At 45.1% G+C, this 470,672-nt stretch overlaps 28 protein-coding genes, 3 long non-coding RNA genes and 1 other non-coding gene across 55 annotated transcripts; 17 read left to right on the plus strand and 15 right to left on the minus strand.

Annotated features, from left to right (window-relative positions):
* Window positions 1-11,691: 11,691 nt before the first annotated feature.
* LOC135390893 (probable RNA-binding protein 46) lies at window positions 11,692-45,407 on the minus strand. 3 transcript variants are annotated; one of them, XM_064620863.1, is made up of 12 exons: window positions 45,346-45,407; window positions 39,997-40,249; window positions 30,206-30,474; window positions 29,211-29,490; window positions 21,340-21,514; window positions 20,446-20,662; window positions 19,180-19,294; window positions 17,193-17,279; window positions 16,167-16,295; window positions 13,917-14,043; window positions 13,745-13,840; window positions 11,692-12,405 (listed from the first exon to the last, which is right to left on the minus strand). In XM_064620863.1, the coding sequence occupies exons 1-12, from the start codon at window positions 45,390-45,392 to the stop codon at window positions 12,371-12,373; spliced, it is 1,830 nt and encodes a 609-aa protein (XP_064476933.1). In that variant the 5' UTR covers window positions 45,393-45,407; the 3' UTR covers window positions 11,692-12,370. The 3 variants fall into 3 exon arrangements, with proteins under 3 accessions (XP_064476933.1, XP_064476931.1, XP_064476934.1); XM_064620861.1 differs by having other exon boundaries at window positions 13,745-13,843; XM_064620864.1 differs by lacking the exon at window positions 17,193-17,279 and having other exon boundaries at window positions 13,745-13,843.
* Window positions 28,117-78,618, plus strand: LOC135390895 (uncharacterized). The gene is made up of 4 exons (XR_010421833.1): window positions 28,117-28,289; window positions 44,731-45,902; window positions 52,411-52,580; window positions 78,293-78,618. It is a non-coding gene; the product is annotated as an uncharacterized LOC135390895 (long non-coding RNA).
* Window positions 46,155-80,133, minus strand: LOC135390891 (dihydropyrimidinase-related protein 2-like). Of its 4 annotated transcripts, XM_064620857.1 has the most exons (15): window positions 80,060-80,133; window positions 78,274-78,519; window positions 52,454-52,548; window positions 52,077-52,264; window positions 51,203-51,364; window positions 50,931-51,073; window positions 50,469-50,537; window positions 50,269-50,389; window positions 50,010-50,166; window positions 49,332-49,473; window positions 49,158-49,241; window positions 48,925-49,104; window positions 48,417-48,503; window positions 48,005-48,206; window positions 46,155-47,251 (listed from the first exon to the last, which is right to left on the minus strand). In XM_064620857.1, the coding sequence occupies exons 2-15, from the start codon at window positions 78,517-78,519 to the stop codon at window positions 47,166-47,168; spliced, it is 1,962 nt and encodes a 653-aa protein (XP_064476927.1). In that variant the 5' UTR covers window positions 80,060-80,133; the 3' UTR covers window positions 46,155-47,165. The 4 variants fall into 4 exon arrangements, with proteins under 4 accessions (XP_064476927.1, XP_064476930.1, XP_064476929.1 ...); XM_064620860.1 differs by lacking the exons at window positions 78,274-78,519; window positions 80,060-80,133 and adding an exon at window positions 74,694-74,893; XM_064620859.1 differs by lacking the exons at window positions 78,274-78,519; window positions 80,060-80,133 and adding an exon at window positions 68,353-68,748.
* Window positions 80,134-80,297: 164 nt separating this feature from the next.
* On the plus strand, window positions 80,298-81,573 carry LOC135390894 (small ribosomal subunit protein bS21m-like). Its single transcript, XM_064620865.1, has 3 exons — window positions 80,298-80,383; window positions 80,524-80,760; window positions 81,311-81,573. The coding sequence occupies exons 2-3, from the start codon at window positions 80,681-80,683 to the stop codon at window positions 81,492-81,494; spliced, it is 264 nt and encodes an 87-aa protein (XP_064476935.1). The 5' UTR covers window positions 80,298-80,383; window positions 80,524-80,680; the 3' UTR covers window positions 81,495-81,573.
* Window positions 81,574-81,579: 6 nt separating this feature from the next.
* On the minus strand, window positions 81,580-100,889 carry LOC135390890 (uncharacterized). Of its 4 annotated transcripts, none has more exons than XM_064620855.1 (9): window positions 100,633-100,889; window positions 88,733-88,929; window positions 88,530-88,625; window positions 88,257-88,462; window positions 86,171-87,614; window positions 85,950-86,102; window positions 85,281-85,409; window positions 84,931-85,197; window positions 81,580-83,985 (listed from the first exon to the last, which is right to left on the minus strand). In XM_064620855.1, the coding sequence occupies exons 1-9, from the start codon at window positions 100,754-100,756 to the stop codon at window positions 83,815-83,817; spliced, it is 2,787 nt and encodes a 928-aa protein (XP_064476925.1). In that variant the 5' UTR covers window positions 100,757-100,889; the 3' UTR covers window positions 81,580-83,814. The 4 variants fall into 4 exon arrangements, with proteins under 4 accessions (XP_064476925.1, XP_064476926.1, XP_064476924.1 ...); XM_064620856.1 differs by lacking the exon at window positions 100,633-100,889 and adding an exon at window positions 97,097-97,265; XM_064620854.1 differs by lacking the exon at window positions 100,633-100,889 and adding an exon at window positions 95,166-95,412.
* Window positions 100,890-101,873: 984 nt separating this feature from the next.
* Window positions 101,874-120,716, plus strand: LOC135390896 (synaptojanin-1-like). 2 transcript variants are annotated; one of them, XM_064620867.1, is made up of 24 exons: window positions 101,874-102,066; window positions 102,515-102,601; window positions 104,367-104,640; window positions 105,739-105,964; window positions 107,154-107,237; window positions 107,862-107,923; window positions 108,087-108,183; window positions 109,016-109,179; window positions 109,274-109,355; window positions 109,419-109,571; window positions 109,636-109,792; window positions 111,804-111,986; window positions 112,043-112,145; window positions 112,668-112,808; window positions 112,871-113,063; window positions 113,770-113,928; window positions 114,014-114,167; window positions 114,629-114,698; window positions 114,761-114,967; window positions 116,547-116,625; window positions 117,877-118,036; window positions 118,139-118,371; window positions 118,510-118,920; window positions 118,981-120,716. In XM_064620867.1, the coding sequence occupies exons 1-24, from the start codon at window positions 101,940-101,942 to the stop codon at window positions 119,173-119,175; spliced, it is 3,801 nt and encodes a 1,266-aa protein (XP_064476937.1). In that variant the 5' UTR covers window positions 101,874-101,939; the 3' UTR covers window positions 119,176-120,716. The 2 variants fall into 2 exon arrangements, with proteins under 2 accessions (XP_064476937.1, XP_064476936.1); XM_064620866.1 differs by having other exon boundaries at window positions 118,510-120,716.
* A 1,078-nt stretch (window positions 120,717-121,794) lies between these two features.
* LOC135390543 (elongin-B-like) lies at window positions 121,795-122,151 on the minus strand. The gene has a single exon (XM_064620237.1). It carries the CDS (start codon window positions 122,149-122,151, stop codon window positions 121,795-121,797), a length of 357 nt encoding a protein of 118 aa, XP_064476307.1.
* A 1,394-nt stretch (window positions 122,152-123,545) lies between these two features.
* On the plus strand, window positions 123,546-126,018 carry LOC135390899 (thioredoxin-2-like). Its single transcript, XM_064620870.1, has 5 exons — window positions 123,546-123,738; window positions 124,911-125,015; window positions 125,118-125,180; window positions 125,243-125,308; window positions 125,543-126,018. Exons 1-5 carry the CDS (start codon window positions 123,712-123,714, stop codon window positions 125,603-125,605), a joined length of 324 nt encoding a protein of 107 aa, XP_064476940.1. The 5' UTR covers window positions 123,546-123,711; the 3' UTR covers window positions 125,606-126,018.
* A 422-nt stretch (window positions 126,019-126,440) lies between these two features.
* On the plus strand, window positions 126,441-148,331 carry LOC135390897 (glycine dehydrogenase (decarboxylating), mitochondrial-like). The gene is made up of 24 exons (XM_064620868.1): window positions 126,441-127,299; window positions 128,330-128,408; window positions 131,936-132,071; window positions 135,975-136,139; window positions 137,641-137,718; window positions 138,389-138,536; window positions 138,638-138,834; window positions 139,401-139,603; window positions 139,665-139,807; window positions 139,865-139,945; window positions 140,033-140,133; window positions 140,223-140,307; window positions 140,385-140,426; window positions 141,115-141,257; window positions 141,325-141,400; window positions 141,858-141,983; window positions 142,040-142,119; window positions 142,642-142,824; window positions 143,303-143,568; window positions 143,920-144,015; window positions 144,082-144,189; window positions 144,274-144,338; window positions 144,849-144,929; window positions 148,088-148,331. The coding sequence occupies exons 1-24, from the start codon at window positions 127,063-127,065 to the stop codon at window positions 148,208-148,210; spliced, it is 3,042 nt and encodes a 1,013-aa protein (XP_064476938.1). The 5' UTR covers window positions 126,441-127,062; the 3' UTR covers window positions 148,211-148,331.
* Window positions 148,332-148,366: 35 nt separating this feature from the next.
* On the minus strand, window positions 148,367-154,163 carry LOC135390898 (transcription factor 24-like). The gene is made up of 4 exons (XM_064620869.1): window positions 153,785-154,163; window positions 150,781-151,031; window positions 149,951-150,049; window positions 148,367-149,856 (listed from the first exon to the last, which is right to left on the minus strand). Exons 1-4 carry the CDS (start codon window positions 153,939-153,941, stop codon window positions 149,707-149,709), a joined length of 657 nt encoding a protein of 218 aa, XP_064476939.1. The 5' UTR covers window positions 153,942-154,163; the 3' UTR covers window positions 148,367-149,706.
* Window positions 154,164-160,180: 6,017 nt separating this feature from the next.
* LOC135392663 (prohibitin-2-like) lies at window positions 160,181-161,269 on the minus strand. The gene has a single exon (XM_064623383.1). It carries the CDS (start codon window positions 161,169-161,171, stop codon window positions 160,275-160,277), a length of 897 nt encoding a protein of 298 aa, XP_064479453.1. The 5' UTR covers window positions 161,172-161,269; the 3' UTR covers window positions 160,181-160,274.
* A 228-nt stretch (window positions 161,270-161,497) lies between these two features.
* LOC135390901 (calcyphosin-like protein) lies at window positions 161,498-170,833 on the plus strand. Of its 2 annotated transcripts, none has more exons than XM_064620872.1 (5): window positions 161,498-161,621; window positions 162,663-162,744; window positions 163,482-163,659; window positions 164,436-164,645; window positions 165,814-170,833. In XM_064620872.1, the coding sequence occupies exons 2-5, from the start codon at window positions 162,665-162,667 to the stop codon at window positions 165,913-165,915; spliced, it is 570 nt and encodes a 189-aa protein (XP_064476942.1). In that variant the 5' UTR covers window positions 161,498-161,621; window positions 162,663-162,664; the 3' UTR covers window positions 165,916-170,833. The 2 variants fall into 2 exon arrangements, with proteins under 2 accessions (XP_064476942.1, XP_064476943.1); XM_064620873.1 differs by having other exon boundaries at window positions 161,498-161,617.
* A 58-nt stretch (window positions 170,834-170,891) lies between these two features.
* On the minus strand, window positions 170,892-173,014 carry LOC135390900 (ATP-dependent Clp protease proteolytic subunit, mitochondrial-like). The gene is made up of 6 exons (XM_064620871.1): window positions 172,908-173,014; window positions 172,623-172,808; window positions 172,463-172,559; window positions 171,914-172,101; window positions 171,736-171,841; window positions 170,892-171,077 (listed from the first exon to the last, which is right to left on the minus strand). Exons 1-6 carry the CDS (start codon window positions 172,923-172,925, stop codon window positions 170,959-170,961), a joined length of 714 nt encoding a protein of 237 aa, XP_064476941.1. The 5' UTR covers window positions 172,926-173,014; the 3' UTR covers window positions 170,892-170,958.
* A 203-nt stretch (window positions 173,015-173,217) lies between these two features.
* On the plus strand, window positions 173,218-174,924 carry LOC135392664 (DNA-directed RNA polymerases I, II, and III subunit RPABC1). Its single transcript, XM_064623384.1, has 8 exons — window positions 173,218-173,386; window positions 173,548-173,636; window positions 173,696-173,757; window positions 173,820-173,959; window positions 174,060-174,140; window positions 174,362-174,420; window positions 174,607-174,685; window positions 174,796-174,924. The coding sequence occupies exons 1-8, from the start codon at window positions 173,330-173,332 to the stop codon at window positions 174,859-174,861; spliced, it is 633 nt and encodes a 210-aa protein (XP_064479454.1). The 5' UTR covers window positions 173,218-173,329; the 3' UTR covers window positions 174,862-174,924.
* A 5,751-nt stretch (window positions 174,925-180,675) lies between these two features.
* Window positions 180,676-198,574, plus strand: LOC135390902 (zinc finger SWIM domain-containing protein 5-like). 2 transcript variants are annotated; one of them, XM_064620875.1, is made up of 16 exons: window positions 180,676-181,072; window positions 184,042-184,150; window positions 184,245-184,372; window positions 185,290-185,433; window positions 185,522-185,670; window positions 186,185-186,335; window positions 186,470-186,673; window positions 186,734-186,967; window positions 187,055-187,279; window positions 187,522-187,656; window positions 187,741-188,111; window positions 188,794-189,038; window positions 189,115-189,272; window positions 190,021-190,187; window positions 190,738-190,885; window positions 192,658-198,574. In XM_064620875.1, the coding sequence occupies exons 1-16, from the start codon at window positions 180,706-180,708 to the stop codon at window positions 193,455-193,457; spliced, it is 3,735 nt and encodes a 1,244-aa protein (XP_064476945.1). In that variant the 5' UTR covers window positions 180,676-180,705; the 3' UTR covers window positions 193,458-198,574. The 2 variants fall into 2 exon arrangements, with proteins under 2 accessions (XP_064476945.1, XP_064476944.1); XM_064620874.1 differs by having other exon boundaries at window positions 186,470-186,967.
* On the minus strand, window positions 180,901-181,601 carry LOC135390903 (uncharacterized). The gene is made up of 2 exons (XR_010421834.1): window positions 181,539-181,601; window positions 180,901-181,476 (listed from the first exon to the last, which is right to left on the minus strand). It is a non-coding gene; the product is annotated as an uncharacterized LOC135390903 (long non-coding RNA).
* Window positions 198,575-199,264: 690 nt separating the features above from the next.
* Window positions 199,265-222,234, plus strand: LOC135390905 (vinculin-like). Of its 2 annotated transcripts, XM_064620877.1 has the most exons (26): window positions 199,265-199,439; window positions 203,479-203,586; window positions 203,692-203,863; window positions 204,752-204,897; window positions 205,687-205,855; window positions 205,951-206,105; window positions 206,678-206,896; window positions 207,454-207,646; window positions 207,852-207,997; window positions 208,656-208,748; window positions 208,862-208,931; window positions 209,022-209,170; window positions 209,994-210,059; window positions 210,676-210,787; window positions 210,841-211,038; window positions 211,625-211,716; window positions 211,794-211,884; window positions 212,603-212,719; window positions 213,876-213,971; window positions 214,693-214,776; window positions 215,873-216,006; window positions 216,069-216,184; window positions 216,600-216,723; window positions 217,030-217,120; window positions 217,354-217,392; window positions 220,208-222,234. In XM_064620877.1, exons 1-26 carry the CDS (start codon window positions 199,383-199,385, stop codon window positions 220,375-220,377), a joined length of 3,207 nt encoding a protein of 1,068 aa, XP_064476947.1. In that variant the 5' UTR covers window positions 199,265-199,382; the 3' UTR covers window positions 220,378-222,234. The 2 variants fall into 2 exon arrangements, with proteins under 2 accessions (XP_064476947.1, XP_064476948.1); XM_064620878.1 differs by lacking the exon at window positions 217,354-217,392.
* On the minus strand, window positions 220,800-227,270 carry LOC135390904 (tonsoku-like protein). The gene has a single exon (XM_064620876.1). The coding sequence runs from the start codon at window positions 227,134-227,136 to the stop codon at window positions 223,735-223,737; it is 3,402 nt and encodes a 1,133-aa protein (XP_064476946.1). The 5' UTR covers window positions 227,137-227,270; the 3' UTR covers window positions 220,800-223,734.
* Window positions 227,271-229,628: 2,358 nt separating this feature from the next.
* Window positions 229,629-360,431, plus strand: LOC135390906 (uncharacterized). Of its 3 annotated transcripts, XM_064620880.1 has the most exons (20): window positions 229,629-230,054; window positions 280,268-280,395; window positions 332,268-332,376; window positions 336,828-336,897; window positions 336,960-337,112; window positions 337,539-337,778; window positions 337,849-338,037; window positions 338,139-338,302; window positions 339,399-339,510; window positions 340,683-340,861; window positions 341,854-341,996; window positions 343,723-343,805; window positions 345,462-345,543; window positions 347,643-347,912; window positions 353,713-353,856; window positions 354,613-354,743; window positions 356,015-356,097; window positions 356,193-356,244; window positions 356,440-356,577; window positions 357,419-360,431. In XM_064620880.1, exons 2-20 carry the CDS (start codon window positions 280,296-280,298, stop codon window positions 357,521-357,523), a joined length of 2,547 nt encoding a protein of 848 aa, XP_064476950.1. In that variant the 5' UTR covers window positions 229,629-230,054; window positions 280,268-280,295; the 3' UTR covers window positions 357,524-360,431. The 3 variants fall into 3 exon arrangements, with proteins under 3 accessions (XP_064476950.1, XP_064476949.1, XP_064476951.1); XM_064620879.1 differs by lacking the exons at window positions 229,629-230,054; window positions 280,268-280,395 and adding an exon at window positions 316,807-317,174; XM_064620881.1 differs by lacking the exons at window positions 229,629-230,054; window positions 280,268-280,395 and adding an exon at window positions 316,807-317,174 and having other exon boundaries at window positions 353,713-353,817.
* An 874-nt stretch (window positions 360,432-361,305) lies between these two features.
* LOC135392666 (uncharacterized) lies at window positions 361,306-370,695 on the minus strand. The gene is made up of 2 exons (XR_010422188.1): window positions 370,449-370,695; window positions 361,306-361,452 (listed from the first exon to the last, which is right to left on the minus strand). It is a non-coding gene; the product is annotated as an uncharacterized LOC135392666 (long non-coding RNA).
* LOC135392665 (inactive serine/threonine-protein kinase TEX14-like) lies at window positions 363,539-368,314 on the plus strand. Of its 2 annotated transcripts, XM_064623385.1 has the most exons (19): window positions 363,539-363,702; window positions 364,160-364,274; window positions 364,325-364,670; window positions 364,733-364,857; window positions 364,916-365,023; window positions 365,084-365,213; window positions 365,271-365,440; window positions 365,497-365,654; window positions 365,713-365,909; window positions 365,977-366,089; window positions 366,149-366,298; window positions 366,812-366,848; window positions 366,904-367,035; window positions 367,090-367,223; window positions 367,286-367,331; window positions 367,381-367,445; window positions 367,546-367,643; window positions 367,717-367,772; window positions 367,835-368,314. In XM_064623385.1, the coding sequence occupies exons 1-19, from the start codon at window positions 363,627-363,629 to the stop codon at window positions 368,060-368,062; spliced, it is 2,484 nt and encodes an 827-aa protein (XP_064479455.1). In that variant the 5' UTR covers window positions 363,539-363,626; the 3' UTR covers window positions 368,063-368,314. The 2 variants fall into 2 exon arrangements, with proteins under 2 accessions (XP_064479455.1, XP_064479456.1); XM_064623386.1 differs by lacking the exon at window positions 367,717-367,772 and having other exon boundaries at window positions 363,540-363,702; window positions 367,835-368,121.
* A 210-nt stretch (window positions 370,696-370,905) lies between the features above and the next one.
* Window positions 370,906-371,828, plus strand: LOC135390908 (CDAN1-interacting nuclease 1-like). The gene has a single exon (XM_064620883.1). It carries the CDS (start codon window positions 370,950-370,952, stop codon window positions 371,772-371,774), a length of 825 nt encoding a protein of 274 aa, XP_064476953.1. The 5' UTR covers window positions 370,906-370,949; the 3' UTR covers window positions 371,775-371,828.
* Window positions 371,829-371,832: 4 nt separating this feature from the next.
* On the minus strand, window positions 371,833-383,220 carry LOC135390907 (epidermal growth factor receptor substrate 15-like 1). Its single transcript, XM_064620882.1, has 23 exons — window positions 383,117-383,220; window positions 382,233-382,277; window positions 382,017-382,106; window positions 381,800-381,943; window positions 381,266-381,310; window positions 381,089-381,172; window positions 380,886-380,927; window positions 380,742-380,801; window positions 380,473-380,667; window positions 379,914-380,080; window positions 379,666-379,831; window positions 379,496-379,596; window positions 378,861-379,032; window positions 378,304-378,366; window positions 377,625-377,672; window positions 377,384-377,533; window positions 376,480-376,647; window positions 374,999-375,049; window positions 374,783-374,870; window positions 374,582-374,661; window positions 374,454-374,499; window positions 374,276-374,331; window positions 371,833-373,946 (listed from the first exon to the last, which is right to left on the minus strand). Exons 1-23 carry the CDS (start codon window positions 383,141-383,143, stop codon window positions 373,671-373,673), a joined length of 2,364 nt encoding a protein of 787 aa, XP_064476952.1. The 5' UTR covers window positions 383,144-383,220; the 3' UTR covers window positions 371,833-373,670.
* A 981-nt stretch (window positions 383,221-384,201) lies between these two features.
* On the plus strand, window positions 384,202-384,396 carry LOC135393608 (U2 spliceosomal RNA). Its single transcript, XR_010422704.1, has one exon. It is a non-coding gene; the product is annotated as a U2 spliceosomal RNA (small nuclear RNA).
* A 1,065-nt stretch (window positions 384,397-385,461) lies between these two features.
* LOC135390910 (ribitol-5-phosphate transferase FKTN-like) lies at window positions 385,462-388,067 on the minus strand. Of its 3 annotated transcripts, none has more exons than XM_064620887.1 (8): window positions 387,891-388,067; window positions 387,644-387,673; window positions 387,393-387,575; window positions 386,770-387,038; window positions 386,418-386,671; window positions 386,226-386,359; window positions 386,017-386,141; window positions 385,462-385,869 (listed from the first exon to the last, which is right to left on the minus strand). In XM_064620887.1, exons 1-8 carry the CDS (start codon window positions 388,062-388,064, stop codon window positions 385,641-385,643), a joined length of 1,398 nt encoding a protein of 465 aa, XP_064476957.1. In that variant the 5' UTR covers window positions 388,065-388,067; the 3' UTR covers window positions 385,462-385,640. The 3 variants fall into 3 exon arrangements, with proteins under 3 accessions (XP_064476957.1, XP_064476958.1, XP_064476959.1); XM_064620888.1 differs by having other exon boundaries at window positions 387,785-387,991; XM_064620889.1 differs by lacking the exons at window positions 387,393-387,575; window positions 387,644-387,673.
* Window positions 388,068-389,152: 1,085 nt separating this feature from the next.
* LOC135390909 (leucine-rich repeat-containing protein 1-like) lies at window positions 389,153-403,521 on the minus strand. Of its 3 annotated transcripts, none has more exons than XM_064620884.1 (19): window positions 403,353-403,521; window positions 402,124-402,300; window positions 400,830-400,947; window positions 400,655-400,733; window positions 400,456-400,545; window positions 399,642-399,762; window positions 399,493-399,567; window positions 399,288-399,432; window positions 398,719-398,791; window positions 398,515-398,644; window positions 397,111-397,296; window positions 396,069-396,177; window positions 395,737-395,822; window positions 395,452-395,571; window positions 394,618-394,755; window positions 393,331-393,436; window positions 391,076-391,840; window positions 390,473-390,602; window positions 389,153-389,652 (listed from the first exon to the last, which is right to left on the minus strand). In XM_064620884.1, exons 2-18 carry the CDS (start codon window positions 402,292-402,294, stop codon window positions 390,595-390,597), a joined length of 2,520 nt encoding a protein of 839 aa, XP_064476954.1. In that variant the 5' UTR covers window positions 402,295-402,300; window positions 403,353-403,521; the 3' UTR covers window positions 389,153-389,652; window positions 390,473-390,594. The 3 variants fall into 3 exon arrangements, with proteins under 3 accessions (XP_064476954.1, XP_064476955.1, XP_064476956.1); XM_064620885.1 differs by lacking the exon at window positions 403,353-403,521 and adding an exon at window positions 402,679-402,995; XM_064620886.1 differs by lacking the exon at window positions 403,353-403,521 and adding an exon at window positions 402,675-402,995.
* A 196-nt stretch (window positions 403,522-403,717) lies between these two features.
* LOC135390912 (uncharacterized) lies at window positions 403,718-407,242 on the plus strand. Of its 2 annotated transcripts, XM_064620892.1 has the most exons (8): window positions 403,718-403,826; window positions 403,997-404,207; window positions 404,438-404,598; window positions 404,684-404,812; window positions 404,865-405,006; window positions 405,224-405,389; window positions 405,713-405,884; window positions 406,730-407,242. In XM_064620892.1, exons 1-8 carry the CDS (start codon window positions 403,823-403,825, stop codon window positions 407,044-407,046), a joined length of 1,302 nt encoding a protein of 433 aa, XP_064476962.1. In that variant the 5' UTR covers window positions 403,718-403,822; the 3' UTR covers window positions 407,047-407,242. The 2 variants fall into 2 exon arrangements, with proteins under 2 accessions (XP_064476962.1, XP_064476963.1); XM_064620893.1 differs by lacking the exon at window positions 403,997-404,207 and having other exon boundaries at window positions 403,749-403,826.
* A 96-nt stretch (window positions 407,243-407,338) lies between these two features.
* Window positions 407,339-410,586, minus strand: LOC135390914 (putative hydroxypyruvate isomerase). Its single transcript, XM_064620895.1, has 8 exons — window positions 410,317-410,586; window positions 410,121-410,232; window positions 409,954-410,056; window positions 409,822-409,897; window positions 408,490-408,539; window positions 408,349-408,418; window positions 408,152-408,286; window positions 407,339-407,487 (listed from the first exon to the last, which is right to left on the minus strand). The coding sequence occupies exons 1-8, from the start codon at window positions 410,507-410,509 to the stop codon at window positions 407,435-407,437; spliced, it is 792 nt and encodes a 263-aa protein (XP_064476965.1). The 5' UTR covers window positions 410,510-410,586; the 3' UTR covers window positions 407,339-407,434.
* A 561-nt stretch (window positions 410,587-411,147) lies between these two features.
* On the plus strand, window positions 411,148-413,741 carry LOC135392667 (solute carrier family 13 member 2-like). Its single transcript, XM_064623387.1, has 3 exons — window positions 411,148-412,495; window positions 412,572-412,955; window positions 413,290-413,741. Exons 1-3 carry the CDS (start codon window positions 411,251-411,253, stop codon window positions 413,635-413,637), a joined length of 1,977 nt encoding a protein of 658 aa, XP_064479457.1. The 5' UTR covers window positions 411,148-411,250; the 3' UTR covers window positions 413,638-413,741.
* Window positions 413,742-415,872: 2,131 nt separating this feature from the next.
* LOC135390913 (3-ketoacyl-CoA thiolase, mitochondrial-like) lies at window positions 415,873-419,956 on the minus strand. The gene is made up of 10 exons (XM_064620894.1): window positions 419,800-419,956; window positions 418,926-419,092; window positions 418,709-418,840; window positions 418,533-418,649; window positions 418,259-418,406; window positions 417,476-417,651; window positions 417,313-417,415; window positions 416,323-416,420; window positions 416,070-416,224; window positions 415,873-416,016 (listed from the first exon to the last, which is right to left on the minus strand). The coding sequence occupies exons 1-10, from the start codon at window positions 419,816-419,818 to the stop codon at window positions 415,935-415,937; spliced, it is 1,197 nt and encodes a 398-aa protein (XP_064476964.1). The 5' UTR covers window positions 419,819-419,956; the 3' UTR covers window positions 415,873-415,934.
* Window positions 419,957-422,191: 2,235 nt separating this feature from the next.
* On the plus strand, window positions 422,192-445,665 carry LOC135390911 (beta-scruin-like). Of its 2 annotated transcripts, XM_064620891.1 has the most exons (20): window positions 422,192-423,573; window positions 423,985-424,246; window positions 424,307-424,468; window positions 424,541-424,686; window positions 424,758-424,882; window positions 426,112-426,228; window positions 428,203-428,386; window positions 428,529-428,726; window positions 429,333-429,523; window positions 430,125-430,306; window positions 437,365-437,475; window positions 438,353-438,445; window positions 439,766-439,855; window positions 440,040-440,152; window positions 440,647-440,780; window positions 441,191-441,307; window positions 442,939-443,122; window positions 443,202-443,411; window positions 444,337-444,548; window positions 445,312-445,665. In XM_064620891.1, exons 1-20 carry the CDS (start codon window positions 422,345-422,347, stop codon window positions 445,536-445,538), a joined length of 4,287 nt encoding a protein of 1,428 aa, XP_064476961.1. In that variant the 5' UTR covers window positions 422,192-422,344; the 3' UTR covers window positions 445,539-445,665. The 2 variants fall into 2 exon arrangements, with proteins under 2 accessions (XP_064476961.1, XP_064476960.1); XM_064620890.1 differs by having other exon boundaries at window positions 423,985-424,468.
* A 1,518-nt stretch (window positions 445,666-447,183) lies between these two features.
* LOC135392668 (uncharacterized) lies at window positions 447,184-450,811 on the plus strand. Of its 3 annotated transcripts, none has more exons than XM_064623389.1 (5): window positions 447,184-447,452; window positions 447,513-447,641; window positions 447,733-447,912; window positions 449,691-449,899; window positions 450,624-450,811. In XM_064623389.1, exons 1-5 carry the CDS (start codon window positions 447,398-447,400, stop codon window positions 450,702-450,704), a joined length of 654 nt encoding a protein of 217 aa, XP_064479459.1. In that variant the 5' UTR covers window positions 447,184-447,397; the 3' UTR covers window positions 450,705-450,811. The 3 variants fall into 3 exon arrangements, with proteins under 3 accessions (XP_064479459.1, XP_064479458.1, XP_064479460.1); XM_064623388.1 differs by having other exon boundaries at window positions 447,186-447,452; window positions 447,510-447,641; XM_064623390.1 differs by lacking the exon at window positions 447,733-447,912 and having other exon boundaries at window positions 447,186-447,452; window positions 447,510-447,641.
* The last annotated feature ends 19,861 nt before the right edge of the window (window positions 450,812-470,672 follow it).

Genomic DNA, 470,672 nt, shown 5'->3' on the forward strand with positions numbered 1-470,672 from the left:
TCGAATGATATCGTTATCTGCCCTGATTTGTTGAAAACGGGGGGGGGGGGGCGTACGCCTTTTTTGTGACAATTATGAACAGCATAAGTGTCACAGAAAATGCGTACGCCTCCCGTTTTCAACAAATCAGGGCAGATAACGATATCATTCGAGATTATGGTTGGCTAGCAGCGTGCTATGCGGTGAAGTTCATTTTTAAGAGTGTACCTGGGCTGATACCCGAAGTCATAGACAGTGCTGACACACACGGGTATATTTCTTGGAGCGTAAGTGACCAATTATTTCATGAGCTGCACGTAGCGACCTTCGTTCGTCTCCAGTGGAAGCGTCACTTGAGGATTTCATATTGGCTGGAATTCGGGGAGAAATCGGCTTTAACCTGAATTGGTGGGAGATCATTTCGGGGGGAATAACCGGGCGGAATTGGGTTTAACCTGAAAAAGTCACTCCCTATAGGTAGTCCACTTTGTTATGCTAATAATTTCCAGGGAACCGGTACACAAGTCCTGATTATCGACCGCGCTACTTCTTGAACAGAAGATGAGATACCGCTGCACTGGAATGTTTTGTTATTAAAACCATGGTTTGGCGGCATTCCACTCTCAACTGAGAACGAGAACTGACGGCAGCCGTAAAGTAGCAAATAGACGAGTTCAGAAAATCCCAGAGTGCTTAGCGTCGTTTTGAACTGTGGGAGTTTACTAACACGGAAGAAACGGGTGGCCTCCAAACTGTTCCGATTTCTCCCCTACCGGTGCATTGTCCACGACGTGTTAAGGTCAGCGAAAGCGAAATGTGAGGGATTATTCTTCGTTCCCCCACTCAGCAAGCGCCCATGATGCAATGCGTGCGCTAAGAGCACTGGGATGTTATGAACTCGTCTATCCCGCCAGAACAGGATGATTCTTTCAGGTTAGTTGCAACCATGTGCGAATGCCCATGATAATGTAATGCAAGTGATAGAAAACGTCTGTCGCAACACAGGTGTACGCAAACAAAGCGATAAGCCATATCGAAACGACAAAAGACTCACATTTTTATCTGGGGAGCCTATAGATAAGACTGCGAGAAACGAGAAACACTCCGTAATTGCACAAGGATGCATACATTGTGTCTTTCCAATAGAAGCATCAAAGCTTTAAATGAGCATGTCACATTGTTGGCAGAGCATGTGTTCAGAGTCTATACAACGAAGATAGAGAGATTTATATGTCCTAAACGCGTCGTCGCAGGGAATCCTGATTGATGCGATCTAGATCCGCATAACTCCACGGCATAACGCGTTCTTATACGACCGTCACGTGAAACGATTTTTAGGCTTGAAGCAGAAAGCTCGGGCTAACCAGAACGTATTATGAGGAGTTGCAGTGCGGATCTAGATCGAATTAATCTAGATCATGCACTCTGCGAAGGGAACGTCACCGTACATTGTACCCTGTGCACTAGCCACAGTTCAGAATGATGGCGCTGTATCGTATGTGCAGGCCGTCTTTCAGGCTCCAAGGCGTCTTTGCACATTCTCGGAGTAAAAATCGGGTGTAATCCTTTTCGAGCGTTATCTGTTAAAATGTTTGCTGTATCTTTAATGCTTTGGGCATTCAATGCTAAATGCGTTAACTTTATAGGGCTGTCACGTGGCCACAGCACGTGACCATGTCATGTGCGTAGATGGTGCCGCGTAATGGTTAGCACTACAAGTGCAGAGTGTACACTGTACTAGCACACTAGTGGCTAGAGTGCTTATTTAGTAAATGAGCACTCTAGACCTATACACGGTGTTCGGCCATGTAAGGGTATCGCTTTAATATTTTCTTTTCGCGTCACACCGCACCTGCGTAACTCGTGTGCAGGTAAAGGTGTGTGTGATACAAATTACTAAAGATAGATTAGAAAAGATTACACAAAGATACAATTATGGAACGGATAGCAGAAAAGAACGATATCAAGCTTGAAGTCGTTCTGTTCTACTATCCGCTCCACGTGAAGAGCTCCCCATTCATCATCTCGCAATAGAGTTGTTGTTTATTTTGTTCAAGTGTGAAGAGATTACTCGCGTCAAATATTAAAGTGGAGAGAACTTTGTGGAAAAATATCGAGTTTTATCCGACAGAAACGCGATTACGCCGGTAAATATCACGCGAAACAGCATTTTATCGGGAGAAATCAGTCACGAGATACACACTCTTAAAAATGAACTTCACCACATAGCACGCTCGTAGTTAACCATCATCTCGAATGATATCGTTATCTGCCCTGATTTGTTGAAAACGCGAGGCGTACGCCTTTTTTGTGACGCTTTGCTGTTCATAATTGTCCCACACACAAAAAAAAGGGCGTACGCCTCCCGTTTTCAACAAATCAAGGCAGATAACGATATCATTCGAGATGATGGTTAACTACGAGCGTGCTATGTGGTGAAGTTCATTCACTTAAGAGTGTAGGGGCACACCATTCCGGCGGCTAATTCGAATAATTATGTACTCTGCACTGTGGTTGGACCCGAGTCTGCCGTGCGTTTCGTTCCCAGAGTGCGGCTACCAACGCATTTAGGGTACAACATTAATATTGTATTGACGTGTATATTTACACTGTGTACCGATATGTGTTTCAGTGGTCTAACACTCTCCACACGATGCTCATACATTGTTCCCTGTAGGACTTTCAAGAGTCAACGTTCATGTGTGTAGCCATGCACGTTTAAAAAAAAACACTGGGTGATACGCTGTCTTTTTCTACAGGTAACGTGGATTGCATGTGGTGCTGTGTTTCCTATATTCCTCTGTGTTCGTTGTGTCGAATGTTGCGTTAAAGTTATAACGTTGTTTCTAAGTGTCTCCGTGGAATGAGCACAGACTACTTCTCAATATATATACAATATATGTATAACTTCACTCTGAAATAAGGTTCGACTTTACTCCTCCGGGAAGTAGTAAGCTGTTGATCGTCAAATCATGCTTCTCATTCCACTCGTTGTTGTGAACGATAGCTTTATTTGATTTACGTATTCATTCTATACACTTTCGTCTTCGTTGCGGTTACCTACACTCTTAAAAATGAGTTTGACCACATAGCACGCTCCTAACCAACCATAATCCCGAATGACCGAATGGTTGACTAGGAGCGTGCTATGTGGTGAAATTCGTTTTTAAGAGTGTATGTGACGAAGCGCCTACATGGGAGATTGCACCGACCAACTGAGTCAAGAAATGGTATCGTTGGTGACAGCTGCAAATTCGTCGCGCTAAAGGGAAGGCGATCAACGTCGCTGTACTTAAAAAAAAAAAAAAGATAAGCACTGGGAAAAGTATCGCGGTATGAGGATGGGAGCCTCATTAACACTTTTTAAGCGTACCAACTGCGACAGGGACGTTACACAACAGCAACAACAAAAAAAGATCCTCTTTCCCGAGCCCGTTACGACTGCGAAATCCCCGGATGTAGCCTAGCTGAGGCGGGCAGCTCGCACATGGCGCCGGATGGCGTAACTTCACTGAATATCCCGACGGTTACCTCGGTGCAGCTAATTACGGATCGCGCACTATACGCGACGTTATTCCCGTACAAGTCAATCGATCAGTACTTCTCTGACATCATTCTGAGCGCCATTCAGACGAGTGTCGCTTAACCGTATTGCGAGGTTATTTATTTATCAAAAACAAGCAGGTAAAGACCCCCTCCGCGAGTACTATTAATCTTAACTGAGAGTCCTGCCGTAAACTATATTGCTCGGTAGCAAAGGAAGGAAACAGCTTAATCTTCACTGCGGGAAGCAAACTCTTTTTTTTTTTTGTCTTCTTTTTTTTCATCTGCTTGTTCTTGCGGTTCAACATGAAATATAGCTCCCACCGCGTGCTCAATGTTCGCGAGCTATTTTCGTCGAGTTTAACTCCGTCTAACGAAAACCAACCAACAAAGAGCAAGGTAAAAGATGAAGCAACCGACATGCATAATGCATTCATCACGCAGCGTGTAGCCCCGGTAGCAGCAAGCAATAAGTAATGTTCGGTGAGCCAAATGAATGTAAATCGCCGTCCAACAAGGATTAATGATTTCATTTACGCCGACTGTGCTCTTTTCTTCTTGCTGAGCAGTCATAATAAAAATGTTCTTTGTTCTTCACGGACCCTCGTGATTCTTACGTAGCTCTTCGAAATACGAACTACACTAACACGTTCACAATAATTAATCGATGATTTAATTCTTTAATTAAGTAGTGAGTGTTCCTATGTAAGTATCGTACTCCTTATGCGCTCCGAAAAATATCTCAATCTGGATCAATTTCATATAGTAAAAATAATTTTAATTGTCACCATCATGCGAGGAAGTTGTTTGAAACGATACGCAACGATGCCGGCATAGAAAAGGAAGTAAGACATTTATTTCGACGTCCTATATCCTTTGAGGTGCTTCGCAGAAACGATGGTTATAAAGCGAAAGTTACGACGGCATCTCTATTATTTCACCGTGCTTCAGTGTTAACTTTTGAAGGGGCATCAAAGACACTTTTTTTTCCCCCTGCGTGCGTGTTATGAACATAGTACACTATCAGGAACTGTCACACAATGAATTTCCTATGCAAAGTGCGAATTACCCGAGAAAATTACAAAATTGTGCGAGGCTATCTCCCCCAGGCCCCAGCTAATCCCTGGCGTCTGGTGACGTCAGGTCAGTAGAGCACTTTTTATTGGCTGCCGAGAATCGCGTGCTAGCGACGCGGTCGGTCGGCTGGCTCTACTGCAGACGGGAGACGGCATATTCGAACCTGGCAACGAGGATACGGTACCCTGACGGTTACCGTGATATACAGGGAGCATCCCAATGAAGAATACTGATGGATGCTCACGTGATGAGTAGTTCTTCGCGACAACCCGATTCCCAGAGGGACTGTGCAGCCCTCCCACTCCTGCACCACCATCACCTCTCCCCTCCCCCTTTCACCCTTCCCTCTTCTCCACCCTATATGTGACGTCACAGACTTGCAACCGAGGAAAACAGCGTTTCTGACCTGTGAGAGTTGTCTCTTGTGTATCAGATCGCAGGCTGCAGTCCCGGGACATGTAATTTCTACTCCCCCTGACATGTATTTTTAAACCCTTCCGTGCTCCTTCGAAAACCCGTGTGCGGCTGGGAAGCTGTTCTCGTTCTCGGATCTCGTTCTCGTTCGCCGATTTGTTGAAAAATGAGGGGTACGCTGAAAGATGAAAGTCACTGAAAAGGTTAGCCAGCTGTAGGAGTCGAACCCACATCTTCTGGATTGCCGGTCCAGGGCTCTACCAATTGAGCTAAGCTAACACGCCTTCTCAGCGACTTCCAGGGTGCGTCATCTGAAGGGACAAACCAGCCACTCTCTCTCACTCATCCTCCTTTCACTCTTACATTTTTGCTCACTCATGCACACATTCATACGACGGGATCGACGCAGGCGGCAACTGTTGAACATGAGAGAACTGATGGCGTACAGAGGCGTACGCCTTTTTGTGGCAGTTTGAATAAATATTAATTGTTACAAAGAGGCGTACTACCCTCTCCCTCCTAAAATTAGAAGCATCACTTCGTGCAGTGGCTTGCACAGAGCGTGTTGTACGGTCAAGTTATATGTTTTTAGAAAGTGCGTTGTTACGGAAAGCTAATTCCATTTCTTTGCGTTAGTACAGCCCAGATAAAGAAACACCACTACGTCTGTTCGGTATGAAGGTGAGAATAACACTTACTTTCTTTATTAGAGACAAAGATAAGCTTCTTTGGGGAGGAAAGGGAACGGGACGCTAGACGACAAAACACGAAGCAGAGCATCTGGCTCCGATTTCACCCCGGCGTGGGTCGTGGGGCCAGACACACGAACTCGAAATGTATTGTTAGAGTCTCGTACGCAGTCCCCTGCAGGGGCTTCACACAACAGTGTACCCAAGTCTAGTTAGTCCACCTTGTCAGCCATCTAAGTCCAGGGGGTGGGCGCGGATAAGGCTGACGGCATCGGCATCCACTCGACAACCGCGCATGTAAGGTGCCCGCTGGTTGAAATAGTCGTACCCAAGGAGGTGTACCCTCCTTGGGAGTACCGGATCCGGACGGATTTTGAGTACATCCGCACATGACCGCATTTGTGAGGGAAAAAGATATGCATCACGTAAAATGGTGTGTTACAAACAGCATCAATGCAAGGGAATACGCACTTCGACACCATTTTTAATTAACTTGGAGGCACGGGGAAGGGAGAACAGTCCTTCAGATTTCGTCTTCGCTGACCTTGACACATCGTGGACACAGGAGAGGAGAAATCGTAACAGTTTGGATATACCTTCCACTCATTTCTGACAAGCAAGTTCCCATAGTTCAAAGCGGCGTTAAGCTCTCTGGGTTTTTGTTAAACCGTCTATTATACCGTACGCGCCGTCTATTATACCGTATATACGCGCGCACCGCGGAGACGTGCAGTTCCATCCACATTTTATCCGCGCGGATTTCGTTCTGTTTCTATACGCAAACCAGGATACCGTGCGGTTATACTGTATCCCGTAATGAAGGTGATTTTCATATTTAAATGTGATGGGACTATATTACAAAGTTCCCCTTCAACACCTGAGATCCCGCCCACGACCTGTAGTTAAGTCAACCGTGTTCGAACCCCGGTACCGTCTCTGCTGCCTCTGTGTTTTCCAAGGAAGTCGTCCCAAGACGCACGTCGCCCCCTCCTCCAATTCCATGCCACCATATCAGGCAGACAAACAGCTTGGTAACGGTCTTGATTCGTGTGGGCTGTGTTCCCATTCAGTGGCCAGGCAGACACAATAACTTCAAAGTGAAAGGAGTTGCACTCTTCGAACAGGAACGAGAAAATATATTCTCGTGCCCAGCGGCGTATGTCTTAGACACTTAATCCGGGGGATATATAGGGTTCGTGTCTCCTTATCTACCCAGCACACTCACGCACGTCTTCACGTGCAGTTGCTTCCTCCTCTTTCTTTTTCTTTTTTTCTACCAAATATTTTGCGACAGAGTATTTTCAATGTAACGTTTGGGTGTAGGTCGCTTTGAATGCGGATGTGAGAAGATGTCGAAGATTGAAAAAGATGTATTTTAGCCTTTTTTATGCCACAAAAATGTTGCGCAGCGAGTGTACATATTCGATTAAATTATATATATATATACGGTGTGAGGTACGTAAGGTAGCAGTAGCTGGGGGCCATCAAACTAGCAAGGACCACCACAGCATTTAATGTCCTACTACATACCCCCCCATCACACGAAATATTTAACGAGATTTGTGAATGACAGTTTCTGTTTTATGAGACCACCCAAACTCATTCGCCGATGAAATCACTACTCTCACTCACACTGTCTGCGCAGAGCAAGAATTTTATTCTTGCATATAAAACGACTTTGTACCGCGCAGGACAAGATTATTTCATCATCCGAGGTTACGCGGGTGTTCTTTGGTGAAGGGAAAGCTGGAGTTGTTTGAAATTTTCGTCGACAAAATCAAAAGAACGACTTACGCGCCTAAGGAGCGGCATCGACATCGTGACTTCTAACGTCCGTTCAAACTGCCCTGTGGCAGGACCTGAATGGATGATCGCATTCGGGACCCTAACGGCATAAGACAATGTCATTTGCTCTGCGCCCGTGTGGCACAGGTATAGAAAAATTATACGGACTCAAGGGTAGGTGACATCATCGAGGACTCTACCAGCGACTGTTTCCTAGCAACAGAAGTCACCTTCAAAAGCGAATCTTTCGGGCTTTTAAAGGAGCAATGAGGCGACTTGAACCTCGCTCGAAGTCGTGCTCGAAGTCCAGTCTCGTCTGTCAGGCTGTCCACCAGGGGTCGCCATGCAAAATATTTTCGCTCTGCGGTGCATTATTGTTGTGGAATCGAATTTACAAAAAGCTCCATAACTTAAAAACCACAAGACTGGTGGACAAAAAAACGACAAACACAGACAAGGTCTCAAAAGCTGTCGGGAAAAGTAGCCACGGTCGCCGACACGATGCTCTCGTGACGTGGAGAAGGCCCCGTGCCTCGTTTCTTCGTTTTTTCTCCGAAGCCGCGCCGCTGTACGTCACAGGTCACGTGAGAGGAGTAGCATACGTCACGACGTCCGAGAAGGATTTTGCGAAGGTGTGCGGAACAGAGCCCCCGCTCTAGCTCTGTAGGTCACCTGCGCTCATCGTTCTCTCGCGGGAACTCACTTTATTCGTTAGAGAACACTCTGCACCGAAAAACGAAAACAATCGGTTTCGCATCAACATGCAACAGTGCGTGCACTTTCTCGGTCTCCGCCCCACGTTGGAAGACTCCCACTAGCTGTGGTAGGGATACCGAGATTGACATTCAAGGTGGAGTGTTGCTATACGGGTGGCAGATTGCGCACGCTCTGTCGTCGTACTTGTCAAAACAAAAACGAAGAAAAAGTCAGGCCCTAATTACTATATAAAATGTAAGAAATTCACGTTCACTGTAGTTTCATATTCATTGATATGTAGGAAGAATGTACCAGGCACACGCAGCAATATATTCCAAAAACCCTTTATTAGAATAAAGTTTTGCGAAAGACTGGTCTGAGAACAAGAAAACAGTCCCTGGGCACTGCATCAAGTGAGGCACTTTCGGCAGTTATCACAGAGTTTGCCATGTGGTCTTTTTTTTTTTTTTTTGTCTTGATGTGCGTGCTATTTGTGTCCCTCCTTCGAGACTATTGCACAAGAGAAGACTCGTAATACTTTGTGGCATAGGTACAGCCGGTCAACCCAGTCAGAAACGTTGCAAGCGTAACAAATGAGCAAACAATAAGTGTTACATAGGATTAAACGCAGTGGAGGTAATTCCATGGAAGACATCCTGGAGCAGAAAGGTTCTATTGACAAAAGGATTTATTGCACTACGAATTGCACTGCATGCAACACTAAAAAAGACGCGCGCAGAGTGCCAAATAGAATTCTGCTTTAATATATTATCTCTTTTAACTTTGTCAATCTCCCTCTGTTAATTTATATCCGTCCAGTTCAGTGCAAGCATTAACTGTAGAGCGTGATAGGATGATTGCCACGAAATTACCGCCTTGACACAAACTACATCAAAAACAACAAACAATATATGTGTGGTTCAAATGGTTAGGTATTACAGCATCAGCACATTGCTGAAGTTGAAACCACGTTCTCAGTACCACGTAACAAGTGACTAGACAAGACTCACCCTGGGCTGGCAACACTGTCCGAAGCCAAGTTCAACACAATAGATAAGACAACTCTGTAGGCGGAAAGAAAACGTAGAAAAAAACGACGAAAAGAAACGTGTCCAAAAAATACATCGGAATGTCATGGGGATTAAAATTAAAGACAGTCTTAACCAGAGGTGCACGTCTGCAGTGTGAGGCCATGTGCGTCAGTTGATAAGGTACTCACTACACCATCTAATACGTCTCCATTTCCATCTCAAAAGAAAATATGTTAGCAGGCACTTCATCGAGTAGCGAGAGGTAGTAATTGCAAAACGACCCTCGGTCCCGATCTTGTGTAGTAGCATTTTGAGCATGCAAGGCGAATTTTGCAATTAGTCCACATTTTGATTTCATCGTTGCAATACAAAACCAGGCCTCAAGCTTTGCAGGCTCGATAAGTACATGTCTCATGTTTTCTTACTTTTTTCTTCTTCAAACGTTGTCATCTTGCAGAAACAAAAACAAAAATAAGGCAAAACCTCACCCCATGCATTTTGAATGGCCTATCTCGCTCAAAACAGCCGTTTTTTTTTTTTTTTTTCTTGCTCCGTCCACTTCAATTTCACATCACCGTACACAGGTGGTGTGCAACGCATAGAAGTAAGAGGCTGGAGCATGACAGGAATAGGCTGCATTGTTGTAGGCATCACCGCCTGTGTATGGTGATGTGAACTTGAAGCACACACAAGAAAAAGAAGGATTGCTGTTTTAAGCGAGACAGCCATTCAAAGTTTATGGGATGAGATTTTGCTTGATTTTTTGTGTCGTTTCTACAGGACAATAACATCTGAAAAAAAAAAAAAAAAGAGAGAGAGAGAGAGAAATGAAACACTAACGAACTTGATACAAATGACTATCAGTCTGCAAAGTTTGAGGCACGAGAGTCTCACCTTCTATTGTTTGCAACGTAATCGAAATGTGGGATGATCACTAAATTCATTCACTGCATTTAGTGCTGCACACCTCAACTGCACAATCGGTAAATGTAGCCCTAAAATTTAAGTTTATAAAAACCAGGTAAAGACATGCAATGGAAAATTTGAAGATGGACCAAAAGCCAGGAGACGTGTTTCTCTAATACTACGAAGTAAACATTTTCCCGTTTTAAACCCCCCCGTTTCATTTTCCCGTGCTGATGACAACGCCCGAATGGGTGTCGAAACGTTCACTCTTTTCTTTTTAGAACTTGTTATGCAAGCCAGCGTTTACTTCATACTATTAAAGAAAAATGGAAAATTTACAGAATCATCAACCTCAGAGGCAGTATCATCAACGTAGATGGCAGTTTGTTGAAAAATGTGTTTTGAAGGGCGCATGGGTGCATAGGCTGCCGAGATACCATGCCACAAGCCTCATTTCATAGTAAGACACCTCCTGTGTATGCTACAGAGGTAAGACTATTCGAAATATGCTCTTTTAAAGCTTTACCAAGGAATTATCGTTGTTGCAGAAAGCCGTAGCCACCAATAGGGCCTGGGCTTCCCAGTTCTGCACACTTTTTTTTTCTCTTTGTCCTTAAAACATCCGTAAGCGTTAAGCCAACACTTTCTTCATCAGCAATCACTGTGATGTTACGCAGCAAGGTTATCAAGTTCAATGCTCTCAGATTATATATAGGGCCTTGTGTTTTAGAGTTAAACCTAAAGTAGTGCCTGTTTTTGAACCCCAATCTGCATCGTCATATCTTAGGGTAAGGCCTGAAAACAAACTTGCCAAACTGCAGATCCAGCCACTAGCTGATTGGCACTAGAGAATGCCACACAGCCACTCAGCATCTCGAGTTCATCTAAAATGCTAGAAGAATGAGAAAATACTGCAAAAGCCGGGAGAAGCCATACTGTTAAGACTGTGTTTACTCCGGTTTGACCCAACAGCTTAAAAAAAAATAAAACAAACATTTCACCACCTTAGGGCCCTGTGTTATAGGCTAAAACCCATTTTTACCCCCTGATTTGCAACATCATCACCACTTCGGTGTGAAACCCCCCCAAAAAACTGAAAATGAGCCTGGCAAAGTGCCAACTTATCCACCACTACAGGCACTGGAGAATGCTAAGCATTACACACTCAGCACAGCTGTTGTACACCTCCTGTTCATCTAAAATGCGAAAAGCGATTATCTTTTTTTTTTTCCCCTTGAAAGCTGAAGCTTCACTTTACCACCAAATATCATCTAATTTTACCCTGTTTTACAGCTCCTGAAATAAAACCCGATTTTTACACCCCACCCCCACCCCAGATTTTCAAAGGACGTAATACCCGAAAACACAGTGCCCTACCTCTACAGGTGGCATTCTCAGTACATAATGTGCCAAAGGTGAAAATCAACCTACTTATCTACCAAGGCATTGTAGGCAGGGGGACATGGTTCCAGTTGCAGGCTGATGAATGACAAGAATTCTGCAACAGGAGCCGTAGCACCCTACCGGACATCGACAATGCCTTGGTGGATAACTTGGTTGATTTTCACTTTTGACACATCGTGTACTGAGGATGCCGCCTGTATGGGTGGTGAAATGTCTACGTTTTGTTGTTTTTAAGCTGTTGTGTCAAGCCGAAGTAAACACTGTCTTCACAGTTTGCTAGAAGCACTTTTTCTTATTAGTATTACGTACCACCCAAAAATGTGCTTCTCCACCCGATACTGATTTTACCCTGTTTCATGGGTAGATTTTTGCTCCCATTTTCAAGAAAAAAAACATAATACTTGAAGACACAAGGGCCTAATTACATGCTGCTTAACATCATCCAATAGCAGCCATTGACAGCAGACGTTCACCTCTGCATTGCACATAAAACCAGCCAGTACAGTCCGTAAAATCCCTGTGTTTAAAATGCTTGGCAGAAAAGCAAGAGCAAAGAGCTCGTGACCCAATGCGTGTGGTCAGAGCACAGCAGATAAAAGTAGATTATTTTTCTATCTGTCCAGTTTAAAACAACACACATGATTTTGTTTTTTTGTCTCTGCCCTGGCTTCGGAGAGATGAGAAACATGAAAATTATATAAGAGTCGCACGAATATAGGAAATGTTAAATAAAAAAGAAAGGCACAAAACAAACACATGTGGATATAAATATGCACGACGCCACTCAAACACCAGAAGTTCCTTCAGCGGTTGGCTGAGTTCCGGCCACGACCCTTGCTTGGGTGACTAGAAAGCTGCCTCAAAGTATCCTTGGGCATAGGCTGCAAGTTGTGAAAACACTATTAATCTTGTGCCATCAAATCAGATAAGATATTGAAGCCCTCTTATAAGGCGTAAGGTGATCTAAGAGCTACTCGGCAGTCAGCCATGGGTTCCACGGTTTGTGTCTGGGGAATGTGAATATTCCTGCAGTTGTCCACATCAAAGTAAACATTTATGAGGTAATAATTAAGCTTTAGGTTATTTACAGCAACATTAATAGCAGCAGTATAGAAGCAAGTAGTATATAAATTGCAAAGCAGTGTGCTAAGCAGTGACAGAGTGGGACAGGGGATACAACATTCCAAAACAGATAATCAAACAAATCACAATATGTATTGTTGGACGCAGCATATCTACAGAAAGAACAGGATGGGGCGTTCAGTCTCGAACAATTAAGCTACACAAAATGCTCCCTATAACAACATATGATAGTAGTCAAACACAGAATGCCCGTCTTTCTTATGGCATTATGAGTGGAGTTTCAGCTTGTAACCATTAGAAAACAGAAATGCATCGCAATACATCTGTGAATTTAATGCTATGTTAATGTAATGTCCTCCTGGCCTTCTAAGGCTAGCTATCAGCATCAACTAAGCACACACAAGCTGCAGAGACTGAAACACCTGCAATATGCAAGTTGCACATAAACAAGAGGCAAGAACGCAGCTGTTTAAACCAGTGGTGCAACAAATCTTCAAAAATCTGTGAGGGGTGATAGGTACGTTCAAAAATCCTCATCTGTGTGATGTGTGCATCCCATTCCAGAGGAAATCAATCTTTGTTTTCCAAAAAGCGACAGGCAGGGTTGCAAAACTTGTGCGCAATGTGTGGGGTCATTATTATTGTTACACTGTAACAGCTAGCTTCATGTATCATCGCTGCCATGTGTCTAAAGCTGAAATCACAAAGGGCCCTCTGCAGTTGGGGCACAGGAAAGAATGGAAGGGAGGGCCTGGATGATCACTGAATACCCGCGATATCTTCTGGGGACATGGGTGCACGGCGTTGTTATAATGGACCATGTTCCAAAACAAGATATTATCAAGCAACCCGTATCAGTGGCACCACCTTTTCTCTTAGCGACAGAGCAAATGAGAATACGCTCCCACCTCGACAGCAGCTTCATTAATCACAGAATCAGCAATCACGTGCTCCGCCATCAGCCACAACAAATACAACATCTGCACACTCAACAGCCCTTACGCTGTTTCTAGCAGACAAGACTCAACAAGAAGCAAAGCAAAGCAAAGCAAAGCTTACGATTGGGCGACATGTTGTCGTACGACACAGGCGAAGGAATACAAGTGCGGCAGCCCTCACTGGGAGACGGGGCCCTACCTGGATGGAGCAAAGCCGTATACGGAGAATACAAAGGTGAGGGGGCCATCGGTGGGACTCCTGGAAGCATCACAGTTGGCACTGTGTACTCCGCACCTACTGGATGTAAAGGCAGAAAAAAAAGCCTTAACCAAAATAACTCGTCGCAGCAAAACAAGAAACAACCCCTTACCATTTAGCCTGACACCGAGCTGACCGAGGACGAATTCTGCGGCGTATTCCTTCGCTTCTTCCGGGTTTGGGCACAGCTTATTGGGTGTGAAGTGGTTGTAAGGTGCAGGAAGACCGGGCACTGCAACCTGCGGAGGTAGGGGCCGTAAGCTACAGGTCGACGGATGCGCTCCTGAGCAGCATGTTGAAGAATGTGTTACTGTGCTCGCAAACATGGTGTACCCTGGTACCCTGGTGTACCAACCATGGTGCACCCTCAACTTGCGCACTGATAAGCTGCTTATCTAACACACCGGCACTGTAGCAGCACGGCCGATCTGCATCGCACAGCACAAGCAAGTGCTGGAACCACACGCATCGTGTAAGGACCGATCAATGCCGACCAACCAGTGCGGTGAAAAGCACACTATAGTTAGGGACTGACTTTTTCGGGTTTTATTTTTGGCCAAATTCGGGGGGTAAATATCGTGTGATATTTTTCGTTCGAAAATTCGGGTGTATTCGGGTTAAATCCCGTTACGGCATATTCTGTCGTCAGGAATTCGGGTGTATTCGGGTGATTTTTTTTTTTTGTTGTTGAATAAAAATTCGTCTTAACATGGAGCTAATGTTTAGCAATGTTATCAAACTTTATTTTAATGCACGCTTATGAGTGTGCCACGCGACCCGGATGTTTTTCGGGTAGATTCGGGTTAAACCCGAATTTTACGGATTTCGTTCGGGGGGGTAAATATCGGGCGGATACGGGTTTAATCCTAAAAAGTCAGGCCCTAACTATAGTCAAGTTATGAAAGCTCACTATAATTATAATTCAAGTACTACAATCAGTTCACCCAGCCGCTGCACTTTAAAGGAGCAGTCTAGAGGCCCGCAACTTTGTTTCTGTTTTTGGACGGTGCGGAATGTTAGGCGGCCGAAAACAGTTTTCCCACAATTAGTGCAACCGTAGTGAAATTGGGACGCCTGCAATAGCTCCCCGAACCTCCCGTGCGTGAAACACCCTCCTTCGCCTTCACGATAGGCACGTGATGAGCGTCACCACGCGCGTCACTATGTGACGCAAGTGGTGAGGACGCTCCTCGTTGGACCTGGGATCACATGATCGAGGTGAGCAACATCGCGCAGGCCGGAGCGTCTGCTACCGTTTCGGAAACGCCATGCGTTCTCTTGGCTACGTGATGTCCGAAACGGAGGGTTTGAAGGCTGTCCACGACACAACCACGATTTTTTGGGACCGCAGACACCACGGGAAGAACGAGTGGTGCAGCCCGAAATTAACTGCGCTTGTACAGCGAAAACCCCGTGCTCCCCGACAGTGTGCAGCCTCTCCGACCGTTTTCACCACGCAGTTGGTTCAGTGGCTAACAGGTGGCGCCACAATACCGCCGCCGTGGCTTGCTTTCTGCTACTGTGAATTCTGAGATTGCACAAAAGCCACGGATATATTACTCTTCCGATCGTAATCTTATTTTCTCAGGCTGCATATATGCCTTGTTTTTTTTTTTTAGAAAACGTGATATAAATCATATAAAGAATAGAAGTCAACAAGAAACAGCTCACAATGTTCGTAGCAGACGGTTTTTCCTACGAACGAATGAGGGGCTCTCTACCACCAACGTCACAGTAGAGTGGGTGTGGTCTGCAGTTGGAATAGCTCCGGCCTGTCACCGCGGCAGCGATTTTCCAAATTAATTGCACCGTGGTGAAACAACTTTGGACAGAAATATTTTGTGGGAATGCTTTTCACATACTGCTTTACAAGATGACAGCAGTTTTTGGCCATGTTAGATACCACTTTAATGCTCCTTTAAGACGTATGATACAGTGACCATTGTGCATGCCCCTATTCATTTTAAAAAGATTTTTTTCTAAATTTGGGTGGCATAAATCAGGTAAATAAATGTGTGCTCTAAATCCATGCGAACTCGGGTGTGGAAACTTCCAGTATGCTAAATTCGGCGAGATATCGGGCTCAGTTACTCAAACTGACTACTAGTTTGGTAAATATGGTGATGTAACTGCAATTGCTGCCAAAGTTAGTGTGCATGCCTACACATGTCTCAGTGCGGGCAGTATGACGGGTAAAAAAATTGGGTTTAACCCTACAGAGGCAACCTTCAATTTGGGGTGCAAATTTGGGCAAGGGTCGGATTAAACCCTAAAACTTCAGATTCTATTCATTTACAGTGTTAGAAATGTTTTCCAGAGGAGAGCAATCTTATGAAAAGAAGCCCGAGAGCCGCCTGCCCACCTTGTAGAGGAACAGCTGCTGAGGAACATTCTCGCCATCCACCGAGACTACACTATTTGGGGCTGTTGCTGAGTGAAGCTGAAACTGGGGTTCACCCCAGGATTGCCTGTGGCACAGATCTGTAAGAGCCTGCAAACAGAAGTAGGAATCAGAAAGACGCACATCCCTGCATAAAAGCAGAATATACGGATAAGCAAAGCTCCGGATCAGGCTGAAAATTACGAGCGGCAACATCTACCGCTGCAGCAGGTGCGCGTAAGGTTCTTCGTTTTCGGAAACGTGACTATCGTGAAAAATCGGGTTTAACCCGAAAATGAAGAACCCTACAGATGCGCAGTGCAAAGAGCTAGTGCTATTCCAATGCCCACGCAGCGAAAGCACAGCACTTTAAACCCTCTCAACATGCAAGCAATGACAACAGAGTGCCGCAGAGAATGGAAATGTGTGGGTCTGGGTACCACACGACTGGCGTACGTACACTAGTAGTTCTTTTGTCAACTGCCATCCTTTCTTTCGAAAGATCTATCGCAGAAGACAAATTCGAAATATGGCAGTCGTCAAAAAATCCAGAAAGCAGAAAGACTCAAACATAGACTTCTTGACAGCCAGTCACGTGTGCTAATTACATCATGCCGGGACAACTCTAGCAACGATTTGCCAACGAGGACCCCTTTCAGGTGGATGGAAGGGTGCACTGACTGTTTCACACCCTCTCTTACATTTTACGTCAAACAGACACACATGTACGCACACACGACGAGGCAGGAGTCTGGACACCACGATGGGACGTAACAAGGCTGAGGCCGGCACACACGACAGGACGGAGACAAACACAACACAAGCCTTAAAGCACCCAAGAGCATTGAGATATCGAGATATGAGGGTCATCTTATTCAATCCTTCAGTGCTCTATTCGCTTTGAGGCTTACGCTTGCCTGTCTGTGTGTTCCAGCCCCTACTTTCAATTTGATTGTGCCACAGAGGAAAGAAGCGCATGAATGCCAGCTGTTGTAAGAGAGTTAGTACCTCTACTGGGTGAATGGATGGTTTAAAAAGAATGTGCTGGGGAGTCGGTGTCAGCTGCATTCCAGGCCGTAGGTCCACCAGGTAAGGCTGATAAGTTTGTTTTGTGAAAAGAGAAGCATGCAGTGTCAGGTTCATGCTGGTTCCTACATGCAAGTTAACGGGCATGTTTGTTTCTGGCTTCTGGGTGCACAATGTTCTAGTGCCACCTCTGTGAACTGCTCAGATAGCCCAAATTTTAGTTACATATTGGAAATATATTTGTTACAGCATAGTCAACAGGAAAATCTATCATAGTGGTAGGCATCAACATCAACTGACGACAATGTCAATATATCATTCTTCCTTGCGCCCAAGCACAGGGTAGTGATAAAACCTGCCTTCCCAGGATGTATGCAATTACAAGTGGCTTACGAAACAGTTTTCACTTGAAACCGCTTTGAAAACCACTTTGTAAATTGGTTTTCAAGTGGAAACTGTTTCATAAACCATTTGCAATCGCAATTTTTTTTACCTGGGTGTGTAGTTGCAGGGTAGTGTGCTTTCTAAGCATTGATTCCTAAATTTGTTTCTATAGGTAATGCATTGACCAAGTCCATAGCTACTTCACTTTACACCGATTTCGGCTGCATACCGTATCTACTCGAATCTAAGGCGCACTTTTTTTGCGTCTTTTTTGCGAAAATAAAGGGTGTGCATTAGAATCGGGAACGACCGCGACATATTTCGCAGAGGAAGGTTGATGACGTGCATCGCCCCCACTTCGGTAGCGTTCACGTGGTGAAAAGCGAAACCATGCGTCCCGAGGTTCTCTCGAAGATGGTAATCTCCACTGCCCGTTGGGTCACGTGGCGAAAAGTGAGACCACGCTTTACAAAGCTCTCCCGAACATAACAATCTATGTTTCCCATTCTCTACGAAGATAGCGATCGAGGGTTGCTCCTCTGCCTGTTCTTTTTTTCAACATCATTTGAGATGAAGCAAGGCCGCGTTTAAGCAGAAAGTCATTGACTTTGCCGAAGGAAACGGGAATCATGGTGACAAGAACTCTCTCAAGATATGTTGCATTACAAACGTGCCTCACGGCATGGAGGATGACATGCCGTGGTGGAAAGCGAGTGGTGACTCTGATGACGACTGCGTGTAATGAACACTTTTGTTGCCGTTATCTACCTTATCACTAGAGCCTGAAGTTTTCGGGAAATATTTTTTTCTAAATTTGGGGGGTAAAAATCGAGTAAATAAACATGTGCACTAAATTCATGCGAATTTGGGCGAAAAAACTTCCATTACGCAGAAATCGGGGAGAAATCGGGCTCAGTTATTTAAACTAACTGTAGCGGTTTGGTACAAACGGTGATGTAACTGCATTTTTCTGCCAAACAAGTAAGTTGGTGCATTCCTACAGACATCCCAGAGAGGGCAATTTGCCTGGTAAAAATCGGGTTTCACCCTAAAGAGGCAACCTTCAATTCGGGGTGCAAATTCGGGGAAGAATCGGGTTAAACCCTAAAACTTCAGTCTCTATTTATCACTTGTGTTTACTGCATATTTCTACACCCTCAAGGATGTTGCTAGATTCGGGGGCGCTTTAGAAGCAAGTTAATTCGCGTTTTGGAAGGTGCGTGTTAGAATCAAGTAAATACAATATTAGCAGCATTATAAATCCCTGGAATCCACACGGTTTGAAATCCTCGCCAGGAGAGACGTACGCGATGAGAAATCAGTATGACGACGTTAATAATACTATATCTATTTCACCAAAAGTTTGGTGAGATAACTTTCCGTTTAAAGGCCTTCTACGTGCGGATCCTTTACTCTCCAACACGGTGAGTTTTATACATTGATGGTAGAACATTATAGTACTATGTTTGGAACATTCTTGAAACTTATAGGAGCGAGAAAATCCCTCAAAACTGTCTTCCCCACAAAAACCTCCTCATATATATTGCTTCAAACGGTACGCCCAGTAAGGAGAGGGTTGGCATACCTGCAGAGCCCTCTGGTAGACAGGTGACGACCTTGTTGTTCCCGGCCGCACCCCTCTCATCCCTGCAGCACCCCTGCCACGCCCCCTGATAGCTGTGCGTGATGCTGCCGGTGCCCTATCACATAAAAATTGCACAAGCTACATAAGCAGAACCACAATTGCATGTTTTTCAGCAGGTCGGCGACAAAATTCCTATCCAAATGGTTACGCCCAAATACTGTTACAGCAATGGACGTGTGAACAGATGGACAGCAGCCCATAGGAAAACAACAGACTGGAACAGATAGGAAATACCTGCCGTGAAGCAGCTCCATGTCGCGTGCTGCCCTGCTCGTATCTGACAGTGGCTCCCATTTAAGAGTACTCACGCTTATTTCCAACAGGTAAATAGTCAACTACTGCTCATGCTATCGTCTTCCTCCCCATTACGACAGTGTGTCGCATACCACAAATTGGAACAGATTGGGATCAGACTGGCATGTACATACAATCCCATCAGGGATATTCAGCAAGGTTGAGTCATGCATGTTAGCTAGAAAGACACATAGGCTGAAGGCATACAATACGGGCAAACCTTGACTGACATCGACGCGGTGACAGACGAAGAGAGAATCAGACTCGTAAACAATTTGTCCCAATATCTCTGGAAGCGACACTGACTCTGTGGTGCAAGACTTATGTGCAAGACTACGTGCGAGACTACGTGAGCGTTGACAATGATGTGTTGGTTTCCGAAATGGTGATAGATAACCCCATTGCTCACAGAGTATACAAGCAGGTAACGTATACAACATCACATCTGATAAAGACATGGAGGTTTTGCCATCTGTAACATGTGCTGCTGTCCTTCGTAGAACATGGCCCCTTATTGTCTAGTGTACTTGTTATAAGAAGCAGTTCAGAATAAGCAGTCATCTTTAACAAATAATTATTAGGACCTCTTTCACAGCATCTGCATTTCCTTCGAGAAAATGCACATCAGGGGCAGTGTAGTGACAGCAGTTTCCCTCAGACAATTCCTAGCAATTTTACTTGACCTATTATGTTTACAATGTGCCCATCGACACGATTGTACATCACCTTTACTGCACTATATTGTGCTGCGGCATTATATCGCATGACCAAGGAACACATGTAATGTGGGTTCCACAACAGCAAATGGGGACGAATGAGGTGATTCTGACAACACAGCTCACATGGCAAAGAAGCTCGCAATGAGAAAAATCATTAGACTGCAGTACTCAATGTAAAACATAAGCTTCTCACCTTCCTACCCCAATGGGCTGTGGCAGCCTTGTGATGGACGGGGAAGTCGGGATTGTGAGGAGATCGCACCCCAGGGATGGCGGAGGAAACACCATGGGAGGAACGGGAAACATGAGATTTTCTGTGTCAGATTTGCTGTTGTTGCGGCTACGACGTGTGTCACGGTTGGCGGGCTTCGCCCAAGACACTTCAACTGTTGCCCCGTCCAGCTGGCATTCTAGAGAAAAATGAAAATCTCAGCCTCGGTACAAAACTTCCAATGACGGTCGTAAACATCGGTGATATTACGAGTGTGCCCCGGGACATTTGCGGTGCATGTAAAGTGATGTTCGACGTATCTCACATGTCACGTGGAGACACTTCTCAAAGAAGAAACCTCAAACACTCCAGCTGCCTTTCCTATAAAGGGCGATTCTGTGACACAGATCCAGAAGATCTATGCGCAGCACTGGAAGGACCACTATCCACTAGGTTATAACGACTATGTCATAATCGACAACCCCTTGGAGAAGCCCGTCCGCACGATCCGCTGGGGGCGCTACTCATCGACCCACATCTAGATCTACATCATGATTGGACAATGGAAATTTGAGTTTTGAACGTGCAGAAGCAGCCTGCCGTAGCAGACGACAGCAACAGCTCCTATGAAAACGCGTAGAATGTTGATGATAATCAACTTTAGAAAGAAGCATCTCTCGTGGGACATCCATGGCCCGTACAACAATACTAAGGTAAGCTGAAGTACAAAGTATTGCAGATATTGAGGGAGCAATTAACGGGCCGATCAGTAGCGCCACCGCTAGCTTCCAAATGCGGCGCTGGGAAAAGGGGTGCCTATAGCATGGTCGTTATAATATAGTAGGTCTTGAGAAGGATGTACGGAGAAACACTCACTGTTCATTCGTTGTAAGGCAATCTCAGCGTCCTCGCGATTTTGGTAGTGCACGAAGGCAAAGTCTCGTAGTTTCTTTACTTTGACCACTTTGAGGTTCCCATCTACGGAGAAGGCATCCCGGAGCTGGTCCTCGGTAGTGCTCATCATCAGGTTCCGAACATACAGTATGGTCACCTGAGTGAAATCACACAAAATACCATCATGCACTTAGCCTCCGTAGCACCATGAGAGTAAGTTATGGCTTGGATACTTCATCCCCAACAACGCCGAATATCCTCTGGACGTACAAGTAATGTCCTAACGAATTCGTACGTCCGACGGATGTCCCTCAGATATCAGTCGGACGTACGAATCCGTTAGGACGTTATTCGTACCTCCAGAGGATATTCGGTGTTGTTGGGGATCAGACATGTACAGTGCTAGTCTCAGCAAGCCGCAGAGCTGCTATACGTATCGTGGGGAGTGTCGTGTCCTGGGCATTCAACAGTCCCGACACAGCACTGACATCCGTACTATTCCTACTCCGAATTGCTGAGGTTGCATGACCCCCAACCCTCTCGACGGAAGTACTAGTGTAGAGGCTTCCCGCAGAGAAGTTATCAATGAACTGTTTCAGCAGATGACTAGAATAGAACACCAAATTGAGAAATGCAACTTTATTCACCACTGGATCGGATTGGATTGGATCATTATCCGGGACATACCCCTGTCCATCTGCGGCACATTAGGTTTAGCGGATGCGTGGGACAATGTGTTGGACTGAAAGGCATGTTGGTGAATGCTCAGGGTCTGTTGAAGGCGGGAGAGACGACAAGTGTTTCATGGCGTTACAGCGAGAGAGGACGACTATGTATGTAAATGGTCAGTTGATCAAAACAACAGGGGCTTGCTCCTCTGAGAACAGCATCGGGTATATCCGGGTGAGAGACGTTCTTGGGCGAGACGTCCGCGGGGGAGAATGAGGTGAGAGCATGGGGGCAGGAGAAAACGCCCAGCATTTTCTCTAAAGGAAACATCCCCATGAAAAAGGTCCCTTAATGTCGCAGAAAAAAAAAAAGTCCCATAAAAGTGTGTTTACTAACGTGCGGGTAATTGAACCTCTGTATGCAAGAAGGGTTTAAGTCGACAAATCCCCTTTTTACTATTTTTGCTGCAATGACATCTACATACCAGTATGTACCTGCCAAAGAAAATTTAGGACCGTATTGCAATTTATTGGTCCGCTACAGGAGGGTAAGAAATGGGAAATGCATGTGTGTCCATGGGACAAACAATCAGATCAGGCCCCTTTTCTCGGTTTAGGATTCTTCCTCTTATCCCCTTATTGCATACACAGGTTCAATTGTGCACCAAAAGCTCCTGAAATATGCATGCAACTATGGACTAAAATCTTATATCTTAGCTTGTACCTGCTATGAAAGTCACGACATCAAATACACAGAACCTGACATCCTCTTACTGACCATTCTGCTCTGGAATCATTCCATCCACCACATCAATCCTATGTGTGCCATACTCGTTAATGTTACCATTTGTTTGTGTTAGAACTACCAAGAGTGTCCACACAAATACAGCACAATCGAAAAACCAACAATGAAGCTTCCTTAGTTTAATAAATACAAGCTTTCACGTGGGGAGACCACGCTTCATCATGTACAGGGTAAGAAGTCTGCCGATACAAGTATACAGGGTGGTCCACCAACCATGACAGAAATTCATAGTAAAAAACGTAGGCCCCGGAGAGACATGTGGTCAAAGGATTTTTTTCTGGCAATAACTTTTGCCACATAATGATAACATTTTTATTCCATTTCATTTGACGGAAAGTTAATTTCTTGAATTGAAGTCCAAAATTTCCCACGGCAACCTAACATTTTCTTTGCGGAAATGGGTTCCCCGTGGTCATTTTACTCAGTATAGCACATAATCCTACTCGTAATGCAATGGCAATTGCCGAAATAAATTCGCCGAAAATCCGTTGAAATGACCCCTTGGCTCCGCCTCTTTTACAAGCCTTACAAGTCTTACCCACGGAACACACACGCGTGGTGAGTGCAGGAATCAGAGCTATCTTATCAAAACTGAGGTCACCCGAAGGCTTGTAACCCTTTCCCCCCTCGTGTGGCGTGTCACTGCAACCTCCTTTCTTCGCAGCTTCGGGCTCAAACTACGAGCCGTCAAAAAAGAGGCGGAGCCAAGGGCTCATTTCCACGGATTTTCGGCGAATTTATTTCGGCAGTTGCCATTGGATTACGAGTGGGATTATGTGCTATACTAAGTGAAATGACCACGGGGAACCCATTTCTGCAAAGGAAACGTTAGGCTGCCTTGGGAAATTTCGGAGTTCAATTCAAGAAATTAACTTTCCATCAATTGAAATGAAATAAAAATGTTATCAATATATGACACAAGTTATTAGCAGAAAAAAATCCCTTGACCGCATGTCTCTCAGGGGCCTGCGTTTTTTACTATGAATTTCTATCATGGTTGGTGGACCACCCTGTATACAGAGTTTACAATATGTCCCATGGGACATATTGTAAACTTGGACAACGAAGAAACACGACACCCAGATGAGTGCTCAAATACTCTAGTTTTCAATGTTGAGTATTTAGTGCTCTGCTCATTTTTTTGCCTGGTACGCAGTCACTTAACTTAAATACTACTTTTGAGTATCTTTTACGAGCCTCTTTTTTGCTCTTTTTTTTTCTGTAGCTATGGAATTTCACTTTTACATTGAGCATAAAAGTATTATGCAAGGGAGCTGGTGTAAGCTTTACCTGGGCAACATATCCCTGGTTGACAAGGGGGACAAAAACTCAAACAAGCAATCTTTCTAAGTCTTTAATTGCCTATGTGTCACAGTTGCTGTGTAGTTCATGCGCCATAAACCATTCCTTCCCCTTTGCCTTTGAAGTAAGGCTGCCAAAGGATTATAGCCACCTGCTTCCTGCTTTCTGAGGGCCGAGCCCAAACAACTAAACAACAAAAAATCGAAGAGTAAATACGACGTGTAGAGCGACGAATGCGTGCAAGAAGGCGAGCCCCCCCCCCCCCCCCCCCCCCCCCCAACTTGGGAAAAGTTTTCCAGGAGAGACACATCGAAGCGACACTAACACGCAAGGTCAATCATAACTAAGCTGTCAAAGGAGGCGTCGCGGAGACTGCAGGTGCTTCTCAACAAATGTCTGTCGTAGAGATTTACACGGGCCGAGTTCGTACCACCCGTACCTCCGCTCCGTGTTTGGATTGCATTGTGGGTTCTATGCACTACGAATATTCTAAATTTATTCCGTGAACAAGAGTCACTACTGGCAGCACAACAAATAAAACGGTTTAGAAACAGTTAAAAAAAAACACATGACGTTCAGCCTGACGATCAGCCGTTCGTTATTTATTAACTTCTCGTTAATAAATAACGTAACAGTGCGCAGCGTAACCGTGTTTAACTGTTTTCAAACTGTTTTCATTGGTTGTGGAGCCGGTGTTGCTTCTTGTTCTCGGAATAATGAAAACCCAACCCCAGCGTTTGGACCATTTTCAGCACCGTGAACACTGAAAAGCGTGGGCTACATATCCTTTTCTTGCGCAATAATCTTTAAAACAGCCAATAAATGTCGCTGTGTGTTAGTCTGCGTGTGCTTGGACGGTGTCCCTGGATATTCCGGAGTGATTTTTTCGTCAGCTCCTCTGACGGACTCGGACTGGGCATCATTTCGTAATGTCCGGGCCGAAAACTAGCGGCCCGTCAATCTGTAGCCTGTCCTGTTTGGCTTTTTCACCCTCGCTCAAATCGCAATGCGTTTACCAAAGGCGTTTAAACTATCAAGACACGTATGTCTTCCAATATTGGTCCACTTCACCAATAATGTCACCGTTGTGGTTTGATGTCACAAATCTGGCATCATTATCTGGCGTCACTGTCTTCAGCTTTTTACCTTTTTTTTTTTCAACTATTTGTTTTGCGTGGATGAGGACGATGACCACACTGACGCGCGTCTACGTTTTTAGCACCAATGATGCGCGTCACTTTAACCTCGCACAAATACCTTTGCTCTTTTTACGTGATATCGTTATCATTATCGTACACTCTATTGGAAAGGTAGTACATTCCCAAGCAGCACAATGTACTGAAAGTCGAGTGCAATAGGGGTGGACGGGTAGGTGGAAGACCTTGAACGAACTGGTGAAACTAAAGAACGTTGATAAGACACATACCGTCCACCCCTATTGCACTCGACTTTCAGTACATTGTGCTGCTTGGGTTGGGAGTAACCACAGCTTCTAGTCCCGAAATTCCAAGCCCTCCCCATTTTAGTCCCATGACCACGAAATATACTCCCCAACAGGGCAGACATTCCCTAAACTTTGCGTAAGCGTCCATGCAGCTAGTCCCGAATGGTGCTAAAAATTACTCTCTTTCTTTTTCCCTTAGAGTATAGAAGGTAAATGTCATAAAAGAAACTGAACGACCAAAATCGCTGTACGACTCGTGCCACGTAAAACAATTCACGGACAATATCCCCCTCCAAACGGAGATTATAGCCGAGCAACGGCGACTATGGCCCTCGCGGAAGATAAGAAAAGCGCGAGTATGATTATTATTGCTTCTCGATTGCCGCACGGGGCACAGCGAACGGAGCCGAACGCGGTTTCACACATATCTGCGGGTACATATATTCTCCTAATCCTTCTCAAACCACGCCTGATGATAACTTCGAAGCGCTGCAAACCAACACTCACTCCGAATGACATCTTTCTAACCCCTGGATAAGTATACAGGGTGTGTGCAGAAAAACATGACCCGCATTTAGGCACATAGCTTGTTGCCTACCTAACTAACGAACTTCCGATGGCGCACGATGGCGCATTTATGCGTGCGAAATCTGTAGAAAAATTGTGGAAGCCATACCCAGCTTAAAAAATAAACGGAACAACGAAAACGTCGGCTTCCGTGCATCAGAATAGGGCAACATGGTGGACAACAGGGTGTATGTGAAAGGGCAACATGGTGCACGTAGGAGAGTTGTGTTCAAGTACCGCTAGGGGAGCTATCGGTGCATAAATCGAAACGATGTCCCACATGGATGCTCATCGGCAGTGCCCCTAGCGGTGCCTGCACATAACTCTCATGAGACCGAAATACACTACCATGCAGTGTCATGACCGCCCTATTCTAATGCATGGAAGCCCATGTTTTCGCACTCTGTTTATTTTTTTACAGGATTTTTTTGTAGCTTTCGCACGCATAAATACGCCGTCGTGCGCCACCGGAAGTTCCTCGGCTAAGTAGACAACGAGTTACATGCAAAAATGCGGGTCATGTTTTTCTGCACACACCCTGTATATCGAAAGCGAGTGGCTTACGCCATTTTGTGACACTTTTGTGAATTGGTTGTCACAAACAGGCGTACGCCTCACGCTTTCCACTGTGCAAAGGGGTGACCTTCAGCGTGTTCTGTGCCGAAGTTACGTTTTAAGAGTGGCGACTTTGATGTTCCAGCTTTAGACACATGTCAGCAGATAGTACCTCCACCCCAATTTCTCGCTACACCCCCGTGATTGCGATTCTGGAAAAATCCTGCGGCTTGCAAAACTCTCGCCGCAGTTTCAACAGCTGCCAGGGCTAAGTTACACTCCACCTTTTTATTGATTGATTGATTTTTGCTTAGGATGGGCCTTTGATCTTGCATTACACACGGTCTGGTCAATCGCGGCATTCTCTGGCTTCCTCTGACGCGTCGGAAATTCCTCCCACCGGAACCGGGCTTGAAAATTGTCCAACTCGTTATCACGAAGCAATGTTGGTCTTACTTATTCATTATAAACTCGCCGCCAAACACAATGTTAGTCTCCGATAAGATAAGGGTTGTCCCATTGTGAAAGCACACACGCATACAAAGGCCCAGATAAGAGGCACGGGCTGTAAGGGAAACCACACCTGCTCAGGTTCTCCAAATATCCCACTCAGATGACTTTTTGTCAAGTCAAGAGCAGGCGTTGTGCTCATCTTGAAGACGGAGAGATAAGAGAAGACTATGAGAGATAACGTGTACGTTCACGAGCTGCATCCCCCAGAATATTCCAGTGGAAGATGCGCAAAGCGGCATAACCTTGTGCTGCCACATGAGCGTAACCGCTCAACATTACCTCTACGAAAACTATACTATGCTTTCTTTTTTTTTTTAGAATAGCAAGCCAAATATTGGCTGACCTCTCTCAACACTTAAAAATAACAACAACAACTATACTGCGACGAGGAAGTTGGCGTGTTTTAGAACATAGGAAAGCGTTCACGATAACAGTTCTGAAACCATGATAAGCCAATCGCCCTGTTTCTTTAAAACGAATGACATCACGTTGAATAAGCTTGGATTTGATAACATCCGTTATCATGGTCGTTTTCGTTGAGCTCTTCCGACGTGCTAAAACTCACTGTTATCAAATCCAAGCTTGGCATTGCGATGACACCCTCCTCAAAGAACTCACCCCCCCCCCCCCCCGCCCGGCGATTCGCTTATTATGTTTTCTAAAACATTATCGTGAACATATCTTCCGATCTACTAGCGAGTTTTAGTTGCATTAGAAAGTGTTCAGGAAACATGATAAGTCAATCGCCCTGTTTCTTTGAAGTGCGTGACTAGCGGGTGGTCAGCTTCGATTTGATAACTTATCGTATCATTTTCGTACAGTTCCTTCAAAGCTCGCAATATGTTTTTCCGTGCTCTGCAAGCCGCGGGGAACATCCTGTGGCTTAGTCACCAGATGTTCGGCAGCAGACGACAGTGCCGTGCCAATGGTGTCGTCTGCAACGTGTGAAGTATCTCATTCCATAGCAGACGACAGTGCCGTGCCAATGGTGTCGTCTGCTACGTGTGTAGTATTTGATTTCCACATATTCCAGCTACGTACGCATACTCAACATGAAACGCGGCGAAGCTTCTGCACGGTGAGCCTCTTTTATGCTTTTTCTTCCGCTACGATATTCCCTGGGGATGTCGTCGCTCTATGAGTACACGGATAAGCGAGTTCCTGGTCATCCCCGAGGATTCTGTATCTATTTTCGTCCAATATAGTTCCCGGCACGAGGCCTTTTTATCTCGCACACAAATGTACGGGTAGTATAGCGCTCTAATATAGCATTTGTGTGTGCGTTTCTTAACGTCCCGCTGAAAGCGTCACGCCGCATCAGCGGAACGTGACCAGCACGTCTCCGCCCAAGTTTCTCGGCGCGAAGTTCACATTTCAATAGAGGCTACCTTGCTCGCCGACGCTTTCTCGTTCCTGGGAAGGCGTAAAGTAAGACCTGGGTTACTCAACCGCTTTCAGCGGTCATCGGGTGTCAAACTCTGACGGCGACGATTAGGCAACGGTACACGAAGAAGATAGGAGAGGTTCCCGTATTCCGTTCCGGATAAAGTCCCGTGCGTGGAGAAATGAGCGAACGGAATCGGTTCTCCCCGCAGGAAACAATTCGACGCGAGTCTCACACCAATAACGTCGCGGGCAGCGGAACAGGAGCACAGACCCGAGGGCAGGGATTTGCGCGAGATTTTCACGTCGAGGGGGAGGATTTTAAGAAGGGGTGCGAAGGGTAGGAGTGACACCCGTATCTGATGAATATTCGTCTTTTGCCTTTTGGGGGCGTATTTTGGGGAACTAAAGTGGGACTCGAAGGGACAACTTGGAATTGTCGACATATCTTGAGTAGAATCTTGAAAACAGTGCTGTAGTCGACTGTAAGGTATACGTGCAGACGCCACACGCAAAATTTATCCAGCAGAACGCGGTACCTTTTGAGGTAAATAATTATTTTTTCGCACGTGAATTCGCAAAACCATCTATTCGATGAATCAATCAAGGTACTGACCTTTCCCATGGTCTCTTCGTCTACCTGTGGCTCTGGCTCCGCCCAGTCGACGGCGATTTCCTGGACTCCCCAGAGCTTGACCTTCCCAGGGATGAGTTTCCTGCGGGCCATGGCAGCAGCCTTGTGGTCGGTGTACTCGACGAAGGCGAAACCCCGGTTTTTCGTCTTGTCGGCGACGCTCGCGTAAAGGATGACTCCTACCACGCCTTCGGTGACTCGCCTCATCTCGTTGAGGACATCCTCTCGCGTCTTGCAGCGCGGAATGCCGCCCACGAACAGCCTGCGGGGCATGCACGCTTAGGACCCACGGGAAAGAATAGCGGACCCAAAAAATGCAAGAGCTACACTCTCAAAAATGAACTTCACCGCAGAGCACGCTCCTAGGCAACCATGATCTCTAATGATATCGTTATCTGCCCTGATTTGTTGGAAACGGGAGGCGTACGGCCTTTTCTGTGACAATTATGAACAACATAAGCGTCACAAAAAAAAGCGTACGCCTCCCGTTTTCAACAAATCAAGACAGATAACCATATCATTCACGATGATGGTTGGCTAGGAGCCACCTCCACCACCACCATCATTTTGAAGAGTGTATAATACACGACCGTTCTCGCGCGGACAGGACAGCGTTTTCATAACGCTCGCAAAACACCCTGCACTCTTAAAGAAGAACTTCACCACATAGCATGCTGAAGACCAACAACTGCACAGAACGATGCTACTGCTACCATTTCTGACTCTTGGACCACGCGGGGGCTTACGTCTTTACGTGATTTACGTGATATGAGTGTCACGAAAAGCCGTAAGCCTGACGTTCTCAACAAATCACGGGAGAGACCGATGCCATTCGGGATGACGGTTGGCCAAGAGCCTGTTAAGCGACAAAGTCCTTATTTTCAGTGTTTATCACGATGTCCGTGCGACGTCGAGATAAAAATGATAGCATTCGCTAAATCGTAGTAATAAATAGATAAAACAAAGAAACATCTCACCTGCAGTTATCGATGGAGCGGCATACTCCGAGTCGCCGTCCCCCTCGTCTCACCTCGAGGTCGTCCAGTTCCTCAATGGCCCGTCGTGCGTCCGACGGATTCGTGTACATGGCGAAGGCGTAGCCTCGATTCGAACCCCCAAAGTCCATCATGAGCCGCAGCTCGTACACAGGTCCGATGCGTTCCAGGAGAGGAATCAACTCGTCTTCGAACATATCCCTGGGGAGCCTCCCAATGAACACTTCCGAGCCTTTCGGCGGCGGGTCACCCTGCGGGGAGCATTTAGAAACTCATTCCTCAATATGACGGCTATAGCTGCGAGAAAATAATGTCAATCTTTACCGAACAACAACAACTTTAAGGTGAGGAATGGAGAGCCTCATCGCTGGTGGTGATAAGGATCGAAGTCCTATGGAGTCTAAAAAGGATCAAAAGAGCTTTGATGGCAGAGTGTTGGTGGACTGGAGGGGCGAGAGTCCAGCTGATTAAGAGACACGGAAAGTGCGGTTCAGGAAGGTTGGTAATGGGGGCAATGGAGGAGAATCTGCTCCAGATCCTCACCGAGTCGCGTTTGAACAGTCACAATTCGCATAAAAGTACGGCGCAGACAGAGTAGGAGTTAGGTTAGACATGAGCTTACCGCATATGATGGTTTCTAAACTGCAGAATGTGCCCTCAGTGCGTTTTACACAAAAGTTCACATTTGACGTATACGTCAGCAAATGACAGGCTCTTACTGGATGTGCGCTTTTGGATGCGCTTCTTTGCCTGTCCTACTAAGGCTTATCAGTACAGCACTATCACGTGAGCCAGTCCTTCCGGTGTGTCATAGCGGGAAATAAAAAAAAAAGTGTTTCATTTGGTGTTTGTTTAGATTGCTGCGACTTCTTCTGCGGGTGTACCTCGAAATAAAGTGATCGAAATCCCGGTTGCAAAATAAACTACTATATAGCTAAATGAATGTTATCTGACTATAAAATGCACAGTCGCGCGCGGGAAAACTGCAAACAGCGAACTTAGACTACCCTGGACATAGTATAGAGTCGTGGTAGAAGTAGCTGCGTTTTGGAGCTTGGTGACGCCCGAATTTTGGAGTCTGCCGCTCCATTTCTTTTAGTTGAGGAGTACGTATGTTCCTCTTCTTCGCTTGTATGTCAGCTGGGGGGAGGGGAGTAGCTGGATTAGCTGGTAGCTTGTTGATGATTACATTTATAGATCGCAAAAGAATCGTCCTTTGCACTTTGGATCTATCCGCTGACGGTCAACATGCGGAGTTTCTTCTTCGGTGTATACTTGGCCCAGTATTTCTGCACGATTTGTAATGCAAACACCGACCTTCGACTAACCTAACAACAAACTAGCCAATACTAGCCTACTTCCGTCGTGTCCGCCCTTCTAAGCCTAATAGCCGCTAACATGTAGCTTTCGTTCGCTAAAACGACCTGCACAGACACTGACAAGAAAAACCCGTGAATTTGAGTGGTTATATAGTGGTGTCGTGTTTCGTGTCTCCCTCCGCATGTCAACTTACGAAGCAATCGAGCATCTTCCTTGATCTTCCTGCTTGATGACAATAAACTTCCTTGTTTTCGAGAATGCGAATTTAGAGACCGGGGATTTCGCCACCGGGAATATCGAGGTCCTCCCTTCCTTTGCAGCTTCGACAAGGGGCCGTCCCCTCTGTTCAATCGGACCTCCGAGGCCGTATACGTACTATAAGTCCTAAAATATTGCCGCATCATGGTCCCAGGTAGTGGGGCTATAGCTAGAAAAAAAAAAAATTTCGGGACTGCTTCTATGTGGACAGTATATGGGAGAGGAGGATTTCCAAACGTATCCCTCGCCCCAAATGCAAAACCAAAGGTACACCGCACAGCACGCTCCTAGCTGACCATCATCTCGAATGACATCGTTATCTGCCCTGATTTGTTGAAAACGAGAGGCGTACGCCTTCCATTTGCAACAAATCAGGGGCGAGAACGTTGTCATTCGAGATGATGGTTGGCTAGGAGCGTGCTATGCGGTGAAGTTCTGTTTTAAGAGAGTACGGTTTCCGGGCGGCGTGCGTGGGGTTGAACCCCATAAACCACCTCGCTGGCTACACCACTGGCCCCTGAGAACCATTATCCTGAGTTGTACTGTCGTCTCCTCTGATTTGTTGAAAATGAGAAGTGTACGCCCACTCGTGGCGCTTATGCAATTATCGTAACTGTAACAAAAAAGGCATACCCCACCCTTAAAAATGAACTTCACCTCATAGCACGCTCCTAGCCAACCATTATCTCGAATGATATCGTTATCTGCCCTGATTTGTTGAAAACGGGGGGCGTACGCCATTTCTGTGACACTTATGCTGTTCATAATTGTCACAGAAAAGGCGTACGCCCCGTGTTTTCAACAAATCAGGGCAGATAACCATATCATTCGAGATAATGGTTGGCTAGGAGTGTGCTATGCGGTGAAGTTCATTTTTAAGAGTGCCCCTGTGCTTTCCAGAAATCAGGAGCGATAATCATTGTGTGCAATGACCGGTCTTCACCGCATAACGCGGTCGAGCCAATCATAATTGGGATTATATCATTCTCTTTTACTGTTTCAACAAATCTGAAGACAACTATACCTGCTACCTACAAATGACAGGGTAACCGCTTCTGATTCGGTGAGCGAGGGGGGCGTATACGCCTTTTGTGGCAATTCGGATATATATATGATAATTGCTTGTACCACCCTTTTAAGCCCTTTATCAAACACTACGTTTACCTAGGTGGGTAACTATATAGAAAAGGGGTATCCCGAATTGATCACCGTTAAGAATCAACCGTTTTGAACACCATATGCTCAAGCTCAAAATCCCAAACGGCGCTAGCGTATAGCGTTGCGTGCGTTCCCAACTGTGTGTGTGTGGGGGGGGATGGCGCGGTGAACTGTTAAGAAATACCTAAACTAACCTAACCTCTGAAAGCTAACCTAACCTAACCAAATTGCTCTGATGTGGCTGCCATGCTAGGCTTAACGGTCGCCAAATTGAACCTGGTTTTTATTCACGACAACGACTTCTACTGATGTCAAAATCACGCAATAGTGTGGGGCGTTTGTCAGTAATATGTATTATTCAGCACTATCATTTCGCCATTCTTCATATTAATGCTTTAATTTAGAAATCTGGGATTTTGAACATCTGAGATTTTAAACGGTGGATTCTTAAGGCGGTGGAATACCGTGGCATCCCCTATAGAAGTCACCAGCTTTTCACACCCTTTTTCTTAGAGTGCACCCTCTTCAAAAAAAAAAACACCGCGACTGGCTCATCATGCTTTCGGAATTGCTGTCGTTCTCAAATTCTGATTTGATTTGATTTAAAAAAAAAAATGGAGATGGTAGTCTCGAGCCACTCGGGACTGGCTACTCCTGGACGCGTTATTAATAAAAGAAAGGGAAACTACACTAACCTCGACGCTTTGAAACGCTTTCTCGTCTCGACGGACCTGTTTGACACATTGTGACACTCTTTGGTTTTAGTGCCTTGAGACTTCGCTTTTGGTGACAAGCTCGGTGATGATGTTCTCGTTCTCAAATTCTCTATTCTTTCTTCGCCTTCTTTTCATAGAAATGCCACTATGGGACGCCCCGCCTCCGTCATTTCTAAACGCGAGAAAGTCGTTTGCAGTAGCGCTTGTTCTCTCTGCGTATAACGTATTTATTCGTACGCGTGTCATACGTTATTTCTTGTTCAGTAAACGCATGCGGCGAAGATGAGCTCGCGTTACAGCATGCCAGCGAACGTTTACTCCACTGGTACCAACGTCGTTTATGTGGCTGGGTGGTCCAGTCACTCGAACCCACGGTATTTATCTCGTGCCTTGACCCTGCACACCCCTCGTGAGAGCGCGCCAAAAGCTACCGTATTTCCCGGTGTACAACGCGCGTTATACGGTAAGAAAGTGTTCTGAAGAGGTCCTGCGCGTTGTACACGGAAATATTTTTTCTGCAGAGTTCCTTTTCAGATCGGTGACGCACAAATTCTAGCCTCTTCAAGAGTGGCTTTCGCAAATAGGGTCCCTTTGTGTCAGTTGACAAAACCGGCGAAAGGGCACTGAAGTTCCTAAAAGGTTAATGATGCCGCTTAAGGATGCTATTCAGCAGTCAACAATCCTGAATTCGTTTCAGAAGAATGGCGTGATTGAGAAGGGACGCGAAACGGAAAGCAGAGAGGAGTCTGAAGTATACTATAGTATACTTCAGACTCCTTCCCCTCCTTCAGCCCTTTCAACATCACCACTACCACCACCATCATTTTTAAGAGTGTATGACAGTGACGCAGTTGCATCGGAGTTTTTAGCGGATTAGACTAAATGTGTTTCAAATATAGCGTATGCATATATGATACACCGCTATGTGGTGGCAGTACAGAAGGTTGTAGCACCATTGCGGTGCGCGTTATACATCGAACTTTTTTTTTTTTTTTTTCAAATTCGGTTCGTTTTTAGGCGTGCGCGTTATACACCGGAAAATACGGTAAGTTCGGAGTCCCCCGAAGATCGCTCGACTTACAAGAAAGCTCGCGAAATACAGTTGACGACGATTACTCGTGTTGAGTCCGATGAGATCATCCGACGTTTCCTTCTGTGAGGGAGGATACGCCGGAAGACAGCAACGAAGACGGAAGAAAAAGCAACGTAGAACGAAAGAAACAGGCGGGGGGGGGGGGGGGAGAAGAGAGAGAAAGAATGCGGAACACGTTTCCTCTGTTCCAAAAATGAGGGTGCTGAAAAATGTATAGTTGATGCAGCTGATGTAATGGCGCTGATTGGCCTGTGATGTGTGACGCTCCCGGCACCCCTCATCCATGCTGCATGTCTCTAAAGACGGGGCTTCACCGCATAGCACGCTCCTAGCAAACCACCATCCCGAATGACACCGTGCTCTCCGTTGATTTGATGAAAAGGAGGGGGGGGGGGGGAGGCGTACACCGTTTTTGTGGAAATTATGAACTGCATAATGACACAAAAATGGCGTACGCCCCCATTTTCAGCAAATCAGCGGAAAGAACGATGTCACTCGAGATGATGGTTGGCTAGGAGCGTGCTATGTGGTGAAGTTCGTTTTTAAGGCCAACAACGGTGAGCAGATCTTGCCATTCCCCCCCCCCCCCTCGTTTTTAAGAGTGTATGGGTAAATACAATTTACGGTAATCTTGTCAGAGCAAACTTTCCGCTTCAAGACCTGCTGATAAGGGGGCGGCAAATCTTTTTGGCGATAACTCAAAGCAACACCTGTCACCCTGTACAGATTAGGGAGGTTTTCAGCAGATCGTAACAGTCTATGTAAACGATACGATAAAGGACGCTGTCAAATCAAAGACCAGCAATGCGATGCGATGTCAGCCACTTCAAAGGAATAAGGCGATAGGCTTATCATGTTTTCCTATCACTGTTATCGTGAACACCTTCCAAATAACTAAAGCTCGCTATTAGGAGGAGCTAACAGCGTTAACAGCACTCAGGACCAGTCAATATTTGAATGGCGGCTTGTTCTGCTACGGTTTGTCGATAACCAGGTGCTTGGCTCTCTCGCAAGGACCAGGTTATTGACTGCTGAATCTATCTTAGTAAAGGTAGCGGCAGGTTTCTACGCGATTATTGGCCCTGGGTGAGTTATACAAAGTTAAAACAGGGGAGGTGGTGATGGTAACAGCCTGCCGTTGTTGGCCTCGCGGGCATCGTCACGACTGTAGCTGAAGATGATGATGAGATTATGATGACCACACTCTTAAAAATGAACTTCACCGCATAGCACGCTCTTAGCTAACCATCATCTCGAATGATATCGTTATCTGCCCTGATTTGTTGAAAACGGGAGGCGTACGCCTTTTCTGTGACACTTATGCTGTTCATAATTGTCACAAAAAAGGCGTACGCCTCCCGTTTTCAACAAATCGGGGCAGATAACGATATCATTCGAGGTGATGGTTGGCTAGTTGCGTGCTTCGCGGTGAAGTTCATTTTTAAGAGTGATATGTGAATACACGTTTATGCAGTTATGATAATTGTATCCAAACGAATGTTTGCTCCACACTGCTTCACCCTCAGAACAGAACTTCACTCGTGTGTAAAACACTCAAAGCGAGCCGCTGCGCAGAATGATACCATTGTTATCACTCCTGATTTGTGGAAAGCGCGATGCGTATAACTTTTTTGTGACACTGACCATTGCAGTATAGTGTCACTAAATGGCGTACGGATCCCGTTTTCAACAGGTCATCAGAGAAGAGAACGATGTTGTTTGGGGTAATAGTTGGCGTACATCGTGCTACGCGGTGAAGTCCTGTGACGTTGCCCACATACGTGAGGCCGACAACGGCAAGCCCTTTCACCATCACCACCACCTGTGAAAAGACTAACTGTATGGCCAGATTTTCACAAGCACGCACTCAACCCCCCCCCCCCCCCCCTCCGTTTTGAACGACGACCTTTTGCGGGAACTTTTGGAGAACGAACTTCCTTGCCCCTCCAAATTCTTTCTACGAAGCTTCCGTGGAAATCATTAACGGATGGAAAAGCTTTTGGGGTCATTCTGAACGTGGTAATCGAACAGTGACATCATTCCCTTTTATCGAGGATCTCATTGTATCATCCATTGCCACAGCTCAATGATAGCACTATCAATTCGCTCACTATCACGATCTCTCTGTACCTCAATGTTGCCGTATCGATTGCAGGGAATGCCGGCAGAACTTCCCTCGAATTTCCGCAAGCGTCGGTCGGGTGTATAAGGAGGTGAAGTAAATGCCATTATTTAAATGCCATTAAGTTTGCCGTGTGAATAGGGTATAAGTTTAACATGGGGAGGGCCTCGCTATTCCTGGTTGCGAAATTCCCGCTCTCGAAACAAAGAAAATGCTCGATTGCTTCGTATAAGATGATATGTCTAAAAATCCGATATCACTAATTAACCTCTCAGCCTCACGATTTTTCGATATCTGTCAAGGTCGTAAGGCACATTTGAGCAGCTGTTAGGCTTACGCTCTAAGAAAAAAAGGAGTAAAATGGGGAGTAATTGCAGCTTCTTCTCCCCTAGTCTGCAATTACTCCCCATTTTAGTCCCCTAACCCAACATTTAGTCCCGACGTTTACTCCCCAGGACTGAATATTGTCACTAAACTTCGCGAATGGTCTCCTGAATGCAAAAGTCTACGTAAATGTGTGCGCTTGGTCAATTTGAACGACATAAGGCTGTATAACTCACACAACGTAGCAATTTTCCAGCCACACAGAGTAAGAAACAGTTAGCGCATCTTTCTTCGCAAATTGTGCCCTAGTATGGGGCAAGATTTTATATGACTCGATATATCACTGTTGACGGTTTGCTTCAAGGTATCTTCATGCATGCGCACCAATTATGTACCTGGGACTCTTACAACAGCGCGTGAAATGCGGTCTTCACTCTGTGACATTCATTTACTCCCGTGCATTTACTCCCGAAAGGGACTATTTTTTGTTGCAATGCAATTACTCCCCAAAAGGAGTAAAAGTACTCCTTTTTTTTCTTAGAGTGTAGGAGGACGAACACGCAGAAACAGCGCATTCGTTAGTTTATTACCAGGTTAGTCCAAGTTCGGTGTTTGCATTTTTTTGTCGAAGTTAGTTCGCTGTTCGCAATTTTCCCGCGCGCGACTGTGCATTTTAGGCAGCTTATTTTGCAACGAGGATTTCGATCACTTTGTTACGAGGCACACCCGTTTAACATTTACCGACCCACTGACGTCTAAACCTTCTTCCCGTCTATGATTTCCCCCGCAGTCAACACGTTATACTGTGCAGACGCCCCTGTATACAGCTACGTACTTTGACTGCGGGACAAACTTCAAAGAGCACTTTCTGTGCCGCATTCACGGTGTCAGTGGAGCCAGGTGAAGTACGCAACGTATTCTCCTACATATTACGCCGTGATGCACGGAGAAAGAAAGAAAGGAAAAGTAATAGCAGCGGGCACATTCATCTTGCAGCATAGCGGTACGAACGGAAAATTTGACATACAAAGTAACTGAATTTGAACAAGATATCCGTCGTGGCTGATAATCAACGTGATATCAAACGTTAACGTCTGTTAATAATTGTATCTTTTTTTTTTTTTTTTGAAGAGGGTACTCAAGCCGTTTAGGGGGGGGGGGGATATGTTTATTGAGAAAAAAACAAGGAAAGGTTAGTCGGGCAAAGGCCGACTTGCTATTCCTTTCGTAAAGAGGAACGAAAAAGGGAAGGGGACGAAAAGATAGGAAGAAAACGACAAAAGGAAAGAAGGCGGCAAGAAAGAAAGCGAAAAGAAGAGGAAAGAAAACGAAAAAAAAAAAGGAAAGAAAACGAAAAAAAAAAGGGGGGTTCAAGCAAATGACCCTGAATAGGAACTCCTTGCGGGAGAATTAGTAACGTAACTTCCTCGGTATAATTGTATAGCAGCCTTTTCGCAATGGAGTGGCGGTTAGACAGTGTCCATACTTAGGCGGGTTGGTATACATTACTTATAGAGGCAAAAATGGGAAAAGTCTAGCACTCGTAAGTGAATACGGTAAGTATTTAAAGAGCTTTAAATACGTATACTTAAATATAAAGCTTTAAATACTTATCGCATTATTTATACAGTATATCGCATATGTGTATATATCGCATTTAAAGTGATATAGTACCGTCCCAGTACTGGGTAAAAAAAGTAAAATAAAAGGACGATAAAAAGGTGCGACTGTTCGTGGTCGTACGAAGTCCTTTTTAACTCTTCGCTGTTTTTTCTCCTTTTTTTTTTTTTTGATAGCTGCAATAAGAATGAAAAACGCCCAACGACCCGAAACTCCTCCATCCTGGCTGTACATGAAGGACAAAGGACATTCGTGAATTAAAAGCGGTCAGTGAAAGCTCCCTGCGCCCCTTCGTAGAGCAGACAGATAGAAATTTTCCCCAAAATGACCGCCGTCGAAGTAAACGACTCGACAATGCTTGCCAGTCTGACAAACAATCCACGTCGTTCACTAAATTTCGCTCCGAATGATGACAACGGGCAAACAGAAGGACAAGGCATGCACATGGCTAAACTCAAAGATGTGACGCCCCTTTTTGCACTATAGGAATAAGACACGGGACGGATATTTAAAGCGTTTCAAAAATAGTAAGGCCGGTATGTGAAATGCTCAGTCAGCGAAGCTATGAATTTTAACTGTTCGGTAAGTAGTTTATCCCAAAAGTCAGTGCAACGGAAGGAAATTACGCGAAGGAAGTTAATGAAATTTTTGTCCCACACACGTAGTGGGCGGTGTGCAAAAAAAAAAACGAAAAAATAAATTAAAAAAAAAACGGCTGAGAGATGTTAGAGTTCATCAAAAAAAAAAAAAAACACTGCGCCTCTATCGCTAACAAAAGAGAAAAAGAAGAAACTGGAATGCGATATTAACTGACTTCTTTTCTTTCTGAGATAACGTCCAATTATAAGGTTCACGGACGAAAAAAAAAACAAAAAACAGCCAAACAAAAAAAAAAGCAAAAAAATAACGAAGAAATGGTCGTACTAAACGTTACAGCGGAACTTGCGTGAGCAATTGGTGACGAAGTGATTTGTCCGAGCCCCCCCCCCCCCTCCCCCAACCGAAGAGAAAATTAAAAGTACGAATATTAACACTATAAACAACATATCACTGGTATAGCATATGGGACATATGATGACATGAAATGTATGTAAAAAAATTTAAAAAATCGGCAAAGTACGAAACTTTTCTCGTGTGACACGTAATAAGGCTATATACGTACCTTCCAGTCCGGGGGAGGTCCGTACCTCCGCTGTCCGTTCTCTTGCACCATGGGAAAACCCGTGCGGTCCAGCAGGGCCAGTAACGCCGCTTCTTTACTCTTGGGTAGGACGGACCCGACAGAAGCACCGCCGTTCGCCATCACGGGGTTGTCACCCATCGCTGTGCCACGGTGAGCGCCGACGATGGGCCGGTACAGACCGAGCGACTGTGACGGCCGCCGACGGTGATGTACCTGGCGGTCCTCGGAGCAGCTATCAATGAGGGGGGGAGAGGGCGGAGAGGAGGAAGATAAGCCACTGAACGAAAGGGAGGAGACGTGGAGAAGGGTTGAAGCGCGCGGCTGGCGCGGACAAGCTCGTGACGGATAGTCAATAAATAAAGGTTCAGGTTCAGGTTCAGGGTAGCCTCGTCCCCTTTTGCATCAGGGCAGGCACCGAAGCAGTGCCACAGGCTAAGAGAGAGAGAGAGGCGGGAAGAAGGAAGAGGAATCATGGATGAGGGGAGAAAGAAACTGAGCGAGGGAGGGTACAGGGTACAGGGTACTTATTTGGTGGAAGAGGAGGAAGGCACGCCCTGAAAGCTGGCTTATAGACGCAGTTTTCCCTCTCCCCATCTAATTGGATGGAAAGGGAAACTGAGACTCCAATTCTGGGAATTTGTCGCACAGTCTTCTCCCGTCTCGATGCCTCAATGTTCTCCCTTCCAGAAAGAGGACAAGGTCAGATTTGAGTTGTGTATTCGTTAGAGGGACGGGAGTAAAGGGAAAGAGAGCACACCTCGATACAAAAAGCTAGCAACCATACTTTTTTTTTTTTTTTTTTGCGCTTGCACGACACAAAAATAGATGCTGGCAAGCTGGCGCTAACCATGATTGTGTTCCATAAAACTGAAAAAAGACAGAAAGAAAGAAGGAGGCGAAGAGACGGATCTTGAAAGAGAGAGAGAAGCCTAACGAAATACCAAAATTCCAGTTCACACCGCCGCAGCCGTAAACACAGACTAAAGGCACACACAAGACAGGACGAACTGGAACTGCACCTTGTGTGTGCCTTTTGTCTGTGTCTGTGGCTGCGGCCGTGTGAACTTGTCATGTCCCGATTCCCAAACTTCGGACTCTGAGGGGGAAATACCAAAAGATGCAAAGATGTTCCAAAAGCCGGGAGAAATCGTAACAAAAAATTAACGTCACAACTAACAGCTGTTGAATCAGACGTTTCGTTTGTCATACGACTGGTTGGCACTGATGATGTCCGTTATGTCTGCGCAGTTTTTATTTTGTACCAAAATATCTTCGAAATACCCGCGGGGCACGACCTAAAGTTTCTGTTTCTTGCTTCGGGTCGCTGGATGTCGCACTTCTCGGTGAGAAAGGCTGAATATTTAATAAATAAAAACTAGAAGTCATGCGTGGCAATAAACGTCCAGAAATATCTCCTTTCATCACAATGAAGTAAATATTTTGTTGCGACTTCATTATCAGTCTTACTATGTAAAAAAAAAAAAAAAAAGAGGAAAACAGCTCTACTCAAGCCCATGATTTAGAACCCTATCGTGGGAAGAAGTGGTTTTCCTTATCACTGGATATTAAGGACTTGTACTATTCATTGCAGGAGTCGGTTCTGCTAATCGAGTGAAAAATAAAAATAAATAAAAAGCTTGAAAACTACCTTGTGAGTTTTTAGTCAAAAGCTGGAATTTCTGTTCAGTCATGGAGCGGATTTTCAGGCACTAGAAAATTATTTTTCAGTGCCCTACACTCTTAAAAATGAACTTCACCGCATAGAACACTCCTACCCATCCATAATCTCGAAATGATATCGTTATCTACCCTGATTTGTTGAAAACCGGAGGCGTGCGGCTTTTCGGTGACGTACACTCTTAAAAACGAACTTCACCGCATAGCACACTCCTAGCCAACCATCATCTCGAATGATATCGTTATCTGCCCTAATTTGTTGAAAACGGGAGGCGTACGCCTTTTTGTGACAATTATGAACAGCATAAGTGTCACAAAAAAGGCGTACGCCTCACGTTTTCAACAAATTAGGGCAGATAACGATATCATTCGAGATTATGGTTGGCTAGGAGAGTGCTATGAGGTGAAGTTCATTTCTTAGAGTGCACTATGCAAACTGCGTTTTTTTTATGCGCCTAAAAAGGCAGTAAAACAGGCTCAAAAAGGCACTTGACTCAAGACACTTAAATTGACACTAAATATGATCAGAATCGCTCAGCGCCGTGTTGGAGTCTGAGGTCAGCTCAGGAGCCGGGCACAGTTGAGGATCCAGAGCCATCCACGGCTCAGCGCCGTGGAGGAGACGGAGCCCGCGGAACCCCAGGCGCAAGTGAGAAGCGAGGCTGCGCGCAACCGCTTTCGCCTGGTATTTCTTTCACTCCAGCAAAGAATCGGAGATGGTGACGACTTCATGTAAGACACGACTGAACCCGCCCCCATGTTCCCTTAATTTTGGTTTCGAGAAGAAAAAAAAGAAAAGAACACAGAAATGTCCATTTAGGCTTTATCGGCACTTATTGATTTTTAAAAAATTGGCACGAACGAAACGCGTTTAAAAAGCCCGTTTCGACCTGATTCACCCGAAAAATCATAAAGCCGAACTATCCGAAAGCCGAAAACCAAAAGGACGAAAAGTTTGGAAGAGCGAACTTTCGAAAGGCCGAATTAACAATCAGAAGCCACCAAGAAATGAAAAGTATATTCGAAAAGTTAAAACTGCTACATAGATCATAGTCTAAAAACAGGACTTCACCGCATAGCACGTAGTGCGCCAATCATTGCCGCCAACGATAGGGTTATCGCATTTGATTCGAGGAGAGAGAGAGAGGCGTACGCCTTTTTGTGGCAATTACTATATACCCAAATTGCCACAAAAAGGCGTACGCCCCCCTCTCCCCTCGAATCCGAAGCGATACCCCTATCATTCGTGGCAATGGTTGGCGCGCAGCGTGCTATGCGGTGAAGTTCTATTTTTAGAGTGTACAGTTCCATGAAGTCGAGTTCAGGACATACTGTTAGGAATTAATGTACCAAATAAAAATATTTTTACACGAGCAGAAATCATGAAGCCCGCCCCATGGGTTACGCTATGGGCGTACGCCCCCTCCCCCACCGTTTTCAGCAAATCGGGGGAAGGAACGATGTCACTCGTGACGGTGGTTGGTTAGGACATGTTATGTGATGAAGTTCATTTTCTAGTTATATTAAGCATCTCGAAAGGGCGTACGCCCCGCAAATCAAAAGTGATACATGTATCATTCTGTGCGTGCTATGCAGTTAAGTTGTTTTCAAAGTGTGGTGAACTCGAGTCAGTGACACAAAAAGGGAGGAGTCTCGGCACTAAAATGCGATACATTTCTCTTCGCGGAGTGAAACATGCGGTTACCGTGACAGCAATACAAAGGGAACGAGAATCATCGATCGGTTGCGTCGTTCATCATTTTATGAGCGAAAGAACCTGCCAGTTTACCCTTTCTCTCTTCCTCTCATTGTCAAGATGGTCAACAATGCGAAGCATTCTTCATTGGTCTCCTCAAACGGGAGGTCGTTTGAGGAGACCAATCGGAGGCCTCTCCGCGTTGTCGCGCTTCTTGAGAAGGAGAGAAGAGGGTTGCTTTTGTTCGGGCGCATAAATCAAGTCGCAACTGATTTATTCCGTTCCTTTTATATTGCTTTCAAAGTAACGTGATGTTTCATTCCGCAAAGAGCAATTTATCGCACTTCAGTGCCCGTTTAGACTCTAAAAACAGAACTTCACCGCATGGCAGGCTCTGCGCCAACCAGTGCTACGAATGATATAGGGTTATCGCATCTGATTCGAAGAGAGAAGGTGGAGTACGCCTTTCTGTGTCATTGTGTGTTTATGATAATTTACACAAAAGGCGTACGCCACTCTCTCTCTCTTTTCGAATCAGAAGCGATAACCCTATATCATTCGTAGCACTGGTTGGCGCACAGCGTGCTATGCGGTGAAGTTCTGTTTTTAGAGTGCAGGAAGAGAACTTCGCTGCACAACATGCACTGTTCTGTCCAATCCACTGTCCAATCGCATCTGGTTTGTGGAAAGTGAGGGGGCGTACGCCTCCTGTGCTCAACTAATCATGGGGGAGAACAATGTCATTTGGGATGATGACTGGTTCTCAGCGTGTTCTGCGGCAAAGTTATTTTCGTTTCCTTGTTTCTTTCTTTTTTAGAGTGCAGTGGAGGCAACGATGTCGTTATCACCAGTGATGGCCAGTAGTTAACTACATGTAGTTAAATTACCTGATTGTAGTTAAAAAGTAGTTATGAACTACTTGCAGAAATGTAGTGTGCAACTACTAGTTAAACTACTATTTCGAGTATAGTTAACTACAGTTGTAAAAATGTTTTTTGTCGACTGTCGACTTTGTCGAGACTGGGGAACACGATGGGACAGACACAACACGAAGTCTTCGACTTTTTACATTATGCCTTCCTTCCGTTTGTGTGTGTGCCTGAAAAGCTTCTCAAAATTTCCGATCTCGTATTTGCGTCACGTTCGTGAATTTGTACTGCACTGCGATTTGTGTCTCTAATGCACATTACTAAATCTAGGTCGTAGAAGAGTGAAGAGTTATTTTTCTTTCAAAGTTTTTCGGAAAAGGAAACAAGAGAGGTACTTCTTCTTTTTCTGCAGATTTTCTGAAATTTGGAATCTCTATCCGCACCTGTGTAAGCCTGTCACCCTTTCCCTAGTGTTCCCATGAAGACACTACGAGGTCACCATACGTGACCTCGAACAGTACCTGGACTGGACCCCGTGAACATCCATTGATGACATCACCGCCATGGGCCATGACAATCACCGTATGCGACGTATCCGATGCGCAGACAAAGACGAGAAGGTCGGAGAGGAGAAAAGGAAAAAGAAGACAAAAGATCCCTTCCGCAAGTCGAAAGCATGAACATGGGAAAAGTTAACGACTAGCAGGTTTACGACCCCGAGGAAGTAACTCACACACGGATTAGTGGCAGCGGTTCAAGGACTACACGGAGGGTGTTGCTTTTAACTACTGCGAACAAATTTGACAGGAAACTGTCAAAACCCGTCGGAACTAATCGCCCGTGTAAGCTGATCATTCCGTTTGCACACAAGAGTCTCGTCGAGGTGCGATTTATCCAACAACGAACGATTTGCACACTTCGCCCAAACAAAAACAAAGTTTGTGTCCGTCATAGACGCTATCAGAGTGTCGATCAGTGTGATACTGCGCTACATCGGGTGCGCTGAGACAACTGAAGACATACGATCCTGCTGGTGACGTCGATACGAAGCGAGCTGATAAATCACGTAGAAAATGCTCAACTTACTTTCTTTGTAAACAGTCCCACTCCAGTGTTGTAAAATAACGCGCCATCGTTAAAAAAAAGATGGCAGACACTGATAGCGCCCCCTCAGCTCATTCATCACTAGATGTCACGCTGTCATTTCAGTTTTGGTTTGTCTGGTCGTTATATCGTTATGGTTACAAATGAAAGGCAAACAGTTGATATTTTCAAGACTTCCAAGCGTTTTAAAGAGAACGTGTTGACGTGAGACGAAATTATTTGGATAAAATTGTCACTTTCGCTTTTGTTACTGGACGCCAGGTAACATTGTGCCTTGTGCGTCGTTGCCAAAATTTGATTTCGTTTGCAGACGGCAGGCGGTCAAACGTCATTCTGGATGACTTTCGATAGAAAGTTTGCAAGGGATCGCCCCCTGTTACGTGCTTTGATAAGCGTAAATAGCGAATACTGATAATAGCGTGTAAGAAATAAACTATCAGGTGCACTTCTTGCAGAGGTGCTACGTGTACCATATTCATATTTGCTCCTGTCAACTGTGTTGCGAAGAAGTTGAATTCCGAATGCACTGCGAAGAACAGGTGGGTGAGAACATTTCCTCCCCTTAGTGTGTCCGTAAAACCATAAATTACAGTGCTGTGTAACCTATTGGAGGATAATTTCCTATCTTCGCTACCATTCCGGTGAAAAACTTTGCTTCCCCTATTTTGTCAGGTTTGTGACCTCGTGGTGTCTCAAAGTGTCTGTGGAAGACACGCCATATATGTCTAATATCCGAAACATTTCAAGCTTGTAGGAACTGTCGCGCGACTCCAAACACACAAGAACAGGTCCACAGATCATGAATACATTTATTAACAAAACACTCTCCAAAGATGAAACTCCACGCTTACCAGGCCGAGCCACCAACATGAAAAATTGTCCGCCAAACTCCAAAATTGTTCGGTACAAACCACACTGCAGCCATTCATTGCCATGTACTACTTTAAATGCACTCTTATAAAGACCTACGCTACATGAAAGTATACTGTATTATGTAATAACTGCCTCTGAAGTGCAGCCACTCATGCAATAAAATATACATGCTTTGCTTTTAGCACTACTATACGAAAAGCTCACCACTCGGAGCAGCATGCTCAATGCCTGGAGCAGTATTTGTTCGCAGGGAATAACAGACCACGAAGAATTGAATGGGTACGAGAATTGCACATCCCCAGGTGTGGCAAGTGTTTGCAGAACACAGCAGATTGCAAACATAATAAAAGCACAAGGTGTTCCCAGATAAAGTGACACATTTCCGAAGGGCCCTCAGGCCTTCCAGGTGTTGAAACCTGCACAACATTATGTATAAAGTGATGCAAAATCGCACAATGTGCCACTTCCAATGTTGTTGTTTTTTTTTCGTGAATTTAGCAATCATTGAAATCTGTTGAGCACTGTACATTCCCCCATAGTATCCAGAAATTTTTCGTGGAGGAACAGATGTAACAGTTTCGTTCCAGTTAACTTCAATAGAGTAATACGTGTTCTGCAAGTGCTTCATCGAGCCAAAAAACAAGTGCATGAGTGGTGGGAAAGGACTATGCATTAAGTTCAAGTATATTTTCCCCCTTTGACACTTTAATGAGGGAACTCCCTGCCAAGTGCCTCGGAAAATGAGGCTCACACACAGGCCAAGCAAGTTTACAGCAACTGTTGATATGCATGGAGGGCATATTAGAGAAAGACAGAATATGGCAGGCTATCAACCCCTTTTGTTACTTTTCCTTTGCATCACTTTGCTGACAGAAACGAAAGCAAAAAAATAAGTTAACACTGTTGTCTTTGTCGACTTTGCGGTCTGTCTACCAGATCCCAGTTGAACGGCCACCAGGCGGGTTGTTGCAGCGGATGCCACTCCGCAGTCCTTGGTCATCATCAACTTGCGCTCCTGAAATAAATTGTGTTCCAAATATGTGATTTTGTGTAGCAAGAAAAAAAAAAAGAGTGTTTTAGACAGGAGGTGTCTGCAGGATTCGAGGTGTTGCCATGTCAGATAAGGTTGCCACCTTTCGGAGTGAAAAATTCCGGCTGAGGGAGAGGAGGTGGAATAGAGGAAAGGCTCGTGGGAAAGGGAAAGTGGGTGAGGAACGTTCTAGCTGGCTCGAGACACAACCACCAACAGCTTTGCACAACCACTGCTCTTGTACACTCCGAACACAAGACGTAATGAATAACAATGCTAATAATAATAATAACAATGAATAATAGTAATAATGAATAAATGCGTATACGAAGAGGGGAGTCAAGTCCTGTAGATCACATCCTGTGTCCTGTGTCACCACTTCACTTTGTACCTGAGGAAGCGTGGACCTCCACGCGAAAGCTTGTACAAATTAAACTTAAACAAAAAATCTTCAGTGTCGGCTTCTGTATTTTAATAATGAATAACTAAGAAAACGACTGGTGACTGCGGAGTTCGGTCTGTGCTCCAGATTTATTCAAGCTGTAGTGGAATGTTGAAGGAAAAACCCCCGTAAAAGCCCTTATGAAAGGTCTTGAGCCACAAATACCGGCAAAAGGCTGCCGGTATCAGCTTCCTACCGGCAACCGGCAGAGGAAGAAAATAACCGGCCATGGCGGTATAATACGGCCTGGTGGCAACCCTAATGAAGGATATGACAAGACGGGCTATCCTCCTTACCCGAAAGGCTGAAAGATGAATCTTGCAGGTTGCGCCCTCCGCTGCGCGTGGGGCCTCTGGAGTGGAACTGGGAGGGGGTGTTTGTTGGGGTGATGTAGCCTGCCGCCTTGGTTTGGGGGGACGGTGCGTCCCCTCCGTTGTACACCTGGCCCCCCGCAGGGCCTTCGTAAGAATCTCTGTTCACTGGCAGGGGCTGAGTTGCCTGGAAGGCAGTCGTTAGATGTGAAGAAACTCCGTTGTAGGTCTAGTACACTGCAGTTTCACGTCTTATGTTATGCGTGTTTACAAGTGCTGGTGCTGTTTGCTTTCGGTGGAGCTTTTCTTTTTTCTTTTTGAATTTATTTTTCGTTCACAAGAAATGCCTCTAGAAATGACAAAATGGGTAGATACTTCTAATCACGCGCAGACTTACCCTCTGGCGTTCAAACAGCGCACTGAACGCATAGGGTGAGAAAGGAGGCATGCTCACAAAGTGACCTCCACCTTGGCTTACGTGAAGCTGCAAAAAGAAAGCACGAGTCAATTGAAATTGGGACTGCGCCCCAATCTATGCACATGATCACAAACGTTCACTTGCATTAGCCTATAACAAGCTGGAGGGGTAAAAAGTTGATACAACTGCAAGACAAAAACACGTGCTTATTCGTTCTATAAAGGGAATCATGTGCGAGTCTCAGCCTAATAGCATGGTTCATACCAGGAATGACCACTACAGGTTTTCCCGGCAATTTTAATCCAAGTGCCAGCTAGATTAATCCACGTGCCATGCAAACTTTATGGGGCATGGATTAATTTAGCTGGCACTTGGATTAAAATCGCCGGAAAAACCTGTAGACGTTAACATCAGCACAACGAAGACCATTTCTGCGACCTTTGCCACAGACTGTAGAGTCTACAAAAACTGCACCCTTTAAACTAACCTCTCCGTCGTCCATGACAACGTGCCCGTGTGAAAGCACGTAGAGGGGTCCGCCCCTGACTTCGAGGCCTTCGAACACGTTGAACGTGACCGTAGAACAGTGGTTCTTGCTGCTGAACGTGCGGTTCCTTTTGGGGTCCCACACAACAATGTCTGCATCCGATCCCACCTGGATGCGACCCTAGAAATCCGTTCCCGGTTTAATGCCGAGCCACTTTCACGGTCTGCCCTTACCTTCTTCGGGTACAGGTTGAAAACCTTGGCTGCATTTGTGCTGGTTACGGCAACAAACTTACAGGCATCCATTTTTCCGGTCATCTGAAAGGAAAGCCCTTCCCACATGAAGGACCTTCCCATCCACCCGGTGTGCCAAAACATTTTTCAGCGGAATATAGGTATTTGACTGACCACTCCTTTCTCCCAAACGACGCCCATCCTTTCTTCCACCCCGTTCACGCCGTGGGGGATTTTGGTGAAGTCGTTGCAGCCGAGGGCCTTCTGTGCCGTTGTGTAAGTGCAGTGGTGAGAGCCTGTCAGATGAAGAGCACCACTGTAGGAAAAGGAATTATAATATTAAATTACGATATTTTATTTTATCGTATCGTTACCCCAATCGTACACCAAACACTTGAAGGAATGAAAATTTTCCAGAGTTCCAGAATTGCATTTTTGAATTAGACATTTTCAGGACACTGTAAAGTATGCAATTTGCTTGACCCCTAGGAAAACTGGCATATTTCTTGAACTTAAGCTTCAACTTTATCTCTAGCCTCATTCATTTCCCACAGTATCGTGTGTGCAGAATTGTGCACCATTTGTTCTGCTGGCAGATTGCCACTGAACATACCACATCTTGGCATTCTCAACAATAAATGTCAGCTGGCTGACTCCTGTGCAGAAAGTACCACAAGAAAGTGTGTTCTTCAGGGACAACGACCATGTGAAATCACTGCTACTGTGGAAAGGCCTTTGACAGTCACATGTTCCATGAAGAGCTGTTAAGTGAGTTCGTACTCCGAGTTAAATATGATTTCTGAAGTACAACAGGTCCCATGGGACTAGCAAGCTGTACAAAGTGTCCTTCACCTTCCGAGCATGTCCAGGAGGTGACTGGACGTGGACAGATCCATGCTGAGTGGAGGGGAAGTCACATGACCAGCAGCATGGCTCCAGCATTTGTTGAAGTAATGAGACCCGTTGGTACCCAAAGCTGCAGCACTTGGAGCTCCAAACACAACGCATCCTACAAATGACAATGTTGCTCTGCTCATAATTCCTTTCAAAAAGACTAACAGGTGGATGTTTGTTTATTATTAGCCTATGTTGAATGTAACAATGTTTGTACCGTTGTTTCTCTTCTGCACGATAAATTCTGCAGCTCCTTTACTCATGACGGGAGAAACCACCAGAGGCGTAGCGATCTGATTGGCCAACACTATGGCCCTGAGAGTGGCCTCTGCTTCACTCTGAGAAGCAGTAAATTAATTGCACAGTTAAGCGTACACGAACCATTTCCGTACAACATGATCATTTACTGTAACCTACCTCCTCAGGCTGGCTGTACACCACTCCTTCGGGCCCAGTTATACCGAGTGCGAGCGTCTGCTTTTGTTTCTATAAGACAAGCAAAGTGACTGAAGTGAAAAGTTTAGTCCTTTCAAAATCATCAATTTGGAATGTGTATTTCGTCTGTAGCTGTGTTTAGTACTAAACTGAAACAGAGCTGAAGGTCTGTGTTGAAACCGTCATGGTGGTACCTTTTGTTCAATACATTGTGATGAGGCATACAATGGCAGCTCATGCAGTGACTAGAAACTGCTTGCTGAAATTTACTATACAGTAACTTGGAATTGTTCTCTATGTATTTTTATACATGCGTTCGATGCTTCTTGCTGCCGGTATCAGGTAGTTATTGACATAACAGTTGACTCGTGCAGTTGCTGAAAGCATTATTACGGCACTTTCATATGTACATCTTGTAAGCGAGCCCCACTCTGCGAGCCTTACCTCTTCAATAAGGCAGCCATTTTCGGCATGAACATTCGTTATGGCGCCTAGGTGTTTGGACACTTCTAGAAGCTTGACAAGCTCATCATCCTTTAGCATCAGATGGTCCTTAAAGGACATGTAGGCCCTGAAGGTGTTCACCCCTGGGAATGAAATGTGAACATAGGGGAGCATGTAAAGATTATTCCAGTAGAGGAAAAAGTAAATAGCTTAATGATCTCTGGATTCTACCAGAATCCAGGCATCATTGGGTTGTTGTTAATCAAGGTTACCTTTGTCCTTGACAAGTGTCTCGAGCTCCTCCTTGGTTTTGGCATTGAAGGACGTGACTGCAACCTGAAGTGCATAGTCGCAGCAAACCCTCTCATCCGCCCAGCACTTCCATTTCTCGAAGGCTTCCAACGGCGAGCAGTTGGGGTCGATGACACAGTCGACTGAAAAAAGCTTTTGTTCTTGTCACACTTGAACATTGGAAGACAAGCATTTAATTTACTGCAGCCCTATTTGAAGCTTTGTGTCTTTTCGCTAATGCATGGAGTTAGTGTGTCATCAATGAGCACCGGCGTATTGATGTGTTAGCATTAGAAGCCCCATTATGAAGAGAAGCTGGCGTCATAGCGGGGTGAGTGTTGTGTCCATGTACAGCAGTTTGGGAGGATATGTAGTAGATATAGATAGTATAAAGGTATATGTAATAGTTATATGTAATATATAATAGTAATATGTGATAGTCGTAGTTGATTAACTATAGTTGTAGTTAATTACTAGTAGTAGTAGCAATTAGTTAATTAGAAGATGAATAGTAATAAGAAGCAACATCTAATGCTAATAAATTTGATCGTATTAATTACGTGAATCACCCTCCACTTATTTTCCTTTTTTTCTTTTTCCCTTCATTTATCAGACTGCAAGTCTGAAATAAGCACCCCAAATATACGGGACTTACGTAGTGCCAATAGACAGTGAAAGCCATGCAAGAATTCACACGTGTGATAGTTTATGGAACTTGTGGAACTGGCTGGAAAATACGCAGAAACAAAGCCTCGCTCTTGGAAGAGAGAGAACATGTCCCGGAGCTCTTGGCAGAGCGCTGCAGACCCCATGTCACAATTTCACCCGATATGCACTTGGATAATGGCAACTTACTGACGGTGGTGGTCCCACCAGCGACAGCAGCCCTGGTGCCCGTGTAGAAGTCGTCCGCTGACTTTGTTCCGCTGGGCAGGGGCAGCTGGAAGTGGGTGCAGCAGTCGATGCCTCCTGGAAGCACCAGCTTCCCCTTGGCTTCAATGGTCCTTGTCCCTCCAGGGATGATTAAGTCCCGACCCACTTGCCTGAAGTTGACCGTGGCACATTTATTGTTGTTAGTACGTGACAGGACGACTAGTGCAGCACATTGATTGGTTCGGAGTTTGTTACCCTCAAGCTTTTCGACCTATCAGAATCAATCCTTGAACAGTTTTGGGAATGCTTCATGCAGGTATTCCACGACTCTCTCTAAAAAAGTGGGCAGCGAGACATACTTGATGATACCATCTTCAACGTAGACGTCACCGTCCACAATGGCGTCGTCGTTGACGATCTTGCCTCCCTTGATCAGTATTCGAGTCTGGGCACTCTGCGGAAGAAGAAGATATGAGGTGAGAGAAGGTGAGAAGATAAAAATTCATTTGATAGTTTAGTTTTTCATTGTGTTACTTTTCTACCATGTTGTAAAACTGACGTTTCTGACATGCTGCATTGCACATGTATGGGTTTTGCAACTCTGAACTTGGTGGCCAGACAGCCTCTTCTTCGTGAAAGTGACGGCAAATGATGGATACACGTTTACTAAAGTAGTTTTAGCAGATTGTTCGGGTGTTCACAGTAACGGTACTGAAGACATGGTAAGCCAGTCACCCGGGTCCTTTGCAGTGGCCACATCCAGGGATTAGTGCATACTGTTCCAGCTTCTATACAGCATATTAGTATATAGTATTCTATATGTATCTGCAGGGGAATCCTGTATCCTTGTATCTGCATTCAGGCTCTCTTTGTCTTATAGTTCCTTTGGGGGGGAATCCCTGCTGACATCACACTGTGCCTCTTTGATTAGACAGCTTCCATAACGAAATATACGTAACGGGTCGTTACACGTTGCTAACGACGTGTACGATACGGTCTACGTAAACGATATGAATACGATAGATATGCGATACCAAATCAGAGATCCGCAAGGCGATCTCAGCAACTCCAATGGGATCGGCTTACGCATGTCTTTGACACCGTTATATCGTGAACACCCTCCGATCAATTGTTAGAGGGGGGGTTGTCTTTCTTCGTGGTCGTGTTCTGTTGCTGTTTCCGCGATGCTTCCGTTAGATCGATCGAAGCTCTCTACCGTTTCGTTTATAGGATTGCCGTACGTTATAATTACATGACAGCAAACACTTGTAGCGTCGCGCCGTACCGTCGTCGTCGCGGAGTCAGTGGACGGTGTCGACGGCGTCCGGCGGCTGAAGCGAATGGAGGAGGAAGACATGACCTCCCGTAAGTTCCTCGTACGACGTCGCTCGTAAATTTTCTATATTTCACTCGTAGAACACGCAAACGATCTGCAATCGACCGCACATCGCTTCTTCGTCTTCGTCGTTCTCTACCGCTTTCTACGTATCGTTTTCTGCAGACGCGTTTTGAATAAGGCGGAGAAATGAAGGTTGGTTTTGGTTGGTTGGTTCGTTAGCCCGTTGCCGACAAGGTGGCGTGTTGCTCGGAGAGCGTGAGACCCCAGTCTCACGTCGAGACTGGGAGGTACCCGGGTTCGAATCCCGGTGCCGGCTGTGCTGTCTGGGGTTTTTCCTGGGTTTTCCTCAGACGCTTTCAGACATATGTCGGCACAGTTCCCTTAGAAGTCGGCCAGGACGCACATTCCCCCAGGGCGTGAGTCGTGACGTTGCCCACATACGTGAGGCCGACAACGGCAAGCCCTATCACCGCCACCACCACCACCATCGGAGAGCGGGAGGGGAGGGGAAAGAAAGGGGGAAAACACACAGACAACACGCACTCCTGGAACGTAACTTCACCGCATAACACGCTCCTTGCCCACACTCTTAAAGCAGCTTCACCAGATAGCACGCTCCTAGCCAACCATCATACCGAATGACATCGTTATCCTGCTCTGGTTTTGTTGAAAACTGGAGGCGTACGCCTTTTCTGTGACACTTATGCAGTACGTAACTGTCACAAAAAAAGCGTACACTCTTAAAAATGAGTTTCACCACATAGCACGCTCCTATATTCAACCATCAACCATTCAATAAATATATATATATATCCCCCCCCCCCCCCCATCATCCCGAATGGCAACGTTCTCGCCCCTGATTTGTTGAAAACGGGAGGCGGAGCCTATTTTATAACATTATGCACGTGTATAATAGTACAAAATAGGCTCCGCCCCACGTTTTCAACAAATCAGGCGCGAGAACGTTGTCATTCGGGATGATGGTTGACATTCGTCCTTCGTTGTCATTATCCCGAATGACAACGTTCTCGCGCCTGATTTGAGGGGGGCGTATGCCTTTTTGTGTCAATTTGTATATATGAAAATTGCCACAAAAAGGCGTACGCCCCCCTCTCTCTTCGAATCAGAAGCGACAACCCTAATCATTCGTGGCAATGGTTGGCGGACAGCGCGCTATGCGGTGAAGTTCTGTTTTTAGAGTGTAGGAGCGTGCTATGTGGAGAAACTCATTTTTAAGAGTGTACGTCTCCCGTTTTCAACAAATCAGGGGACAGAACGGTGTCATTCGGGATTATTGTCATCTAGCAGCGTGCTATGCGGTGAAGTTTTCTTTTAAGAGTGCATATACTGTATAGCGTGACCAGTATGCATTGCGTCGCCGAAGCCATTATTTTGTTACGATAACAGATTCAGCTTTTTCCCATTTCCAGGCGTGTCTCTAAAAGAACGTGACAGAAAAAAAAAAAAAAAAAGCCTAGCCTGTATTTTTCTCGTCTATGCTGTTGTGTTGACAAGCGCGGCATCGACCCGGGCGCCCTAAAGTAGACTTCGCCGCTACGACGCCCGTACTGCGGGGAAAGCGCCTTGGCGGGCCCGTTAATGTCCCGTCAAACAGTTACTATAAAACCCTTTAATTTCGCGGCCCTAAATTTTCGCGAACCGAGTAACAAGGATATATCCGCGACCACTAACTTTCGCGAGCTCCTCCTCCTCCTCTGCTTCGAAATTTTCGAGTGCCCTTAAAGTTCGCGATTTAATTTTTATTCGCGAAAATTAAGGGCTGGCGACATAAAAGTAATTTAAAGTGTCTTACATCTTTCGTAGTTATTACTCTTTTAAAATTCCGTATTAGCGCAGCGATGCAGCTGTGGCGCTATGAGTGACGTGGATAGGTGGAGAGAGGACAGCAGGAAGGTGTGGGGAACAGGGGAGGTTAGCATGCGTCCAGGGCCGATTTCAGGGAGAACTGTTTGGCCAGCATCCGACATCTACCCGCAAGACCCGACGCGCCACCCACGACGAGAAGAGTGGGTGAGCCTTGGGTACTCCCCAGGGGAGTTCCTCATGGGTTAGGTGCGTTAAAAAAGTTTTTGTACCCGTTGTCCACGTTACTATTGCGTAACGAAACAAGGATGCAAGTTTGGGTGACTCATTAAATATTTTCTATTTTTTCTTTTCGCCATAACCGCGTACGCACTACACATAGAGGCATACGTCGCTTAGTCATGACAACTGCATCGGGTCCACTACACAAACTGATTAGATTACTGATGCAGAAAAAAAAAAAAAAAAAATCCGCTAACGTACCAAGCTAATTTCAGAGGTTGAACTTAATCAAGCAGTGACCGAGAGCAAAGTCGGGAGTGCCAGACAGCTACAAAACGCCGTAAATACGCAGTAAAACTCTCAATGCAGGCAACTAGGTTTCCAGTTCGAAATCAGCTTCTATAGTCAGGAGCAGAAATTCGGATAGAAAAAGAAAAAAAAATAGTACTGTGCCGTCTGTTTTTATGTTCCCCTGCACTGGGTTTTTATCGTAGATTAAGCCGTGCGTGCAGCACGTTTGTTACGTACACTCTTAAAAATGAACTTCACCGCATAGCACGCTCCTACTCAACCATCATCTCGAATGATATCGTTATCTGCCCTGATTTGTTGAAAACGGGAGGCGTACGCCTTTTTTGTGACACTTATGCTGGTCATAATTGTCACAAAAAAGGCGTACGCCTCCCGTTTTCAACAAATCAGGGACGATAACGATATCATTCGAGATTATGGTTGGCTAGGAGCGTGCTATGCGGTGAAGTTCATTTTTAAGAGTGTGAGGTTCAAAGGGAAGTTGAACCCCTCAAGATGCTTTGGCGCAGCGTCCCGCTGTCATTCCGTTCGGTCAACGTGACCTTGAGGACGAGTAAAGGCAAGAAGGTGACAGAACATTCTGTCAACTTCTTCGTCCTCCCCAAGGTCAGCCTCTCAGTTTTCCGAAGAGCTGGCCTTTCTCAACGCCACACACTTCCCTAGAATGACCTCCGTTCTCGCCTGTCCTCATCATCTCGAATAACATCCTTCCCTCCTCCGGTTCGGAGGACACGGGAGGAGTACGCCTTTTTGTGACACTTGCGCAGCTACGTTAATTGTCACAAAAGGGCGTACGTCCCGCGCCTTCCACAAATGCGGAGTGATAATGGTATCATTATGTGCAATGGTTGGCCTTTATCGTGATGTTACGTTGTCCGTTCTCTTTTTTTTTTTTTTTTTTTTGTGCTCTTTATTCAATATGGACTCTAACAAACTTGCCCGGCTTCAGCGTTTTCTTTTTTTTTTTTTCTTTTTTCTTTTTGTGTGTTACACATTTCATCTCGGACTGGGACTCTCCTTGTACCCCTGACATCTGCTATCACACTTACACTCTAAAAACAGACGTTCCCCGTAATGACAGGGTTATCGCTTCTGATTCGAAGACAGAGAAGTAAACGTACACCTTTCTGTGTCAGTTTGGATATACGATTGCCACAGAAAAGGCGTACGCCCCCCCCCCCCCCCCTCTCTCTCTCTCTCTTCGAATCAGAAGCGATAACCCCATCATTCGTATGGTAATGACTGGCGCACACCGTGCTATGCTGTGAAGTTCTTAGAGTGTAGTACGTTCGACGTCATGCCGTTGACTTTGACCCCCACAGGGTCGGTTCTCGACCCCTTTTGTACTGTCATCTCCAGCATAATGAGCTCGCCATGAAACCGCCGTGTAATGACAGGAAATGCGGGGAATGTTGTGCTTCGTTGGCGCTTGCTGAGACAATGGGATGCGCCCCGTCTGCTGCTTCCGCTTTACCAGATCATTGCTCTGTTGCTTCTAGCATGTGAAGTGATCGAAACGCACCGTCACCAAAGCCAAGCTTAGTAAACCACAAGGGGCGCAGTGCCCCCTCAGAACAGAACTTCGCCACACAGCACTCCCCCTACACTCTAAAAACTGAACTTCACCACACAGCACTCCCCCTACACTCTAAAAACTGAACTTCACCGCATAGCACGCTCTGCGGCAACCATTGCCACGAGTGATAGGGTTATCGCTTCTGATTCGAGGTGAGAGGGAGGCGTACGCCTTTTTGTGTCAATCTCGATAAATGATAATTGACACAGAAAGGCGTACGCCTCCCTCTCACCTCGAATCAGAAACGATAACCCTATCATTCGTCGCAATGGTCGGCGCAGAGCGTACTATGCGGTGAAGTTCTTTTTTAACCAACTCTCAGCTCTCCCTTTTTTTTTTCTTTTTTTTTTTGCTATAGTCGTGATGATGCCCACTTGTGTGCGGCCAACAACGGCAAGCTACTTCGACCCCCACCCCCCACCCCACCGTCTTGGGAGCGGGAGTTGCGGGGCGCAGCGCCCAAAAGACGCTTGACGAATGTCCAACTGCTTCACGCACGTTGACATGGTCTCTAGTCAGTGATAATCCAGTCTGTTAAGCAAATCCCCATGACCTGACCGTGAACACATGGAGCCACACCCCTGGTCGACTACATTTTCTGGGGGAAAACGCTTATGCCCCCTAAGCACCCCGCTCGCTTCATGCCATGTAGCGAGGCACATCGTAGAAACATAAAGCCTCTTTACATAACACGCACCCACCCCCGGGCCCCCGCTAACCATCACCCATAATGTCATCGTTCTCTCTATCTCTCTCTCCCGTGAGTTGAAGAAGGGGATGGGTCCGCGTATTTTGGACACATTATGCACAAAGCAAATTGTTCAAAATTGGCGGATCCATCCCATTTCCAACAAACCAGGAGACAGAACAGTACGTATCATTGCGAATGACGGTTGACTCCAAGCGATGTTATGTACTGAAGTTATGTTTTAGCAGGGCAGTATTCGTGCGTGAGTCCCAGTGCTCACTACGCTCTCGAAACAGAACTTCACCATATATATAACACAGTGAAGACAAACCCATTGCACAGAATGACACCGTTATCATTCCTGATTTGCGTAAAGCGCGGGGAGTATGTCTCTTTGTGACAATTATCTCATAACCACATAAGCGTAACAAAAAGGCGTATGCGCCTCCCGTTTTCAACAAATTAGGGGAGAGAACGATGATGTTCGGAGTGATGGAATTGACTCGGGGGGGGAGTCTTCTTATGCCCCTGTCTCACACGGGTGCAGTCTTCAATCATCTTTGAAACCTGTGGCCATTCAGCCAGATTGAGCGTGCGCGTGGCTCCACCTAACGTGTGATGTGTCAACTTCTCAAAGAGCATTAGGTCCAGTGCTCCCTGCCAGGTTGACACGTTACGCGGTAGGTGGCAGTACATGCATTTTCAATGGCCACTGTTTTCAATGACGATTCAAGACTGCACGTGTGAGGAGGGGTATTCCTCGGTGAAGTTATGTTCATGGCTTTTGACTGGCCGATTCATGCGCTCTAAAAACAGAGGTGATGGTGATGGCGAAAGGGCTAGCCGTTGTCGGCCTCACAGTTGTGGGCAGCGTCACGACTGACGCCCTGGGGAATGTGCGTCCTGGGCCGACTTCTAAGGGAACTGTGCGGACATATGTCTGCACACTTCCCTAAAAACAGAACTTCACCACATAGCACGCCGAAGGCCAACCACTGCACACAATCATACCGTTATCACTTCCGATTTGTGGAAAGCACTGGGCGTACGCCTTTTTTTTGGGGGGGGGGGATAATTAACACAACCGCGTAGGTGCCACAAAAAGGCGTACTCCTCCCGTGTTTAACCAATCGGGGGGTGGAACGATGTCATTCGGGATGGTGTTCCGCAAAGGGCGTGCGATGTGGTGAAGTTCTGTTTTTAGCGTGTGGGTTCGGTTATTGTTTTGCTTTGGTTACCGTGGTATTCTTGAGCCTAATTACGCCGTTGTGACTGAATATTCGCTGAATGGCATTGTACGGTTCACTCGAGGACTAGCAAAAACTCACCGAGAGCCCTTGCGCAGTGGGGCCGCAAACCCCTTATATGAATAATGGCAGTTGAAAAAAAGGCATTGCCAGCTGTGGGATTCGAACCCAAATCCTCCTACGAACGTTACGTGAGAAGGACCCCTCGTTTCTTTTGCGCTCGGGGCTTGGGCGCCCCATTCTGACTCCCTCTAGAGGTTCGCTCACGAAGGTGTTTCTCGGTTTGTGTTACCCCCTGGTGTTCATTGAACGAACCTTTGTAGTGGGGATATTTCCGGGCAGTATTTTCACACTGCATTGCGTATGAAGGCATTGCACGTGTAAGACACTGTCCAGCTTTGATCTTTACTGATAATGCATGACGAAAGCGACCATATATGCTCGTAAGTAAGTCGCATTTTCATTCCAATATGACAGTTTTGACTGTAGGCGAGAGAAACGAAACTAAAACGAGGATCCCCAGCAAGAGGCGACGTGGTGACGCCCCTAGGGTCTCGCCGCCATGCGCTACTTATAAACGACCGTCATAACCTTCTCGTGTTTGTTTAGTGATAAGAAAGCCCTGGAAGTAGAACGCCAAGATAAGGACGTACGTCTGTGACACATTTATGTTTTCTCCGGACAAGGCTCTGAAGTAACAAAATGTGCTTTATGGAGCGGTCCATGTAAATACGACAGAGTGTTGTTCAACGCCAACAACATCAGGTGGACTGGATCGTTTCGCATGTCCTCCTGGGACCAGCGTTCGCAATACACTCTAAATATACAGAACTTCACCGCATAGCACGCTATGCCCCTACCATTGCCACGAATGCGTAAGCCTTTTTGTGCCAAACTGATACAAAAGGGCGTACGCCCCGCTTTGTCTTCGAATCGGAAGCGATAACCTTATCATTCGTAGCACTGGCTGGCGCACAACGGCTATGCTGTGAAGTTCTGTGTCTGGAGTGTACTATCGCTCTTTAGGGAGGGGCGTACGCCCGCTGGTTTTCACTCCAACGCCATTGGTGGTAATGAATATTATGTACAAGATTAAGTGAAAAAGATTCCTAGTTGAGGGACCCAATGCATTGTGCATACGAAGACTTCTGGTGGGCATTACATATATAAGGCAATAGACTAATTAGCCCTAATTAGCTCGAGAAATAAGGGTTGAATGCAGCAGTCGTCAGTGGTTATGACAAGTAGTATAATTGTACATTATCTTATCAGGTTTGCACATAAGCGTTGCACCTACTTAGAAGCTCATTTAGGACTTTCCACTTATCCTTAGTGCTTTGCTTTGACAGGAAGTAATCTATGAGGTGTGTATAAGTACTGACCCATAATAAATAATTAGTCTATAGACGAGGACCTAGAATAGAGCATGTATTTGTTTCGTAGGGTTTTGTCATTCGCAAGACTGCTTACCAAGGTTATGTTTGTCTTTTGCTTTTGCATTTTGTTCTTTTTGTTTTTTCTTTATGCATGTGCATCGCAGGCAATCCTATATCACTTCCTGCATTGCATTTCACCAGTTTTTATTTGCAAAATTTCGGGACACGTGTTATTTTCCCGATTACAGTATACTTTCCGTTGGTATTATTTCGTTAATTATATCAATTCGATCATTTACTGAGTAATACGTTTCGCGTAAGAGATGTATAGGTGCGCTCAGCTCAGTCTCGCACTCAAAAAACAGAAATTCACCGCATAGCAACGATTGCCACGAATGATAGGGTTATCGCTCCTAATTCGGAGACGGTGGGGGGCGTACTCCTTTTTGTGTCAATTTGCATATACTATAATTGACGCAAAAAAAAAAAGCGTACACCCCCCTCCCCTCTTTCTTCGTATCAGAAGCGATAACCCTATCATTCGTGATAATGGTTGGAGCATCGGGTGGAATCATCCCGAATTTCGAGAAAACACCGTTTCTCCCCGGGTTTCGTTAGAACCTTGATACAGACTGTACCATTTCAGTGTACCGCGCACATCGTCATAACATCCACAGTTGCATTAGAAAGGTATCGTGTACCACTAAAGCCACCGTAATATATCACGGTGGGAGTGTTCACCTAACAACCCGTGTCAGCGGGCGCGCAATTTGAAAACATCGCATGACACGCTCTGCTGGGTTCGAGGGGTGGCGCTGCAGATGCAGGAAACGGCATCTTTTTGTCCTCATTGAGCGCATGAATCGCGGAAGCATGCCGCGTTTGGCTCTGAGCCCGTCGTGAGAGCCGCTTTATTATGACTGCAAATGTTTTTTAACCTCCCTCCCACACACACGCAGAGGCAGCCAATAAGTTCCTCTCTGATGGCCATACACGCGTTGTGGTTTAGGCGTATATACGCGTACGTGATCTCGCAAGGCATTCCTGTTTTGCCAGTCCAAAATAAATGCGGCACCGGCGGCATCAATATGCGCGTCTTTTCTTTCTTCCCAAGGCGAAGGGAAAAGTCAGGGGCGAAAGGAAACGCCGTCTAGAGATCCCGTGTATTCACGTGAGCTACGTCACCACGGAATGTTTTGCAAGAGGAAGAACGTAGCAGACGACACCATCGGCCCTGTCGTCTGCTATGGAATGTCTTGCGGCTGAGCCGCTGTGTGTTCCCCCAGGTTAGGGGAGTACGGGAGAGTACGAAGCGACATAAGATTGGGCGCTCTCCTGGCACAGGAAAGCTATGACGTGTTGCGCATCTTCCGCTGGAATATTCTGGGGAATCTCGCTCAGACTGTGAATACACGGATACGGCCGCGGCATGTTGGCGATTGACAAAAGTGTTAACCGCAGTAATTGTCACGACGGCATTTCAAATGTTTTTATTTTATTTTATTTTATTTTATTTTATTTATTTTTATCGTACCTGCTTTTTTACCGATTTACCCATCGTGTTCGCGTTTGTATGAGTCGTTCACAGTTTTGTGTAGTAAATAGCTTATTTTCTTTCGCAGTTAATGAGGTTGTGCCACATGTTGCCATCTTTGCTTTGCTTCTCTGTTGTTTCTTTCTTTCTTTTTTTTTACTTTTGCATATTTTCCCTTTTTTACTGAGACAGTGTCATATACTTATTATTATACATTTGTTCAGGTTAAACTGACTGTATGACAGGGTTTACCCTCCCGTTTTGTAATTAACACTATCATGATCTATATATAATAGAGACTCCTCGATTACTCGATTACTTTTCCGTATGAAGTAGAAAGGAGATACTTTTTTAAAGGAAAATTATGAGGAAATGATTTCATGTATCGCAAAGCACGTGCTATCACGTCCATTTCCGGCAAATAATGTGTGGTACGTATCCACTGCGCATACATATACCTCAAAATAATGTCCGGATCGATCGAGTGGTAACTTGAGCGTGTTCGTAGTAATTCATACTAAAATCGCATTGTCATCATCATCATCCAGCATCATTCCACATGAAAACACGCAGTACAGCAGACAACCACACAACACTGTAAACGTCCGGTTCGGATGTCAGGAATTCGAGGCGCTTCTGAAGACCACGATACCGCAAAGAAGATGAAGAGGATTTAGCTAAATAGCGACGTCTCAAAACCAACATCGGACGCGCCAATCCTCCTTTATATATGTTCTCACCGACTGCTAACGCTTTTGGCGATGAGTTCCCACGGAATGCTGCGCCGCGAAAAGGGATTAGCCTGCTATGCGACCCCGCATGCAACGTCACGTACCAGGTCGTACATGACCAGAATTCTGCTCTATGCAACTCTCAAGGCCCGCTGCTGGATTGTGGAAGAAGTCTACCGAAACTCCTATATGACTGGGAGGCGACGTCTTCTTCGCGTGCGGATTTCGTTTTATTTATCTTTCCTTAACCTCTTAGGAAAGGTTCAAACGAGTTTTGAAATCGAAACGCATGAAATGTTTTTCTGATTATCCGGAGAAAGCACGTGCTTCATTGGCCGCGCGCAGTCAAACGCAGTGTCCACGCGAATAGGCCATTTGCAAAAGTTCCAGGGAGCAACGCGCGCGCCCTGGGAGGGCATGCTGGGAAATGCTGTGCAACGCGACAGCGGCGGTGCATATACGACGACGACGATCGGGGACGACGGCACCGTACAAATAGTTGTCGGTGTACACAGCATTTCCCGGCACGCCCTGCCGCCCTGCCAGGGCGCTTGCTGCTCCCTGGAACTTTGTCAAATGGCCTATAGTTCCTTATCGTGCTGAAGAGCCTTCCAAATGGGTTCCTTCCACGCCTTTCCACGAATATTCCAAAGAACACGGAAAGCTTCATAGTTTCGGATTCTCCAAGAATACGTGACGTCAACAGGAGCTCTGGCGCCTGTCTCAGAACAACAACGCCCGTCTCCGCCCTCCGCCCCGCGCTGGAAGACTGCCGTAAGGCTGCTTCATAAAACTCGCGAGCTGACCCTCCGGAGCTCGGTGGACTAGAACACTATCTCTCACCGTCTGCGGGCATGCATTTACTATTTTTGTTCCTTTTACCCCTTATCTTCAATTCCCAGTATGCTCCCCGTTCGTAACTGTCACGTGCAGAGGATTGCTTTACACCCATATTCCTTCCTCGCCTTTTATCACCCACGGCACACCCCTTCAAAGTATGACGTCACCTCACTCCCATCACCCTGGACGGTTTTGCCCTCGTTGACGCCTAACAATACTCAAATTTCGCGCAGCCGTTTTTGACGGGTCTTTTTTTAACGATGCTATTCGTACAAAGCCGACGAACCGGTGTATCATGGTGCGTTATTGTCGAAGAGAAAGCCTTGTCCTTTTCTCAGCCCGCTTGATCTCCATGACGTCACAAATGCAATCAGTCAGCTGGGGGGGTGCCATTCGCAGATGGCGTCAAACGAGGGGAAAACACCTGCTGTGAATTGTGGCGTGGCAGAAGCTTGCATAAATCTTTGACATTTGGCGACTATACATCTCGCAATATACCTGTTTTGTGTCTGTACGATGTTGTACGGTGGAAGTACTGAAGCAACGCGTTCGAAACAACGCGGAACCACACGTCTCCATTTTGCGCGTTAGATTGTCAAGATCTCTACGACATTACGCGACCGCGTAGACGCTAAAGGGCGTTACGAAAATAATATAATGCAGCTTCGGGGTCACGAATAAGTTATCATCTCGTTATATTAATTGGCGATTTTATTGGCGTGGGAAATCATGGCAACGCCCCAAGATGTGCTATATATTATACGGTATTAGGTACAGCTCCTGTCAAAGTTAATAATAACACTGAAAAAAAAATGTGGTCTCGTTCCCGAGCGCAATTACAGCAACCATTGGGGCCACCAGGAAATTTAAATTGAACAAAATGATTCTGTTAGTTTAAAGCGAGGATTTTGTTCACCTAACATTCCCCACCGTGCGTCCAGGGTGTCTGTTATCACGCTCGGAAATGTGAATTTTTTTTTCAGTGTTATTATTAACTTTGACGGAGGCTGTACATACACGTTGTGCACAACGACCGTTATTGCTCTTACGAAGCGCACTATATATTACTCCGTATCTTATCTGCCGGAAGGCATACAAGGCGTACGGGCTGTTAGAGAGGTTCTTATGAATTCTTATCGCCGGTCTTGTACAGTGCGTCTCATGCGCCTGATGGTAAAACTTGGCCTACTGGCAAAACCGCGAATTTATACCGAACAACGCTATAAATATTTCGGGGAGACTATTCGATAGCCGCGTGTATATCGAATGCCCGCGCGAGTAAATTACTTTACTTTACACGTTATTTGCCGTGCATTTTTAAAGTACTTATTCGCGAACGTTGCCCTTTTCTTTTTGCTGCCACCTACTTCGTATGCATACCGCGTGCGGCCTCAGCCGTTCCCGGCAGCTATCACAGTGCCGCAGTGTTATCACAAAACTTACAGGAAGACCGGAAATTTCGAATTCTAGTCGCAAATTGAAAGGGGTCGCGACACTTTGCTCCCCAGTTGTACCGAATAAAGAAATTGTTATTTGAATAAACCAGAACCTGTATTCTAATTTTTACAGCAAAGGGCGGTTGCAGAAACCCGACGCCAAGAATACTCGTCCGACGGGGGCGTCGCGACGAGAATGAGCCAATGAGTGGCCGCGGGAGAGATCACGTGCTTACAAAGGACCAATAGGTAATGCGGAGGCTCTCGTTCTCGATCGTGGCTGGAGCCTGGGAGGTGCTGGGTTCGAATCCTACCACCGGTTGTGCTGTCTCCAGTGCCCAGCGTTGCTGGCTGACTCTGCATTTTGACTATAGTTCGTTTGGAGGCTTTTTGTTAAAAGTGAGTATGATGCAAACCGGGCGATACATATGAGTTTTACAGGGTTTAAACCAAAAACACGGGGCTCTGAACGCAATCAACCGCATCTATAATAATAATAACATCTATCAACTTGTCGACAGGACTTTTTTTTTTATCTTTTGCGAAACCATCGCCCTTATTATCCGACCAACGAACCTTCTTTCAGGAAGACGACGACTCGAACGACGGCCAATTACACAGCCGCGTCTCCGAGTTCGCCATTTTTCATAGCGTCATTTTTTTTTCCCCTCCCGAGTCACATCAGTTATATACGCCAATTACGCCCCAAACGGGTCAGAGATATCAACTCCGTATATAATACTTACACAACTCCGGTCCCAGCACAGACTTTCCTCGTGAACCTTTTAAGGAAATGCGGTGCGACAACTTCGTAAGAAAGCGACCCATATAGACTCCCTCTAATGACGATATTATCGTAGTTGGAAGAAAGTGGTGCAAACTATTGCCCAGAGCAGCTGCCCGCGGGTGACCAGCGCGCTGTGCAGGTGGTGCTCCCCCCCTCCGCCGATCACGTAATGAATGCGCTTTCAGAACGTCCGTAGCATATATCGTATAAACAGTCTGTTGCATATATAAGACCGGTTTATAACTAAGAAGGAAGCGTCCACGAATACGGGTCAAGGATTTAGACCCCGTATGCGTGAGATTAATTGAAATACGGGCGTGACATCTTTTATGAGGCGTTCCTGGGTACCGTTTACACGCGGTACTTGTGGGCTTTTTTATCGTGTTTTTCTTCTTTTTTTTAAACATGTATAGACTTTTTTTTTATCAGCTTTATTCGCACCGGTGAGCGTCAAAGTGAGATTGGCGGAAATCGGCACCAATTTACACATGACATTGTTCTCAAAGGTGCCAGGCACGTACCATCCGCGTACATCAAATGCTCTTACGTTGGCGTTACACATGCAACGTGTGTTCATGTTCAAAAACTGCGAGAAGCAGTCATGGAGTAGAAGTAGTCATACTTATCCTCCATTGAAAAGTACACTCTTAAAAATGAACTCCACTGCATAGCACGCTCATAGCCAACCATCATCTCGAATGATATGTTGCCCTGATTTGTTGAAAACGGGAGACGTACACCTTTAACTGTGACACTTATGCTGTTCACAATTGTCACACAAAAAAAAAAAGGCGTATGCCTCTCGTTTTCAACAAATCAGGGCAGATAACGATATCATTCGAGATGATGGTTGGCTAGGAGCGTGCTATGCTGTGAAGTTCATTTTTAAGAGTGTAGTAGCCACAGTTGTCATGTGATGTCGATAACAATTATGATGCTGACCGATACCCTGATTGAATGCTCGCTGAAAAATAATGTTATTCATCGGTGTTGGCCAACGACGAAATGCTGAAACCGATAAAATATAGCAGCCCTGCGCGTTTGCCATTTCTCCTCTCGAGGCCTTCCTTTCAGTGGAAGGCTTACCAGTATATTTTTTTTATTTATTTATTTATTTTATTGGTTAATTAATTGGTTAATTAATTTATTTTGGTTGCCGTCTGCATTTTAGTTACTCAAATGTTTCCGAATATTTCCGTTTCTGATACCGGCATTTCAGTTTTGTTTCCGTTAACGCTTCCGGTATCAAAACGGCTCTTACGAAGCTGCGAGCGGATGCCCCTGTGTGGCGTGCAGCGCTGTCGGCACTCCTCTTTGCCCAAAGCGGTGCTTGATAAAGTACGCGCGAACGCCAAGTGATTTCGCGCCGGTGAACTGGCGTACATCATCCGGGATTTAAAAGAAAATCTGAAGAAACGTTTCTCCAGAGCCTGTATATGGCGTGCTCTGCGGAAATAACTTCAACGCTTCGTGGGCGCAACGAAGCCCTCCTACCCAGGGTCGCACCCACAGACGGACGCTGCATGCTTGTAGTAAACAGTAGCCATATGCCGAGGTGATCAATCAAAAGAGCGCGTAGGAGCGCGTCCTCGTGCTTGCATCAACAGTGCATGCCCTCGGGGGAAAAGAATCATCATGTGTCATTAAATAAGAGCTATTGCCATTAAACGAAGTCAGCACCGGCAGTTCATTTTGGTTCATTTTCGACTCTGTTTCCCGTAACGGTACAACGTGGTATGCGTTTCTGTTTCCGGTATAGTTTTAGTTTCGGTAATCGTCTCTGCTTCTGTTATCTGCTTTCTTTTTTTTTTATGTTAGTCTAACAGTTTTGGTTTGTTCTTGAGAATTGTGAGAGAATCACTGAGAGAAATAATTAGTGGAAACTCATATTGGTAAGGTTTTAGACATATTATCAATGTACAATGCGAGGAAAGCGTGGCGTCTATTGGCTCTTTTTACCTCTATATATGCTCCTCCGCATCTTTTAATAGCACGCTGACATATGTCAGGCGGGATAGACGGGAATGATGAATATATTAACCGTTCCTTCCATTCATATAATATGGAGGAAAAAAAAATAGAGGCATAATGTAACCTACAACCGTATACTCACACACATAAGCGCCAACGTTTTCTCCAAAGACGCGACGCGCCTATAGTAGAGACGCGTCGCGTCTCGGCTGTTCGATCTTTAACATTGCACCCCATTTTTCTGTGTTATGGTTCCACTATGAGACCTTGAACGTTAAAACAGGGCATTCGACATGGTTTCCCTCTCACGGTTTCCGCAAGTAACAAAAAAAGCACGATATTGATCGCAGAGAAGAAGCAAAACGCGGCAGATACCTTCAGATGGATGGGTATTTTCTTGGTAGACGACGGCCTCGAAGACGTATCCATATTTTCGCAGACGACAAGAACGGCCCACTCGGTATGGCGTTGCAGATATGGGCAGTTCGTACCACTTTAAAAGCACGATAGCGCGGAGGTTCTGCGTTCTGCTGCGCCACAGTACTGTTTGTCGTCTGCGCACACTCGCTGTTCCCACGGCGGATAAATAGACCGGCTGAGTTGATCACCGATGGCAAACCGAGAACATGCGTGGGTAAAAGGAGAACAGGAAAAAAAAATGAAAACGCGACCGATCGCCTTATCCAGGAGGGCAATGCGAAACCAGCGAAACTGAAGCCGAGAAACCACCTTGCTCAGATGTGTTCGTCCTCCCTCCCTCGCTGGTTCGGCTTCCCTGCGAAAACGGAAGCGTAGCGAGCGCCGCCTCGTGGAAAGCGAAGCAGAGCGGTCGTCTGCTTTGCTTTGGCGCGCTCTTTAATTGGAACCCCCGCTCCCTCTCCTTGAATGTTTCCTGTGTACAAAGCGTGAGCACTGAACGCAGTGGCTAGTTTTTACTAATGGTTGCTACAAAGTGTTGTATCATTACGTTGCGAGCTTTCAGTTCTGTGATCTATCCAGCCCCCTCATCCCCCTCCCCCCAAATCGACACCCCCTTCTTCTCTTTCCTACGCACGAGCTCGTTTAGTGACTCTACTGCGCACCCTGCCGGAGTCATTTCAGCTTTGGACACATGTCGACAATGATATGTAAGGCTGTTACAACGGAACCGTAATAATGACCCCCCGCTCCCCAAATTTTTTTCCACCCCACCTCCCTCATGCTTGCGATTCTTTGTAAACCACTGTGTCAGTACATGTATTTACTGTCGTATTGTATTTACTGTCGCAGTTGTGGGCCTTGGACATGTCACGTAGTGAAGCCCCTTTTTAGAGCTCTCAGCAGGGTGATATCGTGTAACAATAACAATGTATGTTTGTATAAAGTTCTTCGCTTATCCTCTGACGGATACGCCCTTGTATCTTTGGCATTTGCAGCAACGTCATCACTACATTCCTAAAATTCATCGGAAAAGACACATTTAGAAGCTAAGAAGGAAGAAAATAAAAAGCACCTTTAGTCCCGAGATGCAAATGTCGGCGTTTATTGCTAGAAGCTCGGGATCTTCGGCATTCATCCACGCTTCGCAGCTGCCGTCGTGAAAGACACGCCGTTGTCCATAACTTAGCTCCTTCGAGACGTTCCGCGGAGGAGACCCCATTGTCTCTTCCGTGCTCCAGCGCATTATTTCATCTCGACGAAGGCTTATTAGCTTTCTGCTGGCTATGGCTTTGGCTTTATTATATCTTCTTCCTGTCTGGGATAGCAGGTGCATGAACCTCGTCTCGCACGCGTTCGACGTGCCGGCTATTTTTAAGCACTTCCGTTCTCAAATGTACGCTAGACATAACACCAACACGACGCATACTTATCTGTTTCTGTGCCGCGAAGTTGTCACTATATCCTGTATCTGTATAGGTCGTTTTCCACGTACCCCGGCGATGACATTGTCACCAAACACAGCGATGACGTCCTTTTACATTTATTTTGGTATTTTCATCATCATGCACGACCTAAGCGGAACTAAGGACGTTTTCGTTGATGTGTCTTTAGGCGTGGCCGTTAATTCTATTATTTTATCTCTCCTCGCGTGCTAATTGTTCCACGGAAAATGTTTTCCTAAACAAGCGCCACTTATTTTTTAAACTGCAGTGACCACGCTTCTGTTGCACCACTGACGTTGAGAGATGCCCTCCTGATCATACACAAAAATAAGGATCCCGTGAGAGAAGTGTTAGAGTATACTTCGCGATATGCACATACCACCCCGTAACAAATACTCCAAACACATTTACGGCCCCGCTCTTAAATCATTTCTACACACACTGTATTTATGATAACACGCGAACTTGGAGCAAACGCCCGTTGTGTCAACACCCAGCTGTTCTATTGTGGTGGCAGACGTCAAACACGGCTCACCAACTTCATCCCATTGTCTCTTAAACATACACATACAGCCGCTACAAAGACAACAAAGACTATATGTGTGTGTATATATATATATCCATATATAGGCGTGGTTCTTATGCTGTGCCCGTGTGAACTTCGTGAGCCACGAGTATTAAGCACCATTATTCTCATCCCGGCGTGTAATGCAGGCGTTGCGTGCCGTCTCCTTCGGAGGACCGACCAGACTGCTTGCCGCCGCCGTCTTGATGAGTTTAATGTTCGTGTTTTACGCTTGTTGGATGACGCCTACGCAGACGATGCTGCATGGTGTCTTCGAAGTGATACGCGATGTGCGCGTGGTGGGAGACGGAAGAAAGAAGACTGGTGGGAAGAATGACAGAAGGTGGCAATGGAAAGGAAAGATGATATGGGGGGTGTTATCAAGTAGCTCGATTCGAGGGGTGGGAACGCTTGAAGGCGATGAACGGTGTTGAGAGTGCGGAGTTTTGGTGCGAGTGTTTGTGCGGGCTTGCGAACTGGAGCACGTCGTTGCTTTTGGGGCTTCCTGCTAAGTATCCGCCTAGCCATCCATATACTATACACTCTTAAAAATGAACTTCACCGCATAGCAAGCTCCTAGCCAACCACCATCTCCAATGATATCGTTATCTGCCCTGATTTGTTGAAAACGGGAGGCGTACGCCTTTTTTGTGACACTTATGCTGTTCATAATTGTCACAGAAAAGGCGTACGCCTCCCGTTTTCAACAAATCAGGGCAGATAACGATATCATTGGAGATGGTGGTTGGCTAGGAGCGTGCTATGCGGTGAAGTTCATTTTTAAGAATGTAAAGCTGTTACATCATAAACGTAATAGTGACCTCCACCCCAGCCCAGTGATTGCGATTATGAGAAAAACGCTAATTGTCACATCTTACACTCTAAAAACAGAGCATCACAGGAAGGGAAGTTGGTTGGAATGTGCTACGTCATACACAAGCATCCGAAAGCAAGAAGCTGCCTGACCGCTATACACTCTTAAAAATGAACTTCACCGCAGAGGCGGAGAGTTTCCATTTTCCCAGGGGGGGCAAGGGCGCACCGCGAAGTACGTACTCTGGCGGGCGGGGGGGGGGGGGGGGATATGTTTATTAAGAAAAAAAAAAGAAAGGAAAAGAAAGCCAGATGGATGTCGGCTTGTTATTCCAACACAAAAGTGAAAGGGGGAAGAAAAAGGCAAAGAAAAGAAGAAAGCAAAAGAAAACAAAAAGAAGGAAAGAAAAGGAAAAGGAAAAAGAAAAGAAAAATGAACACAAAACTAAAGTTGAAGAATCACACACTCCGGCGGGATCCTATGATGTATGCAGAACTGGTATAGAAATAAGAGGAAGGAAGAACAGAAAAAACAAAACAAAAAGAAAAACAGAGAGAACGTAAACAGTGAACATGTGCACAACTGAAGGCATTACGCCTTTGAAAGCTGAGTGCAAAAGGAACAAAATGCATTGAATCCTCGGTGTTTGACCCGCAATGCGCGCAATATAATGAATATGGTCAACGAAATGGAGCAGCGGGAGTTGAACCCGCTCCCAACGGATATGCGTTCCGAAGATCCTACCGTTACACCTCGCAGCTGCTGGTACCTTTTCGACTGCTTATTTTCATTGACCTGATTGCTTTGGGCGAAATTCAGTCTATGTGTTGTGTCATCCTCTGTGTTTCTTCGCCTCACCTTCTACTGTGATAATGAGTATGGTGGGCGAATACATATTTTACAAATTGCAAGATGCATTTTTGGGGTTGGTGCCTCTTCGCTCTTTTGACCCTGGCGCGCCGAGCCCCAAAGGCTGGTGTCAGTCTCTTAGCGGGACTTCCCGGGGGAGGCGGCGCCCCCCCTAGTTCATGTTCCGGGGGGGCATGGGCCCCCGCGCCCCCCCGCAGTCGGCGCCTATGCTTCACCGCATAGCACGCTCCTAGCCAACTATAACCTCGAATGATATCGTTATCTGCCCTGATTTGTTGGAAACGGGAGGCGTACGCCGTTTTTGTGACAATTATGAACAGCATAAGTGTCACAAAAAGGGCGTACGCCTCCCGTTTTTAACAAATCAGGGCAGATAACGATATCATTCGAGATTATGGTTGGCTAGGAGCGTGCTATGCGGCGAAGTTCATTTTTAAGAGTGATGTATCTCCCGTTTTCAACAGTCAGAAGACAGAACGATATAGTTGTGAATGCTTGTTGTCTGTGGTCTTGTTATTTTATTCGTTTCTGTCTTCAGAGTTCCCGAGAGCGGAAACATGAATGCTCTTCGGATTCACATTTCCGCATCTGCGCAGGTAAAATCGTAATGCATTCAATCCGCACCAGATTCACTCTGTTCCGTATCGGGGCCGCAACATTTTTTTAAAGCGCGCTACAGCATTCATCACTAGTACAGGGCGCCAGAAGATAGACATTTCATTCGTTACTCCATTCGATATCCCTCGCGCAATCCAGAGATGTCAGAAACAGCAGCTGCAACGGCTCAGACGCGCGCGTGTTTGTTGGAGAAAATAGCAAAAGACAAAGAGTGACATAGCAAGGTTGGCCCCTCCAACCTACCTCCAAACCGTGCAGCTACTTGTTGCGGAGAGGTGACTTCTATTCATAGCATGGGACGAGAGGTTCTCTCCTTGCTTCTAGTGGCCTACATCTTCCTCGCTCCTCAATCAGCTCATTACATAAATATATATACGTGCTCAGAGGGACGGAATTTTTTCGAGGTTAAGTGCTCCGCGCAAATTTAGGGGTTAAAAAAAAGGGGGGGGGGGGGGCGTTGTCGGGTTAAAGCAATTGAGGGTAAGTAAAGAAAGGGCGCTTTGTGGTCCGTATTGCACCACTACTCATCACGCACGTGTTCCCTGTCTTATACGAAGTCGTGCAGTTTTGTACAGAGATAAGCTCAGGTACGTTACAGAAGGTGCTTCTGTACCCGTACTGTTTCTGCTCCCTTTCTGTTGCGGTGCACTCTAAGAAAAAAAGGAGTAGTTTTAATCCTTTTGTGGACTAAATGCATTGTCACAAAAAAATAGTCCCTTTCGGGAGTAAATGCACGGGAGTAAATGAATGTCACAGATTGCATTTCACGCGCTGTTGTAAGAGTCCCAGGTACATAATTCGTGTGCATGCATGAAAATACTTTGAAGCAAACCGTCAACCGTGATATATCGAGTTATATAAAATCTTGCGCCATACATAGGGCACAATTTGCGAAGAAAGTTGCGCTAACTGTTTCTTACTCTGTGTGAGTGTAAAATTGCTACGTTGGCTGAGTGTATACAGCCTTATGCCATCAAATTGACCAAGGTCACATATTGACGTAGACTGTTGCATTCAGGAGACCATTCGCGAAGTTCAGTGACAATTTGCAGTCCTGGGGAGTAAATGTCGGGTTAGGGGACTAAAATGGGGAGTAATTGCAATCTAGGAGAGTAGAAGCTGCAATTACTCCCCGTTTTACTCCTTTTTTTTTTCTTGGAGTGTGTAGCTGTAAAGTCGAGCGATAGTTCGGGGTAAAAATCGGATTCAGTGCAAAGGATAGGGCCGCATAAATACGGCACGCCGGAGGAAACCACCACTGGAAGCGCGGTACAGAGGAATTGCGAAGCGTTCGAACTTTTGTGCGCTTCCATTTCAGGAAAGTGTGCGCACGCCACTTTTATTTTTCTCGACGGTAGTTTCAGTTTTTCTGTCATTCCTGGTCATTCCTGAATTCATATATCGAATAAATTATATGTATGAGCGAGGATATATCAGCAAATAAAAAAGGGGTGGGGAAGGAGGTACCAAACAGATGTGCCGCACTCTATACCCTGATGAAAAAAGGGAGCAATTTTATCCCTTTTAGGGACTACCGACACTGCTTCAGTCGTTGGTTCCCTTCGGTAATTACATGCGTGCAAGTTTATGCGAAATTTAGTGATTATTCGCAGTGCTGGGGAGTAAATTTTATTATCAATCAATCAACCAAGCAACCTGAAATCGATAGTAATTGCAATGTGGGGAAATAGAATGTAATTATACTCCCCGATTTACCCATTTTGTCTTATAGTGTATATGCAACCAGCGCTGTCAAGAGAACACAAACACACACACAGAAATCTCGATTTTTACGTGTTTTTTTTTTTCTCTCCTGTTTTAAGCAGTGGAAGTTCAATTGTTACAAAATATTTCTATATATATTCTATATATATTCAAAATATATTCTTTCTATATTTCGACACAAAAATTCATTAATGAGTTACAAAAAAAATCTGTTGCTGCGGGGCAACTACAGAAGTATCGTGTTACAACACTGGGCTTTTACCTTGATTCCGCCGAAGGACATGATGTCCGAAATAATCCAATCAGCGCTGTCAACACGATTTCACACACAGGCACACACGCACGCTGCGGATATCTAAGCAGACGACGCAAAAGCGGATGCAGTGGTTGATGTCGCAGGTAAAGTCGTCTGCTGACTCGCGAACGAAGTGTTTCTGCTAAGCCGCGTCTGCGATCTTGGCCGCAGCGGCGGCATTTGGTTTTTGGCACGCGCACTCCCACATAGTTCCCCTCTCCCAGCCCTCTTCGCCCTTTGTTTCGTATTTGGATTGGATTGTGGCATTGGATTATTAACGCACAGACAGGGAGAGAGAAATAACGTGTCACGTGGAGACTGATCTGTCTGGGTGTATTCGAGTATTCGGCAGCATAACCCAAAATGCACCGGTTCAAGCTGCTGCTGCTGCGTATGACGTGACATTTGATCCGTAACGGTAACGCTTGAGACTATGAGGGACGAAAAGAAAAATGCACGCGAACGGATCTTAAACGCGGCTAGTGTCGACTTTTTTTTTGTGTGTGTGGGCCTGTGCCACTAGCTCGCGTTTTATCACTATTTCAATAACATTTGATTCGTTAAAAGTCATTTTATTCCCGACGGAGGAGGAGCTTGCTTCGAAACCTAAAAAAAAAAAAAAAAAGGCCATTGCCACTTTAACTTTTTGAATAAAATGACCTTCCCCTTACGTTGGAAAACTTCTGACCTTCCGGCGCCGCCCACACAAACGTTGCCCACTTGCGCACTGCTGACGTTGACCCAATAAGGACGAAGCAGCTGTCTAGTGCTGCACTCTTAAAAATGAACTTCACCGCATCGCACGCTCCTAGCCAACAATAATCTCGAATGATATTTTTATCTGCCCTGATTTGTTGAAAACGGGAGGCGTACGCCTTTTTTGTGACACTTATGCTGTTCATAATTGTCACAGAAAAGGCGTACGCCTCCCGTTTTCAACAAATCAGGGCATATAACGACATCATTGGAGATGATGGTTGGTTAGGAGCGTGCTAGGCAGTGAAGTTCATTTTCAAGAGTGTGGTACGGAGAGTACTGAGTGCTTATAAACCACTGTGTGCCGCCAAAGAGCTACTAAGTCTGCTTCTTCTTTTTTTTTTTTTCCCTTGTATACAGGGGCTTATTTTTATCCGTTGCGGATTTTTTTTATAAAGAAAAATGTATGAAAGCTACACACGTACCGTTTTTTTGCAGGTGGGTTCTGCGAGCAGGCGTACATCCTGCTGGGAAGCGTATGTGTAATTACTGGACGACTAATTAACTACAATTCATTGATTAACGCTTTAATTAGATATTTTCTGGGAAATGCGAGATAGCAGAGTGGGAGTCAGTCATTATTTAAATCCATCTTTTTATATATCCTGAAACACGCGCGTCTATAAATAGCTAAATGTTGCTATGCAAATGAGCCTACACCACGCTCTTCTCGAGCGCAAAAAGGAGCGACTTGCGTTCGCGTAAGAGGGTCACGTGTGTTGTAGCGGTGGAGCTGATTGGAGAAGGCGCTGGTCTGCAATCAGCTCCATCGCTACGTGTAAATTTACGTGTAAATCTACCTGAAACTACACCTTTACCGTTTTCCGGCTCCGATAAGCCGGTGTTAATGTGCTCGAGAAATGCTTCAGTGTTCAAAATTATATACTTATCAAAATTTTGCTGATTTGTATCTCAAAGGACATGCTCGTTTAAGGATTTTTAATGTTACTACCTATAGTAGCTAGTAGTACTATAGTAGATTCTATAGTTACCACCTAGGTCGACATAGCGTCTGATGAAGGGTGTAAAAGGGTGGTAAAAACAATTATCATTATATCAAAATTGCTACAAAAAGGCGTACGCCCCCCTCGCTCACCGAATCAGAAGCGGTAACCCTATCATTCGTAGGTAGCAGGTAGAACTTTGCAACCTTTTAGGCACAACATATGCGACAACTATTACCTCCTAAAAGGTGTAACGGCTCCACCCTTTTTTCTAAGAGTGTATACAGAATCGTAGGCAGAATCGGATGTCTCGAGTATTGTGGAACGTTTGTATATCCATTCTGGTGCTATACGCTCGTCGAACGAGGTCTTTTCTATTACACCAAACGTATTGTGTTTCCGTTATGTTAATAAGCGCCGGAACTCCCGCGTGGCGGCTCATATACAGCATCACGTCAGAAAGCAGGAAGACGTGACCCGCGGAAGGGAGCATGCCACCTGCCGAGCGTGGAGAAACAACGCCACACGAATTCGCGTATCGTCATCGTGTACGGTTTTCCTTCTCCACCCAGCACTATATGCACGTTCACGTACGTCGGCGGGGACCCATCACCCCCAAGTTCAACCCCCGGACGGGTCAAAGCAGCGGGGTCTTCGGGCAAAGGAGCGAGCGTCCGGAAATGGCACTGGAGCCTTCTCATGGGTCGATTGCTATAGTGGTAACTTTAATGTCGTTGCGGATGACATTTATCCGGGTCTGGGAAACAGAGAGGGGGAGAAATAAAAAACGGGTGTGGTCAAGACGAGGCTCAAAAACCCACCCATGAGCCAAGACTAGACAACACCGTCTAGCTTGAGTATCTGCGGCGGTGTCTGCTGTTTATGACGTTCCATCCCGTAATACTGTTCAGGCGAAAGGAAGAAGGTCTAAATGCACAACACAATGTTTATACAGGGTGTCTGAGTTAAATTGCAGGACTAAATAATTCGGGAACGGGTGCACCAATCGAAGAACTTTCTTTTTTACAAGTATCTGTCCGATACCACCTACATGCTGCGCACCGTGTGAATGTGTAGAAGGCGCTCATTATTTAAATAAAAATTCAAATGAGTTTCGTAAAAAACATAACTTCTAAAGCAGGGCGCCGTCGGCATTAAAATTGGTACTGCCCCTTTTGGGACCTTCAGGGAACACCTCTTAGAGAAAAATCTGCCACCGAAGCGGGTCATTTGTTGCAGTAATTAATTGGTTTCGGTTTATATATTTTTGTCGCGGCTAGTCGCGGTGAAGCGCAAAAAGACGCTCTTCCACTCCCTTATCCACCAATGAATTACGTCCTTTTGCGCTTCACCGCGACCAGCCGCGATTCATTCAAGAGTGTATCATTCTGTGCAGTAGTTGGCCCTCACCGTGCTATGTGGTGAAGTTCCACGCTCAGACTAGGAGGTGAACGGGATTCGAACCCGGGCGCTGTCTGTGCTGTCTGGGTGTTTCCCTGGGTTCTCCTCGGATGTCGGCACAGTGCCCTGTGAAGTCGACCCAGGACACACAACCTCCGCCCCTGCGATAGTCGTTGCCCGCCTAAGCGTGGCCGACTATGATCTTGAATGCTATTGCCATGTTCAACGTAAGAGCGGCACGTTTAAACCTCGCCCTACGCCCGCTCCCATTGGCCGCAGTATCTAGACGCGTCACGCAACTTTGTTACGGTTGCCAGACTACATTTGGTGCCATTCTTAGGTCGAAGACGGGTATTGTGCAGATGTCAGGGCATATAACTATATATGTGACTTCTGAAGGTATAAGTTTTGCGAGTCTCGCTAATTTTCACTGTCCTAGCACTCACTCCTTGTCTTCTGACGTAGGGTCTCGCCTCCACAGCACCGACTCTCCTGGGCGTGATGACGTCGTCGTTGGTGGGCGACACGAGGGCGCCTAAGAAGGCCTCGACGTCCTCGCGACGCATTGAACCCATAGCTAGGGACTTGGAGTCGTCCTTGTCGTGCACTGTGACAAACATGGGCGAGTCGGCTGATGAGCGCGGACGTCTTCGGCAGGCAGGGCTGCTCGAAGCCGACGACGACAACGACATCTGCTGATTGAAAGAGGTACAAGTGAAAAGTATAGCGAGTATAGTGGACGCAGGTAATGTGTTTGTATTAAAATGCCACTGCGGACTAAAAGAACATTATATTTATCCCATTTCGTTTTTTTTTTTAAATCAACTTCGCTTCACACTTCTAAGTCACCACTTCATAGTTTCGAGTTCTCCAAGCGTAGGTGACGTCATTGAGAGCGCTGACGTCTGTCTCTTAGCGACAGAGCGCGCGCGCACCTTCCTGGTCTCCGCTCTCCGCCCCACGTTGAAAGACTGCCAGCAGTTATGGTGCGAGGAGACGGGAACCGACCTTGGAGGAGTAGTGTTGCCAGACGTATGGCAGATTGAGCACACTGTGACGCCATACTTATCAAAACTAGAAATTAATTTCATGATACTTCCGCATCACACAGAAATATTTTGGCACAGTACATGCAGTTCGAAACATGTAGATCGCAATGACATAAACTAGATAAGGTTCTGAGGATACGAGATCTAGACCGTAGTAGCATTTACCATAGTAGTAGTTTTACATATAGTGTCACTGCACCATATTCAAAGCGTGTTGCTTTCCTGCATGGTGCTGAAGAGCCACAAGCAGCAAAGACGACCGAAACGGCAGCAGGTACTTTCGTGACGTGCCCATAAGTCAATTTTTGTATACATGCTGACTTCTTTACTGCCATGTTTTCTCAGTTTTGGACGAAACGTTCTCCTGGGTCATCCTAGAGAAAGCGAAAGTATTCCCCGTAGCGTTACTGACCTTTTTTTTTTTTGTCCTGTTGCGATCTACTCCGTTAAAATAAGGCGCGCGGAACGTCAAGCGTCAGCGACTTGCTCAAACACGTGTAGGTCGTCTCTATGTGAACGCGAAAAAAGTAACAAGAGAAAAGCTCAACAACCTCTACTGTGTTTGCATGACGTGGAGCACGGAAGAGAGACAGCGGAAGAGTTAGCGGAAGAGAAAGTAGGCATTGTTCTACGGCTATAACAATGCCAGTGAAGAGGACGAAATGATTTAAGATGGCCGCTTGTCGTCTGCTTGAAGAACGTCGGGTCACGGACACTGCATCACTTAATGCTGCTTTGCATTTCTTTCTTTTTTGCGAAATTTAGTTATCCGGAGAAGTAAGCCATGCCATAAATCACGATTGGCAAGGGTTTACGTCTGCCGCTGGCTGGTAGTAAAGAAAAGGAGGTAGGGATCAAAGCAGCGTGGCCAATCGTCTATTGTGGTTTTGAAATATGCATGACAATGAAACTCCCTACTCATCACCATTTCAATACAGCTGCTGTTGTTGTTGCATGACAATATCACACTCGCATTATCGATCATTATTGTTGGCTACCGCCGTGACCTCCATTCCCCAATGTCACTCTCTGAAGTCCTCAGAAAAGGTGCATTCAACCACATAACTACACATATGAATGCACAATATTCTGTATATCTTGCAACTTTCTGTTGTAACAACGACCAAGAATATACACTCCCCTAGCGGCGCATGATGACGTAAGATCATCTGCCTTAACTTGCCTGGCAACCACGTGCAAACGTGTCGCTGTTAATCCCTTCGTCGTCAGCGATGAAAAGCACGCGATGCAGTTTCCTCAACGAAGGCCAACGTCCTTCGACCGTTATTCACTGCGGCTGGGCGAAACTACTGCTGCTGCTGTTGGCGCCAGTGCGGAGATCGATAGCAGACGACAGACGTAATCGAAACTATTCACGTGTTTGTTTACTGATTGAGCCACATCTGTTGTAGGGTACCTCAAACGTCCTTCTGTTGGAAAGCGACGCATTGAAACATTTATTAAGGACAATTTGCATGCTTTGTGGCACAGCAGATACCGCGCGACGGTGAGTCTCCGTTTCGTTTTCAAACGGGTAGCTGTGTCTGAGAAAATGTCTTGGTTGTGTCTTGGTTGCTGTGTCTGAGAAAATTGTTGTCTGTTGTTTATTTCCCTGTCTCGGGTTGCATCCTTGTCATCATGAACCAGCTTGTCTGCGCCCTCTCTCTGTTGTGGGTAGCCGCATTGCCTTGGCATATCAAGATGGCGGCATAAAACTTCTGAGCGGAATGTTTTTTCGTCCGGGCGGCCCTCGTTGGATGCTGTGAAATTTCTCACCGGTCAGCACTCGCCAGGTCATTCAGCAATGAGGCACAAGATGTTCATCAGCCGCACCGTGCTGGTGCGAAATAACCAAGTTGAAGAGGCGTTCCGTGTGCTGAACAGGTAACACCGAACTGCTTATGGTTTCGTGTGGTTGTCGCTCCCATAATCAAAGGTAATATGATTTATTGTGATGAGGTTGACCATTGCAGGAATATAATCTGCCGTGATAGACCTTGTTTAGCCTCACCTGGGTATTTCGGTGAACTGTATCCCTATTTGGCCGCACTAGTCACGTCTTTCGCAAGAGGTCTGTTTTGTAGAAATGTTATTTATGATCGCCTTCAGCACCCAGACTGGGAGGTAACGCGTGTCCGAATCTCAGCACCGGCTGTGCTGTCTGAGGGTTTCCAGCAGTCTTTCCAGACGTATATAGGCACAGTTCCCCCTGAAGTCGGCCCAGGACACATGCTGACCCCCCCCCCCCCCCCCCTCCTACCTGCTGTACTCACTCCATCTGTCCACGTCTATACGCCCTTATAGCCACAGTTGCTTCGCGGCGCTGACACGGAATAAAAAAAAATAATAATTACCCGGAGGATCCAATAAGGGATCAGCACATCTCCATAGAACATCTTCCGCAATTTGTTCACTTACATTAGTTCCTTTTCAGGATCCTTGGCATGGAAGGGATATTCGAGAGATATCGAGCAACCCTGTACTACGAGAAGCCCACCAAGATGCGACGCCGTATCAGCTACGAAATATGTAAGGCCATTTATGACGAAGACATGGCACGTAGAATACAGTTCACCTTGCGGAAAAACAGAGAAGACCCGTGGCTCGGCAACCACTGACGTTGTAGGGAATATTTTATGTAGCTGCTACTTGTCATCTGTACAGACTGTTAAGATAAAAAGAATTGCACGCACGACACATAGGTTGAATTTTTTTTCCCCATCTTTATGATGCTTTGTATCTAAAGGCACTTAATACAGGAAAAAACATTGCATGGTGCAGTACACATATACATAAGGCAGGCACACATCGGGGAGTTTTTGCTCTGCATTTGTGTTGACACAAAAATATATTTTTCGGGGAAGAAAAATATCTTTGGGAAAGCTGCATTGCTAAAGACCTAGTACTGGCACTGAATGATTGAATGATTTGTAATGGTTATAACTAGTTCTAATGCAGTAATTCTGAGTGAAACATTCGATTTAAATACTTGTTATATTGTTAGTAGAATGTGAATTACTTTTTCCTTTCTTTGTGTTGACTCAAACATAGAGCATGTACTTCTTATGGGAAGAAACCATTGCAAAAGGTGCAGCCTTGTACTGCAGCTTTCCAACATTGAGAAAAAATGTGGGAATCCGTGTAGCACCTATGTATTTCAGGAATCTATTTAGTATTTCAAGGAATCAGTCAGCTAATAATTACTATTTTATCAAACTGGGTCAACAGAATGGCCTTTTGAATGCTTACGCGATAATGGGGAAACTAATTTATGCAAAAGTGGGCCTTTAGAAAGCAAGCGTGTTCCGGACACTATCACCTGAGTTACAGTGTGTGCATTTGGGTATAACTGCTCATCCATGCTAGATTCCAAAGGTACGAGCTATATATTTGTTTCTAGTATTTGTTTCTAGTTTTTTCGGATGTGAAGGACTTGTGTCGGGAACAATCGAAGGGTATTGCATGACACACGACTTGCATACATAAACACTAATGATACACACATATACATTATATACATTTCACTAGAACACGCTAGACAGCTCAAAATAACTGGCACTGCTACTGGAATGAATATAGCTCTTTCGTATTGTATACACTGAAAATTTCATAAATGTTTTTGAAATATTCATCCGCTTATCTGATGCACCTGGAAGTTGACATACGTTGTTTGTCTGTCGGATAAGCAAATCCTGCCATGGTTGGATGTGTAAGGCTTATAAAGGTTGTACCGTTTCACTTCACACCTCAATTTGTAGTTCTGTGGCAGTAGTAGTGAAATCCCCTTTTGTAGGAATGCTGACAACCTTGTAGTGATGGGCAATAAGACATTCCCTCTGAGTCGAGGTGTCCGAATGTTGTAGCAGGTGATGACCACACCAGATACAGTGGTTCAAATGTCATCTGGATTATGCCTGCTGCATCGCTCGGACGCACCGTATCTTACTTCGAAGCAAAGATTAAACCTCTGCGACTACATTGGCACGATGCTACTTGAATAAGGCATATCATCGAACCCAGACGTAGCTCTCTATGGTACTAAAGTTGTATCTTTCTTAGCTGTATTGCTCAATAACGTCTTACCTCTGCATATTTACAAGCATCTCTCGTTACAGAGTCACAAAATCGACATCAAGTGCTCGCAACCATTCCTTACACTCACTGTTGATCGGCTAATCACTGACGTAACTTGCCACTTCTGAGCACTACATTCTCAGATATGCATTTACTCCTGCACCATTTTTGAAGCCCTTTTTTTTAGAATGTTATTGCAGTGCTTTTTTTTTTCAGTCCCAGATTCATTCTGAAACTAGGGGTTGTATGTTATTACAGTCACCCTTTTATTGTCACCTTTGTCAATTTTGGCAAGACTGCTTGGTAAACAATAAGCATAATAAATACAGAACTACAATAATGGAGAATACCTATATTACACGCTATACCTTGACTACGCAATTAAAAACGTAAAATCCACCAATTTGTACATGCTTCCTAGCTGCTTAATGCCACAACATAAGTTTATAACTTCACTGCGCGTAAGGCAGTGGAACTATGCGCATAAATACTAAGAACAGTGCTACTGGGAAGATGCGGGCCACACGATAAAACTATACACAACGATATAGTCATCCGTATTCGCATATACACCGAGTAGCTGCTACACCGATACAACACAAATGCGTGTTTCTTCTTTGTTTCTTTTTACACATAAAACCATGAATGCAATCCTATACAATATAAACAAACAAAAGATTGATATATGGAATGTACAATAAATTAGGTACATATATATAAAACACACCCTGAGGAGTTTTCGTGTGACACCGCAACAACTTTCCTTCACCTATGCTCGCAGCTCCTCCTGTGTGTGCCTCGGGTTCTTACAGTGGAACAGCTCGAGCGCAAAGATCTTTTCCGCAACACAAGCGTGGGTCCCAATCACCTGCCAAAGACGCAGTACCTCCCGTCGATTTCCGAAAGCAGGACTTCCGGCCAGACTCCCACTTGCCACTCCGGGTATCGGCACACGAGGTCGCCACTTCTAACTCGTTGAGGCCTAACTATTGTCACGGTGGTTTCAAGGGCGTACCCCAGGAGGTACAGCTCCACCTGGAAAAAAGAGGAGTAAATCATTTTATGCAAGTTTAGGGTGCTCCTCTGCATGTTCTCATTTTCGTACATTGCGGTCACCAACATTCTGAATGCATACAGCAACAACGTTGTACCAGCAGGAATTTCTCATGATGTGCTGTCCTGTGCTCATGTGACAAAGTACACAGACAGTTTGGGCCACTTTGGAATAAAGACTCAAAATTCTGACTGCTGGACAACTTGGACCGGTTTTATTAGTCCTGAAAGTCTGAAAAATCAGTCAGCAACTGTACAGATACTGTGTCGGTGAAGTTTATAGAACTCGTCAGTTTCGGAGGAAGAAACATGCTCAGTTGATGCAGGGTCAAGTTCGTGTGCCCTTCAGGAAACACAGCAAAACTGTGGTTATCACTTTTGTTTATTTGTTTTCGTTAACTACGTTTTTCTTCTATCAAGACAACTACCTACTATATACTGACACGACCATAACACTTTTCCCTAAGGAACTTCCGTCGGCAGCTCGGCGAGTGGAAGTGACGTATTACGCGCAATGCGCCCGTACAGTGGCGCTCTCTACAGGACCTATCGCCTCGTCCCAATATAGTACGTGTATGAGGGTTCGTGTCGTCTGCAATGGGGCCCATATAGAGCGCCACCAAGGTGCAGTGGCCGGTGTGTGAAATGCTGGAAGTGACGTATTACGCGCAATGCGCCCGTACGGCGGCGCTTTCAACGGGACCTATCGCCTCGTCTCAATACGGAACGTCTATGAGGGTTCGTGTCGTCTGCAATGGGGCCCATATAGAGCGCCACCAAGGTGCAGTGGCCGGTGTGTGAAACACAAATGAGAGGTGCTGGAGAGGAGCACGAGTGTTATGGCGATGGTGATGTCACTTAGAGCATTGCGCAAAGAACGAAGTAGCTCTCAAAACCCGGTTCAAACTAAAAAGTACCGTTGCTTACTTCTTGGATTCCCTCGCTGCCAATCCGATTGAGATGGTTGAGCAGGAAGTCTTCGGGTGTCCTAGAGGACTCACGCGAGAACATTACGGTTGCGAACATCGGTACGACCACCTCATCCACCTGGTCTTCGTACAGCTCCAGGGCACATTTGAGCATGACGAGTTTCACGGCGTCCGAGATTTGTGCGTCTATGACAGGGTCCTTGTTTAGCAGAGCAGCGAGCACGTATTCTTTGTCCGCGCTGTTTGTATCTTTCAATTGGTCCTCCTGAAAACAGGCGCAGTGATACGTGAGGTTGCCATATTTAGTAACAATACAAAACGCAAGCAACTAGTAGAAGTGCTGCTCACAATGGTCTGAAGGCACGAAAGGCATTCCCAAAAGCCCTCCAGGCACGAACCATTGTGTTTGAGTCGAGCTGGGAACTGCCACCTTCTCAACCAGGAGCCATTCTCGCTCGACAAGGCGTTGATGAGTATCTGAAAGCGAATTAATGCGAACGTGAATTAATGAAATCCACTTCTCGTGTCTTCAGAGTCCCACCCAATTTATATCACTGCAATCTAGGTGTGTCATATTTGTGTTCTCCCAAAATATTTCTTCATGTAACACCGAAGTATCATAAAAATAATTTATAGCTTTGAGGAGTATCATGTTATAGTAGTGTGCCATGCGTCTGGCAACACTGCTTCGCTAAGGTTGGCTTCCATCTTCTCACAACAGCTGCCTGCTGTCTTCCAATGTAGTGACGGAGAGCGGAGACCAGGAGGGTGCATGCACTGTTACTGTCAGACGGACGCCACAGCTCGTGGTGATATTACCCGCTCGTGATGTTCACATAATGAGCATAATGTCCATTGACGACATTTAAATTTTTTTCGTACTAAATCTTTGATTTCATTTGATAAGATTTAGCGTAGAAAATAAGAGCAGTAGCATTTTGTGTAGTTCGTAGTGGCACTTCGGAATGCCAATAAAATATCTCGACTTTCTGTATTTCTGACTGAGCGGATAATAACCTGGTAGACTTGCTCGGCCCCACCGTGATGAGTCAGCAGTGAACCACCGGATGCCAAGATCCCAAAGGCTGCTCCCCGAATGGCAGAGTACCCGTCGCATCGTATCTGCCGCGCCGTGGTTGCCGAAAGGTCTAGAAGCGCCGAGACCACGCACTGAAAAAAAGGGAACAAACTCGCGTTCAATTCATGAGCCTTCCAAGATACTGCATTAAGGGTCTCACCCTCTCGTCGTAGTTTTGTCCAACTTGCCAGCACATTTCTTTCACACAGTTCGTGACAGTACACCTGTCTCCTATAGTCTCAGCCACATCACCGTACACACTGTCATACCCACTGTCTTTCATCTCCACACACCTGTTCTGCAAATTACTGAGATTGTTCCCATTGGGATCTGGAAGAGCTTCGCTTGGACTACTCGCCTCCAACAACGCAAAGTCCGAGACACTACTGTCGATCGTCGGAGACGGCTCTGGCCAGAGCAGACAATCGGGGGCGTCTCTCGTTGAACCACTGTCGTATGCCAAATGACGCGATGCAACATCTCCATCCGCCATTTCAGACACTGCGCACAGCTGATCCGCCGGAGCTGTTTGGCTTCGCACGATCCTGTTCCTCCGTCTCTCTGGATCTGACCGTATCACTTTCTTTATCTGCTCGCGGAGCATCCCGGGACTTTGTGCATGTCCGGTCCATTGAAACAGTTCGTCGGGCCTCCTGTATCTGGACTCGCTCACGTCCGACCCTATCTCGGAAATCCCATCCGCAGAATCCGATCCCCTTCGACTAGGAAGACAGGTTGAGTCCCACTCCAGGCTGACGCCATCTTTGGTTACCCTGTCGTTGTCAGACTCCAGAGAGTTTCCAAAATCACTGCCACTGTCTTGTCTCTCCTGCGCGACCGCGCCCGGCGCCTCGTCCAGTAGTCCGCGAGACCGAATCAACGTCTTATGTTGATTCACCACATTGAGCAAACTGTCCTCTTTGGCAACGCTCTCGTTATTCGACTCGTCGTCGATCGACGGCACCAACCTGTAATCGCGCTCACTCAGGCGTTTCCTGAAAACTTTGAGACTCACCAACTCCGCGTCTAAATCCAGCAGCTCTTGTTTCGTGTCGAGCAACAGCGTCTCGAGCTGGTCCATGGCGACCACAGCTTCGCAGGACATTTCGACGTGCGCCGCCTCGAACACACTCATGTCGGACGCCTCGCTGTCAACGGACATCTGGCGAGAGGAGTTCACACTCTGAAAGCGGAGCAGGGCAGAGTCTGAAAGCAGTCCGGAAAAGTTGTCCTCTTCCTCCACCTCCGCAGCCACAGAGTTGCATCGTTGAGCAAGAAGTTCTTCTGTCCTTCGGCTGCGTTCCGTAAGAGACCCAACGCTGAAGTTCGCCTGCAGCGAGTCCGTATCCCTTTCCCACGGCGCCGCGTCTGCTTCGAACGACAGCGAATCGAACAGCCCTTCTTTCTCGGTCGTTGCATGGGTGCCGCTCGACTGCAGGCCACCGTCGGTCGGAGGAACTTTGTTGTTGTTGTGCGCAGCGGACAGCGCTGCCGCGATGTCGTCGAAAATGGTTGCGCCTCCAGCTCGTCTGGAGAGTTTTTCGTCGACTAGTCCTTTGGGTCGCTTTTCAGCTAGTAAGCGATGATGTTGCGATTGGTTCCTTCTGAAATAGCAATGGAAGCATGTATTGTCCTCCGCGCAATGTTATTGTCCTACGCCTTTTTTATACTCCATACTGTCTCTTATGTTTTTCACCCTTTTTTTCACGTACTATACGTAAAAAGCATTTTTTTATAAATATGCCTGTATCCTTTTTCTTTCTTTCTTTTGTATTGTTTGCCATGTCTGTAAAGAAGAAACACTCTGGGTTGGGTTACTTCATGTCAAATCTCTCCCAAGTCAAATCATTGCTCTGAAATAAAATTATTATCTTTCAAATTCTTATATTTATCGTCGTTTTGTTAACCATAAGATGCAGTTTTTTTTCTTTTTTGCAGTCTTTGTGGCGCTGGGTTGACATGCCTTTGGGACAACATTTACTGATTTAACTTCCACATTATGTCCAAGGACAAAAAATGATGGCAGTAACCTTTCATCTTATAAAGCATGTCCTAAGACCACACTCAGTTTTCTCTGTGACAAATTTCAGAAAGCACTCTTCAAAAATAAAATCCGCAGAGCCAGAAATCCTAGCGGCAGAGAAGCTGATGGCTGCAGCACTATAGACTGTTCAGTTGTAATTCACGTATTCAACATTTCCCTGAGGTGCAATTTAAATGGAGTGACAAAACAGGAGTGAACAAACCTGTGACGAGCAGCCAGTGCTCCTGCGCTGCCTCTGATCTGGATATCCAGCGGTGCAGACGACTGTACGGCTCCAGACACCCCACGGAAACGGACATCGCCAGAGTGGCTGTTGAAGTGCACGGGTTCGTATGGGTTACTGTGGTTGGCACCCATATTCCAGCTGTCTTCGAGGTCACTCAGGCTACCACAGCTCGAACTTGAATCCTAATCGACATCAACAAAACCGCGTCCTCTTTATTAACGCTTCCCTCCCAGTTATGTCTGCACTCACCGCATCTCCAGAGGAAGCGCTCTGGCTGTCGACCCGAGACGATTCGCTAAGTTCGGATTCGTTGTCGCTCTCAAAACTCGGCCCGAAGAAACATTCCTGCCGAAATATAGAGGCTTGGTTGTAGTCAACTGGATTTGTATGACTGTACAATGCTTCGCATGCATGATTGGATGTAGAAAAACTGCATAGGTTGTTTAGCTTACTTTGATGCAGCATAACTCTCGAAGTGTTCCAGCCGATAACTTTCCGTCTGCCGCGATCCAGCCACGGAGTTTGGCCTTGCGGCCGGCTAGGGTCGACGCGTCGTCTTTACGCTTCAATCTTTGCCTCAGCTGGCGGTAGAGCTTGTAGCAGACGAAGGATCCCACTCCAAGAAGGAAGATGACACTGGTTGCACGTACTACAAGATGTTTAGTACAGCACTGGTCAGTGTAGTATTAGTCGTTTCATCGGGGCAGTACATCGATCGGCATCAAGCTGCACACCGGTGATCGTGGCTTTAACGTTTGCGACACAGTGCCGACAGTCGGCAACCAAAGAGCCTAGGGCACAATATTAACTGGAACACAGATTTCCGATCGGGGCTACGCCAATTAGCGCCGATATAATTGCGGCGGTCGCGCCAATCAAGAAGTTGAAGTCAACTGGCTCGCACTTCTGCAGACACAGGTACTGAGAGCATAGGTCATTTGGCTAGCCAACAAATATTTCCTATGCGAATCACGTAGGCGTTCATTTCGCTGGCTTCACTAGAATGTTAAGCGCGATGATATCGGAGCAACGCGATGCAATATAGCAACGACGGAGGAAGTAAGCTACGAAGGTAAGCTCCGAAGGTGAGAAGGTGGAATAAGCAACAAATAGGAAACAAGGCGAATAGCGAAACTCCCAGTGACTTCGCAGTCACGAGTTACCTACATGAGCTTCGTCATAAGCAGACGACGTCGGCAGGGCTACTGCTCTAGCAGACGAAGTGACGCATCAGTCAACATGAGCGTGCGAGCTGTTACGACATTATTTCCTTGCGAAACTGGATAGTTGTGCACTTGATGAGGCGCTACTCTCCTGGGGGAGCCAGCTGGTTGTCACGTGACGACGCCTTGCACTGTATTTTTGTTTTGCTTGTTTATCGTTTTCGCAAGCGATCCAGAAGAGCAGCGATGCGTTGTCGGCTAAATTTAGCGGAATTCGGCTGGTTGCTGTGCGGGGTTGTACGCAAAGCATGCTAGCTTCGGTTAGTGCATTGTGGACTTGATCAGCGAACGCACAAATAATATGGCAGAACACAACAAGGAAGACTTGGACCTACGTCATAGGAAAAGAGAGAGAGAGAGAAAAGTTGACACCTGCTACTCCTATATATACAATGACAGCCAGGGCCGGCGAGAGAAATTACGGGCCCCGGGGATGACACCGGATGGGTCCTGCCCGGGCCCCCCTCCTCACGCCTCCTGCGGCGCTAGTAGCCGTCGGGCCTTAACTCGGGCGGGCCCCTGAAGAGGGACGGGCCCCAGGACTCCCCATCCCCGACCCTGCCCCCTCTCGCCGTCCCTGAGGACAGCGCACACGCTTACTACCGGGTCTACAAACCTAACAAAATAAGGACACCACGTAGAAAATACAATAAGCCCCATAAAGAGCCCGTAAGGTTTCACTTCGTGCTGTTGATGAAACACTATATATATGTGTTCAAAGTTCGGTGCGGCAACACTCTCGCTATATCGCGCATATGAGCCGACCGGATATTGCCGTCATGTGTGAGTCTGTTGTTTGTGACTTCCTCAATAAGATAGCCAGGTTGAGCTAACAAGGTCTCGATATGCCGAGCTCCAATTGACACAATTATGGACGAAAACGGACATTAAACTTACCCTTTCGAAGCACAAGGAATGGCGTGAGCGTTCTACACAGCCTTTTATCTGAGCGCCGAGAAATGAACTCACTTATCTCCACTCATTTTGGACCGCATCGCAACAAGTCAGATAAACCGGCAGATAAAAAGGGATTTTGTGTCAGCTTGCATGGAAGATCACACCAAGGTTTCAAGATAACACATGAGCTTAATTTCGGTGTCTGTATGACTCGACTGTCCACGAGTGAATTGAACAAATAAGAAATATTTTTTAAAAATGCCACACAGATGATCTGCTCGTTCACCGTGCGCTCTTGAAACGGAACTTGGCCACTTAACACGCTGAGGCCCACCATTGCACAGAATGATACCGTCATCACCCCCGATTTGTGGAAAGCGCGGGCGTACGCTCCGTGAAGTCGACCCAGGACGTACCCCCCCCCCTTTGTGATAGTCGTCGACGTGCTATGCTTTATGGATATCGAACGAACCACTGTCATAGACTGTACAAGGGTTGTGAACTTCCATTAGTAATGCAAAACTATCGATAAACTCACTATCGATACCATCGATGTTTTTCCAGAACGAGCGATAGTGTCGAAAAATTATCGATAGTACTAGGAAGGGAGTTGCCTCACGACAGAAGCCGATAGTACTGTTCTTTTTTCTTTCTTTTTCCACACTGGCACAGTGACAACGAAAACAGGATCACATGCTACACAAGTTCTTTCCGTTTATCTGTGATGTATGGATGATGTACTGCAAGCAGGGAAAACAAATGCTCATCGTAATCATCGCACTCATGAGACTGCAATGCCGCGATCAATCCAATTCAGAGAGTATCACGTGACATTGCGGTTATAGGTCGAGCCTATGGTTTGAGCGACACCAGAAACACAAGGTCAGCGTCGGAGGGAAAGCTTTTCTCAGTTGTATTGTAAAACTTGTAGGAGTGAGTGAGTCACTTTCTGTTTCTAATTTTATCTGCTCCCCCATAGTTTTCCGATAGCCGACTATCGATGGTATACTTCGATAGTACTATCGATAGTGCTATCGATAGCTCGATTCTCATACGACTATCGATGGTATACTATCGATAGTTTTGCATCACGAACTTCCACCCGCACAACAAGAAAATTGTCGTTGTCGTTCCCAATGTCGTTCTAGCTCATATTCCGAAATGACATCTGACCCACCTCGATCGCCGAAGAAGCAACCCGATGTATCGTATACTCCGTACGAGTCCCAGCCGCACACGGTGCTGTAGTTCACACCTGTTCCGTTCGAACTCACGAAGAATGCCTGAGACACGACAGCGTTTGCCGACGCTTCAGCCGCAACACACGCCGGACATGACGGTGCGTAGTACACCGAGAACTCGAGACCACACAGAGAAACTTGCAAGCCAAATGCGCTCGGCGGCGGGGCTGCACTGGGGGGCATTTGGAAAGGTCGACCTCACTGGAACCGCGAGAAAAACGCGGCGTTTTCGAGGGCCCTTAGCACTGGAGGGTACATGCTGCGATTTTAATCCGCTTGTAGCATGTTGTGCGGACCCGTCGAGATTCTGTGGCACGTTTCCTCGGAGCGATCGACAAGGCCAGAAGGTCGTGGTGGCGTCCGAGAGTTCGGCGTTGCTCGCGAAATGCGAACTTCCGTTATTGGTGGTGAGTCCCACAGAAGATGAGCTTTTAGCGATGAAACCTATTGTTCCCGAGAAAGTCACTCTTCAGCATAATGTCTTTCGGTGTCTCGCAGTAAACGTCGAAAATCTGCCCTTCCCTTTGTTTTAGATGTTGTGAGCACTAATCGACGAACGTTTCTGAAACTCCCTCAATGTTTTCCCTGCGAAGGCGGTATTGAGAGTTCTACTTTTTGCGAGTGCACTCCTCTTCGGCTATGAGCGCATCGTGTTCGAAAATGCAGCTTCCGGAATTAGTGAGTCAGTGCTCTTTCGAAACGTACCACTTCCTCCGTGCGCAACCCGCAAGGAGCAATCATCTCTCTGTTTTATCTTCACGGTCGATGGTTTGTTTGCCATGACGGCTCTCGACTCAGCACTTTAATGCAGGCTTTCGTGCACCTCATGACCTACTCAGAAACTTCGGCTTCCTTTACTCCCCGTGCTTGCTGTGGTTAGCTTACGCATTCGAACAATATTCTGTACATTGTATTTTTGTAGCTTGCAGCAAAGTATCCTCGAAACGTTGAACAATGCGCAGAAGTTATCGGGCATAATGCGGTCCATGCATTACTCACAGCTGAGAGCCTAGCTTTGGCTCCCCAAAATGCGCAGGCCTGACCTTTGACCTTGATATTACTAACACCAATACCGATGGAAATCCCCCGGGACGGCTCTCTCGAAGCGCCATGTTGACAGGAATCTCGCAGGTGCACTATTCTTCCAAATCAGACTCCCAAATCATCTTGAATGTAATCCGAGCAGGAGACGTTGCGTAGCTTTGACACAAAAAACCCTGGCAGAAAAGCAGGCATCGGTGACGTCATCGACTACCATCCGAGGAGAGAGGCCAGGTTGCAACCAGTGCATGCTGTTCACTTGCGTTTCAATGGAGGCTTTCCGGTGCGACGCGTGGAAGAAACCCGTTGAATTTGAACCTGTCATGTTTCAAAGTCGGTTTTCCGGTTCATGTTCTGCGGCGGAGCGAGTGTTTTGTTGTCAGCCGGGAAGGGGAGTGGCATGCCGGGAAGGGATCACGTGACGGGCCGGTATCGATTGCTCGTTTCGGGGAATGGGATGATTGGTAGGGAAGGTGGGGATGGACCTTTTTTTGTGTGTGTATGAGGTTGTGAGAATAAGGTTGGATTGTACGTGACGTCATCGATTGGTCAGTCACTCGTGGTGATGATCAGGTTACAAGGGGTTGTTCACCCTTGCGAGTTTTGGAGGAGCAGAAAGCACCGATTGTTTGCTTGAAAGCAGGAAAATATCGGATGCTTATTATCCGTGAAATCTGGTATATTGCTTGTATAGTTGTGTAATATTGGGCAGGGATTTTACCAGCACCCCCTCTCCCACTCCCTCAAGTACATCACAAAAGTAGCACGAGAGACGAAAACACGGGATAACTTCACAGGACAACTGCTGATAACTGCTTGTCCTCAAGTACCTTGCATCACAACAACAACAGTGTAGGTTCAAGTCCTGTCGTCAGCACCTTTTTCCTGAGTTGTTTGATTTAACGGTACCTTACCTACCAGAAAGATCGAAGGAGTACCAGAAATTGCTGTCAACGCCCCCTACAGGATACCAATCGTCCCCCACTCTTTCCACGATGACAATCCCGCTATTGGGTAAAAGGAATAGGGAGAGTTGGAGGGGGGTTATATATTTATTAGATGAGAAACGGAAAGGTCAGTTAAGTCTGTTTAGTTGGGGCTTATAGTGGAAACTTAGTTTAGTGAACACTCAAGTGCCGGCGAAACGGTCGTGCGAAACGTCTTTGATGCCGGCGCGTTTTTTTTTTTTTTTTCATAATTTTTCTGTGGTTTTGATTATTCTCACTTCATTCTTGTTTCTCCAAAAACGCACGACAGGAGGATTCGGTTGTGTACGTCTTGTGCATGGGCGGATTCAGGATTTTTCTGAGCGAGTGGTCCAGCCTTGGACAGCACCCTACAAGCACTACCTAAGGTCTATTAAACACTATATGGGAAGACACAAATAGAGGAGGGGGTCACGACATCCGTACTTCCCTAGATCCGCGCCTAACACATAACAACCGTTTTCCGAAGTGATCCCGTTGTCTCTCCTGACCTCCCCCCCCCCCAAAAAAAAAAAGAAACAAGTAAACGCGAAAGAAAGGAGATGTGCCAATCAGGAAAGAGAACGATGGGAGGCAAAGCTAGGCTTGGCTAAATTTGCGAGTCCTTTTCAGCCAGCTGACAAAAAAAAAAAAAAAAAGAAGAAGAAGAAGAAGAAGGAAAAAAAGGACGTGTTCAATGTATAGCCATTGCCTTGTAGCGTTCATTGAGGTTAGAATTGTTATTTGGTACATGCTTATTTTGTGTATGACCACAAAACGATCATGAACGAAGCACGAAATACGATTTTTGTCATCTTCCGAGCGCCGTAGCAAAGTTTCTAGGGTCCACATGGAAAGCCTGTTCTCATTAAAAGCACTAGAAATCACTGGATTCTACCAGGCAAGCACATATTTCTTCAGGCAAATTGAACAGTTCCTCGCGGGGCTACACCAGGCATGTCCCTACACTTCTCTTGGATCTTTCCAACCCCCACCATTTTTCTTGAAATTTCTGAGATTGCACAATACATTGCGGCCCCAATGCACAGACCCACGAAGACCCCCCCCCCCCCCCCCAATTGGAAGCTCGGTAGCCCCCCAGAGGTCGATTTGTGGTGACATTACTGAGCTACACATATGAGCTGATATATGCGGACATACGATATATGAGCACTGAGCTGATGTATGCGGAACTTCGAGGCTCATCTTGTCGTTGCATTCGATAACATCATAACCGGCTCCTCATATACAACCCAGCACGGTTCAGCCAATTCTGCGTCGTTCTACGCTGTCATGCTCGCTGCGTGCAGATTTTCAGCTTGCACAGATTGATTGGTTAGATTTCCTCTCATCAGAGCAGCTGTCTGCTATATTGACTTTCGGAGCGCGCCAGTGGGAGGGGGGGGGGGGGGGGGAGACTTTGTTGTAACACATCTTGACGAGAAAAAAAAAATTACATTTGCCGGCACACAAATAACAATAACGCAAAACTCGACAACGTAAGGACAGTACACTCACGGAGGGCATCCTTAAGACGAGCGAGGATTCGTTCCCACAGACCAATGAGGAACACTTTCCGAAGCACAGCGAACGCAACTTTGAACGTCCAGCGGGTGACACAGCAGGACAACAGTAGAGCAAAGCCGAGGGTTAGCTCGACGTTCTTTTTTCCCTTCATTGCACCGTCAGTGCCAACCGACGATATAAAAACAGCGCAGGAAACAAAAAGCTATACGAGTCAAACGCAATCGGAGCACCCTGACATTGGACACTGAGCGTGATGTCACAGCTGTGCTTTTGTTTCTAGTGTATGTGCTCGCGCATGATAACGGGACTATGCACCTGATTACGTTTTATAGTGGGAGTACAAAGTCCGCCGTGCAGAATGAAATTTACAGCCGGAACACTTTTTTGCTTTCTTTCTGTGTGTGTGTCTTTTCCCTCAATATTTTCCTTCTCTCTCAGGTTGCTTGTAATTTCGTTCATCGTCGCTTTCTTTGTGACTTTATCCGCTGTCTGAAACAGCTGAGCACGGGACAAGTAGGTGAGCGTATGAATAATAAATAAATAAATAATTAATAATGATTAAGGAATAATTAAACAATGCGTGAATCTGAAAACGCCACTCATATTCGTCGTCATCCCTGTTGACTTGCCCAGGGCGCTCATTTCAATGTTTTTGTAACTTTCCTCCAGAACTGGTGTCCGCATCTCATTTATTTTATGGTAAATGTGAGTTTAAAAAGTTGACGGAAAGTTCGGTTCTCAGGCTGAAACACAGACGAACACAACACAAGTCTCAAGAGTCGTCGGAAAGCAGATGCCAGCGTAGTGTAATTGGTTAGCGCATTCGATTGGCATTCGAGAGGTTCGTGGTTCGAGTCCCGCCGCTGTCTTGATTTTTCGACGGCTGCCACATTTCAATAGACCTCTACCCGAGAAACGTCATCATGACGTTGGTAGTCAGACTGAAACCGAAACAAATCGGCAGGGGAGGGCTGCGTTCCACGAATGGGCGCTTGGTTCGCTGCCTCCTATATTGAAAGAAAAGTAGCTTCGAGCGTATAGTTCAAGTCTACCAAATTGGTGGCGCTGTCGAACACTATGGCGTCATTTGTTTACAAACAGGGAGAGGTCTAATTTCCCCGTCGGATGGCTTCCGGTTTATCAAGGGAAAGATAAATGGGCCGCGGCTGTCAAGAATAGCCAAAGTAGCGAACAAACGAACTCTGTTCTGGTCGAAAGTCTACACAAGTACAAGAGATGTCAACGGTGAAATCTCCGCCTTTTTTATCGGCACAAAAAGGAGGATTTTGGTGATTGTCATTCTTTTTTGTCTCGAAGATGTGAGACCTTCCGCCACAACCTTGACATCCTTAGTTCTTGTATGAATAGCTTTATTATTATTTTTTTTTCTTGCGCGCGTATACGCGTACAATGCGTCATACAACAACACACAGCTAACGCGTCAGATATGTCCAATAAGCAACGCTGCGTCATGTCATGCGCGCTGCGCTACGCATTCTCTATGACACAAAAGGACTCTCGCATTCTCTAGGACTCGCATTCTCTAGGACACAAAAATGTATTTATATAATAGTGAGACTATAGGGGCTATGAAAACAGGCTAAAATTCTTACGAAAACATAAATAAAAAAGCTGAAAGTTCCACGCCTTTGCTGTCAAAGCTGCCTTCCGTATCTCGATTTTTCTCATTCCGTCTTTTTCAACGCACGGAAACATAAATTGGTCCGTAGAGCGCGGAAACTCTTCCTATACAGTCATGAAACACCAAGCGTTAGCATTACAAAGGACACGAAAAAACAAACAGACTCCCGTCCCATATACACCCGCGCGTTTCCCAGCGTTATTTTGCAGCAAGCACCGTGCCCTTCGCATTGTCCGCTTAAAAATTAAAAAGAACGATATGGGTATTCGTGTTTACTCACAATATCTCCTCTGGGAGGCTCTCTTGTAGACGGTCGACATCTTAACAGCTGTTCGATTCTCCAGAACAGGTGCATAGTGAGATCACATTGAAGCTCGTGTATTCGCTATGACTCACAAAGAGCTATAAGGAACGTACTTATCGAAGAGACTCCTTCATGTGTGTTTTACCTTGACTTGTCTCTCTGTGAGTTGCGCAGAGCGACACAAAAGGCTAACTGTGCAGCACCCTCTCTCTGCAAATGTTGCAATGTTTACGTGTTAGGTGTTCCGTGTAACCGCACCGCCGGGAGATAGTTGGACTTGTGTGATGTGATGAGCTTGCCGAACAACAACAGTTGTTGTTTTACGACGTGTGTTTGTGCGTGATCTCGAACTTGATATCTATATCTTGATAAGCTTTTGTTTAATTTATTTTTCGAGTTAATAAGTGAGCAATGTCTCTCTATTTGGGACGGGATACCAGGTTATAGCGACGAAAACTGCAGATGACCGAAACAGAAAGAGGAAAATAGCTCGGGCCTGTTGCAGGAGGTATTTGAGGTATTTATTTTTCTGTCCTTCACTTCTGCGTGGCATTGAAATGATATCAACTACACAGAATGAATTTTGCGTTTTGAAATTTTTTTAAAGCATTTGAAAAATTTTTGAAGCAATTTTCGAACAAAGTCTGCACCACTGTACAGTTTGCCTCTACGGGACTCCCGCCTGCGTAATTTCAGTGCCAGAGACAGTTCTGCTCTGTATAAACGGATGTGAATCATTTTCTTAAAAAAAAAAAAAAAAGAGAGAAGAAAACGAAAGTAATAAATAAATAATAAAGATTTCATATAATAATGCACGACAAATATCAGTGAATGGGAGTACAACGCAATTGCATTGCAAAGTATGGATATATAAACCGTTCGTGTTTTTATAAAACTGCCATCTCCATATTTTTCTCCAAACGTCCACCCATACCATAGGGTAGCTTGTTTGTATCTAGACTTGCTCTTCCTCCTTCATTATTTTTGTTTATTGTAATTTTTTCTGCGGGCTTGAGTGTATGTGCGCGTGAAGTGAGGAACCAATAGCAGTCAATCTCTTCTAAATAAACCGGATATAAAAAGAGGGGACCAAGCCACGGAATCGGCCCAAAATAGCGCCTCATCCGGCCTTTACCACAGGGCTGCTTTTCTTTTGCACCGGATAGCCGCGAGCATCTCCCACGCGGTGCTAAGTTCAGACACTAAGGATGGTTTGTGCACGAGGTTCGTCACTTCGATTGGTCGAAGTGTAATGACGTCATAACGGGAGACCAACACGAAGGTGAAAAGGCACAGAGGGTTCTCCCAAATCAGGGCCATCATTAATTTCCGTTGGGAATACGCGGATACGTGAAAATTGGAAACATGACAACATTATATACTACTTCGAAGCAATGGTGTGGGCGAGTTGGTACATGCTGACATGAAAAAAACGGAGCGAAGGTTCCGTTTTCGGTTCCGGAGCGAACCGAAAACCTGAACAAACATGGAAAGTATTTTGGGCCAAATGTTCGCAGCAGGTATACCCGCGTAATCCGCGGAGGCAGTGCGGCAGTGCGCATAAAGGAAAAAAAAAAAAAAAAAAAAGGGAGGGATAAAGAAAAATATTCGTTTTTCTTCTTCACTTTTTTTTGGGGGGGGGGGGTTGAACCGGAACGGGACGCAAGACAAAACTTTATGCTCCGGGGGGAAACGGAAAATATGTTTTCTGCTTTCGGTTCAAGTGGAAATTAAAACCGTTTGGCCCTCAAGCGTGCGTAACGCCAGACCTCAAGTGCACAATACATGGAATCCATCGGTGTTTGAGTAGGAAACTTCAGACACCTCACATTACAAAAAAATGTGCCACAGCGCAAGATGGGTTCCTTATTTCGTCTATAAGTCACATGGTAGGATTCAGGATCAATTCTCCTTACGCCATATGAAACTGTTATTATTATTATTTATTTATTTTTTTACTCCGGAGCTGAACTGGAACTAAACCGTTTTCTTTGAACCGAAACGAAAATCGTAACGAAAAACCTTTCGGTTCGACACCCTGGACTCGAAGCCACGGTGGAGGACTTCGTGATAAACGTTTAGAACTATTAGCACTGTACCGCCGAGATCAGAATAATAAACACAACATCCGGCTAAAAGAGGAGGGTGGTGAGAGGGTTTCCAGGATGTATTTTTACGGATGAAGAATCAGAACGAGTTGAAACAGCCGTGGAGCCACCCAAGGTTCCCTGGCCCCGTTTGGAATGGCACCATTGTAAAAGTAAAACGCTTGTGAGCATTAAAATGGAAGCGCTTCCTTTCGTTTAATCTCGAAATAATGAAATAATGCTAGAGAGAAGTACTTAGTGGCAGGCAGAAGTAATTTACTGTCGTCTGCGTGCCTCCGACCTTGCGTGTCGTCTGCAACGGTTGCAAATTTGCTAGCAGACGACGGGAATCAAAATACATATTTTAAATTAGACGCTAGCCATCCGGTAGCCTTTTTCCTCTTTTTATTGTTGCGTCTGCTGCCTTATCATAACGTTTTACGTTTGACCATATATGAACGACAAAAAAATAAAATTAAATGCTCCTGCATTCCATTGCTTCACTATACCTCGTCTGCATACCTCGCCCCTTCTTTAATGCATACATAATGACTGGGTTCTTAGTCCCATTCTCAAGGGTTTGGGGGGATTTTTGTAACCTCCGTATGGTGCTCGATGCGGTCCCTCTTCAAAGAACGTGTCGTGACATTTGCAATCAGGTGTGACAATTCTGTTCACGTACTTGTGTTTGGCATGTCGCTGTCAATGCAGCACTTGGCACGTCTGACAAAGTACGTGTTGTACTGACATTTTTCTCACTTCGCACTTCCTATAGTTAATGTTACATCTAGTCCTTGACAATATTGCAGACTTCATTGCAGAAAATGGCCATATATGCAGGGGGGGGGGGGGATCAACACATAAAGATAGCCTCATATGTATTGTGTTTCGTGACCTGTACGTACCTGTTGTCTCAGAATACGCTGAAGCACATTTCGCAATATCAGAAGAGTTAGATAGGGAAGCAAGTCCACGCGATATTGCGCGATAGTTCAGGCCGCACATAATGATAAATAAAGCTATAGTGCTTTGGAAGAAGTAATGTACGTATTCCTGGCAGTATCACTTCGTCGGATTTCCCTGTGTGCAGCATAAAAGTAACACTGGAAAAACTGTCGTCTGCAAAGTGTTATGGATAGGGCAAGAACAGTCTTATGACAAAGAAAGATAGTAAACCGAACGAAAGTTACATTAATTTTTCATTGTGTGTACGATATTGGTCTGTACGTTTTTTTGTGTGTTTTTTTTTTGTCAGCAGTTAATCTGTACATTTAAAGGTAAAACATCATCGTCTGCTTTCACAAATTGATTGCTTTGGCAGCAGACGACGGGAAGTGCGGAACACGTAGCCGTCTGCGGCATCCTTCCGCTCACCAAGCAGACGACAGTTGATAACAGCAGGAAGATTCCAACAAAAGCACTCACCAAAGCGTTTGACCACCATCGAGTGAATGGAGACTGCGTATTCCCAATTATTTCCGAGGTTCCCACCGTAAAAAAGCCGGATAAGAATAACCCAGCGGAGGGCATCGTCATCCGCACTGCACATGTGGGGAGGTCGCTAACTCAACCGAAATGCAAACTTTCATATGCGGGCAAACGAATTTTTCGTTTGTTTGAGTCCGGCGGGAGGTACAGCGCGCAAAAAAGCACACGCGCCTTGAAGAGGCCAAGAACTTACACTCGCGCGGTGTTAGCTAGATGGCGCGATAAGTGGGGCAGTCACGTGACTGTTAAGGCGCTCAGCAGATGGCTTCAGCTTCCCAGCTGTCTGATTTCTTCTGATTGTTTGTTTCGTTTTTAAGAAAAGAGCGTATGTTCGTGAATAACTGCGCGTGCTTTTTGTAGCAGAAGCTGCCGCATGTTTGCATGAATCGTCCGCTTTGAGCGCCTCTTTGAAAATTCGAAGGGGTCGACGTATAAAGTGATGTTTCGACTGATGATTTCGTTCATCTGCCGCCTGTAGTTTTTCTTTTTTTTTTCGTATTATGGTGCTGTTTCTGATACGGGGGGGGGGGGGAATATGTTCTGATACAGATCAAATGCGTATCAGAAGACATCAGAAAAAAAATTGTTTGCTCGTAAATGCAAGTTTAGGTTTCAGCAGAGCTATGACCTCACCGAAATGCAATGCTGATGATGGTGCCCCGCGCTTGGTTAATCTTCTCTTGCTTTTCTACGGTGGGAAGCTAGGAAAGAACTCAGTCTCAGTCTACACATGAATGTGTGTTGCAAATAAGATGCTGCTACAGGCACTGACAATTAGTGTTCTATAGATAGTGTTGATAGATAGGATCTCCAATGGATAGCAAATATAGATAGTATTGCACCAGTGTTATCTCCTCAATGTCTTTGTTCCTGTTAGGCTGTTACGAAATCCGGAGGCGAAGACTCGTAAAGAACAGTTTCGGTATTGCTGGCTTGCGCACGAGCATAAGCCCGCAACTATACGCGGTGCCCACATTTCGCAGTGTTATCTCCTCTATGTATGAATGTTTATTGGTAAAATTTTGTCTTAATAGAAAGAAGCGCCATTCTCAAAGCGAATAAATAACATTTAGCAACATAATTTCCGCTGGAAATGTCGTCTGCATATCATCGCTCCTTGGCTGCGGGCAACACCGGTCCGTCTGTTCTCGTACAATCTCGCGCTTCACGTCGCATATCGAGAGCACAGTAGCTCGCTCGCGCGGTGCGCGGTGGGTGTTTTTGGTTGTGTTCCTGTCAGTAGTATGCCGCTGGGCAAAAGTTTCAGAGTGTACCATAAGATTCGACCGCCTAATCCATACAGCGTCCTACTGGAACAGAGGTCCAAGAATGAAACCCTCCTTTTCGAATCTAGGGCAGTCGCCGTGCTTTGTAAGTGCAAACGACGGCACTCGCACAGGATGTAAACATTGACTTCTGCCATTCATTGCTCGCAGACGACAGGAAAGGAAGCCGAGTTTTATTTTAACACAAATGACATGCTATTTTATTTCACGTTAAGCAGCCAGGGAATTTAATGCATTTTCATTGTTTCTTGAAGCAACTGTGTCCATTTACGTTGGTGCGATCGCAATTGCTCAGGTTAGGACATCTTGATCGATTTCTGCAGAACGGAGTTTGCAGAGGTTTCCTATTACATGCTAATCTTCAGGATTATTGTGTCTCTGATGCGTTATCATTTCTGATATCGTGGATTGAGTCGACTAGTGCAGCTGCAATTTCATGTCTCTCGTGATGCGTACAAAACATTGTCTGCAAGCACCATTTTGCAAGCACAGGTTTTCGTGTTGCTGACTTTTTCGTTTTGTTTCCTCCAAAGCCCAACACGAGACAGATACAGTGAAGAAGGAATACACAACACTGGCAGATGCGCACGGTTCCCTGGGCGTTCTTCAGCTTACCTTTGGTAAGATAGTAGCGGTAACTTTGCACTTTCGTATGCGCCGATCTCCTGCCTGTCGCCCAGAAGTGACGTGAAAAAATTCCAGTTCTTGCAACACATAGATTGCTTTCATACATTCGTAGTTGGACAGCTGCCAATGTTATTCGCAGCAATTCAGTAAAAAAAAAAAAAAAGCTCGCATGTCTTTGTATTGAATGCATACTAGAACGTTTCGTCTGTAGCGTTTTTCGTTGCTCAAATCAAACTATTCTGCTAGTGCAAAGGCTAAAGCGCTCGTATCGGAAATATTTAAGTAGTACTTGAACGTGGTTGACAAAGCGGAACCCTCTTTAGGAGACACTCGGCAAAACAAGCTGTCACTACTTAAGTAGTGACAGCGACAGCAGAAGCCATTTGTCTCATAGTTTTGTTTCTCACGCTGTCTGGTTGTTTGGTGGCTAGAGCCGTGATGTTGAGCAGAGGCTTCGTAAACTGGAGATGCTATCTAACACTATCGCACTAGAAAAGCTACATTAACCTGTTGTGTGTGAACAAATGTCATAAACACTTAAACAGATGAAACAGTGAGTATCCATAACTGAATTGAACTCATAAGAAAGTTTGAGAAGGCCCACAATGAGATCACCCTTAATTCAATTTGTTTGAAAAACCAGGATTATTACTTCTGCAATCGTTATTGCACAACAAAAGCAATACCAAGCAGAGTGTTGTTATCTGTGTACTAAACATGAGGCACGTGCATACAACAGTGTTCACCGGTATTCATCTAAAAATGCACGTTTATCCAAATTCTACTACTGCTACATGTGGTACTACCTCATACAAAGCAGTCGCCGAACACTTTAACGTTCCTGGTCACAATTTTGACAACATTAAACTATATATTCTAGAAACCGGATTTAGATCCACACGTGACAGACGTGATAGGGAGTCTTATCTCATATACAAGTTCAACGCTCTTCACCCGTCCGGTATCAACAAATCACAAGGCACCCTAGAAACACTTCACAAATAAAATATGCTTTTCCCTTCTACCTCCATTATAATCTATTATGTTCTGCATGGCCACTACCTTCTACTTTCTTTATTGCATGCCACAACTTTGCATTACAAAAAAAAAAAAAAAAAAGACGTTGCTGGTTCTGTAATTTTCCCCACGTAATCACTAACCTCCTTATCTTTCGCTATGCTTGCCAATTCTTGCCTGTTGTCCTGTTTCGTCCACGTGTTCGTGAACCTTCCATTTTTCTGTAACCGGTCTGTAGCCTAGATCACTACGTTCACATAATCCCCTCCACACTCTAACAAAGCAGCCATTCACTCCGGCCGTAAAAACCCGTACGGAACCTTTCTTCCCTCCGGGCTGTTGACCCACAATTCGCATGAACCTTTAAACACGTCACACCTAACCCTTTAAATACCATGCCAATGATGAGGACGGTGCCCAGAAGAAGAACAGTCTCTGTTCGAAATATCGGCGGCTTCTGTCCTGAGGCAACTCCTTCCTACATTCTACCGGTTCGCTGGATTTCTACCCATCTACCTCATACGAATGCATTGCAAAAATATACCTATTTATTTATGTATTTTTATTATTTTTATTTTTTATTGTTTTTATTTATTTTTATCTATTTATTTTTTATTTATTATTATACATTCAAACTCTTGCAGCGAAGTTAAACCTGAGACCTTTTAAATATAGAAATCTGATTTTGTGCTAAACCAAAACTCATTTGAGTAATCATGAGTCATTATGTCCCCGCTCAAGGAGACACTGTGGTGCAATTCCTCGTCCTTGTGACGGGATGCCAGTCGGTGGGCAAGTTGGGCTCCTCCGAGATCTTTCGCATCACAGATACGCTGTTTGTGTCGCTGCGCAACAGCGGGCAAGACTTGGAACGGGTGCAGGATGTGCGCAAGATACTCGGCGCTGGAACTTTTTTCTTTGTCTGGAGTTCCAACCAGAACGTTCCACTGCTGGACTTGACTCTGTGCGCTCAACGTGCAGCTGTCACGAATGAGACAGACAACCGGTTCTTTTGGTAAGAATATTACGCAGGCCTAGTGCATGTTTTTTTAGATCAGTATCAACCCACTGTGGTGATATGAAGAGCAGCTGTGGGAACATGGTATCAATATTTTTTTTTACAAATGTTGACATGTATAGAAACAGATTTTTAAAATCATGGGTATCAATAAATGCTGATAAAATACTGATATTTCGAATCAATATTTTTATCGCAAATATAGATAAATATGGACATTTTCGTTAAATGCCCTTACCACGTATATCGATAAATGTCAATATTTTAATCAGTATTTATAGTTATTTTCTTTGGAGTATCTATATTTATTGATATAGAAAATACAGGGTTCGCTAAGATAAACTTCGGTGTTTGTAACGAAGATAAAACAAATAAGAACAGTGTCGGAAATTCGTCGTCTGGAAAGTCGTCTGCATTCAGTTCCACATGTTCGACGTCGTCTGCAACACCGCACTCTACTGCTTCGCCATCTGACGAGGAGGAGCTGAAACACAAACTGTGGTTCAGCTCCTTTCCATCAGATGGCGAAGCAGTCGAGCGCGGTGTTGCAGACGACATCGAACATGTGGAACTGAATGCAGACTGGTTCTCTGCGATGCCGCACTCTACTGCTTCGCCATCTGACGAGAAGGAGCTGAAACACAAACTGTGGTTCAGCTCCTTTCCATCAGATGGCGAAGCAGTCGAGCGCGGTGTTGCAGACGACATCGAACATGTGGAACTGAATGCAGACTGGTTCTCTGCGATGCCGCTTTCGACCGTGTTGCTATCTGAGGAAAGTAGCTGGAACACAGGTATAGCCGATTAGGCAGCGGCGGTCTTTTTTTCATTTCTTTTCATTTCGGCGGTCTTTTCACGATTTATCCGCAGAGAAACTGAGCAAGTGGCAGTATCGACATACAATTTTGGGGCATAATACGTCCTCTAACATCTACTTTAGCTTTCCGACAGTGTTCTTATTTGTTTTATCTTCGTTACAAACCCCGAAGTTTATCTTGGCGAACCCTGTACTTGTATAGTTTTGAACCTTTAGTATATGCCCTTATGTTCATCTGGCTTGTACGGATTCTTAATCTACTGTCACCTCGAATGCAGGAACCGAACCCTACACATTCCTTTGTTGCGCTACGGCATCGACTGTTCCCGCTGGCTTCTAAAGGCCATGTGCGGAGGTGTGGAGATGAGAACCCTCTACCTCGGTCACCAACAGGCCAAGGTCTGCCTCATTTCGCGACTCAGTTGCGAGCGAGCGGGAACGCGATTCAACGTCCGTGGCACCAACGACGATGGACACGTAGCCAACTTTGTCGAGACTGAACAGGTACGACTTGCTTCCTTTTGCATCTCCGCTTCAAGTTCCACTTTTTTTGGTGTTTTAGCACCTTCAGGGGCTTTGATACGCAGGTTATCGAGACACACACACAAAAAAAGGCGTAACCCTTACTCGAATACCCGCTGTCCCCCACTCCTTCCTGCTGTCCTCTCTCCATCTGTCCACATCTGTATGCTGCTCGTAGTCACATTTGCGTTGCAGCACTAACACGGAAGAAAATCAATAAAGCAATAAATAAAAATCGACTCGAATGAGACATCTGTTTGCTTAATTAATTAGTTAGATACAATTAATTAGCTGACTTTTAAAATATTGGTCTAAGGGCTGAGGCACCACCTGGAAAGTTGTAGGGTGAATTGAGGGGGAAAAAAAACTAACTAACTAAACCTAACTGAGGTTTTTCCAGTGGGGTACGCTTTGTCTTCTGTTTTTATTTCCTTTTATTCCCTTTTTTTCCCAGTAAAAGAAAGCCACTCAAAAAGTACGAGGTGCGAAAGTACGAAGTTCAGAGACTAGTTCTGTAGCACGATGAGAGATGGCACCACAGGGACAAGTGCACAGCGGTTGATGTCGATGACCTTCGTTTGTTCTCACGCCAAGTGGCATCCATTTTTGAACATTGGTTGCTGAGCTTACGCACGTTTTTATGACCATGTGTACACGAGGTGTTGCAATTTCAACATGGACTGCAAACTGGAGCAGAGAGCAAACATCAAATTCTGTGTCAACTTCGGCAAATCTGCAATGGAAACGTTCAAGATGATCCAGCAGGCTTATGGCAATGGGGCAATGAGTTCTGCAGGCTGTTTTGACTTTTGAGTGGCACTCGCGCTTCATGAGAGGCAGAACATCGTTGGAAGACGAGGAGATGCCAGGGAGGCCATTCAAGAACACAACCCCCGAAAATGTCGATGTGATAAGGGAACTTGTGCATGAGGACCATAGAACCATTATAGGAATAATTCAAGACATGAACTACGCACAATGAAAGAGATGCTGGCAACTAGGATACATGACTGCTAACAACATCCAGTTGGTTTCATTTAAATAGAGCGCTCTGTCTTTTTTTATATCTTGATGCAAAGTTGGTAGGGGAACCCTAGGCAAATGTCTAAGCAAGTGCTGCTCATTATGTTAAAGTGCCTCATTATCAGAGATATGTTTGGCTGCATACCAGGTTATCTACCTCGAAGACCAAATCACGTCATACGTCCAGACGAGAGGGTCCGTGCCACTGTTTTGGGAACAGCCGGGCGTGCAGGTATGTAGCAAGATTAGTCCTATCTTTCGAACACATTTGATGACATGGTCCTTGCTGCAACAGCCAACGCCACCTATGTACATAATAAAAAAAAAAATTTGCAAAGAAATTCTCGTTATGGAATGAAAGATGCCATTACCTTGACAACAGTGCAAAAGGAACAGGATTAGTCCCTTACATCATTTGTGATTTGTGCACGAAGGAAATTGCAATTCACGATTTCAGTCTTCTCTCCTTCTCGAGAGGCATGACATGGCAGTTCAGATAGCATGCCCAGTCATCACGGCGTATCTTTTGCGGGGACCAATAGGAGGCCACGCTACAGTGTTGCACCTCTTGAAACCAAGACATTAGGAAATGCGCAAATTGCAGCATGCTTTTCACTTACAGTGCAATGGATAAACGGATGTTTAATTGTGCAAGGAGAAATTCTTGCCCCTATAAGATAAGGATATGCAAGAAAAATGTCAGATAATGATATTCAACACTTACTGCAGTAAGGTTATCTGTGATAAGGATATGCAAGAAAAATGTCAGATAACGATATTCAACACTTACTGCAGTAAGGTTATCCGTGATATCTTGTGTAGTACGTTCGATGACTGCCAGGTGTGTTCATCTCAGGTTGGTTCTCACCGTGTGAAAATGTCGAGGGGAAGCGAAGCATCTGCTCCAGCTTTTGAAAGGTGTTGTCCATTGAGCGTATATTCATTTAGCACGCATTTTAGAAATGTGCATTGTTTGTGCAGACGAACCGCACACTTGTCAGGTTCTCTTCTCAATTCTTAACTAAGATGGGGTTCACACGGTCCACTCAAGGCGTTTGCTAATCGTCTTTCTCCTCCCCAGGCACATGTCACAGATCAAACAAAGATACGGAGATCAGGTTATCATAAATCTTCTGGGCAGCAAGGAAGGAGAGTCGATGTTAACCCAGATGTTTCAAGTGAGTTCCTGCCTGGACGTTGCTACAATGTAACCGTACAAAAACATTTGACACTTACGAATGGTGTCTAGTACAACAAATTTCTTTTCAAGTTCAGGTTGCAGAATGAGTACGGGCAAATTCGTGTAAATTAGAGTGACAGGGTTTTGATGAGCAAGCACTCAAGTGATGTGATTTCCGTAACTTGACCGTAATCACTACCGTAATTTCACGCGTATAAGCCGCACCGCAGATACGCCGCAGGATCCGTTTTTCGGAACGTTTTGAAAATTTTCTGGCGGATAAGCCGCACTCGCAGATAAGCCGCGGGCAATACGACGCGACTGATTTGTGCGACAACGGAGACCATAGAGAAGGCCATAAACCCTGTGGTCCATACTCCGGAGTCTGCATGGTGTACAAGAACAGGGGTTCGGTCAGTTCTAGTGGTCTACCCAGATCAGATTGTGCCCTCGTTGCGTGTTTTTCATGGATCGCTGGGTCAGTGGTCTTCCAGAAGACACCAGGAAGGTCAATCTACTCGAATGCGGACGCGCCCATGTTACGTACTGTTCGTGCATCGGCAGGGCGGTGCTGCCCCAGAGACGCTGTCGGTTCTTTCGTTAAAACCTGTGTACGGGGAAAATACCAAGGAAAAATAGTGATCAGATAAGCCGCACCGGTGGATAAAATGTCAGAAAAAACAATCAACAACAGAAAAAAAAATCGCGCATAAGCCGCGGCTAATACGCGTGAAATTACGGTAATTGGATTGTAATACTAACTGTATGGCAGCTTGTCGCCTGTAATTATAAATGTATTGAGACATCTGAGCACTGCGATCATTCACCAGCACCACCACAAGGCATCACGACGCAAAATCCCGATGGTATCGTTCGACTACCACTCCATGTGTCGTGGCGGCCGGCAGGACAACCTCATTCACCTGAAGAACCAGATCTCACCTCATCTATCGAGCTTTGGATGTTTCTACTTCAACGGAAGTGAAATCTGCTTGTAGGTGCATTTTTTTTATTTGCATCCTCTCTGCTCTCGGTTTCGTTCGTTGCTCACAACCAACTTTATGTCCTTACAAATTCTTTGTTTTCAGGCAGCAGACGGGAACCTTTAGAACAAACTGTCTAGATTGCTTGGATCGCACTAATTGCGTGCAGACGTTTATTGCACTAGAGGTACGGACTACCAAAAAATTACTTGCATTGAGCTAGTTTTTTCGAGTTTGTGCCTCGCCATAGGTACTTCCCAGTCAAGTGGCCCTCCTCGGCTTGCAAGACAAGCCTCAGCTTGCCTCACGCTTCATGGAGGTGTTCCGTCAGATGTGGGTCCAGAACGGGGACCAAGTGAGCAAGATCTACGCGGGTACGGGGGCACTGGAAGGAAAGTCAAAGGTGACTGTCGAACGGTTGACATCCTGGCAGAGGCCTCATGCTTTGCTTGCATTCTGGGGAGCAGCTGAAAGATGGGTCACGGTCAATGGTACGAACGATTCAGAACAACCTGCTGGACGGCAGCAAGCAAGAGGCGATCGACGTTCTGCTCCTGGGAAGCGCTCTGAGCAGCGAGCTGGCCGACAGGGCACGGGCCCTTCTCCCTACGGGGATGCTGCATCGTAAGTGCATTGTTCACGTGATGCTCTTTGTACTATTTGGGGAAGGACCCGCCTTCTTACCTCGACTATCCTTGCGTTTGCTGACCAAGAACTAGGTAGGCTCCGCCTCCTGGATGCCGGCCAATGGGAGGACGCGGAGGGCAGGCTCTTCCCAAGCCTCTGCTCTCGCTTAAGAGATGGCTCAGCATTACTGTTGTTTCGCCTGCCGCATTGCTTCTGCCATGGTGCACCAATCTAACAAACGGCTTCGCCATCTGTCAACACGGAAACGAGGCAAAGCAGGAGCCGCGCGTACGCCGGTTAACGGACTGCGGAGCTGTAGGTTACATTGGTGCGCCGTGGCAGAAGCCTTGCGGCACGCAAAACAGCGGCAGCTGCTGGTTAACGGACGGCAAAGCAGTTGGTTAGATTGGTGTGCCATGGCAGAAGCCTTGCGGCAGGCGAAACCGGCAGCTGCTGGTTAATGGACGGCAAAGCAGTTGGTTAGATTGGTGCGCCATGGCAAAAGCCTTGCGTCACGCAAAACAGCGGCAGCTGCTGGTTAACGGACGGCAAAGCAGTTGGTTAGATTGGTGTGCCATGGCAGAAGCCTTGCGGCAGGCAAAACAGCGGCAGCTGCTGGTTAACAGACGGCAAAGCAGTTGGTTAGATTGGTGTGCCATGGCAGAAGCCTTGCGGCAGGCGAAACCGGCAGCTGCTGGTTAATGGACGGCAAAGCAGTTGGTTAGATTGGTGCGCCATGGCAGAAGCCTTGCGGCACGCAAAACAGCGGCAGCTGCTGGTTAACGGACGGCAAAGCAGTTGGTTAGATTGGTGCACCATGGCAGAAGCCTTGCGGCACGCAAAACCGGCAGCTGCTGGTTAATGGACGGCAAAGCAGTTGGTTAGATTGATGCGCCATGGCAGAAGCCTTGCAACATGCGAAACAACCGTAACGCTGCGCCATCTCTTAGGCGAGAACAGAGTCTTGGGAAGTGCCTGCCCTCCGCGTCCTCCTATTGGTCGGCATCTAGGAGGCGGAGCCTCCCTCGCTCTGGGTCAGCAAACGCAAGGATAGTCGATTACTTCATCCTCTTTCCACAGTTTAATTCGTCATTTTTCTGTGTAAAGCTCTGGTGTAGCTGTACTTTCTTTTGGAGAATGCTCTTGTATTTGGAGAAATATGAGGAGCTAAACAGATGGAAGCGGAAGAGGAAATTAGTAGAAGGGAATGTGCACCTCATGAAGACAGATATCTAGTAAAGAGGTGGAATCAATTGTTTCTTCGATTAGGCTTAAAAGTACGGCGTGTGTGTAGAAAAAGTTGCCCCACATATACGCACGTACCGCAACCCCTGCTTACTGTTCGAACTTACGGTGGCGCACGCCGCCGCATTTATGTGATGAAATCCAACAAAAAATATCATAGTAACCAAGCTCTGTGTGACAAAAAAAGTTAGCCACACAGACATTGCTCTTCGTGCATCCCAAACTGCCTATACATATGCCAACATGGCGGTCATGGCACAGCTGTGTCCAGCTACCGCTCAGAGAGCTAGATTTCATTTTGGTTTCTGCACAGGTGGCACCCCTAGCGGTGAGGTGACGCAACTGTGCCGATACCACCATTTCCCGTCGGAAACGCACGGAGAGAAAAGTTCGCGTTGCTGACGTCTTTGTTGCGCAGGGTTTGGTTACCAGGATTTTTAATATTTTCATTTCATAAATGCAGTGTCGTGCCCCACTGTAAATTCGTACGGTAAGCAGGGAATGCGCTACGTGTGTAAATGTGGGACTACAGGATGCTGAATGCGCAGTGCTTGGCGTTCTCTAGTGCCCATATTTTGCGGTTGAATTTGCGTTTTGGAAAGCTGATTTTCGGTTTGTCGGGTTCTACATAGAGTGAGAGCAATGCAAATCGGAGGGTAAAAAATAGGTCTTACCGGGTTCAGCCCTGAGACACGAGGGTCTAAACATGAATAAAGTGATCTTCCCTCTTTCGTGAAATGGTTTGGCTGCTTATTCTCAACAGTTCCGCCAAGTATATTGCGTTCGATGTGCACCCGCCACCTGGAATACACGATTCCGCTGAAGGCCCGCGTGACCGTAGCCACGTGGAACGTGAACGGAGGCAAACACTTCAACAGCGTCGTCTTCCGCAACCACCCCATGTCCGACTGGCTCGTCGACAACAGCGTTGTAGCAGGAAAGAAACGTGAGCCTCTGCTAGCCACCATCTTCTCGGGGGTTCATCGTATCTTGTTCTCGCAGTTGTCGACTTCTCTCAGGCAGTGGATAGGACTCCAGCTGACATATACGTCATCGGGTTTCAAGAGATTGTCGACCTAAATGCCAGCAACATTGTAAATGCAAGGTAACCTAATGTCAGAGATGAAGGCTAGCACTTATATCAGACTCTGTAAGGCCCTAAATGTTCCAGAGTCCTTAGTTATCCAGAGTCCTTAGGATAGCAATCATTTTTAACAGCAGGTGTTGGAATTCAACAAGTTCAAACAAGTTCAGAGCATACTGTCAATGATGAAAGATGAAAGTCACTGAAAAGGTTAGCCAGCTGTAGGACTCGAACCCACATCTTCTGGATTACCGGTCCAGGGCTCTACCAATTGAGCTAAGCTAACACGCCTTCTCAGCGACTTCCAAGGTGCGGGGTAGAGCCCCGGACCGGTAATCCAGAAGATGTGGGTTCGAGTCCTACAGCTGGCTAACCTTTTCAGTGCCTTTCATCTTTCATCGTTAATTTCTTAGGCAACTTGAGGCCTTGTATGTGATTGTCCCTTCTATGTTGTTCCAGCCTCAGAACATCAGTTCTCTCATACTATCAATGTTGCGATTTTTTGGTTTCACCGTCTCTGATGCACAAAAAAACAAATTTCAGCACTTCAAACCAAAAAGAATGGCTGACCGAGCTGCAGAAAACGATTAGCCGTGACCACAGGTATACCCTCCTCACATCTGCCCAGCTCGTAGGAGTCTGCCTGTTTGTATTCATCCGGCCAGAGCATGCTCCCCACATCAGGCAAGACACTTTCTAGTCCATTTCATGTCGCCGACGTAAATAACTGGCGCTCTGTTCCGCAGGGACGTTGCTGTTGATATGGTCAAGACTGGTCTCGGAGGAGCGGCTGGCAACAAGGGAGGCATTGCAATTCGTTGCCTCTTCCACAGCACCTCGCTGTGCTTTGTCTGCGCCCATTTTGCAGCGGGACAGTCTAAGGCAGCAGACCGAAATGCGGATTATGTGGAGATCACCCGACGAGTCTCTTTCCCAATGGTGCGTGTCCCCGCAAATTTACGAAAATGAATGTTCGACTGGCCCTGTTGCAGCGTGGGACAGAAAGTTTACGGAACACCGAGGTGTCACATTTCTTCATTCGAGCGGCACCTAGCACCAAACGGGAGCGGAAGCACATACTGAGAGATGGAAAAAACAGCCGGTCACCCGTGCCTTATTCGATCTCTTCCCGACATCTAGCGGGGGACCGCTCCGATAAAGAAATGCGCGAGTGCCGTGTTCCGTAAACTTTTGTCCCAAGCTGTACCCGACTTTCGCTTTGCCTTAAAGGATCAGTGCAGTGACATTTAACATGGTTCGAAACCCTGTCTCATTCGTCAAGCTGTCTATCGTGAGCCACCATGCAAAATATTTTTGTTGTAAAGTGTATTGTCACTGGGCAGCAAAATTTGCAAAACTGTCTGAGAAAGCAGCCCTGCACGGCCGGCACAGCGCCGGCGTGACGTCGGCAAGTCACTGTGCCTTTCTTTGTTTGTTTCTTCTCAGCTCACGCACTTCTTATGCCTAGGGCCGTGCCGTTTAGAGTAAAACCCGGTAAAACTCGTTTTTACACTAGGGTGGTTGCCCAATGCTGTAACGACGTACTATTTGAGGTTCCTACCTTGCGGTTTTGTAAAACACGTGTCATTCTGCTCGTATCGTAGTTGGCTCGTAAATTATCTGATTCTGCCCCTTCCACTTCCAGGGACGTACTCTCAACTCTCACGATTATGTGTTCTGGTGCGGAGATTTCAACTATCGCGTCGACCTTGGCATTGATGAGGTCAAGGAGCTGATACGACAACAAAACTGGCCAGAGTTGCTCAAGTACGATCAACTTTCAGTTCAGCAGCAGCAGGGTCAGGTACACGTCATTGTCTCTTTATAACTGCATGTGTTTGTCTTGCTACCTCTGCAGAGACAACATAATTGAATTCTCTATTATTTAGGTTTTCAAAGACTTTATTGAAGGTGAAATCAGCTTCCCACCCACATACAAGTACGACCTGTTTTCTGACGATTACGACACGAGCGAGAAATGTCGAGTGCCAGCTTGGACGGATCGTATCCTCTTTCGTCGCCGCCGTCTGCAGTCCGAAGCTGGTACGGAGCCTGAGCCACAGTAATGTGCTCACATTAATTAAAACACTGACGGCCACCATATCCGTATGATGATCCGTCATATGGACCATACGAAGTCAGTAATAATCATCGATGTCCGATCGCCGATCTGAATGGCGAATATGGTCCATATGACTTCATACGAATATGACTGTATGATGTCGTACGTTGTTACGAATGACGAATATGGTCCATATGATGTCGTACGAATATGACCGTATGATGTCGTACGTCGTTACGAATGACGAATATGGTCCATATGACGTACGGATATGACCGTATCATGTCTACGTCGTTACGAATGACGGATATGGTCCGTATGACGTCAGATATGGTCCGTCGTACGGATGACCACCATCCACCGTCACTCCACCAATCTGTACTGTGAGCATGTGGCCATCTTCTGTATCTTGATTGAATTGTCTTTCTTCTTTCCTATTTAGAGGATCCTTTCTGGAGCCCCGGGAGGATAGCCCATTATGGCAGAGCAGAATTAAAGACATCTGACCACAGGTACCTTGTACTCATACAAAGCACCTTTCAGTTGAAATCTCAATGTTGTGATTTGGTATAAGGCCCGTGGTTGCCGACATCGACATTGAAGTAGCCAAAGTCGACGAATCTGTCAGGGAGCAGATATTCGCCGAGGTAATAGAGCAGATGGGTCCACCTGACGGAACTGTGATTGTGCGTACCGAAACAGAGGACGAAGTTTTCGACGACGACTTCATCAACGAGCTAGTGGAAATATTTTCTTCCGTCGGGGAAGTTGTGCTGATCAGGTGAGGCTGGTTATGAACTTCTTCCACATGATCAAACTCGTGGCTAAGAAATGCACTTAAGCCAGGATGTGTTTCTGTAGCGGCCTGTAACAGTAGTTATGCAGCGCGATCCCGTTAATTCGAACTCGAAGGAGGCCGAAGATTTGTTAGAACAAAGCGGAGTCAGAACTAAAGGGAGCCGCTCCTAATGAGGGCTCGATGCGTTGGTAGAGCATGCTAGCCACGTCAGAGACTCGTCATGGCTCGCTAGGCATTGTCGTACGTTTGCAGTCACGCGATGGCGGAAATAGAAGAGGCCGTTTCTTTCCAGAATATTTATTTACAGATTAGCATCAAAACAGCTCAGGCTAGAAAATAATCTTGTACGTGCTTGCATTTGTTTCTTCAGCCGCGGCTAAGCCTCAATCGCGAACGCAAATACAGTCAACCCTCGATTTATGAACCTTCGATTTATGAATTCCCTCGTTTTATGAACAGGAGCACGAGGAACCAAACTTTTTACGTGCATTTTCCCCTCGTTTTATGAACCTCGATATCCGAATAATTAATGGAATTTCTGGGAACCAACTAGGAGTTGCCCAGCGTTTTTGCCCTCAATTTATGAACGGATCGTTCCGAGGTCAACAGAAATGTTCAAAGGGATTATTCAATGGTCTTATGAACGATGCCGGAACGGACGAATCTTTTTCCAGGTATTGCACCCCCAGTTTTTAACCCCTAAAAATCCTAACAACAAGCGGGCTTTCCGGGGACGCATTAGGGACGACCAAGTGTATAGCAGAAGGCCTGGTCGAAAGCAAAATTACACAATATATTGCATTATAAACACAATCCCAACTCGCAAATACTGTTTCATCAGCCGATAGTACTGATTTAACGGAATTTTCGATTGATAAGTCTCTCGATTTATGAACGATTTTTCCGGGAACCGAGGGTGTTCATAAATCGAGGGTTGACTATATCACCAACCCAGTTCCAGAAAATATCAAATTGCTGCCTTTTTCTTGGCTATGTAGACAACGGGAAGTCTTGACCCGCTCAAAACTGCTAGGCTTGCTTGTTTTGCCGACGAAGAGTAGGCGGCATCGTTCCGCACCAGTCGCGTTTGTGCACACTGTTATGGTGATTCGTTCCTTACTCCTCCTTGGCATTTTATAAGCAAAGGGTGTCCCTGACATGCCATTAGCTCGCCCGCCAGCGCAAGGCTGGCGCCTCCGAGCTGATGCGTAGTCGAACACGGCCCTGCAAATTGCTTGAATAAACAGGTGCGCATGTTCATATGTTCGAATTACCTGGCGTTTTCACCCCTATTGAAATACACATGGCTTTGCCGGGACCCGGGCATCAGTTCAAATTATCCGGAAGTTAAAATTAAGAGAAATTAAGAGATTTTATAATTAATGGGATTGCACTGTATATAAGTACTGTGGGGTGTGAACACTAACAGAGAGGCAACTGCCAAAAATCTGCCGCTCTCACAGCTGACTATTATGTACAAGGCTACTACCACTGTATGCAGCACCACTGTCATTACATGCTTTGTTTAAATCCAATTAGGTGTGTGTTGTATGTGTCACAGGTTTGCAGCTGAGACGCTCTGGGTGACCTTCTCTGAAGGGCAGGGTGCTTTGGCAGCCGTTCACCTTTCTGGGAAACCGGCAAGTGTTTTTTACAGTATAACAGTAAAACCTTATATTATTTTTTCTCGTGTAACATGATTTTTTTTCACCCTTGCCGTGCACGAATCCAGATAATCTTTGTACAAGCATCCTCGAGTCAGGCTGTCTGCTCTTCTTTGTGTTCGGGCTAGCTCTTGTGTTGTGTCGCTGTCTCTGGTTTGCAATCATTAAGATCGTTGACTCTGACATTCCATACCTTTTTTTACTAGGTCATCAACAATATCATTCCTACCCTTACAAAGCTCATCAATAATGGCCACTTTTGTACCCAAATCTATTTCATTTCGCTTGCACGTGGATGTGCCGCGAGCGTGACTCATCTTCTGCGATGTCGACGAAACACTGAGCACTCCACACGTGACGTGTGGAGAGAGTCCTCATTACATGACTGGTCAGAAGTCAAAGCTAGAGAGTTGACATGTGCATCATGTGACCTCTTGCATGCACTTAAAGTAGTGCAGAAGCCATTTTTAACACCCTGTTTTCTTTCTATAAAACTGTTAAGTAAGCCAGTAAGATGCACCATGAGAAGTAATGCATCCCACAGAGCCAGAATTATCGCAGAAATTGAATTTAACAAATTGAATTTAAAGTATGGCGTAAAAGCGACTGTGCGCAACAGTAGTGGAGAGCAGTACCAGCTTGTGACCTGCTGCGGTGTGCTGACGCTACACCGTCCGCGCTCGCTGATTGGTTCAGAATATCGTCAGCTAGTCAGCTGTTCAGTGCTCTGAAGAAGCATTGCCCACAGGGAAACTCCCACGGGACAATGCCCACGGTCACCCTTTCAATTCCTAATCCCTCCCCGAGGGAACAGGTATACTGACTACAAAAGAGGAAAGCCCTCACGCACAAAAAGGAAAGGACAGGCGCTGACCTCGACTGACTGCGCAGACGTTATGACGTCATAGGTCGTCCGTCTCCTCCTCGTTACACCCCGGGGGGAGAGTCGAGAATGAACGAGCGCGGCTGTGTTTGCGTATTCTACGCAGGGGCGGATACAGACCCTTGGTTTGGGGGTTCTTTGTCGGAGCGCGTAGTGGGGGAGAGGGAAATCTAATGTATAAACTGACGTTTTTTGGGGGGCGATCGCCCCTCCCTGCATCCCCCACTGGTTCTACGTGAGATTGACTGAGTTTTTGTCGGCAGTAGTTGGGTATAACATGATTGCATGTTGCCGAAGACATTAACACAAAAACATAATGCATCTGTTTTGTACGTAAATCTCAGGTGAACGGGCACAAGGTGACGATCATGCTGAAGACACCAGACTGGACACAGGCAGTCGAACACGAGCTGCGTCTGTGTTCCAACAACACCATTCCGCTGGCATCCACTGTGGAGAACGGGGATGATGTGGCTCAAGAATTGGACTTCACCCCTTCGGAAGGTGAAATTACCCGTCTTTTTTTTTTGGAAGTGTAGAGGTGTTTGTCAGGGATGCATGGTCGGGGGCTGGCATTACAGACGTACTGGTTATCGGGATTAACAGGTTGGTCCAGTGAGTTTGACTACCCTGGGGACGATTCAAACTCCTCCTCTGGCAGAAGCAGTCCTTCATTTGCTGGGGAGGGTGATGGCCCAGCTCCACCTATTCCTGGGAGATCCACGCCTACCTCTGTTCCACCCGGGCGACCCCCTCCACCGAGGCCTCCGCCCCCTTCGAGACCACCTCCTCCGACGAGGCCTCCACCTGCAGATGTCATCAAGCCTATCGAGCAAGAGGTCCGTTTCTTTTCGTTTTTTTTTTTTTTTACTGACGTTACTTCGTACAGATGATTGTGGTTGGGGCCTTTTGATTCCGAGGGACTCTGTGCATTGAACTGCAAATTTTCTTATTTAAACTTTCTGACACGCTTACAGGAAACCAGCTGCACTGCTGCCCCGATGCCAAAACGTGTCCCTCCTCCACGGCCGGTGCCTCCACCAATCAGGCCACCTCCACCATCAACTGCCGCCGTGGCAACGGAGGTTGGGCTGCCACCTGACACTCCGCCTCCTCCTCCGCCTCCACCACGAGTCGATTCGTTCGACAGCAACCAGCAGTCACCAGAAAATGGTGATGCACCCTCGTCACCGTGGCAGACTTTACCGCCTGCCCCTCCCCCACCGGTGGAAGCCACCGCTCCTACATTTTCGGAAAGCCCACCCGCACCTGCCAAAGCTCCCCCTTCCCCTCCTTGCCTACCTCACGTACCTCCTGCTCCAAATACTCGCGTACCACCTCAAGTACCTCCCGCTCCCGATTCCTGCATGGGCGCCCCACCTCCGCAGGTACCTCCACCTCCCGATACTCGCCCGGCTGCGCCGCCTCAGATACCTTCCCATCCGCAGGTTGAATCGCAGGTGGCACCTCCGCCATGCGAAGCCCCGCCTCCCCCTCCAGTCCTAACTGAGCCTCCTCCAATCCCATCGCGGCCAAAAGTGATGGGTCCGGTCGTGATGACGGCTCCATTGCCAACCGGAAAGCCGCCTCCGATTCCGGCCAGGTCCAAAGCCGGACCACCCATGCCATATCGGCCTAATTGAAATAATCGGTTACGAGTATCGAGCTACGTGTTTGTGCAGGCAGCGCACATTTTAGATTTTTTTTATTTTTTAAATGGAGAATTATCTAAAGAAATATTAACTGCAGCCTTCCAAATGGAAGACAGAGCTGTCGATATCTTCGCTATTCAATTCTGAACATCCATTGCTGATCCAGCAATTATGTCCGATGCTGCGTCCCAGAGTGATCCAATAGGGCGCGCCCGGCAGATATTCCTTAAGGAGGACCATATAAGTCTTTCAGAGCATGACCACCTTGTTCCTTGCGCCCTACAATGGCATGAGTATGTTCCGAGTGCAGGCCTTAATTGTGTACTGCAGGCAATACGATTTGTGATCCATTCACACGCGCATGATCAATCAAATAATGGCCGACGTGTGACACATTGTTGGCTCAGCCACGCATTGTCTCTTGGCTTACTAGGAACAGTCCTCAACATCTCGAGATCTGCAGTGTACGTATTTGTATGAGATAGAGGTACTTCGCAGTGTACCCCGTGTTTATGCTATGCCTCGGAATGGGAACTGTATTCATGCGATACCCGTGAATTCTGTTTCGTAAGCGCCCATTACCAAATATGTTTTGTTCTGAAGCGCGTATCGTAGTTTTGGTTCTGTTATTGCACTGTTTTAGGTGTAAGATTCTGCCCCAAAGATACACTACTTTTTAATGAAACGAAACTTTAGATGAAAGGAGAATGGGACAGAATGAAATGCATTTTCTCTCTTCAAACTTCAAGCTTCACTTCTGGACACTTGGAACACTTTTTCCTTTCAAGGATCCTCAAACAAATCATGCTTGGCCCACTTGTTTAGTACTTTATGCTATACTTCATTATAACGGCACTTAGATTTAAAGGTCAACACAATATCAAAGGTGATCAAACCTGATATTGGTACACAATTGCGCAAATATCGGACATCGACTAAATTGCAGGATGCAGGAGGACGAGTCTCGATATTAAATGTGGTATTGAACACATTCCAGCATTGAGGCATCTAAAAGATATTTCTTCTACAACGTCTTTCTCCTGTGCTGTGTCTCGTCCGTAGTCTGTGCCTTTTGTTATTAGTCTGTTGCAACGTGTCTATGACTTACTACGTGACTATGATTATATAAATGAGCTGAACTAGTCTGTCTGAAATCGTGTTTCACGACAGATCTTTCAATTACCTAGTCTTCCCGTCAAGCATGTGCGGGGTCGTTAGTTGTTTGCCAACGGTCTTGTTTGTAGACAAATAACTTGCACCGTACTCATAGGTAAACTGTACTGTGCGTAGCTGCTGTATAGATGAGGGCACAGAAGGGTTACGCGTAATATATTCCACGTGCGTCGCTGATGTAATATATTTACATATTAATGTATACAAAAAACAATTGTGCACACTTGTGCCATTTAATGACGCTTTTAAATGTGTATAATAATATTGTTGATGCTCATTATTTATGTTGAATTAAGGTCACAGTTTTGCAGTTTGGTTTTGTAATAAATCTTGCGTATTGTATTACGCCCTGTGGCACATCCTCTGTCGAGCTCGGGTTGCATGCTGTCCTCGTTTCGTATTTGCAGTGTTCGATAATAGGACGGGTGTGTGACAGTCCTAAACTGTTGTCACGGTGTCGTGTACACAAGGTTTCGAGCCTAAACAAAAAAGCTTTGAACCAAGAGACTCTGAGTCGCACTCACAACCGTAGTCTGAGCCTCCCCAAACACCAGCAATAAAAGTGGTTGTGAAAACAGAACAAAAGCATGCCTCAGGTTGCACATCGCTTTTAATCTGAAAAAACGATTAGCAGCATAATCCTTTCTTCCCGCCACACAAAGATCATCTTATTCCTAAACCCACTAGCCAATTTTCCTTTGTTCACAGCGTTGCAAAATACGTGCACCATTCTGTGTCGGAGACACATACGACCCGTAGGCATTTCTTATGTACACACACATGTGCTAAAGCCACACTGAATGTCACAAAAATATGTGTGTATGGAGGTGGTACTCTACTTAGTAAATTCACAAGGGATGGAGGAAAGGCATTATTGCTACACTACTGGGGGGAACTATATGAAGCTTGCACGATTTCAAAAGTTGTGTCAAGTGTTAACACTGATTGATGTACGAAGCTTGCATGATCTCGAGAGCAGTGTCAGACTTTGACACAGATTGGCGTTAAGTGCAGCTTGCACAAGTGTAATCCTAACGTTACTGGCTCGCTTGTTCACATAAGTAGGTATACATGAAAGAACAAAACAAAAAAAAAAACAGCACGAAAAATACACAACCAAAACTAGCTCTGCCTGTACGTTTGCACGAAAACCTTTTTTACTCAGTCAATCATGAAAGCTCAAGGAATAATGAAAAAAAAAAGGACATTTGTGGGTATTCACATACTGTACAGCGTTGGTTTGACAAGATTATCGATGTTGCAGTAATGTCCACAAGATAAATCAAATACGCGACGGAGTTGTTTTCAGAAAGCTGATCGTCCAGGTTGTGGGAACAGAAAAAGCCGAACTGTTCCTCAGCTTGTTTTAAACCTAACACGCCAAAAAGTAAAGGAAGTAACTTGACAGAGAGGAGGCACTATGGTTTTGCGTTTCCTTCAGGCCACACTTTGTTCGTGAGGTTGCGATTCCGGCGGTTTCATGACGTCTGGCAGTTCCGGTGGGCTGGACAGAGGTGTTATGTCCAGGGGTTCGAACTTTCCGCTTTCGGGGTCGCGAAATGCGAGACCCACCGTAGCTGGGGCCTGGGCTTTGGCCGTTCCACTGTTGAGGCCGTAATCGGTGAGATTCTTGTTGTCGTCCATGCATTGCTCATCTTTGAACAAGGTCTGATTCTCCGGTGCGATTTTAGTGATACCTGCTATCATCTTCTTGAGTTCCTTGACGGACGTTGTCTCCTTCGCGTCCAGAAAAACTGTCGTTTTTTTCCTTCGGACCATCAAAAATACATCCATCTCGAATTGTGTTCTTTCGAAGGGTTTTTGGTCAAGTTCGCTCGCACAGTGTTGCCAACAGCAGTTGTCTGCTTTGCCTTGCTTTGGAGATTTGTGACTGGATTTTCGCAATGCGGATGACGCCTTGTTATGGGATAGAAAGTGCGCAGGTGTTCGTGATTTAAATTTTTATTCGACAATTCTTCAATATGGGCGCTATAGAATACTATTTAAGTTTCGTTCGATTTTGCGCGGAAGAAAGGACTGCGAGTCATGTGAATGAATCATCGTCTGCTTTTAAACATTGAAGTACGTCACTCGGGAACGATGGTAATACGAGCTGTCACTTTCTTTTTTTCTTTTTAAACATATACACATTACATATGCACAGGCTTGTTCTCTGTTACCATGTTACGTACGGAAGGAACGTGTTGTCTTTTGAGACTTCGCACCTCATAACTTGTTTCTACTTTCATAGCCCTTCTTTTTATTTGATATGTTCTATATGTGCCAGAGTCAATACCAATTCGTTATTATTTTTCCTTTTTATTTATTTCCTTAATTATGACCATCTCTCTATATACAGGGTGTTTGCTCTAACGTCTCCAGAAATTATATTTAAAGCGAGCGATAAAAGAAAAGCAAGTGGTACTTTTCTGCTACTTGAGTAAGTACTGCTTCACTAGTAGCACCTGTTTCTTAGTCAAGTAGCTGAAAAGTAGCGCTCGTTTCTCTTTTATCGTTCGCTTTAAATAAAATTTCTGGACACAGAGCAAACACCCTGCATACCTCTGCTTGCATAATTGATATTATATATTGTGCTTTATGTCTTCCAAGAAGATCATCTTTGATCGTGAACGTGGTCTGCTTTGTTGTAGAAATTCATCTAACCCATCACAAAAAATTAGAGCAATAAAATAATAACCCCAAGAGAAGTGGAAACGCTTGTAAGATTGGGGTCATTCCTGCAACTCTAACCTGCGCCTCGTGCTGGGAGGTCATGATCAATACTCTCGCCTCATTAGCCACAGACAACAAACGTCTAATGACAAATGACTTTTCTTCCGGCTGTAGGGAAACCAGTGCTGCCGGTGCTGCCCCTTCGCCTTTGGAGGCGGATCCAGATTTCGATTAATCTGTTTTGACTACAAGATGTGGACGTGGGGCGTTGTATTTGCAGTTAAGTAGCTTCGCTTGCTTGGACGAAATGCCTTCCAGTTTATTCTATTTCCGAAGCAAATTGTTTGGCAACGCTCCCATGAACGCTCCCCACCACAGCCTTTTACCTTTTACCCGCGAGTTTCCAACGCGAGTGGGTGCTCAAGCAACCCTGCGTATGCCTTTTCATATTTCCATAGCAACCGAAAGGAAACGTAGTATAAGCCAATCGCAATGCGCCCCGCAGTGTGACATCAGTGACATTTCCGCCATACGTCCCGCTGCTTCCCGCCTTCCTGCTCGAGAAGCGTTTTTACTCGGCAGTTGTGTCAGCATTTCAGTGTGCGATTGTTTGCACAAAGCACGCCCTATTCCCAGTTCGAGTCTTTCAGTGTCACACTAGAAATCAAACAAGGAGCCGAAATGGTTATTCACGTGGTTGAAAGCAAGGTAAGCACTGCTTGCTCATGCTGTATAGTAGCTCGTCTGCACGCACTGGTCCATGGTTTCAATCCGCGCGTGAACTAACCCTAAAGTTCCAAACACGGCTAAGATTTGATTTGCGTGCAGAATACTTATTTAGAAGTATATCAGGGTCTTTTCATTACGTTTTTACAACAACTCTGCTTGAGGACTCAGCACGAACACACCCCACAACTTGCGATGGCAGACATTGCGCGCCGTGGCTGTAGCGAATACCTGCAAAACAAACAAGTGCGTGTGATTCCGTAGTTAATTTAACGCTATTTTTGTTCTTGTGTTGATTTTTGTGCTGACGTGCAGCGTGTTTTCACGAATGTTTTTGGACACCCTTGGCGCGCGGCGGCCCCCCTTTTTTTTTTCTTCATCTTGAAACCTACTTCCGGGAAGGACTTCCCATCGATTTCTCGTTTGCTATGAGACGATGCCAACCTTGCCAGGAATGCAATGGGGTTAACTTTCTCGGAATTTCTGAAATTGTCTCGACGTCAGCGTTGCCTGAATCACTCACGATATTTATGTGCGGCGTTCGCCAGACGGAAGCACAGTAGCGGTATATAACGCAAGAAGAGGAGCAATCGTAAGGGCGCGGCATTATTCTATGCAAGAGATAGTGCAACGAATGGCAGTGTCAGCATGTGCGAAATGGGTCTGGTTTTTCTGAAGTCTGCCCAGGACGCAAACTAACTCCCCCACACCTCCTTGATGTCCTCTCTCCACCTGTCCACGTCTGTACGCCGCTCATAGCCCCATTTGCTCCGTGGCACTAACTCGAAATAAATAAAAAAAAATACTGCTTCTTCAGCTATCTGAAATCTATTTCCGAAGGCAGACATTCAAATGTGGCCAAAAAACTAAACAAACCAATCCTAACCTAATCATATTTGCATGGCCTTGAATATAACTCTGAAAAAAAAAAAGAAGCAAACCAGATGTTCAAGCATTTACAAAAATGTTCAGCCTTGTGGCACCTGAATGAAATCAAGTTTACTCACTGACGATGTTGCACAATTGATGAAGCAAAAACAGATTTCTGTATTTTTGGAAACATAATGCTCATTTGGGTTATTAAGGTACCATAATGATTATGTTATTTTGGTTATTTGATAGGTTTGTCATGCTGCTTTTTTTAAAACTTGCAGGAAGACTTCGAGAAACAGCTCGAGGAAGCTGGCGGAAAATTGGTTGTGGTTGACTTTTTTGCCACCTGGTGTGGCCCTTGTAAGATGATTGAGCCATTTCTAAAGGTAACTGTTTTGTTGAAACTGATGCAAGGTTAAATTATATGATAATTATGCTAAATTTGCACATGAGCGTCTTCTGACTCATTGTCATCTGTTCATGATCAGAACCAGTCAGAACTTCACAAGGACACTGTAATCTTCTTAAAAGTTGATGTCGACGAAAACGAGGTACGTTACTGCGTTGGAGAGCTGCTTGGATGGTGTCCTATTGATTTTTTATTTTTATTTAGGAAATCTCTTCAGAGTACGCTATACAGTGCATGCCCACCTTCCTGTTCATTAAGAATAAAGCAAAGGTAAGAACGATCAAAGTGTTTCCAACTTACATTAAAGCTTCTAATGAAGATTGATTGAGATTACAATGTGAAAGTCTAAGGCTTGTAGCAAATTTGTTCTGCAAAACATGCCCTGTAAAGAAGTGCGTCGTCGTCATGTTGTATGTAACGAATTAAACAAAAAATGTCGTACTTACCGTACCACCGCAAAATATGAGAGAATTTTGAGCCTTTTTTTTTTTCTTTTTCCTCTAGGTGGATGAAATCTCTGGGGCCAATCAAGAGAAAATAAAAGAAATGCTCGAGAAGCACAAGTAGTTCATTAAATATATTCATGTGCGTGTTGAAGCTTTCGGCCGTCCACGTGGTTTCATGCTCCGCACCGCTTGGTCCACTGCATTTCTGCGAGACGCATTTTGGGGGCGTGCGCCACTGCATTAATGGAAGCATTGATTTGCAATCAGTCATGCCATATGTGAAAAGAACTCTCCCGCAACGAAGCCTTACAGATGTTAGATATATGTACGGGTGCTGCTGGTATTTTTTTAGCGACACATTCTGTAAATGAAATATGCACGTATGCGATCCTTCTTTTTTTTGTTACACTGATAATTTCAAAGAAAATATGTGATGCCCTGCGAACAGTTTTTGACGCAGTTTAACCTTTGTATACATTTAGGTGGTGTACATGATCAGAGGCTTTGAATGTTATTAAAAATGTTTCATTGCTATTCGGTTTTCTACTCTTTTGCAAGAAAGTGTAAATCATGCTGTTGAGGAAGTGCAGATGGCAAGACAAAGCTGTATTTGTAGCGTTATAATTTCAAGTGCGGTGAAGGAGACCAGATAAAATAATGCCGGAAAATAGCCTGCTGGTGGAGCCCCGCGAAGCCATACATACTTTCCAAAATGGCATCTTTTCTTGCCCTTGCCAAGGCTTGTCTCCGTCTGCGATAAGTCGCCATGTCTTCCTTTCGATAACGGTCATGGTCGAGATAGCGCCTGTTACTCATTCATATCAATGAGCCCCCATCACGAGTGTCACGCCACAATGACTGCGACATTGCTCCGACCAATGGAAATCGCGCAAGTAGTCTTAACTTTTTATTTTTACGCAGGCAATAATGATGCATAAAAGTTACATTTTATGTAGTATCGAAAACGGGAGCAGTCTGTTTTCCTGAAGTCACCGAAAGCGGACGCTTGTGCAATCTGTTCCTTCCGTGTTGTCCTCCTACTTCGTAAGCGACCTTCAACTTCTCAAAACAAGCCCGTGGCTTCTGTCCAAAGCTCTCGTTGACGTCGCTCGACGACAACGCCGGTGCACAACGTCTTGTGTCACATCTTCAATTCAGACGGAGGTTGGAAATCTTCGCATTTCGGCGCCCGATATTGCAGCCGAGAAACTGTTCAGATTCTAGCAGACGACAGAAGGAGACTGCGCGCGGTCATCTGCGAGCAACGGCTGGTAGCAGATGGATATTGCTGACCTCCTCATCTAATAAATTCCTCGGTCCAACGTAAGACTGCTATCACTACAAGTGATTGTCAAGCCGTTCGTGTGATAAGAAGTTTCGAAGTGGCTGGCGTTGTCATATCTCTGTAGTTGCTAGCAACCTGGATCTTCTGTGTGAGTATCTATCGTCTGCAACTATTCCTCTTGATATGAACTCCGATAAGGCCACTTTCTGTTCGCCGGTCGCAGGCTGCTCGCTCTTCGGACTGTCTTGTTTTTCGCAAACCAAATTTTTCTGTGCAAATTTGTGATCTTGAAGATGCAAAGCGTGGCTAGAGTACCGGGCCCGTGCTTGGTGGGGCTTGTGGCGCGCGGCGATTTCATCCGCCGCGATGCTGCCAAAGTGGTTGGAAACATGCGGTTTGTGAAAAGGTTCCAGCCCTCAACAGCGAGCTTCTTCTCGAGGGCTTTGCCTTCGAAAGGAGACTTTTGCAGCAGGCATTTGGGGCCGCGTGAAAAGGACCAACGGGAAATGTTGAAATACTTGGAAGTCAAGGTAAGATTTTTTTTTTCTTTCTCATCAGAGGGGGGGATTGAGAGGCGGGATCGTGTGTTGGATCGTGACGGTACTGGCATGAATGATTCGTGACCAGCATCGCGATGAGGTTGCAAGGATGTGCAAGTCCAGTTGATGGTGAGCCTTGCCTGCACTTCCGCATGCGTTGCCTGTATACTTGTCAATGACTAGTTGAACTGAACAAGAGTTATAGAATACCGGGTGTTTCAGTTAAATCCCCGGGCTAAATACGGGTGTGAATGAGTGCGAATGAGAACTTCTAAAGCAGGGCGCTGTCGGCATTAAAATGGGTACTACCCCTTTTGGGACCTTCAGTGGAGACCTTTTAGAGAAAAATCTGCCACCGAAGCCGGTCATTTGTTTCATTAATTAATAGGTTTTGGTTTACATATTTTGTCGCGGCGAAGCGCAAAAGGACGTAATTCATTTGTGGACAAGGGAGTGGAAGAGCGCCCTTCTGCGCTTCACCGCGACCAGCCGCGACAAAAATATGTGAACCGAAACCTATTAATTAATGCAACAAATGACCAGCTTCGGTGGCAGATTTTTCTCTAAAAGGTGTCCACTAAAAGGTCCCAAAAGGGGTAGTACTCATTTTAATGCCGACAGCGCCCTACTTTAGCAGTTCTGTTTTTTTACGAAGCTCATTCGAATTCTTATTTAAAGAATGAGCGCCTCCCACTCATTCACACGGTGCGCAGCTTGTAGGTGGTATCAGACAGATATTTGCAAAAAATGAAAGTTCGTCGATCGGTGCACCGCGAATTATTTAGCCCGGGGAATGAACTGAAACACCCGGTATAGAGTGGTAGGTATATAGAGAGGTATAGGTAAAATTTATTGAACAACGGACCGGCCAAGTGCGACGTTTTGGGCCTTTCGCGCGGTTACAGCGATTACTTTTCCTCGTGGGACTGCAAACAACCAAAACTGGTTTTCACGTAACAATTTCGTGTATGGGTTTCAAAGAAGCATAAATACAAATTACCATTTCATTTCTTGCGCACAGAACATCTCAGAGCTGATTGACAAGACAGTGCCGGAGAACATACGGCTGAACAGGGAGATGAACCTGGATGATCCATTGAGTAAGTACCCCCCCCCCCCCTTATCTTCCTCCATTATCAATGAACGTACCCGAAGAAACGTTATGCGTAATAAATAAGGGGCGTGCATATTGCTGGCCATTCAGCTGGAGCTGTTATCTTCATTCCCGCCTGTTTTCCATATATGCAGCAAATAGTCCTGCATGGATCGAGTATGTTTAGTTGCTAAACGTTATCTTATCTCAGGCCAGTCTTTCTTTTAATTATTTTTTTGATGGGGGGGTGGGGGGTAAAACCGTATTCCATCTAATATGTATTGACCGAGTTTATATTGGTCTGGGTCGAGTCGAAGGAGTTGCTAGCGCTACAACTACAGTGCATTTACAGCGAAAAGGTTCTGGAATTAAACGAAAAATAAATAAAGAATGAACGAATCATTGTTGAAAATAGTTTGAGGAATCCAATGGAACGGCCCCATACTGCACTTATTCGTCCAATGAACGCCGTGCGAGGTGAGCTCGGACTTGGCTGCGACGCGCAGAGGTACACTTAGACCCCCTACACCCCCCAAATGTTCAGTGACACCCCCCTAACTTTTTCACCCCCTACAGGGGGTGCCCTTGCGATTCTAGCTGTAGACACATGTCGGTAATGATATCTTAAGCTGTAATGACATAACTATAATTATGACCCCCCCCCCCCATTAATACCCCTCCGTGCTAGGGATTCTGGCTAAACCACTGGATACACTGCGCCGAGGGAGGGGTGAGCGAAGTAGGCAGTTATCGGGTACGCTGATTACTTCAATCTCCCTCGTTATCACCAGCTTTTTACCGCGTGAAATGAATTGAAAGGAAAAAAGAAACAGTGTTCCGCAGGACGCATAATATGTCCTTTCTCGTACGGATGCACACCCCTGACGTTCACTTCCAAACGCCCCTTCATTCGACGGTACCGCCAAGGGCCCGAAACTCGCCAGTTCCTTTGCGGGATAAAGTGAGGCGCTTCATGCGTTTCACGTCATCGGACGTCAGAAAACGTCATAAATTGAACGTCATGGAGACATCCGGTGGCTAGTGATTACTGATTGGTTCCCATGAGGATGAATTCGTTTTCTGGGCGATGATTGGCCGTTTTCAAATTTGTTCGCGGGCGCTCGAACAGGCGACAGCGCGGCGGCTGTGCCGGTTGGAACCGGCGTCCACGGAGTCGACGGCGTCCGTTTCGGACGGCTCGTGTTGTGTAGCGGTTGTGTTGGACTATGAGTTCTGATTTTTCCTGTTTAAAAACGCAAGCTGTATCATGTGAGTGTCCTCGAACAGTAAGAGCTGCCAGGGAAGATGCCTGCGCAACATTTGTGCTCTGCTTCTTGGTCTACAAACTGTTCGAGCGTCCGAACGCCTCGTACCCGATACCTGGTTAGAGGTAAGTCATTTGTCGTTGCTTGTTGCCTTACAACACCGCATTCACTTCGTGTATTGTGAATAAGTTGCTTAACAGTTACCGGAATACGCGGTGACCGAGACAGATAGCGTAGCTTTGCAGATACGATGGTAGACTATATTTCTTTTCGTGAAACAATATCATCTAAACGTTATGATTAAATACCCGTTCACGTCGTACTGTATAAAGGTATGACGCTACTGTAAGTCTGATTCTTGGTGATTTCGCTCGACAAGTTTCGTACGACGCGTTGACTTAGTAGCTGTTCTGTACGTAGCGCCAAAGCCAAGATTGTCAGGCTAATCGGTCGGAATAAATCATTGTGAAGTAGCGCAATAAAAGGTATTTTTTATACTAAGGTCGATTATCACACCCCATGGCTGCGAGCTTCTCACAACCCTACCACCGCTCTTATTTTTCGCGTTCAATAGCACCTTTTATTCTTTCTATTGACATTGCAACTTTCACATGCATAACCGTAAATCTGATACAATTTTTTTTCATCTTGCAGCCACTGAGCTCCAGTTCCCAGTAGCAGTCCTTGCCAGAGGCAGTCCGACATTATCAAGGTTCTTCAAGCAAATTCTGGAGCAATATTAATGTCATCCTGTGTACGTCTTGCTTGCATAACCGTATGTTGCACAATAAAATACTTCATGTGACAAACAACCAAGGCTCTGTCGTATTCCTATAACCCACTGCATTCCGACAAACGCGAACCAAAAAAAACAGTGCATGAAAGAAAAAAAGGAACAACAAAAGAAGACGGGAAGCAGAGCAGAGAGGAGGAAAGTAGTGAGAGAGAAACGGATGACACGTCATTTACGTCATTCGCGACATAATCAAAAAAGAAAAAAAAATAGGGTGGCTAGTCCTCAGTCATTGGTCGAGCTCCGGAGGTCACGTGAGTTTTCAGCTACAATAGATTTCTACTACAGCTTCGCGCCCCTGGTACCGCGGTGCTCCCATTGCACATGCGTGCGCAAAAGACGCTAGGGCAATGGTGCGACTCTTGCCAAGTTTATCTCTTGTATCGTATGTTCTACGTCATTTTGACGTGAGTCTTCACACACACACACACACACCTCGGGCTTCTTCCTTGGTTCATGGTCCTCCTTTACAGAATATACCAGCTTCCTGCAGTTTGTGCGACGCACAAACACCATATCGTACAGTGTGTCCCTTTAGTGCTCCCTTAAAATCGATAACCTAGTGCCTGCTGAGGTCATCGCGTCATCAGAGGCACTGCCTTTGATTACGTGGCTCAGCAACTCCGATAAGGAAGTCTCTGACCTGCTACTGGATGCTATCTGCTGTTTGTTCCAGTGAATGTTTGCCTCCGACACTTTTTCATCACGTGGACTACAGCTGCTTTTCTTTACGCGATAACAATACGAAGATAACGTTACTGTTCATTTCGATTACTTAATCGATTTCCCGTTGAATCGGGTCGTCAGTGTTATCGTGAAGCTTATTAACGTTAGTGGTGTTTGAGTAGTACAATTTTGAGGGGGGCTGCGCAGATGCCATCACGACTTGTGCGACGATTATAAAAATTGCTGAACGCGTAGTAACCTCGCAATGTCAACGAAAAAAAAAAAAGATATTAAAAACGTTTGTACGTTCAGCACGGAAGATGACAGGTCGAAGTAAACGCACATTTCCTGTGCTCCATGGATAATACAAAAACATTTCCGAACGTGTTGTGCAGATATTTGTAGTCGTTGTGTGCATCGCTTTTCGAGGTTTTAGTTTCATTGACCAAATTTGGAAGGCAAAGCCTTGCAAAGATACTTATTTCGAATTCTGGGTGAAATCTACTTATGCACGCTTATCTTACAAGTTAAAGAAAAAGGGTCAGTACTGGTACCAGTACACGGAACACGACGCTGTCATGCAGCAGTGAAACGACAAAATCCGTTTTTTTTTTTCCTTTTTTCTGCGTACCGTGCATCTGTCCCAAAAAGCTGGCCACATGGCCCGTTTTCTGGAAAGACGCAGGCATATGCACGGGCGCCAGCGAAGTGTTTATCTCGCTTGTCACGGATGCATATAGTAAATAAATAACGTCGCGTGTGAATGAACGCTTGACTTATCTTGACTTAATATTCTGTGCGTGCCCTCAGGTGAAGAGGAACTCATCGACAGAGCTCGACAACTGGCCGACATGAATAAGGTGTGGCGATCGTATATTGGCATGGGATACTACGGCTGCCTCACACCCAACACAATACTGAGAAACGTTTTCGAAAATCCTGGCTGGTAAGCATAAAAATGTCAAACAAACATTTACCGGGGCGGCGTTAACGGCCGCGTTCTCAAAGACGCTATAGCTCACTCAAAACGGCGTTCGACATAGCTAGCGTTATCGATATATTTCAAGTTGGCGCGCGTTATGGGGATTGTAGTTTGGCGCACGAACGTAGTTCGGTCGCCATCTTGGTTACCTGACAATAAACGGTTGCCCCCAGGCACCCGTCCCATCTGGTATAGCATTCCTGTAGCAGTGTAGCTGTCGTAGGGATAACGACAAGTTGAAGATCGGACTCTAGGATTTCGGCTTTCAGGAAATCCGGGTCGTCGGAACTATCTGACAAAATCTGAAAACCATACGTCGGTAAAAGAAATAAAAAAATAATAACGGTTCGGATTTATCCGATAAACTTCGCTGCTCAACAAAAAAGCCATGTCCCGATGATTTCGACACGTTTACGTCGAGGCGATTGTGATTAGCACACCGTTGGTAAGGTTATCGTGCCTATCGGAGCCAGTTGCAGTCGCGTGTGACTCAGAATCGTGTCCACTGATTGGTTCCGGTTGATACGGTTCGACGCAACCCAAGCAGGCCTTGGCCAAGATGGCCTTGAACAGGCTCGTGAAACTGAAGTACTCTGATAAGACGAATACCGACCACCCCTATTGTACTCGACTTTCAGTACATTGTGCTGCTTGGGAAGCAACGTTATCATCGATTTCTCGGGGAATTACAAACTCCGAAAACACGGAACCTTACGCAAACAGTTGTCGCCTCAAACTGAATACTCAACCGGCCCCTTTAGTTATATATTCTATAACACAGAGGTGGGCAACGACACGAATGACGCCCTGGGGAAATGTGCGTCCTGGGCCGACTTCTAAGGGACATGTGTCTGAAGGCGTCTGCGGAAAAAGCAGGAAACACCCCAGAGAGCACGACGGGATTCGAACCCGGGTACCTTCCAGTCTCGCTAACCGCTGAGCCACGCGAGCTGGTTCTATAACACATAGGTCCGTCCAGAAAGGTTTTCGTTAGTATGATCGCAGCGCCCTGTTTCTCAGTTTTCTTGGAATTCATCTTTGAACACCTTCGATTTTGTGCTTCGATGGCTGATGACATGTCGTACGGTACCATTATTACGCCACTTTGGTCTGCATACGCAATCTCACTCATGGAACTCATTTGTAATATTGTATTTCTCCCTTGAAATCCGCGTAAGCGGTGGAGCAAATGGAACCCGGTCCCAGGGGCCCTTTTGTTAAATTCCAATGGAAGATTCGGAGCGCCTGTGGAGCAAGTTCTGTTGCTCCGCCGAGAGCAAGTCTGTTCGATTGGCAGATTGGGAACAGTTCTGGAGTCTTCGAATGGAAGCTTTAGAGCGGCATTTGGAGTCAAGGTCGCTCCACGGAGCAACCCAGACTGCTCCGCCAAAATAGGCAGATTCAACCGGAACTCTATGTGACGTGTCACTTGTCGCTCGTGCTTCCTATTTCCTGTCTCTGCTTCGCCGACATGGCCGCTTCGCGCAACGCGTCATCGCTGTGACTAGTCTTTCGCGTCGTACGTTGGCGATTTTGTTTCATGAAGGAAGCGATAAGTCAGAAATTACAATGGCAACGTTAGGAGATTAGAAGGACCTTGATGTTGCGAAACATATGGCGTTATAATGGAACATGAGTACCTTCTTCTTCTTCTTCCTCCGTCTCTGGCCGCCATCCACCAAGGGAGATTGGCCAGAGCTAAACTGGGCGCAAGTGTTCCATTCGCAGGTTCGGATCACTTGCTCTAGGCCAGATCAAGCCGCTCCATTGCCGAGTCTGCCACTTGCTCCGACTCTGCCATTGGAATTCAACATTTGATAACGTAGTCTGCCCCCGGCGGGTGGGCCGTGTCTTTGAATGCGCGGCTGATAAAAAGCTCGTCGGGGCAGTACCGCTTGCGGTGCGAAATGTACGACTAAATGTCGCAAAAAATTCATGCTCGCCGCAGAGGGAGACGAATAAGTGCCTTGCACTTCGTTTTGAGGCCAGGACCTCCTTTTCTCGGTCGTGTTCCGTTGGGGTAATCGCTGGGTGAAAAACTACTACTCCTTGGAACAAATTTTTTGCCCCTGCTCCGCAAATGGAACATTCAACGCATGCCCCGAACCTGCCAATGGAACAGGTTTTGCCCCCTTCCCGGGGCAAAAGTTTGACCCATCCCTGTCAATGGAATGCGCATATTGCGAAAGGTCTAGGTTAGGTCTTCCTTGAAATCCGCGTACTATAAGCTTACGCCTGGGAGGGAGACCGTGTAATGAGCACCTGCTCTTCGTTTTTAGGGCGAGTATTATTTTAGTCACGCGATGCGGTCAAGTATCTTTGATGTGGGATGTGACTTGTGAGCAAGCATTGCGCGTTGTCCTATGTATACAGTTCCTCCTGTTACTCATGTACAGTGAACCCTCTTTAATATGACCCCCGATAGCCTGACATACGCGCTTTACGACCATACCTCTGGGGAACAATGCAGTAAAAACCTCTGCAAGTCCCTCCGTTAATATGACAATTCCGCATTATGACCAAAATGTTCGGGAACGACCATGGTCATAATAACGAGGGTTCACTGTATACAACAACAACAACTTTATTTTTGAGATGATGAATGTGGAGTCTCATCGCCGGGGGCGATACTCTATAGCCCATTGCTGGTGGTAATGTGGTGAATGAAATAATCAGCCCCATCACAATAAGGATCGAAGTCCTATGGTGTCCAAAAAGGTCAAAAGAGCTTTGAGGGCAGAGCGTTGGTGGGCTGTATTCGGCCATGTGGACCAATCAATACAGAGAGAGAGAGAGATGGGGGGGGGAGGGGAGCGAGAGTCGAGCTGGTTAAGAGACACGCCGGAGAGTGCGTTTCGGGAAGGTTAGTAGTGTGAAGCAATGAAGAAGAATGTGCTCTAGATCTTCTAGAGCACCGCAGTGACAGCATCTAGGAGAGTTAACTTGTCTCAAGCAGTAACGCCACTGAGCTATAAGAAGCCGCATCCAGTCGCATTCGGTGAATGAGTGCAGCGTCTTGGACGAAAGGTGTTTCGTGGCATGCGGAAAGCGAGCGTTGGATCAACTCTTCTCAGCATAGCTGGTGGGAGGAATGTCAGTTGTCCATTGGCAGGAAGCCAGGGGTGTCACTATAGACGACGAAGAATGGAACGAGGGTCTCCTCTCAACAGCGCAGTACCCGTGCACCTCCGAGACGAGAGAGCTGCTTCTGCGGCGCTGTCGGCCTGTATACAGTTGACAATACAAACTCTACTCTTTCAGCACTCTTCGCGTGATATGATGTGTACAAAAAGCAGTCTCCCTTTGGGAGCTATATGTCGGTGTTGAGGCGACCACGTCCATAGCTGTAGTTCTCCTACGCGGTGACAAAAACCCAGTTTTGATGACAATACACACACATAATTTACTTTTGTGGTTACAAGATATCCAGCACGTTATTGTTGGCTACTGACGTTAATTTGAAGAGGGCATTATTAGGTTTTTGTTAGAAGTCGTTGATTTTGAAGTAGTTGAGCATTGCATATTGTCGCACCCTCCGGTCTTCAACAGAAGTCGTTTTTGATGAATGCATTGCGCGTATTATCATCCTTTCGTTGACATCCCACATAACATGTAAATAAATTTTCTAATAATTAAGTTTAGAAATCGACATGTACACTGCCGAAGGTCTACTGTATGTGACGACAGAAAGTGAGGGGGTTTACACAACCGTACCCTCCCCCCACCCCAGATTCGCGCCCGCCCGTGACACGAATCACTCCGAATCACGAGATTATTTCACTTTCAAGCAAGCAGAAGTGATTGGGTACGATAGTTTCGGTTTCCCACTTACGCATGATGTCAACGACACTTTGTCTGTCCGAACAGGACGACGCAGTACACGCCGTACCAGGCTGAAATTGCTCAAGGCCGACTGGAGAGCCTTCTCAATTACCAAACAATGGTGACTGATCTGACTGGCCTAGACGTTGCCAATGCTTCCCTTCTGGACGAAGGCACTGCGGCCGCTGAGTCCATGGGTCTCTGTTACAGGTGGGTACTTTCTTGCGTGAGTCGTCCGTGCCTCAAATAAGCTTATTGGCTGTATAGAAGACTATAGACTACATACTACAAGACTATAGACTATATAAAACTTTTAGGACAACTTCCAACCCATCCTCCAGGCACAGGTTGGGACAAAAGTTTACGGAACACGCGAGCGGCGTACTTTTTCTTTGGTGCGACACTCTAGCGGCCGGCGGAAGCGGTTATGTTCACTGCTTCGGAAGGGTGGAAAGGTGCACTGCTGGAGATACACAGTGGTAGTTCCGGTGTCGCTTGGGTGTGTCTGGGAACTGGAAGCTACCCACCCACTTTTGTAAACTTTTGTCCAAACCTGCACCAATAAAAGGCTATGGGTGTCTCTCAGAAGGGCACCAGAGCCGTGCATGTATACAGCCTTGACTGAAACTCAAAGTTGTAGGGAAAACTTCGAAGTCCCCCGCGTCATTGGGCATCACCATTCAGAGGTTCACATCATAGGCTGGCCTGTGGACCCGCCGGCCTGTGACTCGCGGGAAGTCTGCAGTAGAGCCCTGCACCATCCGCGGATGGAAGCGGATATCCGCGGATATCCGCAAGATACTTGCGGATTCGGATGAAAATTTATCACTTTCTGCGGGTGTGCGGTCGGATGCGGATGCGAAGGCAGCGGATCGGATGCGGATATACCGCGTGCTCTAATTTTTCCACTAGCAATTTGTATTGCGAGCCGACAGCGAGCGCATGCTCGGGTTCACCTTTGACAATGCACGGCCAAGACGGGAGAGGAGGCATTCTGGCGTCCACGCGAGCATCGACGAGGTAGCGTTCTACGCGTTCAATAAGTCTCTCCATATCGCGTTTGTTGAAATGTTTACCTTTGCTTATCGTCGTGAGTCCTTCCGTGACAGCATGGAGGCATCCGAAATTATACCAACATTCTTCCGGCGGTATTTACGCGTCCTTCGAAACTTGCGGATTTTGCGGATCGGATGCGGATATTGCGTTTTACTCAGCGGATCGGATGCGGATGTAAACGGTCGTGTATACAGCGGATACGGATCGGATGCGGATAACGTGTGCGCGGATGCGGGTCGGATGCGGATGCCAAAAATCTCATCCGCGCAGGGCTCTGCAGTGTTCTGAGAGGCACTATTTTTGACTAGGCTTTGGCCGTTTCGAACGGAATAACGGACGAGCTCGATAACCGGTGGGCGTGGGCCTGGCTAAAAAACAGTGTCCCACACGTCAATCTCTAACCGTCATTCTCTTTGTTCCCAAGCCGTCCCCTTCGTTACTCATTGGAGTACTACCCGCTGTCGTCCACTCAATAGCTAAGGATTGCGATGACGTGGGGGCAGGCGGGAATAAGATGTCTGTGCTTTCAATGCAACCTTCAGTTCTAGAACCTCTTTTGTGTACATCTTTGAATCGGTAACGGGAGAGCGAAGTTGTGTTCTCTGCTTTGTAACACTCGACAGGATCTATAATAAGTTTGTTTTAATGCCTTCAGGTATACCAAGAAGAAGAAATTTTACGTTTCCGACAAAGTTCACCCACAAACGCTTGCCGTTGTACAGACCAGAGCCAGGTAGGCTTTTTTTTGTCGTGTACCATTTCGTGCGAGTATATTCTTTACATTCGGGAGAATTAAAAGTCAGTTTTGAAGCATTTGAACCCAAGTGTTTTTTTAGGAACCCGAAATAAAGGGTTGTCACTGCACATTTTCCAGTCTTCAATAGAACCCAAACAATGGTTTCCACAGTGACAACTTCTTATTTCTTTTGGGCGCTAAAACAGCGTGGGTGAGCTGCTTTACAAAATAATAATGATGATGATGATGATGATAATAATGATGATAAATAATTCACTGCCACCTTATGCATTATGCCGAACGCGTTAAAAATAGCGTGGCTGTATATAGGGATCATTTATGGGGACTGCGGATAATAGACGATTTCAGAAAATCCCAATGCCCCTTGCGTACGCGTTGCATCCTGGGAGGTCACTGGAATAAACCGTCCTTCGCGTTTCCTTTTCGCTGACTTTGACTCCTCATGGACAACCGGCCGAGAGAGGAGGAAACCGAAACAGCTTAGAGACCTTCTCTTCCTTTGTTTCCAGCAAGTCCCCATAGTTCAAAGCGGTGCTATAAGCTCTCTGGGATTTTCTGAAGTCGTCTAAGCTACGGACGGACCTACAAGGTGATTGACCCCACGAAGCTATATCGCTTTAAAAAGCAAGCAAACCCCCTTTTCCAGCGCCATGGGAGTGGACGTGCTAGTGGAGAACATATCCAAAATGGACTTTTCCAAGAAAGACATCTGCGGCGTATTGTACCAGTATCCCGACACTGAAGGCGCTGTCCACGACTACACGGATCTCATTAAGACGTGTCACGAGAACAAGGTTGCCATATATTCCCCCCCTATCTTTGCAAGCTCTTGCTCAGTGACGTCGTATTAGGCAAATTCTTGAATGATTGGAGGGGCCGGGTCTATAACTTTCAGGCTCTGGCAGTGTGCGCAACGGACCTGCTCTCGCTGGCGGTGCTCCGTCCACCAGGAGAAATGGGGGCCGACATTGCTGTGGGGTCTAGTCAGCGTTTCGGCGTTCCACTCAACTTCGGCGGCCCCCACGCGGCCTTCTTCGCAGTAAAGGAGTCTCTGACGCGTCTCATGCCCGGCAGGGTTGTTGGTGTCACACGGTCAGTCATCGCCAATTTGTTTTCCTTTGTGTTTCGAGCTTTGTCGATAGAGTGTAGTGTGAGGTCTATATTGTATGCATTGAGAAATTCATGTCATCAGGACTCCGATAGAGGGACGTCCCCTACAAGTGAACCGTGTAGCCATGTTACTCAATGCTGTCCCCAGTATAGCTTAATTGGCACCGTTGAAGTCTCTCTTCGCAAGCGCCGTTGGGGACTAGCATATGCTTGAAGCACTACCGAACCAACTGAGGACACCGATGAGGAATCTTCTCAAACTTCGTGGAAGTGGGCCCTGATCTTCAGGAGCCCGTACTCACTTCAGTTTGCCGTTCGCGGACACATATATTGCCCGCATCATGAATGTTTCTCTCTCTTCCACGAAAATCTCTAACACATACAGGGGGAAAATGTATTACTTTTTACAGCTGCTTCTCTGACCATTATGAACCATTAAGAATGCTGAGCAAGTGGAGCGTTCTCAATGGTTGCCATTTTGTGCGTATTGATAACGGAACTATAAGTCGCATGGGAGACGTAACGTACCTGATTGGTTAACCCCACAGTGACGCAACGGGCGATCGAGCCTATCGCTTGGCGTTGCAGACGAGAGAGCAGCACATTCGTCGAGATAAGGCAACCAGCAACATATGTACTGCACAGGCGCTACTGGCTAACATGGCCGCCCTGTTCGCGGTGTACCACGGACCCTCGGGCATCAGGAACATCGCCACCGGAGTTCACCATTGGACGCTGATACTCGCTAGAGGTGCGATGGCAGGACAGGATTGGTGCATGGGAACGCTGTGACACGACGTCATCTGTTTCAGGGTTGTCGCACGAAGGACACGTGGTAGAACACCCTCACTTCTTCGATACCCTCAAAGTGAAGCCCAATGATGGGTCGCTCGATGAAATACGCAGGCGAGCTGCAAGCAAAGAGATTAATCTTCGATATTTGGCGGACGACACTGTAAGCCAACAACCGTGTGGCCATATTGTGCCCAACTGGAAGTGTCTCTTCACGCAGGTCGGAATCTCCCTGGACGAGACGGTCAAACAGAAGGACCTCGACGACCTCTTGTGGATATTTGACTGCAAGAAAAATGCGGTTAGAGTCTTGCGATCTCTAAAGGCCATAGCCAGCGAAAAAGAAAGCTTTGCTTGTCCGATGTGGCTATAACATGCCATTTTTCAGGCTACCATTGCTGAGGAGATGCCTGAAGAGCCCCAGGAGAGTGTGCTCTTCTCCGATCACAGACGGACCAGTGACTATCTCACTCACTCAGTGTTCAACACGTTAGTCCCAACGCACTAATTATTCTTCCTACAGTATTGCACTAATTGCAGTATTGCACTAATTGCATTAATGCGGACGATTCGTGCAGGTACCATTCCGAAACTCAAATCGTGCGTTACATGAAACAACTTGAGAACAAGGATGTTTCTCTCGTTCATTCCATGATTCCTTTGGTAAGCAGTGCTACAGTGCATACAACACGAAGTATTATACTGTTGTCGTATCGCATATATAGATCTTTTTCTTTTAGGGTTCCTGTACCATGAAATTAAACAGTACAACAGAAATGATGGTAAGGCGATTTGGGAAAAGGTATTTGCATATACTCGTAATCTATTCTGGGAATTATATGGTGCAGAGACAATGATACGTATTCACCATGTTGTTGGCGATAATACTCGAAAAATGGGAACGCCTTTCCTACCCTCATCAGTTCTTTGGGTTTATGCATATTTTCTAAATCCTTTTCGATGCTTTGTGTTCCCTTATTTTGAGTTCCGCATGAATTATTTGGCATGGATACTATTACCGTACTCAACTATGATCTATGTAATCAACTGACCACTTATCACACGCAAGGCGAACACTCCCAAGATATAAGATCTTCCGATTAATAGACAGAATGTCTTAATGACCTTCAAAAAAAGAGAGAGATAAGGTTATCGGGAGGTGAAAAGGTTCTTGGGAGGTTCGGCAACCACTCAAGGGCACCTTTTCTAGCCCGTAAATGTACACAAGATCGTGTTCAGTGCCACTGGGACACATTCGGTGTTGTTAATATACGGGGGGAGGGAGAAGACGAAGCTCTTTGGCTGCACGTATACGGGAGGCGAAAGTAGCCGAAGCTCTTTGGCTGCACGTTTGACTAGTGCTGGTGTGGCGTCTTTTGGGACTCGTAAACACATTCTGTGTTGTTGTATACGTCTAGGGGACAACCAGTACTTCGATACTGATGCAGGGAAAATCATTTATTTCCACAGCCTTCGTCATTCCCGCAATTTGCGAACCTGCACCCGTTCGTACCTTCCGACCAGTCACGTGGTTACAAGCTGTTATTCGAAGAACTCGAACGAAACCTGTGCGAGATCACGGGATACGACAGGATTTCTTTACAGCCCAACAGGTAGCGCTTCATGGCTGCATACGTGGTCGTTTTTAAACCACCGGTAGTCCCGTTTTACTTTTTTCAGTGGTGCTCAGGGAGAGTACGCTGGACTAAGAACTATTTCTTCTTATTTCAAAGATAAAGGAGAAGTTCAGAGGAAGGTGAGTGTTAATTAAAAGTGCCGCTACGGACTAAAAACATATACGTGTATACGCGCTTCAACGAATTTTCCAAAGAACCCACAAAACGTCATAGTTTCGGATTCTCCAAGCGTATATGTGACGTCACCCAGTGCTCTGGTGGCAGTCTCCTAGCACCATTCCCGGGCTCCTTACATGTCTCCGCTCTTCATTCCACGTTGGAAGACTGCCAGCAGCTGTGGTGAGGAGTCGGAAATAGACATTGAAGGAGCAATGTTGCCAGACAGGTGGCAGATTGCGTGCACTTTAACGTCACACGTCTCGAAACTAGAAATTAATTTTATGATATTTCCGCGTTGCATTTCTTGAGGAGAACGACAGGGAATTGGGACACGAAATTTAGTCCACAGCGGCACTTCAAAGCATTATCGGCTGGAAACATATTGGAATTATTAAAATTACGTCTTATCTCCGTTAGGTGTGCCTGATTCCTGTTTCTGCCCACGGCACGAATCCAGCCAGCGCGCAGATGGCTGGTATGATGGTGGAACCTATCCAGATACTCAAGAACGGAAACGTTGATGTCGCTCATCTCAAAGCGAAAGTAACTTTATCGACTCTTTTACCCTATCGGGCCAACTGCAACAGTGTTCTTTCTAGTTGGACCAACACGACGACAAAGTGGCCTGTATGATGATAACGTATCCTTCAACGAACGGCATATTCGAGGAAACCATCAAGTAAGGCCGATGTTCGTTCAGCATGGCTCTTCTGATTACGCTGGAAACGTATTGACGTCTCGAAATAGTTCGTAACGTAATAGTTCGTAATAACAGTAATCGTTCGTAACGTAAATGGTTCGTAATAACAGTAATCGTTCGTAACGTAAAGAGTTCGCAATAACTGTAGTAGTTGTTAACGTAAATAATTCGTAATAACAGTAATAGTTCGTTAAACTGCTGTCAAATATTTCAAACACATTCTAAACATCCAGTTGTGTGAGTACTCGAACCACTTTCATATTACGAAATTGCCTGCCGTATTTTCCCATTTATAACCCGCGCTTTATGCATGGTAAAGATCGAAGATCGAGTGTCGCCACGAGGCAGTGCGAATTAGTCGACGCTCGACGCTCGAGTTGTTAATTTTCAGGAGTGCGCGATATATGTACCGGAAAATACGGTATATACATTCGTCCCGTGGTAATTGACCAGAATGAGAATCATGAAGTACAATGAAGAGACACGTTCCTTATTGTTCAGGGATGTGTGCGACCTTGTTCACGGCGTGGGTGGCCAGGTGTACTTGGATGGAGCCAACATGAACGCCCAGGTTGGTCTGTGCCGGCCAGGAGATTATGGCTCCGATGTGTCTCACCTCAACTTGCACAAAACCTTCTGCATTCCTCACGGCGGTGGAGGGCCCGGGATGGGACCAATTGGCGTGTAAGAGTCATTATTTTTATATTCTAGGGATGAAGCGAGACGCGGTGTTCGGGGAGTCTTTGCTCGGATCAGAGGACGTCTAAATTTCCACAAGGACGAAAAAAGTGTACCTTATGCTGTCGCATAATTTGTAACGCGTTCCGACTGAAAGAAATCGTGTACTAAAGTATGGTCCTATAAAGATGTTATGGACGGACATACACGGCTGGTGGGCCTTATATAAGCCTATCTCTTTAATATGGCGAGATAGAGCCATACGGTATAGGTATGCCATGTCTTCGTTCGTGTCAGAGTTTGCAGCAAAAATCAAGTGTACAGCAAGTCTCAGCAAGATTGCTGCATTTGAGTATTTCTGTAAAAAGCTCCAGGTGTCTGTGCTAGGTCCGTCCGTGGCTTTATACGGTCACGTGGTACAAATGCCAACGATAAGCCTCGATCGTACTGTACTGTCAAAATCAGACTGTATTTTATCCCTCAGGAAAGCTCACCTAGCGCCTTACCTACCGACCCACCCGATCGTGGACCCGATGACGGCGCATATTGGTGACGACCCCCGAAAACCACACGGCGTGATCAGTGCCGCCCCCTGGGGATCTTCAGCCATCTTGCCCATCTCGTGGGCCTATATCAAGATGATGGGGGCCCAGGGCCTCAGGAGAGCCACCGAAGTGGCCATGCTCAACGCTAACTACATGCGAAAGAAGCTCGAGAACCACTACAGGGTGCTCTACCTTGGAACACAAGGTTAGGCTTAATCGACCTATGGTGTGCTCACGAGAGCGACATCCCCGCATGAAAACCTGCTCTTAGTCACATTAATTAATGAACTGTAATTGGCGGACTCTTAATGGCTACGTCACGCCCTTTAGGCGATCAGGCTTTGTTTATCTAGGCGGCGTTGCACACTGCGCCCTTAGCAGACGACACCGTCTTTTGCTGTCTTCTGCTATGGAATATCCTCGTCGCAGGATATTTGCCACGGTTAGCTGTGCACGAAAAGTCACGTTTTTGCGCATATCTTCCGCTGGAATATTCTGGGGAACGTCGCTCGTGTGAACACGCGGTAAGATTCCCCGTTCTCTGGTCTTATATTAGGGTTCGTGGCACACGAGTTCATCCTGGACATGCGGGTCTTCAAGAAAAACACCGGCATCGAGGCTATGGATATTGCCAAGCGTCTCCAGGACTACGGTTGGACTACTGCCTACTACGACGCTCGTCCGCGTTTTTAACTTTACGACCATTTTACTTTTACAGGCTTCCATGCACCAACTGTCTCGTTTCCTGTCAGTGGCTGTCTTATGGTGGAACCGACAGAGTCTGAAGACAAGCAGGAACTCGACCGCTTTTGTGATGCTCTTATCCGTGAGCTCATTCAATTGACATTTGGACACACCCTGTAATGAGAGTTTCCTGACATGTCTTTTAACAATCTTTCCATCTTCGCAGTAATACGAGATGAAATTCAGGCAATCGAGGATGGGAAGATGGATCCTAATAATAACCCTCTCAAGGTAAGATAGTCGCTATCTTACGTCAGAGAAGTCTCATCTGTCCTTATCAACGTTATATAGCAAGTTTGCCTTTGTGTTTCTGTCTCCGTCGCGTGAGGATCATTCCTGTCATAATTAGTGTATAGCTAGCTCCAGCACGAGCCCAAGTGTTGATCATTCCTTGATGATCATCTGTTACGATGATCACATGGCGTGTAACAATGGTGTGTGTGAGAGAGAGAGAGAGAGAGAGAGAGAGAGAGAGAGAGAGAGACACATGACCCGAGGCAATGCCACCTAGATAATAGAGGGCCTGCGCGCACTCTTCATTTTATCTATACGTCACGCACCTGGACCCCTGCTGCTGTTGGCGATAGATGTGACGTCACCGAAAGAGGGAAGGGGAGAAAAAGTTCCCTCATTGAAATGTAAGGCGGCCGCGATGTTATCGAAAGAGTGCACAGGCCTTTTGTTATCCTCCAATGCTGTAGCGCTCCGCTGGAATGAAATTTTCTCATTTTTGATCAACAGATGGCGCCGCACCCTCAAAAAGTGGTGATTAGTTCGAACTGGGACAGGCCGTATACTCGTGAACAGGCCGCGTTTCCTGCTGTAAGTATGCGCAATTGATATTTCCAGTGTTCGTTAATACAGGGCCCGGAATTTGAGACATTTGCCTATAAACGCCTGAACGCGGCATTTTCGGGGTCGCCTGCCTTTTTGTCGACTTTGTTGGATTGTGCCCTTTCTTCACGTTTTTAGATGCCATAACAGCAGTTTTTTTTAGAGGTGCAAATGCGCCTTACATGCTCATGCTAACCGCTGCATTTTGCTTTTCGTTTCTGTGTGTTTGCGCCTTCTGTTCCTGTTTTGCGTTTGGTTTCCTCCAGTACCTTGGATTGCTAGAAAGGGTTCAACATATTTGATCAAAATATTTGGCCTTTCAAGATCTTCAAGGGCGGATAACTAAAAGTATTATTCAATATAGCGTAGTTCAATTCAATTTTTATTTTTATTTCGTAGCCACCTTTGCATTCGTGTGTCAGAAGTCAAAGCTTGTACGGTACCGTAGCCTTTATAAACGAGCACGTTTTCCCTGAAGGAGCCTTCTGAAACACCAACAAAGCACACGAGCCTACCAGGTTAACGTGCCTGTTTTGGAGTGTTTGAGGGACTAAACGCCTGCCTATTTCCGATCGTTTTTAGTCCCTAAATTTCCGGGCCGCATTCTTTTTTTTTTTTTTAATTCGGTGTTAGCGCCGCGAAGCAACTGCGGCTATGAGCGGCGTACGGACGTGGACAGATGGAGAGAGGACAGCAGGAAGGAGTGGGGGACAGGAGAGTTAGTATGCGTCCTGGGCCGACTTCAGGGGGAACTGTGCAGACCTTCGTCTGGAAAGTCTTGGGAAAACCCAGGGACAACCTGAGACAGCACAGCCGGTGACAGGATTCGAACCCGTGTCACCTCCCAATGTCTCGGCGTGGAAAGCGATCATCCTAACCACTATGCCACGGGAGCTGGTCCCGGCCGCATTCATTTGAATTCGCCTAATCCCTGTGAGGAATGCTGCAACCAGAGCGTCGAACCGAAACGTTTTTCGGTTTGTTTCGGGTTCGGGATCGGCCGTAAAGGTTCGGTTCCGGTTCAGCTCCGGAGTTCACATATATCGGTTCGATTAACCGGTTCAGAGGCTGTAAACCGGTTCGGAACCGGTTCGAGGTTCTATAATATGCTACAGAATTATAGGTAGGCACTAAAATTATACGTACAAGATCTCTTAGTTACGTTTTTATGCATTTATTTCTGTTTTTTTTTTTTTTTTTTTTTTTACCAACAGGACCCCCTCTCATCCCTTCCCCGACCAACGTGTCGCCAATCTAGGCAGGCAGACCCCCCACATCACCCCCCACCACACACCAATCCGAACCGGTATCCCGAACCGGTAACCGTAGTTTTTATATCGGTTCGTTTCCAGGCTCAGTTCCAAGATGGCGCTAGCAACTGCGGTTCATTTCCAGTTCAGTTCCAGCTAAAAATTCCGGTTAATTCCGGTTTTCGGTTTCGGTTCCGGTTCGACGCTCTGGCTGCAACTTTCTGTGAACGTCATTATATACCAGAGACCACTCGAAATATGGAATTCGTTTCCAACATTCATCAGGTGGAACACGACCATCCAAAATGCATTAGATGTCCATCACTAAATTATTTACATTAGCGGGAAACGAGATCATGGAGCGTCAACATAGACGGGAGTATTATCATGCGTAACAAGGCTGCGCTCGAGCTCGAGCGAAGGACTATACGACAACACAATTCGGGGAGCGCGCTTTTACGCAGTCGAGGCGATGTCATCCCAATGCCTCGCCCCCGTTTCTACGATACGTTCTATACGTAGTGAGAGCTCCCTTTCATTGCTTACAAGACCTTAGTGTCACCTTTCACTGCGAGGCTGTCCGGAATGGATCAGAAGTAGAGGTACAAAAATATGAATCTTATATGTATATCGATATCTGGAGCACAATATCGATAAACTTCGATTAAGATATCCATTAACAGATCGACATTTTATCGATGTACACGAGAAAAATGACATTTTGTCGCTATCTAATATGTATATAAGTAAATGTCGCAATTCTGAATATTGATAAATATCGACATCGGAATACTGGCATCGATCGATATTATATCAACACCCACGAAAAAAGAAGGCGATATTTAGCGATATGTATCGATATCCGCGCAAAAATACACTGATATTGTATCAATACTTATCGACATATAGCGATATAATCGAGAAAAATACCGGTCGTTTATCGACACTCGATGAAAAATACCGATGTTTTTAAAACATCGATAATATGAAATTGTTAAAAATCATGATGTTGCTCCACCCCTAACCAGACGTCTAACAAAAACTCATATCGAACGTACAGACACACCCCATATATTCGAATGCCGTCTCTGTATCAGTAGTGAGTTTTAGTATTACGTGACGCTGTCGCCTTCTGGTATGGTTCTCCGCAATGCGCAGAGCTCTGCTGGTGTCTTGCGCGTGCGCAGAACTACCAAAGCTATCTCTTAATCTCTTACGTACGCAAAGGAGATAGCGTATACGATATACAGGGTGTGTGCAAAAAAACATGACCCGCATTTAGGCACATAGCTTGTTGCCTACCTAACTAACGAACTTCCGGTGGCGCACGATGGGGCATTTATGCGTGCGAAATCTGTAGAAAAATTGTGGAAGCCATACCCAGCTTAAAAATAAACGGAACAACGAAAACGTCGGCTTCCGTGCATCAGAATAGGGCAACATGGTGGACAACAGGGTGTATGTGAAAGGGCAACATGGTGCACGTAGGAGAGTTGTGTTCAAGTACCGCTAGGGGAGCTATCCGTGCATAAATCGAAACGATGTCCCACATGGATGCTCATCGGTAGTAGCCCTAGCGGTGCCTGCACATAACTCTCATGAGACGGAAATGCACTACAATGCACTGTCATGACCGCCCTATTCTAATGCATGGAAGCCCATGTTTTCGCGCTCTGTTTATTTTTTTACACTGAGTATGGCTTCCAGGATTTTTTTGTAGCTTTCGGACGCATAAATACGCCGTCGTGCGCCACCGGAAGTTCCTCGGCTAAGTAGACAACGAGTTACATGTAAAAATGCGGGTCATGTTTTTCTGCACACACCCTGTACTAAAACTCACAACCAGCTCGCTCGCTTCCTAACGTTTTTTTTTTTTTTTCTCTCTCTTCTTTGCAGAGCTTCGTGACCCCCGAAACCAAGATATGGCCCAGCGTGGGCAGAATCGACGACATCTATGGTGACACTCATTTGTTGTGCAGTTGTCCTCCCATGGAGACGTATCAATCTCTCAAGGCCTAAATCTTCTATAGGCTGCTTATAGGCTGCTTATAGACTGTACATAGCCTGCATACTGTGTATACCTATTGCCTGTCAGTATAATTATCGATGATGAATGTTATAAAATAGTTTACGAACATAATTTGTTTTTTTTTTTTTAGAACACGCAATACCAGCTCGTTGCTTTCGTACGCATTTTATTATACAACACATATTGCTCTGTACAAGAGAATGATGCGACTTTCGCGGGCACCATAAAAGGCAACGCTCTGGTGGTGACATTGTCAACACGCAAACAATCCTGACGTGGAAATCTGCCTGAATCTCGCAACGATGTCAACACGTACGAAATTCTAACGTTATTACGTTTATATCTCCCATTTTTTACCCCTTGAGATAAGTTCCTCTCGATGTAACCACAATTGAAGTCGCACGTATACAGTTTCTAAAGTTAGTCATTTATTTGTAATTAATGCGAGTTTGTTTCACTTTTTTTTTTTCCAACAATAGGTTTGTTTTTGTTTTCTTCTTCTAGCACATCATTTATGTGCTCGTGGGCTTAACTCACGCAGTTTAGCTACCGGTAGCTCATTTAATTAATTTTACTTTCCATTTAATTTTCCAATTTAATTTTACTCCAGAGAGAAAGAGATAGCCTTCTCATAACCAAATCTCTCGATCTTGTCCAGAGGTTTTCTCAATGCTTTGGGCGATGCAGTACCACGTCGTTAACATGCGCAATGTTGGGGGTGGCTGGTGTTATCTCCGTTATCCATTCAACGGGTAGCGATGACATTGACCTTAAGCCTATCTCGTCCTGCTTTGACGTTATATACTGGAAAATTAATGTATGGATCGTTTTCCTCGAAGTGATAAGGGACGCGTGTGGTCTGATAATGATGCCCCGCAAAGATCGCTTGGGTGGTCGCATTAGTTTTTTTTTTCTTTGTTTTTTTCGCATTCTTGGGGACAAGTTCAACTGACACTACATGGAGCTCACTTTACGATGAGCGTTTCCTCGGTGCTTGTCATTAAAGGGGTTTTTACCCATTGACACGTGTAGTTTTTTTACATCATGCGCACGCGTTCTTTAAGCATGCACGCATCCATCAAGCTTCTTTCTGAAGCCTTTTCTCGCACCCTTTCACTTTTTGAACGAGCGATATTATAATTAATAATGTTATTATTCTACCTCATGCTGGAGTACTGAAGAAAAAAAAAAAAAGGAACGCCTTGGAACGCACGTACCCGGCGAGCTCTGACGTCATTTGTTAGTCATCAGCACGTGGCCTCTCACGCGCTGTCATTGGCGGAGACGCCTGTATAGTGACCGCAGAGCCTAGAGTTTCGATATTCGTGACGCCTATGTGTCGGTCTGCGTTTTACAATAGGTCTTAGCTTGTTGTATTTTGTTTCGCATGCGCACCATATATCATACACACAGGAATAATTTACACAAATATAACAGGCAGAGAGCCAGCAATATGGCATATTGCACTAGTAACTTCTATGCCCAATCAGAGGGCGCTATTTCGCTTGAAACTGTACGGATGTGCTCTCTGGCTACTTCTGTTCTTCCTCGCCGCTATGTGGCGCTGCTGTTGCGGTTCGTCTGTCGCTACACTGGGACCGCTGCCAGCGTACAGCCTTGATCGCATTGGCCATTTCTACGGAGGAACAGTAAAAAACAGTTGAAAACCATGACTGTGCTAGCATACACTGTGCAAATCATCGACAATGGCTAAAACGAAACTACGTTACCTTGACTGGGTGAAAGTAACTTCTGTTCATGGTGTCTGTGGCTGCTTGAGAAGGATTCGGTGAGCAAAGGAGGTCTTCCTCTATGGCAGGCACAGGAGCCTGAAAGGGGCAAGTGACATTTAAATACAGGATGGGTGCAGATAAGGTAGCCCCACATTTATGCACGTATGGCGTTTCCTGCTTATCGCATGAACTTCCGGTGGCGCGGTATGACGCATTTACCCGATGAAAGCGAACAGTAAAATCGTAGTAACCAAACTCCACGTAACAAAAAGGTTACCCATGCAAACGTTTGCTCTCCGTGCATCCCGATTTTCCGATGCCGAAGTCAATATGGCGGTCACGGCACAGTTGCGTGTAGCTACCGCTAGGCGTACCAGATCTCGTTTTGTTTCTCGCAGTTTGTTCAGTGGCACCCCCAGCTGTAGGGCGATGCAACTGTGCTACTCTGCCCTGTCCCATTGAATACACGGAGCGAAGTTCGTGTTGCTAACGATCTTATTGCGCAAAGTTTGGATGCCATGATTTTTTTCCCTCGATTTCCACCGCATAAATGCACCGTCGTGCGCCGCCGGAAGTTCGTACGCGCAGGGAACGCGCTACGTGCGTAAATCTGGGGCTACTTTATCTGCACCCACCCTGTATATAAAGACGCGTACTGGACGCGTAGTTTTGCCATGGCTGCATCAGCCTCATGGAAGCCAGGTATTGTTTAAGCGAACACCCACTTTTCGTAGTTAATGGCTAGGACTACAAGACAACCGCGTTACTGGGCAATTACTGGGCAGCGTTACTGGGCATTTCACTGCTTGGCGATGAACTTTGTTTACCTGCGGAGGTTCGTTTTCAGACAGCAACTGCGCCAGGTGGGCTATGTAGTTTGAAGCCAAGACGAGCACGTCCAGTTTGGACAGCTTCGTATCTGGAGGAACAGCAGGTAGTGACCTCTGTAGGTTCTGGAAGGCGCTTCTGAGGCTCCGCACCCTCGTTCGTTCCCGTGCCGCATTCCGGGAGGGCGCCGCAATGCGTTTGCCGCCGCACGACGCGGTAGCCGCATTCGCGCTGTCTGCGCTGCTTGAACCTGTTCGTACGAAAGAAAGGACTTCGTAAATAAAATGCTTCGTCGTCGCATCAGCTTATCAGTGGTCCTGGTGTTTGAAGCCCGGGGATAGATATTCCCTTAAAGTAGGAAGATGATTCTTTTGCGTGCATGATGGAACGAAGCACATGTATCAAAGTGTCGTTCACGCTGAGACACGGAACCCGTGAGACACGTATCATAGGATCTGAAACTAGTGACTCACTAGACTTCGGTGAGTTTAGTAGAAAAAGTGTGTCACTCTGGAAAAGTTAGTCTACCCCGCAAACCTAAAATTTGCTTTGTGCGGTGTCATCGTTTCGGCTCCGAATTTGGACGGTTAGGAACGAAAGGCTTCGTCGACCGGTAAGTGGAGACCATGCAGCGCTTATAAGTGTACGGGAAGCAAAGATGAGCCAAGACCCGGGCCTGGGCAACGGATAGCCCAGTCTTGGGAGTTTTCAATAGAGAGTTCTTCCACCTGATCTCCCAAGTTTACACCATATTATAAGAAACAACAGCTCTGACAGCGAAGCTCGCGAAAACAGACAGACGAAACGAGACTAAGGACAAACAAATGGAGATTTCAGAACGTCAAAGGACAAGAGGAAGAAAATATAGACAGAGAGCAAATTCGACAATATAAGGGGAGGAATAGTAGCATGATGCACGTGGTGGAGATACATATGGTGTGCATCCGGGTCTTCTAACCATTGTTTCGCCGAACTTCGCTCTTTTGGTAAACGCTTTATATTTTTCATTCGATTATTTTTTTTCTTCTAGAAATTACTTTTCTTCCACGGCCATCAAGGTACCAAAAAACAACAAGGAAGCAGCCCACATGTTTGGTATCGTTTAAGGGTTTGTGATTGTAAATACCTCACAATATCCAAATTCGCGATATGTCGCTCGCTCGAGACATTTTTAATTTGTCGCCAAACTTGCGCTCGGGACTATACGCATGGTGTGAGACAACCTTCATTTTAGCGAGCAACACTGGCGCTTATGTATCAGTGCACGACCTACTAGATTATGACGACCATGTCATAATCGGCCACCCTTATGAGGAGCCCGTCCGCACGATCCGCTAGGGGCGCTACTCACTACCGCGAGATCTGCATTATGATTGGACAGTCGAAATTTGGATTGAACGCGCAGAAGCGGACGTACGACTTCCGTAGCAGACGACAGCAACAGCTCCTATGAAAACGCGTAGAATGATGATGATAATCAACTTTAGAAAGAAGCATCTCCCGTGAGACATGCACCGCTTATGCAAAAATACTAAGGTAAGCTTAAGTATTGCAAAAGTTGAGGAAACAATGGCCGGGCCGATGAGTAGAGCCACCGCTAGCTTCCAAATGCGGCGCTGGGAAGGGGTGCCTATGACAGGGTCGCATGGTCGGTATAATCTAGTAGGTCGTGTATCAGTGTTATGCGCAAGCAATGTAATTTTGTCGGCGTACTTGACGGGCAATGCGGGGTTGGCGTCTACTTCACCACAGTGTTGCCCTCAACCATGAATTTTGATGTCCTGAAAGCTGTGCATGTAATTGGGACGAAAACTGTGATCATTGTGGTCCAGAAATCCCAGGGGTTCCAAGACGGGAAAGCGGTTTCTGCGCCCGTCACCGAATGTCACGAAGCTAAGCCTCGAACTTCTGCGTTTCTACTTTCGATTGCATGTCTGCGATGAAAGAGTGAATGGCCAACAATCAATCACGAAAGGAATGGACGTGTTTTTCCTACCGCGGAATACTCGATCCGAGCTTGCAACATTTGATACGGACATGCGTTTGCACGCCTACCAAGTTGATCCGGATCACCAGATCGGGTTTCTCACCAGGGAAAGTTGGGCCGGAGTACGTGATGTCTTTCGTATTAACGGTGCCCTAACCTTTTGGGGGGTCACGACATAGAATGTGCCCGGCTTCAACACTTTGCGTACTGTGTCGAAAGGTGTGGGAGGTCACGGGGTTTATTGACCTGGCTCATTGGTGAAGTAATACTGATTGAGTGAATCAGGGTTCGGGCCCCTCGGCTGTAGGGGTCTCTGCTGTTGTCGGCAATGTTGGTCTTAGATCTGGCGTGGAAGATTAAGTTTTACATATCGCGATGTACAGAATTTTGTTCTCAAGCTCCGTGGACTTCTTTCAAGCTATTTCCTGACCGGTCTTTTTCACAGATTTTGTCACAGTGCTTCAGTGCCCCATGCTCAGGCTTTTTTCTGAATACGGTTTCACCTACGAGCTCGCGCGCAAATTACTAAATTTTAATCTAACATTTTTCACTTTGCGTCGAATTTATTGTACTATGAAAAAAAAAAAAAAAAAAACAAACAAACTTGGGCTACAATGAGTTTGTTAACTTCGCTCAAAGCACATATACTGTCGTCCGCGTGATAATTGTTCGTTGCGTTGCTTTCTTCTATGTGAAGCTATTCTGCAATGTACATTTGACTAGGCCACACTCCATTTTTATCTGTTTACTATTACCATCATCATCATCATCATCATTATTTTAAGATATTACTTTTGAGCTGGAGTTCGCCAAAAACAAGGTTGTACGCGAGGGGGCTGAGATAATTCACTGCTTGTTTTGAATCAATGAATATTTATTCTATACGCACAGTCATTGGCGTTCATTATACTGTTTTACCCATATAACAAAGCAAAACGTTACTACAGTAGCGCTTCAACTGACAAGACTTTGCGATGGTTGGGTAATTTTTTATACGAAGCGTAACGTCTTCTTACCTGGGCTCCCGTGAATATCGGGCACAAAAGGTGACGGCAACATTGGGTCATTGTCCAAAGAAAGCACGGAAGACAAACACTGGTCTTGCTGAAACTCATCCCACAGTTGCCAGCTGCTGTCTGTGATGTTCAAGTCAAAGCTCATAAAGTCATCCATGATGCCCGTACTGACACTCGCGATTATCACCACTCCATGGTTGCCGGGTCTCTCGAGATGCACCACGTGCCAACGTTCGTCCTGCTGTGAAGTCCATGAGCTGGAGACCTGGCCTTTATATGCGTTCGCGTGCCGGGATAAAAACGCAGAAACACAACATCGAGAACGAAAAAGTTGCAGAAACAAGGGCGATGTATAAGTATCGGGTCTCAAATAACAGGCAGCATGTCGTAACATCCGCGGTATCCGCCCTCTGGTAAAGTTCCAACCAATCAGCGAAGAGTAAGATGTATGTTTAATTGTGACGTCACTGATTTCGTGTTCCTCGCGTCCGCTTCAGATAAGACGTCTGTTGGTGTGGTGTACCTCGGGTTCCTAACCCCGGACGTGGTGTGTGCAGTGTTTTCCAGCTTCCGAGGCGTCTGATTGGTAGGAGATGTTTGTAAGCACCGCCCACTGTTACTGCAGATACGTGTGCTGGAGAAAGTGAGAGAGGCTGTTTTTACCCTCTCCATTTCAGGGGATCCCTCCGGTGAAGTGGACAATCAGGAAGTTGTCGTTCGGACAGTGATGAGCAGTACTTGAAGTACCAAGTACTCAAGTAGTACTTTAAGTACATTTCTGTGTACTTGTGCTTTACTTTAAGTACATTTTAAATCGTGTACTTTTTACCGTACTTCAAGTACTTTTTTTCCGAGTACTTTCCCATAAAGTATTCGAGTAGCCAACCTTGGACTCCAGACAAAAAATCACAATACAGTATCAAAAATGCACCCTACTAAAAGCGCTAAAATGACAACAAGACGGCCAAAACACACAGATAGGGCTATTTCTGAGTTTTCGTGTTCTTTCCGTCATTTGAGCGCTTTTAGCGGGATGCAGTACCAAGAGTCCCAGTCTGACATGTTACCAAAAAGGATTTTTGTGCTTTTAACGAGCATATTTCTTGAAGCAAATCTATTGTTGTGAGGCTTGAAATGTTGAAAAAGTATCAACGCTTCTATGATAATGTAAAACGAATGGAATGCAAAGACATGCACACATTATGACACTGCAACCGGCAGCACAATGACTTTGTTCCCTCATTGGCAAGTAATAATCATTTTATATCACATTATATGTGTGATTGCATTGCACGATGAACACTCTGAAAGACACACACGCTTTGATTTATACATTTTACGTTTTTTTAATTCGTCACATGGATTACATTGCTGCAGATCACAGTCGTATAAAAATGAGCTCTTACATTGTGCTTCATCCTTTTTTACTTTCTTCGTATTCTTTTTTTAAACATGTTGTATTTCAAAAAGCAGCAAGGAATGCCCAGGGGTATATAATCTCTGTTGGGTTGTACTTTTCCCTTGATATTTCCTAGCCTGTTATTGCAGAAGATTAGTACCGGAACACCACACTAGGGGAGGGTGATCTTGGATCAGTCAGGGTGTAATACTATTTTGCATAATCACAGCACAGCTGACTAGTTACCTCTGTACATGTAACTGCAAATTATGACATCGTAAATATTCACAGGTTAGCACTTAACCTAGGATTTTATGTCTTCAGAGCATTTGTCAAGAATACTCGCTAAAGTTTTGCCAAAAAAGCAAGACACAGATACTAAACAGTGAAGTGCAAAGTGATACAAATTAAATTGGCTATGTACTTGAAGTACTTTGTCTAGTACTTTGTACTTTACTTGAAGTACATTTGGAATTGGGTACTTTGTACTGTACTTGAAGTCCTAATGACGCCAGGTACTTGGTACTTTACTTTAAGTATAATTTTGAGGTACTTTGCCCATCACTGCGTTCGGAATAGATGACATACGGGGCAACAGAAATATCAAAGCGAGAACCACATATCTGCGACGATCGATGGAATTATAAAGCGTAGCAGACGATATATTTTGATTTAATTGAAGGCGAATATTCCAGTGCCCTTTCCTCAGGAATAGCTATTTCGTGGTACGGTCTTTCGCGGTTCCTTCTTTCAAAATAATTGTTGGAATTAATGGATGCATCTCACGTTAATTAGACATTTACGAATCCTTTTGAGGTAACTGAATTATCCCCCAGAACCCGATGCTATGATACTGTCTGTGCTGAAGTTATTAACAATGACGTGCATAAATAATCAAAATTATTTTCCTATCTTATCTGTAACCGTCTGCTTACGATGAGCCTCGTGCAAATTACAATTTCTGCTGCGTGGAAGGTTTCTGGTATTAGCCTATATATGGGCGAGACAGTCTGTCGTCTGCTAAGTCGGCGTTTAAGCAGACGACCATGCAGATGATGCACCATCAACATAATTTCGACGGAGTCTACGAACCCCGAAAAGAATGCAGAGGAACAGCAAGGTCAGGGAAAGTAATAAATGAACAAACCAATAAGAAAGAAATATATATATATATATATACAATAACAAGCGAGACCAATATTGCGCCAGAAGCAAAGCCCTCTTCAGGACAAATCATTTTCGCCTTCATTCGTATTACCTCGTGGCCATCTGATTTCCTACCACACGCATATAAATATATTTGTACAGCACATAAAAAAAGACACACTACACAGCGTATCTCTGGTAATGCTGAACTTCGCAGCTGTGTTGTGTTCATTCGAAAAGTTGCGAGACATCGAGTTCTAGCTATGGTGTTAGCAGCATGAACCAGGGTGCCTCGAGTAAGGCTGTCTTTAGGCCATATTGTCACGTGGACGTAAACGTCACACCAACTTCGGGAAATTATTTGAATTTTTGGGGTATTTAGCTAACAGTACATTTTGGGCCCTCCAGAAGTTTGAAGTTTCCCTTAGGCCTACAGACCATCACCCTCTTGATGTCCGCCCTCTGCACCCTCTATAGTAGCACGGCGCCGGTCACGCGTCGGTGAATCTCGATCCGATGATATCTTTCCCCCGGAGTGTGTCGTTATCAACTGGAAAGCGTATCGTATCTCGCTTGAGGACAAATCGAGATGTGCGGCGCGTGGCAGACGACATTTCCGGCAGTGGGCGCTGCTGCTGATTACGGCAGCATGAACAAGTGTGCAACTCGTCAAATGCAGACGACACGGATGGGTGCTATTTTCTTTTTATGGAGGAGGAAGAGAAACGCGTGGCTGATGTACGTCTTCGTGTTTTCCAGGCGGTCTTCGTTTGTTACTTATCATCTTACATGTTACTTTCACCTTCTGTTACTTGCACTTCCCCATTTTTTTCTTTCAATCATCATCATCATCTGTTACTTGCACAATTTTGTGAGAATAGACCAAGATATTTCACTTTTCTTACTTGATGTCTACGTGACGGAAAAAATGAGATATTTCTAGTATTTCCAGTACAGTGAACCCTCGTTTATATGACCCCCGATAATCTGACATACGCGCTTTACGACCATACTCTTGGGGAACAATGCTGTGAAACCCCTGCAAATCTCCCCCGTTAATATGACAATTCCTCATTACGACCAAAATTTTCGGGAACGACCATGGTCATAATAACGAGGGTTCACTGTATTTATTTTGAGTGCCCATGAACAGCAGAGCCTTTGTAATGGTGCACTTATTGGTGCTGAGATTACTTTATAACATCTCTAGGGCGAAACGGCTTTAAAAAAGCTGAAGTACTGCTGAAAACTGCTGAAAACTGGAAGGTACTCGAAGTTACGGAAGAGAGAGAGAGACTCAGCATGGGCTCCTATGCTATTCGGGATAATATGCATCCATTGTCAGTCTGATGTTGACAAGCAATCTTCACTTCAAAGTAATTGACAAATCGCTTGCATCAAACAAAAAGGAAATAAATCTATCAGAAAATGTTATCCACCTGTTGAAGAAGATGTGTCTGTTCTGATATATAATTTTAGAAGAAATGAAAGTGTGGCTCTGCTACAGCACAAACTCCCACATGAAAGCCTTCGGATCGTAAAAGCAAATTTAATATAATAATAAATACATTTTGTAACACTAAAAAATAATAAAAGTGAAACAAACTATAAAGCGCAGAGAAAGGGGGAAAGTACGAATCTGCAGGCAGACTACCCACGTGCGAGTTCATAACACCAAACCCTCAACAGTTCACAACTCGCCCGTTTGAGCAGCTACAAAACCGCACGGACAGATCTTCGTCTTTAGGCAATCGGAGATGCCGCCTTGCGTTATGCCTACACCAATATGTCATTCCCTAAAGAGATAACTGTGCCACCCTCAGTGAAAGTACCATAGCGGCCACACAGCTCGAATTGCCACGGTCAACTGTCATGTCTGATGCTTTGCTTTCTTTTTTAACCAGAAGCGAAAGATGAGTAATGACTGCGGAGAAAGTTAGACGCGGAACATTCTCGATTATTGCGAACCGGACGAGTTTTTAGCCTGTCCTTTGCTTTCGAACGACAAGAAAATATGCGTAGTTCATTGAGAAGTTGACTCGCCATCACACCGTTCATAACCAATGGAGCGTTTCCGACGCCAAAATATGTCTGCGCGCACGCGATAGCAGACGACGCGACGACCCGTGTTGCCAGACTGGTTATTACTTCTGCTGTCAGTGCGCTCGTTAGGTGTTCGTTATGCCACAACTAGGGTGAAAGGTGATTTGCGCTTCTTTGAGGGGGTGCTGTAGATACAGAGCTCAATAAATCTTGAAAAACGGAGAGGATGTCACGTGACTGAACGTGGCCTCTTGAATATTCGTTACCAGTCGTGAGTAACGGACACGAGTTTCGTGCTCGCAGAATGAAATGGTTCTTTGCTTATTGCGTACAGATGCCGGCGTGCCGTCGCATTATGTGTAGCTAATTGCACAGAGAGCTTGCAGGTGCAGCCGGATCCGCGATTTAAAGAACCCTCCCTCGCCAGATTCAGAAGTACAAACGATGCGGCGGGATTACATCCTCGTAGCTCGCATCGGAGTTGTGACATGACCAACATTGCAAATAAGCAGATGAAATATGATGTAGCTTACGATGGGACAAAACGTACCATGAATTGCGTGACACTTCACAAAAATTTGTTTGGGTCTGTCGGGGTGGTAAAGCCAAGTGTATAGTCAGCAGTGGCGAGAACTAAATTATACCAGTTTAATAATTATACATTAAATGATAACATATAATGCCCGGCTTTTATGCATACTATGTAAAAAGGGTATAGGTAAATGGGAAAATGTATTTGAAATAACTTTTGTAGTGGGACAGGATGTCAGAATTCGTACGGGAAACACCAAAGTTGAGTGCAATTAATTTTGGTGTATTGGAAATGTCACAAAGTTTGAAAGTCAAATATAAATATATATTAAAGAAAAATTGGCCTTTATTGTGAGATGATTATTAACCAAATCACGCGCACTAATGAGAGCACACGTGTATGTGCTTAATCACGTGAAAATATTTCATAAATATTGAATGAAAATGTAGAATAATCAAGGTGACCCAATCATATCAACATCTGGACAGTATCTTAAAGGGACACCATGTACCTGCAATGGACAGGGGTGAGTGAGGGGGAAACCTAGTGTTCACTTTAACCTGATAATTTGGGGGGGGGGGGCACTACCCCCTCCCTCAGGACCCACCCCTGGCACTGGAACACATTGCTAAAATGAACAAGACTTAAAGGAGCATGGTTCTAAATTCCAAAAGCCTAAATTCGACATGTTTTTTGTGCAAAGAAGTTTCTGCGTTATATCTCTTCTTCTATATAATAGCAACAAACAAAAGATATATTTTCTTTTCCCTGTCCATAATTGGGAAAGGCTGTTATATCCCTTGTTGGTTTTAAAACGATTACTCAACCCCAACAGCCCTGCAGGTTTTTGACTGCGTTATAATTGCAATGAAGCATCCAGGTGTATCTATGGTCCCCAAATCAGGCTGAACATAAATTTGCGGGCAACATCGCCTCAAGTATGAAGAGAAGACACAAAGGGATGCGAATTTGTTCGTGTCTTCATGTCTTTTGCCTTCTCTTCATTACTCAAGGAAACGTTACCTACAAGTTCATTACACCAGTTCACTTGCCTCTTACTTCTTTGCTCAACATAAATGTTCACAATGGGAGTTCGGTTCCCTTACTGGCATAGCCTTGATTTTGGAGGCAGTGAGGGGTGGATCTGGATCTCTTACAACTGTGCCTTTTATATACTAGTTACACCATACTGGGCTACGTTTGGTGCGGCGCCATATTCTTGGCATCATTTCCAAACATCTCTTCGTTTAACATACATACAAAACAAACAGGAAAAAACTGTTCGCTACGTGCTTTTATTCTGAAAAAAAAAGAAGAAAGAAAACTATGAACTTGGGTAACAAAGAGATGCTATCTTCCGCACTGTCCCCTTACTTTTTGCCCGGCAGCACTCCGACTATGTCGAATTCCTTGTCCGCAATGTTCAACATCAACGAGCTTGCATTGAGGTAAACCCTGTTCTGCGAGTTGGCGATCGTACGGGCAATGTTCTGTGCCGCCCTGATCTTTCGGAGCTTCAAGTAACCAGGGTTCTTTGAAATGGCCACTCCCAACATCTGCGCTGCCTGGGCTTCACCTTCTGCATACACGATCTTCTGCTGCTTTTCCTGTATCGCCTGTTCAACTGTGAAAGCTGCCCGTTGCGCTTCTTGTTGAGCGACCTGCTTCGATTCAACGGCAGCAGCGTACTCTTTGCCGAAGCTCAACTCCGTGATAGAAACATCATCTAAAATAATGTTGAAGTCGCGGGCTCTTTCGATTAACTCTTTGCGTACCAAAAGCGATACCTGCTGACGCTGTGTGATCAACTGGGATGCGTTGAACTTGGCTACGACGCTCTTGAGGACTTCGTTGCAGATTGACGGTAACACTCTCTCGTCAAAGTCAGTGCCCAGAGTGCGGTAGATGGTTGGAAGACTAGCGGCGTGGGGCCGAGCTAGTACACGCAGCGAGATGTTCACCATTTGCAAGTCCTTGCTGCCCGTGGGGGATGAAATCTTGCGCGGACGCGAACGAATGTCGTAAATGATTGGATAGTGGAACCATGGGACTCGGAAATGCAGACCTTCTGAGTAGACTTCGTTCTGGATGCCGCCCAGTCGACTGAAAATGATGGCACGGTGACCACCATCAACCGTGTACACGGATTGAGTTGCGGCGAATCCCAAACCGCCGACGGCAGCTAGAAGTTTAAGTCCCGTACCGAGTCCTCGCGGACTGCCACCTTTGCCGAACTTGCTTGCCATGTCTTTGAACTGTTGAGCCATCGTGAACCGAACGAAGCGGCAAAAATATGATGAAACTTTTCTTACAGTACAGTAGTCCTAGCTCGCCGGAAACCACATGGAATGGGACCGGTACTGTTTCCGATATGTGAAAAAAAGTGTATGGCGCTAGTAAGCAGCTACTTTAAGAGGAAAAGTATCGCGTTTTGACATTACCAACACACAGATGCATAAACTTAAAGTTTAATATTTGCAATATTTGGAAATGTAAAATAAATTAGGGTATAATACGTTTTAAAAAGTAAAAAGTGGGCCACAGGAACGCCTCTGAGTGAGCTCGACCGGCGCGACACCACACGTCATTTCAATTCAGACGACGCCGTTTTCGTCTGCAGTGAAGTTGCGGGTGTTGCGGTTACCTGAGAAGGAGAGAGAAACCAAGAGAAACTCCAAAATCCAAAGGTTCGGAAGAACACTTCATCGCCAAAATAGGTACGCACCTGTTTTCTATATTGCCACACGATAAATTTATCACACTGCACGTAATCTAACGTTTTGTTTAGCTGTTTCAGTACCAGATTGTCGGAGACATCTCCGCCCAAATCCGGTGTCGCCTACGCGAGCGAGGGCGGCTACTTTCTTGCACGCTTCAGATGTCGACAGGGTGCTCTTAGTTCCAAAAACATAATGGGATTGAACGGACCAGTGATCAATTTGCGCGTTGCAGAGGTTAAGCTTGGCTTTGTATTCTATAATTCACGTTTGCGGAGCGATGCCTGCAGGATGCCTCCTGTTGTCATTCAAAATGGGTCATCGTTATTCTTAAGCATGCGCAAATAATTAGCAGAACTTGGGAGTGTCTCTTCCGCATTCACCGAAGTAGAACACAAGAAAGAAACTGAAAGAAACATGGAGTGCATTTTATTCGAGAGCCCTGCCCCCGGTCATATGCCCCGGTAAAGCTCCTCACTGTGCATCGCCATTTTTCCTTCCGTCGTCGATGCCTGAGGTCTCCGTCTTAGAAGAAATCGTTAAACCACAATATTGCCTACGTGTCACACTGAATTATTCTTTTCATGTATCGTTGTTCGCACTCCCACAAGCGAAAATGGGGCTTACTTCCGGATATTTAATCGAGAGTAAAGGTAGTCAAGCGCGACCTAATGATTGTGGGGCACCCAAAGAGAGCTTGTGACAATAACCAACCTAAATATGGTTGTCACGCAAGACGTCTTTGCGAAGCCTTTTTCTGCGACCCGAGGGCGCGTAGGCTTATTGCTCAGAGGAATGCAATTTCCTCTTCCCATTATGCTGCAACCTGCCTTCCTGCATGTTCAAAATCGTGCACGTGTTATCCTTTTTTTTTTTTTTTTTCCTAGTGTTTTTCATACAAGAGATAAACCGTTCAGATAATGGCTGGACGGTTTCTTGGCTCTTGTTTAGTTATTCTACTTTGCAGCATTGTGGTATCAGGTACTTATTGCGAAGCCTTATTGGAAGCATAGATCTTAAAGCCTCTTTTTCTTGATTCAGCAATGTCAACCAAGACCCCTATTGAAAAGCTGCGTCAGCAATGCCTCCAGAGGGGTGCTCATGGCATCAAGGGCCTGGCAAGGTATTCTACACTGACTTTCTTGTGTCTTGATGGAACAAGAACCAGCTACAATGGGTTCTCAGTTTCAGGGGTTGAACGTAATGAGAATGGCAAAAATTGTCGAGGAATGACTTGCGTATTATTTAAAAAATATATATATTTGGAAGTATTTGCTCTTATCAAGTCCCACTCAAGTTATGGATACAAGTTATCTGTAATATTTTGTTTGGCTGAGATGGGAATGTTGCTGTCGGGCTAACTTTTCAGTTATTTAAACGTAAATGTTTGTGACCCAAAGTATAGATCTGTAAAATGAAACTAAAGCCAAGAAAGCTTTATTTAGCAACTCTTACCTCAGCAGCTTAAGGTATGCAGAGCCACAAAGCAAAGAATATGTGGACTGTTTCACTGCCACACTCCACCAATGATCACTCCATAACTATAGCCCGTATGTCAGAATGACATAAGCCATTCAAGATGGAAGGAGCCAGCATTTACAGCTTGAATGATTTTCTGGACCGCCTCCAAACACATACAGTACTGATGATGATGACATCAGTTTAAGAAATTGATTGGTTTCCAAAATTTATTATGGAGCCGAGATCATCTGCTTTGAAATAATCCAGCGACAAACAGAAGCATAGGTAGGGGAACCATGGTGTAACGAGGGAAGTCCATATAGCTTATCATAGCTTTTTGCGGACCGCGGAGTCACTGGACCGCTCTTTTGGGGTAATAATCGAATGACATCCGCGCAGGCAGTTCCGCATCATGGATGACTCCGGGGACAAGAAGCTGGACATGCAAGAGTTTATAAAAGGACTGCAGGATTTTGGGGTCTACTTGAGCCCTGCTGAGGTGGAAAGCCTGTTCAAAGAGATGGACAAGGATGGCAATGGAACCATACGCTTTGACGAGTTTCTCGTTTCGCTCAGGGTTTGTTAAATCTCATACCTCATCATCAACAACAACAAAAAAAATCCTAAATTGTGTTTGTAAGAACGAATGACAGCCAAGGATGTTGAATTCTATATTGTTCCTGTATGTTTTTAGTGCATGTGTAACAGCTCTCACCGCTCTCGCAACCAACTATGCGCAGCTCTGGAAATAACGTAGATTTTGAGCGAAAGGGATTGCAGAGGAGTTGTTCGGAGTCGAGCGCTCCTGCGAGTAGGGTCGCCACCAGGCCGGTATTATACCGGCGAGGCCGGTTATTTGGGCGCTCTGCCGGTTTCCGGTAGGAAGGTGATACCGGCAGCCTTTTGCCGGTATTTGTGGCTCAAGACCTTTCATAAGGGCTTTTACGAGATTTTCCCTTCAACATTCCACTACTGCTTGAACAAATCTGGAACACAGACCCAGCTCCGCAGTCACCAGTTGTTTCCTTAGTTAGTCATTCTCATTATTATTCATTGTTATTATTATTATCATTGCTATTTCTAGCATCAGTGATACAGCCACACACAGGAACATGTGTTTCCTCGTATTAATCTCTCTATGTGTGTGTGCTCGTCCACCCATCACTCACTTTCCCTTTTCCACGAGCCTTTCGTCCTTTCCCTCTAGTCCGTCTCCTCTCCCTCGGCCGGTATTTTTCACTACGAAAGGTGGCAACCCTACCTGCGAGACATATTTATCTTAATCCTGCTTGGGGGAGGGTGAACCTACCGTTTCATTGTAGTCGCACGATTTACGTGATTGCATTATTTCAGCCTCCCATGTCAGCGGCAAGAATTAACCTGATCAAGCAGGCATTCAAGAAGATGGACAAGACCGGAGACGGTGTTGTGACGGTGCATGACCTGCGTGGGGTCTACAATGCCCGCCAACACCCAAAGTACCAGAACGGTGAACTCACCGAAGACCAGGTGTTCCTCTTGTTCCTCAAGAACTTCGACAGCCCCAACAATCCCGATGGAAAGGTACGCGTAACAAATGCGCAGTATGCTGGAAATCTTTATTCAGTTTTGCAGAATTTTTTTTTTTTTTTCTTATGGTATCGATTTCCAACCTTGCAAGGGCTTCATTTCACACTTTCATAGTAGCTTGTTGTGTGTCAGCCTCCCTCCCACTACACTTCTGAAGTTATGACATTTGGGCGTGTCTAATCACATTGGGATGTGTAGGCCTGAAATTTTAGGCATTTGCCTATAAATGCCTAAATGCAGTGGCGATCCCCCCCCCCCCCCCCTTAAACGTCAGCTTATACATGGGATTTCCCTCTCTTCCTACCCCCACTATACACTTCAACAAAGAAACCGCCCCCCCCCCCCCCCCCAACCCAGGGGCTGGATCCGCCCCTGCGTAAATGTGTGGTTTTCAGGGTTGCCTGCCTTTTTTTGTTGACTCTACTGAATTGTAGCCTTTTTTTAGCATTATTAGATGCCATATCAGCCTCCTTTTTTTTTTTTAGAGGTGCGTGTGTACCTTTCAAGCTCACGCTGAATGTTGCATTTTTCTTTGCTTTTCTGCGTGTTTGCGCCTTTTGTTCCTGTTTTGCGTTTGGTTTCCTAGAAGGGTTTCATGTATATTTGATGAAAAGATTTGGCCTTTCTTGGCCTTTCAAGATCTTCGAGGGCGGAGAACTAAAGGTATAATTAATATAGTGTGGTTCTAGGCTGGCTCAGCATTCCATTTCCATCCTATTTCCATTGTTTCTACTGCTGAAATTTCTGGGCCCTACTAATCAGTGACAACTTTGAGATCATTTAGGTATTTCGTATTAATAGGAGGGCACTTGAAATGGCACTGTATGACAACTATTGCTATGTAATTTTTGCAAATTTTAATTACTACCTCATACACTTCAATTTCAATTAGGTGTTTAAATACTGTGCATATGTTGCGTTGAATTGAATACAACCGAAATAGCAACATTTTAAAACCATAATGAACCCAATAATGTCAAACATTGCTTCCTATGCCATACAAGAAGTGATTTGTTGAGAAACATTTTGTGTGACTTTGTCGCCTGAAAATGCAACCTTCATTTCTGCCAGTTCGCAGGCAGTTGCTGGTGTTAGCAATATTTGAGGTACATTGAGGTACATTTTGCTGTAATTTTTCTGTTTCATTTTGTACCTCCTTCAGGTGACTGAAGAAGAATTCATCAACTACTATGCGGGGGTCAGCGCTTCCGTAGACACAGATGCCTACTTCGACCTCATGATGCGAAATGCGTGGAAGATTTGAGCGTCTTTCTGGGCAACCCTGCTTTACCATTTACCCATCAACCCTCGAGTCTTTGACCTTTCTTTGACCTTGATCAGTTTATTTCCGTGATCATAATTGCTCCGACACACTGCATGCATCGTATAGTGCCGACTTGATTCAGTACCATCGAGCGTTTCAGCTGTGATACATTGGTCAGCCGTACGATGCTGCAGTTCTTTCTTTTTTTTTTGTCAAGGATGCACTGCCCAACCTCTTACCCACTTTTTTTAATGATCATTAATAATTTATGGTATAATCTCACTTTAATGCACCTCGTGCGTGTGTGTAGGGTCCACTGAATCAGTCCAGTTACGAACACTTTCAGATCAACAGTGGGAAACATGTAGCCAGTTATGCTGGAATCAGTTAAGACATTTAACATATAAGCCTTTGTCTATTATGCTGCACTTCTTCCTGAGGTTACAAGTGCACTATCCTACACAAAAGCCACGAAAGCCATATATACTAAGTATTTTACTTAGGAAATATTTTTTCTATACTCGTGGGGTAAAAATCGGGTAAATAAACAGGTGCTCAAAATTAATGCGAATTCGGGTGAAAAAAACTTCCCGTATACTAAATCCGTGGAGAAACACGAACTCTACTGGTTTGGTACATTTGTTGATGTAATCACATTTGCTGCGCAAACAAGTTAGTGTGCATTCTTACAGACGTCTCAGTGAGAGCAATTTGCTGGGTAAAAATCGGTCCTTCAATTTGGGGTGCAAATTCGGGGAAGAATCGGGCTAAGCCCTAAAACTTCAGGCTCTACTTATGATCAATCGTCACGTTCTGTTCTGTTCCTTGTTTTTTTTTTTTTTTTTTTTTTTTTCTGACTTGTGCCCATTTTTTGTCTTGGTTTACTTGCGAGACATCTCATTGTAATAGGCCTTTAGAAACAGGTCAGAACATTTCAGAGCGTTGGAGTTCAGTGTTTCTGTTAAAGAGAGACATTCTACAATTTTTAATACATCCTCTGTAAAGATGTAAGTTTTAGCAATTTAGAATTTGGAATATTTACAAACATCAGTTTGGTCATCATTTCTCATGATTCGTGCTAAAAGCTTTAGCCTCTTTATTGATACGCATCCATCATTTTAAATTACTGTCAGAATGTTTTCCCCCCCTTTTTGGCTTCCGAAAGTCTAAATAATGTTTGCCATTATTGTCTGAAATGACAGTGCTTCTGACCTTCATGCCAAAGATAGTTGAATGGGTTTTTGTCACTTTTTAGGCTTTCTCAGTTCGTATTTACTTACCTGTACTTTGATGTTTTCTATAAATAGCATCAGTGTGCATCGAAGTGAGATTTGCCACGTCAAACTTTTGAGAAAGGATTGCACTATGCTGCCAAAGATGTGTCAAAACAACAGTTTTCCTCCCATGTTATCTGTATGCTCAGGAGACTTGCATACGAGTGATGGTGATATCGATGTCTGTGGCACGTTTTCTTATCTAGCCTAGCTGGTAATCTTTATAGTGTTGCAAGACAATGTAATGTTTCTACTTGTCTGGTGGCATAGTGCATCGAGTGCTACAAGTGTAATAAGCAGTTTCAACTATGTGAAAAGTTGAGCTTCAGTAGGAACAGGAGAAAATAGGTGGCACCTTGCTTGTTTCCCGTAGCTCTAGGAACCTTTTTATCATCACGGGAAAAGTCTGAGTATGGGCAAGAACTAAAACTGACAAAGAGGCACTTTCTCTCTATCTGTTTTTTTTTTACTTTCGCTTTCTTTACAAATGCATTTTGCATAATGTACATCGTTAAATTCTTTGCGATACCTGTTTGGTAATTCTGAGTTACTCACCACAAGTACAGTACGAAGTAGATTCACACCAGTGGCATCTAAATTTTTTTTACGTCTAAATCACAGTGACACTTAAATTTTTAGGAAGCTACACCTCTTAATTTAATATGGTACCAATTTCTGACCCTAGATGGTGGTGTCAAAGCAGTACAGAATTTTGTAAATGGCTCGTAGTAATTTGTCGTCGAGGTATGTAGACAGCGTGCAGCAACTTCCATAGCTCTTCAAATGCGTTCGCTGAATGCCAAAAATATTATACGCAACTACTAAACGTGATAACCTACTTTTGCCAAATATGCAGGAACGGTACAATGCTCTTACATATAACCAAAGCGTACGCAGTGGCCACTATCGTTGCATTTATGCCCGCAGGTGCGGCTGAGCTGACGTCCATAACCCGCGGCTCCGCACGCGCTAAGTTTCAGCCGATGCTTTAGCCGCGAAGAATCTGTCCAAAGAGATGCACTTGTCCGTATTGGGAAAATCTGTTTGAAGTAACAAATTTTTATTTCTAACCAGGGATGCAAATGAAGATTACTTTCAGTGCAATTCTCATTTCCTACTTTACAAATGTGAATGATTTTTTTTTTTAATGCCCGGAGGAATCATGCTGCAAGATGGCATCTGAGTATCCCTCACTACTTTCCTTTTCTTTGGGCAACACCTTCAAAGTCTGCTCCTGATCTCAGGGGGGAAAAAGAATGACTGCCTGTGCGACAGTTTTAAATGGTGTTGCTGGCATTCATGATTCCCTTAGAATTACAGGGTTTTGTTATGATCTCCGGGTCATTTGCGTCCCTGGTCCAAATGATTTCCAGCCAATCAGCATGCTCTGCGTGATCGTCCCGCTTGTGCCAACCTGTTTCCGCACGAGATTTGGTGTGTCGTGGAGTGCTCGTGGTTTGGTGTTCACCCAGTGTTTAACTTTTGAAAAGGTGCTTTCTTCTTCTAGTCGACACCCAACTAAAGCTCCAGAAAAACTTTGAAGCTTGAGGAGCTTGCACGTTTCATTTTGCTACACAAAGTAGCTTTTTTTTTTTTTCACATTTGTCAGATACCAAATGTTTGCGAGGACACTTTTATAAACCACTACTTAAAGGAAGGGCTGTGCCAGTACTAGAGAGCTCAGACTCCAGGTTCAGTGTTGCGGCTCATACTTGGGGTTCTTCGTTTTCGAGTTAAACCTGATTTTTCGCTATAGTTCCCCCCCCCCCCGAACAAGTTATCAAGAGTTTGGGTAAAACCCGATATCTACCAGAAATCCTTGCGGTCCTTCAACTTGTTGTTCTAGGTAAACCGTTGGAAGAGTGAATAATAATATCAGCAAGTTCCGATCGGCAACATAAAGATACTTGTTTTTCTCGTCCCATTGTCACAGTAGTGGCTTGTTTCATATGCCTTTCGTTTCACTAGAAAGTTCCCCGATGACATATCAAACAGAGATCGTAGCGCCTGATTTCTCCCAGAAGTCTCGTGTGTAAATGGCACCCGATTTTTGCCTCCCGAATTTGAAAGATCATAAAACCCGAGAACGAAGAACCCTACTCATACTTTGTTCGCTTGATTTTTGCTGTCTCTTCTTCATGTGCCACATAACTTTGCCCCACTGTGTCCAACTAGCTCTGTCTGTTTGTGTTTTTTTAGCACTTACCAGAAATTTTTTTTTACAATACTGTTGGAATACACCCCCCAACCAAAAATGAAAACAAAAGATTGGTTTTGGTAGGACTGGTTCAGTAGCATAGCCAGAATAAATATTTTGGAAGGGGTGATATGGGAACTTCACATGAGGGAGGAGGATTTCAGCCTCGCTCCCCTCCCCTCCCCTCCCCTAAACGCACTACCACAGGTATGGTTTGGAGGTTACCCCCCCCCACACCTGCTCTGTGGCTATGCTACTGGCATGGTTCTTGTGGCAACACAGCCCTACGATATAGATGCCCCCTGCATTACTGAAGTCTATCTGGAGCTACTGCTTGCACAGCCTGAGCATAAGATTGTTCTACTGATCAAATTCTACCTCGTGAGTGATGCATTGTCTGGTATAAGGATGCCTCTAAATTTGGAAGCCTTTCTTCTCCACAAAATTCAAAGAAATTTTTGTGGAAGGTTATAAGAGCAGTCAAAGCACTCTTCTGTTAAGTTTGTTCTGGACAGAGAGAAAAAAAAAGGAAAAACAAAAGAAAAGTTCTTCACAGGAATACAGCATTGTACTGATATGGTTGGAAAGGAGCATTGCATTGTTGATGACCTGAAGTTGTATAATCCACAGGTCACATGTAGAAGCTATGTTTTGCTTCTCTTATAAATCCTAGCGATTGCCAGGTCAAGGAATTGAGAAATTGTTTTACTTGTATTAACTTGAGAAATCGTTTGCAATCTAGGTACTGTTTGAATGACATAATATTTTTAGGTCTGTCAAATTTAGGCAGTTTTGGAATAGGGGATCTATAGGAATGGCATTGTCACATCTGTGGGTGTGCTATCTTTGAAAAAAAAAAAAAAAAAAAAAAAGATACTGTGCTTACCCAAGCTCTCCCTAAAGTTTTCACATTCTTGTGGGAGGGGAGAATATGCTTGAGCAGTACCTCAGCCTGGTTCACAAAAGGTGCCAAGTGCATGTATTGCCATGCCTGAAAACAGCTGCAAATATAATTAATATATTGGAAACCATAAATTGGTTTAGTTCTGACATAACAGGTATTTTTGCTATTAAGACAGCAACATGCCTGCAAGAAGCAACATTTTGCGATTTCTCTTTGGTCCTCTATTCTCATGCACGCTGTTTGAAAAGTCTGTTTATGCTGTCCAGTTGCACACGGTCCATTGCACAATTCCATGATAAGGCATTCCTCATGCAAGTTCAGCTTGCTGATGGTTTTCTTTTACACTGTCCTGTTGTTAGAGAAATATTGAGGTGGTGGATGGTGAATTAGATGGTATATATATGAAAAAAAGGGGATGCACACTATTTTTGTGCTGTTTTTGTTGTCTGTTTGCACAGCTGATTGTTTTTAATTGCAGGGTATGACCTTGCTTCCATTTTCGAGCTTTTTACTGTTATTGAAATAAAATGCTGTAGACCAATACTGCAATGTATGTTAATTTATCCAAAATGCTGATTTATCAACACACGGTGCCGAAGCGTAACATAGAAACATTTGCCGACTTTATGCAGCATTTACTAGAAAAATGATGTATACAAGGTATTTTGTTAACTACTACTAGTCTCGGACGTGCTAACAGTTGGAGGGTGCTCCAGGACGACATCAATCAGTCCAAACTCCTTTGCCTGAACAGGACTCATGAAACGATCACGTTCCATGACAGATTCTGAAATGCAAGGAGAGCAGTGATTTGCCGATTGAAAGCAAGACACGAAATGAAGCTCGCCAGATATTATTAGTCCTGCACAATGGTTCTCAACTTATGCTATCCAACAGAACATCAACATACCTATTACTACCTTATTAAAGTACACAACATGCACAATTATATACTTGTTATATAGTTGTTATATACTAACATGTAAGGTGAGCTGAACATTATACACTTTGCGGAATGGTAGGAAAAAGCTCCACGGAACCCTGGGTGACAAAGCCCTGGCAAAGTCTGACAAGTGACAAAGCCTGACAAAGCTGGTGACAACATCAGCAATCAAGCATGGGAGACATGGCTATATGTCAGCATTGCTACTCAGACCAGTACTTAGCACCATGATTTGTCAGATATATTGGATCCGTTACCGGTACACCAGTACTGGACCGTACACTGGTACTGTACACCGGTACCGGTACTGGACACCGGTAACTTATTGGTGAAAACTTGTCTGTGAGCCTCTGTCACTTACAATAAAATAGCAGTTTTCAAGAATGGCCACATTTCATTTAAAAAAATGCAAATGGATGGTAACTGCCGTACTGACAGTTCAGTGGATTGTGGTGGATTACATCCTCGAGCTGAAATGAATTTGAAGATGGCTGATGCTTACCAATAGTTTCTAAAGGCTGTTTGGTGTGCTTAGCATAAATTCCATTTATAACTTTCTTCAGGTACAGTATCTCCTCGGCATGAATCTGAATGTCTGTGGCTTGTCCCTGCAATATGGGGTGGTTAACTGTCAGTACAAGTTAATAACGTCCTCACACTATTAGTGCAACTCTACTAACGGCTGCATGTCCTGATGGCTGGTGCACCATGATGCGAGAGTTGGGCAAGGAATGCCGCATCCCATCCGTTCCGGCACACAGCAGGAGACTTCCCGCACTACACGCTTGACCGATACACCACGTTGAAATAGGTGGCATAATATACTGCATGGTGTCATAGATTCCCAGGCCCGCAGTCACAGAGCCCCCTAAAGGACAAAGGAAGCTACGTGTACATATAATGTGTGAAATAAAGAGTGGGTCACGACAGCCTCATAGCCATGAAGTAAATAAGTCTGGCAATCATGAGTTCTCCACAACTCAGCGAGCTGCGAGTCATTTGATATTTGGAGATAAGAAGTGCAAATTCGACATGCACTATGTAGGATGCGAATTCTACATAAAACTCATTCCTCATCAAGTGAAAAAAATTTCTTGTTCCTTAAGTTTTGCATCACAGTGATCATGCAAAGGTAAGGACAACTAGAGCATGCGTAGATGAATGTGGAATAAGTGGTCTGAGTGTATATGAGTGAATGGTTCTCGAAAATGCTGGCATTCGAAGTTTACCTGGACTGTTTATGTACATGTGAACTGGTTTCTTGTTGCTCTCTGACTGTAGAAATAGCAACTGCGCCACAACCAAACTTGACAGTTCGTCAGTAATCTGCAAAACATAGTAAAAGGTAAGAGCGGAAACAGTTACTAGCGATATAGTGCCAAAACATACCGGTCCCATGACGCAGACAATGCGTTCTTTGAGCAGACGACTATAGATATCGTAGGCCCTTTCACCTCGACCTGTCTGCTCAATCACTATTGGTATTAGAGGGTTAAAAAGTTTAGGATTTGTATGAACGTTGTTCTTGCACCAGTGACCTGCCAAGCCGATAAGTTTCGAAGTCGTTCGGCGTACCTGGAAAGTTAAAAAGCGCGATTGTCGGTTATTTTGGATATAAGAGCTGAACACTAGTTATCGAGGAGTAGACTGCTGTCTGTTGTCGTTAACTGATACCTTGTTTGCGAAATGCATTTCCTTTTATACGTTTAATCGTAGCAAAACTCTTTTGCAATACACAGCTGCAGCAGCCGGCACTCTTTATATACTTTTTATATATTTTTAAAAGGTGTCGATGTCACTGGTATCTCTTCGAACTGGTTGCAACGTGACTAAACGAATCATTATGTTTAAAGGTAGGAAAATGAAAGAACCCTAAAAACATAACAGTAAGTACATGTTTTTAATAACGCAAGAAATGTTTAGTGTGATTTGATTCACAGATATGTATAATGTTTGATTTGGCTGCTATCAGACGGCAGCACATGCTCTTCCGCCACGATTTCTGAGCTTCCTGTTTCCGGCTCGCACTCGTTTCGAAACGTTAGCACAGCTGTTTTTTACACTTTATTCTAATAACACCGAGGTAATACCAAAGCATGGATGATGAGGCAGAAACTTACAAGCTGTGGAGGATTCGAAAGACGATTATGCAGGTAATGGCTGCTGAAAATATGACTCATTGATGCAGTAACTAGATTTTGTTTTGAACCGGCACGTGCTTCAATTGAGTACATCGTCTGTAAATATCACGAAACTTTCATTGTCGTGCCATCTGTTTACACTGTTCATTCAAGCTCTACATTCAATTTTTCAGCTCTGTCACGACAGAGGCTACCTAGTAACGCAGGACGAGTTGGATCAGACATTGGACCAGTTTAAGCAGCAGTTCGGTGATAAGCCAAGGTAGATATTTTACGATTTCATAAGGTCTCGGTTCTGACGAGCTTTTCCTTTGGCTTCAGTGAAAGGCGACCGGCAAGGAGCGATCTAATCGTGCTTGTAGCACACAACGATGACCCAACAGGTGATAATGCCTTTATGATGATTGTTTGCATGACTTTTACACAGAATGTCCTGATATTTCAGATCAGATGTTTGTGTTCTTTCCCGACGAACCAAAAATTGGCATTAAAACCATTAAAACGTACTGCCAACGTATGCAAGAAGAAAATATTACACGTGCTATCATAGTGGTGCAACAGGGGATGACGCCGTCCGCAAAGCAGGTTCGCCATTCATGCGTTGACAATGTTTAACCTTATGGTACCAGTTTTTTTTTCTTTTCATGATGTTGATTTGTCTAAACATTCCACTACTCTTCTTTAGGCACTTACAGATATGGCACCTAAGTACATTCTGGAGTACTTTTTGGAATCAGAGCTTCTTATCAATATTACAGAACACGAGGCATGTAGCAGTGCAATTTTTTTATTGTAATATTTAACAGTATGAAGTATTGGCTTTTGACACCCAAGGAGAAACATTAACACATTCGCTGGGACTATTGTAAAAGTGGTCATAAATTCTAGTCAAAAGTGCTCAGAACTTTTTCTTGGGTCTCAAAGGTTCGAGATAGATCTCCAGGGTAAAAAGAAAGTGCACTTTTCTCACGTACATATTCCTTGCAGCTTGTACCGGAACATGTGGTCCTCACACCAGAAGAAAAAGCAGAACTGCTTGCACGATAGTATCCTTTTGCTTGTACCACACTTGCTGGACATTGCCAGGTTGTGAAATACATAAATATGCGTATGCAAAAAAAGACACCCGCACGTGAAATTTGGGTGTGCAGGTGGAATATAAAAGAATCCAGCCATTTTTTTCTTCATGCACATACTTGCATGTGTATCTCTTCTTAACCTATGGCATTAAGTAAGCTGAAGGAAAATCACTTGATGAGGATCCAGGCTGGTGACCCTGTGGCCCGGTATTTTGGACTCAAAAGAGGACAGGTACCTGCAGAAGTTCTGTTGTCCACTCTGGATATTCGAGCTTGTTTGTTTATCCTACTTCAAAATTAACAGATTGATGTCAGTGTAACATAATTTTATAATTCTTGCAGGTTGTAAAGATCATCAGACCTAGTGAGACTGCTGGGCGCTACATTTCTTATCGTCTCGTGGTGTAGCTGATGGCTTCTTGTTATATCGCTTATATTGTCTCATCATGCAAATACATACATTCATCTACACGCAAGTGAAGTCAAAGATGATTTTAAACAAGGTTTCTTGTTCCTTTCTCTTTTCTTTTTTTTGCTGCAGCTCCTAAAATATGCAGGAGCAACTGTACAACGTTCTCAAAGAAATCGCAGCAGATATTTTACTGTAATATGCGATAGAATAGCACGAATTTAGTCCGTAGTTATGCTTGCCCACATATAATTTATCCTCAATTTGTATTCACCCCCGTTTCTCCGAGCATCACATCGATTTCCTCCGCTCCGCTGCAGTTTGTTTTTGTATTCATCTATTTTCAGACCTTTTTCGAACGGCAGTCAGGCAACCCGCTAGAATTTCGGCCGCCATCTTGATTCCGGCTCGCCTCGTTCTTTTGGTTTCGCTTTTTGTGCGTCGTCTGCTTCTTTTTCCGCCCGCAGAATTGATGCGCGTCGCTGAGGAGAACATGGCGCCGTCCGTGCTCGCGCGCAAGATTGCGGAATTGGATTCTTGGGTCACGTACAGTGAAGATCGATCCAGTCGAACGTTCTCTAACCTTTTACGACATGCCAGGAACGAACGGATGCTGGGCTTTGATGAGTCAGCCCGCCGCTGCTACTGCCCGGTCATTAAATCCCAATGACGGGGTATGCATTCGATCGCCTGCTTCGGTATTAGCCGCACATTGCTAAGCATGTCACGTGGCGCTACGAGGCGGAGCTTGCGGCACGACGTCACGTGCTTTCCTCGTTTGGGGGTTTTCTCCGCTTTGTTGTTGGTCGTTTGCTTTTCTTCCGGTTGTCGTCTGCCGCTTCGTGCAGTGCGTTGACTGTGGGTCGTGGCTCCCGTTAATGACCTTGAAAACAAAAGATACAAAAGAGCGCCTGCTTTTGATGTTGGTTCATGTTGGCTGTTCGGGAATAATGTTGTCATCAGGAATTGGCAGGCGATTTCTTTTTTTTTCTGTGCAGTGTGTTCAGCGAAAAGCTGTAATGTTGTCTTTGGGGCTGCCACGGGGAAACTTTTTGGGGACAAGGATAATTATGATTCGTGACTAATGACAGGCTATTCTGACAGACGACGAATAACACACAAATGGCGGTGTCCCAACTTCATGCGTAATCATTGCGTTTAGTGCCTGAGTGACAATGCGTTCACTGTGCATTTCGAGGTCAGTCAATGCACGCTATCCAGTGAAAGCCTTTATTTCCATGCAGCAGGCCTACTTCCGGTTTTCTGCTTTTCTTTTCCTTCGCTAAGATGGCGGCCATGACCCCGATACTGGTGGCCTTTAGGGGTCAGGGGCCCGTCATGGGAAACCATCGCCTGCTAGCCTTGCACAATGTGTTTCATCAGCAACATTTAGAAATTTCAATGACGTCACGTGTACTTTTTCCACACAACGTTGTGAGCAGTTTCAGCATATGCCTTTCTATCTACAGGGGTGATCAGTTTTTGTAACAAAAATCCTCACTTTTGTGTGCTTCGGGGTGGGTTCTTATCTGGAATTTCATTGTGTTTGCATGAGCGTGCAGGGCGTGTGATTATCTATTGTGAGCAGAGAAATAACAGTGGAGACAGAGGCCGTTGCAGGGCGCTCTCTTTGTTGCAAGCTGTGTAGCTCGCTGTGGGAATACCTCCCTTTCGTTGGATCGAATTTCGTTCTGAACGACATCGCTTTTCGGCTTGTCCGTTGTCGCTGGTTTGCTATTTAAAAATAATAACATTAACAATATCATGCTGTTTAACTGTTTTGTAAAATGGTGAAGAGCTGTGCACCTCCCGAAACAAGGCCTGACGAGACGGACTCTCACACATGGTTGTAGAACAATAAATCTGTCTCTCTCTCTCGTGGGACAAAAACCGCTTGTACGTTAAAACAGTGAAGGGCTCTACGAAGACATAGATGGCGTGTTAACCGTCCTATCGTCTGCTTCAAAATCTCAAACTGGAAGCAGACGACACTGGAAAGAGCGTCCTTCTGCTACGAAAACTCCGAAGCAGACCAAGACTGGGGGGGAAGGAAGGAGTTACAAAAAAAGCGCCCGTCTTTTCAAGGGAATATACACAACAAAGCGGCTACCCTCCTGTTTGTGTGTGAGGACGGGAACAAAAACTTTGCGAAGACGAACCGATTTCGGCGGTTTGTGTTGCAGAGAACGCGCCCGACCGGCCGGCTAACAACGGGCTTGTAAGGCGCCGCTGCGGAAGAAAAAAGAGCAACTGGAACACTGCCGCTGCTTTACCAAAGGCTCTTGTGTGTGTGCCTTGACGTTGTTTGCTTGTCAGATCGTTTTCTTGCCCTTCTTGTGTCCACTTTGGAGGTGTTCAAAAGCCTGTGTCTGTTGACCTGACAGTTCGGATCGCTAGACATGTAGCAGCTAACCGGATTTGCGAGTTCCACGGAATTTTGTAGAGGGGCGCTGAGAACTTTTTTTTTTTTTTGCTTTTTTACAAATTATTTCTTATGGGATATTTACAGAGAACAGTAAAGAGGCTGAAGGTGTGGCTAAGACCACTGAATTTCGAAATCAAGCGATCCTAACACTAATTTGGATGCCGGCTTTGAATATATCCGATTAATTCAAATAAGAAGATAGTGGTAACATTTCCTTGAGTCTGAGGAAGGTGACACGGAGAGTTTCGTGTCGTCCTGTTGTGTGTTTCCCGTCCCTGTCGTTTTCCTCAGACTCAAGGAAATGTTACAACTCTCCCATGTACACGTGCTCGCTTGTGCCCTTTTATTTTGTTAAACTGAAAATTTTCCGCTACCTTGCTACATGGACAGGTCTAACGCCGGTTTGATCCTGATTATGATAATTATTATGTCTGTTTGATCGAGCAACATTGAGGCCCATCCCGGTTTTATATGAACCCACAATGGGCACCATCACAGTCCCCGACGTACCTAGACCTGTTGTTGGCATCAGGAATCATGCGAACGCCACCGCTTGAGTTGACTGAACACAATAGAAGGGCATAAACGGGCAGAGGAGGATGTATAATGGAGCGGTACATGGGTAGCAATCACCTGCTAGGTCTGCGAGCTACAACCTTTTTCTGGCAGACGACGACCCAGCGGCTCGCAGACGATGCGCCTTTGAAAAGCAGACGACCACAGAAGGTGTCGGCAGGGGGACTGTGGTCTGCTTCTGTATATCCCGTTTCTTTTTCTTTTTTTCAACGTTGACCTTTGCTTGAGGACGTCTGCATTGTTACATTCTGCAAGCATGATGGATTATCTTTTATGCGGATATTGGATTTGCGTGGCGTTGACAACTTTTTTTTTTTTTTTTACAACAATAAATGTTTAGTAAAAGAGAAATTACTGCAGACGTTGACGGCTGAAGCATACTTTCTGTGCACAGAAACGAGCTCGTTTTGATGAATAACGCGTACAACGAACACGTTTTCCTGAAAACTCGCTATATCGAAACTAGAGATTCCCTCCCAAAGAAACAAAGCCACGCTGGTTATACCGAATCTTTAGCTGAAGTATGCTCGTGAGGTATTGAACAGAATAAATGCGGTATTACATTAATAACGTCGGCGCCTTTTACGAAATACATTGAAAATTATTTTTCGAGCGCCCTGCAGTTCAATACTTTGAAGCTGTCCACGATGCACATTGCCCTTTTCCCTCTGACAAGAAACAGCCGCCGAAATAACCAGCAGAAATTCACTAAGCACTTCGTCGACGGGTCTGATAAATGAGCAATATTTTTAGGCACGTGAATGCCTTTGATGCGGCCCCCTTCGGGACTCAGTTATGAGCCGTTTCTCTCCAAGGCCATCGTAATTGAACCCAATGGGCCTACGTGTCTTCCCCGCATACATAGCTCCATTGTCCAAATCCGTGTCCTCTCACCAAACACAGGCAGTGACCGCCCTTGACATCGGGGGACGCCACCGACCGCCAACCTCTTCCCTTTTCTTCGGCGAGAGAGAACTTGTGTTTATCTTCCGTCTGCATTCTCGAAAGATGCTGGAGGCGTTTTGCTTTCGAAACGCAAAAATATAAATCCCCTTATAACCGATACGGAAGAAGGGAGTAACAGGCTTACGACGCGCTCAGTTTAGAGATAACAGCAGTGGCGTCCATCGTCTGCTTGCAAAATCTCATGGAAGGCGGCCTCTCGAGCACGCTCCGGGGCTCCCGGATCTCATCTGCTCCATAATCCTGCTCAGCTATAAAGTTTCGAACGACCAAGCTGCGCCTGCGTATTCAAGCACATTTGTGCGTGCAGCCGCTTCGCTTGCTTTGTGCTTTTCATCTCGTGCATGCATGCAACGCGAGATTGTGCGCCCCTCGGCGAGCGAGGAGGCCCAGGGGTTTTCAGCAATTTCTCTCTCGGAACAATTCTTTCGGCGTAAAAGCAAGGGAAATATCCATGCATGACGTCACGTGAGAACAGGCGCCACTGCTTTCACCCGGAGATCCCTTCGGTCCACTTTTACCCGCAGGAAAGAGAGCCCTCTCCCGAAACGACTTTGTCGATCGACGCGCTTGGTTTGCAAGGCACAACGCCGCGTCGTCTGCTCTTGTTGACGGTACTACCATGACGACAGGGTACGGCTGCAGAGGCGGAGCTTATAGGTTGTTTGGCCGCCATGTTGTGCGACGACTCGTTTGTAATGTGTTCCATCTGGCGTCTTCAAGAGTTTAGTAATGAAACCAATGTTGAAAGTGTAATTTCAAGGTGGTTTGTGACCATTAAAGTACAAGATATACAGTAGGGACGTGAGCAAAGGAACTTGACACGTGCACCTGTTTCTGAAGTGACGTCACGACGCTTCCGTACTCTAACAAATCGAGCCTTCTGTTTTCTATGTATATAAATATTCTCCAGAGAGGGCGCAAGCTGCATAGTTTTCGCCGGAGGGGGGAGGGGCACTTGAAGGAGGCGGGTCCATTCTTTTTGCGACAGCTCTCGCGGCTGCCTGCGGCCAACACACTTGTTCCTTAGAGCCGCTAATCAAGATGAATTCGTGCCGATACGGTGACTTTGCTGGCAAAACATTATCTCGTTGGAAAACCTTTGAAGAATGAAGCTTATACAGTGAAAACATACGGATATGCTTGCAGCTAGGCCTAGCGCCATTTACGGTCATTTTTCACAGCCAAAAAAAGACGCACGCGTTGATGTGTCGTCTGCTAGTTCTTCTTTTTTTTCAGTTTGTGTTAAAGTCTTCTGTTCTCTGTGCTGTTGGCCTGCAAGAATCGAACGATGTCACTACGGCGTACAGAGAAACTAATGACGTCGTGGCTGATTTTATCCGTGTTCTTCTATTTCCAGTTCTTAACTCATTAATAAAGCCAAAATGTCAGTACAGAACACGAGTAACCGCTGGCGGAAAATAGGATCAATGCCATGCGAAGTAACGATTTCCGTCAGCCCTCGCGCCAGATCGAAACGAGCCGCCAAAGCTAAACGAAAATAAAAGTGGGCCTGTCGGAATTAGGCTTCATGTAGTTGACGGAAAAGCCTGGCTCTCATAAGCCTTGACGCAAAACGACGCATCAAGTGCCGCCACCTTGGCCGGAGGTGACATATTTCATCGTTTTCTGTAGCTTCTGGAATGACAGCAACTTGTACACACCGCGCCTTGCATTTGAATGAAAAACATGTGAATTGCCCCATTGATTTATCCCTGTTCCTGACAGGATCCGATGCTGCAGCCGTGATGAATGAGCCTCTTTACGTGGCCCCGGAATCAGCATAGTGCGTCCTCCGTAAATACCACGCAGGTGCTGTATTGTTATTAAAGCTAGCTGCGCATGCGCCGTGGGCCGGCTTATATCAGATGTTTCAAACATGGCGACGGCTCTCCGGTCGTCCTGTTCTTTTGTGGGTGGAAGTTCCTTTCAAAAAGGCGAAAGACTGCGAAATTTTGATCCGAAACTGTTCGGACATCGACGACCAGAGAGCCTACTGGACATATGTGCAAAAGTTGTGGCGCAGCACATCCCATTTCAACGCATCGAAGAACGTTACAACAGGATACCTGAACCAGTGCAACGGAGGATTATTTATTGGTCGTTCCCGAGGAATGAAAGGGATATTTGCATGTACTCTTCGTTATCAAGTGACTCAAACAATTGTGGTGATTACCAAAAGCTTCCATTTTACCGAGGTTTGAAGCTCTACGAGGCCGGTTGTGTCGATAACGTCTTGCAAGTAGGTGAGTACACAGACTCGCTGACGCCGAACAAAGGCCACTAATGGGCCTTCGCATTATCCTGCTGACTGTGGTAGGTTTCGAGTCGCATCCACAGGCTCGTCTTACTTTCTGAGTGATATTTACAGTGTTTATATTAAATTTCACGACGTGATTCCCACGCAGTTTGGCAATCCCGCATGCCTTTCCGGCTGCGACCGACGCCTGCCTTCCGGACTTGAGCGTTTCGCCCAGGGTGTCGCCGATTTAATTGAACCGTTTCCAGATCACTATTGATCACATTCCCCGACTTTGCTTTATATCTTACACATTTGTACTGTTCTGTCTCGTAGGTTAGCACTGACGCAAACTGAGGGCTGCACCGGGGTGTGTCTGCTCGTTATTGGAAGCTTCCAGGGTGCGGGCCTCTGAAAATTAGTAAACAAACCAATGTGATCGCTTTAACTGCAGAACCTGCACTGAACCTCACCGCTCTTTCGAATGAAAACTATGGGATAGAAGTTCACGAGCGCTTTCCGTACAGGTTTTCGTCGTCGTTTCTTGACAAACGAAGGGGAATATCAGTTTACAGTCGGTTTCATCAGTGATGCGTGCTATCCTGTCGTTTTTATTAATTTATTTGGACAACCTCAAGCGTTAGGCCTAGAGAAAAACAACGTTTTCTATCTCTTGCCTCGTAGATGATGCCCTTTTTTAATGAGTTTGTCCGAGCGAGTATCGGACGCGAGTACTTTGACCAAAAAGCGGATGACGGCCCGCGAGTTTGGAAACGCGTCGATGCCTCATCCGCGAGTCAAGTGTCACTTAGGCCTGGCTCGCTGTGTTCGGCAGAACTCATTAAAATGTAAGCATATCGTCTTGAATCGACGAAAAATGTTCGGAAATACGAATATAGTCCATCTCCGACTACAGTTGATTGAAATAAGAACACAGTTTCTGGAAATGGCAATCAGGGAAAAGGCTTCGGAATAGATTATAGGGTTTGGCACACGCCAGCGAACAGGCTTGCTTCGTCACGCAGTGGGATTTTAATGCCCTCACGCCAAGCAAAAACACAAAGATTTTTCCTCTGAATTTTGTATTATGTAATGTAGCCCAATCGATAGGTGTGTTATGCAGCGTCTCGTGCTTTTAGCGCGGTGTTTGTTCAGGCCGGGTTTACTTTTGGCATCCTATTTATCGTCTGCTAGCTAGAGCGCTTGAAGTGCGCGAGGTGCTGCTTATGATTATTTGCTCGGACGTTGTATAATTTGGCACAATAGCTCGTCGCCGTTGCGTAAGTTTTCTTAGAACTTTTTCTTCTCGTCGGTATTTAAGTTCTTTTTCTCTTTCCTTCTTTTCTTCGTCATAGCTGAGATAGCGGCGTCATTCCAGCAGGCAGCCAGCGGGTGGGAAATAACAGACACGCGCTTGGTTGCTTTCCAGTGCTGGCACCCAGGCCCTGCTACTTATGAGATTTCTTTTTGGCTATGTTTTCATCGGAACTGTTGAGGTGGCTTCTCAGGGTTGGAATGGGCAGTGGGGCTGGCAAGGAAAGGAAACAGTGTGCCAATAGAACAGATAAAAAAGGAAATCAAATAGCAGACGACGTCTGGCAATTTCCCGCGATGTGCTCAAGGGTGAATGTGACAGATTTGATAATGTGACAGTAACAAATATATTTTGTCTCCATGTCATAAATGTTACAGTGGTATTCCGAGGATATTTATTTTGCAAGTAATGTGTTGTATAAATGTTTGACGTGTCGCTTGAATTCCGTACTAGCCATCTTTTGTTCCTGCTATAATTTAAATTATAAGACACATATATACTGTGCGACCCATTAATTCCCCAATATTTCGGGCAGGGGGCCTATATTCGTGGCAACTAAATTATGCGAATTCTGGGTGCTAAAATCCGTGGTCCGAGAGGCTTAGTACAACCAACTGTGAAAGTATAAATTTTGCGACTGCAGCGCAGTTCCGGAAGTGTGAATTCCTCCTCGGAATTTTCGAATTTTCACACGCCCTTCAAATCCGCGACAGTTTATATGTTCGCAAACATTAAATGGTTTTACAGTGTAAAACTCGTGAGTTGATGTTGAATATAATTATTTATCTGATACGTTGTGTGCACTACGTTTTCCACTTTAATCTGATAAATAGTTGGTGTTTGTAGCTGTGTACTAAAACGTTTCAGTGATATAAAATTTAACAAGTTTATTGTTGACATCTGTTTTCACGGGGAACACAACCAAATAAAAATGTTCCGTCAGATATTAACTGTCAGGACTGATAATTTTGTCTTCACTACACGGTCCATTTGTTGTTAGGAAGCTATTTCTTTGTCACAAATAGTTGCATATAATACGTGACCCGTTCTCTTCAGTGAGTTGCATTCTACTGTGACCAACGTCCTGATGTCACATGCAAAATTTCATCCAACAGAGCATCGTAGTTTTTTAGATAAGTAAAGACAAACGAACTGCAGGCTCAGTTTCGGTTTCACGGTGACGTAGTTGACTGACGTCACAAGGCTGTGTGACCGAGATAAAGGCGATTGAGGGCTGTTTTGAGATAAGATAAAATTTAATCAGTGAGTCTTGTCCGTAATTCCTGGCTTGATAGAACACAAACCGGAAGTTACTAACAAAAAAAGTCATTACCTTTAAATGCTATTAAAGTTATCATTGAAAGTTATTTAAAGTCTTGAATGGATATGTATCACAGCCAAATCATCCTGATGATGGAACAAGGCCTGGTTCCGAAACATCGAATATTTTCTCGTTTCTTATGTTGCTGTGCTGGAGTGTATATTTAAAGAATAAATTAACATATCTTAAAGGTCCAGAAATAAAAATGATTTGTCTGGATCCAGATCAAGTCCAGACTAACCAGAGTCATATCCAACATCATTGCAGCACCACTACGTCGTGCTGTCAGCTTTTGTCCATCTGTTGTCTTGAGCCAACATTGTTCTTGCTGCCCTTCCAGGTTTTCACTTAAGTGGCACCGTAACAACGCCAAAGACCCCCAATGTTCCTGGAGCGGGATATCCCGCTGAGCCTGAACGGAAGTACAGGATCTCCATCAGCTTCGACAGGTGGGTAGAGTGGTGGGATACCTGGTGGATGCTCGGTCTGTCGTCATCGCTGCACCTGTAACAGTGGTACTGACTAATGGCATTGTTGAAACAGGTGCAAGATAACATCGGTGACGTGTACGTGTGACACGCATGACATTTTCTGGTGTCAGCATGTCGTTTCCTTGGCCATCTATCGTATCCGGAATGCTGACAGCGTACGTCTTCGAGTTCCCATATCAGGTGAGACAAACTTGGACTACGATTCATGATGTAATTCGAGTATTACTATGTATACTTTCAAGTATACTTTCTTCGCGGGCTCCTTGACAGTGTTTTTCTTTTTTTTCCCTTTTCGACGTATTACTATGCCAAGTGTGAGTTTGGTACTTTCTCCACGTATAGCTTGCTCCAACTTATAGCATGCCGAATCCAACCACAATAGACTATTTCAAGAAATTATCACTTGGGGGAGCTTATTATCACTTGGGGGAGAGAATACGTGTTTGTGCTTCTTTTTCTCTGACCTTGACCGACACCACCTAGATAGATAAAGCCTGCATTGCCTCCTCTCCCTCTTTCAATTAAGAGTCAGAATTCGTCTGCTACTGCAATTCACCGTTCTGCAAATTCAAGAATCCACAAATGATTGCAGGTCACCTGGAACCTCCAAACCTAAATGTTTAGACAAAAAGTGCAAGACTCATTCTAGAAAATCAGTTTTGAGAAAGGTTCAGACCGTTTTGTGCTTTATTTCCAAGTTTTCCCATTTAGTACGCTGGGACGTTCAATCACAATTTGCAGACGACGGTGGTTTGTCTTCGTGGCCACGACTGCTGAAAGCATGTTCACGATTGGCTACGGCCGTTGAAAACACGATCCTGATTGGCTGACTCATAACTGTTACGTCACATCGACAAGCGCGCAGGCTTTCTGTATCCAGGTGGCGTTGCCGTGACGCTTTGTGAACTACGGGTCGAGAGAGGAGAAATCGAAACTGTTCAGAAGCGTTCACTTACTTTCTGGCAACAAAGCTCCCATAGCTCAAAGCAGCTCTATGGTAAAACTGACATTGTAACTTTTCGTTACTCTCATGGTACATGCAGGCAACTATTTCTTACATTGAACTGAATCCTGAGCTCCCTTTTTATCTCCTACAGAAACACTCCTGCAGCTCGACAGGGAGCAGCTGCAGAAGTTGCTGCAGTATCTCATTGCAGAACATCACACCGAAGTGCTGCCCACGGCTCAAAGGCTGGCGGACGAAATCCTGCAGTCGCGGTCTCTCATCAACCGCATTGCAGGTAACCTTTGCGTTGTCAAATGAGCAGCATAAGAGATACACTGGTACTAGTAAGAGTCACATCATCTTTCTTTCTTTTTTGTGTACAGGAGCTCCTGACCCGACGGCGGGTGCGTCTGCGGAAGAAGATCACAGCTGGCACTTGGACGAGGAGCAAGTGAGCGAGCAAGTTCGAGCATACTTGTCTCAAGGGGGATATTACTCGGCCAGCAAGCAGCTCAATGCTCTGTTTTCTAAGGTAATAAACATTTTCACTTAGTGTATATTCAATAGGTAGACCTTTAACTGTTCCTCAGTTTAACACCAAATTGCGTTAGCCGTCTAATGCCACAACCCTGTTTCTCATAGAAGATAGGAATCTCTGGATATATCTTCTACACGTAGGGGATGTTGGAATTTAGTGTGTGTGACACCTATATCAGCTGACTTTTTTAACCTTTTTGGCTAGTATTTTGTAGGGTGCAAGGGTGTCGTAAGATCTTTGGGGGGGTGTTAGGAGTGTGTGTGTGGGTCTGCTGGGAAAATTCCTGTTCACACTGATTTTAAGCTTGATGAGAAACCTTTATGTGTTGTCCATGGCAGCAGAGGCATGTTCCCTTGGTGACACACTCAATCTTTGGTCAGCAGCAGGATCCTGCTCAAATTTTGCCTAAGCTCTTGCCCAAGCATAGCATGCTTACGTACAAAACTTACTAAATGGGACACGTGAGAATACAACTATGTGCATCGCGGACATTCTGAACCACGTGCAGGTGAAAGAGATGCTGCGAGCGAGAGACTCGAATGGAGCACGCATGCTTCGACTCATCACCGAGCAGTTCCTCGCCGATCCGCGGCTCGTCATCTGGAGGGCTCAGGGAACACCCATGACGGACAAGTGCCGTCAACTGTGGGACCAACTAGGTAAATGGACGACAACAAATCACGCGTCTCCCGGTGACTTGTTTAATTAATCGTCGCTTCCCAGCTTATTGATCCGCGAACCATTTTGTTGTTCCGCAACCCCCCATGACGGTTTTGTTCGATTACTTTTCCAGGAACACTATGGGTATGCGTGGTATTGAATCCTCACTGCACGACGGCTGAAAAGCAGCAGTGGAGACAGCTCCTCGAGCGCTGGTCGTCGATGCACATTTGTCCGTTGGAAGACGCGGACTTCCGCCCCAGCGCGAGCGGAAGGCGACCGCTCGTCGTCGACGATAGTTCGTCGGATTCATCCGAGGACGAAGGCGGCGGGAGAGGTGAATACTGGTGTACAGGGACGCGTGAGCTGGAGTCACAACCTCTTCACTCAATTTCAGGTGGTATGCGCAGTCCAGGGCATAGGGCAGTCATGGATCAGAGGAGGCAGCGTTCTCGTCGAGACCGCGGCCCGGCGCCTCCGCAGCCGCGGTCAATCTTCCACCGCGCCCTGGAAGCTTGGCTTCTTTCGTGGGACGACCCCCATCTGCGTTTCATCCTGTCGCACGACGCGTACCCAGAACTGGCTGGTTCCACCGGGCACTTCAACTCTCAGGGCTACCCCTTGTGGCACGGTAAAATGTCACCTCTCGTTAGCGGTCAACACGTTTCTTCTCGTAAGAGCTGCACGACCAACGCATGGAACTCTTTACCACGTGCAGAGACCATTCCTATGGCATGTTCGCGGGTGGAGGCATTGCGTTCTCACGGTTACCAGCAGGAGGCGCTAAGGTTGGCCGTTGCTGTTGTGCGCACGATGAAGAGACAGCAGCGCGAGTGGCAGTGCAGATGGCAGGCGGAGCAGGAGCATCGGGGACCATCTTCCAGGGGTGACCATCATCATCACAGGAAATCACCCATTGCTTCCTCTTCGTCGTCATCTTCGAGTGAGTGACGCTGCAGTTTGAGATATCTTGTTTTCTGGACAACACAGCGCAGATCTGATTGTCACCTTGTCGCATGCAAGGATAAAAGCCTAGGGCATCAAATATCTACGGGGTGTTACTCTATAAAAGCCTATCCCGTGCCAGAACTTTTATTGGGTAACAGCCCGTAACATTCATCTTGATTCTGGCTCATTTTGTCGTGATGACAGGCCGAAACGGTCTACTTTCTTCTTTTCTGACAGGCTTACTAGGCAATTCTGGCCATTCCAACTCGGAGGGCTGGGTGGGACATCCGCTTAACCCGATTGGCTCCCTCTTTGACACCCTCGCCGAGGCTTCCCTTGTGCCTGAGAGCAAACACCTCGAGTACTTTTATGGTGAGCACTGCAGCTCCGGCATTCGTACTCTAAACACGTGCGTATTTACTCAGTAACATATACTCCTTTTGTCCGTCCTTATAGAAACCTTTCCCGGAGCCAATGCGACGGAAGAAAACCCGTCCAGCGCGCAGGGGACTTCGAGTGGAGGAGGCAACCCTAACGGGGGAGGAGGGGGTGGGGGAGGGAACAACAGCAGCAACAACAACAACAACTCGTCCGCAGCAGCCGCTGCTCCGCACGCTTCATCGTCCTCTTCTCACCACCACCCTCACCACAACGGAGCGTCTTCCTCTACGTCGTCTTCGTCTCATCCGCGCGAACGCCCACGTTACCGCCACGTCGCAGTCCCGGGGTCGCGTGACCGCAGCGAGTCTCTCCTCTCATTGGCTGTCGAGGCGGCGCTTATGGGACTTGGCCAGCAGAGAGTCATGCCGCCGGGCCTCTACGCTCAGGTGACTACGGCGACCGGCATCGGTTGATAACGTGTTGGGTTACTTCTACGGGGATGAGGGTTTAAACGTGCGTAGGCATGGTTGCATCCTACAAGTTGCCTGGGTACTTCGCATTCACTAGGGAAGTTACATAGAGGTTCCGCATGCTGTGATTTCAAAACACATTAAAGGGCCACTACAGGTTTTCCCAGCGATTTTAATCCAAGTGCCAGCTAAGTTAATCCACGTGCCATGCAAACTTTATGGGGCATGGATTGATTTAGCTGGCACCTGGATTAAAATCGCCGGGAAAACCTGTAGAGTAAAAAAAGTTATCGTCGTCGGATGAGAGATGCCGCTACGTTGACATCAACAAAAAAGAAGCTGTATTCTCTGGTTTCGTCGTTGGCTATTTATGAGTGACAGAAACATCAATTAACACTTTCCGTCTCCCTCATCTTCTCAAAAAGTGCGACAGTGTGGATGGGCCTCTGTTTGGTCTCCTCTTAGAGATTTCAAATTTCGTAGGAGGGTGTGTGACACCTCCGTTCGCTGTCTCTTAGGCCTTTTGGACCGATGTCTCGCACATTTTATTTAATGCAATTCAGCGCCTATGTGAACTGGTGCACTTTCGTCACTACTTTTAATAGCACATTTGCCGCAAAACGGTATATTTTTAAAGCACGATCCCTTCATTGTGCAGGAGAAAGCTTGCCGTCAGGAGGAACGTCTCATAGCGCGCCTGCGAGACATTGAGCTGGACGGCCTCCTGGTCGGGGTGCTGCGGAAGCAGGCCATGCTTCTGCTCGAGGGAGGGCCTTACAGTGGCCTCGGAAGCGGGGCCCACCCGGAGAGCGTACCCATGCACACCTTCGCTCGCTACCTCTTCGGGGCGCTACTACCCTACGACGGAGACCTCGCGTACAGTGTAGGATTGCGAGCCATGCGGTCAGTACACGTTTCTGGACGATTCTGGTGCGTTTTGTGGACACGAGATGTGACCGGAGTTCGTTCAATCCGTCAGGTTACCCGTCCTGGAAAATCAAGACGAACCCGATGACCCGGTGGCGAGCATGAACGCTCCCGTGGGAAACCCGAGCCGGTACCCGCGTTGGTTCACGCTGGGACATATCGAAGTGCAGCAGTGTGCGCTTGCTTCCACGATGCTTTCCGCTGCCAAAGGTACGTCCCATTTATTCCACCCCTTCTGCCTCGAAAGAGTACTGCGAGTGTGAATTATAAATTTTATAAAAAATTATAAAAATAAAATTATATATATATATATATATATATAATATAAAAATAATAATAATAATAAATTAAATAAATATAGATAATTTTTCTTTTTAAGTTATGAGGGCTGTCTTAAGGATAGATCTGCGAGGTTTCGGGAGTAGGATTTACCTCGATGGCTTCTAATTCAGTCAAACTTATCTATTTTATTCGTTAATTGTTTACTAGTTAAATACTGTGTCAAGAATTGGGAGAAGATTACTAATTAAATATTCAGTCAATTTCACTGATTTCATAAATTTAAGCCAATATTAAAAAAGTTACGCGAAATTTCTTCAGTGTCATCCAAGAGGCAAAAATGGGAAAAGTCCAGTGCTCGCAAGTGAATAAAATAAGTATATTAAAGAGATTGAAACATTCAAATAATTTATTTCACCAAAAACAACCTTTCACGTAGAGTCAGGTTTCCCCATTGCGTTCTCGTTCTTTTCCCTGGCGGCCTGAGTTGATGAGGTTGAAAGCTTGCTTGAAACTCTATGTGAATGCTTGCTTTCGGTAAAATAAATTATTTTAATGTTTCAGTCTCCTTAAATACCTACGTTAAGTGCTATCCACGTAAATGATAAGAATGGTGCACATTCTACGTCAAAAACGGGTGTACCCTACCCTGTGATAACCTGATACGTGCTCACCACAGATGATGTGATGCGTCTGCGGACGGTGATGAAGTCAGCCCAGCGCAACATTCACAGCTCGTCGCAGTTGTTCAAGTTGGCCCAGGACGCCTTCCGCATTGCTGTGCCTCCCGATGGTGGACCCAGGCATTTGGCATTGCTCAATGTCGCTTTTGAATTGGGCCTGCAGGTATGTGCTTGATCGATTGATTGATTTTATTAGAGATGGGACGAATCCAGAATTTTTAAAATCCAAATTCAATCCAAGGAAGGTGCTGCGAATCCACGAATCTTACAAATCTCAAATCCTTCGAATCCTTACCTTAAAAAAAAAAGCTCAAAAACTCGGCTGAAAAGACACTTCTACTGAAACGTGTTTTGAAGCACAGTTTGATATCTTCGTTTAATGAGAAACAAATTTAATAATAATTCACTTTCAGGAGGAAACATGCCTGTGTACTTCTTCCTAAATGTAATTTATTTAACGTGTTGTTCATTGGCCACAGGAAATACATAAACTCTCAAGCCCGAGTTCTTTGTGTAAAACTAAGTTCGCAATTAAGGGCAAAACCACATTACTTTTAAACTTGTGATGAGAGTTCCTGCTCGAATTCTTTCAATTCAGGGCAATGTGAACAAAACGAACACAAGAAAACACTCACCAGCCAACTGGTTGGCCCATGCCTAGATTTTATCAATTGAATGACCAACGAGTTGATCAGCTTTTAAACGGAACGCAGGTGATGCGTGTGACACTATCCTCACTCAACTGGCGGAGGCGTGAAATGGTGCGTTGGCTGGTGACCTGTGCCACAGAGATTGGATTGGAAGCCCTGATTTCCATCATGCAGAAGTGGTACCAGTTCTTCACACCCACCGAGGCCACAGGTGTGTAACCGCTGCTGCAGATTTAAGGCTCCTGTACGTCAATCGTACTGTGTGACCTGGAATTCGAAAGTTATCTCTGTGTTCCTCTCCCCGAGAATGCTTCTCGAAAAATTTTCTTCTCAATTTGTAATTTGTGAATGTTGAAATTTTTGCAGCTATCTAAGAAAGCGTGATTCCTGGATAAAATTGGAAATGCTAGAAACGCAAACTGTGTTCTAATGATGGTTACCGTACTTTCTCGAACCTATGACGACCCCCAACTTCGGGGTACACGATTTTGGAAAACAAAAAAGTTACGGAGATGGGAGGCAGCATAACAGTTGAAACGATGCACAATACCATTTATTCATCACCACGCACTTTCTTCGTCGCTGTCTTCTTTGTCGCTCTCTGCCCACAGCTCGTGCGCTCATTCCGTCAAAGAATTCAACGAACCATACTTTTTAAAAGCGTGCACAAGCGCGTTATGGATGTCGCACAGAGTGTCAACAATCCACTGTGCTGGCGCAATTCTTTACTCTCCCTGTTGTTTCAGCCATCTTCTAATACCCTGTCACACGGGCAGTCTTCAATGATCATTGAAACCAATCGTCATTGAAAGTGCGTGTAGCGCCACCTAGCGTGTAACGTGTCAACCTGTCGGGGAACGTTGAATCCAATACTCTTTGGGAACCTGACACGTCACACACTGGTGTGTCACTACACGCATTTTCAATGGTCATTGGTTTCAATGATCATTGAAGACTGCCCGTGTGACACGGGTATAACATTTACTTCTGATACTTGAAACCACCTTGCCGCTGTTAAATTGTTGGCACATTCAGTGGCGAAAGGGATAACTTTGCGATCAAATGCAGCAGTGACGACGTCATGACAGTATATCCCCATTTGCATTGCTTCGTCTGTTTTGCACTAGCTGGTGCTGACAACCAGAACATGTCGTACCGGTCGCACTGCGCTATTGGCCCAATCCCGTCGCCCACTCCCGCCTCTCGTCTGACCTCATTGTGGTGTGGACAGCGTGGATATTCGAGTCTAAGACTGCCTCCGACATTGGAAAACGGGATTTTGAAGAAAAGAAAAAAAGGTCGTCTTATATTCGAGAAAATAGGGTACATGGAAGAATAAGCAGTTAGATTTGTTGTATATTGTCTGGCATTATGCTATTGCAAGGTGTGTATGTTCCAGTGAGATTCCTGTTTTGGAGGTCTTATCCATCCCGAGCATTTTACATTTTTTGACACTTCAATACATGGCTCATTTGCTCTTGCAACGTTTTCGGTTATGCAATTCACCGTACGCTCGTAAACACTGAGCATTTCCTGTTTGGTTATATATAGAGCCTGAAGTTTTAGGGTTTTACCCGATTCTTCCCCGAATTTGCACCCCGAATTGAAGGTTGCCTCTTTAGGGTGAAACCCCGATTTTTACCAGGCAAATTGCCCTCTCTCGGGTGTCTGTAGGAATGTACCAACTTACTTGTTCTGCAGAAAAATGCAGTTACATCACCGTTTGTACCAAACCGCTACAGTTAGTTTGGATAACTGAGCCCGATTTCTCCCCGATTTTAGCGTAATGGAAGTTTTTCCACCCGAATTCGCACGAATTTAGTGCACACGTTTATTTACCCGATTTTTACCCCCCGAATTTAGAAAAAAATATTTCCCGAAAACTTAAGGCTCTAGTTATATATCACTTATTTTAGTTACCCCGTCACATCGGAAGCCGTATAAATACCGTCTAACGAAACTCGTCTGTTGGTCACCCCTTAGGCCCCGTTGCAACAACCATCATGTCCCACGCCACAATCCTCCGCCTGGCGTTGGACTTTGCCCAGCAGGAAGAGTTGTCATCTTGCGCACGCACCCTGGCCCTGCAGTGTGCTTCGAAAGACCCCCCAAACTGCGCCCTCAACGCGCTCACCCTCTGCGAGGGGGACGCCTACGCCTTTGAGACGGCGCACCAAATCGTTGTCGATGCGGCCGGCTCGGGGGTCATGACCTCCTCCCAACTGTTCACCGTCGCACGCTACATGGAACATCGTGGATATGCCCACCGTGCCTACAAGCTCGCCGTCCTTGCCACCCGCGGAGTACAGCTCGCCTACAACCAGGACGCGCACCCAGCCATCAACGACATCCACTGGGCGTGCGCGCTCGCCCACTCGCTCGGCCGCTCCGAGCTGGCCAGTCTCGTGCCGCTCCTTGTCAAACACGTTCAGTGCGCGACCGTTCTCTCGGACATACTTCGGCGCTGCTCCATGGCGGCGCCGGGGATGGGGACGTTAGACGCGAAACGTCGTTGCGTGAGGGCGCTGTCGCTCGACAAGCCTCCGCTGAGGCCCCTGCTCGAAGCGGCGATCGCGGCATACGTCAACACGACGCACTCTCGGCTGGCGCACATCTCTCCGCGGCACTACGGCGATTTCATCGAGTTTCTGGGCAAGGCGAGGGAGACATTCCTGCTGGCGCAGGACGGACATGCGCAGTTTGCTCAGCTGGTGGACAACATGAAGGCTGCGTACAAGGGGAAGAAGAAGCTGATGTATCTAGTCAAAGAGCGCTTTGGCTGACAGCGGAAGATACGTTCCGCGTAGGACTCTGTGAGGTCCTCCTCCGCGGGACACTGGTGAAAAGCGGTGGCGCCCTCGCCGATCGAGCGGTTTAGAAGACGTGGATTCTCGGGTCTGTTTGGGGGCCTTTAGCGTCTGTCCATCTCGACGTGTATCTCACACACGCCTCGAGAGGATGACGTTCAGAGATTGATGGGTGATTGATTTTTCCGTTTGTGGGTCGAAGGTCTATTTTGCGGTGAGTGTTGTAAGAGTGCAAGTAGGGGAAACACATGTAACAAAATGTTCTTTTGAGAGGTTGGTCCACGAGATGTTTGTTGCACTGCACACTTTTGTGTTGTCGAAATGTTGTCGAATGAACTTTTTTTTTTTTTTTTGTATGCGGCACACAGTGTTGCCTTTGGATCCCCATACCCGTGTTACAGGTTAGTTTCACTGTTTTGTTGAACCACAACTTTCACGAGCACGAGTCGAATTCATAATAATTTAAAACGGCCTAAGTGATGGTGCCAGTTGCATAATTTAAATCAAAACCACCTTTGTCTTGTGCTACTTTAGAAGGCTCACTTTCAGTTAGTGCCAAGACTCTTCATTTCCATTTTGTCCGTGTTGGTGTTGTTCATCTCATTGCGTTGTTTCGTGTTGGTTTCTATAGCGTTGTTGGTCTTGTGCTTTGTTCTTTATGAATTAAGTGACAAAGGAGTCCCCCTTTTTTTTTTTTTTAAGATGACCTCGATCTTTCTGTGATACAGCAGGCATTGAATTTTTTAAGTGTGCGTTGTGTCTCGTTCTGTTGTTGCATACTGAGTTTAGGTTACTGTTGCAAAGTTGACAGTGTGCATATCATTTGTGTTGTGTACTTCGTAAGTTGAAAAACGCTGTACGGCTATCTTGTAGTGCCTCCGATACCACTTCTGAAATGTGTGTCGACACGGTCTACGTTAGTAGTGAAAGTTTTGACTGTGCAGGAAGAACTGAAGACAAGGTTTTTACATGCGCTCAGATATCAGAGGCAGACTTTGTAGCTTCATAAAAGAAGTAAGATAAAATTCGTATGCATGGCAAAGTGCGCATATATTTCGACAAATTCAATTAATTTAAGAAACTTTCAAAATAAAGGTGGCCCTACAGCCCCCTATAGCATGCTTGCAGCTTTGCCGGTTGCCATCAGAAAGATACCATAAACGCCATTTTGTTCACGTGGAACTATTCGCATGCACAAAAAATTCGTGAATTTATGTAGCTGCAAATGGTGATACATACCTTTTACTGTGTTAGAACATTGTGGACGACCTAGCAAAAGTCTGGCAAAAGTAAAAATCTGGAATTACAATACCAGATATGACACTGCTGTATTCATAACTTGTTTCTGAATCATCAGTAATTCCAGTGAAGTGAAACCACTGAAGTCATAGAGGGCCATGAGCAAATTTTCGCAATTTAAGTTGCCACGAATGGTTTATCAATTCAAGCTTGCCCCTGAGGCACGAAAATATAATCCACGCCAAATCTATGACTATTACAGTGTTGCGAAAAAGGTGTTCACCATAAATAATTTACTTTCCGAAGATTCATGAGCTACTTCCTACGAATGCATTTGCACCATAAAACTGTTCACCGTGAGAATTTATTTTGGGTGTTAAAAACTGCAAAAAGAAATCTCCGTGATTGTTAACATAATGTGAGTCTTGTCTGTAATGTTTCAACAGAGTGAACCAGAGTCTTCCACTCTTCTTGCAGAGTTACACCTTGCAATACTGGCGTAAATGACCCTGTACCTTTGGAGGAGCTGTGTAAGTGACGGTGCAACAAACATCTTGCCAAAGGCCCTGGGTGGAAGTGCAAATAGTGGAAACTGATGAGTGTGCCTGTGTGTTTGTATGCAAAAAGGGAAGAGGAAAAAGTGCAGCATCAGTGTACATAGCTCAAAGCACACCATTTTTTTAGCCAAAGACGCCACAGAGACCAATGCTTTTAGAAGAAGATAGAGGTACGGACACACAGCCAGGCAGTGCGGTGCAGGTCTTAGTTTAACCCTCGCTGCTATTGTGATCTCCGGCTAATTTAATAGGGTGCTGACGTAGCTTCTTTTGAGAGTATAGACACTAGAAGAACTGTTTGTTACCCGCTCTTGCCAGTTTGAGTCTGGTTGTACCAGATATAATGTCATACATTTGGTCAGTATTTCCCCGAATTAGTTGATTACCAGTAGCCTACAACTTTACCTCATTAAAATCTACCCTGCCTGTGCAGCGGCAGACTAAAAAAGTACTGCCCACAGGACCTGTCTCTGGCTCGTTAGATAAGCTCGTCAGATAAGCTCTACGCACCACATAATCCTACATAAGGAGATGACCGCTTTCACTTATTGTAAGAAGGAAGCGAGGACAACAAAGTAATATGCTTGACCAGATAAACCTGTGCACCAGATGAATACTTGATGATATCTTGATCTGCATTCTGTTCCAGTCTTTCTCCTAGCCCACATTGATTCTTATCTTGTCAGATGCGGCATCACAACGATGCATGGGAAAAGGAAGGAAAAAAACAAACAAACAAAAATTTGTCAGGGAGCACTTACCTACCCTTCACATAAATGTCACATTTGGTGCCACGAATGGTAATCTTTATCCCTATTATTTTTTGCAAATTCTAGTCGTGCGACAGCCATACCCACCCCTGCCTCGAGATCAAGGTGGGGCCATCGATTTTGCTCAACCCGCCCGTTTAGCTCATCCTCACATTGTCCGGTCCGGTCTACTTGCACGGCCTGGTTGTGTGGTCTGTCCACTAGCTGTACGATCTCTTGGACTTTGCATGGCCCTTTTTACATGTCGCACGTTCAGTTCTGTATCAAAAGCCCTTAGCAGAGTTACCTGGTAGAGGAGTTGTGACAAAAACATATCTGAGGGTGTGGAGCTGAATGCCTCACTGTCCGCATCTGTCACTGCTTTGTAGCAGTTTTGTTTTACTTCTGTATAGTTCAGCCATGAACTATGGGTGGCCGTGTATGCTTTTTGAAAAAGACTACCACTACTTATTTTTCTGCTGCTTGAGAGGTGCGACAGCTCGGTTGATATGGCCACCTAGGTATGCTTGAAGTGTGTCGACAGCTTTCCTAGTGGTGTACACAATAGGCAGGGTTTGTTACCGGAATAGCAGCATTTCTGCTTATATTCCATTCTATCTGATTTGATTTCATTTCACTTAGACACGAGAAGTGCTGTACCCACACTGTTCACTTGTTTAGTTAATTTGTTGAACAGCTTCAGGTCATGGTTTTTCCTCGTAGCACAAAGTTCCAGTTTTGCTTAAATTGTGTATATGATGCGTTCCCATCACATATAAGGATGGCACTTCTGCTTCCAGTTGTAGCATGTAGAAGGAGATGTACCTGTTCCAATTTTGAGCACAAAATTATCATTATCTTATCATTTGCCCAACAGTGTTTGAAAGAAAAACTTTCTCTCATTTCTGCAGCATGGTGAAAACATGGTGTGCATGCACTCAAAACGAATTTAATGAACTGGCATCTTTCGAAACATCTCCTTTCTACTGGTATACATTTGCTGTTACTTTTTCTCTCTCGTACTGAATCCTGTCGCACCTGCGTTTGCTATGTTCCGGTAGCAAACCCTGGTACGTACAAGCGCCCCGCATTGGGAGAGGAGAAACGGCCTCAGAGCCAAGATTTCAGTCAGTGTCATGGGATCTCACTATTTCGATGCCAAAAGGAACGTGGCTTTTTGAAAAAGTGCCGTTTCAGCTGAAACACGCTTTCGAGCCTGTGTTTTTTGGACTGCGTGTGTCGAAAGACAAAAATTGCGGTGGACAAGAATGTCACAATGCAAAAACCTTCAATGCAAGTGTGTAACTCGACGTGTCAGCCTCATTTCATTTTGCCTTGTTTCATTTCATGCAGTGTGTCTATGACGTTGAATTTCTGGGCTGGGTTTCTTTCAGTATTTGCTCACCGCTGTACCTCGTAATTTGACGTCTGCATTTTTTTAGGACAGTGCAGACAATATGCTAAACTTGTCATGCCTACCTCAACGTGTGTGATGCCAAAGAAAAAGAAGTTGAGCTTCCGTAAGACTTTGAGCAGTTGCTGTAATTTGTTTTTCTTTGAGAAAACCCCACGAGCGCTGCCGTACCTTCCTACGGTTATCAGGTTCGGCTCTTTTTTTCTCGTGTTTTTAAGACTTAACTTAAGTAGGTTGAAGAGACTTTTGTGCCTCATGTATTCCAGGGTCTTGAATTCCACAATGGGCATATCATTCCAGTTCTCGTAGCTGTGTGTCCTTTAGATCTTTCATGTTGAACGACAACGAGGTTAAAGTTTTGTTTGAACGCTTCGCAGGTTTCGTGATGTTCTGTAACACGAAAAAGTCTCATGACACAAAATGTTCTCGCGGATGAGCGGCTCTCGTGAAACCTGCGCTGTGACACACAACATACTGTGACACACAGTGATCAGATGATGCAGTAGATGACTCTATTTTTCTTTCATTGACCAAAACGAAGAATGTTCTCTCTTTTTTTTGGTTTCAAGGGCATTGTGCATCTGCATGCTTGTATATGTGTATGAAAGGTTGGTTGGTACTTTGTTATGTTTTTATCGGAAAGTTTTTTTTTTCTTTGTTGTGTTCATATGTATATCTAGCATACATGTTTTTCCTTCCACTGCCTATTTCAAGACATTATCCAAGACTTGTACAGGAAAAAGCAACCAAGAAGGCTATGCAGAAAAAAACATAGATGTCTTCGACAGTGTGTAACCCAACCCATCGAAGCCTGTCAATTGAGCCCTTTTGCGACTGGCTTTGTGACGGACTCTCCAACCTTGTGCAGCATATCCGAGCAATAGGTGCAAAAGTGGGACACCTGCGTGTGCGTGGCTTTATTGTGACCTTTTTTGTGACTGTTCGTCTGTGAGTAAGCGACGGACAGGACTGTTTACAAACCGCTCGACATTGGATACACCTGGACTCGTGGATCTAGCCAATATTTTGTGTTGCTCCATTATTTATTCAAATATTATTTAAGGTGTTACCATCGAGTGGCATGTACAAGCATGGAGTGATGGAAACTTGGAAATAAAATGAGCTGAAATATGCCGTGCAGGTAAAAGCGTGCCATTATAAGCAGCTATGAGTGAGCATGTGATGGGGCCACGTCGAAGTGAGATGTATGGGGTGATCAGAGCTCAATTTGCAAAATAACCAATTCCAAGTTATATTTCAGGCAGTTCACTCTTCAATGTGGAAAGAGTGGTTGAATTGTAGTGTGCTGGTAAATCCAAGAAGAAAATATGTCCGTAAATGTGGCTTCCTTGCAATCCCCAAAGAAGGATGGGCACAAAAGATATATGCATGGTTTATATGGATATGAATTATACGGAAAACGGATAGTCTCTGGAACTTTAAAAAGTTATTCTCAGTTCAGGACGGTCGTTTTTCCCAACTATTTCATTGTTCTCGAAAAAATGCTCAAAGTATAGGATAGGGCGGCACATTTACCAGATGCCTTTTTATAGCAGACGACATTTAGTGGTATATAGCTTCGAAAGAAGTTAAAGTAAAACGATAAGAATGTCGAGTTTTTCGAACATTGGTTTCCACAATGAGCGTGTTTATATTAACTGAAATAGCCAATCGGCAGCCGTAGATACAACATACAAACGACCGCCACACTCGCTATTTCGGTAACAGACGGCGCGTTAGTAAGAGCCACTGCCGCGTCCCGCGTAGAGGCGCTTTGATCGCTTTCCGAAATTGGTGCTCTCGGTTGTGTTTCAGGGTGTGTGTACTGCCGAAGGTCTCTTGCCTGGCGTTTATATCATACTTAGCGAGTCTGTGTGTATTCCTTATTTTGCGTGCCCGTTTTCTAGAATCTGCATCAGTGGTTGACCGTGGATGAGCAACTATGCCGGTGTTTCATACGAAGACGATTGAGAGTATCCTTGAACCTGTAGCTCAGCAGGTAAGCCATACAAATTCTCATAATTATTCAGTATTAGCAGTGACCGATCTGAATCACCTTCAGAAGCAGTATACTGGTTACCAGGCCCTCAATTCAAAATATTGCTCGTCGGATGGTAAATCTAGCTAAGCGAGAAACAAGCCAATATGAACATGACAAGTGCCCTGCCCATCTGCGCGAGATAACACATCCTTACCTGTGCCTTTGCGGATACATTTCCGTTTTTGACTTCAGACACTTTAAGGGTGCAATGCTTTGCGATATTCCGTACAAAAACGACGAATGTTTAAGCAAATTCAACCGTTTGTTTACGTTTACCATAAGCATGGTGGTCTCATTTAATATGCAATAACAGGCAGGTATCGTATGTCAGGTGTCGCTGCATATATGCAATAAATACCAGGTTTCTGCGAAGAGCGTATGTACAGCACTGTAAATGTTTTGTCTTTTTGTGTCGTATGTTATGAAAAATGTGCTTTTACAACGTCGACCAGTGTCTTAATTGTGTACCTGTTTCTTCTTTCAGTAAAATTTCGCCTGTTTATTGGACTTCCATTATGCATCTTGGATATTTATTACCATGCAGTGTATTGACGAACTGAGCATATCATTTCATTCCATAAAAAGGACAAGAGAAAAGATGTTTTAGTCATTAGCTTTGACTTCAGCCAAAGAACAGCTAAATATCTGTCGTCTGCTAGCGATTCATCAGTATGCATATAATATGGCATAGTTGAGGGGAAATCGACCAGCAAACATTTTTATGGAGAGTGCAGCGTTGCGCGTAGCCTTTTTTGCCGCCTCTGCTCGGAACAAGAGAGCTTCTCTCCCCAGAAGCAAATTTATCTATGCAGACATAAACCAGAGAGCTTCTGTCGTGTCTCTTGAGGTTGTCAGGCTCTGGCGTCACTTGTGAGTCACCGGAAGCGTTTCTGCTCTTGCTCTTCCGTCGCTTGGAATCGTCTGCTACGCGTCGTCTGCTTGCAAAATTCCGCGGAATTGTCACTTGCTTGCGTTCACACTAGTTCACATCATAGCTCTGCAGAAGCACATTGTTGTTATGTTTTTCTTTTATTTTTCAGTATATGTGAGTTACGACTTACGATTTTTCTTATTTCGTTTTCCTTCTTTTTGTTACTCCCTCTTTATTAACAGCGATCTATGTAGGGGTTTAGACGGTGACAATGGGTGTCTGTAGTACAACGAGGTGTTCTCTGGTTTCCCCTCTCGACAAATATGAGACAGGTGGTAAGACAGTTTAACACGCGGAGTGTTTATTTTTACCGCCTAGAAGGGGGTGGGAGCCAGTGTCAGTGTGTGCTGCTCAAAATAAAATTCGATCGTTGCGTGAATCAACTTGAGTACTACACGAAGATGGAAATGTTGCACGCTGGCGAACCGTTTTATTATTCGGTCGCGTGCTGTAGTCCCTTCGTTTCGTAGGTTGCACTTTACAAAAGGGATTAAAGCGTAATCCCCTTGACATCGATACTGATGGTGTAACATAACTGTTTTGTAATAAACGCATGTTTTGATGTGTGGTATGCAGACAGGAGAGGTTTTTCAACGCGGCCTACGGGAAATCCATGTAGGTGTCTGGAAGAAAGGTAGTACAGCACACAAGCGTTTCGCGCGCCCTTCGAGGAGTGGGCTGCGCCGTGCTCCTTTTATGGCAAATGGGACGTCAATGACAAACCACTGCTGCTCATACCGAGAGATGTGGGTAGGCACGATTGCCGTAACTCGCCGTAAACGTGACGAAAACGCGCGTACTTTTCCGTTAAAATGCCGTCATTTCAGGTCTCCTGCATCCTGATGACGTCATTGTAGTTGAGTTGGAAGTGAAAAGCTCTTAAATTTATTTTGAGTGACTTGTGATAAAACAAATTATTCTGGTGCTTCTACGTCACAAAACATCAATCAGTCAATCAACAGGTCTCGTTTTATTATTCGCGCTTTGATAAGGATGCTCCACACGGTCGCGCGCGCGCGTCAATGCGGATAACGAAACCAGAACCTGGAATGCTTTTGTGTCGCAAAATGGGAATTTTTACTGTCATTTCTAATTCATTACTTCGAAACAATATGTAATATTCTCGCACAATCTGATAAAGAATAATGTGTGCAAGAGGTTTTCTTGTCGACTCCTTCAATCCTCGGAAAATTTAAGAGCTAATTTTAGCCGGCTATTCGCGACGAATTTTGTTTTCGGAACTCCCGTTCGATGGTCGGCACGTTTTGTGCCTTCATGTGGTGGGATGTGTTTGTTTAAATTGTAGGACGAAAATAAACACATAAACATAGCAGTCATTGGGTAAAAACGGCACGGATTCCGGCAGTTGCGGGCAGGATGCAGCGCGTTGCAGACGACGGGATTTTTCTTATTGGTGATCATTACTTTGTAAAAGCCCTACATCAGCACAGAGTAATAGTACGGGAATACGATAAAGGTTCGTAGAGAAAAATGCGTCTTGGTATTTCTTTGCTTTCTGCCTGAATTATAATAGCGTCAAAGATATCTACATATAACACTGTGTAACTATCATCTTTCCTTTCCATGTAAGGCTGCGAAACTAAAAAAATTTCCACCGTTTACATTGCGTGGCAAATGAAAAATATAGAACAACATCGCACGAGACTCGTTCCGGTCTTGGCTTTCCTCCAGAAACTCTGCGTTTGATTTTCAGTTTCCTGCTGATTTGCATGGCGATATCTGGCAGTGAGTAACGTGCTTGCTTAAATGTAATGGCTTCAAGTAGAATGACTGCCTTCAATTCTCAAAATCCAACGTGAGCCCAAAGAATTGGATTGATGTGTCTTAGGTAACTTGTAAATTAGTTGTCTTGTAGTTGCGTACTCTGTTGCCCTTGATTTATTTTGATTCCAGCTGCATTCTGTGCTGCTCTCATAGCTTTCTCACTGGAATAAAAAAATAAATAAGGAAAGAAATAACTTATTTTCAAAAAAGTTTAGTGTAACTCTTTCTTCTGGTGACTTTAATGTATAGGAGAATAATATTTATTTGTATTGTTTTTATTTTAGTATACTATAATTAAATTTAGTTACACTTGTTTTACTTTATTAATAAAATTAACAAACGATCTAACATAAATTACGATAATGTAACCCTACACCGGGCCGTTGAACCTAAACGTTACATAGGCAACGACAGCAATTTATTTTGGTGATGATTGTGGTGGGAGGTTGGTAGTAAGTGCAAGTGAGGAGGATGTGTTCTAGTGTTTTTTTATCATGGCAGCGATGGCATCTTAGAGACTAAACACGTCACATGCGGTAATGCCAGCACGGTAGCCAGAACAATATTTTTTCTTTTTTTTGGGGGGGGGGGAGACTTTGCAATGGGGGAGGAGGTGTTTCCCTTTCCCAAGCGCACTGCCACACACTGACCATGGGCCTACCGAGAGGGGGGAAGGGGGGCCATGGCCCCTTCTGGAGCTCCAAGATCGGTTGTGAAAAAGTGCACTCTTTAGTCATAGGTCGTCATGATTATTCTCACATGTCATAATAGGAACCTCTAAGCACCCGCACAGTCCGCAACGTCCTCCTCCAGAAAAGGGGGGTCACAGGGGTTCAGGGGTCACACTCCCCCCCTGGGAGCACTTTGCCCTCCCTTGGAAAAAATCCTGGGAACGCCCATGATCCTGACGAGAAGTGTTTAGTGGCACCCTGATAGCGAGTGTTGGATCCACGCTTGCAAGCACGGATGTGGAAAGAATGTCAGTTGCCCATTGGCGGGTAGCCAGGGGTGCCATTAATCGTCGAAGAATGCAACGACAGCCACCTCTCAGCAGTGCAATGCTCTTGCACGAGATTGCTTAAGTGCCAGCCACATACGTGATTCAAAAGATATAAATTCTACATCAAAAACACCCTGTATATATAGAGGTGTGGTTACGGTTGCTTTTCAGAACCCAGCAAAAAAAACTTTTTCTCCATCCTTTCTTGGACTGCTTCACCCACACACCCCAAATCTTTCAACATGCATCTCAAATCAAGAAATTATAACTTGTCCACTTAGGTTTCGAGGCTCGTTATTCTTCATGAAGAAGCGGAAGATGGCAATGCCATGCCGGACCTTGAGCGCCCGGTGTTGGCTGTCAGCACAGCTGTCTCCAACCTCATCAAGGTATATGCCATAACACACATTGTAGTTGATGCATCTCTTATGCATTCACCTACCCTGTTAGGCCGGTTCTTGTAATAGTGCACTAAAGATGTGTTACCACAACAGGTGGGTCGCGACACAATCAACAGCAGCGACGACCAGATCCTTCGCCAAGACATGCCTGCGGCGTTGCAGCGTGTCGAGCAGTCTGCAAGGCTTCTGGAAGAGGCCTCCTTGTTACTCAAGGCGGATCCTTTCTCTCAGCCCGCTCGCAAGAAGCTCATAGAGGGAGCTAGAGGTTTGTCCATTTTTTCTTTGGTTTGGAATATACGTATAGACCAATTTGCGTGTGGGACGTTACGGCTTGTAGCGGCGCTGCAGTCAGCAGATCGTCTGCTTGGTGTAGGCAAAACAGCAATCGAGTGGAGTGATCGGAGTGATCGTTTTCATGCAAAGTGGGCATGCCGCAAAGCCATGTATCCTCTGGGTGCACGACTCGATGGGGAAAGGGTGGCGAAATCACTTCAAATCAAAAACACAGAATGAAGGATCATTCAAGAATCAACCAAATCAAAAACACAGAATGAAGAAATCATTTGATCGTGTTCATTTTTGTGTGTTGGAATCGTTTTGATCAGTTAAACTGAAAGATTCCCTGACATCGCCTGTGTGAGATTCCTTCACGATAACCTGTGTACAAATAAACGGCGCTAACATGAATCTGTGCACGGTAGCAAATCACTGCTGTTTTCAGAAGCGCCCCGATCGAACAGCTCGCCTAAGGTGAAGTAATTGTGTTCTTCCAGTGACTTGTACGCTTGCACAGTATCAGCAGTGAACAGGCTCGGCAAAAATATTAGATAAACTACAATGCGACTGTGATCGGCGGCATGTTTTGTGGCTGGGCAGTCCAACAGTCGTGTTGTATACCGTTCATATACAACTTCGTCTTGTAGCAACGCTGGTCTCGTTCCTTCGGAGCTCCGAACTATTTCGGGTATTCTGGAAAGAGACAGTCGAGAGCGGTGTAGCAGTGCAACACAGCCGATTTCACACTTGCGGAAAGCATTCGTACGGCTGCGTTCAGCGTGTTTTGCCCACACCAACCCCGCGCATGTGCAGATGGCGCTTCATTTTTGTAAGCAGTCAAGTGGTCTATAATGGATATGGCTGGTCTTGGCTACAGGAATTCTTCAGGGCACGTCTGCCTTGCTTCTGTGCTTTGACGAGTCTGAAGTGCGCAAGATCATCCGTGAGTGTAAAAAGGTCCTCGACTACCTTGCTGTGGCAGAGGTCATAGAGTCCATGGAAGACCTGGTGCAGTTCGTCAAGGTATGGCTATAGGCTAGATTTGAGTAGTTTCTGTATGAACTAGTAGATAGATCGCTGGTGCCGTCTTGTGTGCCACGTGCCATCAAGGACATATAATAAGTAATTAGGAGAATAATGGACTAATTAATCCTAAGAGATCGCCTTCCACGCAAAGACTGGGCGGTGACGCGGGTCTGAATCCCGGCACTGGCTGCGCTGCCCGAGGTTTTCCCTGGGTGTTCTGGCAGACTTTTAAGACAAAAGTCGGCACAGTTCCCCTTGAAGTCAGCCCAGGACGCGTACTAACCCCCCCCCCCCCCCTTCCCGTCTCCTACTCCTTCCTGCTGTCCTCTTTCAATCTGTCCTCATCTGTACCCTGCTCGTGGCCACAGTTTCTTCGTGGTGCTAACACGGAATTTAAAAAAAAAAAATCCTAAGAATAAATAAAACAATGGTTAAAAATCGTGGGTAGGAAGGCCCCCTGTATCAAGAACCCGAACATGCCGCTCTGCGAAAGTGCAAAAATAGCTGAGGGTCATGTACTCCTGTGTGTCATGGCTCATCCCGAATCGCAGGCATGGGGGGTGTTGCAAGAAATTGGAATGGGTTAAAGCTGCGTCGGATAAATCGTTGGTTCTGTGAAGGGATAAATTAGGGATAAAGGGAGTTTCAAAGTGGTCTCCGCATTAGAAGTGCTACTATAAATGCCGATGTTTTCAATATTTGCATAACTGATAAATCTATATAAGTATTTAGAGACATAAGATAAAAATTTCTTAGCATTATGCTATTTTCGTTTTGTTTTTACAGGATATGAGCCCATGCCTGACCAAGGTTTCCCGCGATGTTGATGCCCGAGAAAAAGAGCTCACCCATCAAGTGCACCGAGAAATCTTGATTCGGTGTCTGGAGTCTGTGAAAGTGCTAGCACCAATCCTTATCTGCAGCATGAAGATATTTGTCCAGATCCTTGCGCAAGGTAGATATAAATAAGCTAGAAACAGACATGGTACAATAGCCAACCAAATGTGCTCTGAGTGATGTGTTTTTTATTTTTATTTTTTAATTTTCAAGGTGGCAAAGGAGTGAGCGAAGCAGCGGAAAACCGAAACTACCTGGCTCTACGCATGACGGAGGAAATAAACGAGATCATCCGCGTTCTGCAGTTGACTACCTACGACGAGGAAGAGTGGGATGCGGACAACCTGACAGTGATGAAGAAAGCTCAGGTAGATGAGCAGTCGTAACATTTGCACGTGCAAGGTTAAAGTATGCTGTAGTTGAAGCTGAAAGAACCCATGCTTACACATTACTATACACTGCGAGGCTTCCATTCCAAATATTTCCAATGGCCTGATACGTTGGATAAACTACAGTTTGTACAGTAGCTGTCGTCTCGTTAAGCAAAAACATGCATTTCGCACGTAATAGCCCAACGGCTTGTGAGTGCATGTGCAAGCTTGTGACTTCTGCAAATCGTTTACAGCAACTTAAGCTCTTCTAAGTTAATTGCGATTTAACCCATTTCATTTCGTTTTTTTATACAAGCATTGCACAAACATATCGTCGTCATGTTGAGCATGCACATGTCAGAAAGTTGCTGTAAATGTTGGAGGCACGTTATGGATGAGGACATGATGATTAGACAGAGTCTGGGTTGGAAGGAGGAAAAAAATTTAATATCTGACAAAAGATAGATAATTTATATACCCAAATATTGAGCTTGCTTTGTGGATTCGTTAGGCAGACACAACAACAACAGTGCTGCAGCATATACTTCACTGTGTGCAATTTGTTGTAGAATGCCATCTCTGGAAAGCTGCAATCTTGCCACGATTGGCTCGAGGACCCAACGGCTGTAACTGGAGGCGTGGGTGAAAAGTCTGTCCGTCACATTCTGGATTACGCCAAGCGTGTGGCCGACCGCTCCCTGCCGGCGGATGCCGACGCCATCAGGAAGCTGTGTGGAGACCTGGAATCTATGACGAACGCATTGTGCGAACTGCGACAGGATGGCAAGGTGCTTTTGCGTCTCTTGTATTCTTCACAATATAGTCTGCTTCATTGTCATAGGATAAAGTTGTGTGTGTCCTTCGAGTCTCATCAGGGAATGCAAACTATACTAACATTTTTCAATTTTAAAAAATGCGCATTGACGTTGATGGGGACAATAGACCCTGAAGTTTTCGGGTTTTATATTTTTCCAAATTCGGGGGGTAGAAATCGGGTCAATAAACTGATGTCGAAAATTCATGCAAATTCGGGCAGAAAAATTACCATCAGACTGAGTTCGGAGAGAAATCGGGCATTATTGTAGAATAAACGTTCACTGTACCATTTATCCGGAGTGCTAGAAGTAAGAGGCAGTCGCATATTTTGTGAGAAACTAGTATGTCGATGCCTTGAGGTGCCTAGCCTAGGTGCAGTTTTGCAGGTAGAAATCGGGTTTAACCCTAGATAGGTGAACCTCAATTCGGGGTGCAAATTCGGGGGAAAATCGGGTTTAACCCTAAAACATCAGGGTCTAAGTATGTGTGTACGTATTAACGTCAATTCTGTAACTTGCTTACATTTCAGGGTTCATCACCACAAGCCCAGTCCCTAGCTCGCGGAGTAGGGCTCAAGCTACGCGAGCTCAACCAATTGGTGAACCAGGCTATTGCTAACGTGGAACGCAGTGGTGTTCAGCAACCAGCGCACACTGTCAGTGGTCGCGTAGAGCAGTCCTTACGGTGGTTGCTCAATCCGTCCGTCTCGGACCGCGGTCTCGGTGAGTCACTCTTTCTGCATTCTGCGGATGTTTGCTGATTTTCAACAAATCAAGTTTATGTTCGGAAAGTCAGTGCTGTGTGTGTCTGCTTCATATCTTGCACTGAAAGTTTTCGCTGCTTTTAGTTATGAACCATCAAAAACAAGCCTATATGACATCATGATTTGCTTGTTTGATTTGATTTGATTTGATTTGATTATTGCAGGAGAGAACGCCATTCAGCTGGTCATCGAAGAAGGACGTCGCATGGCTGATGGCTGCCCGATGCAGCAGAGGGCACCCATTGTGCAACTCTGCAATGAAATTGATTCACTCCTTCGCCAGTTGAAAGAACACTGCAGGCGTGGACAGGTACTTTGCAATAGCTTGTGCATATGCCAGCATGAAAATTAAGTGTTAGAGCCCGAAGTTTTAAGGTTTAACCCGATTCTTCCCCAAATTTGCACCCCAAATTGAAGTTTGCCAGATGAATCCAGATTTTTATTCGGCAAATTGCTCTCACTGAGACGTCTGTAGGATTGCACACTAACTTGTTTGGCAGCAAATGCAGTTACATCACCATTTGTACTGAACCAGTTCAGTTAGTTTAAGTAACTGAACCCTATTTCCCCCCGAATTTTTAGCGTACTGGAAGCTTTTCCACCCGAATTTGCATGAATTTAGAGCGTATGTTTATTTACTCGATTTTTACTCCCCGAATGTGGAAAAGTATTCCCCGAAAACTTCGGGCTCTATTTATTGTCAGTGGGATAGGAGGTTGGCTGGCCGGGCAGCTCAAACTGAGCATGAGCACATATTTTTTTTGGTAGAGGTTGTCTCGTTTTAAAGTGATAGCTTCTTACGGCCCACCAACGTCGACGGCCTCGTAGGTCCGTCCGTAACGGTTGTGGGGAGAGAATAAAGATGAGGATCGGAAGTTGGCCCTTTAGCTAGCCCTACTTTTATGACACGCTGAGTGTGGTTCTTTTTTTACACGCATTTCCTCACACTGAAATGTCTCCCAAACTAGGGTAACAGTCCTGAAGCACATCAGACGGCCCGTCTGATTTCTTCCAAGCTCCTGGACCTGAAGAACAAGATCCAGAAGGCTCTCGTCAATAGGGTACGAGCCACTTTTTGTTTCTAGGAAACCAGAGCCCTCACAAATTTGTATGTCGTGTTGCGGAAATGTCCCCCCTGTGTTCGTGCACCGTTGAATAACGAAACAACTCGTAGGTCGTGGAGGACTTCATCGACATCACTACTCCGCTGAAGCAATTCACCGAGGCCGTCCACGCTCCAGAAGGTTTGTTCCTCCTTGTATTCCTCATGTTCCTATTGTTCCTCATCTCAAGAGGTACGTCTCAACGGAACTTGAGTGGCGTTTCCGTTCCAGGTACGCCAAACCGCGAAGGAAACTTCCAGAGCAAGGCAAACCACTTGTCGGAGTTCTCACAACGCGTTTCTCGAACCGCTCGCAATGTTGCCCTCGGTGGAGCGCAGAACAAGAAGCTCGCAGAAGCTCTGTTGGCGTCAGCTACCCAGGTAAAGTTTTAATTTGCTATCGAAATACGTACAGGGTGTTTTAGTTAAATCCCCGGGCTAAATAATTCACGACCGGGTGCACCAATAGGAGAACTTCCTTTTTTTTTACAAGTATCTATCCGACACCAACAACAAGGTGCACACCGTGTGAATGGGTGGGAGGCGCTCATTATTTCAATAAAAATTCGAGTGAGTTTCGTGAAAAATGTATAACTTCTGAAGCAGGGTGCCATCAGCATTAAAATGGTTACTACCCCTTTTGGGACCTTCGGTGGACACCTTTTAGAGAAAAATCTGCCACCGAAGCAGGTCATTTGTTGCAGTAATTGATTGGTTTCAGATTACATATTTTTGTCGCGGCTGGTCGTGGTGAAGCGCAAAAGGACTTAATTCATTGGTGGATGAGGGAGGAGAAGAGCGTCCTTTTGCGCTTCACCGTGACCAGCCACGACAAAAATATGTAAACCAAAACCAATTAATTACTGCAACAAATTCCCGCTTCGGTGGCAGATTTTTCTCTGATAAAGGTGTCCACCGAAGGTTCCAAAAGGGGTAGTACCCATTTTAATGCCGACGGTGCCCTGCTTCAGAAGTTATGTTTTTCACGAAACTCATTTGAATTTTTATTTAAATAATGAGCGCCTCCCACTCATTCACATGGTGTGCATCTTGTTGTTGGTGTCGGACAGATACTCGTAAAAAAAGGAAGTTCTTCTACTGGTGCACCCATTCGCGAATTATTTAGCCCAGGGATTTAACTGAAATGCCCCGCATATTATTGGTACGGTCATCATAAAAACTAACGTAGTGATCGCTTACACAGGTCGAAAGCCTCACGCCTCAGCTGGTTAATGCTGGCCGCATACGCATGACCTATCCGGACAACAAGGTACACTCTTCTATTAGCATCGTAACGTGTTTCATTGTGCATCCTGTGCAAGTTTCAGTAAAATATGGATTTAATATGATTGTGACACACTTTGAAAGTTTAAAGTCACTGAAAAGGTTAGCCAGCTGTAGGAGTCGAACCCACATCTTCTGGATTGCCGGTCGAGGGCTCTACCAGTTGAGCTAAGGTAACACGCCTTCTCAGCGACTTCCAGGGTGCGTCATCTGAAGGGACAAACCAGCCACTCTATCACTCATCCTCCTTTCACTCTTACATTTTTGCTCACTCATACACACATTCATACGACAGGATCGACGCAGGCGGCAACTGATGAACATGAAAGAACTGATGTTCTGAGGCTGGAACAACATAGAAGGGACAAATACATACAAAGCCTCAATTTGCCTAAGAATTCTTAGGCAAATTGAGGCTTTGTACGTATTTGTCCCTTCTATGTTGTTCCAGCCTCAGAACATCAGTTCTTTCATGTGACACACTTTGTTCAAGCTATCACCGGTTGCACTAAGTAATAGAGCTTTTGTCATAGATGGGGGCTGTACTGAACAGATATCACTGACAAAGTTGGACTCCTTATCTTTTCCTCTTCACTTTTCAGGCTGCCGACGAACACTTTGAAAACCTCCGCAAGCAGTACGCAGAGAGTGTGACGCACATGCGCAACTTGGCTGACGAAGCGACGGACACCTCCGGTTTTGTCAGGGTCACTGGTCAGTACTTATTCTGAGGCTGGCGTGATGCTGAAGACGATTTCTGCTCGTAGAGGACACGATCCGCCGGCACACGGACATGTGTGAAGATGCCATTGCTCGCCAGCAACCTCAACAGATGGTGGACAACACATCCAGCATCGCCCGCCTCTCCAACCGGGTGCTCATGGTTGCCAAGCAGGAATCTGATAATTCCGAGGACCCCATTTTCATAGGCCGCGTCAACAATGCTGCCGATCAGCTCCAGAGCAGTACGTGGACCTTGTCTCTTAGTGGTCTTCAAGTCTCAAATCACTTAGAAATAAAAATTTTAATAATTAAAATAAAAATATTAAAAATTAAAAATTGAAATAAAATAACATGTACATGTTCCAGCACAGTTGGGTTAATTTGAATATAGCGCGCAACAAAGTCAAATAGACGATTTTAAAAAGATGCGCTCGCCACCAAGCGCGTGGCGCAAGGCAGCATGGGAACTTTGAGGGACACTGCTCCGTCGTCTGCTTCGGATGTGGTTTATATCGGCTGACGCTGCGCACACCGGCAACGTTGTTGTTCGTCTTCTACCTCCGCCTCTGGCCGTATCCTAATGCTTGAAGGCGCACTAAGTTCCCACGAGCCCTTGCGTACCACAGGTGGCGCTTGCTTTTCTAAAATGGTCTATTGCTGTCATTTTAACACATTTTTTTTTCATTTATAGTTTATATGCACCTTATGGGCATGAAAAATGAACTGTGGCTGTTATTTTAAAATATATCGGTGAAAATTTGGTCTTCAGTACCTTTCTTCTCTCGCATGAACTTGTGAACAAAGATGCCTTTGTTTTCTTCCCCGCAGCTGTGACTCCCATGATCCAGCATGCCAAGACAGTGGCCACCAAGATCACTGACCCTGTGGCACACACTCGTTGGAGGGAGGCTAACAAAGCTGTGAGACACATTCGTTTCTTTTTTTTTTAATCGTAAATAGCAGTTTAACTTAATGGATTACTCCGCACTACCCTCAGCTCATCAACGCGGTGGGCCAGGTGCGGCAAGCAGTCACTGTGACGCCCGAAGAAGAACTGCTTCCTCATCTTCAAGGGCTACAGACTAATGGTACGTAAATTGTTATACAGATTTGGATTAATTCTGTAGTCGGGAGCTTAAAAGAGGAACTCCTCACGAGAACGGAAAATAGTTTTGGTTTTGACGTGGCGTATGGCAGTACCGTGATCCTGTAAAGACTTGCATAAAAAACTGTCGTGGCTTACTTCTTGCTTGAGTATGTTACAGAAGCGTATTATTGACCCAATGAGATTTGAAGTGATACGTGTTAGGCACATAAGCGGGACAAGGTGTGAAGTTTGCTTCGATTGAACTTTGGTCTGTGGATCAGACCACATTGAAGGTACTGAATGTGTTTGTAGATCTGTAGGGCATGCACCGTTTTGAACTGGCTTGCAGGTGCGAAACCAGAAAATATGAAGATATTGGTACGAATAATTCTGGAGGTCATTTTTGTTCTAAATATGCAGTACAAGATGCATTCAAGATTTGTTCATGTTTTCAGTTTTAGAAGAAACAAAAATCAAGTTGTTACGTTGTGACAGTGCAAAGGTCTGCTTGTCTTAACCAATTTATTCTCGTTACGTATATCTTACCCACATTCTTTTGGTTCCAAAACTGTCACAAAACTCTGAAGTTTCATTGGTAAACAACGCAGATAGACAGTGCAGAGTCAGTTGGTATAGCCTCGGCGCTATTTTCCGACGGCTTAACGCATATCAAAGCATCATTGTATGTCCTTCTTTCTGCCCCGTTGTATCGCCTTCAGCAAAACCCCGAGCGGAGGACATCAAATACCCCAATTTCAATGAGATGTTTAACTTGGAGGTGGTGGAGCCCCCTGTGGTTGCCGTCTACGTTGACCGTAGGCCTCCGCCAAAGAGAGGTACCTCCTGACACTATCGGAATGCCAATGAGTGACAGCATTCACGTGTGCTCCCCCTCACTGCATGGTGTGTGAAGAAAAATACATAGTTTAACATGACTTTGGCGATCCTTCAATAACGATACGTAGAACCTCACATAACTCAGCGGCACAGTGGACAATTCATTCGAGAAAAGTTAACTTAATTTTGTTACACAAAGGCATGGGATGCAGTAGGGAAGCTAACTGAACAGGTTATCGTCATGTAGCAGACACGTTGTGATTCGGATTTGCGAGGCGGTTCTCAAACGACCAACGTGGCTTCTAAGTTACACTGCAGTATGAGGTTCAAACATGCTTTATTTCTCTTCTGCAGATATTTTTATTTTTTCTGAAATTTTATTTTAAAAAAATTTTGTTTATTTTATTTTTTTCTGAAACGTTTATTATTTTTTTATTCTTCCGCAAATATTTTTAGGCTGATTACCGTAAAACCCTTATTGTTCGGGCATCCCTTATTCTCGCGAATGCCACAAATTTTAAGGGCACGCGACAATTTCGAACAAGAATTCGCAATACGTCGAAAAGGGGAAAAAAAATAAAACACTGTCAAGGAGCCCGCGAAGAGGGAATCACACACGTAACATGTTGTGTAACCTGAAGAAGTGCAGTCTCTTGCACGAAAGTTCTTGTTCGAATAAATATTAGTTGCTCCTAACCGTTTTTCATGTTACGTGTGTAAGAATTCGCAACTACAAAAGCAATGATACAATCGCTAACTTCATTTTCATAATGTTACACGAGCACGTGTAATACCGCTTTAATTAAATGTAGTAAGGGCAACCTGGTGCATATCACAAAGTATATGACAGTCAGGTCACGAACTTGAACAAAAAATATGTCGCGAAGTTTAGTGACTGTGAAAGTGTGTATCTTGTCGGATTAGCGAAACATTATGGCTGCAAAATTAGAGAGTTTTACAGTATCTGGCAAGATGAGGTTACTCCAACAAGGCAAGGACAAGGACACTAGACATTTTGCAGATGCGTACAGGCTTCGAGATGCTTATTATTATAATTTTTCTACGTTCCCAGCTCAGTTTTGTTGTGATACTTTGCAAAAGAAGACAGTACACTTGATAGAAATACCCTCACTAATGCGTGGAGCTGACTTGCAGTCGAAGAGCCTGAAGACCCCGAACCTGTGCAGCAGCTCCACGTGACATCTATTGAGTTCCGACCTCAGGTTCAGACCAACACTATCACTCTTCGAGGTTTGTGCGAATTGTTTTGCGCAGAGCTAGCTTCAGCTTGCCAACCGTTTCTATTTTTATTTCTCAGTCAGTGTGGCTTTTGTTTCTCGATTTTTTTTGTCTTTGCATAATTAAAAGCACATGCATTAATTGATTAGAGGCTGGCTTTTTTTGCATTCTGGCACATTTGTGTTTTCAGTATTTTGAGCATCACGTTATTTGGACCTTATATATATAGCATTTTTCTGTTACACTTTCCTAATTTTTTCAACAAGCATGCAGCACATTCAGTTAAATTGAATGCAATGTTAGTAGCAATGTTTGAACAGTGAGTTCCTCACATTGCTGTGCAAATTCCTGTATCGTCCGTAGAAGCTTTAGTGTTACTTTTTGTTTATTAAAAATTGTGAATGATATGGTTCACAAAACTTACGATACACCCCCGCATACACACCATTTGAATTTTCTGCTTCTGGAAAGAATATCTGATCTATCTCATAATTTAAATGACACGGACTTGATAATTGGCTTTATATAATATTTGCAACATTTCAGTAATGTAAGATACCTCCCTCAAATACTACACAGTTTCTTGCTTGTCTCAAGAATACCACCACCAAGACATATACCTACGCAGTGTAGTTGCATAACATGCAGCTTCTTGCACGCTGTCTCCACGTAGAAAGTACGTAGACCTGTGTAGAAAACTAACCTGGTTGTTTTCACACGCCGTACTCAACAGTGGAACCAGCGGATGTACCCCAACCACCGCGGCCACCTCCGCCGGCCAGCCCCGACTCCCACCACGAACATTACCCGACCTCAGGTGGGACAGCTGGCTTCGAAGCGAAAAGGCTATTTTTGTTCTGCATATGCATTTCAATGGTGCCGTGAGATGCATATGCGCAACAAATGCTGCTCTCTCTCTCTCTCTACAACCGTGACTGGCTGTTGCAAGAAACAATGCACGTTGGTGCATTCTGCAAGTCATCACGCATGTGCGCTGTACGAACCACTGTTGCGACAAACGCTAAAATATTTTTCCAGCATTGAAGCTTGCCATATATAGCTGCGTTATATGTTGCAAGTTGGTGCATGATCGTGGTACTTTGCACTGTCAAGTGGTGGTTTGAACAACAGGGTTCGTTTACTGCATGAAGTGCAATTCTTCGAAGCATTGTGGGTTTGGAGCGGTTTCATCTTGTTCAGCAAGATTGTCACCTCTTGCATGGTTGTTATATGTAATGCCATAGGGCAGTAATTGAATGCAACTGCTGTACAACATTGTTGCATTTTCAAGGCATTGGGCTGTTGGTTTGAGAATACTCTTGTGACTTTCAGGCTCTGCAGTCCATTCAGAGGTCCCTGCATGCTGATTAAGAGACAACACGTTCGTGTTTGGGGCTAGGCATGTTGCTATATTTGTTTGCATTAGCAGGCATGCACAGTTCTTTCGTCTTTCTCTTTTTAGCATGCCGTTTGAAGTGCACCACTTTGGTCGCCCGTGAAATGCAATAATTGATTTCTTTCAGGCTTTCGAATACCACATTGTAGTGACGACGGGTTCATGTGCAGGGTTGTTCATCTCATAGTCATAAGCAAAGTGAATCTTGACAAGATAATTGATTGAACTCTGTTTTTCAGGGCAACCATAAATATACTACACCACAAACAGTTTTAAAAGTGCATAGGCTAGTTTAACGTGAAAGGGAAATAATGCTATTCCATATATTTTAACTATAGTGTTATGGTGCCCAAGTAAGTATTTTGAGACGTACCTACATGACTACATACCTTTGTTATACAACTCACGTAAATATTTCAACATTCCTAAAAAACTACCAGTAGGTTCACAACTATTGGTGGAAAAATATCTGAAGCATTTGATAGTTTACCTCTTAATACAACTTCCCTTCGTGTAGAAGAAGCCCCACCACGCCCCCCTCTTCCTGGCTCTGGAGACCCCCATGCTCCCCCAAGGCCTCCCCCACCCTGCGAAACCGACGATGAGTTTGAAGAACACTTCCCTCCACCACAACCCAACCAGCCAATCATGGTGAGCTCACCCTGCCCGACAAGCCAACCAGATTTGCCTCTCACACTGTTCATACCAATCAGATTGCTGCTCACGGGCTGCACCAAGAAGTGAAACAGTGGTCAAGCAAGGACAACGAAATCATTGTTGCAGCCAAACGCATGGCCATCTTGATGGCACGGCTCAGCCAGCTGGTCAGGTGAGAGAAATAAAGGAATGATAGTTCTCATAGTTTTGGGGAGTGCCTGTAGATGCAGTGCCGTAACCGTTAGTGACCTTCAGGACTAAATGTGTGGATGTTTCTGCAAAGTGAAGGGACTATATTTGCACTGCTGGAGTGTAAACTTTAGGTTCAGGGGACTAAAGTGGAGGGTAACTGGAACCTTGGAGACTGCAGGTTTTCCCGGCGATTTTAATCCAAGTGCCAGCTAAATTAATCCGTGCCCCATAAAGTTTGCATGGCACATGGATTAATTTAGCTGGCACTAGGATTAAAATCGCCGGGAAAACCTGTAGAAGCTGCAATTCCCCTTGATTTGCTCATCTTTTTTGGGGGGGGAAGTGACATTTTTATGTAGTGGCATAGCGTGTGATTGTACGATGACCAATCGTAGAGGAGAAGGCGGTTCCAAGAAGGACCTGATTGCATGTGCCAAGCAAATTGCAGAGGCCTCTGAGGAAGTCACTCGTCTGGCCAAGGAACTGGCTAGGATGTGCACGGACAAGAGGATGAGGACCGTAAGCAACTCTCACACATATATATATATTTTTTTAACCACATGAGGGCATTCGAAACTCGATGAATAGCAGTTTTATCAGCATCCCTACTTATGAGAAGACTTTGTTGTGAAACTGTCCAAAACTTATTGCTATTTATTTATTTATGCATTATTAATTTTTGGCAGTACAATTGTAATATCTTTACAACTAGGCAGTTGGTATTAATTACATACGTGACATATGTGTGTGTTTTTCATTGCAAGTTTTTCATGCTAAACTCGTGTTTCGAAAGTGTACAATTTTTTTCTTCACTTTCTTTTTTAGAACATTCTGCAAGTTTGTGAGAGGATTCCGACCATCGGCACTCAGTTGCGAATCCTGTCAACTGTCAAGGCTACAATGCTTGGTGCTCAAGGTATGCACACCTTCATATATTTTACTTTTGCATTTTAAATTATTTTTAAAATTTGTCTGCGTGAAAGTGCTACTGTAAATTACGGAAGATAACAGTACCTTAACACATTATGTGCAATATATATATCAGTAAACAGTATGTATAGAAAGAAAAAGAAAGACAGAGTTGCATTATTTTCTGGTATTTACAACGTGGCACACATAACGAACTGAACGTGAACTGCACACTTGCAGCGCCCATTCCTACACCAGATGGCAGCGAGATCATTTGCGGTAATTCTCACCTTTATTCGTGTGTGGTTTGTAGTTCTAACACAAAGGCTGCACAGTGCAAGAAGACATGTTTGATGTGTCTCCTGCTAATGGCACGATTATTTATTTGCCTGAAATGCACGTTTATAGCATGGTAGTGGTACATGCCTTCTGGCCAGTTGTTGACTTTTTCTTACATATTTTTTTTTTCTTCTACCTAAAATACAGAAGCCGACACTGAAGATTTTTGTTTAAGTTTAATTTGTACAAGCTTTCGCGTGGAGGTCCACGCTTCCTCAGGTACCTGAGGAAGCGTGGACCTCCACGCGAAAGCTTGTACAAATTAAACTTAAACAAAAATCTTCAGTGTCGGCTTCTGTATTTTGTTTATGTGATCTACAGGACTTGACTCCCCTCTTCGTATACGCATCTTCTACCTAAAATACACGAAGTGTTTTACGTCGACCTCAAAATGATATGGTAATAACTTCACATGTAGGTATGCATCACATTATAACAGGTTATACAATAACCGGTTCATATGATCTTGTTGGGTTACAGTCTTGACAAATGTCGTCAGTCTTGCGTTAGTTGCTTCTCTTCGCCAAATTTTCTTCACTTTGTTTTGCAGTTATTGCACGTTGTAAGTATTATACTTTATAAGTTGTAAAATTAGAACTTAACGTCTAGTGCTGCCTCAGCATATCATTTCTGAAATACTAGCCTGTTGTTGATACATTAAGCTCCTGCATAACATGATAGACATAATCTTTCTAAGATCCACCACTTGTATGTTGAGCATTGTGACTCTGCTATTTGCATACCTATACCTTTTTTATTTATGTGTTTCAGTGCATGCTCGTCGTAAGTACTGTTTTATGCTCAACAATAGTACTTGTACTGGATGTTACTGGGTGTCCGTCGGTGGGAAGGGGTACTTGGGACAGACTTCACTTGAGGGAAGCACTATGATCACCCCTTAGTAGCGTGACATCGGTGAATAAGGTCCATATGTATCGATGTCACAAAAGGCATTACACTGTGTTGGGGAAGAAAAAATTGCTTTACTGGGTTCGATTGAGCAACAATGAGAGGTCCACGTTGACAAAAGAGCCTCCGAAGCTAAGTGAGCACTACACCAAAAGCTTCTAAATATTTTTTATTGTTGTCAATATGTGGGTGCCTGCCAGTTTTGTTGTACTTGCCTGACAGAATTTAAGCATCATGTATTGGAAAATGTAGTAACGTCAGTGGTTCATATTATCACAGTGCTGCTAAAATTGTGCTGCCAATGTGGTAGAATGTTTGTGCATAGAGCCTTGTGTTTCAGGATTAAGCTCGGAAAACGTACCTCGATTAAAACCTAGGCAAAACCTGCTTCGTATACAGTTCGATTTGCACCATACAAATTTGACCTAACCTAATTTGCCAAGGAGCAAACTGGGCCGCTTACACAAGCAGAGGTGGGCACTTGTATCTCAGAATCTTGTGCGTTCTTCCTTTTGTTCTTTTTTTTTCACCAGAGAATCTGCTTAATCACGTGATATCATTATAGGTGCAGAATTTCCAGAAATTACATGCTGCTGAAAAAAAAATCTTTTTTGTGTCTTTTTGGAAAAATTGGAAAGCAAACAAAATTTTTGCTCTTCACCCTTAAAGATGAACTTCACCATGTAGCACAGTCCAGTCTTAGACAGCTGTCATCTTGAATGACACCGTTTGTTTCCCAATTTACTGAAAACGGGGGGCATTCGCCATTTTTGCGGTGTTATGTAGTTCATAATTGCCAAAAAATGGCATACGGCATTTTCGTCAAATCAAGGGAGAGAACGTTGTCATTCGGGATCGGGATGGTGGCTGGCTAGGAGCGTGCTATCCGGTGAAGCTCTGTTTTTAGGGTGTAGCACGACGTAGATTAACTAGCGAACATTAAAACATAAATCATAGTGTAATGTAAATTATGAATAATGTTTGTTAACCACACAAATACAAAATATAACAAGTTCAGGTCAATGTAACCATTAGCGCAAGGTGTGACTAGAACTAGGAAACACACAAAGTAGTTACGTGGACGTGCAGAGAATTCCTGGCAACTTTGACTTAACTGAAATGGAAGAACGGGTTTCTCAGACGTTCTTGTGAGGAAGATTTGAAAAAAGAAGAAACTTTTCACTGTTTAGTGACTAATGATTGTTCACCATATAGATGAAAAATGGAATACATATCTTTCATGTGGTCTAACTGAAAAATGCAAAATATAGGGTACAACAGACCATCTCGTGTTACAAGAATAAATGAAATACTTAGTTGACAAGAATAGCTAAACAGGCATTTTTGGCCTTCATTCATTCATGCAGTATATTTTGCTAAACTTTATTTTTTCATATTTCTCTGTATTCTGAAATTTTGGAAATTTTTTAATAAAAAAAAACTTTTTTGTCTATATAAATTTTTTCAGAGGCCTCATATCTCTGAATATCTCACGATTTTCGCCTCACTTTACAGATTCTTGCACAAAACCCGGTTTTTAGCCCCAACATTGAACACAAAAACAAAAAGAAACATAGAGCCTGAAAACACAAGGGTCTATATGTATATTAAGGCAGGTGCCTCAGGACGAGGAAGAAGAACAGTCCCTGTTCGAGATATCGGCAACTCTCATTGTGAGGTACTTCCCTTAACATTTCCCAACTGGTTTGGCTTGTCCCTAAGTCTAGTCTTTGACTAACTCTCGTTGTTGCACGCTAGCCATGTGTAACTGTACTAGTTACTACAAGTGTCGAAAGTATAATTCCGGATTTATTCATTTTCACCTCCTCGTATGACACTTCTGTAGGTACGGAGGAAGACCAAGAAGCGACGGATATGTTGGTGGGTAACGCTCAAAACCTGATGCAGTCAGTCAAGGAGACAGTGCGGGCCTGCGAGGCAGCCTCCATTAAGATCCGCACAGACTCCGGTCTACGCGTCCGCTGGATCCGAAAGCAGCCCTGGTACCAGTATTAAGTGACTAACAATGAGAACCTTAGGAAGGGTTTCTACCCAGTTGTCATCAAGTTGCTGTGGAATTTGTTCAAAAACCTTCGAAGATGACTTGTTCCTTTAGTATGAGGAGAAACAGCAGAAACACTCCTCGTCATACTAAAGGAACACATTGCCGATACGAGTCCCTTACACCAGCTTGCTTGCCCCCTATTCTTGTGCCCAACATTTCAAGAAGGAATTGGTGTATCCGGCAATTTTTGTGCAGAGCATTCGTCTGGGCTGTTTTTCTTTGCTATTCGCTTTGTTGTGCAGAAAAAAGTATTGACTCCACGCAGAAATGTTTTTTTTAAGGACTCGGAAATATGGATTACAAAGCTTTAAAGGTTTATTTCTTCGTCATAATACTGCTAGTGAAATATGGTGTAGTACTAAACCAGTATATAATGACAACAAGTTGACTACATTAATACACTAATTACTATTGCCGTTTAATGTGAAGAAGATTACAGCTCACCATTTCTAGAGATATATTTTCAAGTAGGCGTAATAATCTATGAAGTGTCTTGCAGCAATAGCTATGTGATTGTATATGCATTTTTAGGCGTTATGCAACCGGTGGCTGCCAGAGCTGCTTCTCTGGTGAACCTTATGTTGTTACTTCATTTAAAAATCTACAAGCAGTATGCTGTTGGCTCGCATTAATGTTTAATGTGCTGCTGCTTCTCATTTTTATTTCTTTTTGTGTAAACTCTCTCAATGGTTGTGCAATTGGTCATCCAAATGATTTTGCCACTGGTAATTCATTATTTCTTTTTTTTTAAACAGTGTTGCCTCTGGCACTCATGTTTTGATTTATTTTGTCCCACTTTGGTTGTTGTGAGCACTATTGTGTCAAAGCTGCAGCCTCTGCATGTTATTTGTTCACCATATTTTTCTGTCAACAACTTTTTACTTTAACGTACAGTCTTCTATTTACATTTAAAGAAAAATTATTTTGCAAAAGCAGCTGCTGTCCCCATCTGTCTTTGTCTGACTTCAGCGTGACAGTTTACTAATACAAGGCGTTTAGTTTCCAGTTATTGTGTAGTAGGTGTACCCATGAGAGTTAATCGTGTATCAAACTTGTGCCAATTTGTGGGGCGCCCCTCTAGTTGCACTAGTGTTCTCGACTATCTTTTCCCCTAGAACATTTGTGTGCCTTATTTTATTGCAGAATTTTGCTGCTCAAGATAACTTTTACACCTTCCCTGTGGTAGAGCTTGGTTGTTTTTGATGTTATCACCTGAACCACGGCTAGTAATGTAATAATCAACAACGTATTTCAGGAGTACATGATACAGGCATCGATACAGACGTCCCGCTCCAGTTTGTTGTATACTCATGCACTGTGAGCCGCCTTTACAAAATCAGTTGGCCATCAAATCAAAGACATCGACATTTCTAAATTTTGTCTGCAGGAAGCCAATTTTTTATGATGTGGCTTTTTTTTGTAATGAGTCTCCTCTTTACTAAGAGATTCTTTTTCATACCCGGTTAAATGCGATGTATACGTGTATGAAAGCTATTGCTTTTTATTGGTCGTACGCAGTGGTTGGGAGGAAGACAAAGTGCCTTCTGTCAGCGTCAATACTGCCGATAAATGGTGTCTTAAAATCTGCATTTTGTGGTCTGCATAGCTTGCAGCAGATATATGCAATATACTCCCATTTTCTTGCTGTTGACAACTATCTCCCACCCAGAGCTTACGAAGAAACGCAGCAGCAATGTTGCTGTTTTTTTTTTGTTTTTTTTTACAGGGTGGTCAATAAAGTAGCCATTTATTGACACAGTGACAAAAACATGTCTCAGTGATGTGGAATACAAATATTTTTTACTGCATTCACTACACCTGACTTTTAGTGAGTTTAGGACAGATAGCTGTAACACAAAATGATCTGCCGTTACCTAAGAGGGTGTCTGTGACTCATGGAGCATCTAATTGTAAATGTAAGGAGCCTGCTCTGTAAAGTGATGTGAGACCTTCAGGCTGCTGGCCCAGTGAGCAGCAGCCTGAAAAAGACAAAAGGTACTCGTTAGCAGTTAAGTTATTGTGTTACTGAGTTACTAACGAAGTTACAGGTAATGAAAATGAACTTGAAATTCCTTAGCTACTTTGGAAACGTAATGAGTTAACTTTTAAGTTACTTGCTACCTTATAGTATACACTTTAGTTCTTGACCTTTCCGTAATTAATTCAGATAGTGATCTCACAATGGGCAGTGCAAGACATTGTATAATAGTTTTGATATACAAAAACTATACCAATATCTGATATGATGAAAGAAGCCAGCCTTAATGTGCTTCTTTAGGAAGGGATTTGACGATACTAATCTCGTAATTAGGTTCTCCGATAGTGCACAAAGCGCGCATTGAAACTTTAGGTTTCATGAGGTGTCCTCTATGAACCATGTCAAGTTTTAATCCTGCTACACACTGCCCTCTGTTATTATAAATACTGTGCTCATCACTATGATGAGCATCACCTGACTGTCCTAATGTACGGTCAAAACGGAATTTGTAATGTTCATCACATCACAACAAGGGAATCAGATGCACTGTGCACGTATTTAACTCAGTGTATGTATTTACGTCGACATATTCAGCTCTGTCTACTCATTAGGGAGCGATGTAGTGCCCCTTTAAGGAAAGTCACATGCATCTATACAAGGACTGAGGCTCACACATTTCTGATGTCATTGGTGCTGCAGAAACCGATGATTTATCTTGTTCGTTATCTGCCACCGAAATGTCTGTCTCATGTTCTTTCTCCACAGATAACTCTGGCATGCAGTATCTGCATCAACACCAGAGTGTCACAGTTCATTTGATTCAGTTGCAGTCCAGAATCTACTGCAGACAGTATGATTTCATTGAGATTGTGGACTGTTCCATATCCCACGCTGTCTCGCTTCTCAGTCACTCTTTCAAAACTGCATTCAAACGAAGGCATGGAAATGAGAGAATTTTAAAATACACAATTAAGGTGAATCATTGTCTGAAATGTCCGCTATAGCTGTGGATCGAAACAAGCAAACATTTTTACAAAATCATTTTTATCTGCAGCTGTATAAAAAGCCACTTACTTAATACTGTACAAAACAAGGCTCATCACAGTAATTTGCTGTTCACAGCAGTTTCCACACTGTGATTTCCTTCTCCAAAATTACATTACACTGTAAACGCTTGGCTTAACTATGATAATAATCTATAGGCATGCTTGTGATCAGTGGCGTATTTACATAATGTATCACATGACATGTCTCTCAAAATATGTGTAAAACAGCGTATGTAAGTGGCATACAGTGGAGTATGTCACCGACAAGAAAACATCCTCGTTGGTCAACGAACGGCATCGGCAATAATCTTGACGCCAGCTAGTTCTGCGCAAAGCACGTCCAAGCTGCTCCGCGACAAGGAAGGATTTCCAGTGACGTCCAACTTCATGAGACTTCCACGTGGAAGATACGTTGTCAACGCTCTGACATCATCCGCTTCGAGGTTGCAGCAGCTCAGGTTAATCTCGCGGACTCCGCACGATGAATCCGCGAACAACGTGCTCAACGGCGTGGTCCGGAGGCACGAAAAACAGTTTGCGATGTTTAAGCTTTTCAGAGCACTGTTCTTTATGACCAAGCTCAACACCACAGCTGTACCCTCTGAAAGTGGGTTGTTCGAAACGTCTAATTTCTCTAGCGTAGACAGTGAGCGAAGCGATGTCCCAAAGTCCGAGATGCTGCAGTCTGACAGCTCCAACGTTTTGAGCTTCGGAAAACGTGCGAGGAACATTCCGAGTGTCGTTCCTCCGTCGTGGCCGATGTAATTGAAGCTGAGATCCAGTTTGAGCGCTCCAATCTTTTCGCTCGAAGAATCTGCCACGACACGTAGAAGCTCGGACGTTAGTCCGGTACAACGGAGACCTAAGGAATACAGAGACTGGAGTGTCGTTAAGCAGGATGCCAAAGTTGCGACCGACGCAGCGTTCAGTCGAGTTCCGCGAATGTCGAGTGTGTGGAGGTTCTGCTGGTGACGGAGGACAGAGAAGATTTGTTCAACGTGCGGAATGTACGCAAAGTGTAAATTAAACGCTCCCCTGCTTTCACATTCTTCAAGTACGGGAATCAAATTTTCTAGTGCTGACGTTCCAGCCTTTTCACATGCACTCGTGTAACGTTCAACGAGCGGCGGCATGTTCCACGAAACCACTTCACCAATGATGTTCAGCGATCCGCAATCCAGGAGGCACTGCAGGGCGTCGGAAGCACTCACAACGGCTCCGTCGGACAGCGTGATGTTCAACTTTGGGCGGATACCGACCAACTGGTAGTAACGTTCGGATGCTTCTTCGGCTAACCATCCGACGGACTTCTCTGCAGGAGCTGGTACGAGAAGCAGCTTGTCGCAGATGCGGACACGCAGGGAAGGTCTTATCTGCATTGCTTTCGGCGGATGTGGTACCTCCTGCATCGCAACGTCGACTTCCTCTGCCGGAGCGTCGTCGGAATCTACTTGAAATGTTTCTTGTTCCATTTCGTAATTTCTCGCTGCCGTTTTTCTCACTTTGCTTCTGGATGTGCAGTTCGAGGAGTTACTTCTTTTCCGTGAAATATTTAACTTAGTCTGACGAAGGTGTTTTGGTTTAGACTTTGGTTTGGGAAGGTCATCTATGCACCAGTCTTCTTCACCTTCTTCAACAAAAGCTTCTGGCACTTTGATCCTTTCAGAACGCGACACGTCACGTGCATCATTACTGTCGGGCTCGGAGGATACGAATTCCGATATATCGGCGTCGGGCTCCTCTTCACTCCTGATGCTAGACGTCGCTGAGAGAGACGACCCCACTTGTGATGTTTTCTCGAGAAGCACACGCTCAACATCTCTAATCAGATTCTTATCTTCTGCACTCAGGTTTTCACCATGTTTCTTCTTTACACGTTGCAACAAGTCTAATGGAGTCTTTTTGTCAGCAGTAGTCCGAGCATTCACACAAGCACCATTTTCCAACAGATACAGCGCAACGTCTAAGTTCTCCGTATAGATGGCATCGTGAAGAGGAGTGACGCCATCGCACGCTTCTCCGCCTGGATCGTTGACGTTGGCTCTCCCGACCTCGACGAGGCACTTGCACACTTCTAGGTGGCCGTGATTGGCTGCTTCGTGGAGGGGGGTCCATCCGCAGTTGTCTCTGACGTTTACGGAGTGATTCAGTTTGAGCAGTTGTCTGACTCTTTTCAAGTTACCTTCAATCGCAGCCAGGTGCAGCGGAGTCTCACCCTTGTAATTTACTTTAGTGTCGATACTTTTACATCTTCGTTTAGGTACGAGGGCGTCAATCTCTGGGTCACTGTCGCTACATTCCGAGATTTCCTCTTCGTCGATGTCGGAGAATTCGGTGGATTGTGTCGACGTGCCTTCGTCGTCGCTTTCGTTGGCAGGTATTCTCGATTCTTCCTCGAGTGATTTGAGTGCTCTCAGGCACTTCTCTTCTGAGTCTGCGTTGCCCACACTTCGGTAAAGTTGGAGCGCTTCAGAGAGGATGCTCCGTATCCTGGCCGTCTCTTTCGGCGACATCGCCATCACAACTTGAGCCATAAGCATCTTCGTATCGGCCGCTTCCTGTGGCTCTTCTGTCCGATACGAAAGCTCCCTTTCGAAATGTTCGAGGGCTAGTTTGTAGCTTTTGAGATCTTTATAAGTGGTGGCAATAGAAGCATGTAAGTCCGCAAGTTTCTTCGAGTCGACGTTAGCAATAATACCGGTATCAACAGCGAGTCTATAATGCTTGACGGCACCACTGTACAAGTTGAACTTTATGAGCACATCCGCAACTTTCTCGTGCAGCCTACACTTCTCGGACGACGTCTTTGCGTACTCCAGCTCTACAGAATATTCTCTGAGCACCGTTGATAACTTGAGGTAGCGCATAACTCTAGCCTTCTCCTCGACTTTCGGTTTTTTCCTATACGCTCTCTTCAGTGATTCCCGTGCCTCCTCCCAGTCGCCGACGTGCAACTGAGCAATTCCCTTCATTAAATAGGCGCGGCATTTGTAATCTTCCCGCTTGATATTTCGGGCCACTTCCAAGTACTTGTCACAAAGCTGTAGGGCGGCATTCCCTTCTCCGCGGTCGAGATGCGTGTCGATCAAGTGCGATAAACAACGACAGAGGTCTTCGTTGAGGTTATGCTTTTTGAAAAGGTAAAGTGCCGATTCCAAAATTGGAATTGCTTCATCGTTACTTTTAAGGAGGGCTATATTGTACATAGCCCTACCTTTCATTTCGCTATATTCACGACCGTCGGATAACACGTCCCGTAAGTCTTGGGCGAGTTGCAAGGACTTCATGTACGCGTCTAAGGCCAACTTCCCGGAGTTTGAAGACGAGTCGTGGAGGTGCTGTGCATGGTGAGATCGGCCGATGGTAGTCCAAGCTCGCTGCTGTTCGACCAGGTTATCTTTCTCTGTTGCCAGATCGAGGTAGTTCTTCAAGTGCCTCCGGGACTGCTCGAAATTCGCGAGGGTGATATAGCATTCGCCGAGTCTTCGGTGCGCGAGCATTTCGTCATCACTGTCAAGGCCTCGCAGTAACTGCAGGGCTTCGGAGTACTCCTCGATAGCCTGTTCAGGACAGGTATCCATGAGAGCATCGCCCTTGCTTATGTACAAGCCGCAAACCGCTTTGGTGTCATTGTAACGCTTGGCAGTAGCGATTTGTTCGTCGATGCTCTTCAGTGACATGGACATCTCGATGGCTGATTGGACGCAGCTCTGATGACCTGCGAATCACCTACATTTCGTAAGGTGTAGTTGGCACCTTGGCATAAGGGAATGTAAAGCAGCCGTTTCGTTTTATACCGCCGTTTTTAAAAGGTAATGTACGCGGCCATCTTTATTGCTGAGAGCAACGATAGCAATGCGGCTGAACGAACTACTAATTGGACTGCGGTGCAGTTTCGGATTCCAGGGTAGCCAGAAGGAGTAGCCTAAAATTCGGATCTCGCTGAACCAACACCACCTAGATAGAAAAAGCCTGTGCATAATCTAAAACCCCCGATACTAAGGAACAGGAAAGGACAGACACAACACGAAGTCTCAAACACAACTTCAACAGCTCGCTTGCTTCCTAGCCATTTTTTGTTTTAGAGAAAGCCTGCTTACTCGTGGGGTGTCGAAGTAGCTTGCCCGCGTTGGCCGCACTCAAGTGGGCATCGTCACGACTATAGCCAAAAAATTAAAAAGGAAAAAAAAAAGGCGGTGAAGGGAGTTGACGATTTTAACGTCAGGCATAGGCAAGATGGACGATACTGATATGCGGAGGTGCACCTAGAGTGGTCTTTCCGCGAGGCCCGTTTCTTGAAGAAAATACACGAGGTTGCGACTCTTAGTCGTTCTGCATAAGAACCTCCGGGCAAGAGGACGTCCGTCAGTATGCCAGGGCCTGGCGTGGGGAAGGTGGAGAGGGGGAGGGTGTGCGTACTCGCAGACGTGACGTAACAACTAAGAGTCAGCCAATCAGGATCGTGCTTTCAACGGAACGGGCTTTCCGCGGTCGTAGCCATGGTGACGAACCACCGTCGTCTGCGAGTATTGTGATTGAACCTCCCCGCGTACTAAATGAGATATCTTTAAAATAAAGCGCGAAACGGTCCCATATCTTTCTCAACATCTCAAGACTATTTTCTGGAAAGCGTGTTGCACCTTTTGTGTACAGGTTCAGGCCTACAGGATCCAAGTTAGATATAAACCATTTCCGCGAGTTCTTGAGCTCGCAGAACGGCGATTCGGAGCAGACGAATTCTGATGTCCACGTAGCGAACGAGGGAGAGGAGGTGGAAAGCAGGCCTTCTGTACATGGGCGTTCCCAGAAATTCTTCCAAGGGGGAAACGTGCAACCCCCCCCCCCCACACACACACACACCACCACCACCACCACCACCACCACCTGGAGGCGGACGTTGCGGACTGTGCGGGTGTTTATGGGCTCCTATTATGACATTTGAGAATAATCATGACGATCTACGACCAGGGAAGGATAACGGACGTATTTTGGTTGCCCTTTCCATTTTCGTTACTGCTATATTTTCGTTTCCGTTTCTGATACCGTCCTTTCAATTTCGTTTCCGTTACGTTTCCGTTACTGTTTCCGGTAATGGAACGGTTGTTACAGAGCTGCGGAAGGACAGCCCGTCCGGCACTGTCAGCGTTCTGTTTTGCCAAGTGCTGCTTCGGTATCACGCGTACGCATTACACAAGTAATTTTACGTCGTTGGGACGTGCACATCTTGCAAGATCTAGAAAAGAAAAATGAAGGAATGTCTTCAGTCTTCAGCTACTCGGAGTCCAGCAACTCAAGATGGGCGTGACGTTCATCCATAAGCGGACACTCTCAGTAGTAAATAATACGGCCATGGCCACACGGTGTAACGAAAAAAAGAAAAGAAAACTAACTAAAAATCGTAGGCTGTCATCCTCGTGCTATGGTAGATTTACTGTAGGTAGAGTACAGTCATGTGTTGACGTCATGGAGTTATGCGGACTGGGACAGGGTAAGCGATGGATGCATCCTCGAGATCCAATATTGCGCCATCTTGCTCTCGCGTAGCATTTAGAGCGTTACAGGGAATGGAGTCATCAAAACAAAAACAAAAAATGAAAAGTCACTCAAATGTCATCGCACAGCAGGAATAGGAATAGGAAGGAAGGAATGGCAAATGCAAATTCTTCAGTCGTGTAAAAAATAAATTTCAAGAGTATACCTATACGAAAAATGCTGGGAATTTCATAAGCAGAAACCACATCGTGGCAGAAACAGAAACAAATATGTTCATACCTCATGGATTCAAACAGGACATGCATTCAGTTATCCTTGTTCCCTAGATATTCTCTCTTACGCTATTCTGACTTCACATTTTTTGATGATGAAGCAGATGATTTGATTTCATAAAACAGATGGTTACTTTCCTCCCGACATGTTGTTTCAGACATGTACATGTGTTCATTCATGCGTGCAGTGCAAGATATGTACGCAAGCTTACACGACATTTCTACACAGGCTCACAGCATCTCACAGCTCTCACTCCCCGCCTCCTTGCGCACTATCGTGCACCGGGAGCGGCGAGCGACCTGATGTGTGACGTCACGTCGATTATTCTTGTGCTGCGCCACCTGGGGCTGGGAAATTGAAGGAGCGATTCAGGACTAGCAGAAGCTTCGGGCACATCCGTTCGGTCCGTCGCGCAGGCTGTACGGTCGCCCGTTTTACGAGCTTAACTCTTTATAGCTCCCTTTCCTTTTCCTTACCCTCTTTTTTTCCTCCTAGGAAGTGTAAAAAGTGTAAGTTCATTTCTGTCTCATTCACCAGATGCGATGATTTTAAAGCAGACGACATTTCGAAAGCACCGCTAGAGTTCATGCGTTTCAGTTCCCGTGGTCGGGTGCGTGGAAGAATAAGAAGTGTTGAAGAAGTTTAGACTTTCTTTCTTGGACCGTCATTAGTCTTGGACTTTAGTGGATCCCTTAGTAGGGCGACAGTGGATTTATAATGGACGAAAAGCGACAGTTAGATGGGAGACGCTAAGAAAGTGTCGTCGGTGCTACGGCGGGTGTTTTGGATTGCTCCTCACTGGATGTCACGGCCTTATTAAAGAGTGTCACCGTGTTTGGTAAGTTGGACTTCTCAATATTTGTTGTTGTACAAGCAGACTTTTGTACTATAGTTACAGTTGTTTGAATCCATCTCTACCTCAATTTTTTCGTATACCATTGCTTACAAATATGAATTTCTCGACGTACCGACGGTGGGGAAGCTGGTGCTGTATCTGTATCGCACGTCCTTTCATGCTTCTTTGTGTCTGCGTTTACGTGTGCTTTACGGTTGATGGTAATGTTTTTGCCCGACAAAAACCGAACGTGTAAGCAACGTCCAACCAGTCTGCAGAAAATGTACTTTTGTTTAAACGATAGAGAAGTACTGTGCATTATTCATCTGGAAACGGCAAACACAGCCATAATTCCAACTGCTAGGTCAGTCCAAAGGAGTGGGAGGTGGTCTGTTAGGATTCCCCCAACGGCAGGGCTTCCTGAAGTTTTCCCCTTTCGCTATATTGTCCGGCACATTCCTCCATGAAGTCGGCCTAGGACTCATACTGACCCCCTGTTCCTCGAACTGAAGAAAAACAAGGAGTAAGGAGTAGTCAGCTAGACTGAAATTGTTTCCCATTTTTCAGTCTCCTGACACTGAAATTTACTTCCTAGAGCTGCAAATACACGGTGTTCATTTTTGTCCGTTACAAATTTCTCAGTAGGGATGGGCCAAACGAATCATCCAATCCTAGGCAGGGATTCGCGAATCTGAAACCCCAAAACAGCGAGTCGAATCTTTCGAATCCACCAACCACGTTTGTTTGTTTCTTTATAAAATTTGTGCCTCCGGGGCCCGCCGAAAGCCTGCTTGCCCTGCGGGCCCCGGGGCGCACCAAAACCACAGCATAAAGCTCCGACATTACGAGTTTAAAAGTGACTCGGTTTTGCTTTTGATTGTCTCTTACTTTTATGGAAGGAATTCAGACTCGAGAGTTTATGTATTTCCTGTAGTCGACGAACAACACGTTAAATAAATTACACTTGGGAAGAAGTATATGGGTATGTTTTCTCCTGAAAGGGAACTATATTATTTAATTTGTTTTTCATTAAACAAAGATATCAAATTCTGCTTCAAAACACTTTTCAGTGGAAGTGTTTTTTTTTTCCTGGCTTTTTGAACTCTTTTTAAAGACACGATTCGAAAGATTCGCAGAACCCTCCTTGGATTCGAATCTGCATTGGAAATTCTGCTAGGAAATTCTGCATTGGTCCCATCTCTATTTTTTAGTAAAGCAGCTACGAAAGTTACACAGATGCCGTTTTCGCAGGTGGACCTCGAATAGAGTGTTCAACTACAAGATGCCTTATTACCTAAAATTCATTAATTAACTGTCTCATTAGGGAATTTCATATAGAAACAAGATAACATAATGCCAGGCGTTCCTCGTTGGGCGCCATTCATTCTATTAAATTTTTCTGGAACGAGCGCGCGCCGTGAAATATCCATAACCGAATTTTGTTGGGCAAATGAGCCGCCGAAACCAATACCGCGCGCCTTCGGAGCGTACGAGCCCCTACTCCAATCATCTCCATCGCTCCGAAGCACGTGGCCCTCTGACGTCATTTGAGCGCTGTCCTCCCCGCGCTCCTGATCGGTTTCGGTTTCATCTCATTTGCGCATCAAAATTCGGCAATGGATATTTCAACGCACGTGCGCGTTTCAGGATTGTTTAAAAGAATGAATGGTTTTCATTGAGGATATAGTCTCTCCTTCTGCTATCTCGCTTTTGCAGGAAATCCCCTAATTGAAGGGTTAATTAATGAAAGTTAGGTAATTATTCATCTTGTAGCAACATACTCTCTTCGAGAGGATGTCCGGCTGACGGTATAGAACCCAAATGCAGAAACGGCATCTGTGTAGCTTTCATTACTTTTTTTTCAATAAAAATCTGTAACGAATAAAAATGAACACTAGTTCCTAAACTTCGCACAAACTTCGGTTCATTGAGTTCCGAAAGGGACGATTCTGGCAATGCACCTCTACAGTGTGTGTCGTTTGTCTACGTTGCGTAAAGCACTTCTCTACCGCACTTCATATCCAACCTTCTCGCGGTGTTGCCTTTGTACATCCGGGAATTTATGACGTATTATTCGCTATTATATATTTGAAAGAATCGATTTTTTTTTCATTTATATTTGGTTTTCGTTCACGTTTTCTCATTTCGTTCATTATAAACCTCACGTTGAGCTATATCGGCAAGTGGAGAAACCACCAACCCGGTTAAGGCGACCCCCAGATCGGTAGCCACACCGATATTTCGAACACTGCGTTCGAAATATCGGAGCGGCTTCCAATCGCGGAAATATATGTATGGAGAAACGAAATTACTGTGTAGTCGGACAGGTGCACCATTGCGGCATGCACTCTGTAGAGACCGCGGGTACTACTTGATGGTAGGTACTATAACATGGGCACTATTTGCTCATATGACCTTGTCGCTTATCCAATGGGCATTTGTCAGCATTTTTCATAAAAGGTACCTCCGGTACGAAATTAATAGCACGTCACCAGGCCTGTCGTCATTACAGCAGAAATTCTGTTTTTTTCCGCAGCGGTATACGTGCTCGTATTAAAGTCTTATCTCATTTTACGCTTGCAAGAATGCGGACGGACGCTAGCTTTATTGAGGTTTCGCAACCCAGCTAATGATATATTCTCCTTTAGCTCCCTCTATTGCTCGTCACGCGTTGAGTTTGTTGAACAAACAGAGTTCGCCGAAGACGTGATCGCCCTAGACGATGATGGTGTTTTCTAGGGGCTGTTCGCGTGTCCGGAGTTTTAGAATACTGAAGTGAATATTTGTTTATTCGATTCCAATTCCGAATCGAGTATGGATTAAGGAATTTCGCTTTAGATGCGTAAATAATCGCTAGAATTCTTCCCCCGTTATAATGTGGAAACTCGAATATACATATTCAATCAGGCCCCTAGCTATCCGGTCTTTACGCTACTCTCTTAAAAATGAACTTCACCAGCTCCCGTGGTGTAGTGGTTAGAGCGATCGCTTTCCACGCCGAGACTGGGAGGCGACACGGGTTCGAATCCTGTCACCGGCGGTGCTGTCCGAGGTTTTCCCTGGGGTTTCCGCAGACTTTCTAGACGAATGTCGGCACAGTTCCCCTTGAAGTCAGCCCAGGACGCATACTAACCCCCCTATCCCCCACTCCTTCTGTCCTCCCTTCATCTGTTCACGTCTATACGCCGCTCATAGCCCAGTTGCTTCGTTAATAAACACGGAATAAAAAAAAGAACTTCACCACATATCACGTTCCTAGCCAACCATCAGCCCGAATGACATCGTCCTCACCCCTGATTTGTTGAAAATGGTGGGCATACAGTAAAACCTCCAAAGTCGGACACCTCCCTACCTCGGACAACTCCCCATGTCAGACAAGATTTCATTGCACGGGCAGGCTCCCATTGAAACTACATGGGGACGGAATCCTCTCTGTCGGACACCTCCCTATCTCGGAAGTAGGACAGGGTTTTCCCAGCTAAGTCAGACAAAACCCTGGCCAAATTACCTCAATATCGGCCCATCTTTGCACCAAAATGAGCCAGTGGCCTTGATTTTCGCCCCTTAGAGTCTAAAAACAAGTGCTGTCAGTCCACATTGTAATTCTTTGTGTGAGCACTTGTCCTCGGTTTGTCTAGAGGCTTTGAACGCGCACTGCACCAAAGCAATGAAAAGCGGGTTGACGCTTCAGAGACAAGTCCTAGCTGCTCGAGAAGCTCCGGAGGTAATGCCATTGAGTGGAATCTGAACGGAATTGAATCTACTAAAATCAGTAATAATAATCAGTGAAGAGTGGGTAGAGGTACCACTACCACCAGGTACCACTAAGGACCATAAATTGAAGAAGGGGGGACATTTCTGGCAACACAGCTGTGATCTTTTCCATTTTCTGTTTCCCTCATTAACTCGGACACCTCTATAAGTAGGACACACTTTGGCTGCACCATGGGTGTCCAACATAGGAAGGTTTCACTGTATGCCTTTTTGTGACACTTATGCGGAAATGCTAATTGGCACAAAAAGGCGTACGCCTTGCGCTTTTCGCAAATCAAGAGTGATAGATGCATCACTCTGTACAATGGTTGCCCTTCAGCGTGCTATGCGGTGAAGTTCTGTTTTTAGCATGTAGAAACAATTTCAGATCCAATTGGTCGGAACTGCTCATTGGGGATCAGCTCTGGGCGGATTATTTGCTTCAAGGATGCTTATCGAGCAAACTTTCCAAACTTGTGCCCGTTACAAAAAAAAAAGAAAGAAAGAAAGAAAATGAACTAAATACCGTTACCCGTTACTTGACAAAAAAAACAACTAAATACGTTACTCGTTACCAACATACAAAAGTAACGAGTTCTCGTTACTCACGGGTAACGAGTTACTTTTACGTTATCGCCGCATATTTAAAGCAGCCAACAAACATGCCATCACTTGCCTTCAACTCTTTATTAATGAGGAGTTACACTTCAGAAAAAGCTGACACTCGAAATTTGTCGTCCACCCTTCGTGTTCCGTATCTCTCGGTCCCTTACCATGAGTCTATATCAGTTTGCCTGGACCTTCTCCCTTTTTTCCACTTCGGGGGTGATCGGACATTATGAAAACACAAGAAAAAAAGCACCGGTTTTCGTGCCACCGACCACCAACGGTTCCCAAAAACAGACGAGGGGCTGCGTCATAATTAGGGCGCTCAGAAAAGTCAGCAAAGACAAGAAAAGGCTAGAAGTCGAAACGCGTTTTTTGTAGCCATAGCACAATTGGTGCCCATTCTTGGGAAGGAGTGATGGTCGGAGATTACGGAAACAAGAGAAAAGACAACAACACATCCAGAGAGGGACTGCTATAATACGTGGTCGTGGGTCACGCAGGTCAAATCTGCACGCATTGCGCCGCACGGAGTGCCGAAATGTGTTCCCCCGCCCTGAAGAAAAGGAACGAGTAACGCCAGTAACGAGCTACCGATTTTTGTAACTGATTCCGCTACTACTACCATTTTTTAAAAAAATAATTGAATCGTTACTTCCTTACCAAAAAAAGTAACCGTTACCAAGTAACGAGTTACTTGTAACGAGTTAGGCACAGCTCTGAAACTTTCCATGCTGGTGTCGTCGCGGATTACGCCTTCCTGCTGCCCTTTCTTTATATGTTCGCGTCTGTATACATCGCTCACAGCCACAGTTGCACCGCGGTGGCAAGCGCGGAAGTAAAAAACAATCTCTATTCAGTGATAAAGCAGTGTTTGACACACACACACACAGCACGCCTAATTGACTGGTTGACGTGATAAAAAACATCTCTGTACATATTGTTCGCGAACAAGCCAGGCATTCCCATTCCTCCATTTTTGTTTGTGACGTCATAACTGAAGTTCCCGCCCACAACGTTGCTACGTCACGATACATGTCGAACCAATCGCGTAATATCGCCTAGTATCTCCAGACAAGCAAAACGCTATAACCAAATGATGTACTTGCATTAGCCGGAAGAACATAGCCAGCGCAAAGTTACGAACACTTTGATTGGTTGTCATTTCCTCTACTACGCGCGTAATAAACCTGGTTGAACCGTTTTATCTTTCCCGGTATGCCATGAATGTCCCTTTCCTCTGCACTGTATTGACGTTCTTCTTCTTCTTATTTTTTTAGCGGAATTCGTACCCTGCCATTTTTACACCATCTTCGCCGCCTTCCGATCGCATTTATAATTCCGCCTCGTTAAAAATTAATTCCCGACGGCTTCGCTTATCAGGTTTCGGGTTTCCCGGGCGCGCTCGCAAACGTTCGGGTAAGCTCGCCCTGATTGTCACGGTCACCGTCATTACAGGGGGCTGGTCACGCAGTGTTGAGATGTTATCCCGTCTTTGCAGATATGCTTCCAGGAGAACAAAGACATGCCAAGTTGTGTAGCGTATCATGGTAAAAAAGAAAAGAAAAAAAAAGTGCGCCCTGGAATACTATTATGACGTGGAGGAGCACGAGGAGGAGGATGAGGAGGTCAGTTCAATGTGTTGCGACGTGATCAGGCTTTACACATTATCCCATCCTCCAATCTTCAATGGAACCGTTACGACGTTTTGGTGCAATTATTGATACCATATCTTTAGAGGATAGCGAATGGCATCGCCGTTGAAATAACATCACCCTATCTGCACTCCATGCTCAGGGGTGACGTCGAATATATTTTTGGTTAGTGATAGATAGATAGATAGATAGGTAGCTAGTTTAGACAGACAGACAGACAGACAGACAGACAGACATAGACAGACAGACAGACAGATATATAGATAGATAGATATGATAGTTAGATAGATAGATAGATAGACAGACAGACAGACAGACAGACAGACAGACAGACAGATAGATAGATAGATAGATAGATAGATAGATAGATAGATAGATAGATAGATAGATAGATAGATAGATAGATAGATAGATAGATAGATAGATAGATAGATAGATAGATAGATAGATAGATAGATGGTGATGTGATAAAGAAAAAATGTGGATGTGAGTTACGATGGGGATGTGTTTTTGGATAGTACTTCACATAGAAACGTTTACCAAACACTTTTTTAACAATATTTCAACACTATATAACCTAAACGCAGGCAGCGCATTTTTATATTCTGCGCACGTATACAAACCAGTAAGAAACCTGAAACCACATTTTTTTTTTAGTTCCCCAGAGGACCACCGAAGGGGCGAAGCAGAGAACGAATAAGATTTTCAAAGAAATAAAACATCGGGTGCGGTCGTGGGCGTCCACCGAACAATTGCTCGGCACAAACTGGCGCAAAATGAGAGAACCAGTGAAAACAATCGATGGACACATTCATAACCGCCTTCCTCTTGCTTTTCCGTCCATTCCTTTTATTTTTTTTTTTTTTTTCTACCTCTCCTCTTCGTTGGCTCCTTTTGTGGCTCGAAGAAGTGAGGTAGAGAGAGAGAGAGAGAGTGCTCTGTCGTCCCATTGTCTGCTAGTCGGTTTCACTCTGTTGGAACATAATGAGAGCCCATCCATGAAATAGAAGAAAGGTCGATAAAGCGATGCCCCAGAGTTGGCACTTCGCGCAAGAGTGGTGTCATGAAACACGTTCTCTCGGAGGTTTAGTTTGCTTTTAAAAGAAAAAGAGCGAAACAATATTGGTCACAGCGCGCTATTTAGAACACGTGTAGTATACTTTTTTTTTTCTCTCTGTAACAACTTTAGAAGCGTCACAGAGCGTTTTGCTATTGTGTTTTTTTTTAATAGATTGGTGCTCTTTTCCTTGTCTTTCCTTTTCTTGTCTTGTTCTTGTCTGACATCTCCACGTTTTTCTTTTACAACTCAATCAATCAATCAGTCAATTCTTGTTCCTCTTACCCTTTTTCAATGTGTGTGTGTGTGTTTCTTTTTTTTTCTTAAAGGAATAGCAAGTCGGCCTACGCCTGACTAACCTTTCCTCCCTTTCTTTATTTTTTTCAATAAACATATCCCCCCCCCCCCCTTTCAGTTGGTTTCTTGTGCCGATTAGCCGTATAAAACGAAGTTGCTAGTGACAGAGTTCCACTCTATTACGACTGTAGCAAACTAGAGACGTTACGTTCTTGTAAAACTTTAATGGAGATATTTCCGCTACATTTAACTTGGAACACGCGCGATAATTACTTTTTATGCTGCGAAAGAGCTATAAGAGCTGTGAATGTTTTTTCTTTTTTTTTTTTCTTTTTTTTTTTGCGGGCACCGCCTTTTTTTCCCCTTTTCAGCTCGTTTATTACGGTTATGCTGTTTCTGACCGAGTGACGTGTTTCATAAGAAATGTACACAAAAGATGAAATTGTGCAAGCGTAGAGAAGTATCATACACGTGGCACATTAAAATAACACACACAACAAAACGTTCCCGCTTTCCTTTCGTTTCTTTTCCGCACCATTTCGATTCCTTCGCGTGAGCGTTAACCTTCCCAAAGGAGTCCCGCGCAAGAATCCCTTTATCGTGATTGGATCATCCCTAGTAGAAGTATTTACGACGCTGGTAACGGAAGCTCGGCTGAAATTTTCTAATCCTGATCTCTTTGTTCGTCACTGAAGTACTCCAATATTGTTATTATGGCGGTTACATGGCCGGATGTCACACACACGGAACCGGCGCGCACAAAATTTTGCGCACTAATTGGATCTAAGAGGATTTGCTCCCCCGACGGGATTATAAAGTGTCCATTCAGTCGCTGTGTATTTGTATTTCCCTTCGAAGCGTTATTTTGAAGCTTCCCACCCAAGTAATCTTCTTTCGTATATAGATAACGTATAAAAAAGCGAAGCCGTCTCGCGTGCTGCATTCCTCTTCATTCAACATTCAAAGGCCGCGGATTGAATTTGATCTCCTTTTTTTTGCGATACCGCACCGTGCATGTTTCGAGAGGCAGTTTGAGATATTGAAGGAAAGGTTCTAAGCAGTGACGGGCGAAGTACCTCAAAATTGTACTTCAAGTAAAGCATCGAGTACCTAGCACATGTTGTACTTTAAGTACAGTACAAAGTACCATACAACAAATGTACTTAAAGTGAAGTACAAAGTGCTTGGCAAAGTACTTTAAAGTACTCATCAAGTACATTACAAGGTTAGATCGTATCGCTGGACATTTCAACACTTGGCAGTGATAAAACGTGAAGTAATTATGTTTCGACTGTTATACTTAGAAAGCTTATAGCGAGCAATTTTGGCAAGTGCTAGTTAGAAAACACGGATAGTTCACAGCTGACTCATTAATATGAACCGAAAGCAATGATTTTGCGACCAAGCTCTGCGTCTGTATTGCCAATTGGGTACTTGAGTACCTGAAAGGAAAGCACAGAAGAAGAGGTACCCGGGTTCGAATCCCGGTGCCGGCTGTGCTGTCTGGGGTTTTTCCTGGGTTTTCCTCAGACGCTTTCAGACATATGTCGGCACAGTTCCCTTAGAAGTCGGCCCAGGACGCACATTCCCCCAGGGCGTCAGTCGTGACGTTGCCCACATACGTGAGGCCGACAACGGCAAGCCCTATCACCACCACCACAGAAGAAAAGTACATAAGGTACAGTACAAAGTACACAAATTGAAACATACTTGAAGTAAAGTACAAGTACTGGGAAATGTACTTAAAGTAGTACTTGAGTACTTGGTACTTTAAGTACTTCCCATCACTGGTTCCAAGGCACTGCAGGGTGACAGTTTGAGGAATGCATCGCTCTTCTTTTCTTCTTTTAAAGCGCCATGTTTCGATAAGACCAATTTTCTGTGTACGTCCGTCCGTGGCTGTCTTAAAACATAACTTCGCGGCAATGCACATTCTAAAAAAAACAAAGCTTCACCGCATAGCACGCTGTGCGGCGACCATTGCCACTAATGATAGTGTTATCGATTCTGTTGATTCGAAGAGAAGTGGGTGCGTACGCCTTTTTTGTGTAAATTATCATATATCTAATTCGACACAAAAAGACCTCTCTCTTCGAATCAGAAGCGATATCCCTACATTCGTGGCAATGGTTGGCGCACAGCGTGCTATGCGGTGAAGCTTTGTTTTTAGAGTACACGCTCCTAGCCAACCATCATCCCGAACGACATCGTTCTCTCCCCTGAGTTATTGAAAACGGGAGACGTACGCCTTTTTGTGACACTTATGCGGTTTCGTTAATGGTCGCAAAAAAGGCGTACGCCCCGCGCTTTCCACAACAACAACAACAGATAAATTAATGATGATGAGTGGGGAAATTCACTGACTATCGACGCCTATTCAGCGCCGTTCGTCATCTCACCCTTTCCATTGTGCCTTGGGGTAGTGGGCCACACCTCATGTGGCGCTTTCGACTTACCAAGAGCGAAAACAGCATCATTACTCCATGGTTCGCCTTCAGCGTGGTATGCGGTGAAGTGCCGTTCCCACGAAAAACCTTCCTCGAGGGGCATATACCCCGGCGGTTCTTCTGCCGAACGTTCCGCGAAAGCAAGAAACCTTATTCTCTTTCTGCAGATAGGCGGGTCTTGCTCAAGGACCCCACTAACACTTTGCTCTCCCCGACGAACTCATGCACCCTCTACGCATCTCCACCCTTCATCCTATATCCTCCATCCGTGCTTTTTTTTTTTTTTTTTTTTTGCTATAGTCGTGACGACGCCCACTTCTGCGTGGCCAACAACGGCAAGCCGATCCTGCCATTACCCCCCCCCCCCCCCCCTCTCCTGTTTTAAACGAAAAAATGCCGGTACCCGGTTGCACTTTTCTTCGCCACATTTCGCTGTCACATTTTCGTTTTTCCTTCACCTCGTTTCCAGGTGGAATGTGGTGAATACCGCTCTGCGGGGCGCTGCAAACCTCCTCCTATATCACACTGCTCTCCCTCCATAATCCTTCTCCCTATAGTGATTATATCTGCCGCTTTTTCGGCGTCTATTTTTGGCTCAAACGTTTTACAATGCCGAAAATACCCGAATTCGACAAAACGTATAAATGCCGAAAAACACCCGGCGAATCTCGGTCCCGGGAATAAATGCCGAAAACGCGGAAACCTATGCACGCAATCTATATAACGCGGGACGCAGTGCAAACGCTCCGCCTTGTCTCATCCCGATGGAATACTGCTCATCCGAGATAGTTAGCGATGCGCCATATGGAGCATTAGAGAGCCCAGACAACGATGCACACGGGGAATACATACAGCGATTGAGGAGTCATCGTCGTCCCTGAGTGAGGCATTCGTCGTAGCACACGCACACTCATTCTCCAGAAGAGGTCGTCGCATTAACGGGGGACACTTTGAACGCGCGCTCTAACGAGTTTGCGGTTGGGAGGGACTGTGTTTCGCGAATTCGAATGGACACGGTGCTGTCCATTAGAACCCGCTTTCATTGTGGGCTCGTGTGACGTACATTTGCGTCCCGAGTTTGATGAATGATGAACTTAGAGAGAGGTCCGATTGAGGACATGTTTGCGTTGCGCTTAGGTGTACTCCAAATTATTAAGACAAGAGAAATTGATGTTCTGAGAGGCTGGAACACATAGAAAGGACACATACATACAAAGCCTCAAAGTACCTAAGAAATTAATGATGAAAGGTTAGCCAACTGTAGGACTCGAACCCACATCTTCTAGATTACCGGAATTAATCCAGAAGATGTGGGTTCGAGTACTATACACCTGGCTATACCTTATCAGTGACTTCCATCTTTCATTATTAAGACACGTTTGCTCAGAAAGGAACCTATATATTCGTAATTAGACTGGATGGATGAGTGGATATAAAAGAAATGCGCCAAGTGCGCGTGCGAATTCTGGCAAAATACTTAGTCGACTTGAATATATAGAATGCATCTATGTAATAGGGTAATATACGATTAAGCTCTTTCACTTATATGTGGTACATTAGTTTAATTGAATACGTATTCGGTTTAACTCGTGTGGAACATAATAAACCCGTTTCTTCAACGAACTTTAGAGATGCGTGTGGAAATATTCGCAATATTTCAGTATAAAATACGTATAAGTAGACAAAAACAGACATTAGTCAAGACGTCGAGTCTAAAAAAAAAGAAAAAAAACACACACACACATCGGAGTAGAGGTTGGAGGTCTGCGGCGGTGGACTCAATCGTTATTATTATTATTATTATTATTATTATTATTATTATTATTATTATTATTATTATTATTATTATTATTATTATTATTATTATTATTATCATTATTATAATCACATTCATTACGATTATGTTATGCACGCATTGTACTTTACGACAGAATACCGAAGAAGAAAGAATCATACACTCTTAAATATGAACTTCACCGCATAGCAAGCTCCTAGCCAACCATCACCTCGAATGATATCGTTATCAGCCCTGATTTGTTGGAAACGGGGGCGTACGCCTTTTTTGTGACACTTATGCTGTTCATAATTTTCATCCGGCATAAGCCTGAGCTAAGTGTAACAACCCTTTGTCCTTTTAACATTAACGGCTCACATCCTAATCATACTGGTGTATCTCTGATCCCCCTCAGCTAGGCCACGTCTGGCAACCGTTGGCTTTATAACGTCATATCGATTATCGCCTTATCACAGGGACTAATACCCCCGTGTCCGTCGGTCTAATCTCACTGTTCCTGGAATTACCGGATGTAGGGAAGCTTTCCTCGATCAATCCCTCAGCGAACATCTCACGCTTCCCGTTCCCTTTTTCTTTTCCTTACGCATTACGCAACATACTTGTCCGTCCTGCTGAGACACATCGTCTGGTAAGGATTAAGGAAGGATCTATAGTTCCTCCAAGGAAGTGCTTAAATGTCTTCCTACTGAAAGGATTAACGTCATTTAGTCCAGGTGTGAGTCTGTGACGCTTACAGCGAAGTTAAGCGTCAATTGCGGTGCAGTATAACACGCATAAAGTAAGGATAAATGAAGCACTTACAGTTTCTAGCTCCCCTGTATTGCAATTACTCCCCATCCGATTTTATAGTTCCCTGACCCCCAAATTTACTCCTCAGCGCTGCAAGTAGTCCCTAAACTTCGATCTTCCGTGCGTTTTGTCCAGAAGGGGACTAATGGCTGTGGAAATGTGTCAATAGTCCCCGAAAGGACAAAAAATACTCCCTTTTTAAAGAGTGTGTGTGTCGTTTACTATTTAAGTTGCATAAAGCACTCCTTTATCGCGCCTTATATCTGACCCGACCTTATTGCAGTGTTGCCTGTGTACATCCGGGAATCTTTGACGGATATTGGATATTAAGTTCGAGACATTTGGGGCATGACATCGATATTCGATTTTTACTCGTTGTATTACAGTCCTAAATATCGCATTTTTATTCGTTTGATTACAGTCCTAAATATCGCATTTTTATTCGTTTGATTGCATTCCTAAATACGTACTGCATTTTTACTCGTTTGATTACATTTCTAAATATTGCTGAGACCCCGAGATTATATAGGGATCTACGAAAACGTGAGACTTGAGACCCTGTCCGTGTGTGTGTCTCTCTTTTCGTAGTTCTCTACTCTCGGGGTTTTAGTAATATGAGCGACCCCCAGATCGATAGCCACACCAGTATCTCGAACTCTGCGTTCGAAATATCGGGGCGGATTCCGATCTGCGGTTTTCCCATCCATTTATTAAAAGCTATAGTTTGCACATGGTTTTACTTCGCGCATTCGCGACCGTAGTAGCTTTGGTACCGAAAAATCATTCTACCATCGCAGCCATTCCGCATACCTTACGTTCTTTTTTGTTGTTTTTTTGTAACGTTGGGTACTCCAAAATTCGAGGAAAAAAAAAAAAAAACGGAACTGAAACGAAAAATCGCGCAGCGTTGTACCAATAAGCCACAATCCTGGCAGCCACATTGGTCTGGAAGACATTTCCCTCTAATAAAAGTATATCCCCCCCCCCCACACACACACAATCCGACATGGTACGTTCCAAACCATGCTTAGCGACAATAGTACGACTGCCTGCTGTAAATCCCCCTAAAAGGCTCCGGCATCGTGTTATGACATCGTCTGCGTATATGGGCATTCCACATATATATACAGAGAAACTCCGGAACGCATTTTGTGAAAGGCACGCTCTTCGAGATGATTCCCATATTTTTTTTCGAGCTGGTCTAAAGCATATACGAGTTTCATGTTTATTTAAGCAGGTCGAGGAACGCCACATCTTTTTGATCGCAGCTTTCGAATATGCGCAAGAAAGCAAGAGGTAGCGGTAAAAGGCTTTTGGCACACATGGGGAGAAATGTATGAAAGTTTTTGAATCGTTTTTCATAATCTATGCGAGGAAATGTGTGTGCTCTGTGCCTTTGTATACGCTTGTAACTTGTACATATGCGAGGAAAAATAATGGAGAAAATGCGAGAACGTATTTGGTCAAGCATAGCGTTCGATCGCCCATATCGTCGTCTATCTCTATAGGGTGGCGTTCTGACTCTAATGCGCATGCGCGATCGAAGGTGCAGTCACTTGAACTCGCTCGCTGTAACTTATATGAATTTGACAAAAATAGAGGAAATATAGTTCTACTACACGTATCTAACACTCGAAATGATAAAACAAATCAGACGAAAATTATAATTTTCGTTTGATTTGTATAATTTGGTATATTTTATATATATTATTTATTTAATTTATTATTAATATTTCTAATGAATATATATATATATATATATTAATCGAACGAAAATTATCAAATTATATCAAATATTATAAATATATATATATATATATATATATATATATATATATATATATATATATTTATAGTATTTGATATAATTTGATAATTTTTGTTTGATTTTTTCGTATATTCGTTGCATATAACGAATATACGAAAAAATCGTATGGTATATCTTGTCTGTGGCCAGCAGTATATCAGTTATAACGCAAAGTTTACTGTGCCGCGTGAGCCATGCAGAGAAAAAACACGAGTTCTGCATCAGTTCACCCTTCAGCACATCTTCCGAGGTCCTTCATCAATATTCATTACCCTTCAACATAGTCAGATAGTTTCCCTTCCTTCGTCAGACCAATTAGAATAAATGATACACTGACTCGGACATAAGGCGCTGCAGCAAAAGCTGAGTTGATGTCCTGCGCATCAATAGTGTAAGAGAAATCGTTACGTATAGATATGGACTATGCGTCCATACATATGCCTTGATTTATGGCGGTCTGCGTACATGGTCAATAAATGTCTCCTGGTGCAAATTATGGTGGACAGTAAACATAGCCGTTAGAGAGCTTTCGAACGCAGTACATCTATATAGAGAATCGATTTGATCGATGCGGACATCGATATAGTAGATGTGTTTCTTCACCGTATGATTACTAGCGAAAGTACTGATAGTTATGTGAAGCACGTATTGATTGCGGGGTTGGATTTCTTTCGTAATTTTTAGTCATTTTATTCTTTCCGTTGTGTCCGTTATACAGACTGTTGCGATAGCAATTTTCTCCCATGGCAAGAAGAAGAAAGCATGTCGAAGAAAGCACGGCAGGTTAAAAGTATGTTGAATGTGACCAATGACATCGAGAAGAGAAAATGCCTATAGTCGTGTTCAACTCAAGAAGGAAAAGAAATGTAGTCCGTCAGCTCCCAAAATATTACTGCACCGCAGATAGGATGGCTGGGCACAGCGACGTCACACGCCCTCCTCCGCCAGATAATGTAATCCATCGCACTCACTCTGCTCCCGTATTGGCTGTCAAGACTGGTCACATGACACTACGCGAGCCCTCTCCCATGGCGGTGCTGCAGTATCTCTACTGTGTCTCCTTATCTCCAACGGCGTATGCAGATGACGGACTAGATTTCTACTATAGTTTATATCTGACACGGCATGACATGTCTGTACACTACGTATAACCACAATTGCTTAGCGGTACGAACGCATAATAAAAAAAAAACTAGCATCTATTAATCGATGCTTATCGATATATTATCAACATAGAAGGCGCTCGAGCACCACCTTAGCATCTCCTTATCATCAAGCCTCGCAGGAAGCGCACCAAGATGCCACCATATTAATCTTGCTTTCGTATACAATAGATGAGAAAGGCACCGGTGATTATATGACAGGAAACGCGTTCCATCTTCCCACCTTTGAGACACAACAGAAGGGCCTCCTCTCCCATCGATTTTTGGTAGGCGCGTTCCTTCGCCCTTTAATAGCATCTTGCTGCTGTTTCTTTCGAGCAGCAGCGCCCAGGGGATACACATTAGCGCGGATGGGAAGTGTCTTCCTGTCTAACCATTTCAAGGACGATTTACTTAAAGTACATCTTGCTTCGAGAAAAGTTTAGGGAGAAAATTGAGTTTCTATTTCGATCTACTGAATGTTGGTAAAAGTTTCAGTCGAAGTGACGTTCTTATATATATATGTGTGTGTGTGTGTGTGCGCGCGCTTTGACGTCACTTCGTTTGATCTTAACTGCCTGGAAGTTGCTTGACAAAAAAAAAAAAAAAAAGAAAAAGAAAATACCTCCATGAGTTCGTCGAAACGATTTGCACATTAGATTCTTTCGTCTGAAGGCCCTTTCGGGCGCTCGTGACTTTTTCTTTTCGCGATAAGGTTGTCATTTATTTTCGGCAACGTGGATAGAAATACCAAGGGACCGTGGAAATACGGTGATGTCGAAAATATTAGTTGACCCTATAATATTAAAGCTATAGCTCTACAGGGCTTACAACACGGCTGATGTTCGCTCAGTGTTCTCTAAATACATACCCACGTGCACGCAATCGTCGCATCTTGGATGAATGTCCCACACACCGCTTATTTCTGGAAGGACTGTAAAGGTTTGTGCATCAGTCCAACATTACAGCAGGCGGTGTTTCATCACAGCGTACGCACCATGACTAAGGGAATGACTTTTTCGGGTTAAATGCCTTTCTCAGACCGGGGCGGGGGGGGGGGGGGGTAAAAATCGTGCGCTACTTTTAGTTCGTGGAGAAATCGTTCGAAAATTGTTCTTTTCGGGTGTTATCGGGCGTTTTTGTTTCTCCTTTTGTGTATTAAACACTGCGCAACTGCGCACGGATATAGGTGATATTTACAGTATACTCGCTTTTATCTGCATAACAATGCGCACGAATGATATCCAGCGCTAATCCCCGAAGGCGTTTAAGTTTAATTGTCGTTTGTCGTTGTTGCGAAGCGCTGTCTAAGTGCTGACACATAGGGGTGTACCAGCATCCGCGGCATAGTGGTTAAGATGACCGCTTTCAACGCCGAGACTGGGAGGTGACACGGGTTCGAATCCTGTCACCGCCTGTGCTGTCTGGGGTTTTCCCTGGGTTTTCCGAAGACTTTCCAGACGAATGTCGGCACAGTTCCCCCTGAAGTCGGCCCAAGACGCACACTAACCCCCACTCCCTCCTGCTGTCCTCTCTCCATCTGTCGACGTCTGTACGCCGCTCATTCTTACATGTGTCACACGTGGCGACCTTTGTTCGTCTTCAGTAGAAAAATCACTTAAGGATTTCATAGTGAGTGGAATTCGGGGAGAAATCGGGTTTCACCCGAATTGTTCGGGGGGAGTAACCGGGCGGAATCGGGTTTAACCCGAAAAAGTCACTCCCTAACTATAACGTAAAACACGGGGCCGAGAGTAAGAACAAGAACACACATAACGTGCCGTCTTAGATATAGCACTTAAAGATATTTGAAAACACCACTTATGCCTAAGCGACCCATTAAAGCCAATTATAACGCTTGAACCGCTGATGCAATTTAACAAAGTGCTCGCACCACTTCTCCGAACGACAGCGCAGCCGGCGAGCGAAATTCAATTTCAGTCACTACATGTGGTCCTTGTACTCTAATATGCTCTTGTGCGCGTTTGCATGTGTCTGCATAACAGCGTTTTACAGACGCAGTCGGTTCATTAGGTCTTTTGCGAGCGCTTAAATTAGGCAAACATAATGCGAACGACCGCTTTTAACGAACGTGTCTTTTTCAACATAACGAACATCGTCCGGGAAGGAAAGAGTTGGACGTATACGTTGCTTTAACCTCGTTTTTTCTGGCCTTCAAAAAGGACGCATGATTTACATGGCACTCTCAGAAAAAAGGGTGTGAAAAGGTAGTAACTTCTATAGTTACCACCTACACTGTTAAAACAGAACTTCACCACATAGCACAATCCTAGCCAACCATCATTCTGAATAATATCATTCTGTGTCCTGATTTGTTCAAAACAGGGGGGAGGCGCCTATATGGGACAAGATAATGTGTCCCAGATAGGCGCCTCCTGCCATTTTCAACAAATCAATACACAGAATGATATCATTCGGAATGATGGTTGGCTATGAGCGTGCTATGTGGTGAAGTTCTGTTTTAACAGTGTAGGTCAACATAGCATCTGATAAAGGGTGTAAAAGGGTGGTGAAAGCAATTATCATATACCCAAATTGCTACAAAAAGGCGTACGCTTCCCTCGCAAACCGAATCAGAAGTGGTAACCCTATCATTCGTGGGAGAGAGTGAGGTAGCAGGTATAGAACTTTGCAACCTTTTAGGCTCAACATATGCGACAAATATTACCTCCTGAAAGGTATAACTGCTCCACCTTTTTTTCTGAGAGTGTGTATGCGTAAACGAAGCTATTGCGTCGCTGAAAGGAATCACGTTAGGTAATGATGACGATCACGATAATAGTAAGAAAAGAAAGGATTATGTAATAGCACGTGGCTAGTACGGTGTTAGGATGACTCCTCTTCGTTCTCTATATGATCTTAGCAAAATATGTAAGTGAACGCTGTGCAGTCTGTCGATAGAGGGGAGGCCATGCAATTTCTCATCACTTTTCACGACATCAAAAGCTCCATCTTCTATCTATATTCTGTCCAGATTTCTTGGGAGCGCCAGCTGGCTCTTACGGAAGCGACTGCCGCTGCGAATATTCCATAGGGCAGATGAATGATCCGTAATGCAATATTCACTTGGTGTTTGGAGAGGCATAGAGAGGAGGTGGACAGGGGGGGGGGGGGTACTCATTTAAAGAAACTGACTGGTGTTTACCCGGATGCTAAATTTGGTGAGGTAGCTGGATTTCATCGTGTGATGCGAAAACTGAAGCTTTCTCATATTCTGCTGACGGCGCACCTCATTATTAGAGCCTGAAGTTTTAGGGTTTTACCCGATTCTTCCCCGAATTTGCACCCCGAATTGAAGGTTGCCTCATTAGGGTGAAACCCGATTTTTACCCGGCAAATTGCCTTCTCTGGGATGCCTGTAGGAATGCACCAACTTACTTGTTTGGCAGAAAAATGTAGTTACATCACCGTTTGTACCAAACCGCTACAGTTAGTTTGAATAACTGAGCCCGATTTCTCCCCGATTTTAGCGTAACGGAAGTTTTTTTCACATGAATTCGCATGAATTTAGTGCACATGTTTATTTACCCGATTTTTACCCCCCGAATTTAGAAAAAAATATTTCCCGAAAACTTCAGGCTCTACTCATTATGCCTGTCAGCGCGGCGAGAGGAGGTTGGAATGTCCCTATATACAAAGAGAGAGGAAAAACAGATTACACGGGGACACAGACTTGACGTATGCGCGAAGCCGACACGATTTCAAAAGAATACAATCTGGGCACCACACATGGGAAATGTCGTGTAGACCACACTGGAAATACCGCTTTTGAGGGATACCGCTTCTGAGCTTGTTGATACCCGTTCTATTTGACGTTTTTTTTTTCTTTTCTTTCTTCCCCCCCCCCCCCCCCCCCCCCCCCCCCCACCCGTTTCGGTTTTTCGGCACCTTTTTCTTTCGTTGACAGACTCCGTTTTTTCACTAACGCGCGTTGAAATTGGATATAGAGCGAAGGAAAAAGTGGTTCTTGGCAGGAATCTATTTTCTTGCGGGAGTGATCTTTTGAATACATATATCTCTATATAGAGCGCACTGAGAGGCGAAAAACATTTTATCAAGGAGCCGCTGGGGAAATGATCAATCAAACTCGAAGAAAGATGCCTTTTTCGCGAAGACGGAGCGTTGGCAAAGCTTTTAAAGCCAGGCTTTGCCTACAGCCTGTGTGCGTTGCCTACAGCGTATCTCGTGTAACGCAGAATTCTGCTGTATATATGCGCGAGAGACCATACGTGGTAGAAACATGAATTCGCCTCGACGGTGAGAGAGAGAGAAAGAGAGAGAGCGAACAAATGTTGCCGCGTTGCATGTGTGGTGTGATATGAGGGACTGCTTAGGGTTTCAATAAGCTCGGTGTTGTAAGTCACAAGATGGAGAAATGTCACTGGTTGCGGCTTATTTTCCAGTTTCTTTCTTTTTTTTGGGGGGAGGGGGAATTTATTTGGTTGCGAAAGTTTTTTAAACCTTCGCCGTACGACGTGGTATATCTTACGAAACGAAATAAAGAAAAAGTGATGAAGACTCGCAGGCATCGGGGAAATGGGATGTGTAGCTTCACCGGATAACACGTTCCTATACACTTTTAAAACAGAACTTCACCGCACAGCACGCTCCTAGCCAATCATCATCCCAAATTACATCGTTCTCTCCCCCGATTTGTTGAAAACGGGAGACGTACGCTTTTTTGCGACATTTATGCAGCTGTGTTAATTGTCACAAAAAAGGAGTGCGCGCTTTCCACAAATTAGGAGTGATAACGATATCGCTCTGTGCAATGGTTGGCCTTCACCGGTGGTGATGTTATGTCTCAAGAGTGTGCAGTACACTCTTAAAAATGAAATTCACCGCATAGCACGCTTCTAGCCAACCATAATCTCGAATGATATCGTTATCTTCCCTGATTTGTTGAAAATGGACGCGTACGCCTTTGTTGTGACACTTATGCTGTTCATAATTGTCACAAAAAAGGCGTACGCCCCCGTTTTCAACAAATCGGGGCAGATAACGACATCATTCGAGATGATGGTTGGCTAGGAGCGTGCAATGCAGTGAAGCTCATTTTTAAGAGTGTAGGCGAACACGTGCACTTCACTGAGGGGTCTCCGTACACTCTTAAAAGTGAACTTCACCACATAGCACGGTGAGGGTCAACCACTGCACAGGATGACACAGAAGAAGAAGTCGGCCCAGGGCGTCAGTCGTGACGATGCCCACCTCTGTGAGGCCGATGACGGCGAGCCCTTTCACCATGGCACCTTGTTACATTAACGTAACTGCATAAGTGTCACAAAAAGGCGCACCCCTTCCGTTTTTAACCAGTCCGTAGTCAGAACGATGTCATTCCGGATGGTAGTTCGCTAAGAGCCTGCTATGCGGTGAAGGTACCTTTTAAGAGTGTACCTCCCTGAAATGGCGGGTCGCGAGTGCTGGTCACGAGCGCGTTTGATCTCGTACCTGCGAGTGCCCCTCCAGCATGTGCATATAGACTCTTATAAAAATGAGGGGGGGGGGGGGTCGAGGTAGCTTGCCGTTGTTGGCCGCACTCAAGTGGGCATCGTCACGACTATAGCCAAAAAAAAGGAAAAGAAGGTGGGAGAAAGGGGAGTTGAGGACTTCAAAGTGATGTAGAAGCAGGATGACCGGTACTGATGGGACGGAAGCACACTGTAGGTGAGAGGTGCACTAGAGTGGTCTCTCCGCTAGGCCCGTTGCTTGGAGAAAGCGCACGAGGCCGCGAGTTTTTGAAAGTCGTTCCGCACAAGAACCTTCGGGGAAGAGGACGTCCGTCAGTATACCAGGCCTGGCGTGGGGAAGATGGGTTTCCCGCATGGCATGGTATGCACGGCATTCTGTCAGGATATGCGCAATTGTCTCCGGATGATTACAGTGTCCGCAACTGGAATCCTCCCTGGAGCCGATCTTGCACAGTTGAGAGTTCGTGAACGCAGATCCTGTGCGTAATCGATGGAGCATTGTCTGCATACCACGGGGAAGATCTTTCGTGGGAAGAGAGGGTCGGTGATTCTGCATGATGTCCTGTATGCCAGGGTGACGCACCTCAACTAGCTGTTTGACGACCAAGAGCCTGTCAGTGTCGGCCGGGACTGCTAAGGATGGGCTGCAGCTGTTGTGTGCTGAGGAAGCTAGCTGGTCCGCTCGTTCGTTGCCTCTGATGCCGACATGAGATGGGATCCATTGGAGCGTAAGCTCACCTCCGGTTAGCCTATGCTGGGCACACGATCTCCTTATACATCGGGCCAGAATGCTACCACACATGGGGTTTATCACGTCGCTGAGGGCACTTTTGGAGTCCGTAAGCAAGACGGCCTTAGGTATTCCGGTGACTTGAACCGCAGCAGCTGCGTGTAGCAAGGCCAGGAGTTCGGCCGTCGTAGATGAGATTGGGTAGCGAACTGATTTCCCTTGCCAGGCCTTGTTTATTGACGGGATGTAGTACGCACTGGTAGCACTTTTGGAACGGTGGTCAATGGAGCCATCCGTGAACACCAGAGTATGTGTGTGATAAACGTCGCTGATCAGGTTCTCAGCCGCCATCCTGGCCACTAGGGGGCTGGACTCGCTCTTCTTCCGTAGACCCGGGATGTGAAGCGTTGTTGCGGGCACGAACTCCCGCCACGGCGGCGTAGGTGGACTAGCTGGGAGCCGAGGAAGAGCGCCCCTGTTGGCTAGAGAGCTGGTGGCACTAGCCAGGCGTCCTAGGGATGTGTGTGTCCTCTGTTCGAGGTCGGTGAAGAGGGAATGCTTGCTGATGGATGTTGATGCATCATCCAGAAACTGGAGTCCTTTGAGCTCAGAGTGGACACTAACAGGCTTTTCCTTAGCTTCCAGGTACGTTTGGGTGACGCTAGAGAACGTTGGGAGACCAAGCGCAGTTCTTATGCCAGCGCGATGAAGGCGCTCAAGGGCCTGCCATTGTGTAGGCGCGAGGTCTACGTATGGCGCCACGTAGAGAATGCGTGACAAGATCAGGGCTTTGTGAAGGGTGAGCAATGACCGCGCATTGCAGCCCCATGACTTACCGCTGATTCTGCGTAGCAGGTTGAGCGTTTTCTTCCCCTTGCAAATAGTCTCGTTTACTTGCTTAGACCAGCGTAATGTGCTATCGATGGTGACACCAAGATATTTACATGACGCGCTTCTTGGGATGGGAGTGTTGTTAATGCTGAGGCTTGGGAAGTCTTTGCCCACGTACTTTCCACGGGGAATGCAGACCATGCATTTTGACTTCTCTGGTGATGCTTCCAGCCCTCTCGCAAGCAGCGCTGCATTGAGCCCGTTCAAGGCAATATCAGCTGTGTCACGAACTTTCTCCTTGTCCGTTCCCACAATGCGGAGGCAGATGTCGTCCGCGTAGATGGTGAGATGAAGGGCATACGGTGTAGGGCGAATTCCTCGGTGAATCCCTGCCATGATTAGGTTGAATAGTATAGGTGATAGAACACTGCCTTGTGGGACTCCTCGCTCAAACTTCTTCACAGAGCTGATACACCCGCGGACGGAGACGTCAAACGTTCTGTTGGACAGAAAGTCACATAGGTATCCTAGAAGGCGGCCAGTGACTCGAGCTGCTTCGAGCGCAGCGAAACATGCCGAGTGCGTTACCGAGTCGTATGCCTTCTTCACGTCAATGAAGAAAGCGAGAGCAAACTCATTGGACTCTCTCGCTTGCTTCAGGCTAGTAGCCACTTCAGCGATTGCGTCAGACGCGCTCCAGCCCTTCCGGAATGCCGTAATGTGATCTGGGAAGCAACCGCCTCGCTCCAAGACCCAAGCCAGCCTTTTGTGAATTATACGCTCCAATAATTTGCCAACGCACGAGGTTAGGGCAATGGGACGGTAGGAGGACAGTTGGCTCGGTGGCCTCCCCGGCTTTAGGACGGGTATTACTCGAGCATGTTTCCAATCAGATGGGATGCATCCAGAGGTCCAGACGTTGTTATATAGTTGGAGCAGAGCGTCGAGTTGGTCGTCGCCTAGGTTCCTGAGGGCCTGGTTAGGGATCCCGTCCGGGCCAGCTGCACTGCGCCGCTTTAAGCCTTGGATGGCGTACTTCAGCTCGGACATCGTGAGGTCGTCGTCCGCCCAGGGAGCTCAGAAGTGGCGATCGTGAGGAAGATCGAGTGAGGAATTGCGAGAGCTTTAAGTGGTTGAGCTTAGCTAGGTTCGATTCCCGCTCTAGTGGCGTGAAGATGACTGTGGTTCCCTCGAGCGAGGTGATGCGTTCGATGTTGCGCTTGCTTGCCTTTCGAGCCCGTTTGACAACATCTTTGAAAGGTTGATCCTCATCGGACGACTCGAGAGTGGAGTGGTCAGTTGAAGAGGCACCTCTCTTGACAGTGTGGCTGCTCGCGGGAGAGCCAGGTTCGGAGCTGTTCGCCTCTTCAGTAGAGGAATCCATGACCTCAAGACAAGGGGCCCGCCGGGGAGCGGGCAGCTCGCCCGAGTCCAGTGCGCAGCGTCGGCTTGCAATATAGAGGATACCCGAAATAATCCCCTGACAATAGCTATGAGTAATTCGCAGGAAACAGGAGCAGCAAAATCGGACGTCCGCACGATTCGGCTTCGTCGTCGTCGTCCCTTATAAAAATGAACTTCATCACATAGCACGCTCCTAGCCAACCATCAGCCGGAGTGACATCGTTCTCTCCCCTGATTTGTTGAAAACGAGAGGCGTACGCCTTTTTGTGACACTTGTGCAGAAATGTTAATTGTCACAAAAAGGCGTCCGCCACGCGCATTCCACAAATCAAGACTGATAGTGGTACAATGGTTGGCCTTCAGCGTGCTATGTGGTGACGTTGATTTTTAAGAGCGTAGTACGGAGCCGTCACCCTTTCTCTCAGCTCGAGTAAGTCAGTCACAGAGCCTGAACGCTAAACGCGCCACACTTGGCAAGTTAAAAATAATAATCATAATAAAACCAGGCAATATTGAGATGAACGTCAGCGAGACACGGCAAACAAACTTTACACTCTAAAACAGCACTTCACCGCATAGCACGCTGTGCGCCAACCGTTGCCACGAATGATAGGGTTATGGCTTCTGATTCGAAGAGAGAGGTGGTCGTACGCCTTTTTGTGGCAATTTGGATATATGAAAATTGTCACAAAAGGGCGTACGCCCCCCCCCTCTCTCTCTTCGAATCAGAAGCGATAACCCTATCATTCGCGGCAACGGTTGGCGCACAGCGTGCTATGCGGTGAAGTTCGGTTTTGAGAGTGTACCCTCCCCGTCAGTATACCCGTTCAAAGAAGGGTTATCTCTACACTATGTAGCTTTTTCCTGTCATGTCTCGAGCTTTGCAATTGCACACCAAGTCTTTGCCGGCGATAGAAATTTTATCGCGCTATTTAGTCCACCGGGCTTTTCTTTTAGAGTGCCGGTAATCAAATCGTCACCACCAAATTGGCCATAAAAGGGCACCGCAGGCGTTGCAGGCGGTGTCCCGTGAAGTTGGTTGCGCACTGTGCTTAATCGAATCGTAATCTTATTATCCCACATCCGATTGTGAGAAACCCCGAAGGCGCTATCTCTCGTTATATAGGCTCGCAAATGATCGCTCGCATAATGGCACTTCCCCTCTTATCGAGTTCACTCTGGGTGGGTCGCCTCATTCACGGGATCTCGCTTTCTAAGCGAGACTTTCTCGTTAGATACAGTGTGTACAACAGGAATGCGTGTAGGCTATCATGTCGAATTCTCTGGTATCGGCGCCCGGACGTGAAATACATGATTTGTTCTCTGCTTTATACCGACAGCATTCTAAAAACGAAACTTCCGTTTTGATCTGCGTTTTTTTTCTAAATTTCGCGAGAGCGCCGCGAAGCGACTGTGGCCATAGCCGGGTTTACACGAATACGACACAAGCGCATCGAATCGAGTCGAAACCGGAGATAAGACGATACGCCACCGTTTGCTTGGGGCGTCGCAGACCAGAGGTGGCGCCACGCCGTGTCATATCGGAAAGTTAGAAGCTCACTTCCTAGAGTGTGCAAGTCCTGCTGCTTCTGTCAGTGTAGACTATCCTACTAATAAAATATCCAAAACGGAGCGTGGCTGGTAACTTCCTAGTATCGCCATATATTTGTCATCCCAAGTAAGAGTAGCAGACGACGCAACTAGCCCGCAGCCGACTGCCGTTTCCCATAATCCTCTCTTCATTCCTCGATGCGCATCGTCTCTTTACATGCACAACCTGAATGCGCATCTACCACTGATCTCGATTGGCATCTACCGTGTCCATCTTGCTCTGTTTAGCGGATTGAATGCGATACGCTCTCCTAGCGAGTTGACCCGTTTACATGGGTGGATTCGATTCGACAACTGGATATGACACGCTTGTGTCGTATTTATGTAAACGCGTCTACTAATGCGTGCATGTAAGGCTATCATGTCAAATTTTCTGATATCGGCGCCCAGACGTGAAATTCATGTTTTGTTCTCTGGTTTGTACCGACAGGTAGCTGTATTAGTACGCATTGTAAAAACGATATTTTTGTTTCGATTTGCGTTCTTTTTTTTTTAATTCCGTGTTAGCACCGCGATGCAGCTGTGGCTATGAGCGGCGTACAGACGTGGACAGATGGAGAGAGGACAGCAGGAAGGAGTGGGGGAACAGGGGGTTATAGCATGCGTCCTGGGCCGACTTCAGGGGTAACTGTGCCGAGACTCGTCTGGAAAAGTCTGTCGGGAAACCCAGGGAAAACCCCAGAAGAACAGAACAGAACAGAACAGTACAGCCGGTGCGGGGGTTCGAACCCGCACCACCTCCGAGTCTCGTCGTGGATAGCGGTCACCCTAACCACTATGCCACGGGAGCTGGTTTGATGCGCGTTACAAAACAAAACAAAAAAAGAAAAGAAAAGGCGCAATTAAAAACAAAAACGAAAAAAAGAAAACACGAAAATAGGAGCAGCTTCAGCATAGATATGCACGATTTTTTTTTATTTAAATGTTACACAAAACGAGGGAGAAGTTGAAAAAAATACCGAAAGTAGTAATTCACCGGCTTAGCTTTCCCTTCCCAATCGGGTTAGATCTCACTCCCTTTGGCACTTATAATATGCCGAGCTTCCCGTGGACTTCTTCACGGTTCGCGGGTTTGCGACCAACCTTTCCCGGCCACGTGGTATTTGTCATCCCTCGGTTAATTTGTATCCTTTACCCTCTCCCTTTTCGTATGTTCACGTGTGTGCCATCCGAGTGTATATACAGTCAACCCTCGATTTATGTACCTTCGATTTATGAGTTCCCTCGTTTTATGAGCACGAGCACGAGGAACCAAACTTTTTACATGCATTCTTCCCTCGTTTTATGAACCTCGATATCCGAATAATGAATGGAATTTCTGGGAACGTAAACGAATGTTAAAAATCCCGGAGGAAATCCGAGACCAGTCGAGTGCGAATGTGCTAACATCTCTCTTCTTTCCAAGATTGACACAGCGGAAGGTCCAAAGCAAAATTAAACAATTTAGTATTGCATAACAAACAGAGTGTGAATGTGCTAAAGTCTGTTCTTTTTGAGATTGATACAGCAGAAGGCGTGGTCGAAAGCAAAACTACACAGTATATTACATTATAAACACAATCCCAACTCGGAAATACCGTTCCCTTTGCTCGATAGTACTCACTTCACGGATTTTTCGATTTATGAATCCCTCGATTTATGAACAATTTTTCGGGGAACCGAGGGTATTCATAAATTGAGAGTTGACTAGTATATTAGTAACTCCAATGCTGTTGTTTTTGTACCTGACGGAATGCAGTCCACTGCATGAAAGCTCGTATCCATTAAAGGAAAGCTTTATGGTTTTGTTTTAGTATTACAAAAAAGAAGGGTGAATAAAAAAAAACACGAAAATATAGCAGCAGCTCCAGCGTACAAACTTCACCGCACAGCACTATCATCACGAACAACAACAACAACAACATATATATTGTGATGATGAAGTGGGGAGGTTTTCCACTCTAGGAGTGGAACGCTACCCCATAGCTAGGGGTCTAATATGAGTGGTGACAATGATGAGTGATGACGATGAGAGATGACGGGAATGATGGAAGTGGCGATGACGATGCTGGACGTGATCGTGATGGTGGGAATGTCAGAGAGCGCTGCTATATCATCACGAAGGACATCGTTCTCTTCCCTGATTTATTGAAAATGGGACGCGTATGCTTTTTTGTGACATTTATGCAGTTATGTTAAGTGTAAAAAATAAAAATAAAAGCGGTACGCCCCGCGTTTTCTGGAAGTCGGGAGTGATAACGGTATCGTTCTGGCAGTGATTGACTGATTGATTTATTTTTATTGTCTTATCATTTTCTTACATGATACAGTGATAAACGGCAGGTGATAAGTGGCAGGTATGTGATAGTGGTTGGCAATGGTAGGCCCCTACACTCTTAAAAATGATTAGTTGAAAACGGGAAGCGTACGCCTTTTTTGTGACAATTATGAACAGCATAAGTGTCACAAAAAAGGCGTACGCCTCCCGTTTTCAACAAATCAGGGCAGACAACGATATCATTCAAGATGATGGTTGGCTAGAAGCGTGCTATGCGGTGAAGTTCATTTTTAAGAGTGTAGCGTGGTATGCGGTGAAGTTCCGGTTTAACTGTTTTAAGAGTGCAGAAGGAACCTGTAACTGACGAATCAACATTATTTATGTCACTCGTAAGGCCTGTTCCCTCTGATTCTCTTTTTAAAGCACGTCTAATCAGATTCCTGGCGCCAAATTAGCGATAAAAGGACACCGCGCGACGTTATCAGCCCGGTGTCCCGTAAAGTTGGTTGCGTAAGCGCACTGCGCTTAAACGAAGCGTAATCTTATTATCCAGCATCCAATTGTGTGAAACCCCGAGAGCCCTATCTCGCCCAGGACTGGCAAATGATTGCTCGCATAATGGCATTTTCCGTTGATCGAGTTAAGTCGGCGGGTCGCCGTTTCACAGGTTCTCGCTTTCTAAGCTGATTTTTTTTTTTCTCTTCTTCTCTCCGTTAGCAGCGACGTACACAATAGTAGCGGATAGAAAGCCCGTAATTTTTTGTAACGACGTCCAAAAAAATGGACGTGAAACACGTGATTTATTTTGTACTTCATACTGACGTTCAATAGCATACGTTCTAAGAAGAAGTGTACTAAGTGTATTAAGTGTACTGGGGTAGCCAGTTTGACTTCGTCGAAACTTACATCCCCATTTTTTTCTTTATTCACATCACATCACATCACAAGAAGATACCCCCTCCCCTCCAAAAGTGAACTTCACCACATTGCACGCTCCTAGCCAACCCCATCATCGCGAGTGACATGGTTCTCCCCCATGATTTGCAGAAAACGGGGGAGGAGGGGGGTGTACGTACGCCATTTTTGTGGCATTATGGAACATGTGGCAATGGCCACAAAAATGGCGTACGCCCCCCCCCCTCCCGTTTTCAGCAAATCAGGGAATGGAACGATGTCACTCGGGATGATGATGGTTGGCTATGGGAGCGTGTGAAGCTCTGTTTTTAGAGTGTATAGATCGCAATTACTCCCTCATTGTAGCCCCGTGACCATGAAATTTACTCCCCAGCGCCGTAAGTATTGTTCCCAAAGTTCGCATAAACTTCCGCGCATTTAGTCTAATAGTATTCCCCCAATTTGACTAAAATTCCTCTCTTTTTTTTTAGAGTTCACCGCATTGTGACGAAGAAAGATGAGAATAAACTAATTATAATGCCTGCGTAACACTTGGGAGAAGTCACCGATCGATGGCGTGCGGGAATGTTCAACAAGCTGACAACGAGCTAAACAAAATGATGATGATGATGGTGTGGCGGTACACTCTAAAAACAGAGCTTCACCGGATAGCACGCTGCGCGCCAACCATTGCCACTAATGATAGGCTTATCGCTTCTGACCCGAAGAGTCGTACGCCTTTTTGTTTTGTCAATTATCATGTATCCAAATTGACACAAAATAGCCGTACGACTCCCTCTCTCGTCTCTGTCATGCATAGCAATCGTAGCTCTGTTTTTAGAGTGCACGGGAAAATACGGCATGTAAAGCCCCACGTATTCTGAGACGGGCTATTCCGGAAGGGATATGTAAAAGCACATGGCAGGATAACGTGTACAAATGATGTCTCCTCCACGATGACCTTAAGGAAAGATGTGCAATCTCTCGATGGAGAGCAGGTCAATTCCCCAACGATTTGACGACATCAAAGGGTCTTCTATATCGATTCTGTTCAGTGTTCGTAGGAGCGTCTGCCGACTCGTATACGAAAGCAATCGTATTTTATCACAGTATTCTGCGAACCTTCTCTCACGCCACAGGTTGAGCGCATGGGCAAGGTTGCAGCACCAGTTTTATCAAGAAAGTCATTTGGAGAGTAGGATACTCGGTCGGAGCAGGTGAAGCGGTGCTTCCAAGTGGCCAGGACATCCGGGATGGTAACCTGGATGAGAGATTAGCGTAAATTCTGAATGCTATGTCAGCGACGCCGTTCTCGTTCATTTGTTTGTACATTTTAAGAAAAAAAAAGTTAATTGGGGATCAATTACATCTTCTACACTCTTAAAAAAAGGGTGTGTGCTAACTCCTTTTTTGGGGGGGGAGTACGTCCTTTCCAAATGTATCACTCCATCTGGAGTGTACAATTACCCTCCATTACCCTCGTTAAGGAATCTCCCCACTCCCTTCATAGCTATGAAGGGAGTGAGGAGACTCCGTCAGAGGGAGTGATATATGTTGCAAGGGTGTACTGCCAAAAAAGGAGTTACAGCACTCCCTTCTTTTAAAGAGTGTAATATAGCCTATAGATTAGCTCCCACTTTTTAGTCCCACGGCTCTGAACTCCGCAGCAATCTGCATAAACTTCTGTGCGAAAGACACTGATGTCTATGGCAAGTATCCTAAAGGACTAGCATCCCCCTCCTCCTTTTTTTTTCTCAGAGCGTATTTATGGAACAACCATTTCGCCGCATCTCTCGAGGTGCGCTATAGTGTATATATGCCTCTATAGGCGCTCCATCTTCCTCTGATTCTTTTTTTGCGCTTCTCCATCCTTCCTTGAGGGCGTGTTTGCTCTCGTCCCGACCAAGAGTGGCGGGAGAATCGTTTGTGGACCGACAACCTTGGTTACGGCCCATGTACGTAGCGCGTATTTGCCGCGAGTGGTTATGAGCGAAGAATGTGCTATGCGAGGATGCAGTCTAATCTCCGGTAAATGGAAGCTCTGTGTAAATATGGTCTGCGTGGAACAGCTGAACACACAGCGCACGTGAGTTGCGCGGCAAAGCGCGGGAAGGAAATGGGGACCCTTCATTGTTTAGGTAGGATACGTCAGAGCGGGATAGGATGTCCCGGGGAATCGGGGAGGTACAATTGCGTGACCTACCTTATTGGTTTGAATGCAGTGTCCATTAACAGTATTGTACGTGAGGCAGGAATGATTGAAACGGAAGCGCGTTGTGGGGATGTACTGGGGTTATAGGATTGTATGAATGTATAAGGTTTTACTTCTTGTAACTTCTTCGCGACGTAAAGTAGTAGTAACGGATGTCGGCAGGCTGCCCTAAACCTCGGACAAACCTCTTGCAGGAATATCCAGCACCTCGTAGACTTTACAAAGGCGGAGTAGTGGCAGTCTAAACTGGCCCGTACATAATCTAACCCAACCTAACCTAACCTAACTTAAGTTCAAATTATCCCTGTGTAGACGAACACGTTCGCGGCAAACACACAAACATAAACATAGATGGGTAGAAATCCAGCGAACCGGTAGAGATGTAGGAAGGGAGTTGCCTCAGGACAGAAGCCGCCGATATTTCGAACAGAGACTTCTTCTGGGCACCGTCCTCATCATTGGCATGGTATTTAAAGGGTTAGGTGTGACGTGTTTAAAGGTTCATGCGAATTGTGGGTAAACATAAACATAGTCTTCCTTCTTCGGGAAGCATTTTTCGGAGCATCTGCAAGGCATATACCTTGGCATCTCAGTGAATACCATTACCATAGTGCTCCTTCTCAAAAGAGACCGGGCAAAAATGTACGCATTGTTGTTTGTATTCAAATAAACATATACATGGCCTCTCAGACTAAGGAGGTAGACACCTGCGAGAACAATACAACGTAGTTTCAATGAGAAGGCGGTATTTGCTGCCCGCATATTTTCGCGAGAGCGATGAAATGAAATTTAAATTCTGTAGGCGCATATTGCCTGGCTCGAATGTGAATGGCAGATCACCTCCGAATACTTTGGCATGCGCATATTTGTATAGAAATGAGAGTAAGCGAGGTCTTGGTAGAAGTTTACACCGAACGAGAACATTAGTAATTCTTAAATTAAGGGAACTGGCGGTTACGCAATTCTAGCGTTATAAATTATAGGGTTCTTAATGTAACGAACCCCCCTGTCCCCCACCCCTTCCTGCTGTCCTCTCTCCATCTGTCCACGTCTGTACGCTGCTCATAGCCACAGTTGCTTCGCGGCCGCTAACACGGAATAAAAAAAAATTCTTAACTTAACGGGACTACACTTTACGTTTCGAAATTGTAAAACGCGGTGAAATACATACCGAATAAAGTTTCGACAACAACAAATAAGTAATGATGATGTATAGTGGGATGTTTCGCCGCTGATGTGATGTGATGTGAATAAAGAAAAAAATGGGGATGTTAGTTTCGACGAAGTCAAACCGGCTACCCCAGTACACTTAATACAGAAAGTTCAAACCGATGATGAGATGATGAAAACACAAAGGGATGATGTCCAGAGACGAACAGGCGCTGAGGCGGCACCCTATCCCATTGCTTGAGGGGGAGAAGATGGTGAATGATGATGAATGTTCAGAGTTCACGCAGGAGCCCTGTTGATGCTAAGAAGGTGATGAGGTGAGGTGAGGTGAATAAAGTTTCAGCTGCTATAATAAAACTGCGTTAACTCGTATACACACACGAGGTTTAGCAGGTGGTCATAAGAGGACAGCGTTTTTATTCTTATTGTTTTTCTTTTTTTACGATTTGTCGAGAAACAAATTGACCAAATGACAATTTCTATGTGGAACATATATTACGCGCTGCTAACGCATAATATAACTCCGAAAAGCTATTCATCTCAAACCCCCGTACTTTGTTTTGAGAAGCCCCACGTAGAAAAGCAGCACTCTGAATCAACTGTCAGCGGGAGAAACGAGAGAATATGATTAAATTTGAATAGGGAAACCACGAGGATGAGGAAAAAAGCGTAATATTGTTATACAGCCCCTTCATAAGAAATGTATTGCAGCGATGAAAGAAACCCTGGGTGGCAATCGTTTCGCGGTTCTTTTTGACGCAGTTTTATCGCATACTGTCATTCCGTTTGTCACCGTATTTCTTAGCACATCTAGCGCTTCGCTGCGGAATGTTCCTGGGTAACGAAATAAGGGAGGAATGGGAAATGGACGACTCGACATTTGCATGATAATAACCTTACACACTGTGCAGTTCCAGTTCCGCAACGGTTCGCAATTCCCGGAGAGAGGAGATGAAAGGGGATTTTGGGTCCGCTTGTACGATCGTTGAGGAGATTCCTCAATGGTGTCCTCACTAGAGCGCTGTCAAAGCTAGTGAGCAATTTTCTCAGTGTTTCGTGCAAGCGGGCCGCCTAACTGGTAATAAAATAACAAGGTGGTAGGACGGCATTTCTCGCTATACGATGAGGTTGTTTTCGTTTCGTTTTTGCTCGATATGTACGGTGCTATAAAAAGACGAAACGTTGAAACTACCGTGTTTATTATGATACGATGATATGAAACCGTTAGTTTCTCCGTCGTCCGACAAGGCGCTGAGGGCACTTAAAAATTTTCTACATATACAACCGGGCTTATGGACATTCTATGACTCTATGAGTGTGCGCTGTGTGTGCCCTCATCGATTCCGACATTTTACACTCACTTGGTCGAAACTTTTGAACTGCATGGTGAACTCCATCATCATCTCCGTTCTTCTCTGTAATCTCATTTTTTTGATAAACTGATGTGATGTGATGTGAATAAAGAAAAAAAAAAAAAAGGGGGATGTGAGTTTCGACGAAGTCAAACTGGCTACCCCAGTACACTTAATACAGAAAGTTCAATCCGATGATGAGATGACGAAAACACAAAAGGATGATGTCCAGAGACGAACAGAGATGATAATGGAGTTGATAAACTGAGTTAGAAGGGGGGCAATATGTTTATTAAGAAAAAAGAAATGAAAGGTCAGCCAGACGGAGGTCGGCTTGCTATTAAAAAAAAAAAAGGAAAAGGGGGTAAGAAAAGAAAAGGAAAAGAAGAAAAGAAAAGGGGAAGACAAAGAAGAGAAACTCAGTTAACGAAACTGAAACTGAGAAACTGAAGAATGTCTAACTGAGTTACACATTCTTACGCTTAGAGTAGAACTTCACCGCATAACGCGCCATCCATTGTACAGAATGTTATATCGTTATAACTCCTAAATTTGTGGAAAGTGCGCCTTTTTGTGACAATTAGCGCAACTGCATAAGTGTCAGGAAAAGGCGTACGCCTCCGGTTTTCAACAAATCGGGGGGGGGGGGAGATTGACGTCCTTAAAGTGTTCGAGGTAAACACTCAGAGAAAACTCCCAGATAGCACAGCCAGTGCCTGAATTCGTACCCGGATCACCTCAAAGTCCCGGCGTGGAATAACACATCTTCCTCGCACGGCACACCCCTGGCCAAACCATCATCCCGAATGGCATCGTTGTCTCCTCTGAAACCTTTTTGTGACACTCATACATTCGCCTTAACTGTCACAAAAAGGCGTATGCCTCGCGCTGTCCACAAATCAAGGGTGATAATTAACAGTATAACGTACTTTTGGCCTTCAGCATGTTATGTGACGAAGCTCTGCTTTAAGAGTGTACACTCTTAAAACTGAGGGGGGGGGGGGGGGGGGTTGCAGGATAGGCTCGCCGTTGTTGGCCACACAGAAGTGGGCGTCGTCACGACTATAGCCAAAAAAAGAAAAGGAGAACGCATAGCAAAACAAAACACAAAGGAAGGACGGACGGATGGAGGATAGAGGAGGTTGAAGGATGGGGATGGCGGTGAGGTGCCAAATTGCCACAAAAAGGCGTACGCCTCTCTCTCTCCTCGAATCAGAAGCGATAACCCTATCATTCGTGGCAATGGTTGGCGCAGAGCGTGTTATGCGGTGAAGTTCAGTTTTTAGGGTGTAGGGCGTATACACTCTTAAAAATGAACTTCACCGCATAGCACGCTCCTAGCCAACCATAATCTCGAATGATATCGTTATCTGCCCCGATTTGTTGAAAACGGTAGGCGTATGCCTTTTTTGTGACAATTATGAACAGCATAAGTGTCACAAAAAAGGCGTACGCCTCCCGTTTTCAACAAATCAGGGCAGATAACGATATCATTCGAGATTATGGTTGGCTAGGAGCGTGCTATGCGGTGAAGTTCATTTTTAAGAGTGTAGGAGCAGAATTTCGGGTAACACAAACTTCCTCTTTACAGCCTAGGCAGGAGTTTACAACGCGCGACAGTCTTCGCATACTCTGTTTCACAGACACGCAATACACGTTTCCTTTCTAGCGCCTATATAGTCCGCGTTTCGAGCAAACACAGCGTTTTTCTGATGGGGTCGCTCTGTTGCCGAAGCGTACTTCTTGTCTTGTTTTGTTTATTCTGGCGTGTCTTCCGGGCGTCTTTCCCACTAAAATGTTTACCGAAAGGAGCATGCCTGGAAAGATAATTGCTTTTCACTTCACTGTTTGACCAACGTGTGCGTTTGAAAAAAAAAAAAAAAAAACGCGTTTGAAACATAAGAAGATAAAGAGATTGAAGCGTTTTATTTTTTATTGTTGAGGGCAGAAGTTTCATGCTGCGGTGTCAATTTAAGGCTCAGTTGGGATATAAGGTGCCCGTTCAATGACAACACTACTTATATATACTTCTCTCCCTTCCCTGATTTCACATCGTTCTCTCCCTTGATTGATTTTTTTTGAAAACTAGAGGCGTACGTCTTTTTGTGACACTTGTGCATTGTTACAAAAAGGCATACGCGTCGGGCTTTCCACAAACTTGAAAGGCGATAACAGTATGGTTCTGTGCAATAGTGTACGCCGTTGCTAGAGGTACATCGGTGAAAACGTGATGCCATGACCTGCTCTTGCTCTGGCCACCTTCAACATAGTGGTGAAATGAATCCCTTTCATCCTACTAAGTGTGAAAGTAATTTATGCTTCAAAGTAATAAAACATGATTTTCTAAAATGATTCTAGAACATTTTTTTAGAACCTTCGTTTGTTTCAAATTCAGACCTACAGGCTTCGCATAGTTTCCGACAATTTTTTGTTTTACGTGTAATTTCTTCTTCTTCTTCTCGTACTGTGTTGCCACCAGCATGGGGTGTAATCCATTCTTTCATTCTTTTTCGGCGTCCAATTTTTGTGAATGCTATACTTTCATCCAAGGATGAGTCCATTTCTGAAAAAAAAAAAGTTTTCTGGGCAATAATGGTATTTATTCGAAATGGAATATTCTCCTACTGAAAAAAAAAAAAAAAGAAAGACGAAAGACCCGTTTACGTATACGAGCCAAAACCCATTCCTTGCAAAAAATGACGATACTTACATGCCTCGGAATATATCGGGGCTACTTCTAAATATGTAACGTCGATACGCTTTTATTGATCGCGCACAAAATTAAAAAGACATCCCGATTTCGAGAGCGAAAGGTACGATCTTACAATCTTTTAAAATCGAATGTAGCGTGCAGGTAAAACATCCGGAAGGATGAACGCATGGTGGTCAGCAGTTATCGCTGAGGAGAGAGCGGGACGTACGGTCTTTTTTTGTGACAGATAGCGTGAATGTGATAGTCCCGGGTTACATCGCTCTCTTCCTGATTTCCTACGCCTTCTTGTGACGCTTACGCAGTTTCGTTGACTGTCTCAAAAAAGATGTACACTCTTAAAAATGAACTTCACCGCATTGCACGCTCCTAGCCAACCATCACATCGACTGATATCGTTACCTGCCCTTATTTGCTGAAAACGGGAGGCGTACGCCTTTTTTGTGACACTTATGCTGTTCATATGATACTCACAAAAAAAGGCGTACACCTCCCGTTATAAACAAATCAGGGCAGATAACGGTATCATTCGAGATGATGGTTGGCTAGGAGCGTGAAGTTCATTTTTAAGGGTGTAGGCTACACCCTTAAAAATGAACTTCACCGCATAGCATGCTCCTAGCCAACCATTATCTCGAATGATATCGCTCTGTGCCCAGATTTGTTCAAAAGGGTAGGCGTACGCCTTTTTTGTGACACATATGCAGTTCATAATTGTCACAAAAATGGCGTACGCCTCCCGTTTTCAGCAAATCGGAGCAGATAACGATATCATTCGAGATGGTGGTTGGCTAGGAGCGTGCTATGTGGTGAAGTTCATTTTTAAGAGTGTACGCCTCGCGTTTTCAAAAGACCGGGGTAGAGAGCGATGCAGTTCGGGATAACAAGAACAACAAGATAGGAGGATAACAGATAACAACAGATAACAGGATAACAAGATAAGGGAACAAAAAAGAATGATAAAGGGATATAATTCTGAATGGCGGTAGGTTCTGTTTTTTTTAGAGCGTATGATGAATTCGACTGATCGATCCTAATCCGCAAAAGAGCAACAGAATCCAGCCCGGACGAACCGAATCCAATAGCAGAGAACAATAACGCTCCAGAGAAGCGCCTGGCGGAAGTTGTTGCGCTCATCTTGCAAACTTCCGCGAATCCGTCCAACGGTCGATGTTGCTCGTTCTCGCAAGATGCTGAAGTATAACGACGGTTCCCTGTTGGCGTTCCGGCTGAACAGGATCTGCGGACAGGATCCGGATCTGTGGTTTCTCGGCGGAACAGGAAGGAGCGACTTGATCGGAAACGACTAGCGGAACACACGAATGCACTCTGGATCGACCAGCGCGAGAGATTCCGCTTCGAGCGACTTTATCGGGCGAGATGCAACGCCACCTGGTTAAGCAAACCCTAATCGGTGACGTAGTCGGGGTCCGCCAAATCACAGCCGTGCTTTCGGCGGCCACAGCTCGAGCCGCCATCAGCCGCCACAGAAAGTCGCCGTCTGCGACGATTGGCTGTCGTCTCGACTTTAGTCCATGTGTGAAGGAGTGGGAGGAGGGCATTAAGCGAGCCTTCTCTATCTATAGGTATAGCGTTGCGATGGGGGGGGGGGGGGGTTAATGGCAGGATCTTCTGGCCGGTGTTGGCCACACAGAAGTGGGCGTCGTCACGACTATAGCAAAAAACAAAAAAGAACGAAAGACGGATGGAGGATATAGGATGAAGGGTGGAGATGCGTAGAGGGTGCGTGAGTTCGTCGGGGAGAGCAAAGTATTAGGTGGGTCGTTGAGCAGGACCTGCCTTCTGCAGAAAGAGAATAAGGTTTCTTGCTTTAGCGGAACGTCCGACAGAAGAACCCATCGGGGTAGAGGATGTCCGCTAGCGTGCCCGAGCTGGAGCGAGGGAGATGGACTTCGCGCGCAGAATAGTATATGCTATTAAAAATGAACTTCACCGCATAGCACGCTCCAAGCCCACCATGAATACCTTTATCAGCACTCATTTGTTAAAATCGGGAGGCGTACGCCTTTTTTTGTGTGTGACACTTATACTGTTCATAATTGTCACAAAAAGGGCGTACGCCTCTCGTTTTCAACAAATCAGAGCAGATAACGATATCATTCGAGGCTATGATTGGCGAGGAGCGTGCTATGCGGTGAAGTTCATTTTTGAGAGTGTACTTCAGACATGACAGCGTCCTAAAAAAGTCTGACAGTCCGCATATTTCGCACACGCGGATATTTAACATACTTACATTAACATTGCACGCTTTAGCTGAACTCACCTCATGTTGTTTCTTTTGTGCCTCGTGCAGTGACATTGCCTGGTCATGACGGGTTCACGCGGTGATTGTTGGGTTCATTCTTCAAACTGAACTTCACCACGTAGCACGGTGAAGGCCAACCCTCGCACAGAATGATACCGTTATCATCCCTGATTTGCGGAAAGCGCTGGGTGTACGACTCAACGTACTTGCATACGTGCCTCAAAAAGGCGCACGCCTCCCGCTTTTAACCAATCAGGGGCCAGAACGATATCATCCGGGATGGTGGTTGGCTAAGAGCGTGCTATGTGCTGAAGTACCTATAGTTCAGACTCGGACTTCTCATCAACTCCGGCAGTGACTGCCATAGACCTTAACTTTCGGCCGTCATCATTCCTTCATCTGTTATCACCTCATCTCATCTCATCCTGGCTACAGTCGTGACGCAGCCCACATTCGTGAAGCAAGCCGGGTTTCGTCACCACCACCACCACCTAGTTCAGAAGCACCACCACCTCCTAGCCCTAGTCATGTGCTAGCCCTTTGCACTCCCCTTTGCACCCTCTACGCATCTCCACCCTTCATCCTCCATCCGTTCTTTTTTTTTTTTTTTGTATGGTCGTGACGATGCCCACTCCTGTGTGGCCAGCAACGGCGAGCCGAGTAAGACCCCCCCCCCCCCGCCCCCGAACCCGTTTTCAGGGTGGCATGCTATGGTTGTTACGTCACTTTGTGTCACTTTAAGGACTCTGATCATTATCCAACCGTGACCTCATCATTTCATATCACATGGTGCAGTTACGTTAATTGTCACATAAAGGCGTACGTCCCAGGCTTTCCGCATTCTGTTATCACTCCGTGGAATCTGTGCAATGGTTTGCCTTTGGCGTGCTACGTGATGAAGTTCCGTATTAAGAGTGTGGAGTAGCGAGCCACAAAATTAAATGCCAATCTTACTCATACATCGTCGTTTCATGTGTTTCTTGTCGTTGTCGATCCCCCGAAATAATTTCATAGAACGTAACCGTGACCTACATTTTCTTGCGTGCCGTCAGTGCTAGGTACTTGGAGGATAGGAACAACTAGAAAGCCAAATAACACGTACTGTTTGATTCTGCCTTATGAAATCATATGACTCTTTTGAGGCAAACAGCCACGTGCCCTACCGGATCCCAGAATCCGAGAAAAACATCCTCGAGCACAATTCGCGTAATTACATAATCCTTTGTTCGTGTAACCTACTCATTAAAATTCAATACAAAGCTGGATGTGCTCATCCGCGCTTCGGAGCAATGCACAGTTCTTCTCGCTTTTCAACAGCGCCGCAGCGCGCAAATATGCCCCCGGGAACGAAATTGGAGTCCGGGTTTGGAAACGGTTTAATTAGTAGCACGAAGTTAACAGTCGAGTGCGAACGAACAAATACGTGCGCGCAGGACGTTAAAGGCAGGCGGTGAAAAATTCGAGTCTCCCGTCAGAGTGCTCTGATAATTGAATTCTGCACTAACGGAAGGAGTCGGGTTTCGAGGTTTGGGTGAGCTCGCGAAACAGTGCAGACTACAGAATTTGGCAAACGAGCCGAGGCGAGCTCCATCTAGAGACTAATCTAGACTAATTTGTTGTCTTCCGTGGCGTTCCTTGATTGATGAATAAATTTCGCAGCTTATCGACAGTATATATATATAGGCGTCGTTGTGGGGAAAAAGTGAAATCTGGAAGGGTTAGTTTAGACGGCGGTCGGGAGGCTGACTGCTTTGTGCCCTCAAAAAGAAGACGTTACCACATAACGCGCGGAAGGACAGCCATTGCACAGAATAGATAACGTTATCAGTCCTGATTTGTGGAAAGCGCGTGGCATACGCCTTTTTACGATAATTAATATTACCGCATAAGTGTCACAGAAAGGCGTGCGCCTCCCGTTTTCAGCAAATCAGGAGAGAGAAGACGATGTCATTCGGGATGATCCACAATCTCCATATTATTTTTCTTTAAAATCCAGTCCAATCCAATCCATATACGGGATGATGGTAGGCCTAGAGCTTGTCGTGTGGTGAAGTTCTGCTTTAAGAAAACGTACGTCTCATACGCTGCATCTTCCATCCACTCCACTCCTAGCCAATCCCCATCCCGAATGACATCGATCTCTTCCCCTGATTTGTTGAAGACGAGAGGAGTATGCCTATTTATGACGCTTACACAGTTACGTTAATTGTCACAAAAAAGCAGTACGCCCTGCGATTCCACAAATCAGGAGGGATAACGATATCAATGATTGGCCTGCTAGTTATAACGACACGCTCATATAGTCAAGTAAGTCAACCAACATCCTGAATAAGAGTGTTGACTTGCTGAAAACGGGAGGGGTACACCTATTTTGCGACACTTACTATGTAGTTACGTTAATTGTCACAAAGGGGCGCACGCCCTGCGCATTCCAGCAATGACAACTGACAACGGTATGATGCTACGCAGTGGTCGGCCTTGAGCGTGCTATGTGGTGAAGTGTGTCGCTAAATTTAGCTCTAATTCTGTAAGAACGTAAAAACAGTGCGACGAATATAATACTAATAATAATAATAATTGGGAGTAGATTTACACGTAAAGTGCGATTAACATTGAACGGCCGTTGACTATTTTCTACGAACCCACCGTTTCTCCGTTGGCACCTTTTAGTCGCGACGGCATAAAAAAAGTGTCGAGCGAAATCGACACGCTGCCCGATGACACGACACCCATTCAAAGGCTTGTAGCGAGAAAGAGAACTGAAAGAAACATTCTGTCGTGCCTGTCGCTATATTCGAAGCTTCCACCTGTCTCCTTCGCGCAGAGCGCGTTCACACAACAAAGACGTCGTCGAAGTGCAGAAGCGGTGGATATCGTACAAGCGCCGACAACAACTGCTTTGACAAACGACATGTCTCCGAACTTCCATGCAAAGGCGTCGTCCCTTACTGGCTTCTGCTGACGACACAGGGCACACGCTTTCTCTTTGTTGACCTTCCTATGTCTGCGTGGAAGGTTGTATCGTGTTTTCATATTCTCCGAATAAAAGAAGGACGCGAAGGGATGTGGTGCGGAACATTTGAGCGGGACGTGAGACGGTCCTGAGCCAGTATCGTCGTCGAACCGTTGCGCTCCTATACGTGATTTTTGAATGTTGTCTGGTCGGCAGCATTCTTTGTTCACATTGTGTTGGAGCATTCGTAGACGTACACTCTTAAAAATGAACTTCACCGCATAGCACGCTCCTAGCCAACAATCATCTTTACTGATATCGCTATTTGCCCTGATTTGTTGAAAACTGGGTGCGTACGCCTTTTTTTTGACACTTATGCTGTTCATAATTGTCACAAAAAAGGCGTACGCCTCCCGTTGTCAACAAATCAGGGGGCTTAATCGCTTCATCGTCGTTACGGTCGTTACAAGCTAACGAGTGGCGGGAAATTCAAAAAGGCGGGCGGGAAATATAAAAAGGTGGGCACGTGATAAAACACGTGCACGGCGCTCTTCGCGCGATACGTGAAGGCCGTGGTGCACGTCATGCGCAATGTGTCACGTGCCCACCTTTTTGAATTTCCCGCCACTCGTTAGCTTGTAACGACCGTAACGACGATGAAGCAATTAAGCCCCCAGGGCAGATAACGATATCATTCGAGATTATGGTTGGCCAGGAGCGTGCTATGCGGTGAAGTTCATTTTTAAGAGTGTACACTGTAAGAAAAAAAAAAAAGAGTACTTTTAGTCCTTTTAAGTACTAGATGAATTTGCTACAAGCATAATACCTTACATTCTTAAAAATGATGATGGTGTTCGTGACGAATACTTAAAATAGTTGTCGATGCGCAAAAAAAAACAAAAAAACAACAACTAATAATCATCGAATACTTAAAAATGAACTTCGCCACATTGCACGCTCCTAGCCAATCATCATCCCGAATGACAACGTTCTCGTCCCTGATTTGTTGAAAACGGGAGAGGGAGCCTATTTGGTATCACTTATGCCGTACGTAGGCACCACCTCCCGTTATCAGCAAATCTTTTTATCAACAAATTTCTGGACACCGTCGGACTTCGATCGTTATTGTGAAGGGGCTCGTTATTTTATTCCCCACATCCCCACCAGCAATGGGGTAGAGTTGCAAAAAAAAAGTTGTTTGTAGCATTACGCAGTACATAATTGCCACAAAAATTGCGAGAAGGACGATATTCCTAATATTCCGACTCATCACACAGTGACGGCAACTTCCACTCGTCACAAGCGATGTCGCCACTGAGCAGTATAAAAGCGATATATTGAGCCGCATTCGATGAATTAACGGGGCGAGACCGGACGAGAGACATTTCTCGCCATCCGGAGCTTTGATTCACCTCTTGCTAGCACAGACGTGGCACTGTTTGGGGTGTGGTGTCATCTTTTACGTAAACACACGTACTTTGTTTATTTATTTGTTTGTTTGTTTTATGTTACGTCAAATGACTGTGGGACGGGGTGGGGGGAACATTATGTAACGGAAGGACTAACACAAGCCGCGGTTCCGTGTTAACGCCGCGAAGCAACTGTGGCTATGAACGGCGTACAGATGTGCACATATGGAGAGAGGACAGCAGGAAGGAGTGGGGGACGGGGGGGTTAGTATGCGTCCTGGGCCGACTTCAGCGGGAACTGTGCCGGCAAGAAGTGTACACTCTTAAAAATGAACTTCACCACATAGCACGCTCCTAGCCAACCATCATCTCAAATGATATCGTTATCTACCCTGATTTGTTAAAAACGGGAGGCGTACGCCTTTTTGTGACACTTATGCTGTTCATAATTGTCACAGAAAAGGCGTACGCCTCCCGTTTTCAACAAATCAGGACAGATAACGAAATCATTTGAGATGATGGTTGGCTAGGAGCGTGCTATGTGGTGAAGTTCATTTTTAAGAGTGTACGCTTCTTGCCGGCACAGTTCCCGCTGAAGTCGGCCCAGGACGCATACTAACCCCCCCGTCCCCCACTCCTTCGTGCTGTATAACGATAACGATATACGATAACGATATCATTTGAGATGATAGTTGGCTAGGAGCGTGCTATGCGGTGAAGTTCATTTTTAAGAGTGTATCGTATCGAGTTATCGCACCTCCTCGCACCTATCCCGACCTGTGAATTGCATGACGTGTCCCTTTCGGAGAGGATTTGCTGCGATAAGTCGATCCGATAAGCTTTTGTCGTATTCATGTAAACGCAGTCAGAGTAAACAATTGCGCGCATATAAACAGAAAACATACACAATTCGCAAGTAAATAAAGATGTATGATTATGAAGAGATAAGAGCATTGTCAGTTGGTCAGCTATACATGACTAGTGTCCGAGAAGATACATTTTAAAGCGATCTAGATTCCAGTTACGATTATGACGGCAATATGTTCGGAAAGGAGGTTCCAATCAATCAATGGTTCTGGATACACTCTTAAAAATGAACTTCACCGCATAGCACGCTCCTAGCCAACCATCATCTCCAATGATATCGTTATCTGCCCTGATTTGGTGAAAACGGGAGGCGTACTCCTTTTTTGTGACACTTATGCTGTTCATAATTGTCACAAAAAGGCGTACACCTCCCGTTTTCGACAAACCAAGGCACATAACGATATCATTCGAGATGATGGTTGGCTAGGAGCGTGATATGCGGTGAAGTTAATTTTTAAGAGTGTAGGATAGATTTCTGGAAAGCGGTTATATACGACGTCGTGGTCGCTTTAACTCGCGTATATGATCGATACATGACGCGACATAGGGAGTATCTCGGACGGAACGTAATGAATAAGCATCCACTACCGAATAGGTGCACCTCTATGCATTATACCTGCATCCGCCTACCTCCATACCTTACCATTAGTGCTTCCTCGTCTTCCACAATTAGAATATTTGCCGGCGAAACTACATCGGCCTCTTATCGTGCCGTGAAGGATTATATTCGTTAGCATCACATACTTTCCTCTCGTTCAGAGCGCGTGTACTGTGCCGAAATAATGAGAGCGCGAGAAGTAACGACAGCAACTCTCTAACGGTGCATACCCTTCTTCATCCTAATTGGAGCATCGGACCGTAGCAAGATTATATAGCATGCAGCATACGGCTTCGCTAGAGATGGATTCATGCTCTCAGAATAGAACTGTTCATTTACTAGGGATTGAACGAGCGCGCGTTTGATTTGCGTATGCCAGATAATTAGTGCAGGGAGCTTCCTGAAAAAAAAAAAAGAAAAAAAAACGTGTGTTCGGAGGGTTAGGGGCTTCATATCGAAATAATTTGGGGAAAATGCTGGAGACGGTTTGGGTGGTCATAAACTGCCCTCCTAAGATTGTGGTGGTGGTGGTGGTGATGGTGAAACGGCTTGCCGTTGTCGGCCTCACGTATGTGGGCAACGTCACGACTGACGCCCTGGGGAAATGTGCGTCCTGGGCCGACTTCTAAGGGAACTGTGCCGACATATGTCTGAGAGCGTCTGAGGAAAACCCAGGAAAAACCCCAGACAGCACAGCCGGCACCGGGATTCGAACCCGGGTACCTCCCAGTCTCTCCCTAAGATTGTACTTCACCGCAGAGCACCCTGTCAGCCAACCATCGTCCAATTCCCTCGGATTCTGTACGCGACGCTGTATGTTGAGATTGTTGACCTATCGCCAACGCCATGGCTGAATCTGGAATGTCTCCATCGTGCTATAGCGTAAGAACAGCGCTTGGTTTACCCAGTTTCCCTGCGGTGTTACTTATACCTACCTGGAATCAAAAGAAAAGACTGTTAGCATCCATTCAGCACACAGAGGGCCCCGGCTCATAGACGACGCAACACTGCTGAAAAAAAAAAAGCAACTTCTCTGAAGACCTGTCATGAAAGTGCATTGCACAGTACGATATCGTTATCATTCCAGATTCATAGAGAGAGCGCGGCGTACGCCTTTTTAGGAACAGTAAACATGACTGTCTAAGTGTCACAAAAAAGCGCACGCCTACTGTTTTCAACAAATCAGGGGAGAGAACGTTTTTCTGTTCGCTACTGTGTGCTATTCAGGCTTTGCTCGCCAATGTATGTCCTGTAAGGCGCGCTTCTCCTCGAGGTTACCAGTGCTGAGGCGAAGCCCAACTTCCAAACTCGGCTATACCGGGGGGTATCTATATTGATTGATAGCAGCGCACCTTCAAGCGGCGTTCGATGCCATCTTTTATTGCTTCACGCGAAGGAAAAAGAAGAAGGAGATGTGCTTGTATCCCACACATTTCCATATTCCATAATAAATGATCCCCTTTACTCCGGGCGTCCCCTATCCGTGAAGCGCCTCTAGACTCTCCCGGAATTCGCAGGTATCCCCCCCCCCCCCCCCCATTCTCATCTTTCTCTGGAACACCTGGCGGAACGATGAGATACTCCTCTATGAAAAGAGTTTTCGGATGTTGCAAAGATGGTAGTCTCGGATCCCAGCATTTATGATGTTGTCCCTGCATTCCCAGTAGAGTGCTGTTGTTCCGGTGACGTAGATTATATTAGATAGAGAACGAAAAACTCGGAGTGTTATCACTAACGTTATAACATCCCACTACATCCTGACTACTTATTTGTTGTTGTTATAAATGCATGATTGATCATACATCTATTTCCTGTCAACGTATTTTGCGCTATTATTAATCACGTTATTAGTAACGTGATACGTGCGGAGCAAATCTGTCCTGTGGGTGATTTTTTTCATCTCTTCCGTTGTTGTTCTATACCCCATTGCGGTGAAACACCTCTTATCATCATCATCATCGTCATATAACTCTTATTATTTTACCCTAATGATGACGCACGTGAAGTAGCTTCTGTAACCGGTAGGTAATATACATATACAGGGTGTTCTTTTTTTTTTTGCCGTTCCAGAATCTTTATTAAAAAAGCCATGAGAGCAGCATGGATGTCGTTTTTGCAGTTAAGCTCTACGGTCATGCTGACATCCTCTCGAAAAAGTATGCAACCACAAGATAACTAATTACCTAAAATTAATTAATTAACTCTTTAATTAGGGGATATCGGGAAAAACCAGGTTGGCAGAATGAGAGGCTATCCTAGTTAAAAGCCATTCCACGTTTAAAAAAGACCCGAAACATGCACGTGCGTGAAGATATCCACCCCCGAATTTTTATATGCGAATGGGCCGAAACCGCGGCGACCTGGAACGCCGGGTGTACAGCCTTCATTTGACCTCAGAGGACCACGTGACTTGGAGCGATGGAAATGATTGGAGCAGGTGCCGACCTGTGGGCCAGATAAACATCTTTCCCGCCCAGATATACGCTTCCGTCGGCGAAGGTCATGCGCTTCTTATGCGCGCTTTTTCAGTTTCGGCTCATTTACATATCAAAATTCGGGGATGGATATCTTAACGCAGGTGCGTGTTTCAGGATTTTTTTAAACGTGGAATGGCTTTCAACTATAGGATAGCCTCTCATTCTGCTATCCCGCTTTTTCCCGATATCCCCTAATTAAAGAGTTAATTAATGAATTTTAGGTAATTACTGATCTCGTAGTTGTATACTGTCTTCAAGAGGATGTCAGCCTGGCCGTAGAATTCAACTGCAAAAACGACATCTGTGCTGCTCTCATGGCGTTTTTATAAAGATTCTGTAACGGATTTAAAAAAAAAACAACACCCTGTATATACAATATATACTTCGTCTTGTTCTGACGAAGGCGGAGCCTCCGTCTTAACGTAGACAGTCCCTTAGCCTTAAATTTAAATAAATTATCCCTTTTTCTTACTTTCCATACCTTCGTAGTCTGTGTCTCATTTTTCGTTTCAGATACGTATATATGATATACATATATGTTTTTAATTTGTTTGGTCATTATTTCGATGTTGCTCCAGAGAAAAAAAAAATCATTTAAATCTTTTGCGTTGAATATCAACACAGAATGATATCGAAAGTTATATTCTGCCCTATAGAAAGCTTAAATCATCAATCTATTTCACCGTTTCTTTCACGTTAATGCTTCAAGTGCTGGGCGAAGTCCACCAATAGCGCGACAGCGATAAGGCGCCACAAAAATGTCCAAAGCTGACGTCACAGACAGAGGAGCGAGAAAAATAAACGACCATTTTGGGTCATTAATTGAGCACACAAGGAGTCAGCGGAACACCACAACGATTTCCTTTGGGACCTCGACATACGAACAACCGGAGGTCTGTGTGTTTCCCTAATATCTGAGCCCGGACCGTGACTCCGGTTTTACCAGGTCCGACGAAAGAAGGCTATTGATCTTTGACCGACCTCACGAACGTGACCCGACTGCACACGGAAGAAACGCTGTTTTGCTGATTTATTTAGGGAGCGACATTTTCCCCCGCAGTCGTTCCGAGGTTCCCTGTTTTTCATTTTCTTTCCCTAGAGAGCGACTGTCGAGTTGAAGTCGGCGTGTTGTTAGTCCAAGCAGGAACGCACTCATGTGATGATTGGACCACTTCAGAACAGAGTATTTTCTTACCCTCCTACCAGTGTTTGTTCTTATTACTTTTGTTTCTAGTGAATGCCCGTATAGGTTGTGTCGCATATGCGGTCGATTGCACTTGTTACTTTAATCCTCCACGCTTAAAACGGAACTACATAGGACTCTGAAGCCGGCAGACCATTGCACGAAACAGTACCGTTGTCACTCCTGATTTGCGGAAAGCGCGGGGCATACGCCTTTTTGTGACAATCAACAAAACAGCATAAGCGCCACAAAAAGGCAGACGCCTCCTGTTTTCAACAAATCAGGGGAGAGAATGGTGTCATTCGGGATGATGGTTGGCTAGAAACATGTTATGTGGTGAAGTTCTGTTTTAGGAAGCATGGAATGTAATACGATACCGTACACGCTTCTCCTCGTAGCGCGTTCCTAGCTAACCATCGTCCCGAATGACATCGTTCTCGCCCCTGATTTGTTGAGAATGGAAGGCGTACTAGAGCACTGCACGGGCCGACTTTTCCGGGCCCGACCCGGCCCGGGCGCATCGAAAAATGGCCCGGCCCGACCCGGGCCCGGACCTTCATATTTTTATGCGGCCCGGCCCGGCCCGGTGACCCAGTGACTAGAGCCCGGCCCGGCCCGGCGTCTAAGCAAATAGAGCCCGGCCCGGCCCGGCCCAGCCCGGTGACCCGGCGAGTAGATCCCGGCCTAGTATTTCCAGCCGCGACGTACGCGTTTCTGGCGATTATCAAACCAATTTATAAGTAAATTTATAAGGAGAGAAGACAAACATACAAGTGATGGCGGTTTAACACCGTAACCGCACGAGACCAAATTAAATCCAGAACGCACGGGGCGTTATCGTTACACTGTCAAGATTTTGCGGAGATAGAGCATGCTGTCGACAAACTGCTTCTCCCAGTCCCTATCCCTCTCACCAAGCTTTGCCAAAGTGATTGTGAAATATGTGAGGAGTGAGGAGCAATGTAAAGTGGCTTGGAGAATGTTCTAGAGGGTGGAATCATATGCATAATGCAGTACCTTTTGCTTGTCTTTGCAAAATATGCACAGGAATGACGCAAGCGCATGATGATATGAACTAATGCATCTCCAATGTGTGGAATTAGCTGCGTGGCCCGGCCGGGCATGACTCTCGGGAACATATTTGTCGGCCCGGGCCCGGCCCTGCCCGCGGTGGTGGCGTATTTTAACGGCCCGGGCCCGGCCCGGCCCGCGGTGCTGGCGTATTTTGTCGGCCCGGGCTCGGCCCGGCCCGGAGCACACAGCCAATAACAAGCCCAGCCCGGCCCGCGGGCCGGGTCGGGCCCGGGCCGGGTCGGGGGCCCGGGCCCGTGCAGTGCTCTAAGGCGTACACCTTTTTTTGTACCGCTTATGCAATACATAATATATAAAGAAAATTTATTACATTAACCTGATGATATGTACAGTGCAAGTAGTAAATAACAGTGGTATATACAGTGAAGCCGGTTAATAACATGCAACGGATGACAGTGGTATATACAGAGAAACCAGTTGATAACATAGAACGAATAACAGCAGTATATACAGAGTAACCAGTTAATAACATACAATGAATAGAATACATAGAATACATAATTGCTACAAAAAAGGCGTACGCCTCCGCTTTCAACAAATCAGGGACGAGAACGGCGTCATTCGGGACGGTGGTTGGCTAGGGGCGTGCCATAAAGTGAAGTTAGTTTTGAAGAGACCTTTCTATCACTTTGCTCTCCTCGTCGAGCTCATGCACCCTCTACGCATCTGCACCCCTCATCCTCTATCCGCCATCCGTCTTTCCTTCTTTTTTTGCTATAGTCGTGACGAAGCCCACTTCTGTGTGGCCAATAACGACGAGCTGATTCTGCCATTCCCCCCCCCCTCCTGTTTTGAAGAGTGTGCGATAGGATTATCGGAACACTACACTCTGAAAACAGAACTTCGCCGCGTAGCACGCTGTGCCACGAATGATAGGGTTATCGCTTCTGGTTCGAAGAGAGAGGGGGCGTACACCTTTTTGTGGCAATCTGGGTATATGAAAACTGGCACAAAAAGGCGTACGCTCCCCTCTGTCTCCCAGTCAGAAGCGATAACCCTATCATTCGTGGCAATGGTTGGCGCACAACGTGCTATGCGGTGAAGTTCTGTTTTTATAGTGCATGTGCATTTTGTGCAACAATAGAGGGTGTTAGTGGACAGCTGATAACGTCACGGTGAGGTTACCGTGCCTACCGGAATCAATGACAGTGGGCATGACTCAGAATCTTATTCGTAGAGGGGAACTCTGTTTATCTTTCTGTTTATCTGTTTATTCGTTGATGGGGTGCGGTAGATACGGCACTTCGGAAGCCAACGTCATCAACGGTCTACTAACGTTGTCTAATATGTATTACACCTTATCTGTAGGAATGCATTTAAAGGGAACTATAATTGAGATAAGTCGTTTATTTTTCCGCAGGCCGTGAAAGGTGGAATCCATCGGCGACATGACGATGGATAACAGCTGCTTCCGGAAGTTGGTACGTCACATTCACGACGAGCCAATCAGGGGCCACAACGCCATCACGTTCAAACTCATACGTACAGGTCAGTTTATCTAATAATGTCTACTACTTGAGACATACTGGGGAAGTGCGTATCGTATACATGCCGTTTTCACATCTTCCGGTTTGGTGCCAAAACGACATCCGGTTTCACAGCAAGCACGCTCTGCGCCAGCCCCTGTGCCGACTGATACAGTTATCGCTTCTGATTTTAGGAGAAAGAGGGTCGTATACGCCTTTTTGTCGCAATTCAAGTTGCCACAAAAAGGCGTACGCCTCCCGTTTTCAACAAATCAGGAAAGCGAAAGATATAATTCTGCGTGGCGGCTGGTTCCGAGCGTCCTTGGTCGCGGAAGGACCGGAAGTCTTCGTGACACCGGAAGTTGTGGCGGCGGCTTGTTTATGTTTTCCCGAGAATGTCGTGCTATCCGCGGCTGGGTACGAATGAGCTTGTATGGCCTAGATTTCTTTTACGGCCGACAACGTAACGACAAAGGACACCACTCGGTAAAGGATAAGAGAGTTGAACACGACTCCTGAAGCCGTGTAATGTTGTCACAACAAAAGATAGTGAAGGTTGCAGCTGTGTCATTTGTTTTGAAGTCGCTAGTATAGCACGGCGTGCCGCGCGACACGCAGCTGGCGAATAGCGTGTCTTGATACGTGCTTGATGCTTTATGGTGTAAGACGAGAACGGAAAACTCGATACACGTGGTATCGACATGAACATATTCTAGAATATTTTTTGCTTGGAAAGCACGTAAAAAGATTCGCCTTTTAATATTACACTCATGTACTCGGGAACTTGAGTGTTAGATTTTGGTCGTGTTTGTGTAGTACTGTAATGCCCTGTAGAAGTGTGAATTAGGAAAACAAGTAAACTATTTCGTACATTCAACGTCAATTTCGAAAAGCTACCGAACAAGACCAATATCGTAAAGATCGCTCAAATATTCACCAAAATGCAACGCAAAGTTTTGTCCCCTAGAAAATACGTGGCTCTCGTGGAGGTGTTAGCCTCTCTGGTCTTCCTGCTCCGTTGTATAGCTTTTACGGCGCAGCCCGTTTTCCCGATACTCTTAATGGAAAATCATTACTTTCCCATATAGTTACCGAATCATCGGCTTATTTCGACCTGCAGCGTACATTAAGAAACACTTTAGGTCTCGTCATTCCTCAAGCAACGGCCTTCTACCATCAAACATCGTCGTCGCTATTTCGAGCTCCTTTCCTTAAAGAAACAAGAATAGAGAAAAGGGGCAAATCAAAGTCTATTGCATGTCGGGGGCCGTAATGCTCTAGAGTGCCTCCTCATTCAATGTTTGCGTGTTCGACACGGACGATCTTGAACCCATTGTGCCCCGTGTTCCAGAAGGATCGCTTTTCTTCGAAGGAGGCAAACAGGAGCTGATATGAGATTATAGACCTCTCAGACATGTAAGCAGTTGTGCGCTTTCAGGCGGTTCTTCGGGAAGACATGCGATATCCCTACTCTGCTCCGGTATATTTTGACTCTCTTTGTGCTTTCTGTCTGTCTGTCTGGGAAAGGAGAATATAATGTATAGGCGAAGATTTTCTGCTTCCTTTCCTATTTGTGGGTCAAAATCATACCTGGGTAGTAATGTCATTACTGTAATGAAATTACGGTAATGAATTACTTTTTCTGGTAATTTGTACTGTAATGCATTACTTTTGGCATTATGTAATTTGTAATGTAATTTAATTACATTTGGGCAGTAATTTTAATGAGATTATTACATTTTAAAAAAGAATCGAGTGTGTGTTCTGTGTTGGCACTTCACAGAAAGAGCGTTGCCGACTGACCAGTTAAAAGAATTCAATGCCCACAATGAACGTGACGCACTCAATCGGCGCAGAATAAAATATGTCTTGTTTTTGCAACGTAGTGTTGCCTGACAGTGAATTTCCACATCCTCAATATCGTTTCGTTTAAACTCGCAGTAATGACTTTGTAATGTCATTACTTTTTCGACATAATTGTAATGTAATTTCATTACATTTCAATTGCAGTAGTGAGTAATGTAATTAAATTCTAACTGGAGTAATAATTAATGTAATTTAATTACATTTTAAAAGTAATTTATCCACGGATGGTCAAAATATTGCGCATTGAACATTGTATTCGTTGAATTGATAACACGGAACATGCACGTAAGGGGAATAACATGTACTTTGTTCGGCATTATTTTTTTTTAAATACTGTTGAAAGCCGCGGATATATGAAATAATAAGTGAGCGTAGATGTACAAGTAAGGTGAGTCCGCCCACAATTGAACACCTGTATGCAATAAGGGGCATAAGTCGAAGAATCCCAAACCGAGAAAAAGGGCCTGATCTTGCGTAATGTAAAACCCCCGAGACTAGGGAACACGAAGGGACAGACACAACACGAAGTCTCAAACACAGCACGGGGCCTGATCTGATCGCCCGTCCCATTTACACACACGCATTTCCCGTTGTTTGCCCCAGGCTGTAACGGACCAACAAATCGCAATACGGTCCTAAATTTTCATCGGCAGGTGCATACTGGTGCGTCGATGTCATTGCAGCAAAAATTGCAAAAAGGGGATAAGTCGACTTATCTCCTTATTGTTGTGGCTACATGCTGCAATGACATACTGCGGATAATCTCGACCACATGGGGTGCTTTTGACGCGCACCGGAAATCTTCGACACACGGTGCTGGAAGCAACGAGCCGTGGGTATGTTGTCCACGAAAAAAGTATCACTTCTATGCATTGGTGGGCACTCACCTTGTTCTGCGGCAAAGCATTGTTTTTAGGGTAAAATAAAAGACGAAAGAGAACTTGGATACGAGATTAAAGTACCCCAACATGCTCCAGCCTGTAAAAATGTGCACGCGAAGCGCACGTAACAAGAAAATTCATCATCGAAGCCCCGTTTGGTTTCGTGCGAGCTTTTCATGCATGTACACACTCATAAAAAAAAAAAAAAAAAAAAAAAAAAAAAAAAAAACGACATATAGCAAATCTTACAAGGTACGGTTGAGCGAAAGTAAACACACGAACAACGATGCCACGTTGTTAATAAACTAATAAATCCACAAAATCAGTTACGAAGCTCGGTTCGGCAGCACGGCTCGCGTGTCTCTGTTGGTAGATGTTTATCATTTTCGCGTTATCGACATCCATCTGGAGAAAGTGTCCACACGCATGAGCGCATACACACTTGCGCCGCTCACTGTGTATCAATATGTGTGCCGTATATTTCGGAATCGATGTGAAATTATCTCGAGTAGCTCCAACCGTTGAGGAGACGCTGGATCGATGAGTGAGTTACTCATTTTTCTTTCCTGAGGGTCGCCATTGTTGCGATCAATGTAACGAGGAAAAACGAAGAATTGCACGCGAATCCACTTGTTTTGTTATTAAAACTCGATACCGCACTATTAATAAGTAGATTGCACCACTGAAATCACGCGAACCAGTTCTGGATGTCACGCGAACAATTCCGCATACTTTCTATCGGAAAAATTATTTGGTATGAACGGTCTTTTTGAACCGCTCCCAGAATGCGGACGGCGTATCTTTTTGTTGATCGGTTTTACATTTTGGGCCTTCGCCGCTTCTCCGAATAGAAGTCCACTGCGCACGCGACGTTTGAGCAATTGCACTAATATCGTATTGTGTTTTAGAACGAGTTCCGCAAGTGAGCTTGCACTCTACACTCTTTAAAAAAAGCGCGTCCTTTAACTCCTGTCCTTGCCACATATATCAATCCCCTTTTGAAGAGTCCGATTACTCTTAAAAAGTAGTCTCCTCATTCCTTTCGGACCGTTTAACTCCCTACACCTCTTTTGTGACAGTTATGTAGTCACAAAAAAGGTGTACGCCTCCCGTTTTCAACAAATCAGGGCAGAGAACGATGTCATTCGAGATGATGGTTGGGCTACAGCAGGTGAAGCTATGGCCGTTTCGCTAACGGCCTTAAAGTTTGCCGTCTGACGAGGGTATATCATTATATGCGGCAAGGAAAGGAGTTAAAGTACGCCTTTTTTTTTTTTTTTTAAGAGTGTACACCGTTGTTGCGACGCCGCCTAGATATACAAAGCCCGCTTAATGTCTCCTCTCACTTTGTCGTCACGTGGTCATGTGGAGCTGCGATGACGTCGTGATTGGCGGACTTATCGCGGTTAGATTGACATTCTAATACTGCTTGTTTCCTTGAAATGAATGACGATCGATCTGAATTGCTCTCGGACGCTGGTACACGGCTGCTTTGAATTACCATTGACTCGGATGGTCCTCGACTCGATGGAGGTTCGTGCAACGCCATCGAAGCTGTCAAGGGTCCTCGAAATCAGCCACCTGCAGCCTCGTGATCAGCGAACAAGCTAACGCTAAACGAGCGCACACAATAAACGTGCAAGAAGTGCGATGAAGAGTCCTAAAACTTCAGTGTAACAGTTATTACGGCTATTACACGTGGCTACACTCGCAAATTTACTTTTCTACTCCGATCAATTACATTTCCTATCCGAAGCCAATTCAACGTGTTATCTTTCTGAAGATAATTCCGGGCAGATGAAAACCTCGACGGTGTCGCCTTGCACTAGGCTCTAAAAATGGAACGTCGGAAGGTTCTGGTATTTAGATTTTTCCTTTTCCTTCAATTGAATTTCAGTCTGATCCCCCCCCTTTTTTTGTTATACATCGCTGATCACACAATCACCACTGTTTTGGCGCACTATGATCGTAGTTGTTTGTGCGTCATAAAAACTGAAATCATCATCATCATCATTCTGACCCCAAGGTCGCGGGTTCGATCCCGGACGAGGATCCCCGTAACTTGGTGGTGCGTGGTACAGGTTGCTCTGACACGTCGTCTTCCGCGAGACACGCTAAATATGGTGTGCCGTACGTGGGCTAAGATCTCGATTTAGGCCTATGTTGAAGAACCCTCAAGTGGGCAAAATTGATCCACAGACTAACCTCCATGGCGCCGCTGAGTTGTGACACGTTCCAGTTCGGAGTCGTTCGTTTGGCCCTGAAGAATTTGTTTTCTCGAGAACCTTTTGAAGTATCATATTTCCCCGAAACAGCAGTAGTTTGTCCGAACTCCGTCGACCGAGTGGCCGTGCAGAATTCCGCTGCAATTTTTGCGGCGGTGGTCCTTACATACATTACGTCTTTCTGACTGACTTTTCTAACCGTATAGCGTTCCACTGAAGACCGCTATTGTTTAGCAAAGTAAATGCATAGCACGGGAACGCTGGGGAAACAGTATATTTACCAATCTCTCTCTCTCTCTCTCTCTTAAACGTCAATTTGTTCGTCTGCGGATCTCAAATTTCTACGTCATTTATGGCGCAATGTTCGATTCGTTCATAGATAGTACCCACAGTCCTGCAAACAAGGGTGGAGCTGGTACGCCTTTTAGAAGGTACCAGTTGCCGCATATGTTGTTCCTAAAAGGTTGCAAAGTCCTACCTGCTACCTAAGAATGATAGGGTTACTGCTTCTGATTCGGTGAGCGAGGGGGGCGTACGCCTTTTTGTAACAATTTGGATATATCATAATTGCTTTTACCACCCTTTTACACCCTTTATCAGACGCGGTGTTAGGTGGTAACTATGGAACTTACTACCTTTCCACACCCTTTTTTCTTACAGTAGTATGACGTAGAATTTCAGGGAAACGAGGACGAATGCCAGACTAGAAAAGTACTGTAGGGGCACGGTTGTCTAAAATCAGCACTTCGTGGTTTATCGCATCTCAAATCTTCAGGTGTTGTAAGAATATTTCTTTCGAGTAGTAAACACGTGCTGGTGGTGGTCCTCCTTCAAATACAATATTGTCATAAACAAAATACAGAAACCGACAATACAATATTGTCACAACACTTTCAAGCGCAACTGAGGTAATATGGGACGGCGAAGTATTGACAGGCGATTTTAGCTAACCGTGGCGCCAACAGTACATATTGTGGTCGCATTCCATCGTTCAGCTCCTCTTAACTCTGTATCAGTGCGTAAAAATTTAAATTATCCTGGAAATAATGACGTAATTCGTTCTATCCAAAAAGTTTCATATCATCCCCGCACTCAATACGCTCTACGAATAATAAGTTTAAAAAAACCTCTCGGGGATTCTAACATTCCTTCCGCTGATGAGGACTTAACATGCGCATTCCAATGAGAAGGACAAGACGACGAATTCGATTCGCGCAAAGACATTATCTTGAAAGGGAGGATTTAAAAAAAAAAATTCATTTGAGTAATGAAGTGCGGAAGATGAAAGGGCATTTTAGAGGCGTTTATGTTGTGTCGCAGGAAGCGAGACAACTCAAGGCAACGGAAGGCGTGTCCTTAGTTTACCGTCTCGGGTTTTCCTTTCGGACCATGTTTGCTTTGCTGGCTTTCCTCTTGCTTGCTCGCTTGCTTCATGTGTACCTTGCAGTCTGTCATGCGTGTAGCCATCGGGCGCTGTATTCGGAGCGCGAAGAGCATTGACTGACTGAAACTGCAGTTTCATTGCGGTTCAGGAAGTGGACAGTATTGTCAGTAAGATGCTTTGTTCCGTACTGATGAATGGGAAGACTTATGAGTAAGGTATACTCGTAGGCATAACAGAAGATACCATTTGTTGTGTAAGTAATTTTAAATATTGAAAACAATATAAATGTATGAAATATATCATACATATTTGTGATAAACGTCACGTGTACTAAATTTTTTTGTAGTAAATGTATAAAAATCATATTTTTTTTCTAGTAAATGTATAAGATACAAAAGCATAAGTAAATAAGTAATTGTGGGGAACTCGACAATGTAGAAAAGTACATATTTACCTTTAATACGCGACGAAAGTTCAATATATTAGAATGAATGGAACGGTATAGCTGAATGAATGGAAAACACTCGTCGTAACTATCATTGGATCTTTGGAATTTCAAGAAAAATAACAACGCTCATTTTTAGACTGTGTTTAGAGGCAAACTCGCGGAAAATGCGTTTTGTTCTTTCGTACTTTTATTTTTTCCTTTATTTGTATCGTTTTCTTTTCAGTTTGTTTCGCGGGAGACAAGGATAAAAAAAAAACAAGAAATTTCATTCCACTTGACCTCTTTGATCTTCGTCTGTCTGACATGGCCCTTACAATAGGAAACTCCCCCGTAGCCATACATACAAAACCGAGGAAAAAGGAAGATTTAAAAAAAGGATGTCGCATCGGGCTTTCATTCCGTCTGTGTGAAAAATAATAACGTCTGTAAAGCGCCTTCACGGCAAGCTAACAGAGCACGCTTTTGTCCCGACCTCTCTCCCATACTGGTATTGAAAAAGAGTCTTTCTCTCTCGCTCGCTCTTTTTCTTTTCATTTCTTTTTCTTTCTTTCTTTTTTTCTCATTTCGTCGGAGTGAAAAAGTATTTTCTCTTTTGATTTTGTCATTGTACAGCGGACTCTTATATAGCCCTGAGGGAGTTCTCCAGTCCGAACATTTGAGTGTTTACTTGGTGAGTAGCATGATATAGAGCGCTCCATTTTGTAACTGCGGGCATAAGACTCAGACGCATACGGAGCTCTGGAAAATGAATTGTATATAGCTTTTCGGAAGAAAATGTGTTCCATTCCGATTACTCTGGCATGTAGTATTGACAGTCGGCTCGCATATATAGTATTGAAAACGAGAAACCGCAATTCTCGCAGTGATAGGGCGCGATTGATAGAGCCACTTTATCGCTTGTCTTGCGCCCCTGCGTGAGCGTTTACTGGGCATCCCAAAAGGGAAGTTTTTTCCTCTCGCCTTTTTGCCTGCCCTTCCCTCTTCTTGCTTACTGCGCATCAGAGAGTCTACATCAGCCATAGGAGACTCACGAGGAACGTTTGATTTCGTGCCGGGATATAGTTTTATGTTCAAAGTTTCGTTTCTTTCCCTTCCCCCTTTTTTTTCCCTCGTTGGCGCCGCATCAGCGGCGTGTAGAGCACCCCTTCTCAATGCACCTGGGAACAATTTGTCAGAGCTCTTTCAGCCGCATCCGAAAAAACAACGAAATCGGGAAATAAAAGGAACGGCATTAAGCTGCGCAGGCGGAGACGACTGCAGCACAGCGCGTCGTCTGCTTTTTATTTTGAGGTTCTTTCGTTAATGAGGCCAATTTAGTAAAAAGGCTGTTGCCTAGCTGTCTCAGAGTGAAACGAGAGTCATTTTCGCAAGCTGCTCTAACGAGGGAGAGTTTTTAAGCCTAAAGTTGCAAAAACGCGCTGAGCGAAGCTCCAATAGGAGGCGTGGCACACAAAATACAGGGAATAAAAACAAGAGACTGGTGTACAGAAAAAAAAACAAAGAAAAAAAATAGGGGAGGTACAGGGTGCAATGGGGTAAAATGACGTTTCGAGCGTAAACCTTTTCCACGGACGAGTTAAGAAGAGTGAGTATTTATCCTATTGCAAAAACAGGGTTAACGTCGTTCACACAAGCGTTTGGAACGCTTCGAAAGGAAACGGCTACGCTTGCCGCATTATGGAAAACGTTATGAGAGCTAGCATATTTCAGGCGGTGGAAGTCAACCATGAAAGAAGGGAAGTTTGATGCTCTTTTTTACCGTCTTCTATAAAGTTCCACCATATGCCATGAATCTGTCATCTGCGGCGCAAGCTCCCAGGTCTATAGGAGGTCATCCGGAGAATAGGGAATAGGGAGAATAGCTCGGAACTCTCCCTAGCGGCTGTGCTTTGATGTGCATATTGTTGAAGGGGATATTTATATGAATAATATGAATATAATATGAGTACACTCTAAAAACTTCGTTTTTAGAATGTAATGTCACAGTAATAATATGTACTAATTATGGGGATATATTTATTGGAACAAATAAAAAAAAGGAGGAAAGGTCAGCCAAACGGTATGTCCGCTTGCTATTCCGCAAAAAAAAGAAAGAAATAAATGAACACGAAATAAAAAGAAAGGATAAGCTAACAAAAGGTGAAGATGAAGAAGGATGAAGGTGAAGGATGAGATAGATTAAAGACAAATAAGGGACACCTTTTAGAGGACACCTTTTAGAGAAAAATCTGACACCGAAGGTGGTCATTTGTTGCAGTAATTAATTGGTTTCGGTTTACATAATTTCGTCGCGGCTGGTCGCGGTGAAGCGCAAAAGGACGCTCTTTCACTTCCTTATCCACCAATGAACTGCACCAATGAATTACGTCCTTTTGCACTTCGCCGCGACCAGCCGCGGCAAAAATACGCAAACCGAAGCCAATTAATTATTGCAACAAATGAGCCGCTTCGGTGGCAGATTTTTCTCGAAAAGGTGTCCACTGAAGGTCCCAAAAGGGGTAGCACCCATTTTAATGTCGACGGCGCCCTGCTTTATAAATTACGTTTTTTCACGAAACTCATTTTTATTTTTTATTTAAATAATGAGCGCCTCCCACTCATTCACACGGTGCGCAGCTTGTAGGCAGTATCGGACAGATATTTGTTAAAAAGAAAGTTCTTCGATTGGTGCACCCGTTCGCGAATTATTTAGCCCGGAGATTTAACTGAAACACCCTGTATATGACGTATGAGGTACCGCAGACATTTTTTTCCCTTTGCAGAAGGCTGCAGTTGAGGCGAAATACATCTGTCACCGTGTCGGTCAGTAAAGCAGACGCCGGCACAGTTTGCAGACTCGATCTCATGTTGAAGAATCAGGATGATGTAGGACGCAGTTCTGCTTTGAAAAGGGCTAACCACACGTGTGCGGGCCTCTCTCGACAGTTAACCAAACAGGGAACGACACAGGGATCATCACTTTGCATAGCTTTAATGCACCTTGCATATACACACACAAACCTTCTAACTACATGTTCTGGCGCCACAACTGGTCGCTGATGCGTTCGAAACGCTCGAATGAATACGTTGTTCCACCCAACAACCCACCGCAGAGGATGTGCATCGTCGGAACCAGTAAACGTCTCGCAGTCTCACTGCCGCTTCGGTACTGTAAACAGCCGCCATCTTGCTTCGCGATAATAATGGTACCGTGATGTTACCCGTAAGGTTAGTCTGCCTAGTGTGGCGACATGTTGCACGTGCTTCAGGTATAGGACTGCCGATAATTTGGACCACCCGAGGTTCTTTTGACGTGCGGAAGCTGGAAGCAATGTTTACCCTTCCCCACATTCCCCGGGATCGAACCCGCGATCTTGAGCTCAGCACGTTACCGACAGAGCTAGCGAGTCACTGTTACTACTGTCGATCGGTCATGCTCGCCGAATACAACGAAACGACTCAGCGCGGGTGGGTCGTTCGTACGAAACCGCGCGCCCGACGACTCGCCAACCCATTCATAATGCGCATGCGCGACACTCGAATCGGTTGTTTCGTCCATGCGAAAACGACTCCCTAATGTTACGCCGCTAGTATACAACCACTCAGGCACTTCGAGAGATAATCCTGTTATCTCGTACAATCAGTTGCATATGCATTCCTTATCTGGAATGTGCTCCTTGCTTCCATCCTACATTTCAGAGTTCCGCTCCTTGTAAGGCGGATGCAGGAGGTTCTATTGTGCGAGGCCTGCGTGAACCTGAGATGGAGAATATCTTTCTCTTCTGGCGAAACAACCTTTGTAAAAGTCCGGTGACGAGAGTAGGAGTGGCCTCGACACTGCTGAATCTTTAATGGATTCAGGTTCGTTATTGGCTGCCGTTGCCATGGAGACCGTGGAGGATTTTGTGTCTTTGTTTTGTTTCTTTTTTACTCTTGAAGGGAGATCTCGCGTAGCTCTTTCATTTTTTTTTTTTTTTTTCGGCGAGACGGGTGGCATATAGAATGACGCTGTTGCACTACGGGCAGAGCATTGTCGATTGCCAGTGGGGTTCGTGCATTTTTGACAGCATGGATAGTCGGGCGAATTAAGGGAAGTTAATTCTGTCAGCCTTTGTCGTTGTGCGCGATAATCCGCAAGACCTAAATTGCAATGACTCTAATGGGACTCGAACGACATCCCCACGGAATATTCTAGTGGAAGAAAAAGCAAAAAGAACTGCTCACGTAAGTTCACTTCACTGCACACGTAAGCTCACTTCACTCGTAAGTTCCGCTGCATCTTACGGTGGAGCATTTGCTACTGCGCCGGGATGCCGGGAGTAGCATAGCAGACGACACATAGCAGAAGACAGCGCCGGCCCTGTCGTCTGCTACGGAGTGTCTCGTGGCTGAGCCACAGGATGATCCCCACCGTTATAGAAGAGCACGAAAGGACGTGACGCTGTGCGCTCGCGCTAACTTGGCATCAGAAAGCTATAACGTTTCGCGTATCTTCCGCTGGAGTGTCCCGGAGAAGGCCGCTCGTCTGAGTCACGACCTACTAGATTATGAAGACCATATCATAGTCACCCCTTCCAAGCGCCGCATTTGGAAGCTAGCGGTGGCGCTACTCATCGGCCCGGTTATTGCTTCCTCAACTTCTACAATACTTTGTACTCCAGCTTACCTTAATATTTTTTTTACAAGCGGTGGATGTCCCACAGAGGATGTTTCATTCTAAAGTTGATTATCATCATCATTCTACGCTTTCTCGTATGAGGTGTTGCTGTCGTCTGCGCTACGGTAGTCTTGCGTCTGCTTCTGCGCGTTCAAATTTCAAATTTCTATTGTCCAATCATGATGTAGATCTCGCGGGCCGATGAGTAGCGCCCCTAGCGGATCGTGCTGACGGGCTCCTCATAGCGGTTTCCGATTATGATATGGTCGGTATAATCCAGTAGGTCGTCGTCTGAGCACACGGTTACATACAGACTGGTAGAAAAAATGCATAATGGGTATGCAGGGGCCACAATGCAAAGCAGTTGAAATTGTAGCCCAGCAGATGACTAAGTGCAAAAAGAATATGTTTCACTTCCTAGTGCCAATCTGAATAATCATTTTTTAGCTCGATTTCGCTATTTGCTCTTTCCGTACAGTATTCCTTCTCGCCTCGACTTACCTCACTTTCATATCTCATACTTACAATCAAAGTTGGGGAAGTTACGCGACAAAATTACCAGTTAAGTTATCGTGCAAAAAAATGTAACTAAGTTACTAATGAAGTTACAGGTAATGAAAATGAACTTGTAGTTCCTATAAGCTACTTTAAAAAAGTAACGAGTTGCTTCCAAGTTACTACCTAGTATATGTAACCTTGTAGAAGCCGGGAGATCGAAGTTCAGGGGACTCCCGCAGAGTACTCGAAGAACTCGAAGTTTATTTAACCCGTGCGTACAACGCTGCCCGAAGAAGGGATGAACACACGCGAATATCACAACTTCATCGCCTTCACTTCTTCTTTTCTTTTAAAATCAATCAATCAATCAATCACAACTTCATCGCCGTCGGTTTTCTCATGTCTCTCGTCGTACTTTCATTTCAAGCGCGCATTGTTGAAATCAACGCAGTAAGAATTGTTATATCGCGGAAACACGTCGAAATACGACCCGCGCGACGAAGCGACAAGTGTGTCGGAATCAAGCGTATCGATAACGTGCTGATTATGTCCAGAGTGACAAGGATGAGGCCTCTTTCCTGACGCGTGAAGAGCCTATCACATTCCACGCTTGCCAGGGTTGCCATTTAGCCGGGTGCCCCCAATAATACATAAGGATGGGACATTCCTCGCAGCCGGTGATGGATCACTCGCCCGGCCGAAAGACGTTGCCCCGGTAATAGTACGCAGAATACCCACATAGAGAGGGGGGGCGCTGCATTCTACCGGGCCGATTTCGTGACGGAGGCTGTTGTTGCCGTGCCTCTCCTTGATGGATGGCTTGACAAGAAAAAAAAGAAAAAAAAAAGAAAGAAAGAGTAGGGTCTCGGTACTTCTATGTCGAGACAAGAACACGCATATATGTCAGATAAACCGATACTGGCTAAGAAGCTGACAAGGTTACACAATAATGCGTCGTGCTGAAGACTGAGAGGTGTTGGGATCGAACCCTACCACCGGCTGTGCTATCTGAGGTTTTCCCTAGGTTTTCCGAAGACTTTCCAGGCGGATATCGGCACAGTTCCCACTGAAGTCGGCCCAGGAGTCACACTAACCCCCCCTCTGTCTCCCACTCCTTCTTGCTGTCCTCTCTCCATCTGTCCACGTCTGTACGCCGCTCCTAGTCACAGTTGCTTCGCGGCGCTTGCGCAGAACTAAAAAAAAATGATGTGTCGCTTGTCGACGTCGTACTTTCTTTTCTTTTCTTTTTTCTGTATGCTCCGCATTTTATATCAATACGTCGAAGAAATTGGTGTTCGAGCTTCGCGAATTATAAAGGTTACATCATGATTAGTACGGCGTTGGGTTGTTACGTTATGAAATAAATGAACGTAAAACCAGCTTGATTAGGTGAATGAGGCTAACACGATAAAGACAAGGAGTGAAAGAAACCTCCTCTCGCTAGTACTTTCTGTTTCTCGCTAGAAACTCGCGAGTTTCTCTTCTTGCCTTCTTCGTGTTTGCGCGCCTGTCTCACTTATGGACAACTACCGACTAGCCCGACACATTCCTTGCTTCTAACTTGATTACGTTTGTTTTCGAATGCACGAAAGTGGCGTAGATGCGAAGTTCACTTTCGTGTTACCATTATCTTAATATGAGCCAGTTTCGTGCTTTTAATCATTCATCTAGCGAGAGTTATTGAATCTTATTAGCTTCTACATGTAATGAGCGCTACGCAGATCGTTGGCTCCGGATTTTACGAGCTTGTTACTTACGTGTACGGGCCGTTTTTCTAGTGCCCAGTTCCATTCATCATCATCATCATCATCATCATCTCTGTGCATGTGTTCACTAAATAGAGTACCAGATGTAATTCGAGAACTACGCTTTACATAAAAAAAAAAAAAAAAGGAGCGCGATGTCGTAATTTACTCCAAAGAACGTTAGCGTATACGAAGAAGGGATCACATAGATCACACCTGTAGATCACATAAACAAAATGCAGAAACCGACACTGAAGATTTTTGTTTAGGTTTAATTGATAAAAGCTTTCGCGTGGAGGACCAAGCTTCTTAAGGTACGTTACAACGTTGTTAGAACCCAATTAGCCGGTAAATTTCGTGTCTATGTACGTAGTTCCATTTATGAAACAAATTACACGGCTCGAGTCCCGACAATAAATAAACTAAGGTACTGTGATTAAAAAAAAAACTGTCTGCGATGTTACCTTAATGCTGCGAGAAACAAGATGAAGACTTGGAAAGACGTTTTACGGAGTTTCTCTCATACAAGACCCACCAGCATTCGGAAAGTCGGCTTCACCTAACGCTCGAAGGAGCTAAGTGAAGCACGCTTTACAGGACTGTCGTGCCAACAACAAACGACCCAATAGCCCAACAAAAAAAACTGAATAATCTCGTTACCAGCGCATTAATACTTATCAGGCACGCATTTATGCACGGAAGTGACGGGAGGCCCCCGATGCACACTGAAACTTTCCCAAAATCAGCGACGAATCGTAGTACGTTATCGATTTAACTTGGCATCCCTAATGTGGGTGCCCCCCCTGGCGGTGCTAAACAAGACGCGTTGTCCCGGCAACGAGCACACGACACCGCAGACGACAATGTACGCAAATCCGGCCCTCCTGTCGTCTTTTATAATGTCGTTGTCACCTGGTACGACCAAGTGCATTGTCTTTCGTCAACGGAACGGGTGACGCTCTTTCCTATAGATAGTGTGTAGTTGCAGTTGGGCTGTGAATAAGTCCGGAGGGGACTAGTATGGAAATCAGAGTTTCTACATTGACCTTTTGGGCTGTTTTGTTTTTAGCGTATTCTTCTTCTGGTCGCCATCTGGTGGAGAAACGTGAGAACACGTTTCGTCGACAGAAGTGTTTCGGGAGTTCATTCTGTATAGGTGGCGTCAGAAAAGACACAGAATAAGGAGAAGCGCGTGTACGCAAACATTTACAAACACGTCGAAAAATAGATTACGTCTTATAGACATCGCTGTGTTGTAACTCGAACAATTCAGAAGGACTTGCTGGTATCAGCGAAAACTCCGTCGAAAGAGGGATCCTGTTTCTAAGTTGTAAGGAAAGAAATTTTATACGCGTTATTCTGAATCGCAAGTTAATATGCCTGCGGGCACTCTACGTAATTCTTTCCATGTCGTGTCTTTCTCGGAAAAATTTAATTAGGGTCATCCGATTGGTTCGTTGGCCAGACAGAGGGGGAGCTCGAGTGACCCTTAAGGGTGGTTTCAGAATGAACGCCTTCGGCGCGGCTGCTTCAGCATTCAATGTTGAGAGACAATTAAAATAATGATAACAAATTACGGCGAATTGATCCGTGAAGCTCACTACGTTTTCGAAAGTTTGACTGTGCTTACGAACTGCTTCTTTGTGTAGACCTGTCTGGATTGGTGAGACGCACAATTATCTGGACTCTGGCTTTTGATAACCAGATTTGATGTTAAAGGGGCACTAAACTACAAGAATATATCCTCGCGCAGCGAAAGATGGCGTTATCTTGACACTAATACAGAAGGAACGGTACCCACTGGTTTAGTTGAGGGGGGACACATTTTAGAAGACTGCAGCCAGTACGTATGCGAGCGACGGGCCTTTAAATGTCAACTTGAAATGCTCGATCAGAGGCTATTCAACATCTGCAAAGTTCTCGGCCCATGGAGTAACCCTGGACATCAGTGCCGTGCACTTGGCGCTTTTCTTTCCTTTCTGAGGGCCACCGGCCTCCTTCACGAACTGTAGGGATTCCCTTCCCTCGTCATCCTCTCATATGAACCTCTTTGGAATGGGGTAGGGTCCTGCACCCAACGCAGGGAAACATCCCACATCATCATCATCCATTCGTCTATGTTGTTGTTGTTGTTGTTGTTGTTGAGGGGATTTATGAGCGAAAGGAACCACAATCTACCCTTTCCCTCTCCCTCTCCTTCCCAAGAAGGCCGACAAGCGGAGCATGTTGGACGAACTGCCTCCCTTACTTAGCTGGTCACGTGGTCTCTCTTCCGTTTACCTCCGCTCATGCGTGGAGACACACGTTCGTATAGCGCATACGAGAGAAAACAACAATGCAGAAGGTCAATTCAGAATGAGTTTTCGGCGACGTCCTTCTAAATGTTGAACACCACCTTTACTAACACTCACCGTCCTTATGGTACAGTCTCAGAACTTACCTAAAAACACGATAAGTATTTTGAAGCAAGACACTACGGACCAAGAGTCTGTCTACCTTTCCGGGACTCTCAGCTTCCCTATCTGATGCTATCGATCCATCCATATATCCGTCGCACATTTTGCCATTTATCGGAATACCCATCCGCGAGTGATCTGCATAATGATAAACGTAAACCTTACCGTACCGTGGGGAAAGAGTTGCCAATAATATCCGGCGACTCGCAACGGCGCCACTGTTTTGCATGCGCATTGGCTGTAAGCTACCTCCTGTATCTGTTATTCAGGTCTCGTTCGCGCGCTGCGCCCTTATGTGTGATGTTAGCGAATACACTGGTCCGCAGGCATTCTGCGAAACGGAGAAAGTGTCATCCACGGACGACTAAAGCCTATTCAAATGAGCATTTTAATAGTCCAGAGTGACAGTTGCTCAGCCTCTGAGGCGACGCGTCTAGGGGAAAGGAGGTCCACTGAGGTCTCGTAACTGGAGGAAAGCAGGTTCAGCGAGAAAGAAGACACACTGAGGTCACGTGACTGGGGGAACTTAGATTCAGCGGGAAAGCAGATCCACTCAGGTGTCGTCACACTGGAAATAAGGTCCAACGGGAAAGAAGATCCACTGAGGTTAGTGAATGGGTGAAGGAAGGTTCAGCGAGAAAGAAGTTCCACCGTGGTCACGTGATTAGGGGAAAGTAGTTCCAACGGGAAGGGATATCCAAGAAAGAAAGAAAGAAATTCATGCGACAGGAATCGTCCACAGGGAAAGAAGAACCATTCAGAATGACTAGTTTACTGGGGTCACGTGACAAAAGAAAAAGAACGTGGCACGCGAAAAGGGAACCCGCCAAACGCAAGTATTCGCACGAAGTGAATAGTCTGTCATTATTGTTTGTGTATTGCTTAATCACGAAGAGAAGTGACCAAATCCGAATCACTATCATTATGCTACCTATCTAAACATCCTATATCTTATACCTATACAATACTCCCTATACCATAACGTCTTCAAATCGACTGACATAACATTCAGTTTTTTCCTATATCCCTATTCGACTATATCTTCCCTTGAACGCGCCTACATACCTCCCACCCTCGATGTTTTCAACGACGCTTCAAGAACAGCTGTCCATACACGCTCGCGACACCTAGCGGTGTTCCGACACTATCGCTTCTCTGCAAACAAGTTGCGAAACAAAAGTTGAGAGATGCAACCTCTACGTATATACGGCATTGTGTGGGATTCACAACAGCCGCATTTGCTGCGGTTCTGCAATTCTACGAACGAGAGCTATCCGTTGTTCGTCGAATGCTCGTTCCAGCGTTATGTGGAAGAGAAACCCATTGTTGTGCTCAGTGAGGCAAAATGGGGTCGTCGTCAACCGTCGAAATTAAAAGGGCTCCACGTGTCAAGTATGATATGAGCGGTGCGCATGCTGCATTGCCCTGCGGGGCGCGATGACGATGACATTTTTATGAGCAGACGGCGCTTTTGAAGCGTCGCTTTGTGCGTGGATGCTGTCAGATGCCTGAATACTGGCTCCCCCTATGTAGAAGGAGCTAGTATTGAGACGCCCTAGTGAAATGGTGGTAGCGACGGCATTTGATGTGGAACACTCAGTGTCGAATCTTTCCTCTCTTTTCAGACTTCAGACATGTTCGTGGTTCAATCGTAAATGTATATTCGTAATTTGTATTTTGAGAGGTGGCTCGCTCTTCTCAACTTACGGTCTAAGAGCAGAACTTCAGAGTATAGAGTAGAGTGGTAGTAGTAGTAGTAGTAGTAGTAGTAGTAGTAGTAGTAGTAGTAGTAGAAGTTAAGTAGAGTAGTTGGGGAAGTAGAAGGGCTGCGTTTTGGAGCTTGGTGACGCCCGAATATGGGGCCTGCTGCTCCATTTCTTTTAGTTGAGGAGGATGTTCCTCTTCTTCGCTTGAATGTCGGCTGAGGAGGAGGGGAGTAGTCGATTATGTAGCTTGTTGATGATTGATTAGATTTGTAGATCGCAGATGGATCGTCCTTTGCACTTTGGATTTATCTGCTGATAGTCAACATGCGGAGTCTAACGGCAATTGATGTTCTGAGGCTGGAAAACATGGAAAGGACAAGTACATACAAAGCATCAAGTGCCTAAGAAATTAATGATGAAAGTAGGAAGTCACTGAAAGAAGTCACTGAAGGAAGTCACTGGTAAGAGCCCTTGACAGGCAATCCAGAAGATGTGGGTTTGTGTCCTACAGGTGGCTAACCTTTTCAGTGACTTCCTTCTTTCATGCAGAGTTTCTTCTTCAGTGGACCTGACCTACACTCTTAAAAATGAACTTCACCTCATAGCACGCTCCTAGCCAACCATCATCTCGAATGATACCGTTATCTGCCCTGATTTGTTGAAAACGGGAGGCGTACGCCTTTTTTGTGACATTTATGCTGTTCATAATTGTCACAGAAAAGGCGTACGCCCCCCGTTTTCAGCAAATCAGGGCAGATAACGGTATCATTCGAGATTATGGTTGGCTAGGAGCGTGCTATGCGGTGAAGTTCGTTTTTAAGAGTGTAGCATTTCTGCACTATTTGTGTATCTTTGAGGAAGACACACAGCACTTTGAGTGCAATTTTTCTGTCTGAGCTGGCATTCCAATTGCCAGTGCCAATTCGCAGTGCAAGAAGTTCTCCAGAGAACGTGAACAGTGAGAGAAGGAACTAAGAAAGCTTAGTCACACGCCTTTCACAAGAACAGAACTTCGCTCTATAACACTATGAGAAGCACCCGTCATTCAGGATGACATCGTCCTCTTTTTTGATTTGTCGAAAGTCGGAAGTGTACGCCTTCTTGTGGCAGTTTGAGGATATGCAAGTTGATGACAGTTCTGAGCGTGTAATGAGGTGAAGAATTAGTGTGCGGGTGAATTGATGGTGACTTGAACGTTAACGCATGGATGGTCTCACACGGCTAAGAAGTGAAAATCGTTTAATCGTGAGTTCATGGTCATAGTGTGTTTAATAAACATGCGGAAGCGTGCATTTATATAATGCACACTGCATGGGGCACATACAGAAACAAAAGTGACATGAAGATTTCGGGTAATATCACACAAGAAGTGACTTCAGACGCACTCAAGACTTCCCTATCCATCTGTAACCCTTAATGTCGCTGTACTAAGTTATGGGCACTGCAAGTAATATATTACTTGCAGTGCCCATAACTTAGTACACGATTAAACAAAATGAGTTCCCGTTCAAAACTCTCATTGGTCGTTTGACAAATTGGTCGTAGGCACTCAACCATGAACTCGTCCTCCTTTTAATGGAAACGTACCATTCGGCAGGAATGCGTAAGACCACATTATTCCAATGTCCACGGTAATCCAAGGCTCCCTCCCAACTTCCCTCCTGGAAGGAATCCCGCGAACACTACTCCCGACGTTGTGAACACGAGCTCTCGAATCGTCCTACACCATTAGATGGCCAAATGGATGCCCTGTCCTTTCACGCCCACGGACGCCCATTGGCAGTTTCCCCTCTTTCCCCATTCTAATACTCTTGAACCCATGGTGCACTTTGGGGAGCAGACGAAGATCCAATTTGGCCGCTTGTCAGTCGCAGGAGTGATCGCCATTTTCACACCTATATGGAGCTCGAGGCGTTCTCTCCATACAGTCGAGAGGAGGGAATTTTCGAAGCAGACGACGGAAAAGAAAAGTCAGCGCTTTTCCCAAAACACGAAGCAGACGGGCTTTGTTCGTCTGCTAGCACAAAGCAGCGGAGAACGGCCACGTTTTTTTTGCTTTTTTGTTTGTGAGCAAATTTTGGAGCAGGTGTTCCCGACAGAATTTACCGACAGGGAGGTTTGGAAGGTGAACTATGTTCGCGAAAGAATGTAATTATTTCAAGAGGATGATTAGACTAAAATCACCCTCACTTTGTTTAGCGCGTTCTGCTACGGGAAACGCTTTGTAAGCGCGCCACGTAATGTGTTTTGGTAGCTGCGAATATAACGGCTAACGATATACTACAGGATCGAAACGTGTGTCTTGTAAATGGGTGAGCTAGTTAGCTCGTAAATTTTCGTGTCTGAGGAATAATGTGCGTGGGAGTAAGTATAACCCGTTCTGCGTCGATTACCACATATGCCGTACGAACTAGCGAGTGGAAGTTAAAACCTCAAAAAAAAAAAAAAAAAAAGATCCACTAACGTCAGCTGTCACATAGGTCCGTCCTTAGCCGTTGTTGAGGGAGAAGAAGAAGAGAGAGAGAGAGAAAGAATAAAAGAAAGAAGGAGAATTTACAATGGCGCCGAAACGAATGTGATCGGAAGTTTCGGAAGATGTCTCTATAAAGCCGCCACATTTAAGCGCGTTATTGGCACGCAGCCATTTTTTTTCCATCACCTAATCGATTAAACTAGAATTACTAGCAACCAGCTGACTTTATGAAATAACTTGGTAGCCAAACTCAAGTAGCGTAGATCACTCGTAAATTAATAAATTAAATTAGCGAGTATACATTCGCTACACGAAGTTAAGATACACGCGAAAATCTTTCGAAATATTTACTCTGCCTTCTTCTATGAACGTATAGCAAATAAGAAAGAGCAGGCATACATAATCTCGCGTAATTCATGAAGCTCTTTGCAAATTTTAAAAAGAACCCCTCAACCAGGCCCAGAACATTCTCCAGATCCCTACCAATCTTCTGGCGTACGATGGCGTGTCCTTGTGCTCTGTATCCTCCTCCTGGATTTCCTTTTCGGTCACGTCGTATCTTCCTTAAGTTCTCCCATCTAATCGAAATGAATGTGACGCTTTAAAATCACACACCCATTTCGCCCCTCTTCGTTTTTTTTTTTAAATTTTTTACTACTCTCTTCGCTTTTTAGTACTTTTCCTCGATCGTACGTCGTGTGTTGCACTGCTGACGAAAATGGGAGTGCGAAATTGTTCCGACCAAATTATGCATACGACTTAACATCACGGGTTGAGAGAGGCGATACAAAAAGAGCGTACGCACATATATACTAATAAGGAAGAATATTCTACATTAAAAGAGAGTGAGGGAGCGACGAAATGTCACTTCCCCTTTCCTTTGCGCTGCTCTTTCCATTTGAAGAAATGAGGCTCTCTCTTTTATATTTGCTTCTCTCTACTACTACTTCTTCTTTTTGCTCATTCAGTTTTTTGTTTGCCTTTTTTTTTAAAAAACCCGTCTAATACTTGCGCAAAGTTCAAGAACGTCGTCTGCGAGAGATTTGTCTGCGGGTTTTGCGGCAGTTCTTTTCGAGGAAACTTTGCTTCGAAGTGGAAGGATCGCGTGACCGAACGCAGCCTTGCGCGAAGTACGCTTGCCTTGATCGTGTCTGAACTCTCACATTAATTGAGATCCTTGATGAGAGAGGCTTTTGCGTAGTTGTTTGTCTTAAACCGCGATGAGGAATGGGAATTACTACTACCTAAGCACACTTTCAAGGCTGGCTTCACAAGTACACGTCTCTGTGCAGAACAAATACCGTTCGCCGTAGCAAAGCTTCGACTGCCGTTTTTTTTTTATACCGCATTTGCTTTGCAAGAAGCTCGAAGCTGTGATTACCAAAAGCCCGCCTGCGCCTGTATGGCGTGCTCATCGAGTAGCAAGTCGGCTTTTTCGCATCGACTGACTGTTTGAAGGATAGTATCCTTTACAGGATCCGTTACGCCAAAAACTGTTAACTTGCACACTAAAAACGGGACTTCACCGCATAACAGGCTCGGAACTAACGGTCACTCAAAATGACAGGGATGTGCCAACCGAATTTGCGAATCCTACACTCTTAAAAATGAACTTCACCGCATAGCACGCTCCTAGCCAACCATCACCTCGAATGATATCATTATCTGCCCCGATTTGTTGAAAACTGGAGGCGTCCGCCCTTTTTGTGACAATTATGAACAGCATAAGTGTCACAAAAAAAGGCGTACGCCCCTCGTTTTCAACAAATCAGGGCAGATAACGATATCATTCGAGATTATGGTTGGCTAGAAGCGTGCTATGCGGTGAAGTTCATTTTTAAGAGTGTAGGCAGGGATTCGAGATTCGGGAATCCGATTGTGAGCGTGAAGAGCGTGCTGAATTTACTCAAATTAATGATGATTGACAGGAATATTGAGGAGCTATCGTATCGGAAAAAAATACACGCTTAGAAATGAACTTCACCGCATAGCACGCTCGTAGCCAACCATAATCTCGAATGATACCGTTACCTTCCCTGGTTTGCTGAAAACGGGGAGGCGTACGCCCTTTTTGTGACAACTATGAACAGCATAAGTGTCACAAAAAAGGCGTACGCCTCCCGTTTACGACACATCAGGGGAGATAACGATACCATTCGTGATGATGGTTGGCTACGAACGTGCTATGCGGTGAAGTTCATTTTTAAGAGTGTATAGCTGAAAATCATGCTCTACGGAGCCCGCAGAGGATAGCGCGCGTCGAATTTTTCAGCGAAATCATTGTCAGTCCGACGAAAGGAGTTTGGAAACCCAGCCCACACCGGCATGGTAGTGTAGAGGAACTCCACCGTCATGCCAGTCCCAAGAACCCTGCCCGCCTCGCCTTCCCACCAGGCTTCCATACAAAACACTGGCAGCTCGTCTAGATGCGGTCAAGAGGCTCCGGGACCAACATTCCACCGGGGACACGCACGGAGGCTACAGTGAGTTTTACTCCCGGTCTCCCCGTGCTTCACGATGGTCCTCCCCGCAGTCTCCTTGGCGACAACACTACGAGCCCAGCGCTCACGAACCGGTCGCGGTTCTGTCGCCCCTCTCTGAATTACTTCGGCATACCTGCCCTCACACCGCCCCTGGAACCCGCCCGGTCAGCGCTTGCCCGCACCAACCATTCTGCTGCTACTGCGATTTCTGAACAAGTCGTCCCTGTTCCACGTGTCGCCCGTCTTCCTCCTCTTCATGTATCGACGCGGACCCCAACCGCTAGCTCTACACCGCTCCGCGTCTGAGGGGGGGAGTGATGTGGCGGCCCGTGTGTGATGACGAAGACGTGCCTCTGCTGCCACGCGCTACGGCTCTGGCACGACAGTTCTACCGGCACCGTCCTAGCGTGAGGCCACGACCATCTGCCCGCTGGGACATTCGAAAGAGATAACACACACTCTTAGAAATGAACTTCACAACATAGCATGATCCTAGCCAACCATCATCCTGAATGACAACGTTCTCGCCCCTGATTTGTTGAAAACGGGAGGAGGAGCCTATTTTGTGCCGCGCATAATGGGCACAAAATAGGCTCCTCCTCCCGTTTTCAACAAATCTAGGGCGAGAACGTTGTCATTCGGGGTGATGGTTGGCTAGGACCGTGCTATGTGGTGAAGTTCATTTTTAAGAGTGCAGACATACACTCTTAAAAATGAACTTCACCTCATAGCACGCTCCTAGCCAACCATAATCTCGAATGATATCGTTATCTGACCTGATTTGTTGAAAACGGGAGGCGTACGCCTTTTCTGTGACAATTATGACCAGCATAAGTGTCACAAAAAAGGCGTACGCCTCCCGTTTCCATCAAATCAGGGCAGATAACGATATCATTCGAGATTATGGTTGGCTAAGAGCGTGCTATGCGGTGAAGTTCACTTTTAAGAGTGTAGCTTATCGCGTCCGGCTTCGGCTGGGACCATACCTACACCTCTCCCAATTTCAGGAACTGCCACTTTTTCTACTATCACTCCGTGGGCTGGGTTTCCGACCTCCTTTCGTCGGACTGGCAGCGATTGCGCTCAAAAAGTCCTCGCGCGTTATACTCAAGTGTCCCGAGAAGCATGATGTTCGGCTATTTTTCCCGATAGGATAGATCTTGAATATCGCTGTCAATTATCATGAATTTGAGTAAATTCGGTACGCTCTTCATGTTGGTGGGGTAAAAAAGTGACCTTTACTTGGCAAATTTCCGAGTTCAGTTTCCAAAAATCTACATAATTAAACTTAGGTTACATGACATGCACGTCAATAGGTGGCAAAAACCTAGTAAGAACAAATACCGTTGACCGCATGATTATACACTCTTAAAAATGAACTTCACCGCATAGCACGCTCCTAGCCAACAATAATCTCGAATGATATCGTTATCTGCCCTGATTTGTTGAAAACGGGAGGCGTACGCCTTTTTTGTGACAATTATGAACAGCATAAGTGTCACAAAAAAGGCGTACGCCTCCCGTTTTCAACAAATCAGGGCAGATAACGATATGATTTGAGATGATGGTTGGTTAGGAGCGTGCTTTGCAGTGAAGTTCATTTTTAAGAGTGTAGGTGGCGTAGTTTTTTTTATTAGAATTCAATGACACATTTTCTGCGACACCCTGTATACGAGCTATCTTCAGAATGGGCCCTTATCGTGCAGCAAGTCGACTTCTCCGCAAGAGCTGTGTGTTTGTGGGAAAGTACCCTTTACAGGGGGAGCGCTAAGGCTAATTTAACGTCAGTTGGAGAACACGAGAAAGTGCTATGAGCTATATCTTTAGAATGGGTCTACAGCAGCAACACGACCCATTCTGTAGACAGATTGACGTAGCATTCAGTACGATAGCTTTCCCAGAATGGGATCCTAAGCAGCAGCATTCAAGGCGGAATCTCCATGTCTGTATGACTCAATTGCAACACTCTGCCCATACAAGTCACCTTACCATCTGTGCCTTTAACGACATGCAAAGTTAACATTGCCAGTGACTATTGCCTCTGCATAAAAAAAAGAAAGAAAGAAAGACAAGGTAACGATATTATTAGGGCGTATTCATAGGGTGAATAGAGCTAGTTCAAGACATCGGGAATGCCATCGTTTCTTTTTTATGGAAAACTCGGTATCGGTAGTTCCTTCGGCGAAAGGAAAAACATTAGACTTCGTGAATCATAAGGTAAATTATGTTGGAGCATTGAATTCTGGCGATGAGTGATTGCGTTCTTTACAATCTTGTTAAAGCGGCAGGCGCATCAGACTCTATGGAAGCGTTCAATTTGTCTGCAAATATTTGATGAGCTGGAACGATGCTTTCGGATTTTTTTTTAGAATATGAGGATAGCTATCATCTTACATTTCATTTAACTTTGTTTTGGCCTAGAATTTACGCCACTTCTGATCGATAAGTTGATAAGTAGATTTAAACAAATATCTGATCTGATCTGATCTCTCTGATCGTTCATGTGGGGGCCGACGGAATTTCATGTAACTTTGTGCGTTACGGTTTGGTGCGCGGTTAAATTACGTAAATTAATGAAAATATTTAATCTCGATTTAATAAATAAAATTAATTAATGTTATGTTTTACACTAATTCAATTAACAAAGTAAATTCTGCTCCCGGACTTCGCAGACCTCCCGACGGGGAGAACTCCCCGAATTTTTTCTTCGTCTTATCACTTTTATTTATTTTTATTCTATTTTTTCACACAAAGGGTTGCTTGCTTGCATGCAACTAATGCTGCGTTCCCCCTAAGAACCGACCCTCACGGCAATCGCCTTTTCTCCATGAACGAATCGTTGTTCTGTACTCTCCGGGTTCAGCGTCTTCTGCGATGCTTCCTAAACTCATTTTAATTACATGCTCCCGTTATCATCCTAATTGCACTCGACTTGACTCTCGCCACATTACTTGTCCTCTCCTGTAGTCATCCTCTCTCCTGTCGTCTCTACACGTATTCCATGCAAGGAATTCTGACATTAAACATTAAAATGATTAACGGCGTCCTGTCTTCGAGGGCGATCCCCATTTTTTTTCCTTTCAATCATCATCATCTTCTTCTTCTTCTTCGAGGGCGAGAATTAGCCGAGGCGAACTGCATCACCGACGACAACAATTGAATGAATCGAATTTGAGTTTCATTAATTGAGTGTCTTCGACAACTTCTTGAATTCAGCTCTGCCAAACCAGAAAGCGGCTTTACCAGTGTACCACTTCGTGGTAAGCGTTTCAGCGTGATAGCGAGAATACAACGATGTGAAGCGTCGCGTACATCATTTATTTACGGGGTGCTGTAGGCGCAGAGAGGATTAGCAGGAGTGTTGACACCCACAGGGAACCGCGCAATGCACTGTTCGCTGGCACTACACACACACCGTTCTCGTAAAGAACGTCATCATGTTCTGCACGCTGTTAACATAAGCAGAAGTGTACTAATAGGATAATGACATAGTTAAATACCTTCAAGCGTCTATTCGTAGGAGATAAAAATATTGGCCAATTCAGAGGCTATTGATGGAACAACAACAACAACAACAAACAAGTTTGTTTGTTTGTAAGGGAAAAAAACAGGAGAAATTGACCTTGTAACCCGATTTGTTCTGCTACTCCTAACAAATTCTCGCTCCCCCCAAAAAAACAAAAACAAAAACTTCTCATGTGCCCTATTCGCAAGTTCGCTATTCACTATGCACATGTTCGCTATTCAGAAGTCCACTATTCACATGTTCACTAGGAATCCACTATTCACATGTTCACTAAGAGTCCACTATTCACAATTATCCACTATTCACATGTTCACTGGGAGTCCACTATTCACATGTTCACTAGGAGACCACTATTCACATGTTCACTAGGAGTTCACTATTCATATGTCTACTAGGAAACCACTACTCACATGTCCACTAGGAGTCCACTATTCACATGTTCACTAGGAGACCACTATTCACATGTTCACTAGGAGTTCACTATTCATATGTTTACTAGGAAACCACTACTCACATGTCCACTAGGAGTCCACTATTCACATGTTGACTAGGAGACCACTATTCACATGTTCACTAGGAGACCACTATTCACATGTTCACTAGGAGTTCACTATTCATATGTTTACTAGGAAACCACTACTCACATGTCCACTAGGAGTCCACTATTCACAATTATCAACTATTCACATGTTCACTAGAAGTCCACTATCCCAAGACCATGCGCAGAGAATCCTAAAAGGTTGTGTCCATCCCACAGCTCTGAACAAATTTCACAAGTGCCGCCAGGGCTGCATTCATCGTGTTCGGTGGCCAACAACAAATACGTAATGATGATGCAGTGGGATGTTTCGCCGCCGAGGCGGCACCCTATCCCATTGCTCGAGGGAGAGAGGATGGTTGATAGAAGACTGTTATATTCCTCTATGCTTTTCGGAAAATAATAATGTTTTAATCTATTATCGCATTATTCCTAGCATACTTACATAGAAGTAACAGCAAAAATATAAAACACTGAAGCTTTCCTTTAATGGTTACAAGCTTTCATGCAGTGGAGTGCATTTCGTCAGGTACCTGACGTTTTTTGTACCTGACGAAATGCAGTCCACTGCATGAAAGCTCGTAACCATTAAAGGAGAGCTTCAGTGTTTCATATTTTTGCTGTTACTTCTTCCAAGTGGACCTTGACCCCCAACCCTCTACATTCTTCATACTTACATAGCATATATTCGTTCTACACATACCTATATCAATACGTCTGAAGTAGCATATTATCAATATTGCGTTTCTTGGCACTATCTGCTTTGTCCCCAGATCTTTCCAAGATTTTCACCACTTCAGAAATCAGTTCCGGACACTCTCTCATACCTTCCTATAGATGTATCCTGCAGAATACCGGTTAAATATTAGGTCAGATCAAATCAATCGATATAGGGCTGAGAATGTATCCACGAGAACAGGTATACATATTTTCTTCTATGCAAACAAGGAAAGGCTTCTAATATGGCCAGAACGAGACCCGCGTCGTCTCATGCGGCACCTGGCAACAGCGTTCTTTTCTCGGTCGGGACAAGGCAGCGAACAGATGGGTTGATATCCTCTGACGTAGGTAGAAGGGCAGCGAAGGTGGAAAGGAGATTAGAATGTCAGCGCCCAGCAAAGCCTAGGATATCGTGTGCCATGTCAACCGGACCGCGTGGATATGGGTGTAGCACACACCTCAGATTGCTTCGTGGTCCGCTTTTTTTCCCCTCTCCATCCACTGCGTTATTAAAGACAAGGATATTTTTTTATGTTTTGTGCCGGAACAAAGGACTGATGCTTACAGTACTGATGTGTATTACGGAACGGATAGAATGGTGTTTTATGTTTAGAATGAATGAATAGAATATGTTTAATACCCCTGCCACACAGGCAGTCTTCAATGATCATCGAAACCAACGGCCACTGAACATGCGTGTGGTGCCATCTAGAGTGTAATGCGTCAACCTGTCAGAGAGCATTGAATCCAATGCTGTTTGAGAAGTTGACACGTTACACGCTAGGTGGCGCTACGCACATGTTCAATGGCCGTTGGTTTCGATGTTCATTGAAAGCTTCCCGTGTGACAGGGGTATTAGGTACCGCGTTCCCCGCGTATTCCCCGCATTCTACCTGGAAACGAGGTGAGGGAAAAACGAAAATGTGATGCCCCAAGGGTAGAACAACAACAATACCAACTGATGATGATGAATGATGATACCAGATGATGAATGGGGACTTTCATCGCCCCACCATTTTCATGGGGAGTTTCGTGGGGAGTGCGACCAGGTACCGGCATTTTCGTAATGTGCCGAATAAAAAAAAAATATTCGGCGAGTGTTTTTCGGCATTTTTCGGCAAATGTCGAAAACGCGGATCCCTATTTTTACGTTATACCGAATTCTTGACTTTACATGTCAGGTGGTAGATCGCAGCCAACGGACTCACTAGCTCACTGCTAACTCACGACTTACAACTCACGTATTGAAAAAAAAATAACGAAAAGAAAAAGAAACACTTCCTATATGTTAAAAGGGAAGGACACGACGGGATAAGCACGTGTACCCGTTTTGTGAAGTTAGTAACCCTTTCGTGGTCATATAGCTTTTGGGTATTTTGATAAGACGTTGTGATCAAGTATTAGGAAGAATCATTTTTAGAGCTTCGTGGATTCTCTATGAGCTGACGCAAAATCGAGTCCGACAGCTTATGTTATAGTTGATTGCCAACAGCATGAAGCGTAAAGCGGCTATTAAATTTCGTCCGAAAACGTCATATATGTACGTCGTACAGACAAGATAAATCAGCAAAATTATTGAAATATAAATTGAAGGAGAGTGGCGCCAGTACCATTCTATCAAAAGAAGCTGTGCAAGTGAAGATGCCCAGAGGTTTCCACATTTCCTTTGTGGACGGCTCGCGTCACTATCCATTGTTGTCGCTGACCAACTATGAGACTTGAGTGGCGAAAAAAAGAGGGAAAAGAAGTCTATCGTCCTCTCGGATCGTCGGGCTTCACTGCGCAGTTTGACTCCCTTGTGGATGGCACGCTCTCATTTCAAGAATGGCGTTCGGTCTTCGTATAGATCGACGGGAATAGTGATTCCCTATAGGGAATCACTCCTTATATTTTCTTCCCTGATTCCACAATTGATTCCCTATATTGATTCCACATGATTCCCTATTAGGGAATCACTCATAAAAAAGGGTGTAGTTTAACTCATTTTCCTTGCCACATTATCACTCCCTTTTGGAGAGTAAAATTACTCTAAAAAAGGAGTCTCTTCACTCTCTTCAGGGAGTGAGGAAACCCTTTCACTCCCTACTGGAGCGTAGTTGTACACTCCAAGGGGAGAGATACATGTGGCAAGGATGTACTCCCCAAAAAGGAGTTACGGTACACCTTTTTTTTTTTAAAGAGTGTACTATAGGGGCGTCGAAAGCACATAGGAGCACGAAAATAAACTACGCACGAAAAAAAAAATCTGATGTACTGTTACGAGCCTCAAAGAAATACGAAAGGAGATCTCGACGTGTACGCCCATGTATAACACGTACGCATTAATGATGACTGTCACAAAAAGGTGCACGCCCTGCTTTTTCCGCAAGCCAGACGGTTCACCGTGTTACGTGGTGAAGCTCGACATACTTCCAGGAGACTCAAACGCGTGCCTTATATGTACATATATAGGGTTCCGCGTTTTCGGCATTTGCCGAAAAATGCCGGGAAAAAATCGCCGAATATTTTTTTAATTCGGCATGTTCCGAAAATGCCGGTACCTCATCGCACTTTTCTTCACCTTTGTGTTCTCAATGTCCTCCTGCCAACAACAACAACAACAAATGAAAGAGAAGCCAAGCCAAGTCAAGCTGCTCTACTTCCATAGTCCTTCTCCCTTACGATTACAGCTACCGATTTTTCGGCATCTATTTTTGGCACGAACGTCTTAAAATACCGAAAATATTCGAATTTGTGAAAACTTATAAATGCCTAAAAACACCAGCGAATCTCCCGAGGAATAAACGCCGAAAACGCGAAACTTACATACACACAGCGGAATCGGCGACGAACAACAACACGCATGGGCCTACCGCGGGTATACGTTGCCTATTATAGCGACGGGATGTGCATGTTCGCCTTCTTAAATCGGAAAGGTATTGGTCGGAGAGGAGGAAGGATAGATCCGCCCTTCCCTTTCACGTCTGACGAGCTCTAAAAATAGCCTCGATAGCATGCTGGACAGCGCCCCTGATATTCACTGGTTGGAGGATGGCTTTGTACCTTCTTTCTTTTCCTCAAGACCACACCACAACACGCCGAGGACAAAAAGAAAAATGCCAAAATAAAATAAAACGAGAAAGACCAGTCGTGTTGAATGCGTGCTCCCGTCGTCAATGACACGATTGCGTGACGGCTTTTTTCCCCTTCCTCTTTTCCATGTAATCGATTCGAGTACAGCTTTTCTTTTTTTCCTTTTTATTGGCACGACGTAGTGACGTAAGCACAAGATCCATCCAATCGTGACGTAACCTCTTGAAAGTGTTCACCACAGAACGGGCTGAAGGCCAACCATTGTACGGAACGATACCCTTATCGCTCCCGATTCGTGGAAAGCGTGGGACGCACACCTTTTTGTGACAATTAACGTACACTCTAAGAGCAGATCTTCACCGCATAGCGCAGTGTACACCAGCCGTTGCCACGAATAATAGGGTTATCACATCTGATTCGAAGAGAGAGAGGGGGCGTACGCCTTTTTGTGGCCATTTGAATAAATGAAAATTACCACAAAAAGGCGTACGTCTCCCTCTGTCTTCCAACCACGAGCGATAACCCTATCATTCGTGGCAATGGCTGGCGCACAGTGTGCTATGCGGTGAAGTTCTGTTTTTAGAGTGTAACTGCATAAGTGTCACAAAGAGGCGGCGTACGCCCCCCGTTTTCAGCAAATCAGGGGAAAGAACTGTGTCACTTGAGATGATGGTTGGTTACACTCTTGGAAATGAACATCACCGCATAGCACGCTCCTAGCCAGCCATCATCTCGAATGAGATCGTTATCTGCCCCGATTTGTTGAAAACGGGAGGCGTACGTCTTTTTTGTGACAATTACGAGCAGCATAAGTGTCACAAAAAAGGCGCACGCCTCCCGCTTTGGTTGGCTGGGAGCGTGCTATGCGGTGAAGTTCATTTTTAAGAGTGTAGGACGCGCATTCCCCCAGGTCATTAGTCGTGACGTTGCCCACCTCTGTGAGGTCGACAACGGCGAGCCCTTCACCACCACCACCACCACCCCCATCATTGTTAAGAGTGTATCCCGTAAAGGTCATTTTCAAGAGTGTATCGTATCACCTTTTTTTTTCTTTATCTCGTTCACTATCACTCTGATGGTGGCGGCGGCGTAACTGCTTGTCGTACACGCTTAAAAATGAACTTCACAGCATAGCACGCTCCTAGCCAACAATGATCTCGAATGATATCGTTATCTGCCCTGATTTGTTGAAAACGGGAGGCGTACGCCTTTTTTGTGACACTTATGCTGTTCGTAATTGTCACAGAAAAGGCGTACGCCTCCCGTTTTCAACAAATCAGGGCAGATAACGATAGATTTGAGATGATGGTTGGTTAGGAGCGTGCTTTGCAGTGAAGTTCATTTTTAAGAGTGTAGTCGGACTGGGGAAGCGTCTGGGGAAAGCACAGGGAAGACACCCACACTCTAAAAATAGAATTTCACCGCGTAGCACGTTGCGCGCCTACCATTGCCTCGAATGATAGGGTTATCGCTTCTGATTCGAAGAGAGGGGGGCGTACGCTTTGTGTGTGTGGTAATTATCGTACATTCTAACTGCCACAAAAAGGCATACGCCCCTTCTATCTTCAAATAGGAAGCGATGACCCTATCATTCGTGGGAATGGTAGGTGCACAACGAGCTATGCGGTGAGGTTCTGTTGTTGGAGTGCAGACAGCACAGAACTTCAGAAACGGGACTTCACCATATGTGGTGAAGTTCTGGTGGTTCTGTGGTGTGGTGCACTCTAAAAACAGAGCTTCACCGCATAGCGCGCTCTGTGCCAACCATTGCCGCGAATGATAGGGTTGTCGCTTCTGATTCGAGGACAGAGGAGGGGGGGGGGGGGGTACGCTTTTTTTGTGTCAATTTGGAGATACGATAATTGCCACAAAAAGGCGTATGCCCTCCTCTCTCTTCGCATCAGAAGCGAGAACCCTATCATTCGCGGCCGTGGTAGGCGCACAACGTGATATGCGGTGAAATTCTGTCTCGAGACTGCGGTGATGTGGTGTGGTGTTTTTTGGCCTACGGCGTGTTCGGCACTGGTAAAACAGAGCTTCACCACATAGCACGCTCCTAGCCAACCATCATTCTGTGTCCTCTGATTTGTTCAAAACGGAGGGGGAGGCGCCTGTCTGGGACAATCATATGTCCCAGATAGGCGCGTCCTCCCATTTTCAACAAATCAGGACACGGAATGATATCATTCAGAATGATGGTTGGCTAGGAGCGTGCTATGTGGTGAAGCTCTGTTTTAACAGTACAGAACACGCCGCAGAAAAAAAAAAGAAAAAAAAAAACGGGGGTCACCTCAGAAAGGCCATATATAGTTATTGCTTGTCCGGAATAATAATAATAATAACAACAATAATAATAATGCGTATATGTAGAAAAGTAAAGTGCTATGAAAACAGTAATACTCCGTCGCTGCCCCAAGCAGAGAACACTCGAGACGGGAACGGGCGTGTTTATGTAAGAGAAAAAAATGACGAATCGCTGACCATGATGGAGAGTCGGCGGTCAAAGCTCTCCCGGCCATATCGCTTCACTCGCGATCAGTTCGTCTGGCCCAACTCTGCGACATTCGAACTTTCCTCCTCGGCGATCAAAAACATCCATTTCTGCCTCACATTTTACTGCTTTGATTCGCTCGCGAAAGTGCCACCTGTGTGGGCAGATTGAATCAGCGTGACTGTATTCCATTACTGGCAGGTGGACATGTCGCAGCTTAAAGAAAAAAACAAGAAAAACACACGAAGATTGAGAAACCGCCTCTAACAGCGTGCATTTAATGCGCCGTTTTTAACATCGTGCTTTAACGAATGGTCTGAGGTTTACCTCCTAGGAGCCTTTCTAGACCGCGTGATTGGATGTGCTGAAACTTACTCTTCTCTATTACCAAAACGAGATCCAAGATCTCTACCGTGACCAGAAAGATAATGAAGCTCTCCTTGAACAGGGGCTCATCAGCATGCTGAATCCACGAACTCCGTTTTTCTTTCTTTTTTTTCTTTTTTTTTTTTCCTCTTCGCGCTAGCCAGAAAATCTCTACACGTCTGATTTTAAGATACGAAATGCAAAACACGCACTCTTTTTCGTTTGTAAAATAATAAAAGTCAGTTTCTTTCATGTCTTCTTTACATTCCTTTTTCTCCGCACGGGAAAAGGAAACCTTGTATTCGCGACGATTCAGTACTGGGTTCGAGCATCCACGTTTACACCCGGCGCGCGCGCGCGCGGGGTGACGTTGATTCCTTTTCTTGTCCCTCAATTGAATCTCCTCTATTTCCTCAGTGCTCATTCTACTTTTTCATTCGTTCTCTGTCTTTACTTACTCGACGTACCATTCTACTTTGATCTATGCCCTTTCTCATTCCTGGCGTGTACATAAAAACGATTTGCGGGAGGCCGCTGTAGCCGATGCTCGAAAGCTCGAAATGTGTATTTTGATCGTTGCGGACGTTGCTCGTGGAGTGGAATAGCAAGGACTTGTAGCTCGCTGAGCGACGTTTTGTGTCGTTGCGACTGTTGCTGTGGCAACGACGCCGTTTCTCTCTGTCCACCTTTCGAGTGCAGTTGGTGATAATGCGACTGCTAACAAATGGGCCCCGCTCTACGAAGCACATTATCATGAGGTCGTGCTTCTTTTGTTGTTGTTGCGTCTGTTGACGGCGATGCAAAATGATGGCAAAGGCAGACCGCCGTGGAGCGCTCATTATGAAATTGAGATTCGTTAATGTTAGGTTTTGCCATCGTGGTGGGAAATTTTGCTTTCTTATTTTATTCCTCTTCTTTTGTTCTTTTAATAAATCGTTATGAAAAGAAAACCAACTAACGTTTACCTATGTAAGGCGTACGTTCGAAACTGCAAAAAAAAAAAAAAAGAATAGAAGAAGAAGAAAGATAAATAACGGTTAGGAGCTTAGAAGCTTTTTTTCCCTCCTAATTTATTAAGGACGAGACTTTCGTGCATGTCAATGCACTTCTTCAATTGAAATTTCATGAAACTGCACATCTTCTGAAGAAGTGCACTTTCGTGCGCCCGAAAGTCTCGTCATTAATGCAGGAAAGTCTCGTTGTTAATAAATAGATAGATGCTCCTAACCGCTTTTTCCTTTTTCATATTGAAGTACTATCCTGTCGACAACTTGAAATTGTGTTTACGCTTGTTGTAAGGCGACGAAGTTCTGTTTCTCAACTGTATACAGTTTCAAAACAGAGAGTGGGGGTAATGGCAGGATAGACTCGTCGTTGTTGGCCACACAGAAGTGGGCGTCGTCACGACTATAGCCGTTTAAAAACAGAGCTTCACCGTATAGCACGCTCTTGGCCAACCACCATCCTGAGTGTCATCGTTCTGCCTCCCGATTGGTTATAAACGGGAAGCTGACGCCTTTTTTGTGACACTTACGCAGTTATGCTAATTGTCACAGTAAGGCGTACGCCCCTTACTTGTCACAAATCGGGAGCGATAACGATATCATGCACTCTTAAAAAATGAACTTCACCGCATAGCACGCTCCTAGCCAACAATGATCCCGAGTGACATCGTTCACTGTCCCGATTTGTTGAAAACGGGAGGCGTACGCCTTTTTGTGACACTTATGCAGAAATGTTAACTGTCACAAAAAGGCGTACGCCCCGCGCTTTCCACAAATCAAGAGTCATAGAGGTATCACTCTCTGCAATGGTTGGCCTTCGGCGTGCTATGTGGTGAAGTTCATTTTTAAGAGTGTACCGTGCAACGGTTATCTTTCAGCGTGCTATGCGGTGAAGCTCTGTTTTAAGAGTGCAGATGAGCTTGAGCGTGTCAACCTCTGTGAGGTCGACAACAGCGAGTCCTTTCACCCCCCCCCCCACCACACTCTTAAAAATGAACTTCACCGCATAGCACGCTCCTAGCCAACCATCATCTCGAATGATATCGTTATCTGCCCTGATTTGTTGAAAACGGGAGTGGTGCGCCTTTCTTTTTGTGACACTTGTGCTGTTCATAATTGTCACAAAAAAGGCGTACGCCTCCCGTTTCCAACAAATCAGGGCAGATAGCGATCTCATTCGAGATTATGGGTGGCTAGGAGCGTGCTATGCGGTGAAGTTCATTTTCTAAGAGAACACCACCGTGCAGTCACACGCTGTGAAAGCATGCACGAAGTGACATGCCGTGACAGACAAATAAGTAAAAAGAAAAGGAAGGAGCAAAGTCACATCGCGCAATGTTTTACGTGTTTACGTCGCAGTGCCAGCTCAAGAAAACGCGCTGCGCTTGCATACTTCCATAATTGATTTTTCTAGAGAGCAGCTTCTTGTTTATACAGCGGTTCATTCATTCTGCAATGCTCCTCATAAACGGTGAACGACGAGCCTTTCGGGGAAAATTAAACGTTGAACAGCGAAACGTGCAGTGTGTATCTATAGTGCATTGCACGTCTGGAAAGGAGCATGGAGAGGAAGCATGGTTTCGAGTCATGTTAGATGTCACTTCCATGTTAAGATGCACGCGGTTTGAATCCCGCGAATGAGAGGTGACGAAAATGACCTCATTACGCGCACACCGCCGCATATTTAAAAAAATAAATAAACAAACAAATCCCCATATGCAGAGAAACTGTGCACGCGGCGAAAGAGCGAAAAACTCAAAAAAGGCTGTTTTTTCTTTCTCTCGTTCCCAACAGTTTGAAACTTTGGCAACAAACACCCTCCGCGTTCCTTCCGCCCCGGAGTTTCTGGGCCTTTCCCCCTCGCCACATGTTGCGAAATTACCTCCTCTCACACCCCACGAGCCATTCAGTGTACGGCGTATACACTCTACTTCGGGCTCTTTCGTGGCGACCCCCAGCTGCGTTCGTCTTCTGCGGGGAGCTCCCCTGTGGGTGCTGCATCTGTCGCGATTTTTATCGTGCTTGTTACGGACTTTTTTTAGGTCGTTATCTCGACCGCGAGTGATTGTCGCGCTGATGAGGAACAAGCGCGGCGTCTGCGGTGCACGGAAGACTTTGGATGACGTCGAAAGTTTGGAAAAATGTCATTGGACCGAGTGAGCTTGAAGTGAAGTGAAGTGATGATGGAGCCGAATTCGAGACGGTTGAGCATGGCCTTGTGCCCGCAGTATAATAGGGTTTTGGTGGACTCGAATAACGTGACGTTTCGGATCGCAAAGAACGGTAAGGGTGCAATTTATTTGTACGTTTTATTTTTTATTTTTTGTTGTTTTTTCACGTGGGCGGTGCGCGGAGGCTTGTGTACATACAGGGTGCTTTCGAAAGAAGGTATGTCGACGTAACCGGTGGCAAAGCAGGCATCGAGGTGTACACTGATGGTGATGGTGATGGTGATGTGATAAGGAAAAAAAATGGGGATGTGAGTTTCGATGAAGTCGAGCTGGCCCTTCTGGTGTACACTGGAACGTACTAAACGTATTGGTCCCTAGTGATGCGATTTACATTAATTCGGTATCGGTCATCAAGATATCGCGTGTGATAGGGTGCCGGGTGGCATGATAAGGCTAGCTTTCTCGAATGAAAGAAAGCCTGTTGCGTTTATGGGGCAGTTAGAACGCATTACGCCGTAGAGATATGCGAATCTGTGTTCTTAGATCACTTGCGTACTGTAGTGCGTTTACAGTATGACAACGACAACAACGTTTTTATTGTCCTAATTTGAAGGAGTTCTTCAGGAGTCAGGAGTGTATCAAGTAACTGTCCTGAAATTCGAATACTCCGTATTTAAGTATGTCCCGGATTCATAATTCCCGGATGCCCGTGCACGTCCCGGATTCAATGTCCCGGATTTGCGTGCGGATGTCGCGCAGATATGCTGCCCCAGTTGATTAGATAAAGACTGAAGACTTCAAAAGGTGCCTTCCAAAGAATGCTGTTTCAGCTGCATTAGATATGTCCAAAGAAATTAGATTTCAGTGAAATAAGGACCTCGTACCGAGGGATCCGATTTCTATAGTTTTCCTTTTTGCTGTGCACTTGGCGCTTTCCTTTCTTGTCTGAGGGCCACCGGTCTCCTTCACGAACTGTAGGGATTTCCTTCCCTCGTCATCCTTTCATATGAACCTTTTTGGAATTGCATCTACACTCTTAGAAAAAAGGGTAGAGCAGTTATACCTTTTAGGAGGCAATAGTTGTCGCATATGTTGTGCCTAAAAGATTGCAAAGTTCTACCTGCTACTTCACTCTCTGCCACTATAACTATAACTATAGAAGTTAGCACCCTTTCACACCCTTTTTTCTTAGAGTGTAGGAAGTACTACAAAGAAAGAGATACACACGTTATCATGATGCATGCATTCGTTTCTTCTTAAAGCATAACCTTCCTACGCTTCCACCGGCGACTTTGTCATCGTATCATGTCGAAACACGTGGTATACTTTTCTTGGCAGAATCTTTCATATACATAACGATGACGTTGTGCGAGTGCCACGCAATTGTCGCTGAAAAAAATAAAATGAGCACACGGTTGCCAGATCCTCTCGTCAATGTTTTCGTCTGTCACCCAGAAGCCACGGATGGGTCTCTCCGTTAAATATAGCGCCCGAGCATCTCGTCGTCTCTCCGCGAGGAAAATGTGCCGCCCTTGGCATGAAGGAATGGCACGCGACCGACTGACTCGTCACCTATATTCATGCCCTCTCCACCTCTTTTCTTTCTTTGACAGTAATAATCTTTTTTTTTTCTTCTTCTTCTTTTTTAAGGCTTCGAGCATGTGTAGCACCGAGGGTACCGCGCTTGCGGATTTATAAAGACATCTCCTCCGAAGTGTGCTGTTAGAACTAGGAATTTACGATCAGGATACACTGATCAGGATCACTGCTTATTATAGGATTCGTTTGAGGGGATCGCTGTTATGTGCCTCGTATTGCATGTTATGTTATTACACGTTATGGTCGTCCCTGACAGCAGCTTGAGGGGGGGGAAAATCAGTTCAGTTTAATTCAGCTTTTCACCTACAGGACATCTCCCTGTGTAGCCTCTTTCTTTTTATGCGTATCTCCTCTATGCACTCTTAAAGCAGAACTTCTCCGCATCAGTCACTGATTGCCAACAATTGCAACGAAATGATACCGTTATCAATACTGATATGTGGAGAACGCGGTACGTACGCCTTTTTGTGATCACCATACACTCTTAAAAATGAACTTCACCGCATAGCACGCTCCTAGCCAACCATCATCTCAAATGATATCGTTATCTGCCCTGATTTGTTGAAAACGGGAGGCGTACGCCTTGTTGTGACACTCATGCAGAAATGTTAATTATCACAAAAAGGCGTACGCCCTCCGCTTTTCACAAATCAAGAGTGGTACAGGTATCACTCCGTACAATGGTTGGCCTTCAGCGTGCTATGCGGCGAAGTTTTGTTCTAAGAGTGTAGTCAAAGTAATCGACGTCGATCACTTTGCGTCTCGCTTGTCATTGGTCGTGAAGAAGGTGTGAAGAACAGAAATGAATGTCACGAGCCCTCAACCAATAGTCGAGCTCTTAGTCGTGCAATCTTTGTGATAAAGTAGCAGGATCATGTGCTCGACTACTGGTTGAGGGCGCGTGACAACCGTCTCTGTTCTTAACGCCCTCTTCACGTGACGACCAATGTCAGGCGAGACACAAAGTAATCGGGGTCTATTACTTTGATGAGAATAGGGCCCCCTGCACTCTTTCAAAATGAACTTCACCGCACAGCGGGCTCCTAGCCAACCACCATCCCGAATGACAACGTTCTCGCCCCTGATTTGTTGAAAACGGGAGGAGGAGCCTATTTTGTGCCGTGCATAATGAGCAAAAAAATAGGCTCCTCCTCCCGTTTTCAACAAATCTAGGGCGAGAACGTTGTCGTTCGGGGTGATGGTTGGCTAGGAGCGTGCTATGTGGTGAAGTTCATTTTTAAGAGTGTAGCCAACCATCATCACGGATGATATCGTTATCTGTCGTGATCTGTTGAAAACGGGAGGCGTACGCCTTTTTGGTGACACATATGCTGTTCATAATTGTCACAAAAAAGGCGTACGCCTCCCGTCTTTAACAAATCACGACAGATGACTACATCATTCGTGATGATGGTTGGCTAGGAGCATGCTATGCGGTGAAGTTCGTTTCTAATAGGCCATACGTGAGGCCGACAACGGCAAGCCCTATCACCACCACCACCACCACCATCGTTTCTAATAGTGTAATCTAATAGTGTAATAATTGTAATACACTCTTAAAAATGAACTTCACCTCATAGCACGTTCCTAGCCAACCATCATCTCGAATGATGTCGTTATCTGACTTGATTTGTTGACAACGGGAGGCGTACGCCCTTTTTGTGACAATTATGAACAGCATAAGTGTCACAAGAAAGGCGTACGCCTCCCGTTTTCAACAAATCAGGGCAGATAACGATATCAATCGACATGACGGTTGGCTAAGAGCGTGTTATGCGGTGAAGTTCATTTTTAAGAGTGTAGTGTAGTCTCTAATCTAATGTATACGATCTGTCCATGAAGACAATCAGCCAAAACCACCTTACAAATCCACCTGCCCTGTGAGCATTGCGGTACCTAAACCTAACCTACGCTAAACGATAAGTACACGAGCAAACCTGTCTTGTTCAATCGCACCCACTCGATAGTAGCTTTATTAATTAAAGTCCCTCGCGGGCATCATAAAAGCTCGTGGCGGAAAAGACGCACGGGAGCAAGGCATTACTGTTTCGGATCCTTTGTGTCCCTCAAGAAGCGTTTTGCATGTTTTATTATTCATTACCGCAGCCGTCGTCTTATTAATTAGTTTTCTTTATGCCTAATTAACGACCAAGACAAAGCTGCCTCCCTCGCTATCTCTCCCCTGCACACGAACGGAGCAGGTGACGAGTTCCAACATCGCGCAGTTTTCCCGTATTATCTGTTTTATTAGTTTTATTAATTCACGCTTTTTTTTTTATAAAACTCGCCTATGAGATGATGATGACGGATGAGCAGCGCCTTCTACGAAGCGCTAATTTCGAGTCGATAACTCTGGAGAGTGCTCAGTTTTTACATCATTTTTATTGCCTGCGCGATCCGCTGGCCAGCGTCATTTAATATTAATCTCGTGTTCGTGACCGTCAAAGGACGAAATTTTTATTAAACGTTACGGTGGAGCGAGATTATACCCGCCACTTCAAAATGAAAGCCATCTTGGGGTTAGACATACCCAACTTTGGCTACCCGCAGTTCGCAGAATTATGCCACGCAGATTTGCCTATTTCTAATATCGTTGATTAAGTTTATGTGCGGAAGATATATAGCGAAAGTGATTTTTGATTATACGGCGCGAAGATATCCCGACTGATGACGTGCAAGGTTGATATTTATGTCGTTCGATCATTCTGACAGCTATTTTTGTAGCTGCAACGTAATGCGGTGATATGAACCCATTAGCGCGACTGGTCTCAAGCGAAACTTTTTTTTTTTTTTTGCATTGAGCATTGATAATACTGAGCTTGAGCTTGAGAAGTTGTAACATAATGTAACCTTTTCAAAATGAGTAAGCTTATGCGAACAGTTGTCTGCTTTAAAAGTACACCCTTAGAAATGAACTTCACCGCATAGCACGCTCCTATGAACAGCAACGCAATTATGAACAGCGTAAGAGTCGCAAAAACTTTGTACGCCTCCTGTGTGATGTGATGTGATGTGAATAAAGTAAAAAATGTACGGCTCCTGTTTTAAACAAATCAGGGCAGATAGCGATATCATTCGAGATGATGTTTGGCTAGGAGCATGCTATGCGGTGAAGTTCATTTTCAAGAGTGTAGGAGCGTGCTATGCGGTGAAGTTCATTTTCAAGAGTGTAGGAGCGCGCTATGTGGTGAAGTTCATTTTTACGAGTGTAGAGTGTGTAACTGAAAGAGCCACTTACTGTTTCAGCTCGGAAATACTTGTATGCACTTTTAAAGCAGAACTTCGTGGCATAACTCTACACTCTTAAAAACGAGTTTCACCACGTAGCACGCTCCTAGCCAACCATCATTCCGAATGACAACGTTCTCGCCCCTGATTTGTTGAAAACTGGAGGCGGAGCCTATTTTGTGGCACTTATGCTGTTCATAATTGTCACAAAAAAGGCGTACGCCTCCCGTTTTCAACAAATCAGGGCAGATAACGATACCATTAGGAGATGATGGTTGGCTATAGGAGCGTGCTACGTGGTCTCGCAGGCTACCGTCATGCCGAATAGCATGGTTCTCTTCCCCTGATTCGTTGAAAACGGGAGGCGTATGCCTTTTTGTGACACCCGAAGTCGGCCCAGGACGCACATTCTCACAGGGCGTCTGTCGTGACATTGCCCACCTATGTGAGGCCGACAACGGCGAGCCATTTCACCAGCACCAGCACCACCACCTCCCACCCTGTGACACCTATGCAATTACGTTAATTGTCACAAAAAGGCGTACTCCCTCTCGCTTTCCGCAAATCAGGAATGATATAGCGGTATCAGTCTGTGCAATGGTTGGCCTTCAGCGTCACGAAGTTCTTTTTTAAGAGAGTAGCTACACTTACACAGCTTAAGAGAACAGCTTACAACTCTCTATGTCTTCGTTATCGCCGCCCTTGTCTCGAAAGGCAAAAATAAAAAATAAAGAAAATACCCTCTACACCCTTGATGACAAGATAAAGTCTCGTTATCGGTGCCGTCTAAATGTCGTCTGCGTCGATCAAGCGACGCGAGAAACGCCGCGCACCCCGGGAGTCTGGGCTGACAGCCAGAAGTCAAACATCGATTCTGATCAATCAGTGGGAGCTCTTATGCAATGCCATCTGGCTGCCCCGTGCATCACCCGTTGGCTCGGCTCAAAATATTTCCTCTCCCGCGAGCCGTCTCAAGGATATACAACTTGTCTCTCCAATACCGCCGGCCCGCTTCTGTGTGTGTGTCTTTTTCCCTTAAGGCTCTGTTTGCTTTCAATACGATTTTGAAAAGGTCAGCCTGACCCGTTTACATTTCGTCTCTTCGTCTTGCGTATATATATATTTAAATTAAAATAAAATAAAAAGGAAAATCAAGAAAAAGTAGTGACGGGTCGGGCAGGGTAGAACTGGCGTTTTTCGTAAATTTAAATATATTTCCCGAGGGCATGAAATGATTTCTTTCTGCGTACCTGCATTCAAAAAAAAAAAAAAAAAAAAAGGAGGGGGCCATATAATTTTATTCCTTTTGGAGACTAAATGCTAACAGCAAAAAATATAAAACACTGAATCTTTCGTTTAATGGTTACAAGCTTTCGTGCAGTGGACTTCTTCAGTTACTTCTTCCAAGTGGACCTTGACCCAACCCTCTACATTCTTCAACTGAGGCTAAATGATCTAAGGAATGTACAAACTTGTCAAGTGCGGTCAACACAAGAGGTTCTCTCTTTTGTACCTGACGAAATGCAGACTACACTCTTAAAAAAAGGATGTACTTTAACTCCTTTTTTTGCCACATATATAACACCCTTTTGGAGAGTACAATTACACTCAAAAGGGTGTCTCCTCACTCCCTCAAGGGAGTAGCATAACACCTTTCTCCCTACTGCAGTGTAATATTACTCCCCGGCAGGGAGAAGATGTTATGCTACTCCCTTGAGGGGAGTGAGGAGACACCCTTTTGAGCGTAATTGTACTCTCCAAAGGGGTGTTATATATGTGGCAAGGAAAGGAGTTAAAGTACACCCTTTTTTTAAGAGTGTACTGCAAGAAAGCTTGTACGTTGATAAACAGTACTTTCTTCTCTTTTTTTTTTTCAATATTTTTTGACTAAATACTCGGAAGTTTATTCGAAATGGAGCAACTATTTGCAATGCTGTGGAAGAAATTTCGGTGCAAGAAAAAGGATCTGTAAAAGTGGTAACTTTTCTAGTTACCACGTATAGGTCAACATAGCGTATGATAAAGGTGTAAAAGGGTGGTAAAAGGAATTATCATATAATCCAAATTGCTACAAAAAGGCGTACGCCCCCCTCGCTCACCGAATCAGAAGCGTAGGTAGCAGGTAGAACTTTGCAACCTTTTAGGCACAAGACATGCGACAACTAGGTCTCCTAAAAGGTGTAACTGCTCCACCCTTTGTTTCTACGAGTGTAGGGCAATGAAATAGGGAGTAATTGTATGCAATTTGGGGGAACTAGAAGAGTCTGTAATTGCTCCCTAATTGCACACAACGCTACGTTCTAACGAAAGGGATACTTGAAGAGTCTTCCATAACAGTGATTCCACTCTAATTTTAAATATCCGGAATTATTCTATATTAATATTCCATGTGCACGAGTAATTGGAAATACGTATAAGGCTTCGCATCGTGATGCAAATACAGTAACTATTAATCATTTCTATGTACCCAGTCTCGAAGAGATGCCCTCGTCGGTATCATTGATTATATTATGACAACACGCACGATTATATTATGTATTGAATACTAATCGCATTGTTCGATGAAATTCGACATTTGCAGACGGCTATCATGGTTCGTGTTATACTATTGGGAAAGATTCGTGTTTATTTCTATTTACTGTTTCGTCGTTAGAAAGAAGCCTTTGTCGATGTCATTGATTATATTATAACTATACCTGCCCGATTACATTATTAATTAATCGCATCATTCGATTAGTTTCAACATTTGCAGATGGCTGTTCTGTCTCGCATTATACAAGAAGGGAAAGTTTCATATTCATATCATTTTAGTTTTCAATCAATCAATCAATCATTTTTATTTCATTCATTCATATAATGCATACAATTACCGTAGAACTGAATGAACCAGAGGGAAAATCCCGGTTATAACGCTTTTCACGGACCTATATGCTTATTGTTCTTACGAGATTGATCATTCAACACTCTTAAAAATGAACTTCACCGCATAGCACGCTCCTAGCCAACCATAATCTCGAATGATATCGTTATCTGCCGTGATTTGTTGAAAACGGGAGGCGTACGCCTTTTTTGTGACACTTATGCTGTTCATAATTGTCACAAAAAAGGCGTACGCCTACCGTTTTCAATAAATCAGAGACGATAACGATATCATTCGAGATTATGGTTGGCTAGGAGCGTGCTATGCGGTGAAGTTCATTTTTAAGAGTGAAGAACCGCTCGAATAAATAAGCATTCCGTTCTAATGAAAAAAAGCACGACTCGGCGAAAAAGGAGCAACAAAAAGGAGCATTTCTTTTTCTCTCTCCACAGAACCGTATAAAGCCTACAAAATAGTATCAATTACAAACCCATCTCAATTCACCTCCGCCGCCGCCGCCGCCGCCGTTACAGACACCCACATGCTCTGCTGGTCGTAAACATCACCGTCTGCGGGCTCTGTTGCGTTTCAGTGCCGAAGAATGGCTGGTCATTGAGCTCTTGCGTGGGCGCCGTACAAGCACAGCTTCCGGAAACCCACAACTACCTATACCTGTTTTGCTTTGTGTTGGGCTGCTTGTGTTTCTCTATTGGAATCCCAAGAAAAGAGAAATAACGTTGGAAGTTACTGTCGCGCGGTGGGAATACTGTAGAGTATAAAGTATAAAAAAAAGTATAATGTAGCATGCGCTCTTCGCCTGTGTTCCATGTTCATTGCAGTGCCGGGTTCGCAGTGCTCTTGAAATAGGTGGTGGTGGTGGTGGTGGTGGTGGTGGTGGTGAAGTGGGCGACGTCACCGCATGACGCGGTCGTAGCCAACCATCATCCCGAATGGCATTGTTTTCTCCCCTGATTTAGTTGAAGGCGAGAGACGTACTCCATTTTTGTGACACTTATGCCGTTATGTTAGTTGTCACGAAGAGGCGTCCGACCCGTGCTTTTCGCGAATCAAGAGCGATGATGGTAACATGTCCGGTCATGGTTGGACTTCACTGCATAACACGATCTGCGCCAGTGATTGCGCCGAATGACACAGTAATCGCTTTTGTCTTTTGAGGGTGAGCGAGGCGTACGCCTTTTTCGTAGCAATTAACGTAACGTCACAAAAAGATGTACGCCTTCCATTCTCATGATAATAATAATTTTTGGCTTTACGTCACGAGACAGCTCTCCCATTTTCAACAAACCAGGGAAAGGGGAGGATATGATTCTGAACTATCATTCTGTACGTCTACTCCTAATTACTAATTATTATTATTCTGAAGGCTTCTGAGCATGTAGGTTCGGTCTGTGTTGACTGGTCTTCCGCTCCGATGCCAATACACGCGCGCGCGCATGTAAGTTCGGTTAGAGCGATGGTGCTGGTGATGTGATAAAGAAAAAAATGTGGGGATGTAAGGTTCGACGAAGCCGAACAGGCTACCCCAGTACGCTTACACACATAAAGTACAAACAGATGATGAGATGATGAGAAAACAAAGTGATGATGACTAGGGAAGAGCAGAGATGATGACGGAGTTCACCATGCAGTTCAAAAGTTTCGACCAAGCGAGTACCAAATGTCGGAATCGCTGGGGGCACACACAGCACACACTCAGCGAGTCATAGAGTGTCCATAAGCCCGGTTGTATGTAGAAAATCTTCATGGGCCCTCAGCGCCTTGACGGACGACGGAGGACCTAACAGTTTGGCGATGTCGAAGGCTCTGGAGTCCACACGAGAGAGGCTTGTCTCTAATACCCGTTGAAGTTCTGTATGTAAACGGTTGCTTATAACACCGCCGTGTTAGTTAGAAAACTAACTATTTGCACAGAGATTTCCTATGCACTCCAAAAACAGAACATCATCACATAACAGGCCCCTCATCCACCATAATTTGTTGAAAAGGGAAGCCGTACGGTCTTTTGTGACACTTTGCACTTATGTTAGCATGTACACTAGAAACACAGAACATCACCGCATACCACGCTCCTAGCCAGCTATCATCCCGAATGACAACGTTCTCTGCCTTGATCTGCTGGAAACTGGGGGCGTGCGCCATTTCTGTTGCAATTACGAACTGCATAATGCTACAAAAATGGCGTACGTCCCCCGTTTTCAGCAAACAAGAGGAAAGAAAGATGTCACTCGGGCTGGCTAGAAGCGTGTTATGTGGTGAAGCCCATTTTTAAGAGCCATTCCCCCCCCCCCCCCCAATTTTGAAGAGTGTACTCTTGGAACAAAACTAAATCACGCTCTTAACCGACTATCATTCCGAATAGTACTTCTCCTGGTTTGTTGAAATCTGTAGGCGTACGCCTTTTTGTGACACTTAGGCAATCATGTTAATTGTAGAAAAATAGGCATACACTCTTAAAAATGAACTTCACCTCACAGCGCGCTCCTAGCCAACCATCATCTCGAATGATATCGTTATCTTCCCTGATTTCTTGAGAACGGGAGGCGTACGCCTTTTTTTTGTGACACCTATGCTGTTCATAATTGTCACAGAAAAGGCGTACGCCTCCCGTTTTCAACAAAACAGGGCATATAACGATGTCATTCGAGATGATGGTTGGCTAGGAGCGTGCTGTGCGGTGAAGTTCATTTCTAAGAGTGTACCTCTCACGCTTTCCGCAAATCTGGACTAACAATGGAAATCCGCGAACAATGGAAATCCGGACTAACATTCTGCGCAGCACATGAGCGTGTTATGTGAGCCTACCCTCTTAAAAATGAACTTCACCGCTTAGCACGCTCCTAGCCAACCATAATCTCGAGTGATGTCGTTCGCTCGCCTGATTTGATGGGAAGGGGAGGCGTACGCCATTTTTGTGACAATTGCGAACTGCATAAGGGTCACACAAAAGGCGTACGCCTCCCGTTTTCAACAAATCAGGGGAGATAACTATATCATCCGAGATGATGGTCGGCTAGGAGCGTGCTAGGCAGTGAAGTTCATTTTTCAGGTCGGGCACGCTGGCGGACATCCTCCCCAGTGATTTTTCTGCCGAACGTTTCGCTCAAGCAAGATACCTTGTTCTTCTTCTGCAAAAGGCGGGTCTTGCTCGGTGACCCCTTTAACACTTTGCTCTCCCCGATGAACTCATACACCCTCTACGCATCTCCCCCTTCCATCTTCTATCCTCCATCTTTTTTTTTTTTTTCTATAGTCGTAACGACGCCCACTTCTGTATGGCCAACAACGGCGAGCCGATCCTGTCATTACCCCCCACCCCCACCCCCATTTTTAAGAGTGTAGGGGCCGAAAAAAACTCCGCATTTGTTGGTTCCAGTAGTAGAGAACTAAGCAAGAAAAATCGTGCCCTAATGACTGGTTGACTGGGTGGATCGTTTCCTTTGCTGTTGAGATTACCCCGTACCGCGGGTTACCAGCGACAAGAAAGGGTGGCTCTGTTAAACCAAATCCACCGCGCAACTTCTCTCGTAAAGCATCCGCGTAACGCGCGTGCGCTCCATCCTTGCCTAGGGGTAATTCGCCATTGGAGTTACATGGGCGCATACGTCGACTGAAAGCAACAGTCGATTGATCGCAGAGGTCGACTTGGGACGGTTTACGTGGCAGGAAGCGATGCGCCTTAGTCCGCAGGGCAATTCAGTCCACTCAGTCGATGACAGCTCCGCCAAGGCACTAAAGTGGTCACTTTGCAATCGCACACAGTTTTATCAGTGTGTGACTTCCTTTACTGAGCCCATAAACATTAAAGCCTTCTACCAACGGCCCAGTCGATGCCCAATGCTGCTGGCTTGAAACGCTTGCACCGGCGGGAACGTCAACCGTGTCCGTCGCCATGTTTATTTTCTGTTGTGTTGCGGGCGGAGCACGGCGGCAGATGCGGTTGTGACGTAGCGGAAACCGTCGGCACAGTCGACTTGCCCGGTTTACATGGCAAATGCGAGACGACTCCAGTCGTCTGATCTATACCCCAACGTAGCGACTTATTTCTGCTGCGTCGACGTCCCCTTTAGGTCGATGTAGGCGGGTTTACATGCAGAGGGGAGATCGACCTACCTCGCCCAGTCGACTTATGTCGCCAAGCGTCTTTTTTGTGAATACCCTACTCATCGTCATTTAAATAAAGTTGTTGTTTTGGGGAATATGTCGTTTCACAGCTGTCGCTTTTTCTCCGAACTTCGGATATTAACCGAGATACGATAAATAAAAGACGAAAAACTCCTAATCGTCGGAACATAATAAATTCCGAAAAACATCCTCCAAATATGCAACAAAAAAAAAAAGAAACTCGGAAAACCTGGAACTCTAGACGTATGTCGTATAGAAGTTCATAAAGCATTAAGTGTTATGATTTTCTCGAAGGGCGTCACCGTGGCGACCAGCCAGTGGTTCTTTGCGTGTCGGCCATAGCGATGACGTCACTTCCGTGCCCTGTCGTGGGCTTGGCACTTATAACGCGGGCTCTGTTTACGCACGTAAGACGCACAGTGTCAGAGGGGTTATTTTTGAAGAGTCTCTCTTTTTCCATATCTTTATAGCATCTATTCTGTCTCTCTTTTTGCTGCCTTCTCGGAAGTAAGCGCTAAATACGTACCTGGTTGCTAAGTTTAAACGCTTATTTCATGTCCCGTGTGCTCTTCTATTTTCGTGGTAAGGTTAGAAGCGTCAGCTCTGTCATCGTTGCGTGGAATATATACACGTGTGAGAAGTTTTGAAGGCGCATTTTCTGGACACAGGCTAATATACTCCGTTCGCACTTGCTGCCACACACAATCTGTATCGGCACTGGCTCCTGTCTACCCGGTTCAATATACCCACACCGTCCGCGCTCGACATCGACGATCCAGGTTTTCGTTTGATATCATCCGTCAGGGTGAGGGAGAGAGGAAGCCACTGCGCATGCGGCCATCCTCCTTGAAGTGTGTTATCACGTCCACGAACGGAGGACACATGTCCGCTGTGTTTATTTCGGTCTGCGGAGGCACAACAACAACAACAAATAAATTAATGATGATGATGATGATGTGCGGAAGCACACTTTGTCCACATATGTGCGCAGTACGTCACTCCCGATATTCCTGCGCCGTGCGATTGTGCTCGATACAAGACGCGGCAGCCAGAAGATATTCCGTAGCAGACGGCCGTAGCAGATGGTGTCGTCTGCTACTGCATCGTGCCCAGTGCGTCACTTCCGATATTCCTGCGCCGTGCGATTGCTCATTACAAGACGCGGCAGAGCATTTTCTCCTCCTTTTTCTTCCACTAGAATATTCCTTGCGGATGTAGCTCGCGTGGATACACGGTATATATTGTATATTCCCCAATTATGTATTGCCGTTGGCGACAGTCCGGACCCAAGCCAGAACTAAGCAAATGCTGTCACATGTTTTATGGTGGTGCTCGGGCGTCACACTGCAAGTATTTCCATTCAATTCGCGGCCAATTATTTATAATTAAATTTTATGTCCAGAGCTTTCGCTTCCACGACATCGCTGTCATTAACTTACAGTTTCTGTCCCGCTAAGCGATCCAAGACACTATAGTAGCTGGATGTGAACGTGCCTTTTGTGTTTTTCGTTTATCTCCAAAACCGCGACACTTCCACTGGAAGAAATTTCTCATTTGGCATCCGCATGCAACTTAGAGTGCCGTACAACTCTAATCTCAAAACCAACCGACAGCTACGGACCGCTACCTTTAAGTATGTACAGAAGCGAAAATTACTGTTTACCCACGAAACAAACGACAGCCAATCATGGCTACCTGCAATACGCCATTCACTCTGTTCGTCATCACTGCGAACCCATTATAAGAGAAAAAAGATAATAAAAAAAAAAACGCTGGAGCGTTATTGAAGCAGATGACGGCGCCCACTATAGTTATCAGACGGAAATAGCTATCGGAACAAACGAAACACATGCGAGGAGCACACACAAAGAGAAAAAAAAAAGCGATAGCGAACTCACAAACAGAGCCTAAGTGCCCGCCATGAAGTGGTCCGTTTTCTCCTAATCAAGGGGCTCTCTCTCACTCTCTCTCTCTATTTCGTTTCGGGAGCTCCGTAATGGAAGAAAGTTTGCCCACCGGCCACCTGGGGAAATGATGGCGCTGCAGTCGGTGGCTGACCGACATGGGAATATAGACGAGTTTCTGCTTTGTCCTAATCGAATCATCGTAATGTGCAGTCACTAACAGCGTTGTCTGAAGCAGGTTACGTAGCTATACACGGATAAGCTATTGAACGTAAGTGTGAGCCATTAGCAGCCGGGATTCGGTCACATAATTACAGACCGGAAGCTGGAGATTTTTTTTTTTTCAGACAAGGGCAATGTAATTTAATTTTGATGTACTGGTCATTATTTTTACGTCACGTACACGGTAGTAAGTACTAAGCGCGTAAGTTACGAAGTTGCAAGGCAATTTTGAGCGCGATGGTTGCCTGTAAAGCGTGCTTCACGGCGAGAAGAGTGTGTATGAAGTGTAGCGGGCTTTAAGGATATAGACAGCGTGCCTCTGGCTGGTATAGCGAGAAAGAGTGACGGTCAATGCGATGTGGCAAGAACTTGACAACGATTCTATTAGTATTGTAGTAGCGTTATCAAAATTTTAAGTTGAAGATCACATTTACTAATTTTCAGGGAGTTTTTTTTTCTTTTTTTTTTTTTTTTTTCTGTCACTCTCGCTAGCTTCAGGGAATTTTTTTCTTATTGCAAGTTCTGGAACTCGCAAAGTATCGACACATACAGTTATAAAAATGCCAATAATTATTTCACGGTTTATAATTCAGCTCACATATACTAGTTCGACGCAGGAATGATTTCTACAGGATGAAAATTAGGGACGGAGACCATTATGACCATTTCCTTAGTTAAAAGAGGGCACTGTAAGCACGAAAGGTCTCATGACCATACTGCTGTGGCATCGTAATGTATACCCCCTTTATGTGAGGTTGCGATAATGCATCGTAACTCACCACGCCTTGGTTATCACTTGAAAAAGTAAAAGAGAAAACATAAGAGCTACATCGACTGTATTTCGTGTGTTTGTTTGTTTGTTTGTTTATAAGGGAAAAAAACGAGGAGAAGACTGTATTCCGTTTCGTCTCCAACAATAGCCCGTTGCATGGCAGAAACGCGCGAGATATTTACAGCCCGATGGAGCCACGATACAAAACATTTTACTGCCCTTGTCGTATACTCTACTTTGTGAGACACTTTTCTTTTACTCCCATTGATTGTCACGCGGAATGTCTAGAGCACGTGAAGCTATATCTCATGGGACGAAAAAAAAAGCGAGTAAGTAAGTCAAAAGAGTAAACGCATGTCGTGCACGTACTAGAAGTGGAAGAGAATGAAATATGTGTTGTTGTTTTTTCTGGGAGGATGTATTGTCAGTTATTTGTTCTTGCGAATACATGGCTAATATATTGTCTTTGCTTTCCAGTGGCCGACTTCACACAGCAGTTGTCCAAACTTCACGAGCAACACGCCGAGGAACTACAACTCTTGGTCGAGACCTTTAGGAAAAGAAATTCAGAACTTAGGAAAGAAAGGTAAATTCGGCCCTGTATTGCCTTCATTTTCACGGCACATCCTTGCTCATCTATTCTTTCTGGTCGTGATGACGTCATGTCCGAACTTGATCTGCATTCGCATTTCGAGCCTATAAATCCACGGTATAATACTACACTCTTAAAAATGAACTTCACCTCATTGCACGCTCCTCGCCAACCACCATCTCGAATGATATCGTTATCTGACCTGATTTGTTGAAAACGGGAGGCGTACGCCTTTTCTGTGACGATTATGAACAGCATAAGTGTCACAAAAAAGGCGTACGCCTCCCGTTTCCATCAAATCAGGGCAGATAACGATATCATTCGAGATTATGGTTGGCTAAGAGCGTGCTATGCGGTGAAGTTCATTTTTAAGAGTGTAGATTCCTTCTGTACCTAAGGACAGCAATACATCCCCTGATTGGCAGGGTAATCCCTGTCATAAGGCACTGAAATCGGATCATGCCGCAGCCCGTTATGCAGTTGAAAGCTGCTTTTTGAGGTACAGATAAAAATCGAGCTAATCTGGATCACATTTACCAGTGAGTTTATCGTATTGGATGAGGAAGCAAATTATTACTTAGAAGCACAGAAACATTATGTCTACGGACTACCGCATTGAGTGGAGCACTCCTTCAACATAAGGAAGGTCGCTCCCCGCTATTTCGGTGTCATCGGGATAAAGAAATAACAGTAACGTGATTGGTACATGACAGAGAATCCTCTGCGAGACGCATTATCTGCCTTATAAACGTCGCCTGCAATAACAGTCGAGTCGTCTCTCCTTTGTGTCGGACTGCCACCAATCGAACACTACACCCGCCATGAAATAAGAGGGGGGCGTCCCTCCCAACTGTCACACCTATTCCGGGTGTCGCGTGACATTCGCGGTATCACGTACCACGCGCCAAAATCCGCCGCTAGGTTGCGCTGTCATCCCCCGCAGCGTCGTCTGCAATATGAAGATATAATGGTGTCTTTCCACATTTGTTCGACTTCCTTTCTTCCCGCTTTTTTTTTTTTTACTTCTGTTCACGTCACCAACCCGGCTATATGCCCGTATTAGGCCTAAAAAAGAAAGACTGATGACGCCGCGAACGGAAGGAACATACGAAGCAGACGACGCTGCGAAAAGCTGCTGTCGTCTGTTCTATATATAATCCGGATCAGCGACGATGGTCTTGCTTTGGTTGCTACTCTGTCTACTATACTTCTATATGAACCAGAGTATTGGAGCAGGGAAAATGAAGCGGAAATGGATTGGCTTGAATGATGCGATTCCTTTATTTTCTTTTTCTTTTTTTTTATCAGTGTCGCAGGATTGCTGCATGCCTGTTTCCTTTGTGTGCTCGCCGTCGTCTGTATCCGACATAATCCAATTTAATCCAGTTACTTCGCGTCACGCTCGATTGGCTTACCGAGGAGAGGTACGGATATAACGTCTTACTGAGGGTTCGTGTGGGTTATTCTTAGGTACCGAGCTGTAGACCGGTGGGGATCCTACGGAGGCGCAAGCGAGTTATGTCCTTTGCGAAATTATAGTTACAACGTAAGCTGCAAGCATCGCCTCATTCATTTTACGGGCGCACATCCAATTCGTTACTTTCACGAACTTTCAGGAAGCTCCTCAGTAGCAGCCCTCCTCAGAATTCCCTCAACGTCCGTGCAATCGGGCCCAGATTGCCGCCATTGTAGTTTTGTGAACCTGCATAACGGGCCGCGGCTCACTTTGAGAAGACGAACCCTCCTTTCAATCAATAGTCCTTCTCAGTCACACTGCATACCTTCTTACAAAGAAGCTCAGCTTTGGCGTGCCGTATTCTTTCTATATCTGCTCATCCGTCCTTAAAACTCCGTTTGACATTCAATCCCTTTGTCGTGCAATGACACGATCAAAGGTTAGTTCCTCAGACGTATCCCTGGAGTCCTACGCGCGTTGCAGTTGGAAGAGAGAAAACGAGACGTGACAGGATATATGTCTTTCGTAAGAACAAAAGCACATTTGAGGTAGACATCGAGAATTTAAACTTAGTTATCTGTAGACATATACAGTCGGACCTCGTTTTACGAACCCTCGATATACGAATTCCCTCAACTTACGAACGGCTCCACAGGGAACCAAACTTTTTTCGTGTATTTTGACCTCGTTTTACGAACCCTCGATATCCGAACTGTGAACGAATTATTAGGGAACGGACCCAAAGTAGCCAAGCCATTCTGACCTCGATATACGAACGGGCGTTATGAACGTACAGAGGACCAGGCCAATGGACCGGAGGATAATGAAAGTTCCTCAGGACATGCTGCCAAGGTCAAACATACAATGTCCCAACGTCGCTACGTTCCACAAACATGATTCACCATTTCCTGAAAGAATAAATCGGGCGTTTACAGCCGAACGGTTGTGAGTTTGGACCAGGTCTCCGAGATGGAAACATCTTGCCGTTCCAAGAGAAGGCGTTCAGTCCTGACAGCCGGTGACAGGCGTAATATTTGCCGTTGGAAACAGTCTCATCCGCGCGCGATACGGTACTTTGAGGACCGGGTGGATGAGTCAAGTGTCAGACTTCTGTCATCTCTTCTAAACAGGATAGACCCTGCAGAAAGTATGGTGCAAAGCACAATTACGCAGTATTTTCAAAAATAAAATTTATTCAAATTAATTTCCCGTAGAAGAAGAAGTGAGAAGAAGAAGTTCCCGTGTTTTTGTGAGGTATTTGTGCACTGCACTCCTCGGACCTCGATTTACGAACGATTTTTTGAGAAACGAAGGGTGTTCGTAAAGCGAGGTTTGACTGTATAGTGTCGGTAGAATTTATCTGTCATCATTTATCATAATATCACACTTTTGGAAATCAGTTTTCAAAACGCTTCGTCACAATCAACACAGTCTGCGAAACAGTGTGACAGAGTTCCAAGAATTCTTCGTACATATATTCGGCAAGAGAGCGAGACCCCAGTTTTAGATCCCAACATCTTCTGACATTCTCCCTAGCTCAGCCATGGAGATTTATTCTATTGCGAACCTGGAATCATTTTTAAAGTATTCCTGTATCCCTTCATACTTCCTTACCGGTTCGTTGGCTTAGGAGGTAAGAACTCCTATCTGCAGCTATTTAGTTACGGGTGTAATAGGTCTAACGTTGTTCTTCTGCGCTTCGTAATTCCATTTACGATCTAGTGTTAAATACTTTGCCTTCATAACGTGCGGAGCATTAATACAAGAAAACTCACTTTTTTTTTCGGATACGGGCGAGTAGACGTACCGCCATCCAGATACCTCCATCCATTGTTACGTCACTTGAAGGATTGTAGCACCCAATCAGACGCCAACGCGGAGGTACACATATCACCGGGCGCGCAATGCGGGCAATATCACCGGGCGCGGCCATGACGTCCCCACAGTGCTGTAATGGCGACCGGGTGACGTCAGGCAAAAATAGCTCCTCTCGAGGAAACTGCTGCATTGGTTGCGGCGCATATCAGTGGGCGCGGCTATGACACCCCCACACTGCCGTAATGGTTGCAGCGCATATAACTGGGCGCGATCATGACGCCCCCACACTGCTGTAATGGCAACCAGCAGGTGACGTCAAGCAAGATGGCTGCTCTCCAGGAAACTGCCGTATGCACTCTTAAAAATGAACTTCGCCACATAGCACGCTACTAGCAAATCATCATCACATCACGAATGTCAACATTCTCGTCCCTAGTTTGTTGAAAACGGAAGGCGGAGCGTATTTTGTAGCCATAATGCCGTACATAATGGTGCATAATAGGCTCCACCTCCCCTTATCAACAAGTCAGGAGCGAGAACGTTGCCATTGGGGATGATGGTTGGCTAGCAGCGTGCTGTATGTGGTGAAGATACGGACCTATCAGATTCATCTATACAAGGGATGTCACAACCAACAAGTTAAAATCGCCGTTTGGAGCCGACACAGTCGGCGGGCTAGCTTGGTAGAGTTCATAGCCCAAGAACATCATGACAGAATTTACTAGAATTGCTAGTCATAATTGCGTGGCTATATGTATACTATTAAGTTATTGTTGTTGTTGTTACATATTATTGTCACTATAGCATACAACCAAACTCCTTTACAACGAAACTCAGGGAACAGCAAAAAAAAAAAAATTGCAGTAAAGGTATTTTCGTTAAAAAGGATGTCCATTATTGGACCTATAGGGCTCCAGCGGGACCGCAAAAAAAATTTGCTGTAGTGGTATTTTCGTTAAAAAGGTGTTCGCTATAAAAGAGTTTGACTGTAGTTGTCTCGCGACGCAAAGCAACGAGTTATCATGTTATTGTTTACGTTGCTATTTTTCCGCAACTTGACTGCTCGCCAAACCAACAAAAACCGTGATAATTTACCGTGATTTTTTTTTGTAGGTATAGACAGACTCCTGGGAATTAGCTTTATATTTGCTAATATTCAGTGTCCTTACAGGCCGCCGTACCACAGCAGCTTGTTCAACTGCTGGGAGGTTCTGCTGCAGGAAGTAGAAGTAGATTCTCAGGTACCTCCATTCCTTAAAATAGTCAAGAACGATTATCAGTTAACCAGGAACATCCTTGGCAGGTTCACGGCGACATCTCGCGGACACTGGGGCAGCAGCTAGGAGTAATGCTGCTGGAGAAAACTTTTCACCGAAAAATTCAGTCGCGAAAAATATTTCTGCACCGCGAAAGCTTCGAGACAATACTTACCAAAGCTCAAGAACTGTTGAACAAGGTGAACACTCTCTTTTAAGTGGTGATCTGGATCAAGTTAAAGTACCACTGCGGGCTATATCTCATGCTTTCAGTATCCTACCGAATTTACACTGTGCGAATTTATACCTATCGAATTTATAGTCAGCGTACCTGCCTCGCACTTTCTCCTGAAATGCTCTTTCTCGTTGCGACGCTAAAGTGTCATACAATTAATTTCTAGTCTCGTGAAGTATGATGCAATGGGGGTCGATCTCCATCTCCTCATCACAGCTGCTGGCGATCTTCCAACTTCCAACGTGTAGCGGAGAGCGGAGACCGGGCATCATTTTTTTTTAGTCCGCAGTGGCACTCTAAGCTAGCTCTAGGCGCTTCGATGATGCATGCGAAGTGGAGAGCGTTGTCCATACGTTTTGCAACCGGTGTGAGGATAAAATGATCTTTGCAGTGCCACGCAGATTATAGTGCGGCGTACAGGGCAGCGTGTAACGGCCAAGGAACGCAGGGGGAATACTATGACGCCCACAACGCCTACGTCCAACAGCTGGCCGCCACAAACGGCATGTTGGAGAGGTACTACGCCGCCACGTTACCGGCGCTGCTGGACGAATTGCAGGACGTCTACTGTGACCTCAGCGCCGTCATAGCACAGTCTCTACTGGCTGCGGCTCAGCTACTTGCCGACAAAGTGGGTTGAGCCTGAGTGATCCACAACCTTTTGATACAAAGGTAAAACGATGACGATGATCATGTTTCAGGCGCACGAGCAAGCGGAACACTACGAAGCCGTGGGCGCGTCTTGTAACGCGGTAAACGCACGCGCGGACTTGGCTTCTTTCGTGCGAACCTTGAGTTCAGACACGACAGCTCCGTCGGTACCCAGACATCCGTTCCAGCTCCCCAGGGCTGTAGGAGACCAAGACTCGAACACTTCTATAGCATCTTCGGTATGGCATATCATATATATGTCATTCATCACGTCATCTATGGCACATGTTTTACGTATACTGTAAGCGCTTTCTTACGCGAGTTTATTTTTTGTTCTAAGGAGTCCTCTTACCAGACGTTGAGCGAGCAGGTGGTGGTCGACCGACTGGCGACGCTGTCTGTGTCGGGTCGCACGGAAAGCCTAAAGCAAGACATGGCCCAACTGGAATCCCAGATACGACAACTGCAGGAAGCGCTCGACTCACTCATACGCCTACAGCAAAGGTGCATACAGCTATATGTCACCCTCCTGCATGGAAATCAATCATGAGCGGTCAAGGAACAGACATGCGTACCTTCTGCTAATTCTTGCATTTCCGCATCGCCGAAAGTCGTCAGAAAGAATACCAACCAATTCAAAGATAGAAACAAATTGAGAAAACCTCTTGCGCATAACTATATACACTCCCCTTTCGATACTAGCAATAAAAGATACACTGATAAATATTTTCCTTCTCCTTTCGAGCTCGAATTCCGAACGACTCTCCAGAGCCTTCATGAAAGCTCGGGGTCGATAAGTGCCAGCATTCGATTGAGTTCGGTGCTGTTACTCCGATGAATAACGGTCAGCCGCATCGTCACCGGCCGCAGCCATTCATCGCCATTTTTTAAAAGAAGTACCGTATTGCGGGTCCTCCCCTCCGCGGTGCTAATGGCGTGTTGGAAGAGTTTCCGAAGCGACGAGACAAATTACGCTCACGATAAAGGTAAACACTTCGACACTCTGGTCATGTAACGAACGAGGAACCTCGTACGAGCTGGTTGCATATCGTTTTTGGCGGCCACGGGTAAATTTGACGTGCGCGTCTGTGTGCGTTTGCGGGCTATGGTTTTGAATGTTGCCTCGTGGTAGTTTTACGAGTTGTTGAGTGACCTACTGCGATAAATACGAGTTAGTGCGTTGCCGTCTGCGTCGTAGGTCATTAAAAGCACGAAAGAAGTTCAGTGAGGTATCCACTTGTGCTGGAAAACGCGTGGGCGCGCATTGCGCATTTGCAGCTGGTCGGAGGGTTGTTTGAATGATACGCTGAATATAATTGCATTTTGGCGTATTTGAGGCATTTATTTTTGTAACACTCCTTTGTAACGCACATCGTATGTGCGTCGTTGTGCGAGCTACGCTGCTGAGCACATGACATGTTTGCGTTTGAATTTGAAACTCGTGTAAGTTTGATTCCGAAACGCTGTACTTTTGCACCGTACGGTTTTACTAAACCGAGCTGTACTTACTACGGAACGAAGAGCTAGAAATATAGTACGAAAGATAACTATCTGTTTCAAAATTGACTTCACATGCGTTTGTGTGGATGCATTTTTTCAGAAGCTTGGAGTCCAGCCTGTATAACAAGGCCAATGAATTACAGGAAGATATTAGCATGAAGAGGTTCGACCTCCATGTTGCCCAGATACACTTGTCAGCGGTCAGAGCACAGGTGAGTGCGTTATGCGATATTTTCCAGCTTGGCACGCTGTACAGCATAAACAATGAAAATAGAAGCAGCTGAATCATTACACTGATCCCATCTGTAAGCCCAGTGGAGCCACCTGTACCCATGTATAGTTAATGAACTGTTTCCTGAGAATGGGTGCGGCCTTGCACCGTTCCAGGAAGAGGCACATGCATTGTTTCCTGCAGTAATACATATTTTTATGGGGACTTGGGAGAGGGTGACGGAGGCTCTTTCTCAGCGACAGATTTTAGGTTAGTGATAACTTCTGAGGACCAGGTCGCTTCTGAGGTTCAACATGATGCCTCGTAATCTGGAAGAATAGTTGCGCAATCCCTTTAAAGCATCGAAGTCATATCTGTTGTAGTAACACGCTTGCAAAACCAGTGGAAGGCAGATGCCAGCTTAGTGTAATTGGTTAGCACACTCTACAGACAATCGAGAGGTGAGTGGATGGAGCCCCACCGCTCTGTGTGGCTTTTTCGACGACTGCCGTATTTCAATTGGTCGTGTCTATTTTATTTTCATTTGATGCTTCTTGTCTGGGTTGGGTGTGCGGTTTCAGTTTTGGCTCATTAGCATATCAGAATTCGGGGATGGATATTTTAACACGTGTTTCAGGATTTCTGAAACGTTGAAATGGCTTTGGAATTAGGAGAAGTCTCTCAATCTGCTATCTCACTTTTGTCCAAAATCCCCTAATTATAAAGTTAATGAACGAATTTTAGGTAATTAGTCATCTTGTAATTGCACAATTTTGGACGTCTGTCTGGGCGTAGAATTCAACTGCAAAAGCGACATCTATGCCGCTCTCATTGCTTTTCTTATAAAAATTCTGTAAAGGCTAAGAAAATACACCCCGTATAGATGATAAATATAGCTATCTTGGAAGTATGTGCAAATATTTGGAGTTTGGTTATATAAATATGCTCTTTGTCATCACTTCAGTTACATAACTGTTTGCTTCGTATTGGCTTCGGGTCTATAACTTACAAAAAGTAAGGATTGGGATAGAGTTTGAGATAAGTGTTCACTTTGGTCTTAAAATTATCACTCGTACAGGTCTAGTAAGGTGCCATCGGAGAAAGGTCCTTTTAAAGTTCTCGCCTGGTATGAAAATTATTTATGCAGAGTTGACGAGGTCCTTTGACTTCCAGTTTGACCTGTTCCGAGGGAAGGAAGCCGACAGCAGTAGCGAAGAGAAGAACTGTCGAGAGCGCAAGGTGCCCTCGACTGGTGGTGGTGGCGGTGGAGGCGGCGGCACCATCAAGAATAAGTGGCTGAAGGCTTTCCGAAGCCTCAAGACAGGCAACTCTGCACCTGGGGTTTCGGACAAGTAAGCCTGCTGTTCACTTGGCTTTTGTTAGCGTTACATAGCATAGGAAGATGAACACACACAGTGTGATGAACACACACACACAAAGTGACCAAAGAATCAGCGGGACAAGTACCATATAAAGCAGGAGGCTGATAAGAGGAGGGAGTCAAGCGTGTAAGAGTGATGTAGCGTCGCAGTATGAGAGAAAATTGTGTTATGTTACGTAAACTGTAATGAGCTCTCGTAAACATATTTTTTGTATAGACTGCAGTGTTTTGTATGTCGAGGGTATTTCAATATGCGTCGCTGTCGCTGATAAGACTGTAGGTGGCATGGCCGCGTCAGGCACAATGTGCCTTTTGCCATGCCCCCAAATGCAGTAATGTCTCGAATAAAATGTTTGAAAAATAATAACATCAATAATAATTGAGTACGACACACTGAAGACGATGTGATATGCAGTAGATAATGCAAGGTAATATAGCCATACAGGGTAGGAAATTATAGCAGCATTATGTGAGCATTACAATGGTGTTGCTACCCAAGTCCAGTTGATACTTTTAATCAGCATGCATACAAATTAAAATTGAGTCTAATTCCTATGTACGAATGCGATTAGACCCAAAATGTTGCCAAGGGAAGTAAAATTTGTATTGGTAATGCGAATACTGAGGAAAGTCGGTGTATGGGATCTTTTCTCTGCCAGCACAACTCTAGAAATGACTGAACAGGAAGCCTTCGACCTCTTATGTCATATAGCGGTCAAACAAATAAAGTAGTAATTTATTGGTGTGACTACTCCATGCATTGTGAAAATATGTTGAATTCTGTAAAGGCCTAGCTGCTACCTATAAAGTATTGCCCACATAAGCTGTTTTCCCAGTATGAAGCATGATCATCAAATTTCTCCTCCGGGAATGAAATTCAATGCCGTCACTGCTCTTCCTTGTATTTCCTTGCTTGCTGAATTGTAACATTATGGTTTGCTTTTTCATTTTGTCTCTTCTTAGGCAAGAGGCACAGGAGAAGAAGATGGGTAGCAAAGTGTCCAATGCAAGCGCAGGAGGTTCCTGGGACACGGGGCAGCATGTCTTCCAAGAGTACACGTACAAGAAGGTATCTGCCTGTGATGTCTGCAGGGAGATACTCCGAGGTCAGTCCCACGGGCCGTTTCTCTGTCTATTCCTGACTGCTGTGCCAACGTCAATTTTGTTTAATTGTACTATCATTGGGCCGCATCATACTTTAAGAATGTTACACATGGGCTTGCTACTTTGGGCTTTTGACACCGTTCTATTTTTTTATTTGTCTCCTTTCCCTTGCAGCAGCCATTACGAGTAGGTTATATGATGGTACATCCCTCTTCCTCCTTTCCCCCATTTATGAAGGGTGATTGTTTGGGCTTCAAATAAGGGGAAAAGGAATTGAAGTGGACCATGTGCACTCCTGTATGGTCTCGGCACTACACTCTAAAAACAGAACTTCACCGCATAGCACGCTGTGCTCCAACCATTGCCGTGAATGATAGGGTTATCGCTTCTGATTCGAAGAGAGAGGGGGGCGTACGCCTTTTTGTGGCAATTTTCATATATCCAAATTGCCACAAAAAGCCGTACGCCCCCCCCCCCCCTCTCTCTTCGAATCAGAAGCGATAACCCTATCATTCACGGCAATGGTTGGCGCACAGCGTGCTATGCGGTGACGTTCTGTTTTTAGAGTGTAGTGACAAAACAAGACTAAGCCAACGTAGCCACACACGTAAACGACTCGACTTTTCGGATAGTACTGAAGCGAGGTGTCGTTATCGCCATTCTGCAAGTGGGCTTCGCCTCATTACATTCAAGAGTTAGGTGAAGCCCACTTCACGTTACTGCCATTGTTCTTTTGGTGTGCGGCTCCATTCTGCAAGTCGGCTTAACCTCATTACTCTCGAGCCTTAGGTGAAGCCCGCTTTACACGCTTTAGTAAAGTATGAGTAAATACACGAAAGTTCACAAATTTTGTGAGCTCATGGTCAACACTATGCTCTGGGCATTGCAGGTTCCAGTAAATGCACTCCCAACTTTGAGAGTTATGTTCAGTAACAGATGGAAATATGTGCAGTTTCTAAAAAAAATGCAGGAAATTCACATTGTAAACATCGAAATGAAGAGATGCACACAAAGCAGGCTATATGAAACATGTTGACTAACTCTCAATGCAGTTCATCCCACTAATGCAGTCTACCATACACAACAGAGGGGGACCCTTCTCTCACGATATGTTATGCTGGTTGAAAAGGCTCACATGTTTGGTGTAGAACATCATCTAATGAGCGCAATACCACAAAATATTTCACCACGAGGTATTCAAAATTATTCAAATTCCATTCGCCATCTGAAGAGATTATTAGGATTCGATTCGCGGTACAAGTGAAATATTTGTAAACTATTCGCAATGGTAAATTTTGCTATTCGCCCAACTCTAATTCACTTCCATACCAGGTGACAGACGTTAAATAACAGTATCATACCCCTCCCAAAAATCACGTGCTCGCAGAGGGCTCTTCGCATTGTTTTTGGCATCATCACGCCACAGAGAGGGGGAAACAGTGTGGTACTGGTGCGGTGCGTCACCCCCTTTCGTCGCGTCACCCCCTTTCGTCGCGTCACCCGGTGCTGACCGTGACCCCTAGTGATGCCACATGGCCCCTATTTTCACCTCCTCTCACGCACAGAGACACACTGCCATAGCGCGTTATTTCATCCAGTGATATCGCGATGTTGATTGATCGATTGATATCATTTATGTGCGTGATATATTGTGACTTATTTATGTCATTACGTGCAACGTTATCGACACATTGACCACTCTCACAACGGTGTAATCTGTCATTGCAGGCCACGTGCGACAGGGCTTGAAGTGCAAGTTGTGCAAGTTTAACGTCCACGCCGAATGCCAGGAAAAAGCGGGAAGGTGTCAGGTGCGTAGACGCTGAGTAGCGCCGCCGTAGTCCTTTCGGCTGTCACGAACGCTCTGATCACTACAGCTGTGTCACGCGTGGAACCGAAAAGGCGTGGATCTCTGTCGCAATTTTGTGATTTTGCAACCTTAAGAGACGTTGCTGTAAGCACTAGGATGTGCGGAAGCCAAGATGGAAGCCCGATTCTGAGGTCCGTGCTTCTTAGCTTGTGTTGTCCGCGCCATAAGAGACGCGTGTGCTGCACCTAACGAAGTTGAAATTGCCCCACTCGGAGGCCTATCCTGCACTGTTTGCCTCCTCGCTGGGAAATGGATACTGTGTGATAGAACAGGGGGGGCATTCCTCAGAGCACTACCCTGCAACTTTCTTCTCTTTTTTTTTTTTCTTGTTTTGGAGTTCCATTTTATTCTTCAAATCAGAGCGCTTGTAATGTATCTACTGTTATTATGGGGTAATTAGCTAGACAATAATATGCTCCAACTTTTCGTTCTACAGCGTGGGACAAAAGTTTACGGAACACGGCACCGGCGTATTTCTTCATCTCTCAGTATGTGTGTTTGCTCCCGTTTGTTGCTAGGGTGTCGCTACCACAGAGAAACGCGACACCCAGGTGTTCCGTAAACTTTTGCCCCAAGCTGTTCTTCTCAAAGCTTGTGAAAGCTTTCATCGCAAGGGCACATTCCGATGTTTGCATTGTGCACGTTTCTTGCTTTGCTCTGAACAACAAACAGTCAAGCTTGGCATAAAAATAGACAATGTCAGGTTGTGTTTGCAGTAAAGGTGTTCTACGGTTAAAGGTGTCTTTCAAAGGGGACACAAGATATGAATCTTCACTGCTGATGTTGTGTTTTCCCTGTTGCTTTTCTGTTTCCTGGGGACAGAAAAAAAAGTGCAAAAGCTGTTCATTTATTTTTTATTACAGGAAAGCCTACAACTCCACATTTGTGGCATAACGTGTTGTATCTTATGTTGTTTTTTTTGTGCTTGTTGTACACAGCTCGTCTAGTGGAGCCACTGCGGTCACAAATCTTCGTAAGCCTTCGTAACCCCAAGTTGCTCGTGTTAATCATCAGTGATCATGGTGTTCCTAACGGCGCATTATTTGTTCTAAACGCTCGTGATACTGCACTGCCCTATAAGTAGGGAGTGACTTTTTCGGGTTAAACCCGATTTCTCCCCGAATTCCAGTCACTATGAAATCTTCAAGTGAGGTTTCCACTGCAGATGAACAAAGGTTGCCACGTGTAACACACGTAAGAATGGGTCACTTACTTTTCCAAGAAATACACCCATGTGTGTCAACACTGTCTATGCCTTCGTAGATTACCGCTGGAAGTTCACGATCCCGCAAAAAAAAAAAAAAGAAAAAAAAAAGAGAGAGAGTTTAGGAAGGGCTTAATATACAAGAGGAGAAACAAAAACACCCGATAACACCAGAAGGCACAATTATCGCCCGATTTCTCCCCGAATTACAGATTTAAAAATAGCGGCCCGATATTTACCCCCCGAATCTGAGAAAGGCATTTAACCCGAAAAAGTCACTCCCTACCTATAAGTGTCCATAGTCATGTCTGCCTCGTGTGTGTGTATGTGCAGAGTTGCTGTTTGTAACTGTTGTAACCCTTAACAGCTAACACTGTGCCTGAATTGTTGCAGCCTAAACCACGCTTGTTACGACGGCAAAAGTCGGCCTCGGACATCGAGACCAAAGTCATTGCCGTGGAGCCCGACGAAGATAGTAAGTCTGGCTTTCTGTGATAGCTTGTTTGATGCACTGAGTTATGCAGCAAAGAAGTCTTCAGTTTGAGGCAAAATTTTATTTTGCTACGTGCCCGTGACAATTTAAGCAGCTTTACGATTGCGTAGAATGAGTATTCTTCTGTTGCTGCATTTTGCTACTGATTTTATGCTTTTTCGTTTCTTTTCTTTGGTGCTGCGCTTCATCCATCAGCTGTGGTAATGGGAGCACGCCGCTCGTTGGTTGGCTGAACATCGGCTTAACGTCGGCTGCTATATGCTTGCCATGCGTGCTGTGTCACTCATGGGTCTTATTTGTGGTTGCTAAGCTTTGCCAAGTGGTTCTAGAACAGCTTGAAGAGCCGACTGAAGACATTGAACCTTTGGTTAAAATATTCGCACCTGTTGTTTATCGCATCAAAGGTTGCTCCGGTGCGCTCGCTTATCTAATTTGGCTGGGCATTGATTAATTGATCAGTGCATTAATTGTTGCTCCTAAATGTTCCTGCCAAGTAATCAGGAAGACCAAGAAGCACATACGTATGTTCAGAGCTAGCTGAATGCAATGAAGAATCATTGTAAAAGTACTTTTTGTGCCTGTTCCTCATCCAAGCTATGTAGGTACTGTTCCCATTTCTGCACCATTAAGGAACACTCCAGGAATTGTTAAGTACATAACCCATTCTCTCATGCACATACAAACGAATCAAAAAGATGACTGTCCAGCCAGACATGTGGTAGCATTTATACGGTGCGATAGAGGGGTAGCACAGTAGCAGTACAGTTGACTTTTCTTTACTTTGTCCCAGTCTTATGTGCGCTGTGTATCATGCTTCACGATGCATATTCATAGTTTCGCTAATCCTGTATACAGGGGCTTCTGTGTTTACTCACATAAATATGTGTAAAATGTGTGTTTCGTACACAAGGACTGCTTGGCCCTATTCTTGTGGTACTGTTCTAGATAGCTCACCACAAACACTTGCTCATTTTACTGATAATCCACGACTGCTCACCTCAAATAATCGTGCCGTCTAACCTCAAATTTTGATTTGAACATAACATGATTGGTCATCTCTGGAACGTCACTCTGTAAGCACAGTTCAGTTGATCTTGTGTTTGCACAACACTGTGTAAGAAAGGAATGATCTTGTACATTCTCATCTGTTATCTTGTTCTTTCAACTGTGACTGTATATTTTGTTTTAATTCTTCGGTTGTGTAATCTTTCTGTCTGTTGTCTGTGCTGTTATCTCTTGTGTTTGTTGCACTTCTCTATCTCAGCTCTTTGACTGTGCCGTTAAAATGTTGTCAGTGATGTACTAGGTGTGCATGTTAAAAGATGTGAGCTATGCAAAACATTTTAGTACCATTTTATTTGTGACCCTCCAGCGACAGTAGTGGATGAGAATATGTATGAAGGAAATACAGGTACGTTAATAAACATGCGCAGGAGTCAGCCGTGGGAGGTTGGTCCTAAGCAAGCGTGGCGGTACATTATGTTTAGCCTCCAAATATTTGCCGTACATGCTGAGCTGTCACACCCAGCTCCAGTATATGTCTCCTAAAGAAAAAAAAAATATGCATTTGTTGTGTAAAGGCATGATCAGAACTTCAGGCAGAGGTCTGTTACACTGGGTTATGCTCAGGTACAGACAGTAATCTAGTACAGTGCTACTGAAGCGTGATACTGTGGTAGTGTATGTTGCAAGTTCAATAAAAAGTTTGAGCGTGTAGCGATACTTTCTGCTTTTTTATGCTGCTTTACAAATTGAACGTTTTTAATTTACGTGACTTTAATGTATACCAGCACAAAAAGATGATTTCTCAGAAACAGCACCAAGACTTAGGTTCTTCTGTGCAGCATGTTTTCTACTCCTGACTTTCTGCTTTTGTTTGTAGTTTGGCTTTGCTTTTTATGTTACCTGTCATGTACTTGGCTGTTGATACCACTTGCTATCTCTCTCTTGTGGCTTAGCAGGGCTTCTTGCCACGCTCAGGTTTGCTCGCTTAGTGCTCACTGCATTTTGTCTGGGAGCTCCGCGGGTAATCTCCCAGTTGAGTGCTGTTGCCGGTGTTGAGCAAAAGGGGCAACTTTCAGAACTGAGCGGAACCGTCGGCAACGGAGCAGACGCGGTGGACCCCATCTACCAGCTGTTGAAGCAGGCAGGGGACCTGGGCAGCTCTCGTCGTGGAATGGGGGACAAGGAACCCGGAATGCTGGGTCCTCGCGGAGGAGGGGACAGCATCGCGTCCAGCATGGCATCCCTACAGCAGCGGCGGCCGCGCTCCAATGCGTCGTCATCCGCATCGTCCTCCTCCTCCCATATGTTAACTGTTTCCTCTCATCCGCACCATTCTTCGTCGTCTGGTAAGTCGAGAAGTGCTGTTTCGCTCGAAGTGCTTTTTCTAAGCTTATTCGCAAGTGCTCTAGAACCTTGCTCTTACCATCTCCAAGAGTGGGAATGACAGAGTAGCAGCACCGGTAATTTGGAGCATTGCTCGAGGTTATCATTTGCCTTCAGTGCCAGAAGAGCTCTGTCTCGTCCCTCAGCCTGATCGATTGATCCCTTGAATCCGTTAAGCGAATTTTTTTTTTTTTTTTTCACAGTGTGATGAATCTGCTAGGTTGGCATGTGTTTTAAGGGCTAACTAACTTGCTTGACATCCATCTTGCTTATTCTGTTGTGTCTGCTCTCCTTTGCACTGGCATTTGTGAAGAAAACTGGAAATTCGTATGTTTTCCGCCATTTCTATGGGTGCAGTCATGAACGTATTAATCGTGCCCTGCTTCTACCATGTAACAATGTACCTTTCTGTCTCATCTCCGTCACATGGCTATCCTGCTTTGCATTTTTCTTTTCTCGTTCATACCGACCTCGTACAATAGCCATAGGTGTTGTGTCCACCCTCTGCTTCCAGTTGCTGATATGGCCTTCGCTAGAACAAGGTCCCAGAAACCTTACTTGCTAAAAACCACAGATGGGCAATAGCTTAACTGTAGCCATGAACTACTTCCAGAAGCTGTGGCATAACTGTTAATTTGGCTTCATTGATGTAGCACTAGTCAGTACTACTTTTGTGCCTGCTGAATGTGATTAGAGGATTTTAACAACAAAAAAAAAAAAAAAACGGCCTAGAGCCTGGCGTCTAAACAAATAGAACCCGGCCCGGCAAGGCCCGGTGACTCGGCAAGTAGATCCCGGCCTAGTATTTCCAGCAGCGACGTACGCGTTTCTGGCGATTATCAAACAAATTTTTAAGTAAATTTATAAGGAGAGGAGACAAACATACACGTGATGACAGTTTAACACCGTAACCGCACGAGACCAAATTAAATCCAGAACGCACGCGGGCATATGGGCGTTATCATTACATTGTCAAGATTTTGTGGAGGTATAGGATGCTGCCGACAAACTCCTTCTCCCAGTCCCTACCCCTCTCACTAAGCTTTGCCAAAGTGATTGTGAAATACGTGAGGAGCGAGGGGCAATGTAAAGTGGCTTTGAGGATGTTCTAGGCGGTCAAGTCATATGCGTAATGCAGTATCCCTTGCTTGTCTTTGCAAAATCTGCACAGGAATGACGCAAGCGCATGATGATATGAATTAATGCATCTCCATTGTGTGGAATTAGCTGTGTGGCCCGGCTGGGCCTGACTCTCGGAAACATATTTGTCGGCCTGGCCCAGACCGCGGTGGTGGCATATTTTAACGGCCCGGCCAGGGCCGGGTTGGGGGCCCATGCAGGGCTCTACCCTGGACTGCACCCTTAGAAAGTCCCTGTCCCTGCATGCTAACAAATTTTAACATTTTGAAATGTTATTCATTATTAGCTTTTCTTTTCTTTTTCTTTTTTTTTAACAAAAATGTCATGTCCCACTAGCAAAGGAAATACAGCTTTACACTGGCTCTTGCCATTATTAATTTTTTGCTGTGTGAGTAACATCTTGGAACTTGTCCCCATAATAAAAACACTTCCTGGGAATGTGCAAATAGTGGGAATTTCCAGCATAAACCCATCTTTCTATTCAGTGGGCCATTTTCTCCAGAAGTAGCGTGCCATCTCTTGCTGCAACCAAAAATGGTTATAAACCAAAGCATGTGGAAGCAGCTCATGCTTGAGCCTTTCTCCTTGCGACATCTTGGCTGACTGAAGGGAACCCAAAAAGAATTCATGCAGTTCGAACTAGATTGGATTGGAACTAGATTGGAGTGGGGTTCCTATCGTGAACAGATTGAGTACCCAAGACAATTTGTTTTAACCAATGAGTGCGGGAGAGGGCAAGCAAGCACGCATGTGCATCTCCTCCATTCTTATATGGATATGGTCCATTGTCCTCGTATAACCTCAGCAGTTCAGAGTGATATCTAGACATCCTCTCAAGAGGAAGCCCTGTACAGTATACAGGGTGGTCCACTACCCATGATAGAAATTCATAGTAAAACACGTAGGCCCAGGAGAGACATGCGGTCAAGGGATTTTTTTTTTTTCTGACAGTAACTTTTGCCACAAATTGTAACACTTTTATTTCATTTCAATTCACAAAGTTAATTCCTTGAATTGAACTCAGAAATTTCTCCAGGCAACCTAACGTTTTATTTGCGTAAATGGGTTCCCCGTGGTAATTTTACTCAGTATAGCACATAATCCCACTTGTAATGCAATAACAATTGTCGAAATAAATTTGCCGAGGATCCGTGGAAATGAGCCCTTGGCTCTGCCTCTTTTTTGACGGTGCCTCTTAGTTTGAATGCAAAGCTGCGTAGAAAGGAGATTACATTGGGGAAAGGGTTACAAGCCGTCGGGTGACCTCATTTTTGATAAGATAGCCCTGATTCCCGCACTCACCGTGCGTGTTTGTTCCGTGGGTAAGGCTTGTAACCCTTTCCCCCCCTCGTGTGGCGTGTCAATGTAAACTCGTTTCTTTGCAGATTTGCACTCAAACTACGAGCCGTCAAAAAAGAGCCGGAGCCAAGGGGCTCATTTTTACGGATTTTGGGGGAATTTATTTCAGCAATTCCCATTGCATTACAAGTGGGATCATGTGCTATACTGAGTAAAATGACCACGGGGAACCCATTTCCGCAAAGAAAACATTAGGTTGCCTTTGGAAATTTCAGAGTTCAATTCAAGAAATTACCTTTTTCAATTGAAATGAAATAAAAATGTTACCAATATGTGGCAAAAGCTATTAGCATAAAAAAATCCCTCGACCGCATGTCTCTCCGGGGCCTACGTTTTTTTACTATGAATTTCTATCGTGGTTGGTGGGCCACCCTGTATATTACTTCGTAACAAATTTGATCTATGTTTGAGAATTTCACTATTTGCAATGCTTACCTCTTTGTTGCCTGATTCGGATGAACACAGCAGTGCTTTTTGTGCGTCTGCACATGTGACGTCTGCCTTTTGATCAGCAGCAGCAACTTTTGTATCTGTTGTGGTGCTTGACATGTGTGTGATCATCACTCTTTCCCTTCCTTCCTTTTTCTTCCGCTGAGCAGCGCAGCGGCGCAAGAAGGGCTCTAAGGTTAACAAAGGTTTGGTGGAAGCTGTTGACGATGTAGGTTAATATCAAGCTTCTCTACTCGAAAACCACTGAGTAAGAACCTGGCACACATTCACCCTGGCTCTCGTAGTTGCTGTCTGTATTCACGTTTAAAATATATATATATATTGCTTCCGTAGATGTTGAGCGTAGATGCTTTCTTCTGCGCTACATGTATACTAGGTGCTACTGTACTTACAATAGCTTGTACTTGTACTATTAGACAAAATCGAGTTCTGGTACTGTATAATAATGCTGTGAAAGCTCGGATTGCAATGGTAAATTTGAGCATGTTGAATGCCTGTAATTATGCCAAAAACTTGAACCTGTCTGTGCACTACATGTACTAAAAATTTTTTTTTTTTTTTTTTTAATTCATAAGCTGAGCAGAAAGTGCTTTTCTAAGTTTATTTGTTTGCATTTTTTTTAAAGCGCAGTTAGTAGCACCCTAAAATAAGGCGTAAATTGGATAGGCCCATTTTCTGTGCGAAGCAGTGTGGCGAAGCACACACTGTGCCACCCTGTCTTTTAAACGGGACTGCATTGGTTGTGCATGTTAGAACAGGGCCATCCCTGTATATATAACAGATTTTGTGTTCAAGTAACTGCACTGCAGTAACTATATATATATATAGGCATACATATTGTATTTTTAAAATATTTTGCAACATGAAGTCAACTTCACATTCATAACTTTCTCATAATTATATAAGGATCACATCGCTAAGCATATCATAACTAAATACGTCGCCTTAATTTTCACATAGTTACTATTGTTCGCGTTTCCACCTATCTCTCTGTTTCACATTGGTCTTTAGCGCTTAGTCATCCACGCGTACATAGCAATCTCTTCTTCAGACTCCATGCTAGCATTCTGCTGCTTCATTTTGGTGTTCTCGTAGGTGCATCTTGGTTCTCTGCAGCATGCTGGTACTACGACAAACATTTAACCCGTGTGTATGGCATCCGCTCATTTTTTTCCCCCTTCCCCATAGCTCGCTGGAGGCAGATAGTCTCAGGTAGTGTGCTAAACCTTTTTTTAATGCAGCATTTTATGTCTTTTACTTTGCTCATGCCTTAGCTTATAGGGTGAACCAGCTAGACTTATGTACTGATGTTACTGCATTCGCATATCTCGATGCAGTCCCACTAGCAGTGCAGGAAGTTACGCTGTATCCACACTGTGAGATACTTACAGGCTGTAGGCCAAAGGCTTGGCATCTTCTGCTGCGATCATAACAGCTTTCGACATGAAGCATACATCTAGCTGATTAGACTGCTAGGGCTAGTTGGTGTCACAGCTTGAAGACCTGTGCACGCCCATAAATTGAGCCTAATTTATCTGCCTGTTTAATTCTGCGACAGTGATTAGTGCAGTAGGTATCTCCATTCCTGTGCTCAGTATTTTCTACAATAGTGTGCAAAATTTGCTTTGGGACTGATCACAATTTGATCATGGAGGTGGCTGGTGGCTGAGCATTGTATTCGATACGTAAATTATTCAGGATTATATAAAGCTGTAAAGGTTCAACTATCCCAAGGCCTGAGAACCAAAAAAAAAAAAAAAAACAGGCAGGCAGGCAAGCAGGGCATGTAACTTGCACATATCACGATTAGCCTATCAGCTTGAAAAGTATCTTCTGTATGAGTACGGCTTCAATTACAGTGCCTTTCACAACACTTCGAAGCATAACGCCGCTACTTCGAAAGCAGAAGTTCCGTGAAAATTACTCGCTGTTTTTGCCATGCTTTCGCGCATGCAGCATGAGTTACCCCTGCTGATGTGTAGCACGACGTAGCATTGAAACTGCATTGTATGTCATTCAATTAAGTGTATGTAAGTATGCAGTGTACGTGACAGTCTTTGAATGCTACACTTGTACGAGGTCTCCCACTACAAGAAGAGTTTGTTTGTTACACTGAGGCCTGCCTAGGAACACCACGAAGACGAGAACGAACTGCTACAACTAATGACTACCACGAAAGGCTACGCTGTGTAGTCCGTTCTTGTCTTCATTACATTTTTTTAAGGAGCATGGAAAGGTGAAAAAAAGAAAAAGTCTGGAGGTGTAGAAATTAGGTGTACAAGCACCGCACAAAATTTGGCAATAGTGAGTTCGCACAATGCGGCATGCAATCGTCGTGGTGTGCAAGAGTGCTTGCAATCACGGGAAGGGGGGGGGGTCGGAAAAGGTCCCTCCCTCGGCTGCCAGTCTGCACCACATCACGTCATCCGCTTAATAGTGAGGCGCATGACTTTTTTTTCTCTTGGAGCAGCAAGAGATGACTGCTGCTGCACGCGCTCTCTGTAACAAGTTTTGTCAGGAGATGCATTCTTCCCACAGGAAATCTTGTGTGTGACAGTTCCTAATATTCTGGTACCCCGATATCATGTCACGCGGTAAAAAAAAAAATGTACGTTAGAGTTGCCTTCCATGCTCTTTTAACTGTATCCGAGCCTCATGGTTAGCGGAATAATACGAGCCTTCTGTTGAACTTTTCTAGTGCGTACAGTCTTAAGAAAAAGGTGTAGTTAAAATGCGTAGGTTGTATGTCGCCCCTAAACATGTGGTGCTGACGCAAACAGAATCCTGTACCATCCTCTCTTTCACTCCTTGCAGCTCCACACAGTCCGCAGCGCAAGAAGCTGTCGCTGCGCATGAAGAGCTTATCCCTGGACAGCCCCGAGTCAACGGAGCATGCACATCGCAGGCGGCAGCTTACAGGTCAACCCAATTCCTCCCATGGGAGTTCACACAGCCAGTGTAATGACACACACTCACTCTACATTCTTTTCACCTCTCTATGCCCGCACCCGTACTGGGCCCTTCCCACTGACACCCACGGCGCTTACATCCGCGAAATCCGCATCCAACATGCCGAGCATGCGTTACTTTGCGAATCAAATACGTATTTCAAGTGATCAATGTTCGATTCGAATTCAAGGACTGGAATATCCTCACACCCCTGAAAATAAGAGGTTCCGTGAAATTCTACGTGGAACGAAAAATTCCGCGACTAATTCCGAATTCTGCGAAATTTCGTGGAATCGCGGAAACACCGAGTCCCTTAGTCACGAATGCCTTTCATTTGGAAGAGGCTGTTTTTCAACGAATTTCTCTGAAACCTAAACCAATGCTGGTACCTTTCTGTACTGTATGTTGTTGGCGGACGTGATCAGTAAGAGCCTCTTACTCATGTATACCGTCATGTCGGGACTCATGACATGATGAGCTGCAGGATGATGTGCGGAACATAATGTCCAGCTGCCGTTCTCCTTCCTTTGACCGTTCCAGCATGTTCCAGACCTGTCTGTGGCTACAGACAGGTCTGTTACGCTTCCTTGGTCCATTTTTATTAATGCATGACCCCCACAATGTCTCACCAAAGCCCCCTGCACACTGTCACGACACCCACTTTCTCACTGCCGTAAAAACTCCCTCTTTTTAACTGGTCTGCTTTTCAAGAAAAGACTGATCGTGACGTAGTTTGCTTTTTTTGTTTTTGTTTTTTCTCAATAGCCCCTCAAAGTCCAGTTCATGGGCGGCGTCAGCTTCTGAGTGCACGTACGGTACGCATGAGTTCTGTCGACCTCCCGGACGACAATGAGAAGTCCCTCAGCAGTGCCTCCACCTCTCCATGTCCCTCTCCCGTAAGTTCATTTCCTTCGCCTTTCTGTGTTTCAGTCTTCGAAGGTGGATGAGCAGGAATGGAACTCTCATTGGTTGAGCTGCAAAGGTTCTAATACGATTTGAACGAGTTTTTGCGTATTTCGTGGCTCATGGGCCATGAGGCACCCCAATTGTCATCACCGAAATAAAGTTTAACTGGTTTGCTTGTTCATTTGTTAACAACTTCCTATTAAGTGGTGTGTGTAAAGTATGTAAAGTGACAAAAGCTTTGTGAACATCACAGATAATGAAATAGTGCTAATGAACAGCTGCTTCTGCTTTGTCCCCTATTCCTTAATGCGATAGCATTACATTAGAATAAGTATGCCATTTGGTACTCAAGGAAAGACAACGCTGAAAGCATACTGTCGACGTCTGATTTTTTGGACTCTGTTGGGATCGCGCAAAAGTCTGATTAATCGAGCAGTCCGAAAAAACAAATTTCTCTTAAAAATAAAACTTGCTCTTGCTTTGTCTACGCTTTCCTCACGCGCTTCCAGCTCTGCCTGATAACATCAGCTTCTATTTCCCGAAGCGATATTTCGTCACTGTGCACGGACAGAGGCGCCGCTGTCATCAAGTCCGCAAGTCGGCTTCACCTAACGAACGCGTGCTCTAGGTGAAGCTTGCTTTACAGCGCTGTCGCGCGACTTGCCGGCGGACAGCAGGGGCTGGGGCCTTCTGAATCAAGCAGTTTGCCAGAAATGAAGACTCAAAAGCGTTATGACAGACCTCTTCTACTCAGAGGAATGAAAAATGAAGGATTGTTGTCTATTTTCTTGCCTCAATATTTTTGTAGGTTGATTCTAGTGATACAAATTTCGGATGATACCAATATTCTCAGTCACCTCAAGAGAGAGATTCGCTGGTTGGGAAATATCGAGCGACTGGGCTGCACTGCGTCCGAAATTTTTGACATTCTTGTACATCAACTGCATGAGACCCGCGGCCGTTCCCCAAGCGAGTCCGAAAAGTCTGGGTCCGAAAAATCGGTCAGCGATTGTAGGTCTTTAAAAAATAACGCTCGTTTTGTGCGGGTGATCTGTGGAACATGCAAAGTACTACATATTGGCAAAATAGAAACTGCAAAGAAAACGTACGTGGTCACAAAAATTCAGCAAAATTGATTTGATGAATGGTTGATCTGCTCCGTAGATGGGAAAAAAAAAGATGTAGCAAACGTCGATGCAATGCTGCTCTCCTCATGTTTGTGTTTCATCTCCAATGTGCACCCTTACTTTTCTCTGCTTAGAAACCGCATCGCCTTCTTCCAACAAACCTCTACGTAGTGCTCTATAACTTCCGTAGTCGTCACCAGGACGAGCTCGACCTCAAGTACGACATTCTGGCATCCTTTCCTTTGTGTCTCCGTATTTTCCAAATCCAAGTCGTAACAGTCGTAATATAAATGATTCTTTTTTTTTTTTCAGAGCTGGAGATACCATGACTGTTATCGACACAACCGATCCCGACTGGTGGCAGGTAACGAAATCATCCCGAAAATTTTAGATGATGAAGCTTTCAGCAAAGAGGACGATACCCTTTCGGCTTATATATAATTCAGATAATAATCCTTCAGCATCAATGAAAAACAATTTGCTGCTGAAGTTGACCTGTTTCGAATCTCAATCATGATTAAAATCAATCATGATCAATTGGTAATTAAAATGGTTTCAGGGCAAGTGTTTGGGCAAGGTTGGCTTCTTCCCTTCCAAATATGTGGCAAAGCTACATCCTGGTGAGCGGGCCTTGCAAGTGCTACATACCATCCAAGTGCTTGAAGGACAGGAGCCCGTCAAGTTGCTGCGGGATCAAGTGAGTGATTGCTTATTAGTTATTATATTACGTAATTAAGTTTGTTGTAAAATAATTCTGCATGCCTTGGCAATAGCGCACATTGCTGAATGTCCGCGGGCACATGGCTACTGATGTTTTAAATTCGATTTGACTGCGTGAATGATAAAGGTTTCTCAAAATTCTTCCAGCAGTGCATTGCATTTGGATGTGTTTCGTGGTTTACCAAAGTGCTTGTCTGTTTTGCCAAACGTGTGATGGACCATGGAAAGGGTGAGTCCTCGGGTGAGTCCATTGATGGACTCGTCCGAGGGGTGTCCTTCCCACCCCTGGATGAGTCCATTTTAATTTGACCTTGAAAATTTTCGGCTCTTTCGAAAACCATGTTTGGCATCCTTTGACCTTGTTTGACGTTGTTTAACCTTGTTTGACCTCTAACGTGGTCTTGAATTAGTTCCGGTCACCTCCACCAGGGGCGTATGTAAATAATGTTTTCGACAGAGGTTCTGTGTACCAGCTAGCATGTTTCCAACAATGGACTCCTGTACCATAGGGGGTACCCTGTAGGAAGAAACATTGTGAAGTGTTCATTGTATTATTTGTGATAACGATGGGATGATGATTTTTTATTATAATATATTGACTACACAAAGCCCACAGTTTCATGTAGCCCGCAAGCCGCTCACATTTTGTATTCCAATTTTTTAAAGCGATTTTTGTTATACGTTTTGCGTGTTCTTTACTATGTAACTTGTTTTATGTTTTTATTAAGCTTTGTTGCTCGTGTAAGAAACGACCTCTCGTCACAAGCAGCCATATTTCTCACACTCGCAACGTTTCTCATCACGTCATTTATATCCAGATCGTCATCCAAGTGGGTGATGAGGCTGATGGCAAGGTGCTCGTACGGACGGGGCTCGGGGATAAGGGACTGCCCTGCCCGATAAAGTACCTGCAGGAAATATGAGGTGTCAACTAGCACCGTGACGAAGTCTTGGAGAACCCCCGTTCGAGAGGCATGCGTACCATCTCATGCGTGCAGGCACGCGATTTTTGCCTCGACAATCACCCCGCCCGCAGGCACCTGCGGGCTCGAAGTCGGGCCAGCGCGCGCACAAAACGCAAGCTGGTTATGTGGTGGGAGCAGAAGGCCTCTGCACCTCCAGCATGCCGTGGGAACATGTGCTCCAGTGCAGACGGGAAGTACATTCCCGCTACTGTGGACAGGTGTTTTTAGCAAATGTGAATTTTATTGTGTGTGTTGAGAGACTTCTTTCAGCGACGTGTTACTTTATTTATTTATTTATTTATTTGCGTATTGTATGTTTTTTTATTAAGCGCAGTGCTAGATGAATCTGTCGCTTAACATTTGAATTTTTAAGTGCTTGCGTAAGTTCCTATTGTTATCATATGGAGATGTACTATTACATATCACTTCGTGAAATGTTTGGTTAAATAAGCCACGATTTTTGGCCCTAATGAACGTTTCTAATTTCAGTAATTGTGACCTGCCCTCAGGAAATAAAAAATTCATTCTTTTTTGCGTAATTATTTTACGTTTGAAGCACAGCTGAGGGAGGTGTAAATGAACTAGATTTATCAAAGTTGAGGCTGGCTGGCCATGCAGTATGTTGATGTCATTGTCCTCTGCGAGCACACATGTACGTTCTAGTAGTTTTTAATGTCACATGTCTTGCTTTGTCATTTCTGTTTACTCCGTTGGTACTGACAGAATTACCAAAGTCTAGCATTGTAAGATTTTGAGCTCCCCGGCTCAGAGTCATATTCGCTACTCCGCAGTGAGTGTGCGACCCGTATGCATGTCTACATGCATCATCGTGTACAGTCTGCATGACTTCATTCATGACAGTCATCTGTAATTACATTGTTGTTGAAGTGTTTAACTTGCACGTAGCATGTAGAATTTGCAAGAACGCTCTCCAGAATTGTATTTTGTCAATTTCATCTGCACTCAATTAGTATGAGTTCTACCTCTTAGCTTCGAACTGCAGCCTTCAAAGTTTCAAATTTTTCAGGGTTTCTGGGATTGTGGAAGATCTGTTTTTAATTTTTTTTTTTTTTCACAACATTGCAATGTGGACGGGGTGAATCTCATTAACTTCTGTGATGCTCTCTTCAAGAATGGAGCTGCTGTAAATTTATTTGAGGTGTACCTGCCACAATTTGGCTGACAAGCAAGAGTACACTGTGCATATTTTTAAACAATGGGGGTGTTCAGTTTCTCACTATTTTTAAAAACCTTGTCGTGTAAAAAAAGTTCATGGTACTCCTGCATGTAACAGGGTCGGAAACGTCGAGCATTAATTCTAGTTTCATTAGGTCACTTATTCGTGCAATGTTTAACTTGAAGCATTTTTACGTGCAATATTTTTTTGTGAAGAGAGCGATGCATTTTATACACGTTTTCTTGTAGTATTTCTGATTGAAGTTTGTAAAATTTGTCCAAGTGAGGGATAATTTGAAGTGTTGATGCTGTTCCTCACTGATGAAATGCGCTGGATAGGATAATTGCCTTATTTATTACCTGGAGAATACTGATATAAAAAAAGCTGTTCTATAGATTTTTTAGTCTTTTATGTTTGCAGCTGTTGGTCTTTTTTTTTTTTTAATACTATTGTATGTGCTTGGCTTTCTGCTACGCCTGAGTACACACATGTTCATTGAAGCTGACACTAGTAGCCCACGAAAACAATTATCATAAGTCTGTGTAGTTTTATAACGGCACTTTTGAAATTTTTGTGACTAACTTTACATCATAGAATGTTTCGGGGGGAAGAAGCTAAAACTAATGTCAGCTTTAGTGAAATATGCTGTCTCTGAAGATCCCCAGTTATTGCATGTGGGAATATAGACCAAGTCATTCGTCATAAGCACAATTCATCAGAACTGTGGAGTGTGTGTCGGAGTAACTGCACCAAACATGATGAGCTTTCATAGCCCTTGTGGTACTCTATCGTTATGGTATGTACCTCCAACACTTACGATTCTACCAACAGGAATGAGACCAGAGACAAAGACAAAGGTAGCGTACTGAAGAGTGTCGAATTGTTTTAACATCCTCTTGTACAGGTGATATTTTTATATAAATAAGAGTGTGCCTGAGTGGTTTCCTCTGAAATCTCTAAGCCAGGGTCGTCCGAAGGTCCTGCTGTTACTAATGATACGTTAAAATCTGTTTTTACAAAGACGCTGTTGTTGGTGATGCAAAGTCCAAGGAGATTATATAATGCAGTTAGAGTGCTTTGAATATACATTTTACTCTTTGTTGAACTACTTTCCAGATGTGCATGTATTTTTCCTCCCTACAAACATTTTGTTTCTTCTTTCATTTGAGTGATTTGTGAGAATCAGGAACAGAAGCGTTTCTGACATGATTTCTTTTTTATATATATATATATATATATATATATAGGAAAGTCTTGTCATTTAATGCCCATTTTGGCAGATATTTTTTGTGTATTCTCAGTTTAGTTTAGACGACTTGTTGGCACTGCATTTTCTCTTGTTTGCTGGTACTTGGTATGTGCTATCATTTTGTACTTCACAATAATGCTGTCTGTGCAGCCCTTCAGAAGAAAGATCCTGTATTGCTCCCTGCATGAAAGAGAACTCTGTGTCATCCTTGTGAAGTCTTTCCTGTGTTTGAGAGATGATGTTCCAATTGTTATGAATCTGCACCTTTGCATGTGAAGCTAGTCCAGCACTACTTTTATTCTGGAGGTATACGCTTTATAGTTGTAGTAAAAGAAAAATGGGAGACTCAATATGTCACTTGTGTATGCTATGGCAGGTTTTGTTTGTACATTTTTTTTCTCAACTGCACAATGAATTAAACAATTGAAAATGTTGGTTTCCTTCCTTGTCCGCCTGTGCTTTATGCTTCGTATATTTGAATTGGGTATCGTTGCACTTCTCATGGGCAACTGACAGAACAGGTAGGTCATTTTTTTTAAATCTGAATTTAAAACAAATCAAAACGAGAGGACCTTGTTCTCCCATAGAAGCGTGAAACTGATCAGAACCCATTCACTCGAACAGGTTAAAATCGTTCGTAGCATGTGAAAAATCGGAGCATTTACTGAAATCCCCAAACGTAGTTCACGTTTCGTAATGGACTCGTCCGGGGGTGGGAAGGACGCCCCTCAGACGCGTCCACTAATGGACTGATCCAAAGGGATGTCCTTCCCTCCCCCGGGGTGAGTCCATTGATGGACTCGTCCGAGGGGTGTCCCTCCCACCCCTGGAAGAGTCCATTTTAATTTGACCTTGAAAATTTTCGGCTTTTTCGAAAACCACGTTTGACATCGTTTGACCTTGTTTGACATTGTTTAACCTTGTTTGACCTCTAACGTGGCCTTGAATTAGTTCCGGTCACCTCCACCAGGGGCGTATGTAACTAATGTTTTCGACAGAGGTTCTTTGTACCAGCTAGCATGTTTCCAACAATGGACTCCTGTACCATAGTGGGTACCCTGTAGGAACATTCCACCACTTTTCGCATAGGCGTCTGTTTTCCAACCAGCTAGGAAAACACGTGGGAGGCGACAGAGGAGGACAAGCGCATGCGCTTTGACGAAGGAGGAAAATGTTGGATAAGACTTTCAGCACAATATAGCAGTTAGTTTAAAGCGAGTATTTTTTTAAATTTGTTTTAACTTACCCTTATGACACAGGAACGTTTTGGGAATAAACCTGCCATATAATATCTCATGGGCAGCAATCAGGCAATGCATTTTAAGACATTTATTGACAGTAAACGACTTTGAAACATGTCAAGGTACAAAACATTATTGGAAAGTTGGTCTTCGCCTGGAATATGAAGAGGACGATCTACTGACAGCCAAGAGGTGAAGTCCCTTTAGTCCCTTGGTTTACCTGCAGCACAAAGGAAATGTCTCGCTTTGGTATATTGCATTTTTATCCACACGCTGAACACGACGATGGCAACGCAAGGCCCATCAAATGCAGCTACAAGTACCTGCTAAAAATGACCCCCCCCACACACACAAAAAAAAAGAAAAAGAAAAATGATAAGCCAGGAGACACGGGCAGCGATTCTCCCCGCAGCCCGATTCTTATTCTTGCTGTTTTTTAGGTCCAAAAATCGAAGGTCTTTTTTTGGTACAAATTTTGCGCTTAGATTAAAGCGCAGTTCCTGCAGAGTAGCCATGACTAATTTTAGCTCGATTTGAGCACTTTTATTTTTTGGCCAAAAATGGAAAAAAAAGTAAGCCTAACCTCTTGCTACTTTTTACGTCCAAAAATCGAAGGTCTTTTTTTTTGTACAAATTTTGCGCTTAGATTAAAGCGCAGTTCCTGCAGAGTAGCATGACTAATTTTAGCTCGATTTGAGCACTTTTATTTTTTGGCCAAAAATGGAAAAAAAAGGTAAGCCTAACCTCTTGCTGTTTTTTAAGTCCAAAAATCGAAGGTCTTTTTTTGGTACAAATTTTGCGCTTAGATTAAAGCGCAGTTCCTGCAGAGTAGCCATGACTAATTTTAGCTCGATTTGAGCACTTTTATTTTTTGGCCAAAAATGGAAAAAAAAGTAAGCCTAACCTCTTGCTACTTTTTACGTCCAAAAATCGAAGGTCTTTTTTTTTGTACAAATTTTGCGCTTAGATTAAAGCGCAGTTCCTGCAGAGTAGCTATGACTAATTTTAGCTCGATTTGAGCACTTTTATTTTTTGGCCAAAAATGGAAAAAAAAGGTAAGCCTAACCTCTTGCTGTTTTTTAGGTCCAAAAATCGAAGGTCTTTTCTTGGTACAAATTTTGCGCTTAGATTAAAGCGCAGTTCCTGCAGAGTAGCTATGACTAATTTTAGCTCGATTTGAGCACTTTTATTTTTTGGCCAAAAATGGAAAAAAAAGGTAAGCCTAACCTCTTGCTATTTTTTTTGTCCAAAAATCGAAGGTCTTTTTTCGGTACAAATTTTGCGCTTAGATTAAAGCGCAGTTCCTGCAGAGTAGCTATGACTAATTTTAGCTCAATTTGAGCACTTTTATTTTTTTGCCAAAAAATGGAAAAAAAGGTAAGCCTAACCTCTTGCTATTTTTTTTGTCCAAAAATCGAAGGTCTTTTTTCGGTACAAATTTTGCGCTTAGATTAAAGCGCAGTTCCTGCAGAGTAGCTATGACTAAATTTAGCTCAATTTGAGCACTTTTATTTTTTTGCCAAAAAATGAAAAAAAAGGTAAGCTAATTTTGCTAGCTATAGCGGTTTGAAGTAGCATAAGCATACCAACCAGAATGCGTTCAATTTCAGTCGTTTCTTGTTTCCACGTCCTCTGAGGCCGACGCCATGGAGTCTTCAATACTGCACGAACCGATGTTTTTCCCCATGTTTTCACAATTCCACTGTCGCTAAAAATCCCATTGATCTGCTGGAGGAGGTCACACAGAAAGTGGCTAAACCCAGTATACAAAAAAGGCGCTAAACAGAGGGAAAAATGGCAAAACGGCTTGCGCTAATCCCGGATTGGCGTCACCAGAGCTCCAGCAACCACAAGCGTAGCCAGGGGGGAGGGGGGGGGGTGCTTGAGCTCCCCGAACCTCTGATGCATGGGAGAGGGAGAACGATGGTGAAATCCTACCCCATCTAAACCCCTCCCGAAATATTTTTCTAGCTACACTACTTCCGGCAGCCCCACCACACACCCCAAAATACCTTCCAAAAATGCCCAAAAGACGGCAAGTATGTCAAGCCGAACACTTCCCGCAGATGAAAATCATGCGCAAATCCCTAGGGATCACCCCTCCTTTTCCTCGTCCCCACGGAATTCCAACGCACCACTCAGCTGTTCACAAAGTAGTCTGTAATGCCGAAGAACGAAAATGAACGAAACTCCCCCGAAGGGCGGGAGAAGAACGACGCGACGAAAGGTCAGCCCGGTCAGCCCGCCAGCCATCGCCATCACCGTTACACAAGGTCCAATGAGCGTACAGCGCGAGATCGATGCACGCGCGCTGCCAAATCAAATTGCCAACGTGCACGTGAAAGATTGTTAGGCGATCGAGTTGTCGGGTTTCCACACATTCCATCGGGCGGCATGGCTTCTGTACCTCGACTTCACGAAGCTGTCCGACAGGATAAGTGTCGTCTTGTCGCAAAGCTTATATCCGAAGGTAAGTCTTGATGGTCGCGTTTCTCGATGTGAAATGCCCGACGCACGCAGGAGTTGTTCGTCAACACACGCTTTCTTTCGATAATGGTTCGTGAGCGTTACAGATAACACGGGGTAGTTTGAGCCCCAATTAATTAGGCTGCTGAATTGGGCGAATGTCGCATACTGTAGTGTTGTATCTTTGAGTTTGTAGTGAATTTGTAGGTAATTACATAGCGATGAGGGCTTCGCATGACTTCCACATCAGAAAACCTACCCACATAAATCTCATGTGTATCATCATGTGAACGAACAATGGTAGTTCACACCTGTTGTGCCGAACGCAGTACAACTTAGCCATTTCCGTCCACGGAGAAAGCCGCCTCCATGTAAACTTTTCCTGGCGTATAACCGCTGCTGGCAAGGTGATAGCTAGGGTGAGGGAGGACTTGTTACTAAGAGCTGTTTGATGGACGCAGGCACAAATGTAGACGCTTTGGATAGCAACGGCAACACCGCTCTTTTCAACGCCATCACCGATGGTAGCCTCAGCGCCGTGCCGTACCTGCTGCTGGCCGGCGCTAATCCCAATTTGTAAGTGCGAACACACATGAACAACCGAATGCTTATGGCTGGTCTTATAGTCGATGCAGCGGCCAGGCAACGCCAGTCCATGCCGCGTGCAAGCGTGGGAGCCGCAGCCTCCTGCAGCAGCTGCTCGAGTGTGGCGGCGACTTACGTCTGCGCGACGAGCGCGGTCGCACTCCCCAGGACTGGGCGGTTGAACAGAGCGACCCACAGTGCCGACGGAAGCTGCTCACGTTCATCAACACTAAACGTGCTATTGCTTACCGCTTTGACGACCCCAGCGGCCTGCTAGAAGACGAGGCGCAACACGGCCCTGAAGCTGCTTTACTTCGGAGGCGCTTAGGCCGAGTGCGCAAGCTGGCTTGCCACGAGCGGCTCAAAGCCGACGGAGGCTTTGGCGTGGTATGGCGTCGCGACCGTACTAGTCCTGTACAGATCCTTTAATTCAACTTATGATCTCGCAGGTGTACTGCAGCCCCTCAAAGGAAATGGGTGCATCCACATTCATTCCTTTCATATCCAGCATCTATCTTTACTCCTGCGACGAGAGCATGGTCACCTGGAGTGGACCTCAATCAGTCATTCAGACGTTAGTTGTTTTGACGGCTGACAGTAGGTTAATGAAGACATTAACATGCTTGTTTCAGCATGTATTGGGACAAGCTCAAAGTGTCCGTGAAGAAGTCTTCCCTTAGCGGCAGCAACTACAAGGGGCCCAGGACGGACGTGCTCGTATCAGAGCTGGAGAACATTCGGTACGACTGCTGAAAGATGGAGCGCGTGCAGCTACTCTCGGTGTATTTTCTTTTCTGCAGGAAGATCACCTACCACTCCTACTTCCTTTGGCCGCTGGCTGTGAGTCCGGTGCAGAATATGGACGACGTGATGCTGGTGTTTGAGCTCGTCCAATTCGGCTCTCTCTACGACGTTCTCCACAACTCTCCCGTGAGGACACACAGGCTACCGTAAGCGTGTTACCACAATGACGTCAATTGGGTGCAGGACTCTGCACTAAGCAAGGCGCAGCAAGTGATGATGGTTCAGCAAGCATGCGAGGCCCTGCTTTTCCTGCACAGCCGCAGATTGCTCCACGGCTGTCTCTCGTCCCACAGCATCTACGCAGTGACTCCCTTTGTCGGAAAGCTGGGTGGCTTCGAGTTTCTTTGCCACAGGTATGATCTGCTCGTAATGATCGGGATCAAGTGCGGTCAGCATCGTTTTCTTCCAGCGAGGAGGTTGGCAAAGAACAAAAGTATGTGCCTCCTAGCGAAGATGCTCTCGATTATTACTACCACTGGATGGCACCGGAAGTCCTGGCCGGCAGACAGCCCACAAGGGCCTCGGACCTTTACCAGATGTGCGTTGTCCTCTGGGAACTTTTTACGGGTAAATTCGTACGACCCTCACGTAGCGCGCGTGAGGGTACCAGGAACGTGTCTTACAGATGAAATCCCTTGGGAAAATGAGGATCGAAGCACCGTGTACCGCCAACTAGTGCAAGAGCGCAATCGTTTGTACGTGGGCTCGGAAATACCCTCACCATTGGGTCACCTAGTAGAGGCCGGGTTGGCGCCGAGTGTTGACGAGAGGGACACGGACCTCGAGGAGGTCTACCAAGTCCTCTCCATTATGGTGCACGAGGTAACTGTATAGGGATTCAGGGGAAATGGGTTGGGCGTTGTGACTTCTTTCCGTTCTTTTTCGACAGAACTACAACAATGCTAGCCTGTCGCTCATCCGAAGGGACTCGCAACCCAAAAAGAAGGCAGCCGCAAAGAGTGTTTTTACGGGGCAGGAATTCGCGCCTCATATGACCAACAGGTTGCTGCTTCCAGTGCAGGATTCTAAGGCGATTCCTTGATGCCCCCGCTCCCTTGCAGGTCGTCGGCAATCCTGGACAATGCATCAGACACTGTTCTGGACGACCTTATCAGCTTGGACGACGACAGCCCAAAATTTCGTCGGCAAAGAATGGACGGCAAGCTAGACGGCATTTCCGTGTGCTCCAGTGTAGACGCCGTGGAGTATGGGTATGTCCTGACTTCGGGATATTGCACACTGTGCACAGGGTCGTCGTCGCAAGTCGCACTGTGACAACTTTGGTTGTGACCGGGGCCGGGTCTGGGCTGGGGAGCTCCGGATGTCCTTACACCCTCCCCAATTTCAAATGCTTCAGTTCTTAGGCAGAGTGTGTAGTACGCTGTCCTGGACCTACGACGATGCATAACTTATCGCGGTTCTGTGTAATGTCACTGCTCGATGAGAAGTATTGCTGTATTGACACTTCCATGCCCGGTCCCCTGACACTGCCTTGGCGATATGCCCTCTCTTGCTGTCAAGGCGCGACATGGCTGTTGAGCCATCGTCCTGTCTCTCCTCTCGTGTCGCGAGTCGCGACGAACCTAGCGGAGGACGATTGTAGAGACGTTCGGCGCTGATTCAGCCGCGTCTATTGGAAGAGCGGAAGTCTTAACGGAGTAAAATGCTTGGCATGAATCTCTTGATAATAAAGAGCACTGTTGTCACGTTGTCTTCCCACATAGGGAGCCCTGCAAGGCAAGCCGCCAAGATAAAACGGAAGTGAGTGAACAAGTGATTCAGGTAATGAACGATGCTAAGAAGGCGCGTCTCGTAGGCTTTCACGCAGACAGACAGCCGTCCTCCGAGGCCCAGGACCGGGGTATTCGCTCCAACAAGTTCAGCTACAAGCATTCGCATGACGAAGCACGGCGACGCGTACAAGTCAGTGACGAAGGCAAGTCCCCCGGTATGTATAATGTCTTTCTTTTTGTGAGCCACGATGACACAGCTGCTTCAATAGGAACCTCCGGCCAGGCTTCCACGGCCAATCGGTTTTGTGTCACAGCCCAACCTCCGGAGGAACGTCCGCCAGTTCAAGCCCGCGAGTCACAAGTGTGAGCTGTCACCGTTCATGCATTACAGCCAGATGCACAGGTGAGAGATAGAATCTAGAGGCCGAGGCACAGTATGCGCACTTTTTGTTTCGCTACTTTCAGCGTCTGTCGGCCGCTCAAGCCCACCGAGAACAAGTCCAGCGAAGCGGTAAGAGAATGGACTTCTGTGGAGCACGTCCTAAAAGCTACATTTACAGGTGTCGCAGCAGGGCTTCCAGGAGTGCACCAAAGGCAGTCAAGGGGACTTCGGACTCGTGAGCAGGTAGGGTATGCCTTGAGCACAGGTGGTGACGTACATGTTGTTGGGGGGGTGTGGACGCTGGCAAAGCACACTTCCAGGTCAACTTTGACCAATTTTACAGGAAAACCCGTATGGAAGACTTCAGGGAAGAAAGCGAAGAAGAAGAAGAAACTGTGGAGACATCACCAAAGGTCCTGACAGCCGAGGCTCCCTACCCAAGTGAGTGTGCATCCCTCATCACGGGGATGGGAGGCCTGAAGAGCGACCCTTTTAATGACTGTTCCCTTTTCAGGCCTCCCATCGTCGGCTGCTGTGCTGAACGAAGAAAGCTATAGCACTGAGAACGGGGCAAGTATTGCAAGAGAGGCTGAGTGCCTTGTGCCCTTTTCATAATGATGGCCAACCCACAGGTGAAGTCCCTGCTGACTCAACCGAATCACGCTTACAAGGTGGAAGTGGTGACTATGACGTGCCCCGTGGTGCAGCACACCCTCACCATCACCAGCACAAACCTGGCCACTGGAGAAACAACGGTCACTGAAGAGTCGACGGAGTCCCAAGCGGTCCAGGTGCAGTGGAACCCCGACGGCAAGAACATCAGCATCGCCACGCCGGACGCCACACCGAAGAGTGGCTGACTCCCGTTGTTTTTTTCATGTCAGAATAAAAAGGAATAGGGCTGCGTGACATTCACGAACTGCGATGTTACAGCCTTTTCTCGTATTTGAGGCCTCTCCGAAACGAACCGGTTGATACTTCCGAATAACGAAATTTTACCGAGTGTATTGTATGTTCATTTTTTGGTCAATGTACTTTCTCCGGCTGTATGTTTGAAATATTTCATAGGAGCTCAATATTTTGTTATTTGGGAAATAAACCTGCTAAGGAAGTGTGTTGTCCACGCATTTTGTATTGAAATCGAAGGCTCACAAGCATGTGGGGATGGTCAGAAACAATCTCTCCCATTTTAACCGTGGTGTTCGTTATCCTAAATCCACGGAACCGTGCTGCTGCGTTCGTCAGGACTAACTAGCCAGACGTCAACATATGTCCATCCGATTCCCGGCCAACCCGCAAGTCCAGTTCGACAACAGCTTGTCGAGCTTGTTGTGTGCTTCCCGTTACGTGATCGAAACAATACTACTGCCCCTGGCACACGGAGTCACTGAAGATTTGTGTGAAAGCACATTTTTGTTGCTATACAAGTATAGAGCCTACCACAAGGTTAGCATCCCCACAAAATGGCAGTTCGTACATAGGATTTCCCTCTCTCCCCTCCCTCACTACGCGCTTCAACAAAGAAACCGCACCCCCACCAAAACCCAGGGTCTGGATCCGCCCCTGTCGGGTCGACTCGCGATTCGGCTCGACGCGGTGTCAACTCTACCCGACAGCGTTTACATGAGCTCAACTCGACCCGCTCCTGTCGATTTCATGTAAACGCGGCTACTGAAGTGACAAACTGGGCCCCAATCCCAACAGCAATGTAGTTACATGGTAGTACAGTGTGGTGCGATACATCTGAGGGTTTGAACAAGCGCGTGCTCTAACCCAAAAGGGCTTCTAGGAGAATCTTATGGGACATTAGGTAGATAGCAAGATCTAAGGTATTGCTGATTATCCAGAAGATATAATTTTCCTTCAAAGTATTTCTCGTGCGCGCCACTTGTGTTCTCTTTGCTCACTTTTTTGTGTCGCACATATGAGAGCAAAATAGGGTACGTCGTACCCATAAGCATACACAACTAACGTAACCCAGTATTTATCATGTACGGGCAGTGGCGGAACAAAGGGGGGGGGGGGGGGGTGATCGCCCCCCCCCCCCAAAAAAAACGTCAGTTTATACATTGGATTTCCCTCTCCCCCTCCCCCACTACACACTCCGACAAGAGAAACCGTCCCTCCCCTCCCTTAACCGAGGGTCTGGATCCGCCCTGACTCCGACCAACTCCGACTCCCTGGCGACGCGTGGTTACGGCTGTGGGCCTGCCCCTGAAGATGACGGCATTTCACATCAAATGATCAACAACAACAACAACGGCGAGCCCTTTCACCATCACTACCACCACCACCGCACATCAAACGCACTCTCGCTCGGAGCCGGCCTAGTTCTCTCACTGTACTGTGTGAATAAACATATACCCCCCCCCCCCTAGTTCTCTCCAGGGATTTCCCTACACCCCGTCTAGGGGAGGTGTACACCCTCCCTGCATTTTTGCTACACCCTCCGTGAAATTTCTCAGGTGACCCCACCCAGCTCGGCCACCAACACGTTCTGGCAGTGAGTCCGCCGCAGCGAATTACATCCTGTACTGTCAAACTTGGGCTGTAGGACCACAGTCATGCAGATGATCGTACCATGCATTTGTCCAAAATCATTTGAAAGTGACTGTTCAATGCATATATTGCGCGCATATACGAGCAAAAATACGTTCGGGCACGCAAACTCAATGTGGATCGTCAAGAACCATTTGCGCCCAACTCAGTCTAGCAAGGTATTCTGCTTTTTTCGTCTAACGTTTTCACCGTTGGTTGCTAGGTGTTCATTGAGCTTCGTGAGACAAGGTGCTAGTCTTTTTTCTTTGTCGGTCGTGTGATTATGCATCTTAATGTTGAAATGCCGTTCATAATGAATCTGTATTCTAATGTACTGTGTTCTAACGTAATAACATGTACAAATAAAACGGGAAAGCTGTGCAAATATATCACCATTGTGCCACTATACTTTCCGTGTCTACGAAAAATTCCGTAAGTGGAACCTTCACCAAGCATACCCCCCCCCCCCCTTGAAAGCTCGGCACCCCCCCAAGAGTGAATTTCTGGGGAAATCACTGGTTCTCTCTCGTTTCCCTTCCCGGGCTTCCCGGATAGTTATTTCTGGCTTTCTTGAAAGGCATGAACACATGAAGGCGTCATATGATAAATGTCAAGGCTGAAGCAATGCTATGCCCATAGCCTCCTAGTCAGTATAGAGGAGTTCATAGCTGTATACTACAGAGAAGTTGACACGCCTTACGTATTCACCTGGAGTGTGTTGTGTCATTCGGGACGATAGCACGTGCACCTTCAGAAAGTCACGCAACTCTCCCCACCTCGCTGCTACCAGCCCAGAAATCATGCTGTTGTGAGGAAGTGGCGTATGCGCAGGTTAACTGGTGAAGAAACCAGAGAAACTCCACACCTCAGCGTGGAACGTCATGGCGTTGGCACACAGAAAAATTCTGCACAGTTCTGTGGTTCCGCTGCATGTTCCGCTGTGTGGTTGTGCCGTCTGCTACGGTGGCTATACGGTTATGTCGGTTGTCTTCTGCGTCCCCACGGTCAGGCTTGAATATTTCCGTGGCTATTTCTATTGTTTTATTTGCAAATCGAAACAAATACTAGTTACAATTAATCATTATTAGTAATTAGTAATCAGTATTAGTAATACTTGCAGCGTTCAGCTGTAGAGTGCAAGCAATCCTCCAGGGGGAGCAGCAATTTTATTTACATCACGTGACACCTTCAATCTTTCAAAGCGCGGTAATGAAGCTTGCTTTATACAAGGAAATCATTCAGAACTTTTATTCCATAAACAAACGGATCTGCGAAGAAGAGCTACAGAAAATATTTCCTGCTGTGCCTGGATTAACATTACGATGCATTGTATATCAAGAGAGACAACGATACACTAAAAAGAACTATTACCGGCTTGTAAACGCAGCAGACAAGCACTACGACTTCTATAGAACAGCAGCTTCTAGTGGGGAACCTCACGGATTCCTGCTTCGTTATGCCGACGAAATCGGCTTGGCACCTTCGCTCCTTGCGAGACTGGTTCTTCAAAAGCACTTCGAACACGTCGGCGAAGATTCATCAAAACAGAGACTCTCAGAAGCAATGAAAGATACCACAACCATCAACGACAGCACACTTTCAGTCGAAACATTTTACTGCATTCTCAACGACAATTCCTACGGTCCTATAATGGATGTCATGCGACACAGCGTCGGTCTGGAGTACGAAATGAAATTGAAGCAGGACCTCAGGGAGCTGGGACTTGTGTTCGTCGACGAAGAAATTCTCAGGGAGAGAGGATACGACAAAACACCGGACGTCAAGCTTGAAGTTCCCGTTGTGATAGGAGACACGGTTGTCACTTGGATCGAAAGTAAAGCATTATTCGGCGACGTAGAAAATCATAGGACCTATGTGAAAGAACAGTACAGAAGTTACTGGAATCGCTTCGGTCGCGGGTTGGTCATATACTGGTTCGGTTACATCGAGGAACTGGACAAAAACGGCGAAGATGGGATACTAATAAGAGACTCTATCCCGACAGACATAAAACGCATGACGGTGGAAATGTAACCAAACTACGAAGAATAAAACAGCTTGTCTACAAATGTACAGCACAAGAACACACACCAGCAGTTCAATTACTTTATTTATCAAAAGTACACATCTATATTAAAATGCAAGCGGAATGTTTAGAGGAAAGCTCAAACGAACACCTACATCATTAAATGAAAGTATCGATGTTCACAATCAAAGCTATGTTATCTACATTGCTCAGACGCACGGGGCAAGGGTATGCTCTATACTGTTGCCATTCCGTAGGATCGACTCCATAAATTATGCGACATCTTGACATTGTACTTACATACTTGCATGTTTGAGGAAGTGCCGTAAGTCAAATGTATGCAGTACTGTGCAAACACAACCTTAGCAGGGAATCCGTTGTGTGGGCCCCGTATTTGACGGTACTTTGAAAAACAGCTGTCGTAGGTGACAAATTTGACATTTCTAGTCGCAGTCTCGGTACACTTTATGCAAATGATTGATTTTGCATAGATTTGCTTTTGAATACAATCAAGAGAAAAAGGCACATACAATTAATTTGAGTAATTACTCGAAATGTTTATACTAAGAAACATCCCTAGGAAGTGCAGGCTATTTTTCTCCATCTCCTCAAAGTACGAAGGCCCACGGGGAGCTTATGGAGGAAAGCTGGGTCGATATCATAGTGTGGCGTTGGCGTAGTAGTATCTTTGGTAGTAGTTTCCTGAAGGACTATAAAGGTAATGTCAGCACTATTTGATTTTAACACCGACAGACTACCTACACGTACTCAAACAGTCAAAATATTGCCATACGTTCCATCCATGCACTCGATAATGTTAGTTGTTTTTTCTTTTAATAAGGCATGCAACAGTTACAAGTGTGTCATACTTGAACAAATGAATCCTAGCTAAATACTGTACACACTATTTATATATATATTTCTGCAGACAATGAGTTGCGTTTTTCACAAGCACCCGTGCTATGCTGCATCCCATTTGGAAACTTGAGCACACCAAACAAACGTGTGTGAGCACAAAAAGGAAATAAATTTAACGCGATCGTTCTACGTCACAAAGCTGCATTTGTCAGATTAAATTCCTCCAGTAAAGTGGCAATTACGATAGCTGGCAGTTCGAGCATACGTTACGACGTTGTGAAATTCTTAAAATTGGGGAAGAAGTAGTGTCGTGTATATATACACACACTCGACAGTGCAAAACTAAACAGGTACGTACTTCAAAGACAACAACCGCAACCCCAACTGTGGGGTCGAGTCAAATGAGCAAAAATAGACAATAAAAATATTTTGTGGCTTATTTAAGAGTATTTGGGACGCAACGAGTTTTTAAAGTATAAATATCTGTTATTCTGCATGTTGTTTGTTGCGAGAGGCAGAATTTCTTTTCAGCCTTGCAAAGCAAGTTGGAAAGGGGGGCTTTTGCTTCATTGGATGCCGCCTTGCCTATGTGAAAGGGGGGGAAAATTGTAAAAATTCGTACTTCAGTTGCAAGCGCGATATCATCAGTGGCAAGTTACGCAAACGTCCGTGAAGGAAGAAAATTTACAGAAAACCTGTTACAGAATGTTCAAAGCTAAAAGAACAAAGAGCACATGAATTACATGATTTACAACACAATTCTCATAAAAAGAAGCCACATTACCGTTTTCTCTGTACAGCACAACAAGTCACAGTGGATCTTCCTTTTTCTTTCTTTTTTTTTGTCTGACTAGTAACAACGTCGTCAACAGTCTACAGATGCTTCCGCAAAAATTCAGCAAAAGTAATCTGCGTTCTCTCCCGGAGCAGCAACAACTTTCAAGGCTCGCAACCAACCAATTTTCGCCCGTTGTGGAAAGAGTTCCACACGCTAAATCTATACACATGTATTGCACAGTATTGGCGCGGAGAAACAAAAGCGCCCCCTAGCAGTTGTCAAAGTTGGCGAAGTTTGCAAATCCCTCGTCGGCTGCCGTCGCATTTCCCTCGGACGTGCTGGCAAAGGGGTCGGCTGGAGGCAGAGGGGGAGCAGGTGCTGCCCGGGTGGGGCCCACCTTGCCTGTCAGGTGTTTAGGGGGAGCGGGCCTCGGCGGGGGGTTCTTGCTCTTCTTTGGCGGAAGGGCCGGAGTTGGGCTGGACGAACGCGGAGCCGGAGGGGCAAAGGGGTCCGTGCCGAAGGGGTCGTCGAATGGCGCAGATGCCTGTGCGTACATTTTTGAGTTTTAATAGGAGGATAGCACTGGCTTACATAACAAATAAAGTAACACAATTTGTCTGGACGTTTCGACGTCTATGCAGACGTCATCATCAGCAAAGAAAAAAACAGCGCGCGAGTCCTTAGGTCTTATAACAGTCTGGCAGTGGTCCCTTGTGGTTGTTACAGGAATTCTTCTCATGGTGGATGTGCCATGACTCATGTCATGACTGAGTCATGGTAGTGGCTATGGTAGTGGCCAAAATTTCTGAGACTGGGAGTGCTTGCTTGGGAACTTGAAATGCATACGTACAAGTTTTGCAAAATTCGACTTACGTCTGCAGCAGAGGAAGCGTTGCTCGTGCCAAAAGGATCGAACGGGTCTTTAGCAACTACAAATGACACGTGAACGAGAAATGTCAGCACAGGGAATCTTTCAAATGCACGCAGTAAATATCCGCACCAGGAAGCTCGAACTCTTCATATACAGCACATATATTTCCAGTCGACTCACCCACAGCTTCTTGCTCGGGGAATCCCGCCGCAAAGTAGTCCGTCGCCTGAAATTCCCAGATATTCCCACCATTTCTGATCACTGTATCCTAACAATATCGTGAGCCAAAGAAACTGTACTGGGCCTACCTTTGGATCAGGTTCAAAGACACTTTTGAAGGGATCACCACCAAATGGATCGTCTGCCACAGTGGCTTTGAAGGGATCAACTAAAAGAGAGAGAGAGAGAGGTCATGTGAACAAACCCCATTTGAGACCCAAACCCATAGTACATGGCTGTGTGCATTAAAAAGTGCATCCCCGCTCAAACAGTGAAGCAGTAATGTGTACCTGCTTTGAAGGGGTCTTCTCCTGCAAAGGGGTCACCAAGAAAGCCATTCATGTCATTCAGGGGGTCTTTACTTTTGAATGGGTCCTCCTTAAAAAAAGAAGGAGTGGATCCATGATACGAGAAAAACTAAATACATTTCAAATATGTTTGTAGAGAACATTCTATGTAACTCCATTTCAGTCACACCATTCTACATGTACAGCGAGGCATCTCACCTTGGCTTCCTCTTCGGGAGCACTGACAAAACTGGTTGGGCTGCTTCCTTCCTAATAGCCGGGATAGACAGATAATAATTATTTGTATAATAATAATAATAACTATTATCGATGCATTAACTATTAGCATAACCTGCTACTAATGCATGCTGCTGCTGTCAAACAGAGCTACCACTAGTCCAGAAGAAGAACAGACTCTGTTAGAAATATTGGTGGCTCGTCGTAAGTACATAGTGCTACGTACTACAATAGTACTGGCTATTCATTGACTACCGACTTTCATGCCACAAAGTATAAAGATGTGGTCAGTTGTGGCATTTGGCCCCCCCCCAGTTGTTTAAGAACACAACCCAAAGGCGGTCATGAACTTGTCCAAGCATCAAATCCAGCCTAGTTCACATGCAGCCTGCTTCTATAAATTTTAGCTCTGATTAGCTATATTATTCAGTTAAATCAATTCTATCACATTCAAGGATGCTGACTTGCAGCCACGTATTTCTATCAGTAAAAAGGGAGTTCTTATTCAAAGGTGCAAGCCACCTGCACAGCATAACTGGAGCCAAGCAAATGTGTACACACATACTCTCTGTACTGCACCTAGTAAAGCATATTCGTGACTCTTCACTAGTGCATTCACTGTTAGTACAACATGTCACGAAAAATCATAAAATGGAACACTAACATAATAGCGCATACGGAAAAAATGTAGCCGAAGCTCTTAGGCTGCATGCGGTGTATGTGTTTGTTGCTCAAACGTCGCCATACCAGCACTGGACAGCTGTTTCGGCCTTCTTGGGCCTCTTCAGCAGTGCGAAGGCATGCAAACTTTTAAGCAGGCGGTGTCAGAAGGTCGCTTGGAACGTGATAGGGTTTTTAACTTAGGTACCGCAATTTCACGCGTATAAGCCACACCCCAGATAAGCCGCCGGACCCGTTTTTAGGAACGTTTTGAAAGTTTTCGGGCAGATTAGCCACACTCGCACATAAGCCACGGGCAATACGACACGTCTGATTTGTGCGGCAAAGGGGACCATAGAGAAGGCCATAAGCCCTGTGGCCCATACTCTGGGATCGGCACGGTGTACAACAAAGGAGGTCATTTCTAGTGCTCTACCAACATCGGATTGTGCCCTTGCTGCATGTTTTTCATGGATCGACTGGTCAGTGGCCTTCCAGAAGACACGAATCACTGTCACCACTTTCGTTAAAGCTGCTTGGGGGGAAGTCACCAGGAAGGTCAGTCTACTTGAATGCGGCTGCACCCATGTTACGCATTGTTTGTGCATTGGCAGAGCGGTGCTGTTCCAGAGACACTGTCGGCACTTTCCTTAAAAGCGGCATGTGGGGAAAATGCCGGGGAAAAATAGTTATCAGATTAAAAAAAATGCGTATAAGCCGCAGCTAGGTAATACGCGTGAAATTACGGTACTACAATTCACTAATGTTTTCCCACACTATTTTACTCGAGAGGTGGAACAAACCGTGTTCGAAAGCTGTTGGTACTCTGGCTCGTGCAAGAGGTGGTCGTCCCGCAGCAGAGACTCCGGGACTAGAGATGGATCCCCAGCTGCAATCGCTCGGTCTAGCTGCGAAATCCACGTCTGCACTTGGATCTGCTGTTCCTCCATCTGCACTTTTCTCGCTTTTTCCTGCACCCCAGGATGTAAGGCAATCGATATTGAAACCAATCTTTCGGCTTACAGAGGCCTTCCTAGTTATCGGCAGAGAGAAGCCCCGTCTCAGAGAGTGGTAGTATGAGGAAACGGCACTTTAATCGATGCTCATACTAGTTGTCATGTCCGCAACTGCTAGTACTTTGCTGGTACACAGAAGTGGTATGCTAGTACAGTCAAACTCCTTTGGAACGAAACCCAGGGGACCACGAAAGAAAGTCATAGTAAAGGTCACTTCGTTAAACAGGTTCTCTGCCACGTCCTATGAAGCTCTGACAGGACGGAAAAAAAAAGAAAAAAAAGGGAGTGGTATTTTCGTTAAAAAGGCATTTGCTCTAAAGAAGTTTGACTGTATACAAAACCATTTAAATACTGTCTTTGCGGCCTTTACAAAGCCCTTCGAAGTACTGCCAGAATTTTACACAATATTTATTTATTCAATATATTTATATTTATTTATACTCTTCTTCCTCCAAACTTTGCAGATTTCCCCCCCAAAAAATGTGGAATAAAGGCTTGCCCACAGATGTACTGACAAATTCAAGCGCACTCATAACCTTCAAGCACTGTGACGTAGCAACGTAACATTAGTATGCATGGACTATGATCTTTTAAAATACTTATGTTTGACATTTTAACTGTGGCATCAAGTCAATGCCAAAAAGTGTAAGTACCCTTATAATTGATTTCTGCAAATGTTTTTGTGACATACGTGGCTGATTTGCAGCTGCGTTTCTTGCTGCGTCTGTGTAAGTGCCTGCAGGTTTGCCTTCTTGCTGTCCACTTCGGCTCTCAGGACATTCTCTTCTTTCGACAGTTCCTGCAACTCTTCCCTTTTCTTCTGCAGCTGATGCTCTTGCTCCTGCAGACGACAACGAGCAACAATTAAGCCGCAGTCATTCAGCACCAATTCCGTGTCGAAATCGATTACAACGAAACGAAACTAAACGAACCTCGAGAACCTTGGCTTGTTGCTCAACTTCTTTTCTAATGATGACGACCTAGATGGAAGTGGCACAAAATTGAACAATTTGCAAAAGCGTAAATAGCGCACACATATTGCACGAGCAAAGAATTCACCAAAGTTGAGGACCAATAACACGTAACAAAGGTCACAAAGTGTGAATTCCATCAAACAAGAAAGCGAGACAGCATGAACAGCCAGCAAGCCCGATACCCTTGAAATCATCTTTTCACTGATGTTGATTTGTGTTTGTGGCAGTGAGGAAAAGAAAAAACAGACAAACACAAAAGCATGATCGGCGAAGAATGTACAGTTGCGAGCATGAGCATTGATGTGAACGTGACAGTAAAAGAAGTTTTATGCAATTGTTAAGAGTTACAAAACAAAAGCTAGCTTCTTAGTCAGTTTAGCTGCTTTGAGGAAGCCTAACTAGTTTTAACTGTATCAAGCATCGTTACTGGCTTGGAAATTGCTACTGTTTATGTAAGTTACTAGGAGTGATGACAAGCAATGGGTTTGCAACTTTTGCGCGCGTCTGTCTGGCCTGGATTAGACAAGAATCAGGTCAAGCCACAGCCAAAGCCGAGACGTTAGTGGCACACGAGGTTACACGTGAAGAAAGACGAAACCACTTAGGACACAGTGAGATGCCGTTGAAAATAATATACCTTGTTGTTTTCTTCCTCGAGAAGCTGCCTAGCCTCGGCTAACTCCCTATCTACAACAGCTCTCTGAGGAACAAAATGGTGTCTGTGCATAAGCCAAGCCATACAAAAACAAAAGTATACCACTTCTAATACCACAATATACTACAGGATCATACTATGCAGGTTAAGTGCTCCACGTTATCGTGTCACAAGTCGTGTCACAAAAGGCTTGGCACTGCTACAATGGCTGGGTCCTCAGTGTGTGTACCGTCGTATGAACCTGCTAATAACTGGAACGTTGTGTTTTAGAGTTAAACATGGTGAAACCCGGTTTTATTCTCCAACTTTTGCTCCAGCTTAAAAAAAGAAAACAAAAAGAAAAACATGAAGCTACCCATAACCAGGGCCAGTTTACAATAGTCTGCGGCCTCCTGGACTTCGAATTACCGAGACTACTATACACACTTAATACCAGCAGATTCAACTAAGTTATATCGTTGATGGCTTATACAAACTTATGATCCAAAAAAATAATGACTAAAATGAATGCAAGTCCTATCTCAATGTATTCGTCTTACCTGTGCGCTCAAGTCAGAGAGCCTCTTCTGGGCTTCTTTTTTCTGTGTGTCCAGCTGCTTTAACATGGCTGACATGCTGTCAATTTCAACCTCAAGACCCTTCAGTTCGGCTGTGCGTGCTTTCAGGTCTGCCTCGCTCTGAACAATTTCCTGTTCCAACCGTGTTTTATCTCTGTAACATATTAATGTGTTGTTACTCTTTTTCCCTCGCATGCCATATCCTGTTTCCCATTCCTTATCTTTCAAAGTGATACCATAAGCATACCAGAGCTGGGTACATAATGATATCTATGAACACATCTGTTGCGCATCGAGAAGACAGTGTTGGGTAACAATTTAAACGCAGTAGTAAAATACATGATGCATTGCATACCGCCGACACCACCACGTGACGTAGTTATTAAGAATTTGCCAATCACACTCATGCTTTGGTGGCCGTAGCTAAGGAGATGAGCCAACATTAGCCGCATAAGCAGCCACTGGTAGCCACCGAAAGCCTGTGTTTCAAACCATCTGCAGTGACTGGCTGAAGCAGACGACATCACGATTCCAAGTGGAAAAGAAGGAAGCTGGCTTTCTTCATTCTAGGTGTGTGTTGATGCTGCCCATTCAGCGCTCAAAGATTCGTGACTTACACTCGCAACGTTTTGATTTCTTCGCTTATCATTTCCAGATCCTTGTTCCCTGAGCTCGGTGGCGAACCCAAGTGGTCGACAGGTGCACCAGCCAAAACATCCTGCAAATTGAAGTAACAATTTTATTCCGCATCGTAAGCGATTAAGATTGTCAACAACCAACGACATACGCCTGGAGGAGGAACCGAAGGTTTTGGCCTCAGCGACGGCGGCATCATTTCCGGAGTCAGGGCGACTGGGAGCGGCATGCCGTTCAACTTTTCCGACACAAAGTGCATGGCTAGTGCAAACTGCTCCGAATTCAGACAGCCATTTTGTTTGACGTCGGACAAGTTCCTGTAGGGACACAGACGGACAATGTATTATATTTCCTTTGCATTGGGCGAGCTTTAGTTGAGCCACGGGGAAACACGTTTACCAGATCTGTGCGAGGACCGCCTGCGGAAGCCCAGTCTTAAGGAAAACGTCGCGCACGTCCAGGCCGCTGACAATGCCGTCCTTGTCTGTGTCGACTGTGACAAACAGCTGATCGTATTTCAATTTTTCGGCTCGCGTTACAACCCAAGATGAGGCGTCGTTCAAGGCCTGAAATGTGTTAGACGTGTGTTTACACAGTGTTGCGTTACACAATACCACCAGTGGTCTAAACAGAACACTGGAAAAGCTGGTCACTTAAAAAAAAGTGGGGGAGGGTTTTACATTGGTACATTATGTACAAGGTTGCATAGTTTCCAAAAATTTCGTGAGTGTTTGAAATTTTTGTGAACTACAAAAATCAATTAACTTAGCGCAAAGCATTAAGAATTGTTAGCTGGTGAAAAATTGCCAATCACTCAATGTAGTATAAAAGCAAACACATTAAGTATCTCAACACGTGACCACGTAATGGCTGCCCATGTGCTACGTATTTTCCTGGAGTACCGCAACATGACTGGGCAATTCGAGGAGAAAGGGAGAGAGAGAAACGTATCACGCACATTGTGCGCTGCCACATCCACCATTGTGTTTGCAAGAGGGGTGCTGGGCCGCCGCTTCACACTTGTCGGGGTGTCTGGAATGAAGTCTGGCAACACTGTGCTTGGCTTGCTCTTTTTGGAATTTGGGACCAGCTCAGGCGGCAGCGCGTGCGGTATCGTGTAGTTGTCTAGGGCCTTGTACACTAAGTGCATCGCCTGAAAGACACGACCTTCAGCTTAGGCAACGTCCTCGCAGAGGTAGCCCTAAAGCTCCTGGAGACCAATCGTACCACTATGAACTCATCTTCGTCGAGAGCTCCGTCTTGATCCACGTCGCTCAGATCCCAGATCTGAAACAGCGGCACAGTCAGCAAAGTAAGGCAATTAGTGCAACATCGCTGCGCATTTAATTCCCAGAATTTTAGGATACGTACCCTTCCTAGCACATCGACAGGGAGCTTAGAGTTCATCATTACCTAAAAATCGTCAATATTGCATAAAAATTGTATCAAACTGTATAAATATTGAATAAAATTGCATAAATATTGTATCAAACTGTATAAATATTGAATAAAATTGCATAAATATTGTATTAATATTGAATAAAATTGTATACTTAGCAAGCAATAAAACTCACAGGCTTCACTTTGGTGCCGGGTAACTTGCCACTCAGTGGACCGAGGGAGTTGAACATTTCCACGTACTTCGTGTGCTCCAGTGGCTGTCGGGAGGCAAAATTTATGGCACAACCGAAAGATGTTGTAATTGCTCAGAAATGTGCCCTTTTTACGTGAAACATGGACGGCATAATCACCTTAATAGACCAGTCATACACAACACCTCCGTTTGTCGGCTCGTTCTGGAAAGGAAACGGCGATCAGTAACAACACCGAACATGCTAAGACACGCGGCGCGTGCGTGTGAACACCTTCACGTGTCATTGTCAATCCTTATGCACAGCATGTTGAAACATTTCTTGGTGTTTTTAGAGAACACTGCATATTGTCATCGGAAGAGAACATCACTGTCGTGGTGTACAATGACGAGACTCGAGACGGGAGTGTATACATAGGGTACACCTGGCAGGGTCTTCTCTTGAACGTATGAAATTTTGGAGTCTTAGTCAGAGAATTTAAAGAAAAAGTGAAAATGAGAAAAAACATGTTCACTGCATTTTAGATAAACATTTCCCCACTTATCATCATTTAAATAAAGTTGTTGTCGTTAGATAAACATTTAGCAAATACTTATTCCCTTCCGTCAAACTTTTGGAGGCATTCTTGGTATGCTGCAGCTTTACAGAGAGCGTCATACTGTAGAAATCACTGTAACGAAGAACAAAACCCACCATGATGGGCGCTGGGACGGGTATCAGGAGCCCCGCTGTCGAGAGCGGCTTTCCGTTCTGAACCAGCGCCACCAGTTTCAGTGCCACAAAGAAGCCCTGCTTGTCTAAGTAGCCCTTGACACCCGAGTCCGCCATATCCCAGATCTATATAAAAAAAATTTTAAAAAAGGAGAAGCTGCATTCGGGGGGCCCCACGACTTTGTGCGGCTGGACTCACTTTGCTAAGGACAGTGTCGGGAAGGCCCGACCGTTTTAAGAAGGCTGCCGCTTCCAGTGCACCCACATGATCTATGCCTGCTGGATCCACCTGCCAGAGACAATGCAGAAATAGACAGTCACACGGCTGTCGCTCTCCAGGCACATTCTGTGGACAAGTTCTGTATTCATAATTTTTACTATAACTTATGCTTCAGGACAAAACACAAATACTTGCTTGCTGGTAGAAGGCTTCATATGCGGTCGAATGAACACCTGCAATCTGAAGAGCGAGTAGTTAATGTAAACCTTTTTTGTATCTTGTATGTAATGTAATGTAATCTAATGTAACCTTTTATCTATTCCGATAATCTACAGGAAATGTATCTACGATTGGATCATCATCATTTGTCCTGTGATGATGAGGAAATATCGTTACAACGACTCAAGCTAAAGGGAGCAACTTATTGTGTACAAAAGGCATTCTGACGTGCGAGTGAAATATGCACAAAAATATAGAGCACGAAGTTTTGTGACGAAAGTTCTCGTTATTCTGATCCGATCATGTTAAGTGGATATTCGTAGTACGTTACGGCCGCAAACTTTGAAACAGCATCTGCTCGATCCTCTAAGCTTGTTATATTATTTATTACATTCAGCACAAATTTACTGAAAAACCCTCCTGTTCACACAATTTCCACAACGTGCACTTGTTGTTGCATAGATAAAATGCACGTAAGGGAAAACACCAGGCGTGAAAATGAAACTAACATCGATATGTCCGGTACAAATGGGAGTTTTCCGTACATGTTTGTGATTCAGTACTGGTGACCCAGTCACATACATTTGCAATGCACGGGTGAGAAGTAAGCTCGCTGAACACGGCTTATGGTGCCTTTTACGCACGTAAATTGCAGCTTTTGCCTCGTACTAGATCCACCCCCGTGGCAGGGTGCCTACCGCAATATAAAACGTACAACTGCGTGATAATTAGCCCTAATGTGTAGGAGGTGCAAAACACCGGCTTCGTTCTGTGAACACGACCGTACGACACTGGTACACTATACAATCCTATAACAATGTGTGTGTGACTTTTGCAAAACATTTACTTGGTAGATTTACCTGCGAAATCGAAGGGAGCGAAGCCATAGCTACCGCAGCGAGATCAACCGTCCACCCCTACTCCGCGGGCTTCCGGATTGTATCGACTTGGATTGGATTGATTGTTTTCGAGACGAGAGGTCGTCTCGTCTACAGTACGGACCATAGATTAGAGAGGGCGATGTAGGTTGCGAACTTTCAATGCGGCGTTTACGCGCGATACTGTTTAGCACCGCGGTGCGTCTGAAGCCATTTTTTCAGGAATATCTTTTTTAGGTGCCACAGATTTTTTATTAATATATTATTTATTATTTTACCTCTACACCTTAACAAGGTGCTTTGGCGTCGACTGGCAGCTCATCAAGTTCTTGGACTCGCACGCAATATAGGAAGCATATACCGTTGGATTGGAATCGGTGGTTGTATTAGATCTGCATTCTCTCTGGCTGACGTGGACAGCTGTGGCTAATCGGGAAAGGAACCTGAAGTCACCCTAGGACTACTGGGACCAGCTGGGACTATTTCCGGAGAAGGTTAATTGAAGTGGACTTTTAGTATCGTCGAACTAAGATACGGCGACGACAAATATTGGGGGATATGTGTCCCGAGGGAAATGTGTCGACATATGTCTGAGGAGTACCCAGGAGAAACTCGAGACAAAATAGCGGTACCGGGATTCGAACCCGGTTACCTCCCAGTCTCGACGGACATTGAGGGTACTGCACGCCCTTTCCTGTTCCCGCAATCATGTTTTCCCTCCCTCTTACCCAGTGCTCTTTCCCTTCCTTCCCCCCTGGAGCAGGCTTTTGACCGCACCTTCTACCTAGAGTGACTCTACTTCTCCTTCACTTCCCTCGATACGCTGACGTTGGGAGCAGCAAAACTGGGGCACTACAGATTTGTAATAAACTCACCTAGCTAACTTTTTATGGCTTAAGCTTGAAATAGAAACATGCGCTTCGCAGCACGACAGATGTCAATAATATTGCGCAAATTTTATGGTAGACAGATGTGAAAAAAATATCCGTCGACGAATACCGTTCTGGACACCGTACTTCTAGACTTCAGTGACGGGAAGGGGCCCTGAAACCGCGGTGGTCACCGTTATCGCTTCTCGGCCTTCTGTGGCTAAGATCAATTGTGTAGTATCTGTTCTTATCAGCTTAATATCTGATACGGGTTCCAATGGAACCCGCGATATTAACGCTATTTTTGTAAGTGGACGGTGTGAACGAAGCTAGCTTCGCCACTGTCGCGGGTTGACTTGGCATAGCACTGCAGCCAAGTTCAGCCCACAAAAAAGTATCAAAAAGTAGGAAGTCGTAGTTTCCACGGCATGTTGGCGTTACGAACGTTTGCAGCACAAGTGCGCCTCAACCTTGAAGTGGTACCCCTCTTTTGGGGAGAGGGAGAAATCGAGAAGCTGCGCGCTTCGGGAGCGCGAAAGAAGAGCAATGACCCAAGCAGCACAATGTACTGAAAGTCGAGTGCAATAGGTGTGGACGGTATCGGTATGTGCCTTATCAATGTTCCTTAGTTTCACGAGTCTGTTCAAGGCATTCCACGTACCCGTCCACTCCTATTGCACCCGACTTTCTGTGCTGCTTGGGGAGCGTTCGCGTCGGAGAGCCCAGAGCCACGTGCTTATCTGTTGGCCAGATAGACCGTGCTCCGGCCCAGATAAGACGTAAGACATGTCGTTTCCACGGTTGAGAAGTACGTACTTCTGGTTTCGGCTCATTTGCGTAGCAGATTTGGCAATTTATATTTCAGAGTACGTGCTCATCTCAGTATATTTGACAAGCACGGGGGACTTAAATAACGACAGGCTCCAATTCGGCTATCTTGCATTTGGCTATAAGTCACCATGTACATGTAGTCAGCGTTGTCAATCCAACCCAAGGAAACAAATTCTGCTTGTGGTACCATGTTCTGTGCGAGGTTAGGGTGAGAGACTGGGGGGGGGGGGGGGGGGGGGCAATCTTTCCCCCATGCGTGAAGAGTGAAAACAACCGCGTCGTCTGCTACGATATCCGCCATCTTGAGGCCCACGCGCAGCGCGCGCTGATGCAAGAGGCGCTCTGTCGGGCATTCGCTTGGGGACGCAAACTCGTATGATACCGCGATACCGGCTTGGATACCGCGGAGGGTAGGCACGCAAGCATTTGCAACGAACTTATTTGCTCTAAACTCTATGTTGTAACATAACCAGTGAAATATTTCCGACTCTCATCTGTTCCAAATTATAACTGGTGATAAATCATAAGCATGTGCTCCACTTTGAGCTAAGTAGTACTTTTTATGTCATCTTTACACGAATAGCTTGCCCGCTTTATTAACCTCTCAATCTAAGAAAACAGTGTTACTGATGAGTACCCAAAACTTTATTTGAAAACGCCGTAGATCCTGCTTTCCCTGGTTTGCCACAAAGGCTACTACAAATGGAGGATGAAATCAACAGCACAACTCAGCACTGATTCATGGGGGATGACAGTTCAGCACTGGCATGAAGGGATGTCTCCAGTATGCAGCACAAGATATATTCTTAGAAATCTTGCAGCGGAAACAGCTGGATGACCTGAGACCACTCTTCCACTGGCCAGACACCATTCTCCGCAACATTTGGTGGACTCGCTTTCCAGTCCCACTGTTTCAGTGGCTGAAACCAGCTCTGGCCGTAGTTAGCTTCGATGTATTTATTTGTCTCACATGGAATTCTAAGTTTGAGGTCTAGAAACTCTGTCCAGCAGAGTTGGAATATTGGGAATATGTACCTGCACAGTCCAGAAAAGAAAGCAAAGCAAAAAGTCAAATGGAAAAATTTTAAGATATGTTACGGGTCAGCTAAACACCTCAAAGAAACCTCAAACAAAGTATCGCTACACATTTGTCCAGTCCTCCCAGGTTGCTATAGAACTCACTTAAATTTTTTGCCTGTCCTGGCTTGTGTTCCACCATTCCACACGTAGCTATCTTCCTCGTAGAAGAAAAAGACATCCAGTTTAATGTCCTTATCTCGAAATGAAAGTTCGTAGCTATCTTCAACCTGGATAATAATAGTAGTTATTACTAGAAGTGGCGTTAATAAAGAAAAAGCCAGCGTTCACAATAATTTTAAGATTCGATTCACCTTGCCAAACAGATGCGTAAGAGGCAGGTCATACATCGAGAACACGGAAATAATTTCGGGCTTGTAGTCCTTAATAAAAATTCCGATGTCCACGTCAGTCGTGTAAGGAATAACGTCACACTGACGGTAGAAACCTGTCAGAGGGGAAAGCCAGCACATTAGTACATAACGGGCAAATAATTTTTGCTCTACCTAGGCACGTTCCACTGCTGATCCAAAACGGCACATCGAGCTGGTCCAAGAGCTGCTTCACTTTGACAAGCAGACGGCGAACTTTGAGGCGGAACAATTCCGCCTCGGGGCTTTCATCGCGGCCGTGCAGCGTGTGAAACAGCCGTGCACGCGTTGTGTTGCACTCAATGAATGGCTGATCCTTCAGAAATGTCTCCGGAGGTGCGGGCGCAAAGGTTTCTATGTCGTTAAGCGATATGGGAAGTATTTCGACCCTGGTGGAATAGAAAAAATAACGATTATTGTTATCGTTAACGAGTTTACCGTAACGAAAGGAGTGTCAGTCGTGCTGCACTTCTACGGTATCACTCACCTGTCGTAAGCACCGTCAGTTTTCACGTAGGATATGTCCGTCTTTGCGTCAAATGGGAGGTCGGCGGACATGTTTGCTGCAGCGTGCCACCAGAAGTTTCCAGGACGTTCGTGAAAGACGACTATGTGTATCGTTTGCGTTTTCAGTGACAGGAAGTAATGCGTTGGGATGAGCACTTGCAAGCCGTGAGCCAGAATCTTTGGGTTTGGGACGGACAGTTTCACCGGTTTTGCCCCCTTCGCTGGAAATGCGGCGAGAAAGTCCTCCTCCTGCCCATCGAAGACAGCTACCATCAACACTACCTTTCAAACTTTGAATCTGCTAAACGCAGGGGCGGATCCAGGGAAGATCCTCGGGGGGGGGGGGGGGGGGGGTCGCCATGTAAGACGGCGAGCTGCTGTGCTTTCATTTCACACCAGAACTTTATTTATGATCTACATGTTGCGAAGCTTAGCAAGCTGTAGAGGAACGCCACCGTGCGGCGTGTGCGGAAAACGAAGCGTGCGGCAGGAAAATCTGGCGGAAGGGGGGGTAGAGGTATGTCTCGGGGGGGGGGGGGGTTCCCCCCCCCTGGATCCGCCCCTGGCTAAACGTAAGGAGTATTAGCATTAATCCGACAATACCAGCCGCGACGCAAACTGTCCTAAAGAACCGAACTGAACAATCGGCTGCTTTGGCAGAAGTTCCAAGCAAGTTGGTCTATCATCCGCAGTCGACCTCTCCAGGAAACATTGTAGAATGTTTGGATCCAAGACGAAAAGTGGAAAGTTTGTTTTCCTTGCAGTGTCTAAGACGTCCTTGATATCCTGCAAGGATTACGCCTTGGATTACGTTCAGTATGAATACGAGCGAAGATATTTGCGGTATCACCTACCCATCTTTTTTCTTCGTGGGGAACCTTTCCCTGTTAGAATCAAACGAGAGAGGTGTTTAAGTATTAAATAAGTGTCATTGGAGCGAATGACACAAAAGCTGTGATGATACAGATGTGAATACGTTATGTCAAGAGCTTCACCTTCTTAGAGATGTACTGCAGAAGAAATGATTGCAGAAAGAGCAAGCCAACACCGCAGACTAGAAGGCATAGAATCCTAAACAAATTTCCGCTCATACAGGCTCACCTTTAATATCAATAGTGCTGCTTCTAAGGAACAGAAACATAATATTGCACGACAGCGAGAGCAAACAAAATTCAAGCAGACATCAGAATCGGGAATCTGCTCACTCGGCCAGACGCGGCGACCGGAAACCGTACCACACTGTGATGCCAAGGACGTCACTTCCGCGCCGCGCATGATACGCGTTTCTGCATTTTTGCACTGGTATTCTTTAAAAAAGAAGAAACAAGATAAAAAAATTCCATTCCGCAAATTTCAGAAACGTTCAGCAGTTACAAAAGTTAGACTGGGTAATAGGGATTTGTGGAGAGTAGTCGTTCTCTCTCTCTCTGCAACTTGCGCACACGAAGCGCGATGCTTCTCTCTTTTTTAAAAGTCGGTGGTGGTGGTAATGAAACAAACTGCTTGCCGTAGTCGGCCACGCGGGCAACGTAATGACTATCGCGGGAGGGGGGAACCGTGTATCCTGGGTCGACTTCACTGGGAACTGTGCTGACATTTGTCTTAAAGCGCGCATCTGAAGAAAATCCGGGATAAACACCCAGACAGCACAGTCTGCGCCCAGATTCGAACCCGGGTCATTTCCCAGTCTCTTTGTGAAATGCCATAACCGTAACCGCCACGGGAGCTGGGAAAAGAAACTGTTCTCCCCTGCTTCGTTCGCCCAATGACAGATCAGTATATGGTTATTTACACATAGGAGTGAGCCTACAAATTCAAAATTCAGCAAACAGTGGCAGAAATGTGGATTGAATACCAAAACTGACCCTGTGACTCGGCCATGTAGACGAACCTGCCTTGTCCCATATGGGCAGCGGAGTTGGGTGTCATGAAGCTTCCGGAAACGAATAGGAGCAATTGAGGATCTCTTGCTTCTTTGATGTGGTGTGAAGCGATCATGTGTCTCGTCAATGTACCGCATAAAAATAATTCCTGTTTTTACGTATTTCTTGCTCACGCAGTACAATGTGTACGTGGTTAATTTATTAGCAATCTTACGACCAATAATGCTCTTGCCAGGATTTGTTTGCAGAAAAGCAATGTTGAAGAATAAAAAAGGGAAATGGCACAAAACACAACTACTATTTGCCCGTGCAAAGATTTTCTTTTCCTCAGGATTTCTAGACGCCCACCCGGTTCGGTACAGCGGACAGAATAAAATGAGAGCTATGAAATGTGAACGTGATGAAGGACACTGTTCTGAACACCTTCAAAAAAAATGTTCTCTCCACCAGGTCAAGTAGCAAATCACCAAATGCTTAAAAAAACAAAGCAAAAAACATGAATTATATTTCAACCCAAAAACTTATATACATCACTTACAGTACACAACATACTCAAGTAGACGGTGAGCAGCAGTTCGAAACGGTCGAGCTAAAACAACAAAATATCTGAATCTGAACAACGGGCAGCTGGTACAACTTTGAGAAAACTCAAGGTCCGCTAGGTGTGTTAACCAGTAAAATGCTTCCCTCTCTGTTAGTGAATAGTGACACTATGACTGCTACATGCACCGGATGCGCACCATGTATCCTCATACTATGTATGTGTCCTCTAAAGTATACACTCCAAATATAAATAATAACAACTGTAAATATTACATCTCTACAATATTCTGTGCAGTCAGAGTCATCGCTTGCAGTTGAGCAAAACAAGTGTTTCTTGTGTGTTATTGCCGCTTCACAACAGCACCGTCGTTTCTCTGGGACCAGCGCCAATCAGCTTGGATAAGGCAATGTCCAGTCAGCACCGGATCAAATTGGATCTGTGACAAAAATAAATATAAGGAAAGGAAATTAAGTCGGCGTAATTTGAGACAGGCACTTTTTTTTTTTTTTTTTTCTCAAACGTGGAAAAGTTTATGCAAAGGGGCGCAACGTAATGGGGTGTTTCTCCCCGTTGAATGGAAGACGCCATTTTTTTTTTCACTGTGATAACATCGTTGTAGCCTACAGCTATGACTTTGAAATAATGGCACATATATAATACTCCTGTCACACGGCAAAGTGAATGTCATTCCTATAAATATTGGTGGGCATTTCTTATAAATGTATTGTGTACTTCAAAAGCTATGCTAACGGATGTCTGTGGCACAACTAAGCTATTTGCTTCGCTTTGACGATCGTGGTACGTAACCAAATCCCAATCAACAGGCAAGATGGCAGTTAGTACGGCTGTACGGTGTTTAGGCATGGCACAAGTCAGCTTGGCACTGAATGCAGCTTGACTTGCAACAGGAGTAGTTTTTGAAAATTACATAAAGACTCCCTTCTTTAATTTCAGAAATAAAGAAGCACGTAAAAACTTACGGTAAACAGTAACTTTCCGTTCACGTTTCTTTTCTTTTTACTGCTTAACATTGTTTTTTTTTGCGCTGTCGAGGGTATGCAGTTGGTGCGAGGGGGAAAAGCGAATGCCAGTTTCATTAAATGCCATTTGGTGTCACTATGCGTGTGGCACTGGACAAACACCGTTCAGTGCTAACGACATTCAATTTGTCGCATGACAGGCATAACACGCAGCACAGTGAACTACACGATAAGGTTAAGGTTGCGAAGTGAAAAAAAGTGTTTCAGAAGACATACATCTTTGAGGAGGTCCAAGTCACTCCTGCACATCTGTTCCTGACCGACAGACAACACTGTACAGGACAAAGTGCAGGAGCTGTGGCATCGCACCTTTGACAGCGGCCGCTAGCTGTTGCTTCTCACTGGCCTTTGTGAATTTCAAAATACTTATCTTAGCGTACAGGAAACTGAGAGTTGCACATAGCAGTGAACACTTCATACTTAGAGCCTGAAGTATATTAGGGTTTTACCCGATTCTTCCCCGAATTTGCAACTCGAATTGAAGGTTCACTCTTTAGGGTGACACCCGCGTTTTTACCCGTCAATTTCCCCTCACTGGGATGTCTGTAGGAATGCACTAACTTACTTGTTTGGCAGCAAATATAGTCACATCACCGTTTGTACCAAACCACTACAGTTAATTTGAGCAACTGAGCCTGATTTCTCGCCGAATTTAGCGCGAACCCCCGGATTCGCACGAATTTAGCGCGCATGTTTATTTACCCGATTTTTTAACCCCAGAATTTAGAAAAAAAAAAAAATCCCGAAAACTTCGGGCTCTATTTATACCGCATTTATCCTTCACCCCAAATTCAGCATCATTCGAGCAAAGTTTCTTACAGCTATCAATGGTTTCTTCCGGGTGCCTCCGATCCAGTGGCAGACTGTACCCATCTTTGCTGGTCCTCAGATTGGAGCGGTGCTGCGGAAGCAAACAAACGGGGTCGTCTCGCACGGACCCCGCCACTGAGTACATAGCGTCACCACCAACTTTCACCCAAGTTGCATCACGCGACGGCAGCGACACCACGCGAGAGTCTCTCACTGGATGCAGGTGACGTTGAAACCTCGCCGGAGAATACGTCAACGGACTCCTGTTTTTGGGAACTACGTCGAGGGGTATTGCACGATAGGGCATGGGATGCCGCCGGATGGTCATCATGGAGTCCAGGTCGCTGGAGTATCCGTCGTGGCACACGAGAGCCTTGGGAGGTTGCACATAGGTCTCGTGGTCGCTCTGGTAACCCGGGGGCTCCCCCGGGGTCTCGTCGGACAGCGTGCGGAACCTCTCGTTGAGCTGCGCGACGACGACGTGAAAGTTGGGGCTTCTGTGCTGCTGCGGGTGTTGCTGCGGATGATCCGTCGGGGGATGATGTGAGGGGTTCGGCGGAGGAGAGGGCTGGTGATGATGATGAAGGCGCGGGGATTCTGTAGTGGTGGAGTGTTCGTTGATGCAGCTCAGGGTTTCCCGGAGAACAATGTGGTTCTCGGGGTAAGGCATTCTGACAGGTGTCCTGTGCTGCCGCTGAGAGGGTGGGGTGCTTCGGTTCGAGTTGGCGTGAAGAGATATGCCATACGGTGAACTCGCTACTGGTTTGGGCCGCTCTGTAACGTCAAGAACGCAAAAACAAGACGAAGAAGTGTCATAAACTGAACGTCCGTTGCCGAGTGTGAAAATCTAAAGACAAGCCGAGCTCTATATCACAACTGGCCATTCCAACTCCTTTTACATAAAAAGGGGTATCACGTAGAAGATAATTTGGAAGATTAACCGTAACAGTTTGAGCAGTAACTCTTGGACGCATCTCTACATTGTCACCATATGTGATTACAATCAAAGTTATTAATTGGCGTTCGCACTGCTGCCAACTTTACATTTGTGAACGAAATTTTGATTCGCAGTGCACTGGACACGTATTGTGTACAACGTAAAACGTTTCTTTTGAAAGATGAGTAATTCGCGATCACTGCTAAGCAGATCGGGGACCAGTTTCTGAACTTTGCACCATCTTGCGACAAGGAAAGCAACTTCGGTTGTCTCAATAGGGCAATATATACAGCGCGTGCAGGTTACACAGTATCACCCTGTCTTTCCTTCTTCCCCTCCAAGATATGAACTGAACGAGCTGCACTGTATGTGAGTACATACCGATTGTAAATCTCGCAAACATCCTTGCTGATGACCCTCAAAGAGACGGTCGAACCCAGGAACCCATCTATAAAACCGATAGCACTACGTTCGGCATCGACTGATAATGCACTTGGCTAGTTTATTGGTCAGATCCACGCTGCTTCCGCAGCTGCTGAGGCTCCGGCAACGTGACGTCTCGGCCTGAGCGGAGGGGTGAGAGGGCAGCACCAAGAGGAGAAGGGCGCCCTCCAGGCACCCCTTAACCCTATGAGACACCCGCACGGCCGGTCGCAGCATTCTTTTTCCCAAGGTCGCACCCTCATTGGTTCTTGGGGAGTGACGTTTTCTAATTTCTCAAGAGAGGGAATTCCTGCATACTCTCAACATCCGGCGTCCGCTCTTGTCATGTATTCCGTCGAATAACGGTCAAACTGCGCCAACATTTCGCGTGTTTTTTTTCGATACTGCAGTTAGTGGTCTACGACGAATTAAATGACATTGTAGTTTCGAAATCGACTGGGATGGATGCAACCGCCCCTTTAGACATGTCTCAAGTATATGCATAGAGCCCTTGTGTTTAGGGTTAGTCCCATTTTTATCCCCAATTTGAATCATCGTCACTTATGGCAAAACCCGAAAATTCCCGAAAGATTAACTTGCCAAAGTGCCAATATGCAGGCACTGGATTTCTTTTTTTCTCTTTTTTTTTACCAGATATATACCAATATAGCCAAGTTTTACCCTATTTTATAGCTCCTAAAATAAAACAAGATTTTCGAAAAATATAAAACCCACAGACTCAAGGGTCCTTGTATGCTTCACCGAAATATTGCATCTCCCTTTGGAAAAAGTTCCCTTTCCCATTTCTAGATGAGGGGAATTATAGTAGGGTTCAGCATGTTTTGCAGTTTCAATTAAAACACTCACTCAACGAAAAGTGGCTAAAATGCATGCGATTTATTACCTAGATCCATGCTAGGAGGAATGCAGTTATTTGTGGTGACAGGGGCAAGGCACTGTTGAAAGAGCTTCGTGTTGGGTGTTATTGCATCTTGGTGATTCACACCGTGCTACAAAAAGGGTGAAAGGGAAAGGGTGCAGAAAGAGAAGCCGTGCCCCTCTGTCAGCTTGACTCGAAATGTACACAGCACACTGTCGAAAAGTACGAAAGATGGCATTATGCGTGGATTAGTACGATTAAAAGTCTGTGAAAATTTGCGCGATTCAGATTAATTTAAGGATGCATAACTTGTTGGAGTCATGGTAGAGACAGTAGACACCAAAGTTACTTCTTAGTACCTGTCAGTAACACTTCTTAATCAGAAGTCATGCAGCATGCATGTAATACTAAGAGGGTTCCCGAAACTACGTAAATCAGTCACAATTACTTTAAACGTAACTCGTTATTGGGAGGTTCATAGACTTAGCACATTATGCGCCACTATCCATGTGCACCACACCCTAGGGACTGGAAAAGATGTCACAAATTCTTGTTTGAAGGGTGCAGCAGAACTATGCAAAACTGTAAGAGCACGTCACAGGCAGATGTGAAGAATGTGCCCCATTTGCGTGCCTCTATCATTGTGTGCCACTGAGTCCCTCCAGGACACTGTGTCACACACAGAAAAAAAAAAAATTGAGAATATGTGCTCCCAGGTGCGGTTGATTCGAATTACGAGCCTGAACATACAAGTGCATCAGCACAGGGCAAGCTTTTGAGTTTGCTGATGTGTCAACTTCTGCCAGATTGGATTAATGGAATGTAATAGTAGCCGAACACAAAAGCTTCTCAATGCCTAATATTGCATATTGCCATTACAGAATGGAACTGAACAACAAAGCACCAGCAGTCGGACTCCTTTACAGATGTGTGCTGACAAGACGGTAGCTAACGTGGTTGAACAGTAGAATTTCTTAAGGCCCACCGCTGATGCCTCTTAATCAGCTGTCTTTCTCCCAAGGATAACGGCATTCTATTCTACTATAGAAACGTGAACATGAATTATATGTGCACCCCAAATGTGTAGTGGGTGTCGTAACATACGTGATTGGTGTAAAATGCACGAGGAGAAAATGGTTTGGGTAGCTCATTGCACGTGGATTCACTGCTTACTCTTCTTAGATATCGACATTATTCACATCATAGTGATTCACAGTGCTCGGGATTAATAGTTGGCAAATAAGTATATAAACAACGTGAATATATTGGACAGGCTAGTAACACAAAACAAGGTTGATCAAAGCTGTAAACCTTTTCAGAGCTGACAAGTAAATGGTCAGGAGACCCCGATGAGACGGGTCGAACAACTTTGGCTTCTTTGACCTGCACGTCTGCAGCTCTGTCAGTCATTCTTCCTTCTGATGGGAAGTTGTCGATCTGAGATGTGGGCTGTAGACAAAAAATAGCCACTCTATGTCAATATTATGCATAAATTATCTCGTTTTACCTCACTGCTAACAAAACATGTTTGCAAGCTTTTACGCAAACATTTTGTATTTGTCTGTATAGTTTCGTCTGGTCGTTGACAACACACTTTCAATGTTCTGTCCTTGTTGATGTGCCACAGAACGTCTACTTGTTAGATTATTGTAGCAGCACTATTCTAGAAATTTGTGCTGTGCCTTACTCGGAGCAATCACATCGAATCAACATCAACAACATAACCCACCATTTGACATCAGCATCGTATTCATAATTCATCACTGGACACTGACATCATACCCTATCATTCAACATCAACACCATCACCAAGCACATCATTGTCCATCATTCAACATCGTGCAGCAGCCCATCAATCAACATCACATCATTCCCCACGATGTGATGGTGGATGATGGTCATAATGGCCACCATGAGTAAGTTGCCAAAGTATGCTTGTCAGCGGTATGCAGTACACAAATTGGTAACATGCATGCATGTTGAGTATGCTCTCAGACACTACTGTGCAGCATTTATGCTCATCAGCACGTTATTTTGCGTCTGTCCGTACGCATTCAGTTGTGATATGCCTTTTACCCTTGTTTGTACACATGACTGCATGGTTTGCTTCGCTTCAATGAGTTGTAAATATCAAAAGAAGAGAACCTGTGCCATGATGGCTTGTCCACCGATGCTGCCGTTGGATTGCCTGTACAAGTTTCGCGTGTGACGTGCTCTTGCCTTGAGCTCCTTTGGATACGGCGTTGGCAAGCGAACCAGTCTTCTCTGTTCCAGATGAAACATGGTACAAAAATCACAACTCTGACACAATTGGACTACAAAAACGATTTTTGTGTGTACGTGCGTGTGATGACACAAGACAAGATCCAAAATATATACAAAAAAAAAAGAAAGAAAGAAAGAAAAGGACTGGTGACGCATCAGACATACCGGACGGTCGACATCAACGTCGCACGCAAATGTGATGGTGCCACGACGTTCTCCGCCTGCGGCACTCCCACCATCTTCGATAACGTCTATGTTTATTAAAAACGGGATTAAATCTCCATTCGATTCATGGGTGCAAAAGTTGCGAATACAAGGCTACGTTATTATTTTCAAATGAGCTCTGCAAGTGTGCATGTGTGATGCTTTCAAATGACTATTCTATCAGACCTCATTAAGCTAACCAGCTAGGTTTAATGTAGAAAATCCATGCTGCATAATTCGCATCAACACTGCGTATCTCGCACAGAACAACGGGAAAGGAAATATATATATACCGGGTTTGTCCCGGTACACCGACGATTCTTGAGGCAGCAGGAAGCATGTCAATACCCTCTGGCCTGTCTCGTAATCCACATCTGACTGCAGTAGCACGAGTGGCTTTGTCTGATGGAAAAAAAAAAATGTTCACCATTCGTTACCAAAGCACAAATGCTGTTGGATTTTAGTACAAACAAGAAGTTTTTGTCATAGTTTGATTGCATGCTGGAATACAGTCGACGACCGACTTTTCGGACATGCTCGATTATTCGGACTCGTTCGTGGAATGGCCGCGGGTCCCATAGAGTTGATGTATAAGAACGTCCAAAATTTCGGACGAAATGCAGCCCTGTCGCTCGATATTTCGGACTCTGTTTGCCCAACCAGTGAATTTCTCTCTTGGGGTGACGAAAAACATTGGTAGCATCCAAAATTCGTATCAAAAGAAATCAACCAACTAAAATATTGAGGCAGGAAAATAGGCAATGATTGTTCATCTTCCATTCCTCTGAGTAGAAGAGGTCTGTCGTAACCCTTTCGCACCTTCGGTTTTGGCCAGCGGCTTGATTCAAAAGGCCCAGCAAGTGCTGTCCGCCCGCGACAGCGCTGTAAAGCGAGCTTCACCTAAAGCACGCGTGCGTTAGGTGAAGCCGACTTGCGGACTTGATGACGGCAGTGTTTCTGTCAGTGTACAGTGACGAAATGTCGCTTCGGAAAATAGAAGCTGATGTTATCAGGCGGAGCTGGAAGCGCGTTAGGAAAGCATCGAAAAATTTTTCCAGCCTACTAGTGCTTGGTAAAGTTTATTTTGAAGCGAAATTCGTTTTTTCGGACCGCTCGATTATTCGGACATTTGCGCGATCCCCGCCCGAGTCCGAAAAGTCGCCCGGCGACTGTATTGTTTGCCAGCAGGAGGATAACTCATGCTGAACATTTTATCAAAAGCAGGGATCAATATGGTGCAAGCATCTATGCAATGCACTCTGGAATTGAGTAGGTCATGAAACACCCCAATGATCATCACCAAAATGAAGTTATTGTCATCTGCAACACACTCACTTGATTCTCAGAAAGCCACAGAGCGTGAAGGCTGCCGAGCTTGGCGAGACTGACAGGCAAATGCCGTAATTGGTTCCCACTCAGGTTCACAACCCTGAGGCTGCACAAGTGGCCTAATTCATCGGGGATGTTCATCAAGCGATTGTCGCGCAAAGAAAGAATGCGCAGTTTCTGACAGCTACCAATCTGAAATTGCACATAAGATGGAGTCAACTGATGCTAAAGAGCTGCTAGATCAAGGCCGAGTTGAAATGGAATCGAAGCGACGGAAGAGACAACTTAAAGCGCGGGTATAGTTAAGATGACGTAGCAGTGATGTTGTAGGGAGTGTAGAGAACTATTACAGTGAAGCGGAAAGCAACAGAAATGTAGCACTAAAGTAGACTTCTGTTAACACGACTTCCAATAATTCATATTTTCGCTTAAATCGAAGGTCCCGTCAAATGCCCATATGTTTCTATTGATAAAAAAGTTTGTTGTTTCGAACGTGAAAGCAGTCCACATCGTATAATTCGACCCATGCGTCCGCGAGCAAGGAACCCACATCGTCAGATTTCATGCTGCCTGCGTTGCACCGCACATAGCAACAGAAAAGTTTACCCTAAAGCTCAGGTGGCAGATGGAGACTGAACAGTACCGATCCGTACCGATAACCGAGAGTTTTAGTGCATCGTACGCTATCGTCTTTGCATGCGTAAGCGATAGCATTGGTGGTTCTGCGCACGCGCAAAACATAGAGCTTCGTGCTTTGTGCAGAACCGTCACAATATCCCTTACCTACACAAAGGCAGTAGCGTACGATGTACTAAGACGCAATCCATTTGGTGACGGTCCCTGGTTTTGGCCAGTCCCGGGTGAGGAGGAAATGACCCCTTTCTCGTTTTTTGTTTCACGTTTAACCAGGCTTTCGTTCGGAATCTGTCGGTGCAACGAGAGTCCGATATATAGTGTGTGCCTGGCGAGATTCGATGACTTCTTGGAAGTGGACAACATCGTTGTCGAACGCGTCCTGCGCACGCACGATCGCGGAAGCAAAACTGGAGACGATATCGCCGAGAGCTTGCAGAGTGCGTGCGCGCACATGTGCTCGCTCTGTGTGGCTTGTTTCGTTTGAAGCGTCGTTCGACAGCAGACGAATGCACAAAAGTGACACTGACCTCGTTAATTTTTCCGCCTATTCTTTAATTTGACCTTCAGATAATTCGATCAAGCTCCGCGTTACCGTCAGGGTCGAATTAACGGAAGTTTGCTGTACAAAGTTAAAAGAGCAAAAGTCCTAACAAAATAATGTTTTGCTGAACAAAATCTCATGTTGCAGAGGGTGAGCCAAGATTATTCTGTCAAAAAAAAAAAAAAAAAACATAGAAGAAGGGTGGGGGAAATCGTGCACCATTGAAACAATACCTCAGGTGGAAGGTCCTCCATAGCATTCTCGTCAGCGATGAGTATTGCCAGGCTACGTAAGAGTCCCATTGTCGACGGGAGAGAGTCAATCCGATTCCGACTGATTACCAACTCCTCCAGCTTACCGAGTCTGAGGGAAGACGGAAAAATTGTGACGGGAATTGTACGTCACGAGACACACTTTATAGTAACGAGTCAACTCACTGCCCAATGCTGTCAGGCAACGTAGACAGGTGATTGTCGTCTATCCGAAGAGTTGTCAACCGCTGCAACCCTCCTGCGAGCGAATGCGTGTTACCATACCTAACCCGTTCCAACTACACATTCAAAAGCATGTAGTATAAGCACCACCAAGATACAGAAAGCCTGCTCAATGCCTCTCACTCTTCCGGGCGTAGACATATAAAGTCTGCCAATAGCCGCAGCCAGCCCAGATGTCAGCCAATCGCGGAAGGACATTTTGAAACTCAGGCTTCTTGTGGCTACCAGTGGCTGCCCATGCAGCTGGTGGCGGCTTGTCTCCCAGGCTACGGCCGCTGAAAGCGCGGTCGTGACTGCCGGACACTTAACTGTTACATCACGTCGCTCAAGTGATCAGGCTTTGTCTCTAGGTGGTGTTGGCAGGACAGTTCAACATTATTCCGTATCAATTTAAGAGTGTCTTCTTGCTCCAGTGACTTACAGACTCCAGAACATTTATGGGAAATTTGTATCCTGTCTGCTACGAAAGTACTCATTGCTAATGCACGAGTAGAATAGTTGCTAGTACTCACCCATTGTGTCAGGTAACTTTTGCAAACGATTTGAGCTGAGCGTGAAGTCGGTGAGCCGTACCAGGTTTTCGATCTCTTCAGCAATGTAGGAAATTTTGTTGTGACTCGCATCGAGGTAAGTTAGTTTCACAAGATTCCCCAGGTACTGCAAAGAACGACACAAACTGAGAACGCGTCCGTCTAAATGAGTCTACGACAAACTTACTGAAGGAAGCGCGGTTATTTGGTTGTTGTCGCACCAGAGCTCCGTCAGGCTGGGCAAACTTCCGATGACTTCGGGCTGAATGTTGTCGTAGATGAAAGTGGAATCAGTTAAGAAAAAAGAAGAAGAAAGAGAAAAAAACAGCGTCCTACCAGCTCAACGAAGTCGTTCTGTCCGATGTCCAGCCTGGACAGCTCTGTGAGTCGTGCCATTGACTTTGGTAATATCTTCAGGTGGTTTTCGCGGAGTTCGAGTATTTTTAATTTGGAAAGTCTGCAGAGGGACATGAAGTTCGTCGGAGTATTGTTGCCACCTGTTCCTAATTAGCTACAATTTTATACTTTCTGAATATGTATCTAACTACAGTTAATTTTTAATTTGAGAATGTTATATTATTTATTTTAAACAGTGTGCAACGGTTACACTGACACCCACACAACCACCACTAAATGAAGTGTGAGGTGAAAACCCACACTTATCTATCTTTTCAGTTCAGTATACTTAGGGCCTGACTTTTTAGGGTTAAACCCGTATCCGCCCGATATTTACCCCCCGAAACGAAATCTGTAAAATTCGGGTTTAACCCGAATCTACCCGAAAACATCCGGGTCGCGTGGCACACTCATAAGCGTGCATTAAAATAAAGTTTGATAACACTGCTAAACATTAGTTCCATGTTAAGACAAATTTTTATTAAACGAAAAAAAATCACCCGAAATTCCTGACGACAGAATATGCCGTAACGGGATTTAACCCGAATACACCCGAATTTTCAAATGAAAAATATCACCCGATATTTACCCCCCGAATTTGGCCAAAAATAAAACCCGAAAAAGTCAGGCCCTAAGTATACTATGTGAAAATATTGAAGATTCTTATTCTGGTGCGTTCTTCGTAACAGTGTTTAACGTTACCACACTAAGTGCTATCACGACACACAGTTGTCTCACGTATATTAGCACTCACCTTCCAAAATTTGCGGGTAAGTATTCTAAGAAAGTATCGTTGAGGTAAAGTTGTTGAATGTTAATGAGCTGGGTAAAGCCGTCGGGCAGCCTGTTGGGAGAAGTTTCGAAGTTAAAACTGTTTTTCAAATTTGCACGCACATAAATGACGTGAAACAAATTCTAAAAAAGGAATAAATAACAAAGAACTTTAAACTTACTTCCCAACCGGGTTAACGCTTGCCTCGACTACTGACAAACATTTGCATCCATTGATGTTATCTGGTATTTCCATAACATCTATAAAGCATAAAAAAAAAAAAACATTAAAAAAACGTTGCAACATGGTTGGACTGTGGAACAGTATTGCAAGCACGTCGTATTAGGTGTTCTCACTGTTTTTGCTGATGTCCAGTTCTTCTAAACTAATGAGCGACGCAATGGCCGGGGGCAGCTGTTGTATGTCGTTGTCGCTAACGTTGAGCTTACGTAGTCCATGACAATGAAACAAGGGCTGAAAAATAACCAGGTACATTTTTCCACCACATTAAATTAGAGAAACATTTGCAAACACTTATTAACATTCGTCCGAGCCCACACTGACGTATTCACAGATTTTCTCTCTTTTATGTCGTAAGAGCTGAGCTCATGGGTCGTAGAAAGGCTGAATAAAATGTGCAGAAATGTGAAGGGAACATAAAATAAAACATGAAAGGCATGTGAGATGTAGGTGAATGGTGAATTCAATCATAGTACCGTAATTTCACGCGTATAAGCCGCACCGCAGATAAGCCGCAGGACGCGTTTTTTGGGACGTTTTGAAAATTTTCTGGCAGATAAGCCGCACCCGCAGATAAGCCGCGGGTAATACGAGCCGACTGATTTGTGCGACAAAGGAGACCATAGAGAAGGCCATAAACCCTGTGCTCCATACTCCGGGATCGGCACAGTGTACAACAGAGGAGGTCAGTTCTAGAGTTCTACCAAGATCGGATTGTGCCCTTGTCGGGTGTTTTTCGTGGACTGATGGGTCAGTGATCTTCCAGAAGACGTGAATCACTGTCACCACTTTCGTTAAAGCTGCTTGGGGGAATGCACCAGGAAGATCAATCTACTCGAATGTGGACCCGTCCCTGTTACGCACTGTTCGTGCATCGGCAGGGCAGTGCTGTTCCAGAGACACTGTCGACCCTTTCGTTAAAATCGGCGTATGGGGAAAATACCAGGAAAAAATAGTCATCAGATAAGCCGCACCGGTGGATAAGCCGCAGGGCGCCCGTGAGAAAAAAAAATCGCGCATAAGCCGCGGCTAATACGCGTGAAAATACGGTAAATATCAAAGTGAATGAGCACCTCAATTCAAAGTCATAATACAAAATGTGCGATTCCCGTAGTCAAAACAACCAACCGATATCGGGAGGGAGATTGCGTAATAACTTTGCGCTGCAGTGCTCAATCACTTCAAAATTTACCGTGATTGAATGTCCTTGTGAGGTTTATACGTAGACGACACAATGTGCCACCTGCAATAAGTAATTGGTGAGCACGGCATGCAGGCACGGATAGGCTTTTATAGGGTAAGACCCTGTATTTCTAAGAATGTCCTTTGCACATTGTGAAACAAAAGAAAGAAAAAGGAAAGAAACAAATGAAAAGTTTCGTAGTCAAATAATTGTACCACAACGATTACCCTAGGCAACTCTTTGATCTGGTTTGCATTGAGGTAGAGCTCTTCCAATGTACGCTCGTAGTTGAACACTTCCGTAGGCACCTCTTCCAAACTACAGTGAGCATAGTCCAAGACACGGACTTCCTCTCGGGCCGGCCGGAAGCAGGGGCAGTGTCGGAATACTGGCCCCATCTCCCTCTGCAAAAGATTTTTCGAAAATCTGTAGATTTAGACAGAACACATACACAAGTGTATAACACACAAAAGAAGGTCTAGTTTCTTCCTTCGAATCTGAAATGAATAAAAACCTTTGGACTCTATGGGTCATATTTCCCCCAGGGCGATGTTACACAGTTACACACATCAGTAGAAGCATCTGACAACAACACTGTATTCCTTAGCTGTACAATCCTAAACGTTAACAGCTTTTCCTAGTGTCGTACGTGCGCGATCGAGTTATTCTGGTAGAACTTACATATCAATTAATATCGCCAGTCGTCGTCCAGTAAGCAAAACAAAGTTTGTCAAAACTTGACTCTCATCAAGGCAAACGAATATCAAGCAATAATAACCTACTGCCCATCAGAACCAGCCAAAAGAGCAGAAGCCGGCCGTGCTCCACCGGCGGCACGGAGCTGCTGCTTTCGACGTCTGCTAGTCACCGGCCCAAGAAAAAGGAGAAAAAGATTGGTTTCACCAGTCTTTCGGAGAAAAATCCCCTCCGAAAATAAACAAACACCTCGGACGTATCATTTTCACACCGAACTTCTCGACTTTTGCCAAGCGTGATCTAAAAGATGGCAGCTGGGAGCTCCACTTTCTACCCAGGCCCGCCAGGTTAAATATACATGGCGAACTAGGAAACTTGGATAATAACCAAAAAAGATGACGAGGTTTCGCTTCCCTCAATTTGTAGCACTTATGAGGAGGCCAAATTTAGGAACCTCCCAAACGCACGGATCCGTGCGAAAAAGCAAAAATAAACGTCCACACTCGACTCGAACCCATCGTCCGTGCGCAGAAAATTTTCCACGCACCTCCCAAACTAGGAAAGATACTTATGGGTTGAAATATTAACCGAAAGAAGCACTAGCTATGCCGTGTGTCGAGCAGTCACCACGCGAGAAAGGCGTGTTTTCAGCGAACGCACGGTAAATAAGAGTGTCCGTAAATCCGTTCACTGGTGGTCACTGCATGTCCGTGACCGTGGCATCAGACGGCTGTTGAAGTAGCAGAAACATTTGACTCACGTAGCGGTTTGTGTCAGTTACCGTTGCCTCCGCATCGGCTACATCCTCCCCGTCGCTGTTGAATGAACCGCATCACTATGAAATATCAACATCACAGCTCCAAAGCACCGCAGAGACAGATAAAAAAAAACACGGCGACACAATTTTTTTTCTTCTTTCAATCACACGACATAAGCAACAAAACAAAACCGGAAGTACTTCACGGAAGTTGACGTGTCGATGCTGGCGCCACCAAAAACATCCAGTCATGTCATGAGCAAAATAAATCATTAAGATTTGATTTTGTTTCTAAAAACGCAGAAACTCGCAATGACTGAGTAAAATAGCTAATGTATAATAATTAAAGTAGGCTTTTTTTATCGGCTACCATAGCAACCGCCATGGCAACTGCAGACTGCAGAAAGCAGCATGGCGCTCCGCATACTTGCATCCTACTAGCGTTCCCTATCTGTCGTCTAGATTAATGAAACATGGGTAAATGTTTATATGCTAAGTCACGTTAATGTAGATTTTCTGACAACTGTTGATTGATTCATTTCTGTTAACCTGTTTATTGAAACACAATGCACGAGGAGTATGGAACGCTTTTCTTCACGCGCAACTGCAGTTTAACGGTATCTTTCTGAACGTTTTCTTCTTTGCAGTCGTACACATTTACGACCTACCAAACGAACTTGTCCTGAAAATACTTGGATTTTTGGACGGGGCATCAATTGCTCGATGTTCTTCGGTCTGCAAACGTTGGAACAGCGTGACATCTTTGATTCTAAAATGCAACGAAGCCTGGCACTTCATGTGCAGAGAAGAAATAGAACCGAGTGTTGTCGTTGAACTGGTAAAGGGTGCAAAACGGAGGTGCGCACCTTTCAATCAAACTGTTTCGATTTTGTACGGGTGTGCAGTGCATCGTGGTCACAGCACTTGTTAACCAAGTTGTTCTTGTTAACAGTTTGTTTTAGTGTACAGCGTTCAAGTATAGCTTCTAATAAGCGTCTGCTACAGCTTCAACTTGTGGCCTCGATTTCCAGACTGTGTTCATGTAACGCACAATAATGTGTTACATGTTAATTATAATTTCACTACAGATGCCAAAGTGCACCCAGCAAGAGAAACATTCTGGAAGAAGTACAGTGGTTACATGTTTACAAATGGTGGTACGGTACAGCGTCCGTCGGCTTGCAGAAACACGTCCTCAAATGTTTCGACATCGAAGGCCAAAGCAACATCAACTGTGTTAACATATCAGGTTAATATTGTCATTGGAGTCAGATAAGGTACTGCTCACTGCTCCGCAGCTGCCTTTGACAAGATAAACTTGTTTTCACATTCAGGTTCTGGGATTGTGACGGGACACACCGATGGAACGGTGGTAATACGTAATGTCTACGGCGACTGGCGTGCCGTCACGGAACACGGTGCACCCATTACGAGCATCGCCTTCATAGACGTTGCGGGAAGAGGTTGGTAGAGAAGATGAATGAAGTATAATTAATAATTTTTTAAAAATATTAGGTCCGTATGTCGATGACTTAGCTACCTGCGATCACCATCATGTGGTCACTTCATCGCAAGATAATTCCATTCGCATCACTTCGCTCTGCCACAAATCCGAAACCACGAAAGAATACTTTGGCACCGCCGTACTAGACGTGAAGTGAGTTTGCTTATGTTGTCATTATCGTTTTTTTATTGCCTACATAACACACTACTGACTGTTTTTGCCAGTTAATTGGTTTTTATTTGCACAATGGCTTCTATTACCCTACTGTATTTCTGCGTTACACTAGTCATTTTAAAGCTACTGTAATGTTCATAAAGTGCCGCATCGATAAGGTCTTTTCGAGCTTCTGATTCGTTGTTACTATTGACAGAGTGTCAGCGGATCTCCTGGCAGTATCGTTACGACTGAACGTCCTGATCCTGTACAAGATAAATCTTCACGAGGGCACGACAGGCGATAAAGTGTCGCTCACGAGGCTGTGGTCGAATTCGTTTGCGTCAATGGGCCAAGTTTGGATGGGGTTTTACAGCAACACAGTACGTTACAATGCAATATTTGATCATCCATAATTGTGTGCGTGGCCTCGGGTCATCACTAAGACATATTTTCAATATATACGACAATTTGCTATACTTTTATGAAAAATATTCCTGACACACATGTCCTGAATTCACCTCTCTTACTCCTATGGTATGCAAAAAATGTTAATTTTCCGTGCCCACTATTATGCCGGGTCTGTCAGAACAGGATCCGTACATTAAGGTTTAGCTTTATTCCAGTTGAAATTTATTTTGTACTTCCTTATGTTCCTCTTTAAATCTATTTACTTATTCTTCTCATAATTATTTACTTCTTGCAGATACATATTATGGGCATAAACAACAAAGTGCGAAAAATAGATGTTGGCAGCCGTGCAGAAAGTGTCAGGGGAGTTTTTTTCCACAAGTCGCCTGACTGTGACCCATTCACGTGTCCCGTGTATCCGACAAGTGTCGCCATCAACAGAGGCAACATATTCATTATGACTACAGGTAAGTTGTGGCTTTATTTAATTAAGACTCTACGTCTACCATGGTTACGTACACGGACTGATCAAAAGGTATCTGGAAGGGATAATATAAAAAAGCAAAATACTTGCAAATTTGAAATTTAGTCGTCATCGAGGTTCTAGTCCCCTTTGAAAAAAAGAAACAACGCTTAGCCCGGTGCTGGTTTCACTGTCAGAGACATTTTTGGCAGTCTTCTTTGTAAACAATACATTTGCTTGGATCTCTCAAACATTCTTTGAGCTGCATTTGAATTTTTTGAGAAAGGAACAAATCTGGCAACATGGAGGGGAGGCTGCACTGATGGGTAAAAAAATTGTGAAAAAAAATTTAAAAGCAGTTGTAAATAAAAAGACTTTAGGATGTTTGGGAGATTTCAATGAATGTGACGAGACAGTTCTTTGTGGTTTCCGAAGGGGCTATCTCAATGGCGGCTAAGTTTGAAATTGATATTTTACTTGATACTTTTTGGTCACGCCTCGTATTTTGTTAGAAAGACTAAAATACACTTCATTTTGTTTTATCCTACAACAAATAAGTGAAGATACAGATTATAAACTATAGATTATAAACGAACTAGGAACACATTTGCACATGTAAATAACAAAAATAATCTGACATGCTGTTCCATCTACGATTGTGCAGTGTTCATGTTAAGACACATTTACTGTGATACAGTATGATTTCTTCACGTTGGAAGAGGTAAAAGTATATTGGAAAATGATGCCATAAAGGCCATGTCATCCTCTGGTTAAGCATAACTTGCATTAAGCCAAGGTTAAAAAAAAATGGCATTAAAAACCCAAAATACCTAATAACTGCCGTTGCAGCATCTCAGGACCTGTGCATCAGCGTTGATGGCCGACATTTCATCTGCTACGAAGCGGGCCTTCAGATTGGTCATGTGACAGCAGTCGCACTGAGTGGCGCGCTGCTAGCTGTGGGACTGTCCCACGGAGTTCTGAACCTGTACCATGTGGCATCTGCATCCCGTCTGACACAACTCGACCTGAGTGCTCCGCGTTGGACGAAAACGCTCGCGAACGACGCTCTGACTTCTGTCTGCATCTCTCATGGTTGCTATGGTGCTCCCCTGGTGGTTGCCTGTACATTACGCGAAGTGTTTGTGCTGCGGTGGGAACATTAGTGGCTAGTGTTATGGACAACATAGTCAATATGGTGTAGTGAGAACACAAGGACTGCGGACTGCAAACAGAATTCCGTCCACAACCTGCATATCGCGCAGAATAAGTGCTGCCCATTGTTGTTGGTACAACCTGCCAAATGTTTGCTGTCCATTGAAATTGACAAAAGCTAACGGCAAATAAATAAATAAAATTAAATGTTGGAAACCCTACAAAGTAGTCAACTTTGAACACGACATCCACAAAAAACTCAATATATATCGGGGAAATATGTGTAGTGAATATGAGCGTTGCTGCCATAAAAATATTGTATATATTTGTTATCTCTCAAAGTAACAACGATGTGACGATACAACGTAGATAGCCAGTTTGCTTCTTATAAAATTTCAATTATAGAGCATAGCCAAATTCTTTAAGCCACGACATGCTCTCGACCGTAGTGCCTGAAAGTGAATATTTACGCACAGTGTTAGCAAAAACATGTTAACTGCTGTTTTCCTTGCATTTTCTTTTATACAAAGTAGCATAGTGATATGTAAGATCATGGTTCCCACTGAATTTTGGAACAAAAATTCGAGGGTTTTTCAAATACCTTTTGAGATTCAAACGTCATCTTGTCGTGGATGTAAAACACAGTTTATGACCATAGCTTTGATATTTTTCAGAAATATTTATAAGCTATAGTTATCACATCAGAGAATACATGGGAACTGCAAAATATCAGTTCACAGATGTGCCTGACAACTATTGAATATTAAAGAAAAAATTTATTAATAGCATTATTTAATTTATTAGAAGAATTTATTAATAGGTGCCGTTCATTTCTTGCAGCTGATTCCTATTCCAATAAAGAGTGTTAAGTCCTGTGGTTTCGAAGCTACAGTTTTGACTCCAGAAAAGCGTAACTTACACAAGCAGCTGCATTAGAACAAGAAAAAGATGCAAAACCAAGGGTTTTCAAGGACTGTAAAAAAAATAAAAAAATCCCAGGTTTTCCAGGCCTTGAAAATGGCATTTTCAAGTTCCAAGGTACTCAAGGGTTTCAAGGACCAGTGGGAACCATGTACGATATTATTTTACAAAAAAAGAAGCAAACAGGAAACATACTTTTGGGGAAATATTCCAACCCGATCCAATCTTCATATCCATGGTCGTTGATAAGGTCAAGCACGTAACAGTAGTTTATCTCACCAGGAGCATTTGGTTCATGGCGATTAGGTGCTTGTGATATCTGAACGTGACCTGCAAATTATGCAACATTAGATAAATGTATAGGTAAACACACTGCTGGTCACTGCACGTACCGACAATGGGCATGATGTCTTTGATAGTGTTTGTTAGATTTCCAGATATCATTTGCATGTGAAAGACATCCTGTAGAAACAATAGCTCGAAATCATTCACCCTTCACTGATAGCCCACTTGAGAATGCATATCTTACTTACCAGAAGCAGTCGTATGTTCTTGTGGTTAATTTGTGTGACATATTTTTTACCTACAACACAAGGAGTGAATTAAAACTCGATTGAATCTTCAAAGTGCCCCAATCCTGAGCTCGCACGTAACTAGGGTTTCTCTTTTTTTAGGCATTTGTTTTTGACAAAATCCTTGGGGGTATTTATCGGCGTCATGGTTTCGAAAACGTAGATTTATTTGGCGATAATATTTTGAACTAAAGTATAAATGCCAAAATTGGGGTATTTGTAATACTAGGTTACCGAAAGAAGCTTGAATCAACCCCAATAAGATAGCAGCAGGACGTAAACCAATAAAATATCTGTTGACACTGCAAGGACTACCATAGGGATAAATGACTAGAACTTGTAATACACAGGTGTGTGCATCATCATGCTTTCATTGTCATGGCAACATGCTCCTGCATGTCAGAAACACAGAGTCTTGAGAATGCAAGCTCAATGTTTGCGCTGGAAATTGGCATCGCCAGGATGCTTAAGGAACAAGCCGTAAAACTGGGGATTAAGAGGAAGGAAAGGGCACTTCAACGACCTAGTGTCCCTCAGGCAAAGGACACATCTATAATGGAACACAAAGAGGTCACTGTTTGCACTCTGTGTCAAACCCTAGCAAACAATGAAAGAAGTCCCTCACCCAAGGATGACCACAGCAGGCATGTTTTCAGAATGGGAAGTGTCATTGGAATTTTCCCTTTTTGCCCTCTCAGGGAAGAAAAGGAATGCTGCCACTCCCGGCAGTACCAACAGGCTCCCTACAGACACCGCAAGTTGACGCAATCTGCGGAATTTTTTTGGCATATGCCGGTTTCGCAAAAAAACTTTCGTTGGATGTTTTTTTTTTTAATTTTTCGGCATGTGCCGAAAACGAGACACCCTACATGTAACGCACGTTATTGTTATTTGTCAAGTTGGTGCACTCGAAATGTGGGACATGAAGACCATTTTGGAGGGGCGAGATTATAAATGAATGCAGTGGCTGCATGTCATGCGGAAGCGTGTCGAATCGGGGTGAAGTGACGCATTTACCGCATAATACATAACAATGTGAAGCTGAACAACAGGGCCCAGGGATAAGGACCGGAACTGAACATGAACCAAAAACGTGGGCAAACGTTCAACGTTACACCAGCTCGCTTGTGTCCTTTTCCTTTCGTAACCATAATTGTTTGCTCAACAATAACTGAGCAGAACTGACACCATTTTGATTTTGGCTGAACCGAACTAGAACTGAACGAAAAAGGTATGCAGCAGGTACCAGTCCACCAAAAAGGTTCAGAACAATCCCTGATGTAGACGACATACCTTGAGCATAACTGTTCAGAAAATAGTTTTGCTTGACTTCTTTGCATAGTGGTTCAATGACACCAATTATATTTTCCTGTAAAAAAGAAAGTATCGTTTGAGAAGAAAACACAACACCTGGTGTAGGCTCACTCTTTCCAACATTTCGGCAGCCTTTGTCAAATTTTTTATGTATACGTCTTCACATTGTGTTGCGTTACTTCCGTCCGCCGTTACACCTGCCATAACATGAATCCTGAAATTTCATGCATACCACACATTACGACATTGTTGACACTGTAATGTAACCTTCTACTGACTTCTTGCATCCTAGAGCCCGAGCATACGTGAGTGTCAGTTCCATACTGTGGATGAAATCATTTTCGTGTCCAGGAAGAGCAGCAAATCCAAGCTGTCCCTTCGACAAATCTCCTGCACATAAAGGCACGCAACATCTGCAGTTATATCTGGAACACGTTACTCCAGCGAATTAATAACGTGTCATGTTAACATTACCTGGGAAGGAGTTTATTAAGACGTGTTCAACACCGGCGTCATTTTTGCTTCGCTGTATCTCTTCAACTGGTACATCGTAAGGGAATTGGCATTCAACTGCGCGAAATCCTAAGTCCTTGAACAGAGCATAGCGGCTCGTTAACGCTACGTCTTTCACCATAGTGGTGATATTAGCTGCAAACTTCAGAACCATTTCTGGAAGGACCGATAAGGAGGAACAGATACGAAGGATTCGTGGTTTACAATGCAGACGACGTTGTTGCCGCCATGTGACGATAGTGATATCGATGGGTCGTCACGTCGTCACGTTCTGTCAACGAGCGCGTTCCAGTTTCACTTTCCTTGAGATTGCTGGCATGCGTCCTATACTTGAAGCATGGAGTAAGCTCCTTCAAAGGTATTTTTCGCGATATTATGAAAATAGCAGTTGGGTCATTCCACAGAAAGTGAGCCGATCTGGACGGTCTTTTAGACATTTTTCAGAAACATTGTGCGCAGAGAAAGCCTCTGTAGATGAGCAGCTGTACAGGGCTCAGCTCAAAACATGCTTTCTGCAATGTCTCAAAGGACCCGACAGCTGATGTGAAGTGGCAAACACTTCACTTACCTTCCTGCCATTTATTCCTTGGTACCTTTATCCGGCACATGACGCAATGTGATTTTTATGCAATTAGAAGGCGCATATGATTCCCTAATTGAAACATACATATACGTAAGGGTTCAAAGCGAAGTGCTAAGAAGACTTTTTATTGCACACGTTGCAAATAAGAAGACAATGAGGACCAAGGCACCTCGTGACGGCTACGGAGGGGAAGAAGACGAAGAAGAAGGAACCACCCAGTGCCACTCGATATCCACGCGCGCCTCGCGTTCCACTTGTCGTTTATTCGAGCACCAGTAAAGCGTATGCGCTCCCTCGATTCCACTTATAACGATGTCCGAAAAGAGTCCTAGGGGCCCGAGTACGTCACGGAACTCCAAAACAGATTTCGTTCCCGCAACCATCGACAATGCTTACGGCAAGGAACGACGCAAACCATCCCTCGGCTTCTCGCTGTTCCGGCCAAAACCCAGCGACGAACTTCTCACCGAATCCGCCGACGAACCAATGGCCCTCTCAGCCTCAAACTGTCGAACCGTAGTCGTCGCTATCGAACAGGCCGCATACGAGGGCGGCTTTCTGCCAGAGGAAGCCTGGAGAACTGACAACGTTGAGCGTGTACCTCGCACTACAATTCTCGTCGAAGCATCTCCTCCGTTCCAACGTTACGAGAAAAAAATGGCGCCGCGCTACCTCGAGGAAGACGTCTCGGCCGTTAGCCAAGGCGAATTCCTCTCCTTTTCGCTCCTTGACAAGGTGAGGATCTCGCTCGGCATTGTCTCCCTCTTGATGCCCATACCGCTGCTGATGGACGGCGATCAGCATTACAAATCCGTGTATATTGTCGTTACTCTTGCCCTCCTCTGGCTGCTGCGTCCGGTACCTCTAGCTGTGTCTGCTTTCTTTCCCATTGTTGCCATACCTCTCATGGGGATTATGAGCACGTCCGCCACGTGCTCGTACTATTTCAACGAGGGTATCTTATTCTGTCTGGTGAGTTCGTTAGTATCAGCTGCGTCGCAAGAACAAGGCGTCCAGAAACGGATCACACTGATGCTTTTACGCGCGCTCGGGTGTCAGCTACGAGCGACCCTTCTCGTCCTGATGGTGAGCGCGGCGCTGTGGGCCTCGCTGATGAGTGCTCCGGCAGCTGCAGCGGTAGTCCTGCCGATCGGAGAAGGGTTACTGAAGGAATACCAACGAAAAGTCCAAGAACAAGGATGCAGCCATCACGAGTCTCAAGGCTCTGTGCGGCATAAGGATAGCTCCAAGGAAGAACTGTCAGCTGGGGATGAGAGAGCGGACAGCATACGAAAGACGTTTCATATAGGAGTTGTGTTGTCGGCGATATGTGGGGCGCCGTGTGGTCTGACGGGAGCTCCAGCCAATATTTATCTGCAAGCATTTCTGTGTAGGGAAGGCTACCCTGACTTGGTGACGTATTCCAAATGGATAACTGTGAATATCTGCACCTTGTTAGTGAACACCACTGCGATCTGGACGCTTCTTGTCTACACCTATTTGAGGAAGTCTGAGATCAGCATGGTGAATGCTGAAGTCATGAGTGCAGCATTACAGGTGAGTATTTGCTTACAGCGAAACAATAGATTCGCTCTGCAGCTTGTGCTTATATTGGTTTTCGTTGGCCTAACAGGCATTTTCCAGCTCTGCAGTGGGCAGGTTGCGACAGGAAGAATTGCTCGTTGGCCTGACCTTCTTCGCCCTGGTACCCGTGTGCTTCTTCCGTGCCCCTTATTTCATGAGTGGCTGGCCCCATTTCTTGTCCATCGACCAGTGGGTAGGCGAAGAAAGCCCGCACCTTTTTGCTGCAATCTTCCTCTTCGTCGTGGCCGCAAGTCCCGCATTTTCCAGACTTCAGCGGTTCGGGTCCTGGACGGTGGTCGAGAAAGCAGTACCCTGGAGCACCCTTCTGGTCATGGGAGCGGGATTCGCTGTCAACGAGGCCGTGAGGAACACAGTCGTGCTTTCATTCCTCAGCGCAAGCAGGAAGCCCAGGCTGTCTATGTCACTCGTGCAAGTAAGTACAAGAAAGTCATACTAGCTTAGAGAAACTTTGCGTACCGCCTCGTGCAGAAGACATGACAAAGTCGGGGTGGCATCTGCTTCAGCCAATCGCCTTAGACGATTTCAAACACAGGGTTTCTGTGGATACTCATCCGGCTGATGGCAGAGCTACAGACACCGCAAGCAGGGTTGTGATTGCGGGACTCTGTCTATGTCCCGTTGTTTAAGCCATCTAGTGGCGTTGCCAGTGTGACCGGTTGTGTCGTCTGCAAGTGTCTTGCATGTGGGAATCGTGAGAAGCTCTTGAACCTTGCCAATACAAAGGGCCTGGTGGTTTTCTCGTGCAGGTATGCTTGAGTGCCAGCGTCTCTATAATTGCCGAGTTGCGTGGAGGAGTGGCTCTGGTGTCGATTATGCTGCCATTTGCCCTGAAGACAACAGAGGCCTACCATTGGCATCCGCTAAGTGTTCTTGTACCTGCCACGATGTCCAGCTCAATCGCCCTCTTCTCATCAGTCACATCTCCAGCCCATGTCCTGCTCCTGGCTACCGACCGCATCAAGCTGAGTAAGCTAGCGCTCTCCGGGATCTTCGTCCACATCGTCTGTGTCGCCACAGTCCTCATCGTCACAAACATTGTCGGCAAAGAGGTCTTCAGCTTCGACACTATGCCCATCAAGCGCACTGTAGCATGAGAATACCAAAGTGGAAATTCCCCATCCTATTCTGAACTGATATCCTGTTTCATCAAAATAGCTTATTAATGAACTATCAGTACATAAAATAGTCCTTTATTCTATGCCTTGTTCAACCTTTTCTTTTCCTCTCACCTATAGACCAGTTTGCGCACCTGACGTCACACTCTAGCGGTGGCGCTGCAGTCGGCGATCGTCTGCTTGGTGTGGGCAAAACAGAAATGAGTGATCGTTTCCATGCAAAAGTGGGCATGTCTCAAAGCCGTGTGTCCGTCGGCTACACAACCAGATGGGGACAGGTGGCGAAATCACTTTTAATCAGTTTCCGCGCAACGCAGCACGAAGAAATCGTTTGATTGCTGAACTAAAACGAAGTGTCCTTCACATCGCTGTGAGATTCCCTCACGATACCTTTGCAAAAATAAACAACGCTAACATGAATCTGCGCGCTTTTCAGAAACTCCTATGCATGGCCTATGCTGGCCAAGGCTGGACCCCCCCCCCCCCCCCTCAGAAAAATCCTGGATCCGCCCCTGAAGGGATCGTCATGTTGTCTGATCGTCATGATTACTTCAGAGGTCGAGCGGTGTATAGCAGTGCAACACGGCCGATGTCACACGTGCAGAAAGCGTTCGCACGCTGTGCTCGGTGTGTTTTGCTGACACCAACCCCGCGCATGCGCAGATGGCGCGCTTCTTCGTAAACAGTAAAGTGGTCAGTGGTGTACAGGGTGTTTATCTTTATGCTTTACAGAATTGTTATAAAAAAGCTTATGAGAGCAGCACAGATGTTTTTGCAATCGAGTTATACGGCCAGGCGGACATCCTCTGGAGGACTGCAAAAGAACTAATTACCTAAAATCAATTAACTCTGGCACTCTGGACAAAAGTGGCACTGAACACAGAGTTCCAAGAGCGAGCATGCGCCATCTTGTTTCCGCGCCACGGTACGCACGCGCACTTTAGCGCACGGTGAAATGTTCCTTTCTCTTGCAAGCAGCTCATCAAGATTGACGGCCTTGAGCTTACCTCGACATCCTCGGGACGCTCTGGTGAACAATACATGGATTATCGCGCAACAATCATACACGCTTCTCTATCCCATAGCGAGCATTACGTTAGCAGTCTTTGATCCTGAACTGGGGATGGTACCGGTGCGGTGCGGAAACAAGATGGCGCCTCTGCTCTCCCTTGGACCTCAGTGTCGGTACTCTGAAGCAAAGATTATTTAGTGACTCTAGGAAAAGCGAGATAGCAAAACGGGAGGCATTCCTCGTTTTAAGCCATTCTATCTTTTAAATATCGAGAAAAGAGCGCGTGCCGTGAAATATCCATAGTTGAATTTCGGTATGTATATGAGCCGAAACCGAAAAAGCGCGCCCGCATCATCTATTCCAACAGAGGCTTATCTGGCCGGTAGATCGGCACCTACTCCAATCATTTCCATCGCTCTAAATCACGTGGCCCTCTGACATTTCAAGCAAAGAAAACATTTCATTGACTTGGGAAATTTCTGAGTTCAATTCCAACTGAAATGAAATAAAAGTGGTACCAATATGGGGCAAATGTTCACGGTAGAAAAAAATCCAGCGACCACATGTCTCTCTGCTGCATACGTTATTTACTATGAATGTGTATCATGGTTGGTGGATCACCCTGTATAGGTGAGGTATATAACGTAATTACCATATATAAAACATAACTACCATATAATCACGAAAGCAAAGGTGCCACTTTCTTCCAGTGACGCAAGAACCATTACATAAGACTAGGGGTGTTTCTACTAGTTGCCATCCAGTACTAATCAAGTGCTGTATATCCAGGGTATTGCACGAGAATGGGAAACCTTCTGCATTAACGAAAAAAAAAAAAAAAAAACGTTACCTTTCCTTGGCAAATTCTTGAGTTCAATTATGATAATTAGACTAATTAATGAGGTACACTCACAGAAAAGACCTGTTTGGGTTGCAAAAACCTTCACAAGTGTCGTGCACAAGGTTTCCAACTTCTATCTCAGATAGATTTTTGTTAATACTTAGGGGTCACTCTCTCGTGCAACACCCTGTATAATGCCATTTGAATTCTGATGGATCATGGACATCAGAGAATCTTGGTGGTGACACAGGTTGATAATGGAAACGGCATGTCTCGTTAGGACACAGCCAATGCTGCTCAGGCTGCTAGGATGTACAGCATACACCAAACCCACCACCAGTGTTCGACGTAGAAACATATGTACTTCCGGAGATGTATATATTTTACAAAAATAGGTTGAGAATATTTGGCAAGCACACAGTGCTACACATTCTCGAGCATCACAGCAATGCCTTGGCCACCACCTATGCAAGCCGATCCTACGGCATACTTTCCCTTGCGGTGCCTAGAAAGCAACATCAAATAAGTCGCATGTGACGCCTGCGGAAGGTCTCATACCTCAGCTCGTATGTGAGATTAGCGAGAATTCTGCTCCCGCTGGCGCCGACTGGGTGACCCAGGGCGATTGCACCTCCGTTCACATTTGTCTTTGCAGGGTCGAGGCCCAAGTCACGCTCGACCGCCAAAAATTGTGAGGCAAAGGCCTCATTAACCTGTACATTATAGGTGTAATGTGTACGTGAGCAAAACAGCCAAAACTCAGGGGTACGAAGAGAGATTTCCGACTGGTAGTAGTCATAGAAACACTCACGTCAAACAAGTCCACATTGTCCATTCCCACTCCAGTCTTCTCACAGACCTTTCGGATTGCGGGTGCGGGGCCGATCCCCATAATTGTGGGGTCCACACCTGAGAGATGTCTCACTTTAATTTTGATAGCAGTCACATACTTGTGACACTGAAGAAATGGTTAAAAGGGCTAGTGAGCTGGAGGGAAAGATCCATAATAGAAAAAAACAGACTACAGATAAGAAACGAGAAATGCGCCCACAAATTTTTGCGTGTGTTTTTCTTTTCATCCTAGTCTTGGGTTCAGCGCCTTGGGTGTTGTGAGTACTTTCGCATTTACGTAGTACAGATCAGTATCACATTACAGGTATGGAACACATCTTTCTAGCAATTTCCTGCCCTTTTCACAACTTGAAACAAAATCCAAACACTATACTGGATATCGAATGTACTCAAGATTTGTAACGTTCAAATTCATAATGCAATCGAATGTAAGTAGGGCCTGACCTTTTAGGGTTATACCCGATTATGCCCGATATTTACCCCCCCGATTCAAATCAGGAAAAACAGGGTTTAACCCAGTATTTCCCCGAAAACTGCTAGACCATGGGAATTTGAAGTCATCACAACTAAGACACAACTTTGGAAACTGTGTTGTATTTGCATAAATATTCATGCACTATGTGTCATGTGTATTGTGCAGAGTAAACCAAAGATTTACGCCTGATCCAACCCGATGCAACCAGAATGAGGTTGAACCAGGATCAGTTCAACCCGGTTACACCCGAATTATTGAAGAAAAATATAACCCGATAAATTTACCCCCCCGATTTTGCTGGACAATATAACCCGAAAAAGTCAGGCCCTAACTGTAAGCAATTGCAAAAGCATTGCATGGATTACAGGATGGCACACAACCTCCCCCCCCCCTCCCCCCCATTTTATCAGATTTTAGCAGTCTAATGCAAAACTAAAAGTCAGAGCCTTGTAGGATCCGGCATGCACATCTCACCGACATATGAATAGCCCACGATTCTCGCTAAAGGCTTAAGATTGTACTTGGAAACCGCTTCTTCGCTCGCTATCAAGATGGCTCCGGCTCCGTCGCATATTCCCTGCCGAGGAAAGGCAGAGACTAGTTAAGGCAAAGGGCGAGAGGAAAAGAGAGTTCTTACAGAAGCATTTCCAGCAGTTACTGTCCCATCTTTCTTGAAGAGTGCCGGTAGCTTGGCTAAGGTCTCGAGGGTCGACTGCGGTCTCGGATGTTCATCTACGCTGAATTCTTCCTCCTTTCCCTTTACTTTGACCTTTATTGGAGCCATTTCCTCCTTGAACCGGCCAGCTGCTTGCGCTAGCGAGCATCAGATGACAGCAAGTTACAATGCAGGAAAATTCCTTTGTAAACTCAATGTCTACAATGTTCTCAGCAGGGTACCGGGGTAACACAACCGTAACTGTTTCTGGGCAGTACTATTCTGTTGTGGTGCACAACGAAAGAAAGATGTTGTTCATATTGGCTGAGAACCTCCCACAGCTACTTGAAGCCAATTATTCGTAACTAAGTAATAAGAGATACTGGAAATCTTAACACATAATGTTGGTAAAGACACGAGTCTCAATTTACGTTCTATTAATATTTGCTTCTTGCCCCCCAATGTCCAATCTTGATCCCAGGAATCTAGAAACGGAAGCTGACGATTTGGGTGCAATTTAACCATCAACAGAGAGAAGAATACAGGAAATTCGTTTAGTGGCTAGCTGTGTCTAGCAATTTCATCAAGATTGATCATTGATCGAATATAATCAATTTGCATAGTGTGAGAAACGAAAAATTGACTTGGCTACCGAAAATGTCCAGCACATTACTATAACGAAAGTTGAGGCCTCTCTCACTTCTTTAAGTGATAAGTTTTGAAACTTTACATCGTATATATGTCGAGACGTGTCTGTAGACTAACCAGCGGCCCAACGTGTCTGGGACTGGAGAGCAAACTTGTCAACATCCTCCCTAGAAACCTTGTATTTGACTGCCAAGTTTTCTGCTGTCATCGCCATTGGCAGTTTGCAGTGCAGATCAGATAGGGTCGTAAGCAATGAACACTCCAGCTGAAAAGTAGGGATATGGCAGTGTGATTCTGTACAAGCGTGAAGGGCAAAGCCATGTGGCCATGATCATGAGACAAGGAACACGACACAACGCACTAAATGATGTTCTGTAAACAGTGCTGTTACCTCGGGTTGAACTCCGAACTTGACTCCGAACCTCGTACCCCTCACTATGAAAGGGCTTAGGCTCATACTTTCCGTTCCAGCCGTTAATGCAATTTGGGCGTTTCCGAGAAGGATTTCCTGTATGAAGGTCTCTCTTCAAGACAAAAGGCTTGCCACATAACAAATCATGTACGCACTTGAACACCATTGACAGCAGACTGAAACCCGGACCCACACAGGCGATTGACGCCTAGACACGGAGTCTTTTCCGGAAGGCCACTTTGGAGAGCAGTGTGTCTTGCGCAGTATGGACTGTCTTTTGCAGCCATCTGTAAGGAATTTAATATATATAAATATAGAGTAGCTAGGAAACAACATAAGGAAGATGTTCCCATTGAGATGTCATGGGCGTACCTGATTGACAATTCCTACGATGCACGTGTCTACCTGTTCAGGTTTGACACCTGCTGACTCCATCGCAGCTTTGGAAGCAACAACTGCCAGTTGAGTTGGGGTGAAGTCTTTCAGTTTCCCTCCCATTGCGCCAAATGGGGTACGTTTTGCACCCACAATGTAGACACCTGGAATATATTGTACCGGGAATATTTAAAAGCAATCGATGCTACAGGCTGATTAGCTCAATTGTGTCAAATCAGCAAGGCCGGAATGCCTTTTGTTGATATGTTCAGGTTTGAACCGGTTTTCCTGTATTTCCTGCCTCGACATTCAAAAGATACTGTGTGCCATCAAAATGAAAGTCTGCAAGCCAGCTGGTGTATTGCACGGGGGAGACATTTCCTTTGAGTACGACGGACATAATGAAACTATAGTACAAAGCAGCATCCGAAGCAGTCCCACGGACGAGACGAAGACGAAGTGGAAGAAACACATCGTTAGCTTGCTCAGTCAGCTTTATACCTGTTACGCCATGCGATACACATGTTACACCTCTGTTGCTGTCATTAGGGTCAAACTGTTGAGCTCTCGGTATCAGCTGTTATCTGAACGCTCGAACTTCGATGCCATTGGACCCTTCGACCCTCGATTGGATGCTGTACCGCTGTACTACCGATAGCTGTATCCGGGTTTGTCTGTCTAGAAACCGCAGTAAAATGGGTTAGGTTTGTTGACAACGTTAAAAAGTGGACTAGTTAAACACAGACACTGCAGAAAAGAGCTTGACACTGTGTGTCACAAGTGAAATACGAGGATAATCAAGCTTGATCACACTGAACTTTAAAGTTTGTATAGTTACTACTTGTTTTCGGAGTAAGAGCACAGAAGTTACCTCGTAATAACGATGTCATCTTCAAGACTGTGACTGAACAAGGGCAACAGACCTCTGTATCACAGGTTCAACAGCGGACTAGCACAAGGAAAGTAACTTCGAAAAACAACAATTTCTGCCTCGATTCCCAGAAGCCGGAAGCAGACGAGACAGGACGAGGCACGTGACCAAGATGTAACAAAGCTCGGAGCGCACCTAGCGTGAAGGCGAACAAAACCGAAACTGAAACAAGCAAAGTCTGCACGCGAGTGCTATTTTAGCTAGCACTTCGCACGTATTTTATAACATGCAATTAGAAAAAAAAAAGTGTTAGAGCAAAGCTACTAGATCATGCATCTAACAGCTCAGCTCAACGCGAATGCAACGTGTTACTTACTTTTATAAATTACAGACGAAGTATGTGTGAGCATGGCATAGTGAACCGAAACGGTCGCAACACAAATTTCTCGTCTAAATTCGTCTGTGATCCGAGTCCCCAGCCAAAGAACTCCTCCTGCTTGAACAGTTTACCATATTGTCTAGTAACATTTCAGAAACCACCCACACGCTGTGTCACCTACATCTTCGAAGCACATCAAAGCGGAGACATTCTCGAAGACCTGTTTGACTTGCTTATCCCGCACGAATGGCGAAAGCAAAGTAGCGTTGTCAATACGTTTTCCCGTTCGTCGCCGAGTACCTAATATTTGGAGCCAACCGAAAGGATTTCCATATCCGAGCGCAGAATAAACACTGTCCCCTTTCGCGGCACCAATTGCCATTTGCCCTCCAAGCTTGAAATGCAGAAGACAGGAGTCAAACGATCTATCTCTCGCGGTCGTTCTTGATGCAACGCACTCAATCTATTGGCGAAGGAAAGTCACAAGCGATAAACAATAGTGGACGAATGTGCACTAGAAGGAAAAGGTACAAACGCGCAAATAAAATTGAACGAAAGAAGAACTTTCTTCCCCCCGAAAGTCTCCCTTGTGTTGAGCCCTCTTTGCTCCCGCAGATGGCGCTACATGATATGTACTTGTGCTTCGAGATATTGGTCTTTTGAAATAAGACCTGTGTGGGGATCAAAGAGAACGATAAAAAGGCGCAAAGTCAAAACCAAACCACAAGCAGAGGGAAACATTTTGGAGGCGATACTCGATGCTAAGATCCATAAATTGTGCATGTTGAAAAGAGTTAAAGGAAATTTTATGCACATCGATACAAAGTTTCCCATCGTTTTCCCGACCTAGACGGTTGCATGATTTGAGTTTGATGGCAACTAATAGTACAAAGAAGAAGGAAAGGGATAGAGAAGATACGAAAGGAGGGTGGAAAGAAATAAATAAAAAATACGGACATAAAAGGATAGGTGCGCTTCTATGAAAGGAAAGGTTGGTCGAAGCTGAGGCGCCACCTGGAAGGTGATGGTAAATGGAATGGGATATTTGTTAAAGATGAATAAAAGAATGTTGAAGGGGAAAAAAAAAAAAGAGGATCGGAGATGGAATATTCAGCTCCATAGAACGCGAGAAAGACCTTAAAAAATGCGCAAATGTTCTTTGTGGCCGCCTGCATACTAACTTCTCCTCCCACTTTTAAGGGTAAGGATAATGAGTAGTGCCCGCTGTATATGTGTGTGCACGGCGTATTTCTGCAAGGCGTCCGTGCTCCCGTTAAAGTAACAACCCATAGGCAGCAACGCAGTTAATATAGCAGCGTACCTCTTTTGTTCACAGTGAAGGCACAGTCCACGCGTGATCAAGAAGAAAAAAGTTGATTTTGAAAAAAAAAGAAAAAAGTTACAGGATATGAAAAGCAAGGTTGTACGATGGCACGTAATTAGATATCTCGTATAAAATGGAGCCACTTATACCACCTCAAATTACTTCTTTTTTTCTTCTTCGCACGTAGAAGAGTTTTTCGAGTATAGTTGGCAAGTGAAGGCAGCTTGGCTCGATACATCGATTATTTCGAAATTTGAGATTCTGTTAATGTATTCCGGTGGTGGCTGGTATCCATTCCATAGCCGAGGTCCATTGATTTTATTGAACGCTTAGAGGCTTTTGACGAAAGTGGCTTTTTCTGAAAGGAGCGCTGAAGATAGCTTTTTATTTCACTTCGCTTCCTTTTCCTTTTGGAGCGATGAGGTATTCTATAACAAGGACTAACGTACCTGCACCTTCGAGAGTATAGATATCAAATAACCTGGACGCAAATAACGTGGTAGACACTGGTAGCAGCTGTCTCTGATGTCTAGACCTCTCGGGTGGTCCAGAAGCCGCTGCGCCAGGCGCTGTCCCTGATGGTGGACCACTGGCACATTCTGGTGGCTCTGGTTGGCGAAAAAGGACACATCTGTTGTGCGTGTATTTTGTGATGCCCGTGCGACGAGAGGAAGTTAGCAGAAGACACAAAACACACTGTGCTCCTGACGTGCGACACAGGCGAAGAGACACTCCACAACTGTCGAAGAAGGAGAGGATAGTAGACTAGGCGATTACAGTGGACAACGACGCCAACGTTTTGGTCATCACCAGTGTCGTCGTCATCACCACCCGTAAGTGGGATGCACCGCCGAAGCTCCGAAAACAGCTACTACACCGCTCAGCATTCTCACAGATCTCGAGGAGATTATTATGACTCCTGCTCCACGTCACCCGCAGGGGACAAAGGCGACGTCTCACCTCTTGTTGTGCTTCCCAAACAGCGGGGACAGCCGGAGCTATACCAAAGCCAACGCAGGAATCCACGTCGACCGCCGTTGCCTTCTTACGCGGTTTACCGAGCTGAAGTTGAAACACCGGTTCCTCCTGTAGTAGCTGAAAAACACAATGGCCAAGGCAAGAACGGCGCCGCGTCATCCGGGATCCAGACCGGAAGGGACGGCAATAACAACGGTGTCGTCAAGAAGCGGAATATCGTGTCCGAGAGTTCTTACTACGGTGACACATCGGTTGAAGCCATAAGCGCCGCCACCGAGAACAAGAAATCCTTGCGCCGTAACAGTCTTCCTGCTGCGCCTGAAGTCCTTCCCTCGACCAGCGCGCCTTCGACGGGAGCTAGGCCTAAAAATGGCACGAAGCCTTCGAGCAGACGAAGCTCTGATCAAGGAAAGTTTTCCGAGGGTGGCGTGTTTCGACTCGAAGGCTTGATGGCTGCGGACGCCGAACTCGGAGCCGAAAATGGAGTCGAAGAGAAAGATAAGCCGAAAGCGTTCGATTCTGACGAGTCGATTCAGCCGTCGTCGCAGAGCACGTTTGTAGGCCTAGCTCCGCCGTCGAGTGTTCCTGCCAGGGCAGAGGCGCGTCCAGAAAACGACCTCGTGAAAGCCCTAGAGAACCTGGGAAAAAGTGAGACCGACGAGCCTGTGATTAAAGAGAAGAAGGCTGCAGAGCAGCAGACGTCGGCAGGGACCGTGAAAGTAGAAAAAGAACCCGTTGTGGAAGAACCGATCCTCGTGGCATCCGCGGCACCAGTTTCAAAAGCGATAAAGTACCCGAAGCCGAAAGGTGCCGAGAAACAGGAGGTGAAGGTAGAAAAATGTCAAATGACTGGGATTAGGTACCCTTCGGGGCGCAAGAGCTATTACTCTGAAGATGCGGCCATAAAGAAAGAAGTTAAGAAAGGGCGCGAAAGAACGGGTGCTGAAAGTGGAAGCCTGGTGGACGTGCACGAAGGTTTCTATTTGACTGAGAACGAGATTAAACGTTTGTTGGAAGAGAATCACAAAAAAGAGAGCGAGACGAAGCCCAAGCGGACGTCTCATGGCGGACTAGTGCCTACTGGATCTGATGGGTAAGCTCTAACGATCCGCAGTCGAGCTGCCTGTACCGGTACAGTCAGGAAGTAATTACAGCTTCCTAGTCCTCTAGATCGCAGCTACTCCAAATTTTAGTTCACCTGACCATGAACTTTACTCTCCAGCACTAGAAATAGTCTATAGTTTCCCATAACCTTCCTCGAGTTCCTGCATTTCCGCACTAAATGCGTGGTTGGATGCTACGGAACCCTGAGAACTCAATTTAGTCCCGGTCATAGTCCCTTGGACTCTTTAGTCTGGCGGTTGATATTTCTAGATAACAAGTTAGACAACAAACATTAGATATAGCTTTCAGTTTCGTTTCGCTTGTATGCCTGCTGGTTCTGTAGGTGTTAACCACTTCACAAGTTCTCTTATTTACCGTTCTTGCTGTCGCCACTCCTCAGCTTTAGTGCACCACCACGGAAGCCAGCATCACATCAAATTCAGCATCCTGACAACTTCGAAGACACCGTCAAAAAGAAACATCCGATTCTCAAGCATCGGACATCCGGACCCACGGACGTCAGGAGGACCTCCCCTACAGACATGGTCCAGGTGAAGCAAGAGCGTCGCCGTACCAGCCCCGCAGAAGTCGTAAAACGTAGCTGCAGACGCGAGCGTAGATACCACCGTCGTCACCGAACGTCATCAGGCAGTGCTGAAGAGGTCAGCGAAACGTCATCGAGAGAGCACAAGGGACACTGGAAAGGTGGAAGGTTTTTGCAGGAACGCGGGAGGATCAAGAAGAACGGTGTGTGGGAGTCGGATGGAAGTGATGGAAGCGGAGACCACGAAGATGATTCGAGCGAAGATTCGACATGTTGGTCGTATGTGTCCACGAGGATGTCAGGCGGTACAAACCGGGATAAGCGGTACGCGCCTGCTGACGTGAGTGTACATCAGACGGGAAAGATATAGCGAAAGTATATTTCCGAGAATAGTTACATTTCGCGATTACAGGGGGAAGCGACGATGAGTTTCTCTGTAACCGATTACGGAGCATCCAGCGTGATGCCACCGCGGCTGGGATCAGTTCTTCCAAGCACGGTAGCAGCCTCGCCGGATTTGGCTCGCAGAAAAGACAACAGGGTTAAAGCTAGGAAAAGGTACCCTATATCAGCGACGCGGAGTCAAACGTGTACGCCGCGTTAGCAGTCGGCTATTTTGTCTTTCGCAGGTCTGTATCGACTATGTCAAGAGTTCTGGAAGGGTTGGCAACTGCTTCACAAATTCAAGATCGTAGCCCGGTCATAGCGGTGTTTGGCGGCGTTAATCCTGAACGAGGATCGTCTCGTTATTCAGGTATTGCATCACGGAATTATTTTCTGGTATCTCGTAGGGTACTACACGCCCACATTGATAAGGACAGCTGTCTGGTGATGGTATATTGTCTTCGCCAAAACACACTCTTAAAAACAGAGCTTCACCGGATAGCACGCTGTGCGCCAACTATTGCCACGAATGATAGGGTTATCGCTTCTGATTCGAAGAGAAAGGGGGCGTACGCCTTTTTTTTTTCAATTACCACAAAAATGCGTACGCCCTCCTCTCTCTTCGAAGTTCTGTTTTTGGAGTGCACGCTGAAGGCTAACCATTGCACAGAATGATACCGCAATCACTCCTGGTTTGTGAAAAGCGCCGGGCGTACGCCTTTTGATGACAATTGACGTAACTGCATAAGCACTAGAAAAAAGGCGTATGGCTCCTGTTTTCAACAAATCAGGGGAGGGAACGATATGTCATTCGGGAAGACAGTTGGCTAGGTGCGTGCTATGCGGTGAAGTTCTGTTTTTAGAGTGGAGGAGACGAAAATATACGTGTCACATTCCTCTTCAACATCTTCGCGGACGGGGGGTCCTCGCATTGCTAAAGCATCTGTGTCTTGACTATAGTCGTGACGATGCCCAACCGCGTATGGCTAGCAAAGACAAGCCTAACTCGACATTACGCTCCTCCCCCCTTCTCTGTTTTGCGAATGCACTCGTAAAACAGATATCTTCACCGCCAATGATTTGTCTAAAACGAGGGACGTACTCCTTTTTGTGACACATGCAATGATGATAATTGTCCTAAAAAGGCGTATGCCCGGCGCTTCCACAAGTCAGGAGTCTGTATCCTTCCGTGCAATGGTTGGCCTTCAGGGTGTTATGTGGTATCCACACACTCTTAAAAAGTGAGCTTCACCACATGGCACGCTCTTAGCCAACCATCATCCCGAATGTCAACGTTCTCTCCCTCGATTTGATCAAAACGGGGCGTACGCCATTTTTGTGGCATTTTATGAACTAAATAACGCCACAAAAATGGCGTACGCCCCCCGTTTTCAACAACAACAAAAAGGAGAAATAACGACGTCGATCACACGGGATGATGGTTGGCTAGGAGCGTGCTGTGTGGTGAAACTCCGTTTTAAGAGTGCAGGGTGTGTTCAGACTATTGACACTGACATACATTTTATCCGCGCCGATCAAGCAATGCATTCGGGCATTTGATCTATGAAGAATGCGAATAAGAGTGCGATTTGTGCGTAGGATCAACGATCTTTCGCTACCGCCCTGAGGCCGACACTTGGGAAGTTTGCGGCCACATGCCGCAGCCGCGAAGCTTTCACGGATTGGTCAGCATCGCTAACAACGTTTACGTGATTGGTAAGCAACGAAAATGACTAGAATTTAGACCCTTTTGACTTCGGTCATTGCTGCCGTTGATGGTTCCCCTACGGTTTAGAGAGCCTCGTTTCAGAGAATTGCGTTTTAGAGAACAGGTCACGTTTTAGCGAGTTACGTTTTAGGGAAAAAGAGTCTCGTTTTAGCGAATACCGTTTTAGAGACTCCGGGGCACGTTTTAGGGAATGCCGTTTTAGAGAAAACAGATTTCGGTTTTGGTATGCGAGCTCCGAAGAACATAAAAGATGAAAAGAGGAGGGAAGCACAGCAGAGATGAATATAGTTCTGGTTACTTGTTCGAGCGAAGACGAATTATTTTGCAACCGTCACTCCAGCAAGCATACATTTCTTACATAGTTTTATTACACATAAGACATCGTAATAACTAACTCCCTGTGCTCCCTAAGTGTATCAAGACGGAGTAGTTTGTACACGTTGAGCTTATGTTGTGTGCTTGTGTTTGTCTTGCTTGCTCTCCCCATCATGGTATCCTCCCCGTGAGAATACAGGGTGTGTTATTTATTTTTGGAAACGCATCACAGCGCGTTCAGTTAAGAAAGAAAGAAAATCAATAATAATAATAATAATAATAATAACAATAAATAATAATAATAATCAAATAACAACACACGCTGTATATTGCTCACAGTGTAGAAAAACTAGCAAATAATATTTCATAAATTTAATTAACTTAAAAATTATTATTACTTAAAAATTAGTTAGGATGCAGCCATACATAAACCTCACCAACTAGCCAGACCTAAACACCATACATAAACAGCGGCTTCTAAACTGAGCATACAAGAAAAGGGGGAAAAACGTTCGTTGATGATTAGTGGGAAGCGAAACCTAAACCAAAATTGTGGGGGATTTCGCTAAAGCGTTATTCTCTAAAACGGTTTTCGCTGAAACGTAACCTACCGCCATCTTCTCTAAAACGCTATTATCTAAAACGAGGCTCTCTAAAACGGGATCTCTAAAACGAGGTTCGCTAAAACGAGGCTCTCTAAAATGAACGGCTCCCGCCGTTGATTCACCACAATGGCATGGCCCTCCCCTGAGTTATAGCACTGTGTTACCGCGCTTTGATAGCACTTTTATCGCACTTGTGTCCACTAGAGGCTTCCTCCTCGCCTCTTTATGTGGAAAGTATTTCCCTGTAATCTGAGTAGTAATGGGGGAAGAGTTGAGCATATCAGTCAACCGTCGATAACGCTTCATCGCGAATTGCAATTCTTACAAGATTGACTGATATAATCTCTAATACCGACGCCAGATGACGTCATGCACTGTTAACTGAGCAAAAGACAAACAACGAAATGAGATCCTTGTAAAAACTTGTTTACTGGAAGTGCATATTTACGTGTGCAAAGGAGAGCTCCCTGATAGTTGAGAGTTGCAGCTCGCTGCAGTGTGATGTTTGTTTTTCTTTCTTGTCCCATGTAAACGTGGCTGCTTGGATTAGAATTCAGAATTTAGTAATGATTAAGTAAAGTAAATGAGCCTTCTCTGAAATGTTTCCGATTGAATGACAGTTATAAAAGCAGTCCCTGAAATGTCACACCTTTTTGACAGCAAAATTAGAACACGTGCTCTGCATTCGAGGCTCTTTGCCAAAATCAACCTACGCAGCACATGAACAGCATGTTTTCATGCATTTGAGAATCCGGCCTGGGGGCTTAATCGCTTCATCGTCGTTACGGTCGTTACAAGCTAACGAGTGGCGGGAAATTCAAAAAGGCGGACGGGAAGTTTAAAAAGGTGGGCACGTGATAAAACACGTGCACGGCGCTCTTCGCGCGATACGTGAAGGCAGTGGTACACGTCACGCGCAATGTGTCACGTGCCCACCTTCTTGAATTTCCGCCACTCGTTAGCTTGTAACGACCGTAACGACGACGAAACGATTAAGCACCCTGGATCGATTACTTGTGACGTGTTCGATATCTGTGACAGGCGGATATGGAACTGATGTCTCATCCTCGGGAGACAGCGTCGCCACATCAGCATGTTACCGGCTCGATGTGGGCACCATGTTCTGGAAAGAAGTCTGTCCCATGGGAATGGCACGTGCGTGTCACTCCGTGGTTGCCAGCAAAGGTTGCATTTATGCTATCGGCGGGAAAGACCGCCACGACAGGCAAGTCGCTCGACGATGATGTCGCTTTCGAGTATCGAGGTGTCGTACTTTATTAGCGCCATGCCAATCTCTATTTCTACGCGTACGACCCTACAACGTACATAGCCTGGAGGCATTATTATTGACAAAGCTTCTGTTCTAGACTCTCGGCAGCCGTGGAGATCTACGACGTGGAAAAGGACCAATGGGAGTTCGCCTCTTCGTTGCCGCGTCCCCTGGCGGCATCGGCGGCGACTTTCTTCCAAGGCTGCATCTGGATCCTGGGTGGACTCGCGCGGTACTCCAACGGAGAGTGCCGACCCACAAAGGCCATCTACCAGTACGACGTGGACGAACGAAGGTGTCATTGATACTTTAGAGATAGACAAAAGCAGTGTAAGATGAAAGATGATAAGGCAAGTAAGATTTCTTAGGCAAATTGAGGCCTTGTATGTATTTGTCCCTTCTATGTTGTTCTAGCCTCAGAACATCAGTTCTTTCATGAAAGCAGTGTCTTTAGCGGAATCGAAGGACTAAAGACCAGGTCCAGACCTTTAGTCCAGATAAAGTCCAGGACTAAATCTCGCCTCTTCCAAATCCTGTCGAATTTGTTATTGCAATCTACGCGTTTCAAACCGCATATTTCTCCCAAAATATTATTTCTCTATGACGCGGAAGTATCATAAAATTAATTTCTAGTTTCGACAATTACGACGTCATTTGGTGCCCAGCTACGCAACTCGTCTGGCAACAGAGCGCCGGGTGACGTCACCTACACTTGGAGAATCCGAAACTACGAAGCCTTCGTTCACTGACGACATTTCGCGTGCTGAGTCTTTGGCGAGATTGATTTATAATAAGAAGTAAAATAAACACTTCTTTTTTTTTAAATATAGATATTATAAATACAGCGTTGTTGCTATGCAGCGGCATTAACGAGGTACTGACGATAACGTAACATTGGCAGGTGGTTCCGCCAGTTTGACCTGTGGACGCCTCTGGCTTATTCGCTCGCTCTGAGTACGGACACCGACCTGTGGCTCTGGGGTGGGATGGGGGAAACGCCAGGCGGAGAAGTGCGCCGGTGGAGTTCCAGGCATCGCGCCTGGGAGCCGAGGTTCACGTTGGAACGTCACGCCCTCTGTGGTACCACAATTGGTAAAAATACACATATTGACGTCCTGCGTATGAGGTGAATGCTGCTTTACAGTGCTATTATCCCGTCATGAATGCCACATTGTTATCAATCGTTCGATACTGTTTGGTGCATGAAAAGTACGGCGGGGGAGGGGGGGGGGGGACGTAGGGATTCGAGCGGTCTGCCTGCCCAGATTGGCGGCATGTTGCTCAGGTGAGAAGTACGCGGGGTGAACTAGTTCACCCATCTACTACCCATCTACTAGTTCATCAAACAGAAGAGTGCTATTGACAACATAGGCGAACCGTCGTATTCTGATATGTCAAGGGATACACGAACTGAAATTAAATGCAAACCCGTAGGCTAAATCGAGTACATCACTTTGTGAAGTATATATTTATGTATTTAATGTATTTACGCTTGACGTACACTGTACATGCGCTCGTCTGCAAACAGGGAGTTCCAGGAAAGGCAGTACAGCAGTGCGTACTCTGTTTGACACGATGGGATTTCGATTATTCATTATATTGTTCTTGTTCCTTTTTTTTTTTTTTTTCACGGACGACCTTGATCCCGTTACTTCGCTTATTAGCCAATAGTTTCGTCTCCTGTCAACAACAGGTAACAGAATGTACGTCATCGGGGGCGTCACTTCCGAAGGAGTGATCACTAACATCCTCGTCAACTGTACCACATCCGAGCGTACGCTGCACGACGGAGCACAGTTTCCGGTTCCGGTTGTGGGCGCTGCTGCAGTGACTATCTCTGGGTACTACGGCACGTCGAAGGAGAGTACTCGTAACGTGAGTATTCGTATCCTGCGTAGAGCCAGTACTTGAAAGCCCTCTCTCGGTCAAACATTCCAAAGAGAGTAGTAGTCCAAGGAGTATAGAAATACGACCAGATTTCGAAAGAGCAAGTTGAAACGAAGGAAAAGTGAATGTCAGTGCTTCTCAACCAGACTCATGAAGTACCTGCTAAGTGCTACGACAGAACGGTACTTCACCGCATAACCCGCTCTTAGTGAAACACTATCCCGCACAACATCGTCCCTCACCTGATTAACAAAAGTGAGGAGAACGCCTTTCAAGTGTGTTATTCGAATTATCGAATTCGAATTATCGAATTCGAATTATCGAATTCGAATTATCGAATTATCGAATTCGAATGATCAAATTCGAATCGAACTTGAATCACTCGAAATATTCGATTCGCGAATCGAATATGAATCACTCAAAATATTCGATTCGCGAATCGAATGTCCAATATTTGGTTTTGCGAATATTCGATTACTATAGCGGACACGACCCCGAAAGTGGGCTCCACCTACCGCTTCCCTGTATGGGGTGAAGCCTGCTTTACGAAGCTGCCACTGCTGCAGGATCAACACAGGCGGACCGTTGTAGTTCGGCTTAAGGTAATGTTAGCCAAAGTTATTTGTGTATCCTTCGGCTGAGGAAGGGGGCGGCGTCCCTCCCACGTGCACTTCTGCAAACGTGCAAGTTTGCACCTTTGCGGTGTCGGCGGTGGATTTTGATTTGATGTCTGGGAGGTTGCCCTTAAAAGGTTAAGATTCTTAAATAATTTCTGCAACCCAGGAACAAAATGGGTGTCTTAAAGACTTCCCTTCCCTTCCAAATTTCAGCAACGCAACTTCCCCAGGCAAGACATACACACTCCAGTAAAGAAGCTAAAGGACGTTCATGGCAAAGCTGCGAGGCGGGACGCCATTTTATGTGTTTCACAAGTGACCTGTAGATGTTCTGGAAAAACTACAGCCTCATCTGTGTAACACGCCGCTGCCTGACATTAAATTTCGAAATCAATACTCATTGCCCCGGTATGGGTACTCACCTGAAAAGCAGGAAACACTATCATGTATAAAGAGTATAGTGGCTTCCCACAAAAGAACTGGGTGTCTCTCTCGTGACAGTTAATGCCAGAAAAATTACCCTAATGCCATGGACTACAAATTGCAAATTTTTAGTATCAAAAGGCACATATTGTAGAATTTGCACGAATTCGATATTCGATTCGACTTGAAACATTCGGATTCACGTAGCACTAGTTACACTCTTAAAAATGAACTTCACCGCATAGCACGCTCCTAGCCAACCATTATCTCGAATGATATCGTTATCTGCCCTGATTTGTTGAAAACGGGAGTCGTACGCCTTTTTGTGACAATTATGTACAGCATAAGTGTCACAAAAAAGACGTACGCCTCCCGTTTTCAACAAATCCGGGCAGATAACAATATCATTCGAGATGATGGTTGGCTAGGAGCGTGCTATGCGGTGAAACTCATTTTTAAGAGTGTAAGTGTCACAAACAGACGTACGCACGGCGCTTTTCTCAAATCAGGAGCGGTATCATTCACTCTTAAAAATGAACTTCACCGCATAGCACGCTCCTAGCCAACCATCATCTGGAATGATATCGTTATCTGCCCTGATTTGTTGAAAACGGGAAGCGTACGCCTTTTTGTGATAATTATGAACAGCATAAGTGTCACAAAAAAGGCGTACGCCTTCCGTTTTCAACAAATCAGGGCAGATAACGATATCATTCCAGGTGATGGTTGGCTAGGAGCACGCTATGCGGTGAAGTTCATTTCTAAGAATGTTCTGTGCAATGGTTGACCTTCACCATGCCATGTGGTGAAGTTCTCTTTTAAGAGTGCATGGGACAGTGATTCTTTGCGTTACAATCAGACTCACGAAAGAGGGGTCCTGCACCGAAAACGTGCGTTACTTCCCACTCTCTCTCTCGGCGACGTTTCCACTTCACCAACCAACGCACCCTCGAAATCGCAATCACGCTCGCAGAATTACTTCCTATATCTATATGGTTTGGTATAGATTCGGCTGACGCGAGGCCGCGCAACGTTAAAAGACAGAATCCATACCCCCGTACGGGCTTCATCATCTGATATGGCGTCTTCCAATCAGGGCAAAGAGAAAGGAGGGGGATGGGAGGGCAAATATAATTCGTGCCACGTCTTTTCTGCACGGCCAGTGTGTGATGCCCGTGTGTTCTTCAGATAATGATGTTTGGGTAGGGAATTAGAAAGGCGTCCGACAGATACTGCCACCCACATAGGTGATGCTCTTCGCGCTGCGTTCGTCCAGTCACTCTCGATAAGTGGAAACAACCCTCTCCCTTCAATACGGAATACACAAGAGGATACTATATACACTGTATTAGTCTAGTAATAGCAATCATTATACCAATACAATGTTGGCTTTTATACGTGTATACTGCTTAGAGAACTGCGGTTGATTTCGGGCGCATTACGTGGTGAGGTTATGTTTTTTTTACTGCGCACTCTAGTATTTCTTTAAAGTATGGAGTTGCAAGACCAAAACGGTATTTGAGGTTCAAGTACGCTCTAAAGACAGAGTTTCACCGCATAGCACGATCCCAGCCAATCATCATCCCGAATAACAACGTTCTCTTTCTTGATTTGATGAAAACGAACTAATGCCACAAAAATGGCGTACGCCCCCCGTTCTCAGCAAATCAGTGGAAAGAACGATGTCACTCGTGCTAATGGTTGGCTAGGAGCGTGCCATGTGGTGAAGTTCATTTTTAAGAGTGTAGTGACTAACTTCACCGCATAGCACGCTCCTAACCAACCATCATCTTGAATGATATCGTTATCTGCCCTGATCCGTTGGAAACGGGAGGCATGCGTCTTTTTTGTGACAATTATGAACAGCATAAGTGTCACAAAAAAGGCGTACGCCTCCCGTTTTCAACAAATCAGGGCAGATAACGATATCATTCAAGATGATGGTTGGCCAGGAGCGTGCTATGCAGTGAAGTTCATTTTTAAGAGTGTAGCGACTACGTACACTCTACACTCTTAAAAATAAACTTCACCGCATAGCACGCTCCTAACCAATCATCGTCTTGAATGATATCGTTATCTGCCCTGATCTGTTGGAAACGGGAGGCATGCGTCTTTTTTGTGACAATTATGAACAGCATAAGTGTCACAAAAAAGGCGTACGCCTCCCGTTTTCAACAAATCAGGGCAGATAACGATATCATTCAAGATGACGGTTGGCCAGGAGCGTGCTATGCAGTGAAGTTCATTTTTAAGAGTGTAGCGACTACGTACACTCTACACTCTTAAAAATAAACTTCACCGCATAGCACGCTCCTAACCAATCATCGTCTTGAATGATATCGTTATCTGCCCTGATCTGTTGGAAACGGGAGGCATGCGTCTTTTTTGTGACAATTATGAACAGCATAAGTGTCACAAAAAAGGCGTACGCCTCCCGTTTTCAACAAATCAGGGCAGATAACGATATCATTCAAGATGATGGTTGGCCAGGAGCGTGCTATGCAGTGAAGTTCATTTTTAAGAGTGTAGCGACTACGTACACTCTACACTCTTAAAAATAAACTTCACCGCATAGCACGCTCCTAACCAATCATCGTCTTGAATGATATCGTTATCTGCCCTGATCTGTTGGAAACGGGAGGCATGCGTCTTTTTTGTGACAATTATGAACAGCATAAGTGTCACAAAAAAGGCGTACGCCTCCCGTTTTCAACAAATCAGGGCAGATAACGATATCATTCAAGATGATGGTTGGCCAGGAGCGTGCTATGCAGTGAAGTTCATTTTTAAGCGTGTAAACATACAGGGTGTCCCAGAAAACGTGTCATTGCATTATAATAAAAATACTACGCCACCTAGAGTCATGCGGTCAACGGCATTTGTTCTTATTAGGTTTTTGTCACCTTGTAAAGTTAATGTCATGTACCCCAAGTTTAATTATGTAAATATTTGCGAACTGAACTCGGAAATTTGCCAAGGGAAGGTCACTTTTTCACCCCACCAATATGAAGAGCGTGCCGAATTCATTGAAATTCATGATAATTGACAGTGATGTTCACGAGCTATCCCATCGGAAAAAATAGCCGAATATCATGCTTTTCAGAGCACCGGACCATAACGCGCGATGTCTTTTTGAGCGCAATCGCTCGCAGTCCGACGAAAGGAGGTTCCGAAGCCAGCCTATAGAGTGATAGTAGAAAAAGTAACAGTTCATAAAATTGGGAGAGGGAAAGTATTATCCCAGCGAAAGTCGGACGTGATAAGCCATGCCTACGTTATCTTTCTACGTCGCCTTATCTACGTTTCTGCGATACCGGGGTGGGCTGGGTTTCCAACTTCCTTTCGTCGGACTGACAAATATTTCGCTGAAAAATTCATCGTGCGCTATTCTGTTCGACCTCCGTAGAGCTAGATGTTTGGCTAGCTCCTGCATATCTCTGTCAATTATCATTAATTTGGGAAAATTAGACACGCTCTTCACGTTGGTGGGGTAAAAAAAGTGACCTTTATTAGGCAAATTTCCGACTTAAGCTCGCAAAAATTTACATAATTAAACTTACGTTACACGACATCCACATGAGGAGGTGGCAAAAACCCAGTAAGAACAAACGCCATTGACCGCATGACTCTAGGTGGTGTAGTTTTTGTATTATAATTCAATGACATGTTTTCTGGGACACCCTGTAGATGGTGGTGGTGGTGTAGGTGAAAAGGCTTTGCCATTGGGCTTGCCAAAGGTTGGCGCACAGCGTACCATGCGGTGAAGTTCTGTTTTTGGTGTGTACTTGGTTGAAATGAAGCGCCGTGCTCAATATTGGACCATACTGCCTCAAGTACGCAGTTTCTTTTTTCTTTTTCACTCTGTAAATAAACACTTTTTTTTTTCGTTCCGCAGGTTCAACTGAAAGGTGTAATAATAATGTCGGACATAGGTGTCCGCAGAACGCCCATTTGAGACAGTGTTTTAAATGGAATACACCCTCTGAAATGACATTTTCTGTAGATTGTGCTCTTTGAAATGGTGCTTTTGTAGAATATAGCACCATTTAGAAGGATGTCATACAGTACACTTCTGTGTGGTGTGAAACATGCACCACAAAGGTGTGTGCAATAAGACAGGTGATTTACACCCAAAGGGCATGCGTATCTGCAGAGAAAGCATTAAAAAAAAACACCAACAACAAGATACTGACATCACTGTACGTGTCATCGAGCTGAGATGGTAAGCACCGCTTGCTGTCTAACTTACTTCCACAAAAAGCACCCCCGAAAACTCGTGGAACTCGCGGCGGTTCGAATAAGCGAAACAACGAGATAATTTTGGAATTAACACTGAAGCGAAGAAATGAACCGAACCCTCGGGTGTTTCTCAGGTTTTACTTTTCCTTAGTTTTCTTTCCATTAAAGGACACAACTTTTTCATGGAGGCAAACAAAAGCTTGAAGGGACCCGATTAATGTGGGAAGATTCCTATAGAAGCAAGGAAGAAAGACGGGACAAGGTAGAGGTGCGACAAACCCTGTCTGATGATTGCAGTCGACAGGCCACGTGGGGCCAATTCTGCCCCTGCGTGCGTGACATTTAATCACGACAAAATATCCCGACATCCTCCAATTAACGCCCGGTCGAAAGACGGATGCGATATTAACCACGTCATTGAACTAGACAGGACGTACATGATCCCCCTTTTTTCCCCTATCCTGGGCTACGCTGTGTTCCATGTGAAGTTTAGCATCATGGCCGCGGTTAGTTGCAACGAATGATCCTTTGTTTTTATCGAGAAAAAAAGTTGCGGGCAAGAGATGTCGCTAGTGTTGAACGTGGCAGTGAGATTACATCGAAGCAGAAAAGGCAAGAAGAAAGGGTAGAAGAAAGAAAAGTGACATCGTCGAAGTGCAACATGACTTATCTGCAGACCTGTGAACATTCATTTCAGAAGTAATTTTGTTACAATTACAACGACGTGCCCATAACAGTGATTAAATGAGTTACGGTTACAAAATCGCAAAGTCGTAATTGTAACTTAATTACAATTAGCGTTACATTGAAATGTGATTGGGTTGCATCGATCGATTTACATTCATTTCGATGTATAATTTTTTTTATATAACTGTATTCCTATTCCCCAATGAGCGCGGTACAAATATCGAAATATTTATTGAAAGGACAATATGAAATGACAGGAGGTTACAGTAACAATTGTATAAGGTCGAAACTAATTCTCGGACTAAGTAATTACAGGGTATGTAGTTAGTTACACTGAATGGGTTACCTGTAATTAATTACTTTATGGACCTGCCTCTCAGTCACAAATTAGCCGTGTGATGTCCAGTATAACAACACTTCTATTCTTTAGTCTGTACATAGTAAACTTAAATATAACAAAACAACAACAAGAACAACAACAACACATAGGTGCACACCAAAGAGTGGACCTCACGCAAGACAAGTCCTTCCATACGTCCAAAGTGTTTATCATTAGAATCGCTGTTCTCGACCAACAAGCACTGCATTGCCATCATGTTGAACGCAATAACAAGCACACTGGGCACGAATGGAATATACATGTTGATGCGCGCCAATACACGCCCCAACATAGAAAGAAACAAAAGAAAAAACAAAAATGTTCCTCCATATTGTACAATATGGAGGAACATTTTTGTTTTTTCTTTATTATTTATTTATTTTAATTTTAATTTATTTATTTTTATTTTTATTTATTTATTTTTATTTCATTTATTTTTATTTTTATTTTTCTTTATTTATTCTAAGAGATGACGTCATCTCTTAGAATACTCCCTAGCTCAGACGATTGTAACAATGTAAGACAGAGCGAAACCCAAAATGGAACCCGAATGGCAAGTTCCTTGCATGTTGAACGCATCAATATTTCACCCCGATTTGAAGCCGGAGATAAAAGCGGGAGAAAACTGGCAAAACTTTCTACCGCTTCGTTCCTCACTTAACGGCTAATAAAAACAAATAAAAATAAAAATCACTTAACAGCCACAGATGGAAGACAGTGACGAGGAACCGCACTTGAAACTACGAACCGTTTATCGCCGCTATAGACAACGTCGAAAGCTGCGAGGAATCGACGACGCTTCACGAGAAAGGGTAAGGAATCTTTTTTTTTTTTTTTTTAGATCAATAGTGGCTCCTTAAGAGCACTCCGTCCCCTTCCATTATTAGTTCTCGTCACCCTCCGCTTTACTTGAAATGCAACTAAAAAGAAAGCAGGGTTTACTGAAAAAAAAAAAAAAAGAAAAAGAGCGAAAAGAAAGAAGAAGGGCGGCCTAAGTAGTGAAGCGTTAAGAAGGTTCAAATTATTTCCTCTCTTCGACGTAGCTGTCATGTCGATTTCCATGTTGCTTTCTTTTTTAATTTGAGGCATAAGGATATAAAGATAGCTATTGTGTGTCCAGGTGCGAGAGAGATAATGATTGCAGTTACTTTTCGGGTTTTGTGCTGGAGGGAAGCCGAGGCCACTTATCCAAGTTTCGCTTTTTTTTTTTAAATATGGGTTTGTTGTGTTACGGGAGCTCCCGTATCAATATTAATATGATCAACAGCAATAAACACATTAAAGGAAGGCACTTCCGGAACGTCATAACAGTATAAGAGCCGCGTATGAATTAAACATTGTGGCACGGTTTTCCGAACACCTGCGTCCTTTGGGTCCTCTTCATAATCACTTAATTAATTTGCGTGTAAACGGATATTAGTCGACTAGAAAAGTATGCCAAGTCCCCCGCATCGACCAGAAGCAGACAGAAAATTCTTCTCGTTGCTCGCGTGCATGTGTTACGGCCCTTAGTAGAATGCGCTTGTTCGAGGACGTAGACTTAGACGTCTTTCAAGAGGTGCTCGAATGTTCTTCATCGGAGGAGTCTCTTAATCAAAGGGAGGAAGTTTCTCCTCGTGTACTTGAGAAGTGGCTTCGAGAAGTGATACTACGACGAAAACTTGCCCGTCTTTTTGTTTTCCTTGCCAGTTTCCGAAGGTTGGCGTGGCTGAATCGACGCGGGTACTCACTTCCGCTTTCTCGGACACCCACGTACAAAGAAGCGCGGTGTCACGCGAAACAGTGAGTACCTCCCACGTTTCGTTTTAGTGCACCGGATCTGCGCTACTGATGTCGTCAATCATTAGCAGAAAAGCCCTCGCGTGCTTTTCCTTCAAAGGTTGCTTCCCCGCATGTTGACTCTGCTAGCAGTGAAGCACGCTTGCCGTCTCGACTGTTACGCACACTCTAAAAACAGCACTTCACTGCATAGCACGCTGTGCGCCAACCATTGCCACAAATGACAGGGTTATCGCTTCTGACCTTAAGAGAGAGAGAGAGAGGGGTGCGTACGCCCTTTTGTAGCAATTATCATTTTTCCAAATTTTACCTAAGAAGGCGTACGCCCCCTCGCTCTTCGAATCAGCAGCGATAATCCTATCATTTGTGGCACTACACTCTTAAAAATAAACTTCACCGCATGGCACGCTCCTAGCCAACCATCGTGTCGAATGATATCGTTATCTACCATGATTTGTTGAAAATGGGAGGCGTACGCCTTTTTTGTGACACTTGTGCTGTTCATAATAGTCAAAAAAAAAAAAAGGCGTACGCCTCCCGTTTCCAGCAAATCAGGGCAGATAAGGATACCATTCGGGATGATGGTTGGCTAGGAGCGTGCTATGAGGTGAAGTTCATTTCTGAGAGTGTAGTTGGCGCGCAGCGTGCTGTGCGGTGAAGTTCTGCTTTTACAGTGTTGGCAGAAAAGCCCTCCAGCGCAGTTCCTTTATAGGCTGCTTCCCCGCATGTTTACTGTGCCTGCAGCGAAGCACGCTTGCTGTCCCGGCTGTTTTTCAGATTGGTCATTATATATAGTCTTCGGTTCACAATACGACATATTTTGCCAGATATTAATGTGGATGATACTTCCTATTTTTTTCGAATAGTAAATACCAAAATTGTAATTGGAATAGTACACACGTGGTGACAATGTCGATTCGACTCGTGCTATTTTTCTCGGTGCCTTATAACGAGGAGCTATAATGTGAAACGTACGAATTCCATATTAGAAACAATGCAAAAATGGCCGTGTTTCCAATAACAGTTGAGACACTGCTCCCCAGATGGCGACGTGATGCACATCACTGAAGCAGTTGGGACTGCAATGAATCGTCCCGCAATACCAGCCGCTTCAATGTTATGCGTCTGGCGAGCACTGTCTCAACTGCGCTTCGAAGTTCGTGCATATCGCCTGTGATGCCCAATCACTTCGAAATTTGCCAGGACTGTATCACTTTCAGAGCCTTATGTGTAGACAACACAACACTCATTGAGTAATGGCTGGACACCTGTGCTTTTATAACCAGCTCCACGTTTTTTTTTTTTTTTTGTTGTTGTTCTTAGTCTCCAGAATATGGACTGAAGGAAGAGAGCTTGCTACTAGAACTTCGAACGCCAACTCGCCAGTCCCGAAAACAGAAGATTTTAGACAGGGTAAATACAACAAATGAAATTACACGCGTCATTGTAATAGGAGGAAGGCAAGATGAATAACAAAATGCATCGCTATATCCGTACGCATCGTTACAACGACACTATGATCAACCTTCACTGTAACCGTACGCCGCATACATCGCTATAAACGAAACTGTTGTCAGCCAACGTGTTTCCTGTGCAGGACAGTCGATGCTCGGAAAGCCCGACCGGCTACGTTCCGCTACCTGCCAGGTTGGATCCCAATTTAGGCCTAACTCTCCTCCTCGAAGACGAACAACAACAGAGAGGTCGCAGGTGGGTAAGTAAACATTTTTTGCTCGAATGCACTCAAGTACAAGTAAAAATTCAAAACCGATTTTTAAAGACGAACTCGCCCTCTCTCTCTCTTTGCAAACTGGACATCCTGGTTTTAACTACGATACACATTTCATTCAATAGTGATAGCTTCAATAGCTCAATAGTCAATAGTTCAATAGCCTTTGCGTACGTAAGGGACAGCGTTTGTGGTTCTGTACACTGCGGGAAGCTCTCTTTATGTTCTACGCATGCGCAGAACCACCAACGCTATCTCTTACGTAAGCAAAGGCAATAGCGTACAATGCACCAAAACGCACTAATATGTGCTAAAAACTGATAAAAACCCGTTAGCCAAGCTCTACTCACCCTACTGGCTGGGCAGAGTGTCACTGCGGTGATGTACAAGAAGAGCTCCGTTGATGCCAATGGACGAGATAAATTTTCGTTAATGAGAAAAACAAAAGCAAGAAGTAATCCGGAATACCACGCAGCAATACCGACGGACGCTGTTCTGACACAGCCCTGGCCATCTTATCTCTTCGCCCGTGCAAGACGCCGCCAGCCCACAGCAGCATTATATCTCTCGGAGGGATAGACCTGAATCGGACACAGTGTCACGATATCGGTACGTACATACTGAAAGCTGGACAGCTAGCTTTAATGGTTATACAGTCAAACTCCTTTATAGCGAACACCTTTTTAACGAAAATACCTTTACTGCAAATTTTTTTTTTGCTGTCCCCTGAGTTTCGTTGTAAAGGAGTTTCACTGTACTCATAATATTAAATAAGGCATTGACAAATGAACTTTAACTACGATGTGCTCTAAAAAGGGACCGCTTTTAGTCCTTTTTGGGGACTACATGATGCACGGAAGTTTATGGACTACTCGCAGTTCTGGATGGGTAAATTTCAGGATCGGGGGACTAAAATTGCAGTCTGTAATTGTTCCCCAACTTACTGGTTGTTTTCCCTACATAATGTAGTATGCGCAGAGAAGAGAGAACACCAAACGAGACATGATGTGGTGGTGCAGGTCGGCTCGTATTGTATTTTCATCCACTGAAGAACCGCTGGGAAAGACTGGAACCGATGCCCGAGCCGAGGAACTATCACTGCGCTGCCTTGGTAGGAGAACAGGTCTTCGTCCTGGGTACGTTCGCACAAGACATACAATAAATCGCAGTCAATAAATTTTATTTGAGGAGAGCAATAAAAGAAAAACGACAGCTACTTTTCTGCTACTTGAGTTACAAACAGGTGCTACATCAAAAGTATCACCTAAGTTTGTAATCCAAGTAGCAGAAAAGTAACCGGCGTTTTTTTTCTCTTTCTTTTATTGTTCTCTTGAAATAAATTTATTGACACGTTACGCCAGACACCCTGTGTACACTTTCGTTTCCGATGTTTTCACACTCGGAAAGAACCAAGAGAGAGAGAGAGAGAGAGAGAGAGAGAAGAATAAGAGATAAGATATGAAGAAAGATATCTAGGCGACACGCGGTGCTTAGTTTTTCGAGCTAATAGTTTTTTTTTCTCTCTATCTCTTTTTATGCTTCGTGTTTTGCGACAGCTCCATTTGCATAGATTCAAAACACTGCATATTGGGTGCTTTCTTGTTGTTGTTCCGAGAAAAACAAGAAAAAAAAAACTGTCTAATAAACCGCCGTGCTCGTTTTTGCGGTTATAATTTTGTGTTCCTATTCTTTTTTTTTTTGCTTTAAATTGTAACACAGCCTCATTCTCTCTCTCTCCCCCTCTCTTTAATCTTTCCCTCTCTTACACTCTTGTTCATATACTTCGTTGTATGCCTCTTTTATTTATTTTTTTAACACGATGAGTGCAGGCCTCGCACGAAAACTCGTCACAGATTTGATTTTTTTAGATGCTTCATTTTTTAGTGTGCTTTTTTTTTAAAAACCTCATACGCCTGGATTGAGCTTACGCTTCTACTTCCCCGCCTGTCTTTTGCCCGCGTTTTACTTCTTTATCCTCCCTGTTTCTCTTCTAATACGTCACGTGATTACCACGTAAGCCAATCACGAGCCACTTTTATCATTAGCGCCCAGTAAATTAAACATCCGTCTCGAACTCTCTCCTCATGGGAGAGGAGGTTCAGATGGAAGTTGAGCCAATATTTAGAGAAGTCTCGGCATCTTCTTGTACGGTCGAGACACTGATTTCAAACCTCAACCGGCGGAGTGAAGTTTACTTGGAGCCATCTTTAATTAGCAGTACTCGCAGAGTTACACGCCAAATTAGTCAGTGTCAACACGACCTTCGATATTGACACAGGGGAGCCTCTTGTATTGGCGCTAAACAGTCGACGATAAGCAGCTAATTAAAGCGGCGCCGTCATTTATTATGGTTATTTCCATTGTTTCTGCAAATGTTTGTTCACACGCAGAAGGCGTTTATTAATTTTCTTCCTGGGTTTGTAAACGAAAGCAGCGCTTCCTCGCGTCTGCCAAATTAAATTTATACAAAACCATGCTATTCCTGAAGTTTTTTTTTTCTCTTTTTCTTTTATCGTGGTACAGGCTTGATAGAAAGCGTTCTGTTTGAACCTAGATGTGCGTCACTGACGCCCTTAAAACCCTGTATTGTTTGAGATATACATAAAAAAAAAAAAAAATAGAACGAGCTGCACACTCTCAAAACAGAACTTCACCGCATAGCACGTTCTGCGCCAACCATTGCTACGAATGATAGGGCTATCGCTTCTGATTCGAGGAGGGAGGGAGTCGATTTGCAAAAATCGATTAGATAAGATCCATATCGCAGGTGGTCACGACCCACGACATAACAACATGGACGAGATGACGCCGTCCGATACCACTTTCTGCTATTCGACGACGGAAAGAACGTGGACGCGGCGGGCAACCATGAGACAATGTCGAGCATTCCACGCATGCGCGGTATGGAAGGACCAGATCTACGTCATCGGAGGCAGAGACGACACAGGCAGGTAGAAGCCCATATGCTTTCATAACGATGTACAAGTACTGCTAGTCTTCCCGCAAGATTTGCACGATTGTTGTTCGAAGACTTCTAGGTTCCGTTGACGTGTACAGTCCAATGTTGGACGCCTGGAGCCACCTTCTGGACCTTCCAAGGTGTCTTATGGGTGCCGCCGCAGCTACCTACAAAGGTCGTCTCTGGATTCTTGGAGGAGTGACGTCAGCTCGGAGGTCTTCCCGCGGGAAACCAGACACCGTCCAGGATAGCGTGTCCGTTGTGGACGTCGCCGAGAAGACGTGAGTTGACGTTGAGGACATTCCTGGGTGGCGTCCTCAGTAGCTTTGGTAGTGATTTACGCACGAGCAGACTGTAGCGCGTGCCTGAAGCACTATACCGAAACTAGTTAAGACGTCACTCAGCAATCTTCTCGGCTTTCGTGCAAGCGGGTCCTGGTTTTGAATTCAGTAGACATAGACGCCATAGAAGCTTTGGGGGCCATGGGGAACTATATTTCGGGACAAGTTAACTCCTGCAGGTCAGCCCCGCCCACATATCTAAAGACTTCTGTGATTGGCTTAGGCGGGCGCATGTCGCCTCCCAGTCACAACGTAGTGCACCTTCATGCTTCAAACTGTTGCCCTGAACACTAACCATGTTGCGGAAACACTCATCGGGGATGACGTACTAATAACACATTTGTGTGCTTTTAAATCTATAGCACGTAAAATATTTGCGCTCACAAAATATTTGAACCGGCTTCCCCGTCTGTCTGGCAACGTCTATATCTTCTTAGTGCGTCCTACTCTCAGTGTACGGACTACATTCTCACATGGCAGATGTGACTCTTACGTTGTTTCGAAGTACGTACAGTTTCAACACTCAGGTGACGCAGGCACGCCATAGTAACGTGCAACGGAAGTACAGGTCCCGACAAAAGTTTACGGAACACCGGAGTGGTGTATATAGTCATCGGAGCGACACCATTGCTGCAAACATGAGCAGGTAGACTTACAAACAGGTGACAGGGTACCCCATGCACCTCTCAGTAAGTGTGACCACTCCCGTTCGCTGCTAGGGTGTCGCTCCGATCGAGAAATACGTCCGTCTGGTGTTCCGTAGACCCTCGTCCGGATCTGTACCACTTCTTGTGCTACGTAATGAAGTACCATTCCGTATGGTGACCGGTGCGCCGTTTGAGCATAAGCGATGGTCGTGCTTCAGGTGCACAGAGCTCGCCCCGCTGCCCTTTCCATGTGCGTACGCTGGTGTCACCGTCGCTGCCGACAAGCTGTGGCTGTGCGGAGGTCTGTGTCCGACGGATGACGTAGGGAACCTCAAGAGCATCTCCAGCGTTTACGTCCTGGACGGAGGGCGGTGGCTGTTCTACGATGTCCTGGCCGTCAACAGACACGCCCTCGCAGCTGTCAGCTTCGGTGCGTTACTTCAATTTGCACGTATGGAAGTCAGACAAATTCGACGGGGATGCTCCTAGAACAGAGTTGAGGGGGTGGGTAATGTCGATATTGGCTCGCCGCCGTCGGTCACACGTGAGAGGGCATCGTCACGAATATAGTCAGAAAGGGATGAAGGGATGGAGGGTGAAGCAGTGAAGGGTTGGAGGTGAGGCAAGTAAAAGATGAATAAGACCGCTGTGCACTGTGTGTGCGTGGGGTGGGGGTACGTTTTTTTTAAATATTCGTTTTGGCACCGCAAAGCAACTGTGGCTATGAGAGCCATAGAGATGTGGACAGATAGAGAGAGGACAGGAGGGAGGAGTGGGGGACAGGGGGGTGGGTATTCGTCCTGGGCCGACCTCAAGGGGGAACTGTGCCGACATTCGTCTGGAAAACCTGCAGGAAAACCCAGGGAAAACCGCAGACAGCACAGCCGGTGCGGGGTGGGGGGATACGTTGAAAAGTCTTTGCACAAGATCAGTTTCCTGGAGAAAACGCACGAGGTTGTGAGAAAACAGAACATCACCGCATAACACGCTGCTAGGCAACCATAATCCCCGCTGACAACAGAGAGAGAGAGATACATACACACGCACACACAACGAGGCGTACGTCCAGCGTTTTCCACGTATCAGAACTGATAACTATCACATATTGGGTATCCAGTAGGCTATAGAGCACTGCCATTGATTGATTGATGGTGTGCCTTCTAGATATTAACTTGACATTTAATCATTTCAAGGCGGCTCGTTTGTCATGTGCTTTGGCGGAGTTACGACCAGCTACGAGAGCTCCGTGGACGACTGCGAGCTCTTCTACGATGGCCCTGGTCACGGAAACCTCAAGCTACGCTCTCCCCCTTTCGCGGTAGCGGGTCACGCTGCTGTCGTCGTGCCCGGGAATCGCGACGTCATCAACGATCCTGTGTCCACCTGGGGACGTATATCGGAAGCTGCTCAAGTCCCCTAATGCGATAGAGATGTGCACTAGAACACAGAGAAGGATGGTCCTAAAAGTACGCAGAGAGAATGAAAAAAGAAAATATGTAAATAAACGTCACTAAGAGGCCTTTCCGAGTGGAGGGCTTTTCCTGGTATGCGTGCTTCGGTAATGTGCCTCGGTACCTCAGCTAAAAGCCGCCTCAACTGATTCAGTTAGCCACCTCTACATACGGGCAAACCATTATATGAGAGATACGCAACTATGGAACATCATCGTCAAAGCGCCGCTCTGGCATGAGAGGTTCTGACCGGTAGGGTGAGACGAGGATAACGGCTGCTTGTATCGGTGTGACGTGTAGCTCTACGAGTGGAGAGAAAATGGTCGCCTTCTCTCCTACGATGCGTTTACTTCTGCGCTACCGGCGTTTTGCCACGCACTCTCGCGTGACGTCACTAAAGAAAACGATGAGTGCACTCAAAAATGAACTTCACCGCATAGCACGCTCCTAGCCAACAATAATCTCGAATGATATCGTTATCTGCCCTGATTTGTTTAAAACGGGAGGCGTACGCCTTTTTTGTGACAATTATGAACAGCATAAGTGTCACAAAAAAGGCGTACGCCTACCGTTTTGAACAAATCAAGGCACATAGCGATATCATTCGAGTTGATTGTTGGCTAGGAGCGTGCTATGCGGTGAAGTTCATTTTTAAGAGTGCACGAGGTCGGCGCCGCAGCAGTTTTCCTCGCTGGAAAACGTTTCTAAAATGCAAAATGTTCACAAAATTTAGGATTTCTTTCTTGGACATTTCACTAATCCTTTAAAACTCCCGTGAAACGGAGTGAAAAAGTTATATTGTTACCCGTTCTTATTTGCAAAGTGTCACTAAATGGTGCCGCATGCCCTGCTCTACACTCTAAAAACAGAACTTCACCACATAGCACGCTCGTAGCCAATCACCGTCCCAAATGACATCATTCTGCCCCCGGATTGGTTAAAAACGGGAGGCATACGCCTTTTTGGAACACTCATGCAGTTCCAAAAAGGGCGTACGCCGCGCGCATTCCACAAATCCTGAGTGCTATAGCACTATGTGCAATGGTTGACCTTCACCGTGCAATGTGGTGAAGTTGTTTTCAGAGCGTACCTGCTCACAAAGAAGATGTTTAGATGCGATTTGTCGAAGAAGTGGGACATCAGCGCGTTTGCGTCCAAAAACGATGAAAGGAAACTTGTCCCAAGAAGAAAAACGAACTTAAGTAAGCACGTTATGAATATCGCACTCATTTCAATCTGCAATCGACCGCGTAATTTGTGCGGCTTCGTAACGACAGATATAAAAATGAATAATTCGGCTTTATGATTACGTGGTCGATTTCCATTAAAAGGGTTGGAGAAGAACTCAATTTTTCCAACCGCTCACCTGGAAAAATGATTGCGCGGTCAAATTGAGGGAGCATCGTCTTGCCACACGACTCAGAAATTCATGAATGTACGAAGGAGTTGCTTGAGTGTAAGGAGGAAGATGGACTTCTTATTGCATACTTTGACTGATAATTAGAAAAAAAAAATAGTGCGGTATCTCATCATTTACACTTCGGTATAATTGCTCTCGATGGATTCTAGTGTTAGTGTCGGTTTCTGTTTCTTTCTGTTCTTCCGTTAAGAGAAGATATTTATTAGATTACGCAATTTTGCTCCTGGACGACTCGCAAAGCTCTATCCTTGACATCGACTTCAGAATCGAACTCGAGCCATAACTCCACAGCTCATAACAAGAAGGCGGATGACCAAAAGAACGGCTTCGTCATCGCTAACTTCGTAGCAATGTTTCATATCCAATCCAGTCCAATGTACACAACACTAAACACTTCTATTCCGAGGCATGTACGTACAACAGAAATGTCCACCAGGGTACGGACGTCGCGGTTTTTCTTGCGGTGAGTCACATTTTTACCTTATCTGACCTCGTTCCTTCAATCTGGATGTACGTACAGAAGAATGCCCTGCCGGATGGTTCGGCGATGGTGTCTGCCAACCATGCCCTCCGAATACCTACACTCTTCGGACAGGATCCGCTTACTGCCTGCAGTGTCCGCCAAACACCTTTATTGGAACACAGTGTCGCTGTAAGTGTGCTTCAACACGATACAAGTCGGTAAGACCATAGATCGAGCGCAGGGGAGGAAGGTCCAACGCATCTTTTTTTTTTTTCTTCAGCGACAGGCAACGCTGTAGAGTTGAGTCTTCTAGGCCTTGTGATGAAGTACGGATTCTTTACAACCCTAGTGCTCTCCCTGACTATGGGTTGTATTCTCACTTGGTTCGTCTGCCGTAAACGACCGAAGGGCGCAGCGAACGAGAAGCAGTTGAACGCGTCTCAACCTCTCTTGCTAGCAGGTATACTCGCAGTATTCTGTATAGTCTTCCTACATGCCGTGCTTCGAGGCTTTCGTCGCGTTCTATATCGCAAGAGTTAATTCGCTGATAGCATCAGCTCAGCCGAGTCTTTGGGGCTCATAATGGGATGCAGGGGAATTTAATGGGACGTCGCCGGAGCGGCCGTGTTACCGATTATACATTGTCCACCAGTTTGAAATCCAATAGTGACTATTATTAAATTACAGTGAACCCTCGTTATTATGACCATGGTCGTTCCCGAAAATTTTGGTCATAATGCGGAATTGTCATATTAACGGGGGGATTTGCAGAGGTTTCACTGCACTGTTCCCCAGGAGCATGGTCGTATAAAGCGCGTATGTCAGATTATCGGGGGCCATATTAACGAGGGTTCACTGTAGTCGCTATTAGTGTATATAGTGACTAGGCACGTATTTATAGTTAAAGTCGGGCCTAAGGGGGCAATGCTGCACACTACTCTACAGAATGTAAAATGTCGTCAGATTCGAAGGAGTAGTTTTTTTTTAAAAGGGGGGAGGTTTCAAAAAAGCATTCTACACTTTAAAAAGGAGTAATTTCGCTCCTTCTGGGGACTAAATGCATTGCCACAAAAAAATGGTCCTTTTCGGGAGTAAATGCACGAGAGTAAATGAATGTCACAGAGTGGAGACTGCACTTCACGCTCTGTTCTAAGAGTCCCAGGTACATAATTGGTGTGCATGCATGAAAATACTTCGAATCAAACCGTCAACAGTGATATATCGAGTGATATAAAATATTGCGACATATATATGGCACAATCTGCGAAGGAGAAGCGCAACCCTTTCTTACTCTGTGGGGGTGGAAAATTTCTAAGTTGGCAGAGTTATGCAGCCCTATGCCATCAAATTGACCAAGAGCACGTATTTACGTAGACTGTTGCATTCGGAAGCCCATTTGCGACATTCGCTGACAATCTGCAGTCCTAGGGAGTAAATGTCGGGGTTATGGGACTAAAATGGTGAGTAATTGCGGTCTAGAGGACTAGAAGTTGCAATTACTCCCCATTTTACGCCTTGTTTCTTAGAGCGTAACTGTGATGTCGTAGAAGTGTACACCATAAAACCTCAGGCGTACGCCCCCCCCCCCCCCCCCGGCTCGAATCAGATGCTATCATTCGTGGCAATGGTTGGCACACAGTGTGCTACACTGTAAACTGAAAAACACCCTTAGGGGTGTAAGTGGCTTGTCCTATAACTCACACCACTTTTTACACCGTATGGTCTGCAACACCCTTTTTAGAGAGCGTAATCTGCGTAAAACACGCTTCGAAAGGGTGCTTTTCCTTGAAAATGCCTTCTTTTGCACCCTTTAAACACCCTTTTAGGGGGTGTAAGATTGTTAAATACCCTCCTAAAAGGATGTATAACACGTGCAAAACACGGCATCTTCAAGGAAAAGCACCCTTTCGAAGGGTGTTTTACACAGAATACACCCTCTAAAAAGGGTGTTCCAGACCATACGGTGTAAAAAGTGGTGTGAGTTGTAGGACAAGCCATTTACACCCATACGGGTGTCTTTCAGTTTACCGTGCGGTGAAGTTCTGTTTTTACAGTGTATGATGATACCGTTGTCACTGCTAATTTTCGAAGACCGAGGGCCGTACGCCTTTCTCTGACCAATAACATAAATGCAACGCGTCCCATTTTCAACAAATCAGGAGAGAGAACGAAACCATTTGGAAGTACGGTTGGCTAGGAGCACGTGCAGTCAACTTTGTTTTTCTTTGTTTTCGAAAGATTCGAAAGGTAGTGGTGACGATGACGATGCGGATGACACTGCGGTCAACGAACGCGAGGAGGAAGACATGGGAGTGACGTCGAGCGTGCCGCCACCCGAGAGCAGCAGCGAGGAAGAGGGTGGAGGAGACGCCTCGCCTTCAAAGTCGCTCATGTTGAAGCGACTTCTGGAACAAGGGGCTGTTCTCCCCGTCCAAGGGGTGGATATTGTAAGTATAGAAACTTAAAAGTGCTTCGTTGCGTACAGTGTAACGAGACATGCACTAATAAGTCAGCACTGCCGTTAGTCTCTTGTAACGTGATATACACGTGTACACTCTTAAAAATGAACTTCACCGCATAGCACGCTCCTAGCCAACCATTATTTCGAATGATATCGTTATCTGCTCTGATTTGTTGAAAACGGAAGGCATACGCCTTTTTTGTGACAATTATGAACAGCATAAGTGTCACAAAAAAGGCGTACGCCCTAGTTTTCAACGAATCAGGGCAGATAACGGTATCATTCGAGACGATGGTTGGCTAGGAGCGTGCTATGCGGTGAAGTTCATTTTTAAGAGTGTACCCTTTATGGGTGATCGCGTTGCATGCATTGTTCAGTTTTGGGGTACAGGAAGCAGATGGGTAAAGCGCCTATTGTGTTGCAGGAGAACCGTAGCTGTGGCACGTTTTAAAAGGCATATTACATTACGTATGATGGCATTAATGTTAGCCGTAAAACCGCGTATCTATGCTTACGTTGTTCATGAACACACGAAATATAGAGTGCCTGGACTAAAGAATGAATGAATGTTTTCATAATGTGCTTAAAAAAAAAAAGTCAGTAGGAAAGCTGCAAAAATACGAATATTTGACACAGTGCTGTGGAGTCCCACAAACAATATCTCTCGACACCCGTTCATGTGTACATTTTTATTTATTTGTTTATTTCAGAACGAAATATCAATGCGAGCGAAGCAACTTCGATCCAAACCATCCAGGACTGAACAGAGCAAGAGAAGCTATCTTCGTTAACCTTAACGCTCAACTATCATAATATGGATATAATCTTCCTTCGTGAATCACAACAAAAATCGAGCACGCATATAACGCATAAAGCTATATCTCATATTAAAAAAAAAAAAAAAAACACCGAGTGACAAAGTGTCATAATGCGGTAAAACTTGCCGTACTATGGGTGACTAATGACCACCAACATCTAGTCCTTTTCTTCTTTTTGCCGCGAAGTATTGTTTAGGCTCGTACGAAACAAAACAAAAGAAAGAAAAGAGAGAGAGAGAGAAAGAAAGGGAAGAGTGGCCCACTTGGAGCGAAAACACGTCCATACGCGGCGACTATGAGCCAAGAAATTTTCGGCTCGACAGTCTTCCGCACTGTTACGGCTCAGGACGAACGGGTAGACAGCTTCACTCTGGAAAATAGCTGACGTAACATCCGGGTAACGACTTCTCAGGTGACTGGTGGCCATTTACTCATAAAGCAGCCCAGGGCTCTCCTTTTAAGAGCAATAACGTGTGCTTTGAGTCGTGGTCGGCATGTTCTCCTCACAAGAGACGTGCTTGTACGCAAAACTGCGTTGAGGTGTTGATGCTGTAAGGTTTCGGGGAAGTTGTTGCGGAGGATAACAATGAGACTTCATCGCGTTAGAGGGACTCGGTTGCTTCCATGGCTTCGTACCATTATTTCCACAGGCTACAACGGCGCTGCTTTTAGCGGAGGAGCGAGCACAGTGAGCGTGCACGAACTTCGAAGTGACGAAGCGAGCAATGGTGCTTATGTGCGCACTATAAAACGCGTTCATAAGCTCAGTCACAAACTGGCAAAGTACTCTTTACAGGCGCACAGCGCTGTTGATTTGTTCAAGTATTTCCAAGCACAACTATAGCGTCGAATATTATTTCAGTTTCGTAGTTGTGCGCCTGTAAAGGGTACTTTGCCTGCCAAGCACAGCAGTCGTGCAGTGAAATACGCGAGCACCAATGCAAGTATACGTTACCGCAAAACTTTTGGTTTCGCCGATAAAGTACTCTTTCAGGCGCAACGCGCTGTTATTTTATTTAAGTATTTCCAAACAAAAAAGTTTTACTGAACTATTATTTCAGTATTATTATTCATTGTTTATTTAGCCAAGTATTATTATTTAAGTTTTATGTAGCCTTTGTGCGCCTGTAAAGGGTACTTTGCCTGCCAAACACGAATGTCGTGCAGTGAAACATACCTGCGTGAAACATACCGTGAAACATACCTTGAACAACGCTATCGTGTTGTTCAAGTATTTCCAAGCACTTGAAATTTTAATGAACTATCGCAGAATATTATTTCAGTTTTATGTAGCCATTGTGAGCCTTAAGGGGTACTTTGTTTGTCAAACACAAAGGTCGTGCAGAGAAATATACTTGTTAAACTAGCGAGCACAAAGCAAGTACCTTTCACCGCAAAACATTCGGTTCAACGTGCAAAGTACTGTTTACAGGCGCACAACGCTATTATTTTACTCGATTATACTATTATATCGATACTAATTCGAAGCACTGAAAGGTTTAATGAACTATGGCCGAAAATTCAGTTTTATGTAGCCGATGTGCGCCTGTAAAGGGTACGTTCCCGGCTGAACACAAAAGTCGTGCAATAAAACATGCGTGTAAAGGTAGAAAGCATGTGCGGATCAAGGATTCAAACCAAACCAAACCAAGCGCCTCGACAGCATTTCGTCACGTATAATCCCGTGACCTTGCAGCGCATATAGGTGTCGCTGAGCCACTCTGCTGCCACTCTTACGGTAGATCTATGGCGAATGTGTCGCCGTCACGCGGTGGGATTAACTACTACTTGGCGACTCGGTGGCCCTCGATAAATAATCCCTCGAGTGAGATTGGAACAAAAACATCCGTGTTGCTCCGAGAGAGATGCCCCACTTACTCCTCATTGCCGCTGACACTGACCGCTCCCTGGTTTCCAAGTACCCTTGTCCCTCCCTCGTATGCTTCCGCAGTGCGGGGGGTGAACGTCATACAGGGGCGTGCGCCCCATTTTCCGTGACTTGCGCCAAACCATTGCACATAATGATACTGGTATCCCTCTTAATTTGCAGAAAGAGCGGAGCGTGTGTCTTTTTGTGACCATTATCATAACTGCATAAGTGTCACAACAAGGCAGACGCCTCCCGTTTCGTTTTCAACGAAGCAGGGGAGATCGGTCCAATTATTCTTGATGGCTGACTGGAAGCGTGCTTTGCGGTGAAGTTTGAAGTTCTGTTTTTAGAATGGTAGAGGAGAGCACTGCACGGGCTCGGGCTTACGCGAAAGTCCGAGCCCGGCCCGGCACACGGGCCGGGTAATGCCTTCTTTTTGCCGGCCCTGGCTCGGACATTGCCGGTCCTAGGTCGGGCTCTAGCCTGTGTAACCCCACCTTTTGCTAGCCATGGTCAACTTTTACAGCCCACTTCACAGGTCGGGGCGGGCCGGGTTGCCTAGAAATTGCTTGGGCTCGAGCCGGGCCCCGGCCTAGGAACACGGCCCGTGCAGTGTTCTAGTGTAGAATTCGTAGAATACATGCATAATCTGGTGTTTCTCGAAACATTCAATTCATTCTCGGGTCATGTTAGATTCATCGTGGGAAAATACTAATATAGTTTTTTGAAAAAAGTCAGCAACATGGCGAGCGCTCCGATGTACAAGGACTGATGACGACGTATCCGGAATTCATTATTATTTTAAAAAGTAAAAAATCTAAAAATTCGAAGCATAGTTACAATCGAAGTAGTCTCCTTCCGACACCACACATTTAACCCGGCGCTGTTTCGACTGAAAAAGAACTGTTTCAGTTCTTTTTAAAGCCTTGTTCAGAACTGATACATAACTACCGGAACCGTACTACTTCAGCGACAACTAAGCTTCGAGTCTGCAAATATTAAATAAAACCAATTCAATCAATTCAATTTAAATAAAAATCATTTCCGGATATTTTTTTCAGCCCTCGTATACCTCTGCCCATTACCGTAACTGGCAACGTTGGTTGGCCATTTTAATATTGGAGCACCGTCCTGTTTTCCTCAGTGAACTCGACAGATAAGGCAGAAGACAGTTGATTACTGGTCGTCGGCAGTCGCAGGCTCGAGGATCACGCGCACTTCAGACTTCCTTGATCTTAAAAGCGTCGTATAAGAACGTATTGGAAACGCGAGGCGAGCTTTCACTTCAGACCTCATGAAAGAACAGTTGTTGAAGTAAACTAAGAACCCGAGTGACGCTCTCCACCTAGGCATCGACCGGTCAGGAGAGTTCAGCCAGATGCAGCGTCGGCATGCGTGTCGCGCCGCCCCTTCAAAGAAATAAATGAAACAGGCAGGAATAGAAACATCGACGAACGCCAAGTCGATTCCTCGCTTTAGGCGAAGAGGGTGGGGGGGAACTCCGTGCTTTTACCAGCGGCTTGTTAGTGCGCTGTCCTGTTCAGGTTCGCAAAACCACCACTAGAGTGACGAAGGAAAATAAGTGAACGGAACTTGTACGAGAGCTGTACACGGTGAGGGTTGCTACTGCTGCCGCGCGAGATGCTAGAAGAGAGGGTTTATTATTATCTGCAAATGCTCGCAGGAAGTACTTAAGTACTCTACGGACAATCTGTGACGGAAACGGGAAAAGGCAAGAATGTATTTTTCCCGCAGGTAACTTCATGAGAGCCTCGCGCATCTTGTAAAGTAGAGGGTTGCCTAAAATAAGGTACAGTAGTTCTTCCGCCCCGTCAAAAAGAAAAAAAGAAAGAAAAAGAAAATAACAACAACAAAAAAAGCAAAGCTACAGGAATGGCACACGCCGGAATTTTGCTCAACGACGTATGGAGTGTTAAAAAATCGTGTCAAAAATTTTCAGCTCTCGGATTTGTTTCAATAAATTACGAAAAAGTAAACACCGCTCGTTCCTATGCACATCCTGCCCATCAACGAAAAAGTAACGGATGTCTATACATATCAGTTACTTTTCCGTTGATGGGTACATTCAAATAAATAAATAAATAATATAAAAACGTTGTCAATACCCCATGCAAGCCGTTCTCACCACTTCCGGATTGGTGCCAAAACGAATCCGGTTTCACAGCAACAAACACGCTCTGCGCCAACCACCGTGCCGATTGATACAGTTATCGCTTCTAATTTTACACTCTTAATAATGAACTTCACCGCATAGCACGCTCCTAGCCAACCATCATCTCGAATGATATCGTTATCTGCCCTGATTTGTTGAAAACGGGAGGCGTACGCCTTTTTTTGTGTGACACTTATGCTGTTCATAATTGTCGCAAAAAAGGCGTACACCTCCCGTTTTCAACAAATCAGGGCAGATAACGATATTATTCCAGATGATGGTTGGCTAGGAGCGTGCTATGCGAAGTTCATTTTTAAGAGTGTACCTTTTTTGTGGCAATTCAAGTTGCTACAAAAAGGCGTACGCCTCCCGTTTTCAACAAATTATAAAAGCGAAACATATCATTCTGCATGGCGGCTGTTTCCGAGCGTCCTTAGTCGCGAAAAGACCGGAAGTCTTCGAGACACCGTACACTCTTAAAAATGAACAGCATAAGTGTCACAAAAAAGGCGTACGCCTCCCGTTTCCATCAAATCAGGGCAGATAACGATATCATTCGAGATTATGGTTGGCTAAGAGCGTGCTATGCGGTGAAGTTCATTTTTAAGAGTGTAAGTTATTGTGACGTGACGGGGGCTTGTTTATGTCTGGGAATCACTGGCGCTGTGCAGTTAGCTCCGGAAGGTATGTTTACTCAAAGTGGTACAACAAAAGTACGTATTATGAGAGATTGAAACATGGCAGTCATATGTGCATGTTGGGCTTCGAAATTGTGAAAAAGCATCAAAGTGGACATCGCAAAAAAGTTCAGGCTCCACTCTCAAAACTGAACTTCAGCGCATAGCACGCTCTGCGCCAACCATTGCCACGAATGATAGGGTTATCGCTTCTGATTCGAAGAGAGAGGGCGGCGTACGCCTTTTCATGTCAATTTGGATATATGATAATTGCCACAAAAAGGCGTACGCCTCCCTCTCTTTTCGAATCAGAAGCGATAGCCCTATCCTTCGTGGCAATGGTTGGCGCAGAGCGTGCTATGCGCTGAAGTTCAGTTTTTAGAGTGTACTACGAAACTACACAATCTCGCATACACATGGGACTTGGCACACTCTTAAAACGGAACTTCACTGCATAGCACGCTCCTAGCCATCCACCATCTCGAATGATGTCGTTCTGCCCCCTGATTGGTTAGAAACGGGAGATGTACGCCGTTTTGTGCCACTTATGTAGTTACGTTAATTGTCACAAAAAGGCGCACGCGCAGCGCTTTTCACACGTAAGGAATGGTAGCGGTATCATTCTGTGCAATGGTTGGCCTTCATCGTGTTATGTGGTGAAGTCCCGATTAAATAGTACAGGCGGTATGCATTTTAAACACAGATGGTGGTGGTGGTGATGGCGATAGGGCTTTTAAACACAGAACTTCATCGCATAGCACTCTCTGAGCCAACCATTGCTACGAATAATAGGAATAATTGACCAAAAAAAAAAAGAACAAAGAAAATGCGTACACCCCCTTTCTCTTCGAACCAGAAGCAATAACCCTATCATTCGTAGCAATGGTTGGCGCACAGCGTGCTATGCGGTGAAGTTCTGTTTTTAGAGTGTCGGCCATTGGAAATATTAAGAAGGCAGACTTTGTTCTCTATCAATTTTTGACGAAAGAGTAGACAGAGTGCAATTTTAACGCATAATACACTCTCCAACGTATACGAGTCTTTTAATTCGTTGTATCGTCAGTACAAATCCCGCAGTTTACTTCGGACGCTAAATGAGTTCACAGAGTCACAAACAGTGTTATCGTGTTACTACACTCTAAAAACAGAGCTTCACCGCATAGCACGCTGTGCGCCAACCATTGCCGTAAATGATAGGGTTATCGCTTCTGATTCGAGGAGAGACAGAGAGAGAAGGGACGTACGCCTTTTTGTGACAATTTGAATATACGGTAATTGCCACAAAAAGGCGTACGCCTCCCCGTCTCCTCGAATCAAAAGCGATAACCCTATCGTTCGCGACGATGATTAGCGCACTACTTGCTATGCGGTGAAGCTCTGTTTTCGGAGTGTATAGGATAAACAGACAGTATAACTATATATTAGTACACCCACGAGATAATGGCGAATGTTTCCGGGGCATACCATTATCTTCCGCTAATGTATTTGTCCGTCCTATGAGAGCCTCTTCACAATAGAATATATAATATATAACGGTGGAAGACGTCGCGACATCGCTGGAAGTTTGCCTCGCTACAAGGCTGCGCGCAACTCCATCGGAAACCTAACCCGCGAGCCTTTGTGAGACACGGACGCGTACGATGGAGCCTGTTATTGTTGATGCACCCGAGGAAAAATATACCCCGTTACGGGGAAGAAGTTACCTTCAGACGTTTCCATTGTAACGTTAATAGCGGTGCACGTAAAGAGAGACGTCATTACGTAGAGGTTGCGGGCTGCAATTCGGGTGGTCGCTGTATCGATTACCTGTCTTTCATTTCCTAGCTCGCATTTAACTTTCAAACCGAATAACTTGTGATCACGCACAAAGGGAGGATTCTGCAAAACGAAGATTACTCGAGCGTGGTTTCGTTGAAGAGCACGACTTCTTCCGTACTACATATAATAGATCAGTTGATTCAGAACGTGTGCTATGATGTGGTGAAGGATGCCGAGTAGGACAGAATTCAAATGACTTTTCTTTTCTTTTTGTTTTTTCTCCTTTCCGAGAAAGTCAGTTGTATAAAAATTACTCTTCAGAAGTAACCGAATTACAGTTCCAGCTGCGTGCTCATTAGGGCCCGGATTTTTAGGCACTAGCAAGGGGCGGCTATGATGTGGTGAAGGATGCCGAGTAGGACAGAATTCAAATGGACTTTTCTTTTTTTTCTCCTTTTCGAGACAGTCAGTTGTGTAAAAATTACTTTTCAGAAGTAACCGAATTACAGTTCCAACTACGTGCTCAATGAGCACGTAGACTCTTAGCATGATTTTCAGAAATGAACTTCACCTCATCGAACGCCCCTAGCCAACCAAAATCTCGAATGATATCGTTATCTGCCCTGATTTGTTGAAAACGGGGGGCGTACGCCTTTTTTTGTGACAATTATGAGCATCATAAGTGTCACAGAAAAGGCGTACGCCTCCCGTTTTCAACAAATCAGGGCAGGTAACGATATCATTCGAGATTTTGGTTGGCTAGCAGCGTGCAATGCAGTGAAGTTCATTTTAAAGAGTGCACTGCACAGAATGATAATGTTATCACTCCTGCGCTCTAAAAAAGAGGGCTTCGCCGCATAAGCACGCTGTGCGCCAACCATTGCCACGAATGATAGGGTTATCTCTTTTGATTCGAAGAGACGGGCAGTACGCCTTTTTTTGTGACAATTATCATCTATACACATTGACAAAAAAAAAAAAAAAGGAACGCGTATGCCCCCTCTCTCTTTGAATCAGAAGCGATAACCCTATCATTGGTGGGCAACGGTCGCGCACAGCGTGCTATGTGATTTGTGGAAGGCGCAGAGCTCATGCCTTTTCGTGACAACTAACATAACAGGTGTCAGAAAAGGGGGTACGCCTCCGGCTTTCAACAAATCGGGGGAGGGAACAGTGTTATTCGGCGGTGCGCGCATTGGCGAGTGGCGTGTCGTGCAGTGAAGTTCTGCTTTAAGGGTGCAAAATCATAGTTGCAGCTTACTCTCTTAGAAATGAACTTCATGAAATGTTCAGTTACCTTTGCGAAAATTGACGAAACAGAAATTGGTCGGTATCAAATTACAATCAAATTACTAGCAAAAGCAATTAAGTTATACAGTCAAACTCCTTTATAGCGAACGCCTTTTTAACGAAAATACCAATACAGCAAATTTTTTTTGCGGTCCCGCTGGAGCCTATAGGTCCAATAATAGACATCCTTTTTAACGAAAATACCTTTACTGCGAATTTTTTTTGCTGTCCCCTGAGTTTCGTTGTAAAGGAGTTTGACTGTAGTAACAATTACATAATATCGGATATAATGCTCGATGACACCAGGGCAATCATAAACGTTGGTGCCACAGAGTCGCACACTAATCGGCTCTCGTGCTCATCAATCCTATTCCGAATTAACTCGCTGTCGTTACCCCGCTATCGGCAACAGTAACACGTGACCTCCTGTCATCCAATGAGGCGTCATGATTGCTGGTGAACGCTCAAGTGGGCCTCGTAAAACACGCCCATTAAGTACACAGATGCGCAAGAAATAGCGTGGACTTCCCGGACTGCATCAACCGTACAAGGGTCATAAAACCGAACTCTCGACGACGAAAAACTTCTTGCCGACGACGAACGATTTCTCGACCGATACACCGCGAAATATATTTCTCGTCGTTACACAACATTCGACATCCCGCAGGAACGCCCCCTACATCGGTTAATGACCAACAGACCCAGGAGACCCAGGCGTCCTGCTTCGCATCGGACTCATAGTTGCCAGACGACATCCGTGGTCAAAAAGCAGGCTAATAACTGCCTCCCAAAATAGGTCGTTATCGGCTGCTTTCCCGACTTTTTTTCTTCTCTCTCTCTCTGTCTCTCTTTTTTCATTGCCATTATTTTTCGTGCAGTTTTCGGTGAAAGCATTAGCGACGGCAAGCAGATTGCGCACGAAGCCACACCCTACCGTCAGGGAACGACAAATTAGATTTTGCGTTATCCCCCCCCTTTATTTTTATATTTTATTCTGTACTTCGCCGCCATTCGTCTAACATAGAGGTAGCTATACGTACGCACACAACTGTCAGAGCGGGAGAAATGTAGGATGTCGAATGTAGTAGGCCATCACGTGGCAAAAAACAAAATAAAAGAAAAAAAGAAAAGAAAAAGGAACGAGGTACAAAACGATAATCGAAAATATCAGTCTTATTTTCTTTTTCTTTTTTTAGCTGAAGCCACTTGCGAAAAATGATGAAAGAACAAAGGAACAAACCCCGGATGACACTGTTGTGGCTGCGACTCTGTCTCTCTGCACGCGACGAAAAACGAGAAGGGACAGACAAAAAAAGAAAAAAAAACTTCCAGGAATTCTAATGGATCCTTTCAGGTTAATGATGTTACCTGTTCCGAATGCGGACTCATCAAAAAAATAAAAAAAAAATAAGGGAACGGTGAACGAGACTTGTTTCGAAACAACATGTAAAAGTGGAACGGTGCTCAAATTGCGGTCAGTCGTCCCAGACGGAAACGTGATCCGAGGCAGAGTGTTTATTTTTGTTTTTTGTTAATTTTTTAGACGCTCCACTTGCGCTCACTTGTAGGTGCGGACAAGAGGGTCAATTGCACGAAAAGAGAGAGGAAAAAAAAGTTTAATGGTTAGTCACGCTAACCACTTCTACGCTCCGCGTATCCGGCTGAAAATTACCCGCTTTCTGACTCGTATAAAGATATAAAAGCTCGAACGGTAGAAGCGCAGAAGCGCAGTTTGTGTGTAGTCTAAGCGCTCTGCCTAGGTTATTAAAGCTAGGGCTTCGTAGGGTCCACCAACGCTGGCAGCCATGTCTGTCCGTCCGTAACGGTTCGCGGGGAGAGAAAGAGACGACGGAAGAAAGAGGGATTCGTATCGGAATGTTGTGGTAAGACGGTATAGTCACGAGCATCAAGGTCGGAATGTGGCCCACAATGCCGCCGCATTTAAACCGGGTGAAGGTATAACGGAATACTTTTCGTTTCTGTTACCGCCTCCGTTATTGGCCCATATTTGTTTTTGTTTTTTTAATTCCGTGTTAGCGCCGCGAAGCATCTGTGGCTATGTGCGGCGTACAGATATGGACAGATGGAGAGAGTGCAGCAGGAAGGAGTGGGAGACGGGGGGTTAGTGTCCTGGGCCGACTTCAGGGGGAACTGTGTCGACATTTGTCTCGAAAGTCTTCGTAAAACCAAGGGAAAACCTCAGACAGCACAGCCGGTGGTAGGATTCGAACCCACCACCTCCCAGTCTTGGACGCACGACATTGGTTACCATCGAACCATGGTTACCGGCAGGGACGCCTTAACCCTCGCGGGCATGCCGCTGGTGCCATATTTGGGTCTGTTTCACTTTCCGTTACTACCAGAGTTGTTTCCGGTTCTGTTACGTTTCCGTTTCAGTACCCCCCCCCCCAACCCCCGTTTGTTGTTTCCTTTCTCCGTTCTTTTTGGTAAGCTTTGCGTCCGTGACAAAAAAAAATAACACTTGTGCCTATATATTCGGAGTATCTATTTTGAGGACTTCAGGGATACGTGCATACAACGGGCAACATTTATTCAAAAATGTACATACCTGGTTTCTTTGAACAGATTATATATGAACACGGTTTCGACGAACGTTACTCACGTTTGTAACTTGAAAGTCACCATAAGCGTATAAGAACTATGCTTCTATTTACTATACATGTACTATTTACTTATGTGCTTCAGTTTGATAGTTCTCATTTTAGTTTTAGTTCTTCAGTTAATTTTAGTTCCCTTCCTTCAGCTTTATTTCATAAATGTGTCTACATGAGACGGCAAAGGATGGTAAAGGATTGCGGGTCCTGCGGTACCCAAATTATTACGGTAAATTATTTCCGTTATCGTTTCTGTTTCAGGTATTCTCAATGTGCGATATCCGTTTCTGTTTTTGTTACCGTTACCTGCTGTATTTACGGTATAACACCGTTTCTGTTACAGTTCGTTACTTTTCCGTGATTTAAACGCGTTTGGCACAACGCTCAAAGATGCAGCCAAATTTTTGTTTTCTCGTATTACGACAACCTGGAGTACTTCTTCAATTAAAGAGCATGTCTCCTATAGATCTCGCTCTGCCGTCAATCTCAGTGATCCGCGACACTTCCACGAGTACTTTTGCCCGCGCGGATGTCTACCGTACGTACGCTCACCTCCAGTAGAGTGCTAGCGGGAGGTGTTCCTTTTTAGCCGGCGCTCCACGAAAACGCATGAATGCACGGCTTTCTGCCCGCGTGCGCCTGGGGCGCTAGCGTAAAATTCCGCCCGTACGCTTCGCCGGCGCCCTTTACTGAAGAGTCAGCAATCTGTGATTACGATGAAAGGGAAGGAAAGCAGTTGGCAAACATAACTACGATTCGCTTATTAAGGCTTCCACGGAGGTGCTCCCCCGCTCGAGAGCTTTGTTTAGCACTTTGGAGTCGACCCGGTCTCGATGGTGATTGGCGGAAAGCGAAGGCCCTTATTAGCCTCGTGACGGACGTTTTGTTACTGCCAATCACCGATGTTGGACGAAAAGGGGAACTGGAAAAGCACTTTCCTCGTTGCGATAAAAGTCAAGCGTTAACCAGGGTCAACTACTATCTTGCAACATAGGTGGTGCTAGTGCTGAAAGAGTTCGCTGTTGTCGGCCTCACAGAGGTGGGCAACGTTACGACTGGTGGGATGTGCGTCCTGGGCAGACTTCTAAGGGAACTGTGACGACATATGTCTGACAGCGTCTGAGGACAATCCAAGAAAAACACAAGACAGTACAGTCTGCATCGGGATTCGAACGCGGGTACCTCCCAGTCTCATCGTGACATGGCCAGCGCGTTAAGCACTCAGCCGCGCTAGCTGGCATCATAAAACATAACATAACATAACATGTCATTCGGTATGGTGGTTGGTTAGGAGCGTGCTATGCGGTGAAGTTATCTTAAAACATAACTTCATCGCATAGCACGCTCCAAGCCAACCATATCATCCAGAATGACATCGTTCTCTCCACTGATTTGTTGAAAACGGGAGGAGTACGCCTTTTTGTGGCACTTAGGCAGTTATGTTAATTGTCACAAAAAGGCGTACGCCCTGCGCTTTCCACAAATCTGGAGTGATAACGATATCGTTCGATCTGTGCAATGGTTGGCCTTCACCGCATAGCACGTTGAGGGCCAACCATTCCACAGAATGCCTTTATCGCTCTCGATTTGTGGAAAGCGCCGGGCGTACGCCTTTTTGTGACAATTAACCTAACTGCATATGTGCCACAAAAAGGCGCACGCCTCCCGTTTTCAACAAATCAGGGGAGAGAACGGTGTCATTCGGGATGATATGGTTGGCTATAGGAGCTTGCTATGCGGCGAAGTTATGTTTTAAGAGTAAAACCTTTCAGGGGGCGCCACTGGCGAACTAAATCGCGTGTCTTGAGAATCCTACACTCTTAAAAATTAACTTCACCGCATAGCACGCTCATAACCAACCACCATCTCGAATGATACCGTTATCTGACCTGATTTGTCGAAAACAGGAGGCGTACGCCTTTTTGTGACAATTATGAACAGCATAAGTGTCACACAAAAAGGCGTACGCATCCCATTTCCATCAAATCAGGGCAGATAACGATATCATTCGAAATGATGGTTGGCTAAGAGCGTGCCATGCGGTGAAGTTCATTTTTAAGAGTGTACCGAATTTATGTTGTTGCAGTCTACGTGTCCCACAGTGCAAAATCCCAAAATATCGTCTCTCTATGCGACGCGGAAATTAATCATATAATTTATTTCTAGTTTTAAGAAGTATGACGTCACGCGGAACGCAACCTACCCAGGCGTCTGGCAACATTGCTCATCGAAGATAGACCCCCGTCTCCTCGTCAAGGCTGCTGGCAGTCTTGCAACATGCGACGGCCGCGGAGACGCGCGCTGTTGCTAGAAGACAGACAGAATCCGAAACTACGCGGGTTCTTTAGAAAATTCGTGGTGTTTATATTTGGCGTACTGAAACTTTGAACGAGGTTTATTTACAAAAAATAATACTACTAGTAAAAAAGAAATATCATTTTTTTTAGCCCTAGTGGCGCTCTAAATCGGCTCACGCCCTCTCACTATGATGAAATTGCTTGTTCAATAGTCAAATCCAGCTTACGAACGTAATGCAGTAAACGACCTGCTCACTTTTCTACTGAACGTAACTGAAAGTCCCTCTTCTGAAGAGGACATTTCTGAACACAAAAGGACTTCCGTCTTATACCTTTACCAAACAATTGCGAGCACCTTTACATGTCTGGTTGTGACATCTCTGTCACAACATGTCACAACATGTGACATGCCATCTGTGTCACAGTCTGGACAGCCGCTCAGGCTGTCCAGCGTGAGACGTTTGTGCAATGAAATGGGACAAACTTACCGACACGAAACTTTGCGCAACAGCTACTCTTCAGGTACGACTTACACCCTAGTCAGACGGCAAACTTAAGACCGTTAGCGGAACGGCCGTTACTTCACCTGTAGCCCAACCATCATTTCGAATCGTTCTCTGCCCTGATTTGTTCAAAACAGGAGGCGTACGCCTTTGTTTGTTTGTTTGTTTGTTTGTTTGTTTGTGTGTGTGTGTGTGTGTGTGTGTGTGTGTGTGTGTGTGTGTGTGTGTGTGTGTGTGTGTGTGTGTGTGTGTGTGTGTGTGTGTGTACGCCTTTTCTGTGACACTTATGCTGTTCATAATTGTCACAGAAAAGGCGTACGCCTCCAGTTTTCAACAAATCAGGACAGATAACGATATCATTCGCGATAGTGGTTGGCTAGGAGCGTGCTATGCGGTGAAGTTCATTTTTAAGAATGTAGATGTTACTCGGTGTTGTTGGGGGCACTGTGTGTGTGGGGGCACTAATGTAACTTTTCTCTAAGACTGGCTTTTACTACTCGTATATACGCTCTCTTTGCCATACGCTCCGCAAGTTGAACTTCTGCGCAGGAGACGGGGAAATGGGCAGAGAAATCACGTGGGCAGCGTTCCTCCACTCACCGGTCGGCGCGGAGTAACCAACGTGCTCGATGTTGTGGTTGCGGTTACTTCGTTGCTTCCTTCCCACGTGAACCGACCCACGTGGGCTCTCCGCGTCCAGTTTGTTGTGATGAGGGGGCGGCCAATCATGTGCCGCGTTAGGTCACGTCAGAGGTTGAGAGAGAGGAGGGAATTGAGGAGCTGCCCGGAAGCGTGACCTACTGGCAGAGCGTATTTAACTATACTCTATTTCAACTCCAGCCGTGCGTATTATGCGTTCACATCACATTTGCACGACCATCGCGGACAATTCCAAGCTTTCAATCAGCGTACAGCGGAGTGATATCTCTTCAGAGCAGTTCACATACGCCGGTTGCGGCTAGAAACATTGATAATTGTAGTTTTCTTCTCGCTAATTAAACATTCGTTAAGCAAAGTTTCCTAGCGCTTTCATGAGGATGGCTAGGCAAGACCGGGATTTTGAGTAACCAACCTGGCACGAGGGCGTTCGGGTGCCTTTCCCTTCAAAAAGCGTTACCTGCATCTTTCTCATGCTGATATGTAATGTACCGAGCAAACATCCGCAAAAACAAAAACAAAACAAAATGCTGTCTCTTCTCGCTGTGTCACATTGGACGAACATATTTGAAAAGTGTCCTTCAGATGTTCTGTTTTTGGCCTCGATGAGGACGTTCGAATTCACCTGAGGGCTTCCTCGGCATAATTAGAGAGAAAGCGTCCTGGGATCTTCAGCGAAAGTGGCCGACCAATCACGTGCGTGCATTGAAGCGTCAAAATGAAGAAATAAAAAAAAATCGTCCGTCAGACTTTTTCAAAGTTAGGTTACTGTTACCGATACTGTTAGTGTTGTGATTCATAACGGGTGTCATTTTCTTAATCGTAATATGAGTGCTTATAATGATAGCAATAAAATTAGGGTTGCGCGAATAGTAATTTTAATTGTAATTAGTAATTTTAAAACCGAAGCGGATACAAAGCGAATAGCCATATTTGCTATACGAACGGGGAATCGAACACATACACTTCACGTGCACGCACACACAGCATGTGTGCATAACATGCGTATTAAACGTTATGGTTAGGGTTGTGCCAATGTTAAGATTTCTATATTGATTCTATATATTTCTATATTCTATAGAATGTAGAAATATAGAAATCCAATATAGAAATAAAATAATAATACTATAAAATATTTTATGAAAATATATTTAATATAATATATTTAATATATGCCATACGTAATAACATAAATCCGAAATACTGTAACGATTACAAAACTTATAAATTATTTTTCAAAGACGATAAGCAGCTTCCTACACGAACCGGTGGAAATGAACTTAAAAGTTACCCTTGTCGCCTGGACACTGGGTCTGCGACTGCCCCCCCAAGTTAAATTTCATCTCTGTTTACTTCTCTCTTACGTCACTTTATTGTTCTACGGCACCGTCCAGAAAAGCGCAGGGTTAAATAACGACGAAGCGATAAAAAGAAGCGCGTTATATTCCTTCGATGCGAACGATTAGATTTTACAGTCCCCGTGACATTTTATAGCCTCACCCCGATGACTGATCCGTCTGTCAAACTACTGGAAAACGGATTCCGAGTCGCCTGTTTGGGATTTATTCGCTCAGGGGGGGAGCCCTTTTTTTACGAGGGAGCGTTATATAAAAAGCATTACGGTACAGGCTACCATTACGTATTAACCCTGCGGAGGTAGGGATGGGTAAAAATATGCGTGACACAAGGCAAGGCCTCGAAGGGTGCGGCAGCTTTTAGTCGCTGTCGTCGGGGACACGCCCATGTGTGTATGTATATGTCGGACGGGTAAGCTCTCGGACAGAATATGTTGCCAGAGAGAAGGGGCGGAAGTGTGTTACGTAACAGAGCACTGCGACAACGAGTGTACAATATTGAAAGGGGGGAAATATGCTTTGGAGGGATGAAAAGAAAGAAAAACAAAAAAAAAATAATGGAAATGTCAGCCATGCTAATGCCGGCTTGTTATTCCAAAAAAGAAACGAAGTCAAAATAAACAAAAAGAAAGAAAGAAAGAAGAGTATTGAAAGCGTGTATAGCATAGTCTTCCTCTCATCTTCCAGAAACTTTGTATACTGTAAAGCCGGCTTTGCCACAGGAGTCTTGTGGCGACACAAATCATTTCTAAACCTGTAATAATGTTAAGATGGCTTCGCCGCAATATGTGTCACTCTGTGGAGAAGACAGCTTTACAGGTTCGTTATTGTGCGTGGCTTAAGGCTCCAAAAATGCTCTACCGATAAATATTATCATCAACTGACTGACAAATACAGTTCCATTATTCATTATTCCATTACGCTCATTATTCCGTTTCCCACATTACCACCAGCAACGGGGGTAGAGTATCGCCCCCTGGCGGCGAAACTCCCCAATCAGCATCATAAAATAACGTTGTTGTTGTTGTTATCAATGATATCAGCTTGCTGGAAGCCGTTACCCATAGCTGTAATTTCGTATCTCGAAATTAAGTCAACCACATGAAAGCTTGTACCCAATAAAAGAATGATTCAGTGTTTTATTTTCGTGCCGCCTTTGCTTCTGCTCTTAAAAATGAACTTCACCGCACAGCACGCTCCTAGCCAACCATCATCTCGAATGATATGGTTATCTGCCCTGATTTGTTGAAAACGGGAGGCGTACGCCTTTTCTGTGACAATTATGAACAGCATAATAGTCACAAAAAAGGCGTACGCCTCCCGTTTTCAACAAATCAGGGCAGATAACGATATCATTTGAGATGATGGTTGGCTAGGAGCGTGCTGTGCGGTGAAGTTCATTTTTAAGAGTGTAGTTGATCTTAACTATCTCAACTAAACTCCCCATGTCCTTCTACTGCTATCCCGAGCATGACGCATATTTCTCCTAAAGAGCAGGGTCATCCTTCACCGCAGTATCGGATACGAGGTGAAAATTAATGAAAGTCCCCAAAAACTTATGACCCGAATCAACACGTATTTATAACCAACACCGTAACGCGAGCGCTTTTTCCGCTACGGTCATCGGTCCTCCCCGTACGCGGCGACGCGATTGGTCGACGCGTGGCCGTAATAAATGATGTCATTGGCCATGTGTTGTAAACCGAAACTGTCGCCGCGGTGATAAATGATAGGGTCGACGGTTTCAAAGGAGGATTCGTCTTTTTCGCGAAAGATAAGTATCCGCCGCGAAATTATGCTCCGTCCTCGTTGTTGATATCCCCGCCTTGTTTTTCCGACTACAGCCGGAAGCTTCGGTAATAAATGGAAATGTAACGCAGGCTATCCAAAACAGAGTTGGTTGCGTCACGTTAGAATAGCGCTGCATCATATGTAATACGCAGTTACCGCAAAGGTTGTAATTTTCGTGAATTTCGCGGTCACCATTTTCCCGCGAATTTAAAGTTTCGCGTTACCGATTACCGGAAAGTATATAAATATTGTAATTTGCAACGAGTGAGTTTCGTGCCCAGAGTGAGTGCCCACTGAATGCAATTTATTGTTGCGCTATCTTAATATACGGGGTATTGCACCTAACGTGATAAAAAAAAATCTACCTGGCGACCTACTCGCCGGAAGATTGTGGGACTTTCGGCAATCACCTTCTCGAAACTTCTGCCACCATTGGGATGAGGCTTTGGACAATTTTCAATTGCAGGAAATTTTTTTTTTCAATTGGACTTTGAAAATTGCCAAGCGAACCTTGCAAAAACTATATGAACAGTATCGCAACAGAAATAGTCGAAAAAAAAAAGTGAAAATTACGCTTTAGCCCCGCCTGCTTGATTTTCCCAAAGAAGCGCGCGCGAAATGTGTGTCTAGAGGAGGAAGTGTCCCCGCCTTCATTTGTTTTGCCTTCCTCGTGATAGGACGGTTATTTTGTTTTCGTTGTGATAAGACGGTATAGTCACGAGCATCAAGGTCCAAGCGGGGGAAAGAAAGGTAAAACAAGAGGCGAAAATCAAGCAGGCGGGGCTAAAGCGTAATTTTCACTATTTTTTTTTTCGACCATTTCTCTCGCGATACTGTGCATAGTTTTTGTTGGGTCTTCGGTTATTCATGGGGGACTCCATATTTCTGTAAAAAAAAAAAAAGTGAGGTTCGCTTGGCAATTTTTAAAGTTTAATTGAAAAAAAAAATTGCCCTCAATTAAAAATTGACCAAAGCCTTCCCAAATGGCGGCAAAAGTTTCTAGAAGTTAATTGCCGAATGTCCTACAATCCTCGGGCGGGTACGTCACCAGTTAGAATTTTCTATCACTTTACACCCTGAATATATACCCTGTAAATATACAGGGTGAAACATCCTGTATATTTAGCGCACGTTTGCGCTGCTGGGCAACGATTCCATACTAATTCGGACATCATTTCGTCACGATGGAAATTGATGTTCTGAGGGTGGAACACAAAAAGAAAGGACAAACACACAAAGCCTCAAGTGCCTAAGAACAATATGTGACTTCCTTCAGTGACTTTCCTCTTTCTTAAACCATTTCGTCATTCCACACTCGCTTGACGAATGTAGCTTGATCATCGACGTCAAATTCACCAAGGAGGGGATTGATTCTATGACTGATCGATTGATTCAGGGATGGGCTCCATGGTATAACCGCACAGAACACACATCACGAAATTAACCACCTTTCTCATTACGCCGCTGGGTAGAACATGGAGCAAGAACAAAAAAAGCTTCCTTCAGCATAACTTCCTACAACTACTTTATTTCCTCATCAAATAATATGTCACAAACGTGTTTTACCGAAACTATACGATGACTGTCACTGCGAAAATTCAATTCAATTGAATTGCTTATTATGCGGAATTTATTAAAATGTGGTACACACCTAATCGCCAACAGCCCTCCAACAGGAACTTTTTTTCCGTTCTGTATTCAGATCGTCGCGCATGAAAAGAAAAAAAGAAGAAAAAGTCTTCTCCGTCTTTTTCTTTTTGCTTTACATATCTCGATTTTCCCTCTCGTTCTCGGAACCTACGTATAACCGTTCAATTAAAAAGTCATCATCAGCCGACGCCTTGTTTAACAACATTAGGCTCGGTTCCTCATCGGCGATTCTTGCCTCAAACTTAAACGTGGTGCCTTTTTATTTCCCCCTCTTTTTTTTTTTTTTTTCACTCGAAATTTTCCTTCAATGGAAACTTCACAGAAGATACGTTATAGATTGTCGGTCTGTTGAAAAGAAAATTGATGAAAGCCTGCTCGTGACAGAGCAAAATAGTCCCGGATGTAGCTTTTGAACAAAAGGAACACGTCACGGACAGTCCGAAATCTCCCGTCGCGGTCGCCCCGTTCAACCACTTTCAAATGCCTTTCTGACATTGCGCACAACGCGTTCTTTAAAACGTTAGAGTGGCTTTGTTTTCTCGTGTCGTTGTCAGGCTGTCATACGCCTAGGATATCCCCAAAGACGCAGCTATTACATGAAAAGTTTGAGGTCACTCTGCGCTTCAGGAATCGATCTTGCGAATGGGTTCGTATTGTAGCCTTGTGTTCGACACAGATCGATACCTATCAATTCAAATGCGCGCGTAGGTAAAAACTTTCGTATTGTCCGGCCTTCGATTCGAAACCGATTCAAAGTAGATAGTACTGCGAACCGATAAAGTATCACGCACAGACTGGATTCTCAGAATCGCTCCTTCTCTTTTTTTTTTGTTCCTTCCTATAGGAAATCTATCTCTCCATTCTCTCCGCCATCATTCCGAGTTGGAGGGTGGTTTCCTCGAAGAAGACGTGCAACAGGAAGGTTGACCTTTCCAACTTCTCTGTTATCACCTTTAGCGGATACGACGTGTGTTCTTGGAACACGAGTGCGAGGACGAACTTACGATGTCCTGAGAAATTCCTCACCGAATAGTTATTGATGCTCCTTGTAACGATTGAGTATATAGAAGACCTGAGCCAATAACACCACCTAGATACAGAAAGCCTGCGCGTTCCACGACGTGACGTAACAATTAAGAGTCAGCCAATGAGGATCGTGTTTTCAACGGCCGTAGCCAATCACGAACGTGCATTCAGTGTGTCGTGACCATGGAGAAGAACCACCGTCGTCTGCGAGTTTGTGATTGAACGTCCTCGCTTACTAAATGGGGAAAACTTGGAAATAAGGCGCAAAAAGGTCTAAAT

This window comes from Ornithodoros turicata, chromosome 4 (assembly GCF_037126465.1).
Source record: "Ornithodoros turicata isolate Travis chromosome 4, ASM3712646v1, whole genome shotgun sequence".
Lineage (NCBI taxonomy): Eukaryota > Metazoa > Arthropoda > Arachnida > Ixodida > Argasidae > Ornithodoros > Ornithodoros turicata.

Coding starts and splice junctions, on each gene's coding strand:
- LOC135390911 (XM_064620890.1), top strand. CDS start 422,345: ATGCACCGCCGAAGCTCCGAAAACAGCTACTACACCGCTCAGCATTCT. Junction 440,153..440,646: donor CAACAACAGAGAGGTCGCAG/GTGGGTAAGTAA, acceptor AATACCACGCAG/CAATACCGACGGACGCTGTT. Junction 443,123..443,201: donor GGCAGAGACGACACAGGCAG/GTAGAAGCCCAT, acceptor TGTTGTTCGAAG/ACTTCTAGGTTCCGTTGACG.
- LOC135392663 (XM_064623383.1), bottom strand. CDS start 161,171: ATGGCTCAACAGTTCAAAGACATGGCAAGCAAGTTCGGCAAAGGTGGC.
- LOC135392667 (XM_064623387.1), top strand. CDS start 411,251: ATGTCCGAAAAGAGTCCTAGGGGCCCGAGTACGTCACGGAACTCCAAA. Junction 412,496..412,571: donor TCATGAGTGCAGCATTACAG/GTGAGTATTTGC, acceptor TTGGCCTAACAG/GCATTTTCCAGCTCTGCAGT. Junction 412,956..413,289: donor TGTCTATGTCACTCGTGCAA/GTAAGTACAAGA, acceptor TTTCTCGTGCAG/GTATGCTTGAGTGCCAGCGT.
- LOC135390897 (XM_064620868.1), top strand. CDS start 127,063: ATGCAAAGCGTGGCTAGAGTACCGGGCCCGTGCTTGGTGGGGCTTGTG. Junction 127,300..128,329: donor TGAAATACTTGGAAGTCAAG/GTAAGATTTTTT, acceptor TCTTGCGCACAG/AACATCTCAGAGCTGATTGA. Junction 138,537..138,637: donor AGACGTGTCACGAGAACAAG/GTTGCCATATAT, acceptor TATAACTTTCAG/GCTCTGGCAGTGTGCGCAAC.
- LOC135390907 (XM_064620882.1), bottom strand. CDS start 383,143: ATGGCTTCGCTCCCTTCGATTTCGCAG. Junction 379,597..379,665: donor CTTCGGTTCCTCCTCCAGGC/GTATGTCGTTGG, acceptor TTCAATTTGCAG/GATGTTTTGGCTGGTGCACC. Junction 375,050..376,479: donor ACCAACAGCTTTCGAACACG/GTTTGTTCCACC, acceptor CCCGGCTATTAG/GAAGGAAGCAGCCCAACCAG.
- LOC135390912 (XM_064620892.1), top strand. Junction 404,813..404,864: donor CATAGACGTTGCGGGAAGAG/GTTGGTAGAGAA, acceptor TAAAAATATTAG/GTCCGTATGTCGATGACTTA. Junction 405,885..406,729: donor CATATTCATTATGACTACAG/GTAAGTTGTGGC, acceptor CTGCCGTTGCAG/CATCTCAGGACCTGTGCATC.
- LOC135390890 (XM_064620853.1), bottom strand. CDS start 91,824: ATGCCCCCCAGTGCAGCCCCGCCGCCGAGCGCATTTGGCTTGCAAGTT. Junction 86,103..86,170: donor GACAAAACTACGACGAGAGG/GTGAGACCCTTA, acceptor CCTTTTTTTCAG/TGCGTGGTCTCGGCGCTTCT. Junction 85,198..85,280: donor TTTCGTGCCTTCAGACCATT/GTGAGCAGCACT, acceptor GCCTGTTTTCAG/GAGGACCAATTGAAAGATAC.
- LOC135390909 (XM_064620884.1), bottom strand. CDS start 402,294: ATGGGGCCAGTATTCCGACACTGCCCCTGCTTCCGGCCGGCCCGAGAG. Junction 400,948..402,123: donor AGATCAAAGAGTTGCCTAGG/GTAATCGTTGTG, acceptor GTTATTTTTCAG/CCCTTGTTTCATTGTCATGG. Junction 398,645..398,718: donor TTGCCTGACAGCATTGGGCA/GTGAGTTGACTC, acceptor GTCTTCCCTCAG/ACTCGGTAAGCTGGAGGAGT.
- LOC135390898 (XM_064620869.1), bottom strand. CDS start 153,941: ATGGATGACTTTATGAGCTTTGACTTGAACATCACAGACAGCAGCTGG. Junction 150,050..150,780: donor CTGAAAACGAACCTCCGCAG/GTAAACAAAGTT, acceptor TGCCCCTTTCAG/GCTCCTGTGCCTGCCATAGA. Junction 149,857..149,950: donor GTTACTTTCACCCAGTCAAG/GTAACGTAGTTT, acceptor GTTCCTCCGTAG/AAATGGCCAATGCGATCAAG.
- LOC135390900 (XM_064620871.1), bottom strand. Junction 172,102..172,462: donor CATGTACATAAACAGTCCAG/GTAAACTTCGAA, acceptor TTTGTCCTTTAG/GGGGCTCTGTGACTGCGGGC. Junction 171,078..171,735: donor ACAGCCTTTAGAAACTATTG/GTAAGCATCAGC, acceptor CTTGCATTTCAG/AATCTGTCATGGAACGTGAT.
- LOC135392664 (XM_064623384.1), top strand. CDS start 173,330: ATGGATGATGAGGCAGAAACTTACAAGCTGTGGAGGATTCGAAAGACG. Junction 173,387..173,547: donor TTCGAAAGACGATTATGCAG/GTAATGGCTGCT, acceptor TCAATTTTTCAG/CTCTGTCACGACAGAGGCTA. Junction 173,960..174,059: donor TGACGCCGTCCGCAAAGCAG/GTTCGCCATTCA, acceptor ACTCTTCTTTAG/GCACTTACAGATATGGCACC.
- LOC135390901 (XM_064620872.1), top strand. CDS start 162,665: ATGTCAACCAAGACCCCTATTGAAAAGCTGCGTCAGCAATGCCTCCAG. Junction 162,745..163,481: donor GGCATCAAGGGCCTGGCAAG/GTATTCTACACT, acceptor ACATCCGCGCAG/GCAGTTCCGCATCATGGATG. Junction 164,646..165,813: donor CCAACAATCCCGATGGAAAG/GTACGCGTAACA, acceptor TACCTCCTTCAG/GTGACTGAAGAAGAATTCAT.
- LOC135390896 (XM_064620866.1), top strand. CDS start 101,940: ATGCCGCTGGGCAAAAGTTTCAGAGTGTACCATAAGATTCGACCGCCT. Junction 104,641..105,738: donor ACAGACAACCGGTTCTTTTG/GTAAGAATATTA, acceptor CCTCGAATGCAG/GAACCGAACCCTACACATTC. Junction 108,184..109,015: donor TGTTAACCCAGATGTTTCAA/GTGAGTTCCTGC, acceptor ATCATTCACCAG/CACCACCACAAGGCATCACG.
- LOC135390893 (XM_064620861.1), bottom strand. CDS start 45,392: ATGGCGCGTTATTTTACAACACTGGAGTGGGACTGTTTACAAAGAAA. Junction 30,475..39,996: donor GACCTCCCCCGGACTGGAAG/GTACGTATATAG, acceptor TGCTCCCCGCAG/GGTGACCCGCCGCCGAAAGG. Junction 14,044..16,166: donor AGCAGCTGTTCCTCTACAAG/GTGGGCAGGCGG, acceptor CTACCTCCGCAG/GTTGCAGTGCCCGGTCTTCC.
- LOC135390904 (XM_064620876.1), bottom strand. CDS start 227,136: ATGTCCATGTCACTGAAGAGCATCGACGAACAAATCGCTACTGCCAAG.
- LOC135390891 (XM_064620857.1), bottom strand. CDS start 78,519: ATGTCGTTGTCGTCGTCGGCTTCGAGCAGCCCTGCCTGCCGAAGACGT. Junction 52,549..78,273: donor CCTACGTCAGAAGACAAGGA/GTGAGTGCTAGG, acceptor CTTCTTCCGCAG/AGTGCCCAGACTCGAATACT. Junction 49,242..49,331: donor TCGTTTGGGAGAAAGGAGTG/GTCAGTCAAATA, acceptor CTTTCCTTTCAG/ATGACCGGAAAAATGGATGC.
- LOC135390910 (XM_064620887.1), bottom strand. CDS start 388,064: ATGCGCGGCGCGGAAGTGACGTCCTTGGCATCACAGTGTGGTACGGTT. Junction 386,672..386,769: donor ACTGACGGTGCTTACGACAG/GTGAGTGATACC, acceptor CTATTCCACCAG/GGTCGAAATACTTCCCATAT. Junction 386,142..386,225: donor TTACGCATCTGTTTGGCAAG/GTGAATCGAATC, acceptor ATTATTATCCAG/GTTGAAGATAGCTACGAACT.
- LOC135392668 (XM_064623388.1), top strand. CDS start 447,398: ATGTACGTACAACAGAAATGTCCACCAGGGTACGGACGTCGCGGTTTT. Junction 447,453..447,509: donor ACGTCGCGGTTTTTCTTGCG/GTGAGTCACATT, acceptor ATGTACGTACAG/AAGAATGCCCTGCCGGATGG. Junction 449,900..450,623: donor CCGTCCAAGGGGTGGATATT/GTAAGTATAGAA, acceptor TGTTTATTTCAG/AACGAAATATCAATGCGAGC.
- LOC135390902 (XM_064620874.1), top strand. CDS start 180,706: ATGGCGACGGCTCTCCGGTCGTCCTGTTCTTTTGTGGGTGGAAGTTCC. Junction 189,273..190,020: donor GATGCTTTCCGCTGCCAAAG/GTACGTCCCATT, acceptor TGCTCACCACAG/ATGATGTGATGCGTCTGCGG. Junction 190,886..192,657: donor CACACCCACCGAGGCCACAG/GTGTGTAACCGC, acceptor GTCACCCCTTAG/GCCCCGTTGCAACAACCATC.
- LOC135392665 (XM_064623385.1), top strand. CDS start 363,627: ATGGCTTCTGTACCTCGACTTCACGAAGCTGTCCGACAGGATAAGTGT. Junction 365,214..365,270: donor ACGTTCTCCACAACTCTCCC/GTGAGGACACAC, acceptor AATTGGGTGCAG/GACTCTGCACTAAGCAAGGC. Junction 367,644..367,716: donor AGCCGAGGCTCCCTACCCAA/GTGAGTGTGCAT, acceptor TTCCCTTTTCAG/GCCTCCCATCGTCGGCTGCT.
- LOC135390914 (XM_064620895.1), bottom strand. CDS start 410,509: ATGGTTCTGAAGTTTGCAGCTAATATCACCACTATGGTGAAAGACGTA. Junction 410,233..410,316: donor CTTAATAAACTCCTTCCCAG/GTAATGTTAACA, acceptor CTTTATGTGCAG/GAGATTTGTCGAAGGGACAG. Junction 410,057..410,120: donor CGGGCTCTAGGATGCAAGAA/GTCAGTAGAAGG, acceptor ATGAAATTTCAG/GATTCATGTTATGGCAGGTG.
- LOC135390899 (XM_064620870.1), top strand. CDS start 123,712: ATGGTTATTCACGTGGTTGAAAGCAAG. Junction 125,181..125,242: donor TTGATGTCGACGAAAACGAG/GTACGTTACTGC, acceptor ATTTTTATTTAG/GAAATCTCTTCAGAGTACGC. Junction 125,309..125,542: donor TCATTAAGAATAAAGCAAAG/GTAAGAACGATC, acceptor TTTTTCCTCTAG/GTGGATGAAATCTCTGGGGC.
- LOC135390913 (XM_064620894.1), bottom strand. Junction 418,650..418,708: donor CTGCTGTCAATGGTGTTCAA/GTGCGTACATGA, acceptor ACCTTCATACAG/GAAATCCTTCTCGGAAACGC. Junction 418,407..418,532: donor AGTTCGGAGTTCAACCCGAG/GTAACAGCACTG, acceptor CCTACTTTTCAG/CTGGAGTGTTCATTGCTTAC.
- LOC135390894 (XM_064620865.1), top strand. CDS start 80,681: ATGAGGCACAAGATGTTCATCAGCCGCACCGTGCTGGTGCGAAATAAC. Junction 80,761..81,310: donor GCGTTCCGTGTGCTGAACAG/GTAACACCGAAC, acceptor GTTCCTTTTCAG/GATCCTTGGCATGGAAGGGA.
- LOC135390908 (XM_064620883.1), top strand. CDS start 370,950: ATGAAGCTTGCTTTATACAAGGAAATCATTCAGAACTTTTATTCCATA.
- LOC135390543 (XM_064620237.1), bottom strand. CDS start 122,151: ATGGATGTATTTTTGATGGTCCGAAGGAAAAAAACGACAGTTTTTCTG.
- LOC135390906 (XM_064620879.1), top strand. CDS start 317,072: ATGATGGAGCCGAATTCGAGACGGTTGAGCATGGCCTTGTGCCCGCAG. Junction 340,862..341,853: donor GCACCTGGGGTTTCGGACAA/GTAAGCCTGCTG, acceptor GTCTCTTCTTAG/GCAAGAGGCACAGGAGAAGA. Junction 354,744..356,014: donor CCTCTCCATGTCCCTCTCCC/GTAAGTTCATTT, acceptor TTCTCTGCTTAG/AAACCGCATCGCCTTCTTCC.
- LOC135390905 (XM_064620877.1), top strand. CDS start 199,383: ATGCCGGTGTTTCATACGAAGACGATTGAGAGTATCCTTGAACCTGTA. Junction 210,788..210,840: donor CGGTTTTGTCAGGGTCACTG/GTCAGTACTTAT, acceptor TTCTGCTCGTAG/AGGACACGATCCGCCGGCAC. Junction 217,393..220,207: donor TGGCAGCGAGATCATTTGCG/GTAATTCTCACC, acceptor ACACTTCTGTAG/GTACGGAGGAAGACCAAGAA.